This window comes from Ahaetulla prasina, chromosome 4 (genome assembly GCF_028640845.1).
Source record: "Ahaetulla prasina isolate Xishuangbanna chromosome 4, ASM2864084v1, whole genome shotgun sequence".
NCBI classification, from domain to species: domain Eukaryota; kingdom Metazoa; phylum Chordata; class Lepidosauria; order Squamata; family Colubridae; genus Ahaetulla; species Ahaetulla prasina.
In genome coordinates, this window is record NC_080542.1 from 522,442 (window position 1) to 1,069,297 (window position 546,856).

Below are 546,856 nucleotides of genomic sequence, written 5' to 3' on the forward strand. Positions count from 1 at the left end.
CCCCACCCCTGTTTTGTATTTTGGAGTTGGGTTTGTTAACATCTTGTGACAAAATAAACAAAGAACTGCATACAACATCACTTATCTAATGAATTGGGCAAGGCCTAGAACAGGGGTGTCCAATCTTGGCATCTTTAAGACTTCATGCTGGCTGGGGAATTCTGGGAGTTGAAGTCCACAAGTCTTAAAGATGCCCAGGTTCGACACCCTGGCCTAGAACTTGGACAGTGCTATGTTACAGGTACTAGAACCATGTCAAAAGACAGAACTATGAACTCGGGAGAAAGTAAAACAGAGTTGTGGTGACGTTAATAATGCCAATTTACAGAACGTTTCTTGAGTGCCATAGCAGACGGCCTTGCAGAGCAAAGCTATCAATGCACACCGTAGTTGCACAGAAGGCAGCCAAGCCATGGGCAGAAGACCCTGGCTACCCCTGAAAGGCCAAGAATTTCCTGGCCCCGGAAAGGGTTATGAAACATGGATGCGAGTTCTCCCATGGAGTGCAGGACGGTGCCCAGAACGTAACGCCAAGCTATAAAAAAGGGGAACTAGTGCAGGTAGTTCTCAAGAACTCTTACAAGAAGTTCATTTACTGACCATTTGAAATTACAACGGCGCTGAAAACAGTGACTTATGGCTGTTTTTCACACTTATGATGGTTGCAGCATCCGCACGGTCACGTGATCAAAATCCAGACGCTTGTCAACTGACTCATATTTGTGATGGTCGTTGTGTCCTGTGGCCATGTGATCCCCTTTTACGACCAAAGTCAATGGAAAAGCCAGATTCACTTAATAACCATATTAATCACTGCGGTGATTTACTTAATAACTCTGGCAAGGAAGTTCATAAAACGGGGCAAAATTAACTGCCTCGCTTAGCGACAGAAATTTTGGGCTCAATTGTGGTTGCACGTGGAGGGCTACCTGTAGTAGAATTAATACGGACAATGGAGAAATGTTACCTTTCTTTTCTGGCTGCCTCGGGAAGGAGGCAACGACCGACCACTTCTGAAAATCTTGCCAAGAAGCTGCCAAGAGTTTGGAAGGGGTGCTCACCCACAGCTGCACCATTTTCCCACTCTGGGACATTGTCCCATTAGGGCCCAACTTTTCCTTAGCTTGTTGACACCATGAGCTTCAAATTATGGAAGTGCATCAAGGACTGTAATGGGTCCAGGCTGCCCGAGGCATCCCTCAACCAAGCAAAACACCCTCCTGCAATTCTCAGTTGAGGCTTTTCCCAGAAAGATTGTGCAACAGTTCTGTAAATGTCAGCTGGAACTAAAGTCTCCGCACGAGGTGATGGTGCAGATTGCAAACTTGGTGGAGCTTATTATCCCCCCAGCCCCCCACCCCCCACCCCAGTTTTTTTCTGAAAAAGAGAACGCCTGTCCCTTTCAGGAAAAAAAGATTCCTCTGGTTCCAAGTCTGCTACCCAATTCCACAGATAGCCCGCCGGGCTGCTCTTTCCTCTACCAATTAGGCAGCTTTGAATTTTGAGCAAGTCTTATCAAGCGTCCGACTTCTGCAGCTGAAGCACCTGCACAGATTTTGAGCCCTGGGAAGAAGCTCCCTCTACCTGCAAGTCTCATTTGTGGGTCCCCATCTTGGTGTCTCTGGAGATCCTCCGCCATCCAGGCCGTGGTTGTCCCAAAGGTGCTTTTTTCAAGAGGCAATTGGACTTTCTTTCTTTCTTTTCTTTTGATGATGTTTCGCTTCTCAGCTCTGACTTGATGGTGGAGAATGGAAGGATTGATACTCCTTGCAGACAGCTGGACATTTGCATCCTTTTTTTAGGGTCCTTGAAGCCACTTGGAGTTTACCTGTGTCCTCAGGGTCACCTGAGTGGTGCAAACGGGTGGTAGCCTTCTTGGAACTGCTGAAAGGACTATGCTGTGGAGCTGTGCTTTCTGCAGGATGTTTTCTGCCCTGGGTCCCTTCACTGTTGAAGACAGGTTCAGGCTGTTGGGGATGAGCCTGTGCTGTCTGCAAATGGTTCCTGGGATCTGCAATTTTTCTTGGATGAGAAGCAAAATGTCTTCAAAGAAAAATAAGAAACTCCAGTTGAAAAAGTTGAAACGGACTTTTCGCCGTGAGCTGAAAACGCACCTATTTATTCAAGCGGGACTGGATTGAAATTTTATTGGGGTTATTTATATTTTAAGATTTTAAATTGTTTTAATTACTTCGGCCACATTATAATATGTTTTTTTTAATTTCTTTTAATGTTTATATAGTATTTTTACTTGGCTGTACACCGCCCTGAGTCCTTCGGGAGAAGGGCGGTATAAAAATCGAAATAAATAAATAAATACATAAATAAATGGTCATTATAAATATAAATAAATATAATTGGTCATTATATCTTGGATATAATGACCAATGGAGGTATCATTTTATAATGCTTTGGTAAGACCATACCTGGAATATTACATCCAGTTTCAGTCGCCATGATATAAAAAAAATGTTGAGACTCTAGAAAAAAAGTGCAGAGAAGAACAACAAAGATGATTAGGGGGCTGGAGGCTAAAACACATGAAGAATGGTTGTAGAGATTGGGTATATTCAGTTTAATGAAAAGAAGGACCAGGGGTAACACGATAGCATTCTTCCAAAGCACCTGAAGACAGGAGAAGCAGCAATATATGGAGAGAAGCAACCTAGAACTAAGGAGAAATTTCCTGACAGTGAGAACAATTACCCAGTAGAACAGCTTGCCTCCAGAAATTATGGATGCCCCATCATTGGAGGCTTTTAAGACTGGACAGCAATTTGTCAAAAGCGGTACAGGATTTCATGCTTGAGCAGGAGGCTGGATTAGAAGATCTCCAAGGTCTCTTCCAACTCTTTTATTCTGTTAGTACTTTTCCACAAGACCCCCTCAAGCTTGCAAATGGCCAATGTCAGCTGTCGGGTTGATGCCACAGAGGTCTCCTTCCTGATGGGTTTTGAACTTTACCTTGCCAGCCGGGTGTTGGGCTAGGTGCCTTCTGGAGCAAACCTAGTCCAATGGCTACCCCTGCTAATCTGCCTACCCACCCAAAAACAGGAGTATGGCCCCTTTAAGACCTGTGGACTTCAGCTCCCAGAATTCCAGAAGGGAGGAGAGTAAGACAGCTGGCAGGGACAAGGGAGCTTATGCCCTTCGGCATATTCACAGCTGAAGCACCGGCATCCAGTGGGTGGCATGGGATCTGGCAGCCTGGAGGGTGTGTGTGACCCTGCTGAAAAAGATGCCAGCTGGACGGAGCCAGACGGGGTCTGTCTGGCAGAGAACAGGAGGAGGAGAGGCTGGGTTGGGCAAGGCCTCCTTAGGTGCCAGCTAGTGGCACAGAACCATCTGCTGTTGGCTCTTAAAGGCCTGGCACAAAGGGAGGCCATTCTGCCATCATTTCCCCACAGATGGGGTCCTTGGGGGGGGGCTTTTAAGACTGGCACCAGAGGAGCCATTCCCTCCCTCATTCGTGTTCACCCATGCCAAGAGAAGGGGTGGGGGAGTGGCAGATCTGCAAAAAAGCATCTTTCCTGGATCACAAACTATTCCCCCCTCCCCAATTTCTTTTCCCATGTGGGGCCTGCTCAGCAGCATTGGGGGTGGCAGCTCAAAGGGCCCTTCCCTCCTTCTGTGGGGAGGGACGGAGTTTTCCCGGGCGCTTCCCCCTCTCCCATAGAGGACACTAGAGAATGGGGGGGGGAGGCCCAACGTAAGTCACATCCCTCTGAAGGTAGCCTTTGATGGTAGGGGGGATTTTTTGACACCCCCCCTTTTGGAGGGCTGTTGGTGTTGAAATGTCCCCACAGATTAGGCTCAGCAGCACCCCCCACCGCTCAGGGGGGAGACGTCGTTTTCGGATGGGGAAGATGCTGGCTGCTCCCGCCTAGTGATGCTTCATTGATGGGGGAGGGGGGAAGCTGTGGGAGGCAGAATGTGGGGAGGAAGCAGACTTTAGGGGGCGCCAGAAGACCAGGTGCTCCATTGCATTTGCCCCAGGAGACTGGCAGAGGGGCATCAGCACACCTGTCCTGGGGCTCTTAGGGAGGGTGCTGAACGCAGGGCAAAAGGCTTTAACGAGGGGGGGAGAAGCACTACAGAACCTCTCCCCCTTTCCTTTCGCCACCAACCTCTGATGCAACGGGATTCCCTGTCAGACAGGAGAACTGTCTATCCAAATGTTGGATAACCATCTGACTGAGATGGTGTAGGGTTTCCTGCCTGGGCAGGGGGTTGGACTAGAAGGCCTCCAAGGTCCCTTCCAACTCTGATGTTATGTTATGTTACAAATAGCTGCTCTCTGCCACAGCTGTGTGGCAGGGTTGGGGAGAGAAGGAGAGAGAGAGAGAGAGAGAAGGAGGGATAAGACCGAGAGGGATAAGTGAAAGAGACAGAGAAGAGAGAGGACAGAGAGGGATAAAAGAAAGAGAGATTCAAGGGAGAAATAAGAGAGTAAAAGAAAGGGAAAAAGAAGGTGAGAGAAAAGAGAGGGGCACGAGAGAGAGAGAGAGAGAGAGAGAGAGAGAGAGAGAGAGAGAGAGAAATGAGAGAGTAAGAGAAAGGGATAAAAGAAAGCAAGAGAGGAAAGAGAGAGAGAGAGGAGAGAGAGGGTTAAGGGAGAGGCATAAGAGAAAGGGATAAAAGAAAGCGAGAGGAGAGAGAGAGAGAGAGAGAGAGATAAGGGAGAGGGAGAGAAGGGGGTTTGGGCGTGGGGCTCTTGGGCACCATAGGAGAATCCTGACCCTCAGTGGCTGGAAGGAGCAAAGCAGGTTTCCCCCACCCCAAGCTTAAATTTCCTCCGAGGTGGAACAGAGAAAGAGATGATCGGCACTGGAAGGACGCTTGAGAAGGGGAACAAGTCATCCTTGAAGTCCGGTTGCCACCCCCCAGGCCTTGCAGGAGACTCCGATCGACCCTGACTGGGGATAAGGGAGGGGGCCTAGGGTAGTGCTGATTAAGACCCACCAATCTGAGCATCCACTAAGCCATAGAAAGAAGGGGGGGGATCTATGGCCCTTTTATGATTTGTGGACTTCAACTCCCAGAATTCCTGAGTCAGCTGGCTCAGGAATTCTGGGAGTTGAAGTCCACAAGCCATAAAAGGGCCATAGTTTCCCACTTGTGCTGTAGAAATACAGTTCCATCGCGCAGCGTCTGGGCTCTAAAAATACCGACCGCACTTTGGAGTTCTTTCCAAGATGCATGGTTAAAAACACACACACACACACACACACACACACACACAACCCTCCTTCTATCTACAATTTGAGATTTGTAAAATGGCCCCAATTTTCTCCCCCCCCCCCAAGATCCTGGAAGGCGGAATCCACCAGGTGTCCTTTCATGTGCAGCTTTCGCAGCCAGCCTGGTGCCGCTTGGCTCACAAAGCCAGACAGCTTTTGTTTGTGGTGTTTTGCGCTCTGGTGTGTAGCAAAAAAAAATTTTTTTTTGCAAAGCACCACAAACGTGACTGTGAGGAGAAAGGATGCGCCGGGATCGGGAGGAGGGCTCAGCAGGAAAGCCTTGGCAGGATCAGCCGCTGCCCCCTGCTCAGTCCCGGGTCCTTCAATCTTCCGTGGTGCATCGGCCGGCCCACGTCAGGGGTGAAATCCAGCAGGTTCTGATGGGTTCTGGAGAACCGGTAGCAGAAATTTAGAGTAGTTCGGAGAACCGGTAGCGGAAATTAGTTTGGAGAACCGGCAAATACCATCTCTGGCTGGCCCCCGAGTGGGGCGAGAATGGAGATTTTGCAGTATCCTTCCCCTCCCATGCCCACAGAACCGGTAGTAAAAAAAATATAGATTTCACCACTGGCCCACGTGGCTAGCAAGTACCCCTGGCCACAACGATGTAGAAGCAGGAGGACTTTTCTCCGGGATGACCCACATTTCCTTGGGGGTACTCTGCAGGGATATGGGGTCAGGTGATGTCCACTTTTTCCTTTCCTTCGACACTATGCAGTTCGGGATGAACACCCCTGGAGTGGTGTGGGAATACCATTCCAAGGGTGGTGGGTTTCCATGGATTTCCAGAGGAAAAAATTGCAGACTACAGGAACCAGGTGACCCTGAGGACACAGGTAAGCCTCCAAGTGCTTCTAAAAGGATGCAAATGACCAGCTGTGTGCAAGGACTATAAATCCTTCCATTCCCCGCTATCCTGTCAGAGCCGAAGAAGCTTCTTGGATGAGAAGTGAAATGTTTTCAAAAGAAAGTCCAGTTGCCTTCTGAAAAAGCACCTTTGGGACAACCGTGACCTGGACCTCTACGGACTTCCCCTCCTTCTAGTTCTAGTTCTCTCCCTCTCCACCTCCCAGGTTGGCTTCAGGGGGCCACTTGCAAGGAGGCCGAGGGCCACCGGCTGCCCCCCTCCATCTGGGGCACGGAGGCACACCAACCTCATCCCATTGAGTGGCAGAAGGAAATCCACAAGGTCTTTCTTTGCAAGGGACAACACCCACAAACAGGTGGCTCCAAATTTGCTTTGTTTCTCTCGGCTCCCTTAATCCTTTTTTTTGGGGGGGGGGTGGGGGCGGTTTGCATTGCAAGCCTGAATGTATTCCCGTTTTAGCTTCTTGGTGGGAAGAGTTTACCAAAAAGAAGGGAAAAATCTGACGCTCCACTAGCTCAATCCAGAGCACCTCACAGGCCTCCGTTAATATCACTCCATGGAAGACTGTAGACTCTTATCAGGTAAGTGGGGGAGGAACCCTAATTGTATATACACTGCTTGGAATGGGGTGCGGAATTCAGTAAACCTCTCCCCTCCCACGCCCACAGAACCGGTAGTAAAAAAAATATAGATTTCACCACTGGCCCACGTGGCTAGCAAGTACCCCTGGCCACAACGATGTAGAAGCAGGAGGACTTTTCTCCGGGATGACCCACATTTCCTTGGGGGTACTCTGCAGGGATATGGGGTCAGGTGATGTCCACTTTTTCCTTTCCTTCGACACTATGCAGTTCGGGATGAACACCCCTGGAGTGGTGTGGGAATACCATTCCAAGGCTGGTGGGTTTCCATGGATTTCCAGAGGAAAAAATTGCAGACTACAGGAACCAGGTGGCCTCCAAGTGCTTCTAAAAGGATGCAAATGACCAGCTGTGTGCAAGGACTATAAATCCTTCCATTCCCCGCTATCCTGTCAGAGCCGAAGAAGCTTCTTGGATGAGAAGTGAAATGTCTTCAAAAGAAAGTCCAGTTGCCTTCTGAAAAAGCACCTTTGGGACAACCGTGACCTGGACCTCTACAGACTTCCCCTCCTTCTAGTTCTAGTTCTCTCCCTCTCCGTTTCCCAGGTTGGCTTCAGGGGGCCACTTGCAAGGAGGCCGAGGGCCACCAGCTGCCCCCCTCCATCTGGGGCACGGAGGCACACCAACCTCATCCCATTGAGTGGCAGAAGGAAATCCACAAGGTCTTTCTTTGCAAGGGACAACACCCACAAACAGGTGGCTCCAAATTTGCTTTGTTTCTCTCGGCTCCCTTAATCCTTTTTTGGGGGGGGGGTGGGGGCTTTTGCATTGCAAGCCTGAATGTATTCCCGTTTTAGCTTCTTGGTGGGAAGAGTTTACCAAAGAGAAGGGAAAAATCTGACGCTCCACTAGCTCAATCCAGAGCACCTCACAGGCCTCCGTTAATATCACTCCATGGAAGACTGTAGACTCTTATCAGGTAAGTGGGGGAGGAACCCTAATTGTATATACACTGCTTGGAATGGGGTGCAGAATTCAGTAAACCTCTCCCCCCCCCTCCCATGCAAGGAGCCCTCTGCTATGTCAAGAAAGCCCTTCTAACCACTTAACCACCTTCAAGGGGATTCCCCAAAGATTCTTCAGCTCGAATCAATTTATTTTAAATTAATTTTTATCATTTAACCCACCGGCCCTTGCTGCCCCTAAGCTACAACTGGAGAAGTCTCCTCTCTCTTTCCTTACTTGTATTAGCAGACCTTTCTCGATTTAAACTCCCAGAATTCCCCAGCTGGCTTGCTTTAAAGTGGTGGACTTCAGCTCCCAGAATTCCCCAGCTGGCTTGCTTTAAAGTGGGTGGACTTCAGCTCCCAGAATTCCCCAGCCCATGCAAAGCTGTGACTTGACCGAACGAAAGTAACCCAGAAAGGAGTAACCAGCGTGACAATTTTATTTTCTTTCCTTCATTTTTTAATATATAAATACCCTCCCTTGAATTCCCCAGCATAAATATTTTTGCAAAGCAGTTTCATCTTGCTACACTAGACAATCTCGTGAAATATTTAAATCAGGGGGGGTGGGGGGTGGGGTGGGGGGTTTGAGCCTCGGACCCAGAAGTCCCCAACTGGGTTCCCCTTGTGCCCCACCGTGGTGCCGTTTCGGTTTGTGGGTTTGCTTTTTTTCATCTTTTTTTTTTAATGTCGCTGCTGTGTCTGTCATCCTAATTTGTAAAATGGATTCACGCCAGCGTCGAAACTGGTCCAGCCAAGTCTTTGGGACGCTAACAGAAAACTGGGGCTTTTGCCAAGCCACAATTGGAAGCAGAAATGGGACACGCTGGGTGGTGCTGGGGAGGGGATGGGTGGGAGGACAAATCCTAAAGGGTTCCGGAGCCATTTGAGGGGAGGGGGGAGGTAACTTCAAAGAGGTTGGTCAAATCCTTGCAAGGCAGACAGGATTCTTTGTCAGTTTGCTCAGAACAGGGACACCTGGACGCAAAGCAAGGACCATCCAGAGGGGGGGGGGCAGGAAACTTAAAGAGAGACCTTAAAGAGACTGGACAGCCACTTGTGTGAAATAGTTTGGAGTCTCCTGCTCGAGCAGGGGGTTGGACTAGAAGACCTCCAAGGTCCCTTCCGGCTCTGTTCCAATTCTGACGCCCAGCCTGGGTGGCACAGGGAACAAAGCATGGCAGGCACCAGAACTGGTGAAGAGACTGTGCCCGGAGCGTGGCATGAGCCGGGAAGGGCCGCTAAGTGGCTGAAACGATGGAAGACCATTGACTGGTTGCCGTTAGCAATGCCAAAGGCAGAGAGGAAGGAGGCTTCCCCCCCCCCACTTCCTAAGACTGGCTGGCTCCCTCCTTCCTCGACTCTGGGACGGGACAAGACGGGCCTGGAGAAAGCGGGGTTCCCACCCTGGTCCGGGCGAGGGGCTGAGCGCATGTACATTGAGCATAGAATGGGGGTTTGGCACAAGTTTAAACTATGGTCTACCCTGTGTTTGACCTGCTAGGAACCCAGGAGTTCCCGAGTCTTCCAGAACTCAGAAGAGGGATCCAACCTTTTGTCATGCTTTCGAACGGGCTTTCTCAAGGTTTGTGAACTTTTAAGATGGATGGGCTTCAACTCCCAGAATTCCCCAGTTGAAGCCCACCCATTTTAAAAGTTCATAAAACCTGAGAAACATCCATCTGGAATTAGAAACACAAACTTCCCGCTAAGGACAGAGAATTAATTCACCCACCTCGATGTTCTTCGACAACCGCAAAACCCTAATTAACAACTGCAACAAACTCTTTCCCCCCAAAATCAGATCCAATGCCAAGCAGTCCTTATTTCCCTTCAAACTTTCTACTTTTTTTCGGGGGGTGGGGAAGAGAATCATTGGTTTCGGCAAACCGGCTACTAAAAATTGAAAAAGACTCAGCAAATTGCCATCTCCAGCCGACAAGAGCTGGTCCACCTTCTGAAAGGGAAGGAACTTGGGGGTGGGGGGGCATTATGTATCTGCTTCTTTGCACCCCCCCTCTCCACGTGCAATCCCCCCTTTGCTTTTCCACCAATTTTGAGAGCTTGGAAAATGCTGTTTTAGGATTCCGTCGCAGACCTAGTATCTAGGATTGAATTTTGATAAGAAGGGCATCTTCGGAGCTTTCTTAAGAGCACAGGCAGTCCTCGAGTTACAACGGTCTGTTTACTGACCGCTCATCAAGTTGCAACAGCACTGAAAAACAAGGGGCCATTTTTTACGGCCGTTGCAGAATTCCCCACGGTCACACGGTCAAAATTCGGATGCTTGGCAAACTGACTCCTGTTTATAACGGTGTCCTGGGGTCACGTGATCACCTTTTGGACCTTCCGACAAGCAAATTCCATTGGGAAGCCAGATTTGCTTAACAATCAAATGAGTAACTTATCAACTGCTTCGATTCCTTAAACTGAGGCAAAATTAACTTAACCACCATCTTGCTTAGCAACGGAAATTTTGGGTTCAATTGTGGTCATACGTTGAGGACTATGTGACTCAGGAACGATTCCTCCGCTCTCATCCATAGGTTCTCTTTCCCATTCTTTCTTTCTCTCTTTCTGTGTCTCTCTCTCTCTCTCTCTCTCCGAATTCCAGCAGAACAAGAACTCGGCACCACAAGTCTTGAGATCCGCACGGCTTCAAAAATGGAAGGATTTGTAGGCCTTGAACGGAGGGGAGGGGGGCACCTCCAAAATTGGCACAACCCTCTTTTCCCACGGGCATTTTCAGGGGTGGAAGAAAAAAGGGGGGTGGCTGGATGAGTGTACTGGGCCCCCTGCGCTCCAGCAGCTTTTGGCCCAGAAGCGGAAGGACTCCTTAGCCCCCCCACACAGGACCCCACCCCCAGCCCCTGCCCTGCCTCCAGAGACCGGTCAGAGATGGTCCTGAGGGCACCGGTCACTCGGCACCAATGCTGCGGGCAGTGGTGCTTCCGGTGTGCCCGGCCTCTGATGCCCAGGTGCCTCCTGGCATGGAGGCGAGGGGCTTCTTCTCCCCCTGCCGTGAAAGAAACGTGCCCCCGTGGCGTCCTTCCAGCCGCCGTGTGGGAGGGGCAGCCCCCCCCCCAGTCTCCGGAGGGTCCCCAGCGGGAGACACGCTGCCAGCAGTCAGCCCTGCCACCAGTTGGGCTCGGCCGGCACAAGGCACCAGTTCTCGGGGCTCAGCCCCTGCCTGCTCAGATGGCCGTGTCCCAGAGCACCGTCTGCTGTCGGCGGCAGGGCGGCGTGCCAGACTTGCGGCTCTCCGTGCTCCTCCGCCAGCTGGGCAGGATGGGCATGCTCTCCTGCTTGCAGAGGCTGCGCTCGGGCCGGTGTCGCGCTTTGATCTCCTTGCAGACGGACCGCTTGCGCTCGATCACCTCCAGCAGCTTCCCGTCCCTCTCCCGTGAGCTCTGCAGCGCCTCCGGCGGGGGAAGCAGGGCGTAGGGCAAGGCCTGCAAAGAGGGTGGGGTGGGAGGGTTAGGAAACCAGAGCTTGGCACGCTCTGCCAGCCCCGCCCGGCCTTTGCCCCTCCTCGGCTTCAGAGCCGGGGAGGTCGGGCACCGGAGCCTCCCTCGCAGGGGGAATCTTGCAGGGGGGAGGCAGGAAGGTTGTGGGCACCAGCTGGAACTTCCGAGACAGAAAAACTCGGGGTTGGTGATTGAAACCAACTCGGCCGGCAAAAGCTGCTTTCAGAAACGTCCGGGGGGGGGGCGGTTTCTACATGTCCGTGCCCACCCGAGACTGAGGGCTGCAGATGCCTCTTCCTCTGGCCTCTGCCCCCTCGGGCACCTGCTTGACGGCTGAGGGGAGGCCCGAATTGCTGCTGCTCTGTCTGCATCTCCCTGAGCCAGGGGGGCAGACCGGACGGGCCTTGGACCAAGCTGGTTCACCTGAGGTGGAGGGGGAGGATTGGGGAGGGGGTTTCCTTCTCTCTCTGCCTTGCTTGTTCCCAGGAGAAGGGAAACTTTGTGGCTCAGGGTTGAAAGGAGGGGTCCTCGGTGCTCCCTGAATTGGGTGGATTTTCTTGGAGACATTTCATGACCCAACTAGGGAACATCATCAGTGCTAGGTGATGTTCATCACTAATGATGTCTGCAAAAAAACAACCAAGGTCAGAGAGCACTGACCATTCAATTTTCATCCCCCTCCTCCTCCTTGCCCTGATGATGTTCCCTAGTGGGCTCCTGAAAGGTCAGCTCAGAGAGCCCCATGGACGCCACTCTTCCGTTCCCACATCAGATGTCCTGGTTTTCAATATTATTATTTCCATCCCTGAGATAATAACGTACGTTCTGCAAATTTATTTTGCCAACCCCCCCCTCTTCCCCCCCCCCGCGATGGCTTGTGAAACGTAGCTGAGCAGGCAGGCTCTCCCCTCTGGGTGCCATTTCCACTCTGCGTTTCCTCTCCTAAGAGCCCCTCCCCTGCCCTGCCCTGCCCCCCACCTACCGGGCTGCCTGGGTCCCTGGAGTGGCTGCATAGCCTCTGCGTGTGGGTCACAGCCTGTCGGACGCCCGAGGTGGAGGCCGAGCGGCCCAGGAGATAACCGCCAGTGAAATCTGGGCAGGGGGTGGAAGGAAGAGACCTATGAATCCTTTTGCCTCAAGCCCCTCCCTCAGCTGGCCCCACCCCATAAGAGCCCGGCTGTAGGCAGAAAGTACCCCATTCCCCCATGAAGCAGAATTTTCCCACGGTCTGCCCTCTGGCCCATTGAGCAAAGAGAGAAGCTCCTCTTTGCAGCTGCATTAAGGAGCCCTCCTGCATGGCTCACTCACCTCCGTTGCGGTGACAGGCAGGGAAGGTCTGGCAGGGGATGGGCAGGTTGGTCCTGCCGCCGGGCATCTTGGCAGCCAGGCACTCCAGGGGGGGCGCACGGACCGGGATGCCCGACTGCGGGTGGCTGGGCACAACTTTCTCCTCCTTCTCCAGTTTGGGCTGAGCAGTTTCGCTGCCCTCCCATGTCTGGGGGCAGTCTGGGAGCTCTGCAAGGGCAGGAAACAAATGGGCAGAGGGGGGGCACACGCAATATGCCCAGCTCAGCCCCCCACACCTTAGGAACACCCTTTGTGACCCCTCCGCACAAATTCCTCCCTTCAACCCCCCCCCCACACACACTTCCTGAGCACTGAGCAGCCCTCTGTTCCTGCCCCAGTCAAGACCCCAGTCAAGCCCTTTCCCCACCCTTGGCCCAGACGGCCAGATTCTGCGTCCTTCCCCTGCTCCCCCTGCCCCCCCCCGGACCCTGGCCCACTCTTACTGTCGGGCTCCTTCCCCTTCCGGAGGCCAGTCCTCCTGTGCAGCATCCAGCCAAAGGCTTCTTCCTCCCCGCCCAGCCGGCCGGACTCCTCCCCGGCCACCACCTGGTGGATGCTGGTGAAGGCCCGGTCCCGCAGGTGAATTTTCACCGCTGAAGAGGCCTTGGTGCCCATGCTCTTGATGCTCTCGTAGGCCGGGGGGCGCTTCAGCCCCGCGCAAGGCGCCGGATAAGTCCAGACCATGCCCAGAGGGGGCGGCTCAGGCAGCGTGCAAATGCGCTGCACCTGCCTGCAAGCGGGCACAGGGGACGGCCGGGCGCACAGCATGCCCTGCAACACCGAGATCTCCTCGGCCTTTTGCTCGGAGGGCGCCGTGTGAGTCGTGACCTTGACCGCCGAGTAGACCATTGTGTAGGAGACAGCCGGCTTGTCTTTCCCCGACAGCCCAGAGGGGACTGAGGCCACTGGCAGGGCCGGGGTGGGGGGCGGCTTTGCAGAGGGGCAGATCATGCTGTGAGACACGGGCAGATCCTTGTCCGGCTTGCTCTGGCCGGCTGGCTGGGGAGGCAGCGGCGTGGAGTGGCTGCGAGCCCGTCCGGAAGGCGCCAGGGCCGGATTCTCACCCCCCCGCTGCTGGTGGTGGCTGGGCACCTGGGGGGTCATGGGGGCCGAGGGGGTGTCCTTGGCATGGCACAGGATGGGCAGCTTGGAGCCGTCGGGACCTTTGTACCCCTTCTTGCCCTGGGGGAAGGCCAGCAGGGGGGCCCGGTGCTGCAAAAGGTTGGGGAAGGGGGGTGGGATCTCGCACGGAGAGGTCTTGGTGCTTGGCGCTGCCTTGGCAGCCTCCTTCTTGGGTGGCCGATGCCCAGGGGAGGTGAGGGCTCCGTTGGGGCGGGGTTCCCCCCCTTCCTCGGGCAGTGGGTACTTCATTTCTTCGTAAATGGCTTCGCTCTCATCGGAGTCGTCGTCCGCAGCAGTGACTCCTTGGGAAGGGGGGCCGGGTCCCCGGAAAATGTCCCCCACCATCTCGATGTAGACCGGCTCGTCCTCCTCGACGTCGGAGCCCTTGGCCTGGCCGTGGGACACAGCACGGCCGTAGCGCTGCAGAGCGGCCCCCGGAACAGGGCCTGGAAGGCGCCCGGAGTAGGTCTCATCAAAGGACACGGAGAGATGCGTGTTGGGGCTGCGTTTGGGCTTCTGCGGAGGCACCTTGCGGGCAGCCTCTCGGCTCTCCACCCCGGCCTTCGGGCACCCTGGCGGAGAAAGGAAAGAGAGGATGGCAAAAGGCCCCGTGCCACACATAGGCAGGAGGCTGGACGAGAATCAACACCGCCACTGGCCGTATCTCAGAATAACAGAGCTGGAAGGGACCTCGGAGGCCTTCTAGCCTAACCCCCTGCTCAAGCAGGAGACTTTATACCATTCAGACAAATGTCTCATCTTGGAAACCTCCAATGATGGAGCCCCTTCTGAAGACAAGCTGTTCCACTAGTTACTAGTTCCTCACTGTCAGGAAATCCCTCCTTAATTCCAGGTTGCTTCTCTCCCTGATTAGTTTCCATCCGTTGTGTCTTGTCCTGCCTTCGGGTGCTTTGGGGAACAGGTGGACCCCCCTCTCCTCCTTTGGGGCAGCCCCTCAGATATCGGAAGACTGCCATCATGTCACCCCTGGTCCTTCTCTTCATTAAAGGAGACGATCCCAGTTCCTGCCACTGTTCTTCATATGTTTTTGCCTCCGGGCCCCTGATCATCTTGGTTGTCCCTCTCGGCATCTCGGGGAGGGGCAGCCCCGACTTCCGTATGACTCTAAATTCTGACCCACTCAGAAAATCAGACCAGCGGCAACTTTCCCACCCAGCCTTCTGGGATCTCCTCCCTCACCTGCTTTGCCCCCTGAGCTTCTTTCTTGGTGGCCACCACCTTCCTTCCCCCAACTGTCAAGCGGCTCACGTCTTTCCTCCCCGGCATACGGCATGCTTGCTGAAGTTTTCAACAAGTCACCCTTAGAATTATTCTGTTATTCATTTATTTTATTCTACTCTATTTCTTCACCCCCCACCAAAGCCCAACGGCTGCGAACAAGAAAGTGAACACAATTAAAAAATAAAAATGAAACAACTATAGAAGGAAAGTTCACAGGGGCAAACCTGGCCACCCTCTCCTCAGAAGGGGAGACGCCCTTCTGGCCAAAGCTTGGACAAAGAGCCAGGACTTCAAAGGCCATCAAAGGTCATCTGGATCTTGGGGGGGGGGAACCTGGTTCCATAGGGCAGCCACTGTGCTGCCAGGGTGCCCATACCTGGCCCTGTTTTACCCAGTGAATGCTCCCCGGTGTGCCCACCCTGCCAGATCAGGTGTTATGGGAGACAGGTGGCTTGTCCAAATGCCTCAGACCCCCTGCCGTGGAGGGCTGACCACCAACCACTTGAACCACCCCTGGAAGCGACATTTGTGAAGCAGAAGTGTTGCATGGGTGTAAGAACCACGCCCATTCCTGCTCACACTGCTGCATTCTGGACCAGCTGAAGCTTCTGTCTAGTCTTCAAGGGTGGCCCCACGAAGGATAGTAGCCCCCGAGGCTGCAGGCCAGGCTTCTCTCAAATTCCCCCCAGAAACGCATCCGAAGCACCAGCTCACCTCCTTTCTTGCTTCCCATCAGCTCCAGGGCGCTCCTGGCCTCCGTGCTGAGCTTCGTGCTGGGGTGTCGCTTGGGCTTGGCGGGCGGCTTGCGAGATCCCACCGCCCCATCTGCAGGGCCGCTGTCCACGCTGCCCACCGAATGGCAGGAGAGAGAGCGGGGCGCCATGCTGCTGGCACAAGGGTGCGGGGCATGCTCCTGGGAGGCTGGCATGGTCATGAAGCCCATCCTGAAATGCCGGCGGAAGGAGGCGACGTCGCGCACCTTCCCAACGCTTGTCTCCTTGCCCGAACTGCAGGAGGGGGGAAGAAGGGAGAGGCCACGTTGGCATTCTGGACTATTGGTGCTAAACCAGGCCGTCACGCTCAAGGCCTGCGGGCTGCCTCCAGCCAACACGGTACTTACCTACGTTACGTAGATCTGGCCCAGGGGTCACCCTGGAAATAGGGAAGGTCCGGCCCACGGTGCCTCTGCCGGCGAAAACAGAGCCTGGGAGAACCGCGCACGGCCCTCCCGAGCTCTGTCTTCACTGGCAGAGGCTGCAGGAGGATCCCCCCCCCCAGCCCCATCAGGGCCACGATAGGCGCCCCCGACATGACTGACGTTAAGCTGGCCACGCCCACCCTGACCGTGCCCCCCCCCCCGAAAGGTCAAACACAATCCTGATGCGGCCCTCAAATCAAGTCTGACACCCCTGTGCTAAACTAACTCTCTAGTCCCGGGTTCACCAATCCTGGCAACTTTAAGATGTGTTGGCTTCAACTCCCATAAGTCTGGCTAGGGAATTCTGGGAGTTGAGGTCCAGAAGTCTTCAAGTTACCAAGGCTGGACGTTCCTGTTGTAAACAAATCTGGAATCACGGGAGAACAAGACTGGATCTCAAGTGGCTTTGAGCACGTCAGTTGGACAAGCAGGGATCATTGGACGGGGGGGGGGGGGAGCTGAATTTGTGAAATTCCACCCCGATTCTGCCCCATAACCTGAGTCTGGGGCCCAGACCCACAGCACCGGAATCCATCTCTCGCGCCCCCTCGTTCGCATGGCATCCGTGCCAGTGACAGACATCAGAGAAATATACTTTGGCATCTCAACCTGCAGCTGGCAAAGCCTCGGGAGCAAGGATGGCCGTCCCAGGGCCCCTCAGCCCTCCCCAGAGATGCTGCTGCCCCTCACCATGGCACCATGGCAGACGCCACTGGGCAAGGGAAGAAGTCTCCGCTGCTCCCTGCTCCGGAGACAGCGAGCCTCGCCAAGCAGCCAGTCTGGCACCCCCAGACCCATCGGAGCCGGGTGGGAGCCCAGCCCAGGCAAGGAAGAAAGGGAAGGCAGCCTTGGACACCCCCCACGGAGGCTCCTACACCCTCGGGGCCGGCTGGAGAAAGAGGAAGGGGCAGCGCGGGATCAGCTCCTAGACAGACCCCTCCTCTGGCCCACCGAACCTGCCCCCCATCAGCTGATTCCCTGCCCTGGCATCACACAAGACACGAAACTGGGTTAATACGACACAAGGGCTGCATTCCAAACACACAAAATGCTTGAACGGTCACAAAACATTCCGGTTTAGCGTGATACAAAGTCCCGTTCCCCCCCCCCAAACATCTTAAGTCAGCTTTCTCATCTGGTACCAATGAAGACCCTGAGAAGCAGCAGCCCCGATCATCCCCACAAGAGGCCCTAGTCAGTGGCTGGTGTGGGGCCGGCTTTCTCCCCCCACCGGTCCATGCAGTGCCCCTTCCCTTCTCTCAGCATCCATACAGGAGGGTCCTGCCCTTCCCGTTGTTCTCCCTGCCCCTCCCAGCTGGCAGGTTTGGAAATCTGTCCCCCCACAGGCTCTATTCACAGGAGTGAAGGGTCCTGGGTACCAAAAGCACGAGGATGCAGCAGGATGCTGGCTGATGGCCCAGCCGTTTCCATGGAAACTGTGTCTGGGTGACCTGCAGGAGCCGGCAACATCAGCCTGCTGGCGGCTTAACCCCTTGCGTGCTGCCAGCTAGGAAGTGGGGGGGACACGCCAAGCACGAGAGACGGAGGGGCTCCTGTTCCTTCGGGCGCCCCAAGGCCACCTCACCCTTGGAAAGCATCCCCAAAAACTGAAGACACGGCAAATCTACAACAATCGAGTCCTCTCTTTCTCTCCCTCCCTCCCTCCCTCCCTCCCTCTCCTCCCAGAATTCCCCACCAGCAAAGATCTGGAGCAAAAGTGCAAAGGGGAGGGGCCCTTGCTCTATGGTCCAGCGAGAGTGGCACAGGAGATGTTGCCCAGAGGGCCCCAAGCCCTCCACTGGCACACCACACACATTAAACCACTAGCACCCAACCCCTGATGGATATCCTTCCCCATGAGCCCCCATCCCCTTCTCCCACAAGCCCCCCAGCCCCACCGGGCTCTGAGGCATGGTGGAAAACGCCTGGAAGTCAATGGAGGGCCTGATGCTTTGGGTCTCCCCACAGAAGACAGACCCACAAGGAGGCCTGGAGGGATAATTTCACAGCGGAGGGAGGGAGGGATTCTCTTACAGCTTCCGATGCTCTCCCCCCCGCCCCCCCCCCTTTGCCAAGAATTCTATCCTGCTGGCCAGGATCGCCCAACCGGTGGCTGCTTTGGAGCAGAGACCCTTCCTTGACCTCAGAGTAGGCTCTCCAGTGGCAAGCCATCCTGGGGGGTCTTAGCCGCACCTTCTGCAGGAGGGGACCCTGCAAAGGATAGCCTGGTTGCTTCTTTGACCTGACACAAACCATCTACATTTAAAGGTTGGGTAGTCCTCCGTCAGGGATGGTTGGTGCAGTGTTTAACAGCAAGTTTGAGATGGGTAGACTTCAACTCCCAGAATCCCCCAGCCAGCCCTCAGTAACTTGAGTAACACTGGTGTAGCTAGCAATAGCGATAGACTTACATAGCGCTTCACAGCCCTCTCAAAGCGGTTCACAGCCTCTTGCCCCCAACAGTCTGGGTCCCACCTCGGAAGGAGGGAAGGCAAGTCAGGATTGAACTGCTGGCACTCGGCAGAGTCAGCCTGCAATACTGCATTCTAACCACTGCGCCACCGTGGCTCTTTAATTAATCAATCTTTAATTAGTTAATCCTGCTCCGACTTCTACCTTTTTAGATCCCCTCCTAAGCTGCGATTCTATGACTTAACCTAGGATGGATTAAAAGAACCGATCACCAGTCCCGGTGTTCCCAGCACAGGATGCCCGAGTGACAACAGGCTGGTGAAATCATCACTTCAGTGACTCGATCCACTTCCTTGGGCCCAACACCCGATCCATGTTGCTACACCCGCATGATGACATCATGAAGCCCATTTCAACCCCAGCCCCCATTGCCACTTCCTGCTGAGCCCCTCGGCTGTCAGAGGATCGTAAAACACCACAACCGCACTCACTCGCACAAAACCAACCAAGGAGCCATGCTAAGGATTTTGCACAATAGGCCAGCGACAATCTTTTCTGGTCATTTTCTAGGTGGTCTTCTCCCGTTGAATTGAACCCTGAAACCGGAGTGTTGGAGCCAGCTGGGTGCTTCTATCAGCCTGAGGTTACATGCATTTGACCGTGTCTCAAACCATGATGGTTTGTTGGGTTTTGGAAAGCTTGTGTAACGCCCAGTTTAGAGTCGAAGGTAGAATAACAGAGTTAGAAGGGAGTTGGGGTTTTGCCCCGTTGCTCAAAGGCAGAGAAGGTGAAATGCATTACAGAATAATGGAAGGGACCTTGGAGGTCTTCTAGTCCAACCCCTGCTCAGGCAGGAGACCCTCTCCCATTTCAGGCAAATGGCCTCCAGTGATGGAGCACTCACAACTTCTGGAGACAACTTCCGTTCCATTGGTTGATTGTTCTCTCCTTAATTCTAGGTGAAATCTCTCCTTGGTTAGTTACCTTTGAGTCGGTCCCACCTGCCTCACCACTAACGATGTGAGGAGTAGTTGGCGGTCCCTGAGCTTGGCTGTTTTCTGACAGACATTTCATGACCAAGCTAGGGAACATCATCAGTGCTAGAAGGGAGGAGGAGGAGGACGACTAGGACTGTGGGGGTCCCTGGTGCTCTCTGAGCTTGCTTGTTTTCTTGAAGACGTTTCACGACCCAGCTAGGGAACATTATCAGTGCTAAGCAAGGAGTGGGATTTGCTCTCAGTTTATATCCTAGTGGTTTGCCCTGTCCGTCTTGGTGGGCGGAAGGGGGGGGGGGATGGTCTTGGATGTTTTTTGGCTGGGCTGTTCACTGTTGGCTTATCTGACAGTTCCTTGATTGGGCTGTTCTTTGATTGTTAATCTGATGTTAATCATGGGTTTAATATCTGCTCATCTGGGTGCCAATTGCAGGTGGGGGAGGGGAGGGGCTTTGACCTTTTTGTTCCCTCTTTGGCTTGTTGATTGCCTCTTTCGCACCGTATGTAGATGCCTTTTAGGTCTGTGTGTCTATTGATGGCTAAGTTGTCAGAGTGCCCACACAGACAGGGCAAGCACTAGAATATAAACTGAGAGTAAACCCCCCCCCCTTCTAGCACTGATGAAGTTCTGTAGCTGGGTCATGAAACGTCTGCAAGAAAACAACACAGTTCAGGGGCCACCAAGGACCCCACAGTCCTCCTCCTCCTCCTCTGCACAACCCCCTTCCCTTCCAGCACTGATGAAGTTCCCTAGCTGGGTCGTGAAACGCGTGTGAGAAAACCACCAAGCTCAGAGAACACCAAGGGTCCCTCATCTCAATCCTGAGCTGCAAATATTCCCCTTTGTTGGTTCCTAAGACAGTCCGGCCAGAATCGAGCCCCTCTTTTCTCCCCAGGCCTCATGTGTGGGGAGCAAACGGGGCTCCTCGCTCTGCTCAGCCCTGTTGTGCAAGAGGAACATTTTGCAGCTGAAGCCCTTAAGAGCAGCCTCCCCGCGTCTCTGGCAAGCACATCCCAGCAGTTCCTGAGAAGCAGAACGGTAGAAAGGCTGCTGACAAATTGCACAATTCATGGAGGTCCTACCTGGGGTTAAGCCACTCTGCTTCCCTCCCCCCACAGCCCTCAATCTTAGAAGCTCTTTGTCTGGATCAACCCAGATTCTGGGGAAAATAAAATAATTGCTTAAATGCTTAAATGCAGTCTGTACACCCTCAAAACTTTTCCCCCAGAATCGGCCGGCCTCGGGGGGCTCCTACAAGCCGTGTCCCCCATCTCTGGTCCCTGCTGGAAGTCCCAGGAAAGCCGGCATCTCAAGGGCACATTTTAAGGGGGCCCACAAGGATTAGGGGACTCTCTGCGGAAGGAAACCCCCCTGCAGGGAGGTTGCCTTGAAGGCCTCCCTCCCCCTGAGGGCAGAAAGGGATGAAAAAAGGGGTCGCAGAGGAGACCCTAGCAAATGCTGGGCGGGAGGACAGGCTGTGGGTGTGTGAGAGAGATTTGGGGCTCCACAGAGTCAACTCATCACCCCCCCAGGGACTATCGGGATGGGCCAGCCTGTGGCACAAGTAGCCCCTGACTTACAACGGTTCATTTAGTGACCGTTCGAAAAAAGTGACTGAGGACCATTTCTTACACTTATGATGGTTGCAGCACCCCAAGGGCCGCCTGATCAACATTCGGATGCTTGACAACTGACTCGTATTTATGACGGTCATGGTGTCCCGGGGTGGGGGTGGGGGTCTCACGTGATCCTCTTTTGCAACCTTCTGATGAGCCAAGTCAAGGGGGGAAGCCAGATTCGCTTAATAACTGCAGTTAGTCACTTAACAATGGTGGCAAGAAAGGCCATAAAATAGGGGGAAATTCACTTAACAACTGTCTCACTTAGCAACATACATTTTGGGCTTAATCGTGGTCATAAGGCGAGGGATGCCTATATTTTGTTTCAGCCCCTCAGCTCCCTCAAAGACAGGTGAGGCTACCTTATCCCAAAGGCCTCTTTATGCTGAGAGAGAGAGAGGGAGGAGGAGAGGGAGGGAAGGAGAGAGAAGGGGTGGGAGGGGGAGGGAGGGACGAATTAACCAGTCTAACCCTAAGCCCCCCCCCACAACTTCCACAATAGCCCCAGGGGTGGCAAGATGGTACCAAGGGGGCAGAAAGGGAGAGTGCTGGGCCTCATTGACCGGATGAACTGGACTTTAGGAGGTAATCTGTGCAAATTGGTGAATTCACAGCCTTTCCTGCCCCCCACCCCATTTCAGAGGCTCCAAAGAGGGCTACACACTGGCCTCAGCCCTCACAATTTTGTCATCCTTAACGCTCCAGAGCAGACTACTCATTTCAAAGATCCTGGGGTACACACATGTCCCTCACTGGACACAAATGTAAGTAAATAAATATAAAATCAATTAAAAACAGAGAGAGACAGAAAGAGAAAGAGAGAGAGAGAGAGAGAAAGAAAGTAAGTAAGTGAGGAGGGGAGAGGAGGGGAAGGGAAGGGAAAGGAGAAATGGGAACAGAGAAAGGAGAAGGGAAGGGAAGGAAGGAAGGAAGGAAGAAAAGAAAAGAAAGGGGAAGGGAAGGGAAGGAGGGAAAGAAAGAAAGAAAGAAAGCAGGGAAGGGAAGGAAAAGGAGAAATGAGAAGGGAAGGGAAGGAAGGAAGGAAAGAAAGAAAGAAAGAAAGAGAAAGAAAGAGGAAGGCAGGGGGAAAGAAAGGAAAGAAAAGGAAAGAAAGAAAGAAAGAAAGAAAGAAAGAAAGAAAGAAAGAAAGAAAGAAAGAAAGAAAGAAAACAAAAAACAAAAGGCAAATTCAATGGACTATTAGATATTTTTCTACCATTTCGTTTTCTGTCTTTCTATCCCGATCCTATGCGGTTTATCCACAGGGAGAGAAGAAACGCACCAACAAGCCCAAAACATAACCCACAACAAAGAAGAGATTTGGGTTTCTCTGCTCCAAAGACCATAATCCACAGCCCGTGATTACCGCAAAGCCCCACTCCATAGGCAGACACCAGAACTCCAAACCACCGAGGGAGCCATTCAGGACCACTCAGGACGTGAACCGGCTGAGGCCCCAAAGCCTGGCAGGAAATCAGTGGCAAAAACCAGACTTGACCGCCAGGGGCCCCTTTGCCACTCAGCACCAATCATCACACACCCAAACCCTCCACATGGCCACACAACAACCTCCGAGACCTTCTCACCTTAGAGGACCAAAACAGGAGCATCGCAGCTACACCTTCGCCCAAACAAAACGCCCCCCCCCCAAAACCAGCAGGAGGGAAGGATGACCTGCCGGACATTCATTCATTGTCCTTTGCAATCCATCAGCTCAGGCCCCCCATCGATGCCAGGGGTGGACAACAACTTTAGGACCTGTGGACTTCAGCTCCCAGAATTCCTGAGCCAGCTGGTTGTAAAGTTGCTCAGCCCTCTTCTACACAGTGCTAATTGTGCCACAGCCCCCATCGCCTTACTCACACAGAAACAGCCCCTTGGGGGGAGTCTCTGCCCCCCCCCCCTCTGGAAGGGCTGCTCAGCCCCAGAGAGGGAATTTCAGACCCCTCTGCGATATTCAGACCCCTTTGGAAACTGCACCCCCGTCCCCAGTTTGGATTAATAAGCCACTTGAGCCAGAAGATGCAGGGTGAACCCAGAGGGGCAGCCTTTGGAGACAGGTGGGCTTCGTAGGCAGTTCACAGCCACGCTGGAGAGGCAGGGCCCAATCCACCAGGGCCCGGTTTCCGATGGGTCCCCTTTGGCCTGGACGGGAAGGGCCCCCTGCTGTCTCCTGGGAAGGGGCTCGCTTCCTGCCTTCCCCTCCCTCGCCTGCCCCCGCCCAGTCCCCAGAGGAAGGCCGCTCACCCCCGCTTCGGCTCCTCGTCCTTGCCCGGCTTCCAGTCCACCTTTCCGCTCTTCCGGTAGAGCAGGTTCATGTCGCTCTGCAGCCGCAGCTCCTGGGGGTGGCAGGTCTGGCTCAGCGCCCCGTAGCACCAGCAGCCCCGGGCCTCGATGAACTGCAGGAAGACGGAGACCAGAGCTTCCTGGGGCCCGGCATTCATCTTCTGCGGGCTGGCCAAAGGCGGGCCGGGGGCGTCCGGAGGGGGCGCTGCTGCGGGAAAGAAGCGCCGTTAGCTAGGGAGCAGGGGCAGCAGAAACCAGGCCGCCTCTGAGCCCGTGCAGAGCGCCGGCCCTTGCCCACCCGGCCCACCCACCCCCCTCCTTGCGGCTGACCTGGTTTGCTGGAAAACAAGCCAGGCGGGGGGGGAGGGGCGCTCGGGACGGTCTCCCCCCTCCCCGCCCTGCCGGACCGAGCAACCGGAGCGAGCAGAGCCGGATGCCAGCCCGGGAAGAGTCGGGCGGGGTGCAAGCAAACAAGGCCGGCGGGCTCCCCCGACCCCCCCCAGGCCGCCGCGCCCCCACCCCCGCGCCCCCCGCCACCTACCTGCGGGACGGAGCGTTCTGTGGGGGAGCGGGCGGGGCGGGGGCCGGGGGGCATCGCTCCTCCGCCGCCGCCGCCCTGCTTCTCCTCCCGGCCGCGGCACGACTCAGGCGCCCGCCATCCTCGCCGCCGCCGCCGCCGCCCGGGCGAGGGGGATGATGCCGGGCGCGGGCTCAGGGGGGGCGGCCCTCCATGGCGCTGGGCGCGATCGGGCCTGCGGGAAGGGCGCGGTCCTCGCCGGGGCTGCGGGGAGAGAGGAAGGTTGAGTGGGGCAGCTCCGCGCCCACCGCCGTTTCCGCCGCTGTCCCCGCCCGCCCGCCGATGCCCCGGAGCCCCCGCCAAGCGCCGCCTCCGTGGCCCGCACAGCCCCGCCGCCGCTCCGGGAGAGGCACCTGCTCTGTGCCGCCGCCCTCCGCCGCCTCCCTTGCCGTTGCTCCGGCGACGCTGCTGCCGGGCGGGGCCAGCGCGGGTCCTTGGGCGGGGGACGCGGCGGCGGCGGCGGCGGCAGCGTGGATGGCGGGGGCTCCGGGCCGGCCGGCGTCGCCGCTCACCTGGCCTGAGGCTGCTCTCCGCGCCGCTTCCTCCGGCTGACGCAGCGTCTCGGCGCGCCTCCCCCAGCCGGGAGCGCGGGCGCAGCGCGGGCAGAGAGGAGGGGAGGGGAGAGAGACCCCCGCCCGCCAGGGGCGCCTGGAGGAGGCCGGCCCGCGTGTCCCGTTCGCTGCGCCCCCAGTCCGGCCTGCCCGGAGCCCTTCGCGACCGGGGTGGGGCGCCCCCGCCTCCTCTGCAGCGGCGCGGCATGGCCATCCCCGCGCCTCCCCCGGCCTCCGCCCGCCCGGGCTCGGATGGACCCCCGGCCGGAGGGCCGCCGCCAGAGGAGGCGAAGGAAGGCAGCCGTGTCCGGAGGCGAGCAGCGACGCCCTGGACGGGGCCTCAGCAGCCGGGCTCCCCTGCACGAGGTTGGCGCGGTCTGGCCCCGCGGTGGCCTCCCCTCCCCTCCCTCCCCTTCCCTCCGGGGTGGGGGCTGCGGGACCAGGCGGGAGGCCGCTCCTCGCCGGCACTCCTTCCTCAAGCTGGCACTCGCCGCCCTCCCCGCTCATGCCCTCTGGGGAGCGGCGCCCGGGGCAAGCGGGGCCGCCTTGCTTGCCATGCCTTGGAGCGGAGCGGCCGAGGGGAGCCCGAGGGGCCGCCGCCTCAACGGTGCCTGGGGGTCGCCTCGAGGACGCTGGGCTGCTGCGCCGCTGCTGAGATGCCGCCGCCGGCCTCGGATATGCTGGCCGTCCCGCCGAGGCGGAACGGCGGCGTGGCTGCGACTTCCCAGCAAGGCTGCGCGAGGTCCCGGCTCTGCACGCGGGAGTTCTGACGGCCGGGGCACACCTGGCTCGGTTGCCGCGCTTGCGGGTCCCCGGAACCTGCCGAGAACGCCGCCTCCCGCCTTGCCGGTCCGGGTGGCCTGGTCTGGCGGCGGCCGGAGAAAAGCTCGCCCGGCCGAGGAAGAGCTTCGGCCACCGGCCACGCGCGGCGGAGGTCCCGACTCCCACCTGCCGGCCGATGGTGGCCCAGCGGCCCTCGGGCGAGCCGCGCCGCCTGCCCGAGGGAAACGGACCAGAGCTGCGCTCGGCCACCAGGGGGCAGCAGCGCCCCACCGGAGCCTTCACGTGATGCCGGGCAACCTTCCCGGGGTGCCCCCGCCGAACCCCCCCCCCCGCTTTCAGGCGCTGAGACTTAGCTGGGGGAGGGGACCGAGGGAGGCGGGGCTCGGGGGGGTTCATGGCCGAGCCAAAGGAGGCGGAGGGCTTGGGAGGCAGGAAGACCCTCCGGTTCAACCCGGTCCACCAGCCACGGTCACAGGCTGGAAGACCCTCGGGACCGGCTCCCTGACAAAGGGAGAGCGGCTCCCGTTGCCCAAAACGGGGATCAGCCGTAGGGGCGGGAGGGAAAAGCGACAAGGGGGCCCCGCAGCTTTTCTCCTCCGGGCTCGCTGGGCCAGAGGGCGCCCCTTCCTTCCCCAGGCTCCGTCCGGGATGAAGAGCAGGGGGCGGAGGGGGAGTCGCTTCCTAGCGATGCTGAGGCGACTGGGGGTTCCCGGGCCCCGACAGGGTGGCCGGCGAGGCGGGGGTTTGGCAGGCGGGCAGCGGCTGGGGGGCAGGTGAAGGGTTAAGGCGGCTGCCTGGCGGAGGGAAGCGGGGCTTGGCCTGGGCCCAGCTGGGGGGGGGAGGGGGCGTCACCCAGTCAGCTGGTTGGGAGGGGGCTGGACTTCCTGGTGCTGGGACTTGTCAACAGCCGAAGAGGCGAGGAGAGAAGCGGAGCAGGAGAAGGAAGGCGAGCCAGCCGAGCCCCTCCGCCAGCTCGCCCAGCGCAGCCCTGGCCGCGGCTTTGCCCACTGAAGGCCGGCCGTCGCGAGGGGCGCGCGTGGGGCGGGCCGTCCGGCCTCGGGGGGAGCCGAGGGCTAAGATCTATCCTGCCCGGTGGGTGGTCGCAGCCCCCAGAGCAGCGGGGATGCCCTCCGGCCCAGCCCCGCCATGCCTCGAAGCCGAGCCCAGCCCCGCCGCCCCCTGAGCCGCTGGCCGGGCCGGGATCGAGGGAAGGCGAGGAAGGAGCGGGCGGACCGCTCAGCCGCTTCGCTCCGCCGAGGAGCCGTCGCCGGAGCCCCGCCGGAGAAAGTTGCAGCTGGGAGTGAAACAATGCGGGACGCCTGCCAGGCAAATGCCCCTTAAGCTGGCTTTGCTCCTGGCCAGGGCGCGCCGACCTCTCACCGCTGCCGCCAACCCGCAGAAGCCGCCGCTCACCAGGCGAAGAACCCAGCCGGGGTCTTTGGGGGGGCCTGCCCTGTCCTCAGATCAGCCCGGGGGCAGACTCCGGACCTGTGCTTCTTCGCTCTTGTGTCGGGTGCAGCCATGGCCTGGGGGTGGCCGGTTCAGCAGCCCTGCTAGCCCCCCCTACTCTGTTGCCTGGAGAGTCGTGGAGACCCCCGCCCGGTCAGGATCATGAACGTGGGGAAGAAGAAGAGCGGGTTCCAGATTACCAGCGTCACCTCTGACTACGAGAAGGAGGGTCTGTCGGGAGGAGACGGCAAGGGTCCCTCTGCTAGGCCAGCAGGGGGGCTGCCGGAGGGGCCCAACCCTGTGGAAAATGGCAGTCACCATCTCAATGGTGGTGTGGGGCCAAAAAACGGGCCCTCGGCTCCTGGCTCCCCGGGTTCAGCCCCCTTGCACCCGAGCTCCATCGGCAGCGTGGCCGGTTCTCGCTTTCGTGTGGTCAAGCTGGACCATGGTTTGGGAGAGCCATACAAACGCGGGCGCTGGACTTGCCGAGACTTCTACGAACAGGAGAAGGACCACCACCTGATGGGGCGGCTGGCAGACTCTGCCCGGCAGCCTCAGTCCCTGGACTCGCGCCTGGAAGTGGCTGGCCTGCTGGCGAAGCCCTCCTCGCCCTTCAGCCCCCAGATGCCACGCAGGGGAGGGCCTTGCCTGCAATCCCTCCTGGTCCTCCCGGTGCCCGCGGCCTCAACCCACCAGGCCCGGTCTCTGGGGGGTGGCCTGCCTGTTCTCCGCCCTAGTAGGACTCCCCCCAGCCCGGCATCTTTCCACAGCACCCGAGTTGTGGCAGAGACGCGGCCCCTGGCTCCAGAGGAAGGTGCCCAAGAGCCCGGAGACCCTCCCCAGCCTGACACCATCCCCGTGGTGAGAGTGGAGGAGCATCTGCTGCCCAAAAGTGTCACCCAGCTCATCCCAAGGGAGACGGAAGAGCGGCACAAGGTGAGGATGTGGGGTCTCGTGACCTGTACTCCCGGCCACCCCTCCCCTCTCCCCAACTGAGGACGGGGCCCCCGAGAGAGGCCAGGGATCTTGGCTGGGAGCAGCTCCCCTTCACAATTGTCCTCTGCCCTCTGGTTGACCCTGCCTGCAACTTGGGCTCCCTCGTTTTCAGAGAGTTGCCCACCTCTGCCGGTCCTCCTGGGGGCAACTGCTCCTCCTCCTCCTCGCTGGGACCACGGAGACAGAGTCCCCCTGGTACATGGGGAGGGATGGGCTGCGGGGTGGTGAATCCTTCCGATGCCCTCAGGGGAGAAGTCCTGAGCCTGCACCTGTGCCCATCAAAGGAACTTGGCAAGCCGTGGCTGAGACTTCTCCGGTAGTGCTTGGGGGGGAAGAGGAGGAAAGAACCCTGGGGCATTGGGGGTGGGGTGGGGAAAGTCCATTCAAGTGCCCTTGACCAGTAACCGCTGTCCATCTTGGGTCACAGGGACATTTTGGTGTCCTAGTGGGGGTCACGCTGAGTCCAAAGCTCTTCAGATGCCTTGGGAGCCCAGAGGGCAGGGGCACCGAGCCCTGGGCTGGGGGAGAGTGGCTTGCCCTACCCTACCCAGCCACCAGCCAAACATGCTCCCCCCCCCTTGGCTTTCCCCTTCCGTGCAGGGAACGCCACCACTGTCCAAAGAGGGCCAGAGTGGAAGGTCCCCCGCCTGCCCCCCCCATTACTCTCCCTCCCTGCCCAGGAGAGTCCCTTCGCCCGGGGAGGCTCACTTCTTTCTCCCCCACGACAGATTTTGCCCAGAGAGACCCGCTCGCGCCCATCTTCCCCGGCTCCCCTGCTCTTCCGCGATGCAAGTCCCCATCGGAGAACCTCGGACCCCTTTGGCGTGGCCCGCTTCAACCTGGCCCGGTCGGTGTTTGGCATGGGAGCCTCCCACGACAGCGACGATGACAGGTGGGGGCAGGAGGGGCAACGGTCCGGCACATTTCGGGACGGCGGTGCCCAGTCTTGCGGGGGTGGGTGTGGGGGAGAGGAGTTGGGTCTGACCTTCACCACCTGCTCTCTGCCAGGCGGCCGGAGACCTCCAGTGGCCGAGGCTGGAAGGGGGCGGGGGGCCCATGGGTGGACAGGGTGCGCTGGCGACACCTGGGAGGGAAGCCAACTTGCGGCTGGTTGCCTTTCCTTCTTCATGGCTCTCTGCACGCGCCTGTGGCTGCCCTCGGCACGGGCTCCGTGCGCGCAGCAACCGTCTCAGCCGAGCTTAGTTCCCCTGTTCAGGCTTGGGCAAGAAGGGGAAATGAGGAAGAAGAGGGATATCGGAAGGAAGGAGCGGATGTGCGCGCGGCTGGTTGCAAGCGCTGGGCGGGGAGGGGGGGCTCTGGGTGCTGCAACAGCCGGCGGTCAGAGGGCTCGGGAGGCGTCGGGGCAGCGCTTTCTGTGCCCGGACCATTTCCCCGAAATCGGCCCGTCTTTCTGCGGAGGGGTGTTTCTTCACCACCTCCGCCTCCGCTCCGGCGACGCCCTCTGTGGCTTCTTTCTGGCGCAAACAATCGGTGCTCTGGGGGCCCCGAGAGTTATGGGGCAGGCGGAGACGGAGGGAAATGGGAGATGGGGAAGGGAGGGGAGGGGAGGAGCGGGTAGAATTTCAGAATTCGGATTCCGGCCCCCTTCGGCCCCCTCCCAGGTAGGTGAGGCCAGCTCTCCCTCCCAGGCGGCTGCTGCTATTTCCATCCAGGCGCAGCGGGGAGGGCGGGGGGGGGGCTGAGTGGGGGACAGAGGACAGTCTATTTCGAGCCTGACCCAAGGCAGCCTTCAGCCAGCCCAGCCCCAGCAGCCTCTTCGGAGCTCTTGTCCGCCTGGTTCAGGTACCAGCAGCCAAGGGAGCCCCCCACCCCAACCGCACACAAACCACATGCCCCTGTCTGGCTTCCTTGCCTGGCCAGCTTCCTTGCCCTCCGGCCCCTTCTGGCTGCTGCTGCTGCTGCTGCGGGTAGCAGCTCTTTTAATCCATCAGAATAGAGCTGGAAGGGACCTTGGAGGTCTTCTAGTCCAACCCCCTGGTCAAGCAGGAGACCCTGTACCATTTCATCTGTCCATTCTCTTCTTAAAACCTCCAGTGATGGAGCCCCCACAACTTCTGGTGGCAAGCTGTTCCACTGGCTAATTGTACTCGCTGTTAGGAAGTTGTCTCCTTAATTCCAGGTGGTCTTCAGATTCAGCCCTGGCTGCACCTGAGCATTTCAGATCCCACAGCCGGCAGCTTAGCTCCTGGAGTGGGGGGGCAACAGTCCCTTGGTGGAGACTCAAGGTGCTCTAGCAACCCCCCCCCATCCATTCCTGGTACTTTCCCTGCTTCTGTCCCCCTGCCCCAGTGACCCCCCCGACTCTCATTCATGTTTCTGCCTTTCCATTCCCCAGGGACTTCCAGGGGTCTCAATTCCATTCCCCCCATGCAAATTCACCCCTCCCCTTTTAGCCCACCCCCAAGGTCACTCAGAGGGCTTGGCTGGCATCAAAGGCACCCCAAGGCCAAAGCGGACGTTGCCTTCCGATTTCTGCCTACCTCCGAGCCCACCCACCGCGTGTGAGCCCCCTGCCCTGCTTGCTTGCTCCCACCAAATCATCTCTGTACTTCTCCCCTCCCCAAAAGCTTAATGGGGGCTACTATCAAGATACAGCACGCACACACATGCACACCCCCCCCCCGTTAATTCAGTCTAGCACCCACTACTTTCCTCGCAACGTGTGTGTGTGTGTGTGTGTGTGTGTGTGCCTCTACTATTTTTAGCCATGTTAAGTGTCCGGGGAGGGGGGAGAACAGGGAAGAAATGAGCCGGGGGGGGGGTTAAACTTCAGCCTGAAACAGGGCTGGGTGGGGCATTTGGCACGAGCAGACGGGGGCGAAGGAACCCTGTGCCCAGAATAAATCCTTCCAGGGGCTGGCAGAGCCAGTTAGGGCTTAAGAGGCGGGCATCTGAGCAAGGGAGGAGGGTGGTGGTATCAGTTGACCAAAGCACCTTTCTTGCCACCTCTGCTCTGTGCCCCGCAGCGAGGGGGGGGGAACGGCCCCCTTCAGGACCAGCAAATCTTGTCTTGACCCTCAGCCTGTTCTGCCCCACCGGCTCCCACCCCTCCCCAGAAAGCATGCCTTGGGTGATGCCAACACCCCTGCCCTTCCAGGGCATTGTTGGCCTCGAGTGCCCAGCCATCGGGTGGGGGGGGGAGTTGGGGGGGGCTTTGGGTTTACAAGAAAAGATGGGTGACTCTTGACACTTTGCAGGGAAGAGATTGGAGGCTTTACACCGCAAAGCCATCGTTTGGGGAGGGGGGGGGGCTCCAGCCTCACTAACTTAACCTGGCTGGGGAATTCTGGGAGTTGAAGTTGGCAACACTGAAAACCGCTGACCCACTGCTAAGCCGCAAAATAAACCAACTTGTGGCTGAAGCAAATTTAGGCTGTTGTGCAGTTGCAGTTTACAGGCAGTCCTTGACTGACGGCCATAATTGAGCCCAAACTTTATGTTGCTAAGTGAGACATTTGTTAAGGGAATCACCGCAGTTGTTAAACGAATAACACGGTCGTTAAGGGAATCTGGCTTCCCCGGGGACTTTGCTTATCAGGAGGTCGCAAGAGGGGATCACGTGACCCTGGGATTCTGCGACCGTCATAAATGTGAGTCTGTCGCCAAGCACGTGAAATTTGATCAGGTGGCCCCGGGGGTGCTGCAACGGTCGTAAGTGTGAAAAACGGTCACAAGTCATTTTTTTTTCAGTGCCTTTGTAACTTTGAACGGTCACTAAATGAACTGTTGTAAGTCGAGGATTAACTGCAGTGTGGCCGCAAAAACCTCTCTGGCCCCCCCCCCCGACAGCTCAACTGGCAGAGTAAGAGTTTTGGGGGGGAGGTTGCTTTGATTCCCTCCCCCCCCCGTGCCCCACGGATTTATTTGGTCTGCCAAGGGCGTCTTAGTCCTGTTGGCACCATTGCCCAGGCCCTCATTCAAGGGTTATGCAATGCGCTTGGACTCCTTTCCCTGTTCCCATGGCAACGTCCCACCCCCGGCACCCCCCCCCCCTCCCTGGACAGGGGACTGGCATAAACAGAGGTGGGAAGTTTATAAAGGTTCCTTTGTGCAGCCCCCACCCCCACCCCCACCCCCTGCACGCCTTCTGGGCCACATCTGAGCCAAGAGGGAGGGGGGTGGAGGAGACCGGAGGTCCCATGGCCACTTCCGTCCTGGGCGCCTGGGGGGGACGGAAGAGAGTGCGCGGGCAGAGCACGGCTGCTCTGGCACTCCTGGCAGCCTGGGCAGCTGAGGCCCCAGTTGCTGGCTGGCTCTGCTTTCTCCCGAGGTTGGGAACGGGGCGCGCTCCCCCCTGCACCCCAGCCAATGAGAGTGAATGAGAGGGGGCCGAGAGCCCGGCACAGAGATGGCTATTTATGCGGAGCCAAGTGCCCATCGCCTGCCCCGTCCGGCAGGAGCTGCTGGGCACACCACGGGCCTTTTCCCTGGCTGGCTGGCCTTTTGCCTGCTGCTGATGGATTGGGGGGCACCGAGGCTCAGAAGGGCCGGTGGGTGACTGGGGCACAGGAAGACCGGAGGAGAAGGTGAAAGGGGTCTGCTCAGCAGCTACCCTCAGCCCCCCCTCCCCCCCGCAGAGAGCTGGAGGCAGGAGGAGAGGCAGGAGCGATGTCTCTGGACCGCCGCCGCCGGGCGTCTGTCCGATCCCTGGTCACCGCTTACGAGTCTCAGTGGGAGCACCCTGGCTGTGGCTGCTGCCTACTCCCCGATCCGGGGGCTTCCCCTCGCCCCAGGCAGAGGGGCTGCACCTCTCCGGCTTCATCCAGGGAGGCCTCCCCACCGCGGGTGAGGAAGCTGAAGGAGACCCCGCCAAACCCCCGGAAGCTGAACAGCTGCCGCCAGAAGGAGGCGGACCAGAGGCTGGTCTCCCTCCTGTTGGTCCTCCACAGGTAGTGGGGAGAGTCTGGGCGGGGGGGGGGCAGCATCTGGGCTGCGGGGGTGTGGAGGGGAGTGGGGGTCAAGAGAGGGGTCGGGCCCGAGGAGGTTCCTATGGAGGAAAGAAGGCTTGGGCAAAATAGCCTCAGGGGATGCAGTGGCCTGGCTCTGTTCTCTGCTTGTTTCGCTGGTCTCCAGGGTGGAATCTTGTGTGGACCCAGAAGAGGGTCAAGTACGGCGTGCGAATGCTGCGGCTGCACCAGCTTTGGGGAATTGTCTCAGTAAAGGGGAATCTTTGTTGCTCTGGGTAGAAATGAGGGCCCCCGGCACTCTCTGAGCTTGGTGGTTTTCTTGCAGATGTTTCATGACCCACCTAGAGAACATCATCAGTGCTAGGAGGGGGGGGGCTTGGGGAGAGGAGGAGGACTGTGGGATCCTTGTGCTCTCTGAATTTGGTTAGGGTTTTATCCCCCAAACTGATGCTCTTCCCTAGTTGGGTCATGAGACGTCTGCAAGAAAACCACCCAGCTTAGAGAGCCCCCAGGATTCCCCCCATTAATCTGTCTTTTCTGCTTCTCTCCCTGTTTCTTGAACAGTGGGGTGGGGGTGGGGTCTCATTCTTAAAACAACTGAGAAACCCAAAGCACTTTGGTTTTGTTCCTTACTCCGGTTGCTGCGTCTCTGGACCCCACACGGAGAACCAATGCAAGGTTCTTGGAAGGCACACCTGGACTCTTCAGGTGGAGGGGGAGGGGAGGGGAGGGAGGAGCCAGGCCAGGTACCCTCTCTGGGTGGGCTGGCCTTTTATCCCACCCAGTGGGGCAGGCATACGTTGCTGGGGCCATAGGAGTGGGGCAGTGCAAGCCCCCTTTCAGGCAGGATCCCAAGGCCACTCATGGCCTCCCGTGCTGCCCTGGGGCTGCTTAATTTCCCGTTGAGGGTCCCTGTGGCAGTTGGGCACCTGCTTCACTGGGGCTCCCAGCCCTCCTGCTCTGGGATCCTGTTCCTATTTGAACAGAGGGCTGGACTAGAAGACCCCCCAAGGTCCCTTCCAACTCTTCCGTTCTTCTGTTTTTGCCTGGCTGGCAAACCTTGGGGGGGGGGGCAGCAGAGTTGACTCTGGGGAGCAGAAGCCCTGTGGGGCAGGAGCATGACTGCACGGGGGGCGGGGAGTGGGGCTCCTGGTACAAGTCAGGGCAAGTTCCCCTTTTGGGGGTCAGTCCGATTTATGGGCTCCTCTCTCTCCCGCAGCGGAACCAATAGCAGCATGATTGCCATTGACAACAAGATTGAACAAGCCATGGTGAGTCCAGAGACGGGGCAGGAGGGTTGGTGGCCCTGGGCAGACGGGCACGGTCCTTGGTGGGCATAGACGGGCTGCAGGGTCCGAGATCAAGAGGCAGCTTCTCTCCGGGAGCTGCCAGTCCCTAACCCTTAGCAGGAGCCAAATCCATTTCTCAGATAACATTTCTGGATGTGCCTCTGCAGATTCTCAGCCATCCAGGTGACGGTTGTCTCAAAGGTGCTTTTTCCAGAAGGCAACTGGACTTTCTCGGTTTTTCTTTGAAAAGAAAATGTTTTTTTTTTCTTTGAAAACATTTCGCTTCTCATCCAAGAAGAACCAAAGAAGCTTCTTGGATGAGGGGCGAAACATTTTCAAAGAAAAAAACCCCAAGAAAGTCCAGTTGCCGTTTGAAAAGCCCCTTTGGGGTTTCTGGATGGGATGATTGTCCTGGCTTTATATGCCCAGGCAAGCCCCAGACGAAGTCACCGATCCCTCCGGTCAGTTGGTAACCTCTGTGGGAAGGAGACCTCTGGGGCAGGCTGGGCTCTGCCAGGAGGCCACAGTGGCTCCCCGTGGCAAATTCCGCTCTTAGTAGTTCTCCCCAGGAGGCAGGCTGTGGCAGCTGCCTAAAGGAAACTCCGGGGCCGGCTAGGAAGAGTCTGCAGGTGGGTGTCAGGGAGGCTGCGGGGACCCACCCTCACCGGCTAACAGTCCAATCTTATCAAGACGGCCAGGGGCAGCTGGGTGGGCGTCGCATCCTCCTTAGTAAAACCTCTGGGCAAATGACCCCTTTTGCTGTAGAATCAAGATCACAGGAAGTGTGGATACCATTTGATAAAGCCACATGTTGACTATTGCATCCGGTTTTGGTCACCGTGATATTAAAAAAAAGGATATTGGGAAAGAGCACAGAGAAGAGCAAGAAAGAGGAGAAAGGGGCTGGAGGATATAAAGCTTTTTTTAGGATTATGAGAAGAGACCACAGAGTCAGGTAAAGTATTCCAAGCACTGATGATTCTGTTACAGAAGTCATATTTTCTGCAATCTAGATTAAAGCGGTTGACATTAAGTTTAAATCTATTGGTTGCCCTTGTATTATTGCAATTGAAGCTGAAGTAGTCTTTGACAGGAAGGACATTACAATAGATGATTCTGTGAGTTAAACTTAGGTCTTGTATACAAAGAATGGCTGCAGGAATTGGGGGGTGTCTGGTTTAATGAAAAGAAGGATTAGGGCTGACATGGCAGCAGGAGTCCAGTATTCGAGGGGCTGACCCATAGAACGGGGGTGGGGGGTCATCCTATTCTCCAAAGCACTGGAAGGCAGGACAAGTCAAGAAACAATGGATGGAAACTAATCAAGGAGAGAAGCAATCTAGAATTCAGGGGAAATTTCCTTGCAGTGGGAACAGTTAACAAGTGCAAGAGCTTCCACCAGAAATTGTGGGTGCTTCATCACTGGAGGTGCTTAAGAAAATAGAGGCCATCCACTTGTCTCAAATTGTACAGGGGTTTTCTGCTTGAGCAGGGGGCGGGACTAGAAGACCTCCAGTGTCCCTTCCCACTCTGTTATGCTGGCTCTGTCAGAGGCTGAAGGCGGGGAGGCGGGGAGGGGCTGGCATTCTGGGGTCCTGGTGAGCCTTACAGCTCCTTCTCCTGTTTCCCAGGACCTGGTCAAGAGCCACTTGATGTTCGCCGTGCGGGAAGAGGTGGAAGTCTTGAGGGAGCAGATCAAAGAACTGTCCGAGCGCAACGCCGCATTGGAGCAGGAAAACAGCCTCTTGCGCTCCCTGGCCAACGCGGAGCAGACCAGCCACTTTCAAGCTCAGCTCCACGAAAAGAAGCCACCATCCAGCGGCTCTGCATGACCCGGGACAGATGGACAGATGGACGGACGGACGGACAGAGAGCTGCTGCTGCTGCTGACACTAAGGAGCGCCTGAGGAGAGGGAGCTCGCCAATGCAGTCCCGCTGATGTGAACTTGCCTCTTTGGGGTGGGTGGGGGTGGGTGGGGGGCCCATGCACACCTGTGCGTGTGCGTTTGTGAAACCAGCCTTTGGGGTGGGGGTGGGGTGGGGAACTGGGCTACTAACACACCACGTGCCTTCTGGGGGTGCAATTTTGCCCCCCACTCTGAAAGGAGCAGGATGTATTTCCTAGCAGGGAGGGGGGGTCCAGAGGGGGAAACCCAGCCTCGGATTGGGGGATCCCTCCCTCCCTCCCAGAGATTTTCCTCCCTTAATCTGGGGGGAGAATGCTGCACTTGTCTCCCACCCCCCACCCCCCCCCCCGAGACTGAAGTGGGAGGGGCTTTTTTAAGGTACTACGGACATGGTTCGAAATTGGGATGCAGGACTGAGGTTGCGGTGTGTGGAGCTGGCCATACTTTTATAACCAGGGCACTTTTGCAGTATTTCAGGTCATTAAAGTACCCAACTGTTAAAAGTCGCTGCGTGTGGTGTGTGTGGGGGATCTGTGGGGCGTTGAGTAAAGAAGCGGAGGTCCCCGTGAGGAGGGGGCTTTGCCAGCATCTGCCTCGGGTTGTCTACGGAGAGCCTCCATCGTCCAGGGCCTGCTGGTCCCAAAGGTGCTTTTCCCAAAAGGCAACTGGACTTCCGTGGGGTTTTTCCTTTTGCTTCTCTGGGATGAGAAAGAAATAAAAACCCAAGAAAGTCCCATTGCCTTTTGGGAAAAGCACCTTTGGGGGAGCTGCAGAGCGTATGGAAGATGGACCGGCAACCCCTCTGCCCGCCCCAGGGACGACTCAAAGAAGAGCCATTGCAGTTCCTTGGTGCTCCCCCCTCCGCCGGCGTCCTTCCACGCCCTCCCCCCCAGCGAAGCTCTTCCAAGCACAGGCCGTTCCTTTCCCCTTGTTTTGACCCCCAAGGCAGTGGCTGAGTCTCAGGCCTGCTCAAACAGAGCCATTGTCCCTCAGCCGAAGCACGTGGCCGCCTGCCGAGCGAGAGGGTGGGCCAAACAGCTGGAGGAGTCCGGCACGTGGACACCCGCCCGCAACCAGCAGGGCAGGGTGACAAGGGCATTGTTGTCCGTCGTGCCCGCCTCCCTCTTCCTCCCTCCCAGGATCACGGTGTTCCCGAGGGCAGGGAAAAACAAGGCCACCCTCTTTGCCAGTGGAAAGCGCCCGTTGGGGCGTTCGGGGTCAGGCCAGGATGGGGCAAACCTCCATCCCACCAAGTGAAAGCCGGTTCGCAATCCCACACCGAGACCCCCAACCCGCTCCAGCATTGCTTTGCCAAGGTGGCACTGTCGGTCTGCAGAACCCAGCAAGAGCGAAGATGGTGAGCCTTGCCAGACTGCGGGGCAACCCACTGAAGCTTCCAATGGCCAGCGGGAGGGAGGCCAGATCCAAGGATGAAGAGGTCAGTCCCAAGGCCTGGGCCACAGACCCTCTGGTGGACCGGGCCAATTCCAGCTGCCCTGCTACCTGCAAATGGGTGCACCCGGACAGGAAGAAGGCTGCAGCTGTGGCTCCCCCCCACCCCAATCCTCAGCCCCTTCCCCTGCTTGCTTCAGGGTGACAGTGGCCGTGTTGGTCCACAGAAGCTTCAGACTATGGTATCCCTGGCAACCGGTTTCCTAGCAACCAGTCTCTCCAGCACATCCCTTGGGAAGACCATGCCACTGCTCCGGTTCTCCCTGCTCTTCCTGGCATGGCTGTCTGCCAGCCGGGCCCAGCTGAAGCGGCAGAGAGTTGGTGAACTGGAGCCAGCTCTAAGGGGCATGCAGGGGTCTGCCTGCTCCCAGGGGGACGGTGGCCCCACAGAGGAGCCCTTTGTGCTGCTACCCTGGGCTCTGCTCCTGGCCTTGTCGGGCTCCTTGGCGATTTACCTCCTGTTTGCCAAAGAGCCAGAGGTGAGCAGCTCCCTCCTGCCACCAGGAAGCCCTCCGTCCGTTGTTCCGCACACCTGCCTCCCCGCTGCGGATGTGCCTCCGTCAAGGACCCACACGTGGGCCGGGCATGGCGTCTGTTCCCCCGGCTAATGATATATTGTCTAGCGAAGGCCTTTTGTTTGGGTTTCACCCAAAGCTTCCAATTTTAGCAGAAGGATCCTGTTGAAGGCAGGATGGACCAGTCCTCTGGGCTAAGAGAGGGTTTCATCATGGGACCCCTGTCCCCCTCCCCGATTTATGGGGTACCACGAGGAGTGCAGATGGCAGCTCTCCTCTTGTCAGACTGGCTGGGAAGGGTGAACCCCGGCCAGGTTCCAGCGGCCTTTGTTCAGCGCCTCAGGGGCCCTTTGTGGGGGCCACCAGAGTTCCCATCATTTCCCCAGAGGACCCTCCTGGTCAGGAAAACTCCCCCCCCCCACCTCCCACAGCCCCTCTTGGCCCCTTTGCTGGTGTTAACAATGCATCTGAAAGTCTCAAAGATTCTCCGTCATCCACGTCACGATTGTCCCATGGAAAGTGTTTCTCCAAAAGGCAGCTGGTTTTTCTTTGAAAAAGTTTTCCTTCTCGTCCAAGAAGAGATTCAACCTGAAAATAAGGAGGAATTTTCTGACAGTGAGAACAATCAACCCATGGAACAGAAGTTCCCTCCGGAAGTTGTGGGAGCTTCATCCCTGGAGGCTTTCAAGAAGAGACTGGAGTGCCAGCTGTCAGAAACGGTGTAGGGTCTCCTGCTTGGGTGGGGGGTTGGACTAGATGGCCTACAAGGTCCCTTACAACTCTGTTAATCTGTTAAAGAACTGAAGAAACTTCTGGGATGAGAAGCGAAGGGTTTTCAAATAAAAAACCCAAATAAATTCCAGTTGGCTTTTGGAAAAGCACTTGAAAAGAGACAAAGACCTGTGACTTGAGCAGGTGGGGGCTGGCCGAGCGCATTGTGGAGGGTGGGAAACGATAGAAGGGAGTCAGTGGGGTTCATGCTAATCCAGTGGGTGCCCAACTCCTCAGCCGCAGGGGTCTCTGTGCCGTCTTCCGTGGCCAGAAAAAGGAATCCCATCGGCCTCGACCCAAACCTCCATTCTCATCTCACCTGTTTCAGGCAGTGACAGGTCGGGTTTGGCCCCTGGCGCCAATTTCATCTTGGTTGAAAGACAGGAACCGCATTCTGTCCCTCTTTGGAGACACCCCAGAGGTAGGCCCTTCGCTTTATTACGGGTCCCCCACGTTCAGGGCCAAGTCCTTGAATTGCCCCCCCCAAGTGGAGCTCCGACCCTGGGCACCTGGCTGTGGGGGCCACGACTGCGCTTCCCCCTGACAGGCTGAGGATGCGGGTGCGGACCCCGACGCCCAGCTGGAAGAGACGCTGTTGCGTGATGTCTCCGGAGTGCTTCACATCATCCGGCTGCGGCTGTGGAAAATTGTGCGAGACAGGCGAAAACACCAGCAGGTGCTGCACGAAAGCCACTGAGGAGCAGGAGGGAAGCTGCCCTGTCGCTCGAGGAGGCACCTCCGCTCCGGATAAAATTTACGCTGATAGGGAATAAAGAAGAATTGAAGAAAATGGAAGGGATTGTCGTGCATGTGTTTGTGTGCGTGTGCCAAAATCTGGGACCTGCCTCCACTGCTGCTCCCCTCCAAAAGCCACCGACCCCCTCCGCACCCACCGGATCCCCCGCCTGTGCCAAGAACTGAACCCATGGCTCTGCCCCGATTACGGGTTGCAGAAAGAGGCCTCCGTCTCCGTTTGTTTTGCCACAGCCGGTCTTCTTACGGCCGCAACTGAGCCCAACGATTCCGTTGCTAAGGGAGACATTTCTTAAGTGACTTTGGCCCCATTTTGTGACCTTTCTTGCCACAGTTGTCAGTTAAGCGAATCACTGCACTTGTGAAGTTAGTCACATGGTTGTTAAATAAATCCGGCTTCCCCATTATCACGTGAAACCCCTTTCCCCCCCCCCCGGTCTTAAGTGTGAAAAACGGTCATAAGTCGCTTTTTGCAGTATTGCAGTAACTTCAGTCATTAAATGAACTGCCTGCCCGTATGTTCTCTTGAGTGAAGCTTCCCCAAACAGATCCAGGGAAGCTGGGAAGGTGTGACCGTGTTCTCTCCTTCCCTTGGCAGGCTCTCTCATGCAGAGGGAATGCCAAGCCTTCCCTGCCCCTCCAGCGCCAGGCAGCCAGCAAAGTCTCCCTTGCCCTGGCAAAGCGCCATCTTCCTGCTTCAGGGGCCCCGGAGCTCAGGAAGAAAACAGGGCGCTGAGGAGGGTCAGGCCAAGGCCTGCCTCCTCCACCCTCTGCTCGCCCAGCCCCACAACGCCATAGGTGCCCCTCTTGGGTGCCCCGGGCAGCTGCCCAGGACCCCCCCCGGCCCCACCCCCACCCCCATGCACAGCTTTTGCCTCCCAAGGCTGTCCGGAGCTGGGCAAGGCCCAGGGCACCCCGGAGAACCCGGCTGAGCTGGCTGCTGACCGACATCTTTCGGAAGGATGTTAATTAGCCCCGGGTTTAATTAAACATGGCATTGTGGAGGGAGGTAATTATACGGTAGGCTATCCAAACAGGGCAGGGAGAACCTATTGTTTGGATCCCTCTCTATCCACCTCACCGTCGGCTCTGCCACATTACGCAGCGTGCTGGGAAGATGAGTCAGGGGTGCTAGAACAACACGAAGCCGTCGGTTGGCAAGACTCAGAAAACGGAAGGAAAGAAGCATTTGTACAACCTTCTTGGCTAGAGTTCTCCAGAGCCCTCTGCAAACAGCCCATGTCTCACGGGGATTCGCACTCGGCCTCCCCTTCCGTCAATCTGGAGCCACTCCTGATTCCTCCTTTTATCCACGCAAAAGGTTTTGAGGACTTTCTGCTTCATGCGAGGTCTTCTAGTCCAGGAGTTGACGTCCGCCAGGCTTAAAGAACATATCTTTTCTTTTATGTACACTGAGAGCATATGCACCAAGACAAATTCCTTGTGTGTCCAATCACACTTGGCCAATAAAATTCTATTCTATTCTATTAAAGTTGCCAAGGTTGGAGACCCCTGTTCTAGTCCAACCCCCTGCTCAAGCAGACCAATTCAGCCTAGACCAATTCAGACAAGTGGCTGTTCACTCTTCTTAAAAGCCTCCAGTGATGGAGCACCCTTAACTTCTGGTGGCAAGTCGTTCCACTGATTAATTGTTCTCACTATTAGGAAGTTTCTTCTTAGCTCCAGGTTGCTTGATTGGTTTCCATCTGTTGCTTCTTGTCTTGCCATCATGAGCTTTGGAGAATAGGTTGGCCCCTCTCTTCTTTGGGGCAGCCCCTCAAATATTGGAAGGCTGCTATCAAGTCATTCCTAGTCATCTCCTAAGTAGACTAGACCAGGGGTCTCCAACCTTGGTCCCTTTAAGACTTGTGGACTTCGACTCCTGGCTGAGGGACTCTGGGAGTCGAAGTCCACAAGTCTTAAAGGGACCAAGGTTGGAGACTCCTGGACTAGACCTACCCAAAATTCCTGCAACCGTCCTTCGTATGTTTCATCCTCCAGCCCCGGAATGCTTTTGGAGACATTCCCAAAGTCGGGGCTTCTGGAAGCAACTTAAGTGCTGCCCGCAAACCTTTGTGCCTTCATTCACACCATTTGTGAGTGAGGAGTCCTTCCGATCGGTGGCCCCTGCAGCCCAACCTGGCTCCCCTCCTGCAGGTTACCCACCATAGCCGTTGCCCTGAGTTGATCAGAACTCTGACTTTTGGGTGGGACTTCCGTGTCTCTGTCTGACTCCCCTCATCTGCTCCCAGTCCTCCAAGGCAGGCAAATCAGGTTCCCAGAGCGGCCTCTGCGTTTTCCCTACCCAGCCTACGGGGTTCTAGATTCAACCTAGAAATAAGGAGTAATTTTCTGGACAATCAACCGGTGGAACAGAAGTAGCCTTCAGAAGTTGCGGGAGCTTCAATGCTGGAGGCTTTCAAGAAGAGACCGGACTGCCATTGGTCAGAAATGGTGTAGGGAGGCCGTAGGGTCTCCTGCTCGGGCAGGGGGTTGGACTAGATGACCTACAAAGTCCCTTCCAACTCTGTTAATCTGTCCACCGTTGCATTACACAATCTTTCCAACAGCTGCTGCAAATTGTTCGGCTTCTCAGCCAACCGACCTGTCATGCCCCCCCTCCTCCTCCAGGCCTTCCCTTCCTTGACCCCGGGGTGCTGCAGCTGACCCCACAAAAGAGGGGGAAGAGCTGGGAACTGCCCTCTTTCTCCCCTTGATGTCATGTCTCGGTACCCTCATGGATACATGGGTGCCCTGCCCCCTTCCCCCGGCCAGACGGACTACATTTCCCAGGATTCCCGGCACGAGGAAACGGGGGGGGGTGGGTGGGTGTACGGGGGAGCCGGCCGATGGACGCCTGCGCCTGCGCATGGCTCGGCCGGCGTAGAGGGGGAACGGGGGAGCCGGGAAAGGCGGCGCATGCGCGCCGATTCAACTCTCGCACTTCTGTCCCGGACGACGCGGCGGACTCGGCTCCTTCTCGGGCCCCAACGGCGCGAGCGGCCGCGCCTGCGCTTTTCCGCCCGGGCTCGCGCTTCGCCGAGGGGGCGGCCTCCTCCTCTCCGGCCCCGCCCCTCTCGCGCCCCCTCCCCCTCGCCGGGAGATGTGATGAGGAGCCTCCAGCGGGTGAGTCACGTGGGCCGCGGCGGGAACCCGCGTCTCGTGGGAACGCGACCCCGGGAAGGGATCTTGCGCGCGGCCGGGCGGGACGAGCTGGGAGACCGGGGGGGGGGGAGGGATGTCCCGGGCGAATGCGCCTGGCCGGGAAAGGCTCCATCCTCGGCTGCGTCCCGGGCAGGAGGGCACAAAGCGGGGACCCCCCTCCAGCCGAACGGGGCTCCCCCGAGGCCCCAGATGCAGGGCATTGCCCCCATCGCTGCGCCCCGGCCGGCTGCCAGGATCTCGGAGCGCTTGTTACACTTTCTTAGAGTTGATACAATGTTTCTGCCATGTTTCTCAACCTTGGCAACTTCAACTCCCAGAATTCCCCCCAGTCACCGCATAAGAGCGCTGGAAAGGGGCCCTGGAGGACATCTAGTCCAACCCCCTTTCAGACAAGAGACCCAGGCCCATCCCAGACGAACGGTTGTCCAGTCTCTTCTTGAAAACCTCCAGTGATGGAACCCCACAACTTCTGCAGGGAAGCCATTCCCTGATTAATTGTTAATTAATTAATTAAACACATACACACACACACACCGCTCTGTTGCTGGAATCCAGTCTTGGGGTTGCAGAGGGAGAACCCCCCCCCACCCGTACCCGGTGCTAATCTGAACTCGGGGCTGCCAGTTTTGGGATGCCCAGAGTGGCATCTCCCAGGAAGATCACAGATTCACAGGACTGGATGGGGCCTTGGAGGTCTTCTAGTCTGAGATCCTGGCCTTGCCTGTGTCTTGGCCTCCCTCCCCCATCCCTGTAGAATAGAATAGAATAGAATTTTTTATTGGCCAAGTGTGATTGGACACACAAGGAATTTCTCTTGGTGCATATGCTCTCAGTGTACATAAAAGAAAAGATACGTTCATCAAGGTACAACATTTACAACACAATTGATGATCAATATAGCAATATAAATCATAAGGATTGCCAGCAATAAAGTTACAGTCATACAGTCATAAGTGGAAAGAGATTGGTGATGGGAACTATGAGAAGATTAATAGTAGTGCAGATTCAGTAAATAGTCTGACAGTGTTGAGGGAATTATTTGTTTAGCAGAGTGATGGCCTTCGGGAAAAAACTGTCCTTGTGTCTAGTTGTTCTGGTGTGCAGTGCTCTATAGCGTCGTTTTGAGGGTAGGAGTTGAAACAGTTTATGTCCAGGATGCGAGGGATCTGCAAATATTTTCACGGCCCTCTTCTTGATTCGTGCAGTATACAGATCCTCAATGAAAGGCAGGTTGGTAGCAATTATTTTTTCTGCAGTTCTAATTATCCTCTGAAGTCTGTGTTTTTCTTGTTGGGTTGCAGAACCGAACCAGACAGTTATAGAGGTGCAAATGACAGACTCAATAATTCCTCTGTAGAATTGTGTCTTGGCCTGCAAACCCCATCTTGGCCTCCCTCCCCCATCCCTGTACAGGAACTGCTCAACTTACAACCATTGAGTGACCGTTTGAAGTTACAAGGGCACCGGAAAAAGGGACTTCTGACCGTTTTTCACACTTAACGACCGCTGCAGCATCCCCATGGTCACGTGATCAAAATTCGGACACTTACCAACTAACTGGCTCGTATTTACGACGGCCGCAGTGTTGTGATCCCCTTTTGCCACCTTCTGAACCAGCGAAGTCAATGAGGAAGCCGCATCCCCTTAAGAACCGTGTTACTGCCTTAACAGCAGTGGTTCACTTAACAACTGCGGCAAGAAAGGTCGTACAACGGGGCGAAACTCACTTAATAGAATAGAATAGAATTTTTTATTGGCCAATTGTGATTGGACACACAAGGAATTTGTCTTGGTGCAGATGCCCTCAGCGTACATAAAAGAAAAGATACCCTCATCAAAGTACAACATTTACGTCCCCTTTAGCAACAGAAATGTTGGGTTTCAATTGTGGTCGTATGTCGAGGACTCTCTGTAAAGGCGGCATGATTTTGGGGCTAGATAAAGCAGCCAGACAGTCCCTCCCTCCCTCCTTCCTTCCCTCCCCCCCGAGGCTTCAGCTGCAAATAAATCAAGCTAAGCACTGGGTTGGGTCTCCCCATAGAATCTGCTGCCCCAGAGGGTGCTTGGCACCCAGGCTGCCGCTGCTGCTTCCTCCTCCGGGCCAGACCACACAGTGGCACGTGCCACGGGGGCCCCACCTGCGCTCTTCCCTAGCCGGGCTCTTCCTGGGTGGGGGAAGGTGGCGGGCGTGCCCTGGCAGAGAACAGCTTGGGGCTGAAGGGATGGTGGGCGTCTCCAGGTGAAAGAATGGGGGAGCCAGGCTCTCTGCCCCAAATGGGGTTTTTTCCCATTTTTACAAACTTGAGTTTTCTACAGCAGGGGTCTCCGACCTTGGTTCCTTTAAGACTTGTGGGCTTCAGCTCCCAGAGTCCTTCAGCCAGCAAAGCTTTAAGCAAAGCTGGCTGAGGAACTTTGGGAGTTGAAGTCCACACGTCTTAAAGGGACCAAGGTTGGAGACCCCTGTTCTACAGGGTTTGAGCGCCTTCCTTCCGCCCTCTGCCGTCTGCCAGGCCCGTGCTAAACTCTCTGGCACTGGGGGGGTGGGGTGGGGGAGGCCTAGACGGTTGACTCCAGCCCAGGAAGTCAATGGGCTTTTGGCAGCCAAAGGAGCCCCGGAGGGGAAAGCCGTTGTGGTAGGAGAAGCCGTTAACACAATTGGCAGCCTCAGCCCTTCTCTGGGGCAGGGCAGGGCAGGGGCTGCCTCTCCCAGCTGGGGAGGGTCCCCGGGAACGTCCTCAGGTTGCCTGGCCTGGTTGGGGCTGCCGGGGGCTTCATTCTCACCTATGGTGAAGGGAGACCCCTGCTGTGGTTCAGAAGAGTCCCCGTCCCCCCCAGCTCCCCCCCTCCCTGGACCACATCTCTACATGGGAATTTTTCTTCATTTGTCGCTCCCGAGCAGCCAGGAAGGAGTTTCATGTACAGCTAGTCCTCAATTTACGACCGGAATTGAGGCCAACGTTCCTGTAGCTAAGTGAGACATTTGTTAAGTTGAGTTTTACCCCATTTTACGACTTGTCTTGGCACGGTTGTTAAGTGAATCGTAATACTTAAGGTAATCACATGGTCACTAAGTGAATCTGCTTTCCCCATTGACTTCACTTGTCAGGAAGTTGCCAAAGATGACCACGTAATCCCAGGACAACCGTCATAAATGTGAGTCAGTTGCCAATTTTCATGAATTTTAATCATGTGACCTCAGGGATGCTGCTGCGACGACGGTCGTAAGTGTGAAAAAGTGTCATAAGTCACTTTTTTTAGTGGTGATGTAACTTTGAACGGTCACTAAATGAACTGCTGTAAGTCGAGGACTCCCTGGAATTGCATGAAAACCTTTCTCTGGGACGGTTAGAGCACTGCTTTTCGAGCTTGCATCACTTTAAGATGCGTGGACTTCAATTCCCAGAATCCCCCAGCCAGGAAAGCAAAGCTGGCTGGGGGATTCTGGGAGCTGAAGTTCATGCATCTTAAAGTGACAAGCTTGAAAAACAGAAAGAGAGTCTGAGGATTGAATGGCAATTATTGTGGGTTGGGCACCTAGTTTTTTGTTTATTTATTGATGGTACTGTTTGTGTTTCTATACTGTTGTCAGTTTTCAGTGTGTTGTGGCTGCAAGATAAGTGGCTGTGTCAATCTTTCCATTGACTAAATAGTTCCCGGGACGGCTGCAGAAATCCCTCGCCCTTCCTCCTGCGCTGGGCAGCACAAAGAAGCGACCGAGGCCGCTGACTGGATTGGTTTTTGGGAGGGATGGTTGGAGTTTCACCGTTATGGGGTGAAATGAGTTGGTTATATCAGGGGTGGGGGGGTGGGGGTGGGCAGAGGGCCTCCTGGCAGTCCAGCTGGCTGATCTTTGGGAGCCCCTCCTGGTGCCTGGGAGGGGAGGGCCCTGGTTGCTGGGCTGCCCAGGCTGCCAAACAAAATGTTTTGGGTCCGTTCGCAGCGCTTGGCGCTCCAGAGATGCTGGAGTTTTGGTCCCCCCCCCACCCCTAATTCTGAGGCTGAGCCTCTCAGAGCCTGGGTGGGCTTGCAGGGGGGCAGCCCACAACCACCTAAGACCTGGACCTCCCGAGAGGGCTCTCCCTGGGGAAGGGAGTCTCTCTCGGGCTTTCTTTGCCCCCAGGCATCGCTCTGCAAAACGGGGGGTCGTGCTTTCCTGCGTTTGGGGAGGGCACCAAACTCTCCTGGCTGGGATGCCAGGCCAAGGATTGCCCTCGAAGCCCCACCAGCCTTTCCCAAACCTCTAGCTGTGGCTGCTGGCAAGGGCACACCAAAGTTAACTCCACTTAGCGAGGGTTTGTTTAGTGACCGTTTGAAGTTCCGACGGGACTGAGAAAAGTGATTTACGGCCATGTTTCATTCTTACGGCCATTGCAGCATCCGCATGGTCATGGGACCCAAATCCAGAAGCTTGGCGATGGGTTCATATTTATGACGGTTGCCGTGTCCTGAGCTCCCGTGACCTTCGGATGAGCCCAGCCAACGGGGAAGCCACTTAGCAACCGTGTGACTGACTGAACAACGGCTGTGATTCACTTAACAACCATGGCAAGAAAGGGAGCAAAACTCAATGTCTCACTTAGCAATGGAAATGTTGGGCTCTGTTCTGGTCGTAAGTCGAGGACTGCCTGGATTATCTCCAAGAAGCGACGGGGCCTGACGGTGCCAAGGCTGGAGAGGCAGAGGGAGCAGGGGGGGGGGCGTCTTCCACCGGCCAGCCTCGTCCCAGGTGGCTCCGGGCTCCTCTGCCTGCGTCCTGCAGGACCAGGAACTTGAAGCTGCTTTTGGGGGGTGGGGGTGTTATTTGCCCTTCGCTGACAGAGGGCAGCGAAACCTGCCCGTCCAGAAAGGCTGGTCTGGTGCTGGAGAAGAGACCGTGTGTGCATGAGATCCTTTGTGGTTCACTGGCCCGGGGTTGCCAGGTGTTGTGGGAAGCGCTCCGTGCCAAGAGGAAGCTGGGCAGGAGGAACTGAGGGGAATGGCGGTTGGGGGGGGGCCGCTCGGGTTCCTACATGAACTTAAGGCAGCGTCAATGGATTCACACGTGTGAACTCGCCCATGACAGCTTCTCCTGCAGGATCTAGCCTGCCTTTCCTTCCTTCTGGTTACTCTAAAAGGTAGACTGCCCTTGTACAGGGAGTTCTATTGCTCTGACTGTCTGGGTACCCTTGTCCAGAGGAAGGGTCTCCAATCTTGGCAACTTTGAGCCTTGTGGACTTCAGCTCCCAGAATTCCCCAGCTAGCTTTGCTTTGCTTTCTACGTCCCCAAGTCTTAGAATTGCCAAGCATGGCTGGTTGGGGAATTCTGGGAGTTGAAGTCCGCGAGTTTTAAAATTGCCAAAGTTGGATTCTCCTGGAGTAAAACTTGGCCCGTTGGACAAATGCAGCCTCTGAGTTTGCAAGGGGTGAGTGTATTGTGTGGAGACAGCTGCCTTTTGAAGATTCTGGCAGGAGCCGGACTGTCTGGGGCCAAGACAGGCACAGAGATGGGCACAGAGGCAGCTGCCCGCAAAAGAGGCCACCGCCACATTCATGCCCAGGGCAGGAGGGTGTCCGAGGCAGGGCTGGGCCTCTGCTTCCTACCCCCCCCCCCCGGACTCCTTTCCTTGTCCCCCCTCCCCCCAGCAAGTCCCCCTCCGCCTGCCGGTCCCCTTCCTTAGCCCGGCCTCTGTCCTTCCAGTTGCTGACCACGCTGCCTGCCTTCCCCTGCTGGATGTGGCCGGTGGACCCGGGGCCCTACAGCTGACACACTGACAAAAGCTGCCGTAAGTCCGCCCTCCCCCCAACCACCCCGGCCTCTCCGCCTTCCCCTGGCTGCCCTTGGGCCACGGCCACAGCCTGCTGGTCGGCTGCCCGAAACCACAGGCTTGAGGGGACAACAGGGGACTCATTCATGGCCAGGCCAGCCATCCGGCGACCCGGGCAGAGCAGGGCGCCAGAGCCAGGGGACCAGCCAGGCAGCTATGGGGCTCAGCTGGAATTTGGGGTAGTCGGAGGAGCATGTGGTGTGGGCGGGAGGTTCCCCCGTCAGACACCTTTGGTCCGGCTGTGGGGCAGGGGGTGATTGGCTGAATGGACAGCTCTGACCCTCTCCTGCCCCACAGGAGCTTGGCAGTGGGGTAGGCACGTGACCCACAGAAAGGAAGCATGGAGAGAACGGCTGCGGCCTACGTGAATGGCAATGAGGAGGGTGAAATGGTCAGTGCAGCTCGCTGGGGGTGATGCCAGGCGCTGGGCGGGCCCCCTGTATTCCGGCCCTCTAGGCTGGACCCCCTGGCGCAGGGCTTGAGGCTGGCACTCGGTGCCTTGCCTCTCCTGGTGGGTGCCACCGGTCCCCCTCCCCAGGAGCCGCAAAGCGGGGCTGGGGTCCTCCTGTGCAGGGCCACCAGCATCTGCCTGGGATGGGTCCCGGTGGCCCCTGGGGGGGCTGGCCTGTGCCCCACCCTCGCCCACCCACAGGAGTAGGTCTCGGAGACGAGGGGAGGCTCTGCTCCTTCCTGAGGTCATCCATCTCTTGTGGCCCCTATGAGAGGGACCCCCTCAGGGGCCGTGGCTGGCCTGACTGCCCTCCCTCCCTCCCTCCCCAGGAAATCCGGGGCTACCGTCCTTGCTGCTGGAAACTGGCGCTGGTCTCGCTGGGCACCGTCTGCAGCGGCGGCTTCCTCCTCCTCTTCCTCTACTGGCTGCCGGAGCTGAGCGTCAAGTGGACCTGTCGGGCAGTGCCGCTGCGGGACGCCCAGGTGGTGCTGCTGAGAACCACGGTAGGAGCCCCTGCAAGGCCCTTCCTGCCCAATAGGGCTCCCTTGCAAACCGGGCTTCATGCAGGCGGGGGGGGGGGACTCCGGGATGTGCCCAAGGCCAGCAGGGGAGCCTTGTCAGGCTGGGAACAGGCCTCCCTCCTGGGCCCCCAAGCAAGCGGGCATCTGGATGGGCGCAGCGTGGCCTTCCTGGGTTCTGCGCCCCACAGACGGGCAGCTTGCGCCGCAGCTGTGGCGTCTTTCCTTGAGACCCTGGGCTGTGGAGCAGGGCATGGTTGGAGGGGCACCCAGGACAGAGTTCAGGTTCTCTGCTTCTTCCTCCTGCTTTTTGTCCTCCTTCCTCTCTTCCTCCTCCTCCTCTCCCCTTCTCGCCTTCTTCTCTTCCTCCTCCTCCTCCGCCATCTCCTCCTTCTCCCCTTACTTGTCTTGCTCCTCCTATCCTTCTTCTTTCTCTTCCTCCCCCTCCCTCTCATCTCCTGCTCTTCCTCCTGCACCATCTCCTCCTCCTCCTCTTCCTCCTCTTCCTGCTCCTCCCCTCCTTCTCCTCCCCCCTCCTCCAGGATGAGTTCCAGACCTGGTCCAGAGAATGGGTCTCCTCCCTCTCGGCCCCCGGCACCGACCCCTTGGGCTTCCCGCAGGGGCCGGAGAACAAGTGGCCCCTGTGCCCAGCAGGACCGATGGACGACATGGGCTGTGAGGAGCGGCTTCTGTCCCCTCTGACCTGTGGGGAGCAGGCACAGGTGAGCTGGGGTGGGCCCCTTGCAGCAGCCCCCTTCCTGCCCTGGGGCCGGGGAGGCGCTTGACCGTTTGCTGTGCCGCAGGCCCGCTTCTTCACGCACCACAACGTGCGCTACCTCTGGGGAGCAGAGGCCCAGGCCTTCCGGCGACTCACCGCTCTGGACCGGGGGCAGCCATGCTCCTCCCTGCATTTCAGCCACGGGGGGGGCCTCCCTCGCAGCACCCAGGACTACCGGTGAGGAGGGGCTATTGGAGCTGGGGGGGGGCTCAGCAGGAGCAGGAAGAGGAGACAGGCGAACCCGCAATTCTCTTCCCAGGAAAATTTTCTACGGGCCCAACCAGATTGACGTTCAAGTGCCTTCCCTGGCCCACCTGCTCATCAAAGAGGTGAGTCGGGGGTCCCCAGGGGAGAGGGGCCCAGGAGCCACGAGGTCGAGTCCTGACTCCCGGCCACCTGTCGTCCCTCCTCAGGTCCTGAACCCTTTCTACATTTTCCAAGCCTTCAGCATCCTCTTGTGGTCTTTGGACGACTACTACCTGTATGCCTCGGCCATCCTCTTCATGTCCTTCGTCTCCATCTGCTCCTCCCTCTACACCATCCGCAAGGTGGGGGCTGGGCTGGCGGGGGAGGGCCAGGCGGGCAGAGGGGGAGGCCCGCAGAGGCACTGAGGCCGGCCCTTCCTCTTCCAGCAATACGTGCTGCTGCACGGCATGGTTTCGACTCACAACGTTGTCCAGGTGACGGTCTTCCGAGGACCCTACGGTGAGTCAGCCCTAATCAGACGAGAGCTTGGCGGGACCTTGGAGGTCTTCTAGTCTAGCCCCCGCTCAAGCAGGAAACCCTACAATTTGGACAAATGGTTGTGCAATCTCTTAAAAACCTCCAGTGAGGGAGCACCCACAACTTCTGGTGGCAGGCTGTTCCACTGGTTAATTGTCCTCACTGGCAGGAAATTTCTCCTTAATTCCAGGTTGCTTCTCTCCTTGATTAGCTTCCACCCATTCTTCTCCTGCCTTCGGGGGCTTTGAATAATAAGTTGACCCCTTTCTTTGTGGCAGCCCCTCAAATACTGGAATATCATGTCCCCCCCAGTCCTTCTTTTCTCTAGACTGGCCAAACCCAAATCCTGCCACCGTTCTTCCTTTAGTTTCCAGGCCTTTGATCATCTTAGTTGCTCTTCTTTGCACTTTTTCCAAAGCCTCAACATCTTTTTTTGTAACGTGGGGACCAAAACTGGATGCAGGATTCCAAGGGTGGCCTTACTAAGGCTTTACAAAGTGGTAGTAATACTTCACGTGATTTTGATTCTACGCCTCTCTTAACACAGCCAGGGATTGCCTGGGCTCTCTTGGCTGCTGTTGCAATGGCTGGTTCATGTTTAAGTGATTCCCCCACCAGGACTCCAACCTCTGAGCTCCAGTTTGCGAGGGGAAACACAAGGGGGGTGTCAGGAAATGGTGCTGGTGGGCCCACGTTGCACTGGGGTTGGAACGCAGCCCCTTTGCTGCGGTTGGCAGACCAAAGCTTTGGAGCCCGCTGCCCCCTTTGCCGCTCCAGTGGGCTCAGCCACAGCCAATCCCCCAAATCCGGAGCCTCCCCTTCTTCCTTGCAGAAACAGAAGCCATCTTCTCCACGGAGCTGGTGCCGGGGGACGTGCTGCTGGTGCCCCCCGAGGGACTCACCATGCCGTGCGACGCGGTGCTGCTGAGTGGGACGGCCATTGCCAAGGAGAGCATGCTGACAGGTAGGGGCGGGGCTGCAGGGCGGGCGGGAAGCACATCCTTCCTGGCGTCCGACCTTCCTCCCTTTGCCAGGGGAGAGCGTCCCCGTCACCAAGACGGCCTTGCCCATCCCGGCCCAGGAAGCCGACGGGCCCCTCCGGGATCCAGATTATGACCCAGACGAACATAAGCGGCACACGCTCTTCTGCGGCACCTCTGTCGTCCAAACACGGTACTACTCCGGGGAGCCGGTACGGGCGCTGGTGATCCGGACAGGTGAGGAGGCCCTTCGTGGCTCAGGATGCTGGGAGGTGGGGTCGGGGGTGGAAAGGTGCTCTGACCCTCGGCCCTTCCCTGTTCAGGTTTCTCCACCTCCAAGGGGCAGCTGGTCTGCTCTATCTTGTTCCCGAAGCCCACCGATTTCCGCCTCTACCGAGACGCTTTTCGCTTTCTCCTCTGCCTGGTTGGCGTAGCTGGCATCGGCATGCTGTACTCTGTGATTCGCAGCATCCAGCAGGCGGTAGGTGCCCACGCAGAGGGTGGCACGGAGGGCGGGGGCTGGTTCAGCCACTGCTGCTGAGGAATCCCCCTCACGAATGGATGGCAGGGAGAGAGGGCCAGATCTTCAAGAAGATCCCCCCTCATCCCCCCATGTATTAGATATATTTCTGAAGGAGAGGGGAATTGAGAGTGTGATTATGTGTGGAGTGACTAGAGATTATAATTTAGGAATTATTTTGGATTATGATTGCTAGTTTTGATACCCTGCATTTTGTTCTGGGAAGTCGAGGTGGGGGGTGGGGGGTAAGGCGGAGGAGAATTGGGGGGTTGAGGGTAAAGGATGGAGTGATGGTTAATGTGCAGGGATTATTGAAGATGTATAAATATAATTAATGTAGGGTCGGGTCTGACCAGTTACCATTTTAGAACGGTGGGGAGGGAGAAAAGAGGAGAGAGTAGGAGGTAGGAAAGAGGAGAAGAGGAAGGAAGAGGGGTAGAAGAGGGAGAAGGAAGGTGTAGGGTGGAGGGAAGAGAGGATGTAGATAAGAGAAGGAGAGGAAGGTCTGGAAAGTAAAAGAAGGTAGAAGAGGGAAGAGTGTTAAAAAGGGGGGTGGTGACTGGGCAAGCCCGACTAATTGTATATAACTGTACATTGGATGAGCTGTTTGATATGTTTGTAAAAATAAAACTTTTTTATGGAAAGAAAAAAAAAAAGAAGATCCCCCCTCTCAGTTTGTAAAATGGGCAGCACCCGGGTACAGGGGCAAGGAATCTGTCTCACCATAATTTGTAAGCTGCCCAGGGGAGATGGCTGGCGTACAAATTTAATAGAGAGTGGGAGAGAGAGAGAAAAATTAAATATAAATATAGATAGATGATAGGTAGATACATATAAAGATAGATAGATAGATAGATATAGAGATATAAATTAAATGTAAATATAAATGTAGATAGAAATATAAATACGGATAGAAGATAAATAGATAGATATAGATAAATATAAGTATAAATAATATAGATATAGACAGACAGACAGACAATGTCTAACAGGGCATCTCTAGAACTTTTTGGGGGGGAGCTCTGACCGAAGGGTCCCCCTTTTCTCACCAGGAGCCCGTTGGCCGCATCGTCTTGGAATCGCTGGACATCCTGACCATCACGGTGCCCCCTGCCTTGCCGGCAGCCATGACGGCTGGAGTGGTCTACGCCCAGCGGCGCCTGCGCCGGAAGCAGATCTTCTCCCTCAGCCCCCAGCGCATCAACCTGTGCGGGCAGCTCAACCTGATGTGCTTCGACAAGGTGCCTTCTGGTCCCCAGGGGCGAGGGGGAGGGGCAGGGCTTCCTCCGACCGGCTGACCGGGGGGTCTCTCCTCTTTGCAGACCGGCACTTTGACCGAAGACGGCCTTGACCTCGGGGGCTTTGTGCAAGCGCAGGAGGGGAGGTGAGTGTGGTGGAGGGGGGACACGTGGCATGGCTGTGGCTGCAGGAATCAGCCGGTCGTGGTGGGTGCTTTGGCCGAGGGAGGCGGGCAAGGCAGGCCTGGGCTCCCTGCAGGGGTCTTGGGCTGAATTGGCAAAGGGTCCCGAAGCTTGGAACGGGGACGGAATTACAGACGGGCGGTCCTCGAATTACAGCAGTTCACTTAGGGACCGTTCAGAGTTTCAGTGGCACTGAAAAAAGTGACTTACGACCACGTTTCACACTTACGACCCATGAAGCATCCCCATGGTTATGTGATTTGCATTTGGATGCTCGACAGCCGACTCACATTTATGACCGTTGCAACGTCCTGGGATCGTGTGTGATCCCCTTTTGCCACCTTCTGACAAACAAAGTCCCTGGGGAAATGGATTTGGTTAACAACCACGTTATTAGCAACCGCCGTGGTTCCCTTAACAACTGTGGCAGGAGAAGTCGCGAGATGGAGCAAAACTCACTTAGCAACATAAATTTTGGGCTCGGTCGTGGTCGTAAGTGGAGGATTAGCTGTATATATTTAGCATACGATGAGAACAGGAAGAAGGAAAGGAGGAAGGGCATCCACACAATCCAAGTAGTTACGTAGGAAACTTCTACGGGGGGGAGAGCAGCGGCCTCCTCCTCACTGGATGTCCAGTTCAGCCGTCCGGGCGATGGCCTCTGGTGCGGCTTCCTGTGGATCTTCTCGGGAACCAGGGAACACGTGTTGTGGCCCCACAGTGTTGGTAGTTGGCATATCAACACCACAGTCGCCACAAGGGGAGTCTTTCCATCCCCACTGATATAGGGCAGAGGCACCTCTTCCCACGTCCAGTCTCACCACTATCGGTGGTGGCTAAAGCCCACATTGGTGTCCCGTAGTGAAATGGGCAGCGTGTAAATTTAATGTTAGGACGCCGCTGCAGGGTCCTAATCTTGTCCCCCCAGAAAACATCCCTTTGGCCTCCCAGGCCCTACAGGATCCTCTGGGCCGGACGGCAAGGGTCAGCCGCAGTCGGGACAGGGGGTCAGCTGCTGCTCTTTCCCTTCCCAGCTTCCTCCCGGCGGGACTAGATCTCCGTAACCCCCACGTGGCCAGTTCCCCATTTGTTGCCGCCATGGCTGCCTGCCACTCGCTCACCACTCTGGAGGGGTGCCTCTCGGGGGACCCCCTGGACCTCAAGATGTTCGAGGCCACCGGCTGGGTAAGGCCGTTGCGCGTTTCCTTGCGAGTCCCTCTCCCAAGGCCTCCTACTCCCCTCTGTGGCACTTGTGACGCATATGCACCCAAGCGCTACAGGGTGCCGGAGGTGGTGCAAGGCGCCCGAGGAGAGGTGGCTCTCAGGAGGAAGCCTGTGCTTCTGGGAGTCCTGGGGGCTCAGCTGTTCCTTCTCCCCGACCAGATCCTGGAGGAACCCACCCAGGAGGAAACTGCCCTGCATGACCGGATCCAGCCCACTGTTGTCTACCCTCCAGACTGCCGCCTCCCGGCACCCTCGGAGGCACCAACTGGGGATGAGGTGAGCAGAGGGCCTGGAGGAACGCAGGGGCCCTGAGGATGGGCTCTGGGGGCCCAGCTCTGACCCCTCATTCTGCTCTCTTTCCAGGAGCTCCTGGACCTGATGGTAAGTGGGGCAGCCCCTTCTTCTCTGGGGCAGCCAGACGGCCCTCTGCCGCCTTGTGAGCCCAGCGTTCTGACCCGCCGTACCGCCTCCTGTGTCGCGCTTCCCTTGTTCCTCTCCCCTTGCAGAGAGGCAGCCAGATTGGCATCCTGGCGCAGTTTCCCTTCTCCTCCAGCCTGAGGCGCATGAGTGTCGTGACCCGTACGCTAGGCGAGAAGCGCCTGGTGGCCTACATGAAAGGCGCGCCAGAGACGGTGGGCAGCCTCTGCCGCAAGGAGACCGGTAACCTTTTGCCTTCTGCAGACAAGGGGGCACGGGTGGGGGTGGATGGGGGGGCAACAGGGCAGAGGTTGCTAATGACCCCTGGCCAGCTGAGCCGCCCGTCCCTCCAAGGAAGCCCCTGCAAAAACTAGGCATGGTTTGAGAGACATATGGAGGGACGGCTGTGGACACGGACTCCTCAGGATCTCAGTCACAGGCTGAGTGGCCCCTTTCCTGCCCCAAACACCCAATGCATTTCTTCAGTTCCAGACAATTTCTCCTCCGTGCTGGAGTCCTACACGCGAGGAGGACTGCGGGTCATTGCCCTGGCCACCCGCCGGCTGGAAAGCAAATACATGTGGCACAAAATCCACCACGTTTCCCGGTGAGTCGTGGCTCCCCCGTGGCCCCGAGGCTCCCCCTTCCAATGGGGCCCTTGCATGCCCAGCCCGGCCCCAACGGCTGCCCCTTTCTCCCCCAGAGACGCCATCGAGGTCAACATGACCTTCCTGGGCTTCGTTGTGCTGCAGAACAAGCTGAAGCCGGAAACGGTGCCGACCCTGGCCGAGCTACGGAGGGCCGCCATCCGCTCCGTCATGGTGACAGGTGGGCTGGGTGGGCCACAGGTGTGCCTGGCAGGTGGGCTCCAGGGGGAGAAATATCTGCCTTTATGGTGATGGATGAAGCACGGAGTTGTGTTCCTTTGTGAAATAAGGGAGGGGAAGGGAGCGGAGGGGAGGAAAGGGGAAGGAAATGAAGAGAGAGAGAGAGAAAAGGAAGGAAGGAAAGAAAGAAAAAAAAAAGAAAAAGAAAGAAAGAGAAAAAGAAAGAAAGAAAGAAAGAAAGAAAGAAAGAAAGAAAGAAAGAAAGAAAGAAAGTTTTGTGTCTGCGCCCCCCGAGCCGGGCCTCCTGCCAGAAAGTGACTTGGAAAGTGAGGGGGAAGGGCCGTCAGGACTTACCTCGGGAGCACTGGCTTCCCTGGCTCAGCTCCAGGAACCAGAGGCAGGCCAGATGCAAGAGATAACGAGGCCTCCGTCCCCTGACTCTTTCCCCCTCCAGGCCACGCCTTCAGACCCAGCTGATGGCAATCAGGCTTGGTTGGACCCTAGGTTTCGTAGGCAGGAGAGGAGGGACAACAGAAGCAGGGGTGGGGCAGGCCTAGGAAGTGCTGAGTCATGGAGCCACACCCCACAGGATATAAAGGCAGCGAGAGCTGCTGTGCCTCTTCGTAGCAGGCAAATCAACTGATTAACTAAGAGCTGAATTTTGTTCCTGGGTGACTCATCGGCGTCAAGGGAGATAACAGAGACACTTGGCAGACGCTCGCTATTCTGCTGCCAGAGCTGATACTGCTGGCTAATTAAGCCCTCACTCGGACGGAGGCGAAGGAGGACAGAACAGACAGACGGAAAGGAAAGGAAAGGAAAGGAAAGGAAAGGAAAGGAAAGGAAAGGAAGAAAGAAAGAAAGAAAGAAAGAAAGTGTTGTTTCTGCGCTCCCCGAACCGGGCCTCCTGCCAGAAAGTGACTTGGAAAGTGAGGGGGAAGGGCCGTCAGGACTTACCTCGGGAGCACCGGCTTCCCTGGCTCAGCTCCAGGAACCAGAGGCAGGCCAGATGGAAGAGATGACGAGGCCTCCGTCTCCTGACTCTTTCCCCCTCCAGGCCACGCCTTCAGACCCAGCTGATGGCAATCAGGCTTGGTTGGACCCTAGGTTTCGTAGGCAGGAGAGGAGGGACAACAGAAGCAGGGGTGGGGCAGGCCTAGGAAGTGCTGAGTCATGGAGCCACACCCCACAGGATATAAAGGCAGCGAGAGCTGCTGTGCCTCTTCATAGCAGGCAAATCAACTGATTAACTAAGAGCTGAATTTTGTTCCTGGGTGACTCATCGGCGTCAAGGGAGATAACAGAGACACTTGGCAGACGCTCACTATTCTGCTGCCAGAGCTGATACTGCTGGCTAATTAAGCCCTCACTCGGACGGAGGCGAAGGAGGACAGAACAGACAGACAGACAGACAGACAGACAGACAGAAAGGAAAGGAAAGGAAAGGAAAGGAAAGGAAAGGAAGGAAAGAAAGAAAGAAAGAAAGAAAGAAAGAAAGAAAGAAAGAAAGAAAGAAAGAAAGAAAGAAACCTGGACCTCCTCTTCCTCCACAATACTTTCCACCTGTGGGCAGGAGGCATTCCTACCCCTCACTCAGCAGTTTCTAATTTTTTTTATCTTATTCAAAAGATTAAAACACAAAATTCAAAAGTAAAAAAATTAAAACAGACGAAACAGAACGGGATAAGAGTATTTAAAAAGTGAACTGGAAAACATAACAAAAGGCAGAAACTCATATTATTTCCCTCTCCCCAGGTTGAACACTGGCAACAATAATAGTTTTCCCCTTGCAAAGCAGGTCCAGAATTTATAGTTCCTAAACCAAGGGGCTACTCCGCTTGAGTGGCGAGAGATTGGGGGTCTTGCAGTGATGGTGTTCATTTTCCCCTCCTCCTCCTCCTCCTCCTCCTCCTCGGCCCAGGAGACGACCTCTTGACTGCCATTTCCGTGGGCCGGGAGTGTGGCATGATCCCGGCCAAGGGGAAGGTGGTCCTGACGGAGGCTCTGCCCCCCAGGGACGGGCAGCCAGCGACCATCCACTGGCAACACGCGGACCAGCTCCCCACGGTGGAGGCGGGGCTGAGCCAGGTGAGAAGCCTCTTTCTGGCGTTTCCTGACCCTCGTCCAGGAGACTTGGGGGGGGGCAGGAGTAGCTTTGCCCATGGCGCCCTTTCCCTTCTCTCTCAGGGGCCTCCGGAGATGAAGCTGCTGGTGGAGGAGGCCGAGCCCCCCACTGCTCCCCACTCAGCCATCCCGGACGTCAGCTACCATTTTGCCATGGGGGGGAAATCCTTCGCGGTTCTCCTGGATCACTTCCCGGACCTGCTGCCGAAGGTGCGGCCCTGCCAGGGACGGGGGGGGGGGCGGGGGGGGGCGGGAATGCGGGGCCTGGCTTTCTGGAGGAAGATCCTGCCCCCCCCCTCAAGTCAGGGCTGTTGTCTTGTGTTGCAGCTGTTGCTTTGTGGCACCATCTACGCCCGCATGGCCCCCGATCAGAAGACGCAGCTGGTGGAAGCCTTGCAGAAAATGGAGTAGGTCTCGGAGGGAGAAGGGTGGTCCCAGGGCGGGGGGCAGGGCGGGGGGAGCCTCTCCTGACCCAGATGTTTGTTTCAGCTACTGCGTGGGCATGTGTGGAGATGGCGCCAACGACTGCGGGGTGAGTGGTCCCATCCGGGTTTCCCCCCACACGGAACGAAGGAGAGGGGGCTTGGCCAAAGTCTACCGGCTCCAGGGGCAGGGTGGAGAGTATAAACTGGGGAGTGGGTCATTTGAGGAAGGGTCTCGCCTCCCCACCCAATGGGAGTGGTCTGCCCCACTCACTTCAGCAGAAGAGGCCTCCGAGGTCTAGGACAGGGGCCTCCCACCTTGGCAACCTTAAGACTTGTGGACTTCAACTCCCAGAATTCCCCAGCCAGCAGAGCAGTTTCCTGTTTCATTGTCACTCTATGCTGCCCATGTTTAACCTGTTTATTAATTTAGCTTGTCATGGGTGATTTCCCCCCCACTTTGCTAAAGTCAAGATATATTATGTCAACTGCATTCCCACCATCTATTAAGACAGTTACCCTATCAGAAAATGCAATAAAGATAACCTAGCCACATTTCTTCTTGTCCTATCCATGCTGAATTCTGGTAAAGCCTTACTGGCTGGGGAATTCTGGGAGCTGACGTCCACAAGTCTTAAAAGTTGCTAAAGTTGAAAAAACATTTGTCTCATCCAGGGGTCTCCAAATTCAGCCACTTTTAAGGCTTGTGGACTCCAACTCCCAGAATTCCTCGGGCAGCAAGGTTTTACCAGATTTCAAGACATGGCTGGGGAGGGAGTTCTGGGAATTGAAACCCACAAGTCTTAAAAGTTGCCAAGGTTGGACACCAGAGGTCTAGGAGAGGAGCCTTCTCTGCTGGGGCCCCCACCCTCTGGAACATCCTGCCACTGCAGGTGACATCCGCCCCACCCTTCGAGCCTCCCGGAAGGGTATGAAAGCCCGGCTGTGCCGCACGGTGTGGGTCCCCCAATGGGACAGGCTTTGCTGGAGAGGAGGATTGCAGCCAGAGACCAAAGCTCCCCCCAACCATTCGGGCTCCTGATTTTTAGCCTTTCCTGAATTGCACTTAAGGTTCATATTTTCAGCAATTTCATATTGATGCGTTTATGCCCTGATCAGCAGCCCAGTCATTCTGGATAGTGAAATAAGCAGCATATTAGTTAAAGCAATAAATAAGTAAATAAATATTTCTGTTTATCTTTCTTAGTTATAACCTGTATTTTTATTGCAATTTTATTGTGATTTTGCACGTGTGTGTGTGTGTGTGTATGTCTCTAACTGGGGGCTTGGAGCCAAGGCTTCCCAGCTGAGCCTTGCCCTGCCCTGCCCTGCCCTGCCCTGCCCGGGGGCATGGTGTCCTTCCCCTCCGTAGGCTCTGAAGCGGGCACACGCGGGCATCTCCCTGTCGGAGCTGGAAGCCTCAGTGGCCTCCCCCTTCACCTCCAAGAGCCCCAGCATCTCCTGCGTGCTGGACCTCATCCGGTAGGTGGCTGCTGTGGGGGGGGGTGAGGGGGGGCTGGCATGAAATCCTCCCTGGGGAAGATCCGACCCGGGTGGAGGAGGAGGAAGATGCTTTTCGCTGTCCATCCCCCACTGGAAAGCGGCTCTCTCTCTCTTTCTACCCCCAGGGAGGGCCGAGCCGCCCTGGTCACCTCCTTCTGCGTCTTCAAATTCATGTCCCTCTACAGCATCATCCAGTATCTCAGTGTCCTGCTTCTCTACTCGGTGAGTCTCGGGGTTCGGGGAGCCCCGCTTGCTGAGATGGGGGGTGGTGTTTAAGGGAGGGTGAAGTCAGGGGATGATGGGGGCCGTTACCTTCTCTTCCACTGCAATGCTCTCTACATGGGGCTCCCCTTGAAGAGCACCCGGAGACTTCAGCTAGTTCAGAACGCGGCTGCGCGGGTTATTGAGGGAGCGTCTCGGAGCTCCCATATAACACCTATCCTGCGCAGACTGCACTGGCTACCTGTTGTTTTCCGGGTGCGCTTCAAGGTATTGGTTACCACCTTTAAAGCGCTCCATGGCTTAGGACCGGGCTATCTACGGGACCGCCTACTGCCGGCTTCTATCTCCCATCGTCCGGTACGTTCCCACAGAGAGGGACTCCTCAGGGTGCCGTCAGCCAAACAGTGTCGACTGGGCGGCCCCAGGGGAGGGCCTTCTCTGTGGGAGCTCCGACCCTGTGGAACGAACTTCCCCTCGGACTTCAACAATTACCTGACCTTAGGACCTTTCGCCGCAAACTTAAAACTTATTTATTCCGTATGGCTGGACTAGCCTGATTCTTATTTTTATTGGATGGGTTTTTAAAATTCTGTGATTTTACGGGGAAGTACGTTTTTTAATATTTTGGGCATTTAAATTAGTTTTTTAAGGGATGTTTTTAATTATTGTGTGTATGTATATTTTATCTGCCTGTTCACCGCCCTGAGTCCTTCGGGAGAAGGGCGGTATACAAATTAAAATATTATTATTATATTATTATTATTATTATTCCAGGTTCTGGGCAACCTGGGAGACGTCCAGTACCTCTTCATCGACATGGCCATTATCTTGTCTCTGGCCTTCAGCAGTAAGTCCTCCTGGGCCCACCAGGGTCAGTTGTCCAGTTGATTAGTTTAGATTTTGTTGTTTTAAGCCCCCTTTGTTACGTTTATAAACAACTCAGGGTTGCGAACACGCAAAATGCAAGTAGTCCTTGATTTACAACAGTTGATTTAGTGACACAAGGGCACTGAAACAAGTGACTTACGACAGTTTTTCAGTTACGACCATTGCAATGTCCCCCCTGGTCACGTGATCAAAATTCAGACTTTTGGCAGCTGGTTCCTATTTATGACGGTCGCAGAGTCGGGGGGGGGGGGGTTGGGGGGGTCATGTGATCCCCTTTTGCAACTTTCTGACAAGCAAAGTCAATGGGGAAGCCAGGTTCACTTAATGCCCATGTGACTCACTCAACAACTGCAATGATTCACTGAACAACTGTGGTTACGAAGATCATTATTTCGTTTCTGCAGCCATCCATCTCGGCAAACGACTCGGCCTGGCTCACATTCCAAGCATATTTTACAATTAAATTTTTAAAAAAGATTTTAAAGCAATAAAAACAGTTAAAAAAGCATGAAAACAATTAAAAAAAAATAAAACGGGATCTAATTCAAAGGACATATAAAAGCAAGATATCTGGCCCCTTAACCACACGAGTCGTCCTTGACATACGAATAATGGAGCCCAAAATGTATGTTGCTAAGCAAGACACGTTGATTTTGCCCCGTTTTATGACACTTCATGCCACAGTTGTTAAGTGAATCACTGCAGTTGTGAAGTTAGTAACCTGGCTGTTAAGTGACTCTGGCTTCCCCGTTGATTTTGCCTGTCGGAAGGTCACAAAAGGGGATCACATCATGTGGCAACCGTCATAAATACGACTCAGTTGCCAAGGGTCTGAATTCTGGACAGGTGACCACGGGGGCGGCGGCTGTGGTTGTGAGTGAGAAAACTATTTCTCAGCGCCCATGTAACTTCATCCACTAAATGAATTGTTGTAAATGGAGAACTACCTGTACAGCTGGGATTATTTTTATTATTTTGCCTCCTTGAAACTGGCCCTCCTATTGTTTTGGCTGCACACGAAGCCCTCCAAAGCTGGCTTTCGGGGGAGGGGGGGGGGCTAAGCAAACTGGCTGGGTGTGCATGTGGGAGGTTTCAGGGGCTGCTGTGGGGTTTTAGGGTGCACAGAGGGGGGGGGTCTGCCCTGGATTGAACCGGCTTCTGACCCACCTCCGCATCGGCTATTTCCCCCCCCCCCCCCCCAGTGAGCCTGAACAGCGCCTGGAGGGAGCTGGTCCCCCAGCGGCCGCCCAACAGCCTGGTCTCTCCTCAGCTGCTGCTCTCTGTGCTCGGCCAGATCCTTCTGTCGCTGGCCTTCCAGGTGGGGGGCTTCCTCCTCGTCCAGCGGCAGCCGTGGTACCCACAGGAGGATGAGTAAGTGGGGGGCTGTGTGGGTGCAGAGCCTAGGAGATCACTGATCTGAGCCCGAGGGAGGGAGGGAGGGAGGGAGGGGTGAAGCAGGTCATCAGTCTCCAATCCCTTTGTGCCCACGAGAGATCTGAGTCCAGCCCTCCTTGAATTCTCTGCCACCAAGTTGCTTTGACTGTTACTACAGGTAGTCCTCAACTTACAACCACAATTGAACCCAAAATTTCTGTCACCAAGTGAGGCATTCGTTGTGAGTTTTGCCTTGTTGTACGTTGTTAAATGAATCCATTCCTTATTCATTAAGTGAATCACTATAGCTGTTAATGCGGTCGTTAAGCGAATCCCATGGGCATCGCTTGTCAGAAGGTCGTTAAAAAGGGGATCACGTGAGGCCAGGACCCTGTGACCGTCATAAATACGACTCAGTTGCCAAGCGTCTGGATTTTGATCACGTGACCACGGGGAGCCTGCAACGGTCATAAGTGTGAAAAACCTCTTTTTCAGTTCCATTGTAACTTTGAACGGCCACTAAGGGAACCTGTTGTAAGTCGAGGACTGCCTCTAGTTCAGGTTCTTGTAGAGGGTTCCAGCTTGCAGTAAATCTTTATGCTCCTTTGACCTGCCTGGATTCTGGATTTCCCCCGCTTGACCAGAGAAGGGCTCGAGGATGGGAATCCCGCCGTCCCCCATCCTGGGCAAGGGGCCCCTTCGATGACCACTCTCACTTCCCCCTTAGGAGCTGCAGCAGCCTGTACCCCAACGGCTCAGCCTCTCCAAACGCCACGGCCCCCCCAGATCCCGGAGGCCAGGACCCCGACTCGGTGCGCAGCTACGAAAACACCACCCTCTTCTTCCTCTCCTGCTTCCAGTATGTCTTCGTGGCCCTGGCCTTCTCCAAGGGGCGCCCCTTCCGGCAGCCCACCCAGACCAATGGTGAGGGGCTGGCTCGGCCGGACACTCCCGCTCCCCCACCCCCACCCCCAGGCTGGGATTTCAGCCACTCCAGGAGGGTTGACGCAGGGTGACGTTTAGCCAGGGTTTAAGTGGAAATAGGACAACAGGGAGATTCCTTAGTCTGTTGATCCAAAGGAAGCAACTGGACTTTCTGGCTGTGCTTCGAAGACGTCTCGCTTCTCATCCAAGAAGCTTCTTCAGCTTCACACTCACAGAGCTGAAGAAGCTTCTTGGATGAGAAGCAAAACGTCTTCAAAGAAAAACCAGAAAGTTCAGTTACTTGGATGACTGAGAATCTCCATAGACATCCTCATTCCATTCCATTCCATCCCTTATTCTGCTCTTTTTCTATTCTATCCTATCCCTTATTCTATTCTATTCTCAGAATAGAGCTGGAAGGGACAGAATGGAATAGAACTGTATTCTATTGTATTCCTATTTCTATTCATTTTATTTATTTACCGTTAGTCCTTGACTTATGACCACAATCGAGCCCAAGCTTTCCGTTGCTAAGTGAGTCCTGCTCCATTTTACGACCTTCCCAGCCAGTTCAGTGAATCCCTGCAGTTTGTTCAGTTAATAAGATGGTTGTTAACCCAATCCGGCTTCCCCATGGACTTTGCCTGTCAGGAGGTCGCAAAAGGGGAATCACGCGATTGCAACCGTCATAAATATGAGTCCGTTGCCGAGTGTCCGAATTTTCATCACGTGACCCACAGGGAGGCTGCCAGGGTTGTGGGTCACTTTTTCCCCTGCCGTTGTAACTTTGGACGGTCACTCAGTAAGTGACCTGTAAGCCAAGGGCTGCCTGTAATGCACCCTTACGATTTGGGCCATGGTCTTTTCGGCCTCTCCGTAGACTGGGGGGGGGCTGCCCCTCAAGTGACCCTGGGCTCCCTCTCCCGCAGGCCTCTTCCTGGCCTCCCTGCTGTTTGTCTCCGGCTTCCTGCTGCTGCTGTTGCTCTGGCCGCTGCCCGCTCTGGACAGGCTATTCCAGGTAGGCCCTTTGCCTGCACAGGGAAGACGTGAGGGACGTGGCCAGCAGGCGCCAGGCTCTGGGCTCCCCCCCGGCCCGGCCCTCTTATCTGGGCAGCTGCCTCCAAGGAGGGCGGCTGATAGACGTGGCCGACGCCTGCCTGGAGCTGATGGCGGCTGCAGAAGGGAAGAGGCTTCCAGGGGAGGGGGCTTATCTCAGTGCCGGCCATGCCCCTTCCACCCCTTGATGGGGCCTCCCAGAAGGAGCTCTGGGTCTTGGGTCCCAAGGCTGCCCATTCAGAAGCTGCCTGGGGGAGGGACCCCTCGGCCCCACCCAGGATTTGGGGGAGATTACAGGAATGGGGAGCCAAAGTGATGCAGAGGTCATTATGCAGGTAGTCCTCAACTCACAACCACAAATTTAGGTTGAGTAACAGTCATTAAGCAGATCCAGCTTCCCCTTTGACGTTGCTTGTCAGAAGGTCGCAAAAGGGGATCACGTGACCCCCCTGGACGCTGCTACCGTCATAAATATGAATCAGTTGATAAAGCGTCCAAATTTCAATCCTATATGTGACCCGTGATCCTGTACGTGAAGTGTGAAAAACGCTCTATGTCACTTTTTTTCAGTGGCATCATAACTTTGAATGGTCACTAAACGAACTGTTGCAAGTCGAGGACTGCCTCTACATTTTGGGCAGGGTGGAGGGGGGGAGGGGGCAGAAACGAAGCAGGAAGAAGCCTCTCCCTCTTTGAGTTGCTCTCCCAGGCAGGAGCCCATCGGGGCACATCAGGCCCTTCCCGTGAACTTCCTTCCGCCTGCTGTCTCCACAGCTGGCCTGCATCCCCTACGAGTGGCGCCTGGTTCTGCTGGTTCTGGCGTTTAGCAACCTGGTGCTGTCCCTCTGCCTGGAGGTAACTGCCCCCCCTCCCCCGTTCCCCTCGCTTGGGGGGCAGGAGGGAGACTCCGAGTTGGGAAGGGAGCCCAGCCCCAAGTCCTTCCATGGCTGACTAGCCTGTCTCCTGCCCCCCCCCTGCCCCCAGAACTTCGTCTGTGACTGTGACATCCTTTGGCAGCAGCAGCTCTGCTGTGGCAGGCGGAAGGAGGACTATCCCAGGCAGGCTGCCTTCCCACAGGTAGAGCCCTTCCATTTTGGGGTGGGGGCCGGGGGACCTGCAGCTTGGGAATTCCGCTGCTGAACTGCAAGCTGACCAAAAAAAGGCTCCCCCCCCCACAAGGGCCTGGAATATGCGGGGGGGGGGGGGAGAGGAGGGTTCTGTCTTGCACAGAAGCTATTGACAGGCAGAAGAGTCCCCCCTCCCAATCTGGCTGAAGGCCCCCCACCCTCACGCTTTGCAACCAAAGAGACCCTGTGGCTGGGTGGGAGAGCTGGACCAAGAGCTACCAGGCTAGCTGCAGCCCTTCGGATCCTTATTCGGTTGTAACAACCCACAATGTTTATGGAGTTGCACAACCTCCTGTTTTTTTTTTGGGGGGGGGGGCTAGGAGAGGGAGGGGGCCTGAGGCTCGCAAGTGACCATCTGCAGGCCGGGAGGGTCGAGTGGCTCAGAGGCAACTGGCGGGGGCAGCTGTGGTCCCTCAGTCTGGCATCCATCAAGAGTGCCGGGCTTGCTGCGAGCTTGTGCCCTTCCTGAAGCCCAGCCAGGCGCTCAGGCTGCTGCCCCTTCTGTGCCCCACAGCTGGAGCTGGGGGAGACGGAGCACACATGTTCCTGCTGCCGGCAGGCGGCACCCAGGACCAAGTACCAGCGCCTGGCCCAGGAGCTTCTCTTCGACCCGGACTGGCCTCCGCAGCCGAAGACCAGCACGCGGGCAAAGGTGCCTCCTGCCGAGACCCACGCCTGAGACCCACGCCTGACCGGCCCTTCTGGTTGGCACAGAGTGGAGCCCCCCCCCACCAAGCAGGATGCCTCCCCAGCCACGAATCGCCTGCAGAAGGAAGAGATGCCTTGGTCTCCCACTGAAGCCAGGAACCGCCAGGATGGAGCACAATGGCCACCCCTCTGTCCCCCTCCCCAGAACCCCCCTCCCTCCCCTGCTGGGGTTTCCACGGGGGTGGGTCCTGTCTGCAGAAGAGCCTGGCTGGGGGGTGGGGGGCGGGCAGGGAGCAGCTTTTAAGCCGCCTCCGGCTGAATTCATCGGCTTTGAAACCGGATTGTGGAAGTTGGGCAGATTCCCTAGGTCCGCGCTGCCTCTTCCCCTCGCCTGGAAGCCTCCGACGGAACCCCCACCCCCCCACTCAGGACTGGGCGCCTCCGGCACCATCCAGACGGTCCCTTGCAGCCATTTCCAGTTGCGCTGAAATTAAACGGCCGAACCAGCCGCCCTCGCTCTGCTGGTCTCCGAGTCTTTGGGGTCGGAGGAGGGGGAGATGCCGGGGGGGGGGCTAAGCGTGCCGGGGGTGGGGGCTGGGCTGGGGCGGCGTCCGGGGCGGGCGGAGCGCTGCGCCTGCGCGGGGGAGGCGGCGGCGGGGACTCGGCCAGAGGCGCCACGACAGCCGCGCAGCCCCCGCTCCCCCTCGCCATGTCCGGCGTGCAGCGCATGAAGGTGGCCAACGAGCGGCACAGCAAGAGCATCACGCAGCGCGGCGGCCCCCACCGAGCCCCGGTACGGGCAGGGAGGGAGGAGCGGGTGGGGGGCTGGGAGGGGGGCGGGAGCGGGCCGGCTTCTAACCCCCCGCCCCGCACCGTCTCCCCAACTCCCCAGACCCCGCAGGAGGAGAAGGCGCCGGTGGGGCCGTGGCTGCTGGCCCTCTTCGTCTTCGTGGTCTGCGGGTCAGGTAGGCTGCGACCCCCCACCCCGCTCTCCGCGGGACCCCTCGAGGTCCTCCGCCTCCCCCTCCTGGCCGCTCCACGGGGCAGCCCCGCCCCTCCAGGTGCGCTGCGCGGAGCCGGCCTTCCCTGCGGGCGTCTTGGGCGCTCTGCACGCGGCCAGGAGCCCTCCCTCCCTCCCTGCCTCCCTCCTGCAAAGCAGCAGCCCCTTGCAACGAGGGGCCGGCGAGGGTCTTCTCTTCCCGGCCTGCCCCTGACGGCCCGCTCCCCTCCCGCTTTCCCCTGCCAGCCATCTTCCAGATGATCCAGAGCATCCGCCTGGGAGGCTAAGCGGCCGATGGAGCGGCGGTCCCGGCACCGGCAGCCCTCAGGGACTCTTGAAGGGGGGGGGCGCCTTTTCTGGACCCCCTTGGAAATGTTTACAGCCATGAGCCTCGTCTTCCTTTGCTTGCCGCCCCAAAGCGACTCTCTCCTGGATCCGGCGGGTCCCGCTCCCCCGTTTTCTCCGGAGCCCCGCCGGGGTCTGGCGGGCCCTGAACTGAAGGACGGGGTGAGCCCCGGCCCCAACGTGGGGCGGAGAGGCTGCCCGGCCTGGGGTGCTTCCTGAGGAATTGGAGCGGTTTCTTACGAGGAAAGGCAAGGGGGCCGGGGGTCTTTCGGGGTCTGCAGCCCCGTGGGGGGGGGCGTCTGCTCTGGAAGCTGCTTTTGCTCCGTGTGTCAAGCCCACCACCCCTTTTCCCTAGCCATCAAACCGTTGAGCTGCTGAATAAAAAGTATTACCATCTTGGCCAATTTGCCACAAGCTGAATTAATGTGATTTTGTAAGAAAGTGCTGCTTTCCTGCCAGCTGCAAGCCCCCCACCCCACCCCCAAAGCCCAGGAACTAAATTTCCTGCCCTCTGAAAGGGGGTCTTCCAGAAGAGAGTCCAGGATCCCTCGTGCCTGACGGCTCCTGCCATCTGACCAGAGGTCAGGGTCTGTTTATGTCACCAACACTGGAAGCCTATAAAGGCCTTCCCCGCCTGAGCCCATCCCCAACAGCTGGACTGCAGCTTGGTCACTCCATCTCTGGGGTGACGCAGCTGCTGGGGCGCTGGTGGAAATTCCAGCTCCTGATGTGCCAGTGAAGCAGCTCAGAGAGAGGATAAGAGCGCTTAAAGAGAGGGAGGGGCTCTGCCTTTCAATCCCGGGACATCCTGGCAAAAGCCCCTCAGAAGAACAGCTGGAAACTGCCAAGATGCCCTGGCTCTAAGGAATAGGGAATTATTCTGGGGAGAGAGAAGCTGGGCTCCAGCAGCAGCCCGAAAGTTCAGAAGAATAAACCTCTGGTCCCAGTGACCGACCCAGATTGGATCCTGCAACGTTATAACGGGACACGTCTATTTGCCTTCGTTTGCGCAATAGGCTATGTTGGCAGGCCAGGGGTAAGTTTGTCCTTCCTCGGAGTTTGAATCCTTGGAGAGCCAAGAAGGATGAGCGTCCTTGAGTGGAGAAGGCTGGGAGGGTCCCAAGCCTTTTTCCTTACAAAGTGTCCCATGAAAAGTCTCTGGACTCACTTTTGACCACGGAGGGCAAAAGCCTCCATCAGTGGGAGTTTCACCTCTGGGCACTGCGGGAGGGGCTCTTCTTGGGGCTTTTTTCCAAGCTTCCCAGCTCTTAAACCCTGGGATTTCCTGGTGGTCTCCCATCCAAGTGCAATCCCAGATCTGCACCTGCTTAGCCTTTTGCGGGTGAATGGGGTTTATTCAAGTGTTGTAAAGGAGATGGTGGCCTAAAGGCGTAATAAAGGAAGCAGAATTTCCTACTTTCTAAGGTTGCGATGGGGAGGAAAGTGGGACAAAGTTTGCAAAGTCTGTAAAAGGAGAGAAAACCCCAAACTGAAAACAGTCCAGGAAGTCCCGCCTCCTTCCACGTGGGTAGGAAGAGGCATCAGAACCCGCCAATGACACCTTGTGGGGTCGGGGAAATGACTCTTGACTTTCCTAGCTCTCCGGTCGCCGCTTTGGCGGACTAGTCACCCTAGTTGCCCCTCTAGGATTCCCTCGCCTTTATGGTGAAAGGCGCTTGGCCCAAGCGTTTTCCAGAAATAGAGCTACAGCGTCCTTCTAAGCCACACGCTGTCTCTCCTCCTAAGGAGCCAGTAAGGGCCGCATGGCTGTGGATGATGGGAACTGTCCCCCCCAAGCATTGCACGTGACAAGACCTGGCGGGCTAAAGAACCTCCGGAAGCTCGCTTAGCCCCGCCAGAGGGAGGCGGGGCTTCCGGCGCATTTGACCTCGGCTGGAGGCGGGGCCGGAAGTGCGTCCTGCAGACGCGGCGGGCTTCCGGCGCGGGGAGCGAGGTGACCGAGCCGACGAAGCCGCCTTTCGGATCCCGAAGTCAGCGGCGCCTCTGATCGCCGGTGAGGAGCGCGGCCGCCTCCCGCCCGCCGTTTCCTTCGCGGGGTCTCCCTGGGCGGGGAAGGGCCCCTCGGGAGCTCCCGCCCGCCGCTCCCATCATCCGCGGCCGGCGCGGCTGTGCCTTCTGGGGCCCCGGAGGCGGCGGGCCTTGGCCCTCCCCGCGGCTCTGGGCCCCGCTTCTCTCCGTTCAGCCCGCTTGGGCCCTCTGGAGCTGGGCTGGCGGGGGCCGCCGACTCGAGTAACGGGCGCTGCTGCTGGAGGGAGGGTGGAGGCTCGGCCAAGGGTATTGTGTGTGTAGATCAGGGGTGTCCAAAGTTGGTCCCTTTAAGACTTTTGGACTTCAACTCCCAGAGTTCCTCAGCCAGCTTTGCTGGCTGAGGGACTCTGGGAGTTGAAGTCCAAAAGTCTTAAAGGGACCAAGTTTGGACACCCCTGGTGTAGATACACAGGCATGTATACACGTGTGTTTCTTATGCACACGTCCGCATACATATATACGCGTTATATGTACATAGGCATGCATGTACTACACAGGTAGTCCTCGATTTAGAACAGTTCATTTAGTGACTGTTGGAAGTTACTCTGGCATGGAAGGAAGTGACCTATGATGGATTCTCCCACGGTCGCCTGATCAGAATTGGGAGACTTGGCAACTAACTCACAGGTTACGATGGTTGCGGCTTCCCGGGGTCACGTGATCCCCTTTTGGGACCTTCTGATGAGCAAAGTCATTGGGGAAGCCAGAGTCACTTCACAACCAGGTTACTGACTTAACAACTGTTGCGATGCACTTAAAAGCTGGAGCAAGAATAGTTGTAAAATGGAGCAACATTCACTTAACACATGTCTCACTTAACAGACATTTTGGGCTCAATTGTCGTAAGTCAAGGACTATCTGTGTGGAGATTATATAATATATAGATCTTTGGTTGTTCGGGTTTTCTCCCGTGTAAAATTGGAAGTGTCTTGGCGACGTTTCGAAGAAGTCTCATTCGTCATCTTCAGGCTTCAGCTTCGTGCTTCTGGGAGCATTGCTGACGAATGAGACTTCGTCGAAACGTCGCCAAGACACTTCCAATTTTACACGGGAGAAAACCCGAACAACCAAAGATCTATATACAAACACCCGTGAAAACCTCAGAAAACATATATAATATATACGTATATATAATTTATTTATTTATTTAATTTATTTAATCAAATTTTTATACTGCCCTTCTCCCGAAGGACTCAGGGTGGTTTACAGCCAGATAAAAATATAAATACAGAATAAAATACACACTTACAGTGTGCCTTACACACTGTAAGCCGCCCTGAGTCTTCGGAGAAGGGCGGGATATAAATGTAAACAAAAAAAAAATAGTTAAAAAACTTATTCAATTTGGCCCGAATTAAGATATCTTTAAAACGATAAACCCCACTAAAAATTAAAAACAGATAAATCTAAAATCCTATGCCAGTCCCGCGCAGATGAATAAATATGTCTTCAGCTCGCGGCAAAAGGTTCGAAGGTCAGGAAGTTGCCGAAGTCCTGGGGGAAGTTCATTCCAGAGGGTATCCATAATCTCTTTTCTTGTTTATTTTCTTGCTCTATTTTACTTTCAATTTCTTTCAGGTTTTTTTTTATGTTTTCCTTTTTATTGTTGTGGCTGCATAGAGTAGCCTCAAGGTCAAGTAGGAAGCAGATAAGATAATAATTAAAGGGCTTTTTTCTTAACTAAAATACAACTGAGGACATTGGAAAAAATGGGAAAGGAAAGAAAAGAGAGGGAATAAAATGAGGGAAGCTGGAGAAAAAATTAAAAGGGCGGAAAGAGCGGTGACTTCCAATTTTTTTCAGTGCAATAAAATCCTTAATAAAGGTATATCACCTTTTTAGTTTTGGCAAACTATAATCACTATCTGTTTCTATAACAATAACCCATCGACTAACTCCTGGGATGTTTGTAAACTGCCCAGAGTGCCTCAACAGTGAGATGGGCAGCTTATAAATTTAATAATAAATAAACTCCTGCAAACACAGAATCCTTTCCCCCACCCTCCCGAGTTCTTGAAAAGTAGTGGGAGGGGGGGTCCTTGAAGTTTCCTGGTTGCTAAGAGAGGCTGGGCGTGGTTTAGTGCTCATGCCCAGGGTCCTCCTCCTCCTTCCAGGCAACCCATTTCCCCTGCAGACAGACTGATCTCTGCTTCCTTCTGTCTCTGTCCTCCCTCCTGCTCTCCAGATGGTCTTGACCCATCGCAATGGGGGACAGCGATGATGAATACGATCGCAGGCGCAGGGACAAATTCCGACGCGAGAGAAGTGACTACGATCGCTCTCGAGAGCGAGATGATAGACGCCGAGACGACTGGAGTGACAGGTGATCTCTGGGGAACAGAGAAAGGAGGGCCGGGCGGGGTGGGGGGGTGGAGAAAGGCCCAAACAGACTGAAAAAGGCTCTTTTTTGCCTTCAATTTGGAAAGTAGATAGGACTAATAAAGGAGAATATTTGCAGCTCAGGGTTGAAATCAGGAGTCTTCGGTACTTTCTGAGCTGGGCTGTTTTCTTGCAGATACTTCATGACCCAACTAGATTACATCATCAGTGCTAGAAATGTAAGCCCCACTCTCTTCTAGTGCTGATGATATTCCCTAGTTGGGTCTTAAAACATCTGCAAGAAAACCACCAAGCTCAGTGAGCACCAAGGACCCACAGTTCTCCTCCTCCCCCCCACAATAAACCCCACTCCCTTCTAGCACTAATGATATTACCTAGCTGCGGTAATGAAATATCTGCAAGAAAACAAGCCAACTCAGATACGACCAAGAAGCCCTCAAGTAGGTAGGGTTTGCTAGCAGAGATACCTGCATAAAATACACTGAGGCTTTTACCCATATGTATGGAAAGAAACGTTCTTTGACCTGCCAGTTGCCCAAAGAATTATTTATCAGGGGCTAAACCATTGTGTTGCTCCAGATTAGGGACATAGATGATGCTCCCACAATTTAGAAAGGGGAGCTAGAAAACAGTTTCTGTCTGCACTTGCTACAGAAATTCGAATGACTTTTGGGAAGCCAATCAGAACAAACTTTTGGAAAGGCGTTTGGTTTCTGAAGTTTCGAGGGGATGTTTTCTTGTCCTTTTTATAGCTGTAAGTCTTCTGTATGTTTCATGCTGCAAGGAATGCAGGCAAGTCAGCAGGATGCAAATATTAAAATCGTTCCTTCCGCTAGGGAATGGGACCGAGGCCGGGAGCGCCGGAGCAGAGGGGAATACCGTGATTACGACCGGAGCAGACGGGAACGCTTCTCCCCCCCTCGTCACGAGCTGAGCCCGCCACAGAAACGCATGAGACGGGATTGGTGGGTTCTTTTGCTGCGTCTTCTATGGGGATATTTTTGCATTAGACCAAATATTTCACCGGCCACAGCCAAGGCGGCAGCGCCCTCAGCAAGTGGGGCCAAATACCGTCACCTAATTGTGACTGGGGCCGAAAAATGAACTATCCAACATGCCATAGAGCATTAAAACAGAGCCTATAATAAGACACTTCCCTGGTTGCGACAAACGAAGTAAAAAATTATATTTGCAACTTAGGTATACGTTGGTAATCTTCCTGTTAAGATTTCAGATTTTATATTCTTGTGTTTTAGTATTTTACTCCTGTGTTCCTTTTTACTGAAATACGATGTGAATGTGCCCTACGATAAAGAATAATTTGTGTCAGGCGGGCTCTGGGTTTGTCTCCCCACAAGGAACTGAGCCTCCTGCTCTGTGGCTTTGGTTGCAAGCCTCTCTCTCTCGAGAGAGAGAGAGGGGGAGGCCCTTTCTGAGCACATGTGGAACGGTTTCATTTTTCCTTCGGCAGGGATGAGCACACAGCGGATCCCTATCACTCTGGCTATGAGATGCCTTACAGCGGGGTCTCCACGGGCCCATCTTATGGGCCTCCCCAGCCTTGGGCACACCCTGAAATGCATGTGACCCAGCACCACATCCTCCCCATCCAAGCCAGGTAAGAGGGTTCTTGGGGCCATTCTTTGCTTGATCGATTTATCTACCTACCTACTTACCTACCTATTTGTATCCCACCTTTATTATTTACAAATAATTCAAGGTGACAAACATATCTAACAAGCTTGCCTCCTCCTGTTTTCTCCACAACACCCCTGTGAGGTGGGCTGGGCTGAGAGGGATCGGGTACCTGGCTGACTTCTATGCCGAAGGCAGGACTAGAACTCATCATCTCTTGGCGATCGGCCCTAAGTCACCCAGTTGCCTTTCATGCTTAATGTCAGGGTTCCAAGGAACACCCCCAACGAAATAAAGCTCTGAGGCCTGAGGTTCCTCAAAGTTCCAATTTATTAGAGATGAAACTGAAAGCTTCCAGGTTTTCCACACCCAGTTGACAGTTCTCAGCCCTGCCCCCACACCCACAAGTTCATCGCATTGTCCAATCAACTCTTCACACTCAGTTGGATACAATCTCCAGGCAGTCACCATCAGACGCAGGATGTCCTTGAATACGGAATGTTGTTATGACTAACTTTCTACTGCTCCAACAACAACCCCCTCCCAACTTCCCCAGCTAAAATATGTGGCAGTTAAGAAGCAAAAGAGAAAATTGCCTCCCAAAACTGACACTTTATTTGTGACTAGAACTCACTCTCTCCCGGTGATTGGCCTAAAATCACCCAGCCGGCTTTCATGCTTAAGGTGGAACTCACCATCTCCTGGTGATTGGCTCAAAGTCACCCAGTCAGCTTTCATGCTTTAGAACTCACCATTTCCTGGTTTCTGGCCTGGTGCTTTAATTGCTGAAGCAAACTGGGTCTTTGCCTGCTCTGAAATTCCAAAGGAGTCCTAGGTAAGAAAGCTACGTAATTCTTCTCATTCTGAGTCCACAAACTCTGACCATGGTTAATTTGAGGGCTTTCTTGAGAAGGAAGCAAAGGAGGCAATTTTGAGGAGGGGGCAGCAAAAAGGCTGTTTGAGAGAGGGGGGATTTTCAGGGTATTCTGCAGCTTCTGAACTCTTTTTCTTTTGCCCTGTCAGCTGCTAGCTTCAGTTTTCCTAATGAACAATTTAGAGCCACCCTCCTGGGTTTCCTTGCTCTTGTGGCAGTCAAGATGCCACTGGAAAGGTCATGGCGTGGCTGGAGAGGTTCCAACATCAAATGAGGAAGAGGGTCCTCTCCGTATTCAATCCTTCTTGATTTTAAATGCTGTTTGAGTTTGCATTTTTATTCTTTATTTTGTGCGCCTTTTTTGTTTAAGCAAAATATTCTATTCCATTCCAATTCTGAATTCTGAATATTCTATATTCCGTTCCATTCCATTCCATTCTATTCTATTCTATTTTATTCCATTCCATTCCAGAATTCTGAATATTCTATATTCTATTCTATTCTTTTTTCTATTCTATTCCGTTCCTACTCCTACTCCCATTCCATTCCAGAATTCTGAATTCTGAATATTCTATATTCTATTCTATTCTATTCTTTTTTTCTATTCTATTCGATTCGATTCCTGTTCGTACTCCTATTCCATTCCATTTGTATGCAGAAACACAATGGTTTATAGTAGCGGTCTCCAAACCTACCACTTTAAGACTTGTGGACTTCAACTCCTAGAATTCCAAATTCCATTCCTAGAATTGACTTTGAGCCAATCCCCAGGAGGTGGTGAGTTCTAGTGCCGCCATAGGTGTGAAAGCTGACTGGGTGCCTTTGGACCAATCACCAGGAGATGACCCACAAGCCTTAAAGTTGAGGAATTTGGAGAGCCCCGGCTCAGTTTTGATTTTCTCAATGCTTCTCTTGCTTTGATGCTTGCAATCTTCACTCTGCCTGCTTTCAGTTACCTGTGTGTTCTTGACGCGTAAAACAGCTGGGAGGAAGTGGTGGCTGCAAGCTAATCCCTGCTCTTCCTCCTCCATCCAGGTTGGGGAACATTGCAGAAGTGGATTTGGGCATCGCTCCACCCGTCATGAAGAATTTTAAGGAGTTCCTCCTCTCCTTGGATGACTCCGTGGACGAGACGGAAGCCGTGAAGCGCTACAACGACTACAAACTAGATTTCCGCCGCCAGCAGATGCAGAATTTCTTCCTGGCCCACAAGGACGAAGAGTGGTACGTCTCCCGTGGGCTGGGCTGCCCACCTTGGAGGGCAGGGAGGAGGGAGTTTGATGCGGGCAGTTGTCCAGATGTAAAGAGCCCAGGAGAGAAACGGACTTGTCAGGCATTGGATGTTCTGGGTTTAGACACCAAGGAGACTTGGCGGCTCCTGGAGGCCAGGTTAGGCCTTTTAGCCATGTTTGGGTTTTTGGTTGGTTTGTTTATTCCCTGGCCTTTAGTGCCACACCAATCCTGGCTGGTCTGAACAATGCACAGGCGGTTCTCGACTTGTGACCACATTTCTGTTGCTAGGTGAAACTTTCCTTGAGTTTTGCCCCGTTTTGCAACCTTCCTTGCCACAGTTGTTAAGTAACCCGGTTGTTAAATGAATCTGGCTTCCCCATGGACTTTGCTTGTCAGAAGGTCGCAAAGGGAGACAATGCGACCGTCATAAATACGAGTCCGTTGCCAAGTGTTCAAACTTCGATCAGGTGACCACGAGGGTTGCTGTAACAGTTTTAAGTGTGAAACTCGCAAAGCTGTAACTTTGAATGGTCACTAAGTGGAACGGTTGTAAGTTGAGCTCTTACCTGTGCATCCTTAAGTCCTTGGATTAAAAGCAGGCTGTGTCAGGAATGTAGACATGTCAGCAGCAGCCAGTTCCACTCACTCCTGGCAGCCTCTCCTCCTCCAGAGGTTTGCCTGAAAGGTGGGGGGGGGCGATCAGGGAGGGAGGGGCACAAGGCTTGCGAAGTAGCAGCAGCGCATCCAAAGGGGCCAGGTGGAAGGGCCCTGCCCCCCTCCCCGTGAGAGAAGAGAGGGAGGGGGGGCCAGCCGGTCTCTCTCCTTCCTGGTCTTGGGGAACTTTGAAAAGTTATGGGAAGTCACAGTTTACAAATTACCTTCAACAATCCCCTTTTCTTCTCCTTCGAGCTCCTTGTTTACTGGAGAGAATTCAGGGCTGGGCGAGGAGGTTTATTTATTTTCTTAAATTTATTTGCTGCCGGTCTCACCAAAGGGGCCACTCCAGGCAGCTTCCACCAACAGAAAGGAAGAAAATGAAAGCAGTATAAACGGAACAGAAATAAAATAATAGAGCCAACTAAATAAAGAAGGAAATGGGAACAGAACGAGAAATGCAGGGGGGAGAGAGAGACCCTTCCTCTCCTCCCTTTCAGGCCTGGCTTGGAGAGAAGCCAGCCATTTGGCCAGCAGAGGCTCCGCTGGTCTCTGGGCCTCTGCTTCCCAGCTCCTTTAGGCTGTCACAATATATAGATTTTAAAATTCCTTTTTCTTTTTTGGCAACCAGAAGACTCAGCCAGGAGTCGGTGCTGACTCCTGGGTCCCTGGGCTTTCCTGGTGTGCCATTGCCTGCTCTTTCTTAGGGCTGAGAGGGAGTGGCCGGCCCGAGCTGGCTTTGTGGCTGAGGTGGCCCTGGAACTCACCGGATCCTGGTTTGCTGCCTTAACTACAATAACCAAGCTGGCTTGATAGATGAGGCTGCCCACCTTTATACAGGCAGTCCCTGACTTATGACCCCTGATGTAGATGTAGCTAAACGAGACATCGAATTAAGTGAGGGTTGCTCCATTTTATGACCTTCTTTGCCACTTCTTTGTAACACACTTCTTAAGCGACTCTGGCTTCCTCCATTGACTTTGCTTATTGGAAGGTCGCAAAACGGGGTCTACGACCGTCATAAATATGAATCCGTTGCCAAGTGTCTGAATTTTGATCACGTGGGGATGTGTCGTAAGTGTGAAAAAATGCTCGCAAGTCACTTTTTCAGTGCCGTAACTTTGAACGGTCGCAAGTCGAGGACTACCTGTATCTTGTTTTGCCGTTGCTGTGTAAAATGCCTGGACATCCACAGAATATTTGGGGTCCGTCTGCAGGCGGGGATCCTGCCCAAGGGGCATATTCATAGCTGGTGGGGAAAACAGAATTGCTAACTAGGGTCGCCTTGTGTGGCTGTCAATCCTTTGTGTGGGGGGGGGGAGAAGGGAGGTGCTAGAACTACAGGAACCCGGCTCAGATCTCCTCCCTCCCCACCGAGTGCCCCACACTAAAGAGATTCGGTTAAAATTGGATAGGCTGGTCCGGCCAACGTTCCAGGGAAAAAATGAAAATGAGGCCTCTTGTTTTCCAGCCCGAAGCACGGAAGAGGCGTTCCAGGGTCTGACCTTGGCTACGCTTTTCTCCTGGGAAGCTGCTAGGGTCATTTGGGGAGGGGCAGCGGGGTGGGTGGGGGAGCATCTGCAAAGGCTGGAAAACAACAGCCCAGAATCCCAGGTTTTTCCAGCCCTGGGAAAACCTCGCGTATTGGAAGGCATGGAAGCGAACCCCAGGGGCTCAGGCAAGAGGGAGTCAAAGGGTATTTATGGAGATAAGGCAAGGCCTCCCCCCACCCCCGTTCCCCCAAATGAGCCCTGGCACAAGAGAAGGATGGACGTGGGTTTTTTCCATATTCTGTGGGGTGTCTTGATGTACCTGTGTCTTTCTTCACTTTAACCACTTTTGATTTCCTTAATAGCTTTTTTTTTTTTCTTCATTTATTTCCTTTTGTTTTGGATGTTAACTGTAATAACACAGCCTTTTCTCCCCTCCTCCCACGAACCTCTCGCAGGAGACTCCAAAATTCAGCCGTCCTCAACCGGGAGAATCCATAAATAAACCAAAACACACCCAAGAGCCTTGAATCTGGTTTTCTTTTTCTTTTTGTTTTTTCCTTCCTCTCTCTGCTGGTAGTGGTGATTTTTTTTTTCCTCCGTAGCTTAGCCAGACAGGGCCTTCACTGTGCACAATGCAGTGAGTAGCTGAATGTGAATCTGTAGGAGGTAGACAGCTCAGGTCCGTGCAGGCCGGCTCCTCTTTTTCAAGTCCTGCACCCCAGCAAGAGAGAGAGAGAGAGAGAGAGAGATTCCAATGTTCCTAAATCCGGGCGGTTTTTCTTAAAATCCGCCGAAGAAAACTCTCTTCGCTTGGAAGGCTCGCAGTGTGACTCCCTCAGTGTATGTATGACGTGTTCTGTCTTCTTAAATCAGAGCTGAGAGAAAGGAAACTAACATTTCTAAGGGCTCGTTTCCGGTTGGCAAGGTCAAATTATATAGAAAGCGTGCTTTGGCTTTGGTTGTGTCCACTCGGCCCCTCCCATTCAATTCCTGTTCCCCCCTTGCCTGCCGCTTTCACAGCCCTCCCACCGGCGCCTCCCCATCAGGTTTGGCGCCCAGGGCTAGCAGAGGGCCTATCCCCAGCCCAACCTGCAGAGGGTGCAAGCTCACCACGCAAGGCGAGAGATCTCTGACCAAGGCGCGCCAGGAAGGTTCTGCTGATCCTTCTGGGGAAGCCCAGAGAGGCAGGCTTCAGGAGGGTGGGCCATGTCTGGGGGCAAGACCAGGGCTGGGTGGGGAGCGGTGGGGCCTTGCAAGCAAGCATTAGAACCTCTTGGCAACTTTAAGGCCTTTGGACCTCAACTCCCAGAATGGAGTCCAAAGATCTTGATGCTCTAAGTGAATGCTACAAAGCAGCAGGCCCAGCTCCATGGGGGTTTCGGGGGGGGAGGAGCGGGGGCTGAAATCCAGAGTGAGTCCGAGCGATGCTTTGTGGGGCCAGGGATGGGGTGCGATGCATTTCCTCGTCCCTCCCTTTGCTCAGGGAGAGCAGCGCCTGGCCCCCCACCATATGATGGGAAAACGCCACGCTCCTCCTCTCACCCCAGGTGCCAGGTATAGGGTGGGGACGATGGGCATTGGCATTCTCAACCATCTGGTAGGCGCTCAGGTGGAGCCCCCGAGCTGATTAGGAGATGCAGCAAGGGAGCTGCGTTGAAGGTTCAGGAGGAGGAGGAGGAGGTGGTGGCACCCCGGCTGCCCCCGTTGGCAGGAGAGCCCCCAAGATCTGCACAAAACAGCCGGGCTGTTAACCAGGATTTTTGAGCGTCCAGTATACAGTAGTCCGCCTCTGGCTGGTTCTTTTAAGGTCTTCAGGTCCCTTCCGTCCGTCCGTCCCGTCCCCCCCCGAGGCCCCCTTCCTTCCCTAGCTTTGCATGTGTGGACGGTGCCCAAGGGGCAGCAATCTCTCTTCCTCTCCGGCTAAAGCGTGTCTCCCTCTGCCTTCTTCTCTGTCTGTTTCCGCTCCCTTCCCTCCTCGCTTGGACCCCGTTCAGGTTCCGGTCCAAGTACCACCCGGAAGAAGCTGGACGGAGGAAGCAGGAGGCCCAGAACGCTCTCCAGAACCGGCTCAACGTCTTCCTCTACCTGATGGACAACGGCTGGTTTGAGGGCCTGCAGCTGGACATCGACAAGGCCAATGCCATCATCAAGGTCCTGGATGCTGGTAGGTGGCCAGAGGCGCCTGGCACTGGCTGGCTTGAAGCCCTGGAGGTGTTGGCCGCAGCAGCAACAGCAGCCCTTGGTTTTACGGTTCTCTCACCCTTGGGGGTGGAGGGCCTCCTCCACGTTGGGAAGATGCCTGGAGTCTCCCGTGGTGGGTGAGAACCGTGTAGGGACAAGGCCGGGGGTGGTATTCACTTAACTTCGCTACCGGTTGGCAAATATGAGCGCCTGTACCACCTCCGTGCATGCGCAGAGTGTCAAAAACGGGACATGATGATGTCCAGGCAGGTGGGCGGAGCCTCCCACAGCCGCTGCTTCCGGTTTGCCCAAACCAGATAGAACCGGCTGAATACCAGGACTGGACGGGCCAGAGCCGGGCCCCTTGCCTCCCAGGGGCCTCTGAAGGAGAGCGGAGGACTCGGGGTCCGATTCAGGGCTTTTGCCTCCCCAGCTGTTATCAAGATGGAAGGCGGGACGGAGCACGATTTGAAGGTCTTGGACCAGGAGGAGGAAGAGGAGCGTCCGGAGAAGGCTGAGCCTGGGAAGAAGGAGGAGAACCGGCTGCCAGAACAGGAGCGGAAAGTATCCGAGAAGGAGGAGAAGAAGGAGGAGGCCAAGAAGGCCAAGGTGGGGAGGGGAGTGGGGAGGAGATGCAGTGGGGGGGGGGGCAAGGCGTCCTATCACCCCCCCCACCCCCACCCCGACTGAGCATCAGGCCGGTCTCTGACTGACCAGCCTCTTTTGCAGACGGCCGAGGAGGAAGCTGCGGAGGAGAAAGGCAAGAAGGAGGAAGAGGAGAAAAGGGGGGAGAAGAAAGAGGAGCCCGAGAAGGAGGCAAAGAAGGTGGGTGAGTGGGGAGGGGTCCCTCCGCCCCCACCAGATCACTATCAGCTCAACTCTGTGTGTGTGTGTGTGTGTACAAGAAGAGGGAGGCCAGCCACACAGGGTGACGTAGGACCTTGTGTGTGTGGGAGGGGGGGGGGAGAAATAACCTGGTCTGTCCCAGGAGACCAGAGTCGGAAGGGAGAGCTGGGGAATACCTGCAGGCCTCCTCATTTCCAGCTCTTTTGGGGTGGGAGCAGTAATAGGAATGCAGGGACACATACAGCCCTCCCCTCCCCTTCCCTCCCTCCCTCCCCAGGGTTCCAGGCCAGTGGGACTATGGGGAGGGGGAAGGTCTCTGGTCCCAAGGACGCCTGAGGGACCCTGCCCTCTCCTTTCCAGACCACCCACAAGCACAAACGGAAGCGCAGTGGGAACGACAGCTATGACGAGGGGAGCATTTCGGAGTCCGACAGCGATTCCGAGAGCGGGCGTCCCCAAGGAGAGGACAAAGGTGAGGGGAGAGGCCCCGGGGTGAGGCTCTCGGGGTCCCAGGCCCTGGAGGGAGAGGCCCGGCCTGATCTGCGTCCTTTCCGGCCACAGACAAGAAGCCCAAGGAGGAGCCGGCCGGCCCAAAGGATGGGGAGGGGTCCCCCAAAGGCAAGGAGAAGGACGGGGAGCCCAAGCCTCGCGCTCTGCACAAGACCTGCTCCCTCTTCGTGCGCAACATCGCCCCCAACATCCCCCAGGCCGAGATCGTGGCGGTGAGTGCAGCTCTGGGGGAGAAGCGGGGGTGGGTGGTGGGCGGAGGGATTGTGCATCCATCTCAACACACACACACACACACCCTTTTCCACTTCCTCAGTTCTGCAAAAGATACCCTGGCTTCATGAGAGTGGCACTTTCAGACCCTCAGCCGGAACGGAGGTAAGTGTCAGCCATCCGTCTGTCCGTGTCCCCCCCACCCGGCCCCCCTGGTATATTTTAAGTCCAGGGTGAGTTTTCTGTGCAGAAATCAATTCCCTCTCCAGCCTCAGTTGCAGCTCTTTCCCCTTGTTTTAGAAAAGCCCCCACCCCACCCATCCCTGGTGAGGAAGGGGTAAAATAACGACTGTAAGCCACCCAGAGTTGCCCTGAGTGAAATGGGGGCAGCCAATGAATTTTATGGTTGGGAGGGAGGGAGGGAGGGAAAGGAAGGAAGGAAAGAAAAGAAAAAGTAAAAGGAAGGAGGGAGGGAGGGAGGGAGGGAGGGAGAGAAAGAGGAAGGAAAGGAAAGGAAAGGAAAGGAAAGGAAAGGAAAGGAAGAGAGAGAAAAGGAAGGAAGGAATATTTTTTTTTCTTCCTAAAATCCAGAAGAGCCAGACCCATAGAGCTCAGCTGCCCAGGTTTGCTGGATTCCTGCCAGGGCCTGGGTCCTCAGTGCCCCTTCCCTAACTAAACAGCCCCCCTCTCCCCCCAGTTCTGGACTAGCACTGCTGTTCTGGCAGGGGAGGGGAGGGGTGTTGTGCACCTGGCCCCCTTGCAAATAAGGGGCGGGGGGGGGGATTTGCCTCTCTGCCTGCCGGACACCCAGCAGAGCCTCCAAATGATCCTTTTCCCTTCTGCAGGTTTTTCCGGAGGGGCTGGGTGACCTTCGATCGCACCGTCAACATCAAGGAAATTTGTTGGAATCTCCAGAATATTCGGGTAAAATAGGAAAAGGGGAAGGGAGAGAAAGAGGGAGAGGGGGCGGGGGGGGGGGCTTGGCGCTCCCCAACCTGCCCCTTCGGAATCGCCCACTTCTCTGGTGGGCAGAGTGCGAGTGTGGGGAGGACGGCTGGCCCTCACCTGCCTCTCCCCCTTCCAGCTGCGAGACTGCGAGCTGAGCCCCGGCGTCAACCGGGACCTGACCCGCCGCGTGCGCAACATCAATGGCATCACGCAGCACAAGCAGATCCTGCGCAATGACATCAAGCTGGCGGCCAAGCTGATCCACGCCATGGACGACCGGACACAACTGTGGGGGGCCGGAGAGGCCCAGCTGCCCTCCGAAGTGTCGGTGAGTCTCGGGGAAGGTGCCCCTGGCACACCGGCCCCATTTTAAGACCTTCCTTTGCCACCGTTGTTAGGTGAATCGTTACCATTTTTAAGGGAGTCACACGGTTGTTAAGGGGATCCAGCTTCCCCCTCGACCCTGCTTGTCAGAAGGTCACGTGAACCTGGGGACGCTGCGACGGTCATAAATAACCGGTTGCCAAGCGAGCGTCCGGATTTGGATCACGTGACCCCAGGGACGCTGCAGCGGTCGTGCAAAGTGCATCGGTCACTTTTTCTAGCGAGGGCGGCCAGGCAGAGGTGCGGGCGAGTGTGGGGCTGCCCCTCACCCCGCGTCTTCCCCTCCCCCAGAACCTGCCCTCCCAGAACCCCATCCTGAAGAACATCACGGACTACCTGATCGAGGAGGTCAGTGCAGAAGAGGAGGAGCTGCTGGGCCGAAGTGGGGAGCCGTCAGAAGAGACCCCCAAAGAGGGGAACCCGGCTGAGATCACGGTGGAGAGGGACGAGAAGCTGGTGAAGGTGAGCCCTGCGTCTGGAGGGGCCTCCCGCCCCCCCGTGTGGCGCCTGGCAGCCTGAGCCTCTTCCCGTTTATGCCACACAGGTCCTGGACAAGCTGCTGCTCTACCTGCGCATCGTCCACTCGGTCGATTACTACAACACCTCCGAGTACCTCAACGAGGACGAGATGCCCAACCGGTGCGGGATCATCCACGTGCGGGGGCCCATACCCCCCAACCGCGTCACCCACCGCGAAGGTACGGGGCCTCTCTGCCACCCGCCACCTTCCCTGGGCGCCTCTTTCACTGCTGCCGTAGAAGGAACCATTGGGGGGCGGGGGTCCTCACCTTACGACCAACGCGGAGGCCAGAGTTCCCGGGGCTGAGCAGGGAGGTTGTGAAGGGAGCCACAACTTTGGTTTTGCAGCCTTTTTTTCCTTATGATCCCGGAACGGTCCCGGAAATCACTTCAGTTGGTAACTGAATCGGGCAATTGTTAAGCAAACCCGACTCTTCCCCCAATGACACCCCTTGACCCCAGGGATGCTGCGGCCGAGGCCTCCCGGTTGGCAAGTGCCCAGGGTCCCCATCCTGTGCCCGGAGATGCCACAGGGGTCGCAAGTGGGGCGAGGACGGCAGAGGAGGCCCCTTTTCTCAGTCCTGTGGCGACCGCGAATAGTCGCTGAACAGATGGTCATAGGTCGAGGACTATTTGCACAGGTGGTGCTCCATTTACGACCACAACGGAGCCCAAAATTTCCTTTGCTCAGCAAGACAGTTGTCCAGTTGCCCCGTTGTTAAGTGAATCAGGGCAGTTGTTAAATTGTTAAATATACAAATAGAATGAGACTATTGCCTTATACATTGTAAGCCGCCCTGAGTCTTCGGAGAAGGGCGGGGTATAAATGTAAACAACAAAAAATTAGTCTGGCTTCCCCATTGACTTTGCTTGATGTCAAAGGAGGTCACGTGACCCCGGGACACTGCGACCGTCGTAAATATGAACCGGTTGCCAAGTGTCCCAATTTTGGTCAGGTGACGATTGGGAACCTGCGGTGGTCGTAAGTGTGAAAAACGGTTGCAAGTCACTTTTTGCAGTGCCCTTGTAGCGTTGAACGATCACTACGTGAACGGTTGTAAGTCGAGGACTGTCCCAGGTTGGGGCTGAGGAGTGGAAGACAGAAGCCGGCTCTGCCCTGCCAGCCCAAGCAGGGTCCGCGGTCAGGAGTGGGCCTGGGTCTGCCTTCGCAGGAGCCCCTCTGCCCCGTGGGTTGTGCCCGGGCGGGGTCTTTGGGGACGGAGGAAGGTGGGGGCCCTCTGGGACGGACTCCTTGCCCTTCCAGTGGCCGAGTGGCAGAAGACCTTCGAGGACAAGCTGCTGCCGCTCTTCAGCGTCCGGGAGTCCCTGTCGGAAGAGGAAGCCCTCAAGATGGGCAAGAAGGACCCCGAGCAGGAAGTGGAGAACTTCGTCACCTCCAACACCCTGGAGCTGGGCAAGGACAAGTGGCAGTGCCCGCTCAGCGGGAAGAAGTTCAAGGTGTGCCTTCCTTCCCTGGGAGACCAGCCCCTTCTCTGGCAAGCAAGGCCAGGCTGCCCCACCTACCCCCTGCTCTCCTGACGCCCCACTCCCTCCCCCTCTTCTCCCCGCCAGGGCCCCGAGTTTGTGCGCAAGCACATCTTCAACAAGCACGCCGAGAAGATTGAGGAGGTGAAGAAGGAGGTGGCCTTCTTCAACAACTTCCTGATGGACGCCAAGCGGCCGGCCCTGCCCGAGTTCAAGCTGAACCAGCCGCCTGTCCCCGGACAGGGTGAGTCGGGGGGGAGGGAGACCCTCCGGGCCCTGCCGGAGTTCTGGGAGCTGGAGAGACCCCTCCCCAGCAAGCCCCAGAGCCCCTCTCTCACCACATGTGGCAGACGAGAATGGTGGCAAGGAGGAGGCCAAGGAAAGCCACACACACACACACCCCCGCTGGTTCCTCCATCATCCCTTTCTGGTCTGAAATATGCTGGTGCTCCCCTGACAAAAGGCCAGACTTTGCCTTCCTTTGCCCTCCTCAGGCCTGGCACCGGGGTTGCCCTACCCACCGCAGGCCCCCCAGGGACTGATGCCCTATGGACAGCCACGCCCGCCCATCCTGGGATACGGAGGTATGTGGGGTAGCTCCCTTCCTGGGCAGCGGGAGGCAGGGACGGTTTCTTGGCGGTGCTGCAGTCTGCAGGCCCCTCACCTATTGGGCATCCCCCGGAGAGGCTGGGCCCCTTCAATGGGGGGAGGGGGAGGGGCTGCCACCTAGCCAAGGAGAGGGCTGGGAGGGGCGTTGGGGACACCTTAAAAAGGCGACTCTACTTTCCATCTCTTACGTTATACGTCATACGGTTACGTTTTGTCCAGAATGGTATAGAATCTCCCGATCGAGCAGCGGTTGGACTAGATCAGGGGTCACTTTTAAGACTGGAGGACTTCAACTCCCAGAATCCCTCAGCCAGCAAAGCTGGGAGTTGAAGTCCACAAGCCTTACAGTGACCGAGGTTGGAGATCTCTGGACTAGATGATCTCCCAGGTCCCTTCCAGCTCTGTAGTAAGTTCAGCTGAGGTCACCGTTTCTCTTTCTCTCTTCCCAGGCGGTCCTCCGTATCCCCCGGCTCCCTATGCCGCCGGGCGGGGCAACTACGACACCTTCCGAGGACAGGCTGGATATCTGAATAAACCACGGAACAGGTAGCTAGGAGGGAAGCCTTCCCGTCCCCTGTGCCAGAGGCAGGGCTGGGTCCCAAACTACGTAAAAAAGACGTTGAGAGTCTGGAAAGAGTACAGAGAAGAGCAACTGAGAGGATTGAAGATGGAGACTAAAAACATGGGAGGAACGGTGGCAGGATTTGGGTTTGGCCAGTCTAGGCGAAAGGAGGACTTGGGAGGACATGACAGCGTCTTCCAATATTTGAGGGGCTGCCACAAAGAAGAGGGGGGTCAACTTATTCTCCAAACCTGGGAGGGATTTCCTGACAGGACAATTAACAAGTGGAACAACTTGCCACCAGAAGTTATGGGTGCTTTTTAAGAAGAGACTGGACTGCCACTTGTCTGGAATGCTACAGGGTTTCCTATTTGAGCAGGGGGTTGGGCTAGAAGACCTCCAAGGTCCCTTCCAACTCTGTTATTCTCTTACTCTCTTCAGGATGGTCCGAGGAGACCCCCGTGCCATCGTAGAGTACCGAGACTTGGACGCACCTGAGGACGTAGACTTCTTCTGAGCCCCCACCGCCTTGGCTTCCCATCCTCCCATCCCCCCTCCCTCGCTTTTTTTTTAAAACAACGCCGTCATCCCGCTCGCCCCTCCCTGTGTGTATGTGTGAAGCCAAGTCAGGATCTGTGTCTTTGAGATCCGTCCACCGGTTTTACATGTTTAGCTGTATTTGGATTTCAATAAAAGCCTCTCCATTTCCAAGGCTCCGCTGTGTTTGCCCACCGTTATCTTTTGGGGTGTCTGTGTGAACGAAGGCCTCCCTGACAGCACCCTGCTCCCCCTCCCCCCACTCCACTGAGGGTCTTTGGGAATGGGGGTCGCTGACCAGGGATCCCTTTGGCCCTTGAGAAGTTGGACACTGAGCTCCGGGGGGGGGGGGTTTGTGTGCCTCACTTTTGGGGTTTAGATAGGAATTGCATGTTTTCCCTCCCTTTCCTGGTCCACATTGGAGCCTTTGAACATTAGCTTGCAATGTTGAACATGGCCTAGAGCAGGGGTGGGGAACAAGGGCCCCTTTATGACTGGTGGACGTCAAATCCCAGAATTCCCGAGCCACCCGGATTCCGGGCTTTGAAGTCCACCAGTCATACGGGGCCATGGTTCCCTGCCTCTGGTCTAGAGTATGCCAGCTGGAGAATCCTGGGAATTGAAGTCTAGAAGTCTTAAAAGTCGGCCGGGTTGGAGAGCTCCGTTTTAAACGAACAAATAAAATCTAGAAAGGCATCAAAAGTTGCTTTTCCTGCATTTCTCTCTACGGCCGTTTGGTTTTTTCCCCCCTTTATCTATTAATTAATGGTTATGACACCACAGGCATCTTGGCCTACCCTCTGGCATGGCTGGCTGGGGGATTCTGGGAGTTGAAGTCCACAAGTCTTAAAAAGTTGCCAAGGTTGGACACCCCTGCTCTAGAGACGGCACGTACCTGCAAGCACTCGCAGAGACCCACCTGTTCGGGAGACTTTTTAATAACAGAACATGAACAACCAGAGTTTTGGCAGCTGCTCGCCCTCTGGCGCCAGAGAGGTTGAAGAAAGCCAGTGCCAATGGGTGGCATCGCCTTTCCGGATCCAATGACCAGCTCCGTCCTGGGGGAAGGAGGGTGCGTGTTGAGCACAGCGGTCCCTGGTTCACTCAGGCCATCCCCGCACAGAGCGGCTGAGCTCCTGCCACACTTTCTCCATCCTCCGCATAGGGGCCCCGTGGACCATCAGGGACTTCTGGTAAAAGGTGAGGTGGTCGTCCATCTTCTCCCAGGCCCGGAAGTCTCCGCTGTGCTTATGGGGCAGCTGGACGGCCAAGGCTAAGAAGCCCCAGTAGGCACCACTGAGAGGGAAGGTGGGCAACCGAAGGGAGGCCTGATAGAGGGCAGGCAGGGCAGTGCCGGGCACCAAGAAGCCCTTTTCCAATGCAAAGTGTGGGTAGTGGTCCAGGGGGAAGAGCGGGAGCGGGATGGCGTCCCGCCCGATCCTCCGCACAGCAGGGTGGTAGTGGATGTGACCGTGGATGAAGTGGGAGACGTTGGGCGTCTGCTGGAGGAATTTCGTCAGGACCACAGGATTCACAAAAACATCATCCTCTCCTGCAAGGCAAGATCACTCCGGTTGGCTGCCGTGTCTCGGGCTGTTCCGGTGATAAAGCTGAGCCCTTGCAAACCAGAAAGCCTGTTCCGAGGGCCCTGGCTTCTGTCCTCGCCCCATTTTGGGGGGAGAAGGGGACAGTCTGTGCCCTCTGAGGGGGCCGCAAGGACTGCAGCAGGAGCCCCCAGCCTTGGCAACTTTAAGAGCTGTGGACTTTGACTGCCAAAATTCTCCAGCCAGAATTCTTTCCCACCCCACACACACCCCCGACTTTACTGTAGGCAAGATATCTTGCGTCTGCTGCATTCCCACTATCTATTAAGAAGGTTAATCTATCAAAAAATACAATAATATAGTTTAGCTAAATTTGTTCTTCTCCTATCCATATTGTTCTGGGAAACCCTTACTGGCTGGGGAATTCTGGGAATTGGAGTCCACAAAGTTGGCAAGGTTGGACACCCCTGGACTATAGGAAAATTCCTGAAAGATTGACCTTTAACTATGGTTTTTTCTCAGCCTTGGTGGACACGACTTGCTGAGCAGCACTAAACTGGGGTTACCCAGTTTAGGCGGTTCTTAAGGAGCCATTCGCCCTCCCTGCAGGGTCTCCTGGAGGGCAAGCACAGAAACCCACTCTGCCCTGCTTCCATGGGCAGCTTACCTTTGAAGACGAAGGCTGCCCGCTGGCAGTGCCCGTGCACCCACTGGAGGAAGCAGCGTTCCTTGAGGGACAGGTAGTGATGGGACTCCACGAAATCCCACATCAGGATGTCTCCAAACACGCGGCTCTCCTGCGCCACCAACTCCAGCTGCATCTGGTTGGACGCGGCCCCCAGGAGGAAAAGGGGCTGCAGCCAGAAGCCCCCCACCTCCGCCCCCTGGGCCCAGGTGCGTCGCAGGGTGGCCCTCCTGCCACTAGAAGCCGGGTGGGATTGGATGGCCAGGAGCAGCAGGGGCGCCTGGGAGGGTCCCTGGCACAAGTTGTTCCGGGCTATCACCTCCTGGCAGCGGTAGAACTGCAGGTGAGGAAAGAGGGCTTTGTAGGCGTTACGATTGAAGTAGAAGGTGAAGGTGCCATCATTCAGGGTTGAGATGGGCTCAGCCATTGCTTGAAGAAGAAGCCACTTCCTCAGGGCGGACGTGATCAAGAAGAGGACAGCTGCCAGCCCCAAGCTCATCTTCCAGGGGGAGACATGGCTGAGCCTAGGAAACAAGGCAGAATTAAGCCAAGTCAATTAACGTAAATGGCGTTGAACCCTGTCCTGACAGGCCTGGGCAAAGGAGCCAGAAATTGCTCTGCCACCCACACCCAGAGCCCAGGGGCACTGTGGGCACCCCATGTCTCTGGAAACGGTGGGCGCCACAGTGCCCATCAGCGGCAGCGATGGCAGCTGGGAAGGCCAAGCGACACACACACACAAACACACTCCAGGCCCTGCCGAATCCCTCAACTCTCTCCAAATGCTGTAACGGAGCTCAAATCTTAAAACCACATTTACACATTAAGAGTGTTTAAATAGAGACGGTTTCCTTTTGAAAACGATAAATGATAAACGTTCATAATGGTTCATGACTTCAAGACATGGCGGCTCCTGCGCAAACTAGGATCAAGCTGACATTTCCAATTATATGCCGAGCAATGGTTAAAAATGTGAGTCTTTCTTATTTTTTCTCATTTCGTAGCCTGCCTCCCCCCTCCCCAGCAAAGAAAATCTGGGGGGTGGGCTACAGCAATGTCTACAGAGGGGTGATAAAAACAGAGACGGACAATAACACTCAAAAATAGAAAACCCGAAAGGCTACACTCAGGTGCAATTCCATCGTGCGAACGTCAGCCTCCATTGCCAAATTTAATCAAGGGCCCTTGCAAAACCCCAAGCTGGAGGAATTGTTACTTTAGATATGAGTGGGACAATTGTTCCAGACAATTCAGAGTACAAGAACACAAACAATTGTGTCTTTTGTAATAAGGATCACTGATCGATGGCTGGGCTGAAGGGAGGGCTCAGCCCCCCACCCCAATCCAGCCCCAGATATTTCTCTAAAAGAGGGTTTTTTCCAGGTCTTTGTAACTAGAGACAAGAAGCCTTTAGAGAGGCAGATCTGTTTTGCCCTGGATGTGCGAAGAAAATTATTTTTCCATAAAAAGGAAGCCGGAGTCCCCTAACACTCCCCGCCTCCCCCCCCCATTGCACCAGGCTGGGTTGGGGGGGCTGAGAGTGGGGCCCTTTGCAAGCATCCAATGGAGCTGCCCCCCCACCCCACTTGGCTTGGGTGTTGGGGGGGAAAGAGGGGAGGGAGGCGGGTTGCAGGCCTCAGGCCTCCGCTGGCCAGCCCTTCCCCTTCACCCCAGGGAAGCCAGCCCAACCCAAAAGTGCACCCACTTCCTGGGCAGCAGCCTCCTGAAGCACCTCCGGGGAGCCATCTTGGGGGAGGGTTTCCCCAGAGAGCCCTCCCCCCCCCAACCAAGATGGCCGCAGGCAGAGGCTGGCTTGGCAACCAGCCTCACCAAGCAGGGAACTCCGCTGCCCATCATCCAGCACTCTGGGGTGTGGGTGAGGGGACCAGAGATGCAATGTAGCCAGGGGGCAGGGGGAGAGAAGAGCCCCTTCAGAGGTGCTGGGTTTACCCAGGCAGGGGTCCGATCCCACCCAGGATGGGCTGCAAGATGAAACCCCAGCCCTCCCCCCGAGCAAGAAGCACCAGCCCCCCCACCCCCGGCTCTGCCTGGGTCACCTTGCCCCCCCTGGGCTGAGCAGTTCCAGTGCCCACCTGGGGGGCCAGACCCCCCCCCCCTTGGGAGAGATCCCTGATTGAGAAGTTGCCAAGATCTTGGCAGTTCCCACCAGGTGGACTCCCTGCATTCCTATGGGGCTGCTCTAGAAAACGGGGCTAGGCTGGGGGGGGGGGGCAGCCCTGGAGCTGGGGGGGCGGAAAGACACAGGACTGGCTCTCATTCTCATCTGACTAGCCGGAAGTAGGTGGGAAAAGCTGTGGGTGGAGGTGACGGGCACTGTCCAGACCCAGCCTGAGATCACGGATGGAATTGGCTCCTGATGGTGGGACGGGGAGGGGGGAGGGGGGGCTGGGCGTGAAGAGGAAAGACCCCCACACAGACCAGGCTGCCTCAACCTTCCAGGGCTGGGAAGGGTCCAACTCAAGGAACCTGGAATAAGCCCTCAGAGGCCACCAGCAATTTGGAGGGAAGGGGGCTGCCACACCTCCCTTCTGCAGGAGGGTCCCTCTGGAGTGGGGCAGCCCCCATCCACTCACCCAGACTCTATGGACAGAAGCTGCTTCCAGCCCACCCACCCCACCCCCACTCCACCAGGATTCCGGCCTCTCGTGGACCCGGAGGCTCTCTTAGCTGTGGGAGGTGAGCGGAGGCAGATGGGTCTGCCCCATTCCCCACCCCCAGCAGACCCTTCCCCCTCCCTCCCAAATGGCATCTCCTGCGGATGGGGGCGCTTTCCCACCTCCCCCTTCCAAAGCTCTCACAGGAAGGAGGGTGCAAAGCCCAGGCCCTGGAAGTCCTGATGTGCCCATGGCAGCCAGGGCAGGGGCCGCAGGGGTTGGCCAAAATACCCCCCCCCCGCTGCCTCCATTGCAGAGAGCTGAGCTGCCCTACCCACCTTCCTCCTTGCCAAGGAGGGCACCTCCCTCACCTGGAGCCAGGGCAGTTCCCAGCTCTAAAAATGGCAGCCGGATCCACTTCGGGGTCTCTTCCCAAAGGAGAAACCCCGATTGCGAGGTCAGAGAAAGGAAGAAAGCGGGGAGTGTCCAGCACAGCCCCAAAATGTATTTGTCAGGAAGGTCTGGCTTCTTTGCTTCCCCGGCATCCTGCCCTAAAACGCAGGGAAGGGGGGAGGAATTAGGGGAGGAAAAGTGAGAAGGCAAACGGCTGAGAGGGGACCAAGGACCCAAGGACGCCTGGCCTGGGAACAGAATGTAAAAGTCCATCCACAGGCACCAAGCATCCAAGCAGCTCCCAAAACATAAAAAGAGCCTCCTATTGGACACTGATGGACTGATCGGGGGGGGGGGGGAGAGGGGGGCAGGGAACGTTGAAAAAGTGTAAACTTTGCACGTGAATACTCAGATTTAGCTTTATTTATCAGATTAAGAAATATCAGATTGCCTTTGAATAATTAGAAAGTTATTTTATTTAATGGGGAGGGGGTTGGGAGATGAAAAGCTTTGGATGAGGTTAATTCGATTGGAAGGGAAAATTTTATTCTATGTTTGGTTTATGTATAACAATACCTTGTGATTGACCCGGGAAGCCGGGGGTGGGGGGAAGGGAGGGGGGAAGGGGGTTTTCTGGGAGGGAGGGGGGAAAAAGGGGGGGGAAATGTCTTTGTTTTTTTAAAACTTTTTCAATAAAAAAAAAAAAGATTTAGCTTTATTTTTGCTGCAAACGACTTTAGTAAAAAAAACTCTTAACACTTCAATCAAACGGAGTCAAGGGTCTTTCTTTCCTAAAAGTCTAAGTTGGGGCAAGTCTGACAGTATTGCTAATTTTTATGTCCGTTGTGTTTTCTAATCCCTGGGGGTGGGTGGGATGAGGCAGTCTTGGGGCCACTTCTGTCCTGTTCATGTGGCAGTGACCCAGAGCCACGCCGGAATTGGACCAGCCTTCTGGTCAAGGTGCTTCTCAGGCCCAGAGGCTATCGAGAATCGGTTCCATCCCCCAGTCGGGTGGGAGGCCTGGTCTGTCTGCAGGCATTAAGACGAGATCCAGAAGTCCTTTGGGGGGCTCTCCAGCTGCTTCCAGACTTCCTCGATCCTCTCCATGCTGACCCCGTGGATGGAAATGGAGTCCTGGTAGGCCGAGAGCTCATCCTTGGGGATGCCCCAGACGCGGAAGGCCTCATCATGCCGGTGGGGGATCTTGGCCGCCAGCGCCAGGAAGGCCAGGTAGACATCGTCCAGCGGGAAGACGGGCAGCTCCAGGGAGGCTCGGTAGAGGGCAGCCAGCCCCAGATGCGACATGATGAACCCCCCTCCGGAAGCAAAGTTAGGGTAGTGGTCCAGGGGGTAGAGGTCCCGCGAGACAGCATACTTGCCCGTCCTCATGACCACTGAGTGGACCTGGATGTTGCCATGGATGAAGTGGGAGGCGTTGGGCGTCCGGCGGAGGTAATCGGTCAGCACCGTGGGGTTCACAAAGAGGTCATCGTCCCCTGAAAAGCAACGTGGCATTTACTTCAGTGGAGCGTGGCAGATCGTCCCTGCATTGGTCCTTGTGGTTCAGCTAAACTGTTGTGACTCCGGCCCTCGAGCCTGTTCCCATGGAGGAGAGTGACTCGGAAAGTGAGGGAGAGGAGCCAGCAAGGCCTCTCTCGCCAGGACCTTCCTCGCTGGCACTGCCCCAATTTCCAGCTGCAGTCCAGGAGGAGGAACTGACAAGGCGTCCCTCTCCCGCACCCTCCTCCTCCCTGGCAACGACTCAAGTCCCAGCTGCTGCTGATCAATCCTGGATTGATCCGAGGCAGCGACAAAGAGATAAGTGTGCGCAGCAGAGGAAAAGGTGTGGCAGGCTCAGAGATTGCTGAGTCACTGAACCACACCCTACAGCAGTGGTTCCCAACCAGTGTGCCGCGGCACTAAGGGGTGCCGTGAGATCTTTTGAGGGTGCCGGGAACTTTTGAGCTACGGAGATTTTAAATATCTATTTCCTTATAAGGGTGCCGGGAACTTTTGAAAGGCTTTCCAAGGGTGCCTCAAACAAGAAAAGGTTGTGCCTCAAACAAGAAAAGGTTGGGAACCACTGCCCTACAGGGTATAAAAGTGGGTGGAGCTGCCATGTGGCCCTTGTGACGGACAAAAACGCTACCAAGGGTGCACTGCAGCTCGGTCGTTGGAGGTTTAAAGGACTTTGTCAGTGAGTTTTGGCAACGAGATAACGGACTCAGAACGTGGCAGGCCTTTGCATGATCACTGCCAAGTATTTCCTCAACTGAAGAAAATCAGCAAATCTGTAGCAAATAAAAAGACTGGGAGACGCGCGTCTTTGAGTTTGCTCTGTGAAGTGGGGATGGGGACAGAACATCAACCTTTGGTGGTCCCCCTCCCCCCTTCCCAAAGGAATAGCATCAAGATGGAGCTTTTGGACGTTGGAACCGAAACCGGCCGGGTGGGGGGGTCAGAAGGTCAAGATGGGAGCCTGTCCCCCCCAAAGCTCTTGCAGATTAAAAAGGGCGGGGCTTAATCCATCAGGTGCATCTGACAAAAGCCCAAAGTGTGATGGAGACCTTAAAGCTTAGATTGCAGAGGGAACGGAGGAGATTAGGAAAGTGTTAGAAGACTCTGGAAAGAGTGCAAACAAAAGCAACACAGATGATTTAGGAGGCTGAAACATACAAGGAACGGTTGCAGGAATTGGGTGTGTCTAGTTTAATGAAAAGAAGGACCGGGGGTGACATGATAGCAGTCAGAATAACAGAATAACAGTTGGAAGGAACCTTAGGTGTGGCCCTACTAGGATTCACGTGACTTTGATTCTCCGTCTCTGTTTATACAACCAAGGATTGCATTGGCTCGTTTGGCTGCCGCCGCACACGGCTGGCTGGTGTTTAAGTGACCGTCCACGAGGACTCCAAGGTCCCTCTCCCAGCGACTGTTTCAGAGCCAGGTTCCACCTAATCTCTCCTTCTCCCTTTGCTTTCTGTCTGCCCAGGTGTAAAGCTTTGCTTTCATGAAAACCTTCTCTCCATAAGTGATCGTAATGTCACACGTTCCTTCGACCGAACGTATTTCTCTTCTAATGTAGCAAGCTCATTATTTGGTGTTATCTTAGTTCCTTCTCCCTTTTAATACAAATCAGTTTAAATGTAAATAGTGGAAAGATAAGAGGCAGAGCAGCCCTGGCTAAGGAAGAACAAAGGGCAAACCCCCCAGAGTTGGAGTTTCGGGCCCTTCAGTCGCCCGGCGGCCCCCTTCCCTGGCTAAGGGGCTATTTTCCCCTTCCCTCTCGGTTTGGGGGGAGCCCCATTGGCCCCTCCTGTGGCCCGACAGCTTCTTTCCTCCTGGCAAAGGATTGAAAGCCTTGGGAACTCCCGCCTTTCTCCTGCCTTGGGCAGGGGGTCGGAATAGAAGAACAGCCGGAAGGGACCTTGGGGTCATCTAGTCCAACCCCCTGCTCAGGCAGGAGACCTTATACCTGTCCAATCTCATCTTGAAAATCTCCAAGGTTGGAGCACCCCCAACTTCTGGTGGCAAGTGGTTCCACTGGTTAATTGCTTTGTAACTTATCAGGAAATTTCTCCTTTGTTCTAGCTTGGATTCTTGCCGTGCCTTCAAGTGAAGGCAGAAGACCTCCAAGATCCCTTCCAGCCCTAGGACTCTCCCCCCTGCTCCTGGCACGTGATGGCACGGTGGGCCTGGTAAGCCCCTTTTTTTCTCTCCCCAGGCTCCAGAGCCTTTCTAGGAGCTTGGGGAGGGTGAAAATGGCCTCGCCGCCCCAAGAGGCCCTCCAGAGACCAGAAACGGCCCATTTGCCAACTTCCGGTGGGCCCAGAAGTCCTGAAAATTAGTTGGCCGGTGTGTGAATGCATGCCAGGGCTGAGCTCACGTGCCCACAACAACAACAACAGAGTTGGAAGAGACTTTGGAGGTCTTCTAGTCCAACCCCCTGCCCGGGCAGGAAACCCTACACCATCTCAGACAAATGGTTATCCAACATTTTCTTAAAAATTTCCCGTATTGGAGCATTCACAATTTCTGCAGGCAAGTTGTTCCACTGATTAATTGTTCTAACTGTCAGGAAATTTCTCCTTAGTTCTAAGTTGCTTCTCTCCTTGATTAGTTTCCACCCATTGCTTCTTGTTCTACCCTCAGGTGCTTTGGAGAATAGCTTGACTCCCTCTTCTTTGGGGCAGCTCCTGAGATATTGGAACACTGCTACCATGTCTCCCCTAGTCCTTCTTTTCATTAAACTAGACATACCCAGTTCCTGCAACCATTCTTCATATGTTTTAGCCTCCAGTCCCCTAATCATCTTTGTTGCTCTTCTCTGCACTTTTTCTAGAGTCTCAGCATCTTTTTTACATCGTGGCAACCAAAACTGGATGCAATATTGGTGTTGGAATATCAGCTTCCAGATGAACAGAGCCCTAGTTGGGTGGCACTTTGTCGACCTACCTTTGAAGACGAAGGCTGCCCGCTGGCACTGCCCGTGCACCCACTGGAGGAAGCAGCGCTCCTTGAGGGACAGGTTGTAATGGGACTCCGTGAAACCCCACATCAGGATGTCACCAAACACGCGGCTCTCCTGCGCCACCGATTCCAGCTGCTTCTGGTTGGATGCGGCCCCCAGGAGGAAAAGGGGCTGCAGCCAGAAGCCCCCCATCTCCGCTGTCTGGGCCCAGGTGCGTCGCAGGGTGGCCCTCCTGCCATCAGAACCCGGGTGGGATTTGATGGCCAGGAGCAGCAAGGGCGCCCGGAAGGGTCCCTGGCACAAGTCGTCCTGGGCTATCACCTCCTGGCAGCGGTAGAGCTGCAGGTGAGGGAAGAGGGCTTCATAGACGCTCCGGTTGAAGTACAAGGTGATGGGCTCAGCCATTGCTTGAAGAAGAAGCCGCTTCCTCAGGGCGGACGTGATCAAGAAGAGGACAGCTGCCAGCCCCAAGCTCATCTTCCAGGGGGAGACATGGCTGAGCCTAGGAAACAAGGCAGAATTAAGCCAAGTCAATTAACGTAAATGGTGTTGAACCCTGTCCTGACAGGCCTGGGCAAAGGAGCCAGAAATTGTTCTGCCACCCACACCCAGAGGCCAGGGGCACTGTGGGCACCCCATGTTTCTGGAAACGGTGGGCGCCACAGTGCCCATCAGCGGCAGCGATGGCAGCTGGGAAGGCCAAGCGACACACACACACAAACACACTCCAGGCCCTGCCGAATCCCTCAACTCTCTCCAAATGCTGTAACGGAGCTCAAATCTTAAAACCATATTTACACATTAAGAGTGTTTAAATAGAGACGGTTTCCTTTTGAAAACGATAAATGATAAACGTTCATAATGGTTCATGACTTCAAGACATGGCGGCTCCTGCGCAAACTAGGATCAAGCTGACATTTCCAATTATATGCCGAGCAATGGTTAAAAATGTGAGTCTTTCTTATTTTTTCTCATTTCGTAGCCTGCCTCCCCCCTCCCCAGCAAAGAAAATCTGGGGGGTGGGCTACAGCAATGTCTACAGAGAGGTGAAAAAAACAGAGACGGACAATAACACTCAAAAATAGAAAACCCGAAAGGCTACACTCAGGTGCGATTCAATCGTGCGAACGTCAGCCTCCGTTGCCAAATTTAATCAAGGGCCCTTGCAAAACCCCAAGCTGGAGGAATTGTTACTTTAGATAGGAGTGGGACAATTGTTCCAGACAATTGAGAGTACAAGAACACAAACAATTGTGTCTTTTGTAATAAGGATCACTGATCGATGGCTGGGCTGAAAGGAGGGCTCAGCCCCCCACCCCAATCCAGCCCCAGATATTTCTCTAAAAGAGGGTTTTTTTCCAGGCCTTTGTAACTAGAGACAAGAAGCCTTTAGAGAGGCAGATCTGTTTTGCCCTGGATGTGCGAAGAAAATTATTTTTCCATAAAAAGGAAGCTGGAATCCTCCCCACCTCCCCCCCCATTGCACCAGGCTGGGTTGGGGGGGCTGAGAGTGGGGCCCTTTGCAAGCATCCAATGGAGCTGCCCCCCCCCTTGGCTTGGGTGTTGGGGGGGAAAGAGGGGAGGGAGGCAGCTTGCAGGCCTCAGGCCTCCGGCTGGCCAGCCCTTCCCCTTCACCCCAGGGAAGCCAGCCCAACCCAAAAGTGCACCCACTTCCTGGGCAGCAGCCTCCTGAAGCACCTCCGGGGAGCCATCTTTCCCCAGAGAGCCCTCCCCCCCCCAACCAAGATGGCCGCAGGCAGAGGCTGGCTTGGCAACCAGCCTCACCAAGCAGGGAACTCCGCTGCCCATCATCCAGCACTCTGGGGTGTGGGTGAGGGGACCAGAGATGCAATGTAGCCAGGGGGCAGGGGGAGAGAAGAGCCCCTCCAGGCAGGGGTCCAATCCCACCCAGGGTGGGCTGCAAGATGAAACCCCAGCCCTCCCCCTGAGCAAGAAGCACCAGCCCCCCCACCCCCGGCTCTGCCTGGGTCACCTTGCCCCCCCTGGGCTGAGCAGTTCCAGTGCCCACCTGGGGGGCCAGACCCCCCCCCCTTGGGAGAGATCCCTGATTGAGAAGTTGCCAAGATCTTGGCAGTTCCCACCAGGTGGGCTGCCTGCATTCCTATGGGGCTGCTCTAGAAAAGGGGGCTAGGTTGCGGGGGGGGGCAGCCCTGGAGTTGGGGGGGCAGAAAGACACAGGACTGGCTCTCATTCTCATTTGACTAGCCGGAAGTAGGTGGGAAAAGCTGTGGGTGGAGGTGACGGGCACTGTCCAGACCCAGCCTGAGATCACGGATGGAATTGGCTCCTGATGGTGGGATGGGGAGGGGGGAGGGGGGGCTGGGCGTGAAGAGGAAAGACCCCCACACAGACCAGGCTGCCTCAACCTTCCAGGGCTGGGAAGGGTCCAACTCAAGGAACCTGGAATAACAGAGGCCACCAGCAATTTGGAGGGGAGGGGGCTGCTGTGAACACAGCTGCCACACCTCCCTTCTGCAAGAGGGTCCCTCTGGAGTGGGGCAGCCCCCATCCACTCACCCAGACTCTATGGACAGAAGCTGCTTCCAGCCCACCCACCCCACCCCCACTCCATCAGGATTCCGGCCTCTCGTGGACCCGGAGGCTCTCTTAGCTGTGAGAGGTGAGCGGAGGCAGAGGGGTCTGCCCCATTCCCCACCCCCAGCAGACCCTTCCCCCTCCCTCCCAAATGGCATCTCCTGCGGATGGGGGCGCTTTCCCACCTCCCCCTTCCAAAGCTCTCACAGGAAGGAGGGTGCAAAGCCCAGGCCCTGGAAGTCCTGATGTGCCCATGGCAGCCAGGGCAGGGGCCGCAGGGGTTGGCCAAAATACCCCCCCCCCGCTGCCTCCATTGCAGAGAGCTGAGCTGCCCTACCCACCTTCCTCCTTGCCAAGGAGGGCACCTCCCTCACCTGGAGCCGGGGCAGTTCCCAGCTCTAAAAATGGCAGCCGGATCCACTTCGGGGTCTCTTCCCAAAGCAGAAACCCCGATTGCGAGGTCAGAGAAAGGAAGAAAGCGGGGAGTGTCCAGCACAGCCCCAAAATTTATTTGTCAGGAAGGTCTGGCTTCTTTGCTTCCCCGGCATCCTGCCCTAAAACGCAGGGAAGGGGGGAGGAATTAGGGGAGGAAAAATGAGAAGGCAAACGGCTGAGAGGGGACCAAGGACCCAAGGACGCCTGGCCTGGAAACAGAATGCAAAAGTCCATCCACAGGCACCAAGCATCCAAGCAGCTCCCAAAACATAAAAAGAGCCTCCTATTGGACACTGATGGACTGATCGGGGGGGGGGAGAGGGGGGCAGGGAACGTTGAAAAAGTATAACCTTTGCACGTGAATACTCAGATTTAGCTTTATTTTTGCTGCAAACGACTTTAGTAAAAAAACTCTTAACACTTCAATCAAACGGAGTCAAGGGTCTTTCTTTCCTAAAAGTCTAAGTTGGGGCAAGTCTGACAGTATTGCTAGTTTTTATGTCTGTTGTGTTTTCTAATCCCTGGGGGTGGGTGGGAGGAGGCAGTCTTGGGGCCACTTCTGTCCTGTTCATGTGGCAGTGACCCAGAGCCATGCCGGAATTGGACCAGCCTTCTGGTCAAGGTGCTTCTCAGGCCCAGAGCATACCGAGAATCGGTTCCATCCCCCAGTCGGGTGGGAGGCCTGGTCTGTCTGCAGGCATTAAGACCAGATCCAGAAGTCCTTTCGGAGGCTCTCCAGCTGCTTCCAGACTTCCTCGATCCTCTCCATGCTGACCCCGTGGATGGAAATGGAGTCCTGGTAGGCCGAGAGCTCATCCTTGGGGATGCCCCAGACGCGGAAGGCCTCATCATGCCGGTGGGGGATCTTGGCCGCCAGCGCCAGGAAGGCCAGGTAGACATCGTCCAGCGGGAAGACGGGCAGCTCCAGGGAGGCTCGGTAGAGGGCAGCCAGCCCCAGATGCGACATGATGAACCCCCCTCCGGAAGCAAAGTTAGGGTAGTGGTCCAGGGGGTAGAGGTCCCGCGAGACAGCATACTTGCCCGTCCTCATGACCACCGAGTGGACCTGGATGTTGCCATGGATGAAGTGGGAGGCGTTGGGCGTCCGGCGGAGGTAATCGGTCAGCACTTTGGGGTTCACAAAGAGGTCATCGTCTCCTGAAAAGCAACGTGGCATTTACTTCAGTGGAGCGTGGCAGATCGTCCCTGCATTGGTCCTTGTGGTTCAGCTAAACTGTTGTGACTCCGGCCCTCGAGCCTGTTCCCATGGAGGAGAGTGACTCGGAAAGTGAGGGAGAGGAGCCAGCAAGGCCTCTCTCGCCAGGACCTTCCTCGCTGGCACTGCCCCAATTTCCAGCTGCAGTCCAGGAGGAGGAACTGACAAGGCGTCCCTCTCCCGCACCCTCCAAATCTCTCCTTCTCCCTTTGCTTTCTGTCTGCCCAGGTGTAAAGCTTTGCTTTCATGAAAACCTTCTCTCCATAAGTGATCGTAATGTCACACGTTCCTTCGACCGAACGTATTTCTCTTCTAATGTAGCAACCTCATTATTTGGTGTTATCTTAGTTCCTTCTCCCTTTTAATACAAATCGGTTTAAATGTAAATAGTGGAAAGATAAGAGGCAGAGCAGCCCTGGCTAAGGAAGAACAAAGGGCAAACCCCCCAGAGTTGGCGTTTCGGGCCCTTCAGGCGCCCGGCGGCCCCCTTCCCTGGCTAAGGGGCCATTTTCCCCTTCCCTCTCGGTTTGGGGGGAGCCCCATTGGCCCCTCCTGTGGCCCGACAGCTTCTTTCCTCCTGGCAAAGGATTGAAAGCCTTGGGAACTCCCGCCTTTCTCCTGCCTTGGGCAGGGGGTCGGGATAGAAGAACAGCTGGAAGGGACCTTGGGGTCATCTAGTCCAACCCCCTGCTCAGGCAGGAGACCTTATACCTGTCCAATCCCATCTTGAAAATCTCCAAGGTTGGAGCACCCCCAACTTCTGGTGGCAAGTGGTTCCACTGGTTAATTGCTTTGTAACTTATCAGGAAATTTCTCCTTTGTTCTAGCTTGGATTCTTGTCGTACTTTCAAGTGAAGGCAGAAGACCTCCAAGGTCCCTTCCAGCTCTAGGACTCTATGATTCTGATTTCTTAGCACTTCTCGGGGCTGAGAACGGCCCCTTCTTGATGGGGTTCCACGTGTGGCATCTCCTGGTCCACCAGTTCCGCCCAGGGCTCTGCCTTAGCTCCACAGTCCACGCCTAAGATGACCGGCCACCCATATTACAGGTAGTCCTCAACTTATGGCCAAACTGAGCCCAACGTTTTTGTTGCTAAGCAGGACAATTGAATTTTGCCTTATTTATCAGCTTTTTTGACATAGTTGTTAAGTGAATCACCACGTTTGTTAAGTGAATCTGGCCACCCACATTGACTTTGCTCAGCAGGAGGCAAAAGGGGGGGGGTCACGTGACCCCGGGTACAGTGCGACCGTCACAAGCATGAACCAGGTGCCGAGTGTCTGAATTTTGATCAGGTCATAAGTCACTTTTTCAGTGCTGTGGTTAAGTTTGAACGGCCACTAAACGAAAACCTGTAAGGAAACCACACCCCCACAAGGGAACCTCCCGAGAGACGGGCGAGAGGCATGGAGCCACTTTTCTCCTGAGGCTTTTGAGGTGAGAGCTTCCTGGGCGGGGGAGGAGGGGCACGGAGGGGCTGGGCTGCTGCCGGGTGGAGGAAATGAAGGGGCAAAGAGAGGTTGGTCACACCGGAGCAGCTCCATGCAAGACGCTTGCAAGCTCCAGTTACCCACGGCGGCATCACTGGGTGCGCCTGCAAAGGGAGCTGCCATCCCTCCGAAATGGCTTAGGGCAGTGATGGCAGAGTGCCCAAACTGGAAGGCATGCATGAAACCTGACAACCAGCTGGCTGGCGCACATGTGCGTGTCAGAAACCCAACAACCAGCTGTCTGAGCTGGGGCAACGGCATGCGTGCCCACAGAGAGGGCTCTGCGTGCCACCTCCGGAACGTGTGCCATAGGTTCGCCATCATGGGTAGAGGGTCTCCTGCTTGGATGGGGGGTTGGACTAGATGACCTACAAACTCCCTTCCAACTCTGTTAATCTGTTAGAATAATATTCTCCAAAGCACCAGAACGGAAGACAAGAAACAACAGGAGAAGAAGCTAATGAAGGAGAGAAGCAACCTGGAACTGAGAAAGTTCCTAACAGTGAAGACAATTAGCCAGTGGAACAGCTTGCCACCAGAGGTTGTGGGTGCTCCATCCCAGGAGGTTTAAGAAGAGACTGGCTACCTGTCTGAAATGGTGTAAGGTCTCCTGCTTGAGTAGATTGGTGTAGGTGCTTAGCAAGCTGAGAAACCTACCTTCTCTATCACCATCTGTCCCTACGTAGATCTTCTTCACAACGAACTCTCCTGGAATAGGGTCTCCTGCTCAAACAGGGGGCTGGACTAGAAGACCTCTGAGGTCCCTTCCAAGTTTGAGATGACAAAATGCTGAAGGAGAATCTCCCTTCCGAAGGGCAGCCTTAGTAAACTCTTTCTTACCTTCAGATTTGCTCCCTAGCACTGGAGGTGGGGGTTTCATTCCCTCCTTCACCTGTATTGCATTTGAACTAAATTCACCTCCAACCTGTTTGCTCATCGGAAATGAATTGTCTTCCAAGGAAAAGAGATCCAGTTAAACTCTTGCTGGGTTCAGGCAACCAATTAGCCTCTAGGACAGTGGTGGCTAACCTTTTTGCCATTGCGTGCCAGGAGAGGGGGGGAGGGGGGGTCGCGTCACACCCACAATTCTATGCGCCCCATCCCCACACCCTTGACCCCCCCTTGCCCCCTGCTCCTGGCACATGATGGCACGGTGGGCCTGGTAAGCCCCTTTTTTTCTCTCCCCAGGCTCCAGAGCTTGGGGGGGGGTGAAAATGGCCTCGCCCCCTCCGAGGCCCTCCAGAGACCAGAAACGGCCCATTTGCCAACTTCCGGTGGGCCCAGAAGTCCTGAAAATTAGTTGGCCGGCGCCCCAGTTGGGTGGCACTTTGTCGACCTACCTTTGAAGACGAAGGCTGCCCGCTGGCAGTGCCCGTGCACCCACTGGAGGAAGCAGCGCTCCTTGAGGGACAGGTTGTGATGGGACTCCATGAAATCCCACATCAGGATGTCGCCAAACATGCGGCTCTCCTGCGCCACCAACTCCAGCTGCTTCTGGTTGGATGCGGCCCCCAGGAGGAAAAGGGGCTGCAGCCAGAAGCCCCCCATCTCCGCTGTCTGGGCCCAGGTGCGTCGCAGGGTGGCCCTCCTGCCACCAGAAGCCGGGTGGGATTTGATGGCCAGGAGCAGCAGGGGCGCCCGGGAGGGTCTCTGGCACAAGTTGTTCCGGGCTATCACCTCCTGGCAGCGGTAGAGCTGCAGGTGAGGGAAGAGGGCTTCGTAGACGCTCCGGTTGAAGTAGAAGGTGAAGGTGCTGTCGGTCAGGGTGATGGTCTGTCTGTCGGTGGGGGCAGGGCTGGGGGCCAGCTGCTCCCTGTGCCAGCTCAGGAATAGGATGAGGGAGGTCAGTATCCCCAGTGTCAGCCCCCAAAGCTGGCAGGCTCTGCGCCTGGTGACCTGGGGGAGCGTGGAGGGAGCCATGGGCAAAGAGGAACCTGTGCGAAGCAAAGAGGAAAGACCCAGAGCCCCCACTGGGCTTGCAAGGTTAGGGGGCTCCCTCCCTCCCTCCCTGGTTTGTCTTCTCTTTCCGTTCTTCCGAAGCCCCTGTGCTTCCCCTGGCTGGGACCTCCTCCTCCTCCTCCTCCTCCCGGCTTTCTCGCGGCTTCTGTGCCCCGCTGCCGTGGGGCAGACTGAGCGCCTCCTTCGCCTTCCTCCGACCCCTCCCGAGGAGGAAGCTGGGAGCTGCTCTACTTTGATCAACCGGCTCCAGCTTTCCTCTCCCTTCCCAGCGCCTGGCTGCCCTCCAGAAAGGAAGGCCGGCTGGGGTCTGACTCTGGGCGCCCCGAGAAGCCGCCCGCCTCGCAGGCAGAGGCTCCGGCGCTCGTCGGGAAGTCAGACGGCGCCTTTCTCCCACCGAGCAACTCCCGCAGGAAGGGCGGCTGCAAAGCTCAGGCTCGCTGAGGAGCGGGAGCCCCTATCAAAGCCCAGCCTGCCCGCCCGCCCTGCCGGTGGCTCACCCGGGGAAGTGCCGGCCGTTTGGGGGCAGCGCCGGGGGGATGGTCGGAGGAGGAGGAAATGAAAGGAAGATGGAGAGGAGGAGAAGGAGGTGAAGGAGGAAGATGGAGAGAAGAAGGAGAAAGTGGAAGAAGAGACGAAGAAGGAAAACGGAGAGGAGGTGAAGAAAGGAAGATGAAGAGGAGGAGAATCTGGGCACCTAGGCACCCGGTCGCTCTCAGGGCCGCTTCCCGCAATGGGGCAGCCTGCTTGGCTGGCCGAGGCCTCGAGGAGGAGGAGGAGGAGGAGGGAGAGCCGGGTGCTCCACCACTCCAACCTGAAGATGGACGGACCCCCTCCCAGAATAGCCAGCCAGCCACGCCTGCAGTCCACCCCACCCACCCGGTTCAAGTGCCCAGCCTATCGCCTGCCTTCCCTCAAGGCGTGTCCCCAGCAGGAGCTCCGGTGTTTCAACATCTCCAACGCCTTCCAGGTCACACAAAGCTCTTTCGTTCTGTTCTGGCCACTTGTGGATCGCAGCTTCCAAAGGGAGCCTTGTGGATCGCAGCCAATGGCCTTACTTCGGGGGGGGGGGGAGAGCTTCAGAGACCCCATCCAATGCGCTCCAACTCTGGAAGTTTTTAAGAAAAGGTGGGATAACCATTTGTCTGAAGGGTTTCCTGCCTAAGCAGAGGGTTGGACTAGAAGACCTCCGAGGTCCCTTCCAACTCTGCTTTCTATTCTATCTCCATCAAAATCTTCCATCCCACCTGACCACGGAGACCCCCGATTCAGTCCCCCAGCCTTGGGGAACCCTTGTGGGACAGGCCCTTAGCCCCAGAGGCTCAGGAAGGCCAGGGGAGCCCAGTTGCTTCAATGAAGGAGAATCTTCATAGCTCAGGTCAGGGCTGAAATGAGGGCTCCTTGGGCCTCTCTGACGGTTCAAGAGTCAACTAGGGGAGATCATCACTGCTGGAAAATGTTAATGCTACCACTGATAATGTTACCTAGCTGGGTCATGAGACGTCTGCAAGAAACCAGCCAGCTCAGAGAGCCCCAAGGACCCCACAGACCTTCTCCCCAAAACCCCATTCCCTCCCAGCACTGATGATGTTATCTAGTTGGGTCATGAGACGTTTGCAAGAAAACCACCCAGCTCAGAGAGCCCCAAGGACCCCACAATCTTCCCTCCCTCCCAGCACTGATGATGTTATCTAGTTGGGTCATGAGACGTTTGCAAGAAAACCACCCAGCTCAGAGAGCCCCAAGGACCCCACAATCTTCTCCTTTTCCTCCACTCTGCAAGCCCCCCCTCCTTTCTAACACTGATGATGCTACCTATCTGGGTCATGAAACGTCTACCAGGAAATCACCCAGTTTAGAGACCACCAAGGACCCTCCAAGCCTTTTCTTCCTCTTCCCCTCCTTGTACTGAAGAAGTTACATAGTTGGGTTATGAAATGTCTCCAAGACAACCAACCAAGCTCAGAGGACTAAGCTCAGTAAGGACCTCCAGTCTTTTTCTCCCTCCTCCCTTCTAGTACTGATGATGTTACCTAGTTGGGTCATGAGACGTCTGCAGGAAAACCCTACCCTACAGGGAGCCCTGCCAGTTCCTTCCAACTGAGATATCGGGTTCAAAGGGGGCAGCTTTTGTGAGCTGCTGCAGCTGCCTTGTCACTTGCAGGGTGCTGAGGTGGGATTTAAATGGGGAGGGGGAGAGGAAAGGGAAGATGAGTCATTGAGTCAGCTTATCAGTAACATGCCAATTAGCTGTAGCTTAAACTGCCCCCCCTCTTGTTTGTTCGGGCCTTTTGTGATTGCCTGAGACTTTTTTTTTTTTTTTTGAATTTATATCCCGCCCTTCTCCGAAGACTCAGGGCGGCTTACACTGTGTTAAGCGATAAGGAATTGATGGGAGAGTCTATAGCATGGATGCAATGATAAGGATGCAGTTAAGCAATAAGGAATTGATGGGAGAGCCAAGTCTTTTCCCTCCATCTCTGACGTCTGAGCAGAGCATCCTGGAAGGTTTAAACTCCCGTATGACTTCACCTGGGTGCTGAGTCCGCACTGTGCAAACAATCATGCCCGTTACAAAATCAGAGATTGCTGGACGGAAGCTGGAGGGACACCTGACCTTTCGAAATCCCCAGGAGGGCAGCTGGGTCTGCAGAGCCCTCGAGAGGAATTCCCCGCCACTGGAAGGAGCTCATGACGCCTGGCAGAGGGGCCGGGATGCCCCTTCCCCCCCCCCCACATCCTTCCTCACTGCAGAGCCTCAAGATTCACTGGCACCCTGGAGGTCTTAAGGGGAGGTTTAAGGCAGGGGTGAAATCCAGCAGGTTCCGGAGAACCGGTAGCGGAAATTTTGAGTAGTTCGGAGAACTGGCAAATACCACCTCTGGCTGGCCCCAGAGTGGGGTGGGAATGGAGATTTTGCAATATCCTTCCCCTGCCACACCCACCAAGCCACACCCACAGAACTGGCAGGGAAAATTTTTTGAATTTCACCCCTGATTTAAGGGCTCAACTCTAAAGTTGAAACTGCCATAAGAGTAGAAAATGCTGCTTCTCTGAAAATAAGACAGGGGGTTGCCATGCAGACCCCTGTGAAACCTTACTTTAGAAAGTAGAATAATAGGGCTGGAAGGGACACTGGAGGTCCTGTAGTCCAACCCCTTGCTCAAGCAGGAGATCCTATACCATTCTGGCAACTTCCTTCCTTCTTCTTTTTTCCTTGTATGCTTTTTCTTAAGCCCACCAGACCTTCCATAGAGACGAATCTTTTGCTAACCTTACAATTCCCCAGTCGTGTAGGCTTCAACCTAGACCAGGGGTCTCCAACCTTGGTCCCTTTAAGACTTGTGGACTTCAACTCCCAGAGAGCTTTACGTCCACAAGTCCTAAAGGGACCAAGGTTGGAGACCCCTGACCTAGACTATCTTCTAGAACAGAACATTTATTATTATTTATTTATTTATTTATTATTTAGATTTTTATACCGCCCTTCTCTCGAAGGACTCAGGGCGGTGTACAGCCAAATTAAAACAGTACAATATACAAATTAAAACCACAGTTAAAATAACCTATTCTATAAATGGCCGAAAATTAAAACCGTCAAATTTGACCCATAAATAAAATACCCCAGTTAAAATTATTAAAATTCGAAAAATTTAAAAAATTTAAAAAATTTAAAAAATTAAGCCAGTCCCGCTTGGATAAACAAGTACGTTTTCAATTCACGGCGAAAGGTCCGAAGGTCAGGTAATTGACGCAAACCAGGGGGAAGTTCATTCCAGAGGGTAGGTGCTCCAACAGAGAAGGCCCTTCCCCTGGGGGCCGCCAGCCGACATTGCTTGGCGGACGGCACCCTGAGAAGACCCTCTCTGTGTGAGCGTACGGGTCAGTGGGAGGCATAAGGTAACAGCAGGCGGTCCCGTAAGTACCCGGGCCCTAAGCCATGGAGCGCTTTAAAGGTGGTAACCAACACCTTGAAGCGCACCCGAAAGACCACAGGTAGCCAGTGCAGACTGCGCAGGAGCGGTGTTACCCGGGAGCAACGTGTGGCTCCCTCAATCACCCGCGCAGCTGCATTCTGGACTAACTGAAGCCTCCGAGTGCACTTCAGGGGTAGCCCCATGTAGAGAGCATTGCAATAATCCAGACGAGAAGTGACAAGAGCGTGAGTGACCGTGCATAAGGCATCCCGGTCAAGGAAGGGGCGCAACTGGCGAACCAGGCGAACCTGGTAAAAAGCTCTCCTGGAGACGGCCCCCAACTGGTCTTCAAGCGACAGCCGTCCATCCAGGAGAATGCCCAAGTTGCGCACCCTTTCTGTGGGGGCCAATGACTCGCCCCCAACAGTCAGCTACGGATGCAGCTGACTGTACCGGGGTGCCGGCATCCACAGCCACTCCGTCTTGGATGGATTGAGCCTGAGTCTGTTTCTCCCCATCCAGACCCGTACGGCCTCCAGGCACTGGGACAGCACTTCGACAGCTTCGTTGGGGTGGCCCGGGGTGGAAAAGTACAGCTGAGTATCATCAGCGTACAGCTGGTAACTCACCCCAAAGCCACTGATGACCTCACCCAACGGCTTCATATAGATGTTGAACAGGAGAGGTGAGAGAATCGACCCCTGAGGCACCCCACAAGTAAGGCGCCTCGCGGTCGATCTCTGCCCTCCTGTCAACACCGGCTGCGACCGGTCAGAGAGATAGGAGGAGAACCACCAATAAACGGTGCCTCCCACTCCCAAACTCTCCAACCGGTGCAGCAGGATACCATGGTCAATGGTATCAAAAGCTGCTGAGAGATCTAACAGGACTAGGGCAGAGGAACAACCCCTATCCCTGGCCCTCCAGAGGTCATCCACCAACGCGACCAAAGCTGTCTCCGTGCTATATCTGGACCGGGCTGGAACGGGTCCAGATAGACAGCTTCATCCAGGTACCGGGGAAGTTGCCACGCCACCACACTCTCTACAACCTTCGCCACAAAGCGAAGGTTGGAGACTGGACGATAATTACCCAAAATAGCTGGGTCCAGGGAAGGCTTCTTGAGGAGGGGTCTCACCACTGCCTCTTTCAAGGCGGCGGGGAAAACCCCTTCCAACATCTGGGAATTATCACCTATTTATGTTTAAAATCTAATTCGATCTCCCATTAACTTCCTGGGCTTGACCAACCTACCTGACTCTCAGATGAGCCAATGGGGAATTAGAAAACTGGTTTAATCTTCCAATAATGACGGCCTCCCTAAATTCACAAGTGGGCATTCACCAGCACACAACCAGCTAAACCGAAGGGAAACGGTGGCTACTCTTCTCTGCAGCAGGGATGTTGGGAGTTGGCCCAGGCCCTGGCAAAGCGGGCAGAGGGGCATCAAAGTGAGCGTTTCCCTCAGTGGCAAAATAGCGGCATCTGAACACTGGAAACTGCCAGCCAGCTCCTCACAAAACAAAAGGCAGAAGGCCCATTGACCCAAGAAAAAGCGGTTTGTGAGACGGCAGACTTCCGTAAATAAGTCAGCTGATTAATACAAATACAGGCCGTGTGTCAAATTGCGTGTGTCAAATTGCGTTAATACAAATACAGGCCGTGTGTCAAATCTCCCGATAATGCTGGGGAAGTGAAAACCCCACGCCTGTTCCTGAAATCCCTTTTTGAGAGAGGCTCCAGAAGCCAAACAGGATTGGAACTTCAAGAAAGACCGACTTCACTGAGAAGGTGGGGGGTGGGGGGGGGGGGGGGAAACCAATCACAGAAGAAAAAAATACACTTGGGTAGGAGGAGGGAATGTAGTGAGGAGGGGGGCTCCCCAGGAGGGAGGGGTCTACTCCCGAGGAGGAAGAGGCAACTCAGCCTGGATATATTAAGTGTGAGAGAAAGAAGCTGCCAAAGGCCACTGTAGATGCAGGTCAGTCTTCAGTCTGGCAAGATTCAGTCTCTAGGTGTGAAACAGTAAAGGACTCCCTGGGAACAATCAGAAGGTGTGGTTCTTGGTTGGGGCTTGACAGGTATAGCCAGCCAGGAAAACGACCAGTAGTCCTCAACTTACGGCCCCCCAACTACGCCCAACATTTCTGTGGCTAAGTGAGACAGTTGAGCTTTGCCCCATTTTACGACCCTCCTTGCTACGGTTGTTAAGTGAATCACTGCAATCATTAATAACAAGGTTATCCGTGGGCTGTCAGGTTTCTAAATGGAAAATAACTTTACAACAACATAGTCCGATTGACCTGCGGGCCCGGCACAATGTTGCAATAAGTTCACATGGTGCTGCAGTACGATTGTGCGTTTGTTAGGAGATTTTTCTCACCGGGTGAGGGATTTTTCTTTCTTTCTTACTGTCTTTCGGTGTGAGTTGTATTGGGTTGGGGGGGGGGATGCACGAAGGGAGGCTCAGCCAATCTCATTGTACCAATGTTGTACTCGTGACAATAAAGGTTTGGTTTGAACTGAATTGAATTGGTTCAGTACATCTGGCTTCCTCGTTGAACTTCCTGATCGGAAGGTCACAAATGGACACCACGACCGACCGTCAGAAAGAAGAGTCTGTGGCCGATCCTCTGAATATTGATCGTGTGAGTTTGGAGATCCCACGCTGGGTCTTGCTGGCCAAAGAGGGAGGAACCAGACCCCGTTTCTTCTTCTTCTTCAAATTTACCACTCACCTCTCCCCCCACCCATCCGCCTGTCCCTTCACTGCCCCGTGGAATGCTGGAAATATCCTCTCCTCCTTGCTGGACGACATTCCTTCCGGATGACAGAAAATAATTCATCAATTGAACAAGTCATATAAATGGCATTCCTGCAACTCTCACCCCAGGGTGAGATATGATGACATTTGTGTCCCAACCGGTCACACAATTACAACACCAGTTCAAGAATATCATGTTCTTTTTCAGTTGTTAGTAACCATAAAGGGAGTTTCTTCTTCGTCATTGTTTTTTTAATTTATGTAAGAAATTTTTCATTCTTAGAGCAACCTTAGCTGCTTTTTCTTGCAGATCCCCCCCCTTTCCTCCCCCTCCCAAGCCACAGCCCTTTCTCTAGTGCAGGGGCCTCCAAATTTGGCAACTTTTAAGACTTTTGAATTTTAACTCCCAGAACTCCCCAGCCAGCTTTTTTTTTTCCACTTTCTTGAAGATATATTATGTTTACCGCATCCCCACCATCTATTAAGAAAGTTATCCTATCAAAAAGTGTGATAACGGTAGTGTAGCCACATTTGGCCTCGTCTCATCCAAGCTGAATTCTGGTAAACCTTTGTGGGCTGGGGAATTCTGGGAGTCGCAGCCCACAAGTCTTAAAATTGCCAAGTTTGGAGACCCAAATTTGCTCTAGCAAACAAAGAAGTCTAGTCTGGGGAGAAGCCAGCTGGGAGAACAGCTTCTGCACTTAAAAGCTACTAAACCATCAAGCAACCAAACCAGCCAGTTCCACCCAGCACTGACTCTCCTCAAATCCCACCAAATTAAAATAAACACATTTTCGTCGTCCGGCCTTTAATAGAGCTGGTTTGTTGTGCCGGCCAGGGAGGGAAGGATGGGTTCAACCCAGCCCCAGCAACAATCATCTGCCAATCCAGAAACAGGAAGTCAACCAGACCTAGCAGCAGCTCCAGAACTTGGCTGCCTTTCTCGGCCTTGAAGCTGCCGGGAGCAGTCAGGGAAGCAACCCTGAAGGGGACCCCATGCTGGTTGATGCAGGAGCTGCAGCCCAGGGCTTTCCTTCCGTGTTGAGGCCCCCAGCATGTGCCAAGGACATGACGCCCGTCCACAGCCAATCCCTTAGGACTGCCGGGCTAAAAACCGCCGGGAATGAACGGCTCCTACGTGTGCCATGCCTCTTTCACACGAAGTGGAAGGGGGGGGCTTTGGCCTTGAACTGGGGCAAACACAGGTTGTAGAAGGAGGTCTCCTCAAAGGAGCTGAGCGCCCGCCAGGAAACCCACCTCTTCGCCTGGGCTTCCTGCCGGCTGAGCGAGCCTGCTCTGCCGTAGAAGTGCGGATCCAGAACGAGCAGGTGGTGTCCCTCGGAGCCAGAGGAGACCCCCAGCAACCCCTTGGAGGCATGGTCCCGGCCTCCCCCCATCATCACGGGCCCCCTGCCTCCCTGGAAGTGGGCATACAACGTCTCCAGCTCCCCTTCCAGATCTCGGCCAAGGCGGACGTGGAGCAGTTTGCCCGGCACATCGTAGAAATAATCCATACAGAGAGCGGCTTCCACAGTGCCGATCCAGTCCCGCGAGCCTGAGAATGAGGGGGGCTTGTCTCCCATCTTCACCAGGGAATCCTGGATCTCCTTCAGGGAAGGAACCGGGTGGTGGGCAACTGCTTCTCCCCTGGCTGCCACCAGCCAGGAGCACATCATCTGGAGGGTACGGTAGCCGCAGCCCCACCCTCTGTCGTCCACCCCCTCACAGCCGTAGTGGTAGTAGTCGTAGGGCCCGGAGACGAGAGCCAGGCGATGCGGGCAGCCGGGAGGGGGAAGGCCCAGGTGGACGGTGGACAGCAATGCCATGCCTGAAGAGGACAAGAACAGACGTGTGGGAAGCAGAGTGGGTGACGGGTGGCGGCGGCTTCCAGTGCAGGGAATCCTTGATTTATGACCACAATTGTGCCCAAAATTTCTGCTGCTAAGCGAGACAGTTGCCCTTTCTTGCCACGGTTGTTAAGTGAATCACTGGGGTTGTTAAGTTAGTCACAGGGCTGACAGGTGAATCTGGCTTCCCCATTGACTTGGCTTGTCAGAAGGCTGCAAAAGGGGACCGACCCGACACCTAAACCAACATCTACTACTTGCTTGCAACACCCAGCCTGTGGGGCCAATTTTGACTCCAGGAACAAAACCAGAAACTTCCCTGCTACCTGAAGGCACCTGTCCTGGCTGCCCCAGTTTTTCCTTTAGCTCAGAATGACGGGGTGCCATCATGAAAACGATGGTTTGACAGAGAAGTTTCTAAGAAGGAACTGACCCTGTTCTCAGGGTAAGACTGAGTCACCGGAAGAGAGAGAAAAAAAAGAGTTATCTTTGCGACGCTGAAGAGTCTCCATCATCCAGGTTGTCCCAAAGTTGGTTTTTGAAGAGGCAGCTGGACTTTTCTGGTTTTTTTCTTTGAAGACATTTCGCTTCTCATCCAAGGAGCGTCTTCAGCTCTGACTTTCCCCACCATCTAGTCAGAGCTGAAGACGCTTCTTGGATGAGAAGGGAAACGTCTTCAAATAAACAACAATCCAGAAAAGTCCAGTTGCCTCTTGAAAAACCAACTTTGGGATAGTTATCTTTGCTTTGGGGGGGGGGGGAGGACTTGAATTCTCACTCCAGCACAGCCACACCCGAAATAAGGATTCAGGCACCCAGTGACTAGGTGAGAGGTCCAACTAACCAAAGATGGCAGCTGGTTCTGAGCTCCCCTTTAGTGCCATCAGGTGCTCGTCGGAAGGGCTGCAGCCCATTACGTGTGGACAAGCAGACCTGCGAAAGAAACCATCCTGTAGTTTGATGCAGGCGTAGCTGCTGTACTTTGCAGGGCTTCAGGCTGGTGGCTGATTCAAGGAATCTGGGTGAGGCAGCTACCCTTCCACCTCTGCCCAACCGTGGCCCAACATTACATCCCCAAGACAAATGCAGGAAAATCTAACCCAAACCCAACCAAAATCCTCTCGGACAGCAAGAGAAGATGGTGCATAAATTCCAGAAATAAAAACCAAGGAGGATCAGGCTGCTGGCATATGTTGTACCTTGATGAAGGTATCTTTTCTTTTATGTACACTGAGAGCATATGCACCAAGACAAATTCCTTGTGTGTCCAATCACACTTGGCCAATAAAAATTCTATTCTATTCTATTCTATATAAATCTATTAAGATGTCTCTTTGGAACATATTCCCACCCACCCCCACCCCCGAGGGAGGTCGGCCTTAACCCTCCTTACCTTTCCGAAGAGTTTAAAGACTCCAACTCTGGATTGGAGCTGCAAGGCGGGGGAGGGGAAATTTCACATTGGGGGTGGCTGATGGATTAATACCAGATCCTCCCCCTCCCCCCTCTGCTCATCCTATTCCCTCCCTTCCCATCTTTTCCTTAGTCTTGAATACAGGCAGTCCTCGAATGATGACCACAATTGAGCCCAAAATTTCCATTGCTAAGCTTGATGGTTAAGTGAGTTTTGCCCCATTTTACAACTTTTCTTGCCACAGTTGTAAAACGAATCACTGCAGTTGTTAAGTTAGTCACGCGGTTGTTAAGGGAATCCAGCTTCCCCATTGACTTTGCCTGTTAGAAGGTTGCAAAAGGGGATCATGTGACCCCCTGCAACCCTCGTAAGTGTGAGTCACTTGTTAAGCGGCTGAATTTGGATCATGCGACCAAAGGTCGTAGGTCACTTATTCAGTGCCGTGGTAACTCTGAATGGTCACTAAATGAACTGTCCTAAGTCAAGGACCACCTGTATCTGCATTTCTCCTGTATTTTATATGAATTTTTGAATAAATTTATCTCTACGATTAAAAAGCTAAAACTACGCAACCGTACAAATCCACTGTAAGCTACTCAAGAGTCACCCTGGGGGTAAAATGGGCGGCCAATGTATTTAAATACATACATACATAGATGCCAGGATCAGGTTTGGGAGAGGCTGGGAGAGGCTCTTGGGGGTGGGGGTGTAGGGGGCTTTTCCTGCTTCTGGGGGGGAGCCCCTTTATGCACCCCAAAAGTGGATGGGGGGGCCTCTATTTCACCCTCCATTAGAATAGAATATAGCTGGAAGGGACCTTGGAGGTCATCTAGTCCAGCCCTCTGCTTGACTTTCTTCCACGACACTCGAGTGAAAGTCAGATTTTGGAAGTGGGGGGGGGGCTCTTCTCCATCCAGACAGCTGGACTACAACTCCCATCACTCTCGGTGGGCCGGAATGAAGGGAGGGGGAGTCAGGGCTCGGGCCTCTCCCGCATCCGAAGAAGCGGCTCCTTCCTGCGGGTCGCCCGGCTTGCCCAGCGCCGCTTGGACTCACCTGGCGAGGCACACCTGCAGGCCGGAAGTGACGGCTGGGGAGCCTCCGCCTGGCTATGGAGACCGAGCCGCGCTCCTAGAGCGTCCAGCCTTTCGTGCTCTCACTAGGCATTGAGGGAGGAAATCGGACTCAAGCCCCACCGGAAGTGGGGGCCGGCCATCTTGGGAGGGGCCCAGCCCAAAAAAGGACCGTGTGTCTCTCCCTGCCCCGGGCTCCTTCTTTGCCCCGGTGCAGGCGCGGCGTCGTTGCGTGAATTAATACCTGCGCGTCGGATGCCAGAGAATCGTACCTGCGTTCGAATCCGACGCCGTGTCAGACGGCTAACCCTCCACCCCGCCACGGAGCGCCGCTCTACACATTGCGCCTCCATGGCAAAAGCGACCTGGCGGAGGTCCTAGAGTTACGAAAGTGAAGAGTGACGCTCTAGCCTTCGTTACTATGCAACTTCTGGGCTCCTTCTTGGCTGTCGCCCTGGTCCCTCCAACTATTTAGGACCATAATAGGGCCGTGGTGGCTCAGGCTGTAAGAAGCCTGTTATTAAACACAGCAGCCTGCAATTACTGCAGGTTCTAGTCCCACCAGGCCCAAGGTTGACTCATCCTTTATAAGGGAGGTAAAATGAGGACCCAGATTGTTGGGGGGGGGGGCAATAAGTTGACTTTGTATATAAATATACAAATAGGATGAGACTATTGCCTTACACAATGTAAGCCGCCCTGAGTCTTCGGAGAAGGGCGGGATAGAAATGTAAATTAAAAAAAAAAAAATTCCCATAATTCCTTGACAGCGAATTATAAGATTTCACGATCTGAACCCGGCGCCTGGATCCTAAGGCGGAAAAAATAAACCAAGAAAGAATAAATTAAAGCGGACTTCCCAGAATTCCCCAGCCAGCAAGGATTCTGGGAGTTGAACTCCGCCCATTTGGAAAGTTGCCAAACTCGAGCAGCTGCCTTTGAAAACCAGCCTATTGAGCGAGTCCCGTCTCCAGCCCAGCAGTCCCGCGGCCCGTCCACCCGCTTTCCGACCGTTCTGTCCGCTGATGCAAGGCGCCCCCTCCCTCCCCTGGGGGCTGCATCACCGCGGGGACCGGGCAGCCCAGCCGGGCTCCTCCTGCAGCTCTGCGGCTGCTCGGCCACTCAGCTGCCCGGGGGAAGAGAGCAGCTTGCAGGTTGCGGGGCCAGATCGGCTCCAGCCCCACCGCTTTCTCCGGTCTTCCTTCCTGGATGCTGCCGGAGAACGCCGCTTCCCCTTCCCCGAGAGCCTCCGCCCCGTTTCTGGCCCATTTCTCCCCATCCCACCTCCGGGGCAGGGAGACCTATAAACCCGACGGATCCACGCGGACCCAAATCTCCATCCAGGGGAAGACGAGGGCGGGGCGGCCGTTTCCCCGAAGCCCCCGCAGGCTCAGCCCAACGAGGGATGGCATTGCGGGAGCCGGTCCGGGAAAATCGCGGCCAACCCCGCTGCCCTCGCTGATCCTCCGCTGAGGATGGAGCCTCGGGAAAAGCCAGCAAACGCCGCAGCTGAAAAGCAGACACGCTCCGCTCCTGGAGTTTCGCTTTTATTGCCCGGGTTGATTCCGCAGGAGCAGCTGCTCTCCCTCCCCTCCTTCTGTTGGTGCGGGGGCTCCCTTGCCGACCCTCCCTCTTTCCAACCCCGCGCCCAGTTTTCCCAGGCGCCCCCCTTCCCCCCCCTCCCCCAGCCCTGGCTTGAGCGGCAGCTGAACCCGGGAGCGGTTAGTGGTTAGTAGAAGCATCTTTTGCAGGAGAGAAATCAAAACTCTCTTTTGGTTAAGTGCTTGTCATTTCTAATCCGCTAGGCTAATGACCTGGGTGGAGACTCCAGCCAGGGCTGAGGAGGGGGCGAAGGAGCTTCAATTCTGACTTCGCCATGGGGGAGGGGGAGAACTGGGGTGCAAAGAGGAGCCATCCTCCCAAATCACCTGCGCTGCTCCAGCTGAAGGAGGCGTGGCTGCTGAAAAGGAGGAAGACCCACCCGCCGCGGAAGACCCCACTTGCTCATTCTGGACCGCTTTCGATAAAGGCCTCTGAAAGGGGTTGTTCCAACCATTTGGAACACAAAAATGTGCGAGCCAAACAGAACTGTCCTGGGTTCAAAACACCCCCAGAAACGACCCACTTTGAACTCATATCGGAAGCTTCACACAACGTTCCCAATCCAAATGGCTCCCAATGCACTTCTTGGTTACGCCGCACTGCAAATCCCATTGTTGGTGCCAACACAGCCGCCCTTGAGTGGCCCGCGATGATGGATGGGTGTTGTATTTCCACACACAGGGAGGCGGGCAGTCTTGGTCAAGCCAGTGTAGAGAGCCTGGGCTGAGGAGGAATCGCCTTGAAGTCCAAAGAGGCCCAAGTGTTTCCTTTGCCCGAATATCGGTGCCCGCTTGTCCTCTCGGCCTTCTTGCACAAGGAAATGGATGAGGAAATTATTTCTGGCTCTGGGAATCTGGGGGAGAGCTGAGAAGAAGCCCTCATGCCTCCAGGGGTAGAGGAAGATCTCCTGGCTGGGACCCTCAGCCCCATTAAGATGGTCCCACAAAAATTGTCCTGAAATAGTGGAAGACATTTGTGTCCCGCAGAACACAGTCCTTGTTCCTCCTCTCCTGGTTCAATGAGCCTTCTCAGCTGCCCCAAATGTCCCCTTCTCCCCCCACATCTTCAGCCAAGCCGTGCTCGGTCTGGCCTCCTCCTCGTTTCTCCCCCCCCCCTCCAGAGACAAAGGCACGTTTTGTTCGTGGGTGACAAGGCGTTTAGGGCCACTGCTGGCCATGAATGCAGGGCCTGCTGCTGGCCACTTACAGTTCAGTGCAGGTGACAGGGGTCAGCCCGTGGATCAGTAGGGTGGGCCCCAGGTTGGTGGTGAGAATCTCCAGCTGCTCCAGGTAGCGCTCGTACTGAGAGGTGTCCGCCGGAGGCCGCGGCAGGTACAGGAACCGTACGGCCGTCTGACCGCCTTGCTTCTGTAGAAGCTCGTTGACCGAAATCAAGTACTCGTCCGTCACACGGAAGGTGGCCGCGTTCAGGAACGTTTCCCCCAAGGGGTTCTCTTTGGGGAGAGGATCCGGGGGGCCCTGAACCTCAGCAGGGCTTGGTCCCCCAGTGCCCGCAGGCTGGGCGTGGCTCTGGAAGGTGGCCACCTGGTCCCAGGTCACAATCTTGATGGTGGCCTTAATCCTCAACTTGGTCAGCAGCTCCCGCAGTTTCTCCTCCTTGCTCACCCAGCCCACGTCCCCCGACTCCACGCAGATGAAGAGGCGCAGCCGGGCGCCTTTCCAGGAGCTGACCATGGTGAGGATGCAGGCCATCTGGAGGAGGAAGAGGCTGCAGATGTCCACGTAGGTGGGCGTGTTGGGGCGCAGGAGGTTGAGGGGCCAGACGTCGATGTAGCGGCCTTCCAGGCGCTTCTTGGAAGCCGAGGACGAGAGCAGATCCATGTCCAGCAGGTGGAAGTAGCGGGCCAGGCACACGTTCTTGTGCATCTTCACGGCGTCCGAGATGATGGCCACGTACTCGGAGGGCTTCAGAGCCCGCTGGTTCGCCGTCACCCGCACGGGGGGGAAGTGGGCTTGCAGGGCCGTCAGATCCACCCCAAACTCGTCGTTCTCCCGGGCTTGGCTGAAGGCCGGGTCCTGCAGGAAGTAATCCTCAGGCACGCAGTCATCGTAGAAACCCAGGACCAGCGTGTTGGGCTTCATCCCGCCTGCAGACAAGGAAGCGCACAAACCACGTCGACTCAGGCGGCCCGAGTGGGTTCCAAAAGACGCAGCACGCCGACCACGGTTTATAATCCAGGGACCCCCTGGGGACCTTGCCAACATTTTGACCTGTGGAATGGGGGCAGCCTGGTATACAGTGACAGGAGGCTCCAGAGGGGAACCTGCTCACCACGTCAACTGAGGAGTCCCCCCAAGCATTGGTCTTTCCTCTTCTCCTTCTGGAGGTGCCAAGAGTGGCTACCAATAGGGGTCCAGGAAGCCATCCTGTGGCAGTTTGGCCCAGTAGTAAATCATGCTGGCTTAAAAACGTTGGCGAGTTCTAGTCCCACTTTAGGCACAAAAGCTGCCTGGGTGATCAGGCAAATCACCAGGAGACTGGGAATTCTAGTGCTACCTTAAGCAGGAAAGCCAGCTGGATGACTTTGGGCCAATCAGGAGACTGGGAGTTCTAGTCCAGTATTAGGCACAAGAGCTGTCTGGGTACCTTTGAACCAATCACTAGGAGACTGGGAGTTCTAGTCCAGGCTTTGGCAGGAAAGCCGGCTGGGTGACTTTGGGCCGATCCCTCCCTCTCAGCCCAACCCACCTCGTAGGGTGGTTGTTGTGGGAAGATAAGAGGAGGAAGCAGTATCGGGTTTGTTTGCTGCCGTGGTTCATTCATAAAAATAATAAAGGCAGGATATGAATGAACAAATAAGTAGACTGTTTTGGTTTGATTTCCCCAAAACATCTGGCTGATCTGTGGTTGGGAGGGGGCAGGACCACCTTGGGGGGGGCACAGGGTGGGACTTCAAAGGACCCCTTATGCTTCTTTTCTTGGCAAGCCCTCCATTCTCAGGGGCTCCCTGGCCAATTAAGGTCATCTTCAAATCAGAGGAGTTACTAACTCCCAAGGACCTTTGAAAACAACAGAACCAAAGAAACGCCAGGCTCCTCGATACCAAATGCTGACCCAGATGCCCTCATTGGGGTCTCTCCTCTCCCCCCCCACCCGCCCGGGCTCCTCACCCAGGCCCGTGATCCGGAGCAGGTGCTGCGTCCCCTGCCGGACGGAGGGCGACAAGGTCAGGTCCACGAAGGCCTTGATGCTGAGTTTGTCCACCAGGCTGAGCCAGAAGTTGTAGTGAGCCTGGATGGGGTCCGAGGGCATCGTATCTGCGGGAGAGGCAGCAAAGGTGGCACCGCCAAGACCCACCGGCAGGGCGGGTGCATAGGAGGCAAAATATGCCCCCCCCCTGCTCTGGGGTTCGGTCTTTCTGAACCCTACACCCCCCCCACACACACCCCCAGGGTCCGTGGCATCCCACGGAAGGGGAGTCCCGGGAGTCTGCAGGGCCCTACCCAGGTCCCCGATCTCCACGTGGCCCAGGACAAAGAGGCCTCCTTTCTTCAGATGGTTGATGAACCTCATCAGCTGGGATCCACCGCGAGGGTTGGCTACCATCAGCAGGATCTGCGGCCGCCAAAACTTGACGTGGTCCTTCCGGATGTCGAGCAGCAACAGGTACTTCCGGACCTTTCGAGGGGGTGGGGAGGAAGAGGGGAAGAGAACCCCTGTTAGCCCCACAGGAGACATTTCCCTCCCTGGTCTTTAGCTCGGACTGCACCCGTTGCCTTCTTCTCTGCAGGTGGTCCTTGACTTATGACCACAAGTGAGCTCAAAATGCATGTTGCTGAGAGACGGTCGTTAAGGGAGTTTTGTCCCATTTCGCAATAACCCTTAGGCTTATATACCGCTTTACAGCCCTCGCTAAGCAGTTTACGGAGTCAGCATCTTGCCCCCAACAACCTGGATCCACATTTAGTGAGCTTTCTTGCCACAATTGTTAAGTGAATCGCCACAATTGTTGTTAGGACACACGGTCGTTAAGTGAAACTGGCTTGCCCATTGGCTTTGCTCGTCAGAAGTTGCAAGAAAGGGATCGTTTGACCCTGGAGTAGGGCAACCATCATAAATATGAGTCAGTTGCCTGAATTTTGATCATGTGACCGCAGGGATGCTGTAACGGTCATAAGTGTGAAAAATGGACAGAAGTCACTTTTTTCAATGCCGTTGTAACTTCGAATGGTCACTAAACGAGGACTACCTGAACACGGCCACCAAAGTAGGTCCTGTCCTGCCTTTAGGATGCCTGCTTTGCTCCCATCCTCGTGCATTACAGGTAGTCCTTGACTTACAACTCCTCGTTTAGTGACCATTCAAAGGGACAACGGCAATGACCGTTGCAGGATCCCCACGGTTGCAGGATCAGAATTTGGGCCCTTGGCAACTGGCGTGGATTTACAGCGGTTGCAGCGTCCTGGGGTCACGTGAACAACATGTGTGACTTTCCCAGCCGGCTTCAATGGGGGAAGCCGGATTTGCTTAATGACCATCTTTTTCACTTAATGACCAGCGATTCACCTAACAACCATGGGGGAAAAAGGTTCGTAAATTTAGTCCGGCCTCCCCTGGCTGAGCCACAGACTTACAATTGTGGTTGTGAGTTGAGGCCCACCCAGACTTGCCTCAACCACTAACCGAGGCCCCCACCCCAGCCTGCATGGATCGGCACAGCCCCTCCTCGTCCTGCTCAGCCAGCCTCAGCCAGCGCAGAGCCTGACCGGCCTGAAAGAGGCTGCCGGCAGGACGAGACGGACCCCCGCCCCCTCTGTGTCCTCTTCCCCTTCGGCCCCCACTGCCTGGCACCTGGTGGAAGATGAGCGCCTGGCTGATGTAGCCCCAGGACGAGGCGGCCGAGCGCAGGTGGATGAAGCCCAGCAGGAGCAGCATCAGCCCCAGGCTCCCCGAGGCCCCCGCCGGGCTGATCAGGAACATCATCACCAGGCAGGAGACGATGCCAAGCAGGCAGGTGTGCCAGGAGAAGAGCTGGAAGGTGGGGCTGTGGAGGCGGAAGAGAGGAAGGAAGGAGACGGAAAAAGAAAGAAAAGGAAGGGGAAAAAAGAAAGGAAGAAAGAAAAGAAAGGCAAAAAAGAAAGAAAGAAGGAATGAAGAACGAAAGAAAAAGAAAGAAAAGAAAGAAAAAGAAAGAAAAGAAAGGCAAAAAAGAAAGAAAGAAGGAATGAAGAACGAAAGAAAAAGAAAGAAAAAAAGAGGGAGGGAGGGAGAGAAAGAGAGAGAGAGATTGATGTGGCTGGTGAGGTCCCTCCCTCCCTCATCTCTTCTGGGACTTGAGGGCCCAGCTGAACCCACAGACACTCTCCCTCCCCTCGTGTGCCCTTCCCCTCCTCCCTCTTGGGAAGCTGCACCCACCGGAAGTTGGGGGCCGAGGCCCACTCGAGCGCCAGGCAGGCCAGGTCCACGGCGGCATAGGCGACCAGGTAGAAGACGGTGACGATGCCAGCGATGGTGTTGAGCTTCCCCACCAGGAGCACCAGCTGGGGAAGGCAGAGCTCCTTAAAAGGGGTAGGGGGGGGGAGAACCCGGAAAAGCCACCCCAGCCCCTCCCCCAGCCAGCAGGTGGGTGCCCATCTTCCATCCGTGACCCTTCACAGCTCTGTCCCAGCCCTCTGGCCCCATCTCCCTCTTACGGCCAGAAGGTGGGCAAGCCATTGCAGCAAAGAACCGGACAAGGGATCGATGCGTAATTAGGGTCTCTTCTGCCCTGAGGACCCCCGGAGTCACCCGACAGGGACCAGGGGAGGTTGGCCTGCGGTGGAAAGGAGTCTGGATTCCCAGGAGGGAGGGGCTGCTTTCCCGAGGGCAAAGCTTGGAGTGTCTGGGAGGCAGGAAGGAGGTCAAGGCGGCCCCTCCCAGGAGTCTCTATATAGTTATGCAGGGAGTTGCTTTAGCCTGGCAAGATCCTGTGTACAGCTAGTCCTCGGCTTACGATGGTCCATTTAGTGACCATTCAAAGTTACAGTGAAAAAAGTGACTCATGACCGTTGTTCCACACTTAAGACCCTCGCAGCATCTCCAGGGTCACGTGATCAAAATTTGGATGCTTGGCCACTGATTCGTGACGGTCGCCGTGTCCCGGGGTTGTGTGATCCCCTTTTGCGACCGACCCCCTGACAAGCCAACACAAATGTGGGTCCCAATTGCAGTCATAAGTCGAGGATTCCCCATATAAAGCAGGAGTCTCCAAATATGATTTTGAGACATGTGGACTTCAATTCCCAGAATTCCCAGCTCCCTTCTGCTTGCTGGCTGGGGAATTCTGGGAGTTGAAGTCCAGAAGTCTTAAAGTTGCCACATTTGGAGACCCCAGCTATAGAGGACTAATTCCACCTGTTGTGCTTGGTTTTTAGGGCCTGATTGGGGGGAGGGAGACGTTACCTGTGCGAGGCCCCAGGTGTAGAGGACAGCCACCCAGGGGTTGCCTCCTCTGGAGACAATCTTGGCCGGAGCCAGGACAAGCCCTGCGGGGAGAGGAAGCAGCATTAACTGGACCTCCCTGGCCAGGAAGTGGGGAGGGGCTGCCGAGGGGCTTTGTGGGCAGAGGGTTCCCTCACCAAACAGGTCATCTTTGGCCAGGGCGTGAAGGATGCGGGAAGCGCCAATCAGGTTGCTCATGGAAGCCGAAAGCGAGGCGGAGTAGATGCCCATCAACACGAAGGGCGGCCAGACGTTGATGGACCGGAAGAAGCCATAGTCGCCTTTCAGGAGGGCCCTGTGGGGTGGTGGGAGGACCAGCGTGGGGTGTCAGGCTCTCTCTCCCCTGCCAGCAACTGTCTACCTGACAAGCCTCACCTGGACACCCCCCCCCCAAATTCTTCATGCCCCTAAGTCTGCTCCCCCCCACATGCCAGGTGCCCAGAAGTCTCCAGCTGAGAGCTTTGCAGCCTGCTGTGTGGGAGGGGCTGTGGCTCTCTGGGTTACCTGTAGCCACTCACCTCTCGCAGGTGAAGCTGGTCATGAAGAAAAGGAAGAAGTAGATGATGAAGGTGTACAGGACAGCCACAATTGTCCCCTTGGGGATGGAGGCGCTGGCGTTCTTCAGCTCCCCTGCGAGAATTGACGCCGTTACCCTCCCGTCTCTCCGATGGAAGCTCTCCCGGGACCCCCAAGCCCCTCCCCGGGCCTCACCTGACATGTTGGAGCCGGCCATGATGCCGGTGCAGCCGTTGAACATGACGGCAAAGACGGTGGCGAAAGACATCATGTTGTTGGTAGTGTAGTCCCGCGAGTACATGGCTATGGGGGGGAGGGAAGAGCCAGGCTATCACGAGGGGACACAGCTGCCTCCATCCATTCCCCTCCCTCCCTGCCTGCCGCCCTGGGGCTTCTTAACCTGGCCACAGGTCACCCCGTATTGGCACTGGGCAGCCCCTGCCGAAGCATCATCTTCACTTAACAATCCCATCATCCCTTGCAATGGGGTGGAGTCTGGGCAACTGAATGGAGCTAGGAGAGTGTTTTACTGGCCGGATGCCCTTCCTGTTGCCAATGCGGAGTTTCTATCAGCAGGGAGAGAAGTATCCGTCTCTACCTAGGATCGAACTCACAGCCTCCTGATTGTGAGGCGAGAGCTCCAGCTCTAGGCCCAGGAAACGCTTGGCCTCCCTCCTCGCCCACCTGGTCGAAGCCCCCCTACCATACATGTTGTCCCTGAGGGTGGAGATGTTGAAGCCCGTGAAGGAGGCGTTGAAGGTCTGGTTGCCGCCATGGGAGACGGCGATCTCCCGAGGGGAGACGGTGAAGAAGCTGGCGAAGATGGTGACCAGGACCAGGTTGACCAGGAGGAAGATGAAGAAGGCTGCCCGGGAGTAGATCTGGGCCCCCACCAGGCACACCAGCAAGCAGAGCAGCAGCACCAGAGAGCTGTACAGGAAGCTGTAGAGGTAGCCCTGAGGGAGGGTCTTCAGGCCCGGCGGCTCCGATCCATCTGGGCCAGGAGGAGGAGGAGAGAGAGGGGGGCTTCAGGGGGAGATTCACACCTGTGTCCGGAGCAGAACAGGACGGACAACTGCCCTCGCTCCCCCACCCACCCCCAAGCCCTGGGGCTCTGTGGCTGGAAGCCCACCTGCTCCAAAAACATCCAGAATGGCTTCCACCAGCCCAAGGACGTAGACCCCGCAGGCACAGACATTGGCCAGGTAGAACATGAGGCCGATGCTCCCCCCGAACTCGGGGCCCAGAGTGCGGCTGATCATGACTGGGGGGCGGGTGAGCAGTTAAGGGAAAGTTTCAACAAAAATAAAACACACACACACACACAAAAACGCCTAAAACTTGACAGAGGGAGCCAAATGCCCCCACCCCAGAGGCAGCGTTGGAGACTCCTGGTGTTGAGGGTCTCTCTCTCATGATGGACTTTTGGGGGCTTGAGTGGTGACCCTGGAGAGCCCCCAACTCCCTCCCCATCTGGCCAGTCCTCCCACCCTCCTCGCCTGCAGCTAGTAGGGGCTTTGAAGGAGCAGAGGGGCAGCCCTGGGCGAGATGCCAAAGTCCGGCATCACAGGTGGGCGGGGGAGGGTCGTCCTCCTCCTTCCAAAGGAGCACGAATCCCATGTGCCACATCTCCTCTTCTGCTGGGTCGAGGGTTGGGGCAGGGGGCTGACTCAGGCCGAGGTTTGGCAGTGCCAGCATTGAGCTGACCTCGGCTGACCTGGAAGAGCTAAGCAGGGCTGCACCTGGCTGGCAGTGGGATGGGTGATACCTGCAAGGCCGGACTTGGGCATCTCTGCCAAGGCAGCACAGCTTTGCCACACCTGCAGCAGCCCCCTTCAGTGCTGCCCCCCTCAATCTCAGCCCCTTCAAGGAGGCCCCAAAGGATACAGTAAGCCCCCCCAGCCTGGACGGCTCCGTTGGTGGAGATGGCGCAGACGGAGAGGACCGTCAGGGAGATGATGACATAGGCGACCACCAGCATCAGCAGCGACTGCAGGAACCCCGCGTGGCCCACCACGAACCCTGGGAAGAGGCGGGGGGGGGGGCAAAGGGGGGTGAGCTCAGGGGGAACCCCCCCCCTCCAAGGACGGACTTTGTGCCGGATGGATCCGCTGGGCAGAGAAGCGGCCTCCGGGGCGTGGGGGGGGGGGCGGGCGGGGCAAGCGGGCTCTTCTCTTCTCCCAGCCGCGGTTGAAGGGGAGGGGGCGGCCGCGGGAGGGAAGGGGAGGGGAGGGGAGCGGGACGGTCAACCTACCGACTCGCATGAAGACCACGATGCTGAACATGGAGAGGACGGTGGGTACGATCACCCCGAAGAAGGTGGAGAGCTGGCGGGCCGGGTCGGGGCCACCGCCGGCTGAGGCCGAGCCCACCACCAGGGGCGCCTCTTCCTGGGCGACCCCCGCCATCTCCGCGTCCCCCGAGACCCGAAAGAGGCGGTAGCTGAGCAGCGGGGAGCTCTCGGTGGACATGGCCCGGAGGGCCGCCGCTTATCTAGGGGGAGAGCGGCGGGGGGGGGGGGGGGGGCGATCAGAGGCTGCCGCAGAGCCCCCCGCCGACCTTCCTCGTCCCCCCTCCTCCCCCTCGGACGCAGGAGGCAAGAAGCAGACTTCCGGGGGGGGGGAAGGGCTCCCCGCCCTTTGATGGAGCTTCCGCGTTCAGAGCGAGGATCTCTCGGGGCATCCTCCATCGCCGCGATCCCCGGGGTGGCGGGGTTGGGGTCCACCTGCGCCCCCGTCCCCGGCCTCGTCCAGGAAGGAGCCCCTCGTCCCAAGTGGGGAGGGGGCGTCGAGGGGCTCAGGGGGACGCTCGCCGCTTAGGATGGAGCAGCGCAGCTGTTTGTGTCGCCGGGCGGAGGGGGAGGGGGAGGGAGGCGCGCGAGGGGGGCGATGCCCGAGCAGCTGGGCGCCCCAACCGGGGGCAGGGAGGGAAGGGGGGGGGATGGGCAGCCGCGGGTCCGATCTTCTCCCACCGGCTCCCCAAGACCGGCTCCGGTAGCCCCCCGCCCACCTCTCCGCGCTCCTCGCCCACCTGGCTCCGGGCTGCGCTGCGGCTCCCGGCTGCCCGTCACGGGCTCTGCATGTGACCGGCCGGGCGGGCCCTTGGCCGCCGGGCTGCATCCTCGGCCGTGAGCTCAGATCCTGCCGGGAGGGGCGGGGGGAGGGGCGGGGGCGGAGGCGGTGCCAGGGAAGGCGGGCGGGGGGATCCCGGGCCGCCCTCCGCAGCGCCCGCCGGCCACGGGGAGAGCCCGGGACCCCCTCTCCGCGCTCCTCCTCCGGACCGGCTGCTTCGGGATGGGAGAAAATCCCATTGGGCGAGCCCCCCCCTTGAAGGAAAGTCTGCCCCCCCCCGCCCCGCTCTGCTACCCCATCCGCCTGGGCGGGGTCTCGTCCGGGCGCACTCGCAGCTCGGGGAGGATCCCCGCTTTTCTTCTTTGCGCAGCGGCGATTCTTCCCAACAGCTGGAAAGTTCCCCCTCCCACCCCACCCCCCCGCTTTCCACGCGTGCTGCTGGGAAGGCGGTGGGCGAATTACCGCCCCTCCCCAATCGCAGCCACTTCCTAAACTCGGAACTCTTCATTTATCATATATTGTGTCCCAATGGCCGAAGGTCTCTGGATAATTTTCCCTAAAAGACACAAAAGCTACAACTGAAATAAGAGTGGGGACAAGGAAACCAGATAAAACACACTATGGAAACAGGGAAGAAGCCAGGCGTTCCTCCTCCCACCTGCGCAGGTGAAAATACAGTGAAAAGACAATTAAGTCAAGGCTACGACTTAGGTCTGACCTGTAGAGATTTTGTGTGGTTGGGTGGCTGCCAGGGCACCCTGGGAGGCGTCTGAGGCTTCGAGATCCACAGCTGTGGGACAGTGAACCCCTTTTCTCAGCTGGCGCATCATTTGGGCAGCCCCCACGGCTTGGCCTGGCCCCGGGTGGCGCCTCCCCCTCTGGCCACCTCTGGCTCCCTGCTATCTCTGGGCTGCGGAAGCCGCAACACCACACGTGCCCAATTGCTTCACGATAACAAACTACGATAACCCCGGGACCCTGGAGGAGATTGCAGTGGGCAGCCGGGAGTTGCGGCAGAGTCCCCGTTGCTGGATGGCAGAGGGAGACTGCTGGGCGACTGGGGGAGGGGAGGTTACAGGCCCCCTCCCCAAGCAAAGCCAGCCCAGAATGAGACCTCTGCACCCTGTGGGCTGTGGTGTGCGAAAAGGCCTTCCAAGCCGGCTGGCCTTTCGTGCTCGTAGAGCAAAAACCTCAGTGTTGGCTCTGAGGCTGCTCTGAGGCGGGTGGGGGGTCTTCTTTGTACCCACCCATGCTGGGGATTGACACAGGACGATGCTGGGACCAGGCCAGGATACGCAACAGCCGCAGATGGACACTCGGACACTTGGAATGTATGAGGGCCGGCAGCTGCATTTTCCAGGCTGAGCGACAGGGCAGGTTACGTCAAAGGAAGCGGGTGGCTTTTAATATTTTTTATTAAACATTTATTTATGTTCCAGATTCTTTAGTATTTTTAGAATTAGCTCAAAGTGGCAAACACAACACTCCTTCCTCCCCCTACTTTCCCCCCAACAACAACCCTGTGAGGCAGATTAGGTTGAGAGAGAGAGAGGAACTGGCCCAAAGGCACCCAGTCAGCTTTTGTGCCCAAGGCAGGACTAGAACACGCCGCCTCCTGGTGATTGGCCCAGGGTCACCCAGCTGCCTTTCATGGCTAAGGCAGGACTAGAACTCGCTGTCTCCTAGTGATTGGCCCAGGGTCACCCAGTTGGCTTTCATGCTGGAGTCAGGACTAGAACTCCCAGCCTCCTGGCTTCAGACGAAGGGAGCAGAAAGCCCCTTTCCTGCCATCTAGCAAAACCCCAAGTGGTCTGCTGGGAGGGCCAGAGTGGGGGTCCCTGTCCAGGGGGGTTCCCAGCCGTGGGGAAGGGGCTTCCTTTGGGACACTCGGCCTCAGTGCTTGGAGGGAAGGAAGGGCAGCTTGGCTGGGTTCCTTCCCCAGAGCCCCGAGGGGAGACGTTTGGTGAGTTTGGGGCGCCCGTCCTGAATTCAATGCTTCATCCACACTTGGTTCTCTTCAGGAAGTGCCCTCCAGCTGGGCTGGTGACCAGGGGCATCCCTGCTGTTTCCCTAGCAATGGTGGGCTGAGCTGACCACAAGCCACCCTCCACTGGGCTTCCCCTCCCATCACAGGGCTGGTCTGCTTTGGGCTTAGAAGCCGTGACCGGCCCACAGCCCTGGCACGGCCAGAGACCCTGCAGTCCTGCTCCACTAGGCCTCCTAACTGGGCCAGACCTTGTGGGGCAGAGGTGTGGGGGGGCATCAGCTTTCTTAATCTCCGGCCATAATAGCCCCATTGAAGCTGCCGTCCTTTGCAAACAACCAGCTGATAACACACCCAGCTCCACGGCGGAGGTTAATCAGTGCAAACAAGGAGTCTGATAAAACTCTTGGCTGCTTTGGGGGAATTTTCCAGGCCTGGAATTCCCAGGTACTACCTTCCCCATCGGTCTGGGATCTGTGTTCCCTCTCGCCTGGGGGCTGTGCCCTGTGGGACACGGGGCAGAGGCGGCTGGCAGAGGAGGGCTCTGGAAGGACAGCCGAGAAGTGTGGCAGGTTGGCTGCAGTCACGGAGCACCAGATGTTGGGGGGAACCCCTGGAAGAAGCCAAAGGGAAGGGGGGGGAGCAAAGGGTTTCCAACAGATTTCAGTTTGGATGGATTGATTCCCATGTGAGAAGAACAGTTCTGGGCATTCCAATGTAAGGATGGCTGTCGGGGGAATTCTGGGAGTTGAAGTCCACCCATCTCAAAAACAATTGCCAACATTGAGAGACACCCTGAGCTCTGCATGGCACCCTTCCTATCTATGCCCCTTCGGCCAGCCTCTCGCCCAGGGTTCAGAGGGACCCCCCCCCCCAGCCCTAAGATTCCCGCTGGCTCCTGCCTCCCCAGGCCTGTGAAAGGGGGAAGTCACTTGTCTATTCTGCTGAGGCATTTTTTTAGGCATTGTCTTTATTAAGAGTCCTTGGCCAGCCTTTGCGGAGTACAGTAAAAAAAGAGAAATGGTTCAACACAAACAATTGGTTGTTGAGGAAAGGAAAAAATACAATAGAACAATGTGTCTCATTAAAAGTTTTGCACGGTTGTGTATCTTGGTGGTGAAGGTATGAGCCCAGCAGACGGGTTTGCGAGGCTGGCATCCCTTAAAAAATAATCAGCATAAAAGGCCTCTGTCTGCCCCGCACATCTGGACAATTGGAGCACATCTGGGGGGAGGGGCTCTGCAAACTGGCTGCTGTGGGGTGACTCTTTCTCACCCTCCTGGCAGAAGCTGCTGGGCCGATCCGAGTCCCGGCTGGTGGATGGAGGGGAGGCCCCAGGCCTCCTGCTAAGCAGGCAGAGAGCCCAGGCCTTTCTCTGACCCTCCCCCTAAGAGCCCCCAGGACAGTCCCAGGAAGGCAGGTCTCACAGCTGGAGAGAAGGGGGATGCAGTGGAACATCTGGATGGCCAAGGGAGCCCCCTCCCCGAGAGGAAACAGTGCGACCTGCAGCAGTGGAGCAAATTCAGGTGGGCTCCCTGGGGGTCAGGCTGGCAGCAGCCATGGAGGGGCAGCCTGGAGCCAGCTCCTCAGGGAAGGCTGCTCATTCTCTTGGGCACCTGCAGCAAAGATGCTGGCTGCTGGGTTGATCTGGGCCTGATGGAAACCGAGGCCCATCAGCACCAGGGAGGGAGGCCAGGGACCCATAGCTCCTCGCAGCAAACGCCTTCCTGCTGTGGGTCCAAGGCCCAAAGGGCATGCTGGGAATTTCAGGTGGTGAGAAGGGGCGCCCAGCACAAAGGTGCTGCAGCTGCCATCCACCTATTTTACAGGTGTGTTTCTGGCTGCTGGTGGCTTTTGATGTTAGAGCTCCCCCTGGAGGTGGGTTCAGGTTGTGCCAGGAATTAAATCTGGGATTTAAATCTCCCCACCCACCCAGTTGCCCCCAACTCTGCTGGCTCTCTCCCCCACCTGGCTGCCTGCAGCCCAACCAAGACATCAGCCAGACATTGAGCCTGTTGGGGTAGGGGAAAATGTTGGGGGTCTTTCTTTGAGCCTCACTGTGGGGTGGCAGTGGGGCTTCGCAGGAAAGAGGGGATCCAGTTGGCTGTGCTCCCCACGGAATGGGGTCTCACATATATGGAGGAGAGGGGATCTGGAGAGGGGCTCCGAGATCCCTGTGGATCCTTCCTTCCTTCCTTCCTTCCTTCCTTCCTTCCTTCCTTCCTTCCTTCCTTCCTTCCTTCCTTCCTTCCTTCCTTCCTTCCTTTCCTCCCTCCCTTCTCTGTCTTCCTTCCTTCCTTCCCTCCCTCCCTCCCTCCCTTCTCTGTCTTCCTTCCTTCCTTCCTTCCTTCCCTCCCTCCCTCCCTCCCTCCTTCCTTCCCTCCCAGGCACTTATTGCAGATGTCCTTCCCCTCCTGGGGGCGTGTAGAGATGAGGCCACCATCGGGGACCGACCAAGAGATCCTGGAGGAAACTGGATGCCACAGCCAGCAACTTGCTGGGTGCCTGTTGATCCAGGTCGAGTCGGGGTGGAGGCCCCCTCATTGTCCTCCCAATGAAGGCAGCTCTAGAGATCGGGGGTGGGTGGGGGGAGAGTCCTGTCGTGACCTAGGGGGGATGGGCGAGGCTCTTCTGGTGGGTCGGGGCCTCACAAGCCAGGGAAGCCTGAAAGACAAGGGCACATCAGTCAGAGCGGCTCCAGTGTGCTGGGTGCCAGCTTCTCGGTGCCCAGATGGCGCAGGGGCTCACCTACGGTCGAAATGATGGAGATGCGGTCTTCCTCCAGCTTCATGGTGTACCCGCTGAAAAGACAGGAAGGCCCAGTGAGTCTGGGGGAATCGGAGTCTGAAGCCCATCTGGGATGCCTCCCGTGGGCCACGAAGGCTGCGCCTCCTGAGCCTCGGCCCCGCTTAGTAGCGCACAGGAGGCTTCTCCCCTGCCCGGTGGGCGTCTCTCACAATGCCCCGGCCGAGGCCTGTCTGACGCGGAAACAGGACGAAGGCCTTGCGGTTCAGTCCTTGTGCCACATCAGGCTTGGGCAGTTGATTGCGGGTCTCTTCCTGCCCCGCGAGGTGCTTAGATCTGGCTCGTGGGGCCACGCAAGGAACAGTGACGGACCGGCCGGCGGTGCCTCTGCCAGTGAGAACCGGCTCCCGAGCTCCGTTTCTGGCTGCGACGGCCTCCTGCAACCCTCTGCCAGTGAAAACGATGCTCGGGAGGGCCGCCTGCCCATTTTCACTGGCAGAGCATTGGGCTGCCACGGGCACCCGTGACATGAGTGATGTGAGCAGGCCACGCCCCCTCTGGCCACACACCCCCCAGGTCAAAGACAACCGTGATGTGGCCCTGAGTGAAACTGTGAGACCCCTGAGGAGCCTGGCGAGGAGAAGGAGGGATCTGGGAGCTGGCAGGGGGAGTGGGGAGAGCACCGCAGAGGACCGACTCATCATACCCTGTCCTGAGATGAGAGGCAGCCTGTGGGTCACGCCCTGGAGCACGTGGGCAGGGCAGCCACGATGGCTCGCTGGGGGCTCAGCTGGCAGCAAACTACCAAACATAATGGTCTCTGAGCTGGGCTGCTCATGACCCAAACTAGGTAACAGGGCAACTGATGATGTTACACAGTTTGGTCACGAAACGTCTGCAAGAAAACCACCCAGCTCAGAGACCATCAAGGGCCACACAGTCCATTTCTTCCTCCTCCTCCTTCTCTTCCTCTTCCTCCTCCTTTTCCTCTTCCTTCACCTTCTCCTTTCTCCTCCTCCTCCTCTTTCTAGCGCTGATGATGTTACCTAGTTGGGTCGTGAATCATCTGCAAACAGCCCCCAGCTCAGAGACCCTCAAGGACCCCTCATTTCAACCCTGAGCTACAAATATTCTCCTTCCTTGATAAAAGGTTTATCTTGCCCGCAAGCCTCATCCCCATGGTTTCATGCCATCCTCACCCCCCTTGTCGTTCCCGCCCCCTCCTCCCCAAACTCTATCACCAGTTCCACCCAGACCGAGGCCCCTCCTTACTGGTTCCGGTGCCGACAGACGCAGAGGATGATCAAGGTCAGGAGGAGGAGGACGGCCAGGGGGATGAAGATGCCCAGCAGGATGGCCAGCAAGTCGGGTCCATTGGGGTTCCCTGGAGGGGGGGAGAAGAGCAAAGAAGAGAGCAGGGGAGGGAATGAGGGGCCAGAGGGCCCCAGGCCCCGGTGGGGGGGAGCGGAGTGGGGCTCTGCCTACCTGCATTAGTCGTCTGGCTGACCTCCGGCAGGGTCTGGGGGGTACTGGAGGGGCTGGTTTCCTCCAGCGGGGAATCCTCACAGAGGGACCCGACGTAGCCCTCGAGGCAGAGGCACCGGAAGCCCCCCGGAGTCACCTGGCACCTCCCCTCGTTCTGGCAGGGGCTGCTGAGACAGGCGTTGTCTGCAGAGGGAAAGACGGGCGAGATGTGGCACGGAGGGGAGGCGCCAACCGGGAGCCCCCCCCCCGAGAGCCAAGGAACCGTCCGAAGCGACAGAACGTGGGAAACCCCCACAGACCCTCCTGCCTGGCCTGCTCACCTTGGAAGCAGCCGCGGACGTAGTCGAACACGGCGCAGATCTCCCCTGAGCCACATCCGACCGACGAGCAGTCCAGGACGTCCGTGGCCCGGCAGGTGCATCGCTGGGAGCAGTCCTCCGTCACGAAAGTCTCGTTGATCTGGGGAGGAGGGGGTTTCAGTGCCATGGCGGAAAAGCCTCTGCCCACCCCCAGATGCCTCTCCTCGCCCCAGCGCTCAGCCGCCCTCCTGTCCCCACTCTTTCTCTGGGTCACCCCAGACCAGCCAGACTGGTCAGCGGGTCAGGCTTGGCAGAGTCTCCTTAAAGCCCCCTCCCCACTTCCTCAGCCTCCCCTGTCAACTGGTCAATTCAACTGGGCGACTCCTGGAACCATCCCTGCCCTGAAACCTTTCGTGGACCGACTCAAGATTGGCTCCAGGTTGGAAGGAGAAATTGAGAAGGTGCAAAAAGGACTCGGATCTCTTACTTTCCCCGGCCCCAAACGGAAGGCAGGCAGGCAGGCAGGCAGGGAGAAAGAGTGAAAGAGAGAGAGAAAGGAAAGAAGGAAGGGAGGAAGGGAGGATGAGGTAGGTTGGAGGAAGGAAGGAACAGAGGGAGAGAAAGAAAAAGAAAAAGGGAGGAAGGAAAGAAGGAGGAGATAGGTTGAAGGATGGGTGGATGGATGGAAGGAAGGATGGAAGGGAGGGAGGGAGGAGAGGAAGGAAGGGAGGGAGGGAGGGAGGGAGGAAGGAAGGAGGAGGTAGGTTGGAGGAAGGAAGGAAGGAACAGAGGGAGAGAGAGAAAAAGAAAGAAAAGAAGGAAGGAAGGAAAGAAGGAAGGAGGAGATAGGTTGAAGGATGGGTGGATGGAAGGAAGGAAGGAAGGAAGGAAGGAAGGAAGGAAAAGAGGGAAGGAGGGAGGAAGGGTTAGGGTTAGGGAGATGCACAGGGAAGGAAAAGAGAGAGGGGGAAGGAAGGAAGGAGGAACACAGACCAGAGGGGGAGGGAGGGGAGAAAGTGAAAGAGATGAAATAAGGAAGGAATAGATAGTTTGGAGGAAGGAACAGAGAAAGAGAGAAATAAAGACTAAAGAAAAAGGAAGGAAGGAGAGAGAGAGAGAGTGTGAAAGAGGAAAGGAGGAGATAGTTTGGAGGAAGGGAGGAAAAAGAGGGAGGGAGGAAGGCAGAGAGGAAGGAAAAGAGAGAGGGAGGGAGGAAGGGAGGGAAGAAAAGGAAGGGGAGGGGAGGGGAGGGGAAGAGGAAGGCAGCTCCCACCTGGTAATACTGGCCGTGGTTGAAGCAGCCGCACTGGTTGTAAGGGACGCTGACCAGCCCGCTGAGGACGTAGCCGGGGTCGCTGGCACAGCCCTCCACGCAAGAGGCCTCGCAGCTGGACTGGGCAGCCAGGTTGGCACAGCTTGCAGGGCAGGCAGTCATGCAGGGCTGGTAGCTGGTGTGGGCTGGGCACTCCGTTGCTGTGGGGGGAGAGAGGGAGAGAGAGAGAGACAGACGCAAATCAGGCTTTCTTCTCAAGAAGGGGCGTCTTGTGCCCCCAAGCAGGCAGTTCAGCACAGCCCCCCCCACCCCCCGGCTGATTCAAGGGTGGTGTCTAGGCAGTCCTCAGGTTACGACCATAATGGCATTAAACGGGTCTGCCACGTGACCGACCCTTTTTCAGGATCTCTTTTGCAGCGACGGTCATTAAGAGAATCAGTAAAGTCAGTGAGCGAACCCGTGGTTCCTTACAGGCATGGTCTTGACCAAAACCAAGAATTGCAACAGTGCCAGACGTGCGTTTGTGTGACTGCAGAGCGACCGTCAGAACACCGAATCTGGGTCAGACCGACCCCTGGGTACCTGGGGGTCTATCTGAGTGGACGTAAGTCAAGGACCACCTGCCTCGACGTTGCCTTGTGGCCTAGCTCATTTGGAGAGGCAGCGGGCAGAGCAGGGCAGATGCCACGATGCCACGCTGGAGAACCTCCCTCTATTTATGCCAAACCCGTGCCAGGGCCTGGGGTACTCACAGCAGCCGATCTTCTGCCGCCACGGCCCCAGGTCCACCTTCTGCTCCTGGCACAGCTGGGCATAGGCCTCCAGGTCTTGGCACAGGAGCTCCGTGTCGTTAAACAAGGCGCACAGATCATAGACGCAGCTCCTGTCAGCCCAAAGGGGAAGCCGTTAGACGCAGGCGGGGGTCCTTTGGCCTCACCCTGGGACCACCCCCTCCCCCCCGCTTCGCACACTCACTCTTGGAAAGGGGCAGGGGACACCACGGCGTGGCAGGCTGAGAAGGGGCCGCTGGGGTCCGACAATGCCCCGCAGGCCTTTGTCCCGTTGACGAAGGCCAGCTGCTCTGGGCTGCAGTCCTCCTCGAACCCCGATTCGGGCTCTTCTTCCGGCTCCTGACGCCTGTCGGGAAAGAGGGGCTGCTTCAGGATTCGCACCCGGGGCTGACAGCCAAGCCAGAGCAACGGCCCTTTGGGCTGCTCAAATCCATGAGACTGGACTAGATTTTAAATTTATATTGGTTTTAATGGGTTTTATTATTTATATTGTTCTTTTTTAATTATTTGGCTGGGTAGAATAAGTTTTTTAATTGATATTTTATTCTGTATTTATATGTACTTTTTATTTGCCTGTGAACCGCCCTGAGTCCCTAGGGAGATAGGGCGGTATATAAATATGATAAATAAATAAATAAAAAATAAATAAAATGTGGAAGATCATGGAAGCAAGCAGTCAGAATAGAGCTGGAGGGAACCGTGGAACTCTTCTAGTCCAGCCCCCTGCCCAAGCATGAGACTCTACCCCATTCCAGACAAACGGTTGTCCAGTCTCTCCTTAAAAACCTCCAGTGTTAGAGCATGCACAACCTGGTGGCAAGCTGTTCCGCTGGTTAATTGTTCTCTCTCTTAGGAAGTTTCTCCTTAATTCCAGATTGCCTCTGTCCGTGATCGGTTTCCATCCATTGTTTCTAGTCTGCCTTTAATCAATCAATCAATCACCCATAGTTTCCATCCATTGTTTCTTGTCTTGCCTTCCTGAAGGGATTGATGGATTGATGGATGGATGGATTGACTGATTGATCCTTGCTTGATTCTTCCTGGGGACCCAGCGCCCTCCTCCCAGGACCCTTGTTTCGTGCCCCCCAGCTGACCTGACTCTGGCGGGGCCGAGGTTCCCGCTGCCTCTGTCCGGCTCCATCCTCTTGACCGAAACCTGCCAGCTGTTGCCAAAGGCGTTGAGTGTCCGAGCCCGCGTCCCGTCTGGCTTCATGTACTCGTTATTGCGACGGCCATCGTAATTCCCGCAGAGGCCGCCAACCCGCTGCTGGTAGGTGCTGGGCAGGACAATCTCTGAGGACCCAGAGAGAAAGAGGGGCGCTCAGCCCAGCCCCCCACCAGCCTCACCCTGGGGGGGGGTGTCACTCCTTAACCTAAGCCCCTACAGGCAATCCTCCACTTACAACAATTCATTTAGTGACCGTTTCAAGGTACAACGGCACTGAAAAAAGTGACTTATGACCGCTTTCCACACTTATGACCGTTGCAGTGTCTCCGTGGTCGTGTGAGCAAAATGCAGACTGACTTGCATTTATGACGGTTGCAATGAACCAGGGTCACGTGGCCCTCTTTTATGACCATCTGCCGAGCAAAGTCCATGGGGAAAGCAAATTCACTTAACAACTGCGTCAGTAACCGAAAAACCAGTTATTCAGTTAACCATTGATTGTGAGAAAGGTCGTGAAATAAGGACTAAGCTCACTTAACAACCATCTCACTTACCAGCAGAAATTTTGGCTTCAGTTGTGCAGCTGAGGACTATCTGTAGTTGGTGCCAGGGTGGCAGCTCCTGAGGTTCAGAGGACCTTCTGGGGACCCCGAAACACCAGCAGAGGGTCTTGTGGGAACCCAACCTTGGCAACTTTAAGACTTGTGGACTTCAACTCCCAGAGTTCCTCAGCCAGCTTTGCTCTGGGAGTTGAAGTCCATAAGTCTTAAAGTTGCCAAGGTTGGAGACCCCTGCTCTAGAATGGGTGCGTGTACGATGGGTCACTTTGAGCTCTATGTAAGGAGGGCACCTCCCTGCCTGCTTTTCCAGGGATGCCCAAAGATGATACCCCCCCCCCCTTCTGCCTACCTGGCACTCCAGCTGAGACCACCTGGTGAAATCCCCCCTCCCCTTTTTCTACTTGAGAATAGCCTGTCCTTCGCACACAGCCTCCACAGCGGCACCTTGACCTCTCGGCTAGGCCAGAGGGACGAGATCCCTCATGTTCCTGCAGGTTGTTTGTTTCTCATGTCTTCTGAATCCCACCTGCCCGATTGCTGAGATACTTCAGTGCGGGGGTGGGACAGCCCTCCGCCTCCTGATGCACTGGGATTTTGTGGAGTTCACAACAAACACCCATCTCTGCTCTTGAACCTTCCCTGCCCCACAACACTGCCCAAAAGGGGGGTGTTCCTGGCCAGAAACTGTGCTTCAAGAGCCGAGGTCCAGTTAGCGTCCAGCTGATGAGGGAGACGCACATATCCTGCCCCTTCCTTCCTTCCCTCCCCGGATAATACTGACCGGCAGCATTGCGGCCGTCATACGAGATCGAGAAGCCAAAATTGGTCTGCAAAATCAGTCTGCGGCCCCTCTGGGTGATCTGGAGCCCTTCCGTGGGGGAGTAGGGAGGAGTGACCATCACGCCGTTGACCTGGAAGAAAAGGGTAGCCGTCACTGGGGGGCAGCTGGAGGCAGCAGTTGGGGGGCAGAGGGGAAAGGATACCCAAAGCGACACCTCTGGTGGGTTGTTCAAGAAAAGGAGGAGGAGAAAGAAGAGGAGGAGAAGGAGAAGGAGGATGGTCAGAGGCCAGGGGTCTCTAAGAACAGTTGCTGAGTGGACCCGGGATGGGGGCGTCCACATCAGGGACCAGAGACTGTTGTGACCCAGGTTCCTGGACTCGGACTCCTGGACTCGGATGATTCAGAAAGTGAGGGAGAAGACCTGGCAAGGCCTGCTTCTCCTGGGCCCTCTCCCTCCCTGGCACCCACCCAAAGGGAGGAGGAGGGGCCGGCAAGGCCTGATTCTCCCGGGCCTTCTTCTGATTTGGCAACGCCCCAAGAACAGTTTTGGCGTGATGCAAGACTGCGCAGACGTGACCGGCGCGCACAGCAGAGGAAGCGTTAGGACAAAGCCAAAGAATGATGAGTCATGCAGTGACATCTACAGAGGTTATAAAAGGAGACAGAGCTTCCTGGCTTTTTGTCTTGGACAAAGCAGTGAATTTGCGCGGGCAAACTGTATCAATGGAGGGAAGAATATATTCGTGAGTAATACGTGGCCAGAACATTTATCTATGTAAATAAATTAGAAAAGGAGGCCTTTGACTGACTCTTTGTTGGGAGTATTGGGGGAGGGAAACAGAACAGAGACCATCCAAGAGCCCAAGAACCGAGATGAGCTGGAAAGAAGCACCGTCCGGCCGAGAGCCCCTCCCCGTCCACTGGCGCATCACCCGTCAAACAAATCTCCTGCCTGCTCACCGCCATCTTGCGTCCCTGCATCAGGGTGACGCGGAAGCCCAGCACCTCCACGTAGACTTCACGCAGGAAGGAGACGCGGTGGAGGATGGATCGGCGGTGGTTCCGGCCGGCCACGGAGAGGGGTTCCAGCCCCTCGGGGACTCGCCCCAGCGTCCGAGTCAAGGTGTAGGTGCATCGGCCTTGGAAGTGGTGAACGAAGTTGTCGAAGGTGCGGTAGTGGGGGTCCCCCGAGATCACACACTGATGGAATGCTGCCGGAGAAGAAGAGTTTGCAAAACTGCAGAGGGGGAGGGAAAGCAACATGGAGACCTCCCCCCACGGGGCACCCCACGGACTCACTGGTGGGCCGGCAGTAGTGAAGGCCCTCGTTGCTGGTGGTGCACTGGGACCCCGTCTGGCAGCCGAAAGCCTGGCAGTCAATTTGCCCACTCAGGCAGGTGCAGTGTTGCTGGCAGCCGCTCGTCACCCAGGTGTCTCCAGACTAGAAAGGAAGTGCAGCAGGTGAGGCTCCAGGATCTCCCTGGCCACGCTCGGCTGCTCCCACCTCCGGCCAGTTTCAGAAGGGTGAGTAGCCTCAGCTCTTGTGGGTGTCTGGATGGAAGACCACCAGGTGATCTCCACTTGACAGACCTGCAAAGATCCTGGGAGGAAGCAGCCGGGAGGTTTTTGGGGCTACTCGTACCGTGGGCATCAAAAGGCAACTGGTGCAGAGTTTGGCTCCAGGTGACTTAAGAGTGGCGCTGCTGCCCCTAGAAGACAGGAGCCTCTCGGTCTGGCACAGGCCCCTCCCCACTTACATTGTGGTATTCCTGCTGAGGGCCCCGGCACCCACACTCCCGCATCGGGACACAGGTGAGGTCGCTGAGCACGTAGCCTCGGTTGCAGGCGCAGCCCTCCACGCAGGGTGCGGGGTGGTGGCAGCTGGCAGGCGCATAGAGGTTGGAGCAGGTGGCCGGACAGGGCGAGGCGCATTCGGAGAAGTGGCTGTTTGGAGGGCAGGGAAGAGCTGCCCCAAGAAAAGCAGGAATTATTTTTGGAAACAGAGACTTGATCTCTCCCCTGGTCTTAAACCACTGCAGCTGAGGGTCTTTCTAGTAAGTCACCTGTCGGGTGGGGGAGGCTTTCGCTCCAATCTAATGGCACCAATACTGGGAGTCCTCGATCTACGACACAATTGAGCCCAACCTGACACGACAACGGTCAAGCACCCAGATTTTGGTGACGGGACGAATGCTGCAATGGTCAGAACTGGGTATAATGGTCCTAAGTCACTTGTTTTGGTGCCGTTGTAACTTTGAACAGCCACTAAATCGAGGACTACTTGGAATAGCCATTATAACACGAGTACAGGGAGCCTTTGAGTTGCAGCCACAATTGAGCCTGAAATTTATTTTGCTAAATGAAACCTTTGTTAAGAGAGTTTGCGCCATCGTATGACTTTTCTTGCCACGGTTCTTAAGCGAATCGTTGCATTTTTAAAATCAGTCACACGGCTGTTAAGTGAAACTGGATTCCCCATGGACCTGGCTTGTCAGAAGGTCGCAAAAGGGGATCACGTGACCCTGGGACGCTGCTTCCGTCATAAATAGGAACCGGTTGCCAAGCCTCTCAGTTTTGGTCACGTGGCCATGGGGGACGCTTGCGACCGTCGGGTGAAAAATGGTCACTTGAACGGTCACTAAACGAACTGGTTGTAAGCCGAGGACTGCCTGTCTGACAAATGGAGGCAGAAGGCCACACACTGGAAGTGCTGGAAGACCGCAAAGTGACAACGGTGAGGCTACTTGGGAATTGTGGCAGATAGGGAGACGGACGCAGAGAGAGACGTTCACCGTTCACTTCATGTGCCGCATTCGCCGGACTGCCTTCCCTCCCGTTCACCCTGATCCTTTGCCTCACCTGCCGTGTTCTCCCTGTGTGTGTGTCTGGGGGGGCTGTCGCCCTTGGCCCCCCCCGGCCTGCTGCCCCCCCCAGAGCGCTTACGGCAGAAGGTGCTGTTTCTCCAGGAGATGTCGGTCACGCCGTGGCTCTTGCAGGCCTCCACGTAGGACTGGATGTTGTCGCAGAGGACGGACGTCATGCCCTGGTACTGACACATGTCGTAAAGGCAGTTCTGGAAGAAAAGCTTCGGGTCGATGAGGGAGTGGCAAGCTTGGTACTTGGGCGCCATGATCTCCAGGCACAAGGCACTCAGGCGCTCCAGGTCCTGGATGGAGCAGCTGGGGTTCAGGTCTGGGCGGTTATCCGGCTGGCAGCTGTCCACGTGAAGGAGGAAAGGAGGGGAAAAAAAGCTGTGATGTTTTAGGAAGAAATTGATTTCCTAGAATTGAATTACAGGGGACGGACTGAATAGGGCAGGGGTCTCCAACCTGGGTCCCTTTAAGACTTGTGGACTTCAACTCCCAGCTTTGCTGGCTGAGGGACTCTGGGAGTTGAAGTCCACAAGTCTTAAAGGGACCCAGGTTGGAGACCCGTCATATAGGGACTCCTCAAATTACGATCACAATTGAGCCCAAGTGTCCCAAAGGTGCTTTTTCTAGAGGCCTTTCTGGTTTTTCTTTGAAGGCGTTTCGCTTCTCATCCAAGAAGCTTCCTCAGCTCTGACTGGATGGGGGGGGCCGGGAAGGGAAGGATTTATGCTCCTTGCAGACCGCTGGTCATTTGCATCCTTTGTAGAGAGTCGTTGAGGCCACTTGGAGGTTTGCCTGTGTCCTCAGGGTCACCTGAGCGGTGCCCATTGGAACTGCTGAAAGGAGCTGTGTTGCAGACTGAGAACAGAGGGTCTCATATCCCTCCCCCTCCGTTGAGAGAGGGGTGTGACCCCTGAGGACACAGACAAACCTCCAAGTGGCCTCAAGGACCCTCTCAAAGGATGCAGAGGACCAGCCGTCTGCAAGGAGTTTAAATCCTTCCCTCCCCCACCGTCCAGTCAGAGCCGAAGAAGCTTCTTGGATGAGAAGAGAAACATCTTCAGAGAAAAACCAGAAAGTCCGGTTGCCTCTGGAAAAAAAGCACGGAGAATCTCCAGATAATTGAGCCCGAAATTAACAACTGGCACAACCATAATTCTGAGCTCAGTTGCAGTTGTGTTGGGCAACCTGTAGATTTTTTGGAATTGGCAAAGTGCTGCTTCTCACAGTTGTCTAGAAGCCCTCTTGCCACACATTCTTCCAAAATCTATTTTTATCCAGAAATGTCTTCTTATACAGCCCAGATCCACACTTCTTAAAAGTTGCCAAAAACACTATATTTACATACAAGTGTCCTATGCTGCGAAGGTCCTTTGCAAAGTTAGTTATAAGCTTTCTGCTGGTTACGTGTCAAGGTGGGTAGGTGTATACATATGTATGCATATAGCGTATCTACATGTGTGTTATATATGTGAAGGCTTTTATTTTTTTATTTTTTATTTTATTTTTATTTTTATTTACATTTATATCCCGCCCTTCTCCGAAGACTCAGGGCGGCTTACAGTGTGTAAGGCAATAGTCTCATTCTATTTGTATATTTACAAAGTCAACTTATTGCCCCCCCAACAATCTGGGTCCTCATTTTACCTACCTTATAAAGGATGGAAGGCTGAGTCAACCTTGGGCCTGGTGGGACTCGAACCTGCAGTAATTGCAGGCAGCTGTGTTTTTTAATAACAGGCTATCTTACAGCCTGAGCCACACCGCAGCCTCCTTTTGAGAGGAGGCGAGAGAATTTCATTTTTAGTGAGTGCCAGTGTGCCCACAGGGAAAAAAACATGTCAATAGAGGTTATCTTCATCTTAGTTTACTTCCCGATCTTCCCCGACAACTTACCCGACATCACCATCTCCAGCTGTTTTCCAGCTGTTCCCAAACTGGCTGTCGTTGACCGCCAAATGTCCATTTGACATCAGATAATCGTCTGCAGTTTGGTTGTTGAAGTTACCACACATGCCACAAACCTGGGAGGGGTGGGTGGGAAGATGGGTTTTATGAGAATGGGAGAGGTGTGTGTTGGGGGGACTTTCAGTTAATTAGGAGTGTCTTCGTTGAAGGCTTTGAGTTTTTTGAAGTCATGAAGCAGGAATGTGAAATCCTGATAATGGCTGGTCCGAGCTGGCTGAAGGCAAAGTTCCTGCCAAGATTGGGACTCTAGGAACTTGGATAATGTGGGAAACTTACCTCCCTGAATATGAAATGGAGCCTTAGCAAGACCATGCTGGGAATATTATGGGATGCTATGAAATGCTACCTCTAATATCGATAAAGTTCCTGAGCATGTGCGTTATCATAGAAGGGTAAAATTATGCTAACCAACGGAAGAACAGATCCCAAACCCAATATGACTGAACCGTGTATAAAACAATGCTCAATTCTTCTAAGGGGCCTCTCACCTTGTATCTGGGAGGGGGGAGGGTGTCAGAGCTGGAAGGGACCTTGGAGGTCTTCTAGTCCAGCCCTCTGCTCAAGCAGGAGACCCTCTCCCATTTCAGACAGGTGGCTGTCCAGTCTCATCTTAAAACAACCCAGGGATGAAGTCCCTACAACTTCCGGTGGCAAGCAGTTCCACTGGTTATATTGTCCTCACTGTTAAGGAAGTTTCTCCTTAATTTCCAGGTTGCTTCTCTCCTTGATTAGTTTCCATCGATTGTTTCTTGTCCTGCCCTCTGCCGCTTTGTAAAATAATTTGAACCCCTCTTCTTTGCGGCAGCCCCTCAAATACTGAAATGCTGCTATCATGTCACCCCAAATTCTTCTTTTCTCTAGACTAGCCAAACCCAAATCCTGCAGCCCTTGTTCATACTGTTTAGTCTCCAGTCCTTTAATCAACTTAGGTTGCTCTTCTCTGCACTTTTTCCAAAGTCTCAACATCTTTTTTGTAGTGTGGTGACCAAAATTGGTTGCACTATTCCAGGCGTGGCCTTATTAAAGCGGTGCTAAGACTTCACTTGGTTTTGATTCTATGCCTCTGTTTATACAATCCAGGATTGTATTACCGTTTTTGGCTACTGCCGCACACTGCTAGCAAATAGCAAAGGGTCAAACCATAAAGAAGGGTGAGAGGACTAGATTACTCCTAGGACCCATGTGGAGATGACCCAGAGGTCCAGAACCAGCCTCAAAACTTTCCCCTGGCATAGAATGTCCTGCACATACTGCGGACCTGACAACGGAGTCGGAGAGTGAGGAGGCTGGGGAGGACAATGGGCCAGTCCTGGAGGCTGAGGAAGGTCCAGACGAGGGCTCTGCATGCGGATTGTGGAGAGGCAGAGGAATAGGAGGAGCCTGTTCCTAGTGCACGCATGTGAAGAGCTGCCAGAAGGCAAGAGCAGCTGAAGAAAAAAGGACAACTCCGGAGTAAGGCCAGGAGATGATTGGCCACTCCCATAAGGCTTAAAAGAGTAGCAACGAGCCGTTGGGTTCGTTGTAGGAAAGCAACATTGATTTCCGTGCTTCTTGTCAGCGTCTCTTGAACTTTGTGGGGGGTTTGCCAAGAAAGGCCTTTGGCAGGTTGCCAAAGACATCAAAGGTTGGTGATAAGGCTGAGGGACTGGTTGTTAAGAATTTTGTTTTGGACAAAGCTGAGAATGATTTCATTCTCAGCTGTTTTAATAAAATAAGTTTGTTGAGGACTCAATTGTGTTTAGTAATCACTACTTGGGCCTTGGTCACAACACATACTAAGGACAAATAGTGTTTAAATATGGGACGTCTCAGAAATGATCAGATGTTAAATATACATTTCAGAGACCCCGTACGCAGAGGGCGGCTTTAGAAGGCCAGGAAAATGAGAGCAGGAATCAGAAATCAAGGCTTACGGGAAGCAGTCCACGTACGGTGTGTGAGGCCTGGATGGGCAAGTCAGAGGCTTACCTTCCCAAAATACGTCCCAGGCAGCTGAATCTCCAAGTGATGGTTTCCATCAAACTTCACCACCAGCCCAAAGATCGTCTCGATGACTACATAGATGCCCCTGGGAACGATGGAGACCCCTGGGATGCGGTCCTCCACGGGGACTCGAACACGCTGGCCATCAATCTGTGGTCAAACGAGGGAGGGAGGGAGAGCATGAATCATTTTTTCTGATTCTTGGGTTGGAATCCAGATGTTAAAGGGGTAAGAAGTCTAAATTTGTAAGAACCCCCACTTTTAAGGGCTACTGTGGTCCTCCCAAGGAACTAGAAGAATGCTGAGAAAGAAGGAATCGAGAGTTCTGTCCTGGGGCTACGTCACTTGGGCTCCATAATGGGTCCTCTCATGGACCCTCGTGTCCTTTGGTCTGGAAAGATGGCAGGACAGCCGGAAATTCACCAAGAAAAATCCTTTCCCATCACGGCGTCTACATGAGTTAGGTCAATGACAGTGAACCTACGACACACGTGTCAAAAGTGACACACCACAACATTTTGGAGGACACCAGCATTCACTGTCACCACTCAGCAGTCACTATTTTTGAAAGCATGCCCTGTTTTGCGTGATTTTCTGAGGCCGCAGAGACCATCTGGGAACGGGGTGCTCTCTCGGAAGTTGCACAAGAAGGCCGTGCTCTCATGTGACCGTTGTCAACCCTGAAGCTGACCTGACCGAAGCCATCTTGGACGCTTCAGTGTTGCCACACTGGAGCTGAGGGATAGGGAGGGGGATTTTAGATAGCTGGGATTTAGTAGCCAAAACAAAATATGTTCTCTTGGGAACCAAGGACATTCTCATACCTGGCTGGTGGAAGGCGGAGCAATGTCACCAGGCACCTGAATAGCGCCGTGATTGGACCATGTGACTGATTTGTTTTGAGAAAGTAGAAAAACCTTTTCTTTTAATTAGGTGAAAACCGTGGGAAACTTCAGAGTCGGTTTTCACCAGATACGTGCCAATATGATATATCCAATAAAGCTATTCTTTGGGGAATCTACCTGCCTCGTAATTTTGCTTTCCGTGGGTCTATTACTTGGAACTCAGACAGCCCTTGGACGATCCAAAAACCATGCTGTGCTTTTATGCAGTGCTCAGAGGCTGCAGAAAATACGGAAGAGCATCCCCCAAAGCTCTTCCAAGAACGGAGGCCTCCTGTGACCCAGAGCGGCCTTGGGTTAGGCTGCAAAGGGCTATCAACAGAAGGAAAACGCCACCTGAAGGTAAGCAGCGCATGGCAGTTCCTGGAGATCAACACACGATTGCACTGGATTTTTTTAGAGAAACATGTAAGGAACCGATTCTCCGGCAGGATCAAGTTCAGCCCTTTCTTAATGGTTGACGTCCTGAAGTCCAAAAGGCTCAACAGTGCTGTTTAGGCTGCCACCAACCCTAACCCTAATGGGGGCACCAAGTCACCATAGAGCAGGGGTCTCCAACCTTGGTCCCTTTAAGACTTGTGGACTTCAACTCCCCAGCCATCTGGGTCCTCATTTTACCCACCTCGGAAGGATGGAAGGCTGAGTCAACCTTCAGCCTGGTGAGAATCAAACTGCCAAATTGCAGTCAGCAGAAGGAGCCTGCAGTACTGCCTTCTAACCACTGTGCCACCCCGGCTCAGAATGCTAGATAGCCTCTGACTGGACCCACCCATAAATTTCTTCAGGTCCTTTCTAGACTGACCACTTAATGGAACTGTTCTGACCCAGCTCCCCAAACATGACAAACCTTCTGAATGTAACTCAATGATTCCTTTACTGGGAGCCCCAGCAGCCCCAGCAAAAAGTTTCTTTCTCACTACAGGCTAACCAGTCTGTCCGGCTGGGAAATGAATATTTGTCTGCCACATCTATTCATCTCCACTCCCTCCCTTTTATCCCCAGAGCTAGAGTGGGGCTTCACAAGACTCGGTGGCTCGTCCCTCCCAAGGACCAGCCCATAGATTTCCACTGCTCTCCTCTCCTCTGCCTTCTGTGCTTCTGTGCATCAGGCACTGGACCCAGCTGTTCCTCCTCTTCCTCATCAGCCACCTCCAGACCTGTTGGCTGTTGACTCTCCATCTGAGGGCTGATGGATGGCCCAGCTTCATCTCTGTCTCTCTCTTTGCCAGCTCCGTTCCCTCTTCCCCCTCGGAGCTCCCACGTTACCCTCATGCTGACCCTGACTCCCACGCAGCAGCCTCCTCCTCCTCCTCCTCCTCCTCCTCCTCCTCCTCCTCCTCCTCCTCCTCCTCCGATTTGGCTGCTGGAGGGGCTGGCGGCTGAAAGGCCAAAACAGGAACAAGCCCAAGACTCTTGTCCCCAGAGGACGTGGCTCTCGCAGTCAAGACCTTTCCCATCCTAGGGAGGTGCTCTTTTGCAACTCCAGCTGCCCTCTGGGACTCCGAGGCCCATGGCTCCTGCCCTCCCGCCTTCTCTCCCACTCAACCAGGACGCTTACCAGCACCCGCCGGCTCTTCTGCAGAGTGATAGTGACTCCCTCTATGTGGACCATCACGTGGCGCAGGTAGGAGGCCTCTGACTGGCCACGCTCCTCATTCTTGGCGGTGATGTTGAAGAGTGGGAGGAGAGGGTCGTGCTGGCACAGGGCCACCAGGGTGTAGGTGCAGGTGCCCATGAAGGAGACCATCTTGCCATCAAAGGTGTAGTAGTGGGGATCTCCAGCCACATGGCAAGTGGCCACTCCTGCAGAAAAGAGCAGGGTTAAAGGTGAGCTCCTGCGGCCGGTGGGGGTCCCAGAGATGCAGCTGGCCGCAGGGAGGGAGACCCACCTGTGTCTTGGCAGCCCAGCAGGCCCTCCACGGAGCGGCATTCCTGGACAGGGGTACAGCTCCATTCTTCGCAGGTGATCTGGTTGTCAGCAGCACAAGAACAGCGTTGGGTGCAGTTTGGGTCCCCAATCCAGCTGTCCCCAACCTGAGGAAGAAATGGGGAGGGGGGCATTGAGGAGGAACTGGTCAGGTGGCCTTGTGGGTACTATGCTTGTCTCCCAAAATCTTGGTCCTTATTCTTGCTCTCGCTCTCTCTGGCTGTTGTGTCTTGCCCGCTCTCACAGCAGCCGGGGCCTTCTTATCTGCTCCCGAACACGGAGGAATGTATGCCTCCCGTTCCCGGTCCTGGCTCCATGCCCAGACAAGCTGAAGAGGAGGGGGCACCTCCCGGTCCCAGCCCTGGCTCCATGCCCAAGCAGGCTGCAGAGGAGGGAGCACCCCCCGGCCCCAGCCCTGGCTCCAAGCCCAGGCAAACGGAGCAGCTAGACCCCTCCCCCTCCTCCACAGCATGTGAGTTTATTTCCAACAGCTGCTGATTGGAATGACCCACGCATCAGAAGACTGGATAGGCGGAGGCAACAGAAGGAAGGGAGGGGCAGGCCTTAATGAGTGCTGAGTCATGGAGCCACACCCCACGGCCTATATAAAGGATCTGCTTTCTAGCAGTCTCTGAGTCAGGCAAAGTCAAACTTATCTTGCTGAAGTCACTTTCTGGTCTCCTGCCTGCTCTGAGGACTTTGCTAGGACTTTGGGCAGAGCTGCAGAGGCACGCCTGATTCGGATTTCCCTGACCCGGCCGTCAGCGGAGGAGTGGGACACGACACTGGCTCAAAGTTTCACCGCAGCCCTTTGGCGCATCATAGCAATAGCCCTGAGACTTATATACCACTTCACGGTGCTTCACAACCCTCTCTGAGCGATTTACAGAGTCAGCCTCTTGCCCCCTACAACCTGGGTCCTCAGTTTACCCGCCTCGGAAGGATGGAAGGCTGAGTCAACCTCCAGCCAGTCAGGATCGAACTGCCGAAGTGCTGGCAGCAGAAGTAGCCTGCAGTACTGCCTTCTAACCACGGCGCCACCGCAGCTCTTAAGCCCCCTCCTGCTCTTACACTGCCCACCAGTAGGTGCTGCGCAGAGGCTGAACCCCCAAAGACTCAGGGGTGCCCTGCACCCAACTTTATCCTACAGATAGTTCTTGGCTTACGACCAGAATTGAGTCCAAAATTTACGTTGCTGAGCGAGATGTTTGTTACGCGAGTTTTGCCCCGTTTTGCAACCTTTCTTGCCACAGTTATTAAACGAATCACTGCAGCCATTAAGTGAATCTGGCTTCCCAGTTGACTTCACTTGTCCGAAGGTCGCAAAAGGGGATCACGTGACCCCGGGACATTGCGACCGTCATTAGTATGAGCCGGTTGCCAAGCGTCTGATCTTTGATCGTGTGACCGTGGGGATGCTGCAAAGGTTGCATACGAACGGTTGTAAGTTAAGGACTCCCTGTGGACTGATTTCCAACTCAGCCAAGAAACCCCTTTGCAGACTCGGCCCTTCTTACCACGTGGTAGTGCCCATCGCCGTCTGTGCAACCGCACTGGCTGAGTGGCACACACTGGTCTCCGCTGAGGACGGAGCCCCGGTCGCACACGCAACCCTCCACGCAGGGCAGGGCAGGGCAGCCGTCCTGGGGTTCCGGACCCAGGCAGGTTGCAGGGCAGGCCGGACCGCAGGGGCTGTAGGAGCTTCCAGGAGGACAGTTTAAGGCTGGGGAGAGAAGAGAGAGAGAGAGAGAGACAGAAGAGCTAGGCTGCGTGGTTTCTCTCTGCCCTATCAGGATATATGTGGGTAGAGGCATCATTTTGTATCAGTTGTTTACTTATTTATTTACTCTATGTAGTGTATATTGGAGGGGGTGACCCTTGGAGAGCTGGATGCAGCGAAATTCCATTTTAATGTATGCCAATGAGTCCGTATGCGAAGCAGCTGGTGGGTTTCTACCGGTTCGCTCCAGTTCTGGCAAACCGGTAGTGGCTCCTCCCACCCGACCAGGTGTCCTCATGGAAGCTCTGCACATGCACAAAAGTTTCCAAACCGGTAAGTGGAACCCAGTACTGATGGAAAGTGACAATAAAGTGATTCTATTCTGTTCCGTTCCATAGTCTACATTCTACATTCTACATTCTACATTCTATATTCTATATTCTCGAATTGGCCTTTTTAGCCACACTAGATGCTGTTTTAGGATCTCTTTCCAGAGCACGATACCATAATCTTTTGAGACTGAAGGATGTCAATACAATTCCATTCCATTTCTCTATTCTATTCTATTCTATTCTATTCTATTCTATTCTATTCTATTCTATTCTATTCTATTCCATTCCATTCCATTCCATTCCATTCCATTCCATTCCATTCCATTCCATATTCTATTTTATTCTATTGTATTCTAATTTTCCATTTTCCATTCTTTAAAAGCCACCCTCCCTGCAGGATTGTTTGAGGTAAGTAACCCCTAGATCGTCTTTCGTTCCTCCTGCAATCCAAGGCTATTGCCAGCTGTATCTACAAAGTGGAAGCCTTTAATTAAAGGCGCAATAGCCCTTAAAACCTTGGCTTCTGTTTAGCCTTTTTACTCCAAACAGGCTGGTGCTGCTGTTGGTTCTGGTGCACAAGGATAAAGGCAGCCTACAGCAGGAGGGTCAAACTCAAGGCCTGCAGGCCGGATCTGGCCCGCGGGGCACTTAGATCTGGCCTGTGGGGCCGCCCTGGAAACAGCGAAGGATCGACCTGCAATGTCTCTGCTGGTGAAAACGGACCTCCACGTTTGCTGGCAGAGGGTTGCAGGAGACCGTCGCAGCTGAAAACGGAGTTCGGGAGCCCGTTTTCTCTGGCAGAGCCCTCGGGCCACTACAGGCGCCCCCCACCCCCCACCCCGATATGAGTGACATCGTGCTAGCCACGCCCACCCTGGCCACGCCCACTCGGGCTCCCTGAGGTCAGATAGAACCGGGTTGCGGCCCCCAATGAAATGCAGTTTGACATCCCTGGCCTACAGCCAAGCAGGGAAGAAGGAGGAGGAGGAATGCCGACCCAGAACCTCATCCTCTGGATTTCTTACGGAAATGACCAAACGAAGTAAAAATTGTTCCATCAAAAAGAGTCTGTGTAAAATGGACTCTCTTTGAATTTTCTTATTTCTGGTCATTTGTGTGGCAGCCTTTGGAAAAGGCAGCATTCCCTCCGAATCTCCCCTGGACTGAATCTCTGCGTTCATCTTTTATTGCTATTTCCTGCATCCGTTCTTAATTTCTCAGGAGCTGCCCCAGGAATCGCCCCGCAGGCCAGTCTCCCTGTATACGGGGGAATATATTTACGGCAGAAAGTGCTGTTCCTCCAGACGATGATGACCCCGGCTTGGGCACAGCGGTCGGCATAGGACTGCAGGGCAAAACACAACATCCCTGTGTCTCCGCCAGTTTCGCAGAGGTCGTAGAAGCAGTTCTCAAACGCCCCTTCGGGAGGCACCACGTCATGGCAGAGAGCAAATGGACCTATAGGGAAACAGAAGCTCAGTTCACAATCAACCTCCATTGACTGGAGACCCACCAGCTCCTAGAAAACCAGCATTTTGGTCTCCATAGGGACTAGGAACTTGCAAGTAGGAAATGGATATGTCTAAAATCATGAAAAGAAGGGTGACGTGATAGCAGACTTCGTTATTGAAGGGACTGCCGTAAAGAAGATCTATTCTCCAAAACACCAGAAGGCAGGACAAGCATTTCACATTAAGAGAATCGGAAGGGATCTTGTGGGTCCTGTAGTCCAACCCCATGCCTAAGCACCATTTCTGACAAATGGCAGTCCAATCTCTTCTTGAAAGCCTCCAGTGATGAACTAATCAAGGAGAGAACAGCCTGCAATTAAGGAGAAACTTCCTAACAGTGAGGACAATTAACCAGTGGAACAGCTTGCCACCAGAAGTTGTGGGTGCTCCATCACTGGAGGCTTTCAGGAAGCGGCTGGATAGCCATTTGTTCAGAATGCTACTATAGAATCTCCTGCTTGAGCAGAGGGCTGGACTCGAAGACCTCCCATCCCAAAAAGCTCCAGAGGGTTGAATGATCCCTTACCTTGGGGATCTGTAAGAATCCCACAACTGGTGGGTCCCTGAACCTCCGTTGCAATGTCCGGATTGCATTTTTCAGGATCCTTCGAGTCAGTACAGCTGCAAAGGAACACTATACAAGTCACCCAAAGGGGAGCTTCCTTCAACCAGTTGTTCTCCAGATGTGCTGGATGACACCTCCCATGACCAGGCTGGAGGAAGCTGGGATCCAACACACATTGGGCAGATTCTCCAGGCCTTCCTTGACCTCACAATCTGAACTTTCATAACCATTTCTTCAGGAACCTCCTTCCTTGAGATCAGGGGTCTCCAACCTTGGTCCCTTTAAGACTTGTGGACTTCAACTCCCAGAGTCCCTCAGCCAGCAAAGCTCTCTGGGAGTTGAAGTCCACAAGTCTTAAAGGGACCAAGGTTGGAGACCCCTGCTTTAGATGGCAACTTTAAGATGTATGGACTTCAACTCCCAGAATTCCCCAGCCAGCACTTAAAAGTTTCCAAGTTTGAAAAACATTGCTTTAAATCACAGGTCTCCAGACTTGGCAACTTGGCAAGGGCCTCTGGTGGCTCAGCAGACTAAGTCTGTCTGTTATTAACAACAGCTGCTTTCAATTACTGCAGGCTCGAGTCCCACCAGGCCCAAGGTTGACTCAGCCTTCCATCCTTTATAAGGTAGGTAAAATGAGGACCCAGATTGTTGGGGGCAATAAGTTGACTTTGTATATAAATATACAAATAGGATGAAGACTATTGCTTAACACAGTGTAAGCCACCCTGAGTCTTCGGAGAAGGGCGGGATATAAATTCAAACAAAACAAAAAAACAAAAAAACTTCAAGACTGGTGGACTGGCTAGGGAATTCTGGGAGTTGAAGTCCACCAGTCTTAAAGCTGCCAAGTCTGGAGACCCCTGCTTTAGACAAAGGAGGATTTTAAGGGTGGGGGGGAAACTCCACTGTGCTTATAGCTGCCCTCTTTCAAATAACTTGAAATTAAACGAGGAAAAAACATTTTTTAGGAATCTCAGCCAGGCCAGCTTAGGAGTTACTAGGGAAACGCTGGCACTTTCCTATTTGGAATTTCTTATTGGGGACGAGGCCAGCCTTTCAGAGGGACGAGTGGCACCCAAGACTCACCTGGCAAAACCTATGCTGGGCACTTGCCAGCTCTTCCCCAGCTGGTTGGCATCTGCCCCCGCTGAGGTGCCGTTGGGCATGAGATTGTCATCCCCTGCTTGTCCGTTAAAGTTCCCTGCAAAAGGAGGCGGAGGGAAGAGTGGAAGGAGGCAGTTACTCATGTTTTGCTCATATACAGGTAGTCCTCGACTTACGACCACAGTTGAGCCCAAAGTGTTTGTTGTTCACTGAGACACTTGTTCAGTGAGTTTTACCCCCTTTTACGGCCTTCCTTGCTGCCGTTGCTAAGTCAGTAACACGGTTCCCCAGAGGTCAGAAGTTCTCCAAAGGGGATCACATGACCCCGGGACACTGCGACCGTCGTAAGTATGAACCAGCGGCCGAGTGTCTGAATTTTGATCATGTGACCATGGGGATGCTGGGCAGGTTGCCACTGTGGAAAACGGTTATATGTCGTTTTGTTTCAATGCTGCTGTAACTTTGAACGGTCACTAAATCATCTTCACTTAATTTATTATTTATTTATTTATTTGATCGTATTTATATACCGCCCTATCTCCCGAAGGACTCAGGGCAGTTTACAGGCACTTAAAAAACACATAAACACATAAATACAATATAAAAACAATGAAAAAACTTATTCTAAAAGCCCCAAAAATAAAAATATAGAAATAAAACCCAATTTAAAACCCATAAATTTAAAATCTAGCTCAGTCCTGCGCAATTAAATAAGTGTGTTTTAAGCCCGCGGCGGAAGGTCCGAAGGTCCGCAAGCTGACGAAGTCCGGGGGGTAGTTCGTTCCAGAGGGTGGGAGCCCCCACAGAGAAGGCCCTTCTCCTGGGCGTCGCCAGACGACATTGCCTCGCTGACGGCACCCTGAGGAGTCCCTCTCTATGAGAGCGCACAGGTCGGTGAGAGGTATTGACCCATAATCCCTTGCGGGGTGGAGTCTGGGCAACTGAATGGAGCTAGCAGAGTGTTTTAATGGCCGGATGCCCTTCCCTGTCGCCAATGCAGAGTTTTCTTCAGCAAATATATTCTCAAGGTGGCCAGAAAGAGAAATTATCTGCTTCTACCTAGGATTGAACTCACAGCCTCCTCTCTTTAAACAGTCACCAAATGAAGTGTTGCAAGTCAAGGACTACCTGTATTACACAGAGTTCACATTGCAGAAACAGGTCCGTGCAATATTTAACAATCATTCACTTAGTGAGTGTTTGAAGATACGGCAGTGCTGGAAAAGGTGACTTACAATCTGTCCTTGCGCGTACAAATTTCACAGTGTCTCCTGTGAAATCTGGATCTGGTTGCTTGCCCCCCCCCCTCATCTTTTACAACCAACCTAGCATCCCACAGTCCTCATTGTCCATCATGTTGTGGTCCTCTTCTGTGACCTTCCTATCCAGCTTCTGCTAAGCAAAGTTATTGGGGGAGCCGGCGGGAAGTCGCAAGTAATGCTCCCATGACGTCTCATTTATCAAACACAACAGGGAATGCTGGAGCCACCGTTGCTAAGTGGGGCACCATGTGACATGTTGCTGAGCCACTACTTTGCTTAGTGATGGAGTTGTCAGTCTGTGAGGGACTGTGCAGTTGAAGGAGAACGAAGGGGGTGGGAATGTCAATGGTGACACCATGACTCCCCAGGGAAGGAGCAGCACATGCCAGAGAGGGGTGCACAGGACAAAAGGCTGCACAGTCCTGAAGCGAATGGGGTGATGGGAAAAATGTCCAGGGCAGCCTCATCTTCCAATCTCCCAGGGTGCCTCTTTTAGGTTAAAACAGGGGTGTCAACTCAAGGTCGGATCCAGCCCGCAAGGTGCTTAGATCTGGCCAGGGGGGCCGCCCCGGAAACAGCAAAGGACCGGCCCGCAGTGCCTCCGCCAGCAAAAAGGGAGCTTGGGAGGGCAACGTGCAGCTCTCCAGAGCTCCGTTTTCACTGACAGATGGTTGCAGGAAGCCTTTGCAGTTGAAAACGGAACTCGGGAGCCGGTTTTCGCTGGCAGAGTGTGCAGGCTGCCACAGGGGCACCCGGCACAAGTGATGCCGAGTAGGCCACGACCACCCTGGTCGTGCCCACCCCCCCAGCCCTCCCAGGTCAAACACAACCCTGATGTGACCCTCAATGAAATCGAGTTTGACATTCCTGGGTTAGAAGGTCACAAATTTAGTCCGGCAAGATTCTGTCTATTAGGTGTAAGCCAAATAAAGAATTGTGCTGGAGTGAATCTCATTGTGTCGTCTTTGCCCTGACATAATCCCAATTAGAGTTATTAAATGAGGACCACCTGTATTTGAGGCAAACCAGGGCAAATGTCGCCTGTGAAAGCGGCATCTAGGCCTTTCCTAGCAGAAACAGAAAATGTACTTCTTCCTCTGTGGCAGACGGTGGCAACACAATGCCCCCGGGCTTCCTCTCGTCTCTACTAGCCGGGGATTGGCAAACCTATGACACAGGTGTCACAGACAACATGTTTGGTGACGCTCCAGGCCTCTGGACCTTCTGGAAGTCATAAAAGTGGGCTCTGCTTGGGGGAGGGGTGGGGGGGCCTCTGGAGCATCCAAACTTCACGGGAGAATGCTCGAATTCTCCCGTGAGAATTTTCAGAGGCTGTCTGAAAGTGTAGCTCTCTTGTGTGACTTCCAGACAGGGAGGTCCAAAGGGGAGGAGATCAGAGTCCCGAGTCATCTCTTCTCTCCATATGGGTGCTTGACGCGCCAGCAGAATCGGCAGGTAGGCACTTTCTGAATTTTTGACATGCTGAGCCCAAAATGTTGGCTATTACTGCTCCTGTGCTAACGATCAGCACTAGCCACTAAGTGGCTTACAGAACAGCCCTAGGATCAGTAGGGCGTTTGTGGCTGGCTGTGTTCCCCTGGACAGCCATTCTGTGGTTGTGCTCATCACAGATTCTCAAACTGCTCTGAGTCTCTTGAAATCACGATGAAAACTGTGGACGCTGAGGAATTCTGACTCACTTCCTGCCCCATTATCTCTGAAGAAGACCTTTTGTGCCCCCCAAAACAGGTTGGATCTCTGTACTGGTTTCCAGCGGAGTTCCTGCTGTCTTCCCAGCCCAGGTAAAAAGTGACCCCTCTGACTCCTTACCACAAAGGCCGCAGAGCTTCCCAAAATAGGACGATGGGACGGAGACCTCAGCATGGTGGTTCCCATCAAATCTCACCGAGACGCCGAAATCCATTTGGACCCGAACAAAAGTGCCACTCAGGTGCACAGACACTCGTCCCCCAGACAGAGAGACAGGCAAGGTCACTCGCTTTCCATCTACCTGTGTGGCAGAGAGTCAAGACAAGGTCCCAGTGATGGGCGCAGGATGGGGGGGGGGATCTCTGGCTAATGTGTTCAGTAACAAGGATGTTGTGTCTGTGGCCCCTGAGCCGGGCCCCCTGCCAGAAAGTGACTTGGAAAGTGAGGGGGAAGGGCCATCAGGATTTACCTCGGGAGCACCGGCTTCCCAGGAGCCAGAAGCAGGCCAGGTGGAGGAGATAACGAGGCCTCTGTCCCCTGACTCTTCCCCCCCCAGGCCACGCCTCCAGACCCGGCTGATGGCAATCAGACCTGGCTGGACCCTAGGTTTCGTAGGCAGGAGAGGCGGGAACAACAGAAGCAGGGGTGGGGCAGGCTTAGGAAGTGCTGAGTCATGGACCCACACCCCACAGGATATAAAACCAGCGAGGGCTGCTATGCCTCTTCGTAGCAGGCAAATCAACTGCTTGACTAGAGCTGAAGTACTGTTTGTTGACTCATCAGCATCAAGCGAGATAACAGAGACACTTGGCAGACGCTCGCTAGTTTGCTGCCAGAGCTGAGAGTGCCGGCTAATTAACCCATCGCTTGGACAAGGGGGGACAGAACAAAGGAGTAGCCGTGCAGGGATGGGGGATCAGGAATACTCACAGTTACTCTCCGCCCTTTCAGCAGCACAATCTGGGTCCCGAGCACAGTTACATTGACTGACTTGAGGTAGGAAACCTTGGTGTTGCTCCCGCGGTGTTCGTTGGTCGTCTGGATCTGGAAGGTGGGCTGGTCGGGTGTAGCATTGCAGGTGGCAGTGAGCAGGTAGGTGCAATTCCCCATGAAATGGAAGAGGTGGCCATCGTACGTTGCATAATGGGGATCTCCAGAAACTATGCAGGATGCAGAATCTTTGGGAGACAATAGACGGTGACGTTTGGGGGAGAAACTGACTTGAGTAAAGGACACATGAAAAGCTCTTTGCTCGCATGGATTAACCAGAGCAGTATGTTTCTGAGCTTTCTGAGCACGGGCAGAGTGATTTTCTTCTCCTCATCAGGGTGTTTCCTGCTCCCCATTTTGATTCCCATAGCTATAAATGTTTTCCCACCAAAAGGGAGATATTTGGGAATTATCAGTACTTGGAGAAGACAAAGAGGTTCAAAAAAGCCAAAAGGTATTCTCTATTACAAGGTGTAAAACTCGGCATGTCACATTGCTATCATGTGACGTTTCATGACATTTTTCCCTTCACAGGGCTGGGGCGGACATGGCCCGCACACGATGCATTTGGCCCGGGGGCTGCCAGTTTCATACCCCTGCTCTAGGACAACAAAAACAATGTTGTGATGCCAGCAGTCTTTGCTAAATTTCTCTTTTTCCTGGCATAACATGAACAGCACTTCTTTCATCAGAAACAATAACATTTTGCTCTTACTTTTCTTGTTCTGTTATTGCTATTCTGTTCCTAATGTTATAGTTAAATAGATTTGTTCTTTTTTACAACTGCAGTTTTCACCTTACCTAACATCCATTTCTGAAGTAATGACTGAAACAATGAGACTTATTAGATTACAACCTGTCCAAAGCACCAACCTGGAGGTTGCCCAGGAGTCGTCTGGTCCACACCTGGTCTCTTCGATGTAGGTTTGGGGGTATTAACAGAACCCGTCAGCAGAGGCTGCGTGGTGGTGGGACCAGGGGGCTGGGCACTCTTTGAAGTGGTAGAGCTGGCCAGGGTAGAGCTGGGGGAATGTGGCTTGCTTGGTCTGGTGATATAAGTGGAAGGTTGCAATGTAGTTGTTGGTTTAGGGGTAGGAATTGTTCCAGTGGTGACAGTGATATTGGGAGGGACAGCTGTGCTGGTGGTGATGGGAGTGGCGGCGGTTCCAGCAGGGACGGTGATATTGGGAGGGAGAGGTGTGATGGGAGTGGAGGCTGTTCCTGCGGGGACGGTGATGTTGGGAGGGACAGCCGTGCTGGTGGTGATGGGAGTGGCGGCGGTTCCAGCAGGGACGGTGATATTGGGAGGGAGAGGTGTGATGGGAGTGGAGGCTGTTCCTGCGGGGACGGTGATGTTGGGAGGGACAGCCGTGCTGGTGGTGATGGGAGTGGCGGCGGTTCCAGCAGGGACGGTGATATTGGGAGGGAGAGGTGTGATGGGAGTGGAGGCTGTTCCTGCGGGGACGGTGATGTTGGGAGGGACAGCCGTGCTGGTGGTGATGGGAGTGGAGGCTGTTCCTGCGGGGACGGTGATGTTGGGAGGGACAGCCGTGCTGGTGGTGATGGGAGTGGCGGCGGTTCCAGCGGGGACGGTGATGTTGGGAGGGACAGCTGTGCTGGTGGTGATGGGAATAGCGGTTGTTCCAGCGGGGACGGTGATGTTGGGAGGGACAGCTGTGCTGGTGGTGATGGGAGTGGAGGCTGTTCCTGCGGGGACGGTGATGTTGGGAGGGACAGCCGTGCTGGTGGTGATGGGAGTGGAGGCTGTCCCTGTGGGGACGGTGATGTTGGGAGGGACAGCCGTGCTGGTGGTGATGGGACTGGAGGCTGTTCCTGCGGGGACGGTGATGTTGGGAGGGACAGCCGTGCTGGTGGTGATGGGACTGGAGGCTGTTCCTGCGGGGACGGTGATGTTGGGAGGGACAGCCGTGCTGGTGGTGATGGGAGTGGAGGCTGTTCCTGCGGGGACGGTGATGTTGGGAGGGACAGCCGTGCTGGTGGTGATGGGACTGGAGGCTGTTCCAGCGGGACGGTGATGTTGGGAGGACAGCCATGCTGGTGGTGATGGGACTGAGGCTGTTCCTGCGGGACGGTGATGTTGGAAGGACAGCCGTGCTGGTGGTGATGGAGTGGAGGCTGTTCCAGCGGGACGGTGATATTGGGAGGAGAGGTGTGCTGGTGGTGATGGAGGCTGTTCCTCGGGACGGTGATGTTGGGAGGGACAGCTGTGCTGGTGGTGATGGGAGTGGAGGCTGTTCCAGCGGGGACGGTGATGTTGGGAGGGACAGCCGTGCTGGTGGTGATGGGAGTGGAGGCTGTTCCAGCGGGGACGGTGATGTTGGGAGGGACAGCCGTGCTGGTGGTGATGGGAGTGGAGGTTGTTCCTGCGGGGACGGTGATGTTGGGAGGGACAGCTGTGCTGGTGGTGATGGGAGTGGCGGCGGTTCCAGCGGAGACGGTGATGTTGGGAGGGACAGCTGTGCTGGTGGTGATGGGAGTAGCGGCTGTTCCTGCGGGGACGGTGATGTTGGGAGGGACAGCCGTGCTGGTGGTGATGGGAGTAGCGGCTGTTCCTGCGGGGACGGTGATGTTGGGAGGGACAGCCGTGCTGGTGGTGATGGGAGTAGCGGCTGTTCCTGCGGGGACGGTGATGTTGGGAGGGACAGCTGTGCTGGTGGTGATGGGAGTAGCGGCTGTTCCTGCGGGGACGGTGATATTGGGAGGGAGAGGTGTGATGGGAGTGGCGGCTGTTCCAGCAGGAACGGTGATGTTGGGAGGGACAGCTGTGCTGGTGGTGATGGGAGTAGCGGCTGTTCCTGTGGGGACGGTGATGTTGGGAGGGACAGCTGTGCTGGAGGTGATGGGAGTAGCGGCTGTTCCTGCGGGGACGGTGATGTTGGGCGGGAGAGGTGTGCTGGTGGTGATGGGAGTGGCGGCTGTTCCTGTTGGGATTGTGATGTTGGGAGGACAGCTGTGCTGGTGGTGATGGGAGTAGCGGCTGTTCCTGCGGGGACGGTGATATTGGGAGGGAGAGGTGTGATGGGAGTGGCGGGTGTTCCAGCAGGAACGGTGGTGTTGGGAGGACAGCCGTGCTGGTGGTGATGGGAGCGGCTGTTCCTGCGGGGACGGTGATGTTGGGAGGGACAGCTGTGCTGGAGGTGATGGGAGTAGCGGCTGTTCCTGCGGGGACGGTGATGTTGGGCGGGAGAGGTGTGCTGGTGGTGATGGGAGTGGCGGCTGTTCCTGTTGGGATTGTGATGTTGGAAAGGGCAGCTTTGGTGGTGGTGATGGGAGGAACTGGTGTAGTGGCCAGACTTTCATTCCTGGTGATGACAGGAACACTTGAAGTTATAGTGATTGGCCCGTTGGACTGGCCAGTGTCTGTTGTGGACCTCAGAGTTGTTGGATGGGGCTTGGTCCCTGTGCTTTTTGTGCTAGTGAATGTTGTGGGTCCTGAAGAGGTAATCACTGTAGGCTGGGAGATGGTAGATTGTTCATGTGGTACAGTCACAACTGGTCCCCCAGCAGTTGTTGGAGCTGTTGAGATGGTGCTTGGAGGCACAGTAGATGCTGGGTGTTCTGGAAAGAAGGACAATATTGAAGTTAGGACCATCAAAGAGAAGCCCCTTCGGCCTCTGGCTCCATTTGGCGCCTGTACCCCTTTTATTGTAGCTTACATTACACAATGTAGTCAAAACAAGTACTTCCTCTCTAAACAGAAACACAGGTGGACTGTCACACATTTGTGTTTGTGTGCCGCTCTATCCATCCAGAAAGAAAACTGACAACACTGCCCACATCCACTGCAGCCTATACCTTTATACCTGCCTGTCTAGGTGTGTAAGTCCTGCTTAGACTGCCTCACCTGCACAATGGCCCCTGCGCACCAAAATGTTATCCAATGACACGTCCAAGTAGGCGTTGCTTCCTCTGATAACCTCAAAAGAGACCTGAATTCAAGGAAAACAGTCAGTCATGGGATGGGGGAGGGGGGTGTTCCTTCCTGATCTCCGAGCTTGGCTGTTTTGTTGCAGGGGTTTTATTGCCCAAACTAACTAGCACTGATAGTGTGATCTAGTTTGAGTAATGAAGTATCTGTAAGCAAACAACACAGGTGAGTGAGCACCCTCATTTCAACTCTGAGCTACAAATATTCTCCTTTATTGGTAGTCAATCATGGGTCATCATACCCAAAAGCTGAGACCACTGCAGATATACAGACATCTGTTCCAGGCCCCCGCCCCCACAAGGCTTGCATCCTAAAATATGCAAATTCCTGGTTGTCAATAAACTACATTGGTGCTCCTTGTACGCATGGGATCCATTAGCCTCCTCTTCCACTAACCTTGCTTGGCTGTGCTCCAGTGTATGGCAACGTCACAGATCCGTACAGCCAGGTGGGACTCTGAGTCCCCGTACGGTTCCAAAGAAGAACAACGCTTCCTGAAGGGTCCTCCAGCAGGACCCAGAGCCGGGTCTCCACTTCCACAACGCTATGCATGTGGTAGTAGAATTCAACGCAGGCTTCCTGATTCATGCAGAATGGTGAGCTGGAGAAACGCGTAGACTCATTCGGCTTCAGTTGGCCACCTTCTACGAAGATGTAGTAGCCTTCTAGAAAAGGGTGATGGAGACCCATCAGGACATCCATAGTCATTATCTCAACACTCAGGAAAGGCACCAGAGGGAGGAGGTCAGGCCACACAGTATTGTGAGGGATGCTTGGTGCTCTCTGAATTTGGTTGTTTAGTGCTAGATGATGTTCATCAAGGATCATTACACTGATGATGTTACTTAGTTGGTTCATGAAATGTCTGTAAGAAAACAACCATGTTCATCTAGCACTAAGGATCGCAGTCCTCCTCCGAAACCCGTTTCAACTCGCCGCAGCCAACTCACCATCGCCGGCTCACCATAGGACAACCCACCAAGGCCAAATTCCTGCAAGACAACTCACCGCAGGACAATTCAACAATTTTATTTAATTATTTAAAATAATTTAAAAAATATTTTAATTTTTGTGAATATTTAATTCACAAAATGTGAATATTTAATTCACATTTCATGTCCTTCCTTCTGCATCCTTTCTTTAACGATTCGATTCCACCATTTCTTTGATATTATGTAGCTTTTGGGCCAAAGCAAGCTGGCCTTCAACGAGTTGTCCGTAGCAAGTTGTCCCATGGTGATTTGGCTGTGGTGAGTTGTCCTAGACCTGGCCTCCTCCTCCTCCAATCCCACTCCCTTCTAGCACTGATGATGTGACCTAGTTTGGGTCATGAAACGTCTGCATGAAAACAAGACCCTCATTTCAATCTTGAGCTGCAAATATTTTCCTTTATTGCTACACAATATTGCATTTTGTGCATTGCTATAAATCGTACAAGAAACTGACTACTGGAAAGATCCCAAAGTAGACAGGGCAGACAGGGGGTTTTCAGCAATTCCCTGCCCAAACCTCCATCTCAGTTCTAAGGGCGTGGAAGTGATGAAAACCCCTTCTTGGGATCCCAGATGTGTTCCCTTCTTCTTACCACCATGGGGATAATCTCCAGGGGGTCCCGTGTCTTCGGTTGGGGTGTTTCGGTTTGTTCGTTTCCAGGTGTTATTCACAGACTCACTCCAGCCACAGAAGGGGTCCGTGTTGTTGTTGAAATCACAGCTGGCAAAAATATCTGTGGGGCAGGGAATGCATCCAGGCAGAGTCAGCTGGGGTGGGCAGCTTCCCTTCACCCCTTGGTTATTTTTCAGCCCCACTCCCAGATACCACTTGCCCACAGGGTTGGGGTTAGGTTACCTTCACAGGGAGAAACTGCCACATTGTCCACTGCCAAACCGGGTTGCCCTGCATATATGCCTTCGAAGACAAACTAGAAGGGGAAAAACCATGAGTGACCACCAGCTGCAAAGGATACCCAGGGATGCTTAAGGACCACCACTCAACTGCTGTGTGTAGCATTGCAATCAACGGTTATTTTAATTTCCCTCTCTGAAATCGGACCTTCTGTGTAGACCAGGAGTGTCAAACTGGAGTTCTTTGAGAGCTGGATCAGCATTGTAGTTCTCCGCCGCAGGCTGGTTGGGGTGGTGGTGGGAGATAGGACGGATGACTCCTGCAGCACCCTGCTGGCCAAAACAGGGTGCGGGGTGGGGGCTGCACAGCCCCCCCATGTCTCATTTTCACTCTCCATGGCCTCCAATAGCACTCCGCCTGCCAAAAACAGGCCGCACAGGGGTCTCCTGAGGCCCCTGTGCGGCCCATTTTTGGCCTCCCTGGCCTCCAGAAGCCCTGTGCCGGCCAAAAGCAGCAGGCTCCCTGGCTTCTGCACCGCCCATTTTTGGCTAGCAGAGGGCTGCAGGAGGCCGGGGAGGCCAAAAACAGGCTGCGGGGGGATGCACGCAGCCCATTTTGGCCTGGTAGAGGCACCGTGGGTCGGTCCTTTGATATTTCCAGCCCGGATTTAAGCACCCCACAGGCTGGATCCAGCCCAGTTTGACACCCCTGGTGTAGACTTTGCCACACCGATGCTTTGCAAATTCAAGATCATAAAATGGGGCAAACTCACTTAGCAGCGGTCTCATTTAGCAAGGCGAATTTTGAGCTTAATTGTGAGGACTGTTTGTAGTACCCTCTACTCCTTCCACTCCCACATGGCCAAAGCGAGCAGCTTATTCTCGCATCATCTCCCCTTCAACCAACTTACCTGGATGTCCTCCCTCCCAGTATAATTAGCGAATCCTCTCTTCCATTTGGGACCCTGTTCCCCTCTGAGAGTCAGCAATGGGACCCCCCGATCTCCTCCTATTTACAGGAAACACAAAGAGGAAATGACGTTTACTCAGGGGTTCATCTGCTCAGAGGGTCTTTGCGCGGGGAGGGTGTATCCCCTTCAGAAGGCCCAGGAACTTGCCTGGGGGAGCAGCGTAGATCTTCAGGGCCGCATCATCGGAGACGCCATGGAGAGTGTAGAAGAACATCAGGAGAAGGCAACCTCCCGAACTGAACGTGGGGCTTTTTAGAAAGCTGCTTCCAAGACTTGCCTCGCTGAAAGACTCCAGCAACATGAAGGAACCATCTATGACAGTGGAAAGGATCTGAATTGGTGTTGGGACAGGAGTCTGCGGGTGGGTGGAAGCAGGTTTGAAAAGGCTGAGACTGTGCTGTGCAGCCTGGGCCATAAAAACCTCCAGAAGGATGGTGTCCATTACAAGCCAACAGACAGGCTCATAGTCCACGGTCTCCTCAACAGCAACTCAGTCCAGGTGAGTCAAGACTCAAGAATTCCGCAGAAACTCCACCTTGATAGCCTTGCCCACAAGGTACTTTACCCCCAATCCTTGTGTTAAAGCTCCTTGGTGGAGCTATGGGGGGGGGGTGGATTCGTGCTTCCTCAATGGCGCCACAAACTGAGCGGTGGACACCACCAATGTGTAGCACATCCCTGTTGGAGTCCAATTACGACTCCAGATTTTGAGACCTGAACCCTGACCTGCTGGCATTTGCACAACTTCTGCTTAATAACTTTAAGATCGATTCCCAACGGAAAGCCAAACGGGCTGCTGAACCCCCAGGGACAGGAAGACACAAAGATGACCCCGCAAAAAAAAAGGTGCCAGGTTTTGAACGACTTCTCCAACAGCGGACAAAAGGAAACAAGCAAAATGTTTAAAAAGTGATGATATTTATGTAGTTACTTACCAAGCACATCTAAATGATATGAAAGTAACCAAAATATCTTTACAGTCCCCAAGGCAGGTCACAACTTTTGAGTACCCCTAATGTTTGGAAATTGACAGTCGAAAAATTTAACAGGCCCTATAAAATTCTGAATAGGATTCATGCCGTGCACGGCGTCTGCCAGGTTTTCACTGTATAAACATCCTCCCCTCGGTGTGACTGCAGGGTCCTACATCAAACTATAGATCTGTTATGGCCTGTCCAGCAGCCAAATCAGAGGTGGGGGAGAAGGCGTGGGAGTCGGGGTCAGCATCAAGGCAACCTGAGAGCTCCTAGGGGTAGATGGGAATGAGAGCTCCTAGGGGAAAGTGGGAATGGAGAGAGAGAGAGAGCCCGAGCCTGGGCCGTCCGTCAGCCCTCAGATGGACAGTTAACAGCCCCCAGGTCTGGAGGTGGCTGATGAGGAAAAGGAGGAACAGCTGGTTCCAGTGCCTGATGTGTGGATGCGCAAAAGGCAGAGGAGAGGAGAGCAGTGGAAATCTATGGGCCGGTCCTTGGGACAGAAGAGCCACTGCTGCCAGCGAAGCCCTACCCTAGCTCTGGGGATAAAAGGAAGGGGGCAGAGATGAATAGGTGCGGCAGACAACTCTTCATCTATTGGCCAGCCAGACTTGTTAGCCTGCGAGAGAAATTTTTTGCCGAGGCTGCCGGCACTCCTAATAATAAAGGAATCTTTTGAGTTCACATCAGAGGGTTTGTCATGTTTGGGGAGCTGGGTAAGAACAAGATCACATCGTGACCGGCTGTAAGCTGTGGGCATTGACTGGTCCACTATCTGATCTTTTTTTCATATATAAACGATGGTGAACTTCAGTGGTTAGATGGCCTAGACCTGGCAAAGCTGGCTGAGGAACTCTGGGAGTTGAAGTCCACAAGTCTTAAAGTTGCGAAGGTTGGAGACCCCTGGCCTAGACATTGGTATCTCAATACAGATCCTTTCAACATTCAAATTTTGCTGTGGTTTTAATCTAGGTTTGCACCGAGGCCCTTCCAGTTGAAAGGATTAGGCGGTGACATCACCATTGTCCTGGGGGACACCCAGTTGGGGGCTCCATTCATGTCCCCGGTAGGAGCTGGAATGAAGGATGAGAGCTCAGCCCTGCCCCACGGCAGCTCTCAGGTCTCAAACACGGGCTTGCTAACCTCCTATCCAGCGTTCCAGCCACTCGAGCCACTGTGCTCCTTTTAATCTGGGTGAAATGTTAACATATGTTGTAAGTCCATGTATGTAATTCCGTATGCTAAATAACTAAGTGATAATGCAAGGGAGGTAGACCAGGTAGACCCCATGGATAGTGGCTGGTCTTGGTGTTTAAAAAGATGCCTACATTGGATCTGAATACAGCCTGCCTCTCCTGGCGGACAATCCAGACCAAAGTATCTCCGAGCCCATGTTGGGCCACCCAATTGGTGAGGATTAGCACAATCCCGCCCCCCACCCACCCCGCTCTGGGTTTTCTCCCAAACTTTCTCTCTCAGCTACCAAATTCAAAAATGATCTGGCTGGTTGTCAGAAGTTGTTAACTTGAGGAACCGAAGCTTCTCACCTGCTTGATGAAAAATATACCCAGAATTAAATGCAAAAGAAACCTCTCCTTGCGTTGGAGGAAACCACCTTAGCAATACCTGCTCCAACAGGTAGTAGTACATTCTTGCCCAGTTCATACTCACATCCAGGCCTGGAGAAGTCATCCGATGGTCCCACACCAGGCGTTTCTGTGGGGCCAGGCCACGGACTCCACATCACATCTCCCTCTTCTGCGTTGCTCCATCCACAGAGGTCATTTGGAGTATCAAAATCGCATTTGGTCTTGCAGGCTGTAGAATTGGGAGGGGGGGGGAAAGAATGAGACACCCCCTCCGTACAGCAAAACCCTCCTTCTCCAGAGCAGCGTTTCTCAACCTTGGTGGCTTTAAGGTGGATGGAGTTCAACACCAAGAATTCCTTAGCCAGAATTCTACTGCTTAGAGGGAAAAGATTGCAGAGGAAGGGATTACAAGAGAGTAAGTAGGCCACAATGTATATATTTATATATCCAAAGGAATGCATTAGTGTCAGAGAATTCTGGGACTTGAAGTCCACCCATCTTAAAGCCACCAAGGTTGAGAAACACTGTACCAAGGTTTGAATGTGGTGGGGGCCTGGGGAAGATAACTTACGTGAACAAGGTCCTGGTTCGATGAAGATGGAGTCCAGAGCCAGTGTAATGTCTCCTGTGCTGACCTGTTTGCCTTTGAAAACAACCTGAATAGAAAGACAGATCAGGGTTTGTTCCTGTAACAGCCCATTACCCAGGTCGTTACAACACAGAAAACTAATAGGCACAAAACTAGGACCACACCCACACAGGATGCTACGAAACAGCCGACTAATCTGCAAATATCCACTCCACCTACTAATCAAGATACAACCACACAGCCAACCAACCCGCTTACACTAACAAAGCCAACACTCCACACCTCCCCACCAGTATTTATAGAGAGACGGCAGCTCCGACCACGCTTTGCTCACACAAGCACGAAGCCGTAAGCACCAGCCTGAAGATGACGAGTGAGACCTCATCGAAACGTCGCCAAGATACTCTCAAACTTACACGGGAAAAGACCCGAATAAACCAAGACTTATATATATGTAAAATAAAACAATCCCATGTAAAATAAAATAAAATAATAAAATAGGCAAACTAAGAATGTCTTGTCTGAATTGGAAAGAGGCTGCAAAAACTTTTAAAGTCCCTCCTTCACAGATGGCACCCTGGAGGCAGCTGGGAAGGCAGAATGACCTGTGTATTGATAATCCTCCACTTATGACTGGCCGCTTAGCGACCGTTTGAAATTATGACAGACTCCTCCAAACAGGACTTACAACCTGGTTTAGAAGTTCTGACACAGCCCCCAGCCCTCGTGGTCAGGGGAGCGCATTTTTGGCGCTGGAAAACCGGCCTTCATTTATATCTGGGCACAACGCCCTGCAGTCACGTGGCCCCGGTTTCTGTTTTTGCTGGAAAATGGGGTTTACTTCCAGATTCCCGCAAATGAAATCAGACAAGAGTAGAAAAAGGGTTTGCTTAAGGACCAGCATGTTCACTTAACAAATGCCACACAAAAGGTTGCAATGACTCCGGTCAGGTGGTGACTTGCTTTATGACCATTATGATTTGCAACTGCAATTGCCAGGGTTAGGGTTAGGGTTGGTTATGGTCATAAGTTGAGGAGTCTTCCTCCCTTCCCCACCCAACTTGCCTTGAAGGGGCGCGGAGTCTGGGCAGGAACCGTGACGGCCCCGCTAAGCCAGGAGGTGCTCTGCGTTCCTTCCCGAGTCCACAAGGGGACGACACTGCCCGAAGCGTTCCGGATCTCGATGCTCAGTTGGACTTCGTTGCTGAGGCTGTAGAAATAATACAGGAATCGCACGCAGACCTCTGCCCCAGCCGGGTCCACCTCGGGGCTTTCCAGTTGTGCGAACCCTCCAGCTTCTGGATGGATGTAATTGCCTCCTGGAAAGGGAGAAGCCGTGGCCCTTTTAGGTGCTGGAGAGCAGAGGGGCCAGGTTGATGGGGCCCCTGCCGAGTCTCGCCAGCTGCACCCTGAAGGGCAGAGCTTTGCAGGGAGGGTCTTGGCTTGCTGCCCTGGGACCTCTGTGTCGTCGTCCCCCCGTTGCTGGGAGCCCAGGGCCTACTCCAGATTGTGGGGAAGCTCGGCCAGGAAAGGGAAGGGCCCCAGACCAAGGTAGCACGTCCTGGCATGGATCCAGGGGTAGCGGTGCCAACCCGAGGGGCCCTGCCTGTCTCGGGGACTATCGAGGGTGCTGGCCTGAGAGGGGCTCAGCGCAGCCTCCGCGGAAGAGGCTGGGGCCACCGCGAAGCTCTTACCCCGTACGATGTCTCCTTCAGGGGGTCCAGGGCTCTCCCCAGGTTTCTGTCCCTGCGCTGGGAGCCACAGGCTGCCCTGGCTGTCGGGGTTCTGGCTCCAGTCGCAGAAGGGACGGTCGGGATTGTCAAAGTCACAGAAGTCTAAGGGGAAGCGGGAGCAAAGGGTCAGCCCCTCCCGCCACCAATAGACAGCCCCCCAGATGCAAGAGATGCTGGGTTTCCCAGCGCCTGCCTGGCCACTCCCTGCTTCGGGAGGGAGGAAGGAGTTGGGAGCTGTGAGGTGCCTCCTTCGCCCCTCTGCCTCCAAAGCTCCCAGGTGTCCCCCTGGGCAGCTACACAGAAGACGCCCCTTACTCCATCTGGGACCAGGGCAGTGCAGGGGAAGGAAGGAAGGAAGGAAGGAAGGAAGGAAGGAAGGAAGGAAGGAAGGAAGGAAGGAAGGAAGGAGAGAAAAGGATGGAAAGAAAGGGACAGAGAAGGAAGGGAGGGATGGAAAGAGTGGGAGAGAGAAGGAAGGAGAGAAAAGGAAGGAAGGTATGGGAAGAAAAGGAGAGAGAAAGGAGGAAGGAAGGAAGGAGGAAGGAAGGGAGGGAGGAAAGAGGGAGGAAAGGAAATACAACCCTAAGCTACAAATATTCTCCTTTATTGGAAGGGAAATCCTACTCACAGTCCGTGGTCAGGGTCTTCTGTGGGGTCTTCACACCTGGGACTGAGTGTATCCTGAAACGGCGGATGAAAGGGAGGGGCAGGGAGGGTTGACTTCCGCACGGAGACCCTGTCCCACACACCCCTCCCCACCCCGTTACTGCAGCTGGAGGGCCAGTGGGACACACCCAGAGGTCCCCCCCGAGGAGTTCCCTCACTTTGCACCCCACAAGAGCTTCCGGCCACCGATGGCGAAGGGCTCCGAGGTTCCCCTTGGAGAAACCTTTGGGTCTCCACCTGGTGCAGTCTGAGTCTGCCTCGCCCTCTGAGAGGGCCAGTCCGGAGGAAGGCAGGGCGGGGATCTGAAAACCAGGCCTTAGGATGAGCACCGAAGCCCACCGAAGACGATGTGGAGGGAACCCATCACAAGTAAACAAGATGAAATGCTGGCAACTGGACCGACGTTTATTCAACTGTGACGTTTCATTACTTGTCCAATTAATTTCTTCAGCCAAAATGAAGATTTTTGGTTAGGCATGGAGTCAGAAGGGGAAATCCTTGGAAATCGCACCAGGCTGGTGCCCATTCCATCCGGTGCTAATTTGGGGCTGGGTGTATTTTCCCTTGTGACCGAAGGTGGATCCTCAAAACGTCATTTCCTTGGGGTTTTTTTTTGAAAACCTTTCACTTCTCATCCAAGAAGCTTCTTCAGTTCTGTCCACTAAAGCGGAGGTCTCCAACCTGGGCAACTGTAAGACTTGTGGACTTCAACTCCAACAAAGCTGGCTGAGGAACTCTGGGAGTTGAAGTCCACAAGTTGCCCAGGTTGGAGACCCCTGCACTAAAGCCCCTCTGGGACAACCATGGCCTGGAAGATCGAGAATCTCCATAGACAAGGTGGAGAGCATTTCCCTTCAACCGGTTTCTGTCCACCTTTCGGCATTTCGGGCATTCCTTCTGTTGTGGGCTGACTTCAAGCCGCCCCTTATTTCCAACTCAGCTTGGCAGATCTGCTAAAAATGGGATTCCCACCCTTAAGACTCAACACCCCCCCACCGCCCCACAAGGTAGCTTCTGTCTTCAGCTTCAAAGCCCGGGCAGAAGAAATGCTGAAACGCCTCCACCTTTCAATCCAGGTGTTTTTGAATCATCCCTGAAAGTCAAACTTAGTCTGAATAAAGCCGGAAGGGACCTCCTTGCCCCTGCTCAAGCAGGAGACCCTAGATCAGGGGTGTGCAACTGGATTTCTTCGAGAGCTGGATCAGCACTGGAGCTCTCCTCCGTGGGCTGGGCAGGGGAGAGGGGGGAGATGGGACGGATGCCTCCTGCTGGCCAAAATGGGGCACGGGGGGGGGCACACGAGGCCCCCGCACCCTGTTTTCAGTCGGGACAGTCTCCTGCAGCACTTTGCCAGCCAAAATGGGGTCCGTGGGGGGCATGAGAGCCCTCCCCCCGCAGCCATTTTGGCTGTGAGAAGCACCCCGGGCCAGGTTAGGATTTAGGGTTTGCTATTTCCAGGCTGGCTCCACAGGCCAGATTTAAGCACCTGGTGGGCTCCATCTGGCCCGCAGGCCTTGAGTTTGACACCCGTGCCCTCGACCATTTCAGACAAGTGACTGTCGAGGGGTGAAATTCAAATTTTTTTTTACTACCGGCTCTGTGGGCGTGGCTTGGTGGGCATGGCAGGGGAAGGATACTGCAAAATCTCCATTCCCGTCCCACTCCTGGGGGAAGGATACTGCTCTGGGGCCAGTCAGAGGTGGCATTTGCCGGTTCTCCGAACTACTCAAAATTTCTGCTGCCGATTCTCCAGAATCTGTTGGAACCTGCTGGATTTCACCCCTGTGATTGTCCAGTCTTATTAAAAGCCTCCAGCAATGAAGCACCCACAACTTCTGGAGGCAAGTCGTTCCGCTGGTTAATTGGACTCACTCTTAGGGAATTTCCCCTCATTTCTGGTTTGCTTCTCTCCTTGATTGGTTTCCACCTGCTGCTTATACGGCTTAGCCTCCAGAATGCCCATCATCTTGGCTGCTCTGCTTGGAAGCTTTACCTAGAAATGGATCCAGGCTGCCTGTCATCCCTCAATTTAATCTAAGCGGATTTCTTACCTGGTGGGTCTGGTGGCAAGGAGGCCCTCCAGGGTCAGGAGCAGCAACACCATCGGCCCTGCCTTCTCGCAGCCCATCCTGGGAAGCGGCTGGAGCGAAGGACGAGCACGTCCCCCTTTCTGATTAATATAGCCGGGCTCGGTTCCCCACCCATTCTTTACGGGCAGAGGGCAAGAGGCTGCTCATCCAAGTCGAACCTTGGACTTTCCCCTTCACCATTGGGATTTTACGTGCTGACGTCTCATGGGGTGTGGCCCCGAACAAAGATCAAAAGAAAGAGAGGGGGTGGGACAGATTGGCAGGCAGAAATTTGGGGGAGCAATGTCTTCTCCACCGGGGTTGGTGACTCAGGCGGCCAGGTGGAGGTAATGCCTTGGGGCAATGTGGCCCCAGCTTTCAGAAGCTTCGGCTGGCTGGACAAGCACCCACAACCTCCCCTGAGCACACCTGGAGCCCAGCTCGAGGGCCAGCATCCTTCAGGCCAGTTTCCAAGGGGGTTCCCTGTGATGCCACCCGGCGAGGGAGGGGTGGTTAGAGAGCTATGCTGGGTAGGGAAGAGTGCCATGGGTCTTCTGAATTACAATTTGAACCAAGGCTGGACGCCAAGCAAACCTGTAGCGACTTAGTCACCAGATAAGAAATTGGAAGGTGGATCCTTCCGCTCCAAGGATCCACTCCCCAGCCCATAAGCCCAAACTGATAAACAAATTGCACCTGACTCTGTTTCTAATGTGTCTCCCAGGTGCCTGCCTGTCTTCCCGATAAAAGAAGGAGAGATTTATTGAACATGGTTGATCTTTGATCAGGCAACTCATGTAACTTGATTTCAGTCCAGCTGAAAATATTCCCTGCGAGGGGTGTGGTGGGGCATATTATTACCCCATCTGATGATTGGAAGCCATTCTCTTCTACAGGCCTGAAAAGAGTTCAACGGGGGAACCAGGTGTGGTCCTGAAGCGGCCACCTTGAATATTTTAGCCAGGTATAATTGTCCAATAAAGAATTCCATGTGGATTAGTCATTTACAGGAAGAAATTAATGCCCATATGCCTGCAGGTAAGGCAGGATTGGTTGGGACAACTAATGTTGTAGAGGGCAAAAACACTCTGGAACGAGCTTCCCCCGGGTTTACGCCAAATACCTGACCTTCGGACATTTCGTCGCGAACTCAAGACTCATCTTTTTATCCGCGCGGGGCTGGCTTAAATTGGGATTTTAATGTTAAATTTATTGATTTTAAACGGGGTTTTTTAGTATGGTAAATTTTAATCACTGGGCTAATTTAAATAAGTTTTTTAAATTGTATTTTAAACTTGTATATTGTATTGTCGGTTTTATTATGCCTGTACACCGCCCTGAGTCCTTCGGGAGAAGGGCGGTATAAAAATCAAATCAAATAAATAAATAAATAAATAAATAAATAAAAACAGAAATTTTGTCTGAAGGCAGGACAAGAAACAACCAATGGAAACGACTCAAGGAGAGAAACAACCTAGAACCAAGGAGAAATTTCCTGACAGCAAAAACAATTAACCAGTGGAACAACTTCCCCCCAGAAGTTGTGAATGCTCCAACACTGGAAGTTTTTAAGAAGTGATTGGACAACCATTTGTCTGGAATGGTATAGAATTTCCTGTTTGAGGTGAGGGGTGGACTAGAAGACCTCCAAGGTCCCTTCCAACTCTGTTAGTCTGTTAAAAATTCCAAAGCACCAGAGGACAGGAGAAGAAATAATGGTTGGAAACTATCCTGTTTCCCCAAAAATAAGCCAAATAAAATAAAATTTAAACGCAGAGCTAGAAATCAGGTAAGACGGCAAGAGGAGCCCCATCTTGCTCCACGTGCCCCGAAATAATAAGACCCCCCCCCGAAAATAAGGCCAAGCGCTTATTTTGGGGTTCAAAAGAATATAAGACAGGGTCTTATTTTCGGGGAAACACGGTAATCAAGGAGAGAAGCAACCTGGAATTAAGGAGAAAGTGAGGATTGAAAGTGAGGACAATTAACGAATGGAACAGAAGTTGCCTTCAGAAATTGTGGGGGCTCCATCACTGGAGGCTTTTAAGAAGAGATTGGACAGTCACTTGTCTGAGATGGTATCTCCTGTTTGAGGAGAGGGGTGGACTATAAGACCTCCAAAGTCCCTTCCAACTCTTAGTCTGTTCAAAATTAAGGCGACTCTTGACAGTGAAAATGTGGGCAGAAAATATCAAAATGAAATTTAGGAGACAAAAGTAAAGGTTCTTCAACTGAAATAGAAACCCAAACGCAGAACTATAAATAGCAGGCTCAGTAACCACATTTGTAAGAAAGATTGTGGAACAGCCACTGATTGCCCAAGAAATGTGAATCAGCAAATCCAATGCTTTTACAAAACAGAGGAAAGCAGCTTTAGGCTGGGGTCTCCTTTTCCAGAGGTTGCAAAGTTGCCCCAACTTTTCCAGCTGGCTGGAAAAAGCACCTTATTATTTATTTTTCATATGTTTGAATGGCCATCTCTCTCAGAGAGGGACTCTGGGCATTGCACAATAAAGTGTCAAAATTTAAGAACAGAGTGTGTGTGTATATATATATATATAATGAGATATATATATATAACCAAAGATCTACATATATATATATATATATATTTTCTGAGGTTTTCACGGGTGTTTGTATATAGGTCTTCAGTTGTTCAGGTTTTCTCCCGTGTAAAATTGGAAGTGTCTTGGCGACGTTTCGACGAAGTCTCATTCGTCATCTTCAGGCTTCAGCTTCGTGCTTCTGGGAGCAATGTGTGATCGCAGCTGTTTCTTCCTTTTAACTGCTACTGGGGGTTTGAACTGATTGGGTGGGAGCTTGGCTGTGCTCTGATTGGTTGTGCTCTGATTGATTGGAAGCTGAAGCCTGAAGATGACGAATGAGACTTCATCGAAACGTCGCCAAGACACTTCCAATTTTACACGGGAGAAAACCCGAACAACCAAAGACTTACATATATATGTATGTATGTATGTATGTATGTATGTATGTATGTATGTATGTATATAAAAGTTAAAAACTAAGAATGCCAGAAGAATAATTTGGGGTTCCAACTCCAGCCAGGACTGCTCAAGGATAAATAAAAATGAGATCCAGAGAAGCTGTGAGGAAAGAAGAAATATTTATTCTGAAAAGCACAACAGGGTCCCAGAGAAAGTGGGGTACAGTACAGCAGCAGATTTTTAGAGGGAGACCTTATCCAGGGTGAAGTGTCTACGTGGTGATTCTAGGGGTGTGTGTATGTATGTGTATGTGAACATGCAGTTCCTTTCGGAGACCTAATTTAATTAACTCTGTGTTTGCAGACCCTATATGTGGATTAGGTCTTGGTAATTTATTTGGGGGGTTTGAGGAAGTTTGCTAATTTTAGTTGATTTACTTTATCTAGGGGAGATGCCGGTTCTCAGACCGTTGTGGACTGTGTTAAGATTTTAAGGGAAGATGGAGCGTCTACTCTGATTGATTGAAAGGATCGAGGGTCTCCTGCTTGAGCCAGGGGGCTGGACTAGAAGACCTCCAAGGTCCCTTCCAGCTCTATTCTATTTGATTGATCGAAAGAGTATAAAGAATAAAATATATTTGGATATAAAGCTTCTCAGAAGGAGAAGGTGAGGATTTACTCCAGGGGACCCCAAAGTTGGTCACATTAAGACTTGGTGGACTTCAACTCCGCTCTTAACCCAAAGGCAAAGTGGGGGGTTCTAATCAGCCCCACGGCTGGGGGCTCCTCTGCCCCTCCCATCAAAGGCAACCAGGCAGGAACTGGAGTAAGATTTCATTCTTCCGGGGGCAGGTTGGGGGCTACAAACTTTTACAAACTTTTAACTATCAGCCTTTTGTAATTTGCTAGGTTTTAATTGTTGGTTTTAATTGTATATGTATTGTGTTTTATTTTTGGCTGTACACCGCCCTGAGTCCTTCGGGAGAAGGGTGGTATAAAAATTTAATAAATAAATAAATACAATAACCCCGGCTGCTCCATCCTCTAGGCCAGTGTCCCAATTTTGGCCACTTTAAGAGCTTGGACTTCAACTCCCAGAATCCCCCACGCTGGAACAGGGGAATTCTGGGAGTGGAAGCCCGCCTCTTTCTTTAAGGTGGCACCGCCCTCATTCGGCAGAAAAAGAACCAAAGGCACTCTGCGCACACTCAGAGACCCTCTCGCCTCCAGAGCCTCCCTTGGTGCAGCCGGTCTGACGTCATTTTATAACAGGCGCATGACGTCACGCGAGAGGCAGGCCAGGCTAAAAAAAAAAAAATTAAGGGCGGGGCCGGAGCTCGGATGCCGTGACGGCGCGGCGTCGCCCAGTCTGAGGAGGGGGGCGGGGTCACGTCCAACGACGTCGACGTCCCTCACCGCAGCCCTGGGGACGGGGGGGGTGCCTCGGATCACGTGTCGCCCAGTCTGAGGGACGCGGGGTCACGTCCAACGACGTCCCCGGCACGTGACGCCTCCCGCGCGCCTTCGGGGAGCCCGCGTCACGTGACCGGGAGGAGGGCGGCCATCTTGGTCACAAACACAAACAAGCGGCGAGAGGAGGAAGGAGCGCGAGACGCGGAGCCGCAGAGCCGTGGAAGCCGTCGCGGCCTCTTTCTCCTCCTCCTCCTCCTCCTCCTCGGCCCCCGCTCCCGCCCCCCGCCGCCTCGCCCACCCACCCACCCACCCACCCACCCACCGGCGGGTAAGGTGCGCCGCGCGGGGGGGGCCCTGCGTCGCCATGGGAACCGGGGCTCTCTCCCCCCCCCACCCCTCCCTCCCTCCCTCGCCGGGCCCGCAGGAGGAGGAGGACGCCGCGGCCCCGGGCTGCGCTCCCCGCCGGCCCTCGGCCTGCCCTGCCTTGCCTCCGCGCACGTGCGGCCTCGCGTGGCCCGTGGGAGCGCCCCTCGCGCCCCTTTCCTCCTCCCCGCGGGGTGTGGCTGCAGTGGGGGCGGGGGCCTGCAAGGGCCTTCGGGAGGGGCCGGCGCCCTCATCCTGGGCGGGGAGGGGCCCCGGAGGGGGGTATTAATTGGGGCCGAGAGGGAGGGACCCCCGTTTGCCTCCCCCTCCTAATAGACAATCCCCCCCCCGCGTGCATGCAATCTGTGGGGGGCCCTGGAGGAGGAAGGGGGGGGAGGGAGACCCGCCTCTTTCCAGGTCACGTTTTGGGGTCTGGCTGCAAAGGGGGGGGGCCTTTGGAGAGGAATTGCAAAAGGGACCCTGCAAAACAATTTTTTTTTTTTTGCATGGATTATTGTTATAACCTGGGATGCTGCTTTGTTTCCTGGAAAGGGTCCCTTCTTCCCCCGCCCCACCCAAGGGATGCCGTGCTGACCTGGCTTCACCTAAGCAAAGTTTGGCCGGGTCAGGCCTGGCAGAGGAGGACAGCGAGGGGAGGTTCAAAGGCTCATGGTTAATGATTGCCAGCCGGGTCAGGGGCATGACCTGGGTTTGAACGTGGTGGGTAAACATGGACCCTGGAAGGGGTCCTCTGCAGCCAGAACCGTGAACCCTCCGGAGGCTTTGAAGAAGAGACTGGACAGAATGGTCCGAGGGTCTCCTGCTTGAGCAGGGGGCTGGACTAGAAGACCTCCGAGGTCCCTTCCAGCTCTGATATTCTATAATCCCAGATCAATGAATGAAACGACTCGACTCCAGAGGCTGTGGGTGCTTCATCACTGGAGGCTTTTAAGAAGAGACTGTCTGACGTGGGATAAGGTCTCCTGCTTGAGCAGAAGGCTGGACTAGGTTCCTTCCAGCTCTATTCTGATCCATCGATTGAATCGTTGATTGGGGAAAGGGTGGGCTGGTGGGTCGCTGCATGGGTGTGTTTGTGTGTGTGTGTGTGTGTGTAGAGCAGTTCATCTAGACTTCCAACCCTCTTATTCTGTTAACTTTCTCAGGGTGTTAGTGTAGTTTTGTCAGGTTGGCAATGAGGTTTGGTTGTTCTGGAAACAGAATTTCGGTGCGAGGAATGCCTTAGACTTACGACCACAATTTCTGTTGCTAAGTGAGATAGTTAAGTGGGTTTTGCCCCATTTTACAACCTTCCTTGCCACAGTTGTTAAGTGAATCTCTGCAGCTGTTAGGTTAGTAACTCGGTCGTTAAGGGAATCTGGCTTCCCCATCGACTTGGCTTGTCGGAAGGTCGCAAGCAGGAGTCACGTGACCTTGGGATGCTGCGACTGTCATAATCGTGAGCCCGTTGCATTTTGTTCACGCAACTGTGGGGATGCTGCAATGGTCGTAAGTGTGAAAAACGGCCATAAGTCGCTTTTTCCAGTGCCGTTGAGACTTCAGACGTTCATCCAACTACCTGTATGGTGTTTTGTTTGTTTTTAAGTTTCAGTTCTGTTTCCTTTAAACTGCTGACTTTTACCCATCTGGTTTGTAGAGTCGTCCCTGAATAGGGGCACGGAGGCTTGAAGAGCGGCAGGCTTTGCCCTTCGCGTGCCCAGCGCTGAGAACTTCCTCTGAGGAAGGCAGAGGGTGGGGAGTGGTAACCCTTTTGGGTCTCTCGTTTATTTTTTTAAGCACCAGGCAAAACCCAGGTTATTTCAGCCTCTCAATCCTTTGCCTGCCTTCTGCTTCATTACACGCCTATTTCCCATGCATTTTGTTGTGCAAAGTTTATTTATTTTAAGTATGCGTGTCCCCACCCACCCACCCATCTTAAGCAACTCTGGGTGGCTCGCATCAAGAATAAAAGCCATAAATATAAAACAGTTATAAAGCATTAAAACCATAAAACGATAACACTCTTGTGCGTTGATTGTCCTGTTGGAATGGCCCCGTAGCAAACTCCACTTGCCCTCTTGCCCTCCTTTCTGTCTCTGCAGCCCTGTCCCAGTACCTCAGTGAATCGTCAGGCCTTAGAGGGCTCCCAAAAGGCTAAAAAGGGGTGTGTCTGTCAAATTAGTGGCGGGAGGTGGGAGGGCGAGTGTGTTTCACAAGGCAGGGGCAGCCATGGAAAAGACTCGCTTCCCAGGTCCCACCACGGGACAAGATTTTGGGGAACGGATTTCTAGCATCCCTATTCTGAGTTTTGAATGGAAGGTCTATATAAAAATATTCAAAATCTGCTAATGTGGGGGAAGCCTTTTGTGTGGTGGATACACGCTGAGCTCGAGTACTCTTCCTATAGAGTCATTTCTTAAAAACTGTCCTCGGCTTACGCTCAGGAATTGCTTCCAATAGTCCACAATATTCCACTATATACGAAGAAGAAAACCAGGTTACATGCACGGTTGCAGCTGGGGAAAAGGCAGGAGGGTGATTTGCAAAATATCAAAAGTGGTTTTTATTTTAGAAAAGTAACTGGGCTGATCTTTTCAGGAAGAAGAAGAAGAAGAAAATGTTTCGCTTCCTATCCTGGAAGCTCCATCAGTTGCATTGGATGGTGTGAGGGGTGGAAGGGCAGTTATTGACAGTTGGGATTACTTGGCTATTATGAATCACTTCAGTTGCCTTTTCTAAAATAAACTTCACTTTTGATACAGCTGTGACCTGGAGGACTGAGAAACCTCGTAGAGATCTGATTTGCCGAATGTTGTCAGCGGGTAACTTGTTGGGCGGCTGAGGCAGAGGGCAAGAGGCCTTCCCTTTTTAATCAAATCTAGGTGTAGCCCAATTCTTTGGTATTTGGGCCGTGATGCGCACCGCACGCCTTACAAACTGGTAAACCCATTGAGGGGACGTGGTTGTTGATAGGTGGAGATGTGTGGAAGGTGTGGGTCACCAGTTGCAAGGAAGATGTGGACAGGAACCGAAAGGTGCTTTGGGCCCAATTGCCTGGAGCAGGTGATAGCCGACATGAAAGGAAGGGATGTTCAATGTCTTTCTCGATTTCACCCAGGGCTCCTGGCTGGGAGAAGACGGTTTCTTTTTGAGGTACTTCAACGCGCCCACAAATAACGGCTTTGAACCAGGAGGGACTAAAACAGGCGGATGTATGCGTTATATCTTTTTTGTTTTAGCTCACTCAGGTAAATCTGTTTGAAGAATTTAAGACCTAGGCAGCTCAGTTTTTATGCCAGCGAGAGTCAAAGGCTGCCTAATGGGAAGGGCAGCTTGGGTGGGTCGGGGTGGGCTTTCTATAACCCCAGAGGTAGGCGTGCTTGGAGCTGGCAAGAGGGACTTTCAAACATGATGCCTGTGATGATTTGTTAAATTCCTGTGGTAGGTGCCGGAGTTGGCATCTATGGCCCCTTCAACTCCATTCAAAGATGCCAAAGGACCTGAATCCCTTGGTGGCTCTTTTCCCGTGCGGAGAGAATATGGGAGTGGAGTGGAGGAGGCTGCCCCCTCCGTTACAGGTTGACAGGAGCCTCGGTTGTAGATCCAGGAGCAACGGAACCAAAGCCAGTTTGACAGACCCGTCACATCTAGGGGATTCCTCCTCACAATCCTCTGAAATCCATAAGGAGGATCTCCTAACAAAAGACCAATTTATGCAGTCAGGCAGGGGCTTTTTCTCCGACCTTAGCCACTTTAAGACTTGTGGACTTCAACTCCCAGAATCCCCCAGCCAGCCACCCAGAAGGACCTAACCGGGAGACCTGCTTTCCTCGGATACAGATATGTGGAAACCTTTGTCAGGTCTCCTCTTGGCCTTCTTCCGCTTTCGGCTGCATAGGCCATGTCCCTTCAAGCGCTCTGGGTAGGTTAAAAGTGTACGTCACGGGTGTGCTCTCCCCCCAACAACTTACAAGTTGAGCTGTGTAGAGAAATAATTTGTGCTCCAGTCTCAGGGTTAGAAGTTGCTCTGTAAGAATTATCCCCACATTTGGTTCCCAGTGAAGGCTGCTGACTGGAGTCGCTCCCTGGAAATTCCGTGGGGAGTGATAGTTTGCGTTCTTCTGGCAGAATAGTCCTGAATATTTTGTAGGGCTCCAGAAATCCTGGGTTGTCTTGCTTAGCCAGGATGGTGCTGTCTGCAGGGGCTGCAGGTTATTGAGTTGTGGGTGCTGGAGGTTTTCAAAGATAGGACAACCTTTTGATTGGGAGGGGGTTGGCCTAGAAGACCTCTGGGGTCCCTTCCAGTTGTAGGAGTCTGCGTTCTATGTCCGCACCGTTGCTCCTGGCCTTCCTTGGTGGTTGGGCTGTTTTGGCAAGTGTATTGCTGTGCGCAGGACTTTGTTCAGTCTAGGGACGTTAAGAGAATATCCTGGCATTCGGACCCTGAGACTAGGAATTGGTCATGTCAGCTGTGGAGATAGTCCTCAAGTTAGGACCATTCATTTAGTGACATTCGAAGTTACAACGGCACTGAAAAAGTGCCTTGTGACCTTTTTTCACACTTATGACCGCTGCAGCGTCCCCATGGTCAGATGCTTGGCAACTGGTTCATACTTACGACAGTCGCTGTGTCTCCGGGCCCTGTGATCCCCTTTTGCCACTTTCTGACAAGCCAGGTTCACTTAACAAGAAGTTCACACGGCAGCAAATCGCAGCAGTGATTCGCTGAACAACTATGGCAGGAAAGGTCGTAAAACGGGGCAAAACTCAACAACTGTCTCATTTAACATTAACAGTATAAATTTTGGCCTCAGTTGTGGTCAAAAGTTGAGGACTGGAGAATTGCAGAGGCTTTTCCTGCCATCTAGGCGCCTGATGTTCTCCCCCTCGAGTTCAGAACTGCGTCCAACATAAATATGCCAAATGAAACAGGCATAAAGTGGGACCTTTTTGTAGACGTCGCCAGCACCAGAGTTTGACCTCCGTTACAGCATCCGATTAATCGCAGAATAATCTCCTGAACTTGTTTGTCTTTCTGTTGTATTGTTGAGGCCACCCAATATCTTAACTTCGGATTTTAAAAAAAGAGCAAACAGCTTCTTGCCTGCTTATATTGCGCGTTTACTGATCAGATGAGAGCATTTCCTTACTTACTGCTTTCCAATAAAACCATTTGTGATTGAGAATAGAATAGAATAAGCTGGAAGGGACCTTGAAGGTCTTCTAGTCCAGCCCCCTACTCAAGCAGGAGATCCTGTACCATCTCAGACAAGTGACTGTCTAGTCTTAAAAACGGCCAGTGATGGAGCCCCCACGATTTCTGAAGGCAAGTTATTCCACGGGTTAATTGTCCTCACTCTTAGGAAGTTTCTCTTTAATTCCAGGTTGCTTCTCTCCTTGATTAGTTTCCATCCATTGTTTCTTGACTTGTCCTGCCTTCAGGTGCTTTGGAGAATAATTTGACTCCCTCTTCTTTGTGGCAGCCTCTCAAATACTGGAATATGGCTATCCTGTCGCCTCTAATTCTTCTTTTCTTCAGGCTAGCCAAACCCAAATCCTTCAGCCGTTCTTTATACGTTTTAGTCTCCAGGCCTTTGGTCATCATTGTTGCTCTTTAGGCTCATCCGAAGTTGCTCTTAACCCACAGCTGGCAATCAGATGGATCATTTCTAGAGTACTGTTTCTCACTACTGGCAGCTTTAAGGCATGTAGACTTCAGGTACCGTTTATTCTCTAGGCGGCACAGCCAGCTGGGCAATTCTGGGAGTTGAAGTCCACAAGTTGCCATGGTTGGACACCCCTGCTCTTATTGCACAGACTGGATCTGCTAGGACGTCCTGTTCCAGAAATGCATGGATTTTTTGTTGTTGTTACTAGCTATGTCTTTGAAAGAGTTAATTACTTGTTTAGTAATTATAATTTTTCTGCGGACCACCAAAATTTTCTCATAGCCCACCAGTGGTCCACGGACCACCAGACCACCAGTGCCTTAGAGGGTTTTCATTCAGGATAAAATGTGTTATCAGCCTGCTTCTGCTGAAGGCTTCCGTCATTGTAGCCGGTGTTGTGCTCTGTTCTCCTTGCCTAGGAGTCCAGATCTTGGTAGCCCCCAGAACAGCTGCAGGTGGCCTGTTGAGCAACACCACGTCCTTCCTTCTTTCACAAATCCTGGAAGAGCCAAGACTTCTCTGGCAGCGGAAGCGGAGTGGTTAGAGCAGGCGGGAAGACATCCCTGTGGGTTAGGAGGAAGAAGATGGTGGCAGCCAGGGCCTCTGGCTTCTGGTTCTGACCTCACGGAGGAAACCCTGCGAAGGCCTGCCGGGGGAAGTTGCCTAATGTCTTGCTTTTGAAATTACGGGGCAGGACTTGGGGCTGACCTTCCTGACAAGCCGTGCTGGCCTCCAGGCCTCTAATGCCCTGGTGCCCTGCTCCTCCTTTGGCCATGCAGGGGGAGGCGGAGGTGGGCACCAGTTACGGGGAGTCAGTCGGCTGAAGTACTATTTCTTCAGATTTAAAATTTCACCGTTCCGGTTAACAGGATAGCAATAGACTTACATATCGCTTCCCTGGGCTTTTGCAGCCCCTCTCTAAGCGCTTTATCAAGTCAGCACATTGTCCCCCAACAAACTGGCTCCTCCTTTTACCCCCCTCAGAAGGGTGGAAGGCTGAGTCGTCCTTGAGCCGGTCAGGGTGGAACTGCTGGCAGTCGGCAGAGTTAGCCGGCAATACTGCATTCTAACCCCTGCGCCACCACAGCTCCGAATAGCAAGACTTGGACGGGACCTGGGAGGTTTTCTAGTCTAGCAGGAAACTCTGAGACAGACGGCCGTCCAATCGCTTGGTAAAAATCTGCCCTTGGCCAAGTCATTCCCCCGATGAATTGTTCTGTCTGTCAGGAGGAGAAATCGGGGAGATCTGTTCTGTTTCTCTCTATGTACCTGCTGCCTTTCCTCAAGGGTTTGCCAATGGTGATCTGGCATTTAGAAATAAAACGGAAAATATTTCTGCCGGGGCAAGGAGAGTTTTTGCCCTTCGAAAGGTGACAAAGCGCAGGGAGACAATTCCTCTTCTGCTTCGTTGCGGAGCAGGTGCCACCAAGATAACCCAGTTTGATCCAGAGTGCCAGGCTAGACACCGGGAGGTTGTGAGTTCTAGTCCCGTCTTAGTTATGAAAGCCAGCTGGGTGACTTTGGGCCAATCACCAGGAGACGGTGAGATCTAGTCCCGCCTTAGCTGTGAAAGCCAAAGGGAGGTCTTGGGCCAATCACCAGGAGACAGGGAGTTCTAGTCCTGCCTTAAGCCCACTGGGCCAGTCACTTTCCCTCAGCCCAGCCCAGCCCACCTTGCAGGGTTGTTGTTGGGAAAATAGTAGGAAGGAGGATTTGCTTCATTTGGCGCCTGGAGAGAGGGCCCAAGGCCACCCATCTTCCTTTCATGCCCAAGGCGGAACTCGAACTCACGGTCTCTTGCTTTCCAGCTGGCGCCTTATCTACTAGACCAGCCTGGCTCTCTTTGCTTTTGCTCTGATGGAAAAGCTGGCAAAAGAGAGAGGTGAAATATAACATTCTGGGTAGGCGCCATTTAATGTCAGGCGTGCTCGTTGGGTCCTCCCTCGGTCACTTTCCATGGCTGCTCTTGAGAAACAGGGTGTGGGGTTGTCTCCCCTTCGGCTCTCTCCAGCCTTCTTCCTCCTCTCGCAGGGGCCAACCAGCCAGCCAGTGCACAGGGTAGGGTCCCTCTGCCATTTTAACGCCGGTCTCTCCTCTTTTCCAGAGTGTTCCTTTGACGGGAGTCGAGCCGCTGGGCTTCGTCCTCAGGGGGGCCAAGCCAAACCACTTTCTTCTCCGGCCACCCCAGGCTCCGGAAGCCGCTTCGGTGGGATCGTGCCTGCTGAGGGAGGAGGAGGCTGACCCACCCTCCCTGCCTCCTTCCTTCCTTCCTTCCTTCCTTCCTTCCTTCCTTCCTTCCTTCCTTCCTTCCCTTGCTCTTTCTGTCAGCTTCCCTCCTCCTGCCAAGGGCAGCACCTGCGCACGGGCTCCGTCGGGTGAGTGGCCAGGTCTGGGTCAGAGGGGACCTGGGATGATGACGGTCGCTTCCACAGAGGAGCTGCACTCAGCAGTGGCTTCAGTCCCCGCCTCCGTGTGACTTGTGGTGGGCCAGCCAGGAATGCAAAAGGCCCCAGGATGGTGGAATGCAGGTAGTCCTTGACTTACGACCACAATTGGGCCCAAAATGTCAGCGGCTGTTAAGTAAATTTTGCCCTGCTTTCACAACCTCTCTTGCCACCGTTATTAAGTGAAGCATTGCAGTTAAGTTAGTAGCACTGTTTTTTTTTTGTTTTGTTTACATTTTTGTTTACATTTATACCCCGCCCTTCTCCAAAGACTCAGGGCGGCTTACAGTGTATAAGGCAATAGTCTCATTCTATTTGTATATTTTTACAAAGTCAACTGTTGTTAAGCCAATCTGGCTCCCCCATTGACTTGGCTTGTCAGAAGGTCACAAAACGGAGATCACGTGGCCCTGGGACACTGCCACCGTCGTAAACGCAAAGCAGTTGCCAGGGGTCCAAATTTTGATCCGGTGACCGTAGGCACGCTGCCACTGTGTGAAAAACGGTCGTAAGTCACTTTTTTCAGTACCCTTGTAACTTCCAACGGTCGCTAAATGACTGGTTGTAAGCCAAGGACCACCCGTACCGAGAATCTCTGGAGGGTGCAGGCTGGAAGCAGCCTTCACACACACACACACCCCATGAACCCCGGTTACCTTTCCTCTTGGAAAAAACCAGTGGGATTTATTTTGGTCTCTCTTATCTTGATTTCCCCCCCCTTTTTTTTGAGATAAGTGATAGGTGAGGTCGCTTGCCAGTTAAAAATAGCTCTGGGAATAAAACGGATCATAAAAGAATTAACACCAAGGTGGGGCTCAGGTGACGTTCCTGCTGTTCTGGCCCAGCCTCAGCACAAGCAAGAAAGAGACTCTGGTCACGAAACCCCCCCCATCTTTATTTACCTCTTGTGATTTAATGGCATCCACCCACCGGAAAGTCCAGGCAAGAGTCCTTCAAGGAGTTAACGGCAGTAACAGACCTTATCAGTTCCTTGATATGAGCTCCCAGCCGAAAGGCTGCAAATTAAGTTCTGGCAAGCAGTCTTTGGGGCACAAAACACCATGAGCAAAATCTTCAGAAATACGAACTATTGTCTCCTATGACAACCACTCCCCTTTCCTTCTATTTATTCCCCTGCCAGGGAGGGGCAATTCAGCATCCACATATGCTTTGCTTCCCAAGTCGACTCCTTATCCTCCATTGTTCTCCTCTCCTAACTGCTCTGCGCATATGTGCATCTGGAACAGGCCCCAGCTATTCTTCCTCCTCACTCATCTCAGCCTCCAAAGGCAGTTGCCTCTCCGGTGGCTGGGAAACGTTGGACGGCCCTCGCTCTATCTCTGTGTCTGACACAGAGCATCCGCAAGAGCCTTCCCCAGACTCCAGCACTGAATGAATGAATGAATGAATGAATATGAATGAATGAATGAATGAATGAATATGAATATTTTAATTTGTATACCGCCCTTCTCCCGAAGGACTCAGGGCGGTGAACAGGCAGATAAAATACAGATATACACAATAGTTAAAACATCCCTTAAGAAACTGATTTAAATTTGCCCAAATATTAAAATAACATACACCCCCATAAAATTACAAAACTTTAAAAACCCATCAAATTCAATTAAATTAAAATTTAAAAGTAAAAATCAAGCTAGTCCAGCCATATGAAATAAATAGGTTTTAAGTTCGTGGCGAAAGGTCCTAAGGTCAGGTAGTTGTCGGAGCCCGAGGGGAAGTTCGTTCCACAGGGTAGGAGCCCCCACAGAGAAGGCCCTCCCCCTGGGGGCCGCCAGTCGACACTGTTTGGCTGACGGCACCCTGAGGAGTCCCTCTCTGTGGGAACGCACCGGACAATGGGAGATAGAAGCCGGCAGTAGGCGGTCCCGTAGATAGCCCGGTCCTAAGCCATGGAGCGCTTTAAAGGTGGTAACCAATACCTTGAAGCGCACCCGGAAAACAACAGGTAGCCAGTGCAGTCTGTGCAGGATAGGTGTTACGTGGGAGCTCCGAACCTCTCCCTCAATAACCCGCGCAGCCGCATTCTGGACTAGCTGAAGTCTCCGATTGCTCTTCAAGGGGAGCCCCATGTAGAGAGCATTGCAGCAGTCCAGACGAGAGGTAACGAGAGCATGAGTGGCCGTGCATAGGGCATCCCGGTCCAGGAAGGGACGCAACTGGCGGATCAGGCGAACCTGATAAAAAGCTCTCCTGGAGATGGTCGCCAAATGATCTTCAAAGGACAACCGACCATCCAGGAGCATGCCCAAGTTGCGTACTTCTCCATCGGGGCCAACGACTCGCCCCCAATGGACAGCCACATCTGCAGCTGACTGTACCGAGGTGCCGGCATCCACAGCCACTCCGTCTTGGAGGGATTAAGTTTGAGCCTGTTTCTCCCCATCCAGACCCGTACGGCTTCCAAACACCGGGACAGCACTTCGACAGCTTTGCTGGGGTGGCCTGGGGTGGACAAGTACAGCTGAGTGTCATCAGCGTACAGTTGGTATCTCACCCCAAAGCCACTGATGATCTCACCCAGCGGCTTCATATAGATGTTGAACAGGAGGGGTGAGAGAATCGACCCCTGCGGCACCCCACACATGAGGCGCCTCGGAGTTGATCTCTGCCCCCCTGTCAACACCGTCTGCGTCCGGTCAGCGAGGTAGGAGGAGAACCACCGATAAACGGTGCCTCCCACTCCCAACCCCTTCAACCGGCGCAGCAGGATACCATGGTCAATGGTATCGAAAGCCGCTGAGAGATCTAATAGGACCAGGGCAGAGGAATAACCCCTATCCCTGGCCCTCCAGAGATCATCCACCAACGCGACCAAAGCTGTCTCCGTACTGTGACCGGACCGGAAGCCGGACTGGAACGGGTCTAGATAGACAGATTCCTCCAGTTACTGGGGTAGCTGACATGCCACCACACACTCTACAACCTTCGCCGTAAAGCGAAGATTGGAGACTGGCCGGTAATTTCCTAAAATAGCTGGGTCCAGGGAAGGCTTCTTGAGGAGGGGTCTCACCACCGCCTCTTTCAAGGCAGCGGGAAAGACCCCCTCCCGCAAAGAAGCATTTGCAATCCCCTGGAGCCAGCTATTTTGGCCCAAGTTCCTCCCCACCCTCCCCATTGTCCAAGTCCGGGCCACAACACCTGGTGCCACCCTGACTTCAGGGCAGTCACCTAAAGCATGTAACGCTTCTCTGACAAAAAAAAGAAGAACCTTCAGGTGTCCTGCAGGCAGTGACTGATGGGTCTCTGTCTCTACCATTGCTGTTCTCTGCCCAGGCCCAGCTTGTTTTGCTCACTTGTCTCGCAGCTCCAGGTTGGCATCGTTCATTGGTGTCCTTTCCTCTTTTGTAGGTCCTGGGTGGTTTCCTAACCCTCCCCCAGCCAGAGGGAGAGAGTCACGGGCAAGTTTTAAGGTACGTTAGGAGGGCAGGCCCCCCTCCTTAAGAACGGCATTTACTCCAACTGACCGATGGGCTCCGTGCCATTGTCCCCTCCCGCCCAAGTGATGGGCTCTTCCCAGGGACCAGGCTGCCCCCTTTTCCCTCTGGGGTCCCTCGAGAAACGGGGTGCGGCGGTAGCAACCTCTCTGCCTTTCCCTTGAAGATCTCGGCTGTTGCTTGGGCTGCCTCCGGCTCTTGGGGGGTCTCCCAGGGCATTGAGGAAGAGAGCGGAGGACGTCGCAGCCGGCCAGAGAGCCGCCCCAGGACAGGAGGATGGCCGCTGAGATGCTGAACTTCGGGCCAGAATGGTGAGAGGGGCAGTGAAGGGCCAGCCCTACAGAAAGAGGGCGTGGGGGGGGGCAGAGGTCCAGACCCCCAAGGGAGCTCTTGTCCTGGAAATGGCCGCTTAAGACTTTCTGGGTGGTGTCAACAGCCTGGTCTTTGCAGGATCCCCAGGACCAAAGTCTGATTCTTCCAAGCTTTTGGACTCTTGAGAGACAGGTTTCCCTGAGGATGGGCTCCGGCACAAGTCCAGTTAAAATAGAATAGAGCGGGAAGGGACGTTGGAGGTCTTCTAGTCCAGCCCCCTACTCAGGAAGGAGACCCTGCACCATTTCAGACAAGTGGCTTTCCAGCCTCTACTTAAAAGCCTCCACTGATGGAGCTCCCACGATTTCTGGTGCCTGGCTGTTCCACCCGTTAATCGTGCTCACTGTGAGGAAGCTTCCCCTTAAAGTTCAAAAGCTGGGAAGATGAAACCTCTGGTCCTGGGGATCAGCTCCGATTGGATCTGCCACATTATCCTGGGACACGTAAATTCGCCTTAAATTCGTTTGAGGATTTGTTTGAACAGGGCAGGCAAGAGGAACGGAGGCCCCTCCTGTTGCCTTTCCCTCTTCTGCTATCTGGCCAGGAGTCCCGAGTCCCTGAAGGGGCCCTTCTGTACCTCCACCCTCTGGCTGCCCCCTGGCTCGTCTTGCCATGCCACGTTGCCCCCTGCTGGCAGGCTGCCAAGCCCTGGGCTGGGCAAATCTGGCTGCCCACTCCTCTCCTCCTCCTCTTCCTCCTCCTCCTCTCTGGTCTCACGCTGGCCTTCTCCTCCCGCAGGCTTCGCGCACTCTCCAGTGGGGGGAGCGTGGTTTCCCCGCCATCCTCCCCTGCCATGCCAAAGTACAAACTAGCCGAGTACCGATATGGGCGGGAAGAGATGCTAGCACTTTACGTCAAAGACAATAAGGTGAGCCTGGGAGCCCCAACAACTGGCCATAGATGCTCGGGGACTGGGCCCGGCCGTGGCTGGGGAGCCAGTCTCTGGGCTGGGTACGGGAGGGGCACCACAGCCCTGAGGGAGCCCCGGGCAGAGTGCTGGTGCCAAGAGGGCACACTGTCGCTGGCACAGAGCCATGGACCATGGCTGGCCGGCTGAGGAATTCTGGGAGTTGAAGTCCACAAGTCGTAAAGTTTCCAAGTTTGTAGACCCCCTGCTCTCGGTCACACAAGGGGTCACGGTTCTGCTCCCCACTCCTCCTGGCAGGTCCCTGACGAAATCCAAGACCGGGAATTCTCCGCCATCCTGGAGGAGGACCCACTGCAGCCCCTGGCGTTGGTGCCGTTGACCGAAGAAGAGCAGGTGAGTTGGGGGCTGCCGCCCTGGGAGGGGCCCGGCCAGGAGGCGCCTTTCCCTCTCTCACCGCCTTTTCCTTCGGGCTCCTCCAGCGGAACTTCTCCATGTCCGTGAACAGCGTGGCCGTGCTGAGGCTGATGGGAAAAGGGGCCGGGGTGGCCCCCGCGGGGGTCTCGCGTGGGAGAGGCAGCACGCGGAGCCGAGGTAAGGAGACTCTGGGGGAGGGAGTGGCAGACCCTGAGGGCTGGGCCCTGTGATGTGTCTCCCATCTGGCCCCTCTCCAAAACCAGCAGGCCGCGGGCGAGGCGAGAGCGGCTTTTACCAAAGAAGCATCGAGGAAGCAGAAGGCGGAGCCTTTGGCCGAGGAGGGGTCCGTGAAATCCACCGCAGCCAGAGCTGGGATGACCGGTGCGTAGTAGGGGCTGGACTTTGGACGGGGACGGAGTGGGGCCGGCCTGCCCGTTCCCCACCCTGACGCCCTCCTTTTCTCGCAGAGGGGACCGGCGGTTTGAGAAGCCCATCCGGCGGGAAGGAGGTACGTGTGGGGCAGAGGAGACCCCCGCGGGCACTTTCCCCTCCCCAAGGAGGCTGCAGAGAGCCGGGGGGGGGATTCCCGTTGGGGCTGGGTGCCTCGGGGGAGAGGTGACGGCTGCTCTCTTTCTCAGCCCGGGCCCCCTTTGAGGAGGGGGCTCCCCCCAGCCGCAAAGACTTTGCCCGCTCGGACAGCGACAACTGGCGCACGCTGCGCGAGGAGCACGAGGAGGAGGAAGAGGGCGGCGGCGGTGGTGGCAGCGCAGGGGGCGGGTCAGGAGGAAGCTGGCGGCAGAGCGGGGGGTCCCGGCGAGAGAGCGAGCGATGGCGGTCGGCCAGCCCAGGTGAGCTGCCCGTTGCGTCTCCTTGGGCCTTGTGGGCCCAGCTCCCACGGGAGGGACCCTCCAGCCTCCCTCCTCAGGCGGTCCTCAGATTTCCTTTAGTGACCGTTCAAGGTTACGAGGGCTCTGAAAAACATACACTTACGACGGCTGCAGTGTCCCCGTGGACACGTGATCGAAATCAAAGCACTTGGCAACTGACTCAAATTTACGACGGCTGCCGTGTCCCGGGGTCACGTGATCCCCTTAACAACCGGGTTGCTAACTTTTGAATCAATGGCAGGGATTCGCTTAAGCATTGTGGCAAGAAAGGTCACTTAACAACAGAATCATTGGGCTGAATTGTGGTCGTAAGAGGAGGACTACCTGACCCCCCATCTCCTTGCCTTCTCCCTAGATGGAGGGCCTCGTTCGGCCGGGTGGCGGGAGCACGGCGGGGACGGGCGCCGGCGGAAGTTTGACTTCGACTTCCGGGAACGCGAGGAGGAGCCGCGGGGGGGACGTCGCCATCGGCAGAGCAGCGACAGCTTTGAGGAGGAGAAGGACGGGCTGCCCGAGTGGTGCCTGGAGGACGAGGAAGAGGAGATGGGCACCTTTGACTCCTCGGGGGCCTTCCTGTCGCTCAAGGTAGGGGCTGCCTTCCCGGCCCCCAAGGTGGCGTCTGCAGCCCCTTCCAAAGGGGGGCCTCCTAGTTTGGAGGCGCCAGCTGGGCAGCATCTGGAGTTTTGCTGGTGCCAAGGAAAACTCAAATCAATCAGGCTACAGCCGGAAGGGACCTGGGAGGTCTTCTAGCGTGATGCCCTGCTGAAGCAGGAGGCTGGCCCTACAGCATTTCAGAGAGATAGCCGTCCAGTCTCTTTTTAAAGGCCTCCAGTGATGGAGCACCCAACATTTCTGGTGGCAAGGAGTCCCACTGGTTAATTGTCCTCACTGTCGGGAAGTTTCTCCTTAATTCCAGGCTGCTTCTCTCCTGGATTAGTTTCCATCCATTGTTTCTGGTCCTGCCTTCGGCTGCTTTGGAGAAGAGGTTGACACCCTCCTTTTTGGGGCAGCAGCCCCTCAAAAGTTAGAAAACTGCTACCATATCACCCTTAAGTCCCTTTTTTCATTAACTAGCCAAACCCCAAACCCTGCAACTCTTCTTCATGTATTCTGCCCTCCGTGGGCACGGATGCTGGCAGGAGCTCTCCTGTGGCGTGGCTGTTTCTCCCTTTTGGCAAAAAAGAGTTGTCTTTGCGTGTGGGTGGAACTCAGTTGAGGGCAGCTTAGAGATACCGGCAGTGAACCGGCCAAAGTGGGAGGGGGGAACTTACGAAGCAGGCAGGCTGAGCATGTGGGGCGAAATCCTTCCGAGGCTCCCCTTGTCTCCCCTTCCGCAGAAGAGCCCCAAGGAGTTGGTGTCAGAGGAGCAGGAGCTGAGTTTCCAGCCGCTGCCGGAGGAGCAGGAGGAGCAGGAGGAGCAGCCGCCGGAGGCCAAGGAGGGCAACCCCAGGACCAGCAGAGAGGTGCCCGTCAGCCCGACCGCCGTGGAGAGGGCAGAGAGAGGTGAGGGCAAGGAGGGCACCCGGGAAGGGCGGGGGAGGGGGCAGAGACCGCACCCGGGGTTTGGGATCTGAGGCCTTCCCTCCCTCCAGATCAAAAGGAGCCCCGGACCGGCCCAGAGGAGAAGAAGCTTCCTGCTCCCCCGGGAACCCCCTGGCAGCCCAGCCCTCCCTTCATTCCTCTTGCCGCGACCACCGCCGCTGCCGCCAGCAACTGTGAAACCATCAGGCCGGGGAACTCTTCCAAAGCAGAGAAGCTGGCGCTGCTGTCCTCTGGCAACTCGGACGCAGAGGCAGCGGATGGTAGGTGGCCCTGGCAAGGGTAGAGGGGGCTGAGCGGGAGGAGCTGGGGCTCAGTGCAGGGGGAGCCCGGGCTCTGATGCCCTCTCGTTCTGCACCTGCCCAGGTGACCCGGGCCCTCTCGGCTGCCCAGCCCAGCCCAGTCCGGCTGCTGTCTCTCCCCTTCCCGTGGCCCCGGCTGCTGCTCCTGCTGCTGAGTTCACCCTGGGTGACAACGAGGATGAGGACGGGATGAAGCACCTGCAGCAGGTAAGGAGGTCCAGGTGTTGCAGTGGGGTTTTCCAGCAGAGGGCGGTCTCTCTCCTCCTTCCCTGTGCCAGGAGGGAGGGGCCTTCGCCTGGCATCCTGCAGAACAAGTAGGGAAGCTCTGGGCCGGATAGGAAGGGATGCCAAGGAATTGTAAGCCTCGCGCCCCCTGAGCCACCTTTCCAGGGAGACAGGCAGCATAAATATAGAAATGAAATTTAAAAAATAATGAAATAAAACAAATTAATAACAAAAAACAAAATAGGGGTGGTGGTAGCCAGGATCGCCTCCTGCCCTCTGGTGGATCGTCTGTCCTGCTCTTGAGGGGGGGGCGGGGGGGCATCTCTGCCAGACCTCAAGAACCCTCTTAATCCCTTCCATCAGTTCCAGGTAGTCCTCCATTTAACGACCATAATGGAGCCCGACATTTAGGTTGCTGAGAAATTTGTTAAATGAGTTTTGCCCCACTTTCCTTGCCACGTTCGTTAAGTGAATCGCTGCCATTGTTAAGTTAGTCACATGGTTGTTAAGTGAATCTGGTTTCCCCATTGAAGCGTCTGAATTTTGATCACGTGTCCGTGGGGATGTTAGCAACGGTCGTAAGTGTGAAAAACGGTGATAAGTCACTTTTTTCAGCACTGTTGTAACTCTGAACGGTCGTGGTGTTAAGTGCAGGATTACCTGCATTTTGGTTCTACATTTAGGCCAAAAAACCCCAAAATGCACAGGTACCGGATATATGGTACCTTGCTCAATAGTAGTACCTGTGAGAGGGATCTTGGAGTCCTAGTGGACAACCATTTAGATATGAGCCATCCGTGTGCAGCAGCTGCTAAAAAAGCCAACACAGTTCTGGGCTGCATCAACAGAGGGAGAGAATCAAGATCACATGAAGTGTTAATACCACTTTATAAGGCCTTGGAAAGGCCACACTTGGAATATTGCATCCAGTTTTGGTCGCCACGATGTAAAAAAAGATGTGGAGACTCTAGAAAGAGTGCAGAGAAGAGCAACAAAGATGATTAGGGGACTGGAGGCTAAAACATATGAAGAACGGTTGCAGGAACTGGATATGTCTAGTTCAGGGGTCAGCAACCGACGTCTCTGGAGCCGCATGTGGCTCTTTCATCCCTCTGCTGTGGCTCCTTGTCGCTGGTCGGCCCACACTTGATAGGGCTTTCGGTTAGGACAGGTAGAGGAAAAAGGATGCCCTGCTAGGAGGAGACTCTATGGTGGGGGAACCGGACTTCCGGTCGGCTCCAGAATTGAACAGGGGGAGGGCTTCCAGTTAGGCTATTTGGGGCTCTGAGTGTTTAAGGTTGCTGACCCCTGGTCTAGTTTAATATAAAAGAAGGACTAGGGGAGACACGATAGCGGTGGTCCAGTATCTCAGGGGCTGCCACAGTTGTGAATGCTCCAACACTTATTTATTTATTTTATTTATTTATTTATTTTTCATATTTATATACCGCCCTATCTCCCTAGGGACTCAGGGCGGTTCACAGGCAATTAAAAATACATATAAATACAAACTAAAATAACAATTACAAAACTTATTCTATAGCCGAATTATTAAAAAACAGTATAAATAATAAAAACCCATTTAAAACCAGTAAATTTAAAATCTAATCCAGTCCCGCGCAGATGAATAAGTGTGTTTTAAGCTCGCGATGAAAGGTCCGGAGGTCCGGAAGTTGACGAAGTCCTGGAGGGAGTTCGTTCCAGAGGGTGGGAGCCCCCACAGAGAAGGCCCTTCCCCTGGGTGTCGCCAGACGGCACTGTCGCGCCGACGGCACCCTGAGGAGTCCCTCTCTGTGAGAGCGCACGGGTCGGTGAGAGGTATTCGGTAGCAGTAGGCGGTCCCGTAAACACTGGAAGTTTTTAAGAAGAGATTGGATAACCATTGGTCTGAAATGCTGTAGGGTTTCCTGTCTAAGCAGGGGGTTGGGCTAGAAGACCTCCGAGGTCCCTTCCAACTCATTCTGATTCTGATTCTATTCTATTCTATTCTATTCTATTCTGCTCTACTCTATTCCATTCCATTCCATTCCATTCCATTCTCACCTTCAGACAGTCTCCTCCAAAGGCAGCAAGGGGGGGGTCCCAACTCTGCTTGCCCTCCCTTGCTTGCACCTGGTGTCTCTTTGGAGAAGCCCCAGAGGGTCTCCCTGTTTAAAACTCATTTGGGAATTAAAATAAGCCCCCTCCCCATTCCTGTTATAAGTAGTAACGGTCAAAAACTGACCTGACCGTTACAACTTAATGACTGAAATGGGCAGGCTGCTGATACGTTGGGAGGGAGGGAGGTTGTTCCTCCTGATTCGTTTTATGATTCTCCCCCCCCCCATCTCCCACGGTCATTAAGCAAGTGCTGGTTTTCAGCAAAACCATAATAAAACGTGGCCACGTGAAGGCAGGACGCTGAAAACAGCCGTAAATGTGATGGTTGCTGAATGCCCAAGGGATGAACTTAAGATCCAGGTCGTAAGCCCCCTCCTTGGACTCTGTCTTAACTGTGAACGGTCCCTTAGTGACTGATCATAAATGGAGAACTACCTGAGCGGCTGTTCCCGACTCATCCGCAGCCAAGGTGGATCTCACCTTGGACTCCCCAAGCCTCCTCTCCGTGGGCCTCGTGGCCTCTGGGACCCTAATCCTCCCCCTCGCCCTCTTCTACCTTCAGGAAGCAGAGAAGATGGTGGCCTCCCTGCAGGACAGCTCGCTGGAGGAGGAGCACTTCGGCCAGGCCATCTCTGACCACCGCAACACGGCGGCCGCCTTGCCCCTCTCCCACGAAGCAGCCATGAAGTGGTTCTACAAAGACCCCCAAGGAGAGATCCAAGGTGTGCCCCGCCCTCCCAGTGCCCAGGGGGCTGGAAAGGGTCGACTCTCGGGCTCATTCACGGGCCCTTTCTCTCTCTCTCTCTCTCTCCCTGCCAGGACCCTTCACCACCCAAGAGATGGCAGAATGGTTCCAGGCGGGCTACTTTGCCATGTCGCTCTTGGTGAAGCGGGGCTGTGACGAGGGCTTCCAGCCCCTGGGAGAAGTCATCAAGATGTGGGGAAGAGTGCCTTTTGCGCCCGGTCCATCCCCCCCACCGTTGCTGGTGAGTGTGGATTGGGGGAGGCCTGGGTGGGAGCAGAGGGGCGCCTGGCCTGTTGTCCTAGGTTCCTCATTTGGCAGCTTTATGATACGTGGACTTCAACTCCCAGAATTCCCCAGCCGTCCAGGGTTTAACAGAATTCAGCAGGGAGAGGACAAGAACAAATGTGGCCAGACTTAATTTATTGCAATTTTTCGATAAGGGTAGCTTTCTTCATCAACGGTGGAAATGTGGTAAACATATCTTGACTTCAGCAAAGTGAAAGAAGAGCTGGGTACGGAATTCTGGGAGTTGATTGTTAATATACCAAGGTTGAACACCCCTGCTGTAAAAGTTATTTAAAAAAAAAAACTAGGAAAAAACAATGCCAAAGGATGTCAATTTTATTTATTTATTTATTTATTTTATTAAATTTTTATACCACCCTTCTCCCGAAGGACTCAGGGCGGTGTACAGCCAGAATAAAACCAAAATATATACAATTTAAAACAACATTTAAAAAGAGCAAATTTTAAAGGCTGATTATTAAAATTTAGATTTAAAAATTTAAAAATATTAAAAATACCCAATTTAAAATTCAACACAAATTATGCCAGTCCCGCTTTAATGAATAAATATGTTTTGAGCTCACGACGGAAGGTCCGAAGATCAGGCACTTGACGCAGGCCAGGGGGAAGTTCGTTCCAGAGCGTCGATGCTCCCACAGAGAAGGCCCTACTCCTGGGGGCCACCAGCCGACACTGTTTGGCGGACGGCACCCTGAGAAGACCCTCTCTGTGAGAGCGTATGGGTCGGTGGGAGGCAAAGGGTAACAGCAGGCGGTCTCGTAAGTACCCGGGTCCTAAGCCATGGAGCGCTTTAAAGATATTACCAAAATCTTGAAGCGCACCCGAAAGACCACAGGAAGCCAGTGCAAGCTACGGAGCAGCGATGTCACGTGGGAGCCACGAGCGGCTCCCGTTACTACTCGCGCAGCCGCATTCTGGACTAACTGCAGCCTCCGGGTGCACCTCAAGGGCAGCCCCATGTAGAGAGCATTGCAATAATCCAGCCTAGACGTAACCAGAGCGTGAGTGACCGTGCATAAGGCATCCCGGTCAAGGAAGGGACGCAACTGGCGGACCAAGCGAACTTGGTAAAAGGCTCTCCTGGCGACGGCCGCCAGGTGTTCATCAAAAGACAGCCGTCCATCCAGGAGGACGCCCAAGTTGCGAACCACCTCCTTTGGGGCCACTAACTCGCCCCCAACAGTCAGCTGCGGGTGCAGCTGACTGTACCGGGGTGCTGGCATCCACAGCCACTCCGTCTTGGAGGGATTGAAATTCCCAGGGGTCTGCAAGATGACGGGTGTCAAACTTGCAGCTCGCGACAGTTTTCCCCTTTGCGGAGCTGAGGTGGGCATGGCCTGCGTGTGACACACCCGGCCTGTGGGTTGCCTCTTTGAGACCCCTGTGGCAGGTCCTGTGTATTGGGGCTTGTGAACGTCAACTGCCAGCATTCCCCAGCCCTCAAGGGCTCCCTAGAATTCAGCACGGGTGGGACCAGAACAAATGTAGCTAGACTGTTTTATCGATTGGGACGGTGGGAATGCGGTTGACATAATATATCTGGACTTCAGCAAAGTGACCCAAAAAAAATTTAAAAAATAGCCGGCTGGGGAATTCTGGGAGTTGAAATCCACAAGTCTTAAAGTTGCAGCACTCCTGGTTTAAGGCAGTATGCTCTTTATTGAAGCCATTGGGGGCCACTCTGGTGTGGGACTCGATGCCCCCTTTGTTTAGAGCAATCCTTTCGCGTCTGTCTCTCTCCCCCCCCCCCGCCCCCGATGCTCCAGCTTGGCCGTGGGGCCTTGAAGAAGCCTGGCATTTCTTTCGTTCTGCCTTGGCTTGTGTGGGGAGAGGGAGCTCCAGGGTCCCTTGCAGGGAGCTCCAGGGTCCTTTCTTCATGCAGGGGGTAGGTGACCCCCTCCTCTCGCCCCTCCAGGGAAACATGGACCAGGAGCGCCTGAAGAAGCAGCAGGAACTGGCAGCCGCAGCCATCTACCAGCAGCTCCAGCAACAGCAGCTGCTTCAACTCGTCAACAGGTACGGCCGATCGATGCCCCTTTGGTGGGAAAACGAGCTCCTTCCCCCTGCACCAGGGAGCGCGTCCTCTAGGGCTGCCCCAGGTGGGGCAGGGAGAGGAAGCGGAGGAGCCTGCAGCCAGCGGGGTCTTTCTGGAGGAATGTGGCCGGGGGGGGGGTGTCTCCCCCTCAGCCCCACAAAGGAAGCCTCTGGGCCCCCTGCCTGGCTACTCCGCCTTGGTCTTGCAGCCGGCAATACGCCCAGTGTGCCCTCCAGCAGAAGGTGGCGTCGGGGGATCTGGCCCAGCAGCAGCAGCTGAACACCTTCCTCCAGCAGCTGCAGGCTCTCAAGCCCAGGTGAGGCCCCCGCGACCCCCACCCACCCCTCTCCCCAGGTGGACTCCCCGTTGGGCCTCTCATCGGGGCGGGGGGGCCTCTCTCTGAGGAGTGGCAATTGAGGGAGAGGGAAGCGGGTCTGCCGGGGACATTTGGGGGGGCCTGGGTGGGTTTTACAGCCCCCGCCTTCTCACTTCTCTTCCAGAGCTGGAGAGCAGGGCATGATCCCCTCCATGAACCGATCCATATCTGTGCCAGACACTGGATCCCTCTGGGACACACATACCTCAGCCTCACCGCAAGCAGGTCTCTGACGGGCAGGGGGGGAAACCGGGGGGGGGGGGAGAGAGGGGAATTTCTGCGATCAGGGTTGGGCAGAGGGAGGAAGTGGGGCTTAGGAGGAAAACTCTCTCTCTCTCTCTCTCCCCCTCCCTCCCTCCTTCTCTTCCTCTTCCTCTGCCAAACCTGGGGGTCCCTTCCTGGATAACCTCAATTTCTCCTGCAGGCGGTGAAGCCAGTTTGTGGGATATTCCAATTAATTCTTCAACTCAGGGTCCGATCTTAGAACAACTTCAACTACAACATAAAGTGAGTTGATTCACACGCACCCCTCCCCGAGTGGGCCCTCAGAAGGAGGGGTCCTCCGGGAAGGGCCTCCCCCGTGACCCGCTGTGTCCCCCTCTCCCTCAGCTGCAAGAGCGCCGAGGGGCCGAACTCAGGGCGAAGCGGGACGAGGACGAGCGGAAGCGGCGCGAAGAGGAAGAGCTCTACCGGCGCAAACAGGCAAGGGCAAGTGCCGGGCGGCCCCATGGCCAAGAGGGGACGGGGAGGAGGGAGGAGGGGCTGCACGTGGGGCTGCAGCCGGCGGGCTTGGCCGATTCTGGCCCAGGAGGAGTGAAAATGGGGTGAAAAAAACAGGGTGGGAGCAGTCCCAGGGGGAGGCAGAGGCCTCCAGAGGAGAATCTTTGTAGCTCAGGGTTGAAAGGAGGGGTCCTTGGTGGTCTCTGAGCCTCTTGGAGGGTTCCTTGCAGACGTTTGATGACCCAACTCGGGAACCTCATCAGTGCTAGAAGGGTGTGTATGTGTATGTGTGTGCTTTGAGGGTGGGCAAGACACAACAGTCTGTGTGTTGTTCTTTTTGTTCCCTTTGTGGCGGGTTGATTGCTGCTTCTGCATAGCCTATACGTGTCCTTCATTGATGGCTGACTTGTCAGGGGGCCCACACAGACAGGGAGAGGGACTAGAATGTAAACTGAGAGCAGCAACCCCCCCCCTTCCCTCCTAGCACTGATGTCGTTCCCTAGCTGGGTCGTGAAACGTCTGCAAGAGAACCAGGCAGCTCAGAGAGCAGCAGGGAGCCATCAGGAAGATTCCCGCCTGGCTGGTGGCTTCCTCGGGGAGGGGGCTGGGGAAAGGGGGGAGTCTGCCCGGCCATGAGCAGTGTGGCCTTCCTCCCTCCCTCCCTCCAGCTGCCCTCCTCTTCCTCGTGGGGCCAGCAGTCCGTCAACGCCTCTTCCGGGCAGAGCAGCTTCAGCCTGGCCGACCTGCAGAAGCTGGGAGACACTCGGGCCTGCAGGGAACTGCGGGAGGAGGTTAGCCCAGCCCCCTCCGGCCTCCCCCACCCCAGGGGCCTCGAGTGCCGGAGACCCTTGCCCATCTCTCCCTCTCCCTCCTTCCTCCTCCTCCTCCAGTGCCGCCATCAGGAGATGCTGCAGAAACTCCTCCAGCAGCAGCAGCAGCAGCAGCAGAGCACGCAGCCCCTCTGGGGGGGCCTGGCCAAGCAGAGCCCCTCCCTGAAGGCCCTGCTGGAGTTACAGCAGGAGAGCGAGAGGCACCTGCAGAAGCCGCCCCAAACCCGGCCTCAGCAGCGAGCGGTGAGCGACCCCTGGACAAGCAGAGCGGCTTTCGGGGAAACTGGCATAATAGTGTTGAATTTTAAATTTGGGGTTTTGCTAATATTTTAAAATTTTAAAATCTAAATTTTTAATTATCAGCCTTTTATAATCTGCTATGTTTTAAATGTTGTTTTAATTGTATATATTTTGTGTTTTATCTTTGGCTGTACACCGCCCTGAGTCCTTCGGGAGAAGGGCGGTATAAAAATTTAATTAATTAATTAATTAATTAATTAATTAATTAACAAATAAACAAACAAACAAACAGTCTCCCCGTAGCTTCTCCGGGAAGGAGCCCAGTCCCTGGACTCCCCTCTCTGAGTCAGCACTCAGCTTCCCTCCCCCCACTGGTCTCCTGACCTGGTCCCACACCGTCCACCCCCCCACCCCACCCCCATACTCCTGCTTGCAGCCCCCCCCTCCGGGTCACGAGGGCCTTGCACCCGAGGCCAGCCCCCCCCCCCTTTACCAAGCAGGTGTGTGCTTTAAGGACGGGAACCCTTTCAGGGCCTGCAGAGACCGGGGGGGGGGGGCTCAGGGAGCCCTACCTGGGGGTCCGGAGGCCCTTTGGAGGAGAAGAGGGGGGTGAAGGCTGACCCCTGGGCTTCCCGCTTCGGGGGTGCAGCTTTTCTCCCTCCCGGCCCAGATGGATGTCCTCAAAGGCTCCGGGTGACCCGTTTCTCTTTTCTGCCCTGCTAGCACGGCGGACACGGCCTGAGCAGCCTCTCCTCTCAGTGGGCTTCGGACGTGGGTTCGCTGTGGGGGGGCCACGACAAGGCCAGCACCCTCGGCCTCTGGGAGGAGAGCATGAAGGGCCCCGGGCCCCTGGCCCGCAACCTGGGCTTGAGGAACAGCCGGAGCAGCCCCTCCCTAGGGTGAGTCTGCCTGCCGGGGATGGGGGTGGACCGCCCAGGTGCCCCCCCCCCTTACACACACTCATTCTCTCTCCCCCCCCCGGCCTCTCTCTCTCTCAGGGACGCTTACTCGGTCTCCAGCCGGCAGAGCAGGAAGAAAACGGACGAGGAGGAGAAGCTGCTGAAGCTGCTGCAGGGCATCCACAAGGCTCCCCAGGACGGCTTCACCCAGTGGTGCGAGCAGATGCTACACGCCCTCAACGCTTCCAGCAGCCTCGATGGTACCTTTGGGGGGTGGGAGGGGTCTCCGAGGGGAAGGGGTGGGGCTTTCAAAGCCACAGGGGGGTTCCTGGGGGGGGGTTGCCGGTCTTCATCCCCCCCTCCTTCTCTCCTCCCTGCCTTGTGCCCCCCTCCAATCGACTTCTCTCCCCCAGTGCCCACCGTGGTCGCTTTCCTGAAGGAGATGGAGTCGCCCTACGACGTTCACGACTGCATCCGCTCCTGCCTGGGAGACACCCTGGAAGCCAAAGAGTTTGCAAAACAGTTCCTAGAGCGCCGTGCCAAGCAGAGAGCCAATCAGCAGCGGCAGCAGCAGCAGCAGGGGGGGGGCACCTGCCAGGGACAGAGGAAGGGGGGGCAGGCCCACAGGTGGCAGCCTTTGGTTTCCTTTGGGGGGGGCTCCGTCCATACGTGGAGCTGAGCCACCTCGGTTCCTTCGGGTGGGCCCTGGCACGGAAGTCTGCCCTCCCCCCCCTTCCCCCTCCTGGCCCTCGGGCTGCTCCAAGGACCCCCAGGCCCCACGTAGCAACGTCTCCCCCTTTGCCCCCCCCCTCCGCAGGAGGCCTCGTGGCTCAGCTCCAGCGGCCTGCAGTCGCTCTTCCAGGCCAACCACAGCCCCAAACCGCCATCCTTCGAGAACAGCCAAGCCGTGAAGATCAAGAGGCGCCCCGTGATGCTGCATGCAGACCCCAGCATCCTGGGTGAGCAAGGGGGGGGGGGCTGCTTCTGGGGAATTTGGGAGTGGGGGCGCTTGGTTGGGAGGAGCGGGTGGCAGCCGAGAGATGGTGGGGCAGCTGCTCCCTCTGGGCGTTTCTCTCCACGCCACAGACAACTCGATGCGGGACCGTTCGGTTTAATTATTTAAAACAGTTCAAATGCCATGGCCTCGAGGTGGAGCTCTCGCCTCACAATCAGGAGGCTGTGAGTTCGATCCTAGGTGGAGGCCGATATTTCTCTCTCTGGCCGCACTGAAGATATATCTGCCGAACAAAACTCCGCATTGGCAACAAGAAGGGCATCCAGCCAGTAAAACACTCAGCTAGCTCCATCCAGTTGCCCAGACTTCACCTCGCAAGGGATTATGGGGTCGTTAAATGAAGATGATGAGTTAAAAAAATGATTTTAATTTTTGCCATTCACACTTCAATTTTGTCCGTGCTTTGCCATCCTTTAATGATTCTATTCCACGGTTACTTCGCTCTTATTGCAACTCTGGTCCCGTGGCGAGCTGTGCTTGACTCCGTGCTCCTTCCTTGCAGGCTACGCTCTTCATGGCGCCTCCAGCGAGCTGGAAACTGTGGAGGACTACTGAGCCCCTCCCTCCCTCCCTCCCTCCCGCCGTGGGACGTCCGTCCTCCCTGCCGCTGCTGCCTTGATCTCACCCATTTCAGTTCCAGCTGAGTGTGCCCTGCTGGAGGGTCCCCGAGGCAGGGCTGGGGGCCACGGGGGCCCCTGGCAAGTGAGCGTGAGGATCAGCTGGGCCAGGCCAGACCGGAAGGAAGGCTGTTGCGCACTTCATTCCTTAAAAAAAAGCACCTTAAACAACGCCCTCTTCTTCTGCCATGCACTTTATCCGAACTTTCGTTGTTTTGTTTTTTACAGTGACTTGTTACAGATTGAGGAAAAAAAAAGGAAAAAAAAAATTTTTTTTTTGAAATTGTGAAAGATTTTTTTTAAAAAAAAAAAGCTTAAAAAAACTACAAAAAAGTTTATCTTTTAAAAAAACACTTATTTTTCACATGGGGATATGTTTAAAAATGTGAATGGTAATTTCACAGAAGCTTGATATAAAAAGATTTATAAAAGAAAAAAAAACTTGAAGAAATGCACTTAGAAAAAGGATTTTTTTTAAAAAAAATTGTTTGGATAACTATAGATACAGATGTAAATATTCTTCAGACTTCTCGATCCGCACAGTATATTTTCTCTTACAAAGAGGCCATTTTATAAGAAGAATTTTTGTTTTTGGTTTTGTTGAGTTCTTTTTTTAAGAAAATTGCACAAAAATGCCTCACTCCTCGTTTCCTTTTCTCTACCCCGCCCTGGACGGAACAATTTTCTATTGTGTTTGATTTAAAAAAAAGAAAAACAGAAAAAAAAAACGAAAAAAACAACAACTGCAAAAAGAGGAATCTACACTACTGTTGAAGCGGGTTGCTCCTCCAAGAAGCTGCTTTGATCTCCAAGCCGATCCCGGATTCTGGCATCTCCTCCTGGATCTCCAGGAATCTTCACGGAGCCCCCTCCCTCCTTTCCCCTTCCGGCCGGTTCCTTCCTTTCCTCGTCCGTCCGTCCTTCTACGGAGATGCTCACGGCGGGCAGTTTTTCTCCAACGACCGGCGTGTGGACCGCGCACTTTTTTTCTAACACAGGAAAGCAAACGCCGGATGTTGTGAGTCTACACGTGTCTCTGGGCCCTCCCCGTTTCATGCAGGGATGAGAATCATGAATCGTCCTGCGGGTTTCCCTCCTGTGGCATCCACGGTCGGTCGGAGCTCCCGGTGCACCCAAAGCCAAATTTGAATGTATCCTACTTGGGTGATACTTTTGGCTCCAGGCCTCCCTCCTTCCTCCCCCCCCCCCACCCAGAGTTGTCAGCAATGGTGCTGCTCACCTGGGCACAATTGTTGTGTGAGAGAGCAAGCGAGCGTGGGACTGTTTTTTGAAACGAGCTGGCGAGAGACGTGGTTCTCCCACTCTACGCCGGAGCTGTGATGTTCGTAGCACATTCTCCGTTACCTGAGGGGCTGCTTCCCGATGTGCTCCTCTTCTTCTTTTTTTTTGTCTTTGTCTCTACACAAGCACCTGCTCGGTTTTTGGTTTGTCGCAAGGACCCTTTTTTCACTTACAACCCAGCCGGAGCCCTGGGGATGGGGGCTGCTTTCGACACAGGGTACTCGGAATATTCATGGAGGGTTCGTGCGCTCCTCCGCCTGGCGATCTTGCCGACTTCCGAGGGCTCGACGGACCAGATTGTGCCCTGCGCCCAGGCGCTCTCCTTTCCCGTTGGCCCCCTCCCCTGCCCGCCTGCCAAGATTTCCCCCTTGCAAAGGTGAGAGGACCCGGAAGGCTTCTGGAAGTGGCCCCCATGGCATCTTGTGACAGTGGGGCAGGGACAGGATCTGCACCCTCCCCCCCCCAAACGCGTCTCACAAAAACTCGGCGGCGTGAAGGACTCTGGAGCGCCAGATGCCGCTTTCCTGCGGTGCGTTTTGAGAATGGGGGGGGCAGGGGGGGGGAAGGGGGCACCTTTGGACTGCAGCAGCAGGAGGGGAAACCCCGCCTGGTTGTGACCAAATGCCGAAAAGACTGTTTGGGGGTTTTCCGCCTTACGCCAAGCCAGGTAAGGCCCCCAGCCAGGCCTGATGGATCCTGTGTACATCTGTGTGCGTGTGTCTCTGTCTGTCTGCACATCTGCAAGAGAATCCAATACTGTGATGCTTGGAGGGTCCCTGTTCTGCCAGGCGGACGCAAGTCGAACAGGAAGGGCGAGAGCGGAAGGCTGGTCTTGCTGGGGTGTGCCGGCCCCTCGCCCCCCCTGGCTCTTTGAAGTATTGAGACCCTTGCGGGGGGGGGTCACTGTCCGCAGTCTGCCCCCTCCCCCAGGAGGTGAGCCGGAGCTGGGCGCCTTCCTGCAGCACTGGCTGGGGGCCCAGCGTGGAGTCCCCTTGCCGTGGGCGTCTGTGGGACACGTTGCCACCAGAATGCATGTGCAAAATTGCTCCTCTGCCTGCCTTTGGGCCGGGGCTGCCTCCGACTCAGAAGCCCCCCTCTTAGCCTCCAGCTTTGCTTGCAAATTGGTTTTTGGGGGGTCCTCCCCTTCTCGCTGACTCCCCCCTCTTTATTTTTTTTTTTTGCACCAAACATTGAGGAGGGATGTGAATTGTAATAATCCTAAGACATTTTGTGGTTTTTTTTTTCTGTTTATGTTAATCAAGGTACGGGAAAAGTTTACAAAACAGGCTGATTGTTTTCCGTGGGGGGGGGGGTGTCTCTGTCCTGGGATTGGGGGGCATCCCCCCCACTCAGCCCTGGAAGGTGGTTATAGGGAGGGAGGGAGGGGGGTCCTTTCCCCTTTTGTCATAGAAACCCCTTGTGTGTCCTTCTCTTTTTCAGCCTCTTACGAATTGCGTCGGGATTTTTCCCCGCGAACCGAACAAAAATGGGAAACTTGTGTGTGCAATTTCTGCCTTACTAGTTTTCGAGGAAAAATAATAGGGATGGGGAGGGAAGAGTGTGAAGTTTGTTTTCAGTATTATATAGCTTTTTTTAATATGAAAAAATATATATATCTAGCAATAAGGAGGGAAAGTTTCACCGAGAATTGTTGTAGCACATGCAAAAGCTGGCGTTGAGTTGCGAGGGAGTGGGGGGCTTACCTGGCTGCTGGAACAGGGGGTCCCTGCTTCCACCCGCCCACCCGGGTTGACTTCCGTATCCCATGCTCCACAGCCAGCAGCTTCTGAGTCGGGCCAGTCTGAGTATTAGTACTACTGCTGCCAGTTCCTTTCAGACAATAATGCGTGTAAGAAGAGTTTCCTGTAGCAATTTTTTTCTCCCTCCATTCGTTGAAATTTTGGGGCAACCATTTTTTGGAATGTGACTATGAATGTATACTTGTGTCTGTCTTGGTCCCTTTTCGCAACCATTGGGAGGGTTGTGGGAGGGGGTCTCCAGGGGTGAGGGGTGGGAGGAGGGTTTTAATTTTGAGCTTGGTGTATGCCAGAACAAATAATAGCTCTCGTGCATGTCCAGTTAAGAGAGCCACAGCGAGCGAAGAAGGCAATTACAACGCTATGCAGCCGTCAATGTGGTCTCCGGCTCATCCTTTCCGAGGTGGGGGGCTCTTCCTGGGGTTTCCTCTGAAGGAAAACCTCGCTGCGCCCCCTCCCCTCCCCCAGGCTCCTGGAGAAGTGAGGGGCTCCCCCACTTTTTGCTTGTTCCAAAACTTTGTGACAACTTTTTGTGTGTTTCTGATGCCTTAAAACTGTACCCACAAACTTCTACGGAGGGTCAGACCCAGGGGGCTTCCGCCTGAGGAGACCACTTGGTGAGGAAGACGGAGAGGCTGGACCGAGGCCAGCAGGCGAGAAGCCCTCGGAGCCGGGAAGGAGGCCTGGGAGCCTCGACTGGACGCCTGTCCACATCCACAGCGGCAGCAACGGGAGCCTGGCCTTTACCCTCCCTGGTGTCCCACGCGAAAAGGGCCCAGCCGGCTCGGCCGCCAGCTCCGGCCACCATCTACCTCCCCGCTGCAGCCGCTATTCCCCCAGAGGCAGGCGAGGCCCGGACATTGTCGTGGTCCATCCTTCCCGAGTGTTACAAGAAACTGTGATGGAGGCCCGAGGCCCTGGGGGGTCTCTGAGCTCCTACTGAGAGTGGAAAGATGTTTACAGACTCTTCACCTTTTCCCGGCGCGACTGGCAGGGCCTGGGAGAGGGGCCACAACTTCCTCCCCCCCCCCTCCGCCCCCATCTCGGGTGCCGAATGTTTCCCCACGGACCATCTGCCTGAAAGACTTGTGAGGGGCGTCCCCCCAAGCAGGCTGGCTGCCCACAGGACTTGGCTCTTCTGCCGGAAGACGAAGCCGCAGCCAGACCGGCCGAATTGGACTGCGAGGGGCAGAAGGGGGGGCCTGCCACGGCTCTTCCTCCTTCCGGGTGTGGGGGCCATCCACCTGCCTGCCTGCTGAGGAGGGGCTGGCCAGACCCCGTCTGCTTCTGCGCCTTAAACCGGCGGGGGGGGGGGGGGGCGCCTGCTGGTTGCACGCATGACGGCTTTGCTCTCTTAACCTACATAGAGACTGTTTGGCTTTTGCTAGTGGCAGACTATCCAAAGGGGGCTGGACGAAGAGCCCCTTCCCCTCCTGTACATATCTCCCTATATTTTGCCGCGTGTTTTGTAAATGGTTTTGCTTCCCTCCCTTTGCTCTGCGTGTCTGCAAGGAAATAAAAGCTTAGATGTTGTGGAATTTCCTGGATTTTTTTCTCACACACACACAGAGGAGATAAAGGTAATCCCCAATTTACAACCAGTTTACTGAGCGAAGTTACAAGGGCACCAAAAAAGTGACCTGTGACTGTTGATCACACTTATAACTATAATTATTATTATTAATTAAATTTTTATACCGCTCTTCTCCCGAAGGATTCTTGTAGCATCCCCAACAGTCATGTGATTTACATTCGGATCTTTGGCAACTGACTCGCATTTATGACCGTGCGGTGTCCCAAGGTCACATGATCCCCTTTTGTGACCTTCCAACAAGCAAAGTCAATGGGGAAACCAGATTCGTTTATCCATGCTATTGTGCCTCCCCAAAAATAAGCCCTAACCTGATTTTTTTTTGAGGTGGGCCTAATATAAGCCCTACCCCAAAAATAAGCCTGGGGTAGGCGTGGCCAGCACAAATGAGGGATGGCCGCATCTGTCAGCAGTCGCAGCCTATTGGCCCCTTGGCGTAGTGTAGATAAATCTAAGTGCAGAGGTGGAGGGGGGGGGGGAAGAGAGGTGATTCGGGCATGTTGCATGCGCATGGAAGAGGCAGCACCGGGTGAGACAGGCGATGCTGATGCCCCGGTGCAGCCACGGGACGGAGTAGGCGGTGCATTAATTGCTGTGTTTCAAAGCGCCCCCCGTTTGCAAGCCCGACAAACATGTGAGTCTCTGTCATTTCTCTGGGTGTCTCTGCCCTGGGAAGCTCTAAGCCGTTGCGGCCGTGGGCAGGCAGATGGTGGGAGGGAGCGGCCGGATGGCTATAAAATAAGACATCCCCCAAAATAAGACCTAATGGGTCCTTTGGTCCCCCCCAAAATTGCAAGACCCGGTCTTATTTTGGGGGAAACATGGTAATTTAAAAATTGCAGTGATTCACTTGACAAATATGGCAAGAAATGTTGTAAAATAGGGCAAAACTTAAGTTAACAAATGTCTCAACATGAATTTTGGGCTAAATTGTACCTGCTGCAACCGGTCGGAGGGCCTTTTACTGATCATCTCGTTGGTCTGGGCCAGAGCTGCTGGCATGCAGAGCCCCTTATTGCAAAACTGGGGAGCAGCTACAGCATCAGAATCCCTCCCCCCCCCCCCTCCAATGACTGGTGCTAACCCTTAGCCCTACCTCTCTCTTCTGGCCACTTCAGCAGGAAGGAAAATCAATCCAGGCACAAACAGGGACAGCCAATAAAGAATGGAAAAAAAAGTGGCTCTGAACCAACCCCCATCCCAGGAGGGTTGGACCCCATCACTTTCCTGGCTCCAGTTTTTAAGTCGGGGCTCCCCAAAGGTCGCCATGTAATTGTAGGAAATATCTAGCTCAAGGCTGAACTGCCGGATTGGGGCATTCCTATTTCGCAGCTGGAGCATATCCGCTCTGGGGCGGGCACCGATGATCTTCTCGACCCCCAAGGAAATATCTGGAGGAACAGCCCTCCACTACAAAGAACCCAACACAGCCTGGTCCATTCTGTGTTCTGGACCTACATCTGCCTAGGCGGCCAGTGGGAGAAGGTTTTTTCCCTCCTACCTCCTAAAATGGGTAGATTGCAGAGGAAGGGATTACAAGAGAGTAAATAAGCCACAATGGGCGATACCTATCAAAAGGAATGCATTCTGCCTTTTGGACCGACATCTGCCTAGGAGACCAGTGGGAGAGGATCCACCCCACTGCTCTAGGCCAGGGCCTCCAAACGTGGCCATCTTCTGACTTGTGAACTTCCAACTTTCAGAATTTCTCAGCCAGCCGTGCCTGGTTTCTCCGACCTCCCAGAGCGGAGAGACTGCAGAGGAAGGCCCAGCTCCCCTCAACGAAATCACCGAGTGCTACATTGTAACCCCTCAAAACCTTTTATTTGTGAGGCTGGCACCCCCTTCTCCCCCTTGGCAGCATCGCTGGCCTCCTCCCCCCTCAACGTTGCAGGTGGAAATCGGGCTTAGAAGAATGTGGAAGTGGAGCAGAGAAAGAAATGGGAGGGGGGACGGACAATGGGAGGGCAGCCAGCTGAGGGGCAGAGACCGGATGGGGGAGGGGCCACCAAGGGCCTCCAGCTCTTCTCCCACCAGCCCCCTCAACGAAATCACCGAGTGCTACATTGTAACCCCTCAAAACCTTTTATTTGTGAGGCTGGCACCCCCTTCTCCCCCTTGGCAGCATCGCTGGCCTCCTCCCCCCTCAACGTTGCAGGTGGAAATCGGGCTTAGAAGAATGTGGAAGTGGAGCAGAGAAAGAAATGGGAGGGGGGACGGACAATGGGAGGGCAGCCAGCTGAGGGGCAGAGACCGGATGGGGGAGGGGCCACCAAGGGCCTCCAGCTCTTCTCCCACCAGCCCCCCTCATCCACCCCAAGGCAGGGTTCAGTTCCAGACTTTCAAGAAGCTGTCCCAGGAGCCGGTAGCTACGGCCATGCCGTCGTCTGTCACGCCGAGGCAGCTGACCCGGTTGTCGTGGCCAGCGAGGACCCCTGTAGGAAGAGAGACTCCCTAGCAACAAAGCTCGAAGGCCACGGGACACCCCAAAAGGCTTTTCCTGCAGAGAGACCCCTCCAAACCCCCATCCTAGCCACCATCTGTCCCTTCCTGGCTGACACGGACGGCCCAGACCGCTTGCAGCCAAACCCCGAGGGAACTCCCCTCTTCCTGCTTCTCCGATGGGCCCAGCTGGACCCCTCCCCAGCACAAAAAACGGGATTTCTGTTCTGGAATGCTGGAAAATGTGACTCCAGGTATTGACAGATGGGCAGATCACCCAATCTAACTATGGCAAAGATGCAGAGCCAGCAAAGACCGGCCACAGGTATGGAGGTGGGTGGGAAGCAGGACAGAGCGGAATCCTCTTTCGGACTATCAGGTTGACCTGTGGTGGAAGGGAGTCTGGATTCCCGAGAGGGAGGGGCTGCTTTCCCCAGGGTAAAATTTGGAGTGTCTGGGAGGCAGGAAGGAGGTCGAGGCGGCCCCACCCAGACAGCTCACAGGAATCTCTCTATAGTTACGCAGGGAATTGCTTTAGTCTGGCAAGATCCTGTCTGTATGCAACAACTAGCACTGGTGATGTTACCTAGTTGGGGTCCTGAAACGCCTGCAAGGAAACCACCAAGCTCAGAGAGCAGCAAGCACCCCACAGCCCTTTTCTTCCTCCTCCTCCCAACCCCCACTCCCTTCTAGCACTGAAGAAGCTACCAAGGTGGGTCGCGAAACGCCTGCAAGGAAACCACCAAGCTCAGAGAGCAGCAAAGGCCCCTCAAATAACAGTAAAGGAAGTCTACGGATTCTCTGTCATCTGGGTCACGGTTGTCCCAAACGGGCTTTTTTTCCCAAGCGGCAACTGGACTTTCTTGTTTTTCTTCGAAGACATTTCGCTTCTCATCCAAGAAGCTTCTTCGGCTCTAAGACGGGATAGTGGGGAATGGGAGGATTAAATCTGAAGAACCTTCTTGGATGAGAAGTGAAATATCTTCAAAGAAAAGCAAGAAAATCCAGTTGCCTCTTTAAAAAAAAAAACATCTGGAGTTGGGAGGGAACAATAAGCTACTCCAACAATCGAGGCCACAGAACTCAAACTAAGCAGACGATGGTCTGATCTGGTTTCTGAAAACCAAGAACCCCTAGATTTCAGCGGGATCCCGACTGGGACCCAGCAGATCCTTGAGGGACGAGGGGAGGAGAATTTGCTGACTTAAAAAAGGGCCATTCTGAGCTTCTAACGGAGCCGCAAGGTCAGGGGCGCAGGAGCGGGCCGAGGCGTGAGCTGGAGGGAAGATGGCCACTCACCTGCCCGGTCGCCCTTCATGGAGTCCCAAATGTTGCAGTTGAAGTCATCGTAGCCGGCTAGCAGGAGGCGTCCGCTGCGAGAGAAGGCGACGGAGGTGATGCCACAAATGATATTATCGTGCGAGTACAGCATCAGCTCCTGGTCGGCACGTAGGTCGAAGAGGCGACAGGTGGCATCATCAGAACCCGTGGTGAAGGCGTTCCCATTGGGGAAGAACTGGGTGAGACGGGAAGAGGGGAGACCCGTAAGAAGCGAAAGCTAGGGGATTCTGGGAGTTGAAGTTCACCCGCTCGAAAATGGCTGTTGCAGAGCAACTGTCAGAGTTGAGATCAAATGGGGAATTAGCAAGGACCCGTTATGTAAACATGTGAGGACGAAGTCTGACTCCCCTTTGAATGCCACCAAATCCCATCTAGTCTGCAAGATTCCTGTACTACAGGCATAGAACAATAAAGTAGCTACTTTGAACTCTACATTTTTTGGTCTGGTTCTTCATGCCTAAACAGTGGCCGAGGTTGAGAAATTCTGTCCTAGATGCTTTTGCCACGACACCAGGGGCCGGAGAGTATCTCAAACAGGGTCTTCCGAGTCCAATCTCCTACAAGCCCTCCCCCATCTCCCCTCCCCAGGGCAGGCTCTGCACTCACACAGACAGCATTGATGTCAGATTCGTGTCCCGTGAACGTCTGCCGGCACATACTGTCTCGGATGTCCCACAGCTTGACTGAAGCATCGCAAGCGCCCGACACAAAGCAGCGCATGTCGGGGGACAGCGAGAGCGACATGACGTCCCCGCTGTGGCCTGTGAAGGTGGTGGTTTGCTGGCCCGTCTCGATATCCCACAGGGCACTGGCAAGGAGGAAAGGGAGGGAGTCAGGCGTGCGCCCCACCCAGCTTCAGGACTCCAGATTTGACCAGTCCCACTTCAAAACGGACACGGAACAGACAGATGGCCTTAAAACAGCGGCCCCCAACCTTTTGGGCACTAAGGGTCCGGTTCCATGGAGAACCCTTTTTCCTGCCAACTGGAGGCGGGCGTGGTTTCGTGAGCTGCCTGCTTCATTTGTTTGCGTGGCCCGGTGCCGTTCCACGGACCCAGTGTTGGGGACCCCTGCCCTAGAGAGCTTGTACTGGTTGAGTTGGAGTGAAATCACTTTGGGACGTTGTTCTGCATCAGCTGCCTGGTGGTGTCTTGTTGTTGACTTTTCCTAATTCTAACACAACCAGGAAGTTCATGGCTCAGCGCAGGCAGCCCTCCACGTGACCAGAACCAAGCTCAAAATTTCAGTTGCGAAGGGAGAGTTGTTACTTATAGGTTTAGCCCCATTGTTCTGTCCACCCTCGCCTCCGTCCGACGGCACTATCAGCTCTAGCAGCAAACTAGCGAGCGTCTGCCAAGTATCTCTGTTATCTCCCTCGACGCCGATGAGTCACCCAGGAACAAACAGTACTTCAGCTCTAGTTCTCTCCCTCTAAGCAGTTGATTTGTTCGCCACGAAGTGGTATAGCAGCCCTTGCTGCTTTTATACCCTGTGGGGTGTGGCTCCGTGACTCAGCACTTCCTAGGCCTGCCCCACCCCTGCTTCCGTTGTTCCCGCTTTTCCTGTCCATGAAACCTAGGGTCCAGCCAGGCCTGATTGCCATCAGCCGTGTCTGGAGGTGTGGCCGGGGGGGGGGGGGGGAGAAAGAGTCAGGGGACGGGGGCCTCGTTATCTCCTCCACCTGGCCTGCCTCTGGTTCCTGGAGCTGAGCCAGGGAAGCCGGTGCTCCCGAGGTAAGTCCTGATGGCCCTTCCCCCTCACTTTCCAAGTCACTTTCTGGCAGGAGGCCCGGCTCGGGGGGCGCAGACACAACACCCATTTTATGACCTTTCTTGCTGTGGCGTGGATGTTAAGTGAACCTGGGCTTCCCCCACTGACTTTGCAAAAGGGGATCATGCGACTCCAGGACACTGCGACCGTCATAAATGTGAGCCAGTTGGCAAGCATCCAACTTTTGATCACGTGGCCAGGGGGATGCTGCCATGGTTGCAAATGTGGAAAATGGTCACAAGTCGCTTTTTTTCAGTGCGGTTGTAACTTTGAACAGTCATGAAATGAAAGTTGTAAGTCAAGGACCGCCTGTATTATGAGCCGGGGTGGTGCAGTGGTTAGAATGCAGGATTGCAGGCTGACTCTGCCAACTGCTAGGAGTTCGATCCTGACCGGCTCAAGGTTGACTCAGCCTTTTGTCCTTCCAGGGTGGGTAAAATGAGGACCCCAATTGTTGGGGGCAAGAAGCTGAGTCTGTACATTGCTTAGAGGAGAGGGGCTGTGAAAGCCCAGCGAAGCGGTATAGAGGTCTAAGGGCTATTGGTAGTGCCCTCTACTTCTAGGTGGGTCTCGGCTCAGAACATCTGTCTAGCAAGTGAGTGACTGATACATCACAAGCCCCTTCCCCTTTGGGGCGGGGGAGGCCTTGGCTCGAAGTCCAGCCACTCACCAGGTTGTGTCTCCCGAACTGGTGATGATCTGGTTATTGGAGAGGAATCGGCAGCAGGAGAGGTAGCCTTGTGGAGGAGAGGAAGGTGCGGTCAGTAGGGTGGGGGAGGGGGAGGCCTGACCCCTCCCTGGGGGAGAGAAGAGGGTCCTCACCCGTGTGTCCTGGCAGCTCCCGGCTGACCCGGACGTTTCCTTCGCGGGTGATGAGGCTGTAGATGGAGCAGATGTTGTCCAGCCCTCCGCAGGCCACGTAGTTCCCGGACGGAGCGTAGGCGCAAGTCATCACCCAGGACGACCGCAGAGGAATGGCGTGAACCTGGAAGGAGACGGGCACTGAGCGGGGGCCCCAGGCCCACCTGGGCCTTCTCCGGGTGCCCCCCCCCGGCACCTCCCCACTCACCTTGTTGGTGGTATAGCTGTCCCAGATGATCAACTTGCCATCTTGAGAGGCACTAACCAAAAGCCTGGGTCGACAGAGGGAAACGGGGCTCAGAGCCTTGATTGTTGGGGGGGGAAGCAGGGATGGGGACCCCCTCCGCCCTAGTGGATTCTTCCAACTCCCCCACCCCCTCTTTATTGGGGGGGGAGGGAGGGGCTCATCCTTTTGCTGCTCTCACCTGGAGTCCGTCCCCCAGTGCATGGCGTAGATCTTGGCCAGGTGACCCCGTAGCGTCCGCCTCGTTCGCATCTGGATCCGGCCCACCGGATCGAGGCCAGCGGTGATCTTAAGTTGGGGGGAAGAGAGGGGTCAGTGGTGGGGGAGGGGGCAAGGGGGGTCTCCCCCCCTCATTGACTCCACCTGCCTCACCTGGGTCAGCGTGGAATCGCCGCATGCTTTCCTGGCGTCCTGCGGGAGAGAGGAGGAAGGAGGCGGCTCACTTAATGACCGGCTCAGATGCCACTTGGCAGTTTCCCCTGTCCCACCCAGAAGGGCCCCCTCCCCAAGACCCAACCGCCCCCTTCATTCCCCTTCCCGGAGAACCCAAAGCCCTGCATCCTCCAGCACACACACACCCCTCTGCCCGCACTGAACACAAACATGATGCCGTGAAGGCCCACTGCCGGCTTTCTCAAGATGCATTTGCCACCTCACTGAGGACTAGAACCTTGTGGCAACCCCACTCCTCCGAGTAACTCACCCGGATCTGGTTCCGCAGCTGCTCCGCTTCCTGCCTCAACTGCTCCAGTTCACTCATGGTGGCTGGGGGGCGGCGGGGGGGGGGGCAGGGGCTTGGCCAGCAGCCCCCTTTCACTTAGCCACGATCCTGCCTAAGGGAGGGGAGGGAGAGAGAAAATCCTGATCTTGGAGGCGGGAGGAAATTATTACTGTAACTTTAAAAAAGAATATCTTGCTTTTTCACCAGTGTTGTCCTGGCCTAGAGGTGGAGCTCTCGCTTCACAGTCAGGAGGCTGTGAGTTCGATCCTAGGTAGAAGCAGATATTTTTCTCTCTCTGGGCACAGTGAGAAATATTTCTGCTGATTATAACTCTGCATTGGCGACAGGAAGGGCATCCAGCCAGTAAACACTCAGCTCCATTCAGTAGCCCAGACTCCACAACGCAGGGGATTATTGGGGTGTGTGTGTGTGTGTGTTTGTTAAATAAAGATGATGATGCTTCACCAAATGGCATTCCAGTCATAACAAAAGTGGGCCTCGAATGGCAGCTAAGAATTCACACACAATCAATATTCCTTGACTTAGCAACTGTTCGTTTAGTGATCATTCAGCGTTACGACAGAGCTGGAAAAAAGCGACTTGTAATGTTTTTCAGAGTTAGGAATTTTGCAGCGTCCTTATGATGGTCAAACTTCAGATGCTTGCTTTACGACGGGCGCTGTGTCCCAAGGTCACACGATCCCCTTTTGCAACCTTCTGACAAGCAAAGTTACTTGCTTAACCATGGCAGTGATTCATTTTAACGACCGAGGCAGGAAAAATTGTAAAACGGGGGGGGCAAAACTTGATTAACAAATGTCTCGCTTAACAACAGAAACTTAGGGCTCAACCGTGGTTGTAAGTCAGGGACCACCTGTATAATCTATGATTCACTTAACGAACAGGTTATTAACAACTGCAGTGATTTTTAAGAAAGGTCACAAAATGGAGCAAAACTCAGGACAACTGTTTTGCTCAGCGACAGAAATCTGAAGCTCGGTTTGCGGTCGTAAGTCGAGGACTACCCGTGATTTGAAAACACAGCTGTAATACTCACTTTCATCCATCACAAAACGCACGCTGGATTAAAAATATTCTTTCACTTGCAGTCGGAACGAGAGCAAAGAGAGGAAGACCGCAGAGATGGATGGGGCCACAGTTTGCTATTTGTGCCTCCCCTTCGTTTGTCCCTGGTCCAGCCGGGCACCCGGCTGCCCACCAGGGGCCAAAGGGACCAACAGACTCCCCCCCCACACCCCAAAAAAAAAAAAAGACCCAGAAGTGGCAGCCTTTACAGGGAGCGGATTTCTGATTTTGCAGATCAACACCTGAGCCTCTGCCACTGCAGGGTCCCATGCCTGAGCCCATTCCAGGGATCCCTACCGGGGGGGGTGTGGGGGGGTGGGTTTGAGGGATTGTGTACACACACACACGTTGCAACCCAAGCCCCCCAACTTCCCAAGCCATGGGGGATGGAGAAGGAAGGCCCGTCTGGAAGGCGCTGCTAAGCAGAGAAAGGAAGAGGCCACAACTCACTGCAACCCGAATCCCTACAGGTGCAAAGGTGGTGGTGGGGAAAGGGACACACACACACACACTACATACACAAGCGCAAAGGGTCTCACTTAAGAAGATCAGGATCACTGTGCCCGTCTTTGCAGGAATGCATCTCAAACCATGACTGAACGTGAGAGCCCACTGGTGGCTCAGTGGTTAGAATGCAGTACTGCAGGCTGACTCTGCTGACTGCCAGCAGTTTGATTCTGGCCGGCTGAAGGTTGACTCAGCCGTCCGTCCTTCTGCGATCGGAAAAACGAAGATTGTCTCCGACTCTGCTTAGAGTGGGCTATATGTACACTGAGAGCATCTGCACCAAGACAAATTCCTTGTGTGTCCAACCACACTTGGCCAATAAAATTCTATTCTATTCTATTCTATTCTATTCTATTCTATTCTATTCTATTCTATTCTATTCTATTCTATTCTATTCTATTCTAAAGCACTGAGAAGCAGGATATAAGTCTAACTGCTGTGGCTATTGCCGTCGGAGCCCCCACCCAAGATGGGACCCCCGCTCAGCTCCCACGACCACTTCTGAATGGAAACAAAGCGGGGGGGGGGGGGGAGGAGGCTCAGAGCAGCTGGATGCTCATTTCCTGGCAGAGCTGCGGCAGCGTTTGGCAAATAAAGGTGGGGTCGCCCCCTACGGACCCCCCTCCGGCCACCTTAGAGAAGCCAAAAAGACAGGGTTGCTAAGACGACCAGCCACACACTCTCTCTCTCTCACACACACACACATACTGCTCTATGCTCCGGGAGGCGGTTGCCTGAGCAACGGGATGAGAAAGCCGAGCCAGCGATGGATCCGGGCTGTTTGAGGGAGGAAGTGGGAAAGGAAGGCAGCCAAGGGCAGCTTCCTCTGGAGGGGGGGGCTGCTCCTTCCTGAGGGGTGGGGGCAAGTCCAGCCCAGAAAGGCCTAGAGTGGCCAGAGAACATCTGAATGGGGAAGAGGAAGAGGGAGACATGGATGGGGGAGGAGGAAGGGTATCAGAAGGAGGCAGAGCTGAAGCATGGCAGGAGAGTGCCGGCTGCCCACCAGGGGCCAAAGGGACCAACAGACTCCCCCCCCACACCCCAAAAAAAAAAAAAGACCCAGAAGTGGCAGCCTTTACAGGGGGCGGATTTCTGATTTTGCAGATCAACACCTGAGCCTCTGCCACTGCAGGGTCCCATGCCTGAGCCCATTCCAGGGATCCCTACCGGGGGGGGTGTGGGGGGGTGGGTTTGAGGGATTGTGTACACACACACACGTTGCAACCCAAGCCCCCCAACTTCCCAAGCCATGGGGGATGGAGAAGGAAGGCCCGTCTGGAAGGCGCTGCTAAGCAGAGAAAGGAAGAGGCCACAACTCACTGCAACCCGAATCCCTACAGGTGCAAAGGTGGTGGTGGGGAAAGGGACACACACACACACACTACATACACAAGCGCAAAGGGTCTCACTTAAGAAGATCAGGATCACTGTGCCCGTCTTTGCAGGAATGCATCTCAACCCATGACTGAACGTGAGAGCCCACTGGTGGCTCAGTGGTTAGAATGCAGTACTGCAGGCTGACTCTGCTGACTGCCAGCAGTTTGATTCTGATCGGCTGAAGGTTGACTCAGCCGTCCGTCCTTCTGCGATCGGAAAAACGAAGATTGTCTCCGACTCTGCTTAGAGTGGGCTATATGTACACTGAGAGCATCTGCACCAAGACAAATTCCTTGTGTGTCCAATCACACTTGGCCAATAAAATTCTATTCTATTCTATTCTATTCTATTCTATTCTATTCTATTCTATTCTATTCTATTCTATTCTATTCTATTCTATTCTAAAGCACTGAGAAGCAGGATATAAGTCTAACTGCTGTGGCTACTGCTGTCGGAGCCCCCAACCCAAGATGGGACCCCCGCTCAGCTCCCACGACCACTTCTGAATGGAAACAAAGCGGGCGGGGGGGGGAGGAGGCTCAGAGCAGCTGGATGCTCATTTCCTGGCAGAGCTGCGGCAGCGTTTGGCAAATAAAGGTGGGGTCGCCCCCTCCGGACCCCCCTCCGGCCACCTTAGAGAAGCCAAAAAGACAGGGTTGCTAAGACGACCAGCCACACTCTCTCTCTCTTCTCACACACACACACACATACTGCTCTATGCTCCGGGAGGCGGTTGCCTGAGCAACGGGATGAGAAAGCCGAGCCAGCGATGGATCCGGGCTGTTTGAGGGAGGAAGTGGGAAAGGAAGGCAGCCAAGGGCAGCTTCCTCTGGAGGGGGGGGGGCTGCTCCTTCCTGAGGGGTGGGGGCAAGTCCAGCCCAGAAAGGCCTAGAGTGGCCAGAGAACATCTGAATGGGGAAGAGGGGAGACATGGATGGGGGGGGGGGAGGAGGAAGGGTATCAGAAGGAGGCAGAGCTGAAGCATGGCAGGGAGAGTGCCGGCTGCCACCTTCCAAAATCGGAATCAGGGAATGGACTCCTGGCACTTTTGCAAGATGCCAGGCACCAACCCCTCCCCCATTCGAAATGGAGGCCCTTTGAGATGCCCCAGGGGCTGCAGGGAGGGAGGGAGGGAGGAGGATCAGAGTCGTGTCCCCCACCTCCACCCCCCAATTCAGCCCAGATCACAGGCTCCCCCTGCTCCTCCGCAGTCCGCTCTGATCCTCCGCCATGGGGGATCTGGAAGCCTTCCTAGGGTGCAGCAAGCAGGGGAGGGGGGGGCGCACGGCTGGCAAGAGACTCGACAGCCGGGAGCCCAGTGGGAAGGAGGCCTCGTCCTCCCCAGGCTGCAAATCTGCCTGGCTGACAAAGACTCACAACAAGGGGAAAGCCTGCATTTATTTAGACTGGAATAGAACTGGAAGGGACCTTGGAGGTCTTCTAGTCCAACCCCCTGGCTCAAGCAGGAGACCCTGCGTCATTTCAGACAAGGGGCTGTCCAGTCTCTTCTTAAAAACCTCCAGTGATGGAGCGCCCACAACTTCTGGTGGCAAGCAGTTCCACTGGTTAATTGTCCTCACTGTCAGGATATTTCTCCTTAATTCCAGCTTGCTTCTCTCCTTGATTATTTTCCATCCGTTGCTTCTTGTCCTGCCTTCCGGTGCTTTGGAGAATAATTTGAATACCCTCAAATAATGGAAGATGCTATCAGCCCCGCCCCCCCCACCCCCCCAGTCCTTCTTTTCTCTAGACTGGCCAAACCCAAATCCTGCAACTGTTCTTCATATGTTTTAGTCTCCAGGCCTTTGTTCCTCTTATTTGCTCTTCTCTGCACCTTTTTTTAGTCTCAACATTTTTTTCATAATGTGGGGACCAAAACTGGATGCAGGATTCCAGGTGTGGCCTTACTAAGGCTTTATAAAGCGGTACTTTATAAAGTATAAAATACTTTATTTGCACTGCCTCATCCATGTGTTGGACCACAACACCCCAAATTCCCAGCCAAAGCCCATCGGCAGGGAGGGAGACACCCAAGCAGAGACCCCCAGCTGCATCCAGAGTGGCTCTTCTCAATCCACACTAAAAGCTCTGGTATTAACCCAACTTTTATAAATATTTTGCTTTCCCGGTTCCACAGCGGAACACCACCACACTCGTGCCTCTACGGGTAATCCTCAACTTATGACCACAACCGAGCTCCAAATTTCTGTTGCTAAGCAAAACGGTTAAGTCAGTTTTGCCCCATTCTGCCACCTCTTCTTGTTAACCGAATCTCTGCCGTTAAACTGGCTTCCGCAGGGACTCTGCTTGTCAGAAGGTCACAAAAACGGGATCGCCTGACCCTGGGGACATTGCAACCGTCATAAATATGAACCAGTTGCCAAGCATCCGAATTTTGGTCACGTGACCATGGGGATGCTGCAACGGTCGTTAAGTCACTCTTTCCAGGGCTGTTGTAACTTGGAACAATCATTAAATGATGATGTTGTAAGACGAGGATCTAGACCGGAGGCCCCCAAACTTGGCAGCTTGAAGACTTGTGGACTTCAACTCCCAGAATTCTCCAGCCAAGTCTGAAGACCTCTGATTCTAGACCAGCCTTTCTCAACCTTGGCCCCTTTAAGAGGGCTGGGGAATTCTGGTTGAGAAACCCCATCCTAGGAGGAACAAGTAGTTGCAAAAAACTGCACACCGGAAGTAAAAGCCCAGTGGGTTCCCCCCCAGAGGGCTGCGGCAGCGAGTGGCCCCCAAGCGGAACACCACAGCCCCAGGAGTCTCCATGGGGACCCCCACCCAGGAGGAGGGTCTCCCATTTGCCCAGCTGGCATTTCCTCTTTCAGTTCTCTCTCTCCCTGCCCAAATCACGGGTGGCTGGCGGGCCCTTCTCTGGGCCTCCATCCTCTGAGCTCAGGGGGTCATTTCCTGGGAGACCCCTCCCCTTCTGCAGTGTTGCATCAACTCCAACCCGCCCCCCACATTCGGAGTTCAACAGGCAGTGGGCATCCACACAGCGCCAGGTTGAAGCCCACCACCACTTCCTGCAGGGTGCCCTGCTCGGGTCTCCACTGAAGGTTCAGGCTGCCCAGGGCAAAACTCCCAACCCCCCCACCATGCCCTGGAGGAGCTGCTCTGCCCCCTCCCCGCCCTCCCCATGGCCGGAGGGGCTGAGGCATCCCTCTGGGTGTGTTGGCCAGCCTAGCTGGTTTTCAGGAGGAAGCGAAGAGAACTGATGCAAGGCTGGGGATTGGGGGGCGGCCCTCTTGGGCCTCCTTCCGCACAACGCTCTTGGGTGTGTGTGCGGGGGTCCTAAGTCTGCAAAGGTCAGGAGACCACAAAGCCTCTCCACCCCCCACCCCGTTGCAAAGAGGCAACCGCAGAGGGTCTCCCTCTCTTTCTCTCTGCAAGATGCTGCAGTCTCCCAGACGCCCCCTCCCCTCCTTGGACCAGGCCCACCTTGGCCAAGGCCAGAACATCCTGCTTGGCTGCTGGCGAGACACAGACACACAGACACGCAAAGACACACAAGCAAAGACACACACACACACACACACCCCTTCTGAAGGCCGAGCCCTGGGACGCGAAGGCTCCCCGGGGGGGGGGGGGGAGTCATTGAACGCCGTAATGAAAGCCTCCAGACGCGCTGATGAGCCCCGGGGAGGCCTCGGCTGCTCTTTTGGGGAGGGGGCAGCCCAGCCCTCCCCACCTCTGCCCCGTCTCCCCCCCTACCCGGCACAAGAAGACCCCCCCCCAAAAGCGCCAGGGATTTTTGTTTTCGGGGGGGGGGAAGCAGGAGGAAGCCGAGCTTCCTTCGTTTGCGGGGGGACGCAGGGCTTGAAGGGGAGGGGGCCAAGCCAAGGCACCCAGGGACCCCGGGGGCCATCTCGGAGCCCCCTCCCCCAAAAAGGGAGGGGGCTGAGAAGCGTCCTGGCTGCTGTCGGTGGGGAGGGGTCGCGGGAGCCCCCGAGTTGTGGGGGGGCCTGCGGGGAAAGAAGTCGTGATGGGGACGGGGGAGAAATGGGGTCCCGGGAGGCCGAGGGCGGCCTCCCTGCTGCACGGGGCGAAAGGGCGGCGGAGCGGCCGGAGGTTGTGCAATGGGGCGGGCGCTGCTCCGGGCCGACGGAGGCTGGGGCGGCGGAGGGGAGGGGCTGCCCTGGCCTGGGGGCTTCCTGGCTTGCATGGGGGTCGGGAGCGGCTGGGGCGGGGTCTGCAGCCTGGGGGAGGGGAAAGAGGGGCGCAGCAGGAGGAGGAAAAGAAGGGGGGACCACCCGGCTTTCCCCAGCCGCCGCCGCCCCCCCCACCTACCTGCTGCTGCCGCAGCGCCGCCGCCGCCGCACGAGGGGGCCGGGGGGGGGGCGGGGGGCTCGTTTCCGCTGCTCCAGGAGCGGAAGGATCGCGCTCGGCCGCGGCTGCTGGGGCTGCTCAGAGCGCGGCCGGAACTTGACTCGGGAGCGCGCGGAGCGATCTCACCCCGCCGGCCCAGTGATGCGGCTCTTCCGCCGCGCCCAGAGTCGGACGCGGCCGAAAGGACTCCCCGGAGGGAGGGAGGGAAGGAGGGGGAGCGGGAGAAACCAAGTGCCTCCGCTCCGGGGGGGGGAGGTCCCGCGGCAAGGGGAGGAAGGCGGACCCTGTCAGACCGTGAAGCGGGTGGGGGCCACACAAGGAGGACCCGCCCCGGTGTGAGGCGAGGCGGGGCCCGAGCCTTCCTCACCCGCCCCGAAAATAATTCTCAAGTAGGGCCGTACCAACTGGGATGGGCCGAGTCAGACCACGCAGCCCGGGGGGGGGGGAGAGGAGGAGAAGGACTTGGGGCATACCAATTCCCAGGGGTGGCTGAGGGTGAGGGCGGAGAAGAAGCGTCCAAATGCCTTCAGAGTAAACCTCGGCTCCCCGAGGGGAGCTGGGCATTCTGGGGGTTGTAGTCTCTCCCCCTGCGGCCAGGAAGATGCGAGTGCACGTATTTCTTTAAGGGGAGAGTTGTTCCATCCAGAGGGGGCAGCAGGAAAGGTGGTACAGTCCGAAACAGCCTGTTCTAGCCTGCTCTCTCTCTCCGGATGCGTCGGGACTACAACTCCCATCGGTCCCTGCAGGAGATTGAGAAATGGCCTCAAGCAGGCAGAAACCCGCAGGGGCGGCCGTGCAATTTGCTGCCAGGGGACCCGGCTGGTCAAAGGGGCTCCTGGCAGGCAGAAGCCCAGGCCTGGGTACAGCTGCACCTGGGGGATACCTGCCTGCCTCGAGGCATGGAAAGATGCCAAGCAGGCTGCAAGGGGAGGCCGCTGCTCTCTGGCCACCTCCTGGGTTCAGACCGCTCTGGCTGGGGATAATAGGAATTGGAGTCAGAGCCTGTCTGGGAGGCTGCTGCTCACAGCCACTGTAACCACTAGAATAGAATAGAATAGAATAGAATTTTTATTGGCCAAGTGTGATTGGACACACAAGGAATTTGTCTTGGTGCATCTGCTCTCAGTGTACATAAAAGACAATATACGTTCATCAAGGTACAACATTTACAACACAATTGATGGTCAATATATCAATATAAATCATAAGGATTGCCAGCAACAAAGTTACAGTCATACAGTCATAAGTGGAAAGAGATTGGTGATGGGAACTATGAAACGATTAATAGTAGTGCAGATTCAGTAAATAGTCTGACAGTGTTGAGGGAATTATTTGTTTAGCAGAGTGATGGCCTTCGGGAAAAAACTGTTCTTGTGTCTAGTTGTTCTGGTGTGCAGTGCTCTCTAGCGTCGTTTTGAGGGTAGGAGTTGAAACAGTTTATGTCCAGGATGCGAGGGGTCTGTAAATATTTTCACGGCCCTCTTCTTGATTCGTGCAGTATACAGGTCCTCAATGGAAGGCAGGTTGGTAGCAATTATTTTTTCTGCAGTTCTAATTATCCTCTGAAGTCTGTGTTTTTCTTGTTGGGTTGCAGAACCGAACCAGACAGTTATAGAGGTGCAAATGACAGACTCAATAATTCCTCTGTAGAACTGAATCAGCAGCTCCTTGGGCAGTTTGAGCTTACTGAGTTGGCGCAGAAAGAACATTCTTTGTTGTCCTTTTTTAATGATGTTTTTGATGTTAGCTGTCCATTTTAGATCTTGCAATATGATAGAACCTAGAAATTTGAAGGTTTCTACTGTTGATACTGTGTTGTCAAGTATTGTGAGAGGTGGAAGTATGGAAGGGTTTCTCCTAAAGTCTACCACCATTTCTACGGTTTTGAGTGTGTTCAGTTCCAGATTGTTTTGGTTGCACCACAAGGCTAGTCGTTCGACCTCTCGTCTATATGCGGATTCGTCATTGTCTCGAATGAGACCAATCACTGTTGTGTCAACTTCAGTAGCTTAACAGATGGATCATTGGAGATGCAGTCATTGGTATACAGAGAGAAGAGAAGTGGGGAGAGCACACAGCCTTGGGGGGCCCCTGTGCTAATTGTACAGGTATTTGATGTGATCTTGCTTAGCTTCACCTGCTGCTTCCTGTTTGTTAGGAAGCTTGTGATCCACTTACAAGTCTGTTCCGGTACCTGTAGCTGGTTTAGCTTAGTTAGAAGAATGTCTGGAATGATGGTATTGAATGCTGAACTAAAGTCTACAAAAAGGACCCTTGCATAGGTCTTTGGAGACTCAAGATGTTGTAGGATGTAGTGCAGAGCCATATTAACAGCATCATCTGTTGATCTGTTTGCTCGGTATGCAAATTGCAAGGGGTCTAAGAGCGGATTCGTGATGGTTTTCAGGTAGGAAAGCACTAGCCTTTCAAAAGTTTTCATGACTACAGATGTTAGAGCAACTGGTCTGTAGTCATTCAGTGCCTTGATGGTGGGCTTCTTCGGCACTGGGATGATGGTAGAGCGTTTGAAGCAAGAAGCAAGAAGGAACATAACACTAGGCCTGGCGAGGAACATAACACTAGGCCTGGCGCCAAGAGCCTGGCGCTGCTCCAGAGAGGCTGAGATGAGGGGAGCTCCAGTGTAATTATTATTTATTTAACATACCGGATATCATACATGGAAGAGCCGTAGAGGTAGTCCTTGACTTACAACAGTGGTTCACTTAGTGACCAAAGGGACAACAGCACTGAAAAAAAGGACTGGTGACTGTTTTTCACACGTACGACCGTTGCAGCCTCCCCATGGTCACGTGATGCTCGGGTGCTTGGCCATTGGTTCATACTTACGACGATGGCAGTGTCCCGGGGTCACGTGATCCCCTTTTGCGACCTTCTGACAAGCAAAGGCCATGGGGAAACCAGATTCACTTAACGCCCGGGTTATTAACTTCAGAACTGCAGTGATTCAGTTAACAAACCGTGGCGAGAAAAGTCATAAAATGGGGCAAAACTCACTTAACCAATGACTCATCAACAGAAATTTTGGGCTCACTTGTAAGTGAAGGGCTACCTTAACATTTCAATGCCTAAAGTACTAAAACGCAATAAAATACAAATGTTGGATCTGTGCTCAAATACCAACGTCTGCTCTAGGCCTTCTAACCGCTGACCCTGAGCATCCTTTATATGGGGGGGAAATCAGATACTGGACGGATAGATGCTCTCGGCTTACAACCGGTGACCCTTTAGTCCCACCCAGGAGGAGGAGGAGGAGAGTCCCTGGGAGGTAGGATTCCTGTTCAGGATTGCCCACGGCTGAGGCCTTCGCTTAGTTCAAAGCCTGGCTCCCTTTTTTGTGCGTAAGGAGGGTGGCGGAGGGTGGGTGCCATAGAATAGAATAGAATAGAATAGAATAGAATAGAATAGAATAGAATAGAATAGAATAGAACAATTAGAATTAGAATAGAATAAGGAATAGAATAGAACAGAACAGAACAATTAGAAATAGAATAGAATAAGGAATAGAATAGAATAGAATAAGGAATAGAATAGAATAATAGAATAGAATTAGAATAAGGAATAGAATAGAATAGAATAGAATAGAACAGAACAATTAGAATTAGAATAGAATAGAATAAGGAATAGAATAGAATAAGGAATAGAATAGAATAGAATAGAACAGAACAGAACAATTAGAAATAGAATAGAATAAGGAATAGAATAGAATAGAATAGAATAGAATAAGGAATAGAATAGAATAGAATAGAATAGAATAGAATAGAATAGAATAGAATAGAATAGGGAATAGAACACAGAATAGAATAGAATAGAATAGAGAATAGACTAGAATAGAATAAGGAATAGAATAGAATAGAATAGAATAGAATAGAATAGAATAAGGAATAGAATAGAATAATAGAATAGAATTAGAATAAGGAATAGAATAGAATTAGAATAGAATAGAATAGAATAGAATTAGAATAGAACAGAACAGAACAATTAGAAATAGAATAGAATAGAATAGAATAATATTTGTCACTTTGAATGTACACTAATTGGCATACATTAAATGAAATTACATTGCATACAGCTCTCAAAGGGTCTCCCAGGGACCTGGGAATCAAGGGGAAGCCTTCTGCCTCAATCTTGCACTCCAGCCCCAAATTCTCCTATCCTTAGTGCAAAATTATAGAGGGAGGGAGGGAGGGTGGTGGGAGGAAGGAAAGGAGAAGAGAGGAGAAAGGGAGGATGGATGGAATGAAGGAAAGAGGTGGGAGGAGGGAGGAAGGAGGAGGGAGGGAGGGAGAAAGGAAGGAAGGAAAGTGGAGGAAGGAAGAAGAAAGGGAGGGAAAATATAAAAGAAGGAAGAAAGGAGGGAGGGAGGACTGTGGGAGAACATTTCCAAGGGGGGGGGTGAGGAAAGGGCACGTGGGTGGACGGAATGGCAGCTCCGAACTGATGGGTTCCTCCAGAGAGCCAAACCCCGACTGAATTTTTCACCCGGGTCGTGAAGACGCCTCCTCTTCTGGGAATGCGGGGAGGCCGATTGGGCGGGAAGCCCTCGCTCTCCACGAGCTCAGAGGCACAGCCGCCTTCCTCCTCTGTCCCTCCGCCGCTCTCCCTCCCTCCCTCCCTCTTTTTTCCAGTTGCTGGCTTTCCGGCCCTGCACTCCCAGCCGCGTCCTTGCAGCGCGGGCAGAAATAAAGGCAGCCCCTGAATTAAGCAGCCTCTTTCGACCAGGCGCTCACCTGGGGGATGATGGGAATTGGAGTTGGGCACCAGATTGCAGGGAGACTGAATTAAATTCCCAGGCATTTGAATTAGGGATCAATGAATGGGACCCGTGTAAGCCCCGCCGCTCTCTAAACCGGGAGGGGTCCGCTTCCCACCCGCGCGGGTTACCTGCCGGCCCGCCGCCCCCGCCGCCTCGGCCCCTTTAAGGGCCCATCGCTTCTTTCTCTTCATTGTCTCCAACGGCGGCCAATCAGCGACCCTCTTGGGGAGGGGTGGGCAGCCCCGATTGGCCGAGACGCAGGCCTCCCGCCCACCCCCTCCCATCTTTCCCGGCCCCTCTCCCTTCGCAGCCCCCTCCCCAGGCTGCTGTCCGTCGGCTCAGGTGCTGAACCCTCCCGCCTTCGCCAGCCCAGCCCCGGGAGAGCCGGCATCCCGCCCAGGCCCACCGCGACGCCCACTGGCCCTGCACCCGGAGCGGGATGAGCGGAGGGGTCTACGGAGGAGGTAGGGAGGGAGGGCTGCCCCTCGCCCCGCTCTCGCCCCCTTGCTCTGCCCCGCGGCTACCCTCGGCTAGGCTCCCGCCCGGGACAACCGGGCGCTGGGAATTCTAGCAGCCTCGCTGGACCGCCAGAGCTGGTGCTGGGTTGGAATTCAGGTCCTGAGCGAAGCCCCTTTCCCCGAGCGGCCGAGGGAGGAGGATCGGAGGTCCTCCCCGCTTCCTTGCTGTGTGCGGCTTGGCTCACTTGCTTAAGCAGCCTGGCGTGATGCCGCCCCTGCGAAGGGGCTTTCTGCTTCTCCGTGGGGAGGAATCGTGCTCGGCTTCCATCCCGCAAGGCGGCTGGCCTACAAGGAGGCATCCGCGGTTCCTCTTCCAGGGGAGCTTGGGGGGGAGTGCTACTCGGATGCTCTGGATGGGTCCATTCCCGCGTCCCCCTCCCCCCATCAGTCGCCCCCTCCTCCCAATTTCGCAGGGTGTAAAATGAAAATGATAAAATCGGAAAGAGCCGGAAGGGGCCCTTGAGGCCATCCACTCCACCCACCCACCCCCGTGCAGTCCAAGGATCCAAATTGCCGCCTGCCGATCCCGTATCCTTAAATCCGGCGCTCTGGGCCTCTCTATTCGCGGCACTTGGGTGAATTAAGCCCTTGGAGGAGTTGGAAGCGTTGAAACGTGAATTAAAACGCCTCCTTTAGGCTGTAAGGGAACAAACTGGGGGGCGACTGCATCCCTCTCCCCTCTGTTCACCCGGGTGACTGATGCCTTCCTTGCAGACGAGGTCGGGGCCCTGGTCTTTGACATCGGCTCGTTCTCCGTCCGGGCCGGCTATGCTGGGGAAGACTGTCCGAAGGTAGGGGACCGACCTCGCTTCCACTCCAGTCCCCCCGGGGCGGGGGGTTTCCTTGGCAGGCAGGGGCCCTCTTTGCAGAGGCCCAGCTCCCTGATCCCGGAGCCCCACGGCGCCTGCTCTGCTTGCAGGCGGACTTCCCCACCACGGTGGGCCTCCTGTCCCACGATGAGTCGGCCATGGAGCTGGACGGCGACAAGGAGACGAAATCCGGCAAGGTCTATTACATCGACACCAACTCCCTGCACGTCCCGCGGGAGAACACGGAGATCATCTCGCCCCTCAAGAACGGGATGAGTACGAGGGCGGTCGGGGGAGGGGGAGAGACAGAGGCCGAGGCCCAGGGGGGCTCCAAGGGGTATCCATGGCCTGAACCCCCCAATCCTTGAGCCCACCGGCTCGCGGTGCGCCTGGAAGGGGAGAGCGAGAGCGAGAGAGGCGCCTCCGCTGGGTGGTTTGAGAAGACCATCCCAAGCGGTGTCTGGGGAGGGACGGGCCCCGGGGTGAGGACGAGCCCGCAGCCAGAGGATCCCCCGGTTCATCTTTATCACCCCCGTTTCTCCTCCCCCCCCCCCGCTCAGTCGAAGACTGGGGCTGCTTCCAAGCCATCCTGGACCACACATACAACAAGCACATCAAATCGGAGCCCAACCTCCACCCCGTCCTCATGTCAGAGGCCCCGGTACGTATCGGGGTGGTGGTGATGGAGGAAGACACCCCCACCTCTCTCCTCCTTTCGGCGGTGGGCTTCTGCCCCCTTCTGACCCTCCGCCCCCTCCTCTGCCCTCCCTCCAGTGGAACACGCGGGCCAAGCGGGAGAAGCTGACGGAGCTGATGTTCGAGCATTATACCATCCCGGCTTTCTTCCTCTGCAAGACGGCGGTGCTCACGGCGTATCCTCTCGGCGCTAGGACCCCCCCACCCCCCACCCCCCGCCCGGTTGCCCCCCAGGCCTCGCCTTCCTCCGTAGAGGTCGGGATCCCCGTGATCGCTCCTGCCGCCTGGGAGCCTCGAGGGAAAAGATTGGGGAGGGGGACGCGGCTTCCTCTCCCCGCCCCCCATTACGGGACTCCTGCCTCGCCAAAGCCTTGACGTTGCTCCACCAGCTTTGCCAACGGGCGCAGCACCGGCCTGGTGCTCGACAGTGGGGCGACCCACACCACGGCCATCCCGGTGCACGACGGCTACATCCTGCAGCAAGGTGGGGGGGGGGGCGCCGCCTCCCGAGGGGGGGGGGGGGGGGGCTTCTGGCCTCCGTTACTGTGAAGTCCACGAGGCCCAGTGCCAAGCTCTGGGGCCGTGCCAGGATGCCAGGGAGCTCTGGCAGAATGACCGTCCCCACGTGTGCTTGGCCAGGCCTTGGAGCCCTTGGCAGGTGCAGGAGGCTTGGGGATCCAAATCATGGGAGGGGGGAGTTCTGTAGGGCAGGAGAAGATGCTGTCAAGAGGGAAATTGAGACATATAGGGGACAGTGGGGCCAGCTCTTCATTCCTTCCTTCCTTCCACCCTCCCTCCTTCCCCTCCTCTCCTCTCCCTCTCTTCCTTTTCTCCTTCCCTTCTCTCTCTCTCTCTCTCTCTCTCCCCTTCCCCCTCTCTTCCCCACTCCCTTCCCTCCCTCCCTGCCTCCTTCCTCTCCTCTCCTCTCCCTCTCTTCCCCCTTCCCTCCCTCCCTGCCTCCTTCCTCCTCTCCTCTCCTCTCTTCCCCTTCCTCCTCCCTGCCTCCTTCCTCTCCTCTTCCTCCTCCCTTTCCCCCTTCCTCTCCCTTCCCTCTCTCCCTCCTCTTCTCCCACTCCCCAATTGCAGGAATTGTCAAATCCCCTGGCCGGCGACTTCATCTCCATGCAGTGCCGTGAACTTTTCCAAGAGATGAATATCGAAATTGTCCCTCCGTATATGATCGCAGCCAAGGTAGGGCTCCCCCTTTCCCCTTGCGCCCCAGCACAGAGCGATGGATCCTGGGGGGGTGTCAACCGGGGCTGAGCATTCGGTCCACTCTGCTTCTAGGAAGAAGTGTAAGGAATGTGGGGGGGGGGAGAAGCATCACTCAGAACTGGAAGCCCCCAGCCGAGTGCCTGTCCTGGGCTGGAAGTTTTCAAGAAGAGAAGGGAAGTCCAGTCGCTTCTTCAAAGCTTCCAGTGAGGAAGGGATGCTCAGGCAGAGTCTGTGTGTGCGCGTGTGGACTAGAACAGGGGTCCCCAACCTTGGCAACTTTAAGCCTGGCGCACTTCAACTCCCAGAATTCCCAAAGCTGGGAGTTGAAGTCCGCCAAACTTAAAGTTGCCAAGGTTGGAGACCCCTGGACTAGAAGACCTACCAGGTCCTTTCCAATCTGTTAGAGGTTTCTGGAAATGGGGAGGGGGCTGCAGAGAGCCCCTCCTCTTACAGACAGCTGGGTCCAGAGAGGGTTGCAAGTGGAGGTGCTCCCACAACCTGCAAGCCCCCCTCCCGTCTTTCTCCCCCAGGAACCTGTGCGTGAAGGAGCCCCCCCAAACTGGAAGAAGAAGGAGAAGCTGCCCCAAGCCAGCAAGTCCTGGCACAGCTACATGTGCAATGTGAGCCCTTGAGGGAGGGAGGGGCCCCTGGACTGCCAAAGGCCCAAAGGTGCCCAAAACGGCTGGGGAAATAGGGTGCACACAGGTCAAAAACAGAGGCGGTCGGCTGATAGGTTTAAGATCAAGGCTTGTTCCTGGGTGGGGAGGCAGGCAGGGGGTGTGTCGGGGAGGGGGCTTCTGTGGATATGCTGACCTCCCCCTCTCTGTTCCTGCCGACTCCCACAGGAGGTGATACAAGACTTCCAGGCGTCCGTCCTGCAAGTTTCTGACTCACCATATGACGAGCAGTGAGTATCGGGCTGGTTTGGCAGTTTGCAAGATGGGGAGGGTCTCACTTGAAGGAATTGGGGGGCTACGTCTTGGATTTCCTTTGGCCCAATCTTGCCCACCCTGCTGGCTGCCCTCCCAATGCATCTCCCAGAATCCCCCTCTTTCAGGCATGCTGCTAGGAATTCTGGGAGTAGGATGAAAAAGGCCAGAATCTACTTTCTGCTTTGAGAGTTCAAGGCTGTGGACCTGGATGCTCCCTAAGGTTGTTTCTAGAAAAACAGCCCTGTAAGGTAGGCTGGACCTGAGAGTCACAAATAGTTCCTGATCTCTCTGGCCACCACATTCCCCCACTCATCCCGCCTTGGGTAGGCTAGTGGAGGGGGGGGGGAAACCCTTGCCAATGAAGATTTAAATATATGTGTCCCAGGATAATGTTGTAAGTGGTTAGATGAATTCATTGGTAGCCTCAGGAAGGACGTGCCTTCAGTTTCACAGCTACTACGATGGTTGGCTGAGCAGGGACAAAAACAGCCAGAGAAATAATGGAAGTCTGAAAAATGGGCCAGTCAATAGGAGTGTTGATTTATTACCAGCTTTCAAGACTCTTAGTGGCACAAGGCAACAACAATTAATGACTTAGTAGCCAACCATCAACACATTAATCAACAACTCAAAGCTACACAAATCAGGAACCATATAAATCCAACGTGTAGTTCTGAAGAGAAAGAAGTTTGCTGCTGATGGGCTCCAGCAGGAGTCGGAAAGCTTGGAAGAATAAACTGACTCAGATTAGAAAAAAACCTTTTCCAAACGTGGAATTTCAAAAGAAGCTCCTCAGCCGACATTTGAGAAATCCGAACTCCCTTCCCATGCCCGTCATGGCAGAACGGCCCTGCTGGGGAAAGACTCCAATGCGACAAATCAAAATGAGACAGACGTCATGAAAGGGGGTCGGGTTGCATCCTCCTTGGTGGGAGAAATGAATGGTTTACAAGAAGGAAAAGAGAATCTAATCCAGGAGAGAAGCAACCTGGAACTAAGGAGAAACTTCCTAACATTGAGAACAATTAACCAGTGGAACTCCTTGCCACCAGAAGTTGCAAATGCTCCATCCCTGGAGGTTTAAATGTATAAATGTAAACAACAACATCCCTGGAGGTTTTAAAGAAGAGACTGGACAGCCATTTGTCGAAAATGGTCTGGGATCTCCTGCTTCAGTAGTGGGTTGGACTAGAAGACCTCCAAGGTCCCTTTCAGCCCTATTAGTGGAATGGCTTGCCTTCAGACATCGTGGGTGCTTCATCACTGGGGGACAGCCACTTGTCTGGAATGATCTAGGGTCTTAATGGCGAACCTATGGCACGCCTGCCAGAGGTGGCACACAGAACCATATCTGTGGGCATGTGAGCATGTCTGCTCCAGCATCCATGGGCGCACCGGCCAGCTGATTTTTCGGGCCTTCCAAGCCCACCGGAAGTTGGGAAACAGGCTGTTTCCTGCCTCCAGAGGGCCTCGGGGGTGGGGGGGTGGGGAAGCCATTTTTGCACCTCCCCAGGCTCCTAGAAAGTCTCTGGAGCCTAAGGAGAGTGAAAAACGGGCCTACCTGGCCCTCCATGCCATCGTGTGCCAAAAGTGGGGGAGCATGGGGGGGTCATGCGCGCATGCATGGGGCACATTGAATTATGGGTGTGGGCACACGCACGTGTGACTCCCCACACTTCCCCCGCTTTTGGCACACAACGGCAAAAAGGTTAGCCATCACTGGTCGAGGGTCTCCTGCTTGGGCAGAGGGTTAGCCTAGAAGGCCTCCGAGTTGTATTCCAAGGCAATTCTAATTGATTGACTGATCGATTGTATCTTTCCAGGTTTTGAGAGGGGAAAAGGAATTAGGTGGGGCCTGGATCAAGGGAGATGCCAGGGAGGTCTGGCAGGGACAAAGGTGTCATTTGGGGAGGGGTAAGGAAGGAGGAAGGTTGGAGGGAAAACCCCCTGCCCTGTCCTGGCACGGCGAGCCCAGCCAGACCTGGCACTTTCTCTGTCCCCCCCACCCCTTTTTCGGAGCAGGGTGGCTGCGCAGATGCCCACCGTCCACTACGAAATGCCCAATGGGTACAACACAGACTATGGGGCTGAGCGCCTGAGGATCCCCGAGGGTCTTTTTGACCCCTCCAACGTGAAGGTGAGCGGGGCAGTGGCGGGAGGGCAGAGACGGGGCCTGGCATTGCATTTCCGGGGGTATCTGGGTACGCAGGATGTGCAAGTATGTTGAGGCAGGCAGCAGCCAAGATGCTGGTTTGCTAGATTTAGGGTCTCGAACCTCAGCCATTTTAAGACTTGGGGGCCAGTGGGAGAGGATCCAAACACCCATCAACCACCCCACCCCATTGCTCTAGGCCAGGGGTCGCCGAACTTGGTAATTTTATGCCTTGTGGACTTCAACGCCCAGAATTCCTCAGCCAGCCAGGCCTGTTGTTTTTCTCCGATCTCCTAGAACAGAGAGATCGCAGTGGAAGGGATTACAAGAGAGTAAATAGGCCACAATGGATGATACCTATCAAAAGGAATGCATTAGTCCCAGGGCATTCAGTCCACAAGTCTTTTTTTTTTTTTTAGGAAATTAAAAATATTTTTATTATTTATTAAGTACACTTGTAATTAATGTGATTTATTTAATAAAATTTTAAAATCATAGCTTTTTCTGAATGTTTTTCCCAGCAAAATATTCCTTTTGTGTCAGCAGTTCAGAATTTTCATTTCCTTATATTCTAAGCTATAACACTTCTAGATAACAGTTTTAAAGCTGCTTTTTCAGATTGCTGTGTTGGAGTTCTAAATACATGAGTCAGTAGTAAAATGTATACTTTAATTTACATAAAGCTATAACAGTAAAAAATAAGTATAAACGATCCAAATTATGCAAATTTTAAAAAGGAGTCATGCCATTGTATAAATAATCTTTCAACGTACAACTGAGTTCAGAGGTTCTGCTCGAATATTTCCCAAGTCAAGGGCTGAATCTGTTTCTTCATCTATTTCTCCAATTACAGCTACATTACCTCCTCTCACAATGTATAATCCTAATACTCCTTATTTCACTCCTTGGGAAGAACTGAATACACTTTCATGGCTCTCAACCAAAATCAAATTGATTGTCTGATCAGAGGCCTTGGGACTAACGCCCACAATCATTGGGGCCGTGGTAGCTCAGGCTGGTAAGAAGCCTGTTATTAGAACACAGCAGCCTGCAATTACTGCAGGTTCAAGCCCGGCCCAAGGTTGACTCAGCCTTCCATCCTTTATAAGGTAGGTAAAATGAGGACCCAGATTGTTGGGGGGGCAATAAGTTGACTTTGTAAATATACAAATAGAATGAGACTATTGCCTTATACACTGTAAGCCGCCCTGAGTCTTCGGAGAAGGGCGGGATATAAATGTAAATAAATAAAATAAAATAAATAAATAGATGATAGGTAGGTTGGTAGATAGATAGATAGATAGATAGATAGATAGATAGATAGATAGATAGATAGATAGATAGATAGATAAGTAGCTAGGTAGATGGTAGGTAGGTAGGTAGGTAGATAGATAGATAGATAGATAGATAGATAGATAGATAGATAGATAGATAGATAGATAGATAGATAAGTAGCTAGGTAGATGGTAGGTAGGTAGATAGAGTAGCTAGGTAATAGCCGTAATAGCTCAGGCTGTAAGTAGCCTGTTATTAGCAGCAGCCTGCAATTATTGCAGGTTCAAGCCCGGCCCAAGGTTGACTCAGCCTTCCATCCTTTATAAGGTAGGTAAAATGAGGACCCAGATTGTTGGGGGCAATAAAGTTGACTTTGTAAATATACAAATAGAATGAGACTATTGCCTTGCACACTGTAAGCCGCCCTGAGTCTTCGGAGAAGGGCGGGATATAAATGTAAATTTAAAAAAAAATCATTCGACCATCTGAAGTAATAACAGCAACAGTACGGTTGATGTAGTTTTCCAACGAGGAGGTCATAGCGACCATCCCTATTCAGTCCACAAGTCTTAAAGTGGCCGAGGTTGGAGACCTCTGTGCTATGGAGGCCAAGGACTCTCCCTAAAAGAGGGGCCAAGGCGAGCCCCCTGGGGTTGTGCAATAGGCAGACGTGACTGCTGCATGGGGCCAACCCAGTTGAGGATCTGAAGGGTTGTGTGAATCCAGCCCAGCTCGGTGTGATCTTTTAAGTACAAGCAGAGAGGACACAGGGAGGTGGCTGGATGTCCACGGCTGGTCAGGCTTTGCTCCCGGTGAAAACATTGGGGGCTCTTTGTGATGGGTTATTCTGGGGGCCCAGCATCCCCCGAATCAAGGCCTTTGGGGAGCAGGGGGGTTACATCCATATTGGTGCTTGTACCCTCCCCGCAGTGGCTATGCAAATACATGCTTTCCTTGAGATGCACGCCAGGGCAGACCCTGGACCCCACCCCCATCTCCTCCATTTTCTTCTCTTCTCCCCCCCCCCCCAGTTCATATCCCTATTAGAACCGCAAATTTGCAATCTGGGAATGTTTTGTGTGTCAGACTTTTGCATGGGAGGTTTTGCTTTGTACACCCGAACTCTGGCTGTCATGACCTGCCCGCCCCCCGCCCCCAATCTTCTGTTTCTCAGGGACTGTCTGGAAACACCATGCTGGGCGTTGGCCATGTGGTCACCACGAGCATCGGGATGTGTGACATCGACATACGACCGGTGAGTCCCCCTCTCCCAGTTCCCCCTCCCCACCCAAAGCCCCCCAGGACTCCGTTTCGGCTGGAACACTGAATTTCCCCGTCCCCCCAGCCCCTCGGGGGGAGGGGCCCAAGGATGGGGCTGCCGCAGCTCCAAAAGGCCTCTCCCTTTGAAGAGAAACAGGGGGCGGGTGGAAAAAGGGGCTCCTGGCCCCCTCCTCACAGAACCACAAGGGGCAAGCTGGAAAGCTGCCCCCTTTTCACACTTCCATAAGGGCTCCCAGAGAGTTCAAATTCTTCTTATGCTTAGTTTATTTGTATTTGTGTTTTTAATGCATTGTAAGCTGCCCAGAGTGGATAGTGCAATGAGATACAAACGAACGAACGAACAACGACCGGCGAGAGGGAGGGAAAGAGGGAAAGAGGAATGGAGGAAGGAAGGAAGGAAGGAAGGAAGGAAAGAAAGCGCACAGAAGGAAGGACGGAAGGAAAGAGGGAGGGAGGGAGAGAGGGAGGAAGGAAGGAAGGAAGGATCCACAGGGATCTTGGAGCGTTGGGAAGATTCCTTGGAGCCAGCCGTGGAAAAAGTCAGGAAGCTCTGAAAGGCACCCGAGTGGGCTGTGGGCGGAGGAGGTGGGGGCGGGAAGGATGCCAGAAAGACCGAGTGCAGAGAGAGGCTCAGCCATCCGGCCTCCTTCCCCCTTGACCCCCCCACCCACTGCCCCAATTCTGCAGGGTCTCTACGGCAGCGTCATCGTCACGGGCGGGAACACCCTCCTGCAGGGCTTCACCGATCGCCTCAACCGGGAACTCTCGCAGAAGACCCCGCCGGTGAGAGCCGCCACACACCCCTGCGCGTAGATAGGACCGGGCGAAGAGCAAAAGGGGACCACGAGGGCAGCTGGCGATGGGGCTTTTTTGGGGGGGTGGGGTCCTCTTTACCCCTCTTGGCTCATCTGCACGAGGCCGGCGGGACTCCCGGTGGGCGGAACGGAAGAGCGGGTTGCATCGTCAAATGCCCGAAATGCACCTTGCCAGTCGCCCCCCCACACACACACACACCGGGTCTTCCAACCCCGAGGGGCTTGCAGCTGAGAGGGGGGTCGTCCCTGTGTATATAAATATATATAAAAATAACTTCTGGAGATACGAGGGCGATTGCACGGCACCGTGGAAAAAAATGACTTTGAATATGCAGGAGTGCGTCAGCGGCTCTCCGGATGCAGCCAGCTCGCGAAATCTTCTGCCCTTTGAATACCAATCAATCATTCAGAATAGAGATGGAAGGGACCTTGGAGGGCTTCTAGTCCAACCCCTTGCTCAAGCAGGAGACCCTATACCGTTTCAGACAGGTGGCTGTCAAATCTCTTCTTAAAAACCTCCAGTGATGAAGCACCCACGACTTCTGGTGGCAAGCCGTTCCACTGGTTAATTGTCCTCACTGTTAGGAAGTTTCTCCAGGTTGCTTCTCTCCTTGGTTAGTTTCCATCCGTTGTTTCTTCTCCTGTCTTCTGGTCCTTTGGAGAATAGGTGGACCCCCCCCCCTGCTCTTCTTTGGGGCAGCCCCTCAAATATTGGAAGGCTGCTATTGTGTGCTCCCCACCCCTACCCGTCCTTCCTTTCTCTAGACTGGCCAAACCCAAATCCTGCAACCGTTTCTTCATAACTTAAAATAAAATCACTGCATTGGAAAAATTTCTATCCGGCTCCTGATTTTTGGCTGCCTAACATTTTTGGCTGCTCTTCTTCTAAAAGGAATTTCCCTTTTTCTAAAGTCAATTAAAACAGAAAAATAAAACTTTCCTGGGGAGTCAGGACTTGAAATGAGAATGACAGTTGCTCAGGAAAAAACAAACCCATGGATTCTGAGCCCCCCCACCACCACCTGTGACCCACTTCTCCCCCTCCCCCAGAGCATGCGGCTGAAGCTAATTGCCAGTAACAGCACCATGGAACGGCGGTTCAGCCCGTGGATCGGGGGCTCCATCCTGGCTTCTCTAGTGAGTGTTGTGTGTGTGTGTGAAATCGTGGGAGGGAGACCCAGGAGGAGAGGAGTCGGGGTTGCCTGCAAGGGGTGAGGTCTGGAGGTAGCTTATACTCTGTGCCTGCCTTGCGCAGGGGTTGCCCAAGGCAGCGGGCACCGTTCTGTGGAGCTGAGGGGTGGGTGGGATGGAGGGGGCTGGGGAGGGGGCCTCTCACCATCTATTTCCTTTTCCAGGGGACCTTCCAACAGATGTGGATCTCAAAGCAGGAGTACGAAGAGGGGGGCAAACAGTGTGTAGAGAGGAAATGCCCCTGAATCGCTGGTCCTGCCCCCACCTCTGCCCCCCCCTTCCCACCGTCTCGGGGTGGGGGGGCTGCTGCAGCCCTTCTTGGCCTGGGTGGCAAAATCTGCTCCCCACTGCTGTCCTTGCTCTGCCCTCCTCCCCTCCCCTCCTAACACGCCCTCTGTTGAGCCCTCCCCTCCAAGATTATGGGGCGGGTGGGGGGGAACGCAGGGGACCCAGGAAAGACAAGCCGCCTCACCCGCTCGTGCTCCGACCTTCCTTTGTCCATTTCTACCGGGTGCCCCGATGGCACCCCGATTTCCTGAATGGGGGGGAGGGTATCTGAGTTCTTAAAAATTGCTCCTGGTTGTGTTTTGTTTGGGAAGGCCTGGCAAAATAAAGAAATAAATGTGTGGGTTTTTTTTAAGAAAAACAAAAAAGTTTTCTTTCGTCAGGGTGGGGTTTTAAAAGAGGTTCGGTCCATGCCCTGACCCAGGTCAGCCCCCCCCCTTCTTGCGCCCGAGTGCCAAACTCTGCTCAGGGGGGGGGAACACACCCCACTCTCCTGCTTCTCTTTGGGGTGTAGGTGGATTTAATTTGGGGGCTTGCTCAGCAGCTGCAGGCCAATAATGCCATCATGGGGCATCTTGAGTTCAGCCAGCAGAGACTCCCAAGTATAACAGAAGGAAGGACAGCCCAGAATGAGCGTCCTGTGAAATTTAATGCCGTTTAGTCCAGCACAGGGGTTCTCAACTCTCAGCTGCTTGAAGATATGGACTTCAACTCCCAGAATTCCCTAGCCAACTTTTTTCCCCCTCACTTTGCTGAAGTCAAGATATATGACACGGACCTCATTCCCACCATCTATTAAGAAAGTTACCCTATCAAAAAAAAAAGGGTGATAAAATTCATAGTCTAAGCCACATTTGTTCTTCTCCGAGAAATGCTGAATGCTGGTAGACCCTTGCCGGCTGGGGAATTCTGGGAGTTGAAGTCTACACGTCTTAAAAGTGGCCACAGTTGAGAAACGCGGCTCTAGAATGACGATCTCTGTGGAAGGGAGGGAGGAACAGCAATCAGGATCACTGTTCCAAACATGTGTGCCATCAGGAGCCAGGCCAGTGCCTTATGGTTTTGACAGTCCTCCTCCTCCTTCCACTGATGATATTCCCTAGTTGGGTCATAAAACGTTTGCAAGGAAACCACCCAGCTCAGGAAGCACCAAGGACCCCACAGTCCCCCTCCCCCTCCTCCTCCTCCTCCTCTTCCTTTTCCTTCCCTTCCCCCTCCTCCTCTTCTTCCCCATCCTCCTCCTCCTCCTCTTCCTTTTCCTTTTCCTCCCCCTCCCCCTCCTCTTCCTTTTCCTCCCCCTCCCCCTCCTCCTTCTCCTCTTCCTTTTCCTTCTCCTCCTCCTCCTCTTCCTTTTCCTCCTCCCTCCTCCTCCTTCTCCTCTTCCTCCCCTCCCTCCTCCTTCTCCTCTTCCTTCCTCCTCCTTTTCCTCCTCCTCCTCCTCTTCCTTTCCTCCCTTCCTCCCTCCTCCTCCTCTTCCTCCCCTCCCTCCTCCTCCCCATCCTCCTCTTCCTTTCCTCCCCTCCCTCCTCCCTCCTCCTCCTCCCTCCTCCCTTCCTTTTCCTCCCCTTCCTCCTCCTCCTCCCCATCCTCCTCTTCCTTTTCCTCCCCTTCCTCCTCCTCCTCTTCCTTTTCCTCCCCTCCCTCCTCCTTTTCCTCCCCATCCTCCTCTTCCTTTTCCTCCCCTTCCTCCTCTTCCTTTTCCTCCCCTTCCTCCTCCTCCTCCTCTTCCTCTTCCTCCTCCTCGTCCTCCTTTTCCTTCCCATCCTCCTCTTCCTTTTCCTCCTCCTCCTCCTCCTCCTCCTCCTCCTCCTCCTCCTCCTCCATCTCTGCTTTGCATCCCCAGACAGGATGGAGGATGGGCCCCAACCGGTCTGTCTTCTCAGAGAGACAAAAATCCACACAAGCCCACCACATTGTGTTGCGGGTCCTTTTTTTTTGTTGCTGTGTGAGTCCTGGGGAAGTGAAACCTGGTGACTTCCTCCCTCCAGTTTTGCTCAGGAGAATCTAATGGAGAAGCAGAGGCTGCTCCAAGCAGGAGTCCAAAGACCATCCCCACAAGTGACAGCTGGAGAATAAGGGAACCCGGAGGTTGTGGGTGCTCCAACCCTGGAGCTTTTGAAGAAGAGACTGGACCAGCATACAGGGTCTCCTGCTTGAGCAGAGGGTTGGACTAGATGCCCTCCAAGGTCCCTTCCAGTTCTGCTATCCTGTTATTTGGGCCTTGTGGGTTCATTCATTTGCAAATGTGGCAGATGAGAAAAGGGGTTGGGCCGGTCTCTCAGGGGTGGCTGTGACCCGTTTCGGTTTGTGGGTCCCGCCCAACTGGCTAGGCAAGATCCTGAAATCCTTTCTGAAGGGCTGCGCTGGTCTCTGAGGTCGGCCATTGAAGGACGACGGACAAGCCAAAGTTCCTGCTGGCTGGGGGATTCTGGGAATTGAAGTCCACAAGTCTTAAAGGGGCCAGGTTTGAAAACATAGATTGAAAATATTCAGCAGAGGATTGAGATGCATGTGGGGATCCCATTCTAAAGCCCAGAGACCCATGCCAGAAAGGTTGGGATCACCGCACCCATCATTCCAGTAGACTCCCTCCCATCCCACCTCGCAGGGTTGCTGTGAAGACAAAAGAGGAGACGAAAGAGGAGAAATCTGCCTTGAACTCAGAAAGCATTGGCATACACCATAGGAAGAGGAAGGAGAACAGTCGTTCTCATCCTACAACCACAACTGAGGCCCACGTTTCTGTTACTAAGTGAGACAGTTGAGTTCTGCTCCATTTTATGACCTTTCTTGCCACGGACGTTAAGTAAATCGGGCTTTCCTGTTGACTTTGCTTGTCAGAAGGTTGCAAGACGGGATGACATGATCCCCCCCCTAGGGCAGGGGGTCTCCAACCGTGGCAACTTTAAGACTTGTGGACTTCCACTCCCAGAGTTCCTCAGCCACAAGCCTTAAAGTCTTAAAGTGGCTGAGGTTGGAGACCCCTGCCCTGGACACGGCGGCAACTGTCACAAGTACATGCCAGTTGCCAACTGCATGAATTCAGATCACGTGACCAGAGGGAGTGCAATGGGCATAAGAGCGAAAAAGAGTCACTTTGTCCAGTTCAGTCACTCAAGGAAAGGTTGTAAGTCAAGGACTGCGTGTACTATACCTAATACACTCCCGGTGGTCACGTGATCTGCATTAGAATAGAATAGAATAGAATAGAATAGAATTTTATTGGCCAAGTGTGATTGGACACACAAGGAATTTGTCTTGGTGCATATGCTCTCAGTGTACATCAAAGAAAAGATACGTTCATCAAGGTACAACATTTACAACACAATTGATGATCAATATATCAATATAAATCATAAGGATTGCCAGCAACAAGTCATACAGTCATAAGTGGAAAGAGATTGGTGATGGGAACTATGAGACGATTAATAGTAGTGCAGATTCAGTAAATAGTCTGACAGTGTTGAGGGAATTATTTGTTTAGCAGAGTGATGGCCTTCGGGAAAAAACTGTTCTTGTGTCTAGTTGTTCTGGTGTGCAGTGCTCTATAGCGTCGTTTTGAGGGTAGGAGTTGAAACAGTTTATGTCCAGGATGCGAGGGATCTGCAAATATTTTCACGGCCCTCTTCATGATTCGTGCAGTATACAGGTCCTCAATGGAAGGCAAGTTGGTAATAAAGGTGGGATATAAAAAGCAAAAATAAAATAAAATAAATAAAATAAAATAAAAAAGTCAACTCGGTTGCCTCAGGAAGGGTGAAAGGTGCAGCTTCTAAAGCCTTTTACAGAAATTAAACCTTTTAAGCAAAGATGGAGAAAAATCGCGTTTCCCTCGCCAGGGGGCGCCCCGGAGCCCTCCGCGCACGCGCACTCGCCTCCTCGCCCCTGCCCACCCCGATAGAGGGGAAAAGCGCAGAGCGGCCCCTCGCCTTCAACCCGGACTTCCGGGTCAGCCCCCGCCGGCGGACCACGTGCGTTTCTCCCTCTGGCTGCGCTGCGATCGCGGGAGGCTCCGGCCGGGCAGCCGCGGGCGCCGGGATCAGAGGTCGGTGGGACCCTTCCGGGCCCCCCCCCAGTGCGGCCTCTCGGGGACGGGGGTGGGTGGGATCAAGGGGGGTCGCGCCGGCCCTGCCGGGTAGGACGGCTGCCCGTCAGCCTTTCCCAGACGTGGCACTGCAGAGCCCATCATCCCCGGCCAACGGCAGGCAGTTCTCTCTGGGGTGGGAGGGCGGGGACGACCCAGTTTTGTGCGCGCCCCGGACCATCACGTGCACGGGGGCGGGTTTGCTTTTGCACCTCGTGCACGCGCACGGGGGGGAGATCCCGTTTTGGGCGAACAGGTGGCCGCCCCCAGATCATCACGTGCACGCGCACGCGCACGCGCACCGAGGCCGGGAGGGGCCGGGTTTCTTTTTCCAGCAGCGGGGGCACGCCTCCAGGCCTCGTGCACGCGCACGGTGGCCAGAGGGGACCCCGTTTTGCGCGCGGGGGGTGGGGTGGGGACGAGCAGCTGCGCGTCCCAGACCATCACGTGCACGGAGGCACTTTTCCAGCCGGGGGGGGGGCAGCGGGTGCGGTGCACACACCCCGGAGCACCTCGTGCACGCGCACGGAGGACGGAGGGGACCCCGTTTTGCGCGCGAGGTGGGCAGGGGTCTGCAGCGCCCCCCCTTTGCTGGTTTCTCCCCCGCAGGGCTGCATGGCTGAGCCTGGCCCCCCGAGCGAGCCGGAGCGTGCCCTGCGCCGCCGCCTTCCCCGCCGCCTTCCCCGTCGCCGGAGCGACATCTACGTGAACATGAAGACGGACTTCAGGGCGCAGCTGAGCCGCTGCCAGAAGCTGCTGGCGCCCGGCGGGGGCTGCGCCGAGCTCTGCATCCACGGACTGGGCCTGGCCATCAACCGCGCCATCAACATCGCCCTGCAGCTGGAGGCCACGGGGGGCGGCTCCCTCCGCCTGGCCGCCAATACCTCCACTGTGCAGCTGGCCGACGCCGCCGAGCCCGAGGGCGACCGGGACGAGCCGCTTGCCCGCGCCCGGCACAACTCCGCCATCCACATCCGCATCCTGCGCGCCGCCCCCGAGTAGCCAGAGGGGAAGAGGAGGAAGGCCCGAGGAGGAGGACTCCCCTGCACGGCTGCATTCTCACTGGAGGGTCCCGAAGAGCCTTGGGCGGAGGGGGGATCGTGACTTTGTGTCTGGTCCGAGGCCCCTTTGTGTTCCCCCAACCCTGGAATAAAATAAAACCCCTTTGTACCAATAAAGGAGAATATTTGTAGCGCAGGGTTGAAATGATGGGGGGTCCTGGGTGCTGAGTTGGGTGGCTTTCTTGTAGACGCTTTCAGGATTGTCATACTGATGATATTCCCTAGATGGGCCATGAAACATCTGCAAGAAAACCACCCAGCTCAGACAACAGGAAGGACTCTATAGTTGTTCCTCTGCCTCCTCCTTTCTGGAAATCTCATTCCTTTTCAGCACTGGTGATGTTACCTAGATGGGTCATGAAATGACCACAAGAAAACAAACCCAGAGAGGACCGTCCAGTTCAACCCTTTTGTATTTTAGATGGAGCACAGCTTCCAGGTTCCATGGAGTTTAGGGGATTGGGGGTGGGGGTGGGGCAACAATGGGGGTTAAGTCTGCGAGGGAGGGCCCTAAAAACATTTCCGCGATGGAAGAGGTGTCTCTGCCCAGCCTCCTTCCCTGAGGTTGCACCTCCTGGGATGTGGGGGGTGGGCTTGGCAGCTGCCCCTTTCTCTCTGGCTCCCAAGTGGGTGGGGTACCTGGACTGCTGCATTCCTCTCAGCCCAGCAAAGGGGTGACCTCGATCAGCAGCCCCAGAGCCGCTGGAGGGAGGGGAGCCCTTGGCAGCTTCGGCTTTGCTTCCTCCAGCCCTTGGACCCTGGCCAAGGCAGCTTCAGAATTCCTCTCCGGAGGATCGGCTGCTTGGGTGGGGGGTCCTTGCAGTCCGGCAGCCCCTGCTGCCTTCTTGGCCCTCAGGACCCCTGGCCTTCATTGGCGGAGGCAGATAAAGAGAAAGGAGGGGCTGTGGCTCCTGGCTCCCCCTTTTCTCAACACGAAAATGGTCATCAGTCCCTCATCCTGGGTGAGGCTTCTGCATTCTGTGAGAATTGAAGTCCAACCTTGGCCACTTTTAAGACTTGTGGACTTCAACTCCCAGAATTCCCCTGCCAGCAAGGGTTTACCAGAATTCAGCATGGATAGGAGAAGAACCTCCGGGGCAAGACACTTGATTGCATTGTTTGATAGGGTAACTTAATAGATGGTGGGAATGCAGTAAACGTATCTTGATTTCAGCAAAGTGAAGGGAAAAAAAGCTGGATAGGGAATTCTTGGGAGTTGAAGTCCACAAGTCTTAAAAAGTCTTAAAAAATCCTGGGCTTTGAAAATTTAGAACTACGCCAGCTTCGACATGACCTGAGTTTAACTCATAGAATCATCAATTACAGTGTCCTTCCTGTCGAAGACTACTTCAGCTTCAGCACACAATAGATGAATAGAATAGAATTTTTTATTGGCCAAGTGTGATTGGACACACAAGGAATTTGTCTTGGTGCATATGCTCTCAGTGCACATAAAAGAAAAGATACCTTCATCAAGGTACAACACTTACAACACTTAACAATAGTCATAGGGTACAAATTAAGCAATCAGGAAACAATATCAATATAAATCGTAAGGATGCAAGCAACAAAGTTACAGTCATAAATGGAAAGAAGATTGGTGATGGGAACGATGAGAAGAATAATAGTAGTGCAGATTCAGTAAATAGTTTGACAGTGTTGAGGAAATTATTTGTTTTGCAGAGTGATGGCCCTCGGGGGGGGGGGGGGGGGGAGAAACTGTTCTTGTGTCTAGTTGTTCTCTAGAACAGTGCTCTATAGCGTCGTTTTGAGAGTAGGAGTTGAAACAGTTGATGTCCTGGATGTGAGGGATCTGTAAATATTTTCACAGCCCTCTTCTTGATTCGTGCAGTATACAGGTCCTCAATGGAAGGAATAATAATAATAATAATAATAATTTAATTTTTATACTGCCCTTCTCCCGAAGGACTCAGGGCGGTGAACAGGCAGATAAAATAATACAATACATTACAATAAAAACACTATTTAAAAAACTTATTCAATATAGCCTAAATTTAAAATACAATACAAAATATAAAATAAACCCCAATAAAATCCATGTTTAAAAACCCTATTTAAGCCAATCCTGCTCGGAAGAATAGATATGTCTTAAGCTCGCGGCATAAGGTCCGGAGGTCAGGAAGTTGTCGAAGTCCTGGGGGAAGCTCATTCCAGAATGGAAGGATTAATTAACATTAAGCTTAATGTTAACCGCTCCAATCTTGATTATAGAAAATATGACTTCAGTAACAGAGTTGTTAATACTTGGAATACACTACCTGACTCTGTGGTCTCTTCCCAAAATCCCCAAAGCTTCAACCAAAAACTGTCTACTATTGACCTCACCCCATTCCTAAGAGGTCTGTAAGGGGCGTGCATAAGAGCACAAACGTGCCTACCGTTCCTGTCCTATTGTTTCCTTTCGTTATATCCAATTAATATAGTTATTACATATTCATATATGCTTATGTATTGTATAGGTATTACATGCTTATGCTTATATATACTGTGTGACAAATAAAATAAAAATAAAGTGGCCAAGGTTGGAGACCCCTGATGGGAGGGACATCAGGCGGTCTTTCTCCTCAAACTGCTCCAAAGATCCCACCAAGGCTGTGCCAAGGAAGCCACTGGCCACCTGGGCCTTGGGAGACTTGGACATTGACCAACGAAGGATGGGAATTGGGAACTGCCTGCCTTGGGTGTTTGAAGGGGCCAGCTGTGGAGGGAGCTGTTGGAGGGAATTCCCACATTCTTCCGGGGAGGGGGGTAAGAGGGGGTTGACCTCTGCTGTTGTGCAAGAGCGTTGTGTCATCCAGGCTGCGTGTGAGAAGACAGCCTTATCTCAGCTGGCCGGAAATAGCCTTTTTTCCACTGCCCGGCTGAGGTGCCACTGCCGATAAGAGGCTGGTTGGGAGCCAGAAACAGCCCTGGCATCTCCAGCCCTCCCGGAATTGCGCTGCCGGGCAGTGGTGGAACAAGGGGCTTTCCTTCCTGCAAGAGGGGCGGTTGCCTCCACCTCCACCTCTGTCCAGGTGGGCATCCGGAGGGGCCCCCCCACATCTGAAGTCTCCCAGACTTTGGAGCTTCTTCAATCCAGTTTTGGTCGCTACGATGCAAAAAAAAGACATGGAGACTCTAGAAAGAGTGCAGAGAAGAGCAACAAAGAGGATAAGGGGACTGGAGGCTAAAACATATGAAGAACGATTGCTGGAATTGGATGATGTACAGTTTAATGAAAAGAAGGACTAGGGGAGACATGATAGCAGTGTTCCAATATCTCAGGGGCTGCCCCAAAGAAGAGGGAGTCAAACTATTCTCCAAAGCACCTGAGGGTAGAACAAGAAGCAACGGGTGGAAACTAATCAAGGAGAGAAGCAACTTAGAACTAAGGAGAAATTTCCTGACATTGAGAACAATTAATCAGTGGAACAACTTGCCTCCAGAAGGTGTGGATGCTCCAACACTGGCAGTTTTTAAGAAGAGGTTGGACAATTCACTTATCTGAAATGGTATCGGTTGGACTAGATGACCTCCAAGGTCCCTTCCACTCTGCTTTCCTCCCTCCCTCCCTCCCACTGGAGGTTCTTAAGAAGAGACTGGAGAGCCATTTGTCTGAAATGGTAGAGGCCGGTCTCCTGCCTGAACGAGGTTGGAGTAGAAGACCTCGGAGGTCTCTTCCAGCCCTCTGATTCTGTAATTCCAGCCTTTAGCCTTCAGCCCCGCTCTTCTATCCTAGCCAACCCTGCAGGTTTGTTGTGAGATAAACTGGAAGGGAATCTCCGAATGACACCTTGAGCTCCAGAAAGAACGGGAGCTGCTGAATGTGGCAATGAAATGACTCCACCTGGATCCCTCTTCCTTCCAGTTGCTTCCTCCCCGTGTCTCACTCAGAGACCGTCACTTCTCAGGTTTCCATGTCTGAGAAAGAGCCCAGTTCCTCAAAATGTGGGTTTATGTGTAGTCCTCAACTTACGGCCACAATGGAGTCCAACATTTCCATTGCTAAGCAAGGCGTTTAAGTGAGTTGTGCTCCATTTTATGACCACTTTTTGGCTACAGTTGTAAAGTCTAATCACTGAAGTTGCTAAGTGAATCATGCAGTCGCTAAGGGAATCTGGTTTTCCCCTGAACTTTGCTTGTCAGAAGGTGGCAAAAGGGGATCGTGTGATGCCAAGATGCTACAACCGCCATAAATAGTCACTTGCCAAGTGTCCCAATTTTGATTGCGTGACCATGGGGATGCTAAGTGTCATCTAGTCCAGCCCTCTGCTCAAGGTCCTATACCATTCCAGGCAAGTGACTATCCGGTCTCTTCTTAGAAACCTCCAGTGATGGTTGAGGACCACCCATGTCCACCTGGATCTCTTAATCTCCAACGGCAACAGCCCCAAATTTATTTATTTATTTATTTATTTATTGTTTATATTTATATTACCCTCTCTGGGCCTCCTTAGCAATGCTTGGCTGCTGTGCCATGGGGCTGCCCCCACCACCACCCCGAGCTCTGCCCTAGAGCTGCCTGGGGCTGCCTCTATCCAGGCTTCGGGCCTTAATCTCTTTGAATGGATTCTCCCTGGAGTTGTTTTTTTTTTCCAACCTTGGCCACTTGAAGATGGCTGGACTTCAACTCCCAGAATCCCCCAGACAGCAAGGGTCAGACCCCGAAACTTCAGGCTCAAATATTTCAGAACTACCCAAGGCTTGGCTGGTCTCACCTTGGCCCCTTCTTCAATGACCTGCCCCCACTTCATCAGGAACAGTTTTTGGTGCATAAACAGAGCAAACTCCACTCTCTTCTAGCACTGATGATGTTACCTAGTTTGGTGAGAAAACGTCTGGAAGAAAACAACCAAACTCAGAGAGCATCAAGGACCACACACTCCTCCTACTCCTCTCTGCATTTTTTTTTTTAAATTTGTATTTATATCCTGCCCTTCTCCGAAGACTCAGGGCGGCTTACACTATGTTAAGCAATAGTCTTCATCCATTTGTATATTATATACAAAGTCAACTTAAGTCAACTAGAAGGAAATCCCATTCTTTCTAGCTCTGATGATGTTACCTAGTTTGGTGAGAAAACGTCTGCAAGAGAACAACCAAACTCAGAGAGCACCACACTTTTCAGGTGTGTGTGTGCCGGTGTGAGCGAGCAGAAATTGGCAGATGGCTCCCCTGCTTTCTGACTAACATTCCCCATCCTTCACCCCCGCCCCCACCCCCCCATTCTGGGCTGCAGGTGCCCCTGTTTAGAACACCCTTCGGGCGCTATAAGTGGGGGCACCGTTGGTTGCTTCAGCTGCCCAGAGCTCTCGGTCTCCCCCTTCCATGCTGGGGATCGCGTGCAGAGGGCGGAAGAGGACCCAGCGGGCATTTCTTCACGTGGAAATGCGCTCCTGGCTGGAGGCGAGCCGCGCCTTTGCCGACGGGGTCTTCCTTGCCCGAGCGGGAGAACTGGGCGGGGAGGTTCTGGATCCCCCCTGACTGGGCAGAGGGTCTCGCGTGGGCACCTGCGTGGGGCGCATAGATAGCGCCGCGCGGGGCAGGTAAGGCGCACCGGCAGTGGCTCCCGGGGGACCGCACGCTCCGTCCAGCCGGGCCCGGGTCAGAGGTCCGCCCTGCCTGGTTGATCTGTCACTCCTGCTGGCGCCAGGCGAGCCGGCCTGTTTGGAGACGCGGCCAGGATCGATGCGGCCGGCCGCCGGGTCGGCGGATCAAGGCTTCCGCGAGTGAGAGCCGGCACGTATGAGCGCCCGGCGGCCGCCCAGCCTTGGCTCCGGCCCAGCGGCGCAAAATTGGGGGGTGCGGATAGAAGGGACCATAGGATTCCTCCCCAAAACAGAGCCCAAGGGGGGGGGGATCCCTGAATGCTGGGGATGATGGGATGAATTGTAGCCGGACGGCAGTGCTGGGCCAGCCGCCAGCAAGCGGGGGCAGGAGAGGCAGCCTCTATCCTGGGTGGGTGGGTGGCTTTCCGGGGAGGGGGCCTTTCCAGGAGGAGTTTGAGCGCTGGACAAACAGCAGGTTGTACTTAGGGGGAGATACTGGGTGCCCCTCTTCTCCAAGAAAAAAAAGCCCCATGAGAAAATGGCTCATGAGGACTAGGGACTTGGCCCAGATGCCATCCGTGGTGCGTACACCGGATGCTGAATTCAAACCTCCCCCCCCCACTGACTTGGTCAGCCCAACAGGAAGGGTCAAACCGACCAGGGAAATGATCCCTGAAGGCCAATCTGTGAAATGGGCATAACTATGGAATGAGTGACAGGCCATCAGCAAAGGGACTCCGTGTTTCTCGGGGGTGGGGGAGCAGAACTGAGATGGGGTTCGGAGGAGAGTTGGGGGGCTGGGAACCGGGAGCCCCCTGTCCTGTGGCCTTGGGGCACGTACGCACCAGTCAGCCTGCCTTCGGATGCAGCGTCAGCGTCCGAAGAGTCTGGCTTGGGGACACTCCTCTGTGTGCGTTTGTGTGTGTGTGTATGTGTGATGTTTCCACACTGCGGCTGTCTGGTTTTTCGATCACCTCCTTGGGGGCGGAAGTGCCCTAACAATGGAGACGTTGCTGCAGCTGGTGGCACCAGACTGCCCGGCGGTCTGGGCTTGTTGCTCTGCTTGCACGTGGAGGTGTGTGAGTGCACACTCGGACGGATGGCTCCTGCTGCACAACCCCTGAAGCTCTTTTATGGTTCTCTTCGGCCGCTCTTTTCCACTCTCTCTGGCTGGTGCAAACATTGCGGGGTTTCTTTTTTCGGCAACATTAATTTTGATTCGAGTTGTGGATTCTTGCAAGGATGAAGGGAAAAGACAGATCCCTTTTCGGGAGAATCCACTGAGCCGCTCCCTGGAGATTCCGCAAACCCAGAAGGGAGCTGAACGCCCAACTAACAGGTTGTGTGTTTCTGTTGTGTACTTGTTGCCATCAGGGTCTTCCAGCTCAAACTGCCCAAGGAGCTGCTGATCCAGTTCTACAGAGGAATTATTGAGTCTGTCATTTGCACCTCTATAACTGTCTGGTTCGGTTCTGCAACCCAACAAGACAGACACAGACTTCAGAGGATCATTAGAACTGCAGAAGAAACAATGGCTACCAACCTGCCTTCCACTGAGGACCTGTATACTGCACGAGTCAAAAAGAGGGCTGTGAAAATATTTACAGATCCCTCACATCCTGGACATAAACTGTTTCAACTCCTACTCTCAAAACAATGCCATAGAACTTTGCACACCAGAACAACTAGACACAAGAACAGTTTCTTCCCGAACTCCATCACTCTGCTAAACAAATAATTCCCTCAAACTATTCCCTCAAACCGTCAAAGTATTGACTAAATCTGCTCTACTATTAATCTTCTCATCATTCTCATCACCCATCTCCTTCCACTTACAACTGTATGACTGCAACTTTGTTGCTTGTATCTTTACGATTTATATTGATATTGTTTCCTGATTGCTTATTTGTACCCTATGACTATCTTTAAGTGTTGTAAGTGTTGTACCTTGATGAAGGTATCCTTTCTTTTATGTACACTGAGAGTGTATGCGCCAAGACAAATTCCTTGTGTGTCCAATCACACTTGGCCAATAAAAATTCTATTCTATTCTATTCTATTCTAGTTCTGCATCTAATAATCCACTGTCAGGATGGGTGAAAATAGCCTTGTTTTCAAAGTTGGCAACTTTAGGATGTGTGGACTTAACTCCCAGAATCCCCCAGCCAGCTGAAGAAAAATCCACACGCCTTAAAGTTGCCAATTTGAAAGCAAACGGTTAAACGGGCCTTTGTTTCTTGAACAAATTAGAGGATTACAAAAAAACCCTAATTTTTCTTCATGTGGAATTTAGGTTGCTTAAGAACCAGAGAAAAATCTGTGGAATTGATTCTCTCTGAGTTTGGTGGTTTGTTTCCAGATGTTTCATTAGCTGACTAGGTAACCTCATCAACCCTAGTTAGTTGTGGGTTTGCAAGCCCCATCCTCCTGTCCACTGATGATGTTCCCTAGTTGGGTCGTGAAATGTCTACAAGAAAACCACCGAGCTCAGAGAAGTCCAACCCTGAGCTAGAGCGATGTGCTTCCAAAAAGGATCTTGAATTTGCCCAGCCCTCTTGTCCCCCTCCCCAGAGAGGCAAGTCATGCCTCCTCTCAAGCACGGGCCCCCCTTTCGATTCCCACTCCTTTAAGGCGAGACCCTCCCTCCAGGCAGTAACCTTGGTTGGCAGAGCCTGAAGGAAGTGGGCAGAGTCCCACAGGCCGAATGGAAGGAAAACACATCAACCTCTGGCATCGGTTGCCCCAAGATATGGAGATGGGCACACCTGAGCGGCTTACCATCTTTCAGGACGGACTGGAAGACACCTCCAGGTTAGGAGCAGATGCCCAAATCCATGGTTGTGTGGAAAGGCCAGTGAAGAACGGGACACCTCCGTCTTCTGGTGGTGAACTCCTGGGAGGCATCTGGCCTAGGATGGTCCTTTGGTTGAGGGAAGAGGATTCGCCTTCACTGCTCACCAGCTGTGGGGTTCCTTCCCATAAGATACGTGGAATGGGTTTAAAGGGGGACCTCATGGAGGACAAGTCTGTCCTGTGAACCTTGAAGACTCAGAGCTGCCTCCAGGTTGGGAGCAGTTGCCTCCAAGCCCCACTTGTAGGAGAACATCTCCATCTCCTCCTTGGAGGCATCTGGCCTAGAATGATCATGGGAACAGGGCTCGCCTCAGCTACCCAGAGTGTGACACACGAGGTTGGCCACTGCCTGGAATGGCTTCACAGGGAGGACTTGTCTACCCCATCATCCCTGAAAACCCAGCATCACTTCTGGAGTCTCCAGCTTGGGTGCAGATGCCTTCAAAATCATCACAGGTGTTCAGAGCACCCCAGAAACCTCACAGTGTCCAGGACTCCCCCTTCCCAACCATCCTTTTCCTGCAAGAAGGGGGTCTTGTAAGGTCTACCTCGGAAATAGCTGGTTGGCAGAGGGATACTTGGGGCGGGGGGATGGGGGACGGACAGACCCACAGGTGGAGTGAAGCTTTGGCCATGATGCCACAGCTGGACAGAGAGCTAGATTGCTATAATGGTTAAGCACCAGGCTAGAAAGTGGGAGACTGTGAGTTCTAGTCCCACCTTAGTCATGAAAGTCAGCTGGGTGACTTCAGGCCAATCACCAGGAGACTGGGAGTTCTAGTGCTGTCTTAGACATGAAAGTCAGCTGGGTGACTTTGGGCCAATCACCAGGAGACTGGGAGTTTTAGTCCCACCTTAGTCATGAAAGTCAGCTGGGTGACTTCGGGCCAATCACCAGGAGACTGGGAGTTCTAGTGCTGTCTTAGACATGAAAGTCAGCTGGGTGACTTTGGGCCAATCACCAGGAGACTGGGAGTTTTAGTCCCACCTTAGTCATGAAAGTCAGCTGGGTGACTTCGGGCCAATCACCAGGAGACTGGGAGTTCTAGTGCTGTCTTAGACATGAAAGTCAGCTGGGTGACTTTGGGCCAATCACCAGGAGACTGGGAGTTCTAGTGCTGCCTTAGGCATGAAAGCCGGCTGGGTGACTTTGGGCCAATCACCAGGAGACTGGGAGTTCTAGTGCTGCCTTAGGCATGAAAGCCGGCTGGGTGACTTTGGGCCAATCACCAGGAGACTGGGAGTTCTAGTGCCAGCTTTCATGCCTGGGTGACTTTCGGCCAATCACCAGGGGATGGTGAGTTCTAGTCCTGCCTGAGTCATGGAAGCCGCCTGGCTGATTTTTGAGCCGATCCCTCCCTCTCTTAGCCCAACCCACCTCACAAGGTTGTGTAGAAAATAGGAGGAGGAAGGTGTTTGACGAGTCGCCACTTTGAGTTATTTGTAAAAAATAATAAAATTGAGATAAAAGGGGCCGAGCAGAAGGTGACTTTGAGGGAGACCCTGGAGGGCAAGGACATTTCGGGGACTTCCTCAGGGGGCACCAGCTGCATCCAAGCTGAAGGAAGCCTTGCCACCTTTTACCTTTGGGTGACCCCTCTGGGGCCCCTTCGAAAGGGGTGCAGCTCAGCTATACTGCTTCGCTCCCTAGAGGTTCTGTATGGCCCCAGTTCCCTGGTAGCCTTTGGCGCATTTCTGTTCCTTCCTCCCCTCTTGTGGCAGCAGGTTCCAGAGGCCAAAGATGATGCCCGCACTGGGACGGTGGAATGAATCCATATCCTGCGTTCACACAATACGCTTGAACCTTCCCTTCTTGCAATGATCTGGGCTTGCCAGGCAGACTGGGTCAAAACCAACTAATTTTCAGATTATGCTGTTACCTGGAAGCAACTGGTCGGACAGGTCGGGGGGATGGTGGCCCGCCCTCTCTGCAGTGGGGGGAAAGCAGAATAACAGCACAGCTGGAAGGGCCTTTGAGCTCTTTTAGTCCAGGGGTCTCCAACCTTGGCAACTTTAAGCCTGGCGGACTTCAACTCCCAGAATTCCCCAGCCAGCTTTGCTGGGAGTTAAAGTCCGCCAGGCTTAAAGTTGCCAAGGTTGGAGACCCCTGTTCTAGTCTAACCCCCTGCTCAATCAGGAGATCCTAAACCGTTTCAGGCAAATGGCTGTCCAATCTCTTCTTTAAAAAAAAAACTTCCATTGATGGAGCACCCACAACTTCTGGAGGCAAAGCCCTTCCACTGATTATAATAGAATCACAGGGCTGAAAGGGAACCTTGGAGGTCTTCTAGTCCAACCCCCACCTCTAGCAAGAGACCCTGTATCATTCCGGACAAATGACCGTCCAGTCTCTTCTTAAAAACTTCCAGCGATGGAGCATCCACAACTTCTGGAGGCAAAGCCCTTCCACCGGTTCATTGTCCACACTGTCGGGAAGTTTCTCCTGAATTCCAGGCCGCTTCGCTCCTTGATGTGTTTCCATCCGTTGCTGCTTCTCCTGCCTTCTGGGGGTTTGGCAAATAAGTTGACCCCCTCCTCTCCACTCCTGTCACATCGGCCCTCGTCCTTCTCTTTGTTAGTCTATGCACACCCAACTCCCACAGCCGGTATGTTTCACCCTCCGGGGCCCTAATCCTCTTTGTGGCTCTACTCTGCACTCTTTCTAGAGTCTCCATATCTCCATATCCAAATTTGCACTACTATTAATGGTCTCATAGTTCCCATCACCAATCTCTTTCCACTTATGACTGTATGACTGTAACTTTGTTGCTGGCAATCCTTATGATTTATATTGATATATTGACCATCAATTGTGTTGTAAATGTTGTACCTTGATGAACGTATCTTTTCTTTTATGTACACTGAGAGCATCTGCACCAAGACAAATTCCTTGTGTGTCCAATCACACTTGGCCAATAAAAGAATTCTATTCTATTCTATTCTATTCTATTTTGTTTTTTATATCATGGTGACCAAAACTGGACGCAGGATTCCAAGGTTGGCCTCACCAAGGCCTGAGAGACACCAGCGAAGCGATGCCACGTTGCCAAAGAGAGAAGAGGCAGGTGGGCAACGGGTCCGGCAAGGGGTTCCGAAAGAGACCCTCCCTAGTCTCTAAGCCTGCATAGCTGGGAATTTTGTACATTTATACTTGCAAGGTTCTGTATGTAAGTTAGAATTAGCTGACCTGGTCTGATTTCCTGCCTAGACTACCTCGACAACTTTAAGACTTGTTGACTGAGGAACTCTGGGAGTTGAAGTCCACAAGTCTTGAAGTTGCCAAGGTTGGAGACCCCTGCTTTCTAATCTATCAATCTTGGCTGTGCTCGAGAGACAGAAAGAGAGGGAGAGAAAGAGAGAGAGAGAGAGAGAATGAATCTGGGTAATCCTTGACTTACGATCCCAACTGAGCCCCAAATTTCCATCACTAAGTGAGACAGTTGTGACGTGAGGTTCGCCCCGTTTTGCCACCTTTCCTGCCACTGTCATTGAGTGAAGCACTGCAGCGGTTAAACGTTTGACACGGTTGTTAAGGGAACTTTGACTTTGCTTAACAGGAGGCTGCAAACGTGGATCACGTCGCGTGACCCAGGGAGACTGCGACCGTCATAAAAAGGGAGCCAGTGACCAAGCGATCCCGTGACCGCGGGGGATGCGATGACGGTCTTAAGTGTGAGAAACGTCCACCTCACGGTTGTAAGTCAAGTACAGATTAGCCCATGGTGGACTGATCCTGGTTTGAGATTTCATAACTCTGGGACAGCCACACCAGGGTCTGGCAGTCTGACATTTGGCACAAATAGTTTCTGTTTGCCTAGCACTCAAAAGACCCCAAGACACACACACCCCGGCCTAGAATCTCAATCCGCACCCTTTGCAAACTCCAGACGGGCCTTTCATGGTGCTACTACAGGCTACCTGGCCAGAGGAAGCCATACGGACTTCCTCACATCTGAGCTGCCAATATAAGCAGCCCCCAGCCCCTCCTGAGGGCAGCCCCCCCACCCAGCCCGGTCCCCAAGCTCCAGAGCCCCAAAGAACCAGGCCAGTGGTGGGCTTCAATTTTTTTTACTACCGGTTCTGTGGGCGTGGCTTGGTGGGCGTGGCAGGGGAAGGTCACTGCAAAATCCCCATTTCCTCCCAATCGGCTGGGACTCCGGAGGCAGAGAATCGATGGAGGAGGGACCAGTCAGAATTTTTACTACCGGTTCTACTCAAAATTTCTGCTCCCGGTTCTCCAGAAGTGGTCAGAACCTGCTGAAACCCATCTCTGGACCAGCCCCCTTTTGCTGAGGAAGCCCCCCCTGCTCCGCCAGCCCCACAAGGGTCCATAAATGGCTTTGACCAGAAATGGAGTGGACCAGACAGGAAGTGCCGGGCATTCGGACTGGGCCAAAAAACTGGGGCTCCACTTGCCTCTCCCTCCTGCGGGAACTCCAGGCGAAAAGCAGGAGGAACTTGTGATGGGAGTTAACTAAAAGTAGGATGAAGGTAACCAGAGGCTTCCTGGCAGGGCTTCCCCCGTGAACTGAGCAGCCCAAATGGATAAAATTTAAGGGCAGAGATGGATGGAAAAGAGGATTCAGGATTCAGACGTTCCTAGCACGACCCGGGTTTGGGAAACCGGCTTCGAGCCGTTCTGCGCATCCCTTCTCCTTCTCTTCTGCCAGGGGTGGGTGGGTTGGGGGGATGACTCTCCTGGGGGAAGGAACTGCCACAGGGACTCTGAGACAGTCCCTCAAGGTCACGCCCTATGGGCCCACCCCACCTGGGCATATTCCATGGGGCAACCGTGGGGGCGTTTCCAGCAAGAAGGGGCTTGGGCCCCTTTTCAGGCTTTCAGAAGGAGGGCGAAGGGTCAAGGCTGCTCGAGGGCCAGGAGCTGAGCGACCTGAGGTGGGGGGTTGGGGAGGGGAGTCCCAGGCTCCAGAGGGCCCATTCTGGCAGCCGCCCAGCCCGGGGCCCCAAGCCAGAGGGTGCCTTCCTTCTCCTGCTCTTCCTCCTCCAAGGGTCCGTCCTCGGCTGCTTTCTGGCACCGGTCAGTGGCCGGCCGCCAAGCCATTGACCTTCTCCCCTTCCAGGCCTTAACCTGTGGCTGGCGGGGGGCCAGAGGGAGACGTGCTGCGTCTTGCATGGCCCTTCGCAGAGCCCTGGTGCGACCTGCGGAGAAAGCCCCCTTGACTTCCGTTTGGCCGGCTGAGGGAAACTGCCCATCGCTCCCTGGGCCGGTCCAGTGACATTCTTCCCTTCAGAGAAGGCAGTGTGCCTGGTGCGGTGGGGGGGGGGGGAGAGAGAGAAGGCCATCTGGGACGTAGAGCAAAGAGAGCAGTGGATGAAACATTAACCGTGCTGCCTCGTGCGCCTGGTGTCGCAGCTCGGGAAGTGCTGGCTGGGGTCTGCAGGAGGAGAGCCAGGGGGTCTCCTGCAAACTCGGGTGGGGAAGTTTGCACCGGGGCGGCGGTCTCCTCCATCGCTTCTCAGCCCCGGGAGAGGAGAAGGAAGAGGAAGCCGAGACGGTCGGGGGTGGGGGCTGCTGGGACCCCAGAGCACCGCTGGAGCAGGGAGCAAAGTTCTGGAGAGGCTCGTCCGGCCAAGCAGAGGCCCGGCTGGGAGAGGAAGCCCCTGAAGCTCACCTGTCGGTGTGGATCGTGGGCCCTGCTGCACTTTGGCTGCTTCCCCGGCAGACTCGGAGAAGGAAGGCGAGGAAGGGGACTGATCTGTGGCCCCGTTGCCAGAGAGGACCTGGCCCTGCCAGCCGCCCCCGACGGCCGTCGATGGAGAGGTGTGGAGCAAGAGGGGTCCGGTAGTCGCTGGGACCATGAAGTGTTGGCTATGGGGATCCCTGGTAAGTGGTGTTCTTCTAGAGGCTGGCAAGAGGGAGGGCAGCCCCGCCGTGCCAGTCGTGGTGATCGATGGCGCTGGGCACCGGCCAAAAAGGTTGGCCGTCGGGGGAAACGTGGGGCCGCCCTTCCCATCCATCAAAGTCCACAGCCTTTGGAGGGGAGGGTGCCCATCATCCCCTGCCCGGAGGGGGCCTGGCATGGGAACACGGTGTTTCAACGATGGGGCGGTCAGATTTAACCTGTTGGATAAACCTGGCCAAGCACCAGCCAGGAGGACAGAAATGGGGCATTTCGATCAGGAGTTTGTCTGTGTGAAACTGTGCAGTTGGGGGACCATCACAGGGGGGCTGAAGGGGCCTCTATTTCTAGCCCTCTTTGTGGACATCAGCTTAGCAAAGTGAAAACTGACCCTGCAAAGTAGGTTGGGGGATAATCTCCCCATTGCAAAAAGAAGGAAGGGGGCAAGACCACAAGCTGAAGTGGCTCTGAGTTCAAGGGGGTTCGCACATTCCAGAGAGGAGGGTGGGTGAGTTCGCAGCAGCGGCTGGCTCTCCCGGCAGGTAGGAAAACGAGGCGCGTCTGTATGCCCTCTGGGAGCCCAGGAGCTGGAAGGCGGCCCCGGTGGCCCCAGGCTGAGGATGTGGGAAAAATCTTGCGCAGATTCCCAAGTTTGACCGCTGCGGACTTTGGCCACCCTGGAGAGAAACCAAATTAGTTAAGCGTGAAGGAATGGCCGGGCCTGATAAGGAATCTGTCAACACTGCAGGCAGAGAGGTGAGGGCTGAAGTGGCTGCGTGGGGCAGGGGAGGTGAGAAACGCAGCAGCAAAGTGGAAGAAATGGGGGAAGGAAAGGCCCCAGTTGCCAGTTTGGGCCGGGAAGCCATTTCTGAGCCAGTCCTGGGGTTGAGGGGGACCCCCAGGGCGATTCTTAAGTCCAGCATGGCGGTGGAGAGCTGTCCAAGGGAGAAGGCCAGGCAGGGTCCTAAGCCTGGGGAGCAGAGACAGAGGGGCCCCGGGACCCCAAAAGACAGAGGAGAGCAGGCCATCTGGAGCAGCCAAGTCACCCCTCCTGCCCACGGGAAATCGGGTGCCCGCCTGGCAACGTTTGCTAGAAGACCCCCAAGGTCCTTCCATTTCATGGTGGCTATTCTATTGTTCTGTTGTTCGGTCATTCTATTGTTCTATTCCATTAGTCTGTTATTCTGTTACCCTTTTGTTATTCTGTGGTTTTTATTCTGGTATTCTGTTGCTCTATTCTGTTATTTTCTAACTCTTTTGTCATTTTGTTATTCTGTTATCCTGTTCTTTATTCTTTCGTTCTCTTATTCCATTGTTGTTCTGTTCTTCCTTGCCTCCACTTCTTGACCGCAGCCTTGGGGCCTTTCTCCCCGTGCAGGGCTGATTCTATTCCTGTTAGCGTGGGCATCCTTGGACCGGGCCCTCCCGGCCCCCACCCAGCCCGTCTGCGACCAGAGTGTCATGAACAAGTTCATTCAAGACGCCGGCAAGATGGAGAAGGACATTGTAAGTCCAGGCTCAGTTGTGTGACTCGGGGAAGGGCAGATCCAGGCCGGGAGGGTTTCGTGCCGGATCCTGCAGCAGATGCCCCTCAGCCGGAAATAGACCGGGGTGTGTGTGTGTGTGTCTCCAACCTTCCAGAAGTTGCCAGCCATCAAATCATAGAATCCTGGGTCTGGGTGGGACTTTGGAGGTCTTCTAGTCCAACCCTCTGGCCTCTTTTCCTCACAGGTGGACCTTTGCGAAGACGCCTGCAACTTACCCGAACATGTGACGGTCTCAGACACCCGGGTGAATTTTCCAGACTGGCGAGCAATGGACGTAAGTTGGCTTTGGGCGATGCCAGGCGGGAGCCTCCCGGCTAGGAAAGGGCCCGCCGGCTGACTGCCTTCTCCTCCTCCCCCCTCTTTCTGCCCCAGAGGTCCAGGCAGGCCTCGGAGGTGTGGTGGGGCCAGGCGCTTCTGTCCAGGGCCGTCGGCCAAGTCAAAACCCAGCAGCCCCGGATGCAGCCTTTCCTTCGTCAGCTGGAAGTGATGGAGAGCGGTTTGAGAAGCATCCGTGAGATTCTGCGCGGGCACAACGCCCAGGTGAGGAGATGCCAGGGCAGGAGGGCCCTTTGCACAGGCTCGGAGGTGACCGTTGCCTCGGCTAGTTTGTCCAGGCGCTTAGGAAGAGAGGGGCTGGTTCTGCAGGAAACGCATTCCCAGGTCAATGAAGACTTTGCTTCGGTGTTTCTCAGCCTCCGCCCCTTTAATTGTCTCACTTAGCAATGGGCACCATTGTGGCCGTAAGTCGAGGACTGGGGTCCCAAACGCCTCCAGGGCCCGTCCCTTTCTTGTCTGACTTTGCTCCCTTCCTCTCTGACAGGCCGGCCCCCAGGAGGAGCCCCTCCCTCGGACGTTGAGTGTGCAAACGGTGCAAAAGCTCTTCAGCGTTTATTCCAGTTTCCTGCGCGGGAAGGTCAACTTATTCCTCGCCAGCGTGTGCCAGGAGAGTGGCAGGTGACCGGGAGGGTGGGCCGCTGGCCACTCGGCGTGCCTCCCTTACCACAGGGAGGGGGAAGCCCCTCGGAGGCCAGGCGACGATGAGAGACCGCTTGCTTCGTTGGCTGCTTGAAAGACACCAGCACACATACAAACATACATCGCACCCTGGCACCTGGGGCTGTGAGGACGGCAACGCTCCCTTCCACACTCTGCATCTGCACCAAGAAGCCCCCCTCCATGAGAGTCACTTCTGCATGCTTCTAGGTGTCACTGGGAGCGAAGGGGACGAGACGGGGCCTCCGCTTGAGAGTCGCTTCTTCCGCCGCAAGACGGTGCGAGGGGACGATGTGCAGCTCCTCCAGGTCAAAGGAAGCAGGAATGGGGGTCTGGGGTCTCCCCCAAAGCCGACCTTTGCCACCAGCATCTACGCAAAGAGGAAGAAACCAGGGCTGAAAAATGGGGGTGGCCCACGGGGGCCTCAGCGGACGGCCTCTAGATGTGCTGGCGCTGAACCCCAGTATCTGCACCACCATCCCACCCAACTCTCGGTGGCTGGAGAGAGAAGACGCAGAGACGGTTTGGGGAACATTCCCAATGTCATGAAATGGAAAAATGTGCCTGGTTTGTAAAAGGGGTTGTTAGCCAGATCTAACAGATTTTACCAGATTACTTAATAGAGTTGGAAGGGACCTTCTAGGCCATCTAGTCCAACCCCCCCATAGGAGACCCTGCCTACATCATTTCTGACAAACGGCCCTCCAGCCTCCGGTGATGAAGCTCCCACAACTTCCGAAATGTCTGAAGTGGGATAGGGTTTTCTTGCCTAGGCAGGGGGTTGGACTAGAAGACCTCCAGGGTCCCTTCCAGGCCCATGTGTGTGGCGGTGATAAGGGCCGAGCAGATCAGCTGGGGAGACGTCACAGGACAGCCATGCCTGGCAGGTGTCAATCAAACCACGACCAACTTGGGAAATCTGGCACTGAAGCCTTTTAAGCTTAAAAAGCCTCCGCTTTAAAGGTTGAACCTCTACAGGCAGTCCTGGACTTACGACCGTTTGTCAAGTGACCGTTCGGCACCGGGGAAAGGGGCTTTAGGACCATTTTTCACACTTACGACTGTTGCTGCGTTGCCATGGGGTCAAAATTCAGCCTCTTGGCTACGGACTCACATTTATGACCGTCGCAGCGTCCCGGGGTTAGTGGGGAAGCCCGATTCACTTAACAACCGTGTTAGTAATTTTTAACAACTGCAACGATTCCCTTAAACAACGGTGGCAAAAAATGGTCACAAAATGGGGCAAAACTCACTTAACCACGGTCTTGCTTAGCAACAGAACTTTCGGGGTCCGTTGCGGTTGTAAGGCGAGGATTTGCCTGTTTTGTCGGACTGAGATAATGGCCCCACCCACAAAACGTGGGAAAGGGGGGAGGGGGCTCTTTAAGGTGCCCCAGTGAGTGATTGACAGCTGCCAGGCAGCACATCCAACGGCTGGCTCTGGCTTGGTTGCAAGCAGTCCTCGACTTACACAACCATTCGTTTAGTGACGGTTCAAAGTTACGACAGCACTGAAAAAAGAACCGGTCCTCATAGTTATGGCTCACAGTCCTGTGATCAAAATTCGGGTGCTTGGCCACTGGCACCTCTTGGGATTCAATATAATGTATTTACGACGGTTGCCCAGCCCCTGGGGACACTAAACGCGACCTTCCCAGCCGGCTTCCGACAAGACAAGTCAATGGGGGAGGGGATCAGACACATTGAACGACTGCAGTGATTCACTTAACGGCCAAGGCCAAAAGGTCGTGAAATTGGACGTGACTCATTTACCAACCGGCTTGCTTAGCAGAGGATATTCTGGTGTCAGTCACGGTCGTAAACCGAGGACTTACCTGCCACTAATGCTCACCCAGTCAAGTTTAATGTTTTTTGGAAAGGACGCCCGGCGCCTGTATATACATATGTATAGTTTTACTCCTAAGAGACTTCTGGAGAGTTTATATTTGATATTAAGTTAAAGGTGTACAGTTTTCTGAGTATTTATCGTGTTTCCTTCAAGAGCAGCTGCTTTTTTGTGAATCGGTTCTTGGAAAAAGTGAGGCAGATTCCGGAAGGACGGAAAGACGGACGGAAAGAGGGACGGGGGGGGGGGTCGGGAAAGGGCTGCGTCGGCTCTTGTTTATCTTGATTAAAAGCTGCTCTGCTTTCCCGAACAAGCCAGCATTTCTTTTTCTCCCAAAGAAACTGCAGGTTGCGGGGTGGCGGCGGCGTGGGAATGCGCAAGTCAGCTGGGGAGACGGAAGAGGCAGTCTGCACATCCCCAGAGACACAGCTGCTGCCTCGTTGCCTCTCTCGGTTTTCCCCCTCAGCCTTGGTGTCCCAAAGGTGCTTTTTTTCAGGAGGCAACTGGACTTTCTGTTTTGCCTTCGAAGGCGTTTCGCTTCTCATCCAAGAAGCTTCTTCGGCTTTGTACTCTCAGAGCAGAAGAAGGGAAACGTCTTCAAGGAAAAACCAGAAAGTTCAGTTGCCTCTGGAAAAAACACACCTTTGAGATAACCCTGACCTGGGTGACGGAGAATCTCCATACTCAAGCTTGGTGACTTTTAAGATGGGTGAATTCCTGCCTTAGGCAGCGGGTTGGACTAGAAGACCTCCAGGGTCCCTTCCAGCCCTCTGAGTCTATGACTCCAATATCTCAGGGGCTGCCGCAAAGAAGAGGGAGTCAAGCTATTCTCCAAAGCACCTGAGGGCAGCAGGACAAGAAGCAACGGGTGGAAACGAAGGAGAAACTTCCTGACAGTCAGAACAATTAACCAGCGGAACAGTTTGCCACCAGAAGTTCTGAATGCTCCATCACTGGAGGTTTTTAAGAAGAAGATTGCATAACCATTTGTCTGAAATGGTAAGAGGATTTCCTGCCTGGGCAGAGGGTTGGACTAGAAGATCTCCAAGGAGCCTTCCAACTCTGTTATTCCACATGCTGGCTGGGGAATTCTGGGAGTGGAAGCCAACCCATCTTAAAGTTGCCAAGGCTTTGGAGAGCAGCAGCCGCCTCTCTAAAGGAGGCACTTCACACTTGAGCAGTGTGTTTCCTGTCTGCACACAACTTATTGTTGCTCCACACGTGGGCACACACGTGTGCCTCTCCCGCCCCCTTGGCCTGGAAGGTCACTCCAGCCATAAAGCAGCCGGAAAGCCGCTGCCTCCGCCACGCCCATCACGCGCCCACCCCGCTGCCAAGCCAAACACCAGCAGCCCCTGCAAGCCTGGGCGGGCAGGATTCGCAGCTGCCCCCCCACCAAAAAACACATCCCAGGCAGAGGGAGGGAGGGAGGGAGAGACTGGCAAGGCCTGGAGCTGCACCGGGCAGGGCAAATGACCCACGGCTGCCTGCCCCAAGGAGCCTTCCCCAGCCAGCTTCTTCTGCTGAATTCGCTTTTCGGGTTCTACCTGTGGGGATTCCCGCTTCTCTGCAGCAGCCATAATGGCCCCAGACAACCTCCTTGCTAGAGATAGACTCTGCTGGTCTCTGGAGGATCAGCTACTGGGCCAAGAAACTGGGTGCCTTTTATTGTGGGAGGGGGAGGAGGAGGGGAGGGGGCAACTGGGGGCAAAATGCCATCTGTGGGGCAGCCAAGCTGAATCCACCAGAAGCTGGGCTGGCTGAAGAGCAAGAACCAACCAGGCCCCTGGGAACTCAGCCAGATGTGTGGACTTCAACTCCCAGAATTCCTCTCTGCTCAGCTGGCAACAAACTAGCCCTACTAAAGCAGCAAAGCCTCTAGGGCAGCCGGGGGTCTCCCATCCGCACCCCACAAAGAGGGGGTGCCAAAGGGCGCCCCCTTTGCCCTGGGCAAGCCAGCAAATGCATCGGGACCCTGATGCCCAGAATTGTCAGGGACCCTAACACGTCTAGAAGGTGCAGGGAAAAGAAGCTGGCAAAATGGGGGGGGGATGCATATTGGGGGGTGGGAGATCTGGGTGCTGCTCTGTGCCCTTCAAGTGCTTAGGGTTGAAAGTGTGCCTGCCACACAATCCCCCCTCCCACATTCTGCAGTGCTCCCTGGCTTTGGCAGTTTAATAGGGACTTGATTAAGGGTCCCCCTCCCCAGCAGCAAAAGGCAGGGTGTAGAACCCCCCCCCATGCACAGCTGGAGAGTCAGCTCCTCTCTGGGAGGGGGCAATGCTGAGGGCCGCCCCGGAGGGAGGAGCAGCTGCCAGTCCGCCCAACTCCACGGGGCAGTGAGGGCTGGCTGGACAGGGGCCTCCAAGAGCCAGTGGTGAGTTGGGGTCTCTTTGGAGGGAGAGGGAGCTGGGTCCCCAGGCTCCCCAAGACTGGGGGTCTCAGGAGGAAAATTGGGGCTGTGATTGGCACCACCAAAAAACCATTGATCTGGTATGGGGGAGGGGTCCGTGCGAATATCTCCCTTCCAATTCTTTGTCCCTCTTTGGGTTGAATTTTGCACAACAGGTAGAGACCCACAGCTGGGGAGGGGGGGGGTGTACCTGCAAGAACCTCCTTACCCCCACCCCCACAATTACCCCTTCCTTCTCTTCCTTGGTGGTTGTGGGGGGGAATGTTTCCCTCCCCAGGACCCTCTAAGGGGACCCAGGCCCTGTTCCCACAAGCGTTTTAATATCAGGGGAGCCCAGGGGTTGGGTTGGGGTCAATGTGGGGAGGGGTTTCTGTGCCTGGTGGGGGCGCCAACCCCAATGGGGGGGATTCATTTGAGGATTTTTTGGGGGGGGGAGGGGTTGCGAACGCAGCCAGGGAGGAAACCCTCAACTCATTGATTAGCTTTGAGCAGAATTTAAATTAAGGGAACCAAACGGCTGCCCCACAATTTCTCCTGCCCCATTTTTGGCGGCGTCCCCCACCCCCTCCAGGCCAAAGGGATCCCGGGGTCTGAGCAGGGGTGAGTGAGGGGCCCCGTTCCCTCCAGAAGGAGCCTTGGGGGGGGGCGGAGGCTGGAGTCTCCGGAAGAGCAGAAAACATGGGGCCGTCTGAGTGACCCCTGGGTTCCCCCTCCCCACAAAGGTAGACCAGCTTTAGCAATCGGGTGTTGCAAGAGCAAGTAAACAGTTTTTGTGCACGTGGCACCCAGCTTGAAGCCGGATGGGGGGTTGGGGGTTGGAAAAAGCACTCTTGCCATCCCCCCTCCCCGTCCCCTCATCGGCTGGCCAGCCAGCCTTTCACTGGAATAAAGAGGGGGAGACCAGCCATCGCTTCTCAGCCGGTCTACCTCGCAGGGGTGTCGTTGCAGGAGTAATAGGGAGCGGGTTGGTGGCTTTAAGGGGGTCAGTGTGGGTCAGGACGGGGGTGGGGGGAGAGGCGGATGTTCACCTGGTGCAGCTCTCTCCTTCCCCACCGAAGGCATACAAAAAACAGGTTGTGGTCCTTTGGCTGTATTGGTGTTTTGTGTAATTTTTATTCCTGGAGAGGAAGACACCCAAGCCCCATAGCAGACCCCCGAGATGTAGGGCAGGTGGCTGAAAGCTGGGCATGGTGTAACCCCAATTAACCCTTTGTTGAGCAAGTTGGTGTGAACTTTTAGGACCTGGCAGCCCAGCTTGGTGGCCTCCCCGCTGGGATGCCAAGGGAGCTAATTTTGGCCCTGGTGTTCGGGGCACCACCAGGAGATCACAAAGCTCTGGGCTGGACCGATAGGTGGGGGAAACCCCAGCAAGAAGGAGCGGGTGGCAAGAGGCAAGCTCTGTGGAGGTTTGAAGGAAGTTTTAGACCAGGGGTGCCCAACTTTGGCCCCTTTAAGACCGGTGGACTTCAACTCCCAGCATTCCTCAGTCAGCTTTGCTGCTTTGCTGGCCGGGGAATTCTGGGAGTTGAAGTCCACAAGCCTTAAAGGGGCCAGGGTTGGATGCCCCTGCTTTGCAACCAGCTAAGGGCGATTTGGGAGGGGGTTTGTACCCTCCCCACGTGCCCGCCTCCTGCACAAGGCCCAACCTAGAGACCGGGTGGACCCCCACCTGCGCCACCCGATAACCCCTTCCGAGCGCCTGGTGCTGATAAGGCAGCTGCACGAGGCACGTCTCCCGCAGGGCCCGGGGGAGGCTGGGTGTTTCCTGATAACTGCCTGGCACTGGTGGAGCTCCAAGAATTTTCTGCCTGCCTCTCTCGGCAGGGCTGCTCGGGGACCCGCCGGGGACGATGGAGGTTTGGACATCCCGCCTGCAGCGAGTGGTAAGCCCTGGGCCCCCGTCCTGACCCACACCGACCCCCTTAAAGCCACCAACCCGCTCCCTTGTATTCCTGGAACGACACCCCTGCGAGGTCGACCGGCTGAGAAGCGATGGCTGGTCTCCCCCTCTTTATTCCAGATCAGGCAGAAACCCGGGCAGAGATCCTACACCATTTACCGCAACGCAGCCGAAGACGATGGGGACCCTGAGCCAGGGGGGCTTCAGATCAAGATGGAGGAAGCCGAGGGGCCCAACGGTCCCCCAGCCTGCAGCCGGAAGGCTGGGTCCCCCCCTCCGCAGCCGAACCGGTGGAAGACAGGGGTCTACCTGGCGTTGGTGGGCCTTCTCCTGCTCATCGTAGGTGAGGAAGGGGCTCCGGACCCCCTGCCAGCCTCTTGTCCCCGTCCCACCTCCATCCGGATTTGCCCCCCGCACGCAGGGTTATGGCCCAAACAATCCCAGAGGGATTAGAGTCGATGAGATGGTCTTCCTTTTGAATCCCCAATATTGGGTGGGGGTCCCAAAGCCCTCCTCCCCGTGTTTTTCCTAGGGTCCGCCATCTTTGGGAAGGTGGAGGGGTCTTTTCCACATTCCCGTGGAGATGATGTGTGGCACGGTTGGCCTCAGACCCTCCAGAATTCAGCCTGCCTGCCCTTTGCCCCCCACTCCTTAACCTCTCCCCCCCCCCGTCTCTGCTGCCCCCCCTCCAGGGTTCCTCCTGGGGTACGTCTCTTCCCGGAGGGGCTCCTGCACGGCCTGCGGGGACTTCTTGCCCATGGTCAACGAGGACGGGCCCTACCGCCCAGCCGAGGACCCCCAGGGGCCGCCCCCCCTGTACTGGAGCGATTTGAGGGAGATGTTCCAGAAGTATCTCAACGAAGAGAAGATCGAGGGGACCATCCGGTGAGGCCCCCAAGGAAAGAGGGGGAGGGCAGAGGACCTCTAGACATCCGGGGAGGGGAGGACTTCCTCTGCCCCTCAGTCATGGGGGGCAGCTCCCCCAGCCATGCAAGTGGGGGGGGGGCTCAGTGGCCAAAGAGAGGGGGAGCCCCTTAGAGCAGGGCTCTCCAACCGTGGCGACTTTAAGCCTGGTGGACTTCAACTCCCAGAATCCCCCAGCCAGCAAAGCTAAATTCCTTTTAATTTCTTTGGGGTTTTTGCTATGGTTAAGTTGCTTAAAGTAGCCCTATGGAGAGATAGGAATAATAATAATAATAATAATAATAATAACAACAACAACAACAACATCATTGTACTTGGTTGATACCTAGGACGCTGGCAGCAACCCGAATCAACCATTAGCACCAGTCAATGGTATTTGTGATGCCTTTTTGAACGTTCAGTTGACTGAATTTCATGTTTAATAAATAAAGATAATAAAAACAACAGCAACAACTACTACTACAATAACAATAAATTACAACAACAACACAATATTAAAAACAATAATAAATTGTAATGAATTCTTATTATTAATTATAAAATATTTATAATTCATATGATTATAATTAATAATTGATATCATCCCCATTATCACCATCGCTCCCCTCCCCGGCAGAAATATGAGTGAGGGTCCCCACCCTCCGGGCTCCCCTCGCCTGGACGCCCTCTCCAGCCACGTCCTGGCAGCCTTCACCTCCTTTGGCCTGGACCACAGCTGGACCGATAGCCACTACGTGGGGCTGCAGCGCCCCGACCGGTCAGTATGGCTGATTCTGGGGCTTGCTGGAGGGAGGAGCAGGGGCTGGTGGGCCTTTTAACCCTTCCTGCACCCCTTTTTATTTCAGGGGGCGACCCAACTTCCTTCGCCGGGTAGATGCCAACGGGGCCATGATAGAAGAGCTGCAGCTGGAGGATCCAGAGGTTTACTGCCCCTACAGCGCCTCTGGCACCGTCGTGGTAATGCCAACGGGGCTCTGCCCACTGGGCAACACGCCCTTCAAGGCCGCAGACACAAACAGGGCACATTTGGGGTAGAGATACAGAGACTCAGGGGGACAAATCCCCTCCAGCCCACCCAGTCTGGTCTGGTGGCTTTAAGACTTCTGGACTTCAACTCCCAGAATTCCCAGGAGTCAGTCGAGGGATTCTGGGAATTGAGGTCCACAGGTTATAAATTTAGCATACAGGTAGTCCTCAAATTATGACAATTGAGCCCAAAATTTCTGATGCTAAGATAGATCGTTGTTAAGTGAATTTCACCTCATTTTATGACCTCTCGTCACGGTTGTTAAGTGAAGCACTGCAATTTTTAAGTTAATAAAACGGTTGTTGAGTGACTCCGGCTTCCCCAATGATTTCGCTTCTCAGAAGGTCACAAAAGGGGATCACATGACCCCCCCCCTCCCCGGGACACTGCAATCGTCATAAATACGAGTCGGTTGCCAAGTGTCTGAATGTTGATCCCGTGACCGCAGGAGATGCTGCGACGGTCATAAGTGTGAAAAAAAATAGTCACAAGTCCCTGTTTTCAGGGCCGTTGTAACTTCGCACGGTCACTAAATGGATTGTCGCAAGTCAACCTGTCGTTGGAGCATCCCTGAGTCAATGGAGGAATGAAAAATACAAACAGGGGATTAAGATAGACTTCACCCGGGGCTGGAAGCTCTTCTAAGAAAATCCTTGGGCCAGAAAAGCCCAGGAGGGGACTGGCGGTTTTGCATTGTCTCTTCCTTTAGGGTGGGAATTCTCCCCCCCACCTTGAAGGGTCCCCCCCCCGTTTCCTCTGAGCGTCTTTCCCCCCCCCTCCATCCTCAGGGCGGCCTCGTCTTTGCCAACTACGGGCGCAGGGAGGACTTTGGGTTGCTGGAGCAGCAGGGGCTGAGTCCCCGTGGACACCTGGTCATCGTTCGTGTTGGGAAAATCAGCTACGCCGAGAAGGTGAGTCGGGCTTCACCCCAACACTGTAGACACCCCCCCTATCATAACATAACATAACATCATCATCATCATCATTTAATGACCCCATCATCCCTTGCGTTGTGGAGTCTGGGCAACTGAATGGAACTAGCAGAGTGTTTTACTGGCCGAATGCCCTTCCTGTTGTCAGAGCGGAGTTTTGTTCGGCAGATATATCCTCAGTGTGCCCAGAGAGAGAGAAATACCTGCCCCTACCTAGGATCGAACTCACAGCCTCCTGATTGTGAGGCGAGAGCTCCACCTCTAGGCCACCGCACCCCTCTACCAGACACCCCCCTCCCCAATCCCGGGGCAGAAAGATTCCGGCCATGGCTGCTGGTTTGTGGGCATCTATGGAAGGTTCACCTGTTGGGGGACAGGTGAGGTTCCTGGACCCTGAAGGTGCAGCTGTGCTGAGAGGGGAGGACAGGTGACCTCTTGCAATTGGGGAGGGGGACACACGTCCAAAATACCCTCCCTGTGGGAAGAGGAGACAAAGGGGGGGGCTCGGTTGGGAATCCTGCAGAATAGACTCGGGGATTTATGGAACGGAGGGATCGTGGAAGGGGAAGGGTCATTCTGAGTACTTTCTCCCCCCCCCCAGGTGGCCAACGCAGAGGCTAGCCAGGCGAAGGGCATCCTCATCTACCCGGACCCCAGCGACATCCCCCAAGACCCCCGTAAACTGGGCCTTTTCCCTAACATCAGCATTTACGGGCACGTGAGTAGATTTGAGGGGGGGGGAGGTCAGAAGCAGCTGTCGAACCTGCCCCCTCCCCATTTTGCATTCTGCTACCTGCCGGGGCCCTCCCAATGCATCGGGGGCCATTGAGCAGTCGGTGGAAGCAGAGAGCCCCTGCTGCGGCCTGCTCCGAGGTAGACTGCCTTGATCCAGGGAGGTTCTGAGTGGCCTTCTCAGCTCAGGGTGCCCCCTTTTCCTTCCCCCCTTGCAGGTTCACATGGGGGCTGGGGATCCGTACAGCCCTGGCTTCCCGTCCTTCAACCACACCCAGTTTCCCCCCGTGAGATCCTCGGGGCTGCCCACCATCCCGGCTCATCCCATTAGCGCCGCCGTGGCTGCCCGCCTGCTCCGGTGTGTAGCTGGGGGGTTTGGGGGGGGGCAGCGTTGAGTGGGGCGAAGGATGGAAACGGGGGAGCTGTGCCCACCTTCAGAGGGAGCATGTTCATTCCTGGTTCCCTTTGCAGACAGTTGACGGGACCCCCGGCCCCCTCGGCCTGGAAGGGTCACCTTCCGGAGGTCCCCTACCTGCTCGGCCCCGGGAACCCCAGTTTCCGCCTGCAGCTCGGGGTGCACAACGTCCGGCAGTCGGTTATGATTAACAACGTTTTCGGCTGCATTGAGGGCAAATTTGAACCCGGTACAGTGGGCACGGAGTTCGGGGTGGGGCAGCAAGGAAGAGAGAAGGGAGTTTTGGGGTTCCTGCAAGTGAGACCGATCTTTTGTGATCCTTTTGTTCCTTTGCTTTGGACCCGCTAGATCACTATCTGATCGTGGGGGCCCAGAGGGACTCCCTGGGGCCCGGAGCCGCCCGGTCCGGAGTGGGCACGGCCATTTTGCTCGAACTGGCCCGGACTTTTGTCGCCATGGTGCAGAATGGTAAGACCATGACGGAGGCACACGGGTGGGTCATAAGACCCCCAGCGTCCCCTTGTAATACAGTAGTCCTCGACTTACAGCCGGAATGGAACCTAAAATTTCTGTCGCTAAGTGAGACAGTTTTGCCTATTTTGCTCCCTTTCTTCCTGCCGTTGTTCAATTAGTCACCCACGGACGTTAAGTGAATCTGGCTCCCCCGTTGATTTTGCTCGTCACAAGGTCACGTGACCCAGGACATTGCAACCGTCATAAATATGAGTCACTTGGATCACATGACCCTGGGGATGCTGCAACGGCCTTTAAGTGTGAAAAACGGCCTTAAGTCACTTTTGTCAGTGCCGTTGACGCTTCCGACGGTCACTAAGTGAGTGGCTGTATGTCTAGGACTGCCTGTGCAATGTGAGGTCAAAGGCCTGGGCCTCAGGGCTCCCTTTTGGGTCCCAGCAGCTGTTGGGGGCCACTTTGGAGCTGCGGGGGAGGAGGTCATGAGTTCGAGAGAAGCTGCCTAGATGTTCTGTCCCCCCCTCCCCACCTCAGTCCGGGAGGCACGAGCGATGACTTAATTAGCCGGCAATTCAGTCCACGGCAGCTATCAGCTCTGGCAGCAAACTAGCGAGCATCTGCCAAGTTTGTCTGTTATCTTTTCTTGATGCCGGCGAGTCAACCAGGAAACCAGGAACAAACAGTCCTTCAGCTCAAGTTCTCTCTAAGCAGTTGATTTGTTCGCCACGGAGTGGTATAGCAGCCCCTGCTGCTTTTATACCCTGTGGGGTGTGGCTCCGTGACTCAGCACTTCCTAGGCCTGCCCCACCCCTGCTTCTGTTGTTCCCGCCTCTCCTGTCTATGAAACCTAGGGTCCAGCCAGGACTGATTGTCCTCAGCTGGCTCTGGGAGCATTGCCTGGGCCGGGGGAGATACAGAAGACAGAGGCCTCATTATTTCTTCCACCTGGCCTGCCTCTGGCTCCTGGAGCTGAGCCAGAGAGGCCGGCCCTGCAGAAGGGAGCCCTGACGGCCCTTCCCCCTCACTCTCTGAGTCACTCTCTGGCAGGGGACCAGGCCGGGGTGGGGTGGGGGGGCTGGAGCCACAACACTAGAAGTGATGGAGATCTCGTGTCCTACACTGCAGGGTTCCAGCTACGGAGAAGCCTGCTCTTTGTGAGCTGGGATGCGGGCGATTTTGGCAGCGTGGGCTCCACCGAGTGGCTGGAGGTAAGTGCAGCCGGGCACGTCATGGGCAGCCCAGGAGGGACGCGTGGTTGGGAGGGGGAGAGAGACGCTGGCCTGTGCCCCTTCTTCAGGATTTGCGAGAGAGGGGTGCGCTGGGAACCCCCCAACCAGACGTGCCCCCCGCAAAACCTTCCCCCCCCCCACTGTGTCTGTTTCTCCGGCAGCCCACGGACCAGACCCCTTGATCGGGGCTCAGCCATGAGAGCAGGGGGGCTGCTCCTCCTAGCTGCCCCACAGAGGGTCTCTGGACGGGGGAATCCCCCCATTTCTACCCCCCCCCTTTTAAAGCAGACTCTGATCTCTGCAGGGGTACCTGACCATGTTGCACCTGAAGGCCGCTGCCTACATCAGCCTGGACAATGCAGTCCTGGGTGAGTGGGGAGGGGGAGGCAGGCAGCCCATTTCCCTTGGAGAGACTGCTGGCCTGGCCTGGCCGGGGAGGGCGGGGGGAAGTCAGGCTTAGCTGCCCAAGGGAGGATATGGAAAAGAAGGGGGGGGGAGACCCTCCCGATTGCCATCCGAGGCTCCTAAGGAGATAGAGACCCTCCCTCCAACTAGTTATCCCCAGCCAGGTGGAAAACAGGAAAAACACAGGTGGAAGAGTTCAAAAAATAGTTCTCAATGAGGACTGGATCCTTGGCTTTGGTCTCTTCGCAGGGGATGACAGATTGCTGGCTAAGACCAGCCCCGCCCTGATCAGCCTCATTGAGAGCGTCATTAAGCAGGTGAGGGACCCCTCCTTTTGGGGCAGGTGGGGGGTGGGCAGGACAAAAGGGGTCTCCGTGGGGCTCTCTATCCCCAACTTCCTTCCTTCAGGTGGACAGTCCGAATCGCAGTGGTCAAAGCATCTTCGAGCAGATGACCGAGCAGGGCCGGCGCTGGGAAAATGACGGGTAAGAAGGATTTGCACCCAGGTCCCTCCCCCCCCTCTTGGTTCCCCTCCCATCACGGCTGAGCTCCAGAAGTGGCCGGCTAAAAATTGGACATTAATCAGAGGGAAAAAAACCAGTGGCTTAATCGGTTTTGGCAACTTAAAAGCAGGCTGGACTTCAACTCCCAGAATTCCCCAGCCGGCTGACTCCAAACGTGGCCCTGTTAAGACTGGTGGACTTCAACTCCCAGAATTCTTTGCTGGCTGGGGAGTTCTGGGAGTTGAAGTCCGCCCATCTTTAGACTGCCATGGTTGAGAGAAACACGGGGCTAAAGGAATCTGGCTGGTTTCTACAGGCTCAGAATCTCCCAGAATGCCATTTCTGGAATCCCCCCCCCTTCCCTTTGAACCCCCCCCCCCTGACCCTGGTGGCTTCTCTCCCTTCTCAGCCTCCAGCCCCTCCCCATGGACAGCAGCGCCTTCGCCTTCACCTCTTTCGGGGGGGTCCCGGCAGTGGAGTTCTCTTTTGCAGAGGTGAGATGCCCACCCACCCCTTGCCCAAAATAATGGACCCCAAAATTTCTGTCGCTAACTGAGACAATCCTTAAGTGAGTTTTGCCCTGTTTTACGACCTTCCTCTCACACGGATGTTAAGGGAATCACTGAAGTTGTTCAGGGAATCCATTGACTTGCCTTGGCGGAAGGTCGCAAAAGGGGATCACGTGACCTTGGGACGCTGCGACCGTCGTAAGTATGAGTCAGTGGCCGAGCGTCCGAATTCCGATCACTTGACCGCAAGGATGCTGTGACGGTCATAAGTGTGAAAAACCGATCCCAAGTCACTTTTTTCAGTGCTGTTGCAACTTCAAACGGTCACTAAGCAAGCTGTTTTAAGTCGAGGACCACTTATAAATGGATGCTGCCCATAGCAACGGTCATTATCCTTCCCCGAACCCCCTCCCACCCATTCTGGAGGGGGCACCCTTAGGGCAACGGGACCCCCGGCCCCTTTCCCATTGGGGGCAGCAGAGGCAGGGTCCCCAGCCTCCCCCTCCCCCGCCAGGCTGGCAGGTTTCGCCCCGTTGTCCCCGCAGGACTCGCGCCCGTACCCCTTCCTCAACACCATGCTGGATACCTACGACCACCTGAACCGGGCTCTCCAGGGGCGCCTGCCCGCCGTGGCCAAGACCGTGGCCGAGGTGGTGGGACACCTGCTCATCAAGCTGACCCACGACCATCTTCTGCCCCTCGACTACTGGTGCTACGGGGACGTCCTCCTGCAGAAGATCACCCGCTTCAACCAGTTCAATGCCCAGCTGAAGGTGGGCGCCTGCCCTCCCCGCTTTCCCTGCCCTTCCCTTCCCTTCCCTCGCTTCGCTTCTATCCAGACTTTCTCGTGGTTAGAAATAACTAAGTAATAAGGAACACAGGTCGTCCTCGACTTATGATCATGATGGCGTCTCCCCAGCGCGGTCATAAGTCGTGACGGTCATAAAAAATGCCACCCACGTGACCAACTTGATTTTGTGTGTGTGTGTGTAGGTCATTAATCACCACGGTTATTAAATAGACTCCTTGCCCCTCCTATTTTCCCGCCACGACAAACCTGTGAGGTAGGTTGGGCTGAAAGAGAATGGCCAATCAAAATCACCCAGTTACTTTCATGCGGAAGGCAGGACTAGAACTCCCCGTCTTCTGGGGATTGGCCCAAAGTCACCCATTCGGCTTTCTTGCCTAAGGCGGGACTAGAACTCCCTGTCTCCTGGGGATTGGCCCAAAGTCACCCATTCGGCTTTCTTTAAGGCAGGACTAGAACTCCCTGTCTCCTGGGGATTGGCCCAAAGTCACCCATTCGGCTTTCTTGCCTAAGGCGGGACTAGAACTCCCTGTCTCCTGGGGATTGGCCCAAAGTCACCCATTCGGCTTTCTTGCCTAAGGCGGGACTAGAACTCCCTGTCTCCTGGGGATTGGCCCAAAGTCACCCATTCGGCTTTCTTGCCTAAGGCGGGACTAGAACTCCCTGTCTCCTGGGGATTGGCCCAAAGTCACCCATTCGGCTTTCTTGCCTAAGGCGGGACTAGAACTCCCTGTCTCCTGGGGATTGGCCCAAAGTCACCCATTCGGCTTTCTTGCCTAAGGCGGGACTAGAACTCCCTGTCTCCTGGGGATTGGCCCAAAGTCACCCATTCAGCTTTCTTGCCTAAGGCGGGACTAGAACTCAATGTCTCCTGCGGATTGGCCCAAAGTCACCAAGCTACTTTATGCCTAAGGTGGAACTAGAACTCCCCGTCTCCTGGTTCCTAGCCTGATGCTTTCAGCCCAAACCAAATTGGCCCATCAGTGTTTGGGGAGCATTTTCTGCAAAGCTTTCTCTTACAGTGCTCCCCAAAATGGAGATTTGAGGGTCCCTGGTGCGTTGAGCATGATAAGTCTATGCATCTGAGAATTTGAGGGGGGGGGCGATGTCTCCAATTTCTTGCCCCCTCCAGGCTGCAGGAGGAGAGCCAGCTTGCAGCCCACAGTAGCCCCAAAGCAGAGAGAGCCTAGTGGTACCACCTTTTCAAATAATTTGATTTTTAGCATCCGTCCTCCCAAGGAAAACTCAGCTTCCTCTGCCCAAGTGCGTTTCTTGTAGCGTCCAGCAGGGGGCGGGCAGGTGAGAAACAGGCCCGCTCACCTGTAGAGCCACCTGCCAGGTGATGCTGCTGGGCCTGTCTCCTGGCAGGGGGCTCCTGCCACCCCTCTGCACCCTATACCCAGGACTCACACCCGTCCCCCTCTGCTTCTCCCTCGCCCAGAGTCGGGGTCTCACCCTGCAGTGGATGTATTCAGCAAGGGGGGATTATGCCCGGGCGGCCGAGAAGCTGCGCAGGGACATCTACACCTCGGAGGAGCACAACGAACGGCTGCTGCGGATGTTCAATGTCCGCATAATGCGGGTGAGGCGGGGGGGGGGGAGCAGCGTCTTGGAGGGCTGGGGGCCTGCTGGCCTGAAAATTGCAAAGAATTGTGGGAGTGGGGCAATGTTTCCCCTCTCTTCCCCCCTCCCCTCAAGAGAATTGCATGTGGGTGGAGAAAGTGGGTTGTAGCTGGGACCGAATTTGGGGAGGGGGGATTCTCGTTGAGTCACTAATTTCAGATATTTCCAACTGTTTCACAAGCTTTACAGCTTTAAGAGGGGTGGACTGCAACTCCCAGAATTCCCCAGCCAGCAAAGCTGGCTGGGGAATTCTAGGAGTTGCAGTCCACCCCTCTTAAAGCTGCAAACTCAGAAAAGACTGAGTTTCAGACGTAGCTGCTTTCATAAGCAGAAGTAGCTGCTGTCATTGCTGCCTGAATAACAGGGGGGGGGGAAGCCTCCAGACCCAAATCCTGCAAGATCATAGATTGGTGGTTATGGGGGGTTCCAATCCCTCAGCCCAGCAGTGGCCCTTTGGGGGTCCGTGGCTCCCTCCACCAGGCCAAAGGACACCTCCCTGTGCTTCCCTCCTCCAGGTGGAATTCTACTTCCTCTCTCAATACGTGGCGGTGACCGAGACCCCCTTCCGTCACATCATCCACGGCCGGGGCCCCCACACCTTGAGGGCCCTTCTGGAGCACGTCAGCCTCCTGCGGGACGCCCCGGAAAAGTTTGACGAAGTTCTCTTCCGCCGGCAACTGGCCCTCGTCACCTGGACGCTGCAGGGGGCCGCCAATGCCCTCAGCGGGGACGTGTGGAACATCGACAACAACTTCTGAGCCAAGACCCCCAATCCAGGCCTGCCCCCCCCCCCCGCCAGACCCCCTAATGTTAGCTCTGGCGTTGTGTCTCTCGGATGCTCCCTCAGCTCCATCGGTCTCTGGTTCCTTTCCCCCCAAAAAGTCCTCGCAAAGCAGATCCTTTTGGCAAATGGCATTGGCTCTTTTTTTTTTTTTGCAAGCACACGCGTGTGAGTTGCACACACGCACACGGGTTTCATTGCAGCCCCACCCCCACCCCTTTTTCTCTTCCCTTCCTCCCCTCTTTTCCTCCCCGATTTTTAATTTATCAGTGACAGAGTTCACTATGAATTATTGCTATGCAATAGAATATAGCAAAACCCTCCCGGGTTAATTACCCCCACCCCCAATATGAATCGCAGCCCCTTCTTGGGCCCCCCCTCCCGGATTTATCAGCAGCAAGGTCTGCTATAAATGGAATTGATTTATTGCTATGTAATAAGACAGGTACCCTGCACCCCTCCTTTCCTTCCTTCCTTCTTTCACTCGTCCTCCATCCAGCCTCTCCCTCGCTCGTTGCTCCTTCTTGGTTAATCCGTCAGCGGCTGCAAATGTTTATTGCACCATGGAATAAAAGGCGAATTGACTGATGTGGTGGATGGATAGCTGCGTTCGTTATCAATCATTCCTCTCACGCGCCTGGCAGGTGTCAGTCAAATCATGGCTGCCTGGGGAAATGCACCACTGAAGTTGAATCTCTAGAGGCAGTCCTCATTTAGTGACTGTTTCAAGTTCCAACGGAACTGAGAAAGGGACTTAGGACCTGTGCAGCTTCCCCACCCAGAGTCACGTGATCAAAATTTGGGCACTTGGCCACTGACTCGTATTTAGGACGGTTGTTGTGTCCCAGGGTCACGTGATCTCCTTTTGCAACCTTCTGACAAGCAAAGTCAACGGGGTTACTTAACAACTGATCGGTTCAGTTGTTGTCATAAGTCGAGGACTACTTGTAAACGGATTGGGGTAATGGATTCTTGGGGGGGTGACAGGGAGGAGGACATTGTCGCATCATCAGGGCACCCCCCATTTTTTTTCTTGGCAAGTTTTTTTCCAAAAGTGGTTTGCCATTGCCTCCTTCCTGGGGCTGTGAGAAAGTGGCTGGCCCAAAGTCTCACAGCTGGTTTTCGTGCCTAAGCCAGGTCTAGAATTCACAGGCTCCCAGTTTTGAACCCGATACCAAACTGGCTCTCTGTCTCTTTAATTCCCTAAACACTATGCACCAAGACAAATTCCTTGTGTGTCCTTGGCCAATAAAAAATTCTATTCTATTCTATTCTAAACGTATTTCCAAGCAGACCAGCATCTCTGGCCTTGAATTAAATTCTCTTGGCCATGATATAAATCAACTTTTGTTGACTTGATCCGAGAGAATATAATAATAATAATAATAATAATATTTTAATTTGTATACCGCCCTTCTCCGAAGGACTCAGGGCGGTTAACAGCCAGATAAAATAACAGTCACGACACATACAATATTACTAAAAACAATAATTTAAAAACTTATTAAATTTGGCCCAAATTTTAAAATACTTTCAAACCCTATAAAACTAATTAAAATTTAAAACCCATAAAATCATCTAAAAAATTAAAATTCAAGCCAGTCCTGCGTGAGAGAATAGATATGTCTTAAGTTTGCGGCGAAAGGTCCGAAGGTCAGGAAGCTGTCGAAGTCCAGGGGGAAGTTCGTTCCACAGGGTGGGAGCCCCCACAGAGAAGGCCCTTCCCCTGGGGGCCACCAGCCAACATTGCTTGGTGGACGGCACCCTGAGAAGACCCTCTCTGTGAGAGCGCACGGGTCGATGGGAGGCAATCGGTGGCAGAAGGCGGTCCCGTAAATAACCCAGTCCTGTGCCATGGAGCGCTTTAAAGGTAGTAACCAAAACCTTGAAGCGCACCCGGAAGACCACCGGCAGCCAGTGCAGTCTGCGCAGGAGTGGTGTTATATGGGAACTCCGAATCGCTCCCTCTATCACCCGTGTAGTTGCATTCTGGACAAACTGGAGCCTCTGGGTGCTCCTCAAGGGGAGCCCCATGTAGAGAGCATTGCAGTAGTCCAGGCGAGAAGTAACCAGAACCATGATTGTCCACATAAATCAAAATTCAGGGAGGGTCTGGTGGCCCTTTGCTTTACACATTTTATTTAAAAACAGGATTTATTTTATTAAATGGAATAAAATGAGATTTTATTAAGCGTAATAAAGTCGAATGTCTTTAAAATTAATAAAATCACATTCTGCTCAATGTCATAACATCGCATTTTATTACGTTTAATACAATCTCTAATTTTACTACCAAAAAGCTTTTGATCCTAAAATGTGTTCGCATGAACAGACCTGCCCAGACTCCTGCCCACCGAACAATTCAGAATTTGCATTTTGCAGCCCAGCAAGCAAAAAGCGATTAAAAAAAAGAGAAGAAAGACCTCTAGAGCAGGGCTCTCCAACCATGGCAATGTTAAGCCTGGAGGACTTCAACTCCCAGCATTCCCCAGCCAGCAAAGCAAAGCTGGCTGGGGAATTCTGGGAGTTGAAGTCCTCCAGGCTTAACGTTGCCAAGGTTGGAGAGCCCTGCTCTAGAGGCTGGTATAAATGCAAACATGGTGTTTTTTTTTTAAATTTTTATTTGAAAAAAGAGAGAGAGAGAAAATAATTATGATTTTTTTTTTCCTTTTCTGACTCCAGACGTTTTCAAGTATTACCCTTGTCTTTTGATTGCTCCCCGACCTTCCTTCCTCCCCGCAGCCCCCTCCCTCCCAGGAAGCTTCAGCGGAGGGGAGAGGAAGGGTCTCTGGCTGAGCAGAGGGTGATCTCTTGGGTTGAACCGAAGGGGGCCGCGATGCCAACGGGGAGAGGGTCTTTCCCGCTCTCCCGTGGGGCTCGGAGAGGAAGTGGAGGGCCGAGTCCTGAGATCCCCTCCAGTGACCTTCTCCAGATCTTCTCGGCTGGTCCCAAGAGAAGACACGGACCACGAGGGTCTCGGCTAAATCAAGCGGGTGGCCCTGCTTGAGCGAGGGCTCACGCAACCCTCCTCCCGGCGGGTCCCTCAGTCGTGGCTGGCCTCGCTGAGCGGCATATGCCGGATGGTGTGGAAGATCCAGTCCATCTTGGTGGTCCATCCGCCGTGGTGGGCCTCGTTCATCTGCTTGGTGAAGTACTCCAGGGCCTCCTGCTCCGTCTTGTCCAGCGCCAGGGTCTTCCGCAGGTAGGCCACGTCGTCGAAGGACTGTAGCTCCGGGAGCCCACTGCCCAGCATCATGGAGAAGAGATTGATGAGCAGGTTGGCGTGCTGGCGGATGGTCAGGTAGGCCTTGTAGCACACCTCTTGGAACCTGAGAGGAGGAGGAGGAGGAGGAGGAGGAGGAAGTAAAAAGGGTGAAGGGACGCTCCCCGAGATACACCGGGAGGGGGGCAGGAAGAGAAGATACCACGGGGGTCCCTGACCCACCTCCGGCCCTCCGGTAGGATGGGATGCCCAGCCGCAGAACCAAGGGCTGTCCATGCCACCTCTGGGAAGTCCTCCAAATGTTCAGGAACACACACACACAGCTGTCCATTCCGGTACCCAAGAATACAGGCAGTCCTCGACTTACGGCCCCAGCGTTTCCATGGCTAAGCGAGACAGACGTTGGGGTTTGCCCCATTTTATGCCTTTCTTGCCACAGTTGTTAAGTGAATCGCGGCTGAGTCACACGGTTGGTAAGTGAATCCGGGCCTCCCCCTTGAGTTTGCTCATCAGACGGTCATTCAAAGTTACGACGGCACAGAAAAAACTGACTTATGACCATTTCTCGCTCTTACGACCGTTGATCGGCATGATCAAGATTCAGAGGCTTGGCAACCGACTCGTATTTATGACGGTCGCCATGTCCCCAAGGAGGGGCGTCACGTCATCCCCTTTTTGTGACCTTCGGACGAGCGACGTCAATGGGAAAACCCAGATTTGCTTAATGACCGCGTGACTCCCTTAACAACTTATTTATTTATTTATTTATTTGATTTCTATACCGCCCTTCTCCCGAAGGACTCAGGGCGGTGTACAGGCAAGAATAAAGCAGACGGTACAATATACAAATTTAAAATGCAGTTAAAAAACTTATTTTAAAATTGGCCTGAGAAATAAAATATGTAATAAGCTAAAAAAAACCCATTTAAAATTAGTTAATAAGAATTTAAAAATTTGTTAAAATCAATTTAAGCCAGCCAACTTGCACTGCTTCGCTTAATCACGGTGGCAAGGAAGGTTGTAAAACGGGCCGAAACTCCCCGAACGCTATGTCTCGCTTCCCAGCAGATATTTTGTGCTCCGTTGAGGTCGTAAGTCGAGGAGGTAGCTATAAACCAGGATTAAGCTAAGGTTCCTCAAGAACACAGCTTATTCCTGGGGAGAGAGGGGGAGAAATGGGAAGGCCTTTGGGGGGCAGAGGGACGGGGCCAGGTTCTGGGGGGAGCTGCAGAGAGAAGATCTGGGTGGGGGGGACGGCAAAGGAGGCCCTGGGAGGGAGAGGGAGTCAGTGGAGGGATGGGCGACCTGCTTGGCCAAGGCCCACCTCTCGAATTCTTTGGTCTTGGTACACTCCTGCACGCCTTTGCTGATGACGATGAGGAAGTCCTGGGTGAGGACGAAGGGCACCCGCTCACGTTTGTACCCAAACTTCTTCTTCTTGTGGTCCAGGAAGTGTCCAAAGTCGATGTGGAAGAGCTGCGGAGAGAGACGAGGGGGGGGGGCAAAGGGGTGAGGGGGGGCTCGGCTGCGGACAGGCCTTCAAAGCCCACCCCCCCCAGGCCGGGGCCACGGAGGGGAAGCACGCACCTGCCCATCATCCTTGACCATGATGTTGCTGTTGTGACGGTCCCCGATGCCCAGGATGAAGGTGGCCACGCAGTAGCCGGCACAAGAGCGCGTGAAGAGGTCGATGGCCGCATCGTACCTGGACAGGCAGGGAGAAGGTCAGCCTGGCAAACGGTCCAGGGAGGCTCTACCGTCCTCCAGGTCGCGGTTGCCCCAAAAGTGCTTTTCCCCCCAAAACAACGGGACTTTTCTTGGGTTTTTTTGCTTAAAAACATTTCGCTTCTCATCCAAGATGCTTGGAGGAAGAACGGCTGCAGGATTTGGGTTTGGCCAGTCCAGAAAAAAGAAGGACTGGGGGGCGGAGGGGCAGGATAGCAGTCCTCCAATATTTGAGGGGGTCAAGAAGAAGAGGGGGGTCAACTTATTTTCCAAAGCACCAGAAGGCAAGAGAAGTAGCAACGGAGGGAAACTAATCAAGGAGAGAAGCAACCTAGAATTAAGGAGAAATTTCCTGACGGTGAAGGCAATTAACCCGGGGAACAGCTTGCCACCAGAAGTTGTGGGTTCTCCAACAATGGAGCTTTTTAAATAAGAGAACTGTCCAGGGTCTCCTGCTTGAGCAGGGCGTTGGATAGATGACCTCCAAGGACCCCTTTCAACTCACAAATCACACAGAGTATTGGTACCGCTTTCTAAATCCTTAGTAAGGCCACACCTGGAATGCTGCATCCAGTTTTGGTCACCACATTACAAGAAAGATGGCAAGACTTTGGGAAAAGTTCAGAGAAGAGCAACTAAGATGATTAGAGGACTGGAGACTAAAACAGGAAAAACGGTTGCAGGATTTGGGTCTGGCTAGTCTAGAGAAAAGGAGGACTTGGGGTGATACGATCGGAGTGTTACAGTATTTGGGGGGCTGCCCCAAAGAAGAGGGGGGCAATTTATTTTCTAAAGCCCCTGAAGGCAGGAGAAGAAACAATGGAAGGAAACGAACCAAAGGAGAGAAGCAACCTGGAATTAAAGAGAAACTTCCTAACAGTGAGGACAATTCACCAGTGGAACAGCTTGCCACTAGAAATTATGGGTGCGTCATCAGTGGAGGCTTTTAAGAAAAGATTGGGCAGTCAAATTCTACAGGGTCGCCTGCTTGGGCATGGGGGTTGGACTAGATGACCTCCAAGGTCGCTCTGCCGAAAGCGTCTTGCAAGTTTTCTCCTCCCCACCCAACCCAACCCCCTGCTGGGCTCTGCGGAAGAGCCTGTGTGCAGCGCCCCCCTCCCCATTGTCCCCCCCCCCACTGACCCTTCACCCTTGTTCTTGTCCTTCAGCCAATGGTGCAGGGCGTTGCTGTTGAACTGGAGCGCCCCCTTCAGGCCGCCCTTGCACTGGATCTGCATGATAGTGTAGGAACTCTTGACCACTTCGATGAGCCCCACGCAGTCCCCGATGGACAGGCAGCCGTAGGGCAGCATCCTGCAAGGAGAGGAGGGCAGGTCAGGCCTGGGTCCCACCCAGCCAGAAGCTCTGATTTCTGGAGCTGAAGGCCAGGGAGGGGGAAGGAAGCGGGGGGGGGGGGGGGCTGCTGCTCCCAAATGGGGCAGGGGGCTTCGCAAGGACCAGCTATCTCCTGCAACACGCCTCATATTCAGTCTTTTTTCCTCCTACTTTTTAATTATTATTTTTTATTTATTTTATTATTTATTATTTAATTATATATTTTTTATGTACACTGAGAGCATATGCACCAAGACAAATTCCTTGTGTGTCCAATCACACTTGGCCAATAAAATTCTATTCTATTCTATTCTATTCTATTATTTTTTTTGACTTTTTGGTTTTTCTTTTCGTTTGTTCCAAAGGTTAAAATATCAAATCCAAAAGAGAAAAAGAAATTAACAGAGACGAAACAAAACTAAATGAGAACATTGGAAAAAAATTGTGAATTATAAACGAAGGATAAAAGCACATATTACCCTCCCACAATTCCTCCTCCCCCCCCCCCCCGGCAAAACAGGCCCAGAATTTATAAGCACCCATCGCGTGGCAACCCAACTGACCTGCCCTAAATTATACACGTGAAAGAAAAAATAGTTAACAGGTTAAACCGCTGACAAATTAAAATTCAAAGCATTCTGTTAACAGACTGCTATTGTAATTTGCTTGTAGAAAGTCTACACAATTTCTTATTTACCACAAATCGCACCCCTCTCCCCGAATGTTATCTCTGAGTCCAGGGTCTCAGACACACACAGGGAGTCCTCGAACGTACGACAGTTTGTTTAGTGACCAAAGTTACACAACAGCACTGAAAAATGTGACTTGTGACCCTTTTTCACCCTTACGACCGTTGCAACGTTCCCACGGTGACAGGATCAAAATTGGCAACTGATTCGCGTTTATGACGGTCGCAGTGTCCCAGGGGGCTCACGTGATCCCCTTTTGCGACCTCCATGGGGAAGCAGGATTCACTTAACGGTCGTGGCAGGAAAGGTTTGTAAAATGGGGCAAAAACTCACTTAACACGTTTCACTCAGCAACGTAAATTTTGGGCTCAATTGCAGTCGTAAGACGAGGACTCCCTCTACCCTTGTTTGGCTCTTAATAGTGAAATCTTTCCTTTGTTTTTTAATTGGGGAAAACCCCGTTTTGAGTCTTGAAGGAGGTGGAAAGTGGGCATGTCCAGCCAGCTTCATGGCCCAGTGTTGTCCACTCGGGCGTTGGACTATCCTGGACAGGACTCAGCCCTCTGGAGGCAGCGCCACCATCTCGCCAGGGCCTCCCCCCGGATCAGGCCAGGCCTGGGGTATCTGTAGAAGGGGGCCTGTATCCCCAGCAAAAGACCCCCAAGTAGGTAACAGCTGGCTGACCCTTCGCCCCAGTGGTGGCATTCATTACCTTCGCTACCGGTTTGCAAATGTGAGCGTGTTTATGCGCTCACGGCACACGCACAGAGCATCAAAAACGGGATGTGATGACATCCGCTACCCGTTTGCCCGAACCGGATAGAAGGGGCTGAATAGCACCACTGCTTCGCCCGCTATCCACAGCCGTCCCTCCCCACCAGCCCCGAAGGGATCCTTCCTACCGGAGATCCAGTCCTTGGTTCTGCCACATGCTCTCCATGATCCGGATGATCTGCAGAGTCAGCATGTCCTGTCGGAGATCTAGAAGGGATCAAGCGAAGAAGTGTCACGGCACGGATGAAAGCAAGCTGCCCTCAGCGCGGTCGGTGGGCCGGGGGTGAGGTCGGGCTGATGGGGAGCGGAGGGGAGACCCCGAGGGAGGCCAATGTGGGTCTCCAGATCCGTATGTGGGTCAGATCCACCTGCAACCCCAACATTTCTACACATCTTTTGAAGGACGCCGCAGCAGAAAGCCAGATGGGTCCCCATATGGGCATTGAGCTGTGTCTCACTCCCAGGGACCCCAGTGCTGCCCCTCGGCCTGCTTGAGGCCCCAATCCAGCCCCTTGACGCCATCAGAACCACAGAGTTGACAGGGACCTCAGAGGTCATCTAGTCCAACCCTCTGCTCAAGCAGGAGACCCTCCTACACCAATTCAGATAGGTGGCCGTCCAGTCTTTTTCTTTTCTTTTCTTTTTTAATTGAAAAAGTTTTACAAATTTTTTTCCTCCTTTCCCCCCTCCCTTCCCAACCCCCCCCGACTTTCCGGAACAAACACAAGGTATAGTAAAAATAAAGCAAACATATACTAAAATTTTTTCCTTCCTAACTAAATTATAATCCTTCAATTCTCATCAATTCCTAACTTCCCCCAAAACAATAAAAAATAATACATCCTAATCATTCAAAGGCAGTCTGATAACTCTTAGTCTGATATCTGTTTTGAATATAGTCAATCCATTTTTTCCATTCACTTAAATATCTTTCTTGCGTACTGTCTTTCAAAAAGGCTGAGATTTTTGCCTTTCAATATCCATTCTTCTATTGTAGGTACTTCTTTTTTCTTCCAATACTGTCCTATTAGTAATCTTGCCGCTGTTATTGAATTTAAAATCAACTTAATCTCAATTACTGTACAGTCCGTGATAATTCCCACCAAAAAAACTTGCGGAAGGAACTTTATCTTCTTTTTCAGAACATTTTGTAGAATCCACCAAATTCTTATCCAAAAAGCCTTAATATTTTTACAAGTCCACCAAGTATGAAAATATGTAGCGTCATCACAATTACATCTCCAACATTTTGCTTGCATATCTGGATATATACACGATAATTTCTTACAGTCTTTTTCTTAAAAACCTCCAAGCCCTCACAACTTGTGAACTCTCAAATTTTCCTCTTCCTGCTACGTATTCAAAACAGTGATTTGTGTGTGTGTGTGTGTTATGAATGTGCTTGGGTAAATACATACTTTTGAGAACAGAATTTCATTTTTAATGTGTGCCAGTGTACTCACAGTAAACAATGACAATAAAAGTTATCTTATCTTCTGGAGGCAAGCTGTTCCACCGGTTAATTGTCCTCACTGTTAGGCAGTTTCTCCTTAATTCCAGTTTGCTTCTCTCCTTGATGAGTTTCCATCCGTTGTTTCTTGATTTGTCCTGCCTTCAGGTGCTTTGGAGAATAATTTGACCCCCTCCCCTTTCTGTGGGGCAGCCCCTCAAATACTGGAAGACAGCTATCATGTCCCGTCCCTCCAGTCATTCTTTTCACTAAACCAGACAGCCCCAATTCCTGCAACTGTTCTTTGTATGTTTTCGTCTCCAGGCCTTTAATCATCTTTGTTGCTCTTCTTGGCACTTTTTCCAAAGTCTCAACATCTTTTTTGCAATGTGGTGACCAAAACTGGATACAGCATTCCAGGTGCGGCCTTATTAAGCCTTTATAAAGTGGTACTAGCTTTATAGTATGTTTTAGCCTCCAGGCCCCTAATTATCTTTCTTGTGACCAAAACTGGACACAATACTCCAAAAGTGGCCTTACCAAGGCTTTATAAAGTGGTATTAACACTTCCCATGATGTGTATCCCCATTGTGGTTCGCTTACTCTCTTCTAATCCCTCCCTCTACAATCTCTCCATTCCAAGGGATAGGAGGGGAAAAAACAGGCATGGGGAATTCTGGAGTTCTTCCTTCGATGTAAATGATGGCCACCATCTTTTTTGTTTTTTCCGCACTCGAATGCCCCACAACGATTGTTTGGTGTGTTTCCCCTCTGTCTGATTTGTAGTTGTCTCTGCGACGGGTTTTTCCGGACGGATTCTTTCGGCCACATGTCTGGTAACTCCCGGGATGCTGTGAAGGGCTGAATTGCCTGGATTTGTGGGTTGGGATGCCCTGCAGACTCTTGCGATGTGCCCTTTTCTCTCACATCGCTGGCAGATGGCCTCTCGGAACCTGCACTCCATCATGGAGTGGTTTCCCTCGCACCTGGCACACCAGCGCCCTTTTCTTTCCCTCTCAGGATTTCTCCCCTTCCAGTCCGAACGAAGTTGCTGAACTTCTTCCTCGTCTCCATCCTCGGATTCTGTGTCAGCCTCCTCGTAGTGGACAATGGCGGCTTCTCTCGCTTGCGACGGTGGCTTGTTCATTTTCCTCATAGCTGTTGCAGATTCTTGGGAAGCCTCCGTCGCCATCGCTTCTTCCATGGCTTCCTGGAAAGTGATTCTGGGCTTCGCTAGCCAACGGCTTGGTAATGTTAGGTCGAGGAGCCCCAGTACCAGATGGTCCCTCATGGCTTCGTCCAAATTGGAGAACTCACGTGAGGTTATGATTTCTCATAGGGTAGCGACAAATTCGCTGATGGACTCGCCTTCTCACTGATCTTACCAGTAAAACTCTTGTTGCCTTACGAGTGAGGATGCCTGAGGAGTGTAGTGGATCCTCTCCAGCGCTGGCCAGGTCCGAAAGGGCTTTGGCCATTTTAAAAACAGCGGCTCCAGAGTGTGTGAGGAAGAGACTCCTCTTCCTCTGCTCGGACAGGCTCAGGAGGCCGTCTGCTTCCAGGAACATGTGGCAGCGCTCCGTGTAGGGATCCCAGTCTTCTCCCGCGGGGTGGAACGGAGCGGGTGGAATAATTGGAGACATCTTGCGTGGCCGGTTGGTTCTGAAGTCGATGGCCGATGATTACCACGTGGAGTCCAAGTTCAGCCGTTGTAGTCCTATTCTCCAGATCCCACCTTCGTCGCCAGTGTTGAATAGTGGGTGGAGAGAGAGGCAACAGGACACACCCTCCGTTTCTTTCAGCTCCAGTATGAGCCAAATGGAGCCGCGCCTTTTAAAGGGAGCTGCCTGTGGCTTCAGCCCCTGATGCGCGCGCTTGATTTTTCCCGCTCTGACTTCAGACCCAACGATCGGCTCCTACGTCAGGCTATTCAACACTTACCAAAGTGGTATGAACACTTTGGATGATCTTGAGTCTATCCCTGAGGGTCCTTTCCGCCCCCTTCCCTCCCCCCCGCATCCCGGTTCTGCCACTGACCGTCCCCGTTCTTAAAGATGATCTCGTGGTTCGTGAAGAGCAGTTCGGACATGATGTCCGGATTCTCCCAGTTGAGCCACAAGGGACGCTTGGCCGAGGACATGATCCGGCACTCATCCAGCCTGCAAGAGAGGGAAGGCAGAGGTCGGGGGGGGGAGCAGCTAGAAGACCCCTCCCCATTCCGGGCTGCCTCCCACCGCCACTCTCCCCTCCAAAGGAGCCCTGCCTGAGGTCTCACCGGAGGTTGCCCAACTGGTGGACGGGGTTGAGAGGACAGATGAACCCTTGCAGGGCCTCCATGTAGTCCGGCCGCCTCATCTGCTCCACCAGGAACTTCATCTGCATCTTAACAGAGGAACAGAGCTGGAAGGGGACCTTGGAGGTCTTCTAGTCCAACCCCCTGCTCAGGCAGGACAGCCTATACCATGTCAGACAAATGGTTGTCCAATTTCTTCTTAAAAGCCTCCAGTGATGGAGAACCCACAAGTTCTGGTGGCAAGCTGTTCCACTGGCTAATTGTCCTCGCTGTCAGGAAATTTCTCTTTGGTTCTAAATTGCTTCTCTCCTTGATTAGTTTCCCTCCATTGCTTCTTGTCCTGCCTTCTGGGACTTTGGAGAATAGGTTGACCCCCCTCCCTTCTTTGGGGCAGCCCCTCAAATACTGGAAGATGCTATCATCTCATCCCTAGTCATCCTTTCACTCAGCTAGGCATAATTCCTGCAACCGTTCTTCATATGTTTTAGCCTCCAGTCCCCTAATCCTCTTGGTTGCTCTTCTCTGCGCTCTTTCTAGAGTCTCGGCATCCTTTCCTCATATCCTGGTGACCACAACTGGATGCAGGATTCCAAGTGTGGCCTTACCAGGGCATCATAAAGTGGTCTTAACACTTCCCCTGATCTTGATTCTGTCCCTCTGTTAATACAGCCTTGGATTGCATTGGCCTTTTTGGCAGCTGCAGCCCACGGCTGGCTCAGATTTAAGCGATGGCCAACTAGGACTCCAAGATCCATCTCACAGTCACTGCTATTGAGCCTGGTACCACCTATATTATACCCGTGCACAGTGGCGGGATTCAAATAATTTAACAACTGGTTGTCTGCCCTAATGACCGTCTGGGTGGGCGTGGCCATGGTGGGCGTGGCCAGGGGTTGTGATAGGCAGCACTCAGCCTCCTGCACCCCCCTGGGAGCAAAAACGGGCCATTGGGGTGGGGGGTGGGTATTGTGCCGCACCTCCCCACACTGTGTTTTGGGCCCAGTAGGCCCACCTGCAGCCTCCTGGGAGCCAAAATGGGGTGCATGGGGACTCCCGGAAGGGGAGGAGTGGGAAGGGGTGGGCCAGGCAGAAATGTAAGAACCGGTTCTCCCAAACCGGCTGAATCCCAAAACTGCCCGTGCATTTGGTTCTTCTTGCCTAGGGGGGCCCTGGAAGTAAAGAGCACCTCCGAGGCACCAACCAGGGGGCCACAGGGTCTCTTTCCAATTGACCCCCAACTCCTTCTCCTCCTTCAAAGCAATTCCCCCCCTCCTCCCCCGCAGGAGATACCTTCTGGGTCTCATCCTTCTTCTCCTGCTTGAGGATGTCGGTCAGATTGATGAGCTTCTCCATGGCTTCCACCTGTCGGTTCAGGTGTTTCAGGTACATCCCGCAGCCCCGGCAGAAGGCCTCCAGCATCAGCCCAAAACGCTGGGAGATCGGCTTGCTGTGCATTTCCGACCTGGGCAGGACACAACCGTGGTGAGCCGGGCCCCCTGGAGGGTCTCCTGACGAGGGCTTCCTGTGGTCTTTCGGGTGCGCTTCAAGATTTTGGTTACCACCTTTAAAGCGCTCCATGGCTTAGGACCCGGGTACTTACGGGACCGCCTGCTGTTACCTTGTGCCTCCCACCGACCCGTACGCTCACACAGAGAGGGTCTTCTCAGGGTGCCGTCCGCCAAGCAATGTCGGCTGGCGGCCCCCAGGGGAAGGGCCTTCTCTGTTGGAGCTCCTACGCTCTGGAATGAACTTCCCCCCCCCGGTTTACATCAATTGCCTGATCTTCGGACCTTTCGGCGTGAGCTGAAAACGCACCTATTTATCCAAGCGGGACTGGATTGAAATTTTATTGGGGTATTTATGTTTTAAGATTTTATATGGTTTTAAAATTTCGGCCACATTATAATATTTCTTTTTAACTTCTTTTTAATGTTTATATATTGAATTTTTACTTGGCTGTGCACCGCCCTGAGTCCTCCAGGAGAAGGGCGGTATAAAAATCGAAATAAATAAATAAATAAATAAATAAATAAATAAATAAATGAGCCAGATGTGGGGACAGCTGTGACTCCTTGCTTCACGCCTCCTTCTCACCCGCCAACCACAGGGCGGCAATTACAGCTAGTCCTCGACTTGCGACGACAATTCAACCCCACAACGCCCACTGCTAAGCGGGACAGTTGCTTTTGCTCCGTTTCATGACCTTTCTGGCCACCGTTGTTAAGTGAATCGCTGCCATTGTTAAGTTGTTGAGCTAATCCGGCTTCCGCTATTGACAGAAGGTCGCAAAAGGGGATCACGTGACACACACCCCCGGGACATGAGTCATTTGCCAAGCGTGTAAATTTTGAGCACATGACCCAAAACCTCCGTTGCTAAGCGAGACCGTTGTTTTTGCTCCCCGCTGCAACGGTTGTAAGTGTGGAAAACGGTCGTAAGTCACTTTTTTCAGTGCTGTTATGGCTTCGAACGGTCACTAAATGAATTGTAAGCCAAGGACAGACTGTATTCTGAACTATCAATTATAGGGCTGCAATTATTCAAATGAATGAATTGAACTGGGCCACAATTTATTTCGGATGCTGTTTTAACAGAGGTTTAAAAAAAAAAAAAAAAAGCTCTTATTGCAGGAAAACCCTAAAAACTAAATAAGCAAAACCTGGCCTGTCTACAGCCCACCCTGTCAATCTTCTGCAAGCCCCGCCCCCGTGCTCCTAGCCCCTCCCCTGACCCACCTGCCTCCTCGGGACTCACTTGAGATGCCAGAAGTAAAAATGTCCGATCCTCTGATTGGTCAGGGCTTTCATGGTCAGGAAGCGAGCCAGAGGGTTGTCCAGGTACTGCTCGTATTTCAGAACCTGGGGGGGACAAAAGAGAGAATCGTATTTTGGGTAAAGGGTTTCCCTGCTTGAGCAGGGGGCTGGACTAGATGACCTCCGAGGCACCTTCCCACTCTGTTACTCTGTTTTTAAGAAGAGATTAGAAGCTATTTTTTCTGAAAGAATATAGGGTCTCCTGCCTGACCAGGGGGTTGTTTTAGATCAAGGGTCTCCAACCTTGGCAACTTTAAGCCTGGCGGACTTCAACTCCCAGAATGCCCCAGCCAGCTTTGCTGGCTGGGGCTTTCTGGGAGTTGAAGTCCGCCAGGCTTAAAGTTGCCAAGGTTGGAGACCCCTGGTCTAGATGACCTCCAAGCTGGGCTGACAGGTTCTGACAGGTTCTGGAGAACCGGTAGGGGAAATTTTTTTTTTTATTCAAAAAGTTTTACAAAATTTTCCCCTTCCCCCTCTCCCCCTCCTTCACAACCCCCGACTTCCGGAACGAACACAAGGTATAGTTAAAAATAAAACAAACATATGCTAAAAATTTTCATCCCAACTTAATTATACCCTACAATCATCAATTCCTAACTTCCCGAAAACAATCAAAAATAATACATCATAATCATTCAAAAACAGTCTGATAACTCTTAGTCTGATATCTACGTTGAATATAGTCAATCCATTTTTTCCATTCCTTTAAGTATCTTTCTTGCGTATTGTCTTTCAAAAAGGCTGATATCTTCGCCATCTCAGCCAAATTGGCAACTTTCAATATCCATTCTTCTATTGTAGGTACTTCTTTTTTCTTCCAGTATTGTCCTGTTAGTAATCTTGCTGCTGTTATTAGATTTGATTATAATCTGTGCTTTTGCTCTCCATAAATTGCCCTAATTATTCTTGTAAAACCATCTCCAAATTGCATCTTTTCTATTAATTTAAATAAAAAATCCCAATGCAATCGATCAAAAGCTTTCTCTGCATCGAGAAAGATAAATGCTGCTGGAATAAAATTTTTCTTTTCTAAATACTCCAGTAAATTAACAATCTGCCTAACATTATTCCTCATCTGTCTCCCTTTTATAAATCCAGATTGATCATTATGAATTCTTCGCTGCAAAATCAACATTAATCTATTAGCTATTATTTTAACAAAAATCTTATAATCATTATTTAAGAGTGAGATTGGCCTATAATTCCCAGGTTTAGAACAATCCTGTTCCTCTTTTGGTATCAATGAAATAAAAGAGGTTCTCCATGAGGGGGGAATTCCCCCGGTAGGGGAAATTTTGAGTAGTTTGGAGAACCGGCAAATGCCACCTCTGGCTGGTCCCAGGAGTGGGGTGGGAATGGGGATTTTGCAGTATCCTTCCCCTGCCACGCCCACCAACCCACGCCCACAGAACCGGTAGTAAAAAAAAAATTGGATTTCACCACTGCCGCCAAAGTCCCTTTCAACTCTGTTATTCTGTTTTATAAGAAGAAATTGGAAGCTATTTGTCTGAAATAATATAGGGTCGCCTGCTCGAGAAGGGGGTTGGGCTGGATGACCTCCAAGGTCCCTTCCCACTCCGCAATTCCGTTATTCCGTAAGAACTGCCTCTTTCCCAGGTCCTGGTGTCACCAGTAGTGACCTGCCAACTCCTCCCTCCCATTTCTGACCGGCCCCCCAAAACCCACTCACACTCCCCCAACTCTGCTGCAGGCCGTTCCTGTAACCGATCTGCCCCCCCACTTCTTTCTGAAGGCCCCTCACCGCCATTCCGGGTCTTCCGAGCCCCGGAACCCCGAAATGAGCCCCCCTGGCATCGCTCAGGTGAGGCAGACCCGGCCACCCGCCCGCCTCCTACCTGCACCAGTTGGATGAGATACTGGGAGAGCTTGTCATCCGTCAGTCCTTTGACCAGGCACTTCAGCGCAAACTCCCGGATGACCGGATCAGGGAAGTTACAGTCCAGCAACTCCATGGACAGCTCGGGTTTGATCAGGGGCCATTCCCGGAGGAGGCAGTACATCTGGGGGGTGGGGGGGTGTGCAAGGGTGCGGGGGGGAGAAACAGGGAAGAAGAATGGCAGCCATCACTGCGGGGCTCTCCCGAACTGGCGGGAAACCTCAAGGTGCTGCGAACTATCGCTTTCGACAGAGCCCAAAATCTCGGCTGCTAAGCCAAACATGTGTTAACTTTGTGGCTGCAGTCATTAAGTGAATCACCAATGCTGGAGGTGTTTAAGAAGAGACCGGACGACTCTTTGTTTTCCCCACTGACTTTGCTTGTCAGAAGGTTGCAACTGGGACTCTGTCAGTTGCCAACCGTCTGAATCCTAAGTCACTTTTTCTTTGCCGTTGTAACTTTGAATGGTCACTAAACGAACTGTAAAGATAACGTTAAAGGTTCCCCTCGCACGTACGTGCTAGTCGTTCCCGACTCTAGGGGGTCGGTGCTCCTCTCCGTTTCAAAGCCGAAGAGCCAGCGCTGTCCGAAGACGTCTCCATGGTTACAATATGTGGCCGGCGTGACTCAACGCCAAAGGCGCACGGAACGCTGTTCCCTTCCCACCGAAGGTGGTCCCTATTTTTCTACTTGCATTTTTTACCTGCTTTCGAACTGCTAGGTTGGCAGAAGCTGGGACAAGAAACGGGAGCTCACCCCGTTACACGGCAGCACCAGGGATTCGAACCGCTGAACTGCCGACCTTTCGATCGGCAAGCTCAGCATCTTGGCCACTGAGCCACCACATCCCAAAAACGAACTGTAGTAAGTGCCTTTAAAACGTGAGGCGGCTGCTTTAAAAGGCGCAGATCTCACAGCCCCCCAGACAAGGATTTTTAGAGGAGCCGTCGGGGAGGGGAGGGGGGGAGGTCTCTGACAATTCCGCCAGTTGCCTCTTGAGAAAAAAAAAGCATTTTTGGGACAATGTTTTAATTATTTTAAAAAAATTAAACTGAATTGTAGAATTGTCCCGCAGTGAATGGGCCACGGTGGTGAGTGGTCGCCAAACCGTCCCTGCCTCCCGCGCCCCAATGAATTTCTTGTGGGTCCCAGCTGGAAAGCCAAGGATTGGGGTCCCTGCTCACCTGGGCCACCTCATCCCGCGAATTCCATTTGACGGACAGCAGCAACTTGGGCAGGGTCTCGGGGAGGTTGACGCAGTAGTGCCTGGGAGGAGAGGAGGGGGCAGCTGAAGGCAAGGCTGGGCCGGGGAGGGGGAGGGGGAGGGGAGCAGCCACGGCTCCTGTCCAACCCCACTCGGGCGGTCAGAACCCACCGGTGACGCCAAAGGAAGTCCTTCTCCTGCTCTGTGATCTCCGAGAGGGGGTCTCGGTTGCAGATGTTACGCAGCTGCTCCAATTCGCTTTCGTCCAGGGAGCTGTCGCGGGCCAGGCGGTTGCTCTGGAGGAGGGGGGAAGCCGGGGGGGGGGGGGGAAAGAGAAATCAGCCCCCTCCTCTTTATGGATCACAGCAAGACGGAACCGGCTAGGACACCGTTTCCCAATTTTCAGGGAGGGGACTTCAATTCCCAGAATTCCCCAGCCAGCAACCCTATTGCCACCTCTGCCCTGAGCATTCAATCAAGAATAGAGCTGGAAGGGGCCTTGGAGGTCTTCTAGTCCAGCCCCCTGCTCAAGTGGAAGACACTACCCCATTTCAGAGAAATGGTTGTCCAAGCTCTTCTGGAAAGCCTCCCGTGAGAACCTACAACTTCTGGTGGCCAGCTGTTCCACTGGTTAATTGCCCTCCCTGTTAGGAAATTTCTCCTGAATTCCAGGTTGCTTCTCTCCTTGGTTAGTTTCCATCCGTTGCTGCTTTTCCTGCCGTCTGGTGCTTTGGAAAACAGGTGGAGCCCCCCCCCCGCTCTTTGGGGCAGCCCCTCAAATACTGGAAGACGCTACCATGTCCCCCCCCCCCCCCCCCCGTCCTTCTTTTCTCTAGACTGGCCAAACCCAAATCCTGCCACCGTTCTTCCTAGGTTTTAGTCTCCTTTAGCCCTCTCATCCCCTTCGTTGTTCTTCTCTGCAATTTTCCCCAAAGTCTCAAACCTCTTGCGGCCCCCTTACCAAGCCCACCATGCAGTAGTTCAGACCCAGCTCCCGCGACATGGCCCAATTGGCGTGCTCCTCGATTTCAGCGGCGTCGGCAAATTTAACCGGGTGGCTGTACCAGGTGAATTCCAGCTCAAGGCACGGGGTCTCCTGTAGCAGCAGCAAAGCAAGAGGTTGAAGCAAGCCCGCTCCTCCTGAAAGCTGGGGAACACGCTACCCATGGAGGGTCCCACTTATCACGCAAACACCGCCTCCCCCGGCCAGCCTCCTGAGGACGTCAGGGCCCTGGTGGGTGGTCTCACCTTGTTGGGGTTGGAGCCCCCGACCCCGATGGGATTCAGCAAGTCCTCCAGGCCGTGGGGGACCGGCCACAGGTTAAGGGCCATCTTCCCGGCCACCAGGGTGTCCTTGTAATCAAAGAGGTTGACGTTGCCCCAGGCCAGGGGGCAGTGCTCCTGTGGGAGTGGGAAAGGGGAAGGAGGGGGGCACAGGGTCAGGGAGCATCTTCAACCTGACTCTGCCCACCGCAGAACCTTCAGCACCGAGGCCTTTCTCTGGGGAAGGGGTGGCAGTATGGGGGATATGAAATAGGGCAGGGGTCTCCAACCACGGCAACTTTAAGAATTGTCAACTCCCAGAATTCCCCAGCCAGCCCTGCTACTTTAAGAAATATGGACTTCAACTCCCAGAATTCCCCATCTGGAGAATGGGCTGAAGAATTCCGGGAGTTGAAGTTCACAAGCCTTCCAGTCTCCAAGGAGGGAGACCCTTGGAATAGGGAATCCGCAGAATTCTGGAACCTGAAGTCCATCCATCTGAAAATTGCCACGGTTGGGATACACTGACCTACATCCACCTATCCCCCTCCTCATCGGGCTAGAAGAAATTCTCAACTTACGACCACAATTGAGCCCAGCCCAGCCCACCCACCCACCCTCAGCCAGGGGTTTTCAGCACAATATTCTCAAGGTGGCAGCTGTGAGTGACAATAAAATCAACTCTCTTGGTTTTCATGCTCACGTAACAACTGTCTCGCTTACGAATGGAAATTTTGGGCTCCGTTGTAGTCGTAAGTCGAGAACTGCCCGTCCCTGGGGCTTAATTGACATTCCGGTCCACGTGTGGGGCTCCCCACGGACACTCACCTCCTTGGCCCCCTTCCGGCCCTTGACGGAGCAAATGGAGACGCAAAGGCGAGCTGCACGCGGCAGGTCGGTCAGGTAGATATCGTAGGAGAGCCACTCGTTCCACCTGGCAGCAAAGAGGCGGCTCTGAAGTCAACCGGGTAGCTGGAGGTGCCTCCCTGCTTGGGGTCCCCTCCTTAAGGAGACCAGCCCCCCACCCCCTGCCCTGCCTGGCCATGCCAAGGAGCTTCCGGCCGGGGCATGGCTCGCTCGGTTTGGGACAGGGGCCTCTCACCTATTCATCTGCGCAGGACTGGACTAGTTTTTAAATTTTATAGGGGTTTTAATTGGTTTTAATATTTATACTATTTTTAATAATTTGGCTTTTTGAATAAGTTTTTTAATGGTTTTCTTAATTTGTATATATATGTTTTTACTTGCCTGTGAACCGCCCTGAGTCCTTCGGGAGATAGGGCGGTATACAAATACAAATAATAATAATAATAATAATAATAATAATAATAATAATAATAATAATAATAATAATAATAATAATAATAATAATAATAATAATAATCTCTCTTCTACCGCCCCCCCATCCTTACCGGGGGTTGGAGCACGGCACCCGCTGAGTGTTGACGTTATCACAAAGGGGTTCCCCACCGTGGAAAATTCCCGTCCGGACATAAATCTAGAAGGAGAAAGGAAGAGCGGAATTCAAGGCTTCTCTTGCATGAAATCCACTCCCGGTTATCCTCGACTTACAGCCGTTCATTTAGTGACCATTCAAAGTTACAACGGCACCAAAAAAGGTGACATTTACGACCGCTGTGGTATCCCCTTGGTCACGTGATCAAAATTCGGCCGCTCGGCAACTGACTCCTATTTACGACCGTTGCAATGTCCTGCGATCCACTTTTGTCACCTCCTGACAAGCCAAACCAACGGGGAAGCCAGATTCGCTAACGACCGTGTTACTACTTTAACAACTGCAGTGAACAGGGGCAGGAAAGTTCGTTAAACGGGGCAGAACTTGCTTAACATATGTCTTGCTTAGCAGCGGAAACTTTGGGCTGAACTGTGGTCATAAGTTGAAAACTACCTCCAGTTGCTTCCTCTCTCACTGGTTGAGGATTATGGGTGGTGACACCTAGCAGATGGAAGTCTGATGAGGGTCTGAAAGCCAGCACGTCAGCAGCTAATGGCTACGAGAGGGACCTTCACTCTGTTCGGGTGGGTCCCCCATTCCGGCTTTCCCATTCAGCAATAGTTGGGTGCTCAGTTATTGGCTCAATCTCTTTTCCTGCTGTTTTTTCAGGGACTCACATACGGTTGGTTGGGATCATGTGGGGTTGAATGGAGATGGGGGGGGGGCACCTCAGCCAATAAGAAGCTGCTGCGGTCGGATCAACAGGACTGACCTCATTTCAAGTTGCCATGATTTGAGAAGATGGAAACTGACCGGGACGCTGAGTCAGATCAACGACCGCCCCCGCTCCCGCCCCCGTATAATTTGAGGAGGCAGCGTTCACCTGGACCCACCCACCTTATCGATGTCCCTGATGTTGACGTTCACGTAGGTGGCGCACAGGATCTTGATGCGCAGAAGGCTGTTGATCGACCAGAGGGACTTGGTGGGCACATCTCCGTTCACGTGCGAGGAGGTGGCCGACCGGCGCGCGTACGAGGGCAGCACGAAGACGTTGGCCGGCAGTTGGCTGTAGAGGCTCTCCTTGCTCATCAGCATCAGGTGGGGCAGGCGGCCGATGGCGATGCAGTTCCTCATGTACTGGAGGAGGAAGAGGGGAACACCGGGCGGTGTCAAGATCGCACGGAGACTTCAGCAGGGATTTGGGCCTCGTCCGTTTGCTTGTCCTTCTGGCTACTTCGGACCACGGCAACCCCACCATTTCTAATCTTAGAAGGGGCCTCTTCCTGGCAACTCCTGCTCTGCACGGCGGAAGAGGGCAGAGTCACGGAGGACGAGGAAACAGAGGCAGGTCTTCGGCCATCTTTGCCACCACCCCGTCCCCCAAGGCCCCTCTGGTTTTCGCAGTCAACCCCACCCCACAGAAGAGGGTTCAAAGACCTTGGGGAGGACAATCGCTGAGTCTTTTTCTCCTGCAGCATCCAAAGCCCTCAGGTCCTTCATGAAGGGAACCCTGCATTTTTGGGGGTATGGGGACAGGGGATGGATTGGAAGGAACCCACCGGGATGAGAAGGCCGGACATGTTATGGGCCCCATCGATTAGGGAAGGCACCTCTGGTGGGACTGCGGAAGAAGCCCTTCTCGGTGGTGGGCTCCTTCTCTACGGAACATCACTCACCCCGTGGTATGGTTCACCCCACCCCACCCCCCGTTTCTTTTCCAAAGGGCCCTAAAAACATCGCTTGGTCAGCAGACCCCAAAGGGAGAGGGAACCGATCAGTGGCCGATTTGATTTGTGTTGTTTTTGTCATGGTTGATCTCTGGAGGGTTTTTTTTAAATGAGTTTTTAGTTATACGGTGAATTTTTAAGACTTTATAAGTCACCTGGAGTCGCCTACAGGCGAGTTGGGTGGCCCTATAAATTTGTTTTAAAAAATAAATAAATAAAAATTGGAGTTTTTGTTCTGAGCGGGGAGCGGACTCAATGCTTCCCTTGGACCCTTCTCTCTTCAGCACTCTTGGACTGGCCCTCCTCTTCCTCCTTCTCCTCCTCCTCTTCTTCTTCCGCCTCCCCCTCCAGTCCCTATTAGCATTATTATTTGGAGCAGGGCTTTCCAAACATGGCCCCCTTTTACGGCTTGTGGATTTCGCTGTAGCCTGTTTACTCTCTTGTAATCCCTTCCACTGCAATCTCTCTGCTTCAGGGGCTAGTAGAGAAAAAAAACCAGGCATGGCTGGGTGAGGAATTCTGGGAGTTGAAGTCCACCAGCCTTAAAAGGGCCACGTTCAGAGACCCCTGACTTTGAGGCTTAGAAAATACGAAAACAAAAAAAGTCACACTCCCTCAACACAACAACCGCAGGGACTCCACCAACACTCTTGCCCCTTAGCTTGGGGAAAAAACACAGCCAAGTTTTCTAAGTCTTTCAGACCTCCAGCAGGATGGAAGCTGAAGGACCTCGGGTGTGCTTGTGTGTGTGTGTGGGTGTGATTCCAGAGCGAAAAGACCCGCTTCCTGGTTTCTGAGAGATGGCCCTGTTGGACCAAGGAGACCCTGACAACAAGAGCCCCCCACAAGTGCCGAGAAAGGCTGCCTGCAGCATCAGGAAGGAGGGGCTCACCTTGTACTGACTGAGGGGGTACTTCTCCAGCAAATACTCGTCGCAGCCGCAAACCTTGAGCAGGTACTTGCCCTGGTACTCCTGCACGCAGAGGCGCAGCTGTTCGGGTGAGAGGTGCATGCTGCGGGTCTTTTTCCGGATGGCCTCGGCGATCACCTGCTCAGGGAGCGCGTCGTGCGGCGTCTTGAGGGTGTATTTCTGTTTGTCGTTGTTTGGGGACACAATAACCCAAATGGTCACTATGATCCGACCTTCAGGAAGGGGGGGAAAAGCAGGACAAGCAACGGTCACTCGGGTGCGTCCGCAGGAGGCCAGGCGCGGGAGGGAACAAAATCGAGGGGAGAGGAATCGGGACTTGTTTTTGATGGTTGTGCGACAGCCACAGCTCTGGGATTGTTAAGATCGTAAGGTGCCCAGTGTCACCCTGCGGTAAGATGAGCAGGCAATAAATTTTACAAATAAATAAACGAATTAATTAATCAACCTGGGAAGACCACAACTGACAAAATTCTTGTCTCTTTGCAGGAATCGTCCTGTTCCAAGAGGCATTTTAGAAACAATGGGGAATATTCTTAGACCTGATCCTTTTGTTTTAATTCTTGATTTACAAGGAATTTTTTAGAGAGATCTGTGATCTAGTTCTCTCTAAGCACTGTTCAGTCAGCTCAATAGATCAGGGGTCTCCAAACTCGGCTCCTTTAAGACTTGTGGACTTCAACTCACAGAATTCCTCACCCAGCCGTGCCTGTTTTTTTTTTCTTCCTAGCCCCTAGAGCGGAGAGATTGCAGAGGAAGGTATTACAAGAGAGTAAACAGGCTCCAACAGAGAAATTGCAGAGGAAGGGATTATAAGAGAGTAATCAGGCTACAGTGGATAGACATATCAAAAAGGAATGCATTAGTTCCAGGGAATTCTGGGAGTTGAAGTCCACAAGTTTTAAAGGGGTCAAGTTTGGGGACCCCTGCAATAAATCATAATTCTAAATCTGACCGCCCACAATAAATACAAGGCAGCATTTGTGGAGAGTTATCTCATTCAGGCAGCCAAATCACTCCATCTACAGGTATACCCCGAGTTATGACCGTAATGCAGCCTGCCCATCATGGTTGTAACTCGTGACGGTCATCAAACAGGTCACATGACCAACTGTACTTTTCCGCCTTTTTAGCTGCATACCTCAAGCAAGTCTACAGCTGTTACATGAATGCCATGGATGTTAAGTGAACCAACAGTCAGTGACGGTAACACAGTCACCACACTGGGGGAATGCTGCAAACAACCCATTGTGGTTCAGTTGTTGACTGGCCAAAATTCAGTCACATGACTGCAGGGAGGTACCCGTCGGAACTTTGAATCCAGGTTGCAAATACCCCTTTGGGTAGGTGTGTCGGAACTTTGAAAGTTTGCTAAGCCATTGGCTATAAGTTGAAGACTATCTGTGACTGCAAAACACTGGAGTCATCTTCATACAGGCACCCCCACCGCCATCTCCCCCCACTCACCTTTGTCCAACTTGCTATAGAGGTGTTTGGGCAGGTCAGGGCTGGATTCCACGTTGGGGGGGTAGACGTACAAGGCCTGGCTTTGGGGTCCCGCCGACCCCCTGGTCTCCACGGCTTCTCGGCAAACGGAGAGAATGTTCCGCCGGAATTCCTGCACCTCGGGGTCCTTCACCAGCTCAAATTCGCAGATGGGCATCCCAATGGCAAAGCCTTCGGAGCAAAGGTCTGGATTAACGGATTCGTTCAATTTATATACTCTCATATATTTTTTTTTTCCGAAGGGTACAATGCAAAATCCAAAAGAAAAAAAATGAAAAGAGACGACACTAAAACTGGACAAGAATATTAAAAATGCAAAATGTGAATTCAAATTGTTTTGAAATATATTCTACCGGTTAGTCTATTTTTCTTTTCTCTCGGTTTCATTTTTTTAATTTGGATTTTGTATTTTAATCCTTTGAATCAGGGGTCTCCAACCTTGGTCCCTTTAAGACTTGTGGACTTCAACTCCCAGAGTTCCTCAGCCAGCTTTGCTGAAGTTCGTAAGTCTTAAAGGGACCAAGGTTGGAGACCCCTGCTTTGAATAACACAAAATACTGTAAAAATATAAATTATTCAACTTTAATCTTATCTTGGTAGAAATGGAATTGTTTGTTATTCTGCTATCCCTTTGTGGTTTTGGCCAAGCAGGGGTCAAGCGTGGATGTCCAGCATGAGGGATGGCAATGCCCAGGGCATCGTAACATCCCTGGGCAAACGATTGGAATCTGTGTGGCTGGCATGATTGTGCCACGGCACACTGGATTGTCGGTCTCCTCTGTCTCTTGGACGGCCGTGGAAAAGCAATAGGAAGCAGACACCAGCTGCAGGTTTCCAGGGCAATACAAGCAGTCCTCCACTTACAACCGTTTGCTTAGGGACTGTTCAGAGTTACGACGGCACTGAAAAACAGTGACTTATGTCCGTTTTTCACACTTATTTTCACACTCAAAACAGTGACTTTTGCTCATTTTCACTGAAAAAAATGACACGTCCATTTTTCACACATTTTCACACTGAGAAAAGCTACTTCCGCCCGTTCATCACACTTTTCACAGGTGATCAGAATTCAGACGCTGAGCAACTGGCTTGTGTTTGTGACGGTCGAAGCGTCCCGGGATGGGTCCCGCCATCCCCTTTCGCGACCTTCTGACGAGCAAACTCAATGGGGAAGGCCGACTCACTTAATGACCTTAAGAACTGCACTGATTCACCAGTGGCAAGAAAAAGTTCTCCAACGGGGCAAAACCCTCACTTAACGAGACTGTCCTGCTTAGCAACATAAATTTTGGGTTCGTGGTTGTAAGTCGAGGACTACCTGGTGTGCCCCGTGAGGAAATGCCACCTGGGAACGGTGCGGGTCGGTGCAGGCGCAACGCAGTCAGTTCGAGACCGACCCTTATTCACCATCCTACTTGATCAGTCGGTGTCATCCTGGACTCACCGATCTCCCGGTTGAGGATCTTCTCCTCCCGGTTCCCCACGGGCTCCACCACCTTCAGGATCGGCTGGAAGAGCCGCAGGTCACAAAGACGCCGGGACTCGTCAAAGAACTCCTCCCGTTCGGCTTCCTGGGTCACCCCCACGAAGATGTAGGACGATTCCTCCTGGGAAGGGGAGGGGCAGGACAAAAACCAAGGGGAGAAGGAATTGAGGGGGGGGGTCTAAAGGACCACTCCCCCCAGAAGGATCTTCCAATGCAGGTAGTCCCTGGCTTACAACGGTTCATTTACAAAGATGTAGGACGATTCCTCCTGGGAAGGGGAGGGGCAGGACAAAAACCAAGGGGAGAAGGAATTGGGGGGGGGTCTAAAGGACCACTCCCCCCAGAAGGATCTTCCAATGCAGGCAGTCCCTGGCTTACAACGGTTCATTTAGTGGCTGAACTGAAAAGTTTTTCCCACTTATAACCTGTATAAGTCTCCCTGTAGTCACATGATCAAAATTCAGACTTTTGGAGATTGACTTGTATTTATGACGGTTGCAGTGTCCCAAGGTCATGTGATCACTTTTTGCGACCTCCTGACAAGCAAAGTCAATGGGGAAGCCTGATTCACTTAACAACGGGGCTACTAACTTAACTGCCGTGACTCCCTTAACAACGGTGGCAAGGATGGTCGTAAAATGGGGCAAAAAAACGAATGTCTCACTTAGCAACAGAATTTTGGGCCTTAAATACGAGCCGGTTGCCGAGCGTCTGAATTTTGGTCATGTGACCGCAGGGATGTTACAATCGTCATTAAGTGTGAAAAATAGTCCTAAGTTTGTTTTTTCAGTGCTGTTGGAACTCTGAACGGTCACTAAACAAACGGTTGTAAGTCGAGGACTACCTGGGCACATTTTGAAGCCTGCACCTTCTTCCCTAAACAGAGGAAGACCTGATTCTCGGGCCGTTTTAACTCCTCAGCTCCTCTCTTCTCCAATAAATTAAGCGCCCCTCCCTCCTTTTGGTTGATCGGCCAGGTGCGTCCCCTGGCCAGGTGTGTCGTCTCACCTGCAGCAGGTGGAAGAGTGGATACTTCCTGGCCTCCTTGAAGAGGTCCTGCTTGATGCCGCGGAGGGTGGCCTCCCGCAGACACTCCAGGGTGACCACCATCCCGTTGGGCAGGCAGCAGTCCACCATGATCCGGGGGGGCATGAGGTGCAGCCCCCATAGCTCCCCCGAGGAAGGCCGGGGTGGCATGGCCGCGGGCGGGCGGGAGGGTCTCGGCACGTTGACGGAGTTGTGGCTGGCGGCTAAAGCATCCCGGCTCACCTGGAAGCGGGGGGGGGGGAAGGAGGAGGAAGAGGAGGGTCTGATGAAGCCAGTCGGGGTTTGGCTTGTGGGCTGCCCTAAACCATGGCTTGTTTCAGTTGTTGGTTGGATCAATGCAATGGTTGGTGTGGCCTAACCGCCGAACCACTCCATTGTGACTTTTAGAGGGGGTGAAGGCCAAGAACCCACCAGCTCTGTCTCTCCCTTGACCCCCAAAGTAAAGGAGGAAGAGGAAGAGGAGGAGGAAGAGGAGGAAAAGAAAAGGAAGAGGAAAAGGAAGAAAGGAAGAAGACAAGGAAGAAGAGGGAGGAAAAGGACTGTGGGGTCTCTAAGCTTGGTGATTCTCTTGCAGACGACCCAATTAGAAAGGAGGGGGTTGGAGGAGGAGGAGGAGGAGGAGTGGGGGTGAACCCCACAGAGCGTCCAGGTAGCTTCCAGCTGCAGCCCCTCCTCCACCCATCCCCACTTCAGTTACCTACCCCGGAGGAGGGCAGGACAGGACGATGGGTGGTGCAGATGCCCTAGAGAGCAGCCCTTCTCCCCAAGGGGCCGGCCGGATCCCCCTTGCCAGCCAGCCTGCCCTCAGGAGGCCACAACAGTTGTCATCTTTGTGATTGTGTTCCTACAAGCCAGCATCAGTTGCTGGGGAGACAACAGGAGATGACAAAGAAGATTAATTCAAATAAATACATAAAAATAAGGATGAAAGAACTTAGAAATACGTGGTTTTCCTTCAGCTAGGCAACCCGCGAGCTCTCGGCTGCTATCGTTTCAGAGATACAGGTAGTCCTCGACTTACGACCACCACGCAACCCCAAACCTCTGTCGCTAAGCAAGACAGTTGTGAAGTGAGCTTTGTGAAGTGAGCTTTTACAACCTTTCTCGCCACTGTTGCAAAAAGGGAATCACCACAGTTGTCCAGTTAGTTACATGGTTGTTAAGTGAACCTGGATGACGTTGCTTGTCAGAAAGTCACAAAAGAGGATCACATGATCCCGGGACACAGCGACCGTCATAAATATGAGTCGGTTGCCAAGCGTCTGAATTTGGATCACGCGACCACGTGATGTGATGCTGCAAGGGTCGTTAAGTGTGAAAAATGGTCATAAGTCAGAAAAAGCATCTTTGGAATGATCCTAAGTTACTTTTTTCAGCGCTATGGTAATTTAGAATGGTCACTAAACAAACTGTCGCAAGTCAAGGACTGCCTGTATTCTCTTCCCAGAGCCTTCATCCTTTCCGCAATCTGTCCTCCAAAAGTTCTTAAAAATTGGGTGAGATGTTTAGAGATGATTCTGCCCCTCCATGGACTGCTCAACACAGTGACCACAGGAAACATTTAATGACGATTTCTTATGATGCCATCAAAAGATTTGAGGGTCCTTCCTATCATGTCATCAAAGCCTTTCTGAAATTGGCCAAATTTCGCTTCCATTGGGAAAATCCAGGATCCCGGATTTTGGATGCATTCTGTAAATTAGCCCCTTTGAGATACCTGGGCCGAGAAAGGGGTCCGAGCGACCGGCCCCTGTGGGCTGAAATTTTTTTTTTTTGCATTTATATCCCGCCCTTCTCCGAAGACTCAGGGCGGCTTACACTCTGTCAAGCAATAGTCTTCATCCTATTTGTATATTTTTTATATACAAAGTCAACTTATTGCCCCCCAACAATCTGGGTCCTCATTTTACCTACCTTATAAAGGATGGAAGGCTGAGTCAACCTTGGGCCTGGTGGGACTTGAACCTGCAATATTGCAAGCAGTTGCTGTTAATAATAGGCTGCATTAGCCTGTTGCGCCACCAGAGGCCCTGGCATTTGAGCAAGAGGTGCCAAAAATGTCCATTCTGCTGGCCCCTGGGAATTAAGGGGTGGTGGGCAGCAGGGGTTGGACTACAGGACCTCCAAGGTCCCTTCCAATGCCACACTTATTCTGTGAAGAGGTCGGCTCAGTTTTTGACAGAATGCTCTTGTTTTTCATCCGGATATTTGGAATTTCAAGGCACCGACTGTTGTTCCTATTACGCATCCTTCCTGCTGCAGACCCCCCCCCCCTCTCCTCTCCTCCTCTCCCCGGAGACGATGCTCAAGGCAAGAGGAGGATGTGCAGATGTTCAAGGGCCCTTAGGAAGAAGCCCCTTAACACATCTGGGGCAGGGAATGGGGCGGAGGGGGGGATCTCGCTCCCCCCCCCTCGGCTCCTGGGCTTGGCAACCCACAGGAAACGGGAAGGGGGATGAGAGGAGAAGGGAGGGGGGAATTGCGGGCGAAAGAAAGACCCCCCCCACCCCGGGGTTCAATCCCGCGATCAAAGCGGCGGGGGGGGGCTCATCTATTGACTTTTCTGACCCCTGGGGACCCCGCTCGGGAAACACGGGGAGCGGGGGGGGGCCAAGCCAAGCCAGGGGCGAGTGGAGCTCAGCCGCCAACCTCCGCAGTTGAAACACGGAGCCGGAGATGCGGGCCTGGCCGGGCCGGAAGGCTTCGCACGGCCGCGGCTCCCAAGGGTCGGGAGGGGGCTTTTCCGGAGGGGGGGTGTACGGTAGCCCTCCCCTCCCCCGGGAACTGGGGAGGGGATCGCCATCCCCGAACCGGAGAGGGGGGAGTCGGACAGACCGGCGCGTCTCCCCCTCGAGTCCCCGTCCCTTCCCACGGCGGACTCTCCGTGGGAAAGCGCAGACCCGCCAGGGGAGGAGAGAGACCCCCGGGAAGCGGCCCCTAGGCAGACCCGGGAGGCGTCCTTACCTGACCAGACACGCGTGTCCCCCTCCCCGCGATGCTGCCCTCCCCACGAGCCATCGGCAACCCCGCTACTTACTCCGGAGCAGGCGGGCGGCGAGGGGAGGGGGCTGCCGGGGGGGTGGCGGCGGCGGCGGCGGCGGCGGCTGCGTCACAGAGCTCGGCTCCCCCGCCGGACCCCGCGCCCGCCGCCCGGCATCGCTGCTCGCCGGCCCGGGGAGGGGAAGCCAGGCCGCGGGGCCGGAGGGGCAGAGCGGCGGGGGCACCGGAGGGTCTGGCGCCCAGGGAGGCGGCCCGCGCCGGAGGGAGCGATGCCCGCTGACAGCCCGACCCTCCGCCCGGCTCTCGGCGGCGCTGCTGCTGCGGACAAAGGCGGCGGCGGCGGCCCTCCCACGCTCCCGCCCCTCCCCCCCTCCCCCGGCCCGGCCGGCTCGCCCCCTCCCCCCGGGGCGGCGCTGCTGCGGCACCGGGGCCCCCCCCGCCCCTTTCTGGGCAGAGCCGCTTCTTCAGGCGCCCGAGCCGGCCCCGGGGGCGCCGATCGCACGGCTGGCAGGCAGGCAAGAGGAGGAGGAGGAGGAGGAGGAGGGAGGAAGCCCCGCCAGGAGGAGTCTCCCGCAGGAAGGACCCCTCCTTCCTGCCTCCCGCAGACGGGAGCAGGCCGGGGTCCCGGTTGGTGGGGCTGTTGGAAAGCCCAGCCCGTGCGCGGCCGGAGCCCGCTCCGCTCCCCGCGCCCCTCCAGCCAGAGGGAGGGGCTGCCGGGGCGGCGGCGGCGGCGGTGGCGGCTGCGTCACAGAGCTCGGCTCCCCGCCGGACCCCGCGCCCGCCGCCCGGCATCGCTGCTCGCCGGCCCGGGAGGAAGCCAGGCCGCGGGGCCGGAGGGGCAGAGCGGCGGGGGCACCGGAGGGTCTGGCGCCCAGGGAGGCGGCCCGCGCCGGAGGGAGCGATGCCCGCTGACAGCCCGACCCTCCGCCCGGCTCTCGGCGGCGCTGCTGCTGCGGACAAAGGCGGCGGCGGCGGCGCCCCGAAGCTCCCGGCTCCCACCGCCTCCGCCGGCTCGGCCGGGTCGTCTCCTCCCGCCGGGGCGGCGCTGCTGCGGCACCGGGTCCCCCCCCGCCCCTTTCTGGGCAGAGCCGCTTCTTCAGGCGCCCGAGCCGGCTCCGGGGGCGCCGATCTCACGGCTGGCAGGCAGGCAGGCAGGCAAGAGGAGGAGGAGGAGGAGGGAGGAAGCCCCGCCAGGGAGGGGAGTCTCCCCGCAGGGAAGGACCCCCTCCCCTTCCTGCCCTCCCCGCAGACGGGAGCAGGCCGGGGTCCCGGTTGGTGGGGCTGTTGGAAAGCCCAGCCCGTGCGCGGCCGGAGCCCCGCTCCGCTCCCCGCGCCCCTCCAGCCAGAGGGAGGGAGGGGGGGCTTGGAGACCTTGCTGGGATCCAGCCACCAGTCACCCCAAGCCGTCTTATCCTGCTCCGTCCATTAGGTAGCCCAGGAGGACCCTCGGTTGGGATGGGGCTGGGGGTTCCTTGGCCGAATCTCCTGCTGACCCACAGATGTTGGGGATTAAATGGGACCCCTTCTTCCAATAGAACCCCCCCACCCCTACAACCTCTAGGGAGCCTTGCCTCTAGGCCCAGGTCCTGGGGGGCTCCAAGGGGAGGAGGGACAAGACCCTTCCCCACTCTTCTCCATTTACCAATAGCTGATATTGAAGGAGGCAGCAGCTGCCAGAAAAGCCAGAGGGGGTCAATTGTGCCCCCCCCCCCCTGTACCAAATCCCACCATTCCATTTGAGTTTCACTGTCTCTTTATCTGCTTCTAATTCAAAATGGATTAAAAATTCCTTTGCAGGGACTGTTCTGGCCCCCACTACGTTCTTTCGCCCCTGAGATGCTTTTCAAAGGCTTCTCTACTTCTGCAGCACGAGGGACTACAGGTCCCATCATTCCTGTCCAGGGCAGGCAAAGTCAGCATCTGGAGTTCCATCACTTCCTATTTCGGTGTGAAGGGAAATGGTAATAAGGATATACTAAATAATACTAGAGTATAATATACTAGTATACTAGAATTAGTAGACACTTGTTATTCTGTAAACATTTGGATTTGTAACACAAATATAGTATTTTATTACTAATATTACAGTATTACGATTATGCTTCTCTTCCTTACTAGTATCTATCTCTTCCCACTTATTACTATAACCATGTGCTTGTATCTTTCAATTCATATTGTTTTTACTTGTTTCCTAGTACCATTGGATAGCTTATCTGGATACCTTGACTATCACTAACTCTTGTATCTTTGTATTCTTGATGAATGTATTTTATTCTCCTTTTGTACAGAGACCATATACACCAAAGACAAATTCCTTGGGTCTCCAATCACACTTGGCCAATAAAGACTTCTATTCTCTTGTAAATATTATGGCTTTGTATTTGTAACCCAGATATGCCACATTATACCTTTAGATTTGTATTTCCTGCAACTAGCTTCCTGTAACAAACATATGCTGTTGTTAGGCCTGTGTAAAGTCTACGTTCCTGCCATTTGATCAGAACCCAGAATGCCAATCTTCTTATCAGTGCCCCTCTCCTGCCCTCCAGGGCACAGCAGGTCTCTCTGGTTGGAACTGCAGTTTCCCCCTACAGCCCGAAAACTTACACCTTTGATCTGTGCAGCAACACAGATTGTGAGAACAAAGGAAGAGATAAGGCTGATAAGGCTAATGAGGAAGCTCCTGTCCTTTTGCAATAAGGGGCAATAAGGAGGACACAACCCTAATTAGGGGACCACATTTGGGGATTTAAGGGATGTAAGTGTAGAGTGTTATAAAACAGTATAAAAAGAAGGCCATTCCCTCTCTTAGGCGCAGCCTTTCCTTGCATGTCCTTTTTGTATGTGTTTTGGAAATGCTAACTCGGTCTTTAACTGAGTTGATCAAAGATGAAATGCTGGTTCTTTCTCAAGTCCTTCGTGGGCTCACTGTGGCTTAAGTGTATCGTCAGACCTTACAAGTGTGTTGTTTGCCTGGCCTTCTGTACTTTCAATACACCCTTGTCGTCCTGAATGATGTGTTTTTGATAAATGGAAGTGCATTTTAAAAAACCATTCTGGCACTCCCTTTGCTCCACTTCTCTCAGCCCCCCCTCCCCCGAACTCCTCCGTCCCCAAGAAATTCTTCTTCCATGTAATTTTCCTGTAAAACCACGGAAGCCCCTGGTCATTGCCAACTTTTAATAACGATTAAAGAAGAGCTTTAGTGGGTATTTGTGTTTTTCCCCAGTGCTTTCCATTCAAAATATTGTTTGAATTCTGTTTATTAACTGCTTCCAGGGTTTTGTTTGTAGTCTAAAGCAGGGCTGTCCCCGATTGGCCCCTTTAAGACTTGTGGACTTCAACTCCTGGCTGGGGAATTCTGGGAGTTGAAGTCCACAAGTCTTAAAGGAGCCAAGCATGGACACCTCTGGTTTCGTGGTGAGAAAATCATGTGTTTGCCTTGATATTTTAAGGCATTTGTTAAAAAAAAAAAAATTCTTTCCCAAACCATGTGAAAATAGATGGACTGACCCTGTTTGAGCCAGTTGGCCACAAAAACGAGCATTTCCCAACCTCTAGACTAAAACATCCCTTTGGAATTTGCAGGCTGTTGAAAGCAAATTGTGAGTCAGCCCTCAGAAATGCGAGGGGGAACCTCATGCAATCGGAGTTCTTCTATCTCTTTTAAGGCTGGCTTTCTTAAGAAGCCGCCATGGGGAAGAGACCGAGGCGGGTGTGAGATTGATTAACTGATCCCCAGGAATTCACCCAAAAGGTGGTGTGTAGCTTTTCAAGAAAAGACTGGGCAGCCATTTATCTGGGTTGGTATAAGGCAGGGCTGTCCCTTTAAGACTTGTGGACTTCAACTCCCAGAATTCCCCAGCCAGGAGTTGAAGCCTTAAAAATGGCCAAACTGGGACAGCCCTGCTTTTGAACACAAACGAAGCGGTTAATAAATGGAATTAAAGCAATTATTTCGAATGGAAAAACAGCGCAGCTGGCTGGGGAATTCTGGAAGTTGAAGTTGGACACCCCTGGTACAAGGCCTTGGAAAGGGGATCAGACTAGAAGACACCCCCCCCCAAGGTCTCTTCCATTCCCTAGGATTCTGTTTTTCTCTTTGCTGCAGTGAAAGTGGGGTGGGGGGGAGGCCCAAGAGGGAGAAGGCAATGCCCCCCCACCCACCCGCAATATTCTGACCAGCCTTCTAGGCACAGACGCCTCAGGGTCCCTTGTGGGTGTGGGAAACGCCTTTGGCCATCCCGTCTTCTGCGACCTTGAGCACAAGGCGGCTTCCTCCAAGGCTCTGCAGTTGTGGGTGTCCTCCCTCCCCTTCCCCCCCCCCCAGCAGCTGGAACAAAAGAGGCCGACATTCCGGTCAGACCTTGAATCCAAGTCTGAAGAGGAAGCTGCCTCACCGGATATGATGATGGTCAGGGGGATGTTATCCCTACCCAAATGAACTGGCTGCCCCCGGTTTGGTTTTTGGGGGGAGGGGTGCAAAACTGAGAAATGGTCTAATAAAAATATTTACATATGTTCTCTCGGTGGGAGGCAACCGGCTTTAAAATGTCTTATGAGCCCCAAATCCTGTATATCGGAAGAAATTACGCAAGCTTGCTAAATTTGCACCCTTATGCCGTTAAGGTGTTTGCAAGGCATGTCATCCATCTTCAAAGAAAAGGCGAAGTTTGGAGGAGAGAGAGAGAGAGGCAGATTTGTCGGCCCTTTTAAAACCCAATATGGTCACAGGATCAAAATTCGGACCCTTGGCAAATTGACTTGTATTTATGACGGCCGCGGCGTCCCAGGGGTCGCGTGATCCCCTTTTGCGACCTTCTGAGTCAAGGGCGGGGGGGGGGGGGGAAGCTGGATTCACTTCACCCTGTGACTAACTGAACAAGTGCAGAGATTCACTTAACAGCCGTGGCAAGAAAGGTCGCAGAAGGGGGCAAAGCAAGAGGAACGTTGGCCTCCCTTGTGATTGTTAAGTCGAGGCCTCCCTGTCCGTACCAGCATTTGGGCTTTTTGGTTCCTTGTATTTAGGCCACGGAGCCTGTCCCGTCCCTGCCTGGCCTTTGGCCTTTGAGGAGGCTGGAAAGGAGGGCAGGCAGGAGGCTTTGAGTGGAAAAGGACCTTTTAATGGAGTTTGGGGGGGGGGGAGAGCAGAGGGATTTCAGAGGTTTGCCAGCCAGGAGGTGCAACTGCAGCCCCCCAGGTGAGACCCCCTCCAAGAGCTGTTTTTCCAAAAGGCTTTTCTCCCTCTGCCTGCTCAGGGCTCCACTTCCAGGTCTTCGTTTCACAATCTGCAGCTCTCTTAACTTCCCAAGTCAACCAAACTCCCGAAGGAAACCTTTGCCAGCCTCCCACCATTGTCTCATCCTTGCTGTCTTTTCCTTCAAGTCAAACAAAGCCCAAGAGGAATCTGTGGGAGGAGAAGAAGAGCCCTCCTCCTCCTCCTCCTCCTCGGTGGAGGCAGCTGTTGGGGTTCCCCGCCTTCCCCTCTGCTCAGGTTCCTTTGGGCCCCGGGGAGCCCCCTGACCCGTTGGAGTGGTCTCTCTGGCTCGGGGGAGGAGAGGAGGCGAAATCGGCAGGGCTGCTGTCTGGCCAGGAACGGAGGGGGTGCCTGGCCTGAGACGCCTGGAAGGATTTCTTCAAGCCTTGGCAGGAAGGAGACAGAAGCCAATTAGAAGGAAGGGAGGGAGCCCCGTTTTCTCTGAACTTCAGGCTTGGAATTAGAATAGCCTTCCTTCCTTCCTTCCTTCCGTGCTAAAACACTGTTCTCACTGGTGCACACAGTAAATACATATTCACTCGTTCATTCATTCATTCATTCACTCACTCACTCACTCACTCATCCATCCATCCATCCCTCCATCCATCCATCCCTCCTCTCTCTCTGACCTTTCCGTCTACTATCCTGTTTTCCGGTTGCTCGATCAGATCCTGAGAGTGTAGCTGCAGTTTTGGGGGCCGTTCTCTCTCGCTGGCTCTTCTTCAACGCAGGGGAGGCGTTTTCAAGTCCTCCTAACTGAGGTTTTTTGTCCCCTGTACAAAATACAAACACGCACAGAGAGACACTGTGGTTATGGCTGAGGACGGAGGAATCTGAAGACAGCTGTTTCCTCCTGGAAATGCAGTGAAATAAACATGAAATGGTACAGGGCCTACCGATTGAGTGAGGGGATTGGACTGCAGGACCTCTGGGGTTCCATCCAACTCTGTTATTCTGTCCTGTCATTCTTTCTGTGATCACGTGTCTCCATCTCATCGAGCCCCAAGAAAATCGGGAACGGTACATGGGATCTCCTGCCCTGGGCAGGGGGTTGGACTAGAAGACCTCCAAAGTCCCTTCCAACCCCACGAGTTCTATGTTCCTTCCACAGGGGAGCCTCCTCTATGCTCTGGACTCCCAGTTTCTGCCAAGGGATTTCCCAGCAGGGAGGCTGAAGAAGGGCAGTGCCTCACCAGAGCCAATCACGAGGGCAGGGAGGGCTTTGGCCAGGTCCTTCAGGGAAAGGCTGCCCGTCCTGCAACCTTCCTGCAACCACCGTCCTGCTGGTGATGGGCAGGGGCGGCTCCTCCCCCTTGCACCCACCACCCAGGGAAGGGAGCTTCTCCTTAGCTTGCGGTGACTGGCCTGCTTCAAGAACTCCTTCGAGCCTGGCAGGACGGCAGGCCTCTCCTGAAGGCCCAGGGCCATGACAGAGCCAAGAAATGTGGAAGAATATCTTAGGAACACTTTTATGTGTATTCCTGGCTGCTGATTTTATTTTATTTATATATTGATATTTTGCCTTTCTAGGCTGCCCATCTCTCTCAAGGAGGGACTTTTTAATAGTGTTTTTAATTTGGGCTCCGTTGTTTTTACTTCGTTAGGAAAGTCAGGTATAGGAGAGGAGCGGCCATGAAAATGTACTAGATAAACAAACGTCCAATGACACGGGGGGACAAAGGGCTAGGCTGCCCCCAAAGCCTCTTCAATCCTATACCTCTGATTCCACCCAGATCCTCTCTTTCCTTGCACGCAGCTTATACTAGGCCAACCCAACCAGTCCAACACACGAAGAACGGCTGCAGGAACTGGGTTTGCCTGGTCTGGAGAAAAGAAGGACCGGGGTGGGGGGGGACAGGATAGCAGCCTTCCAGTATTTGAGGGGCTGCCCCAAAGAAATGGGGGTGGGGGTGGTTTCCACCTATTCTCCAAAGCATCAGGGAGGGCAGGAGAGGAAGCAACGGATGGAAAACTTGATGGATGTGTTTTTTATGTACGCTGAGAGCTCAGGCACTGAAGACAAATTCCTTGTGTGTCCAATTCCCCCTTGGCCAATAAAGAATTCTATTATCAAGGAGAGACGCAACCTTGAATTAGAGGCAGATACAGATTAACCGAGTTGGACGGGACCTTGTAGGTCATCTAGTCCAGGGGTCAGCAAACTGCGGCTCTGGAGCCGCATGTGGTTCTTTCACCTCTCTGCTGCGGCTCCCTGTCACTCAAAATAGGCGTCACAACCACCATGTGCAACACCCACCGGCATGCAATTTATTGAGCTTTTCAACCCCTGGTAGGCCAACCATGGATAAATCCAAGAAAAGAAAAGCTTCAGAAGAAAACAGAACGTTTCATTCAACTACTACAGATGCTAGTTTTGTGGCCGCTTAAGAAATAGTCAGGCACGGGAAGGGTTTTGTGGCTCCCGGTGTTTTGTCTTCTGTGGGAAACGGATCCAAGTGGCTTTTTGAGTGTTTAAGTTTGCAGACCCCTGATCTAGTCCAACCCCCCACCCCCACCCAAGGAGGAGACCTGACACCATTTCTGACAGATGTCAGTCCAGTTTCTTCTTGAAAGTCTCAAGTGCTGAAGCTCCCACAACTTCCAAAGAAAACCTCTGTTCCATTGGTTGATTGTTCTCACCATCAGGAAATTAAAAAAATTAAGGAGCCGTTTCCTAACAGTGATAACCATTAACCAGTGGAACAGCTTGCCACCAGAAATTGGGGGTGCCCCATCACTGGAGGTTTTTAAGAAGAAACTGAGCATTCTGTTAACCCAGTTTGGTTGACCTCTAGGTGTTTGACACCCAGGCAGAACTGAAAGCTGCAGAGCCTCTCTGGTGTCAGTGATAGAAAAGGGGAGGGGGGAGGTGTGACATGGAAGCTATTGGAGAAAATAGGGAAGAGTAAAATGTATACCTTTCTTCTCCATGGGCCTCTTGATATTTGAATTGGGTTTCACTCCTGATATTTCATGAAGAATCTGGGAAAAAAAGATGGATTGCTTGCTCGCTGAACAGCAGAGAGCAGTTTGGCCTCCCAAAGACACCAACTGAAAAAAAGGGAAGGATGCTAAAGTTTCTACTGCTGCAAAATAAAATTCAGTGAGCGGGCAGAAAAGGGCAAATGGGTGCAACATCAGGAGTGTTTTTGCAGCCTTAGCCTCCCGCAGGGCTGAGCTTCCATCCTGTTGCCCTCCTTAAATTTGCCTCTCTCCTGGCTCACCTTTTCTTGATTCTTGCTGGAGGTTGCAGTGTTCCTAGTCCCACCCTTGGTTCCTGGAGGCCTTTTGACCGGAGGCCCGGAGGCCGTGTTATTCTGCTCTATGGTACGATACGGGAAGGAACCAAGAACAGGTGAGTTCCCTCAAGGGAGGGAGAGAAGAACCTGCTGCGAGTATTTCTGGTGCCTGATCCCATGTGGCACGCCACGTTACCTTTCAGGATTTTGTAGTCTTTGGGAGATTCTTTGTGTTTGAATCGGCTGTGGAACCCAAATCTCCTTATTCTTGCCTAGAGGGAAAGCGCAAAGGGAATGGTATCGATAAGCTAACAGAGTGAAGACAGTTGAACTGCGAGGGGTGATGCCGGGCAGTTTCAGCCAGTTAGTCAAAGACTCGTAACCGAAGGGTCTAATACAGATACAGATTGACAAAGTTGGAAGGGACCTTGTAGGTCATTTAGTGCAGGGGTCTCCAACAGTGGTGGGATTCAAGTAATTTAACAACAGAGCAGGCTGGGGATTTCTGGGAGTTGAAGTCCTCCAGGCTTAACATTGCCAAGGTTGGAGACCCCTGATCTAGTCCAACTCCCTGCCCTAGCAGACCCTACACCATTTTTGACAGATGGCAGTCCAGTCTCTACAAAGTCACAGAGGCTAAAAAAACCTGGGCCAGCTAGCTGAAACAGAGCCCTTCTCCTCAAGAGCCTTATCTGCTTTTGAATCCACCCATCCTTCCTCCCTAGCTGGACCCGCCTGAGCTAAAGTAAGAGAAACAAATAAGTTTCATTTTAAAATACTCAACGTTTGCATTCTTTTTTTGAAGATGTTTGCCGCCCGGAGTTACTTAATAAAGTTAATAAAGTGGGACATAAATAATTAATATAAGCCCATGTTTGTGGGAGAGAAAGGTAAGGTAACTCAGATGGCGCATACATTTAATATATTATTTTGAGTGAGTGCAGGATTTGCTGGATGTTGAGTTGGCCTTTTTGTCCACCTGGCGAGTCCTTGCCAAGGAACCTGAGATAGGCAGGTGTAATCTTCCGATGGTGAAAGGTATAGGTCCTCACAAGGACGTATCATCATGAAATCCTGAGGAAAATGATAGCCCTTGCCCCTCCCCCCGTGTCATGCGATACAGAAGACTTAATCACCGTCCTATTTAAAATATTAGCAGCTTGGCTTGCAAGGAGAAAATTTGGATAAGGAAATGAACGATGCGTCTGGGTTCCTTTAAAACAAGGCAGTTCAAGGGCATCACATTTTACTTGCTGCACCTCCTCAATTCAATGCCGGGTTTAGAAATAGGAAATATAAATCAATGAATAAAATTTTGCAAATGGAGGTTGGGCCTACACTCTAGCAAGAAAGCCATCCTGGCAATAATGGATGAAGCAGAAATGGATGATTTTAACAAGCAGCCCCGAATAGGAAGCCTGAATGAGCAAAAGTTAGAAGACGTTTTAACCGAGGGCCTTTTTCTCAGTGCTGAATTAAAAATCTCTCCATCTCTAAGAGAAATCTAGACCGGAGTGAAATCTGCTGTGCACGCGCACACACACAAATACACACACACCAGGCAAATCTCTCCGTGGCTTCTATTGTGCCTGCTCTGACTCACTGTGGATGATGCTCTTCTGATAAGGTATATACTGTATAGCATATAGAGAAATCAGCTGGAAGGGTTTTTTTTTTCTCCTTTGTGACTCTGTCTGTCACCAGAAAAACCTCTGCCAATCACAGGGCTGCAGCACGGGGGGGGGGGGCTCATTGGGGACACAGGATGCTGTCTGTCCCCTTGAAGCTGCCCCCTTCTTTTCCTATTCTGTCATAACGCAACCTGAATAGTTTTATTCTCCCCTGAAAAGGTGACAAAGAGATTACACATTTCACAATGTGTTTTCCTTGGACAATGTTGGGAAAAGGTAGAGGGAGGATGAGACAAAGACAATGACAAAAAAAAAAAAAGAGGTTGCCAAAGCTTGTGGGTGTGTTGATGCAACTGAGGCCAGCTCTAACATTCTGGGTCCCTAAAAACCAAACTGCCACAAATCATGCCTAGGACAACTAGAATAAGGTAGACAGTAAGGGTGTAGCAGTTCACCCTTACAGATCAGGGCTGGCCAAGCTTGGCCATTTTAAGACTTGTGGACTTCAACTCCTAGAATTCCCCAGTTAAAGGGAATCGAAGTCCACAAGTCTTAAAGTGGCCAAATTTGGAGACTCCTGGCCTAGATCCTGAAGAAAAGCGTGAGAATATATAATGACGGTTATTCCAGAAAAAAAAAAAGAATTGCTCCGGTGAATGCAACCTTTGCGCCGGAGTCCCATCCCACCTGGATGCTCATCTGTTCTGCTTCTCTTGCCATTTCCAGAGCCGCTTTGAGGTTCTCCTTCTCACTTCTGTTCCTGAGCTTAGCCTGGAACAGAAGGTTCGAATCAGAGCTGCGATGCAGGGAACTCGCGACGAAGTTCTTTCCAGAAGGTCGCATCGGCAAACAAAACAACCGTTTTGTCATGAATGAGTTCTTACGGTTGGCCCCAGGGAGGGTACCATCCTTTCTCAGGGGCTTCCCTTGTTGCTTTTCAGGCCCGGAAATGAGGTGGTCTGGAAGGAAAGAGCTGGCAGTGGGGAGAGAAGGACGGGGACAGAAGCCGGCCTGGCTTCCCTTTTTCACACCGCTGGGGGAAACTTGGATTAACCTCAGGGGTTGGCGGTCCAGGGACAAATTTGGGAATTTTGTGACTGTTGTGAAAAAAAGGACATTCTTGAGAGAAGAATGGGTGGGTGAAGGAGTGGGCCCCAGTTCACACAGGTAGTCTTCGGTTTTTATAACCAAGTCCTCCGTTTTTATAACTTCACAATTTGAAGTTACGACAGCACTGAAAAAAAGTTTTTCACACTTCCGACCATGGCGGCATCCCCCGTGGTCACCTGATCAAAATTCAGATACTTGGCAATTGACTCATATTTATGATGGTCGCAGTGTTCTGGGGTCACGTGATCCCCTCTTGCCATCTCCTGACAAGCAAAGTCAATGGGGAAGCCAGATTCACTTAATAACCGTGCTACTGACTTATCAACCGCAGTGATTCACTTAACAACTGTGGCAAGAAAGGTCATAAAATGGGGCAAAACTCACTTAACAGAAATTTGGGGCTCCATTGTGGTCATAAGTCGAGGACTACCTGTAGAGTGCCTGCCTGCCTGCCATGATTAATTCAGCAAAGCCCCCATTTTGTTGACTCCCCACCCTCTTGCAAACTCTGGGGGAAGCCTACCCCTTCTTCTCTTATAAAAGCTCCCGAGAGTTTCTTGTAAATCACGCTGGGTAAATCACGGCTGTTTTGCACCAGAACAGATTCCCAACTCATTGAGTTAAGGGAAGTCATGTGACTTACGGAGTCGGAAAGGCATCAAGGGAGTGGTCTCCATGTATACCGTACCCTGGCAGCCCACCCAGAGTTATCGTTCACAGGAAAATGTGGGGAAAATCTTTGCGTGCTGGGTCAGAATAAGTGAGTGGTATTGGCTACCCACAAAGTACGGGGATAGGGAATTAAAAAGGAGGCCTGGGAGGTGGAAGTAGGGTGGCCCCGCAGGCAAAGGAATCAAATTTTTCATCAAAATAGTGTAGGAGATCTGCAAACTTGGCAACTTGTGGGCTTCAGCTCCCAGAATTCCTCAGCCAACCATGCAGGCTGCAAGTTTTAAAGTTTGGAGACCTCCAGTTTAAAGTCACACACACAATTCTTGGCAACCTACCACAGATCTGTGTGGAGAATCCCCTGGAGGGGAGGCTCGGGGAGAGGCCCACGATGAAAGCAGACCCAAGCTCTGGCACTTCTGCGCGTGGGTGGTGATGCCACGCATGCGGACGTGACAAAAGCCTTGGATTCTGTGGCTTCCTTTGCAAAGAAACCCTCCAGCAAAGGCCCCCTTACCAAGGCGTTTCCTTCCCCAGGTGCTTCCCCGTAGTTCTTCAGCAGGGAGGCAGAGATCCAAGCGCGGGTGACGGAGTGGCCGAAGAAGGTCACATGGTACTTGGACTAAACCAGAAGGAGGAGAGAAGGGTCAGTAGCCGTTTTGAGGAGAGGATGCCTGTCCCAGAAAGGAACCATGGGCGTGGGGTGGGGTGGATGTCCTTGACTGGAGCAAAGATACAATGCTCTTTGCAACGAAGGTCATGGAATAAGAACGGGAAAGCCCATCTAATTCCCCAGATCCACTGTCCGGCCACTGCTTGCCTGTCCCCAGCGGGGGGTGGGGGTGGCGGAAACCTGTTCTTTGAAACTCCTTCCCACCACCTGTCTGGCGCCCCCTCCTCCATTTGCTTTTGGGGCAATTTCATTGGCCTCTGGCTGCCTTCCATTTTTTATTCATCCTAGCTGTTTGCAGCTGGGCTTCCGGAATCCCCCTTTTCCAAGGAATTCCCACTATGTTTGAACTCTTCTCCTGTGAGGTCCGATTATCATGTGTGACCGCATGTGTGGGGTTCATGTGTACACAGAAACATGGAACGGAGCAAATATACACCATACTTAACAGGAAGTGAGTCTGCCTGGGAAGAAAACAGGAAGTACTCTCCAATGTCAGGGTCGGCCTCTATGATTCCTGGCCACCTAAAGACAGAGGCAGGAAGAAGAGCAGAAAACATTGAGCTGTGAGGATCCCCGGTCAGGTTTTAGTTAATTAATTAAATTCATTCTTCTAATGAAGAAAGATGGTTCGTCTCTTATTCTCTTCTTTAGCTGACAAATCTTGAAAGCGGTGAAAATTTCACATTAACTAATAATTTGCCTGCAAAAATTGGCTCCCTTCTTAGAAGGGAGGGGGACAGAGAACATCATGCTGGTTTCTGCGTCAGACAGAAAACTGCGTTACGAGTAGCAAAGCTTACTGCAGGTGGTCCTCGACTTATAACAGTTCATTTAGTGACCGCTCAAAGTTACAGCGGCCCTGAAAAATTTTTACACTTATGACCGTTGTAGCAGCCCCGTGGTCACGTGATCAAAAGTCAACTATTCTGACTCATATTTATGACGGTTGCGATGTCCTGGGGTCACGTGATCCCCTTTTCTGGCTAGCAAAATTAACGGGGGAAGCCAGATTCACTTAGCAACCGTGTGACCAACTTAACAGCTGTAGTGATTGTGGCAAGAAAGGTTGGGAAATGGGGCAAAAGTCACTTAAGTGTCTCACTTTGCAACAGAAATTTGGGGGCAGAACTGTGGTTGTAAGTCGAGGTCTCCCCGTAAGGATAAAGAAGAACCAAAGCTTCGAATCAGAGCTCTGCCTTGTCATCCCATCAACTGAGAGAACATCAAATGCAGGCTGTGTTTATACAAAACACTCGGCCGGCTCCGATAAACAGCCAGTGAGCAGATGCAATTCTCCAACATGCAAAGCTTAAGTGTTCTCCTTGGTTACGTTTGTTTCTGTTGTGGTTGCTCAGGCTGTTGTGCAAATCCAGCCTGTTTGTCAAGTTCGATCGAATCCAGAAAATGAATTAAGTGCGTCGCACGAGTCACGAAGACTCTGAAAGGCATTTCTGCAAACCAGAGTTTCATCCTCTGGTGCACCACAATCACAGCTTTGCTGCAGCACCTGACATCCCCACCTCTTCCCCGCTGGAGCCAGCGAGAGCCAGGCTGAAACCACCTCTGCTTCGGAAGGAAGCTCCGGGGGAATCCGGCTCCCCTACTGGCCTCACAGGACGGGGAAGGAGGAAGGAGCAGGAAGAGGAGAGCTTAACGCCACATTATCTTCAGCTTCTTTAAGAAAAATAACTAGTACAGGCAGGCCTCAAGTTACGACAGTTCGTTTAGTGACTGTCCAGTTACAGTGGCATTGAAAAAACTGACTTTCATTCTTATGATCGTTTCAGCATCTCCATGGTCACATGATCAAAACCAAGATGCTTGGGAACCGATTCATATTTATGACAGAAAACAGAATTGGGAGGGACCTTGGAGGTCTTCTAGTCCAACCGTCCGCTCAAGCTGGACTAACCCTATACCATTCTGGACAAACTGCTGTCCAATCTCTTCTTGAAAACCTCCAGTGTTGGAGCACCCACAACTTCTGGTGGCGAGCTGTACCACCGGTTAATTGTCCTCACTGTCAGGAAATTTCTCCTTGGTTCCAGGTTGCTTCTCTCCTTGATTAGTTTCCACCTGCTGATTCTTCTCCTGCTGCCTTCTGGTTGCTTTGGAGAATAGGTGGACCCCCCTCTTCTTTGGGGCAGCCCCTCAAATATTAGAAAACTGCTATCATATCACCCTTAGTACTTCTTATCATTAAACTAGACATACCCAGTTGCGGTTTACCAGGGTCATGTGATCCCCTTTTGTGACCTTCCAACAAGCAAAATCAACGGGGAAGCCAGATTCACTTAACAACCATGTTACTGAATAACTACAGTGATTCACTTAACAACTGTGGCAAGAAAAGTCGTAACATTGGACAAACTCACTGAAAAACTGTCCTGTTTAACAACAGAAATTTTGGATTCGGTGGTGGTCCTAAGTCAAGGACTACCTGTGCTTGGACCAAGAGCTATTGCCATAGGAAAGAACTTTCTGGGGAAAAATACAACTTTACTAAATAGAGAGGGGATCATCTCTGAGAAAATTGCAGGAAAGCAAAGTCAACGGCACTAAAATCTTAAGGTGGAAGTGACAATTGTACATTTAAATTTCCAGAAGCTCCCCTGATGCCACTATAGGAGCCAGTCCTGCTATAAAAAGCGTGCTGGCTTTGCCCCCGGTATTAGGGACTTAAAAATCAAAGCACAAGACGACAAATCATCCTTTCCTGAAATCCAGATACATGGCAGACCTTTGCAAGGGAAAGCAGAGAAGCGTCCCTAGGCCGTTCCCCCCTTTCTAGGGGTCAGAAGCCCCATTTCTGGCTAGTCCTCCAGCAGAAGAACTGCAGCTGCTGCCCGTTGGAAACGGCACTGCAAAAACGTGGCTACTGGGCCTCTCCGTCTCAAGAAGGGCCGGCTGTTGAACAGACCGCAGGAGGCAGAGACAGTTGGGAGTCTTGGAAAGATCAGGCTGTTTTTTTTAAAAAAGGTTGCGAGACCTGGGCCAAGTCTGTTCCCTTACAGCAATGTCCCAAAGCACAATGATGGCGCAGCAGCAGCAGCAGCATGCACATAATACACTCACAGGCCATCCAAATGAGAGAGGAAAAAAGAGGGATGAAAGGGTTGTAGGTTCCAGTTGCTGCTGGTTTCAAAATTTTAAGTGCAAAAAATTCCTCAGATTAGGGCCATAATTTCTCCATGCCTGTAGATTTGATGCGTTCTTTTTATTTTTTTAAAAAAAATGAATTCTTTCTCCTCGCTAATTCAGGTGCATTCCTCCACCCTATCCTTACAGTACCTTGGTGGCTCTGCCTGTTCTCTAGTCAATTCCACAACCCAATTTTGTCAGAGAGCCTGGTCAATTTCATAATCCCTGGTCCATTTGACAATGCCAAAACAAGCCTTCCGTTGCTTACATAAGGCTTTTCCTGAGCAGGATCCCCACCAGTAGAAAAGACAATGCAAGAGGCTGGCATTCAGCACTGCGGAGAAACTACAATTCCCTTGAAATATTTGTCACAGAAACACCCACACACCAAGATGTTTGAGGAACAAGAGCATTAAGAGGGTGGCTTGGAGCGTGAGTTCTGCGACTGAGGCAGCGTTGGCACAATGGAAGTAGAATGCCTTGAAAAAACTCAGCCTGGATGTGCCTTGGGATAACCACTGGGAGGCTTATTTTGTGTTCTGTCTAAAATGAGGTCCCCCCATAATTTAGAAACTGGGAAGCCCCCCCCACCCCCCAGTGGATGCAGCATCTGTGCCCTCGCAATACCAAGAAATACACATAACACCCTTGTTGCAGGGGTGAAATGCTCCCGGTTCAGACCAGATCGCTCGATCTGGTAGCGATGGCAGCGGGTGGTTTGGAGAACCGGTAGCATAAATCCCTGCGCACCCCCCCCACCCCCCCCCACCCATGCCCAGCTGAGCCACACGATCATCAGAGGTTGGGGTTTTTTTTTTTACTTTTAAAAGCATTTTTTCTTCGGCCGAAAAAATGCTTTTAAAAGTAAAAAAAAAAAAAAAGCCTCTGATGATCAGGCGGCTCAACTGGGATTGGCAGAATCCTTTCGAAGCATTTTTTCTACAGCCTCTTCGGCTGAAGAGGTTGGAGAAAAAATGCTTTAAAAAGTAAAAAAAAAAAAAAAAGTTGGCCACGTCCACCCAGTCACATTACCCACACACACACACACCAAACCAGACCCCCAGAACCGGTAGTAACAAATTTTACATTTCACCCCTGCCCTGTGTACTTAATTTATAAAAGTCCATCTTGCTCTATGCATCCTTCCTTTCTAGATTTGGCCTTTGGAATTACTTAGGTATGTCTAGTCTAGAGAAAAAAAGGACCAGGGTGACAGGATAGCAATCTTCCAATATTTGAGGGGCTGCCACAAAGAGGAGGGGGTCAATCTGTTCTCCAAAGCTCCTGAAGGCCAGACAAGGAGAGAAGCAACTTGGAGTTAAAGAGAAACTTCCTGACAGTGAGAAAAGTTAACCAGCACAACAGCCTGCCTCCAGAAGTTGTGGATGTTCCAGCACTGGAGGTTTTCAAGAAGAGACTGGACAGCCATTTGACTAGAATGGAATAAGGTCTCCTGCCTTGAGCCCCGGGGGTGGGGGTGGGGACGGTTGGACTAGAAGACCTCCAAGGTCCCTTCCAACTCTGTTATTCTGTTATTCAATCTAAATAATGATATTTAGCATGCCAGACTAAGTTGGTGTCAGGGATGGACCATTTCAATAGGACGAGTGGTTGTTTTTGCCTACCAGGGGTATCCATATTGCTTGGCCCATACGATGGACCCTGGAAAATAAATGGCATAGACCACTTCGTCTTCAGAGCCCGACCAGGTCTCCTCGGGAACACTGCAGCTGTTGTACTGAAGATCTGCAGGAGAAAATAAATACGCCGCTGAAATTAAGTCTGATCAAAGGACTCCCTTATACTGAGCTCCACTCCTAGGAGGGATTCCAGGGTCACATCGGTGCAGTTTCACTAGCAGCAATGCAGGCGGAGTTTGCCTCTTCCTGTCCTGTTTTTCTTCCCGATGTCCCAGTCTGGACCTATAGCCCTGGGATTTCCCCGTGGTCTCTCATCCCAGTTCTAATCAAGTCCAGCCATGCTTAGCTTTAGAAGGTCAGCCACCAAAAAGAAGCTCAAGCTGTGCAAATGCATGGACGTTTCCCTTTCAGTCTGGAGTTAACAGATTAACAGAGTTGGAAGGGACCTTGGAGGTCTTCTAGTCCAACCCCCTGCTGAAGCAGGAGACCCTATACCCTTTCAGACTAATGGCTATCTCATCTCTTCTTAAAAAAACCTCCAGTGTTAGAACACCCACAACTTCTGAAGTCATTCCACTGATTCATTGTTCTCACTGTCCTTAGCTCATTTCTCTCCCCTTCCTGTGTTGAATCCTACTCAGTCAGACCTCTGGATTGTGGTCAGCCCTCAATGGCCTGGATGGTAATGAAGAGGCTCTTTTCTCCCCTGGCTCCCAGATTAAGCCAAAGCCCTGGAATGACGCCTCCACGCCTTACTCTTATTTAAGAAGAGTTAAGTCAACATACGAGACGGACGCAGAAACATGCGCTTCGGCCTCCCTGCAATGTTTGCAAACTGACTTACTTCAAATCTTCTATACCAATATTACTCGGTACTGAATCAGGACACCTAACCATCTGCCTCGTACCCGAGCCCAAGAGGGCTCAGAATAACAGAGTAACAGGCTTGGAAAGGACCTTAGAGGTCTTCTAGTCCAACCCCCTGCTCAAGCTGGACTAACCCTAGACCATTCTGGACAAACTGCTGTCCAATGTCTTCTTGAAAACCTCCACAAACTCTGGAGGAGAGGTTCCTGCTTGTCCACCATCAGAGACACTCAGCAGAAAATGTTTTCCCTTAGTTGAAGGAAAGGAAGCCTCTCTCCCATCCCGCCCGCCCCCCCCCATCCTTAGTCCACCAGCCCCACCCAGAGGCTTGTCTTTTCTCTTTCTCTACCTGGATTCTGGCTGCAGGACCAGTCCTCGGGCAGGGCTGATGGATCCACATCACTGCTGAGCCTCCGCCACTTCTCACAGCTGGGGTAAGAACACTGGACCCAAGCTGTGCAGCAGCCTAGAATCAGAGAAGGATTGGGAAACTGGGGTTGGCCATCAGAAAAGAAATGGATGTGCCAGGCAGCTGTTCGACCACGGGAAGAAAACTCCCCTTGGCTGGAACTGGGGCTGGATGTTGCAATAATAAGATTCCTGCCCTGGGCGGGAGGTCAGATGACCCTCATTCCTTGCTCTCTTTCACGACGTTTTTTGGTAACCCTAGTTTTTTCTCTCTGTAAACATTACAGGCCCCCTCTTCCTCATTTCTGCAGGTTACTTTATTTACATGCATCTAGTTTTTGTTCTCAGTCGTAGGTTCTGTCACGTAAATTCTTTCTATGCTTCCTATTACTCAAACTCCCCACCCTCCTATCTTTCTGACAAGATAATAATTTTCACTTCCTTCTGTGGAGAGATTAATTACTCTAATTGTCTTCTCTTTTCAAAGAGGTTATGGTTCCTCTTCTTATGCTTGTTTTACTTTCACTCGTTTCCTCCACTTCTTTCAAGTCCACTTCCTCCTTCCCTCCCTCTTTCTCTTCCTCCCTCCCTCCCTCCCTCCCTTTCCTTTCCTTCCCTTCCCTTCTTTCCTTCCATCCTGGCATTAGTTTCTTTAAGCCTGGGGTGATATGGTCCCTTCTATGCTGCCACTGTTTTTATCCCCCAGACCCTGCAGAGCAGCTTCAAGCCAGCCTGTGGTCATCCCCAATACTGGCAACCTTAAACACAGAGGACACCTTAGAGGGCCGAGAGCTGACCCTCCAAGTAACTCACAGAGGGTGCAGAAATCCCACCGGGATCCCTCTGCCCCATCTATGGACTTATTTATTGGGTGTGTGGTATTTGTCAAACCATGCCAGTGTTTGCAAGAGAGGATGGGAAGGCTACTAAACCACCAGGGTTTAGCAGCCCAAGCAGTCAGGCGAAGCAAGAATTTCTGTTAATAAGCGATGACGGTCTGAACCCAGTCCCTCCTGGAAACCATAGCTCAGTGAGCTTGTTTGTGGAGCCATCCAGGAATCGACTCTCTCCCTGGGATTGCAGGTGTCTGGATCTACTCCAGCAACAGGCACCCCTGTGACCCCTTCCCATTCTCATAGATGTTTGCAGAACTACAAAAGTGCAGAGCCAAAACCCAGCCTGGGTGCCAGGCGTCGCTGGTGGCATCTGTCCTGTCCCTGCTTTGCCCATCCTCCCCGAAGCCCTCCTGGAACAGAGGCAGAGTTCAGCTCACGGCCGCTGCCACTTCCTCCATCCTCCTCCTCCTCCTCCTCCTCCTCCGGCGCTTCCTCTGGGTCAGTGACGTCTTGGGCGTCGCCTTGAGCTGCTTTCTTGGGCTCTCCTTTCCGGTTTTCCTTACACCCTACATTGTTCGGTGCAGCTTTCTCATCTGCAAGGAGACAAAGAAAAACAAGTATTTTGTCCAGTGTGTGTGTGTGTGTGTGTGTGTGTTCTCTGTTTAAAAACACCAGAAGAGTGACGTGAGAACAACAGCAGCACTATTGGATTGGAAGAGGAAACAGTGAGCCGTAGCAGCTTATTTTGAAGCCCTGGAAATAACGTAGATGTTGATTTGCCCCTGGCCAGACTTCCATCCACGCCCACAAACTCTGGCCAAGAAAGCCGAACTCACACAGCCCCTTTCCCAGCCAGCAGAAGTTTGTCACACGGTGTGTTTTGCTTTGTGTTTTCATGGAAAAAAGGAAACGTACTTAGCTTTTTTTCACCCTGATTGACGCCAGATTTGCTCTGCTTCTTCACTTTCAACTGGTGTTCTTTCTGTCCCACTTCAGTTTTCTTCCGCCAGTCACTCCTCTCTCCATGTAGAAATGCCTCCGACATCTCCCTGAGAAAACCACACGTGGTGAATTCCCCCCCCCCTCAGTGCGGTGGGTGAAATTGCACCTTCTTGCAAAAAGCTAAAACAAGCTACACCTGGAGGTTACTTGCTGCTGTGGAGATAGAAAGTGAGCATCTTAGGATCTGCTGTACTTATGTGGTGACTAACAAGCACGTTCTGGGGCAAGTAACACCAGGCATGTCACTGGAAGGCAAAATCATGAAACTGCATTTCACTTACTTTGCCCATGTCATGTGGGAGAATTTACTGGAGTAAGCAGTTATGTTGGGAAGAGTGAGTGGTAAAAGGAAAGCAGGCCACCAAAGAACACGGTGGCTGGACACCATCAAAGCTGGCACCAGCCAGAGCATGGAAAGACTCAAAGAAGCAGCACAAGATTGGAAGAGGTGGAGAGACTTCCTGGCCCAGAGAATCGCCAAGAGTCAGACACGGCTCGTCTGCACTTAAGAGAGGCAGAATGATATAGAGGCTGAACTGTGGATTATGACCAGGGACAGTGTAACCAGCCTTTGGAGGCTCCCTGGATGACTTTTGTCAATCCCTTAGCCTCCCTCGTGACATTATTACTGAGGGTGACTGGAGGAAGGAGGGCTATGCAGGTCAACCTCAGCATTGGGAGGAAATATGGATATGAATATAATAACTAAGCAAACCCACAAAGGTGCTAGTCCTCAGTTTTTCCTGTGAAAGAACAGCCAATCCACTTCTAAAATTTAAATTTATAGGGGTTTTAAATTGGTTTTAATATTTATATTTCTATTTTTAATAATTGGGCATTAGAATAAGTTTTTTAATGTTTATTTTAATTTGTATATAAGTGTTTTATATGCCTGTGAACCGCCCTGAGTCCTTCGGGAGATAGGGCGGTATACAAATATAAATATAAAAAATAAAAAAATAAAATAAAATTCTCAATAAAAGCTACTCTGAACATACAAGTTTCCCTCAAATTCCCCTCATTTGTAGCGAAGGAGTGAGCCTTTGATTCTGTCTTATCCAAAGAATGGCTACAAGCTTGAGGAACAAAGGAAATGCATTTTTTCTGAAATCAGGTTTACTTCTTTTTTTGAAAAAAAAAAAGTCTATGGAAGAGAGACGGGGGTCACTTAATATGCCACATGAAATAAATAATTATATTATGGTTTAAGTTGATGGCCAGGTTCACACAATAAGTTAGGACAATAACTGAGCATGCTAAACCACAAACTCTTTGATGTATCCTTTATTAGTTTTTCAGTCTGGAAGTTTTAATGATACCTGCTGCGGATGTCTGATCAGCACAACAGCTCCCTGGATCCTTGCATGAAATACATCATCTTGAGGGCAGTACTGCCCAACGGCTAAACAATCTAGGTAGCCAATCCTAGGTTTAGCCACCCCAGTAACTGCTCATACTTAATTTTATTTTATTATTTTATTCATCACTCGGGCTGTGGGCTTTTAAAATGGTTCACTGCTCTGATGTTTTATATGCTGCAATTGTGAGTTTTTATGCATTAATGTGGTGTTCTGTTACATCAAGTGAAATAAAGAAAAAAAACAGCACAACAGTATTAACCATCGGAGGAGGGGGGAATTCAGCAAATACAAGTTTTAGTTTTTTTTAATTATCCAACCCCATTTTAACTTAGTCCAACATGAGGGGGGGGGATCCCCAGGCCTAGGCTGCCACAAAGAAGAGGGGATCAACCTATTCTCCAAAGTACCAAAGGATAAGGTAAGAAACAAGGAGAGAAGCAACCTGGAATTAAGGAGAAATTTCCTGACAGTGAGAACTATTAACCAGTGGAACAGCTTCCCTCCAGAAGCGGTGGGTGCTTCACCACTGGAGGTTTTTAAAGAGACCATTTGTCTGAAATGATATAGGGTCTCCTGCTTGAGCAGGGGTTGGATCTGAATTGAACTGAAATATTCCCCAGACTTGGTTACCAGCATTTTGAATCTTGTCTTATGAAAGGATAGTTATCTGCAATCCCAACTGAGATTAATCATATGAATAGCAAAGGTTAAGAACACTCTTCTGGCTATCCTTTTCCCATTCAAAGCTAAGAAACAGCGGAAGTTCTTTCCCATTGTCCAGGAGAGGCTGTTAGGCTGCAAACCATCAGCCGCTCAAGTCTGCCACTTGTATTGTGTGTACTTGGGCGCCACCATCGGGCCACAAGATGATGCACACCCATCCGCAAGCCACTGTGTTGCTTTCCTAAGTGTTACTAGTGATGGGCTAGAGGTCAGGGGTCCCCAACCACCACCACCACCACCACCACCACCCGGTCCACGGATCAGGACCAGTCCGTGGCATCCAAGCAACCGAGCCATGCAAGAAAGTGAAGCCCCATCCGTGGGATGCAGGCAGCACGCGAAACCACATGTCCGGTCCACGGAAAAATCTCTCTCCACAGAACTGGTCCCTGGTGCCCAAAAGGTTGGGGGCCACGGAGCTAGAGGTCAGGGAGGCTTTTGGGGCTTCCTCAGAGCTGAAGCTTTTCTTCTTCTCATTTGTAAGCATGAGTGAAATAAAATGTGTTAAAAGTTTCCTTCTAAATTTTGCCCCTCTCTGAAAAACAGTCATAAATAGCTCAAATAAGGTGGATAAATTACAAAAACATTGTTTCATTCCTTGCATGAAAATACTTGGTGGGGATGTCCCTGTGGCTTGAGCAAGTCCTGCCTGCATAATAATAATAATAATAAGAGTTGGAAGGGACCTTGGAGGTCTTCTAGTCCAACCCTCTGCATGTTCAGAAAGGCTTGTGTGAGAGCAAAATGCCTGAGGAGGCCTGTGATTTATTAAGCCAGAATAACAAACTCAGGATGGAACAGCATTCTACCCCTATTTCATTTTTGCTTCCTTCATTTTTCTTCTCTCTCTGCCAAAGAAGATTGTTTTCTGCCCCTTTAAACCACTTTTACTCAAATTATCAGCTTCTGATACAGAAGAACAGAGTTGGAAGGGACCTTGGAGGTCTTCTAGTCCAACCACCTGCCCAAGCAAGAGACCGTCCAATCTCTTCTTATATCATGTGGAATTCAGGACCTTTTGTATGTGATGGCACCATGTTTTCTATTTCCTTATTCTCATAGCAACATTTGAGGGATGCGGTGGCCTAGAGGAGTTCAATCCTAGGTAGTAGTGGATATTTCTCCCTCTGGGCACACTGAAGATATATCTGCTGAACAAAACTCTACATTGGTGACAGGAAGGGCATCCGGCCAGTAAACACTCAGCTCTATTCAGTTGCCCAGACGAAGGAATATGGGGTCGTTAAAAGGAGATTATGATGACAGCAACATTTCTGGGGCTTTCAGATCACCAGGGCAAGAGATAGGAGGACAAGAAAGATCCATCACTTTGGTTCTGCTGCTGTTCTACTTGATTCTGCTACTTTAATGTTTTGTTATATTCTGCAGCAGTTAAATGCAGATTGACAACATCCGGAGCTCAGAAGTAGCTCCCCGCCACCCCGTGCAGAATGTTTGAGGAAAAGGAATGGTTTTTTGTTTTGTTTTGTTTTGAGTCAAAATAATACATTTCAAAATCAGTTCTACAGCAGATGGCAGTGCTGTAGTCGACCTTGGCTGATCTTGAAAAGCTGCCAAGGGCTTGTTACTGTACTTGGATGCGAAACCACAAGGAAGTTCCCGGGGCCGTAGGATGAAATAAAATCCCCAGAAAGAAGCCAATGGAACAATTTCGGCTTTGTTGCCAAGAAAACCACACGGGCATGAAGACACAGGAAGCTGCGCTTCTGTCCAGGGGAATTTCACTTTGCTTATAGAAGTGATGTGTGTTACTCACCTTCTCATACGCTGACCTTCAGCAGACTCTGCTGGAACCAGCCTCTCCTGAAGATTTTCTAGGAACGAGAAGGAAGCAGCTTTATAAAGCTCTGACTGGGAGCCAAGTTTCAAAGATTAAAAATAAGTGCAGCTTATTAAACAGGGCGAAAGTATTAGGTGGAATTTGTTTGATTTGAATGCTTAATATTAAGTTGAGTGACTGCTTTGTTTTAGTTACTGTTATTTATTGGGCTCTGCACAATGCGTTTCTCTAGTAAAAAGCATGCAAGTGCAGTACAGGTAGTCCTCAACTTACAACTACAATTGAGCCCAAATTTCCATGGCTGAGTTTCACCTTTCTTGCCACAGTTGTACAGTTGTACAGTTGTATAGTTAATTGCTACAGTTGTTAAGTTACACGGCTGTAAAATGAATCCAGTTTCCCCCTTAACGTTGCTTGTCAGAAGGTCGCAAAAGGGGATCACATGACCCCAGGGACACTGCAATCATCCTAAATATGAGTCCGTGTCCAAATTTTGATCACATGACCACAGGGATGCTATAGTGGTCATATGTGTGAAAAATGGTCATTAGTCAATTTTTTCGGTGCCGTTGTAATTTTGGTGACTAAACATACCGTTGTTAAGTTGAGGACTGCCTGTATTAGAAAACAAATATGAATGAAAACAAATTAGAAAACAAATGACTGCTTAAAAGAAGCCTGAACAGCACTTGGCAAGTTGCAATAGGCAAAATCTGTATCTTCTCGTCTTGACAAATTCAGTGGAACAGGAGAGATATGGAATTTTCATCTTTATGTTAAGAGCAGTTGCTTTTTAATTTGTAGAATAGAATAACTGATCTGGAAGGGGCCTTGGAGGTCTTCTAGTCCAACCCCTGCTCAGGCAGGAAACCCTATACCATTTCAGACAAATGGTTATCCAATCTCTTCATAGTAACATCCAGTGTTGGAGACTTCACAACTTCTGGAGGCAAGTTCTCTCTCTCTCTCTCTCCCTCTTTTTCTCTCTCTCTCCCTTTTTTTCTCTCTTTCTCTCTCTCCCCACTTTCAACAGACCTGTGCATTCCTGGGGAGACTTTTGCAGTATACTTTGGACAATCTCCTCAAATTGTGCATCAGTGAGACACCGCTTTTCCTATGAAAAGATGAAAAGAGATGGGTGGAAGTAGCTGCATAGCATAAGATAAATATAAAAACTGGCTAGCACCAGAGTGGGGGTTATTTTTAAAAAAATTTTTAGCTCAGAAACTTCTCCGGATCTAAAATACAGCTCCGACACTTATCTGGTGTGTCCCAGCTCTGGAATTGTCTTGTAAGTTTTTCAACACAATTAAAAGTGCTGAGCTTTGGCCTTGACATTTTTAAAGAAGCCTCCCCAGCTCATGCCTTCCAGATGCATTGGAGTTCAGCTTGCATGATCCTATCTTAAAATCTTTTTTTATTAAAAGAGTTTTAAAAAAAACAAAAACATTTTCCCCCTTTTTTCCCCCTCCCTCCCAAAAAAAAAAACAAAACAAAACACCCCCTCCTCCCCACCCCGGCTTCCGGGTCAATCACAAGGTAAAGTCCAATCCAAATAACCACATCCAAAGCTTTTCGTCTCCCAACCCCCTCCCCATTACATAAAATAACTTTCTAATTATTCAAAGGCAATCTGATATTTCTTAATCTGATATCTGTTTTGTAGATAATCAATCCATTTTTTCCATTCAATTAAATATCTTTCCTGCGTATTGTCTTTTAAAACGCTGAGATTTTAGCCATCTCAGCCAATTAATAACTTTCAATATCCATTCTTCTATTGTAGGTATCTCTTCTTTCTTCCAGTATTGTCCAATCAACAGTCTTGCTGCTGTTATTAAGTTCAAAATCAGTTTAGTCTCAATCCCTGTACAATCCATTATAATTCCCAAAAGGAAAAATTGTGGCAGGAACTTTATCTTCTTCTTCAGTACATTTTGAATAATCCACCAAATTCTTATCCAAAAGACCTTAATTTTCTTGCAAGTCCACCAAATATGAAAATATGTAGCATCATCACAATCACACCTCCAACATTTCGCTTGGATATTAGGATACATACATGATAATTTTTTGGGATCTAAATGCCATCTATAAAACATCTTATAAAAATTTTCCCTTAAATTCTGTGCTTGTGTAAACTTAACATTTCTAACCCAAATTTTCTCCCATGTTTCCAACATTATTGGTTCCTGAATATTCTGTGCCCATTTTATCATACAATCCTTTACCAAATCCTTTTCCGAATCTATTTCAAGCAACACATTATACAATCTCTTTATATGCTCCTGGGTCTGATTTCTAATTTGCTTTATTAAATTTTCCTCCTTTGCATTATACCAATTTTTTGATCTTCTTTCCATCTAGCACTTATTTGCCCATATTGAAACCAAGTATAATTCCTCCCTTCTTCATTTAATACCTGTAATGATTTTAATTGCAATCTACCTCCTTCAGCATACAAAAGTTCTTTATATGTAATCATTTCCTGTTTCTGTTCTATATTTATATTCTCTATTGCATGTCTAGGGCTCGCCCATATAGGAATCTTATAATCTAATTTATAGGAATATTTATTCCAGACCATAAAGAGCACTTCTCAACACATGATTCTTAAAAGCCCTATCCACTTTTTCCATAAAATAAATCGCATGCCATCCATATAACAAGTCATAACCTTCTATATTCAAAATTCTTTCCTCTGTTAAGTTAAACCAGTCACTTATTACTGAAAGGGTTACTGCTTCATAATATAGTTTAAAATTAGGCATTCTTAAACCACCTCTTTCCCGTGAATCCTGTATTATTTTCATTTTAACCCTCGCCTTTTTACCCTGCCATATAAATTTATTAATCCCACTCTGCCAATCTTCCAAATTTTTATCCTTTTTAATTATAGGTATCATCTGGAACAGAAACAAAAATCTAGGTAACACATTCATTTTAATAGCAATCCTTCCCAATAGGGATAACTGCAATTTCTTCCAGCCACTCATATCATTCTGAACTTTTTGCCATAGCAAGTCATAATTATTCTTATAAAGTTTCTTGTTCGATGAGCTAATATAGACCCTAAATATTTAACCTTTTTTACTACCTCAAATCCTGTCATTTCCTCTAGTTTTTGTTTCTGTTGTATAGACATATTTTTAATTATCACTTTTGTTTTTTTCTGATTTATTTTAAATCCTGATACCTTTCCATATTTATCAATTACTTCCAACAAAAATCTACTTGAATTTATAGGATTCATTAACGTAACCACTACATCATCTGCAAAAGCTCTAACTTTGTACTCATATTGTCTAATCTTAATTCCCTCTATTTTCATTAATTCTCGTATTTTATCTAATAATGGTTCCAGAGTCAAAACAAACAATAATGGTGATAAGGGACATCCCTGTCTTGTTCCCTTCGCAATCTTAATAACTTCTGTCAAACTACCATTTACTATAATCTGTGCTGTTTGCTCTCCATAAATCGCTTTAATTATTCTAATAAAACAGTCTCCAAATTGCATTTTCTCTATTAATTTAAATAAAAAATCCCAATGCAATCGATCAAAGGCTTTCTCTGCATCCAAAAAAATAAGTGCCGCTGAAGTATTCTTCTTTTCCAAATATTCCAATATATTAATAATCTGTCTAACATTATTCCTCATCTGCCTCCCTTTTATAAAACCAGATTGATCAGTATGAATTCTTTGTTGTAAAACTAACATTAATCTATTTGCTATTATTTTTACAAAAATCTTATAATCATTATTTAAAAGTGAAATCGGCCTATAGTTGCCAGGTTTAGAGCAGTCTTGCTCCTCTTTCGGTATCAGTGAAATAAAAGATGTTTTCCATGACGGGGTATTCCACTCCTAATTGTATCTGATTAAATAATTCTTTAAGTGGGCCTAATATTTCATCCTGTGTTTTTATAATAAGTTGCTGTAAGACCATCTGTACCAGGGTTTTCCCATTTTAATTGTTTAATTGCCTCCACTATTTCTCCAGTAGCTATCGGCGGTTCAGCTCCTCCTCTGTTCTAATGTTAGAATATTCACCTTATAATCTTTCAAATAATCATAAATATCCCTATCCAATATTTTGTCTTTTGCATATAGTGCAGTATAAAATTCTGAGAATGCCTTTTAATTTTATCCTGTTGATATGTCTCTTTACCTTTATATTCTATTTTTGTATGACACGTGCTTTCTGTTTCTTCCTTAAATTATATGCCAACCATCTCCCAGGTTTATTTGCATTACAAAAGTATTATGTTTAGCATATTGTATATTCGTTGCCACCTGGTCTGCCATTAACATATTAAATTGACTCTGTAATATTTTTATAGCCTCTTTAAGTTTATGATCTTGTGGGTTTTGAATTAATAACTGTTGCTTCCTTTGAATTTCTTCTTCCAAATATCTACGCTGCCTTTGTTTATTATTCCTTTGCCTGTTGTCCAAATAAAATCAATATCCTCTAATAAACGCTTTGCTCGCTTCCCACACAGTTCCTATAGGTGTCCCTTTGTACATATTAAAATCAAAAAATTCTTTTAACTGTTTCTTACAATAAGTTACATTATCCTCATATCTAAACAGATTTTCATTCAACCTCCATGTTCTACCACCTTTTTCCCTTGTAATAATTCCATCCATACTGGGCTATGGTCAGTTAAACACCTCGAAATATCTTCGTTTTCTTCACCCTAGAAAGCAAGTCATTAGAAATTAAAATAAAATCAATGCGTGAAAAGATTGATGCCTATCAGAAAAAAGTAAAATCTCTCTCATCTGGATTCCGTAACCTCCATATATCTCTAAACTCAAAGTCTTCCATCATTTCAAAAAGATTTTGGTAATTTTGCATGTATAGGTATCTTCTTGGAGGAAGTTCTCTTATCCTTCTTGTATCAATTACTCCATTCCAGTCTCCTAATAAAATAAACGAACTATAATCCCAGAGGGTCAACCTCTCATGTAACATTTTGTAAAACTTTTCTTGTTGCTGATTAGGTGCATAAATACCTATCAACAAAGTCTTTTGCATCTATCACCAGTTCAATAGCAATAAATCTTCCTTGAATATCTGCCTCAATTAGCTTAGCTGGTATATCCTTCCTGATATATACAACAATTCCATGCTTCTTTTCCAAAGCTGATGCAACAAAATGGTTACCCAATTTTGAATTAACTAAATATTTTTGGTCTGATAATTTTATATGTGTCTCTTGCAAACAAATCACATCATTTTTAAATTGTTTCAAGTAGTGAAATATTTTCCTTCTTTTCTGAGCTGAATTCAAGCCATTAACATTCCATGACAAGATTCTATTTGCCATTACTGGCCTCCTGAAGCTTTGAAGCAGACAACGGAAGCTCCTCCTCCGGTATCTTCCGTCTAGCTCCTCCCACAGCTTCCATAATGGGATCCTGACTTTTACTTTGAGACTGTTGCTCTTCTTACGCTTAAGGGCTCCTCTTGTCACCCTTTGCTCTTGTGGTTCCTCTAATACTGGCAGCAATAAAGGCTCTTGGGTCACCACGCCTTCTTGAGTCTCTTGAAGTTTTCTATCACTTCTATTTCGACTTTCAAAACTGTAGAAAGAAAATCCTTTGCCTTTAAAACAGTGTCAATTCTATATCTCCTTCCTTGATAGAATAGTGTCAGTCCAACTGGCACCTCCCATCTGAATTGAATCTGATGTTTTTAAGTTCTTGTGTAAAAAGCAAATTCCTTCCTGTCTCTTAACATCTTTGAAGGAATCTCTTTCAACACCTTCAACTCCTGTTCTCCAATTTTAAAGTTGTCTGATATGAAACTTGCAGAATTTGATTTCTCATAGTCCTTTTCACAAAATAAACCACAATGTCCGAGGAAGCTTTCTCTGTCTTGCAATCCAAGAATTAACTCTATATATTTTATCAATTTGGTAAGCTACCTCTTGGGGTCCGCTTCAATAAATTCAGCCAATGCTTCTGATATAATTTTTCTTAAGTCTTCTCCACGCTCTTCTCGCATACCACGAATTCTAAGAGCTCCTTCCATAAGTTTATATTGTAATATCACAACCTGATCTTCATTTTGATCCACTTTTTTCTGAACACCTTTCATTTCATCTTCTAAATACTTATTTGACTGAGAGATCTGTTGCATTTCCACTTCCAATCCTTCAATTTTTTTACTCAGTCCTTGAACTGCCATAAGAATATCTTCTCTTATTTTTGCATTAAAATTCTCCATCATCTCTTTTTGCCTATCTTCAGAAAGTTTTAATTGTTCTTTCAATTTTTCCTCAAGACTTGGTTCAGATCCCCTTCTTCCAGAAGGCTTTAAAGGTTTAGCTGCCATTCTGTCTTCAAAAGAATCAGGAATTCAAACTTAATAACTCTCCTTCCCTCCTTTCAGTATAAAAAAAACTCCGTTTGTAACAATCCACAAATAACGCTGCTTCATCGTACTAAAAAATTTTACTTTCACTTTTAGACGCCATTTTAAAAGTCAATTAATCAAAGACAAAGAAAGGTTTCAAATTTCAAAAAGGGAGTCGGTACTTGCCGTGCTGATTCTACATCAAAGTTCGAACGCTTGTGAAATTCCCGTCTGCTTGGAATATCAATCAATTTAATAAGTTCTCTAGAGCAGAAGCAACATTCCTCTCCTTTTCCCTGATAAAAACAGGGGCGTGCTGAAGTTGGAAGGAGTGGAATTCGGTGGGGTCATAAATCCAGGAAAATTCGCTCTTAAGAGCAAACCCCCTGTCAGACCTGCCACTCTTCCACAATTCTGATAATCTCTTTCACCCAGAGATTATGCTAAGCTCAGTGAACAGTGATTTATTTTCTGTTTCACTGACTTTTACAATCTTCTAACACGGAGTGCTCTGTTTGAGCACCCAGCAGGAGGGTGACGTCACTGGAGCCTCCCAGCTTGCATGATCCTAGACTTATATTAAATATATTTGCTGATCCTTTAAAGTGTCATAATAGTATTTAATTTTGATCTAGAAAGTATTGAATATTTTATAGATGAATTTCTATCCCGTTCCTTCCACAAAAAAGAGGGGAAAAAATCTAAATATATTAAAGTGATTTAGCTTCAGTAAAGGGGAAGTTTCTATTGACTGCAGACTCTGCATTTCCCAATCTTCGTCTATAAGGAAATAAAACATTTAGGAAACATTTCTGAGGTGCTCCAGAGAGCATTCCAGACAAAAGTAACTAATTTATTTTTTTTTTTTTTTTTTTTTTTTGTTCAAAAAGTTTTTATTAGTCAAAAAAGGTTTATACAAATACATATCAGGTATGGTAAATTTTCATTTTTCTTATCTAAAATAAGAATTTTACTCAAATTTTTTAACACATACAACAGCCATAAGGCAAGCAGGTGACACGAAGTAGCAAAGTTTGCAAATTTTAAATACGTAATAAAGAAGAGTCAAGAATAAACAGAATATCGTACAAAAGAGAATAAGGAAAACCAACACAATCCCAAATATCTTTATCACTTCCTAGTTTTGGATCTCAGAACTCTGGGTTCAGCCTGACCCAACTCCAGGGCCGCAACAGCGGCAGCCGCTTCAGCCCCATGATCTATAACCTCCCCTTCTTCAATTCCTGGGTCATCTGATTCCAGGAAGGCTTTGTGTTCCTCCACATAGGCCGTAGCCTCCGCAATTGTACTGATTTTTTTCGTAATGCCCTCCCGGAAAATCATCAATCCCTCTGGCATCAGCCATCTGAAGCCCACTCCTTCTGGTACAATTTGCTTGACAAAAATAATATTTCTTTCTTTTTCACGTACCTGTCTGGGAATCTGCCTCAGAATGGCTATCTCCCTGCCCCTGTAAATCAGTGCCCCACTCCTATGTTTTCTAAGAATTTCATCTCGCCTCTTCTCACAAATTTGACATGAACCTCTCTGGGAACTGCATGCGTGCGTGCATATTGCGAATTAACTCTATAAACTCGATCCACATCCCAATTCATGAAATCAACACCTCTCCCAAGAAATTCTCCCAACAATTTAGTCACAACATCTCTCAAGTCTTCTTGGTCCACTTCTTCCAAATTTTGAAACCTAAGGAAATAAGACATTTTATCCATCTGTAGTCCAAGCACAGCATTGCCTGTCGTCTCCTCTCTTTTCTGCACTGCCCGCATCTCACCCTCCAGACCTTCCACTTTCTGCTTGTTTTCTGCTGAGACTTGTTGAGTATCCTTTAAATCCTTTTGGATAGTCACAATTTCTTCTCTTATTTCCGTTTGGCCTCTTTGCAAATCATCCAGTTTCTTGTCCATATTGGATAACTTTTCCAGAATTCTCTCCATCTCTCCAGCAGTTGGTCTCTGACCTTTTGCCATTTGAAAAAAAAAGAATCAAAATCCTCAGGCAAGCACAGTATCCTTGTAATTTCCTCCGGATCCACCAGGGGGCACTCACAGGAGCAACGAGTCCAGAGTACAGTTAGTCAACCAGGAAGCCGAAGGGAAGTGATGTCATCAAAATTCTCATAGTGAAGGCGGAAGCTGGACGCCACCACTGTTCCCCAGAAGGAGGGGGGGCCTCAAACCTTCCCTCCTAAATTTCTCCATCACCTCTTCTCTCCAGAGCTCCACAAAACCGGTAATCTTCTTATTTTAAGTTCTCCTCTCTCCAGAATAACTCGTGCTCCTTCCAACCGCAGGGGAGAGAAAACCCCCCCGCACTCCGGAGCACTCCACTCACGTTTACCGATATTCCCTTCCCTTCTCCTCCTCAATTCTTCTCCGTGCCCTGTTCACCACCAGGCTGCTGCAGTTATAAATCCAATGCCCCGGTGTCACCGGGCACAGCGGCCCAGGCGACGACCAAAATAATGGCCGCGGCCTGTGGCCTCCGAACCCCGCCGAGCCTAGGACGCGCCAGCATCGGTCCCCACAGTCCTGTATGTCGGCTGGGAGACCCCTGGCGAGCCGTCCGTACGGCAGGTGTCCTTTTCGGAACACCTGGCCCCTGAGGGCCTCGGCGGCGGCCGGATTCGGGCGCTGGAGGCAGGAGAAACCTTCCAGACGTCCGTTGCCACTGGATACCGGAAGTCGTCTCTCTAAAAGTAACTAATTTATAATCACAATATAGGTTGTACCAAAAAAGAGGAAAAAAATTAACGGATGTCAGGAATTTTAGTATCAATCCTTTGTGTTGCCTTCTGTCCTGTGATTTTACATGGTGGAATTCTACATTGTTTTGCCTTTGTAAACTGTCCCTGATTTTCCAACTAAGAGCTTATATATATAAATCAAATACAGAGAAAAAAGAAAAATGAAATATTAATTGTCCACCCTCATTTTTCGAGGAGAGACTGATGATATGAAAGTCCAGGACTCCAATTTTTCCTGAGCTGAAATTCTGGCATGGGAATCTCACTCAAGGAAACGGAATCTACTATCCCACCTACATTCTCAGTCATTTCCAAATTCTTCTTGCACTCCGATTTTTTTTCTACGCTAGACGTGCTCCCTTTCTGTCTTTTACTTTGCACTGGTGAGATAGTCACAGATTTGAAGGTAACTGCATCTTCTGGTTTGCCGTGAAGCTCCAATTCACCTTTTCCAAAGGGTGTACGGTAGGACTTCAGTACAGGAGGAGCAAAGACTTTTTTGGACATTTTGTTGAATTCTGAAATGAGAGAAACCACATTTTCATTAGTAGTGTATAAATAATACAATGCAAAAAGAAAGGAGGGAGGGAGGGAGGGAGGGAGGGAGGGAGGAAGGAAGGAAGGAAGGAAGGAAGGAAGGAAGGAAGGAAGGAAGGAAGGAAGGAAAGATTCAATCCTAACACAGAGAGTACAATCCACCCGGGATTATTTTAAAGAAACTAAAATATTGTTATTGTTATTTTGGTCTATAACCTGACACCTCTTTTTATTTCATTGACTGTAGTAACAGATAAATTTCCATTTTCAGTAGAAACTCTGGCAACAACTCTTGTTTTCTGTTTTCAAAAGAAGAGAAATTCGCAACCTTTTATTCTTTGCTTAGGGCTCTGACTTTTATCTAGAAATTGAAAAGATACTAGCTGTTTTCCCTTTCCCCAACTTCCAGAATACACACACAGGAACAGGGATGAGGGGGCATACATGCAGGTAGTCCTTGACTTACAAAAGTTCATTTAGTGTTCAAAGTTATGGCACTGAAAAAAGTGACTTATGACTGTTTTTCACTGTTAGGACTGTTGCAGCATCCCCAGGGTCAGACATTTGGCAACTGACTCATACTTATGACAGTCGCAGTGTCCCGGGTGTGTGTGTGTCATGTGATCCCCTTTTGTGACTTTCTGACAAGCAAAGTGAACAGGGAAGCCAGATTCACTTAACAACTGGGTTACTCACTTAAAAACTGCAGTGATTCACTTAGCAACTATGGCAAGAAAGGTCGAACGATGGGGGGAAAAACTCACTTAACAACTGTCTGGCTTAGCAGTGCAAATGTTGGGCTGAATTGTGATTGTCAGTTGAGGAATGCCTGTACCAACATGCCTCTTCAGGCTTCATTATTTCTCACAGTTAATTGAGGCAGGAATTGGGCTCTTGAGCTGAACCTTCGGAAAAGCCCCTATTCTGCCACACAGCGGCATAGAATGTTGAGCTTTCTTCCTTACGGTGGGACGTGTTGAAGAAAGAGCTTGGTGGGTCTTCCAGCACACGGTAGGTGTGTGTGAGTGCAGGGGGAAGGAGCTTGCCCAGTGCTCTTCCTCGCCTGTTAGCTATAGGTAGACCTTGAATTACTACCACAATTGAGCCCAACATTTCCACTGTTAAGTCATTTAAGAAGTGGATCTTGCCCCATTTTGCCACCTTTCTTGCCATTGTTGTTAAGTGAATCACTGCAGTTGATAACTTAGTAACCAGTTGTGAACTGAATCTGGCTTCCTTCTTAACTTTGCTTATCAGAACGTCGCAAAAGGGACCTTGGGACACTGCAGCAGTCATAAATGTGAATCAGTTGTCAAGCATCTGAATTTTGATCATGTGACCATGGGGATGGTGCAAGGGTCGTAAATGTGTGTGTGGGGGGGGGAAATTAAATATGAAAAAAAAAATTCAGTGCCATGGTAACATTGAACGGCCACTAAATGAACTATTGTAAGCGGAGGAGTCCTTGAATTAGGAAGAGGGATTGTGCTAACCTGGAAAGGGCTAAACCTGTGTTTAAAAACAACCCAGGCAGCTGTCAAGGCCATGGGCTGTTGCAGAGGGTGGCAATCAGCAGTGAATAAGATCCACCCTGATTACTTCTGCAAGGTCAGGGGGATACAGGAGCAGGTGATCAAGAAGTCTAGTTCTGATCTCACAGAAAGGCGAAAGAGAGTCCTCGGAAGAAGCTGTGGACCAGCCTTAGAGAACAAGCACAGAATGCATTTGCATTGCGGTATGAATACAAGCATCACCCTAGCAGTTAATGCTGCCAAAGCAGGGATAGAATAAGTAAGCACACACACATACACACACACTTGAATAACATGAAAAAGTATACAGGTAATCTTCAACTTACGACCACAACTGAGTTCAACGTATCTGTTGCTAAGAAAGATTTATTTATTTATTTATTTGTTTTGTCACAACAATATATATAGGTATCATACAAAAAGATTATATGAACAAAAAGTATATGAACACATATATGAGTATAATATATATATATATATATATATATATATATATATATATATATATATATATATATATATATATATATATATATATATATATATAGGTCTTTGGTTGTTCGGTTTTCTCCCGTGTAAATTGGAAGTGTCTTGGCGACGTTTGAAGTCTCATTAAATCATCTTCAGGCTTCAGCCGTGCTTCTGGGAGCAATGTGTGATCGCAGCTGTTTCTTCCTTTAACTGCTAGTGGGGTTTGAACTGATTGGGTGGGAGCTTGGCTGTGCTCTGATTGGATGGGGTTTTTCTGTGCTCTGATTGGCTGGGGTGTGTCCTGTGTTGGTGGGGGCTTGGTTGTGCTCAGTCTAGTCTGTGCTGCAGGGGATTTGAGCTGGTGAGCTGCATAGCTGTTGTTTGGCTTTGTGGTCGTACATCTTCATAGTGGGTGTCAGTCTGCTGCATGAATGGATTGGAGGGTTTGAAATGGCTAATGTTGCAGCTGCGGTCTGGCTTCTGGTCCTTGGTCGTGCTTCATGATCAGTGTGGGTTTGGGTCTGCTTTCTGGGTGGATGTGCGGTGGTGACATCCTGTGTGGACCTTGTGAGTGTGGGTCTGGTGTCATTCCTCGTGTTAGGGACTCGTTTGTCAATAAGGCGGGTTTCCAAATGGCTGGTAGGCGGAGGTGTCATCTCGTTTGTTCATGCTGTGTGGGCGTTTTTCTATCTCAATGGCTTCTCTGATTATTCTGTTGTTAAAGTGTTCAGTTTTGGCGATAGTTCTGGTCTTTTTAAAGTCAATATCATGTCCTGTGACTTTAAAGTGTTGGACCAGGGAAGAAGTTAGTTCCTCTTTTTGAATGAGTTCTTGTGTTCTTCAATCGTGCCCTTATTCTTCTGTTGGTTTGTCCAATGTATGTGGTGGGGCAGGCGGTGCATGGGATTTCATATACTCCTTGATTTTCTAACTCAATTTTGTCTTTGGGGTTTCTTAGGATGGTGGATATTTTTCTGTTTGTGCAGAATGCTGTCTTGATGTTGTGTTTGTGGAGGATCTTGCTGATTCTGTCTGTGGTGCCTTTTATATATGGGAGGAGGGCTGTGCCGTTTTCTTGTTCTCTGTCTTGGATTTTAGTGGGGGTTCTTTTGGATTAGCTTGGTTCTTAACTTTGCTTATCAGAACGCTTTAAAAGGGACCTTGGGACACTGCAGCAGTCATAAATGTGAATCAGTTGTCAAGCATCTGAATTTTGATCATGTGACCATGGGGATGGTGCAAGGGTCGTAAATGTGTGTGTGGGGGGGGGAAATTAAATATGAAAAAAAAAATTCAGTGCCATGGTAACATTGAACGGCCACTAAATGAACTATTGTAAGCGGAGGAGTCCTTGAATTAGGAAGAGGGATTGTGCTAACCTGGAAAGGGCTAAACCTGTGTTTAAAAACAACCCAGGCAGCTGTCAAGGCCATGGGCTGTTGCAGAGGGTGGCAATCAGCAGTGAATAAGATCCACCCTGATTACTTCTGCAAGGTCAGGGGGATACAGGAGCAGGTGATCAAGAAGTCTAGTTCTGATCTCACAGAAAGGCGAAAGAGAGTCCTCGGAAGAAGCTGTGGACCAGCCTTAGAGAACAAGCACAGAATGCATTTGCACTGCGGTATGAAAACAAGCATCACCCTAGCAGTTAATGCTGCCAAAGCAGGGATAGAATAAGTAAGCACACACACATACACACACACTTGAATAACATGAAAAAGTATACAGGTAATCTTCAACTTACGACCACAACTGAGTTCAACGTATCTGTTGCTAAGAAAGATTTATTTATTTATTTATTTGTTTTGTCACAACTATATATGTAGGTATCATACAAAAAGATTATATAGTATATGAACACATATATGAGTAAATATTAGGAGGTATAAGCGCATATATATATATATATATATATATATATATATATATATATATATATATATATATATATATATATATATATATATATAGGTCTTTGGTTGTTCGGGTTTTCTCCGTGTAAAATTGAAGTGTCTTGGCGACGTTTGAAGTCTCATTCGTCATCTTCAGGCTTCAACCGTGCTTCTGGGAGCAATGTGTGATCGCAGCTGTTTCTTCCTTTTAACTGCTAGTGGGGTTTGAACTGATTGGGTGGGAGCTTGGCTGTGCTCTGATTGGATGGGGTTTTCTGTGCTCTGATTGGCTGGGGTGTGTCCTGTGTTGGTGGGGGCTTGGTTGTGCTCAGTCTAGTCTGTGCTGCAGGGGATTTGAGCTGGTGAGCTGCATAGCTGTTGTTTGGCTTTGTGGTGGTGCTACATCTTCATAGTGGGTGTCAGTCTGCTGCATGAATGGATTGGAGGGTTTGAAATGGCTAATGTTGCAGCTGCGGTCTGGCTTCTGGTCCTTGGTGGGTGCTTCATGATCAGTGTGGGTTTGGGTCTGCTTTCTGGGTGGATGTGCGGTGGTGACATCCTGTGTGGACCTTGAGTGTGGGTCTGGTGTCATTCCTCGTGTTAGGGACTCGTTTGTCAATAAGGCGGGTTTCCAAATGGCTGGTAGGCGGAGGTGTCATCTCGTTTGTTCATGCTGTGTGGGCGTTTTCTATCTCAATGGCTTCTCTGATTATTCTGTTGTTAAAGTGTTCAGTTTTGGCGATAGTTCTGGTCTTTTAAAGTCAATATCATGTCCTGTGACTTTAAAGTGTTGGACCAGGGAAGAAGTTAGTTCCTCTTTTTGAATGAGTTCTTGTGTTCTTCAATCGTGCACTTATTCTTCTGTTGGTTTGTCCAATGTATGTGGTGGGGCAGGCGGTGCATGGGATTTCATATACTCCTTGATTTTCTAACTCAATTTTGTCTTTGGGGTTTCTTAGGATGGTGGATATTTTTCTGTTTGTGCAGAATGCTGTCTTGATGTTGTGTTTGTGGAGGATCTTGCTGATTCTGTCTGTGGTGCCTTTTATATATGGGAGGAGGGCTGTGCCGTTTTCTTGTTCTCTGTCTTGGATTTTAGTGGGGGGTTCTTTTTGGATTAGCTTGGTAATCTTATTTCTTTGGAATCCATTGGATGTTAGTACGTTAGTGAGAGTGTCTAGTTCGGGTTTTAGGTGTTGTTCATCAGCTAAGCATTTTGTTCTGGAGATGAGTGTCTTGGCTACGGAGTTGATCTGTGCTGGGTGGTGGTGTGAGAGTGCGTGCAGATAGCGGTTTGTGTGTGTTTTCTTCTGGTAGATGGTGTGTCCTAGGGAGCCATTGGGTTTCTGTAGACTAAGACATCCAGGAAGGAAGTTGGTTATTAACTTCTGTTTCCATGGTGAACTGTATTTTGGGGTGTAGGCTATTGAGGTGTGTGAGGAAGTTGTCAAGTTTTTCTTTCCGTGTGGCCAGATTATGAAGGTGTCGTCTACATATCTGAGCCAGAGTTTGGGTTGTGATCAGATTTTCTAGTGCTTGGGTTTCAAAGTGTTCCATGTAGAGATTGGCAATGACAGGTGAGAGGGTGATCCCATGGGTGCTCCTTCTACTTGTTTGTATTTTTGTCCATTATAGATGAAGTATGTGTTGGATAGGCAGTGGTTGGTCAGATCTAGGATGTGCTTGGGGGGGTTATATTTGTTTTGGATAGCTGTCAAGGCTTCTTTGATTGGCACTTGGGTGAAGAGGGATATGACATCAAAGCTCACGAATAGGTCGCTGGGCTGTAAGTTTTGTTTCTTTATGATCTCTATGAACTGGAATGAGTTTTTTACGTGTGAGGTGATGGATTCTGCATAGGGCTGTAGTTGTTTGGCGAGAAATTTGGCTAGGTTTTGTAGAGGTGAGCCTATGGAGCTGACTATGGGTCTGAGTGGGGTTCCTTCTTTGTGTATCTTGGGGAGGCCATAGAGCTTAGGGCATCTGGATGATTTCTCTCTGGGAATGATTCTTTGTTGGATTTCTTCGCTGATGGGGGAGGCTTTTATTTTGGATCTAGTGGTTTTTTCTAGGTAGGTGGTGGGGTCTGTGTTTAGGGGCTTGTATGCAGGGTCTTGGAGTAGGTTGGTTAATTTGGTTTGGTAGTCAGATGTGTTCATAACCACCGTGGCGTTGCCCTTGTCTGCTGGTAGGATTATTATGCTGGTATCTTTTTTCAGGTTAAGTAGTGCTGTCTGTTCCTCTTTGGGTAAGTTGCTTTTGGGTGGCTTGCTGGTGCAGAGGATGTTGGAGATCTCGAGTCTGATTTTGTTAGCATCATCGGGGTTGATTTTGGTCAGGCTGGTTTCAACTCCGCATATAATGTTTTCGGTGGGGATGTATTTGGGAGTGACTGCAAAGTTGAATCCTTTGGAAAGGACATCGGTTTCAGTCACTCCCAAATACACTCCCAAATACATCCCCACCGAAAAAACCACTAGATCCAAAATAAAAGCCTCCCCCATCAGCGAAGAAATCCAACAAAGAATCATTCCCAGAGAGAAATCATCCAGATGCCCTAAGCTCTATGGCCTCCCCAAGATACACAAAGAAGGAACCCCACTCAGACCCATAGTCAGCTCCATAGGCTCACCTCTACAAAACCTAGCCAAATTTCTCGCCAAACAACTACAGCCCTATGCAGAATCCATCACCTCACACGTAAAAAACTCATTCCAGTTCATAGAGATCATAAAGAAACAAAACTTACAGCCCAGCGACCTATTCGTGAGCTTTGATGTCATATCCCTCTTCACCCAAGTGCCAATCAAAGAAGCCTTGACAGCTATCCAAAACAAATATAACACCCCCAAGCACATCCTAGATCTGACCAACCACTGCCTATCCAACACATACTTCATCTATAATGGACAAAAATACAAACAAGTAGAAGGAGCACCCATGGGATCACCCTCTCACCTGTCATTGCCAATCTCTACATGGAACACTTTGAAACCCAAGCACTAGAAAATCTGATCACAACCCAAACTCTGGCTCAGATATGTAGACGACACCTTCATAATCTGGCCACACGGGAAAGAAAAACTTGACAACTTCCTCACACACCTCAATAGCCTACACCCCAAAATACAGTTCACCATGGAAACAGAAGTTAATAACCAACTTCCTTCCTGGATGTCTTAGTCTACAGAAACCCAATGGCTCCCTAGGACACACCATCTACCAGAAGAAAACACACACAAACCGCTATCTGCACGCACTCTCACACCACCACCCAGCACAGATCAACTCCGTAGCCAAGACACTCATCTCCAGAACAAAATGCTTAGCTGATGAACAACACCTAAAACCGAACTAGACACTCTCACTAACGTACTAACATCCAATGGATTCCAGAGAAATAAGATTACCAAACTAATCCAAAAGAACCCCCACTAAAATCCAAGACAGAGAACAAGAAAACGGCACAGCCCTCCTCCCATATATAAAAGGCACCACAGACAGAATCAGCAAGATCCTCCACAAACACAACATCAAGACAGCATTCTGCACAAACAGAAAAATATCCACCATCCTAAGAAACCCCAAAGACAAAATTGAGTTAGAAAATCAAGGAGTATATGAAATCATGCACCGCCTGCCCCACCACATACATTGACAAACCAACAGAAGAATAAGTGCACGATTGAAGAACACAAGAACTCATTCAAAAGAGGAACCAACTTCTTCCCTGGTCCAACACTTTAAAGTCACAGGACATGATATTGACTTTAAAAGACCAGAACTATCGCCAAAACTGAACACTTTAACAACAGAATAATCAGAGAAGCCATTGAGATAGAAAACGCCCACACAGCATGAACAAACGAGATGACACCTCCGCCTACCAGCCATTTGGAAACCCGCCCTTATTGACAAACGAGTCCCTAACACGAGGAATGACACCAGACCCACACTCACAAGGTCCACACAGGATGTCACCACCACATCCACCCAGAAAGCAGACCCAAACCCACACTGATCATGAAGCACGACCAAGGACCAGAAGCCAGACCGCAGCTGCAACATTAGCCATTTCAAACCCTCCAATCCATTCATGCAGCAGACTGACACCCACTATGAAGATGTAGCACGACCACAAAGCCAAACAACAGCTATGCAGCTCACCAGCTCAAATCCCCTGCAGCACAGACTAGACTGAGCACAACCAAGCCCCCACCAACACAGGACACACCCCAGCCAATCAGAGCACAGAAAAACCCCATCCAATCAGAGCACAGCCAAGCTCCCACCCAATCAGTTCAAACCCCACTAGCAGTTAAAAGGAAGAAACAGCTGCGATCACACATTGCTCCCAGAAGCACGAAGCTGAAGCCTGAAGATGACGAATGAGACTTAAACGCCGCCAAGACACTTCCAATTTTACACGGAGAAAACCCGAACAACCAAAGACCTATATACAAACACCCGTGAAAACCTCAGAAAATATATATATATATATATATATATATATATATATATATATATATATATATATATATATATATATATATTTGTTTTCTGAGGTTTTCACGTGTTTGTATATAGGTCTTTCAGTTGTTCATTGAGTTTTCTCCGTGTATGATCTATGAATTGGCGTTGACTCATTCGTCATCTTCAGGCTTCAGCTTGCGTGCTTTGCTCCCAGAAGCACGAAGCTGAAGCCTGAAGATGACGAATGAGACTTCGTCGAAACGTCGCCAAGACACTTCCAATTTTACACGGGAGAAAACCCGAACAACCAAAGATATATATATATATGTATATATACATACATACATATATGTATATATACATACATACATAAAACCCCCACTAGCAGTTAAAAGGAAGAAACAGCTGCGATCACACATTGCTCCCAGAAGCACGAAGCTGAAGCCTGAAGATGACGAATGAGACTTCGTCGAAACGTCGCCAAGACACTTCCAATTTTACACGGGAGAAAACCCGAACAACCAAAGACCTATATACATACATATATATATATAGAAGAAGAAGAAAAAAGGAAAACAATAGGACAGGAACGGTAGGCACGTTTGTGCGCTTATGCACGCCCCTTATGGTCCTCTTAGGAATGGGGTGAGGTCAATAGTAGAAAGTTTTTGGTTAAAGCTTTTAGGATTATGGGAAGAGACCACAGAGTCAGGTAAAGTGTTCCAAGCACTGATGATTCTGTTACAGAAGTCATATTTTTTTGCAATCTAGATTGAAGCGGTTGACATTACATTTAAATCTATTGGTTGCTCTAGTATTATTGCAATTGAAGCTGAAGTAGTCTTTAACAGGAAGGACATTACAATAGATGATTCTGTGAGTTAAACTTAGGTCTTGTCGAAGGCGACCGAGTTCCAAGTTTTCTAAGCCTAGGATTTCAAGTCTGGTGGGATAGGGTATTTTACTGTTTTCAGAGGAGTGGAGAACTCTTCTTGTAAAATATTTCTGGACACGTTCAATTGTATTGATGTCAGAGATGTGGTGAGGGTTCCAAACAGGCAAGCTGTATTCTAGAATTGGTTGTTAAAAGAATTTGTTGTTAAAAGATGGTTGTTAAGTGAATTTTGCCCCGTTTTATGAGCTTTCTTGCCGCCATTCTTAAGTGAATTTCTTCAGATGTTAAGTTGGTAACGTTGTGAAGTAAATTTGGTTTCCACATGGACGTTGCTGGTCAGAAGGTTGCAAAAGGGAATCATGTGATCCCAGGACGCTGCAACTATCATAAGTACATGCCAGTTGCCAAGTGTCCAGATTTCAATCAGATGACCATGGGGATGCTGCAATGGTCGTAAGTGTGAAAAATGGTTTCAAGTCACTCTTTTCACTGCTGTTGTAACTTCAAATGGTCACTAGATGATAAGGCAATACAGGACAACCTGTATTGCACGACTATGGAGAGGGAAGCTGTGCAAGGCTTGTCCCAGGAGCATCGAGGCAACAAGTGTAATGCATGTGCACAAGTCCCTAAAACTAATAAAAGTTTTAGAAATAGTAAAAAAAAAATAATGCAAACATGCAAAAACATGTATTGGCAGAAGTAATGGGAAGCCCATCACAGAACCCCTGGCGAGATAATCAGTCCATTCATCTCAAAATAGTTACTTTAATACATAAAGTACAGAGCACAGACTGATCATCACTTACCGTTCTTTTTGCTTCGGCTTGTTGTTGTTCATCCACCTGCCTTGGAGATTTTACTTTATGTCTGTTTTATGAAAAATAAGAGGAGGAACAGGGAGAAAAGGCCAAGCACCTGTTATTTATGCCACTTTTTTAAAAAAACACCACAAACTTGCCATCCCACTAGCAGCTGAACACACGGGGAAATTCCCCCAGATTTCCTTTTCTTTCGCTCTATGCATACTACACTATATCTAGATTTAATTATGTAATATCACCACAATAAAGTCTGTTAATAAGCATCTCTTCACCATATGGCGGTACATTTCCAAGTATGTCGCAACTGCAGCGACAGAGAACTGTGACAGACTGATGAGCATATTGGAAAAGTAAAGAGAAGGTTGTTTCAGGAGCTGAATCTGGCGATTCCTGTCAGCAGAATGGCCTTAAATTTCATGTCCCCATTTCCAATCCTCAGAATAACAGAGTTGGAAGGGATCTTGTGGGTCAGCTAATCCAACTCCCCACTCCGCCTAGTCCTTCTCCTGCCCATTTCCCATCTCTGCCCTCCCAACGTCCCTTGTAGGTAAGGGATGATCAATTTGAACAGATTTTAATATACTGAACTGCCCTTTTGCGATGTCAGAATAAGGGGGGAAATAATACTTTTAACACTAGTATACATAAAATCAGCTTAAGCCCGTCTCACTCACAAACTAGACAAGAGAGGAAGGGAATACATTAGAAAAAAGATATGGTAAGTTCCCTATCGGTTGATGCCATGGCTTAGTGGCCCATAAAGCATTCAGATCATCTAAGCAGAAAACAACAAGCAAAAGCCATCAGATTCAGACAGTGGCAGAGTTTAATAAAAGGAATGTACTGTTTTCTATACTGTTCTTTTGAAGTACGATTTTTAAATTTCCTTGGAAAGAAAATGTCCCCAAAACTGGGCTTTTGCTTGGTGTCGAAGCCGATGAGTTATCCAACCCAAGGTGTGACACAAAATTATACTTTTATTTTGATACCAAGAAATAAGGACCCTGGTTGGAACGCAATTTTTATAGTCAGAGGATGGTCGCATCTAACCCTTTGCTCTTCCCCTAATAATGCATGCATAACAGATAATATTGATGGGTTATTTGGATTTCAGCCCCCTAAACATTTATGCTTATTATGCTAAATAGCTAAATGTCGCATCACCTGTTTTTCACCCCAGGTCATGGGTATCTTGCAAAGTGTGCCAACTATGTGGTTTTGGGCTTTTTTCTTATGAGCGAGCTATTCTTGTTCCTAATATCCTGGCTAGTGGTTTTCTAACAGGTACAGTGCTAGCTTTTGCCTCGCTAGGGCTGTGCAGCACACCCCTCTTCCTATTGCAGAGCAGAATAAAAGAACAAACAGTTTTATCTCAAGGCAGCACCCCCACTCCCCCGCATTCTTCTGCAGAGAAGAATAAAAGCAGTTTTAAATCTTTGTCTGGGCAGCACCTCCCTTCCAAATAAAGAGAGAAGATAGGAAGGAGCATAGCTCTTGTTGTAAGGCAAAGAAATGAAGACAAGAGAAAACGTTTCATCAGAATCCATATTCCTCACTCTCATGTCCATGACATCCACACCTGGGTCCTATCTCCACATATGACCCTTCCTCTGACCCCCAGGGCCTCATCCGCACATACATTCCATCATCTGATCCTTCATACCCCCATAGGTTAGGATTTGTTTAGAAGACATGGATAACACTTATATAGTCAGATTGGCTGAGATATTCTAACTCCTTGGAGTTAAGAGTCGAGAAGGACCCCTAAATTTCAGATCAGCTCTTTCTAGGGATCATAGCATAATCCTAGATTTGGGTGGCACTCTTCCCACCTCTTTTAACATCTTCATTTTAGTCTCATTCTTCATTCTGGTTTTTTCTTTGTTATCTATGGTTTTTATAGGGTTAGGGTAGTACTATATATTTTTACAAATAGCCCTCGACTTACGACTACAATTGAGGCCAAATTTTCTGTTGTTCTGCCGTCTCTTATTAAGTGAATCACCAGTTAGTAACCCAGTTAAGTGACTCTGGCTTCCCCACTGACTTTATCAGAAGGGCACAAAATGGGATCACGTGACATTGGGACACTGCAATCGTCATAAATACGAACCAGTTGCCGAACAGCTGAATTTGGGGGGGGAGCGGGATGTGTGGCACCGGTCACAAGTGTGAAAAACTATCATAAGTCACTTTTTTCAGTGCTCTTGTAACTTTGAACTGTCATTAAATTATCTGTTGTAGGTCGAGGAACACCTGTATTGTAAACTGCAGAGTCACTGAGGTGAGCTGGGTGGAGTATAAATAAATCTGATAAATAAATAAATAAAATCTCCATACTGATGATGTCTGAAATCATACCATGCCCTCACTCAATGGCTTCATGCAGATTTTAAATGAAATAGGGCAGGAGGATTGAGACCCACACTAGATCCCCCCGAGACCTAATGAGGGGAAAACTATTGGTAGAGATTGGGACGAGCAGGACAAAATGGTAGCAAAAAACCCCAAAAAAGTTTGCCTTAAAACCAGATGAAAACCTGTCCTCCATGAATCTCCTTTTAAAGCCACTCCAGATAGCGACTATCATGTCTTGTGGGAAGCAAATGGTGGAATTACACAAACAAGGTTAGGGAATTCTCATCTGGAATGGCTTCCTTAGTACTTTAAGGTACTTGATGTCCTGGGTTTAAATGAAAAATATTCTACTTGAAGGTGGTTTTTTAGAAGGCAAACTTTTTTGGGTTTTTTTGCTACCGTTTTGTCCTGCTCATTCCAATCTCTACCAATAGTTTTCTTCTCATAAGATCTGAGGGATCTACTCACAAATAGGGGATCGAGAGAGATTATCTTGTGGCTACTAAAGGATTAAATGGATCTTTCTTGAGGATGAGGCTATTTTCTTGGCTTGGAACAAAAGGTTGCGTCTTCCTAGTTTTCTGTTGGCTCAATTTCTGACTAAATTTTGGTGAGAAGAGCTCATGTAGAGGTGAAATTAAAAAATAATATAAATATAACCAGGGAGGGACTTCCTTGTAAAGCACCAGCGAGAAAAAGCCTCATTTTGAGATTTAAAAAGTGCCCGTGTGGCCTCAGGATTTCCCATCCTTTTTCTCTGCTGCTTTTGCTGGCATTTTGTCAACAGAGGAAATCTAAGAATTAAAGCCCTCTCCCGTTCGACAGAGGGGATTTTAGGGTGGATTTTCGAGGCTGCGGTATCCATGACAAAGCAAACCTGGCACCTCAATGCTTTTTCTCGCCTCAGCATTTTTTTCGTGAGGTAAAAAAATAAAAAAGCGCGGCGTGGACAGAAGCGGGGCTTATGTGTCATATTTCTGCCACAAGGACAAACTTCGCTTGTTTGGTTTAAAGCTCAACATTACCTCAGTTTTTAAAAACTTTAAAAAAAAAAAATTTGCTTTCCGCCTAAACTGAGGTTAAAAAAAAAACAAAAAAACCAGCGGGCGAGAACAGCGCGCGCCCGCTTCCCCCCTAACGCGCAGGCGCGCTCCCCAGCACGCAGGCTCCGCACATCCGGGTCTCCGCTGCCCTCGAAGGGGGCGTGTCTCTCCCGCGCTTCTCTTGCACTGAGTCATGGAATGTCCGGGCCCCGCTCGTTGCGCCGCAGGCTCGCGCATGCGCACAAGAGCCCGGCTGAGCCTCGGCGATTAAAAAGGCTGTCGCCGCCGTCCGCGGTGCAAGTTGCGAGCTTGGCGCCGTGGCTCGGGGAAATTCCGCCCTTTTGCAACCTCTTTCCATTACGGAAAGGCGGTTGGGCCGCCTCATGTTTGCAATCACTCGCCCAGTGAGAGAGATGCACAAGCTTTGGTGGACGGCGGACCGGTTCAGCCTCTGCGCCTAACCGGGACTACAAAAGATCCCGAACAACAAAGGGCAGTTAGGAGTGGGGGGGACGTTTAGCTTGTATTGATGCAATACATTGCAAAGGGAGGGTGAGTTTACACCAAGCAAGCCAGTCATTCTCCGAAATCTGGCTTGCAGGGACACTCCAGCGCCCGGAAGCGTCTTACGTTATGGTCGCATATCTGGAGGCGAGCAAGAGGGTGCAAGTCACGCTAAACATACCGGGAAGTAGCGAGAGAGCGGATGGCTGTGGGCGTTTCCGGCTACAGCTCCCCATCTTCCACCGATCAGCCAGTTGCAAAAGCGGTGTTGGCTGCGGATAATGGGGCTTGCACCCGGCCAGTGTAAAGAAAACAACCCGAAAATCCTAAATCAATTGGGGAGGGGGGGCGGATTTATTGCACGCACGCGCTTCCAATTTGCTTTCCTAAGGCAGGAGAGGGGCGTGTGTCGCCTTTCGCACATGTGCAGAGTGTATATCCGGGACTTTGGGAAACTACAAGTACCAGGAGGCTTTGCAAGCGCGCTCGAGGTCACGTGATCCTCCCACAACTGCCCATATCGGGAGCCCTTTGCTGCCGCTGTTGTTTACATGCGAGGCGGGAATTTGCTCCTTGTATAGTCGCGGTTTACGATGCAAACCTCCGTCCCTGCAGCCACAAGCAACTTTCTCCTTAAGAGACGCGGAGAATCCGCTTCGGAGACTTAAATTAACGCCCGCAAAAAGGACTAGAAGCCTTAACAGACTTAGTTGGTCCTGCTGCCACCCTTACGTTCTACAATTGAGAATTATTCTTTCATTTTTTTCCATCCCTAATAAAAATAGTAAATAGTTTCCTAGACGGAACGCAAGCTTTGGACCGAAGTAACACTGTGACGGGCACGTGATAAGCCCCGCCCTCAGCAAACAAGGACCCTCGCCCACACTTTCGAGAAAAACGATCTCGGCAGTTGATTGGTTAAAGACTCGGTACACCGCTTCCCCTACTGGTCGAAAAGGGGTAAAAGAGGCGGGAGCAAGAGGGGGGAGACGGCTTCTTAAACGCCCCGTAGAGAACATTCCTATTGGCTGTCCATCCACGCGTGTGGCGACGATCGCGACGTCCGATTGGTCGACGCTGCGAAAAGGGGGCGCGTTTCCCTTCGGCCTCGCCCTTCGCGTATATAAATCACAGTCGCAGGGGGAGCGTGCCATCGCGGGGAAGCGGTAGGCGCGAAGCGTTCTTCCTCCGGGCGGCGTTGGGGCGCGTGCGCGCATGCGTCGCGAGCGGCGGGCGGGGGCCACTCGGCGCGTGCGCGCCGGGCTCTGACGGGAGCGGGAGAGGAGCGCTGCGGCTGCGCCGCGCGGGGGCTGCCGGGGCGGCGCTCGAGAGCGCGTCCGCACGGCGCACGCGTAGGAGGAGCAGCCCGTCGAGGGGCGGGGCAGAGCGGAGCTCGGCGCCGACTGAGGCGGCCACCGCCGCGAGGAACCGAGCGCGGCGGCGGCGGTTTGCCGGGCCCGCACCCGGCTTTCCCGGCCAGGCATGATCGAGATGGCCACGGACAAAGAGACCTTCCTCGTCCCGGCGCCGCCGCCCCCGTTGCTGGAGGCCCGGGCCGGGGACGAGGCGCCTGAGGAGCCGCCGGCAGCCGAAGACCCCCCGCGCCGGGAGGAGCCGGCCTCCGAGCAGTTCCAGCGGCCCCGCAACGGCTTCCAGGCGCCCCCGCGGGCCCCGGGCGGCGGCGGAGGAGGAGGAGAAAGAGGAGGAGGAGGAGGGAAGCGGCGGAACAGCTGCCATGTCGGGGGCGGCGGCGGGGGCTTCAAGCCGCCGGCCTTCAAACGGCGCCGCCGGGTGAACTCGGAGTGCGACCCGGTGCTTCCCTCGGAGTTCCTGCTGGGCGGCAACATCTTCGACCCGCTGAACCTCAACAGCCTGCTGGACGAGGAGGTGAACCAGGCGCTCAACGCCGAGACCCCCAAGTCGTCGCCTCTGCCGGCCAAGGGACGCGACCCCGTGGAGATCCTCATCCCCAAGGACATCACCGACCCGCTCAGCCTCAACGCCGCCCAGGAGGACCCGCCGGTCCTGGCCTCGCCCCTCAAGGCCGGGCGCAAGCGGCACCGACACCGCGGGAACCAGCGGGCCGTGGGGGGCTCGGAGGGGACCGGGAAGGCCGCTCCCGTGGCCGCCCCTCCCGTGGCCGCCCCCGCCGCCCCTTCCTCCTCCTCTTCCTCTTCCTCCTGCAGGTCTTGCCAGAAGGCCTGCAACGGGGCCACCCCGCAGCCCTACGAACTCAACACGGCCATCAACTGCAGGGACGAGGTGGTCTCTCCCCTGCTGCCGGAGGGCAGGGAGCAGCCCCCAGCCCAGCCGGCCTCCAGGAGCACCGCCCCGCCTTGCCCCTCCACCTCTTCCTCTTCGGTAAGTGCCGGGAGTCGCCACCACCACCATCACCATCACCATCACCACCGCAAAAGGCGCAGGACTTGTAGCAAATCCGAAGGGGGCAGCCGTCAGCACGGGGCTGGTGAGCAGCCTGGCCGGAGCAGCCCCGAGCAGGGGCCGAGTGCGCCCCCCCGCAGCCGTCACCTCCAGGCTTCCTCCATGCATCAGCCGCAGCCTCGCCGGGCCTCACGCAACAAGTTCCAGTACGGCAACTACTGCAAGTACTACGGCTACCGCAACCCCAACTGCGAGGACGTTCGGCTGCGGGCCATGAAGCCCGAGTGGTTCCGAGGCCGAGAGGTGCTGGACATCGGATGCAACGTGGGCCACCTGACTTTGAGCGTGGCAAAGAAGTGGGGCCCAGCTCGAATGGTGGGGCTGGACATTGACGGGGCCCTGATTCATTCGGCCCGCCAGAATATCCGGCACTACCTCTCTGAGGAGATACAGGAAGAGCAGCAACAGCAGCAGCAGCAGCAGCCCCAGGACAGTCACAGCGATAGGGAAGGGGGTCCCCCAGCCAAGAAAACCTTTCCTGCCTCTCTCACGGCCAGCCGGGGTCCGATTGCTGCACCCAGGGTGCCCCAGGACGGGGTTGATGCAACGGTCTTCCCTAACAATGTGATCTTTGTCAAGGTGAGTGAGAGAGCCCCCCTCCCCCCATTGGGCCAGGTGGGATTCCTTTGGGCTGCCACTGCTCCAGCCCCCTGCCCTGCAGCCCTGGTGCTCAGGTTTTGTGTGGCACAGGTGGGAGATCCAGGGGGGGACTCTTGACTGCTACTAAATGAATTAGTTGGACTCCTCCCCTTTGATCCCATTGCCCCCACTGAAAATTCCTTCAGCTGCCCAGTGTGTAGAGGGGCCCTCATCCATTCTATGGCAGGCGCTTGCCTGTGAAGTGCTGATGATGGGCACATAAGAAGTAAGGGTGGTCCAGGGTGGGGGGCCTTGGTCATCTCTGATCAGGTTATCCCCGGCCATGAAAAGAGGGGGGCCTTGGAGGTGGAGGAGTTGGGTGGGAGAAATGGAGGGAATTAGTCACACCCTCCCATAACCAACAGGGTCAGGTGGCTTTTCCTATGGGGGTGGGGGAAAAGAAAAATCCTGCCTCAACGATCCCCCCCCTCACAGCATCTGCAGGGCAGCGAGGCCTGTGGGAGATGCTGAGCAGCTGGGGAAGGGGCCTTGTGAGAGTGGGGGGGATGAAGCTTGGAAAATAGGGGGAGAGGGGTGGTCTTCTTTCCAGTCCGAAGGCAGAGTGTTGTATTCTACTCCTTCCTGTCGACCAAGGGTTTGGAGAAATTTGGAAGGGGAGCCCACCTCCAGAATTGGGGCCCCCAGAGCTCCCCGCATGAATTGGGGAGGGGCCCCAGGGACACTCAGTACCAGCTCTGGGGAAGAGACAGATTCTGTTGGGAGGGAGAGATTAAAGCTTCCCCTCCCCTCAAGCTGGGTCACCCTTAAGAGCGGCCCTGAGCCCAGAAGAGCCTCTCTTTCCCCCCCCCTCCTCCCCCACAGCTGCTGTGGGGTTTCCTTGTCTTTGGACATCTGCTGGCCTTGATCAGAACCTGAAGATGAGCCTGAGGGGTGGGGGGGGGGATAACCTTGGCTAAGATAGGCAGGAACCATTTACTTGGGCAGGGGGGAGGCAGCTGACATGTTTTAACACCCAGATCATAATTCACTGAACATTAAGAAGGGGGTCAGATTTACAGGAATCTGTTACAGGTATTCTTCGCAGCACAATTGATTGAGCCCAAAATTCATGTTGGTAAGTGAAACATTTGTTGAGTTTTGCCCCATTTTATGACTTTCCTTGCCAGATGGTTAAGTGCATCAGTGCACTTGTTGAGTTAGTAACATGGGAAGTGAATCCGGCTTGACTTGGCCTGTCAAGGTGGTCGCAAAAGCGGATTGCGTGACCCCAGGACACCGTGACCGTCATAAATACGAGTCAGTTGCCAAGCATCTGAATTTTGATCGGGTGACTTTTCGGTGCTGCTGTAACTGGTCGCTAAATGAACTGCCTGCATTGTAGGCCTTCTCAGTGCAAGTAATGCTGAGGGTCTGGCCTCCTTGCAGGGGCTGAGCCTAAAGGCAAAGGGCAGCCCTTGGGTGGGCCTCATAATGAGCCTAGCATCGGCCCTTCAGTGCTGGCCCATGGCCTGAGTATGGGCTGATCCTGGTGAGCTGAACCCTTTTACCAAGCCTGTGGTGCTTAGTGAAGATGTAGCCCCTTTGCCCTTTTGGTGCGGCTGATCTCCCGCCTCCCGCCTGCCCACCTCGCTCTCCGTGTTGGGCTTCCTGGCTCTGCAGCCCAAGGCTGAGAGTTGCTGACTGGCCAGCGAGGGGGAGCACAACTGGAGCCCTTGCAGCTGGGCTGGTTGCAAGGTTGCAAAGACGTCTCCCTCCTCCGGCGGGGCCTTGAGGCGCCTTCCCAATCAGTCTCTCAAGGCCGTGCGAGGAGAGCCAAGGCCTTGCAATCTTGGTGGGCTCCCTCAGCAGGGGCCATCTTAGTTCACGGCTGCGGAAGCTTCCCAGCTGGGCAGCCCCAGGATGAGTGGGTGGCTGAGCTGTCCCTGATCCCCCCCTCCCTTTCCCTCCCAGGGAGAGAGCCTCCCTCAAGGACACATCTGCAGCAGAGAATAATATCTCATAGCTCAGGGTGTAGATTTTGGCACTGGCTTCTTGCCTTTGTGCTTCCAGATGTTTCGTTACCAAGCTAGAAAACATCTTCGGCAGGACTTTGGGTGACTTTTACTCAAAGTGCTACTGAAGATGTTACCTAGTTTGGTGAGGAGATGTCCCAGAACAAAAAGGGAACAAACCTTTGCTCCTGAAGCACCCCTGGAGGCTCTCCACTCTGGAGGCTGCCTGCATGTGCAAGGCACCTGAAAGGCAGCGGAACCACCCCCCCTATAAAAGGGGAAAGGCCACGAAGAGAGTGACGGTAACGCCAAGCCACAGCCGGCCACGCCACGCCTCTGGGGAGGCATCACGACTCGTGACTTCATACGGGCAGCCCTTGGCTTACTTACGTTACGGTGGCACTGAAAAAAAGTGGCTTATGACAGGGTTTCACTCTTAGGGCCGTTGCAGCCGCTCCGGGGTCACGTGATCAAAATTTGGACGCTCGGCAACTGGCAGGGACTTATGACTGTTGCAGTGTCCTGGGGTCACGTGATCCACTTTTGCCACCACCGGACAAGCAAAGTCAACAGCTGGATTCATTTAACAACGGTCTTACTAACTTTAACAAGCGCAGTGATTTGTGGCAAGAATAGTTGTCAAATGGGGCAAAACTAACAAATTTCTCACTTGGCAACCTAAATTTTGGGCTCAATTGTGGTCATAAGTCAAGGACCGTCTGTACGGGGGGCCCAAGGCATGATGCTGGCTCTGCCAGACCTTGCAGGGTGGGCAGAATCCACCGGAGAGAGAGAGAGAGAGAGATTCAAGAGCAGGGTCAGTCCCATCCCATCCCCAGATAATCACCGGAGCTTCCGTGGGACCCCAAGGCCTCCTGGTGGCCTTTGGTGCAGCTCCCAAAACAGAGGGGTTGGGCAGGGGGGTGGGGGGGGTGGGAGATGCCCACGTGTGCCCCTGAGGCTGTCTCTTGCAGCAACTGAAGCCTTCGGAGCAGCCTTCAAGGGCAGTCTCAGAGAGAATGCTTGGCAGTAATCCAGATGAGAGGCGGCTACGAGTGGCCCCCTGCAGGGATGAGTGCAACATTTAGGCAAAGGCCTTGGCAGCTTTATTTATTTATTTATTTATTTGATTCGATTTTTATCCCGCCCTTCTCCCGAAGGACTCAGGGCGGTGTTACAGCCAAGTAAAAATCACTATATACACATTAAAAGAGATCAAAAAAGAACATATTATAAGGTGGCTGAAAATTTAAAACAATTTAAAAACCTTAAAATATAAATAACCCCAATAAAATTTTAATCCAGTCCCGCTTGAATAAATAGGTGCGTCTTCAGGCTTTTAAGGCTTGCAGACTTCAACTCCCAGAACTCCCTGGCTGGCTAGGGGATTCTGGGAATGGAAGTCCACAAGTCTTAAAAGTTGCCAAGATTAGAGCCCTCTGTCGTAGAGGGATGCAGCCCCAGACTCAGAATTAAGACCCGAGAACCCACTTGGGGTGGGTGTGTGTGTGTGATCCCTGCCTAGCTCTATTAGGGTTGAGCCCGAGTCTGTCCCTCCCCATTCAGACCCCCCTCCAGGCTCCGGGGGGGTGGGTCCTGCCTGGGTGAGCAGGATTCCCTCAGCATGCCCCATCTGAAGAGTCATTGGGGTGGGGGGGAGAGGGGCTGCAGCCTGTGGGGTCAGCAGCAGACCAACTGTCGGGCTTCCTTGGCAGGGCAACTACGTCCTGGACCGGGATGAGCTGCTGGAAGCTCAGAAGCCGGAATATGACGTGATCCTTTGCCTGAGCGTCACTAAGTGGGTGCAGCTCAACTGGGGCGACGAGGGGCTGAAGCGCCTCTTCAAGCGCACCTACCGCCACCTGCGGCCTGGCGGGATCTTCATCCTGGAGCCCCAGGCCTGGTCCTCCTACAAGAAGAGGAAGAACCTGACGGTGAGCGAGGGAGCAGCCACCCCTCTCTGCGCGTTCACATGTGCCGGGCTCAGAGTCCGGGTGCAGCTCCCGCACTGGCAATCTGGGGGGAGGGGCTCCCTCTTGCCCCATGTCTGCCACTGTGGGGCACTTGTAGAAGTGGGCGGGGGCATCTCCCTTGCTGGTGCAAATCCTTCCCCCTTCTCCCCCCCCCCTGCCAGGAAACGATATCCAGGCACTACCACCGGATTAAGCTGAAGCCTGACCAGTTCCCTTCCTACCTGACCTCCTCCGAAGTCGGCTTCTCCAGCTACGAATTGGTGGCCATGCCCAGAAACACGCCGAAAGGTGAGTGGGTGGAGGCGGGTGGGCAGGGGATGCACCATAGCCACCCCCCCCAAATAAAATACCTCAGTGGGGCATCTGGAGGTCCTCTGTGGGCTGGGCTCCTCCAGAAGTGCCACCCAGAGGCTCTGGAAGGCCAGAACGGCGCCAGCAGCCATGCCCTTCCTGGGTGGCAGAGGTCGAGGGGAGAAGAAACTGAAGCCGGGATCTCTCTTGGCCCAAGTGCATCAGGGCAGTTGCAAGAGAGACGCGGGGGGCTGCTCCCAGCCTCCAGAAGCCCCCTGGGGTCTCCCTGGCACCAGCTGCCATCTTGGGAGAGGCTTCCTGGAGCCCTTGAGACCCAGCGAGCGTCCCACCTTCCTCTCTGCCATCTCAGAGCTGGCCATGACGGGGAAGGAGGCCCATTCTGAGGCCTGGGTGGTTTTTTGCAAGAGGGAATTCATGCTGGTCTCTGCAGGGAGGGGTGGCGTGTGGGGAGAGGGCTGAGATCTGCCCAGGATGCCCTGCCTGCCAGCCCAGGCCCCTAACAGCCCCCCCCCCTCTTGCTTCCCCCGCCCACCATACAGGATTCCAGCGCCCCATCTGTCTCTTCCGCAAAGGCCATCCTGGAACGCATTGAGGAGCCGCGCCGGACCTCGGGGGGGGGGCCTCCCAGGCTGCCCCCCCTTTTCTTGATGTGCCACGGCTGCTTCCCGAGGGGTGGCGGTGGCTGGGCTAGCCCCCTCCTCCCCACCCATGAATGTTGGCGTCTTCTAAAGGCAGGAGGGCTGGCGAGGTACAAGTGGGCAATGGATTCCGGAGCTGCCTGGCCTCCGCAAGAGCCCCACCCCGGAGAAATGGGGGTGGGGGGGCGCAGCGCAGCTCTTCTGGGACGCAGGACACGTGGGGAGGGGAGGTTGAGGCAGAAGCAAGCAGCCCCCTGCCCAGGATTGGGCCTTGTCTGCTGGGAGCACACAGCAAATGGAAGAGAGGTGCTTTGGGGGAGGGGGGAGGTTGGGCACCCCCCCTCCAAGGCAAAAAGGATCTGCCCAGGCTTGGTATGTGGGGGGTTCGGGGTGGGTGGGTGGCAACGGGACTGGGAGGAGGAAGGGGTGTCTTCCCCTCCCCCCCACCCCTCAACATGGAAGCTGACGGAAAGTTTCGTGTCTGCTGTGCCTCGCCTGGTTCCCAAGGACCACGTAACCCATCCCTTGCCTGGAAAGGGGGTGGGGGCTTCATTGGGCCTGCAGCACTGGGCTGAGGGGAGGGGAGGGGGCAAGAGGCCCCCCCCTCTGGAGAAGGAGCCCGTCTCCAGGGGGCTCAGCTGATCTCTGTGAGGTCCCACAAAGTCCTCTGTCCACCCCCACTTTTTTTTTTTTTTTTGGCAGTGGGAGGGAGGACATAACTGGCTGCAACCCCCTCTCCCCCCCCCCAGTGAGAAAGCCCCCTCCCTCCTCCCAGCCCTGAGCTGCCTGCCTTTCAGAGGGCCAGAAAGAGCCACTCTCCTCCCCCCCCCAAAAAAACCCCCACCCCTCCTGTAGTACTAAAGTGATCTTGTTTGAACGGAGTTTTATCTTTTAAAAAAAGTTGATTATATATATAAAAATAAAACCTACAGATTATTACCCGCTGCTGTGCCCATCTCTGGAGGGGGGGAGGGGGAGGAGTTGCTGCTCCTGGAGGGCAGCCTTGGCCGGGGGCTCTGCCCGAACAGCAAGCCTGCCCCCCTGCCTGCAGTTACAACGGTTCATTTAGTGACCGTTCAAAGGACCCACGACAGCTTTTTACACAAGGACTGTTGCGGCATCCCTCTGGTCACCGACTCACAGTTACAACAGTCGCGCAACATCTTGGGGGGGGGGTGTGTGTCGTGTGACCCCCCTTTGGCAACCTTCCGACAAGCAAAGTCCCTGGGGAAATCCGGACTCGCTGAACGACCGACCGCCTGTGGCTAAAAAGGTTGTTAAATGGGGCAAAACTGGCTCAATTGTCTGCTTTGGCAACGGGAACGCGGGGCTCGATTGCGGTCGTAAGTTAAGGACTGCCTTGTACTCCTTGGGTGTTCATCCTTCCTTCCGGCAGCGAAAGCAAAAAAAACCCCACACAATCCGCTGGCAGTTAAGAGTTTATGTACAGAAGGCCGCTGGGTGTGAGTGTGTGTGTGTGTGTGTTTGTGCGTAAAGAGCCGCAGGGTCTCCGGCCTCAGCCGGCCCACTGCTGCAGCTTCCGGTACATGAGGAAGGTGGTGGCCGGGTGGCGCCTCTGGGCCTGCAGCTTCAGCGGGGGCAGCCCCCCCACCTCCAGGAAGGGGGTCTCCGTGAACAGCTCCCGGGGCCTATAAAAGGCCATCAGGTCGGGCCCTTCCCCAGCCGCCTCCTGCAACAACAACAACAGGCAGGGAGAGAGGTTTGGCTTGCGGGTGGTGGGGGGACCCGCTGCTCCCTCCACGGGCCAACCTGGGGCCCCTCGCCCACCTTTCTCTCCCTTTCGGGCTGGTTCTGGACGAGGGCGAGCCGGCCCTGCAGGGCGGAACTGAGCACTTCCTCGGCTGGCACCTGCAGGCTGATGAGGCCCCGGTAGAGCTGCTGCTCCCGGGGGATGTTCAGCCCTGGAAGAGAGGAAGGAGAGAGAGAGACCCTGGGTGGGTGGGCGGCCCCCACGAACGGGACCCAGACAGGTCCATTGAGTGACCGAAGTTACAAGGGCGCTTGCGGCCATCGCAGCCTCCCTCCTGCTGGTCACGGGATCAAAATCGGGATCACAGAACACAGCAGCCTGCAATTACTGCAGGTTCGAGCCCGGCCCAAGGTTGACTCAGCCTTCCATCCTTTATAAGGTAGGTAAACTGAGGACCCAGATTGTTGGGGGGGGCAATAAGTTGACTTTGTAAAAAATATACAAATAGAATGGGACTATTGCCTTATACACTGTAAGCCGCCCTGAGTCTTCGGAGAAGGGCGGGATATAAATGTAAATTTTTTTTTAAAAAAAATCTGGACCGCTTAGCGACTGACTCAAACTTGCAACCCGTCATGTGATCCTCTTTTGCAAACTCCTCACTAAGTGAATAAGGGAAGCCAGATTCAATTAACAGCCCTGGGACTGACTCAACCTGCAGAGATTCACCTAACAACCGTGGGAAAATTCGGTTAACAAGTCTTGCATAGCCCCCCCCCCCCTCTGGTGGTCATAAGTGGAGGATTTCCTGTAATGGTTCAATGCGGCTGGCTCCCCGTGCACCCAGACTGCAACTCCCAGGGCACCCATCGGCTACGCATTATGGGAATGAGAGTCTCGCCACCTGCTATCATCACAGCCCTACTGACCCCCCCCCTGCAGGCCCCCTCCCTCTCCCTCTGCCTGCGCTCACCTTCGCCCACGCGAGCTTCCGCGGCGCACCGGGCCACGAAGGAGCGCTGCACCAGTTGCTCGGCCGCCTGCCGGGCGTCGAACGCCTGCTCGCGCGTGGCCCGCACCTCCGCTCCCAGGGCCAGGCTGCTGTGGGGCAGCGGAGCCCCCAGCTGGTTGGGGGCGGGAGGGGAGCGGCTTCTGGCGGGGGCTCCGCGGGGCTCCTTCCTCGCCGCCCGGGAAACCCCCTGGGGGTCCCCGGGGAAGCCGACCCGCGGCGGCGGCTCCTCCTTCTGCTCTGCAATCCGAAAGCGGACCTGCGGAGTGGGGGGGAGAAAAGACCCCTGCGTTCTCCAAGGGAACCCCCGGCCCGCCTTCCCTTGCCCGCATCCCCGGGACCCTCTGCAGGAAGGGTCCCTTGAGGGCATCCAGTCCACCCCCTGCGTGGGGCAGAGGCTCCGTGAAACCCTGGTCTCCCTGCCCCCCCCCTTACGTGTCTGGGGGCCGGCTTCTCCTGCTGTTCCCGCCGCAGGATGCCGCCGCCGCCGCCGCCTCCTGCCGCCCCGCTCCGCTCCGGGGTGAGCGCCACGGCGGGGTCCGGGCTGCAGCAGGGCGAGGGGGGCGGCAGCGGGCTGGGCGCCGCGCAAGGGAGGCTCTCTCGGGGCCCCGCGGGAAGCGCGCCGGCCATGGCGGGACCCAGGCGGGCCCTCGGCTGCAGGGATCCCGGCGCCGGCCGCGGATGAGGGGTGCTGTAGTCCCGCAAAGCCTTGCAAACCGCCCGCAGCGTGGCTTTCCCCGGGCGGGCGGTTTCCAGGCGCCCCCTTCGCCGCTGCCGCCGGCAGTTTCCAGGCTCCCCCTTCGCTGGGGTTTTCCGGGCCCGCGGCTGCTTTTTGCCTCTCCCCCGGCGGCCCCGGGACTCGCCGATCCCGCCCCGCTCCCCCTTCCCTTCCCTTCCCTCGCCGCCGCCGCCGCCGCGCTCCGCTTCTCTTTGCCGCCGCTCCGAAGCAAGAGGGCGCCGCTCCGCTTCTCGTCGCCGCCTCCCAAGACTCGCTTGCCATCCAAGATGGCGGGCGGTCTGAAAGGGCCCTATTCAAAAGCTGGGGAGGCTATGGAGTCGCGCAGCCCAGAAGGGCTCTTTCCGCGAAGGAGACAGAGAGGCAAAGACCGCGCTTCCGCGACCGAGGCGTCAAATCCTAGAGCGGCACCGAAAGCGGGGACGGCTTTTACGGACGCGACGCTGAACGCCGTAATGACGTCACGGCAGAGGTGCGCCCAGAGGGAGTTTTCCGGATACGTCACGGCGGCTGGGCAACAGCCGCACTTGCGCAGTAGCGCCTTTTTGCTGGTGTCTAGGCGTGGTTTAAGTTTGTAAATGAGCTGATAAAATATAGATATGGATAAATTATATCATGTATATTCTACTATATTTATATTATCGCATCAGCGCATTTAGAAAGCAAGATTGCCCCAAATTGAACGACGTGTCTCTCAAATCCTTATGATTTATATTGATATATTGATCATCAATTGTGTTGTAAATGTTGTACCTTGATGAAGGTATCTTTTCTTTTATGTACACTGAGAGCATCTGCACCAAGACAAATTCCTTGTGTGTCCAATCACACTTGGCCAATAAAAAATTCTATTCTATTCTATATTCTATTCTATTCTAAAATTAGGCGACTTTAAGGCATTCCGACTTCAATTCCCAGAAACCCCCATCCAGCCACGCTTGCGTTGAATTCTGGGAACTGAAGTCTTTTAAAGCCGTCAAGTTTGATAAAACTTTGATTTTAAAAGGCTCAGTTGAAGAGGAAGCGATGCAAATGCAACAGGGGTTCGGGTCGGGTCGTTTTCTGATATAGCTCCCTGGGAGTCTCCCCACCGGGCTGGTTGTGGAGCATGGGACTCGAGGTTGGACAAGGCTGGGGTACCCACCCCCTGCTGCAGACCACGGTGCCTGGTGCCCGGGGCCCAGGGAAGAAAAAAATCGCTGTGGCAAGATCCGAGTAGGGAATCCCCACGTCCCATCATCCCCAGCCGGAATGTGAAGGCGAGGAAGCTCCCGGGGGGCTTGCATTAAACCAGGAGGTCCGCTTTGCACAGGTCGCCTCTCGTGCACGGCCTCCACCCGCGGAGTCCTGTATGCCCGGCTGCCATGCAATCTATTCTTTCGGGGCTGCTGAATGAGGTCTTCTCTCTCTCCCCCCCCCCATTTCCCTCCCCAGGGGAGGAAATGCCTCCGCCGCTGCCAAGGCTTCGTCTGCGCGCTTAATTGTTCTTCGCCAACTGCAGCGGAAAGCGGGATCAAAGGGGGGAGCAGAGGCGGCGGGGGCGCTTGGGTGGGACCGGGGGCTCTCTGCGTGGGGCGGGGGGGGGGCTCAGTTCTTCGCGAGTTGCAGAGTACATCCCCCCCCATCACCCACCCGCGAGACTTCGACGCGAGAAGGCGTACTGGCGGGGGTCTCCCGTGCAAAACGTGCATCAAAGCCGGGAGGGGGGGAGAGAATCCTACTTATGGGGCAGAGGATACCCTCCATCCTCCGTCCACTCTCCAACCCAGCGCTCAATGCAAGAGTTGCTGGCAGGGGGGATTCTGGGAAATGAAATCCACCCACCCTTCTCAAAGCCAAGGAAAGTTGAGCGGCGGTGAGGAGGGGGAGCTTGGGTGGGACCCTGCCGGGAGGGGGGGCTCAGCGCTCCAGGGGCTCAGTTCTTGCGCGCAGTTTGCAGAGAGACCCCCCACCCACCCGCGAGACATTGACACGACAGGGCGTACCGGCGGGGGCCGGGGTCTCCTCTGCACAACGTGCATCAAAGCGGGATGGGTGGAGAATCCTACCTGCCTGCAAGGGTGGGGCGGAGATTACTTTCACACACACCGCGACCCTCCCCGGGGCTGAATGCAAAAGTTTTGCTGTCGGGGGGGGGTTTCTGGGAATTCAAGTCTCAAAGTTGTGCAGCGCCATCCAGAGTCGAGACGCAACCGGGATCCTGAATGACGTCACGCCGACTGGCTTTCCTTGCCCCCCCCTCCCCGCAGCTCATCTTCCCGACGAGTTGAGAGGAGCAGACGCCCCTCCCCCTCCCGCGCCCCCTCCTGGCACAGACGAGCCCAGGCGCTTTCAGCCGCTGCCAAAGCCAACAGCGCCCGTCCGGCGCGGGTTCTGCTGGCGCGCAACGAGCGGCCGCCCGGGCGCAAGTCAGCGCTTCCCCCGACGGTGCCTGGCGGGCAAAGGGGCGCCTCTGCTGGGGGGGATTTCCCGGGTTGAGGAATCCCTCCCCCGCTTCTCCCCCCCCCCCCACGCCACGAAAACCTAGGAACAAAAGATTTTCCAAGATTGGGGAAAGATCCGCGCAGAGGGAAGGGGGCGGGCAGCGGGAGAGGTGAGGGTGCAGGGGTCCAACGAGGTCGTCCATTCGGAGAAAGGATGACCACGCGGGCCTTGTAGGCAGGGGATAATAGGGCTTGTAGTACAATGGGGAAGTGGGGAGAGATAGAAGGAGGAAGGGGCACAATCTACAAGTTGCATCCCGTTGTCTAGCTCAGCCCTTTCCCTGCGGGGGTCCTCGTTGACGCCTTCACGGCCCCCTCCCTCCCTCTTTCCCCAAATCCATTTGCCAGTTTTTGGGGGGGGGGGGTTGGTGTCTTTTGGGTGGGGGAGGGGGCTCTAAATATGGCTGCACAGCAAAGATAAATGGAGATATTCCAAACATGCAAAGATGGCTGATAGATGAGGAACATCTGGGAAGACGTTTCGGGCAAGCCCCCCCCCACCCCTCCCTGTGTCCTGGATCCAGTTCCTCCCCTCCCCCTTCTCTGTATCGTATCCCATCTTCCCGCCCCCCCCAAAAAAAATCCGGCTGCAGGCGAGTCATTTATTGGGGTGTTGGAAGGGAGGGGGAGGGAGGGGCTCAGCCTAATTCAAAACAGGTTGGTTTGTATGGAGCCCGCCAATTAGACAGCTGGGGACCCCCATTTCTCCGTCCACCCCCACCCCTGCCTCCCTCCCCCAGCACTTTGGGTCTGGAATCAATTTGAAGGGGGCTGCACCCCCTTCCCGGCTGCTCCTCCTCCAGTGAAGAAGCTGAGCAGAGAGTCCAGGCCTGCCAGGTGCCCAGCGGGTGGTGCCCTCCATGGGGCAGGTCCTTCATCATGTGCCCCCCCCCCACGCCCCCTGCCCCCTGGGCCTTGCAACCTGCACAGAAACCAAGTGCAGGAAAAAAATGGGCCAACAGGAGGGGAAATTTTTCCCATAGGACAAGTAGTCCTCGACTTACGACCACAATTGAGCCCCAAATTTACGTTGCTGAGACGTTTGTGTGAAGTGAATTCAGCCCTATTTTACGACTTTCTTCTCGTCACGGTTAGCCGAATCACTGCAGTTGTTAAATGAGTCACACGTCACTAAGTGAATCTGGCTCCCCCCCCCCTTGACTTTGCTTGTCAGAAGGTCGCAAAACGGGATCACGTGATTCTGGGACGTTTGCAACGGCCATAAATACGAGTCATTTGCCAAGTGTCCGAATTTTGATCACGTGACCTGCAACAGTTGTAAGTTGAAAAATGCTCATAAGTCACTTTTTTCAGCACCGTTGTAACTTTGAACGGTCACTAAATGAACCGTCATAAGTCGAGGATTACTCAGACAGTCCTCGATTTATGACCAGAATTGAGAGCAGCATTTGGATAAGGGAGCCGCGCCCAATTCTAGGACCTCTTTCAGCCATGGGTGTTCAACGAATCTCTGCTGTCATTAAACGAATCACACGGTCGTTAAGCGAATTTCCCCATTGACTTTGCTCGTCAGAAGCAGGCTGGGAAAGTCTCAAATGGCGATCACGTGACCCCAGGATGGGGCAACCGTCATAAATGCATGCTGGTTGCCAAGCAACCGAATTTTGATCTGTCTGGATACTGCAGCAGTGGTCATAAGTGCGAGGCACTGTTGTAAGTCACTTTTTTCCATGCTATTTTAATGTGGAACGGTTACTAAATGAATGGTTTAGTAACTCGAGGACTGCTACAAGTAGGTCACATGACATTCCTAGTTGTTTAACTGATCCTTAGAACCCCACCAGGGTGACCCCTCCTTTCACAGAATTAGAATAGAATAGGATAGGATAGGATAGGATAGAATAGGATAGGATAGGATAGGATAGGATAGGATAAGATAGGAGAAGGGACCTTGGAGATCTTCTAGTCCAGTCCCCTGCTCAAGCAGGAAAACATTCTGGACACTTGTCCAGAAACCTCTTGCCTGCTTTGAAGTCCTCTAGGTCTTCTTTGGATGCTGCTGCAGTTGGGAAGGAGAGGACACTCTGTACATGCTCAGAGACACTCTTAGATTTCACAGCAATCTTCCAAGACTGACTTTACTTTGAAAATTTGGCTCCAGTGTGTTGGAGTGTCTAATCTTGACAACTTTAAGAACCTGTGGACTTCAATTCCCAGAATTCCCCAGCTGGCACACACACACACACACCCCAGCTACGATCCCACAGCAAATCAACTGCCCTTTACAATCCCAGCCTATTGGAGGGCTCCCCCCAGCCCCACAGCTTGTGACCGAGGCTTCCAGACCAAGCAAGTCCCTTCTGTTTCCTGCCCCAAGCCTGACCTCCAAGGGGGGGGGGAGGCGAGCATCTGCAGCTGGCCAGAGAGATAACCCCAATCTGCCTATGGGGCACACTTTCCATCATGTGTGTCCGGATATATTTTTCCAGTGGGGGGGGGCAGCGGGGGGAGTAGATTCTGGAAGAGGTGGAGACAAAGATGCCAGGAGTTTCATAAGCATAAATTAACCGAGAAAGGAAGAAAGCAAATGACTGTAGGGAGAAAAGAGGGTTTCTGAGCGCATACAGAGTTTAGTCAGGGCAGAAGCATGCCCTGACATAAATTCTGGTGCCTTTCCAGAATGTATTTAATTCAGTCAACATCCCAGGTGACTTTAAGACCTGTGGATTTCAATTCCCAGTAACTTTCTTAACAGACGGTGGGAATGCGGTGGACATAATATATCTTGACTTCATTTAAAAAAAAAAAGAGCTGGCTGGGGAATTCTGGGAGTGGAAGTCCACAAGTCTTAAAAGTGGCCAAGTTTGGAGACCCCTGCCCTAGCAGTATGATTAGCCCCTCCCACTCTGTTGGTTTTCCCAAAGAATAGAATAGAATAGAATAGAATAGAATAGAATAGAATAGAATAGAATAGAATAGAATAGAATTTTTATTGGCCAAGTGTGATTGGACACACAAGGAATTTGTCTTGATGCATATGCTCTCAGTGTACATAAAAGAAAAGATACCTTCATCAAGGTACAACATTTACAACACAATTGATGGTCAATATATCAATATAAATCATAAGGATTGCCAGCAACAAGTTATAGAGCCTAGAGATGTGGGTTTGTCAGCTCCCCCCCCCACAATGGAGACAAAGACAGCCGATCTGGAGGGTGTTTGGGTGTGATGTGTTTTTATGTTGTGGGTTTTTAATGTTGTGAGTTGCCTGGAGTCACCCAATGGGAATTGTGTGACCTTATAAATTTGCTTAATAAATAAATATATACACGTGAGTATGTGCGTGTACATGTATATATAAAATATGGGGACAGTACAAGCTACCCACACGGAGTATGACCAAACGGAGATGGAGATAGATAGATAGATAGATAGATAGATAGATAGATAGATAGATAGATAGATAGATAGATAGATAGATAGATAGATATCAGGAGGCTGTGTGTTCGATCCTAGGTAGAGGCAGATATTTCTCTCTCTGGGCACAGTGGGAATATATCTCCTGGAGAAAACTCCACATTGGTGACAGGAAGGGCATCTGGCCAGTAAAAAACACAAGTGTTGCAATTGTTGTACCTTGATGAAAGTATCTTTTCTTTTATGTACACTGAGAGAGCATCTGCACCAAGACAAATTCCTTGTGTGTCCAATCACACTTGGCCAATAAAAAAAATTCTATTCCACTCCACTCCATATTTTCTTTTCTTTTCTATTCTATTCTATTCTCTGCTAGTCCCATTCAGTTGGCAAGACTCCACCCCACAAGGGATTACGGGGTCGTTAAATAATAATGATGATGATATACACATGTATACACTTCTTGCACACACACACACACCAGGGGTGGGTTCTATTTACCTTTACTACCGGTTTGCATTGTGCCCACACGTGTGCATGCGCAGATTGCTTTTGATGACGTTCAGGTCAGTGGGCGGAACCTCCCGCCAGTTTTACTACTGGTTCTATAGAACCGGTGCAAACTGGGGGCAATCCACCACCGACACATACACACAAACTTATTTGTCTTTGTATGTTTAATATTTTACAAGTGTTGTGTAACAGTGATTGCATGACCTCTGTAGACAACATAAGCTAAATTAACAATAAATGACCATTCAGTTTTAAATGGCCCCAAATTGTTTTTATTTGATTGGCTGAGTCCATTAGGGACTAAAATCCGGTCTTGGGTTCAAGTCCTGTGCCTAAGCCAAGGGAGGGCTGTGCTCCCAGCCATATTACTTCTAATCAGGCTTGGTAAGCCCCCTCCCAATTGTTTTCCACTCCTCTAATCTTGCACAGCTGAGCAAGGTTACAGCTGGGCCAAACTTCAGCAGGTGAAGGCAACTTTCTTACCTGCCAGGTGTGAACTTCTGATTTCTGGGCCCCCACCTCCCACGGGCACCTTCTGGAGACTTTTCCAGGAGGGTCCACAGCAGAGGGCGTCAAGGCAACCCCAGTCAGCAAGCACACTGGGAGGGCAAATGATGGGCACTCTCACGCATGGCTGCTGCAATAGGCAGAGGGTAAACTGGGTTGAATTTGAATCTGAGACATGCACAGATATGCCCAGACGCATCACTTTTTCACAGGAACAAGTGGTTGGCCGCAGGATGGCCCCCTCCGCTCCCCCCTCCCAGCGTTTGGGGTCTCAAAAATTGCAGAGGGAAACTTTTGCCCTGCTCCCACCCCACCTCCAGTGGCAGGAAGTTCCGCGGGTCTCCTGTCCTCTTGCTCTACCGCTGAGCCCGGCTTCTGCCAGCAGAGACAACTCCGGGCCCCCTCCTCTCCCGGGCGGCTTTCCGGCCCCCTCTCCTAGCGCGGAAAGGGCCGGGCAGCTTCATCAGGACGGCCGGAGCCAGGCAGGAAGCCGCGGGAGCTCAGCCTCGCCCAGGTCAACGCTGCCCGCCCCCATGCCGGATTCTCACGGTCAACCCTCTCGCCGCTCGTCAGGGCCAGCTTGCTCCGACCCCGGCTGGACATCAGCCCTCGAACCCCGCCGTGGGCATTCGGGACACGTGCACGCTTCTTTAGTCCGGCTCGCGGGTTCAGCGTGTCGTGGGAACGCAGCGCTCAAAGCCCCTCGATGTTGGGAGGGGTCGCGTTTCTCCTCTCAGCTGATTTTTCCCAAGCTCTCCACGGTCTCCTGTCCCCTCCCCCCCAGCCATGGGTCCACCGCTCTGCCAGACGGCTTGGAAGCCCCTTCCCACGCCCGGAAGGCTGGTTGCGAGTCCTCCGTGGGCACTCTCTCGTAACGTCAGAATGAAATAAACCACGTTCCCGCCCCCAAGAGATGCGGTCAGCGGGATTCGCTTCTGTCCCGCTTTTACCACCAGTATGCAGTTTCCTGCCACCGCCCCCGCCCCCCCCCCCCGATCGAGATACAAAATGCGTGTTGAACGTGATAGAGGGTCTCGGGAATTCTGTCGGATTCCGGCAAAGACTGGGAGAATCCCCCCCCCATTCCACTCTCGATGCCTGGAATCTGCATCCAGACGATACAAAGAAGTTCTTCCAGCTCTCCATCCTCTTTGCGTGTCGGCGTCTGGCGCGTTCCCACGTTCACTCAGCCCTGGATTGTTTCCCGCGAGGATTCTCCCTTTTGGCTTCAGCCCCCCACCGCCGCCTTCGCCAAGTCTTGGGGTGGCCAAGACGGGACCCTCCCCAGCCCAGCCCAGCCCACCCCACCCCCGCAATCGGGACCCCGAGCTCCTGCCCCACTGCGTAGTAGATACAATGGCTTTCTTTGGAGCATGTGAGTAGCAGCTGAGCCCTTCGGCCAGCCAGGGGGCGCCCTTGATGCTTTCGGGGTTTGGGGCCCTTCGTCTCGGGGGGTAGGGCTTCATAAATGCTGGTGAATGAACCCTTCCAAGTTTGTGGGTCACAAATAAGACCCCTTCTTGGCTCGCAAGCTGGGGGGGGAGGGACTGCATCGCCTGCAATGCTAAGAAAGGGGGCAGCACTTTGGGGGGAGGGGGTTTCCTCAGCAAGTAGAAACCCCCTCCTCCTTTTGGAGGGAAAAGCTGAGATTTTCCCAGTTCCGCAACTTCTCTCTGGGCGGGTGGGGGGCTTTCAGACTTCAGAAACGACCCCCAGGTTCGGGCCCGGGAAAAGAGCGCGCGAGGAAGGTTTTGGGGGCCGCCCCTCCTGCGCTCGGTGGGAGGAGGGTCCGTCCGCTCGGTGGAGCTGGAGGTGGGGCGCCGCTTTCCCCTCCCCTCCCCCTCTTTGCCAGGGGAGGGAAAAGTTTCGGGGAGGCGAGGCCGAGCCGGGGCGGCCGAGCTGGGCAGAGGCTCCTGGCAGCGACCCTCGGGCGCCCTAAAAAAAAGATCCCCTCACCCGGATCCACTTGGGGGGCGCCCCACTTCCCCCATCCTTTCCCCCGGAGGCGGGGGGGGCTGGCACTGGCCCAACTCCGCCAGACTCCGCCGCCGAGAGCCGCCTTTGTCCGACGCCGCTCGCAGCGCTGCCATTCCGGACTTTCAGGTTTGCAAGAAACGGCCCGGATCGCAGACACGGGACTCTTTGTCTCGGGCCGGGACGGGCGGATCGCGCTCCTCGGACCCTCCGCCTCCGCCCCGCAGGAGACCCCCGCCCGCTCCCCCCAGCAGGAAAACTCGGCCGGGACGGGGGTCCCAACTCCCCACCGCCTCCCCCCCTTTTCCTGCTTGGGGGGGTGGACTCTCTCTTCTCCCCGGAGCAGAACCGCAACCCCCGACCCCCCAGTCCGGAGCGGGCCGATCCCGGGGTCGCAGGCGGAAGGGAGGGAGGGGTCTCCCGAAGTCGTCCCCCGCCGAAACTCATCCGGGACGGGGAAAAGGCGCGTCTGAGCGGCGGGGCTGGGGGCGCCGTTCCCACCTGAAAGCCTCCTCTGGGGCGGGGGTCTCCGCATCCCCCTCCGCCGTTTGTCCAGCGTAAGACAGGAAAAAGAGGAAACAAAATCGCTTCTGGCCGTGGAAGATCCTGGATGGATTTTTCCCGATCTCCATCGGGCTCGGAGGATTTCCCTACCTGGTTCCTTTTTTGGTTTGTTTTTTGTCTCCGCCAAAACTTGGATTATCTGGGATTGTCGTTGCTTTTTTTTTCTTTTTCTTTTGACTTCCGCTGATCCTGGTTTGTTCCCTGCATGAAGTTTTGGGGGCCGCCGGGGCGATGAAGTGCTGCTGGCCCCTCTGGGCCCGGATTTGTCTGGTGCTGGCGGTGGAAGGTAAGGGGTTTTTTTTTCTTCCCCACAAAGGGGTCCGCGATGGGCCGGGGAGAGGGAGGGAGGGAGGGAGGGAGAGGACAAGGGAGTTTCTTTGCAGAAAGTTTTGTGCGAACTTTTTCCACGCGCTCCCCCCCCCTCCACAGACACAGACACGCGTGGAATGCGCCCCCAGACTCTTGTCTGGGGGGGGGGAAACTGGGAGTTTCCTGATGGATTTCTGTGTTTGTGGTGGGAGGTGGGGGAGATAGAAGTTTATAACTCCCAGCCTCCCAGGAGAGAAATAGCAAGTTCCCCCGTTTTCTGAATCCTCCCAAAAAAGTGGTGGTGGTGGGGTTCTGAAATTTGCCAGACCCCAGCCCTGTGGAGGACACCTTGCATTCTCTCTCCCCCCCCCCATCCATCCCCTTACTCACCTTTACCCCCTCCCTCCCTTCTATTTTTAAAGTAGTCCCTTCAAAGCGTTTTATAGACCCTGGCATTGATCCCGCTAATGAAGCACAATCGATGCCCCCTTTTTCTGATATCTGTGTGTGTCCCCCACCCCAAGCGAAAGGGCAACGATTTGCAATAGGGCTTTCATCTCCCGATCCCTCCCTGTCAGGGTCCCCCTCCCCCTTCTCTCCAATAGCTCTCTGATCATTTTCTACACACACACACAATCGCACCCCTGAATCCCCCCTCCCGTTTCCCCGCTTTCAAATGAAGATTGCTTCTGAAATTCTGCTGTGCAAGGGACAGGCCAAGTGCTACTGAGCAAGGGGAGTGTTGTAGAGGTTGGGGATGATGGGCCCTGGTCCTCTGGGACAGAAGGCATGGGCCCTTGTGAGTGCAGAAGAGTTGGGGGCCCAGGAGCCCACCTGTGGCTCTCCCTTGCAAGAGGGAGGGGGGAGTGAGCACCTTAACTCAAGGAGTGCAAAGGTGGTTGGAGGCTGGGCTCCCTTGGAAACAGCTGGTGGGCTGGGGGTGTGTGTGTGTGTGAGTGAGAGAGAGAGAGACAAAGAGAGGAAGGGGGGGGGCAGGCAAGGATCCCTTCGTGCCAAGGGATCTGCTGGGCCCTGTTTGGTCTGTGGGATTTTTGCCTTTTCTGCCACAAAGGAGCTCTGGATTCTGCAGGCCTCCTAAAAACTACCAAGGGTCAGATCGAAGAACAACAACAACAACAAGGCCCATTGTCCCCCAAGAAAGCACTTCCCGCAAACACAAACACCCAGGCAGGACTGTGGCCTGGAGGGGGGGGAGCCCCTAAATTGTTTGACTCCCAAAATTTTTTCCATCCCGACTGCCTCTGTTTTGATGGGAGGAGTCCTCTGCCTTCTCCCCCTTCTCACTTGGCACCCCACTTTTCCTCCCTCCCTCCCTCCCTTTTCTATTCTTTTCTTCTCTCCCTTTTTTATATCATCCTTCCTTCCCCTTTTGATACCTCCCTCCCTTTTCTGTCTTTCTTCCTTCCTTCCCTTTTTTATATCTTCCTTCCCCCCTTCCTCCCTTTTCTATATTTTCCTTCCTTCTTTCCTTCCCTCCCTTTTTATATATCTTCCTTCCTTCTTCCCTGTTTATATCTTCCTTCCTTCCTTCCTTCCTTCCCTTTTTTCTATATCTTCCTTCCTTCCTTTCCCTTTTTATATCTTCCTTACTCACTCACTCCCTTTTCTATATCTTCCTTCCTTCCCTTTTTTATAGCTTCCTTCCTTCTCTCCCTCCCTTCCTTTTCTATTCCTTCCCTCCTTCCGTTTTCTATATATTTCTTCCTTTCTTTCTCCCTTTTCTATATCTTCCCTTTTTCCTGCCTTCCTGCCTTCCTCTTCCTCCCTTTTCCTCATCTTCCTCCCGCCCTCCCTTTTCTATATCTTCCTTCTCTCCCTTTTCCCTCTTCCTCCCTTTCCCCCAACCATCCCAGGTGGCGACTGCAGGAGAATCTCATTGAAAGGGGATTAAGAGAAAGATTTGAGAAAAAACGTTTCCCCCCCCTCTTCCTTTTCATCTCCACCCTAGACAGAAACCCAAGGAAAGGTGGGGGGGGGAGAGAGAGACTCTTCCCCACGCCCCCCCCAGCTGGGACTAGAGGTCCCCACATTAGCCCAAGGTGGCCCTGAGAATAGAATAGAATAGAATAGAATAGAATAGAATAGAATAGAATAGAATTTTTATTTGCCAAGTGTGATTGGACGCAGAAGGAATTTGTCTTGGTGCAGATGCTCTCAGTGTACTCTCAGAGTTGCCAATTGCAAACTTCAATTGTAAAATGGAAGTTTACAATTATAAAATTGTAAACAATTGTAAAGTTGCCAATTGTAAACTTCCCTCCTCCGTGAGTACTTTCTCTCCCCCCCCCTCCATTCAGTCTACGTCCATTCTTCCACCTGAACTCCCCCTTGGGGAGGGTCACATCTCCCCCAAAGCTGCGAAGGGCTGCTGGAGATCAAATCCAGCCACACATGGGGGGGGTATTGAGAAGCCCCTTCCCCATTCCAGTGTCCAGATTATTTCCTTGTCTGAAAGGCTGCGTGGGGAGAACTGGGGCTTTGCCCTAATGTCCGAGAGCGGGGGTGCTTTGGGTCCCCCTCCTTGCCAGATTGCCAAGCCCCCCCCCCACCCTGCACAGACCCCCCCCCCAGCTGCCAGATCCTGGAGAGTCCATTTGATCTGCCCTTTCCTTTGGCTATGAGATCTCCAGTATGTGGATTGCAGCCCCTGGTGTGTGTATGTGTGCCTAGCTACTGACATCTAGTGAGATTGTGGTGTTGAATAGAGTAGAGTAGAATAGAATAGAATAGAATAGAATAGAATTCTTTATTGGCCAACTGTGATTGGACACCCAAGGAATTTGTCTTTGGTGCATATGCTCTCAGTGTACATAAAAGAAAAGTTACCTTCATCAAGAATTCTAAGGTACAACACTTAATGATAGTCATAGAGTACAAATAAGTAATCAGGAAACAATATCAATATGAACTGTAAGGATACAAGCAACAAGTTGCAGTCATACAGTCATAAGTGGAAAGAGATTGGTGATGGGAACGATGAGAAGATTAATAGTAGTGCAGATTTAATAAATAGTCTGACAGTGTTGAGGGAATTATTTGTTTAGCGGAGTGATGGCCTTCGGGAAAAAACTGTTCTTGTGTCTAGTTGTTCTGGTGTGCAGTGCTCTATAGCGTCGTTTTGAGGGTAGGAGTTGAAACAGTTTATGTCCAGGATGCGAGGGGTGTGTAAATATGTTTGAGGTCAGGGCTTTGGATGGCATTGTGGTCTGTGGCTTCTGCTGAGGGTTGGGGGTGGGTGGGTGAGGGGGCTTAATCCTGCTTCATGGGGTGGGGGAGGCGATTCCCTGCTTGTCTTTGGCCAGAGGACCTCCTGTCCCATCATCCTGGGCCCTCAAATGTTGTGTGGACCATTGTTCAGGATTCACCTTGGGGATGCCTCCTGACAGAGGGAGGCCGTCCGACCAAACCCTGATTCCCATATTGGTGGTGGAGGACCAGGGTCTGTAGAGATGGTCCTCGACTTACAAGAATTTGTTTACTGAGGGGTTCAAAGTGAAAAAAGTGACCTTCGACTGTGTTTCGTACTTACGACCGTTGCAGCAGCCCCACGGTCACCTGATCAAAATTCAGATGCTTGGCAACTGATTCACATTTATGACGGCCGCAGTGTCCGGGGTTCACACGATCCCCTTTAGAGTTACGAGACCTTCGGACAGGCAAAGCCAGATTCGCTTAGCAATCCTATGACCCACTCAACAACCGCAGTGATTCATTTAACAACCATGTGACTCCCCTAACGTCTGCGGTTTCACTGAACAACCATGTTGCTCACTCAACAACTGCAGTGATTCACTTAACAACGGTGCCAAGTAAGGTGATAAAATGAGACAACGCTCACTTAATGACTGTCTTGCTTTGCAATGGAAATGTGGGGCTCCATTACCGTCGTAAGTTGAGGACTACCCATGCTTTAAGCAACCACAGAGACTCCCTCCCTCCCCAGGATCATAGGGCCTCTTTCTTGCTGGTGCCCATCCTCCCAACACACACACACACCACACCAGTTCAGCTACTGGGATTCCTGAGGCCGTTGATTCATTCTTTAGTAGACTGGCCTACAGGTCGTCCTCAACTTACAGCCGTTCACTTAATGACGGTTGGAAGTTACGACGGTGCCGAACGGAGTGACTCACCCCTGGTCCTCGCGCTTACAACCATTACAGCATCCCTGCCTTTGTTAAACGACCATTCAGAGTCACGGCGGTGCTTGAAGGAAGTGAGTCAGGGCCAGTCCTCACAGTTATGTCCATCGCAGCCTCCCCGCAGTGGCGGGATCCAAATCCCCCATCCAGCTGGCGGGTGTGACATCAGTTGCACCCGCCGGGGGTCACCGCTATCTATGCCTTTCCAGGGGGGTCTCCCAACAAGCAAAGTCAGTGGGGGAAGCTGGATTCACTTAATGACCGTGCCCTAAGAGTCAGAAACTTGGGTTGTGACTCAACAGCCACGTGGCTTAACGGCAGATCGTTGTGATCGTTGGCAAAGCTCCCCTTGGTTGGGCTAATCCAAATGTGCCCGGAATGGCATTCCTGTGGGGTCGGGGATGATGGGTTCCCGTGGGCCCAGAGCATGGGTTACCTCGGAGGCTCCTGGGCCCGCTGAAGGCCCCGTGACAACAGCAGAGGAGGGGGCTTTGAAGGCAGCGGCTTCAAAAGCCAGCCGGTGGATTTCGCATCTGAGCAGGCGAGTTAATCCCTCTGCTCCTTGGGTGGGGAGGACGAGGGCGGCCATGCTCTATTAAGGACAGGATCCCCCTCCCCATTGCAACCCCCACCCCCACCCCCTTTGCGGCTCCTCGCTTCGCATGGCTGCCTTTGCAGGCCTTGCAAAGATTGGGAGAGGCAGCCAGATTCTTCAACTGGGCGCCCCCCCCGGGCTTTGGGTGGGGGTGGGCGGTGAGCCTATCTGCCCGGGGGGGGGTGGGTCATCTCCAAGCTGGGGAGCAAAGTTGGTGGGGGGGGATAGAACATCGATTGAGTCAGCTTTGTAGCTGGGAAAAGGAAAGGGAGGGTTCGGTCATTGTAAATCAAACCCGGGCCTCCTCGGGAGGGTCTTCTTGAGTTTCAGAGGTTGATTGTTCGAGACAGGCAGTCCTTGGTTTGCGACTTGGCCCAATTGAAACCAGAATTACTGTGTCTAAGCGAGTCAGTTGTTAAGTCAGTTGCATCCAAATTTATGACCTTTTCTGCAAAGGTGGCTGCAAATCACTACGGTTGTAAAAGTGAAGCACACGGTCATTAAGTGAATCACACTCTCTCTGTGGTCTCTGCTTGCCGGCAAGGTCACAAGTGGCAATCACGTGACCCCCGGGACCCTCGTCAATTCACGCGTCCAGATTTTGATCCCGTGAAGGTGGTTTTTAAGTGCGAGGACCGGTCATAGGTCGCTGTTTTCAGGGCCGTCCTGACTTCAAACGGTCATTAAACGAATCCATGCGAGTCGAGGACGACCTGCCATCAATCCGGCATCAACTTGGCAACCCTGCAGATGGACATTCTCCAGAAGATCTGAGCCCCCTCAGCCTGGCCCGTCAGGATTGGCAACAGTACCCACGTTGTTAAGTGAATCACGGCCATTAAGCGAATCTGGCACGGTCTGTCGGAAGCCAGCAGGGAAGATCTGCAGCTGAGTTAGGTTTTAGGTTTGCATTGTGTGTCCAAAGTAGAATAATGGGAGGCTGTTCATTGGAGCCTCCAGGGGGAACCCTTGAGCTGGTCGGTTCGATGACCCTTGACCTTGGGGGTCCTCGGGAGGGGGGGTGTCTTTGATTAAAGGAATCAACGTTCCTCCTGCTTCTTCAAAATCCAGTATTGGCTTCTGTAGAGGGTCTCAGGGATTTCTTTATTAGGGGCTTGAAGGCTTTCTTCATTAGGGGAGGGGTCCAACCCAGGGGTGAAATGCTCCTGGTTCAGACCGGATCGCCCGATCCAGTAGCAATGGCAGCGGGTTGTTCGGAGAACCAGTAGCAAAAATCCCTGCCTCCCCCCATGCCCAGCTGAGCCGCGTGATCATCAGAGGTTGTTTTTTTTTTTTTTTTACTTTTAAAAGCATTTTTTCTTCGGCCACAAAAATGCTTTTAAAAGTAAAAACAAAAGCCTCTGATGATCTGGCGGCTCAGCTGGGATCGTCAGAGGAGACTTTTAAAAGCATTTTCTCTACAACCTCTTCTACTGAAATGCTTTTAAAAGGTTCTGACGATCCCGGCTGTGTTGCCTGATCGTCAGAGGCGGTTTTTTCTTTTAAAGGCCAAAAAAAAATGCTTTTAAAAGAAAAGAAAAGAAAAGCCTCTGACGATCAGGCAACTCAGCCGGGATCGTCAGAACCTTTTAAAAGCATTTTTTTACATTGCAGAAAAAATGCTTTTAAAAGCAAAAAAAAAAAAGTTGGCCACACCCACCCAGTCACATTACCACCCACCCACCCACCCACCAAGCCACGCCCACAGACCTGGTGGTAACAAATTTGACATTTCACCCCTGGTCCAACCTTGGCAATTTTGAGACCTTTGGACTTCAACTCCCAGAATTCCCCAGGCAGCCTGAAGGGGGCAGAATCGGCAGGCAGTCAGGCGCACAAGGAGGTGGGGAGGGGGTCTCTCCTACAGGGGGGCTCCCAGCCCAAAGATGAGCTCTGGGAGGGAACTCTGCAGTGGGTGCCCCAAATATGTGGGTGCGAGAGGCCGGGGTGCCTGTAGCACACACACACACCCCCGAACAAAGTCCACCTGGACTCTGCGATTCACGCCATCCTTTTCGCACGTAGCTGTTGGACAAATACAAGTAAAATCTGCAGATCATCCATAGAGAATGTAAAGATTTTCAGCCAGGGTTCTCCAACCTTGCAACTTTAAGACTTGTGGACTTCAACTCCCAGAATTCCCTGAACGGCTTTTTTTTTTCATTTTGCTGAAGTCAAGATATATTACGTCGACCGCATTTCCACCGTCTATTAAAAAAGTTGCCTTTCAAAAAAATGGGATGTCAATCTAGCCACATTTGTTCTTGTCCTATCCCTGCGAATCTTTGCTGGCTGGGGAATTTTGGGAGCTGAAGTCCATAGAATTAGAATCACAGAATTGGAAGGGACCTTGTAGGTCATCTAGTCCAACCCACTGCCCAAGCAGGAGACCCTACACCGATTCTGACCGATGGGAATCCAGTCTCTTCTTGAAAGCCTCCGGTGATGAAACTCCCGCAACTTCTGAAGGCAATTTCAGTTCCATGGGTTGATTGTTCAGAAAATTACTCCTTCCTTCTAGGTTGAATCTCTCCTTGATTAGTATATACTTAGTATAAACTTTCTACTATTGACCTCACCCCATTCCTAAGAGGACCATAAGGGGCGTGCATAAGCGCACAAACGTGCCTACCGTTCCTGTCCTATTGTTTTTCTTTTCTTCTATACCTTTATATAACCTTTCTGTATGATAGTTACATATATTGTTGTGACAAAATAAATAAATAAAAAATAAATAAATATAGAAATGCATAGAATCACTGTTGGAAAGGACCTTGTAGGTCATCTAGTCCAGCCCCCTGCCCAAACAGGAGACCCTACACCGATTCTGACCAATGGCAGTCCAGTCTCTTCTTGGAAGCTTCCGGTGATGAAGCTCCCGCAACTTCTGAAGGCAACTTCTGTTCCACGGGTTTAAAGTTGAAACGCTTGGACACCTCTGGTTTAAGAGCTGTGCCTAATGGTTAGAGATGCATCTTGCTCCTCCTGTTTCTTTGAATTAATCCATCTTTAAACCCGGGATGGTTTAGCCGGAGTTGACTTGACCTCACGGAAGCCCTAAATCTGGGAGTTGAAGTCCACAAGTCTTCAAGCTGCCAAGTTTGAAGACCTCTGCCCTAAATAAACCATGGCTTATGGAGACACAGCAGCACGATCTGTTAAAGCCAGTATCCACAGTAGGCTTTTAACCGGATGGGTGAACCCAGCTCTCCAGATTGTTTTATGTGTGTGTGTGTTGTGTGTGAGTCCAAAAAGCAAAAGCCAACCAGTTTCGGGAAATGATCCCTGTCTCCGGCCTTCCCTTCTCTGCGCTGGCCGGACTCCAAGGGCTTTCGCTGGATGACCCTGAGACCATCGCTCTTTGAGAGACAGGAAATCTCTCTGGGCGCTGGTGGTGACTTCATCCCCGCCCAGTGCTGTCCGCCGGCTCTTGTCTTCTCCCCTGACCCCCCCACCCCCACCCCAAAAGCTCCAACTTTGTGGGCACGCCCCGGATTCTCACATCGTCCAGCTTCGGCCTGGGGGTCTGGATGCCAGAGCTCTGCAGTCAGGGGTCCCGAAGGCTGGGCTGCCTCCGGCTCCCCTTGCTGGGAGAGGGTGGGATTCAGAGAAGGGGCCTTGGCTCCCCTTGGCAGAGCCAAGATTTCAATTTTGATCAGAATAGAGCTGGAAGGGACCCTGGAGGTCTGCTAGTCCAACCCTCTCCTTAAGCAGGAGACCCTAAACCATTTCAGACAAGTGGCTTGTCCACTTCTTAAAAAGTCCAGTCTCTTCTTAAAAACCTCCAGTGATGGAGCACCCACAACTTCTGGTGGCAAGCTGTTCCACTGGTTAATGGTTCTCACTGTCAGGAAATTTCACCTTAATTCCAGGTTGCTTTCCATCCCTTGTCCTGCCCTCTGGTCCTTTGGAGAATAGGTGGACCCCTTCCTCTTCTTTGGGGCAGCCCCTCAAATACTGGAAGGCTGCTATCATGTCCCCCCAGTCCTTCTTTTCTCTAAACTGGCCAAACCCAAATCCTGCATCCGTTCTTCATATCTTTTAGTCTCCAGGCCTTTGATCATCTTAGTTGCTCTTCTTTGCAATTCTTCCAAAGTGTCAACATTTTTTTTTTATAATATAGTGACCAAAACTGGATGTAATATTCCAGGTGTGGCCTTACTAAGGCTTTACAAAGCAGTACAGATCTGGATCTAGATTTGGGGTACAGATTCCTGAGATGGGGGCACAGGCAACACCCAATGAAGGCATCTCTGCCCGTCTCGGATGCTCCATCAGTGAAAAAGTTGTCAAGGAAAGTTTGGACAACCGTTTGTCCAGGATAGGAATAAGGACTCCTTCCTTGGGCAGGGGGCTGGACTGGAACAGGGGTCTTCAGACTTGACCACTTGTGGACTTCAATTGCTGGGGAATTCTGGAAGTCCACACATCTTCAAGTGGCCATAGTTGAGGAACATTGGATTAATAATAATAACAGAGTTGGAAGGGACCTTGGAGGTCTTCTAGCCCAACCCCCTGCCAAGGCAGGAAACCCTACACCATTTCAGACAAATGGCTATCCAACATTTTCTTAAAGATTTCCAGTGTTGGAGCATTCACAACTTCTGCAGGCAAGTTGTTCCACTTATCGATTGTTCTAAACTGTCAGGAAATTTCTCCTTAGTTCTAAGTTGCTTCTCTCCTTGATCAGTTTCCACCCATTGCTTCTTGTTCTACCCTCAGGTGCTTTGGAGAATAGTTTGACTCCCTCTTCTTTGTGGCAACCCCTGAAATATTGGAAGACTGCTATCATGTCTCTCCTAGTCCTTTTTCCCTTTAAACTAGACATATCCAGTTCCTGCAACCGTTCTTCATATGTTTTAGCCTCCAGTCCCCTAATCATCTTTGTTGCTCTTCTCTGCACTCTTTCTAGAGTCTCAGCATCTTTTTTACATCGTGGCGACCAAAACTGGATGCAATATTCCAAGTGTGGCCTTACCTAGGCATTATAAAGTGGTATTAACACTTCACGTGATCTTGATTCTCTCCCTCTGTTGATGCAGCCCAGAACTGTGTTGGCTTTTTTGGCAGCTGCTGCACACGGATGGCTCATATCTAAATGGTTGTCCACTAGGACTCCAAGATCCCTCTCACAGGTACTACCATTGAGCAAGGTAGGACATATGCAGTACCTGTGCATTTTGGGTTTTTTGGCCTAAATGTAGAACCTTTTTGTAGATTAAACAAGGGTGCTTCAGCACTGCACCAGAGTGGATGGTTCTCCCTTTTCATAAGCGTGGAGTTGACCACCTTCACACTTGGTGCTCCTTGGAATTGTTAACTCAACAGCCGGCCTTGGAGATCCCACTCTCTGGGTCAGTGAATACTTCCCAGGAGATGACACCTAGCTGGGTCCTTGCAGTGGTGAATGCTATTTTGATGGAGAAGATTCTCCAGACCCCAGAGTCCTAGATGGTTTTCATCTGGTCTCCAACTTTCCCTTTCTGGGTGAAGTTCTTGAGAAGGTTGGTGATCTTGCAGCTTCAGAAGCTTCTCTAGGAAACCAGGGAAATGTGTGCCCTTCCCAGCTGAATTTCAGACTTGGATGTATCGCAAAGGCACCATTATTGTCCTTGTGGATGACTTCTGGTGGGTTGGGTTCGAGATGAACCTATTATGGAGACACCGTTGACTGCTGAGACGCTGATGATAAAGGCTCTAGAGGCTAAATCTTATGATGAATAGTTGAAGGATCTAGGTGTGTCTACCTTCTCAAAGAGAAGGATTGGGGAAGGAAGGGGGACATGATAACCATCTTCCAACACTTGGGGAGCAGTCAAAGAGAAGACGGCGTCAATTATTCCCCAGAACAGGACAAGAAGTAATTGATGGAAACTTATCAAAGAGAGATTCAATCTAGAACTAACAATGAGAACAATTACTCGGTGGGAAGCCTTCCCTCCAGAAGTTGTGGGTGCTTCATCATTGGAGGCTTTCAAGAAGAGATTGGAGAATAGGGTCTGAAGTAGAATAGGGTCTCCAGCTTGAGCAGTGGGTTGGACTAGAAGACCTCTGAGGAGATCTCTTCCAGCCCTATGATCCTATGAATATGTATTCTGTTCTATGACCCCTGGTAGAGTCAGGATGGAGGTGGACCTATTATGGAGACACCACTGATTCCATTGGTTGATGACCTCCGATGGAGTCAGGATGGAGACAACGCACTCGTCCTTGTTCCATGTGATCTTTCAGCAGCTTTTGATGTCCGTGATCATGGCGTCCTTCTGGTATTTAGGAGTGGAGAATCCTCCTGATACTTAACATCTGTAAGAAGCCTCTGGGTGACCTTGGGTTTAGGAATCCCAGATTGCTGGCAGCTGTAGAGTTGATCCCAGATGGATCAAGAGATGTTCTTGAGATCTTGTCCCACCCTCCAAAGTCTCTTGGAGTCTCTAGATAAGGAAGAAGAGCCTGGAAACCAACCTTGACGTGGTCATGTGGCTGCATCTCAGCTGTCTTCGGTCACATGGATTTTCCATGAAGGGAGTAGGACCCGAGGGCTCCTTGGTGCTCTCTGAGCTGGGTGGTTTCCTTGTAGATGTTTCATGGCCCAACTGGGGAACATCATCAGTGCTAGAAGATGCAAATCTTCCTTCCTTTCTAGCACTGATGATGTTACCTAGTTGGGTCATGAAAACGTCTGCAAGAAAACCACCAAGCTCAGAGACCCCCCAAGGACCCCTCAGGCCAACCCTGAGTGACAGATATCCTACATTATTAGGAGTAGGACCTTCCTGGACTGACCTGGCTCACAGGTTGAGGTTCACCTGGAGTTGCAGCTCCTGTTCAACAAGAGCAAGAGCTGCAGCTCCAGGTGAACCTCAACCTGTGGGCCAGCTCAGTCCAGGAAGGTCCTACTCCTAATAATGTAGGATATCTGTCACTCAGGGTTGGCCTGAGGGGTCCTTGGGGGGCTCCTGTTCAACAAGAGCAGGTAGCAGCTGCAGCCAAGAGGGCCTCACCTGGACTATCCTGGATCACCAAGTGAGACCCTTCCTGGGCCAGGAGCCCACAATTACTCCTGCTTTACTCCCCTGGCCTCTGGACTACTGCAACGCCTTCTGCTTGGGACTGACCTTGAAGACCCTTTGAGAGTTGGCCTAGAAAGAGGTGGCAGGGGCACTTAATGGGCACCCCCGTGCAGTGCTCCCACGCTGGTTATGAGGTGGTGTCAGGTGCCATTCAGGGTGTTGATTGTCCTTCATAGTCCTCGACTTACAGCCATTTGGTTCAAAGCTAGGAAAACCAGCCGCTTATGGCCGTTTTTCACACTTAACGGCTATCGCAGCTTCCGCATGGTCACGTGATCAGAATTCGGACGTTTGCCGACTGGTTCGTATTTATGACGGCCGCAATGCCCTGGGGTCATGCGATCCGCTTTTGAGACCTTCTGACGGACAAAGCCAGTAGGAAAGCCAGATTCTCTTAATAACCAAGTTTTCCACTTACAACGGTTCACTGAGTGACTGTTCGAAGTTATAACGGCCGTGACTTAGGACCATTTTTCACACTTACGACCGTTACAGCATTCCCCCAGGGTCACGTAATTTACATTCGGATCCTTGACAATCGACTCACAGTTTTGACGGTCGCCGTGTCCCGGGGTCGCGTGATCCCCTTTTTTGCGACCTTCTGACAAGCCAAGTCCACAGGGAAAGCCGTTTTCACTTAACGACCATGTGACTCGTTTAAGAACTGCGGCAAGAAAAAAGTCATAAAATGGCGCAAAACTCACTGGACCAATTTCTCATTAAACAGCCGACATTTGGGGCTCAATTGGGGTCGTAAGTCGAGGACTACTTGTTATCTCTCAAGCCGGCTTTCTGAGGGGCCAGCTCCCCCACCCACCCCCAGATGGCTCCAGTAAGGTCTGCCGTGGGGCATCGTCTATCAAACGAAATTGCCTGATGAGATTTAAGAGCTTCTTGGACCGCCAATCCTTTAAGGTGGGGGTCTCCAAGCTTGGCCCCCTGGAGACGTGTGGACTTCAACTCCCAGAATTCCCCAGATAGCATGGGACATCTCGGGGGGCCTAGATACCTCCCCCCCCACCATTGGTCACTGACATCATGGCCAGTTGGGGAATTCTGGGAGTTGAAGTCCATAAGTCTTATTCCTCCCAGCAGCACCTTGGGGGTCCAGGTAAAAAGCCCACCAATGTTTACCCATCCCACTAAAAGAGGGTCTGGCTGGGGAATTCTGGGAGTTGAAGTCAGCAAGTCTTAAAGCGGCCAAGGTGGGAGACCCCTGCTTTAAGCCAGCCTTGAAGGTAGCCCCTTCTCTGGGCGCCCAGCCAGTGGGGGCTGTGCCCTCCAAGGCAGTGTTATTCCTCCCGTGGCTGGATGGGTCCTGGGGGCCCCTCCCTTCATTATCCAGGGTGTGTTTCCGACAGCCAGACAGAGTCGGAGAGCCCCGTAAACTGGATTCGGCCTTGCCCACCTACGTCTCCTGGGTAGGACCAGGCCAGGTGGGAGTCGGGGGAGGGTGGGGGGAGCAGGCTTCGACCTGTCTGAGCCGAGGAAGGGTCTGCGGCTTCTTTTCCGGGGGTGGGGAAAAGGTTGTTCCCGGTTGGGCCAAAGACAGCCCCCCGCCCGGCTTCTGGTGTAAGACGGTACGGCTGTTATTACGTGCCAGGGAAACATGCCGGGCACCTTGCCCAAGATTTAATTAAGCAGGATTGCCGAGCGCAGGGCGTGGCTGCTCCCCTCCCTTCGCAGGCTGGGAAGGCAGCCGGGGGAATCTTCAGGGGGGGGGGAGTCCAAGGGTTAACCTCCCCCAGGATAGAGGCAGAGGGTTTGGGGCCCTGGAGCCCCTCGCCCATTTCTTCTAAGCAGCCCGAGTTGGCAACAGCTGCCCGTGGCTGTTTCTGCTGAGCTGGAGGGTCGCACATCTGGGATGGATTTGGGCAGGAATGAGCCATCGGGAGATGGGTGTGGGGAGCGGGAATGGTGGAGGACTGGGGAGGGGCAAGTGCTGAAATGGGGGAATAGAGAGAAAATTAGGATTCAGCCTCTCAAGGAGGGAGGCTGCATTGCTATCCTGGTGCCCTCCTGCTACACTCTCCCACCCAGGCATGGGAGGGGTCTCTATTAGCCCCACCCCCCACTATTAGCCCCACCCCCACTCCTTCCAGCCTGTCCTCCCCAGCCTTACACCGTCCTGTAATTACCCAGAATCCCCTGTGGCAGGCCCACCCCTCCCCTCCCCTTCAGGATATCCCAGCATTCATTTCGCCAGAGTGGGTGGGAGGGGGCCTGCAGGGGAGTCTGGTGTGGTTAGAGGAGGGGATGGTGAGTGGGGGTGGGGGGTCTTTAAGGGAGGGAGGGAGGGAGGGAGACCACGCGGGGTGGGGGACTGATGATGGGGAGAAAAATCATGCCAGCCAGTCTGGAAGGCAAGTGTGGCACTTTTACGACCGTGGACTACAACGCCCAGAATTCCCCAGCCAGCAGAATTCTGGGAGTTGTGGTCCACCGGTCGTAAAGGGGCCATATTGCCCACCTCTGCAAATAGAGTCATGCCAGCCGCCGAGGGGGAGCAACCACGTTCAATCTTGCCAACCCTTCGGATTCCGCCTAGCCTTCCCTTCTCAACAACCCCCCTGCGAGGTAGGCCTTTAATTTCTGAGGCTCTCCCAGGTCAGGGAGGCCAGGTGGGCAGTCAGAAGAGGAGCAATGCAGGGGGCCTCTGCCAAGAAATATGCCCCCAATCAGAAAACGTATGAGAGGGGGGGTCCCCTTTTTTGGGAAGCTGTCTGGCTCCTGGGTGGGGCCCCAGAAGTCCCAGGTGCAGGGAAAGGGAGGGGAGGGGGCTGTTCCTCGGTGGTCTTGGCCAAGATGAGGGTCTCCCTCCCTCCAGCCCGCATGCAGCTGTGGTGATGGGGGGCTGAAGGGAGAGTGGGGGGCTCAGCTGGCAGGGTGGGAGCTGGTTTCCTGCCATTGGGCGGTGGCAGCAGCTGTTTGGGGAAGTGACGCCCGTCCGGCTTTTTATAAACATTCCCCCACCTCTGACCCTTGGCCAGCCGGCTGCGTTCCCAGGATCCTGGACAAGGGGCAGCAGCCAAAACTGTGGGGTGGGTGGGGGGTCTGCAGGGGGGGGAGGGGCTGTCTCACGCATGTCCAGGTGCCCAGGATCGACAGACAGAGTGGGGAGGGGAGGGGGCATCGTAGGCAAGGAAGCGATTTTGCTTCTTCATCCCTTCTTCATCCCGGCTGCTCAGATGAAGTGGGGAGGGGGAGACCCCTCCCCACTTCCTTTTGGACCCCAACCCCCAGATGCCTCTTGTCTTGGGATTGACAGCTGGGTGCCAAGCCTTGATGGCCCCAGGTGGCAAAGGGAAGTGTCTGGAACAGGGGTCTCCAATCTTGGCCACTTTTAAGACTTGTGGACTTTAACCACAACCGCCTGCTGCTACCAAATACCTCTCACCGACCCGTGCGCTCTCACAGAGAGGGACTCCTCAGGGTGCCGTCGGCGCGACAATGTCGTCTGGCGACACCCAGGGGACGGGCCTTCTCTGTGGGGGCCCCCGCCCTCTGGAACGAGCTCCCCCCAGGACTTCGTCAACTTCCGGACCTCCGAACCTTTCGCCGCGAGCTCAAAACTTACTTATTTATCTGCGCTGGACTGGGTTAGTTTTTTAAGTTATGGGTTTTTAAATGGGTTTTACTTCCAAATTTTAATTATGGCCAATTTAAATAAGTTTTTTATTAGTATTTTAATTGTATGTATTGTGCATTTTACTTGGCTGTGAACCGCCCTGAGTCCTTTGGGAGAAGGGCGGTATACAAATTTAAATAATAAATAAATAAATAAATAAATAAATAAACTCCCAGAATTCCTCAGCCAGCAAAAGTGGCCAAGATTGGAGACCCCTACTCTGAAGGAAAGCCAACAGAAATCGAATCGGGTTCACCCCAGAAAAACACACACAAACACACACACTTGATGCAAATCAGACTCTGAACCGCCTCATTTGCATCCACCCCCAACAGGGAGGCGTTTTTTAATTAACCCCGTGGGGTGTGTGTGTGTGTGTGGGGAGGGGGGAAATGCCCCATAAGCAATTTTTTTCCTCTTGCCTTTGTGGTTCCGTCCTGCAATCTCACCGACTCAGGGAATTCTCCGCGAAGGCGGGGAGGATACGGAGATCTAGAAAGTGAGCCAAGCCTGAGAAGAGAAGAAGGGTTGTGTGAAGGCAGCCGCCTCCGTCGCTTGCAGCTGCAGGAAAGTTAACGATTAGAGCGTTTGCCCGTGCAAGGAATCCTCGCCTTAGCGACCACAATCGAGCCCCCAATTCCTTGCCACAGTTGCTGAGGGTCTCTGATGTTGCTGAGATTTTGTGCGTGGATCTGGCTTCCCTGGTCGCAAAAGGGGATCACGTGACTTTGGGACACGGCAGCCGTCATAAGTACATGCCAGTTTCCAAGCCTCTGAATTTTGATCGTGGGACCGCGGGGATGCCCTAACGGTCGTAAGTCTGAAAAAACAGACAGACGTCCCTTTTTTCCTGGTGCCGTTGTAAGTTTGGAACGGTCACTAAATGAATGGTTGTAAGTCAAGGGCTGCCTGATTAAACGGGGAGGTGCTTTTAAGAGACACATCGCATTAGGATTAAACTTTGCTTTTGCTGATCGGTTTTAAACCTTTTGCTACTTTCTTAAATCTGCCTTTTGGGAGGCAGGAAAGGCTCTGGAGGTTTTCTCCTCCCTTGATGTGCATCCCAGGCAGGGATGGGCACCGATGGGCAGTCAGGATGGGCAGCGTTGGGCATTTGGGATGGGTACCAATGGGCATTCATGGGCACCGATGGGCATTCAGGACCAGCACCGATGGGCATTTGGGATGGGCACTGATGGGCATTCATGGGCAGCGATGGGCATTCAGGACAGGCAGCAATGGGCATTTGGGATGGGCAGCGATGGGCATTTGGGATGGGCAGCGATGGGCATTTGGGATGGCACCGATGGGCATTCATGGGCAGCGATGGGCATTCGGGACCGGCACCGATGGGCATTTGGGATGGGCACTGATGGGCATTCAGGATGGGCAACGATGGGCATTTGGGATGGCACCGATGGGCATTCATGGGCAGCGATGGGCAATCAGGATGGGCAGCGATGGACATTCAGGATGGGCACTGATGGGCATTCATGGGCACCGATGGGCATTCAGGATGGGCAGCGATGGGCATTTGGGATGGGCACTGATGGGCATTCATGGGCACTGATGGGCATTCATGGGCACTGATGGGCATTCAGGACGGGCACTGACATCTCTCCTCTCCTCCTTTCAGAAAACCTCATGAACACCAAATTCGAAACCGCCGACCTCAGGTGGACCACTTACCCCTCTGACGATGGCCAGGTGAGGGAGTGACGGGTCTTCAGGCTCTCCCTTAAGGGGCTGTGGGCTGGGAACGATGGGACTTGCAATCGGTGCCACCCAGGGGTGGGGGACGGTTGGGGGGGAAAAAAAACAACCCGGGCAAGACTCGGCAGCCGAAGGATTTGCACAATAACACAGGTGCAGCAGGAACCACTCACCTCTCTGGTTTTGGCCAGGTTGCCAAAGTTGGCAACGCCATTTTTGGAAAACCACATTTTCAGAACAATGGTGAGCCGTTGGCCCCCAGGGATCCATCCTAGCGTTGTGCAAGAGATCTCCACCCGATTAAAGGAGATTTCATTATTTTTCTTTCTTTTTTTTTGTAATGAAAGATCGGCGGGAGGGGGAGGAACCGCGGGCATCATTGGAAAGCCCGGCGGATATTCGTAGACCTTTAAAGAGTCGAACCCAGCACCTCCCGGCTGCATTGATTAAGGATAAATGTCAGCTCGGATCCGGCCGGCTGGTTTTGAAAGCGGAGACAAAGCCGGCCTGGTTCTTCAGGAAGAAGAGAGGGAAGGGCGGATTCTCACCCTGGCAGAGAAGGAAGCAGAGTTTTCCCATTTTCCAACACAATTAAAGACTTAGAAAGAAAAATAAAAAAAATAAATGCATTGTTTTCAAAGATTTACCTTGTCGCCTGTACTCGGTTCAAAGCCGCCCGCAGCCGCTTCTAGGGCATAAAATCAATTAAATAACAAGTCATAATATAAATCAAATAAATAACAAGTCATAATATAAATCGAATAAATAAGTGATAATATAAATCAAATAAATAAGTCATAATAAACAAAACAATAGCATAATAATAATAGATAATAAATGAGGTCATAAAATTGATAATAATAATAATAATAATAGTAATAATAGTAATAATAATAGTAATAATAATAAAAAAGAGGATAATAATAAAAGACATGGAGTGTTGCCGTGACTTTACAATCAGGAGGCTGTGAATTCGATCCTAGGTAGAGGCAGATATTTCTATCTCTCTGGGCACAATGAGAATATATCTGTTGAACAAAACTCCGCATTGGCGACAGGGAAGGGCATCCGGCCAGTAAACACTCAGCTTCATTCAGTTGTCCAGACTCCACTACGATACAACGGATGATGGGGTCGTTAAAAGGAGATGAATAATAATAAAAAGGCTTGGAGTCACCTGAACGGCGAGATGGGTGGCAAATGATTAATACGGGCGGTCCCCGATTTTCAACTGTTCATTTAGTGACCGTTCAAAGTGACGACGGCGCTGAACAATGTGATTGGTTACTGTTTTTCAAAGAGATGGCCTCGGCAGCCAGTCAAAATTCAGGCGTGACTGACATGCATTTATGACAGGTGCAGTGTCCCCAGGGTCATGCGACCTTCTGAATGGGGAAGCCAGATTCCCTTAACGACCATTTGACTCATTTAAGAACGGCGGTCGTTCACTGGACCAATGGGGCCAGAAAAGTCATCAAACTCGCTGAAGAAAGGTCTCACTTAGCAACATAAATTTGCGGCTCAATTGTGGTTGTAAGTCGAGGATTAACTGTAAATTGAATAAATAATAAGTGTATAATGCTAAAGAGAGCGAATGGTGCAATGGCCTAGAGGTGGAGCTCTCGCCTCACAATCCGGAGGCCGTGAGTTCAATCCTAGGTAGAGGCAGACATTTCTCCCTCTGGGCATATCTGTCGAACAAACCTCCGCACTGGGGACAGGAAGGGCATCCGGCCACTAAACACTCAGCTCCATTCAGTTGCCCAGACTCCACCCCGCAAGGGGTGAGGGGGTTGTTAAAAGAGGATGATGACATAATAATGAAGAGGCTTAGAGGCAGGCGACAAATAAATTGATTAATAATAAATAAATAACAGTAAAGCAACTGTCTGCAAAATTGTGAGTTGGGGCGGCAAGTAAATTTGATCAATAAATAACTTCTAAGGGGGCTTCTGAGGTGACACAGGGAGGGCTGCCCCTCTCGCCCACATTTCGGCATTTAAACCTAATAAATAGAATAAGTTCCGCTCTTGCCCAGCAGCCTCAGGGGCACAAAAAGGCCGCCTGCGACGAAGCAGGAAGACGGAATTATTCACCCTGAAATTCATCAGTTGATGGTGGGGGGGGGGAGAGTTTTTGCCAAACCCCTGGAAGCAGAGTTGCACCCTGGGAGGCACCACAAAGCCCATCGTCCTTAGCCTTGCATGGGGTGGGGGAGGTGAGGGAGCACCCCTTCTGGAGGGCCTCTTCCAGTCGCTGATCTTCAAATCTGTGGTGGGAATTTATAAATTGGTTCCGTAAGAAGAGAAGATTTGTAGCTCAGGGTTCAAATGAGGGCTCCTTGGTGCTCTCTGAGCTTGGGGGTTTCCTGGCAGATGTTTCATGACCCAGCTAGGGAACATCATCAGGGCTAGAAGGGAGGAGGAGAGGAAGAGGAGGAGGAGGAGGAGTGGGACTTTGGGGTCCCTGGTGCTCTCTGAGCTTAGGGCTTTCCTTGTGGACATTTCGTGACCCAGCTAGGGAACATCATCAGTGTTAGAAGGGAGGAGGGTTTGCTGAGTGGAGGAAGGAGAAATGGAGGAAGGGGAGGGGGGAGAGACCTTGCCCCTGCCTTCCCTCATTGGTCAGGGATGAAGGAAAGACCAAGGAGGCCAATTTCTGGACCACAGGAACTCTGGCCATCCCGGAGCGTCCCGTTTAGCTCCCCCTCCTGTCCAGTCCTACTTGGATGGGGGGCAAGCAGTACCACATTGATCGCGCCGCTCGTTCACCCAATATTACAAGGGGCCACTTCCGAACCCGGCGGGCAGCCATTAACTCTGCCGGTGCTTTGTCCTCGCAGTGGGAAGAGATCAGCGGGATGGACGAGGAGCAGAACAGCGTGCGGACCTTCGAGGTGTGCGAAGTGCACCAACCCAACCAGAACAACTGGCTGCGCACCACCTTCGTGCCCCGCTCGGGCGCCACGTACGTCTACGCCGAGCTGCGCTTCACCGTGGTGGAGTGCTTCTCCATCCCGCGGGTCACCCGGTCGTGCAAGGAGACGTTCAACGTCTTTTTCTACGAAGCCGACGTCGACCTGGCCTCCGCCACTTTCCCGCCCTGGATGGAGAACCCTTACGTCAAGGTGGACACGGTGGCGGCCGAGCACCTCACCCGTAAGCGGCCGGGCACGGAGGCGTCCGGGAAGGTGAACGTGAAGACGCTGCGCGTGGGACCTCTCTCCAAGACGGGCTTCTACCTGGCCTTCCAAGACCAGGGCGCCTGCATGGCCTTGCTCTCCGTCCGGCTCTTTTACAAGAAGTGTCCGGCCGTCACCGTCAACTTCACCCTCTTCCAGGAGACGGTGCCCAGGGAGCTGGTCATGCCAGTCACCGGGCAGTGTGTACCCAACGCCATCAAGACCAGCTCCCGCCCGCTCAGCATGTACTGCCGGGAGGACGGGCAGTGGGCAGACCAAGCCATCACCGACTGCACCTGCGCAGCCGGCTACGAGCCCTCAGAGGAGAACACCAAGTGCCGAGGTGAGCAATCGGGCACGGGGTGGGCAGGAGGGCTGCGGTCTTGGTGCTGGCGCGGGAGATCGGAAGCCCCCCGGACCGTTACAGGGAGTCCTCGGCTTACGAACACAACGGAACCCGGTATTTCTGTTGCTTTGAAGTGAAGTGAGCTTTGCCCAATTTTATGACCTTTCTGGTCACGGTTGGTAAGTGAATCCCTGCAGTTGTTAAGGTTGTTAAGTGAATCAGGCTTTCCTGTTGACTTTGTGTGTCAGGAGGACGCAAGAGGGGCTCAGGCAACCCGTCATAAATATGGGTCAGTCGCCAAGTGTCTGAAATTTGACCCCTGACCACGAGATACTGCAACGGTCTTGGAGGGGGGGGCGGGTTGGACTAGATGAGCTCCAAGGTCCCTTCCAAGGCTGTTATTCCGTAAGTCTGAAATACGGTCCTAACTCCCTTTTTTTCAGTGCTGTTGTAACTTCAAACGGTCACTAAATGAACGGCCGTAAATCGACGACCACCTGTGGCCTTGTTTGTTTCTTTCTGGAAGCCCAGAAGCAGGGGGATGAAGTGGAGGTCCCTTTTCTGCTTCTCTTTCCATTGGCTGCAGTGGCCAGATAGACTGCCTCTGAAACTGCAGGTTCTACACAAGGACGATGATGATCCAAAACATCAGGAAGAAGAGTGGGGGAAATGTTTCTGCCCTCCTGGGGATTCTGGGCCCAAGCTTTGACTCTTCCCTGGGGGAGGGGGGCTGGCATGGGGACGGGAGGGGGGGTGTCCTCTGCAGACTTTCCTTGACCCCTGGGGCCCCTTTTCGGACTCAGAAGTTCAGCTCCTGCAAGCAGTTTTCCTTTTCGGCTCATCTGCTGTTGGCCCATGGGGGGGGGGGAGCATTCTTTTCCCCCCCCCTCGAGAAGGGGAAGTGGGGCTGGTATTGGTGGGGGGGGGCAGGACTGGCCCCACTTGTGGATCCAGCAATCCAGATGATAAAGCCAGACCCTCCGGGGAACAGTAAACCTGTAAACCGCCCTGAGTCCTTCGGGAGATAGGGCGGTATATAAATATGATTAATAAATAAATAAATAAAATAAATAAATAAATAAATAAAAACAGTGCAAGGGGGGAGACCCCTCCCCAAATAACCTGCTTCCCAAGTTCCCCTTTGTAGACCCATTTGTGGGCTGAGGGCAGCCATCTCCCCCTCCCCTCCCCAGCTCTGCAGCTGTTCTCTGCCTCTCTCCAGCCTCCCCTTTGGAGCAGGGTGGGTGGGGGTCTCGGATTCCCACCCACCCACAGGCAGGCCGGCGGGCTGGAAGCCCCAGGAATGCCAACTATCCGGAGGTCAAGGGTAATCAGGCAGCCAGCGGGGTGGGGGGCAAGGGGGGAGGAGAGCCCCCCCCGAGCAGGTTGCTGCTGGCAGAAGCCCTTGGAGACCCCAGCCGGAGGAGAGGGGAGGGGGCTCTTTGTTTGCTCTCCTCTGGTTGCTCTCCAGGGGCTGGGATGGGCCTCCCCCTCCCCTGCCAGAAGAACCAGGTCTTGGTGAGGGGGGGGGTCCCATTCTTAGGCCATTCATAAAGAGAGGAGGGATCCAAGTCTTAACAGAAGGCGCCATTCTCAAGCATCTTGGCTCTGGGAGGCTTGGGGGGGGGGCTGAGAGGGTCTTAATGGGCCAGCAGCCCCCTTTGGGAGGGGCTTAGCCAGAGCCAGGGGCATGTTTTGGGCAGGGTTCAAAGGGCAACCTTAGGGGTTGCAACCAGGAACTTTCTCAGGGTATACGGGCAGGGTATATGTTTGAGCAGGGGGCTGGACTAGAAGACCTCCGAGGTCCCTTCCAGCTCTGTTATTCTGTTACGACTCTTCGTTTAGTGACTTTTTCAAGTTGCAAAGGCACTGAAAAAAAGCGACTTACGACCGTTTTTCACGCTTACGACCCTCCTGGTCGTGTCCTCAAAACTCGGGGGGCTTGCCGACTGACTCGTACTTACGACGGTCGCAGCGACCTGGGGAGATGACGCGATCCACTCTTGCGACCATCTGACAAGGAAAGTCAGCGGGGGAGCCAGAACCGTGTGACTCACTTAATAACCCTAGCAAGACAGGTCATCAGACGGGGCAAAACTCACTTAACGGTGGTCTCACTTAGCGACGGAAACGTTGGGCTCTTTTTTTAGTCGTAAACCGAGGACTACCTATTTTCTGTTTTTTCTGTATTGGGAGCTTTGAGACAGATGCATTTTGGGGCGGTTTTATTTTTATTTATTTATTTATTTATTTTATTTTATTAGATTTTTATACCGCCCTTCTCCCGAAGAACTCAGGGCGGTGTACAGCCGAAATAAAATACAGAGTATATACAATTAAAAGAAATTAAAAGAAACTATTAATAAATGGCCGATAATTTAAAAAATTTACAAATATTTAAAATCCCTAAAACCCCAATTTAAAATCAACTATTTATGCCAGTCCTGCTTGAGTGAATAAGTATGTTTTTAGCTCACGACGAAAGTTCCGAAGATCAGGCACTTGACGTAAGCCAGGGGGAAGTTCGTTCCAGAGCGTCGGTGCTCCCACAGAGAAGGCCCTACCTCTGGGGGCCGCCAGCCGACATTGTTTGGCGGACGGCACCCTGAGAAGGCCTTCTCTGTGAGAGCGTACGGGTCAGTGGGAGGCAAAGGGTAACAGCAGGGGGTCTCGTAAGTACCCGGGCCCTAAGCCATGGAGCGCTTTAAAGGTGGTGACCAGAATCTTGAAGCGCACCCGAAAGACCACAGGAAGCCAGTGCAAACTACGGAGCAGTGGTGTTATGTGGGAGCCACGAGCGGCTCCCATTACCACTCGTGCAGCTGCATTCTGGACTAACTGCAGCCTCCGGGTGCACCTCAAGGGCAGCCCCATGTAGAGAGCATTGCAATAATCCAGCCGAGACGTAACCAGAGCGTGAGTGACTGTGCATAAGGCATCCCGGTCAAGGAAGGGACGCAACTGGCGAACCAAGCGGACTTGGTAAAAAGCCCTCCTGGTGACGGCCGCCAGATGTTCATCAAAGGACAGCCGACCATCCAGGAGGACGCCCAAGTTGCGAACCACCTCCTTTGGGGCCATTAACTCGCCCCAACAGTCAGCTGCGGGTGCAGCTGACTGTACCGGGGTGCCGGAATCCACAGCCACTCCGTCTTGGAGGGATTGAGCTTGAGTCTGTTTCTCCCCATCCAGACCCGTACGGCTTCCAGGCACTGGGACAGCACTTCAACCGCTTCGTTGGGGTGGTCCGAGGTGGAAAAGTACAGCTGAGTGTCATCAGCGTACAGGTGATAACTCACCCCGAAACCACTGATGACCTCGCCCAGCGGCTTCATGTAGATGTTGAACAGGAGAGGTGAGAGAATCGACCCCTGCGGCACCCCACAAGTGAGGCGCCTCGCGGTCGATCTCTGCCCCCTTGTCAACACCGACTGCGACCGGTCAGAGAGCTAGGAGGAGAACCACCGATAAACGGTGCCCCCCACTCCCAATCCCTCCAACCGGCGCAGCAGGATACCATGGTCGATGGTATCAAAAGCCGCTGAAAGATCTAATAGGACCAAGGCAGAGGAGCAACCCCTGTCCCTGGCCCTCCAGAGGTCATCCACCAACGCGACCAAAGCCGTCTCCGTGCTATAACCGGGTCGGAAGCCGGACTGGAACGGGTCTAGATAGACAGCTTCCTCCAGGTGCAAAGTTTTGGTCTCTTTTTAACCTAAATTCCTGCACATCTACCCAAAAAATAAAAAAACAACCTACGAGAAAAAGGAAGCTGACATTTTGCCACCGCTGGTTGTGTGGGAAGATTGCCGGGGTGCAGGGAGCCTCCCCAGATTCACTTAATGGGGGTGGGGGCGATAGGTGACATGATGATTTAAGAAATACAGGTAGTCCTCGACTTACGACCACAATGCAGCCCAAAATTTATACTGCTAAGCGAGACATTTGTGAAGTGAGCTTTCCCCCCTTTTACGACTTTTCTTGCCACGGTCGTTAAGTGAATCGCCGTGTGTGTTAAATGAGTCACACGGTTGTTAAGTGAATTTGGCTTCCCCGTTGACTTCGCTGGTCAGAAGATCGCCAGATATTCCCCCCCTCCCCCCGGGATGCTGCGACCGTTGTAAATACGAGTCCGTTGCCAAGCATTTGAATTTTGATCACGCGACCGTGGGGAATCCTCCGGCGGTTGTAAGTGTGAAAAGCGGTCATAAGTGTTCTGTCTCCGTCCTCACTTTGGAGTAACGAGCTGGCCTACAGCCAGTGGATACATGGCTCCTATCGGTCCTGGCCGAGAAAACGCAGCTGCCTGCCAAAAAATTCAAACAGATTAAGACTTCAGCTCACTTTGACACGGTTCAGCTAATTTGCTTCCCGTGGAACTGAGAGCAGTCCCAAAACTCTTTATATATCCTGTGGGGTGGGGCTCCTGCCCCATCCTTCCCTTTGATGACGCCGCCTCTCTAATCTTCTGAAGCGCGGGTCGATCCAGTCTTGAACGGTATGATTATCAGCTGCGTCTGTAGGCGTAGCCTGAGGAAGGGAGGAATCAGGGGATGTCGGCCTCATTACGTCCTCCGACTGGCCTGGTTCTGGCTCCTGGAGCTGGGCCAAAGGCATCGGTGCTCCTGAGGTAAGCCTTACCGGCCCTTCCCCCTCACTCTCAGTGTCACTTTCGGGCATGGGGCCAGGTTCGGAGGGTGGAGCCAGAACAGTAAGTCACTTTTTTTCAGTTCCATTGTAGTTTGAGCAGTCCGTAAGTCGAGGATCAACCGTAAATCCTAACTCTCCTGGCCTTCTTCTGCAGCCTGCCCGGCTGGGATGTTCAAGGCCGTCCAAGGGGAGGGGGGCTGCCAGCTCTGCCCAGCCTTCAGCATGTCCCCCTCCCCGGGCTCCAGCGAGTGTTCCTGCCGCATCGGCTTCTACCGGACGACCAAGGAGCCGGTCACCAAGCAGTGCTCCAGTGAGTGGCCGCAGGGCAGCAGAGCCAGAGAGAAAGGGCTTTTTAAAGGGGGGATGGGTGGGAGAGCGAGGGTTGGGTGGGGGTCTTTTGGGGATAGGGTAGTAATGGTCAGTGGAGGGGTTTTATGGGGTGTCGAGGCGAAGGCTGCGCAGAGGGTTTTTGGGGAGCGAAGTGGAAGTTTTTGGGGTGGGAGAAAAGGCTGGGAAGAGGATTTGGGGAGTAGGAGAGTGAGGGTGGGTGGAGGGTTGTTTGGGGGGGAAGAGGGCTGGGGAAGGGTCTTTTGGGGCCTTAGGAGAGCGAGGAATGGGTGGAGAAGTTATGTGGGGGTGGGGCGAGAGAGTTGGAGGTATTTTTGCTGGGAGAGCAAGGGCTGGGTGGGTTCTTTTGGGGTGGGGGGCTGGGATCTGGAGGGCTGGGGGGAGGAGTTGTTTCAGGGGGGCAAGAGAGTGAAGAGTTTTTGCGGTGGGTGGGAGGCAAAGGTTTCCCAGGCCTGACCCTGCTCTCTCCTCCCAGCCACGCCGTCTGCCCCACGCAGCATCGTGGCGAAAATCAACGGTTCGGTGGCCATGCTGGAGTGGAGTGAACCCTTGGAAAACGGGGGCCGGGATGACGTCTCGTACCACCTCAGCTGCCACGCGTGCCCCGAACGGCAGAGCTGTCAGGAGTGTGCCCGCCTGGCCTACGCCCCCCGATCTCGGGGGCTGGTGGAGCGCACCGTCACCGTGGAGGGTCTGCAGCCCTACATCACCTACTGCTTCCAGATCCAGGCAGTCAACGGCGTCTCCGATCTCAGCCAGAACCCGCCCCAGTCGGAGTCCATCAATATTACCACCAACAAGGATGGTAGGTCGGCTCCTGGAAGGGCATCGCTCGGTCCGGCTCCACCCCTCTCCATGCTTCCTCCCTCCCCCCCCACCCCAGGATCCCCAAGCTCAGAAGTGTGGGTCCTGAAACAACTGACATCAAAGTACCATCTGCTAGAGAGAGATAATTGTCAGGGAGGAAAGACTGGGTCCACACATAAAGGTCCAGTTAAACTGCTTTATTGCTGAAAGCCTCTGCGCGGGAATCTTCTAACTAAACTGCTTTATTGCTGAAAGCCCATGCTCGGGAATCTTCTAACTAAACTGCTTTATTGCTGAAAGCCCATGCGCAGGAATCTTCTAACTAAACTGCTTTATTGCTGAAAGCCTCTGCGCAGGAATCTTCTAACTAAACTGCTTTATTGCTGAAAGCCCATGCGCAGGAATCTTCTAACTAAACTGCTTTATTGCTGAAAGCCCATGCGCGGGAATCTTCTAACTAAACTGCTTTATTGCTGAAAGCCTCTGCGCAGGAATCTTCTAACTAAACTACTTTATTCCTGAAAGCCCATGCGCAGGAATCTTCTAACTAAACTGCTTTATTGCTGAAAGCCTCTGCGCAGGAATCTTCTAACTAAACTACTTTATTCCTGAAAGCCCATGCGCAGGAATCTTCTAACTAAACTGCTTTATTGCTGAAAGCCCATGCGCAGGAATCTTCCAACTAAACTACTTTATTGCTGAAAGCCCATACGCAGGAATCTTCCAACTAAACTACTTTATTGCTGAAAGCCCATGCGCAGGAATCTTCTATCTAAACTGCTTTATTGCTGAAAGCCCATGCGCAGGAATCTTCCAACTAAACTACTTTATTGCTGAAAGCCCATGCGCAGGAATCTTCTATCTAAACTGCTTTATTGCTGAAAGCCCATGCGCAGGAATCTTCTATCTAAACTGCTTTATTGCTGAAAGCCCATGTGCGGGAATCTTCTAACTAAACTGCTTTATTGCTGAAAGCCTCTGTGCAGGAATCTTCTAACTAAACTGCTTTATTGCTGAAAGCCCATGCACAGGAATCTTCTAACTAAACTGCTTTATTGCTGAAAGCCTCTGCGCAGGAATCTTCTAACTAAACTGCTTTATTGCTGAAAGCCCATGTGCAGGAATCTTCCAACTAAACTGCTTTATTGCTGAAAGCCCATGTGCGGGAATCTTCCAACTAAACTGCTTTATTGCTGAAAGCCCATGTGCAGGAATCTTCTAACTAAACTGCTTTATTGCTGAAAGCCCATGTGCGGGAATCTTCTATCTAAACTGCTTTATTGCTGAAAGCCCATGCGCAGGAATCTTCCAACTAAACTACTTTATTGCTGAAAGCCCATGCGCAGGAATCTTCTATCTAAACTGCTTTATTGCTGAAAGCCCATGCGCAGGAATCTTCTAACTAAACTGCTTTATTGCTGAAAGCCCATGCTCGGGAATCTTCTAACTAAACTGCTTTATTGCTGAAAGCCCATGCGCAGGAATCTTCTAACTAAACTGCTTTATTGCTGAAAGCCCGTGCAGTTAGATGAGGGTCAATGGAATTCAAGGGTGGGGGGAGTTGTACTTAGTTCACTTGTGGCTATGTAGGGATTCTAGACTAATTTCTCTTTTGACTCCCCCCTCTCACCCGCTGCCACTCTTTCCTCTACAAAAACAATGAAAAAGCCATGCCTGGGCTAGATCCAGTTCGCTTCAATAAATCACACACACACACACAAAAGGGATTTTCAGAGCTCATACAAAGTGACCATATTCACCATGCAATTCTGATTAACAACCACAATATGCTGCAGGCTGCATCATGTGGAAATCCCACATCACTTCCGACCAAGGTCACTCCAAACCAGAGAGCAGTTTTATTGATAGGCCAAACCAGGCGCCCTCCCCGAGAACCGGCCTTTCACAGGTGACCAGATGTGATTTTCCTGTTCCAGAGTGGCCCCGTAGCCGCCCTCTTCACTCTCTGTTAATTGTAGAGAGTCCTCGAGTTATGACAGTAAGGAAGACAGCCCATTAGAGTCCTAAAAAATGGCAACTTTATGATGCTTTTTGCAATGGTCGTTAAGCCGATAAGGCGGTCGTAAGTGTGAAGCCGTTCTTTTGGTCGAAAAGCACAAGTAAATGCTGCTTTCCGGGGAAACCCACTGTAAAATATGGTCACACGATTGCAGGACACTGTAAATACGGTTGTGGCACCCAAGACTCAAAGTGTGTCCATGTGACTGCTGGGGGGGCCATTGGAACCAGGTCTGGGTCATAGGTCCCCTTTGCAGATGTGTTGTAACTTTGAACAGTCACAAAGCAAGCAGTTGTAACTTGAGGCCTATCTACAGGGTTAGTATGAAAAGGAGGTTCTGTTAGGTGAAGCTTATGATATTGGGGCTGCAGTTCCCGGGGCCAACATCAGATGGCAGCCAGGAGCCTGACGTTTCTGCCACTCTTCTCTACCCCCATCTAGTGGTTGCTTTGATTTTTGCAGCCCAGATAAGGCTGTTCCTAAGCTCCGGCTCACCGCTCTTTTTCTCTCGCCAGTCCCCCAGCCCGTCTCCGAGATCCAGCAAACTTCCGTCAGTCCCAGTGGGGTCACCTTGGCCTGGCCGTTCATCCAGCCTCCAACTGGGAACATCTTGGATTACGAGGTCAAGTATTACGAGAAGGTAAATGTATTTTTCTTCTTTGCAAGTTTTGATTTGACTTCCAAAGTCAAAATGGAGACTAAAGGGGGGGGGGGGAAGAGAAACAAATGAACAATAATCAGACCAGGGGGTGCAATCCAGCCGGTACTGACAGGTTCTGGAGAACCGGCAGGGGAAATTTTGAGTAGTTCAGAGAACTGACAAATATCACAAATATCTGGCTGGCCCCAGACTAGGGTGGGAATGGGGATTTTGCAGTATCCTTCCCCTGCCACGCCCACCAAGCCACGTCCACAGAATCGGAAGTAAAAAAAAATTGAATTTTACCCCTGAACTAGACACTTACAACAACAGCAGCAGCAGCAGCATGTGTACAAAATGAAAAACAAGTGATGTATATGTCATTTATACTACATTGAACATAAAAAGTCCACCTTGGTTGAATGCTGAAAAATATGTTAAAAATATCAAAAAATATAATCACACTTTGAATCCTGCATCCAGTTTTGGTCACCATGATATAAAAAAAGATGTTGAGACTCTGGAAAGGGTGCAGAGAAGAGCAACAAAGATGATGAGGGGACTGGAGGCCAAAACATATGAAGAACGGTTGCAGGAACTGGGTAGGTCTAGTTTAATGAAAAGAAGGACTAGGGGAGACATGACAGCATCTTCCAATATCTCAGGGGCTGCCCCAAAGAAGGCAGGAGAAGAAGCAACGGATGAAAACTAATCAAGGAGAGAAGCAACCTGGAATTCAGAAGAAATTTCCTGACACGGAGAACAATTAGCCAGTGGAACTACTTGCCACCAGAAGTTGTGGGTGCTCCATGACTGGAGGCTTTTGAGAAGCGACCGGACAGCCCCTTGTCTGAAATGGAACAGGGCCTCCTGCTTTAGCATTTATTAGAATAACAGAGTTGGAAGGGACCTTGGAGGTCTTCTAGTCCAACCCCCTGCTTAGGCAGGAAACCTCAGACAGATGGTTGTCCAATCTCTTCTTCTTCTTGAGCTGGGGAGTTGGACTTAGAACAGTGATGGTTAACCTTTTCTGGACTGAGTGCCGGGGTGAAATGCTCCCGGTTTGAACCGGATCACCCGATCCGGTAGCGATGGTGGCAAGTGGTTCGGAGAACCGGTAGCAAAAATCCCTGCCCCCCCCTCCTTTCCCCAGCTGAGCCCCGCGATCATCAGAGGTGTTTTTTTTTTTGTAACTTTTAAAAGCAATTTTTCTTCGGCCGCAAAAATACTTTTAAAAGTTACCCAAAAAAAAGCCTCTGATGATTGTGCGGCTCAGCTGGGATCGTCAGAACCCTTTAAAAGCATTTTTTTCTACGACTTCTTCCGGCGGATTCTGGGAGTTGAAGTCCACAAGTCGTAAAGCTGCCAAGTTTGGAGACCTCTGCTTGGCCTTTGTGTCGATTTCGGAGCCCTTGAGCGAAACTGCCAATATTTGCCCATAAAAACACAGAGTTGAATTATTTCTCTTACACACACACACACACACCCCTTCCCTCGACAATGCCAGGCTTTGTGGAGCATCATGTCCCTTTTAAGTGGCGTGGGTTTTTTCTTGGAAGCCGAATTTAACCGTTCGCAGGGAAGGAGGACGGGGAGTCCCACCTGCGACTTTTCATTTCTTTTGGTTTCAAAGCGTTGAAAAGTGCTGACAGTTGAATTGGTCGGTTGGACGGCTTTAAAGTGGATCTGCCTGATGATTGATCCGGTGTAATCCACTCCAGAAACTCGTTTGGGCTGAAAAAAGGAGGGATTAAAAACCTCTTTTAAACAATCCCTCCGGGCAATATCTTAGAAAACCATTGGTTAACTCTGGTGTCGCTCAATGGGTCTCGTCTCCGAGGGGACCTGGGGAAGGGAGGATGGGGGCTGCGTCCCATAATCCTCAACCGGGTGACTGGGGGATCTCTGGTCCTTGTAATCCACTCCAGTGGCAAGTCGCCCACGTGGAACCAACAGCCTTACCTCAGCAGGGAGCTATAAGTACAGACAGTCCTCAACATGTGACCAGAATCGAGCCCAAAATTTCCATTGCTAAGCGAGATCGTTGTTATTTAACGAGTTTTGCCCCATTTTATGACTTGACACCGTCGTTAAGCAAATCAATTGCATTTGTTAATTAGTCACACGGTTGTTACGGGAATCTTAACATCGCTTGTCAGAAGGTCGCAAAAGGGGGATCATGTGACCCCCGGGGACGCCGCAACGGTTGTAAGTGTGAAACACTTTGAACAGTCACTAAATGAACCTCTATTCTTTTGTATCAGTAACGGAGGCAATTAAAAAATTAGAAATATTACAATAAGCGCTTAGCCAACAGCAGCCTGAGTCAGTTTGCTTCCATAGAAATACGTTTTATGTTTGTAATTTCTACTTCTATTATCCAACCATTGATAAAACAAGTCCCATATTCGAAAATATTCCGCGTCTTCTTTTTCTTTTATCTTCAGTGTTAGTCTATCCATTTCTGTGCAGTCTAATACGTTTTTTAATATTTTCTTCTGTAGATGTCTCCTCTTTTTTCCAGTATTGTGCAAGTATAATTCTTGCCGCTCTCAAAACATATATTAAATTATACATTCCCTTTGTCATATTTCTTTGGTATTATGCCTAACAAAAAATAATTATGGTTTATAATCTCTAATATGCTGTCTTAACATTTTTTCTAACCACGTATGCACTTTCGTCCAATATTTTTTTTTTTTGCTTTTGGGCGCATCCACCACATGTGACAATATGCGCCTGGTATTTGATTATATTTCCAACATTTAGCGGACAGTACATGGTTCACTAAGCACTTATGGTATGTAAAGAGAAAATATATAAATATTGTTTTTTTTTAAAAAAAGGTTAGAAATATTAAAATATTAATAGGAAGGACCAAAAATAAAAGGTCTCGTGGAAACAGAAGCGTGGTTTAGTTTTGCAACTTAACTTTTGCAATCTTTCGCTGGGGCTTTTTGGAGACAGTGGTTGCAGAGGGAAGGACGTGGAAACCACTGGCCAGATGTGCACAGCTGTTCAGACAAGGGAATGTAGGAATGGGGGCTCCAATGAGGGGGGTGGATTTTCCTCCAGGGAAGATGGAAAACACGGCTAGGGCTGGGATCTGACTCTCCGTCTGTCCTCTTGCAGGGGGTGGGTGGCCCCATGTTTGTGAAGACGTCCGAGAACCGGGTGACCCTGTCTGGGCTGCGTCGAGGAGCCGTGTACCTTGTGCAGGTCCGGGCCCGTTCGGAGGTCGGTTACGGAGGGTTTGGGCCAGAGAAGGCCTTCCAGACTTACGGAGCTGGTAAGACCCCGTTGGCTGCAAGGGAAGTGTGCTCTGAGCTTGGTTATTTCGTGATGTTTCATGATCCGACTAGGCAATATCAGCAGTGCTGGAAGAGGTCGGAGTGAGAGCAAACCCCTTCCCCTTCTAGCGCTGATGATGTTCCCTAGCTGGGTCATGAAACGTCTGGAAGAAAATCAACTAGCTTTGAGAGCACCAAGGACCCCACAATCCTTCTCCCCACTCCTCCTCTTCTCCCCTGCTAAAGATGTTTTAACATTGTAAATGGAAAAAGTCAGTTTGGTCTAGTGGCGAAGGCACCAAGCCTAGAAACCAGGAGACGATGAATTCTAGTGCCATCTTAGGCAGGAAAGCCAGCTGGGTGACTTTGAGCCAATGACCAGTAGATGAGGAATTATAGTTTCATCTCAGCCATGAAGATCACTTGAGCCATGAAGGTCACTTGAACCAATGACCAGGAGATTGGGAGTTCTAGTCCCACTTTAGGCATGAAAACTGGCTGAGTGATTTTGGGCCAGTCAACAGGAGACAGGGAGCTATAGTTTCCCCATGAGGGTTTTTAATAGGTTTGCAATGAAGCCCTTTTAAAATGAGAAAAAAAGAGAATGAAACAGAGAGGAGAGGAAGATAAAATAGGGAAGGAAAAGAAGAAAAGGAAAGAGTGTTTTTCGCCCAGCAAGTTTTGGGGGTCCTTGTCCACACTCTACTTTGTCTGTTCCCGACTCAAACTCTCAATCCGGATCCCGTCTGATCCCTTCCCATCATTCTCTGCTGTTTCTGACCGCTTTGCCCCTCCACTCCTGACAGATTCGGGAAACGGCACGGAGAAGTTGGCCCTGATCGTGGGCACGGCCGCCTTGGGGACCCTCCTCATCTTGGCCGTGGTGATCGTAGCCGTGGTCTGCCTCCGGTAAGGCGCTGCTTCCCAAATGGAGGAGTGGGAGGAGCCAGGAGAATGTGGGAGGGGCCCCGCCGTTTAGCCAAGACGAGGGAAACCGTGGGAAAAAAAATGTGGCCAGGCGCCTGGGAGTTCCGGCATCGAACGTAGCCTTGTAGAAATGAGGAAGACGCGGAGGAGCCTGTGGGATGAAAGAGTTCAGGATTGGCCAGCAGAATGATTGTTGAATTCAGGCACGGGCTGTGGGAGGGGCTAATGGGGGTGGGAGGGGCTAAGGGGAGTGGGAGGGGCTTCGGGCAAGCAAGCGGCCTTCACATCGTCTTTGTACCTTCTCCGACAGGCGCCACGGATCTTCTGCATCCCGAGAGCAAGAATATTCCGACAAACCCGGACAGTACCTGATTGGGCACGGTGAGAATGGGAAGAGATTCATTAGGGGTAGGGGTCTCCAAGGGGGGAGGGGCCTGTGGAATTGTCGGAGGGGGCTGGATAGGAATTAGGCTGTCAGGAATTTATTTATTTATTTGCAAAATGTACTCACTGCCCATCACAACCGCACCGTTACTCTGAGCGGCTTTGCGCTATAAAAAGACAGAACTACATAAAACCAAATAATGTAAATAGAATTAGGGCTGTCCTCGACTTACAACCGCCCAGAATTTATGTCACTAAGCGAGACGGCGTGTAAGTGAGTTTTGCCCCCTTTCACGACCTCCCTTTGTCACCGGTTGTTAAGTGACAATCGCGGCGGTCGTTCAGTGAGGAACCCGGTTGATAAGTGAATCCAGCTTCCCCTGTAAACTCTGCTGGTCAGAAGGTCACCAAAGGGGATCATGTAACCCCCCCACCCTCCCTCCTGGGACACTCTGTCCGTGGTAAATAGGAATCAAGCCTCCAAATGCAAATCACATGACCTTTGGGGATGCTGTGATGGTCGTAAGGGTGAAAAACGGTCGTAAGGGTGAAAAATGGTTGTAAGTCCCTTTTTCTGGTGCCGTCGTAACTTCAAATGGTCACTAAGCAAACGGTTGGAAGCCGAGGAGCGCCTGTACCACTAAGAAAATCAAACCGGTTAGGATCCGTTGAGGGGAGGCCCCTTTAACGGCTGCCCTCCTGCTCCGTCTCCGGTCAGGTACCAAAGTCTACATTGACCCCTTCACCTACGAAGACCCCAACGAGGCCGTGCGAGAGTTTGCCAAGGAGATCGACGTCTCTTACGTGAAGATCGAGGAGGTCATCGGGGCAGGTAAGGATTGGGCCCATCGCTCTGCCTCCCCACCCCACCCCCTTCCTTCCTGTCCGGGAAAACGAATTGCACGCGAGCTGTGCGGTCCATCGGGGGTCCTTTTGGGGTGGGGGGATTTCCCACAGGAGCAGAGGAAGGGGTTCAACGAAGTCAAGAAGGCAGCCCCAACTGTGTAGTGATGAGCGTGAATTTTCTATCGTGGGGCTGTGGGATACTGCAGCAGTCGTAAGAACGAGGACTGGTTGAAGTCACTTTTGTTCAGTGCTGTTGTAACTTTGGTCACTAAATGAATGATCATAAGTTGAGGACTACCTGGATAGCATTTCAGCAGAGGCGAGGGTCATTTCTCCGAGTGACAACGGGGAGTTGTAGCCTCTTTGTTGTTGGGGGCCCTCCTGGTCTCTTCCTCACCCGAGAATGGAGTTGTTACAAGTACAAGTAAAATGTCTGGACTGCTACAAGGACTTTAAGGCCCGTGGACTTCAACTCCCAGAATTCCCCAGCCATCGAGGCTCGACCAGAATTCCAGCACGGATAGGACAAGAACAAAGGTGACGGGACTACGTGATCCCGGGTTTTGATAGGATCAGTTCCTTTATACGTAGATGGTGGGAATGCAGGAAACTATATCTTCACTTCAGCAAAAGTGGGGGGGGAAAAAGAGCCGGCTGGGGAATTCTGGGAGTTGAAGTCCACAGGTTGTAAACTTCCCATAGTTGACCCAAAAGATGCAGTTGAAGGAATCTGGCCAAAGAGAGAGACCCCTTTGGAGGAGAGACCCTCCCCCCGCCCACCCCGACCTTTCTATTTAATGATTAAGCAGTCTCCTCCCTCTCTGCCGGACCCTCCCCCCTCCCGACTCTCGCAGGTGAATTTGGGGAGGTCTGCCGTGGTCTTCTGAAGGTGCCGGGCAAGAAGGAGATCTACGTGGCCATCAAGACCCTGAAGGGGGGCTACACGGAGAAGCAGCGGCGAGAATTCCTGAGCGAGGCCAGCATCATGGGCCAGTTCGAGCACCCCAACATCATCCGCCTGGACGGGGTCATCACCAGCAGCGTCCCCGTCATGATCGTCACCGAGTTCATGGAGAACGGAGCCCTCGACTCCTTCCTCCGGGTGGGCCGCCCGAGGGCTCCGTGCGGGTGCGGGTGGGGGGTTACGCTAGGTTATTTTATTTTACATTTTTTATTTATTTTTATTTTGCTTTTATTATTTTTTATTTTAATTCATTTCCTTTTATGTTTAACGTTTTGTTTAATGTTTTGTTCTATTGCTATGTTTTGTTATTTTTATTTTATTTTACATTTTTTATTTTATTATTTTATTTTATTTTTATTTTATTTTATTTATTTTTATTTTTATTATTTTATTTATTTTTATTCGATGTTTGGTTTTTGTTATATTATATTTTATTATTTTGTTTTTATTTTATTTTACATTTTTTATTTATTTTATTTTTATTTTGTCTTTATTATTTTTTATTTATTATTTAATTATTTTTATTATATTTTATTATTTTGTTTTTATTTTATTTTACATTTTTTATTTATTTTATTTTTATTTTGTCTTTATTATTTTTTTATTTTAATTCATTTCATTTTATGTTTAACGTTTTGTTTAATGTTTTGTTCTATTGCTATGTTTTGTTATTTTTATTTTATTTTACATTTTTTATTTTATTATTTTATTTTATTTTTATTTTATTTTATTTATTTTATTTTATTACTTATTTATTTTATTCGATGTTTGGTTTTTTGTTATATTTTATTTATTATTTAATTATTTTTATTATATTTTATTATATTTTATTTACATTTTTATTTATTTTATTTTTATTTTGTCTTTATTATTTTTTATTTATTATTTAATTATTTTTATTATATTTTATTATTTTGTTTTTATTTTATTTTACATTTTTTATTTATTTTATTTTTATTTTGTCTTTATTATTTTTTTATTTTAATTCATTTCATTTTATGTTTAACGTTTTGTTTAATGTTTTGTTCTATTGCTATGTTTTGTTATTATTTTATTTTACATTTTTTATTTATTTTATTTTAATTTTTTGTTTTATATTTTTGTTTTGTTATTTTTATTATTTTTTTATTTTAATTCGTTTCATTTTTTATTTAAGGTTTTGTTTTGTTTAAATTTTTGTTTTTTATTGCTTTGTTTTGTTGTTTTTATTACATTATATTTTATTTTATTTATTTTACACCCCCCCTACTTTTTCCTTTGGAAGGGGAAGGGGCCGTGCATTGACTCAGCTGTTCCTCTGAAGAGTTTTTCCTGTGGTTTATTCCCCAGGAAGTCCCACCTGGGACCTTCTGGGTGATGGAAAGGTCTCTCCAACCTCAGCCTCTTTAAGCCTTGCGGACTTCAACTCCCAGAATTCCCCAGCCAGCATGGGAGCTCTTGGGTGGGCCCAGATAACCCCCATCTGCCCCTGGTGGGGTCACTCACATCATGGCTGGGAGTTGAAGCCCACAAGGCTTAAATAGGTCAACTTTGGAGAAAGTTTTCAAAGCTAGATCTAGAGAAGCAACCTAGAACGAAGGGGAAATGTCCTGACAGTGAGAACAATTAACCAGTGGAACAGCTTGCCACCAGAATTGGTGGGTGCCTCCATCGCTGGAGGTTTTTAAGAAGTGACTAAAGGTCTCCACAACCCTTTATTCCCTCCCAACAACAACCTAGAATCCAGGTAAAAAGCCCACCGATATTTTCCCATCCCACTGAGAGGGTCTTCAAACCACCCCCGTCCCACTGCAGGGGTCCTGACCGCTCTCGTTGTCTCCCCGCAGTTGAACGACGGTCAGTTCACGCCCATCCAACTGGTGGGGATGCTTCGGGGCATCGCGTCCGGCATGCGCTACCTCTCCGACATGAGCTACGTTCACCGCGACTTGGCAGCCCGGAACATCCTGGTCAACAGTAACCTGGTTTGCAAAGTTTCCGACTTCGGGCTCTCTCGCTTCCTGGAGGAGAATTCCTCAGATCCAACCTATACCAGCTCCTTGGTACGTCCAGGTCTTCTTCTTCTTCTTCTTCTTCTCCCTCTCCCCTGGCCTTTGCAAGGGGGGTTGGACTAGATCATCCTCGTGCTCTCTACCCCCTCCCCAATTCTACCATCCCTCTTTCCTCAGGGGGGCAAGATCCCGATCCGCTGGACGGCCCCCGAAGCCATCGCCTTCCGCAAGTTCACGTCGGCCAGCGACGTCTGGAGTTACGGCATCGTGATGTGGGAGGTTATGTCGTTTGGAGAGAGGCCCTATTGGGACATGTCCAACCAGGATGTGAGTGGTCCCCCCTCCCGTGAGGACGACTTTGGGGTAGGGGTCTGGGCCCCCCAAACGCCCCCATCCAGTTTCTCCCATTCCCAGTTAGTTGGAGAGAAGCAACCTAAAACAAAGGAGAAATTTCCTGACAGTTAGAACAATTAACTGGTGGAACCACTTGCCACCAGAAGTTGTGGGTGCTCCGTCACTGGAGGCTTTTAAGAAGCGCTTAGACAACCATTGATGCAGAATGGTGTGGGGTCTCCTGCTTGAGCAGGGGGGTTGGACTAGAAGACCTCCAAGGTCCCGTCCAACTCTTCTCATTCTATGCCCTCTCCTAGCTTTGCTCCAGCTGATCTGGGCATCTCTGACCTTCATGGCCCAATCCAGACCCTTCGCTGAGCTTTTGACCCAACTTTTTCGGGGCCGAGTTCTGACTCTTGTCCCTTTTGCGCAACCCAACCGCCTGGTTCACACAACCTACTCTTAACGTGGACTAGGGTGTTTTCCTGACCCGTAGAATTCCTTGTGTTTGATGTCAGTGTGTAACTTGGAGAGCACCAGCCCCAATCCCTGAAAAGCTGCCCATCCTCTGGGCAATTTCTTCCCCTTCCCAATCGCTGGGTGGTCTCCCATCCCATAACTAATTGCCTCTGACTCTCCTTGGGGTTTTCCTGAGATCGGCCAGGGTCGTCTGCATGGTTCTTGCAGGCCGAGGAAGGAAATGCCTCAAGAAACAACCCAAGGCCCTCTTACGTTTGCATTTCGTTTTCACACTCAGTGTGACATGCAGCGTGTGCCCAGTTTGTGGGTCTCGTGCTTTTGTTGTGGTTTGTTTTATTCCGGCGTCTGAAAAAGGAGAATCCAATTTTTCCCTCCATTCGTTTCCCACCTGCTCTGTACAGATAGTCCTTGACTTACGACAAAATTTTTAGCGGCCGTTTGAAGTTAAAACGACACTGAAAAAGTGACTTACGCCCATTTTTCACACTTGTGACCGTTGCAGCATCCCCATGACCAAAATTCAGACCCTGGGCAACTGACTCGTATTTATGATGGTCGCAGTATCCCGGGGTGGGTCATGTGATCCCCTTTTGTGACCTTCTGACAAGCAGAGTCCATGGGGAAGCTGGGTTTCCCTTAAGAACCTGAACAACTGTCTTCAGCCGGTTCGGGTGAACCAGTAGCACCGACGATCAGTTGGCCCCGCCCCCAATCTATCCTGACCTTGATTTCCTGCTTTGTAGCTCATCTCAGTCGCGGGGCACAAACGATTCTTCCCCCACCCACCCCCCGTTCTACTTACCGTTGCTGTCTTGGAAGGTAGCAGCTGAGCTTCTAAAAAATGCTCTATTTAGGCACGAAGCGCTCTCACCAACCCGGTTGTTGAATCCCACCATTGAGTGATTCACTTAACAACTGTGGTCGTAAAACTTCACAACTGTCTTGCTTAGCAATGGAAATTTTGAGCTCAATTGTGCGGTCGTAAGTCAAGGACCAGCTGCCTCTTCCATCCTAATTTGTGATTTTCCCGCGGGGCCCCAATCCCGCCATTGACGAAGGACAGCCCTTTCCCGGCCCTCCTTCCTCCTCACCGCCGGCGCTTCGCTCTCCTTCCCCAGGTGATCAATGCCATCGAGCAGGATTACCGCCTGCCGCCCCCCACCGACTGCCCCACCTCCCTTCACCAGCTGATGCTGGATTGCTGGCAGAGGGATCGCAACGCCCGGCCACGTTTCGCCCAGATCGTCAACTCTCTGGATAAGCTGATCCGGAACCCCGCCAGCCTCAAAATTGTCTCGCGGGGAAATGGGGGGTAAGTGGAACACACACACATATACACAAACACACACATAAACACACACACCAAAGCTTGGCAGCTGGGCTGTGCATGCAGGAACCTCTCCGGGCACTTTTAGTGGTGGGCAGAGGTGTGCCCTCGCTGTGCTAGTCACCTTTGTGGCTTTGGAAAACGGGGTGTTGTTTCATATAAACACAGGAGAAAGCGGAGATGGCCAATGGGCAGCTTAAACATAAGGGGGGGGGGCACGTTAAGATTTGTGGACTTCAAGTTCCAGAATCCCTCAGTAGGAGTTGAAGCCCACAAGTCTTAACGTGGCCAAGTTTGGAGACCCCCGATGCATATCACGTTTTCTGATAAGGTAACGTTCTTAATAGATAGTGGGAACGCAGTCGACATAATATATCTTGAAATCAGCAAAGTGAAAGAATTCCAGCCTGTGGAATTCTGGGAGTTGAAGTCCACAAGTCTTAAAAGTTGCCCCATTTGGAGACAAACCCCCCCCCCCGATGTATAGAAGCTAGCAGACCCCTGGGAATTGGGATCCTTTGCAATTGTTTCTCCTAGATTTTTTTTATTAGTAAGTTTACTTATGGACTTCAACTCCCAGAGTTCCCCAGCTGGCGAGGGTTCGCCAGAATTCAGCATGGATAGGACAAGAACAAACGTGGGTAAATTACTTTATCCCATTTTCTGATGGGGTAACTTTCTCAATAGACGGTGGGAAGGCGGTCGACGTAAAATATCTTGACTTCAACAAAATGGAAAAAAAAAAAAAGGTGGCTGGGGAATTCTGGGAGTTGAAGTCCACAAGTCATAAAGTAGCCAAGTTGGATATCCTTGCTTAAAATCTTTATATTTTATTTATTTATTTATTAGATTTTTATACCGCCCTTCTCCCGAAGGACTCAGGGCGGTGTACAGCCAAAAAGATAAAAACTCAATATATATACAATTAAAACAAAAATTTAAAACAGAGCATATTAGAAAAAGGCCGACATTAAAAATTTAAAAATTTAAAAAACCCTAACACAATAAAACCCCAATTAAAATTAATAAAACTATTAAGCCAGTCCCGCTTGAATAAATAAGTATGTTTTTAGCTCACGGTGAAAGGTCCGAAGATCAGGCACTTGGCGTAGGCCAGGGGGAAGTTCGTTCCAGAGCGTCGGAGCTCCAACAGAGAAGGCCCTACCCCTGGGGGCCGCCAGCCGACATTGTTTGGCGGACGGCACCCTGAGAAGGCCCTCTCTGTGGGAGCGTACGGGTCGGTGGGAGGCACAAGGTAACAGCAGGCGGTCCCGTAAGTACCCGGGTCCTAAGCCATGGAGCGCTTTAAAGGTGGTAACCAAAATCTTGAAGCGCACCCGAAAGACTACAGGAAGCCAGTGCAGACTGCGTAGCAGTGGTGTTACGTGGGAGCAACGAGTGGCTCCCATTACTACTCGCGCAGCCGCATTCTGGACTAACTGCAGCCTCCGGGTGCACCTCAAGGGCAGCCCCATGTAGAGAGCATGGCAATAATCCAAACGAGAAGTGACCAGAGCGTGAGTGACCGTGCATAAGGCATCCCGGTCAAGGAAGGGACGCAACTGGCGAACCAAGCGTACTTGGTAAAAGGCCCTCCTGGAGACGGCCGCCAGATGATCATCGAACGACAGCCACCCATCCAGGAGGACGCCCAAGTTGCGCACCCTTTCCATTGGGGCCAATAACTCGCCCCCAACAGTCAGCCGCGGTTGCAGCTGACTGTACCGGGGTGCCGGCATCCACAGCCACTCCGTCTTGGAGGGATTGAGCCTGATTCTGTTTCTCCCCATCCAGACCCGTACGGCTTCCAAACACCAGGACAACACTTCGACCGCTTCTTTGGGGTGGCCCGGGGTGGAAAAGTACAGCTGAGTATCATCAGCGTACAGATGGTAACTCACCCCGAAACCACTGATGACCTCGCCCAACAGCTTCATATAGATGTTGAACAGGAGAGGCGAGAGAATCGACCCCTGAGGCACCCCACAAGTAAGGCGCCTCGCGGACGACCTCTGCCCCCCTGTCAACACCGACTGCGACTGGTCAGAGAGATAGGAGGAGAACCACCGATAAACGGTGCCTCCCACTCCCAATCCCTCCAACCGGCGCAGCAGGATACCATGGTGGATGGTATCAAAAGCTGCTGAGAGATCTAACAGGACTAGGGCAGAGGAACAACCCCTATCCCTGGCCCTCCAGAGGTCATCCACCAATGCGACCAAAGCCGTCTCCGTACTATAACCGGGTTGGAAGCCAGACTGGAACGGGTCTAGATAGACAGCTTCATCCAGGTACCGGGGAAGCTGCCATGCCACCACACTCTCTACAACCTTCGCCACAAAGCGAAGGTTGGAGACTGGACGATAATTCAAAAAATCTAATAAATAAATAAATATATTCTCCATGGAGGGATTTAGAATTTGCACGTTTTCCTTCTAATTGTTGAGCAGCTCCCTAGAAGTAGAATTGTGTGAGTCACAAAGGCTGGGTGAACTCTGCTGGGAGGGGGGCACCCAAGCACCCAGATGTTTTGGGTACCCATTACAGAATTCCCACATAGGACTTGCCTCTGGGCTGTGGGTTCCCCCTATGGGAGAGCCCCCCCCCCGTCTCCTCGTGAGCCTGACTCGTTGCTGGTTCTGCCCCTCCCCCGCCCCTCCCAGGCCGTCCCACCCTTTGCTGGACCAGCGGCTGCCCCACTACTCGTCCTTCGGGTCGGTCAGCGACTGGCTACGTGCCATCAAGATGGGCCGCTACGAAGACAGTTTTGCCAACGCCGGGTTCACCTCCTTCGAGTTGGTCAGCCAGCTCTCCTCCGAGTGAGTGGACAGGGGGGGTCCGGAGGGGCGGAGGAGGGAGGGGCGGAAGGGCAGACAGAGGATCCTTCTCAACTCCTCCCTCCCCTTCCTCGATTTCCCTCCGCAGAGACCTGCTCAGAATCGGAGTGACCTTGGCCGGACATCAGAAGAAGATCCTGTCCAGTGTCCAAAATATGCATGTCCAGGGCAAGGCCGGCACCTCCACAGCGGTCAAAACAGGACAGTTCTGACCGGTAGTTGGCCGGAGAAGCACAGATTTGGCCATCTCTGGCTTTTGACCTCATTTTGGGGAGGGGGCAGCCAGGAACTGGCCTGGAGGGGATGCCTCCTCTTGACTTGCCCCATCAGCCCCCCCCCACATCTCTCCTGCTCTTCTCGCTTCCCCCCCCCATATATTCGCTCCTTCCCCACTTTTGGGGAGGATGTCTGAGGAGACTGAAGTCCCAGACTGACCCACGGACCCTCTCGGACAGTCGTGTTCTGCGCCAGCTTCGTGGCAGGGAAATTGGGGAGACACCCCCCACCCCCGGGACGGAGGCTGCGAAGGCTGGCTGGGGGGGGGTTACGAACTGGGGCCCTCCCTCCACTGAGCCCCGAGGGATATCATGCCAAAGAAGACCAGCTCTTCCCAGCCGGTGCCCCCCCCAGTTGTGGGGAGCAGTTTCAGGGGGGGGCTTCAGAAGTGGGGAGGGAACGAAGTCCCCTCTGTGGGCATTTGGGGCCTGCTGGAAGACACAGGTGGGGAAACTCACCCACCCACCCTAGCCTCAAAGGGAAATCAGGCGCCCCTTCACTTTCTGCTGACTTCGAGCAACGGGGAGCCAAGACTTGAACCCAGCACCTCTTCTGCAGAAGGAGAAGATGCAGCTGGGCGGTCTGGGGGGGCCGGCCGGTGCTCCCCACTCCAGGGCCAGGAAGCCAAAGAATTGGGAACTCTGCTTAGGAGCGTGAGCTATGCAGACCCTGCCCCCACAGAAAAGGGGCTTCCAGAGGTTTCCACCGAGACAAAAGGGTGCCCCAAGTCAGCATAGAAGGGTGGGCAGAGCAGCTGAAGTGGTGGGACTGGCAAAGCAGGTTCAAGCCTCCATGACAATCAGGGCAACGGTGCCACCACGGATGAGGCCATGCGGGTGATGCCATCAGAGGGGTGGGGGAGGGGGCTCCCTGTGGCTCCTGGAGATCCCCTGGGGGGGGGTTATTGCAGGTGAAGGCCAAATCCAGACGGCTCCCTGGGATCTTGCGGCGTCACAGCCAAGCTGGCCTCGTTGGCACAGGCCCCTACCAGCCGTGCCAGGGGAGCGAAGCGCCGGCATCCGAGCCGAGGTGCTGCTGCTTCTATAAGGATTCTTTAGCCTTCATATTGAAGGTGCTCATATTGCTTTTTATTAAAACAAACGGTGTATCTTCTAAGCCAAAATTAAGGGGAGGGGCGGCTGAGGGGTGGGGGTGGGGGCTGGCAGGGGATTTGAGGGGGGGGGCTGAGTCCCAGGGTGCCCCCCCCTCCCTCTTGCCAAACACATAGACACACACCACCGCTAATGCACAAGGCAGACATTCTTACCTGGAATTGCAAAAGTTTGAAATGCTCAATTATCTAGGTGGAATTTTTTGGAGGAATGAGGGAGGCTCTGGTTGCCATGTGAGGAACCCCTGGACGCCTGTGGGGGGTGCTGGGGTCCCCAAAACTCAAGAAGGGAACTGCAATGGCACAACGGAGTCCCCACCCCCTTTCGCCTCTGTCATTGACTGTCACTATTAAAGGAGGATGAGGGGGGCAGAGCAGAGATAAACAGTCCCTACCTGTAGGGGGTTGGAAGCTGCTCCCCCAGGGAAAAGTGCTAATTTAATTCTTTTTTTTAATTATCCTCTTTTTTTTTGTTTAATAAACAGAATCTTTTTTTTAAAAAAAACAAATTAGAGAGGGTGTTAAAGTTGGTTTGCACAGCAAGACTGAGCTGAACGTTAAAAGTCGTGGGCACATTCCCGAAATGGCTGCCGCCTCCTCCCCCCCCCCCCAGTGTGGATCTTGACGTCCGTTTAGCCACCTGGGGGTGCGAGACAATATTCCAGGGGGTGGGAAAACTTGGGAAACTTGAGAAGTTTCAAAACGATATTGTAGACGTCTTAATTACATGCGTATCATTATTTATTTATTTTTTAAAAGGGGTGCGAGAATATATCGGAAGCGTTCTAGGGGTGCGGGGTATAGAAGAGGTTGGGGACCCCTGGTTTAGACGGTGGGTGCCATCCTCTCCCCCCCCCACATCCCACCAGCCTCTAGGATCTACCTACGAAACAAGAGAAGCAGAAACTGCACCCACACCGGGGGGGGGGGGCAGCATTAAACAGAGATTTGAAGCTAGAAAAACACACTCTGGATGACAAACGTGTCTCTTGGGTCTAGGCAAGCTGGGAGGGATGGGTGTTGTAGTCGTCCGACCTCCAGGCGGAGCAAGGCTGACCCAGCTAAGAGAGACCCCACATTTCCACCAAGAGCCGTGGCGGAGCAGTGATTAGAGTGCAGCACGGCAGGCTGCTTCTGCTGACTGCTGATTGCCGGCAGTTCAAGTCCCGCCACCTCCAGGTTGACTCAGCCTTCCGTCTTTCCGAGGTGGGTAAAATGAGGACCCAGATTGTTGGGGGGGAACGTTAACCGCTTAGAGAGGGCTGCATAAGCACTTCTTTCCTCCTTCCCTCCCTCCCTCCCTCCTTCCCTTCCTCCCTGTGGTTAAAAGTCAGTATTGCAGACTAACTCTGCCAACTGTCAAGAGTTCGATCCTGACCGGCTCATGGATGACTCAGCCTTCCATCCATCCTTCCGAGGTGGGTAAAATGAGGACCCAGATTGTTGGGGGCAACAGGCTGACTCTGTAAACCGCTTAGAGAGGGGCTGTAAAGCGGTATATAAGTCTAAGGGCTATTGCTATTTCAAAGAGGGGGGGGAGAGATGCTGGAATATGGGAAGTCCTCGACTTACAACCATTAGCTTAGTGATCCATTCGAAGTTATGATTGACTTGAAAGAGGGGATATTCCCCCCCCCCGGCCACGGAGTCTTCTTACCCAGCCGACCCTCGGCCTAGCCAGCTGGGGGATTATGGGAATTGAAGTCCACCCATCTTAAAAGTGACCAAGGTTGAAAAATACTTTTCAGAAATGGGAAAAAAAAGGCATGAAAATTTGCAGGGAACAGCGACACCTTGTGGCCCAACTGTGGTATTTGCAAATGCATTTACTCAAAAACAGAGTATTGCTGGAAGGGATCTTAGAGGTCTTCTAGTCCCTCCCCCTGCTCAAGCAGGAGAGCCTATACCAGGGCTCTCCAACCTTGGCAACTTTAAGCCAGAAATTTAAATTTAAACCAGAAACAATTCCGCAGCCAGCAAAGCTGGGGTCCTCCAGGCTTAAAAGTTGCCAAGGTTGGAGACCCCTGGCCTATAGCATCTCTCTTCTTGAACACCTCCAGTAATGGAGCACCCACCACTTATGGTGGCACACTGTTCCACTGGTTAATTATTAGGTTAATTATTAGGAAATTTCTCTTAAACTCCAGGTTGCTTCTCTCCTTGATTAGTTTCCATCCATCGTTTCTTCTCCTGCCTTCTGGTGTTTTGATAATAAATTAATTTTTTTATTATTTTATTTTTCACATTTTTATACCGCCCTTCTCCGAGGACTCAGGGCGGTGACACACATGCCCCCTTTTTTGTGTCAGCCCCTCAAATACTGGAATATTGTGTCCCCTCCCCCTAGTCCTTCTTTTCTCTAGACTGGCCAAACTCAAATCCTGCAGCCATTCTTCGTATTTTTTAGTCTCCAGGCCTTTAATCATCTCAGCTGCTCTTCTTTGCACTTTTTCCAAAGTCTCCAACATCTTTTTTTGTAATGTGGGGACCAAAACTGGATGCAGCATTTCAGTTGTGGCCTTACTAAGGCTTTTTACTGGTCCCTGGGAGTTTTCCCTTAGAAGGGGCAATCTTGAAATTAACAGAACAATGTCATATTCTTCTTATTATGCTGCTCAGATCAAGCTTGCCCTTCTAGACAGAAAAAAAATCTGTACGCTCTCAGAGGCAATGCATCCATGCTAGTTTCTCTTAACAAGAAGCCCATCCCACCACCACCCCCAAACCCCCAAATCTGTAGGGGGGGGCAGGTTGGTGAACAGAAGGCCAAAATACTCACTGTCGACAAGCTTCCTCGATTTTGAGTTGCTAACCTTTGATTAGGCATTAAGTCAACAGCTGGGCTGATGCCGCGTCGCCTTCCAAACCTGGTTTGTTGAACCGTGGCTTGTTGAAGCAGCCACAGCTGGCTGGGCTCGCCCGTCCCACTAAGCCTTACATTATAGGTTGCAATGGCTGAGACCCCACCACCACCAAAACGCGCCAGGCTTTATGCAACGGTGCGAGCCGCTGAACGTAACCTTTACGGCTGGAAAGGAGAGAATCGGGGCAGAATAAAGCTGTTTTTATTGAGTTAAAAATGAACAATTGTTCCAGGCTCGGAGCTGGATTTTAGCTCTGAGAAGGAGAATGAAAAGGGTGGGTGGGGGGTCCTGGCAGGGGAAGCAGCCAGGCGAGGCATCTTTGCAAACCCAGGATGGGTTTTTGTCTTGATGAAATCACTCGGCCCCGGAAAGGCGTCGTCACTAGCTTGGGACCGACAAACAGGAACAGGGCAATCGGTGGCAATCTAGGTCCCGGCCCCATGGCTCCTCGTGTCGGCCCCCTCGGAACGATGCAAGGTTGTGCGTGGGTCTCTTGACGGCACTCGGGAGCCCCACAGAGCCCAGCGGAACCGGCCTCTTAACTAAATACAGGACGGATAAATAAATACGGATTGTTTTGTGGAAGGAAAAAAGAAAGAGAACAATTTGGAAAGGGAAAAAGCCGGTCGGTGACATTTCCCGAAGGGTTTTGGATCAGCGCGGCCAAATTTCCACCCGGTGTGCCTGCACTCCCTTGGGTCGCCCGCTGAGACCCCAGCCCCACCCACCAGGGATCCAGAACCAGGAAGTGAAGAAAATGTGGAGGAAAGCTGGCAGCAAATTGTTTCCGTCTTTCATCTGTTTGGGGTGCCTGCGGGGAAGGGTCAAGGAACCCAAGAAGTCAGGTCACACAATATTGGGAGGGGTGCCTGGGGGTCTCTGGGCTGGGTCGGGTTCTTGCAAACGTTTCACGACCCAACTAGGGAACATCATCAATGCTAGAAGGGAGTATGGCTTGTATGGAGGAGGAGGAAGATTGTGCGGTCCTTGGCGCTCTTTGAGCTTGTTGGTTTGCTTGTAGACGTTTCATGACCCATCTAAGGAACATCATCAGTGCTAATCTTGATGAAGTTCCCTAAATGGGTCGTGCGACGTCTGCAAGGAAGCCGCCCAGCTCAGAGAACGCCAAGGAGCCCTCGTTTCAACCCTGAGCTGCAGCTGCTCTCCTTTATTGGTGCAAAAATCATCCCACAGTCCTGTTTGCCGCCTTCAGTTTTAACACACCCGTGTGCACACGCACACAAGCGGTGGAACCGACTCCTTGGGCGTGTTCCCTGAGCCGCCAGGAGCCCAGCTGCGTTCAAAGGCGGCTCTGCTTTAAAAAGAACAAAAGCGGGGCCCACTTTCTGGAGCTGGTCCTGGTCGGGAGGGGGTCTTGGCTTGAGCCCTCTCCTTGGAGAAGGGCAGGATTAGGGGATTCCCCCCCCCCACATGAGGAGCCAGAAGTGGGGCTGCACAAAAGACACACAGCTGGGACGGCGTTTGTTTTGGGGTCCCCCAGCCGTGAGCATCCGCGTTCTGTGCAGCTGGAGCATGAAGGACCCGCAGGAGGGGGATTCTGGGGTATGAAGAAGGCTCGGCCGCTGTCAGGCCCCTCCCATGTTGGCAGGGGGCATCGGATAGACCGGCCCAGCTCCTGCTGGTTCAGGGGTGCCCAGCAAAGCCTCAGCCCCTCCCCCCTTCGCAAAGACTGGCCCTGGGGGCCCCCCATGCAAAGCCGAGGGCCGCTGCCCACCCTGCCCGGCTTACTCTCAGCACCCGAGGCCGCTGAAGGTACCGATCCGGTCCAGCTTGATGCCGAAGCAGCCCAGCTGAGCCCCTTTCCGAAAGCGGCCCCGGAGCTTCCTTGCCTGGGACTTTGCAAGCTCCCGGAGGAGGTGGAGCCAGGGGTGCCCGGGGGGCAGAGTTGGGGGCCTGGGGGGAAAGGGCCCACCTGAGGGTGGGGGCGAGGAGCCGAGCGCTTCATGGCCGGACAGCAGAATTGCAAGGTCCGGGCCAAGAATTTCCAGCAACAGCTGTTGAGAAAAGAAAAAAGGAAAACGTTGGGGCAGTGATGAAGTGACCATCATCCACAGCCCCCTTGCCTACCCCCCCCTCCATGAACCACGCAGGATGCCCTTACCTGGGGAGAGTGGACAGGGCTCTGGGAAGCTGGCAGGAGGAGGCAGAGGAAGAGGAGGAGAGGCCGGGCTTCCATTGAGTCTTGGGGTATCCAGCAGATAGACAGACTGCCTTGGTCCAGGAAGGAAGGGTGAAGGGGCCGGGGTGGGTGTGTTTTGCCTCTGGCTGGAGCTTTATAGGGGTGCTCGAGCCCCCCCATCTCCCCTGGCAACACTGTGCTGGAAGGGCAGGGTCTGGGGAGGGGGTCCGAGCCCCCTGTGAATCAGCCAGGGAATGAGTTATGGAGAAAGGGGGACAAAGAAAGAGGAAGGGGGGAGGAACTGGCAGGAAAGAAGAAAGAAAAGAGGGAAGGAAGGGGAAGGAAAAAAAGAGAGGGAAGGAAGGAAGGAAATGAATGGAAGGAAGGACAAGAAAGGAGACGAAGGAAGGAAGGAAGGTCAAGAAAAGAGAGGAAGGAAGGACAGACAAGAAAGAGGAGAGGAGAGGAAGGAAGGAAGGAAGGACAGACAAGAAAGAGGAGAGGAGAGGAAGAAAGGAAGGAAGGAAAGACAAGAAAGAGGAGAAGAAGGAAGGAAGGAAGAAGTAGAAAAGGGAGGAAGGGACCCAGGAATGCTGCAACCATTACAAATATGAATCGGCTGCCAAGTGGCCGAATTTTGATCACATGACCATGGGGATGCAGCAACGGTCATAAGTGTGAAAAACGGTCATAAGTTCCTTTTTTCAGTACCATTCTAAGGCTCGGAGGCAGGAAGGGGGGCTGGAGGAGAATGTTTCGGGGGGGGAAATGCCCTCCTTGTCAACAAGAGACAGGGGGCCTCCCAACCCTTCCCTCCCTCCCTCCTTCCCTCTCCTCTCAACTAAAGCCCACCCCCCCATGGACCTTTGCAGGGTCCCCAAGGGGGGAAGGGGCAAAGGGGAGGGGGTTCTCTAGAGAAAAAGGGGGGGTCACAGGGCACATTCCTGGCACGGGATGAGGGATTCCTTGGCCAACGGAGCCATTCATCCCGCCCGGCTTTGACGTCATCCCCATCCTGGACTTCAATGGGAACTCGGGGGGGGGGTGTTTCTCCCCCCACCCCTCGACTCCAAAGCCGGGAGTCTGTGGGACGACAAGCTCCTTCTGTCGGTGGGGGGGGCAGCCGCGCCAGGAAACAAAAGAGCCAGGCCCCGAGAAGGTCCCTTCGAGCGGAGAAATTCAGAAAGCAAACTCAGCAGAGAGAGATGGGCTCCTGGGCTTTGAGTAGGGGGAGAATCTGGAAGCCCTTCAAGAACTTAAGAAGGAGTTCTTAAGAACAGATGCTGGCTTATTGCTCTTTCAGAAACACAGAGCCGGCATTGGCTCAGACCACCAGTCCTGGCTTGCATAAAGAGAGGCAGAGAATCAAACTCGGGTGAAGGATTAGCACCGCTTTGTAAAGCCTTAGTGAAGGCCACACCTGGAATATTCTGCATCTGGTTTCGGTCACCAGATTACCAAAATAAATAAATAAATGTTGAGACTTTTGGAAAAAGTGCAGAGAGGAGCAACGAAGAGGATTAGGGGGCTGGAGACTAAAACATGAAGAACGGTTGCAGGAATTGGGGGGGGTCTCGTTTAATGAGGAGGAGGACTAGAGGGGACAAGATAGCAGCGTTGGAAAATTTGAGGGGCCGCCCCAAAGAATGGGGTGTGGGGGGGTGTCAACTTATTCTCCAAAGCCCCTGAAGGCAGGATGAGGAACAACGGATGGAAAGTCATCAAGCAACCTGGAATTAAGGAGGAATTTCCTGGCAGTGAGAACAATTAACCAGTGGAATTGCCTGCCACCAGAAGTTGTGGGTGTTTCATCACTGGAGGTTTCTAAGAGATTGGACGGTCACGTGTCTGGAATGGTGTAAGGTCTTTTGTTTGAGGAGGGGGTTGGACTAGAAGACCTCCAAGGTCCCTTCCAGCTCTATTTTGATTGATTTATGGATTTAAGAGCCAGTCATTCGAGACTCCCTGCCCAGTTTTTGTGGCAACTTTGTTCAGGGCTACTTTGCCATTTCCTCCTTCTTAGGGCTGAGAGAAAGTGGCTGGCCCAAGGTCGCCCATCGAGCTTTGTGTCTTCGGCGGGACTAGAACTCACAGCTGCCGTGACGACACCAAACTGGCATTTTAAGAGCAAGGAGGAATTAGATTTTTGTCACAAAAATAGAACAGCTCCAGTAAATTTAAGAGAGTTTTGTGCTTGGATTAAATCGAATCCAATGACTGTGTTTTCAGTGTAACGTCTAATCCTTGACTTACAATAATTTGTTTAGTGACCATTCATAGTTTCAACGGCCCTGAAAAAAGTGACTTGTGACCGTTTTTCACACTTACAACCGCTGCCCCACCACCGTGGTCACAGGATCAACATTCAGAAGCTCGGCAACTGACTTATACTTATGACGGTCGCAGCATCCCGGGGTCACGTGACCCGCCCCCATTTGGTGACCTTCTGACAAGCAAACTCGACAAGAAAGGTTGTAAAATTCACGTAATGATGATCTTTATTTATTTATTTTTATTTATTTATTGAATTTTTATACCGCCCTTCTCCCGAAGGACTCAGGGCGGTTTACAGCCATAATAAAACAAGAGCAATATACACATAAAACCATAATTAAAAAACTTATTATACAAATGGCCGAATGAAAACATTAAAAATAAAACCCCAAATTATAAAATATTAAAACATTAAAACTAATTAAAATCCTATTAAAATCCTATGCCAGTCCGGCGCGAACAAACAAAGAGGTCTTAAGTTCGCGGCGAAAGGTCCGAAGGTCCGGCAGTTGCCGGAGTCCAGGGGGAAGTTCGTTCCAAAGGGTGGGAGCCCCCACAGAGAAGGCCCTCCCCCTGGGGGCCGCCAGCCGATATTGCTTGGCGGACGGCACCCTAAGGAGTCCCTCTCTGTGCGAGCGTACAGGTCGGTGGGAGGCATTCAGTAACAGCAGGTGGTCCCGTAAGTACCCGGGCCCTAAGCCATGGAGCGCCTTAAAGGTAGTCACCAACACCTTGAAGTGCACCTGAAAGACCACAGGTAGCCAGTGCAGACTGCGCAGGAGGGGTGTTACATGGGAGCAACGTGTGGCTCCCACTATCACCCGCGCAGCTGCATTCTGAACCAAATGGAGCCTCCGGGTGCACTTCAAGGGGAGCCCCATGTAGAGAGCATTACAGTAGTCCAAGCGCGAGGTAACCAGAGCATGAGTGACCGTGCATAAGGCATCCTGGTCGAGGAAAGGGCGCAACTGGCGGACCAGGTGAACCTGGTAAAAAGCCCTCCTGGCGACGGTTGTCAAATGATCTTCAAAAGACAACCGTCCATCCAGGAGGACGCCCAAGTTGCGCACCCTTTCCACTGGGGCCAATGATTTGCCCCCAACAGTCAGCCGCGGCTGCAGCTGACTGTACCGGGGTGCCGGCATCCACAGCCACTCCGTCTTGGAGGGATTGAGTTTGAGCCTGTTTCTCCCCATCCAGACCTGTACAGGGACAGCGCTTCGATGGCTTCGTTGGGATGGCCTGGGGTGGAAAAGTACAGCTGCGTATCATCAGCGTACAGGTCGGTGGGAGGCATTCGGTAACAGCAGGCGGTCCCGTAAGTACCCGGCCCTAAGCCATGGGCGCTTTAAAGGTAGTCACCAACACCTTGAAGTGCACCGAAGACCACAGGTAGCCAGTGCAGACTGCGAGGAGGGTGTTACATGGGAGCAACGTGTGGCTCCCACTATCACCCAGCAGCTGCATTCTGAACCAAATGGAGCCTCCGGGTGCACTTCAAGGGGAGCCCCATGTAGAGAGCATTACAGTAGTCCAAGCGCGAGGTAACCAGAGCATGAGTGACCGTGCATAAGGCATCCCGGTCGAGGAAAGGGCGCAACTGGCGGACCAGGCGAACCTGGTAAAAAGCCCTCCTGGCGACGGTTGTCAAATGATCTTCAAAAGACAACCGTCCATCCAGGAGGACGCCCAAGTTGCGCACCCTTTCCACTGGGGCCAATGATTTGCCCCCAACAGTCAGCCGCGGCTGCAGCTGACTGTACCGGGGTGCCGGCATCCACAGCCACTCCGTCTTGGAGGGATTGAGCTTGAGCCTGTTTCTCCCCATCCAGACCTGTACAGGGACAGCGCTTCGATGGCTTCGTTGGGATGGCCTGGGGTGGAAAAGTACAGCTGCGTATCATCAGCGTACAGTTGGTACCTCACCCCGAAGCCATTGATGATCTCACCCAGCGGCTTCATATAGATGTTGAACAGGAGAGGCGAGAGAATCGACCCCTGCGGCACCCCACATGTGAGGGGCCTCGCGGTCGATCTCTGCCCTCCTGCCAACACCGTCTGCGACCGGTCAGAGAGATAGGAGGAGAACCACCGATAAACGGTGCCTCCCACTCCCAAACCCCCCAGCCGACGCAGCAGGATACCATGGTCGATGGTATCAAAAGCCGCTGAGAGATCTAATAGGACCAGGGCAGAGGAACAACCCCTGTCCCTGGCCCCTCCAGAGATCATCCACCAACGCGACCAAAGCCGTCTCCGTACTGTACCCGGGTCGGAAGCCAGACTGGAACGGGTCTAGATAGACAGATTCATCCAGGTATTGGGGTAATTGACGTGCCACCGCACTCTCTACAACCTTCGCCACAAAGCGAAGGTTGGAGACAGGACGATAATTTCCTAAAACAGGTCCAGGGAAGGCTTCTTGAGGAGGGGCCTCACCACCACCTCTTTCAAGGCGGCGGGGAAAACCCCCTCCATCAAAGAAGCATTGATAATCCCCTGGAGCCACCTCGTGTCACCTCCTGTGTGGCCAGCACCAACCAGGAGGGGCACTGGTTGCTTAGCAACAGAAATTTTGGGCTCCACTGTGGTTTTAAATTGAGGACCACCTGTACTTACAACGAGTACCTGTACTTGGAGGTCTTCTAATCCAGTCACCTGCCCAAGCAAGGGAACCTGTAACATTTCAGACAAGTGGCAGTTCAGTCTCTTCTTAAAAGCCTCCAGCGTTGAAGCACCCACAACTTCTGGTGGCCAGCTGTTCCACTGGTTCATTGTCCTCTCTGTTAGGAAGTTTCTCCTTAATTCCAGGTTGCTTCTCTCCTTGATGAGTTTCCATCCATTGCTGCTTCTCCTGCCTTCAGGGGCTTTGGAAAATAATTTGACCCCCCTCTTCTTTGGGGCAGCTGTTAGGAAATTGTTATTTGTCTAACTAGTTGGCCAGGCAATATATAAACCAACTATCTATGTTTGCAGTAAGAAAGAGATTATATTGCTTTAAGGCTGTGCTGCATAACCATGCATCCTGATTGACTGAGCTCTGTAGCCAACGTACATAAGGAAAGCTAAATGATGGCGTGTGGGGACTCTGCACCATTGTTACCTGCTGATATGCTGCAACCATATATTAGAGCTCTATGCATGATCATTGCTTTGATCAGGGCTATTTACTGATTCCTCAATATTTACTTGTTGTGTATTGAACTGTGTTCCTAAAGAAGATCTGGTTTGTTGTGCAAGTCTACGTTTGGTAAGAAGACTTGGGATTTGTAATATCCCTGGACTGGCTTTATATGTATATGACCTGGATTGTTTTGGACTATGATTTTTTCCCCTAAAAGTAAAGTAATATCAAACCCCAGTTTGTCTGTGTAGTAACTGTTACAATCCACAATCAGTCTCAGTAGCTTCCATGCATAATCTCAAAGGGTGCTCTGCTCAAAAGTCCACAACCTTGGTTGTGAGCCCAGATCACCCTTAACAGCAGCCCCTCAAATATGGGAATGCTGCTATCATGTCCCCCCTAATTCTTTTCTCTAGATTGGCCAAACCCAAATCTTGCAGCCGTCCTTCGTCTGTTTTAGTCTCCAGGCCTTTGATCATCTTAGTTGCTCTTCTTTGCACTTTTCCCAAAGCTTCAACGTCTTTTTTGTAACGTGGGGACCAAAACTAGATGCAGGATTTCAAGTGTGGCCTTACTAAGGCTTTATAAAGTGGTACTAGTACTTCATGCGATTTTGATTCTATGCCTCTTGTACCTTGATGAACGTATCTTTTCTTTTATGTACACTGAGAGCATCTGCACCAAGACAAATTCCTTGTGTGTCCAATCACACTTGGCCAATAAAAAATTCTATTCTATTCTATTCTATTCTCTGTTTATGCAAGCAAGGATCATCCATCCACTAGGACTCCAAGGTCCCTTTCCCTGTTACTGTTTCTGAGCCAGGTCTCACCTTCATTCTCTGCTACCTAAAAGTTCCCCTTACACATACGTGCTAGTTGTTCCTGACTCTAGGGGGCGGTGCTCATCTCCGTTTCAAAGCCAAAGAGCCAGCGCTGTCCGAAGACGTCTCTGTGGTCATGTGGCCGGCATGACTCAAGGCCAAAGGCGCACGGAACGCTCTTCCCTTCCCACCAAAGGTGGTCCTTATTTTTCTACTTGCCTTTTTTACCTGCTTTCGAACTGCTAGGTTGGCAGAAGCTGGGACAAGTCACGGGAGCTCACCCCGTTACGTGACACTAGGGATTCGAACCGCTCAACTGCCGACCTTTCTATCGACAAGCCCAGCGTTTTAGCCACTGAGCCACCGCATCCCTCTGCTACCGACCTCCTTGTTACAGCAAAAATTGTCCAGGTGGATTATTTTTTTTCTAAAGAATGCAAACCCTTTCAAAAATGGCAAGACATTTTAAAATCCACCCTGTGTGAGAGGTTTCTCTGCAGCCTGCCAGGACCAAGAAAGACAAAACCGAGGCTGACAAACACAGCCCAGCAACGCCTCCCTTCAACACAGCTCATGAATAAGTAACAACAACAAACACAAAACTTCTCCCCGAAGGCTTTCCCCCCCCCCCCCCCCCCCGCAAAGTGAACTTTTTGACGTCGGGCAACCAAGCTTAGAAACCTCAACAAAGGAGAGCTTAAATAGCGGCGCCATTCAACAACTCACATGGCAACGTGATGCGCAACCCGACGCACTTTTGCATTTTGCAAGAAAGAAGCAACTTATTTTGCAAGAAAGAAGCAACTTAGAACTAAGGAGAAATTTCCTGACAGTTAGAACAATTAATAAGTGGAACGACTTGCCTGCAGAAGTTGTGAATCCTCCAACACTGGAAATTTTTAAAAAAATGTTGGATAACCATCTGACTGAGATGGTGTAGGGTTTCCTGCCTGGGCAGGGGGTTGGACTAGAAGGCCTCCAAGGTCCCTTCCAACTCTGTTGTTATGTTATGTTTATATTTGTCAGACTGCCTAAAAAAAAAACATACACACATACACACAATAAAGGACGTTGCATGACAGTCTCTCAACGGGAATTCCCAGCGCAAAAGACTTTGGCACAGCAAAAGGTTCGCAGGTATGCCTCGACTTGCAACCGCAAAGGAGGGACGAGATTTCTGTTGCTAAGCAAAACTATGTGACTTTTGCTCCATTTTACGACCTTTCTTGCCACCGTTGCTAAGTGAATCACTCTGCACTTGTTAAGTCAGTGACACGGTTGCTAAGTGAATCTGGTTTCCTCATTGAAAGAAAGTGACAAAAGGGGGAGTCATAAATATGAGTGAGTGGCCAAGGGTCTGAATTTTGATCACGTGACCGTGTGGATGCGGCAAGGTTTGTGTGAAAAAACGGTCACTAATTTTTATTTTATTTTATTTGCATTTATATCCCACCCTTCTCCGAAGACTCAGGGCGGCTTACACAGTGTTAAGCAATAGTCTTCATCCTATTTGTATATTATGTATATTATAAATGAACTCTCGTAAGTGGAGGACTGCCTGTATGTAAAGAGCTGCCTTTAGTGCAGGGGGAGGGGCCCCTTACGGCAACTTTGCAGCCTGTGGACTTCAACTCCCAGAATTCCTGAGCCAGCCACGCAGGGTTCTGGGAGTTGAAGTTCCCAGGCAGTGAAGTTGCCAGTAAGGTGCCCACCTGTCTGTGGATGCTGCACACCCCCTGTGGCTCTCCAAAGAGCGGGTGGGGGGCAGCCTTCTGAAGCAGGGGTCTCCAACCTTGGTCCCTGTAAGACTTGTGGACTTCAACTCCCAGAGTTCCTCAGCCAGCTTTGCTGGGAGTTGAAGTCCACAAGTCTTAAATAGAATAGAATTTTTTATTGGCCAAGTGTGATTGGACACACAAGGAATTTGTCTTGGTGCAGATGCTCTCAGTGTACATAAAAGAAAAGATACGTTCATCAAGGTACCAAGGGACCAAGGTTGGAGACCCTTGTTCTGAAGAGTCCAGCTTTATCCATGAAAGCCTGCTGGGTGACTTTGGGCCAATCACCAGGGGACTGGGAGTTCTAGTCTCGCCTTAGGCAGGAAACTGGCCAGGTGACTTTCTGCCAGATATTCTCTGACTTAAGCCCAACCCACCTCACAGGGTTGTTGTTGAGGCAAAAACAGGAGGAAAGGAGTCCTGTGTGCATTTGTGTTACAAAGATAGATAATGCCTTGAATTATTTAGAAAGATAATACAAGTGGAATTTTTAAAAAAGGTGCCCTTCCTTTTTGCCGATTGCCCCCCTGCCCATCTGATCAGGGCTGGTATGGAGCAAAGTCAAGGAGGAGGGTGTAGAAAGCGGGAGGCGGATCTCAAAGGAAGGGTTTTTTTATAGCCCCATCAATCTGATTGGATTGACACATTCACACAGGTAAACCTGCCTTAATTTCTGGGCAAGGGATGGCGGGGGGGACGTTTCCCTGAGTGGAGCTCCACTTGCGGAGCAAGGAGCGCATTTCCCCGAGATGCGCAACGACTTCCCAGGAGTTTGCTGCCCTGGGATCGCTGGGTGGTCTCCCATCCAAGCGCTAAACAGGCTAAAACCAGCCAAGAATTTTCACAAGAGGTGGAAGGGGGGCTCTCGTCCTCCTCCTCCTCTGTTCCGGGCCGCGCAGCGTCAGCCCCGTCGGGGACAGGCACGGCGGGAGCGCCGACGCCGCCCCGGAGCTGCGACCGGGCGCCAAGATGGACCGCGGTGGACAGCCACGTGCTCCCGACCGGGCTCTGCCGCATCCCGCCCCTCTCCCACTTCCACCCAATGGGCGCTCAGGGTGAATCCGCTCCTGTCTTCCGATTGGTTAATATCACCTCACTTCGCCGAGGCAGGAGGAATTTTTAAAAAGCGACCAGCCAATGGTGGGGCGAGGGCGTCGCAAGAGGCGCCTGAAGGAGGAGGGGCGGCCTCTCTATTCTCTGATTGGATACCCAGGATGAGAGACGACTCGTCATTGGCCACTAGGGGGAAGGGTGGGTGGAACTTAAAAGGGAACCCCGTCGGAGGGCGTTGAGCAACGCTCGGAACGGCTACTGCGCCTGCGCCGAAGGAAAGGTTCTCGGGAGAAACCCCGCCTTTCCTTTCCCATTGGCCGCGGAGGGAGGAGGAGTGTGAAGAGAAACGAGAGCTTAAGCTGAAAAAGAAGGGAGGGGGCGTGGCCAGCGCGGTTCCCCCCTCCCAACCTCCTCGCCATTGGTCGACGGGCGTAGCCGCGAGCGCCGGACAGCGGCGCGCATTGGCGCGTCCGTCGGGGTGGGCGTGGTCGAGCTCGCGCTGGGGAGGCGGCGCGTCTTTCGGCGCAGTCGCAGAGCGCACGCACGGCACGCACGGCCGTCCGTGGGGCCGGGGGGGGGGTAAGGGCGCGCGTTCCGTGAGGGGAGGTCTCTCGCTCGCTCAGCTCGGCCGCGGAGGCTGCGGGGAGCCCGCCACGAGAGGCCGAGGCCCAGGAGGAGGAGAAGGAAGAGCGCCTGAGCGAGCGGGCCGGGCCTTCCCAGGCCTCGCCCGGGGCCGGTCACGGTGGCCGAGCCGGAGGAGGCCGGGCCCCGCCCCGCCCCCATCCCCCCACCGGTGGCGGCGGCGGGGGCCCAACCCTCGCGGGGCTCCTCGCCCTTGTCGGCCGCCTCCGCCGCGGGGCCCATGGAGGGCCTGCCCGTGGAAGTGCGGGGCTCCAACGGGGCCTTCTACAAGGTGAGGGGAGGGGGGGGGAGGAGGAGGGGTTGCCATGGCGACCGGAGGGCGGGGCCCCGTCGCCTGGGAGAGCCGGGCAAAGGGGAGGGGCGTGGCGGCGGTGGGGGGTTGCAGGAGAAGAAGAAGAAGAAGAGGAGCCCGCAGGCCGGACGGCCCGAGCGAGACCCTCTCCCCACCCCAGGCCGAGGGGCAGCAGGGCGGCCTAGTGGTCCCTCTAAGAGTGGGGGGGGGTCTCCCCTCCTTTCAACCCCCCCCTAGGAAAAGAAGGGGGAGCTTCCCCCCCCCCCACGTGGCTGGCCGGGCGAGAGGGTCTCCCAGGCCTGGAAACTGTATCCCTCGGGGCTTTGATTGGCAGGGCCAGGTGGGGAGGGGGGGGTCCGGAGGGAGGACTGCCCTGGGGCTCCTTCGGGCACAGCTCCCCCCTCCCCGCCCCTCAAAACGCTCCTCCCGCCTTGTTAAAGGGATGAGGGTGGTTTCCCCAATTGTGGGGGTGGGTGGGTGAGAGAGGGAGGGCAGGGTCTTTCAAGGGCAAGGAAGTAAAAACTGCTCCTCTTCCTCTCTGTGTTAGGAAAGCTGCCTCAGCTTGTATTTTTTTTTTTTAAAAAAGGGGGGGGGACAAGGGGAGGGACCCCCAGTTTTGAAACGGGTTAGCTCTACCCCCGTAGAGACCCTTATTTATTGCCAGGAAGGGATCCCATCCTGGTAGAGGAAGGAGGGACGTTTCCTTCCCTGCCAAACAAAAAAACATCCCATCTCTTTCCAGTAACGTCTCTTTGCTGCTTTCCTTGCGGGATTTTCACTTTCCCTGAACATTTCAGATATTTTTGTTTTCAAGGGAAGCCTTGGCCAAACTCAGAAAACTACAGTGGTTACCCAGGGGAGAAACACCCAACTTTTGCGTTTCTCCGCTTTGGCTTGAGAACCACTTAAGTCTCTTTGGCTGTGTGTTGGACAGCTCCGGGATTGTTGGTTTTTTAAGACCAGGGAGTTTGCCCTCTTCGGAGGGAGGAAAGCTGGCTGTCCTTTTTCTAGAAACATGATGATGGTACAGTTGCTGGATTTGACGCCGTCTGTTCTTTAATAGCTGTGCAGGGCCGCAATCAGACATGCAGGAACGATATTGATGTGTGTGTGTGTGTAATATTCAGATAAGGAAGCAGGTACCTCGGAATGTGCAGTGTGAGTCTTTTGTTGGTCTGCATAGCAGAGAAATAAGTTTAGTATAACTGCTGGTTCCACATTGGAGTAACCTAACCTAGCGTCTTCATATTTTAGTTTAAGGGGTGGCGGTGGGATTGTGTGTTTGGCTAATTTTAGACCTCCCACCTCAAGATGGAGTCCTGCCAGACCCTGTTTGACATAGAGATGTCCACAAATCAAAGGCAGAAATCTTTTGAGGCCTAATCCTTGGCTCTCTGAGCCGGGCAGGTTATTTTCAGCCTGTTTGTATGTGCTGTGCTATGGCATCTTTATCAAGTAAGTTATTTTTAAAGTCATAAGTTTGCCATAACACAGTATTTTTTACCAGCAATCGGGCAGACCTCACATGTCCTCAAAAGACTCCGTTTGAGCAACCGGCACTGGGGGAAAGGAAGAGCCACTTTTCTCTTCATGGATTCAGAAGAAGCTTCAATCCCTGCGTCCCGTATTTGTAGCACGGCGGCTTATCCTGGATAGAAGAAGCCATTCTGCCATATTGCCAACTTCAAATCTACATCCTTGGCTGTGGTTTTCCATCCTGGCATGTTTGTTTTTTTTTAAATAAGCTTTTTTGGCATTGTGTTGTCTGCGTGGGATCTTCTCTACCTGTCTGGTTCACGCAAGACATAAGGTGGGGTGGTTTCCCACGGCCCTAGAACCCTGGCAAAGGCTAAAATTAGCCATTGTGATTTGAAAGCGAGGTCTTGGCCCACAGGAGGGTAGGATTCTGTGCTTCCAGATCCACATTTCTGTGATCCCTTTAGAACCTGTGGCTCTTCCTCACATGCCTTCCAGAGGGGCTCACACAGGGCTGAAATTCATTATCCACCATTGGAATAACGCTGGCCTTATGAACTAGCTCTGACAGTGGCACCCCACCGCTCTCTCTACCCACCAATACCTTTGCCTAGGCGAATTTGCTAACTTTAGCTTTCTTTGAGCCCCGGTCTCTGGGTGTCTTACCACCCGCCAATCTGCTTTCCCTTGGTCTTTTTCTGAAATTGTCTGGATTGTTCTGCATTTCTTAGAGATGGACTCCTGCCTTAAGTCAGGCGTAGCCCCTTCCAGGGCTAACAACTTAAGCGATGCTCTCATGTCAGATCATGGGTGCAGCCAGCCATGGGGGTTTGTGGCTTAGGGACACAAACCCTCAGGGTGTTTGGACTCAGCGACAAGGTGTTTCGTTTCCAGAAAAAGAAAAAAGAATTTGTACAGGCAGGAAATTTGCCTTGTCAGCCGCAGCTGGGTGCGATCCAAGTAGCCCTTGGTCAGAATGCCAGGGACCAGCTCCGGTAGCCGGTTCTTTCTGCTTCTCAGAAGAGGCCTGGCAGCTGCTGACCCCCAGGGCAAAGATAGCTTTCCCCCCTGGCGGAGTCTGGGTGGGAAAGGCCTCTTGCCTTTGGTGGCAAATTGCGGCCTTCTGAGAGTCGAACTAAGACCTCCTGCATCTCAGCTAGAAAAAGCGGCTGACCCCCCTGGCAAAGGGCCGATGGGAGGTGCAGACCGACCCTTAGGAAGGCATCCATCCCCCTTAGAGAGGCTTGGAAAGATTTGCCAGAACTTAAAGTCTCTTTCTAAGTTCCTGCTGCTTCAATCGGGCAAATGGGTCGCAAAGCTACTCGGCCTGTCCAGATGGTTCTGGGGGAGTCAATCCTCGCGGCAGGTCCTTGCCCTCCCAGGGCAAAGTTTTGCCCCCCTGAGGCTGATCCAGGGGTGGCTTGGCAGGAAGATGGGAGCAAAAAGAAAGAAATCAACCTTGTTAATACCCAAAAGAGAAGCAGCCCCGGAGGGCCGGCCAGGTGTGTGGTTTTCCTATCGCGAGTGAAGTTGAAACCTAAGGAAGAGATTCCCTGAACCTCGTAAGGAGGTGTCACAAGCGCAGCACAGAACACACACACAGCGAGTTTTATTTTAGACCGTCAGCATGACCCCCCCCCCGGGAGGCGGGTTGGGGGGGGGTGTCAGGTAAAGGGAGGCAGGAGATATAAATAGACTCCCGGGATGCTGGGCCTTGCCCAACGCCAGGGGAGCTGCTTAGGGCGTCTGCGCTAAATGAATGAAATGATCTTTGCTGTTGGAGAAGGGGGCAGGAAGTCCTCGACTTACGACCACCATTGCGCCCCAAATTACTCTTGCTAAACGAGGCCGTTGTTTGAATTCTGTCCCCATTTTACGATTTTTCTGGCCACCGTCGTTAAGTGAATCGCTGCGATTGTTAATGCCACGGTTGTTAAATGAATCTGGCTTCCCCCATTTTGCTTGTCAGAAGGTCGCAAAGAGGTATCACGGTACCCCGGGACATTGCGACCGTCATAAAAAGGAGTCTCTTGCCAAGCATCTGCATTTTGATCGCATAACCATGGGGATGGCTGCAACGGTCGGGAGTGTGAAAAATGGTCCTAAGTCGCTGTTGTAACTTTGAATGGTCACTAAACGAATGGTTGTAAATCGAGAACTACCTGCGACGCTCTGAAGGAGATGCAGAGACTGGTTGTGCAGACCACAGGAGAGGAAAGCATGCAGTGATCCAGTCTTGGGATCTGTTGCATAACCACAGGCTCAAGAGAGAAATCCACGGGATTCCCTTACAAAAACTGTTGATGTACAGCTGACCTCTGAGGCCCGTTTGGGCCCCTCAGAGAGCCGAGCCCTGACACATGGTGCCTGCAGGGAGGGCAACCCAACCCACACGCTGCTTCATGAAGGCTGCACAAGAGGCAGCTCAGGCCTGCTGTGGAGTTCGGGCAGTTCTTTTGTGACAAATGTACAGAATAACAGCGTTGGAAAGGGACCTTGGAGGTCTTCTAGTCCAATCCCCTGCTTGTTGTGGTCCGTCAGCAGCCTATGGAGCTGGCAACAGAGTCGGACAGCGATGAGGCTGAGGTGAGGCCAGGGCCATCGGGAAGTGAGGTGAAGACTCCAGAGCCTCCAGAGACTGATAGTAGTGAGGCAGAGGAAATGGAGGAGCCTGTTCCTAATGCCCGCATGAGAAGAGCTGCCAGAAGGCAAGAGCAGCTCAAGCAAAGAGGACAACTCGGGAGTAAGGCCAGGAGATGATTGGCCCCTCCCCTAAGGCTTAAAAGACCAGCAATGGCATTTGGGCTCTTTGCCGGAAAACAACATTGATAGCTTTGTCTTGTTGCATTCGTTTCATATTGGTGTCTTCTGAATTTTTGCCAGGAAGGGCCTTTGGCAGTTTGCCTAATTGGACTAAGGTTTGTGAGATAACTGAGGAATTTGTGTTGGGAGGCATTTGTTTTACTTTTGAGTTGAATGACGCTGGGAATGAAGTAATTCCCAGCTGTTCGAATACGTTTTGTTTTTCCAGGGACTAAGTTTATTACTATGGGCCTGGGTCACAACACTGCTGGGGCAGGAGACGCCATAGCATTTCAGACAAATGGTTGTCCAATCTTTTTTTGAAAACCTCCAGTGTTGGACCAACAACAACGTCTGGTGGCAAGCAGTTCCACTGGTTAATTGTCCTCACAGCCAGGAAGTTTCTCCTAGATTGTTTCTCTCCTTGTTTAGTTTCTTTCTCCTGCCTTCTGGTGCTTTGGAGACTAGGTTGACCCCTTCTTTGGGGCAGCCCCTTTAATATTGGAAGACCGCTGTCATGTTACCCCTAATCCTTCTTTTCACTAGAGTGGCCAGACCCAGTTCCTGCCACCGTTTTTCATATATTTTAGCCTCCAGAATCTCTAGGGCAGCTAGGGAAACTGTACACTGGAGAACAAACCCTCTTCTAGCCAACATTGCCAAGCAGGAACTGGCTTCTGAGGTTACCAGATCTGTCTTATTCCTCCTGCTCAGGGTTTCCTGCCCGTAGCCACTTTTAGAGGTGGGGACATCAACTCCCAGAATTCCCCAGCCAGCCTTGCTTGAATTCTGGGAATTGAAGTCCACTCGTCTTAAGTGGGAAATATGTCTTTCGCTTTTGTTAGCTGGTGTGGCGACATTTCCTATCAACAAAGCTCGGGCAGTTTTAAGCCAACTTTGGAGGAAGGAAGGTGGTATATCTGCCCCCTTGGAATTGGGCAGCTGGCAGAGCAGTCCTCCCCCCCCCCTCCCACCTGTTCCTTCTGTCACCCTTTGGACACGCAGGGTGTTCTGCACAATCCCAAGTTCATGTTTTCCCCTCCCTCGAGGATAAATCTACGGGTTGCCTTTCTTCTCACCCAGCTTTGTTAACAACAAGTGCCCGTCTGGCAGGGGCGGTGGGCGAAGAAGGGGAAGCTGGTGTTAACTGCACTTCCGGGAAGAAGTTTGCAAAAGTTTTCTTTGGCATCTGGCAAACAGAAGAATCCAGTCGAAGAGTCAGGGTTGAACTGAGAAGGGGGGTCCTTGGTGCTCTCTGAACTTGGGGGGTTTCCTCGCAGGCATTTCATGGCCCAACTAGGGAACCCCATCAGTGCTAGAAGGCCGTGGGGTTTGCAAAGAGGAGAAGGAGAACCCTGGGGGTCCTTGGTGTTGCCTGATCTTAGTGGCTTTCTCGCAGAGGCTTCATTACCCAAACTGGTAACATTCTCAGTGGTGGAAGGAAGGGGGCTTTATGGAGAGAAGAAGGAAGACGGGAGGAGGAGGAGAAAGGAGGAGAGGAAGAAGGAGCAGAGGGGGAGGAGGAAGAAGACTGTGAGATCCTTGGTGCTCTCTGAGTTTAACGGTTTTCTTGCGGACAATTTCATGACCCAACTAGGTAACATCATCAGTGTTAGCTGGTTGTAAATGCTCCTTATAGGGCTGCAAAGAAATCAGAGGAATCTGGATTGTTTCCCCTTTGGTGGATTACAGCATCAGATTAGCTTCCTGCCCGGTACATATCCCCGTCCCAGACTATACTGTTCCTTCAAAGATGGAAAAGGAACTAATTTAATCACACTTTGCGTTCAAGATTTGTTCTCTGCGCCTGTGTTTTATTTTTCCCTAGGAGTTCTCGAGTTTCGAGGGGCGAATCTCACATTGTTTGCTTGGATGGTATATAAACTGGGCACTTGAGAAGTTTGTCTCCTTGTCCTGGAATTGCCTCAGACCTTTGGGAAAGTGGAAGAGAAGCCATTCCCAATAAACAGATGGGAAGAAGAAGTCAGGACCTAGCTCTGGTTTCGGGGTGGGGAGGGGGTCCCCTAAGTCACATTCCCTCTCGGACTAGGTGGCCGGAATGCCCATCTCAGAATTAATTTACCTGTGACAAGGAATAGGTGGGTGAGAAGATCGGCTAAACTCAGGCTGGTGTTGAAACCTCTGAGAATCGCTTGTGCCCACTTTGCCCTCCTGAGGGGGTGGTTGACAACATGCATGAAGCTGACCTGGGGGGGGGAGGGCAGGAGGGGTGCACAAACAGCCCCCAGGACCTTCTTCGCATGCCTGGCTGACCTGCTGCAAGGACCTGATTGGCAAGTCCAGCTAATCCCCACAGCTGGAGGCTTCCGAAAGGCAAGGTTTCTAGACGCAAGAGAGTTTTGTATAGTTGGGAGACCCTCTCCGGACCCTAAAGTAGCCAGAGTCTGGGGGTGGGCATGGAACCTCTGGGCCCCCAACCCAAGTGCGTTTTGCTTGGGTGGGTTAAGAATCAAGCAGATAATGCAACATGGTTTTCCCTCCTAACTTCATCCCATGTGTAAAAGTTGTCTAGTCTTGGTCTCTCTCACTGCCTCAGAATAATTTTGTTTTTTGCAAAATCACAGTTGCCAGTAATGTCGCTTCTGAGTCGTCGTCCCCCCCCTTCTCTGATTCCAGCGCTTGATTTTACCCCAAGCCTCAATTTCTGCAGTCTTGATTCCAAGATGTTCCCTTGGTCCAGCTTGGTCATCATCTTGCTGATTGGGGAGGTCTCTGCGCTTCGCTTAAAACTTGACCAAGGGCTTTAAATGATGGTAACACGGAGCCTTCTTGTCTTTTTTTCTTCTTCCCCTGCAGGGTTTTGTGAAAGATGTACACGAAGATTCGGTCACAATCTCCTTTGAGAACAAGTGAGTGTTTGACACCCCCCCCCCCCCCCCCACATGGTCTCTTTGTCACAGGAGGTGGGAGAAGAGCTGGCAGGGGCAGGCCCCGCCCTGTTTAGTGGATAGCTTTGGGGCAGGGGTTACTCAGAGGATACCTGACTAAGCATTCAGGTCTCCCTGTGCTCTTACAAAGAATGGTCTCCCTGGCAGGGTTCCCTCTGGCTGCCTTCAGAAATCCTGGATTCCGGGGTTTGGTTCACAGCCACCATCTCAGCCATTGTTAAGCCACGATAATGGAATACTTGCTTTGGCACTGCGTCTTACGTGGACGCCATGTTTGATCAACCCTCCGCTTTCGTCTGGCCTGGTCCTCTTACATCAGAATGAACGGCTTGGCCTTCTCCAAATGTCGAGCGCGGAAGACTTTCTCTTTCTTCCTTTCCACGCTCAACTCCCGGAAAAGGCCAACCAGTTTATCCTGGAAAACTCTCCGGAGACAGTGGGCTCGTTGACAGGGTGCCTGGCTTTCGGAAGCCTCTTCGGCCACGCTCCTTTATCTTGTTTTCCTTTTCCAATTTTAAGTTATGACTTTTACGCTGCTTCCATCGGTTTGCCTTATTTTATTCATCAACTCGCTGCCCGTCTCACCGAAGGAGACTCAGGGTGGCGCACAGCCAACGGGTGAAAACCCAGAGATATAAAAAAAGCATAAAATGTCACACTGAAATATTATAAAAATATTATAAAGAGAGCTACCCATCATTGAAGGCAGATATAAATCATTTTATTTTATAGTGGGTATTGAATAGATGAAAGTGCCAGATTAATAATATAATTATTATTATATATTAATAAGTAACTATATATATAATATTAGTATTATTATTATTATCATCATCATCATCATCGGGGCACTTGGTACAATGTCCAAGAATTTTATAAGCTACATCAACAAATTGCAGCTTCCTGCATTAACACCAATGGAACTGCAAAAAACTGCACTGCTTGGAACATTGTACATCTTAAGAAGGTCCTTGGTTGATACCTAGAAGGCTGGTAGCAGCCCCTATCAACCCATCAGTGCCAGTCAATCAGTGCCAGTCAATTTATATTGATATATTGACCATCAATTGTGTTGTAAATGTTGTACCTTGATGAAGGTATCTTTTCTTTTATGTACACTGAGAGTGTATGCGCCAAGACAAATTCCTTGTGTGTCCAATCACACTTGGCCAATAAAAATTCTATTCTATTCTATTCTATTTGTGATGCCTTTTTGAATGTTCAGTGACTTTCATGTTTAATGAATAAAAGTTTATAATAATAATAATAAAAGAAGAAGATATTTTTAAAGAAGATTTTAATTTTAAGAAGATACTTGGTGGATACCTATCAGCCCAGTCAATGATATTTCTGATCCATTTTTAAATGTCCAGTTGACTTGTTTCCTGTTTAATGAGTAAAAGAGATGATGATGGTGATAATAATAATAAAGCTATTTTATTAATAGTAATAATAATAAACAATATAAATAAAAGTTATAATAATAATAAAACTCAGTTTAATGAACAAAGTATAAAGCTGTCAGCACTGAGCAGAGTAATGTCTTAAGCCAGACAAATTCCTGGCACGGTTGTTACCTCCCTGAGGCCCAGATCCTTACCTGGGAAAACCTTGTCTTGACCTTCAGCCATTCCCCTCCCCTCCCCTCCCCTCCTCACTGTTTAGGGCCTCCGTCCACTTCTGGGCATGCTCAGCCAAAGTTTGGACCCTTGGTAGCTGCAGCCTACTTGAAATGGCTTTGCCTGTTCTGAGAGAGCAGAGGTTACAGGGCAGTCCTCGACTTATGACCACAACCAAGCCCCCACGTTTGTCACTAAGAGAGACATCCGTTAAGTCAATTTTGCCCCACTTTACGGCCTTCTTTACCCTAGTCGTTAAGCGAATCACTTAACAGTTGTTCAGTTAGTAACCTGTTGGTTAAGTGGATCCGGCTTCCCTGTTGTCAGAAGGTCGTGAAAGGGGATCCTGTGATCCAGGAACCCTGCGACCGTCGTAAATACGAGTCAGCTTCTGAGCATCTGAATTTGGTCACGTGACCGGGGGGGGGGAGGATGAGGCCGCAAAGCTTGCAACTGTGAAAAAGGGCCCTAACCCAAGTCCCTTTTTTCAGGTCTGTCGTAACTTCGAACGGTCACTAAATGAACTGTTTTAAGTCGAGGACTTCCTGTAATCAAACTTGGATGCCTGAGTTGTTTCTGGCCAAATGCCAGTCCGGTTTCTCTTTCTTTTAAACGGGGCGGGGGGTGTCTTCTTTGTTTTAATTGGAGGGGAGAGACCCCCCCCCCTGCTGAAAGAGTTCAGGGCAAGCCCTCCGTTCTTTGGCGGGAGGGGACACAGGACAGGTTGCCAAGAGCCCTCGCAAAGCAGGGCACAGCAGCCTTGAGTTGGTGGGGTGGCAGTGGGTCTCCCACCGAAGCCCCCGGAGGAACAGGCCCAGCCTCAGAGGTTACTAGAAGCTGGAACTAAGGAGACGTTTCCTGACAGTGACGACAGTGAACCGGTGGAACGGCTTGCCACCAGAAGTTGTGGCTGCTCCCTCACTGGAGGCTTTCCAGAAGAGATTGGACAACCATTTCTCTGAAATAGTGTCGGGTCACCTGCCTGAGCAGGGGGTTGGACTAGATGACCTCTGAAGGCCCTTCCCATTCTGTTATTCTCTCAGAGTCCGTTCTTCTGGATTTGTGAAAAGGAGGGTGGGTGGATTGACTGTGTGTGCGTGTGCTGAGATAAGAATGACAACGCTCCAACTTCTTGGCCCAGCCACAGCCAGATGACTCAGGGCATCCCGCAGCAGCTGAGCCACTTTATCCTTCCCTCCCATTGTTGCAGGAGGGGGGTCGGCCTGCCTGCCCTCCGGCTTCTGTTCCCCACGCTTGGGAGGGGGGGGGGTCTAGGCCCAAGGTTGCTTTCTCCAGGCCACTTCCCTGGCAGCCAAGGCCATGCCTCGGTCAGCTGGTTGGATGTAGCTCCTGCCAGCTGCTGCCTGCCCACCTGCCCGGCTTCTTCCCTGGGTGTGGGTGTGTGTAGAAAGGCTGGCTAGCCCTGCAGCACCATGGCCAGTTCCCAGGGCTGCAGGCTCTCCGCAGGGGCCTTGGGGAAGGGCGGTGTGTGTGTGTGAAGAAGCAAAGCCCTTCCCAGCCTCACCCTGCAGCCTGATTCTGCTCAGGGTGGGCACTTCCACTTCCCTCCCCTCCCCCAGGCTCCTGAAGGTGGAGGGTTGTTTTTTTATTTTAAATCCCGGCTGAAATAAACCACCATTGCAAATTGTGGCTTGTTCCCTTCTGATGATTCGGGGAGCCAGGGAGGAGAACAAGCGCCCCCTTTTTTCCAGGTCTAGCTGGCCAGGCTGGCCGACGCTTGACCCCTGGAAAGGGAGAGGGGGGCTACAGCCGGCCTTGCAGCAGCCCAACTCACAGCTGGACGGACTCTTAAAGCCATTTTCTTTCTCCCGTCTTACACGACTTCAGATGGCGTCTCCCTCTCTCGGCGGAAAGGCTAATAGGAGCCGGGGTCAGATACGGAAGCGCCCAACTCCGTAGCCAGCGGTGGGCAGCCCAGAGAGCGCAGTTATTTATCAGTCTATTGCATTATACATTCACATCGTATTTCAGTGCAAATGTAAGATACAAAACGAGAATAGAAAATCTGAAATCTTGAGAGGAAGATTGGGAACCTACACCGAAGTTGCAAAATATCATTTCTTACTCGGGAAGTCGGCAAAATCTCCATGATAGATTCTGCCACTGGGTGCCAGAGAGGTTGTTTTTTGGCCCCACGGTCACAATTAGGTGACGGACTTGTAGAGGGCATAGAACACAAAGTAATAGGGCTGGTAGGGACCTCGGAGGTCTTCTAGTCCAGCCCCTAATGGCTTTCCGGAATGCCCTCTCCTCTGATTCTTGACGGTTGATTCCCCATTAAGCCTGGAGCTTCTTCGGTCCTTGTTCTTGCTGATCTGGTCTTGTCTTTTTCTAGCTGGCAGCCAGAACGTCAAATCCCCTTTGGTGACGTGCGGCTGCCCCCACCCACAGATTACAGTAAAGAGATCTCGGAAGGGGACGAGGTGGAGGTGAGTCCCGGCTATTTCGGTGGGGGGGGGGCAGGGCAGTCCTGGAGGGAAGGGGCCGGCTCGGCTCAAACCTTTTGTGTTTTTAGGTTTATTCCCGCGCGAACGAGCACGAGCCCTGCGGCTGGTGGCTGGCCAGAGTCCGGATGATGAAAGGGGATGTAAGTCTGTCTCTCTGTCTCTCTCTCTCTCTTTCATCCAGCTGCGCCTGGGGTGGCAGGGGGCCAGCCCCTTTAATCATGAGGAGGAGGAGGAGGAGAATTTAGAATTAGGGTAAAGCAAATAAACTTCACTTTGAGGAAAAATGGCAGGAATAACTTAGCATTGGGAGATTTGGCATCTAGCTGATCTTCGTGTTTCTCAACCTCGGCCGGACTTCCAACTGCCAGAATTCCCCAGCTAGCCTTGGGAGTTGTAGGCTGTGCATTTCGAAGCGGTCAAGGTTGAGATGCTCTGTCTTAGAAGGCAAGTAGGGTTCGGACTTGGAGACCAAGAGGGCTCACAGAGCAGGCTCTAGAATGGGCAGGGCAGGGCCAAGGAAGGCTCCCTGTTTCCACAAAGCCTTTGGGATCAAACTGTCAGAGGGAGGGGCTGTTTCAGGAAATATCCCACCTCTCTCTGGAAAAAAATTGCCCTCCCTCCCTCCCTTTCTCCTCTGTCTTTCTTTCTTTTTCTTTCTTTCTTTCTTTCTTTCTTTCTTTCTTTCTTTCTTTCTTTCTTTCTTTCTTTCTTTCTTTCTTTCTTTCTTTCTCCTCCCACCTTTTTCCTTCCTTTTCTCCCTTCCTTTCTCCTCCACCTACCTTTCCTTCCTTCCTTTTCTCTTCCTTCCATTTCTCCCTCCCTCCTCCTTCCTTCCTCCTCCCACCTTCCCTCCTTCCTTTGTTCCTTTCTCTTCTTCCTTTCCCTCCCTCCCTCTCTCTCTCTTTCTTACTTTTTCCCCTTCCAGTTGCAATATTTAGACAGATTTTGCGTGCGAGTTCTTTTCATCTTTGTCTCCTTTGGGGAGTTCCCTCACTTTTCTCACCAGCGGTGCCTCTTGGAGAGCTGCCCGTTCCCCTCCCTCCTCTGCTTCCCGTCCGACCTCACCCTCTCTTGCAGTTTTACGTCATAGAATACGCGGCTTGCGATGCCATCTACAACGAAATCGTCACCCTGGAGCGATTGCGGCCCGTCAACCCCAGCAAAGTGGCCACCAAGTGCAGCTTCTTCAAGTGCACAATTGCAGTCCCAGAAGACCTCAAGGAGGCGTGAGTGTCCTAGGCGGGAATTTGCGGGTCCGCCTGGCGGAAAATTGCCAGTTGTTGGCCAAATCTGGCCTTTTTATGCTTTGTAGGCTCAACTCAAAACTTGGGATCCCCCCCCCCAGCTCTTGATTCTTTCTCGGAAAGGAGAGTGGAGCCCAGGGGCTTTGGCTGGTGGCTTTGGAATTGGGATGGGCAACCTCGGCCACTTTTAAGACTTCTGGACTTCCAACTCCCAGAATCCCCCGGTCAGCAAAGGTTCGAACAGCACTCCGCATGGACTACATTGGTCCTATCCTTTGTAACTTTCTGAATAGATGGTGGGAATGCAGTAGCTGTAATATGAGTAGTCCTCGACTTACGAGCACAATTCAGTCCAAAGTATCTGTTGTTAAGTGAGTTTTACCTCATTTTGTGACCCTTCTTGCCAGCGTTGTTAAGTGAATTTCTGCCGTTTATAAGTTTAATAACCTGGTGGGTTAAGCGAATTTGGCCTTCCCCGTTGAGTTTGCTTGTCAGAAGGTCGCCAAAGAGGATCGTGGGACACACACACACACACACACACACGGGACACTGCGACCGTCATAAGTATGAACCGGTTGCCAAACCCCTGGATTCTGATCACGTGACCACAGGGGTGATGCCACAGTCGTGTGACAAACGGTCACAAGTCACTTTTTTTCCATGCCGTTGCAACTTTGAACAACCTGTTGTAAGTCGAGGACTTCAGCAAAGTGAAAAAAGAGCCAGCTGGGGAATTCTGGGAGTTGAAGTCCACAGGTCTTAAAAGCCGCCAAGGTTTGGAAACTCTACTTTGGGACCAAGAGCTGCTGCAGCCTCTGGAGGTTCTCGGCCATCCAGGTGACGGTTGTCCCAAAGGCAACTGGACTTCCTGGTTTTTTCCTTTGGAAGACGTTTCCCTTCTCATCCACGGAGCTTCTTCGGCTCTGACTGGAGGGTGGTGGGGAAGGGAAGAAGGAGCACATCTGAAGAGCCAAAGAAACTCCTTGGTAGGAAAGACCCAGACTGCCTACGGGACCGCCTACTGCTACCGAATACCTCTCACCGACCCGTGCGCTCTCATAGAGAGGGTCTCCTCAGGGTGCCGTCAGCGAGGCAATGTCGTCTGGCGACACCCAGGGGAAGGGCCTTCTCTGTGGGTGCTCCCACCCTCTGGAACGAACTACCCCCCGGACTTCGTCAGCTTTCGGACCTCCGGACCTTCCGCCGCGGGCTTAAAACATACCTATTTAATTGTGCAGGACTGAGCTAGATTTTAAATTTATGGGTTTTAATTGGGTTTTATTTTTATATTTTAATAACGGGCTTATAGAATAAGTTTTTTAATTGTTTTTATATTGTATTTATGTGTTTATGTGTTTTTTAAGTGCCTGTAAACCGCCCTGAGTCCTTCGGGAGATAGGGCGGTATATAAATATGATTAATAAATAAATAAATAAATAAGACAGGCCCTGTTGCCTCCTGGAAAAAAAGCAAGTGGCTGCTTCTCTCCAGGGTGCTGCTAAATGGCCTTCTCCCCCCCCCCCACTTTGTCCCCCCCCCCCCCCACAGCTGCACCAATGAAAATGTGCACAAGGAATTCAAGAAGGCGGTGGGGGCAGATTCCATCTTCCTCAGTCCCACCAGCAGCGAACTCATCATCCTGGTAAGAAGCCACCCTTTGGGGGGGTGGGGGGTGCGCGTGCTGGGGTAAGTGTCAGTCCACGGAACGGTTTGGCCGAAGGACCTGGTGCCACAGGAATGCCCGGGACAGGCGGTCCTCGACTTATGACGATAGTTGAGCCCAGAATTTCCATGCCTAAGCAGAACACTTGTTCAGTGACTCGCGTCCAATTTTGCGACCCTTCCCCCCCCCTCCCCCCCCGGTGGCTATTCAGTGAGTTAAGGCAGTCGTTAAGCGAATTGTGTGGTCTTTAAGCGAATCCAGCTTGCCCGGTCAGAAAGGGTCACGATTGGCGAGTCGCAGAACCCCCCCAGGACACTGCGACCGTCGTAAATACAGGCCGAGCACCCAAATTGTGACCACAGAAATGCTGGAATGGTCATGAATGTGAAACCCCGTCATAAGTTGTAAGTGAAGAACTACCCCTAGTAATTGGCTAAGCCCTGTTCTTGACTGCCCTCTGGTGGCCATGTGTAGAAAGGCTGTTACATTCAGAGGTGACTCAGTTCAACCTTCCTAAAATTGGTGAATGACGCTCAGGATCTCTTTTATTCTAATTCATGAACAGTTTGTTGTTCCGCACCCAGAACACCCTGGGCAGCGGTCTTTTGGCATCAGAGTAATAGAATAACAGAGTTGGAAGGGACCTGGGAGGTCTTCTAGTCCAACCTTCCGCTCAAGCAGGGGACCTTATACCATTCCAGACAAGTGGCTGTCCAGTCTCTTCTTAAATGCCTCTGGTATTGGAGCATCCACAACGTCTGGTGGCAAGCTGTTCCCCTGGTTAATTGTCCTCGCTGCTAGGAAGTTTCTCCTCAATTCCAGGTTGCTTCTCTCCTTGAAGCATCTAGTTAGCATCTCTGCTAAATATATTCCACGTAAACTTAATTGGATTCAGAACTGCGCTCTCTTGAACTCAGCAGATGCTTTTACGCAGATAATCCAGTTGGCTGTACACATCGCTTTTTCAGTCTGTCCCGAAGAGCTAAAATCACAGAGAAATTCTTGAATGGAGCTTCTGTTTTTTAAGCAATTCAGGGATTTTTTGTCTCTCTGGGTTGCAGAGAGTTGTTTTCCTCCTTGCGAACGCAAACTTAAGGCCTGATTCCTCCTGGCTGCTGGTCCAGGAACGGGGGGGCTACAGCTGCTTCCCCCCCTCTTCTCTCTTTAGTCCACGAACGAGTCCACCGTCAAGAGGGCGGCTCTGCTGGGCGACATGCACCTGCGCAGCATCCGAACAAAACTCATGCTGATGTCGCGCAACGAGGAGGCCAACAAACACTTGGAGGTCAGAGAGGGATGGGGAGCGAGGGGGAAAGCAGGCGGGCCCGTGGGGGGGGGGGCTCTGGGCCTGAAAGCAGTGGCTCAACCCACTCAAAAGCACTGGTATTTTACATGGAGACCTCGTATATCTGCTTCTGGGAGCCCCAAATGTTTTGGATCCGGTCCCACAGCTGGGGAGGAGGGTGGGAGGGGAGAAGTGGGGCGCAGGCCATTTGGAAGGGCTGCCCCCCCCTCGCCCCCCCGATTCCCATCGGTCTCCCTCCTTCCTTGCAGACGAGCAAGCAGCTGGCCTCGGCCTTCCAGGAGGAGTTCACGGTGCGCGAGGACCTGATGGGCCTGGCCATCGGCACCCACGGCGCCAACATCCAGCAGGCCCGTAAAGTGGTGGGCGTCACCGCCATCGAGTTGGACGAGGAGACCTGCACCTTCCGCATCTACGGGGAGGTGAGGAGATGATGTGTGAGTGTGTGTGTGTTTGTGTGAGAGGGGTCTGGCACCCTCTCCCACCAAGCAGGCCTGGGCTCTCTCTCTCTCGCCCCCACTTCAGAGCCAGGAAGTCTGTGTTGGGGGGCACAAATGGCAGCCGGTTCCCCATAGGGTGAATTGGGTGACCAGAGTTTAACACAAGGAGCTACATCTGGAGCTGAAGTCCCACAGCAAGTTCGGCGTTGAAAGAGTTTTTTCTTTTTAAAGAAACTAGGATAATACAGGGAGTCCTCAACTTATGACCCAACTGGGCCCCGAATTTCTATCATTAATTGAGTTGTGCCCATCGCTTGCCAGGTTTGTTAAGTGAATCGCTTGCAGTTGATAAATTAGTAGCCTGGTTGTTAAGTTCCAGGGGGAAGTGTAAAAAAGGGTCATAAGTCAGATTTTTCAGTGCCGTTGTAACTTCAAATGGCCACTAAGCGAACTGTTGTAAGTCAAGGACTGCGTGTAAGCATTTGTCCATCCAACAGCTCCAGAGAGAGATGAGGAAGAGGAAGGGAGGATGGGCTGCTCCTTGGTGGAAGGGGTGGGGTGGGGTGGGGCTGACCATCTCCTGGGCCGGTAACCTGAGGATGCCCAGCCTGTGCAGGACGCTGCTGTGGCTCATGGCGTCATAAGGGTGAGTCAGTGGTCTCCCTGTTTTGCCCTTAGACCCCCGAAGCCTGCAAGCAGGCCAGGAGCTTCCTGGAATTCTCAGAGGATTCGGTCCAGGTGCCCCGGAATCTGGTCGGTGAGTAAAACAATCTGGTCCCTTCTCCACGCCATCTGGGTTCCCCTGCGGCCTCCCCAAATATATTTCCTCGGCTCTTGGCTTGATGGGCAGCACCAGCCGGTCACTTGGGCTCTCCGGACCCTCTCAGGCCAGCTGGGGAACTCTGGGAGTCCACCAGTCTTAAAAGTGGCCAAAGTGGGAGACCCCTGGTCTAAGGGTTTGACCCCTGGGCTGTGCAGAATAGCTCGCCAGCCTCTGACCGAGCATCCCTTCTGGCCACGCTACGGAGGCGCCTCCTCGGTGGTGGTGGTGGTGGGGGCCATCTGGTCCCCCTTCAAGGCAAGACGGCACCAGCGGGCTCCCCGTTTGGCTGAGCTCCAAGCCGGGTGAGGTGGCCCCAGGCACCTCTGCCTTCTGCCCTTCTCTTAATGGCCCTGCTTGCTCTCTCTCTCTCCCTCTCTCTCTGCAGGAAAGGTGATAGGCAAGAATGGGAAGGTCATCCAGGAGATTGTGGACAAATCCGGCGTGGTCCGAGTGCGGGTGGAAGGGGACAACGACAAGAAGAACCCTCGGGAGGAGGTAACGTCGAGCCAATTGCACCAGGCCGGGCCCCACTCTCAAAACAGGGTCATTTCCGACCGTATTTGTAGCTCGGGGCGCAACTGTGGGGTCCTCAGTGCTTACGGGCGTTTCATGACCCAGCTAGGTGATACCATCATGATAAGTGCACTGATGACGTTCCCTAGTTGGGTCATGAAACATCTTCAAGGAAATGACCCAGCTCAGAGGGTCCCCAGGGCCATTTGCGCCCCTTCTTCCCAGGAGCCTTTCCTGCCCCTCCTTGACTGCCCGTCTCCTTCTAGGCCAGCCTGAGACAAGGGCAGGCACGCCAGGCCCTCCCACCCCTTGCTCCTTTCAGGGGTCCTGCGGGGCAGCCCCTTGGGTTGCTGTGGCTGCGAGGATGCCCAGCTGACCCCTGAGCCCCCTCCCCTCCCTCTCTGGGCTTCCTCTATCCCCTTCGCCTCCTCTCTGCTTTGTCCACGTCCTCCTCAAAACGAACGATGCAGCCTCACCTGGGCCTTTGCCCCTCCTCCCCCTCCCCACCAAGACCCCCCACTCCTGGGGCGGAGAGGCCTTGCCACCATCTTCCCTCTTCCTCTTCCTCCCTTCTCTCTGCAGGGCATGGTGCCCTTCATCTTTGTGGGGACGCGAGAGAACATCAGCAACGCCCAGGCCCTGCTGGAATACCACCTCTCCTACCTCCAGGCAAGACCCAAAGGGCGGATCCTGGGCAAGCAGGACCCCCCCTCCCTTCCCCCATTTCTCCAGGGTCCCCCTGCCTGGCCTGAGCCCTCCAGCCCCTCCTCAACCCTCCTCTTCCTCCTCCCTGGACAGGAAGTGGAGCAGCTGCGCCTGGAGAGACTGCAGATCGACGAGCAGCTGCGCCAGATCGGGCTGGGCTTCCGGCCCCTCTCCAGCCGCGGGGACAAAGAGCGGGGGGGCTACACCACGGACGAGAGCTCCTCCTCCCTGCACAGCACCAGGACTTACGGCGGCAGCTACGGCGGGCGCGGCCGGGGGCGCCGGGGACCCAATTCTGGCTACGGTGAGCAGGGCAGCCTCGTGCCTCTCCCCTGGGACCCCCAACGAAGCCCCGGGGGCCCCAGGACAAAACCTCCTCCTCTCGCCCTCCCCCCACCAGCTACCAACTCGGATGCCTCCAACACCTCTGAGACGGAGTCGGAGAAGAGGGAGGACTACGAGGGCCCGCCCCCCGGCGATCGGGACCCTCGCCTGGAAGACGGCCGGCGGCGGACAGGGGCAGGGCGAGGCCGGGGTCCCGCTCCAGCCCCTCGTGGGAGCAGCAGCAAGTACCCCACCTCCTCCATCAGCTCAGGTACAGGCCTGCCTCCTCGGGGGTGGCGCTCGGCAGGAGAGGCAGCCCCGGGGTTGGAGGGAGATGGCCAGGAAGGGGGCCTCTGCCTGCCCCACAGCCGGACGGAGGACGAGCCCGTCTGCCAACCCGCCCTTCCTCTCCGCAGTCTTGAGAGACCCCGACAGCAACCCGTACAGCCTGCTGGAGAACACCGAGAACGACCAGAACGCAGACACCGACGGCAGCGAGTCCCAGGCCCTCGGCAACCGCCGGCGACGCTCCCGCCGACGTCGCACCGACGAAGACACCACCGTCATGGACGGGGCCCTGGAGTCGGACAACACCTCCGTCAACGAGAACGGCACCGGTGAGAGCCGGCTCTTGGGGGGGGGGGAACCACCCTCTGACCCCAGAGGAAAGCAGGCTGGCTGGCCCTTCGAGGTGGGGGCCTCTCCTTTGCAGGACCCCCCCCCCTCTTTCCGTGGCCCCACGGCTTCCAGGCAATGCCCCTCTTCCCTCCGTCGGGGGAGGGGGGGAAGACCCCTCCCTCTCAACGCCCCCCCCCGCCCGCCCCTCCTTTCTTTTTAACCCAGAGGAGGAGTCGAAGCCGCAGAGACGCAACCGAAGCCGACGGCGCCGTAACCGTGGCAACCGCGTGGACAGCTCCATCAGCCGGGATCGCCAGCCGGGTAAGAATCGGACGGCATCCTAGGCAGTCCTCGACCTAATGACAGCTCACTTAGTGACCGAAGTCACAACGGCGCTGAAAAAAGGGGACTTATGTCCGTTTTCACCCTCTCCTCTCCGCAGTGACCGTCGCAGACTACATATCCCGAGCCGAGTCTCAGAGCCGCCAGGGACCCCCCCGCAGGGAGAGCCAGGAGAAGACCCCCGAGGGCGGCAACCCCCCCAAGCAGAAGGTAAGGGGGGGAGCCCTGAGGAGGGCAGGGGGGGGGTCCCAGGGGGTTGAAGGCAGAGAAGCCAAAGTCCCTCTCGTCCCCCGTCTTCCAGGGAGAGGCAGGCAGCAAGATGGTCAACGGCCCTTCGGAGAACGGGGAGCACAGCGCTGCGGCTGGGGGCGAGGTGGAGGTGGCCGCCCTGGTCAACGGGGTGTCCTAAGGGCCCTGCCGGTGCCTCCTCTTCCTCCTCTCCACCAAACGATCCCTCCTTCCCACCTGCTTGCAACACCATCTTCAAGAGAAACGAAATAAACAACCACGACCAGTCTCGTTCAACGAAACAAAACAAACCATCATTTAAACCAGAACAAACCGACATCCACACACACCCCCTCCCCCGACCCCAGGTATTTCCTCTCGTGCGCGTTCCAAGCTTGCCAAAGACGCGGGAAAAAAACCTTTCTGTGCCGCGGCTCTTAAAAACGCATCCTGGTTAAAAGTGTTGGCGATGGTAGCCGGGTAGGGGAGTCCGAAACCCCCCCCTCCCCAATCCTGGTTTGTTTCTGCCCTCTTGTGTGTGAAAGGGGACGGAGGGGGGGGAGTGTCTCCGAGGCTACCTGAGCTGGTCCTTGTCCCCCCCCCCTCCCGAGAGGTGCTGAGAAGGGAGTGTGTGCGGTGGGGGGGGCGGGTGTGAAAATACAATGGCTTTTCACACATCTTTTTTTTTGGGGGGGGTGACTTTAAAACTTTTTTTGTTTTGTTTTTGTTTTGAAACAAATGTGAGAAAGAAAAAAAAATAAATATAAATAAAACCGGCTATTCAAAACTTGGGGAAGGAAGAGGGGGGAGCAACCTGTGCCTTCTGATAACGCAAACACACACACACACACAGACAGGGACACACAAAAGCCGAGTGCTTTGTTTTCTTCTTTTTGTTTCTTTCTTTTGCTTCTTGGAGGAGGGGTCCCGTCCTGGGAGAGCCAGCCCCCCCCCCCCCGCCCCCAGGAAGAGGAGGGGCAGAGGGTCTGAGGGCCCCCAGGGGTCCAAGCTGAGTCGGGGGAGGCAGCCCTTGCCCGGCTAGGGAGGGGGAAAAAAAAGGGGGGGGAGAACGGCCTGCAGCCTGGCCCCTCTTCGGGGGTCCTCCCTGGCGGCCCCCCCCTCCCCCATTTTCTTTCCCCTTTCTGAAAACACTGTGCAAGAGAAGAGCCGGCGGGGCCGCCTGGCCTGGCGGTCTGAAGTTTGTGTGTTTGTGGGTGGGGGAAATGGGGGGGGTGGGATTTGATCTGTGACGGTTGAGACTATTTATTTTTCACTGTACAGTATTTAAAAAGAGAAATAAAAAAAAACAACCTGTGAGATTCCCTGGTGGTTTTTTACATTTCCGTCCGGTTCCACGGAGGGCCAGGACTGCCACGGTGGGGAAGGGGCTTACTGGGACCTTACGCAGGGGAAGGGGGAGGGCTCTGAGCCTCCCAGCATCTCCAGTTAAAACCAGTTGCTGGTTGAGTCGAGAACTGGCAACAGAATTAAAGTTGAGACCCCCTTAGGTCAATCAGAACAGAGCTGGAAGGGGCCCTTGAGGTCATCGACTCCAACCCCCCAAGTTACAGCAAAAAGCATCACTTGAATTAAGGACAAGGAGGGACTAGGAGCCCAATGGGCGAGGGGGAGATGGGCTCCCTCCAAGGGACCCTGAGAAAACAGGCTGGACAACCCCTTGGAGGAGCTGCTGGGTGGACTTGATGGCCTCGAGGGTCCCCGCCCCTCACCTGGGAGGAAACTTTACATTCTCACAATGGGGGGGGTGTGAGTGGGTCAAACTAGGAATCCATCTTCACCCACTAGGCTGCCCTCCTTCACTGCTTAGCCCAAGGAGGGCATCCCTCAGCAGCCAGAAGAGGCAGAGAGGAAGGGAGACCAACAGGTGTAGCTCCAGCCCATTCCGGGACCTCTTGGCGGAGTGGGGGGGGGAGAAGCACATTCAGATGTGCCAGATCAGATCAGGGTTCGAATCCCTGGGGAAGACTGCAGAGAAAAAATCTGGAACCACCCAGGCTGGATCGGATCCGGTCAGGTGGGAGGAGTCAACGGTGCCTCCTCTTCAGAGGTCAAGGTTTGGCCTTTAGGGGGGCCACACATTTTGAGGATGGGGGGCCCCCCACCTTTGCACTCTGGTCTCGGTGGAAAATTGCCCGGGTTCCGAATAGTTCTTGATTGGAGATTTCTGTCTGAAAAATCATTTTATTGGTTATGATGTGTTTGAAGGAAGAAGTGTTGCCCACTGCTCTGATTGTGTGTATGTGTGTGTGTTTGGGGGGTGTTTCCAACTTTGGGAGCTTTAAGATGGGTGGACTTCAACTCCCAGCATTCCCCAGCCAGCATGGCTGGGGAATGCTGGGAGTTGAACTCCACGCATCTTAAAGCTCCAGAATTGAAAACACAGAAGGATGTCTTAGCTTTTCAGGCCCTGGCAGGTGATTGTTGTTAGTTGCGAAGTCGTGTCCGACCCATTGTGACCCCATGGACAACGTTCCTCCAGGCCTTCCTGTCCTCTACCATCCTCTGGAGTCCATTCAGTGACTCCATCCAGCCCCCTCGTTCTCTGTCGTCCCCTTCTTCTTTTGCCCTCCATCTTTTCCAGCATTCGGCTCTTCTCCAGGAAGTCCTTCCTTCTCATTAGGTGGCCAAAGTATTTCAGTTTCATCTTCAGGATCTGGCCTTCTAAAGAGCAGTCAGGGTTGATCTCCTCTAGGACTGACCGGTTGGATGGCCTTGCAGTCCAAGGAACTCGCAGGAATCTTCTCCAGCACCAGAGTTCAAAGGCCTCCATTCTTTGGCGCTCAGCCTTTCTTATGGTCCAACCTTCACGGCCATCCATTGCAACTGAGAAAACCAGAGCCTTGACTATACACACTTTTGTTGGCAGGGTGATATCTCTGCTTTTTAGTATGCTGTCTAGATTTGCCACGGCTTTCCTCCCCAGGAGCAAGCGTCTTTTAATTTTGTGGCTGCAGCCCCCATCTGCGGTGATCTTGGAGCCCAGGAAAATAAAATCTGTCACTACCTCCATTTCTTCCCCATCTATCTTGCCAGGAATTGAGAGGACCGGATGCCATGATCTTAGTTTTCTTAATGTTGAGAATTAGCAATTAATTAATGTTGAGAATAGAGAGGGACAAAGCGGGGTCTTTTGGGTGCTGGGGCACAGAAACTGAGTCTGGGACCTTCCCTTGGAAGCTTCTTCCTAGACCCTTCGCATGAGATTAGAACCCGACACCTGGCTAGAAATTCAACAGATGTTGAGCTGCTTTAAACACCACTGTCTCCCCCACCCGCCCTCCCCTCTGCCTTCTTCCCAGCTGCATCCTCTGCCCCTCCGGCCGATTTTGAATTCACTGTAAAGGCACTCTGCACGTGCTCACTGGCTGCCTAGATTTGAAAACAGCCCTTCCAAAGTCCTGCTCCCAGTCTTGATCTCGGATGACCTGCCTTCTAAATTTATTTTATTTATTTTATTTTATTTTATTTTATTTTATTTTATTTTATTAGATTTTTATACCGCCCTTCTCCCGAAGGACTCAGGGCAGTGTACAGCCAGATTAAAACAGCACAATATACAAATTAAAACAACAATTAAAATACATATTCTAAAGATGGGCTAATTAAAACCGTCGAATAAAACCGTCGGAATCAAATTCTTGATTCCGGTCAGACTTTGACCCAGCCTGGCAAAAAGGGCACCTGGAACCCTCATCTCAGTTTGTTCTGAATTTTTTAAGTTAACCAAAACTGGGTTACGGCGCTTCTGGCCAGAAAAACAAAAAAGGCTGATTTATAAATCCTACCCAAAAAACAATTTTGCTTTGCCGGCCCTGTTTTGAATTCATCAGGAACCGTCCGCTTGCTTGTGTGTGTTTCTCTCTCTCTCTCTCTCTTTGTGTGTGTGTGGAGGTGTGTGCTGCACAAGGCTCCTTTTGGGGGGAGGAGTGTGAATGTGTTAAACAGGACAGCAGAGGATTATCAGGCAGAAATCCAACAGGTTCTTGCAGGGAAACCTAACAGAGACCAAGGCTAAATCTTATGGTAATGCTATTCTTTTGCATTTCAAGGGGGGAGAACCAGAGCAGCTTTCCCCTGGGTAGAGGGGCTCCCAGTCCTGTCCCCCCCCCACTTTTCCTCTCTTCATGCCTGCCAGGGATTTTAGAGGGGGGGGGGAAGACTCTGCCCCTTTTGCCTGAATTGCAATTCAACAGGTGAAAATCCCTGGGGGGGTGGGGGTGGGGCAAACCCCTTCTCTTTTGTCTTCTGCAATGGCCCGGAAAAGCCATTGATCTCCACTGATCCCTTGGGGGGGCTCCCTGAAGCTGATCCAGGAGCCCGGGTTTTCCCTGCCCCTCCTTTGCTAAACTCCTCACAGCTCCCCCACCCTCCGCCCTGAGGCCAAAGCGGGGAGGGGGGGGGCTGTGCTGGGAGTGCCAAAGCAGGGTGAACCCCCCCCCAACCATCAGCCAAAGGAACTTTGAGGGGGGGGCCCTCTCTGGTCCCTTCAGAGCCCTTCACAACACAAGGCCCTTCCTGCCTCCCTGGGCCAAGGAAAGGCTGAGCCAAGGTATACCTTCTCCCCCACCACCCCCCCGCATGGGAAAATGAGGGGGTGCCCATGCCGTGCCCCAGATTCCTTGGCAAAATTGGTAACATTCCGCCAGAAAGGGGCGGCCTGGGGAAGCCCCAAAACTGCCCACAAAGAACAGCAGCCCCCCTGAATCTAATTTGGGATGGGGGCTTGGGGAGGGTCCCACTCCTTCGGCTTCTTGGGGGGCTGATGATCCAGTGAGCTGGGTGGGAGACCCGGGGTTGATTCTGGGGCCCATCAAAGGGGCTAACGCCCTATGCGACACCCCCCCCCCCGTGCTGCAGTTCTCAAGCCTCATTTCCTCCTGATGGGCTTCACTACAACTCCCATCATCCTGCACGCAGCAGCCCTTGGGGTCCAAACGATACCAAGGCAGAGAGGTTGAGGTGGGGGCTGCTTTAAACGCCCCGATCTTGACCGGCGTCGGTTATCGGTGAGTCGGGGAAGCCGCCGGCGGGGAAGCGTACGGGGGTCTCAGTCTTGGAAAGTTCCGCGTGGGACCCCCACCCCCACCGTTTCTGCTGCTTTTAGGGGCGCCTCTCGGGGTCCCCGGCGCGGCCCAGGGCAAAGCAGGAGGGTCTGACGGCCGCGGGAGATCCTCTCGGAGTTGCGCCTGACCAGGAGATGATGGGCTTAGATTAGAATGAACGAGCTGGAAGGGACCTTAAAAGATCTTCTAGTCCAGCCTCCTGCTCAAGCAGGAGAACCTACCTATCCCGTTTCAGATAAGGGACTGTCCAGTGTCTCAAGCGGAGCCCGCCCGGCCCTTCTCGCGCGCTCCGGAGCCGTGCCAGCACTCTGCTTATGCTCAGAAACCCAGCGCTTTCCCCGAAAAAGACGGAGCAGCCTGGAGGGCTGGGCTCGGGATAAAGCAGGGTTGGGGTTGAGGTTCGCGGTGCCTTCGAGGGCAAAGCCTGGGCGCGCGGGTGGGGGACGTGGAGGCGAAGGGGGTCGCTCCCCGGGGCGCCTTTCCCCGGCCGGGATGGGGGCAGAGCGGGGCGGCAGAAGGGACGGGGGGAGGCAAGGGGGAGGGCGTGGCCTGGAGGGGCGTGGCCTGGCGCCCTATATCCCAGAACCGACCGGCCCCACGTGCTCCGTTGCTGCCGGCTGCTCCAGGCACGGGACCTCTCGAGGCTCTCCAGTCGCGCCGCCTCCCCTCCCTTTCCTCCGACGGGCGAAAGGAGGATGTTCGCGGGCTTTTACATCCCGGAGGCGGCCCCGAGGGGCTGGGCGGCGGCGGGCCCGTCCCAGCCGGTCCCAGCCCAGCCCGCTCCCTCGCCGCAACCCGAAGCGTCGCCGTCGGAAGCCCCGTCGGAGAAGGTGAAGCGCCCCATGAACGCCTTCATGGTCTGGTCTTGCGGGCAACGGCGGCGGATGGCCCAGGAGCACCCCAAGATGCACAACTCGGAGATCTCCAAGCGGCTGGGCGCCGCCTGGAAGCGCCTCGACGACGCCGAGAAGCGGCCCTTCATCGACGAGGCCAAGCGGCTGCGGGCCCGCCACATGCAGGACTACCCGGACTACAAGTACCGGCCGCGGCGGAAGAGCCGGGCCGGCCGGGAAGCCGGCGGCGGCTCCCAGGCTCTCCTGCCGGGACCCTCCACGCCCCTCAGGTGGACGGCTGCCTACGCCGGCTCGCCCGACGACTTCCGAGGAAGCCCCGCAGGTCCGGGACTGGCTCCGGGCGGAGGCTACGTGATTGGGGCCGCCGCGGCGCCCTGCAAGTGAGTGGGGGGGTGTCCCCTCGACGGGGCGGGAGGGACGCCGGGCGCTCTTGGCTCCCCGGACACCGTTTTTGGGGCGGGGAGGGGGGAGTTTTCCGAGACCCACTCGCGACTTGCACCCAGCCACCTGCCTTCCCCCGCCGCCCGCCCCCCCAAAACAAGTCCCTGGCGTGGGAACCCCAATTCCTCTTGCAGGGCGGGCGTGATGCCTCTGGCCGGCTTCCCGAGGCCTTTTCTGCCTCACCTGCCCCAGTTCCGAAGACCAAGGAGCCCACCGTGGCTTCCCCAGAGGTCCCGGGACGGTTCTCCGCAGCGAAGACCCCCCCCCCGCGCGCGCCTTTTGTCGGCTGCCCCGCTTCTGTTGTGCCACGAGTCGGGCGTGCCCGCAGCCCGCGATGCCAGTTCTTCCCTCCCTCCCCCGGGCGCTCTCCAGCGCCTGGGTGCAGCCCCAGACCCGCCCTGCCAGGCAGGCACCTAAAATGCAGGGTCCTCCCACCGCCCACTCCCTCTTTTCCGGGTCAAGCCCGGGCCAGAGCGCGCCCAGGAGCAAATTTGGCTCTGCCAGGAGAAGCAGCGGGTGCCAGGACTCATTGCGGCTTAGGCAAAGGGCAGCCCGCCCCTTCTGGCCTCCCGGGGAGGTGGGGGTGGGGGGGGGGTGAAGCCTCTCAGGCCCCTTCGCAGCAGCTCCGGGCTGAGACCAGACAGGCCTGAACAGGTTTGGGGGCTCCTGGCCAGAACTGGAAGAGCCGGCTGCAGGAGGAATGCGGCTCCGTCCCGCCCTTGCCCCCCCCCAGCTTTCTTCCCACAGGTGCAGGGCTGGGCAGGTGACAATCAGAACCCCCAGCCCCCTCCCTTCCCCAGGACAGCCAGGCCCCCCCCTCGCTTTGGAAATCCTTGCCAAATTCAGGCTGCAGCAGGGCGGCACCTTATTCCTGGAGGGGCAGAGCTGGCACCCCCCCCCCAAAAGTCTCCCTCCCCAAGGAGAAGGGGCTGGGCAATTCCTGCCTGCCCTCTACCATTGTTAGACCTGGCTGGACCTAGAAAGCCCCTCCCTGAGGTGTGGGGGTGGGTGTCTAGCCTTACAGCAGGTGTGTCCAATCTTGGCAACATGGACTTAGAGAAAGGCTCTCCAAACTTGGTCCCTTTAAGACTTGTGGACTTCAACTCCCAGAGTTGAAGACCTCAAGTCTTAAAGGGACCAAGGTTGGAGACCCCTGACTTAGAGACTTCAATTCCCAGGATCCCCTGGTGATAACACACTGCTTTTGAGATGTACGCCCATTGTATGCCTGGCCTGCTTACTCTTTTGCGCTCCCTTCCTCTGCAATCTCTCCGCTTTAGAGAGTGGGAGGGAAAAAAAACCTGCATGGCTCGCTGGGCAGTTCTGAGAGTTGAAGTCCACAAGTCTTCAAATAGGCAGAGTTGGGCACGCCTGCCTGCCTACTTGGCACCAGGTAGGGATTCCCTCAAGCTGCAACCTGCCCCCAAACTGTCATTTACGCAGATCCGATGGGGTGCAGGCTGGGTTTGACTCTGCATATTGCAACCGCCCCCCCATGTTTTCTTGGTTCCCTCCCCTTCCCTGGATGGAACTGAGGCCCTTGCCCTTCTTTCTCTTGCCAGCAGCCTGGTTTACGGCACGCCAACCCATCCTGCCTTCACCACGATGCCAAGAAAGCCGGACGGCGGTCTTCAGCATCCACTCGGGAACTTCCCGGACATGGTGGGCATTTACGGGCTGCAGGGCTGCGAGGCCTCCGATGCAGCCATCCCGGGCTGCCTCCCGGAGTACCCTCACCAGCCCCCGGGGTTCAGCAGCCTTGACCCCTTGCCCCCCCTCTAGCAAGGAGACGGCACCACCAGGACACGACTCCAGCTGCCAGCCCGCATTTCAGGATTATTTTACCAGGCAAAAGGAAGGCCCAGCCAGAACAAGACAAACCAGGAAAGGTGGACAGTCTGGAGAGAGGTGCAAAGACGCCCCCTCCCCTAACTGGGACCTAAAGAAGTGGGGGTGGGGAGAGAGTTCCAGACAGTGGCCTGACCCGAACTGTATCTGTGGGGCGACTGCCAGCATGAAGAGGTTAAGGACGTTTTATAAGGAGTACAAAGTTTTTTTATATATATATATAAACGAAGGTTTTTTTTTTATATAAACCACCAATAAAAGATTGTTTAAAGAGCAGAGTTTGCAGAGTTCAACTCATTTACATCCCCCCCCCTCCCAAGAGCCAGGGAGAAGCCCCTCCCCCGGCAGGGGAGAAGGGAGGAGGCCCTTTGCCCTGAGTTGCCTTGCCTGGCACATCTGGCAAAATGTGCCAGGGTTATTTCGGCTGGCTGCCCAACCCTTGGGAAGATGGCACAGCCAGGAAAGAGCTGGGAGGGGGGGGGTTGCAAGTCTTAGCTCTACCCCCCTCCCACTCCCCCACCCTCTGGACCCCTGGCCTGCTTTTTCCAACAGCTTTTTCCAGGCTTCCCAGCTGTGAATCCAACCTCCCCCCCCTCTCCTCCCCCAGGCAGCTGTGCTGACTCACCTGGGCTCCCACCCTGGAGGGGGGAGGGCAGCTTCTCTCCCTAATCGCCCCAATTAGCCTGCCTTGCCCAGGCAACAAGAGGCCCAACATCCCACCCCACCCCAGGGCGTGGGGGTGGGGGGGGGGCTCCTGGGGGGGGGAGGTATTGCGTTTTTGCAAGGGCTCCCCCTGGTGGGGAGAGGAAGAACTGCAAGACAAGGAACCATTCTGTTGCAGCTTCTGTCTTTGTTTTCAAAAGGGGAGGGGGGGAGGTTAAGCAAGAAAGACCCCCTTCCCATTCACCCCCAGCCCCCCAAGTAAAAGAAGGCAGCAGTCTGATGGCAGCCCCACCGCCCTGCGTGGGCCATAAAAAGTCCCGTGGAATTCGTGGGGAAGGGGGACTCAGAATGAAGGCAGGAGGGCAGAGCAGAGCGGAGAGGGCCTCCTTGAGGGCGTGGCGCCCCGCAGGTGAGGCCGGTCACTCTTTCTTGAGCCTGTCCGTAGCGTTCCAGTAATAAAGCACCTGTCCCAAAATGAGGCTGTGGCAGGCCAGGGAGACCACGTAGGTCAGCACCATCAGGAGGTCTCCGGTCTCCTGAGAAGCAAAGGAAGAGGTTTTCCTTGGGCCCACATTGCAGGAGGGGCGGCCTTCTGCCCTCCACGCCCGGCCAGTCAGAAGGCAGCTGGCCACCCTTACAGGTACACGGAGTTGGAAGGGACCTTGTAGGTCATCTAGTCCAGCCCCCCCCCCCCCCGCCCCGCCCAAGCATGAGACCCTACACTTCTGACAGCTGGCAGTCCAGTCTCTTCTTGAAAGCTTCCAGGGATGAAGCTCCCACAACTTCTGAAGGCAACTTCTGTCCCATGGGTGGATTGTTCTCACTGTCAGAAAATTTCTCCTTATTTCTAGGTTGAATCTCCCTGATCAGTTTCCATTCATTATTCCTGGTCTGGCCTTCGGGTGCTTTGGAAAATATCTTGACCCCCTTCCCCCTCTCTAGGGCAGCCCCATAAATATTGGAAGACCGCTATTCTGTCTCCCCTGGTCCTTCTCTTCACTAGTCTAGCCATGTGCAGTTCCTGCAGCCGTTCATCGTATGTTTTAGCCTCCGGTCCCCTCATCATCCTGGTTTCTCTTCTCTGCACTCTTTCTAGAGTCTCAACATTTTTTTTATACTTTGGTGACCAAAACTGGATGCAGGATTCTAGGTGTGTGGCCTTACTAAGGCTTAATGGGGCCGGGATAGCTCAGGCAGTAGAGAAGCCTGTTATTAGAACACAGAGCCTGCAATCACTGCAGGTTCGAGCCCGGCCCAAGGTTGACTCAGCCTTCCACCCTTTATAAGGTAGGTAAAATGAGGACCCAGATTGTTGGGGGGGCAATAAATTGAATTTGAAAAAAAAATATACAAATAGAATGAGACTATTGCCTTATACATTGTAAGCTGCCCTGAGTCTTTGGAGAAGGGCGGGGTATAAATGTAAACAAAATAAAATAAAATAATGGAATGGTATTAGTACCTCCCTTGATTAGTGCCTCACCCTTACCTGGATGGACGTGAAGATTCGTGCCAAGGATCCCGCGAAGAGCAGGAAGATTGTGATGGCCGAGAGCTGGCCGGTGTGGCCGTTCTGGTAGTTGGTGGCTGCTTGCAGGAGCTGTTGGAGAGAAGTGGCCGTCTGAGATTCCAGGGCCAGCCGGCCGACGTGAGAGGCTGCCTCCCAGCCACACCGCTATCGCCATTAGGCAAGCTGGCTTCCCAGCAACCCCTCCCCCCTGATCTGGTGGGTGGGTGAGGTCCCACTTACCCTGCTGGTGGTGGCAGTGGGCATGTTGGAGACCTGAAGGGTGGTCACGACCACGGATGGGGTGAGCGGAGAGAGCAGGAGGGACAGGAGGGCGAAGTAGGTGAAGAGGAAGGCCAGGCCTGCACAGAGGGGGTTGCGACATGATGCTCCGGTCCCACAACCGGGGCCCTGGGGAGCCCACACCTCATTTCCTGCCCCCCCTCCCCCCTTTTTTGGACACCAGTGGTGGGAGAGGCACAAGGACGGGGTCTGCGCCCCCCGAGCTGGGCCTCCTGCCAGAAAGTGACTTGGAAAGTGAGGGGGAAGGGCCGTCAGGACTTACCTCGGGAGCACCGGCTTCCCTGGCTCAGCTCCAGGAGCCAGAGGCAGTCCAGGTGGAGGAGATAACGAGGCCTCCGTCCCCTGACTCTTTCCTCCCCCCAGGCCACGCCTTCAGACCCAGCTGATGGCAATCAGGCCTGGCTGGACCCTAGGTTTCGTAGGCAGGAGAGGCGGGAACAACAGAAGCAAGGGTGGGGCAGGCCTAGGAAGTGCCGAGTCATGGAGCTACACCCCACAGGATATAAAGGCAGTAAGGGCTGCTGTGCCTCTTCGTAGCAGGCAAATTAACTGCTGAACTAAGAGCTGAAGTACTGTTTGACTTATCAGCGTTGATGGAAATAATGGAGCCACTTGGCAGACGCCGGCTCTTTTGCTGCCAGGGCTGATTGTGCCGGCTAATTAAGCCATCGCTCGGATGGAGGCGAGGGAGGACAGAACAAACGGTGGGAGACCGGTGGAGCATTTTCCTACCTCAGCATCCCAAAGGTGCCTTTATTTTTTCCTTGAAGAGCTTTCGCTTCTGATCCAAGGAGCTTCTACAGAACTGAAGGACCGAGAACTGAAGAAGCTTCTTTGGATGAGAAGCGAAACGTCTTCAAGGAAAAACAACCACCAAGAAATCCTTTTGAAAAAAAGCACCGTGGGGACAACCAGGACCTGGACGACGGAGAATCTCCATCAACATAAAATGAAGTCAATATTCTGGATGCCTTTGCGAACGTTACAAAATGCAACAGGATGAGTGTTTCTCAACCGAGGCAGCTTTCAACTCCCAGAATTCCCCAGCCAGCTGCTATTCTAAATATTTGGAGCACAAAAGCATAAAAATTGTTTTGAAACTTGCAGCTTTCGTCCCAAAACAGATCCTCACCAGAGCCCTTCCGGCTTCGGCCTCCCTGCAGGGCTGTCCGTGCAAAAGCCCCAGCTACACAGGGACCCTCCACACCCCGCTTCCTCGCCTACTTACCACGCCTGGTGTGGCCCCCGAAATGCTGCACCATGAAGCCGATGGACACCGTCTGCATCATGACGAAGAGGGCCTCTCCCCAGGCGCTGTGAGGGAGGGGGAGAAAAGAGGGCAGGGGGTAGGTGCTCTGGCCGAGGGAAAGGGCAGGCAGAAGTCTGGGACCCACCCACCCACTCAGGGTGCCTAGCCTAATGTTCCTTCCTTCCCTTTGTAGATTTTTATTCCGCTTTTATTACTCTATACAAGGCAGCAAGCACAGGTCTCTAGCCAGCTTTCATGCCCAAGGCAGAGCTAGAACTCACCGTCTCCTGGTGATTGGCACGAAGTCACCCAACTGGCTTTCATGCCTAAAACGGCACTAGAACTCACTGTTGCCTGCTAATTGGCCCAAAGCCACCCAGCTGGCTTTCATGCCTAAAGCGGGATTAGAACTCACCGTCGCCTGGTGATTGCTCCAAAATCACCCAGTTGCCTTTTATGCCTAAGGCGGGACTAGAACTCACTGTCTCCTGGTGATTGCTCCAAAATCACCCAGTTGCCTTTTATGCCCAAGACAGAACTAGAACTCACCGTCGCCTGGTGATTGGCCCAAAGTCACCCAGTTGCCTTTTATGCCCAAGACAGAACTAGAACTCACCGTCGCCTGGTGATTGGCCCAAAGTCACCCAGCCGGCTTTCATGCCTAAAGCGGGACTAGAACTCCCAGTCTCCTGGTTTCTAGGCCACCATCTTAACCACTCGACCAAACTGTCTAGACTGATGCTCAGAAACAGCCTTCCCTCCATTGCTGTTGGAACTACAGATCCCAGTCGCCCCATCCAGCAAGGAAGGCCAGGGGTGAGGCATAGGGGTGCGCTAGCCGAGCAGCCTCAGAAGATCCCCCTCGGTTGCTTGCTCAGCCCTCCTCCGGGGTGACCTTCGTCTCCCCAGGTGCCAAAGAAAACTTGGAAACGGCCGTTCAACCGGTTTTCCCACAGAATGAAGCAGCAGCTTTGGGGAAGACACATAAGAAGAGACCGGAAAGCCATTGGTCTGGAATGGGTCTCCTGCTTGAGCAGGGGGCTGGACTAGAAGACCTTCAGGGTCCCTTCCAACTGTGATTGTATTGCTGCTGCTGCTGCTTTCTCTGCGGCCCAAAGAGCTGAGGAACAGCAGCCACCCGGCAGTCCAGCTCTACGGGAAGCTCCCCTTCCCCCCTCTCCCAAAGCGGCTCTACCTGAAGGGGAAGTTGTGGGCGATGCTGTAGGCCATGGTGCCACTGATGGCCACGAGCTCCAGCAGGATGGAATTGAAGCTCAGGCCCTCAGCGCTCTTGGCCCCCAGGATCTTCAGGATCTGCGGCATCTTCACTGCGGAAAGCGGGAGACACCAGTCAGGGTTACGGGGAGGGGAGGGGGGAGAGCACGCAGCACCTGCAGCCAAAGGGGTCGCAGAACCCCCAAAGCATCCACGTCTCTGTGCCTGGCTCTGCCCTTTATCCCACAGGACCACTAAGGCAGGCAAGGGCCACGGAGCCCACCCCCCCAACTTCTGGGGGGCACAGGGGCTTCTTTCTGGGAAAGATTGTGCCCATTGCCTTGATGGACCCACTTGATGGCTTCTCTGCCACCTGACCTGCATGCCAGCCTCTGCCCTTTGGGGCTGGGGGATTGGGGGCCGGGGCGGGGGATTGAGGGCTGGGGGATTTTGGGGCTGGAGGGTTGGGGATTGTGGGGCGGGGGATTGAGGGCTGGGGATTGGGAGGTTGGGGATTGGGGGCTGTGGGGATTGGGGGCTGGGGATTGGGAGGCTGGGGGATTGGGGATTGGGAGGCTGGGGATTGGGAGGCTGGGGTTGGGGGTTTGGGGATTGTGGGGCTGGGGATTGTGGGGCTGGGGATTGTGGGGCTGGGGGATTGTGGGGCTGGGGATTGTGGAGCTGGGGGATTGTGGGGCTGGGGGATTGGGGATTGTGGGGCTGGGGGATTGGGGATTGTGGGGCTGGGGATTGTGGGGCTGGGGATTGGGGATTGTGGGACTGGGGGATTGTGGGGCTGGGGGATTGTGGGGATTGGGGGCTGGGGATTGTGGGGCTGGGGGATTGGGGATTGGGAGGCTGGGGATTGTGGGGCTGGGGGATTGTGGGGCGGGGGACTGGGGGCTGGGGATTGTGGGGCTGGGGATTGGGGGCTGGGGATGGGGGCTGGGGGATTGGGGGCTGGGGATTGGGGGCGGGGGCGGGGGATTGGGAGGCTGGGGTTGGGGGCTGGGGATTGGGGATTGGGGGCTGGGGGATTGGGGGCGGGGGGTGGGGGATTGGGGGCTGAGTTGGAGGCTGGAGAGTTGGGGGCTGGGGATTGGGGATTGTGGGGATGGGGGCTGGGGGATTGGGGGCTGGGGGATTGGGGGCGGGGGATGGGGGCTGGGGGATTGGGGGCTGGGGGATTGGGGATTGGGGGCTGGGGGATTGGGGGCGGGGGCGGGGGATTGGGGGCTGGGGATTGGAGGCTGGAGGATTGTGGGGCTGGGGATTGGGGATTGTGGGGATGGGGGCTGGGGATTGGGGGCTGGGGGGGCGGGGGCTGGGGGCGGGGGATTGGGGGCTGGGGGCGGGGGATTGGGAGGCTGGGGATTGGGGGCTGGGGGATTGGGGATTGGGGGCTGGGGGATTGGGGGCGGGGGCAGGGGGCAGGGGATTGGGGGCTGGGGATTGGAGGCTGGAGGATTGGGGGCAGGGGATTGGGGGCAGGGGATTGGGGGCGATGGGGGGCTTCTGGGGGCGGGGCACCCAAGAGAAAGGGGTGGGGGGGGTCTCTTACCCACAAGGGAACCGGCCACCACTCCGAATCCGAGGGCTTTGCTGAGGAAGACCTTCAGGCAGGGCACTGCGAGGGAGGGAAGGAGGGAGGGAGAGAGCGGGGAGGGTCCCACCGGCGCCCCCACCCCCGCCCGGCGAGCCCCAGGGGGAGTCCCAGGGAGGCTCCCATCGCGGCCGCTGCACCTGACGGGCGGCTGCCTGTCAAGGCCCTGCGGTGGGAGGGGAAGGAGGGCCTGCCTGCCCCTCCCCCCCCATGGAGGAAGGACCCCCGTCCCGGCCCCCCCCTTCAATTCCAACGACAGCGGCCTCCTTCCGCCCACTTCCAACATGGCGCCTCCGCTTTCACCCCGCAGTAAAACCTCGCTTCCGCCCTTCTCCAAGATGGCCGCCGAAGGCCGCCAGGCACTTCCGCCCAGGGCGCGTTGCCAGGACGACGGGGCGCCGCGCAACCCTCCCCTCCGTAGGGACGGCGCGGCGGGTGGGCTCGACTCACCGTGCAGGAGGTTGAGGTTGACGACGAGCTCGTCATAGCAGCGTTCGGGGAGAATGTAGGGGACCAGGGCGACCTTCAGCGCCGACGCCGCCATTTCGGGGAGGAGGGGCTTCAGGCGGCCCAGACTTCCGCTTCCATAATGCCGCTTCGTCCGAAGAGGGCGCGGGCCCGTCTGCGCGTGCGTGGAAGAGGAGAAGGCACGCCAAGCCGCCGTTCTCTAACGCGCATGCGCTTTTCAGTGTGAGCGTCTGCCTGGCTGAGACGCCTGCGCGAGGCTGTTTGGTTCTCCCGCCGGTCCGCCGCGCATGCGCCCCGCCTCTCCACGTGCTTCCAGGGTGGGTCGAGGCCCAAAATGGCCGCCATTCCTCAGGCGCCATCTTGTCCCACGGCCGCCTCCGGCCACGGGGAGGAGGATGAGCGGCTGCTGCCCGCCCTCAGCCGTGGCACCGTGGCCTTGTGCCTGCTCCACGCCCTGCGGCTGCAACGGGGCCGTCGTCTCTGCGAGGCAGACCGCCGTCGACGGGCAGCGCGCCACCGCCGGGCCCAGGCCCGCTCCCGCCAACGCTTCGCCCTGCTGTGGCTCTGCCGCCTGCTGGCCCGGGAGCACGGCCCGCCCAGCCTGGGCTCCAGGGGCGTTAGGGGCCGGCGTGGCGGGGGCTCCCTGCCTCGGCTGCTGCGGGAACGGCGCCTGTGGAGCAAATTCCGCAGCTCTGCCTTCTGGGAGATCGTGCGGGTCAAGGCCTTCAGCGCCTGGGAGTGGGGCGAGAACTTCCGTGTGTCGCCCGGCACCTTTGACTACCTCTGCGCCCACCTGCGCAACGCTATCCAACGCCGGGACACCAACATGCGCAGGGCCATCCCGGCCGACGTCCGGCTGGCCATGACCCTCTGGCGCCTTGGTGCTTGCACCGAGTACCGGGCGGTGGAGCAGCTGTTTGGCGTGTCCCGCTCCACCGTCTGCAAGATCCTGCGTGATGTCTGTGAAGCCGTGGTGGGCATTCTCACCCCGCTCTACGTGCGCCCGCCCGACCCGGCCCAGGTGGCAGCTGGCAACGGATTCCCCCTGCCGCAATTGGCTGGGGTGCTGGGCTCTCTGCACGTGCCCATCCGTGCCCCCAACGAGAACGCCGCAGGCTACTACAACCGCCGCGGATGGCACTCGGTGGTGGTGCAGGCCGCCGTTGACTCCCGCGGCTGCTTCTGGGATATCAATGTTGGGTGTCCAGGACGGGTGACGGACACCCAAGTGCTGTGCGCGTCCGAGCTCTACCAGCGAGCCCAAGAGGGCGAACTCTTCTCCGGAGGGTCCCGAGACGTCAGTGGGGTGCAGGTGCCTGTCTATCTGCTGGGCGGTTGCTCGTATCCGTTCCTGCCTTGGTTGATGCGACCCTACAGGGGAGCAGCTCTGAGACCCACCCAGCAACGCTTCAACGAGTACGCTGATGCTGCCCGGACGGTATTGGCGGTGGCTTTCGGGCGTCTGCGTGGACGTTGGCGTTGCTTGACCAAGCGCAATGACACCGACGTCTCCTTCTTGCCCACCCTCATCGCGGCCTGCTGCACCCTGCACAACATCTGCGAGGCCCGTGGAGACGCCTTTCAGGCCTGCTGGATGGAGGATGAAGCCGAGCCGCGGGAGGAGCAAGCAATGGAGGAAGGGGAGGAAGAGGATGCTGAAGCGGTAGAGATCCGAGATGCCCTGGCCTTGGCCCTGAGGGGCTGAAGGGGCTCTGGGGGGCGGGGGGCCGCTGAAGGGGAGGGTGGGGTCGCAGGGCGAGTCAAAAGAGGAAGAGCGGGGTCTTCCTATTACAAGTAATCCTTGACTTACGGCCACAATTGAGGCCAATTGTGTTTCTGTTGCTGCGAGACATTTGTTAAGTGAATTTGGCAACATATCTTGCCACATTTGTTACTTGGTTGTTAATTTAGTGACAGGATTGTTAAGTGAACTACTGGTGGCATAGTGGTCAGAGTGCAGTATTGCAGGCTACTTCTGCTGGCTGCTTGCAATTTGGCAGTTCGAATCTCACCAGGCCCAAGGTTGACTCAGCCTTCCCTCCTTCCGAGGTGGGTAAAATGAGGACCCAGATGGTTGGGGGCAACAGGCTGACTCTGTAAACCACTTAGGGTTGTAAAGCGTCGGGAAGCGGTATATAAATCTAAGCGCTGTTGCTATTCTCCATTGACTTTGCTTGACAGACGGTCACACAAGGGGATCACATGACCCTCGGACCCTGCAATTGTCATAAGTATGAATCAGTTGCCAAGCATCAGAATTTTGATCACATGGCCACAGGGATGCCGCAACGGTTATAAGTGTGAAAAATGGTCATAAGTTACCTTTTTTCTGTGCCGTTGTAACTTCCAATGGTCACTAAGCGAAGTCAACGATGTATTCTTCAAAGCACCCGAAGGCAGCAGGACAAGAAGCAACGGATAGAAACTAATCAAGGAGAGAAGCAACCTGGAACTAAGGAGGGATTTCCTGACTCTGAGAACCATTAACCAGTGGAACAGCTTGCCACCAGAAATTGTGGGTGCTCCAACACGGGAGGTCTTCAAAAAGAGGCTGGGCAGCCATTTGTCTGGAATGATACGCAGAGTTAAGACCTTTGGACTTCAACTGTCGTAATAGGTGGCTGGGGAGTTAAAGCCCAGAAGTCTTAAAGATGCCAAGTTTGATGAACCTGTTCTAGGGTCTCCTGCTTGAGCAGGGGTTGGACTAGAAGACCTCCAAGGTCCCTTCCGACTCTTGATATTCTTCTTAGGGCTGGTCCGGCCTCCTAAAAATGAATTCTGAATAGGGCCACGTTGGCTGGGGCTGGTTGAAAGACCTTTTCAAGGGGCCCTTGAAGGTTAATCATCTGGGAAGAAGGGCACCCTTCACAATAAACCTCAGGAGTTTGGCTCAGGATGTGTCTCATCTTTGCTGCTATCTCTCTCTTCACACACACACACACACACACACACACACACACACACACACACACACACACACACACGAGTGTGGTGGCCAAAGCAGAAGCGGTCCCAGACACATCTGGTGGGGAGGGACTCTCTCCACCCGAGAGCAGAAAACAGGAACTCGACCACAGTCTCGTGTCTCGGAAACAGCTTTATGACTACAAGAAAACGAAACACAGCAGGCCCTGAGCCCATCCAGGTAGTCCTCGACTTATAGCCACTCGTTTAGTGACCGCTCGAAGTTACAACGGCGCTGGAAACAGTGACAAAACCCACTTAACCACTGTCTGGCTTAGCAGCGGAAATGCTGGATTGCAGCCGTACGTTGAGGACTGCCTGTAGTACAAAGAGATACAGGTTAATCCTCGACTTACGACCACGACTGAACCCGACCTTTCTGTTGTTAAGAGAGTTAAATCAGTTTTACCCCATTTTGCCACATTCCTGCCGCAGTTGTTAAATGAATCTCTGCCGTTGTTAAGCCAGTAACACGGTCGCTAAGCGAATTTGGCTCCCCCCTTTGGCTCTGCCTGTCAAAGGGAATCACGTGACCCCGGGACGGTCATAAATACGAGTCAGTTTCCAAGCATCCGAATGATCGCAGTCGTAAGTGCGAAAAAGTCCCTTTTTCCAGCGCTGTTGTAACTTCAGTCGGTCACTAAACGAACGGTTGGAAGTCAAGGACTAACCGTACGTAACCGCTTTCTGCTGGCGACTCTTACCTGTCCTGCTTAATGAGGTGAAACCTCTTTCTGGATCTCAAAAGCCCGTTTGGGAGGCCGAGGCAGGCTGGCCGTTGACGTCCAGGGCTGAGGCCGAACCGGGCGGGATTTCCGGTTCTTTCCACTGCAGCCTGAAATCCACCAGGTTGAGCTTGGCTGTCACGCCAGGCAAAGAGGGAGCCGGGAGCCAGGAAGGGAATTGCAGGGGGCTTGGACTCCTCCCTCCCTCCTCGACCAAGACACAGGCAGCGTTCACCTGTGGGTCTCACAGGTAGTCCTCGACTTACGACCCAACATTTCTGCTGCTAAGCGAGGCATTGGTTCAGCGGGTTGAATCCCTCTTCCTCCTTGACTTTGCTTGCCAGAAGGTCACCAAAGGGGATCACGTGACTCCAGGACCGTCATAAATACGAGTCAGCGGCCAAGCGAAATCTCGAATTTTGATCATGGAGATGCTACAACGGTCATAAGTGTGAAAAACGGTCCTAAGTCACTATTTTTCAATCCCGTTGTCACTTTGAACGGTCGCTAGACGAAACCGTTGTAAGGAGTACCTGTGTGTCATTTCTCTTTTAACCCCCGCCAGGTGGGTGAAAGCCAAGTCAAACCCTTCGGGGGGTCCCTTTCCTGGGCAGGGTCCCCAATTTGTCACCCAGGAAATGATCTGTGGCCTGGGGTTTCTTTTTCAGCACCTGTTTTTTTTTTTTTAATTTTCCTTTCCTTCTGAAGAGTGCAGGCCTCCCTTCCAGTGGGAGGATCCTGGGGGGTCTCTCGCAAAGGCAGGGAGGGAGGGAGGGATTCACAGGAGCTAAAAGAGGAGGGGGCTGTTGTAGCAGGAAACAAAAGGCATGAAATTATAACTCCAAATTAAAAGAAAGACAGGAAGTGAAAAGACAGGCCAAGATCTTTTAATGAACTGATTTGCTGGGCACAGAGTGGGAAAACCGCAGGTTGTATTCCCACGGTCAAAGCAAACCCTCCCTCCCTCCCAACTACCAGGTTCCTTCCTCTTTACTCTCTGGAGTAAACTGCACCCGCTTTACATGGAGTTTGAAAGCGTCCCCCGGTCAGCTGCATAAAAGCCGGGGAGGCAGCCCCACTCACAAACCCGTTGGTCCGCATTCTGTTCCCGTTGCTCATTCCTCTTTATGATTATTTTATCACTATTATTATTATTATTATCCAATTTATTTGCCTCCCTTCTCACAGTTTCCTCTCTGGAGGAAGAAAATTCCATTGCTAAGTGAGATGGTCGTTCAGTGAATTTCGCCCCATTTTAAGACCTTTCTTGGCCACAGTTGCGAATGGAATGGCTGCTGTTGTTAAGTGGATCTGGCTTCCCCGTTGGTTTTTCAGATCAGAAGGTCGCAAAAGGGGATCACGGGACCCTCCCTGGATACTGCAACAGTCATAACTATGAGTCAAGTTGCCAAGGGTCCGAATTCTGATCACGTGACTCTGGGAATGCTGCCACGGTCTTAAGCGCGACAAACAATTATAAGTCACTTTTTTAAAGGGCTGTTGTCACTTCCAACGGTCACTAAGTGAACTATTGTAAGTCGAGGACTACCTATATGGCTCCCTGTGCTTATTTAACATCCTGCCTTTCTCCCCCACCCGCCATAAGCAACACCGTTGTTTTTTTTTAAAAAAAAAGCTAAAATCCCCTGAAAGTGTAGTCCTCAAATGGCAGTCCGAGGAAGGGCAGTGGATTAGCGGCTGGCATTTTTTTCTCGCTTGGCATTTCTGTCCATCAGTGGCTCTTGTTAAAAGACTCAAATCCAGGTTTCCGTCAGCTGGTCCAGCTGCAACTCGAGGAAGGGGGCCGCCGGGGGCTCTTAGAGGGACTCGTAGCCCGTGCGGGCTCGCAACCGCCCCACGGCGAAGGCCACGAGGACAATGAGGATGAGGAGGCCGAGAACCACGCCCACCACGATGGGCAGGACGACGGAGCGCTTCTGCTCGGGACAGACCTCCGCTGGAAGGGCAGAAGAAGAAACTGAGGCAGGGGCAGAAAAATGTGTCCTTTCTCCCCCCCCCTGGAATTTCAGGTGATGGGGAGAAAGGGGGAGAGGGACGGTTGATCCCCTAGTTGAGGAAGCCTCGGGAGAAACAGATCAAGGTGGAGGAAAAACTGGGAGGGGGGGTTTCCTCCTAGTCTTCAAACAGGCACTTGATGAAAGGAAAGGGGGGAAGGCCCAATCTGTTAGCTGAGGGCAGGGGGTTGGAATAGAAGATCTCCAAGGTTCCCGTCCCGTCCTATGGTGCTATGTTCTATGTTGGGGGTCTCCACACTCCCAGAACTCCCCAGCCAGCACATCAGTTTCCCACAGGTTATTTCTTCCCTTTGCTGAATTCAAGCTATATTGCATCTAACTGCATTCCCACCATCTACTTAGAAATTTAAAAATAATAATAATGGATAGTTCTTGTCCTGTAAGTGCTAAATTCTGATCAACCTTTGCCCAGCTGGGGAATTCTGGGAGTTGAAGTCCACAAGTCTTCAAAGTGGCCAAGTTTGGAGAACTCCCCCCCTCCCCCCCCGTTTCATGAGATGGGAGCTTGGGGGGGGGCTCCTTTCCCACCCCACACGGCCCTTCTCTTACCTTCCCCGAACTTCCCATCTTGCAGCTGGAAGGCCTGGATGCGCTCGCTCAGGGCCGTCAGGTGGAAGTTCTCACTCAGGGCCAGGCTGCGGTTGCGACACTGGTAGGACTTGCCCAGAGGGGCCGCAAACTCCCGGAGGGAGGCGTTGTTGGCCCTGAAGGTCTTCTCTGCGGAGAGAAAGCCGTGGAGAAGTAGCCCCACGCCGGACACCTGGACGGTGGGCACACTAAGCGTCCCCCTTTTGGGGAATCCCATTTGCAGGCCCCCCCCTCCAAAAAAAGAGTCAGGGGGCTGGACAAAAATAAAGAAATCCAGCTCTTCCCTGCCTCTCTGGAAGCTTAGACAGGCAGTCCTCGACTTGTGACCACAACTGAGCCCAAAAAGACATTTGTGAAGTGAGTTTTGCCCCATTTTTAACGACCTTTCTCATCACGGTTGTTAAGTGAACCACTGCAGTTGCTAAGTGAGCCAGACGGTTTTTAAGCGCATCCGGTTCAACTTCGTTGGTTGGAAGGTCGCAAAAGGGGGGGGTCACACACACACACACCCCGGGCGATGCCTCAACCGTTATAAACACAAGTTGGTTGCTGAGCATCCGAATTTGGATCGTGTGACGGTGGGAACGCTCATAAGTGTGAAAAACACTCGTAAGTCAATTTCTTCAGTGATGTTGTAACTTCAAACAGTCACTAAATGAAGTGTCGCAAGTCCAGGACGCAACTCTGGGGTCTCGGTGCCAACGGGGTGTGTATGAGTCAGATGGAGGCTGAGGCGTGGGCTTCGTGTGGCCGTAATTTGGGGGTGCACGAGAACCCCCCACCACACAGAATGGCCCCCTGTCACCCTCTAAGAGCTGTGGGGCATTACAGACTCCGCCAATGCTGCCATGGGGCACTGGGGATGCCCCCCCCCCAAGCCCAGCCCAGCACCTGCGGCTCACCTGTCGCCTGGGGGAACTGGAAGGTGAGATTGGCCTGCACCTGCCTCAGGTACGCTGCCTTTTCCGTGGCGTTCTGTAGAAAGAGGGGAGAAAACGTTTGTTCTTTCCCCCTAGGGCAGGGGTCTCCAACCTTGGCAACTTTAAGCCTTGGCAAGCTGCTGGGGATTTTGGGAGTTGTAGTCCCACATCTGAAAGCTGCCAAGCTTGAAAGAAAAAAAAAACTGGAGTTCTTCCATGACATGTGATATCTCTGAACAACTGACTGGACTTAGAGCCACTCTCAGTCAGGACCAGTGAGTCACCCCAGTCTGACCAGAGGGGGTGGGTGGGTCCAGCTGGGAACTGCCCAATGAGTCATGGGTGGGGGGTGGGGAGGGGGGGGAAGAGACAGGGAGGGAGGGCAGCCAGTCTGAGAATATTGCAGACAAATTATATTTTCAAATAAACCTATCAGCCAGAAAATTAGCAAAAGGTTAGAAAATAATCAATACACAAATAAACCCTGTTAACATAACCCTCTTCTCACAAAGTTATTATTTATTAAATTAAACTTAACGTTAATAAACTTCGCCCCCCCCCTTTGGTGGCGGGTCCTTGACTTATGACCAAACTGGTCATTAAGTGATGCAGCCATTAACCGAGACATCCCTTGATCACAATTTGCGACTTTCCCGACAGGGCTCTCCCATCTGACCGTGATGTAACTATCATCAAAGCCCCCTTGTTACCAAGCGGCCCAAACCACGATCGCGTGGCCGCAGGGACATAAAGAATGGTCGTGAAATGCGAGGACCGTTTGTAAGTTAAAAAAAAAAAATGGCAGCACTGTCGTAACGTTGCGCGGTTGTTAACCAAACAGCCGTAAGTCGAGGACTTCCTCTAATCATGAAGCTTGCTGCCTTAAGATGTGACCTTATCCTGCCATTTGTTTGGAATGGTGGTATAGGGTAGGGGGGTCTCCAGACTGGCTGGCTGGGGAATTCTGGGAGTTGGTCCACAACTCTTAAAAGTTGCCAAGTTTTGGTATTTCCTGCTTGAGCAGGGGGTTGGGCTAGAAGACCTCTAAGGTCCCTTCCAATTACTGTGATTCAGTAATTCTCCTGCTTGAGGCAGGGGGGTTGGGCTAGAAGGCCTTTCGGATCTCGGGGACCGCTAAATTCATAATTTTAAATCTCGCGGACAACTAATACGATTTTTTTTTAAAAAAAAAGATAAATAGTATTTTTTAGTGCAATAGAAAGATGCAAATAATCTTTCTGCGGACCATCAAGATTTTCTCATGGACCACCAGTTGGTGACCGCTGGACTAGAAGACCTCTAGGGTCCCTTCCAACCCTGTAATTCTGCATTTGGTAAGCCCCCCTTCACCTCGGTGGGTGGGCAGAACCTTTGCCGGTGTGTGTGTGTGTGCTGAAAAATTAAATGAATGCCGCCCCCCCACCATCCTTCCCCCCCCCCCGCCCCGCCAAGCCCCTCGTGCACCTTTTCGAAAGTGAAGAGAATGAAGCCCTCTGGGAAATGTAGTTTCAAGGAGGCCGTCTTGTCGGAACACGTCCCGGAGAAGTTAGTGCGGTTGGGCTGCACCACAAAGGCTCCCCAGACCTGGAAAAGGAAGAAAGGAAGGAGAGATGGAATACCAGACCCCCCGGTTTCCCTCAAATTAAATGGGGCTGCTCCACTGCCCCAATCCGCCCTGCTGTGCCACCTTCTGTGCCCGCCTGCCCTCGCCCTTCTTCAATGAAACCTCTGAAGAACAGTTGCAGGAATCGGGTTTGGCCAGTCTGGAGAAAAGGAGGAGGGGGGGGGCAGCACAGGATAGCAACTTTCCAGTATTTGAGGGGCTGCCCCAAAGAAGAGCAGCGGGGGGGCTCCATCTATTCTCCAAAGGCCCTGAAGGCAGGACAAGAAACAAGGGATGGAAACTCATCAAGGAGAGAAGCAACCTAGAACCGAGGAGAAATTTCCCAATACTGAGGACAATTAGCCAGCGGAACATCTGGCCACCAGAAGTTGTGGGTTCTCCATCGCTAGAGGTTTTTAAGAAGAGATTGGGCGGCCATTGGTCTGAAATGGGATAGATAGGGTCTCCTACTTGAGCAGAGGTTGGACTACAAGACCTCCAAGGTCCCCTTCCAATAAAATGAATGAAATAAATAAATGAAAAATTAAATGAATGCCGTTCCCCCCCATCATCCTTCCCCCCCCCCCGCCCCGCCAAGCCCCTCGTTCACCTTTTCGAAAGTGAAGAGAATGAAGCCCTCTGGGAAATGTAGTTTCAAGGAGGCCGTCTTGTCGGAACACGTCCCGGAGAAGTTGGTGCGGTTGGGCTGCACCACAAAGGCTCCCCAGACCTGGAAAAAGAAGAAGGGAAGAAAAGGAAGAAGGGAAGGAGAGATGGAATACCAGACCCCCCCGGTTTCCCTCAAATTAAATGGGGCTGCTCCACTGCCCCAATCCGCTCTGCTGTGCCACCTTCTGTGCCTGCCTGCCCTCGCCCTTCTTCAATGAAACCTCTGAAGAACGGTTGCAGGAATCGGGTTTGGCCAGTCTGGGGGTGGGAGGCAGCACAGGATAGCAGCCTTCCAGTATTTGAGGGGCTGCCCCAAAGAAGAGCAGCGGGGGGGGGGCTCCATCTATTCTCCAAATCCCCCGAAGACAGGACAAGAAACAAGGGATGGAAACTCATCAAGGAGAGAAGCAACCTAGAACCGAGGAGAAATTTCCCAATACTGAGGACAATTAGCCAGCGGAACATCTTGCCACCAGAAGTTGTGGGTTCTCCATCGCTAGAGGTTTTTAAGAAGAGATTGGGCGGCCATTGGTCTGAAATGGGATAGATAGGGTCTCCTACTTGAGCAGAGGTTGGACTACCAGACCTCCAAGGTCCCCTTCCAGCTCTATTCTGATTGCTTAACTCTGCCAGAACAGAACTAAGCACTGAAGCACTCACACACAATCCGTTGCATGCAGCTGCGTGGCCGGGCTAACCGAGCCGAGGAAGGCCGGGTCTCGGGATCTGGGCTCCCAGCCCCACAACTCTCCCCCGACCCTCCCTGACCCACAGGAGCACCCTCCCCCTGCACAGCGCTCACCTGCCGCTTGGCTTTGTCTGCGTACCGGATCTGCATCTGCAGCCCCATTTCTGCCCGCAGACAGATGCTGGTGCCCTTCTTGACGGTGTAGTTCCCCACGAGCACGGCCGGCGGCCGGGTGGGCCGTGGGGCGGCGGTGGTGGGGTGGTGGGGCGAGGTGTGGTTGGCAGGGGCTGTGGTGGCAGCATGGCTGGTGTGGGGGGTAGTGGTGTGGTTGGTCGTGTGCCGGTGATGGTGGTGGGTCGTGGTGTGCTTTGGGGGCCGGGTAGGGGTCTTGGTGAAGGAGGACACCAGGGGGACTGACGTGGGCTTGGGGCAATTCTCAGAGCCCAATTGTGGGGAGCAGGGCTGCCGGGGGTCCTCCTGCCCCGAGGGGTCACCTGTGAGAGAGCAGACCAAGGATCCGGTCGGTCAGTGGGAGGGGGAGCATCTATGTGCAGAGCTGCTTAAACCGCCCCCCCCCGTCTCCACCCAGCCAGGCTCACCCTCAAGCCCCCCTCCTCAATTCCTTCTGCTTTGGCCTCCTTCAGCTATTTTGGGGTGGGGGGGAATAGGCTGGGACCCCATCCATCCCTCCAGCATGTCCCCTGCAGGGTCCCTGCGAGGAAAGCCCCCTCCCCTGGACCCAAAGGAAGGGGGCTCAGGAGGGGGCTTAATTTGCTCAACCTCCCTCTGCCTCAGCCAAGCCCCCCCCCACTTCCCACCCCCACTTTCAGAGAGAGAGACCACCACCAACCTGCTGCGAGCAGGCACCAGCCGGCGAGCCACAGGACGGGCCCCACAGAGAGCTTGGCCAGCCGCATCGCTCCTTCCGAAGGTCTTCCTCGCAGGGCTGACGCTCACGGGACTCTGAGGGCCCCCCACTTATCTGCCTGGCCTGGAAGGTTCGAAGAAGGGGAAGGAAATGAGACTTGCTGCTTTGACAAAACGTGAGTCAGTTGTGGGGGAGTAGGGCAGAACACTGGGGGAGGGTGTTGGTTCCCCTGTTCCCTCTTGCAACGCAGCGGAAGCCACGTCTTGGTTTGTGGCCGTGGCGTCTCATGCGCGGCAGAAACACCTGACTGACAAGGGAGCATCCACCCCTGGCCATGTTTCCTGCCTTCTCTCCCCCCCCGCCGTCCCCTCCAGTGGGCCGCGGGCTCAAAGCGAGTGGTGGGCTCCGATCCCCTCTCTGGAGGTCAATCAGGAAGGGGCTGTGTCCTTAACAGAATAAGAGTTGGAAGGGACCTTGGAGGTCTTCTAGTCCAACCCCCATGGTCAACACCATTTCAGACAAGCGGTCACTCTTCTCTGCCCACCTGGTCTTCTCAAAAGCCCCCTCCCCACTGCCTCCCTGCCCACTGGGGGGAGGGGGGTGTTGGTGGAGGGTGCCAGCGTGGCGGGTGTGAACGTCCTGGGCTCCAGGAGGAGGAGGAGGAGGAGGGGGAGGAGGGCCGGGGCCCTGGGTGCCCTTGAGGGTCAAGCAAAGAGGTCATGGGAGTCGGTCTCACATGGCGGCTTCGGACTCCAAAATCAGCATTTCCCCCTTCCTCTTTTGCAGACGGAGGCCTGCCTGACTCTCATATGACCAAGGGAGTTGTGGCTTCTCTTTGCAAAGAAAGCAGGTGCAGGGCCAGGCCTTACACACACACACAACACAACACACATACCGCACATAGCACAACACACCCCACATGAAGTTTCTTCCTTAAGACAAGCTCCGGTCCTTGTGGGGAGCCCCGTGGGGGGAAAGGAGGGGGGCTTGAGATGCCCAAATGCCCCTGGGACTCGAGGCTGGTTCTCCCCCCCACCCCATCGGCAGAATTGGGGTTCCTCCCCCACCCCTAGCGCCCAGCAGGTACCCCCCACCCACCCCCGGTGCCTGCCATCGTCCGTAACCTTAGGCCCTCTTCTGGGTCGTCAGGGGTCCTGGGTGCTCCCCGAGTTTGCTTGGTTCCTTGAAGACTTTTCGTTCCCCAAACTAGGGGAACCTCATCAGTGCATTACGGGTAGTCCTCGAGAGTTTGCTTAGTGACCGTTCGAAGTCGCAACGGCACTGAACAAGACTGTTTTTCACACTGATGAACTTTGTGGCATCCCCCCCGGGGTGTGTGTGTGTGTCATGTGATCTACATTCGGACCCTTGACGATGGATTCACATTTATGACGGTCAGCATGATCTCCTCTTGTGACCATCTGACAAGCACGGTCTACGGAATTCACTTAGCAGCCGCGCGACCAACTTAACGAAGAAAAGTCGTAAGATATGTCTCACTTAGCCACAAAAACGTTGGGCTCAGTTGCGGTTGTAAGTCGAGGACTGACCTGCCTGAGCAAGCCAAAGTGGGCCTGCTGCCCCCCTCTCCCCTCCCCCAATTACTCACCTCAGGTGGCTTGAGTTTCGCAGGTGGCGCAGATGAACGGAGGGTCCAATCCCATGGAAGGCTGCCTCAGTTTTCTCTTTCAGAAAGTGAAGGGGAAGGGAAAGCAACCAGGGGAGGGGAAGGGCGGGCACGCTACCCTCCCCTACCGGCCTGGGGAATGACCCTTGGAACCGATCCTCCCCTGCCACCAAGGCTGCGGCCTTGGAACACCTGCGGCAGGTCGGCTCACCTGGACTTTGGCCCCTCCCGAGACCAAAACAAGATTTAATCGGGTACAGATAAAAGGCCCCGCGGAGGTGCCACCCGGTGTGGGTCCATCAGCACGGCCGGTTGGGCAATTCTGGGAGTCGAAGTCCCCTCCTTTGGCTGAGATCCGGCTCTAGATCCGTGTTTCACAACCTCGGCCACTCGGACTTCAACTCCCAGAATCCCCCCCCCCCCCAGCCAGCACGGGAATTCTGGGAGTCGAAATCCACAAGTCTGTTCAAGTCGCCCTCGTCCAACCTCTTGGCAACTTTTAAGAGGTCTGGACTTCAACTCCCAGAATTCCCCCAGCCGGCCGTGCTGACGGGACACATCTCAAAAAGGGGCTTTTTTTCCTGGAGGCAACTGGACTTTCTGGGTTTTCCTTCTGAAGATGTTTTGCTTCACACCCGAGAAGCTTCTTCGGCTCTGACTGGATGGGGGTGGTGGTGGAAGGGAACGATTGATATTCCTTGTCATCGAAATCCTTCCATCCTCCACCATCCAGTCAGAGCTGAAGAAGCTTCTCGGGTGAGAAGCGAAACCTCTTCAGAAGAAAAACCCGGAAAGTCCAGTTGCCTCTTGGAAAAAAAGCCCCTTTTTGAGATGTGTCTCGTCAGCACGGCCGGCTGGGGGAATTCTGGGAGTTGAAGTCCAGACCTCTTAAAGTGACCCGGGGTGATGTCAAATCTCTGAGACACATCCTGAGCAAAATTACCGAGTTTATTGAAGGGGGAGGGTCTTCTTCCTTGAAGCCCCTTCCCTCCCAAATGATAAACCACTAAGGACCCCTTTCAGGGGGGGGAGTGGCAAAAGACCCTCCCCCCTTGAAAGGGGTCCTTAGTGGTTTATCATTTGGGAAAGGACCCCTTTCAAGGGGGGAGGGTCTTTTGCCACTCCCCCCCCACTTCACGTTGCCCTATTCGGAATCCTTTTTTAGGAGCTGGGGAAGCCGGCCAGCCCCAAGAAGAAGAATTGGACGGGACCTTGGAGGTCTTCTAGTCCAACCCTTGCTCGAACAGGAGACCCTAATCTGTGTGTGTGTGTGTGTTCAAACTTTAAACTTTCCAAAGACTTGTGTTGCTGGCTGGGGAATTCTGGGACTTGCGTATCTTGACAGTTGCCAGCTGATCCAACTGGAAAAGGTCTTGTCGATTTTGGGAGTTGAAGCCCAATGGATGACTCAGCTGTTTTTCCTGCAGGCAGGCAAAGCCCCCCCAGTCGTCCCCCCCCCGTCTCACTTCCTCCTGGTCTTGCTCAAGGTCAGGGTGGGGCCCGTAGGAAGTTCCCACAACACGCAACCACACTCTGTGAAATGGCTGCGATCTCTCCCATCCAGCCTGCCTTTCCTAACTTTGGAAAGTACCTTTAGTGCAGGGGTCTCCAACCTTGGCCACTTTAAGCCTGGAGGACTTCAACTCCCAGAATGCCCCAGCCAGCTTTGCTGGCTGGGGAATTCTGGGAGTTGAAAGTCCTCCAGGCTTAAAGTGGCCAAGGTTGGAGACCCCTACTTTAGCAGACTCCCTTGTGCTAGCAAGGTGCATTATTGTGTGTGCATGTGTGCGTTCCACTCATCATATTGATGTCCGAAGATGTTGCAGACGCCTTATCATTTCCATCTACTTTTAAAAGTGTCCTTTCAAGGAATATAAAACCTCCCGTATTCCCCAACTATCCTGTCAGAGCTGACGAAGCTCCTTGGATGGGAAGAGAAATGCCTTCAAAAGAAGAAAAAACCCGGAAAGTCCAGTTGCCTCCTGAAAAAGCACCTTTGGGGCAACCAGGACCCAGATGGCCGAGAATCTCTCTACGAGTTAATCATACGGATGTATTTTCTTTTTCCTTGGTTATTTTACGGTTCTGTTTTACTTTTCATTTGGTTTAAGCTTCCTTTTGATCTTTCTTAGGATTCTGAGCCACCTAAAGCAGTCCCAATGGGCCAGGTGGGCACCTAATACATTTTCTAAGAATATATAATAAAATATAGGAAGAACTGCTGCAGGTTTTGGTTTTGGGTTAGTCTAAAAAATGGGTGTGTGTGTATGACATGATGGGATTCCAGTATTTGAGGGGCTGCCCCAAGGAAGAGGGGGGTCAACCTGTCCTCCAAAGGATGGAAACTAACCAAGGAGAGAAGCAACCGGGCTAAAAATTTTGGTTATACAATTAGATAAAATGGCCGAAACTGTGGGATAAAAATTATAAATTAACGATGTCAGCTGCATCTAAAGAAAATCTTTCTAAAATGTTTTATAGATGGCATTTTCCACCCTCAAGGTTGGTAACGATTTATTTATTTATTTTGTCACAACTATATATGTAGGTATCATACAAAAAAATTATATAGTATATAAACACATATATGAGTAAATATAAGGAGGTATAAGCATATATATATATCTATAGGAAGAAGAAAAACAATAGGACAGGAACGGTAGGCATGTTTGTGCGCTTATGCACGCCCCTTATGGTCCTCTTAGGAATGGGGTGAGGTCAATAGTAGAAAGTTTTTGGATAAAACTTTTAGGATTATGGGAAGAGACCACAGAGTCAGGTAAAGTATTCCAAGCACTGATGATTCTGTTACAGAAGTCATATTTTCTGCAATCTAGATTAAAGCGGTTGACATTAAGTTTAAATCTATTGGTTGCTCTAGTATTATTGCAATTAAAGCTGAAGTAGTCTTTGACAGGAAGGACATTACAATAGATGATTCTGTGAGTTAAACTTAGGTCTTGTCGAAGGCGACGGAGTTCCAAGTTTTCTAAGCCTAGGATTTCAAGTCTGGTGGGATAAGGTATTTTGTTGTTTTCAGAGGAATGGAGAACTCTTCTTGTAAAATATTTCTGGACACGTTCAATTGTATTGATGTCAGAGATGTGGTGAGGGTTCCAAACAGGCGAGCTGTATTCTAGAATTGGTCTAGCAAATGTTTTATATGCTCTGGTTAGTAGTGTGGTGTTTTTGGAAAAGAAACTACGCAAGATTAGGTTTACAAGAGCTTTTTTTGCTATGCAGTTGCAGTGGGCTTTGGCACTTAGATCATTTGACATGACAAGATGTTAGAAATGCCATCAGATGCCCGGTTCATATTCTCGTACGTGGTGGATGTGGCCAAAAGCAAAAATACTGGACAAAAATACATATACAGTAGGAAAAAATGATAAAGCAACATATGGATTTAAGGGCCAGAAATATTTTTGTTAGGCATCTTACCGGATAGGTGTAACAAGGGGAATACATATTTGATCTTGCATGTATTAACTGCAGCCAGATTTGTATTTGCACAACAATGGAAAAGTGAAGAGATTCCTGCAGATACAAGTATCAGCATTATTATAAAACGAGTATCAATATAATGAACATGGTTGTAAACACTTTGATGATCATTTCCTAAAACTATTTGTACCCAGACAAATTTAACAGAATTTTTGTTATAAAGAATTTTATGCAAAAAGAGAAGCAACCTGGAATTGAGAACTTCCTAGCAGTGAGGACAATTAACCAGTGGAACAGCTTGCCACCAGAAGTTGTGGCTGTTCCATTACTGGAGGTTTTCAAGAAGAGACTGGACAGTCCCTTATGTGAAATAAGGGTATAGGTTCTCCTGCTTCAGCAGGGGGGCTGGACTAGAAGACCTCCAAGGTCCCTTCCAGCTCATTCATTCTATTCTAATTTTTGCCTTTTTTCCAAATGTGGGACTTAAAACGCATTGCACGTAGGGCTCGATTTACGACAACGAAGCCTCAAATTTCTATTGCTATGCAACGAACTTGAGTCGCAGCTCATTTTTGGGCAGTTATTAGGCAAATCAGGGCTGTCATTACTTAAATCACACAGTCATTAAACAAATCCAGCCTCCCACATTGACTTTGTGAGAAGCTGGTTTGGGAAGGTTACCGATGGGGGTCACACGCCGGTTGCCAAGTGCCCGAATTTTGGTTACAGGGATACTGCGATGGTCATTAAGTGTGAAAACTGGGCATAGGCCACTTTTACGGTACCATTAACTTCTACTAGTCACTAGGCAAATAAACTACCAGTCCAGAAACGCCAGGGCCATCCAGGCAGTTTCCCAAATGCCCAATCCCATTTTGAGCCCAGGAACCAGTGAAAACCAGTTAGGGCCCTCCTCCCATTTTTACAAAACTCATTCCACGCCAAGCCTTTTCTCAAGATCACGTTTATTTTGGTCACTGTAAGTCTCCTTTTGAATAAATAATAGCTATACAAAAGAAAGGTAAAGGTGGCAACACAGATTTCTTATTTATTTTTTTTTTGCTGTATGAAAAGTTTTTTTTCGATTTTATTTTAAAAAATGTGATGGGGGAAGGTCTCATTCTGAAAGAGAGAGAGAGAGAGAGAGAGAGATGGGGGAAAAACCACATATCTTGGCAATTTTGTTTTTTGTTTTGAATTTTAGACTGGGAGAAAAAAAACCCTGACCTGGTGAGGTAGGTTTTTGATTCTCAAGCTTTTTTTTTTTGTGTTGTTTCTCCGTTTTAGCACCATGATTTTGTCGAAAGGTTCGTAAATTTAAAAAAAACCCCTACAAAATTAAGTTTTGCTTTTTTTTTAATTTCCTAGGAAAGGCAGGGTAGGAAAAAGCAGTAGCGAGCCAGAAATGTCTAGCTCCTGTGAAACTCTTCGTCGGTCCCCCTCCCCACAAAAAAAGAAGAAAGGATACCCCTGTTTTGCAATTATGGGGAAAAGACGGGGGGCGGAGGGGGCTACAAAACGAGGACACAAAGGCTGGGGGGGGGAGGGGGGGGGGAGAGGAGAGGTTGAACAAGACACAGCCGAGCGCCCGGAGTAAACACTAAAAGATTTTCCTTCTGCCTCCAAAAAAACCCCCCCAAAAGTGACATTTATTCAAAAGGCCAAAATAATTAAAAAAAAAAAAAACAAACCCTCAAAAATAGAAAAGAAAAACAAAAGACAAACGAAAGGCAGGAATGGGAGAATACTGTGCCTCTAACTTTTTGGGACGGGAGGAGGGGAGGGGAGGGAGCGGGTGGGGTGGGGGGTGTCGTGGCACAGTGCCCCCCTCCCCAGGCCACTCAGATGAGGTCGGCCACGTTGAGAGGCATTTCCTCGATGGAGGTGTTGTAGAAAGTCTCGATGTCGCGCAGGGTGCGCTTGTCCTCTTCCGTCACCATGTTGATGGCCACGCCTTTCCTGCCAAAGCGTCCGCCTCGACCGATCCTGGAGTGGGTTTTTTTTGGGGGGGGGGGGGGGAGATTGGAGAGAAAAGGATGAGTTGAGAGCAAGCAGGGATTTTATGGAGGGTTGGGGAGAAAAGGATGAGTTGAGAGCAGGTAGGTTTTTTTGGGGATTGGAGAGAAAAGGATGAGTTGAGAGCAGGCAGAAAGGACCAGAGAGACGCCCCCCCCCCCTTGAGAGCCTCTACTTACCGGTGAATGTAGTTCTCGCGGTTGGTGGGGAGATCGTAGTTGATGACCAGGGAGACTTGCTGGACGTCGATGCCTCGGGCCTGTAGGGAAAAAGAGGCAGCTGCTTTCAACAGGAGCCCTGGCCCTTGCCAGCCACCCCCCACCCCCATTAGCAGTTGACTTGAAGTTGCCATGATGAGGAAACCCCCAGGTCTAGGGGTAATCCAGTCAGGTAGTCCCTCAACTTAAGAGTTCATTTAGTGACTGTTCCAAGGGCACAAATTTGATTCAGGGCCATTTATTACACTTATGGGCTTTTGCAGTGTCCCTACAAGGTAGGTGATCAAAATTCAGATGGGCAACTGGCTCACATTAATGACAGTCCATGTCTGGGAGTCAGGTGATCCCCATTTTGCAAACCTCCGACCAGTGAGGAAGCCAGTCACTTAACTACTGTCTTACTAACTTAACTGCAGGGATTCACTTAATAACTATGGCAAGAAAAGTCATAAAGTGGGGAAAATGTCTCCCTTAATGACAGTAATTTTGTGCTCCAGAACTACTTGTACTAATCTTTGCCCCTCTTCCAACTGTGGGTCTCGGCCCCAAGAGCTGCGTGACACCTAGCACATTCTGGGACTTGCATTGCAGGCAGTCCTTGAGTTAGGACAACTGAGCCCAAATTGTCCTGCTCCTCCTTCACCCGGAGAGCCCCCGGCCCCCTCCTTTCTGAACTGCCTGAAATCCTCCCACCCTTGGCAACTCCCAACTCTTGCTATTCTGAAGCCCAAATGTCTCCCCCATCCCACCCACCCCAAAAGAGCCACTGACGGGGGAGGAGATCCAACTGTGAGCTGCTACAAAGTGACCGGGAACCTCGGGGGTGCCAGCCGTGGAGTCAAGCAGCCCCTTGCGACCGTTCCTCTGCCCAGGAGCTACAATCCGCCATTGGCACCACAGCGGCCAGGCAGAGAGGGAATCTCCCGGGGGGGGGGAGGAGGGGAGGGAAACCCCTTCCTGGCACTTACCAGCAAGTCTGTGGTGATGAGGACCCGGCTGGATCCGGAGCGGAACTCTCTCATGATGACGTCACGCTCCTTCTGGTCCATGTCCCCGTGCTGGGCAGACAGAAACCCAAGGAGGTCACTCCCTCCCCCACCAAAGACCAGGATTTGCAAGCTAACCGGTATGTTACCTCCACCTCCCGCCCCCTCCCTCCCTCCCTCCCTCCCCTCTGCCAATTCACGCAGGAGAAAACCGGCAGGGGAAGGACCCCCTGCCACCCCTTTCTGAGGTGGGCAGAATCCACCCACCATGGCTGAAACGGTGAAGTCCCGGGCGTGCATCTTCTCCGTCAGCCAGTCCACCTTCCTCCGGGTGTTGATGAAGATGACCGCCTGGGTGATGGTCAAGGTCTCGTAGAGGTCACAAAGGGTGTCCAGCTTCCATTCCTTACAGAGGAATTAAGGGAAGGAGAGAGAATATTGATTTGGGCAGCTAAGGGTTGAACTTGTGGGGTCCTGGATGGCTGGGCTTGGGTCTCACTCGTGACCCAACTAGGGAACATCATCAGTGCAGTGGATAATGAAACATCAAGAGAGGATGAAGGCCTGAGCCAAGGCCGGGTGTATTTTTAAGGGAGGGGGCTGAACCTTTAGCTGCGTTCTAGAACCCTGCAGCCGTCTGGATTCAAAAGGGGGGAAGGCTGGCTGGCTCCAGGGGCTTTTGCGCAGCCCAGCCAGAAGCCCCCGAAATAACCACGCTGTGAAGCCCCCCCCCCACCCCCCCCTTCGAGCCCTCCTGCGCACTCACCTCCCTCTCCACATTAATGTAGAATTGCCGAATCCCCTCCAAAGTCAGCTCTTCCTTCTTCACTAGGATCCGGATGGGGTCCCTCATGAACTTCTTCGTCACCTCCAGCACATCCATCGGCATGGTGGCAGACAAGAGGACCACCTAAGCGGTTGGGGGGGGGGGGGAGAGATTGAGAGCCCAGCTTCTTCCCTGCTTTACCCAAAGCCCCCTTTTCCCTCCCACCCCCCACCTACCCCTTCTGCTTTCATCCTACAGCAAGGGGGCTCCCAACAACTCTTTCAAGATTTGTGGATTTCAACTCCCAAAAGTCCAGAAATCTTAAAACGTTGCAGACGGGGGGGGGGGGGGGTGGGGGGTGGGGTGGGGGTGGGTGGGTGGGTGTTAACTTAATGGCAACAGAGTTGGATGGAACCTTGGAGGTCATCTAGTCCAACCCCCTGCTCCCGCAGGAGACCCGTGCTAGGGATTCGAATCGCTGACCTTTCTGATCCACCAGCTCAGTGTCTTAGCCACTGAGCCACCCAGTCAGGGTATTCTGGGAGTCGAGGCCATAAAGGATGGAGGGAGCTCCTGGCCTAGAAAGACCTCCAAGGCCCCTTTCAACTCTGCCCTTCCTGGCTCCTAATTGGGCAACGGGGTCCTCAGAGGTTGATCCCCTGGGAAGAAGGGAAGACCCCCGTCACCCTTTAACAAACCTCAGGATGTGTCTCATCATCAGCATGGCCAGTTTAATAGAGCCTTCAACTTGCTGAGGTTGGAGACGGCTGCTCCGGAGTAGCCCTCCCCCCCTAATGAGACCGGTGGCAAGTAAATTCGACCAATAGCACTAACCCTGCAGGACTTATGGAGTGTTTTATAGCCCCTCTCTAAGCGCTTTACAGAGTCAGCCTCTTGCCCCCAACAACCAGCCTCCTTGAGCCTGCTGAGATTCGATCTGCCAAATTGCCGGCAGCAGGAGGAGCCTGCAGGACGGCACTCTGACCCCCTCCAAGGAACGGAGTGGCTGGATTTGCTCAGGTGCCCCTTGGGAGGCGCCTCACCTGCGTGTTGCCGCTCAGCTTCTGGAATATATCGTAAATCTGGTCCTTGAAGCCTCGGCTCAACATCTCATCGGCTTCATCCAGCACAAACATCTTGATGAACTTGGGTGCTGAGGAAGGAAGGAAGGAAACTCAGGCAGGCCGATGGAGGGAGGGAGGGCCGGCCGAGGAGGCTGCCACTGAAAGCTGCTGGTCTCAGGGACATTATCCAGGTATGATCACTTTCCCACTGGCCCCGGGGATTCCTCCCCCTGCCCAGCAGAACGCGGGCCGGAGGAGAAAATGGGGGCACGGGGTCAGATGACACGCATGGGGAAATCATCATGGAACAGCAGCAGGGAAGGAGGGCAGCCCAGAAGAGACTCTGCAGTGTCAACCTTGAAGAAAGAACCACCCTTAACAACACCCCCCCCCAATTTTTTTGTAGAGGAAGATAAGAGTTCACTGGAAGTCAAGCAAATTACAGGTAGTCCTTGATTTAACTTACAACGGTTTGCTTAGTGACATGGTTTTTTTAAACACATCCCCAGGGTCACGTGATCAAAATTCAGAGGCTTGGCAACTGACCCGTATTTATGACGGTCGCAGAGTCCTGGGGTCACGTGATCCTCTTTTGCGGGGAAGTCCATGGGGAAGCCGGATTCCCTTAACTTGGTTACTAACTTATCAACCGCAGTGATTCACTTAACAACCAAGGCAAGAAAGGTCATAAAATGGGGGAAAAGTCACTTAACAAATGCCTCAGTTATAGCCAAAAAAAAAAAATGTGCTCAGCTGCATTGTGGTGGTAACTCGAGGACTACCTGCACAGTAGTGCACAGCCAGAACTGAAAATCCCCCACCAAAACCCCCAAGTCTAACTTTTCCCTCTCCCACGATGTCAAATCAAATTCAAGCAAGATTTTTCCAGAAGGGTTGCTTCAAATTTTGTTTCCCTCGAAGCTTCTCCCTCCCCCTGCCCACCCAACCCCCTCCCACCCAGAGTTCATGGCAGCTGAGGCTGAATGTTTGCAGAGGGCAAGATGGCCGGTGAGACCCTCCCATTAACGAAGAGCTGGATGGAAGAGTCTTGGGAAATGTGCAGCCCCCAAGGCAACTGGCCCCAAGGCCTCTCTGGCTAGGACTGTGTATGTGTGGGTGTGTTGGGGGGCAAGAGTTCCAGGCTCCGTGTGTGTCCAGCAGTGTGTACTCACACAAGTATCTTCTGTTCAGCATGTCGAACACACGCCCTGGGGTCCCCACAATGATATGGGGAGCTTCCATCTGCAGCTTCTGAACTTCAGCTCGGACGTTTGTCCCTCCTATGCAGGCGTGGCAGGAGGCCCCCATGTAGTCCCCGAGAGCCATGACCACCTTCTGGATCTGTCAGGAGGAGGAGAACGACGCCGTCAGGGACACGTGGGGACGAGGCTGGGCTGGGCAAAGGAGTCCTGTCCTGGAGGGTTTTCCTGCCATTCGCACAGCCTCCCCTGTTTCCCCAGCATGAACCAGCCATCAGCCACTGGGAGAGACGCTGTGCTGGGATGAATGAGGAAAGCAGTTGCTCTGTCCCTGCTAGATGTAAGAAGCCGCCACGGTCAGAGGCTCTTCTTTGCCCAGTTAGCAGGGGACCGGAGGGATGCAGCTCAGACTGAGGAGCGTTGCCAAGCCCCCCTCAGGCTCACAAGTGCGCTTTTGGCACCACGGGAGACACATTCGTGCATTCAGAGAAGATTGGAGAGAGAGGGAAAGAGATGGGCAGACAAAAAGAGAGGGAGGGAGAGGAAGAAAGAGACAAACAGGGGGAGGAAGAAAAAGAAACAGATACGGAGGGAGGGAGAGAAAGACAAACAAAGAGAAAGAGAGGGAAAGAAAAAAGAGATAGAGGAAGAAAAGAAAGAAAAGGGAAAGACAGGAAGAAAGAGAGGAAGGAAGAGAGAGGCAAAGAAAGGGAAGAGCCCTACCTGCTGAGCCAGCTCCCTAGTTGGGGCCAGCACCAGGGCCTGGGTAGCTTTCAGATCCAGCTCAATCTGCTGCAAGATGGAGATGGCAAAGGTGGCTGTCTTCCCAGTGCCAGACTGGGCTTGGGCGATCACATCATATCCTGAGAAGGAAAAAGGAGGGGAGTTAATCAGAGTTAACCACAGCTTGCACCACCACCCCAACCCCGGCCTTCCAGACAGAAGCCACATTGCCCATATGATCCGCTTTGGTGTCTCCCCAGCATGAACCAGCGAGCAGCCACTGGGAAGGACACTGCCTGGGATGACTGGAGCTTGCTCCTGTTCCCCTGGTAGATGCAAGGTGGCACCTTCTGCCCATTAGCAAGGGTGGGGGGAGGAAATGGAGAAGCCACCAGATGTGAGTCTATTTGGGGACTTCCACAGCTGGTTTGCCAGCTGACAAACTCAGAAGCAGAGCTTGTCCCAAGAACTGAGACATCATCTCCCTGCATAACCCTTTTCTTCCATCCTTAGAACAGATTCAAGTCCCAGAGCAGGATGGAGGGATGGATGGGACTCCCTACAAAACTCTCCAGGATTCATCTAACTGCCCCCCCCTCCTTGCAAAATCCCCAGAAACTTGTGAATTTTTTACGTTTTCTTTCCCGATCAAATATTGACAGGAGTCCCTGGAGCTCTCCCAGCTGGATTATTTCCATGCAGACTTTTTATTACACGAACTAGGTAACGTCATCAGTGCTAGAAGGGAGTGCAGTTTGCTTGCGGAAATCTGCAAATTTCACATTCAGTAGCACTGATCACGTTCCCTAACTGGGTCATGAAACGTCTTCCAGAAACTCAACCCAGCTCGGAAAGCACCAAGGACCCCTCCTGTCAACCCTAAACTACAAAATTCTCCTTTACTTAAAATCAAATTTACATTATCTTTTTTGACCAAAATGTATATTGTTAGGCAACATCTATTGTTCCCAAACGCTAAACGGTGCTCAAGTTGCCTAGAAACCGCCACTGGCAATGACGACTTCTTATTTTGGGTGATCTTATCTAGGCTCACCCTTGATACAAGGGAGAATGGCTCGCTGTTGGATAGCAGAGGGTTTCTCAAAACCGTAAGCGTAGATTCCTCGCAGGAGGGACTCCGAAAGGTTCATATCGTCAAAGCTGTCGACAATCTCATTCCAGTTGCTCTGTGGGAAGAAAGGGACACATGATCAGCCTAGGAACTCCTCTCCCCAAAGGGAAACTCTGAACCCCCAGCCGCAAAAATCCCTAAGCAGAAAACCAGGAATGGTTTCTATAGTCTTCATGGCGACTATAGCATCAGGCTCAGGCTTCCTGCCACCGCCAAGTGGGGTGAAACCACGGATCCCCTTCCCAATTTACATCAATTCCCAAGTGGGGGGGGGCAGGCTCCATTTTTTGGATGGGGGGGGACACACGACAATCCTTCACAGGAACTAGAAGCCTAGGCATGGGCCAAGCTTCCTGCCACCTCCAAATGGGGTGAAACCATGCCCCCCACTCCCTACTACATTCCTAAGGGGGAGCACCTTCCTTGGGGTGGGAATGCTTCAGTGGAATTGGAATCTCGGGCCTCAGCCAGGCTTCTTGCTACCCTCAAATTGGTTGAAACTATGGACCCTTCCCATATTAGTCCAATTCTAAGTAGGGAACAATGTGTGTGTAAGACACAATCCTTCATAGGAACCCCATGTGCCAGGCTTCCTGCCACTCTCAGGGGTCCTCAGGGAGACGGGGCACAATCCTTCAGTGGAAGTGGAATCTCTGGGCCAGGCTTCCTGCCACCCTCAAGTTGGATGAAACTATGGGAAACACCCCCCACATATTAGCCCAATTCTAAGCAGGGAACAAGGCAGGCAGGCAGGCAGGCGTCACTCACAGGAACTAGAACCTCGTGAGTTGGCCAGGCTTCCTGACGATCCCCCCCCCCCAGTGGGGTAAAACCATGGAGCCCCCCCCCTCCAATCCTAATTAGGGGAGGATTTTGGGGAGGAATCCTTCAGAAGGACTAGATTCCCAGGCCTGGGCAAAGGGATCCCCCCCATCCCACCTCGCTTTAGGGCCTGTGGGTAAAGGGAAGGGGAGACCCCATCCTCACCTCGATGACGCCGTCGGGTCCATGCCGTCGGGTCCATTGTCTCGGGAGCTGCAAGAGCAGAGAGATGGGGGAGGCGGTCAAAGTGGGGGGCAGGCTCCCTTGTTTGGATGGGGACGGACACATGACATCCTTCACAGGAACTAGAAGCCTAGGCATGGGCCAAGCTTCCTGCCACCTCCAAATGGGGTGAAACCATGCCCCCCACTCCCTACTACATTCCTAAGGGGGAGCACCTTCCTTGGGGTGGGAATGCTTCAGTGGAATTGGAATCTCGGGCCTCAGCGAGGCTTCTTGCTACCCTCAAATTGGTTGAAACTATGGACCTTTCCCATATTAGTCCAATTCTAAGTAGGGAACAATGTGTGTGTAAGACACAATCCTTCATAGGAACCCCATGTGCCAGGCTTCCTGCCACTCTCAGGGGTCCTCAGGGAGACGGGGCACAATCCTTCAGTGGAAGTGGAATCTCTGGGCCAGGCTTCCTGCCACCCTCAAGTTGGATGAAACTATGGGAAACACCCCCCACATATTAGCCCAATTCTAAGCAGGGAACAAGGCAGGCAGGCAGGCAGGCGTCACTCACAGGAACTAGAACCCCGTAAGTTGGCCAGGCTTCCTGACGATCCCCCCCCCAAGTGGGGTAAAACCATGGAGCCCCCCCCCTCCAATCCTAATTAGGGGAGGATTTTGGGGAGGAATCCTTCAGAAGGACTAGATTCCCAGGCCTGGGCAAAGGGATCCCCCCCATCCCACCTCGCTTTAGGGCCTATAGGTAAAGGGTAAAGGGGGGGAGCCCCCATCCTCACCTCGATGACGCCGTCGGGGTCCATGCCGTCGGGTCCATTGTCTCGGGGGCTGCAAGAGCAGAGGAGATGGGGGGGGAGGCGGTCAAAGTGGGGGGGGGGAAGCTACGTGCGACGCCCCGCCGGCCAGGCGCCTCCCCCGCCCACGTGCGCTTCCGCCTTCCCTTTTAAGGCCGCCGGCCCCGCCCCCGCCGCGCTGACGTCACGCGCCCAAGAGTTTCCCGGATGCGCCGCGCCAGGACAATGGGCGGCCGGGAACGCGGACGCGCCCGCCGCGGGGAGCGCGCCTCCCGCCTCGCCCGGGGGCCCCGCCGACCCTTTCCGGGGGGGGGAGGAGGAGGAGGGCGAAGGTCCGGAAAAGGGAGGGGGGTTACATAAAGAGAGCCAGAATGGCCCCTCCCGGAGGAAAGGAGGGGGGGGAGAGAGCGGGGCGGCCGCCGAGCGGTTGAAAGGGAAGGGGAGGCCGAGAAGGCAACGCGGTCGAGGTGGAAAAACGCCCGCAAGGAAAGGATGGCGCCGCGCCCGCGAGTGGCGCAGTCAAGGCCGCGGAAGGGCCTTTTTTTAAAAAAATACACCCCCCCCGAGAGAAAAATGGTTTCGCCCACAGGCCGCGCGCAGCATGGGCCGCGAGGGAGAGACCAACGCTCCGCGGGGGGAGACGGCCTGCGGGAGCGGCCACGTGCCGAGGCGCTGAGGCGGCGGCCGGGGTGGGGGGATAGCGAAGGCCGGCCGCGGGGGTCGGGCGAGAGAAGGCCGGGGGAGGCGGGCAGGCAGGCGGGCGGCGCGGCCTAGCGGAGGCCTCGGGGCTCGCTCACTCACCGGCTCTCTTGACTCGCAGACATTCTGTGGAAAAGGTCCTGGCCCCGCCCGCCTCGCGCCTCCTTATAACCGCCGCCCGGGCTCCGCCCACTGGCCCGGCGACCATTGGCCCTCGCGTCGCGGCCCGCCCTACCTCTCCGCTTCTCTCATTGGCCCGAACGCCCAGCTATCTCCCTGACCGGCTTCTCTCCCATTGGCTCGGCCGCCTTTTTTCTCCTCGGCCGAGCGGCCCGGCCGTCACGCGTGACGCCAGCGACCACTGATTGGGGGAGACGGGCGCGGCGACGTCACGGGAGGCCGAACGCCGGGCCCGCATTGGCCGGATCGCGCGTCCGTTCGCCCGCTTGCGCAAGGCTCGGGCGGCCAATGACGGTCGTCGGAGGGGCAGAAGGCGGGCCTTCGGGGCCCGGGCAGGGGCGCACGTGGCGGGGCCGGTGGCGGCGGAGGCTTCCGGGCCGGGCTTTGTGCACCGGGAGGGGAGGCGGCACGGGAGGACCCGGGGCGGGGGAGACGCCGTCCGCAATCTACGGCAGGCAGGCAGGGAGGGGCGCGCCCTATTTTCCGTGCACGCAAGTTGCATTCCCACGACCCGAAGGCTTGCAAGGGCCTTTACCGGGCCCGCCCGCGTGTCTTGCACCCTCCGCTCCCCAAATCCGTGGATTCCCATCCCCGGATGGCGACGTTGCACGGGAGGAAAGCACCAGGCGGGCAAGACTCCGCGCCCAGAGCTAGGCCCGAGAAAAAGGGGGCAGCCCCGCTAGGCCCCGAGGTCTGCTCCCCGAAGGGCCACGGAATCCTCCCCCCTCCCCTCCCCACAAATCCCCAACCCACTTAAGATTCCTGACTTCCAACTTCTGGGCTGACCCAGAGACTGCCAGGCCCAAGCCATCTGCCCCCCCATCCCACCCGCACCGAGGAAGCCCTGGAGCCTCCCCCTCCAGGTGCAGTCTACCAGGCTCCCCTGAAAATGAAGCCCTAATGCATCTTTTGGAGCCTATATATACATACATACAGACATATACGTATACATACATACATAGACAAACTTTGGCCACCTAATGAGAAGGAAGGACTCCCTGGAGAAGAGCCTAACGCTGGGAAAGATGGAGGGCAAAAGAAGAAGGGGACGGCAGAGAAGGAGGTGGCTGGATGGAGTCACTGAAGCAGTCGATGGGAGCTTAAATGGACTCCAGTGGATGGTAGAGGCCAGGAAGGCCTGGAGGAACCTTGTCCATGGGGTCGCGATGGGTCGGACACGACTTCACAACTAACACACACACACATATGCTGAAGATACCAGCCTGAAGATGACGAGTGAGATCTCGTCAAAAGGTCGCCAAGATACTCTCAACCTTACATGGGAAAAGACCCGAAAATGCCAAGACCTAAATATGTATATATGTGTATGTATATATGTGTATATATGTACATGTGTGTACACATACATATTAACAGTTGAAAGAGACCTTTTAGGTCATGTAGTCCAACTTATATGTATGCGTGTCATATTTTCAGGGAAACCTGGCAGCCCTCTGGCCTCCAGCTCAGCTCCTCCTTCCAGGAATCCCCCCTCCCCGTCACTGCTGATGTGGGACCACCACTAAAAGGGGGGGGGGAGAATGGGATGCAGCTCAGGTGCCAACCTGGTTCTTGGGAGGAGGGGACCCTTTTGGCCTCGCCCGGAGAGCTCCTTCCTCAGATTTTGGGACATACCTGAGGAATTGAGCAGCCACGACACCCCTGAGGGGTAGGCTCATTGGTTGGCCTGTCCCGGGGGGCTCCAAGAGGTCCTCAGGACTGACCCCTGGAAGCTGCCGACCGGCCCCCTTTTCCTTGCTGCCCAGGAATTCTGGAAATGAATTTTCCCAAATTGAAACAGTTGGGAACTCCAGGAAGAAGCCAGCTATCCTAGGCTCGGTGCTTGCGTGAAACCATGGCTTCTTAAATCAGTCTCTGGATGGGCTTGCCCGAGAAGCTGCCTAACTCGGTGGGACCTCTTTGGACCCTTCGGCTGACGACCACAACTGAGCCCAATATTTCTGTCGCTAAGAGAAGGTGGTCTCGAGTTTTATCCCGTTTCACCCCGTTGTCTTGCCACGGTGGTTAAGTGAACCTCTGCAGCGGTTCATAACCCAGTCGTTAAGCCAGTTCTGGCTTCCCCAGTGACTCTGCGCGTCAGAAGGTCGCAAAAGGGGATCCCAAGACCGCTGGATCACGGTGACCGTCATGAAGACGAGCCAATTGCCAAGCGACTGAATTATGACCCTGTGACCATTGGGGATGCTGCACCGGCCTTAAAAGAGTGAAAAAACGGCCACAAGTCCTCCTTTTGCAGTGCTGTTTTAACTCCGAATGGCCACTAAGTGGACCGTTGTAAGTCAAGGACTGACTGGAGCTCAAAGCAGCTTTTCTCAAAATGGTGCGTTGGGACTACAAGTCCCATCCGTGCTTATTTATAGGAGGTTGCCAAGGAAAGAGCCTCTGTCCCTCCCCGGGACTAACGGAAGACCTGCAGGTTTTCGGGGTGCAGGCACTAACCTGATGGGGCAGCCTCTCTGTGGCACCCCTTATTTGGCACAAGAGGGGAAACTGACCATTGCCCTCTACCTCGACTTACAACAGTTTCATTTAGTGACATCAAAGTTAACAACGGCACCGAAAAAAAGGAGCTAGCGGCATTTTTCACCGTTGCAACCTTCGAAGCATCTCTCGGGGCCCCGTGATCAAAAGGCTCGGACTCTTGGCAAGCGGATCGTATTTATGATGGTCGCAGTGTCCCGGGGTCATGCGATCCCCTCTTGCGACCAGAGCGACGTTAACGGGGAAGCCAGATTCGCTTAACAACCAGGTGACTAAATTTGTCAACCGTGGCAAGAAAAGTTGTAAAACGGGGCAAGAGAAGAGCTTAAGAAATGTCTTGCTTACCAACGGAAAATTTTGGGCTTGATTGTGGTTGTATCTGAGGGGATGTTCCAAAGAAGGTGTGTGTGTGTGTGTGGGGTTTGTCAGGAGAAGGCAGGAGAAGAAACAATGGAAACTCATCAAGGAGAGAAGCAACCTGGAACTAAGGAGAGAGTCCCTGACGGGGCAATGAACCAGTGGAACTGCTTGCCACCAGAGGTCATGGGTGCTCCATCGCTGGAGGTTTTTAAACACAACCGGACAGCCAGTTGTGCGAAATGATAATAGCGTCTCCTGCTCAAGCAGGGGGTTGGACTAGAAGACCTCCAAGTACCCCCCCCCTCCCAGCTTGCCATCCCAGAGCCTTGAACCTCGGAAGAAACGGCCTTCTGGGACCCTGCGGGGCCATCACAAGTGCAGTTCGCTTGAATGCTTCTCCAAAGAACAATTTTTATTACCCACAATGGCAGCCATTGTATAAAAAAACGCTTGTTTTCAGTTAATCTCGGCCCCAGTGTAGAAACCTCGCCCCCCCGGCCCCCCCCCAGTGCAGCCCCCTTCCCTCTTTTATAACACCTTCCCCTTTTTGGGAGTGGGGGGGGGAGAAATACATTATGAACTAACACAATGAAGCCACGGGGGTGACACAGCACGGGAGGGGGTGGTGTGTGTGTGTGCAGGGGTCTCCCGTGCCCCCCCTCCCTTTCCGGTCCTGAGTTCAGGATTCCACACACTTTCCTCGGATCTGCAGGGAGCCCCCGCAAAGAGCGGGGCCTGTCTCGGTCACCCCCGATGCCAACAGACCCCCAAACCCTCTTCCCCCTCAATTCCTAAACCAAACAACCGAGAGAAAGGCCACCCTGTCCCAGGTTTAAATAGGAACAAAAAACCAAACAGAATGACCAGAAAGAAAAAAAAGAATGGAAGGAAGGAAGGAAGGAAGGAGGGGTCAGGGCGTAACTTGGGTTAAAAAAAAAATGCCCCCCCACCAACGTAAGTCCAGTTGATCAAACCTCAGACAGTCCCCTTGTCTCTGGCTGAAACCCAGGGAGGTTGGGACCTGCCCCCAGGCCCGGCGAAGAGGTGTCCCTGGCCTGCAGCTGCTCCGGTCCAAGGACGGGTCGGTCATTCTGCGGCTTCTTTGGTGGGAAGGGGAGGGGTGGGGGGGGTGGAGAAAGAGAGGAGGGGTGGGTGGGGGTGCAGCCGGGCTGTCACGCAAGGAGTTTGCAGTGGCACAGCTCCTTGTACATCTGTCGGCGGAGTTTCGGCATGTCCTGCTGTGTGAAGGTGAAGGGCAGGCCCAGGGCCAGGAATTTGGAATACTAGGGAAGAAGAAAAGAAAAAGAGAAAAGATTGATTGAGGATCGTCGGACTTTCCGCTCGAGACCGATACATGAGAGCAGTTGTGGCTCAGGGTTGAAATAAAGGCTCCTTGGAGCTGGGTGGGTGGGGTTTTCTTGGTGCAGATGTTTCATGACCCAACTAGGGAACGTCGTCAGCACTAGAAGAGGAGTGGGATTTGAGGAGGACGACGACTGGAGGGTCCTTGGTGCTCTCTGAGCTTGGCTGCTTTCTTCCAGACATTTCCTGACCCAACTAGGTAACATCAGTGCTAAAAATGCAACCCCATCCATCCCTTGTAGCACTGATGATGTTCCCTAGTTCGGTCATGAAACGTCTGCAAGGAAACCACCAAGTTCAGAGAGCACCAAGGACCCCCCCCCCAGTCCTTTTCTCCCTCCCCACTCCTCCTCCTCCTCCTCCCCCCACAGAAGGCCGGAAGCACCTTTTCCAGGAATTAATTTTATTCAAAGCAGAAGGGGGTTTAGGAGCTTCTGCCTTTCAACAGGTGGAAAAGGCCCCCACCAGACTCTGGATTCCCCCCCACCAAGTGCCAGGCCCCCTTCTGAGCCGGCCCTCTCACCTGCAGGACGAAGGCTCCACAATCACTGTCGTTGTTTTGTCGGGCGATGTTCTAGGTGGGAGAAAATGAAAGCGGTCAGGCTGGGTGGGGCAGAGAGCAGGGGGTCCACAGCCCCCAAGGTTCCCACCCACCTGCCCCCACTCTCCTGACCTGGCCATCCCACGCTCTGAGAAGGCTGGCTGGGGATTGGCCCCCTTCCTCACCTGGGCTCCCACCTGTGTGCGATGCACCTGCCAAACCGTCATCGCTGCCTTCCTAAGCCATTCTGGGGGCACAATTCTCACCTCCAACCTCCCCCCCCCCAGCGGTGACTTCCGCCCAGCGACAGAGGGGCATTTGGCATCTATCATTTGATAGCTCAAAGGATCAAGGTAGATTTTGGGGCCAGACCCCGAAAAGGACTGAATTTACGCATCCACCTAAACTAAAATGAGAGCCAGTTTGATCTAGCGATTAAGGCGCTAGCCTCAAAGCCAGGAGGCTGGGAGTTGTAGTCCCGCCTTAGGCATGTAAGCCAGCTAGGTGAGTTTGGGCCAATTACCAGGAGACAGGTGAGTTCTAGTCCTGCCTTGGGCACAAAATCCAGCTGGGGGACTTTGGGCCAATCACCAGGAGACTGAATTTTAGTCCCACTTTAGGCATGAAAGCCGGCTAAGTGACTTTGGGCCAGTCCCCAGGAGACCGGGAGTTCTAGTCCTTGGGTGCCTGAAACGCCATCCGCACTGCACGAGGCCAGAGATCTACTGCGTGGAGGCTGTGGGGCAGTGCCCCCTGCTGTCTTCTGCCCCCCAAAAGAGGCGGAAGGAGGGGAGTGCAGGAGAGACCCAGCAGAAGAGCCTCCGGGCTGCCAGAGGGGTAATTCCCCCTGGGTTAAATTTGGGAGGCCCCAAGGAGCTCAGGGAGCAGAACGTGAAGGAGCTGGGTCACTGGAGACCACCCCCTGCCCACCCACCCCCCAATGCCTGGGAAGAGACACCCACCATCTGGAAAACCCCTCTCCAGCCCTCTCGGAAGTCGGGGCGGTTCTTCTTGTCCGCTTCAGCTTGCAGGTACCTGCAGATGTGCTATGGGGTGGGGGAGGGACAGGAGGTCAAACAGCAGCAGCCCCATTGCCAGCCCCACCTCCAGCCTCTCCCAGAGCAGCTTCTTATTTTATTTTATTCAAAATCCCCCCCCATCCAAAAACCCCACAAAACAATCGAGATATTTAAAAAAAATGCCTTAAGAAAAAGAAAAAAGCCCACAACCCAGAACATAAAGGTAGTCCTCCACTTACGATCCCAACGGAGCCCAGGATCTTAAGGGAGACATTTGTGAAGTGAGTTTTGCCCCGTTTTACGACCTTTCGTGCCATAGCCATTAAGTGAATCGCTGCAGCTGTGACTTTTAACAGGGCGTTAATCGAATCCAGCTTTCCCCATTGACTTCGCTTGTCAGAAGGTCGCGAAAGGTGACCCCCGGGACATGGTGACCGTCATGAATATGAATTGGTTGCCAAGCGTCCAAATTTTGCAAGGATGTCGCACCGTTCTTAAGTGTGAAAGATCATTGTCAGTCCCTTTTATCCGTGCCGTTGTAACTTTGAACGGTCACTAAATGACCTGTTGTAAGTGGAGGACTGCCTGTACATACATATCATCCCCTCCTAAATTGAAAACTGATTAATCCAGAGGCTTTCAAACTTGGCAGCTTTAAGACTTGTGGACTTCAACTCCCTGAATTCTCCAGCCAGCTATGCTCTGGGAGTTGAAGTCCACAATTCTGGGAGTTGAAGTCCACAAGTCTTAAAGCTGCCAAGTTTCAAGGCCTCTGGATTAATACATTACTACAGTGTTGGTTCCTTGCGAAACAGAGAAACATTTACTAAAACTAGTAAATATATTTACAAATTAATGGCCTGTCTTCTACATACTCTTATCAATGGGCAAAATAGTTAACAGTAACAATGATAATAATGGTAAATAAAAAAGACATAATATTATAAAGACATTTATTTTGTCTTTATACTTTTTATCATGTTCAGTTGACGGAGTTTCATGCTGAATGAATAAAAGCATAAGACAAAATGAAGATTTTCAAATTCTCTCTTAGCAACCTGGGATTGTAATCCACTCGTGGGAAGTTTTCCACAGCTTCCTCTCTATCCCAAATCACCCACAAAAGTTCAAAGTCATTTGCATGTCCTGGATCAAAATATCCACGTTTGTTTCTTGATGCCCTCTCTTATCAATTGTTGTCTTAATTCAATATAATAATAAATTCAGTCTCCACCGCAGGGAAAGTGCGTGAAAAGAGCTGGGGCCCCCATGGCCGCCCCACCTCCAACCTCCTCCCCAAACAGCCTCCCCCAACAGCCCAAAGTGTCTTTTTCTGAAAACAAGACCGCCTTGCCGCACCCTCTTTCCAGCTCCCCCCCTCTCCTGCCAAGCAGCGGTGGGCTGCCTCCATGGAGAGCCCAAAAGGGGTGCTCTGGGGTGGGGGGAGGGGTTCTTCTTGGGTCCACGGCCTCCCTGGGACTTTGCAAACTCCAAATCCTTTTTCCAAAAAAGAAAAACGGGACTTTCTTGATTTTTTTTTTTCCCCTTGAAAACATTTCACTTCTCATCCAAGAAGCTTCTTCGGTTCTAACCGATTGGTGGCGAATGGAAGGAGTTGATTCAGCTCTTCAGCCAGTTCGAACTGAAGAAGCTTCTTGGGTGATTCTTGGGTTTGGCCAGTCTAGAGAAAAGAAGGACGGGGGGGGACACGATAGCAGCCTTCGAGTATTTGAGGGGCTGTCCCAGAGAAGGCGGGGGGGGGGGGCAAGCTATTCTCCAAAGCACCAGAAAGCAAGACGAGAAGCAATGGATGGAAATTCATTGAGGAGAAAAGCAACCTGGAATTAAGGAGAAATTTCCTAACAGGGAGGACAATTAACCGGTGGAACAGCTTGCCACCAGAAGTTGTGGGTGCTCCATCACTGGAGGCTTTTAGGAAGAGACTGGACAGCCACTTGTCTGGAATGCTGGAGGGTCTCCTGCTTGAGCAGGGGGTTGGACTAGAATAGGGCTCTCCAATCTTGGCAACTTGAAGACTTGTGGACTTCAACTCCCAGAATTCCTCAGCCAGCTTTGCTGGCTGAGGGATTCTGGGAGTTGAAGTCCACAAGTCTTCAAGTTGCCAAGGTTGGAGAGCCCTGTACTAGAAGACCTCCAAGGTCCCTTCCTCCTCTCCTCTCCTCTCCATTCTTCTCTTCTTATTTTCTCCCCTCCTTTCCCTTCCCCTCTTCTCTCCATGAGAACAATTAACCGGTGGAACAGCTTGCCACTGGAAGCTGTGGGTGTTCCATCCCTGGAGCTTCTTAAGAAGGGACTGCACAGTCACTTGTCTTGAGATGTTTTAGGGCCTCCTGCTTGAGCGGGAGGGTGGGGGGGCTGGACTAGAAGACCTCCAAGGTCCCTTCCAGGTCCATTCCGATTCTAAGAAGCGAAACGTTTCCGAAGGAGAAAAAAAAAAACACCCCAAGGAAGTCCAGTTGCCTCTTTGGAGGATGGAACATGGCTCCAAATCATCTTTTCCCGGCCACACCTGGGCCCGCCTTACCTTGGGACACCGCCGGTTGAGGGTGCGCTGGGAATCCAGGTAGGTGATCTTCTTCTGCTTCACCTCCACGCAGATCAGCGACCAGTGAACCTCCAAATGGATCGGGATCAACAGGATCTCTTTGTTAAAAATGTCCACCTGGGGGGAGAGTGGGACACCAGAGGAGCTCAGCGGGGTCTCCCAGCAGGGCGTGGCCTCACCTTCTCCCTACCTGGCTGTACAGGTGGGCAACAGGTGCTCGGGGCTTTTGGGATGGGCGAGAGGTTTCCAGATGGCCACCTCCAACAGAACCATTTGGGTAGGCTGGACTACAAGTCCCATACCTTCCCCAACAGCAGAGCCTGGTACAGGTAGTCCTCGACTCATAACAGTGCCCTTAGTGACCGTTCGAAGTTACAAGGGCACTGAGAAAATGGACTTTCCACACTTTGACTGCTGAAGCGTCACGTGATCGAAATTTGGACGCTTGGCAACTGATTCGTATTTATGACGGTCAAGGTGTCACGTGATCCCCTTTTGCGACCTTCCAACAAACCAAGTCGATTGGGGGGGGGGAGTCCTGATTTGCTTAATGACCGCACCGCTTATTTAACCACTGCAGTAATTCGCTTAACAACGGTGGCGAGAAAAACTTGGGGCAAAATTCCCTTAACCAATGTCTCACTTTGTGACAGCTGTGGTCGTTACATCGAGGACTACCTGTCATCCCTTTCCTGTCCACCCGGCCAAGGGGCTGCAAAGGAAGGCTGGTGGGAAAACTCCCCCAAAACTTACATTTTTGGTCCAGCGCTTCACTCCTTCGTACCCCTTGGTTCGTAGCTTATCGTAGAAAAAACTGTTGAAAAAGTGAACCTGAGGGAGGGGGGGAAAAAGAGAAATGGAGAAGATGGAAAAGGCAGAGACCGTCACCAATTTGCTCAATTCACCAAGTCTTGCTATGATCTAAGACAGGGGTCTCCAACCTTGGCAACTTTAAGCCTGGAGGTCTTCGACTCCCAGAATTCCCCAGCCAGCAACGCTGGCTGGGGAATTCTGGGAGTCGAAGTCCTCCAGGCTTAAAGTTGCCAAGGTTGGAGACCCCTGATCTAAGACACGGTTGGGAAATGATGGCCCCTTTATCACTTTTAACACTAACGGAGTTGGAAGGGACCTTGGCGGTCATCTAGCCCAACCCCCTGCTCTTGCAGGAGACCTGTGCTACGGATTCCAACCGCCGACCTCTCTGATCGACCAGCTCAGTGTCTTAGCCACCGAGCCACCTATCAGTTATATATCCTGGCTGAAGAATTCTGGGAGCTGAAGTCCACAAGTCATAAAGGGGGCCGGGTTCCCCACCTCTAGGAGGGCACCCTCCCTTTTACCTGGGCTGCATTTATTTATTCAGCGTATGGCATATCATACAGGCCCTAGCAATATAGGAGCCAATATTGTGGAAACCTTTTGGGAAAAGTGTATTTTTGAGGTTTGATGGCTAATACCACCACTTTTTTTTTTTTTTTTGGAGTTTCAAGATCATCCTATTCCACTGCTGGAATGGCCTGGGAATAGCCCAGACCTTCACCCAACGGAAAATCTATGGATTTTCCGACTAAAGAAACCTGTTAGTTAGAATTGACCCAGCAATAAAACCTAGTCAATCGAAGCCAACATTCAATCTTGGTTTCACATTATTATAAGGGCTGCAGAACTCAAAGACTTGGTTCACTCCATGGGAAGACCCTGGAAGAATAGAATAGAATAGAATAGAATTTTTATTGGCCAAGTGTGATTGGACACACAAGGAATTTGTCTTGGTGCAGATGCTCTCAGTGTACATAAAAGAAAAGATACGTTCATCAAGGTACAACATTTACAATACAATTGATGGTCAGTATATCAATATAAATCATAAGGATTGCCAGCAACAAAGTTACAGTCATAAGTGGAAGGAGATGGGTGATGGGAACGATGAGAAGATTAATAGTAGTGCAGATTCAGTAAATAGTTTGACAGTGTTGAGGGAATTATTTGTTTAGCAGAGTGATGGCCTTCGGGAAAAAACTGTTCTTGTGTCTAGTTGTTCTGGTGTGCAGGGCTCTATAGCGTCGTTTTGAGGGTAGGAGTTAAAACAGTTTATGTCCTGGATGCGAGGGATCTGTAAATATTTTCACGGCCCTCTTCTTGATTCGTGCAGTATACAGGTCCTCCATGGAAGGCCGTCATTCATGCAAAAGGTTGCCCAACATTAAGGATTAACTGACATGGTGATAATTTTTGTATATCTCGTTTTTTTCTACGCCTTTCACTTTTCTTTTTTCTACTGTGACTGCTATTCTAATAGCAAATCCTTCATTAAAGTTATTGCATTACATTCTTGATTAAATTATCTTTCCATTGATATATAATTTTAGGGTACTACTCCAAAAAACAAAAAAAGTGATGTTGTGAGCTAGTTTTAGAAAATACACTTTCCCCAAAAAAAGGTTTCCGCAATTTTGGCCACTGCTGTAATAACATTTAACCTAGGTTAGTAAAGCGTAATAAAATATAAATTTTGTAGAATTTATAATTTTTACATTTTGTATTCCACTCTCATTATTCAAAAGCTCCGAAGGCATCAAAGCCTCCTCCCTCTCCCAGGCTCCGTGTGGGGCGTTCTTGCAGACTCCTTTTGCCTTTTCCAATAGCCACATTCTGAACTTATCTGGCAAGCAAAAAGGCTGGAAAAACCTGCCTCACCTTTTCTGGAACCGTGTCCATAACGAGGTCCCCATACATGTTCATCACCTGCTCCAAAGAGGGAAACGATGAGATGGGTTACGACGAGAACACAACACGGACCTTTCGCCGTGAATTGAAAACGTACTTGTTCATCCAAGCAGGACTGGCTTAATTCTTAATTCCTAATTTTTAAATTTTGAATTTTTTGAATTTTAACAATTTTAAATTGGGTATTCTGTTTTATTGGGTCAAATTTGACGGTTTTTAAATTTTTCGGCCATTATAGAATATGTTATTTTAATTTGTTGTTTTAAAATTGTATATTGTATTGTTTTAATTTGGCTGAGTCCTTCGGGAGAAGGGCAGTATAAAAATCTAAATAATAAAATAAAATAAAATAAATAAATAAACCTACCCACCTCTGGAGGGGAGGGAGCCCAAATCATTCCTACAGGACTGTATTTGCTCCCTAACAGTAACCCCAGCCCGGTATGAAATGGTGCTCGGGAGAGAAAGGCAATGAACAGAAGAGAATATTGGTAGCTCAGGGCTGAACTGTGGGGTCCTTGGCGCCCTCTGGGTCTGGTTTCCTGGCAGACGTTTCGTGACCCAGCTAGGGAGTGTCATCAGTGTTAGAAGGGCAGGGGTTGTGGGGAGGAAGAGGACCTTGGGGGTCTTTGGTGCTCTTTGAGCTTGGTGTCCCAAAGGTGCTTGGAGGCAACTGGACATTCTTGGGTTTTTTTCTTTTGAAGACGTTTCGCTTCTCATCCAAGAAGCTTCTTCAGCTCTGACGGGATAGTGGGGAACGGATGAGAAGGGAAAAGAAGAAAGTCCAGTTGCCTTCTGGGAAAAACACCTTTGGGACCACCGTGACCTGGATGGCCGAGAATCTCTACGGATTCTGACCTTGGTGGCTTTCTTGCAGGTGTTCTGTGACCCAACTAGGGGAGGTCACCAGTGCTAAAAGGAAGAGGGGGTTGTGAGGAGGAAGGAAGACTGGGAAGAGGAAGAGGAGGAGAGAAAGGGAGGAGGAGGAGGGAAGGAAGAGAGGAAGAAGAGAAAAGGGGAAGGGGAGGAGGAGGAGGGAGAAGGGAAGGGAGAGAAGGAAGAAGTGGAGGAGAGAAGGAAGGAGGAGGAGGAGGAGGGAGGAAGAGGAGGAGGAGGAAGAGAAAAAGAAGAGAGAAGGGGAGGAGGAGGGAGAAGGGTAGGGCAGGAGGAAGAAGTGGAGGAGAGAAGGAAGGAGGAAGAGGAAGAGAAGGAGAGAAAAGGAGGTGTCAACCCTGAAGCTGACCTGACAGAAGCAATTTTGGCTGCTTTAGTGTTGCCACACTGGAGCTGAGAGATTGGGGGGGGGGAGGGAATCTGTAGCCCAAACAACCTATTTTCTCTTGGGAACCAAGGAGATTCTCACAGCCGGTTGCCAGTCCGCACCGTGAAGGGGCCACGTCACTGATTGTTTTGAGAAAGTAGAAAAACTTTTTCTTTTAATTCGGTGAAAACCGCAGGAGACTTAAAGAGTCGATTTTCACCAGACATGTGCCAATATGACAATTCCAATAAAGGAATCTACCTGCCTCAGAGTCTTGCTTGCTATGGATTTATTACTTGGAGGAGGGAGGAAGAGGAGGAGACGGACAACAACTGTAGGGTCCTTGGTGTCTCTGAGCCGGGTTGTTTTCTTGCAGACCTTCCACCTGGGATGACCCCAAACCAGAAAGGCATAATTGTTTCTGCCAATGTTTAAAAGGAGGCCCAGGGAGGGGGTCAGAAGAGGTTAGCAAAGGGATCAGGGCCTCTGGTGCTCAGGGAGCCTGGCACATCTGGGCCAACCTCCAGCCCTGTCCTGCCAAGGGCCTCTTCAGAGTCCCACCTCCTCCGCCTGGGGGGCAGTGACCCTACCTGGTCATTGAGCCAGTTGGACCCAAAAAGGGTCTGCAGGTCATCCATGGTCACCACATGGCGCTTGTAAGTCACCCGGAAGGTCCGAACCACGGCGTTGCCTGGCATGCGCTGGTAGGACTGGATCAGCTGGTTCACCAAGCTCTTCCTGGAGGGGCCAAAAGAAGGACAGGCCTTGGGGAACCCTCAAGGGGAAGGAATGCCCAGGGGGGGACGCTGAAAGGCAGGGGGGGAGTCCGGGGCCCTTCAACCCCCATCAGTTGACTCCTAAGAGGAGGAGAACTGTGGCTCCCTGGTGCTCCCTGAACTTGCTTGTTTTCTTGCAGATGTTTCATGACCATACTACGTAACATCATCAGTGCTAGCAAGGAGTGTGGTTTGCTGTCAGTTTGTATTCCAGTGGCTTGCAGTGTCCATGTTGGGGAGGGTGGTCTTAGACAGCAGCCCCCAACCTTTGGGGGACCGGTTCCACGGATAGAGGTTTTTCCATGGAGTGAAGGGGACACGCTATTTGCATCCCACGAACGGAGTTTCCCTTGTTTGGGTGGTCCAGTTTCCAGCACGCAGCGGCCTGGTGCCAGTCCACAGGTCAGGGGTTGGGAACCCCTGGTCTTAACAGATTTAAGATCACCTTGCCATTCCCCCTCACCTCCACCCCCGTGGGCACACTGGCACACATTAAAAATGAAATTCCCTTGCCGGCTCTCAAAAGAGTACACATACATAGAGGTATGCTATATATATATAGTACATACATATGTATACACCTACACCCTAACATATAAATGCATATAACATTTATCATGCTTTGCTTGGGCTGTTGGTTTCTTTGGCAGTGTCCTTGGCTGGGGCTCTTGTTTACTTGATTGTGGGGTGTGATGTTAATCTTGGGAGTTGAAGCCTGCTGATCTGGATGCCGATTGCCGCGGAGAGGGGATGTGCTGGGGTCTGTTTGGTCTCTTTTGTGTCGCCTGTAGATGTGGCTGTTAATGCCTATGTGCCTGCTGATCTGTCCAGAGTGCCAGGGGAGGGAAGAGGGGCAGCTCAGACAGGGCGAAGGGCCCTCAGCGGCCCTCAGCGGCCCAAGGGGCGTGGGAAGCATCTCAGGAGGGAGCTCCCGCGTAGCCTGGGGATTGAAAGGGAAAGGAGGAGGGACAGATTCTCTAAGCGTCACCTTACAATAAAAGTAGAGTTAATACTTGGGATTTTCTTTTCCCTTCTGTATGGGTGATCTCCAGGATATTAGGGAGGTCTCTTCTTGCCTAGAATCCCCTGCCCTCCTCTCTCTCGTCTGTCTGCGTATCTATTTCAATCTCTCTCTCTCTAAGAAAAGATATTTATGGCATCTTTTGATGAATATCCATCTACTATCTGTCTCTCACAGCCTGTCTGTCTATTTAAAGAAAAGATCAGACAACCATTCTTCCTAGACAATATAAGGCCTTGGGCCCCCGGAGGGGGTTGGACTAGAAGACCTCCAAGGTTCCTCCCAGCTGTATGATTCTACAATCTCTCTCTCTCTCTCCCCCTCTCTCATTCTGTCAACCCTGAAGCCATATTGGAGCGTCTTCTGGGCTGCCCCAGCCAGGCCAGCGAGAGCTGTGGGAACGGGAGGGGGGACATAGAGACAGCTGGGGGACTTGTAGCCAAAATAAAATTCTTTCCCCTGGGAACCAAGGTCATTCTGACCAAGTGCCAAGAAGGAGTGGACTGAAGCCAACTGGAGTTGGGACTGTGACCTGATTGGACCGTGTGATGGAGGTGTTGCCGTCATGAGCTGTGTCAGGGACCTCAATTCCCAGAATCCCATTTCTAGCTGGGAATTCTGGGAGTTGCATCTTTTCATTTGCCTGGTTCTTTCCAGAGACCAGCAAGGCTTTTCTTCCCAGGAGTAGATTAGACTAGGGGGAGCGAGGCAGAACCAATCGCATCCCATGCAGGGGAGCTCAGATGGGGGGTGGCAAGGTTGCTGTGGGGCAGCCTTCCTGGAGCCTTGATCTTCCAGCTGGGGGAAGCAGCTGAGCTATTTGCCCATTAGTGGCTGGAGGGGGGGGCGGGCAGGGAGGAGTAAGAGCAGGGAGGGGGGGTTAGCAGTGTGTGTATGGGGAGGGGGGGGGGAAATCGTACCTCTGGAGGGTGGAGAATTCCTGCTGAAAGATGTCCTCCAGCTTCCCCACCACCTCGTCCACGCTGATGGGGATGAGGCTGCCGTACGTCTGCAGGAACTCGTCCAAGATATCTGGCAGGAAGGACGGAAAGAAGGAAGCAGAAACAACCACAATTCAGTCCGTCTTTGGGCAGGGGTCTCAATGACGGGGCGAGAGGAAGGGGTGGGTGGGGGCTGCCTCTAAGGCTGCTGGGAAAAAAACTTTTTAATCCACATTTAATGTTCATTTTTTAACCTGTCCTTTTTTTTTTAATTGTAAATTTTGCACAGGAAGTCGACTTAAAACAGTTCATTTCGTGACCGTTTAAAGTCACATTATCATTGAAAGAAAGCAACTTAGGACCGTTTTTCACACTTAATGACCGTTGCAGCATCCCCGTGGTCACAATCCCGATGCTTGGCAATGGACTTGTATTTATGACGGTCACAGCATCCCAGCAGGGTCACGTCCTCCGGACAAGCAAAGCCAACGGGGAAAAACCAAATTCACTTAACAACTGGGTCGCTAAATTATCAACAACAGTGATTCGCTTAACAACCATGGCAAGCAAAGTCGCCAAATGGGGCAAAGCTGACTTTAACGAATGTCTCATTTAGCGACAGGATTTTTGGGCTCGATTGTGGTCGTAAAGTCGAGGACTACTTGTTGAGAGCCGGTCGCTGTGAGAGGCACCCAGTCTCCACAAACAAAACACACACACGCTGCTCTTACTGTGCACACACGTGATGTGTTCCTCCCGCAGCAGACTGGGCTGAGCCGTGTTCTCGCCCGGTCTCTCTTCGGCCTCTTCGGCAGCCGCTTCGGCCGGCCGGCTCCCGTCTTCCACCCGACCGGCTGAAGGATCCAGCGGCCGGCCGTTGTCTCGGGTCCCTTGGAAAAGTTCCTCGGCCACGTGGCTCCCGATGCTACAGACGTTGCTGATGAGGATTGTGGCGTCCGGCAAGCCGGGCAGGGAGCAGAGGTCGCCGTCCGGAGGGAGAGAGGCGAAGCCGTTGGGAAGGGCATCCAGGGCGTCTGCAGGACAGGGGGGAGAAGGTTGGGGGGGGGTTTCAATGAATCCAATAATTGCCGTCATAGGAAGCGAGGAAAGTGTTAGATGGCCAAACAGATCACCGCCCCACCGAGTGGAAAATTCTGTAAATCTTGCCGGATTTCGGGAACATATGGCTGAATCTGACACGTAGGTGGACCCCTCTTTCAGCAGATTTTTGAGAGAAGACATTGAAAGGGAACCCTTCCTTTACAGCACTGTTTCTCAACCTTGGCGTCTTTAAGAGGGGTGGATTTCAACTCCCGGAGTTCCCTGACACTGATGCATTCCTTTTGAGGTATATGCCCATTGTGGTCTGCTTACTCTCTTATAATCCCTTCCTCTGCAATCTCTCCACCGTAGGAGATAGGAGGGGGGGGGAAAAACCAGGCATGGCCAGGCTGGGGAATTCTGGGAGTTGAAGTCCACCCATCTTCAAGTTGCCAAGATTGAGAAACATGGCTTTAGATCAAGATTCCTCAACTCTGGCAACTTCCTTAAGTTCCCACAATACCCCAGCCAGAACAGCCATCATTGAGAATTCTGGGAGTTGAAGACCATAGATCTGAAAATTGTCAAGGCTGGTAAACGTACATCTGACAGTTAACAAGACTCATTTCCTTATTCTGGGAGAAGAATACAGGCAAGGTAGGACTCCTTCCTTGGCCTAGAACCTAACCCCCTACCCCAAGCAAAAACCACTTCCCTACTATGGGATTGGTGTGCCCCTGTTCAATATGCCGTGAAGGCCTCAGGCATAGCTCTATCTGGTCTCCACATTTGTCTTCTCCTAGACTGAGAGATCCTTCAGTCTTTCCTGCGCTGGTCAGCTTGTGGCTTGAGCACCGCAATACACTCCACATAGGACTACTCCGAATCTGCATTCTGGGTTCCTCTTGGATTAAACAGTATTTTAAGTGTGAGCTGCCCGGAGTCTCTGGCTGTCCAGCAGTACAAAAAGATAACAGGATCCAATCTCTTCTGGAGCCCATCCTCGGGGAACTTCTCACAACCAAAGTGTGGGCTTTGGGCTACTCTGTGTGTGGTGTGTATATGGTCTTTGTTGCGTGTGGCTTTTTAGATTTTGATTGTATTGTTGATTAAGTCGTTGGCTGCTCTTTCCTTGACCTGCCAAGCACTCTCCTCTCCTCGTATGATGTTAAATCAGCATTCCAGTTGACTGACGTTTCCAAGGCTTTGGTCACTTCCCTGGCTGTTTTTGAACCTGCTCGTCCAACAATCTTAGTAGCTGCAAAATTGAATGCATGTCCTATGTGTAGCCCAAAGCACACACACTGCTAGAGAGAACTTCCTGAGCTCCAGCACAAGTCTGAAAGCTGGGAAAACTAAAGCTTTGGTCCAGGTGACTGAGCCATATGGGACCCTGCAAAATATCCTGGGACACGTAGATTTGCCTTCATGCGCAAACAATAGAACCATTAAATAAAAGAGGAGACTTTCCCCAACCGACCACCAAGCGGTGCCAGAGATGAAGGCCTCCTTTCTGAGCAGGTGGCCATCAGCCGTTTTCCAAACCACGAATTGAGGCCCCGAAAGACCCCTATAACCACCACACACCAAGCCCCAACAGCCCCTGGCACCTGGACTAGATGACCTACAAGGTCCCTTCCAACTCTGTTCATCTGTAATCTCACTCCACAGCACCCCAGAGTAAATACACCCACATTGCCTTGCCTGTATAACCTCCCCTGCTACCCTCTACATCCCTGTGTCTCAATCCCAGTGATTTTACCAGGTGTGGACTTCAACTCCCAGAATTCCCCAGCCACCAAGAACTCAGAATGGATTCACCGGAATCGAGCAGGGAAAGAACAAGGACAGGTGTGGCTGGAGCGCCTTTGTTGCATTTTTTGATTGGATAAACTTTCTTAATAGACAGTGGGAATGCGGTTGAAGTAATATACCTTGAGTTCAGCAAAGTGAACAAGATAACCCATGACAAGCTAAATTAATTAACAGGAAAAATATGGGCTAGGTGGCATGACAATGAAATGGGACTCTGATATGCTGGTTGGGGAATTCTGGGAGTTGAAGTCCATCCCTCTTAAAGTCGCCGAGTTACATTTTTGTAGCTTGTTATGGATTAATCTTCTACCTTATCTTGCTCCAATCAATAAATGTCTGGGCCAGAGAACCATTAATAAATGTTGCAATTTGGAACATGGAAAATATACCACAGCCCTACAAGCCTGGGAAAGTTTGTGATAGGAGAAATAAACAAGACCCATTTGAAGGACTGGGGTGAGACTTGCTGCTCTACTTTATGATTACTGGAGACTCAACTGTGGGAATAAGGAAGCCTCTTAAGTGAAATGAAATGAAGTGACTTTTGATGTCTGGAAAGCTTCTTGGACTATTTAAATGCACCTGATTGAGGAAGCTTGGAATATACAGAACTAGGAGTACCGCACTTAGACCTGGATATATTGTATTTGGACTACTGAGTAAAAGCGGGACTTACTAAAATAAGAGAAGATGCTCCATCAGGAGGAAATAAGTGGGATCGCAAAAGAAATGGGGTTGATGTTTCAAAGCATTAAGGACATTATGACAAAGAATTACAGGGAGATAAAGAACCTATTGCAGGGCATAAATGGGAAAACAGAAAATACCCTGCAACTAATCATGAATGAAGACTAAAAATTCCAGGAAAGAGGAGTCAACAGAAAAAATGGAGGAAAAGACAAAACAGAAAGCCCAGCCGATAAAGCAAGACGACGAGAAGAAGATAATAAAGATAATAATGGTTGGTAAAATAAAACAAATGGAAAGTACTTTGAGATATTTAAAAAGAGAATTGGATAAGCAGGAAGATACTTTTGAGAGGGAGATAGGGGCCTGGGTAGATACTCTGGAGGCCGGGCAGCGTAGGATAGAGATGAGAGAAATATTTAGACTGAATAGTGAAGATACTACTGTACATAGAGATAAGGTTCCGAGAGAGGAGTATGGGGCCTCTGGTGGCTCAACAGACTAAGTCTGTCTGTTATTAACACAGCTGCTTGCAATTACTGCAGGTTCTAGTCCCATCAGGCCCAAGGTTGACTCAGCCTTCCATCCTTTATAAGGTAGGTAAAATGAGGACCCAGATTGTTGGGGGCAATAAAAGTTGACTTTGTATATAAATATACAAATAGGATGAAGACTATTGCTAACATAGTGTAAGCCGCCCTGAGTCTTCGGAGAAGGGCGGGATATAAATGCAAATTAAAAAAAAAAAGTCAAAAACCAAATAAGAATTAAAACAGGCAAGAGATGATGGATATAAAGGAAATATTTTTTTTCATTCATTCTTTTTTTTTTTTGTATAATAATGGCCTGCTTAAAAACTAGAATAGAGGTAGAAATAAGAATACACTTTCTTATATAAAGTAATAGCTAGATGGAAAGATTATAGAGGTCGAAACATGATATTATTAAGTATGTTTAAATAATATGGTGATTGGCACTAGAATGGTGCATTAAGTGATTAAATAATAAAGGACTATAAATATAAGTAGGTGTATCAAGACTAGGATCAGCAATGATGCCCTGACTAAAAGCCAGAATAGAAGGAGAAATAAGAAATAGAGGGAATATTAGCACACATATTTTTTTTATATACAATAGAATAAAAGCAATAACTAGTGGGAAAAATTAGAGGTTGAAAGATGGCATTACTACCTTATTTCCCCCAAAATAAAACATCCCAATCGATGTTTGAGCGCATGGCAATAAGGGTTCAAAAAAAATATAAGACAGGGTCTTATTTTGGGGGAAACACAGTATGTAAGCTGAAATAATATTGTGATTGGCATTAAAATGGAACCTTGGAATATTGAATAACTACTTTAAAACTAAGATGTGTATTCATACTAGGGTTTCATAAGTTTGATTAATGTAACAAATATTAATATCATTATCGCCACTTGTCCCAAAAAGAATCACACCCAGATGCTGCACTGTTCACGTATTGATGTTGATGTACATTTTTAAAAAACCCCAAAATCTTAAAAAAAAATAAACCTTGCAATTTGAAGAGAGACCTTGCCTAAGGGCAGCACTGCTGAAGCTGAACAGGGGTCTCTCTGCTTAGGATACCAGCCCAAGCTTGCTTATATACAGACTGGGGGGTGGGGTTAGGGGGGAGAGAGGAATGCCCAGCAGTTCAACCCAGCTCTTAGTCTGTTATTTCTGGGACAGCCCCACAAATAATTCAGCGCCATAAAGAAACTGAAGGGTTCCAGAACAATAGAGTTGGAAGGGACCTTAGAGGTCTTCTAGTCCAACCCCTTGCTCAAGCAGGACACCCTCTACCATTCTGGACAAATGGCAGTCCAGCCGCTTCTTAAAAACCTCCAGCGTTGGAGCGTCCACAAGTTCTGGAAGGCAAGCCGTTCCACTGATTAAGGGTTCTCCGGTCAGGAAGTTTTTTTCCTTAGTTCTAGGTTGGATCCGGGCTCTAGAACAGAAATGCCCCCCTCCCCCCGGTTTGTCTTTTACCTCCATCTCCGTCCAGGCCGTGCTGTGGCTCTCCCGTCTTCCTAGTCCTGGGGGACCCCTGGGCACCCCGGGCAGGGTATTTGAGCAGGGTGGCCGGTTCTTCCGCCCCGAGTTCCATGGCTCCGGGGTCCTTGTCGAAGCTCACCCGCTGGAGCTCCATGTACTGAGGGTAGGGGGACGCCTCTTCCATTAGGGCCCCCAGCAAGCTGAGGCGGGAGTGCTGAGGCGTGGATGGAGACGGGGGGAAGGCTCCCCCCAATTGGTAGTCCAGGCGGGGCTCAGAAGAGTGAGGCTTGCAGCCAGCAGGGTGGGGCCGGCCCTTGGCCGCGCTTTGGCAGTCCTCTGCCTCTGCTCCCACAGGGCAGCTTTTCTTAAAGATGGGGAGGTGGTCGTCGTCGGGCTGGGAGCCGGGGGAGAGGGACATGGACGACCGGGCCCGCTTTGCCCCTCCTCGCCGGCGTCCCTTGGTGGCCATCTTGCCCAACAGCTTCCAGTGGAAAGCCAGAGAGCTCTTGGAATACAGAAACATCCGGAAAGCGCGCAGAGCCCGTTGTCGCTTACGGCGGAAACAATGTCTGGAGGTCCCCAGCAGCTGCGGACGCCTTCTGGCCTGAGCGCTGGTGCTGACTTCGAAAGGCCAGGCGCGGCCCCCGCTCCTGGCCAACTTCCCCCGGGGGGCTTTGTGCCGGGAGAGCTCCGAAGGGCCCCCCGCCACCCCCCAGCTGGATACGCGGGAGAGATCCCACTGGCCTTCGCGTTGTTCCTCGTCGCTGCTGGAGGACAAGGGGTTGAAACTGGGAAGCGGCTTCTTGGCGCAGGCCAGGCGCCGGCTCCCTTCGAAGCAGCCGCCTCGTTGGTGTTCCGGATCGCGCCATTCTCGGGAAGCTCTACAAAACTGGTCGGGGTGCCCCATGGGGTCGTGGAGGCTGGGGGGGCCTCCCCAGTACTTCTTGTCTTGGATGCTTTCCTTCATCGCTCCGATGTGCTGAAGGGGGAAGAGAGAGAGAGAGACGCAGCTCTAATCAGGGGAACGTGGCTGGTGGGCTTCCAAGCAGAAGGACCTGAAACTGACCTCTCACTCATTTAACTTCCTGGGGGACCCAAAAACGGTGCTTTGAAGATCAGAGGAACCCAGAACGGCCACAGTCACGGGACGTCAGCTCATTCCCTGCTTAGTGCAACCACATTTATTAATTGATATTTACCCCGTCTTTACTACCTTATCAATAACTTGAGTTGGCAAGCCTGCATAAAACTCCCTTCTCTTTTATTTTCCTCCACAGCCAACACCCTGTGAGGTGCACGCAGCTGAGAGAGAGAGAGAGACTGGCTCAAAGTCACCCAGTGGGGTTTTCGTGCTTAAGGTGGGACTAGAACTCACAGTCTCCTGGTGATTGAACTGAAGTCACCCAACCCACTTTCATGTTAAAGAGGGACTACAACTCTCTCTCTCTCCTGGTGATTGGCCCAAAGTCACCCGCCCAACTTTCGTGCCTAAGGCAGGACTAGAACTCACCGTCTCCTGGTGATTGATCCAGTCACCCACCCAGCTTTCGTGCCTCAGGTGAAATCAGAACTCACCGTCTCCTAGTTTCCAAGGCAGCACCGTAACCAGTAGGGCAAAGTGGCTCCCTAACCCAGACTTTAGCGCCATTCCCGCCATTCTCTCTACCCTCTCCCAGTGGATGGCGGCAACCACTTTAAAAACAGAGCAACCCCAAAGGCCAGAGCATTTTCAGAAGGACCCAAGTTCCTCTTTCACGAGAGCTTCCAAAGAGTCAACACTTTCCCCGCCTGTGACAACTCTCTGGATGGCCCCAGTTCTGCATTTACCTCTTCGCTCTTCAAGGGCTGTTTTGCTGCTATGTTTTTAAACGACACACAATTGGTCAGAAAAGATGCTTCACCTGCATTTATTTGGGGGATGGGGGCTACGACATTTGCCTGCCCACTGGCCCGCTTGGCCTGAGCTGCCCATACAGGTAGTCCTTGACTTACAACAGTTTATTTAGTGACTGTTTGAAGTTTTAAAGGCACTGAACACAGTGACTGATGATCGTTTTCCCCACTTATGACCCCTTGCAGCATCCCCAGGGTCACGTGATCAAAATTCAGCCGCTTGTCTACTGACAGATTTATGACGGTTGCAATGTCTCGTAGTCACGTGATTCCCTTTTGCGACCTTCCGACAAACAAGGCAACGGAGAAAGCCAGATTCAGTTAACAACCGTGTTACTAACTTAATAGAAATCCTTATGGGCCACACGAGGAATTTGTCTCCGGTGCATAAGCTCTCAGTGTACATACAACGATAGGGATAGAACAACAACTGCAATGATGAACAAATGCAGCAAGGAAGGTCGTAAAACGGAGCAAAACTCACTTAACAACTCTCTCCCTCAGCAGCAGAAACGCTGGATTCAATTGTGGTCAAGTCAAGGACTACCTGTGTAAGTGCAGCATTAAGGTGCACAACAACAACAACAAAAAGGATTATAACACTCTTGAGTGGGTCAGAACTACCTTGGACAGCCGCTCTGGAGAAGGACCTGTGGCTTTCAAAAAAGGCTGTCCAACCTTGGCCACGTTTAGGGATTTCAACTCCCAGGGTTCCCCAGCCGGCCTGGCTTTCCCTCCACGTCCTAAACAACCAAAAAGCCTTGACTCTCCTTAAAGCCTCTTCTTAGGCCCAAGCACTCAGAACATGCTCAGGAACCCAGCAACCCTTCGCAGAGGATCAGGCGGAGGGAAGAACTCCCAGAATTCCAGTGGGCGAAGGGGGGGGGGAGAGAGGGGAAATGGGTCTTCCCATACAGGTTGGGAAAAATTAGGGCAAATATCAGGAATATTGGCCGTGCTGAACTTTGGCAAAAAAAAAAAAAAAAGCGAAGTGTGCTTGGACTTCAACGTGCTGTGCTGGGAACCCTGGAACTTGTAGTCCACCCCTCTTAAAACACACTGGGTGGGGAATTCTGGGAGTTGTAGTTCAGGTATCCTAAAGCAGGGGTCTCCAACCACGGTCCCTTTAAGACTTGTGGACTTCAACTCCCAGAGTCCCTCAGAGTTGGAGTCCACAAGTCTTAAAGGGACCAAGGTTGGAGACCCCCTGCCCTAAAGCATGGCCAGGTGGGGAGTTCTGGGAGTTGTAGTCCCCCCACCTCCTAAAGTGGCCAAGACTGGACCCTCCTTGCTTTAAAACCTTCTCAATCCCCCAAGGAAATGGGGGCAGGGCGAGGCTGAGCCATACACGACCCCCCCCCACCCAGATTGGGGGGCGAGGGGTCAGTGGGTCGCAGGAGAAAGGGGGGGGGAAGCCCTCCCCCCCTCCCATCCAGGCCCAGTGACCCTGTGGGGCCCCTCCGACCCACAGGGCCACTAAGTGGGGGGGGTCCTGGTGGGGGCCTCCCCCCCTCCCCACACAGCCATGGGGGCGGCCGAGGAGACCCCCGGCAAGCGGGAGGGGCGGGGCGGGGCGCGAGAGGGGGCGTGGCCGAGAGGGACGGGGGGGGCCTCCCGAGGGGGCCGCATGGCGCGCGGGGCACGACGGGAGGGGCGCCAGTGGAGTGGGGGGAGGCAAGGGGGGAGGCCCGAGGAGGGGTCCGGGCCCTCGCGGGCGCGCCTCACCCTACTGCGCAGCGGGCCCAGGCCCGGCCCCCGCGGGAAGGGGGGCCGGGCAGCGAGGAGGCTCCGCGCTCGCTCTCCCTCCTCCCGCCGCCGCCGCCGCCGCCTCCTCCTTCTTTCCTCACAAACTGCCGCGGCTGCCGGCGCCGCCCAATGGCGTCATCACGCGGCGTCGGGAGGAAAGGGCCGGGCCGCCCGCCGACGGAGGGAGGGAGGGAGGGAGGGAGAGAGCGAGCGCGCGCGCTCAAAGACGCCGTGTGGCGCGTGACGTCACGCGGCGCCGCCTTTCCCCGACACGCCCTCTCCGGCCGCGCGTCATCCACCTCGCGCGAGGCACGACGGGATTGGGCGCCGCCTTTGGGGGAATGCCGGGAATTGTAGTCCCGAGCGGGATTATGTGATGGGGGGGGTATTCGCTGCCCAGCCAGCCTGGCAGGAGGGTCTCTCTCGGGCCTCCGCTGTCCAGCCACCACCCCGTTTCCCCGAGGGACGTCCCACACCGGTGCCCTGGAGGGATGGTGCCCAGCTGGCCCCCTGCCTGCCATGGGCATGACCACCCTCGCCTGCCAAGCGGAGCCCCCCCACCCCAGGCCAGGCCTGGTTGAGGGGGGGGGTCCTCAGCAGCACAAGGAAGGGACCCCCTGGCCTGGCACTGGGCATTTTGGCCGGGCGCCCCCTTAGTACCCAGACAAACAGCCCCCCCACCCCAAGAGACACGAGGCAAGACACGGAAGACCGGATCTCAGCTTTATTTGCATTGCAATTCCAGGCTGACGGGCGAGGCCTGGGAGCAGCGTCGGCGTCTTCGGACCAGGAGCCAGACCACGAGGGAGAGAAGGGCCACGACTGCGGCACCCATCAGTGGCAGCAGCAGCAGAGGCCAGCTGGGCGCTTTTCTGGAGGGATGCTTCCCGTCTGAAGGAGAAGCAGAGACAGGCAGCTTTTGCGGGTGTCTGACAACTGTTAAGACCGGTGGACTGCAACTCCCAGAATGCCCCAGCCGGCAGCTTTAAGACACGTGGACTGCAACTCCCAGAATGCCCCAGCCAGCAGCTTTTAAGACATGTGGACTGCAACTCCCAGAATGCCCCAGCCAGCAGCTTTAAGACACGTGGACTGCCACTCCCAGAATGCCCCAGCCGGCAGCTTTAAGACACGTGGACTGCCACTCCCAGAATGCCCCAGCCGGCAGCTTTAAGACACGTGGACTTCCACTCCCAGAATGCCCCAACCGGCAGCTTTAAGACACGTGGACTTCCACTCCCAGAATGCCCCAGCCGGCAGCTTTAAGACACGTGGACTGCAACTCCCAGAATGCCCCAGCCGGCAGCTTTAAGACACGTGGACTGCAACTCCCAGAATGCCCCAGCCGGCAGCTTTAAGACACGTGGACTGCAACTCCCAGAATGCCCCAGCCGGCAGCTTTTAAGACATGTGGACTGCAACTCCCAGAATGCCCCAGCCAGCAGCTTTAAGACACGTGGACTGCCACTCCCAGAATGCCCCAGCCGGCAGCTTTAAGACACGTGGACTGCCACTCCCAGAATGCCCCAGCCGGCAGCTTTAAGACACGTGGACTTCCACTCCCAGAATGCCCCAACCGGCAGCTTTAAGACACGTGGACTTCCACTCCCAGAATGCCCCAACCGGCAGCTTTAAGACACGTGGACTTCCACTCCCAGAATGCCCCAGCCGGCAGCTTTAAGACACGTGGACTTCCACTCCCAGAATGCCCCAGCCGGCAGCTTTAAGACACGTGGACTGCAACTCCCAGAATGCCCCAGCCGGCAGCTTTAAGACACGTGGACTGCAACTCCCAGAATGCCCCAGCACTCCCAGAATGCCCCAGCCGGCAGCTTTAAGACAAGACACGTGGACTGCAACTCCCAGAATGCCCCAGCCGGTAGCTTTAAGACACGTGGACTGCAATTCCCAGAATGCCCCAGCCAGCAGCTTTAAGACACATGGACTGCAACTCCCAGAATGCCCCAGCCGGCAGCTTTAAGACACGTGGACTGCAACTCCCAGAATGCCCCAGCCGGCAGCTTTAAGACACGTGGACTGCAACTCCCAGAATGCCCCAGCCGGCAGCTTTAAGACACGTGGACTGCAACTCCCAGAATGCCCCAGCCGGCAGCTTTAAGACACGTGGACTGCCACTCCCAGAATGCCCCAGCCAGCAGCTTTTAAGACATGTGGACTGCAACTCCCAGAATGCCCCAGCCAGCAGCTTTAAGACACGTGGACTGCCACTCCCAGAATGCCCCAGCCGGCAGCTTTAAGACACGTGGACTGCCACTCCCAGAATGCCCCAGCCGGCAGCTTTAAGACACGTGGACTGCCACTCCCAGAATGCCCCAGCCGGCAGCTTTAAGACACGTGGACTTCCACTCCCAGAATGCCCCAACCGGCAGCTTTAAGACACGTGGACTTCCACTCCCAGAATGCCCCAGCCGGCAGCTTTAAGACACGTGGACTTCCACTCCCAGAATGCCCCAGCCGGCAGCTTTAAGACACGTGGACTGCAACTCCCAGAATGCCCCAGCCGGCAGCTTTAAGACACGTGGACTGCAACTCCCAGAATGCCCCAGCCGGTAGCTTTAAGACACGTGGACTGCAATTCCCAGAATGCCCCAGCCAGCAGCTTTAAGACACATGGACTGCAACTCCCAGAATGCCCCAGCCGGCAGCTTTAAGACACGTGGACTGCAACTCCCAGAATGCCCCAGCCGGCAGCTTTAAGACACGTGGACTGCAACTCCCAGAATGCCCCAGCCGGCAGCTTTAAGACACGTGGACTGCCACTCCCAGAATGCCCCAGCCGGCAGCTTTAAGACACGTGGACTGCCACTCCCAGAATGCCCCAGCCGGCAGCTTTAAGACACGTGGACTGCCACTCCCAGAATGCCCCAGCCAGCAGCTTTAAGACAGGTGGACTGCCACTCCCAGAATGCCCCAGCCAGCAGCTTTAAGACAGGTGGACTGCAACTCCCAGAATGTGTTGTTAGCGGCGGATTGTGGGAGTTGTAGTTCACATGTCTTAAAGTTGTCATGTTTGAAAAACACTGCAAATTTAGCACAAGGACTTTCCCTAGACTAGTGACAGGCTTCTCACATTACACAGAGGCCTCTTTCGTTCTAACCACAGTCTGTTAACCTGACCATGACTTCCAAAGAATGGGGTGTAAGTTTACTCTTAGAGTAAGCTGTGGGTTGCCACAAAGAGGAGGGATCATCCAATTCTCCAAAGCACCTGAAGGCAGGACCGGAACTAATCAAGGAGAGAAGCAACCTAGAACTAAGGAGAAATTTCCTGACATTTAGAACAATTAATCAGTGGAACAGCTTGCCACCAGAAATTGTGGGTGCTCCATCACTGGAAGCTTTTAAAAAGAGACTGGACAGCCCCTTGTCTGAAATGAGTCTCCTCTCAGAGCAGGGGGTTGGACTAGAACAGGGGTCCCCAACCTTTCAGACCTCAGGGACCACTAAATTCATGATTTAAAATCCCGCGGACCGCTAATATGATCTGCCTAATGACCAGGTGGGTGGGCGTGGCTAGGTGGTCATGTGACTAGGTGGGTGTGGCCAACTTGATGCCACTCATGTAGAGGGGCACCTCGCGGGCCTCTACTCACCCCTCCCCTCCCAGCCACTCCTCGCCTGCCCGCCCGGGCTCCTTAGGGCCCCAACAGAAAGCAGTTGTTGGAACTAAGCAGCCACCACGAGAAAGAGTTGGCAAAACAGCTCGGTTCAAATTGGATCTGACCGAAAAGAAGGCTCAGCAGAAGCACCTCACTGAGGACTAGGAGCATAGGTTTTCCAAGCAGAGGGAAGACCTGCGGGAGTGCAAGGCCAGGTACTGGCACATGGATAGATGCAATCTACATAGACTTCTGCAAAGCTTTTGACTCATGTCAAATGATCTAAGTGCCAAAGCCCACTGCAACTACATAGCAAAAAAAGCTCTAAGAGTTGTAAACCTAATTTTGCGTAGCTTCTTTTCCAAAAACACCACACTACTAACCAGAGCATATAAAACATTTGCTAGACCAATTCTAGAATACACCTCACCTGTTTGGAACCCTCACCACATCTCTGACATCAACACAATTGAACGTGTCCAGAAATATTTTACAAGAAGAGTTCTCCATTCCTCTGAAAACAACAAAATACCTTATCCCACCAGACTTGAAATCCTAGGCTTAGAAAACTTGGAACTCCGTCGCCTTCGACAAGACCTAAGTTTAACTCACAGAATCATCTATTGTAATGTCCTTCCTGTCAAAGACTACTTCAGCTTTAATTGCAATAATACAAGGGCAACCAATAGATTTAAACTTAATGTAAACCGCTTTAATCTAGATTGCAGAAAATATGACTTCTGCAACAGAATCATCAGTGCTTGGAATACTTTACCTGACTCTGTGGTCTCTTCCCATAATCCTAAAAGCTTTAACCAAAAACTTTCTACTATTGACCTCACCCCATTCCTAAGAGGACCATAAGAGGCGTGCATAAGCGCACAAACGTGCCTACCGTTCCTGTCCTATTGTTTTTCTTTTCTTCTTCCTATATATGTTTATATGTGTATATACTATATAATCTTTTTATATGATGTTGTGACAAAATAAATAAATAAAAATAAATGGACTCCAGCTGGAACATGGCCAGCCAGTTCCAGGCCATGATGCTGTCCCACTGGAACAAGGCCCTCCGACTCCTCGCCACCAGTGGCGCGTCCCTCCAGCCTTCACCCAAAGCCCAGCACCAGGAGGCTAAAGCAGACCCCGAGTCGGAATTTCTGCCCCCCTGCAACCCGCACAAAGAGACTCTGAAGGGGGAGACTCTCTGAAGCAACACAAACCTTCATTGCACAAATCCGGCCCAGGGCGCATAGTTTGAGGACCCCTGATTTAGCGCAATATAAAAAATGCAAATGATTTTTCTGCAGACTACCAAACTTTTCTCGTGGACCACCAGTTGGTGACCGTTGGACTAGATCCCTTCCAACTCTTGTTATTCTTTTAAAAACTCCCTCCCCCAGCAGCCCAAAGGTTTCTGCCACGCTGCTCTGGCTGTGCCCATCTCACCTTTCGCTGCCATGTTTACCGCTCCTTTGGGGAGCTTTGCAGTGGTGAAGGCAGCCGCATCTTCCAGGGGGCTGGGCAGACCCTCTGCCTTGATGGCCAGCGCTGATCTCTCTGTGGCAGAAAATCGGGGCTTTGATGGGCGAGCTGGTGCCAACGTCGACGCCAGAGGAATCGCTCGCTGGGGCAGAGAGGCCAGCTGCTGCTTACGAGGCATGTTGCCTGTGACTGCTTCCGTCGGGTCTCCGAACCCTGAGCCTTCTTCTGCCCCAGTGAAGACGAGGGGGCCTTGCTGGACAAAAGCTGACAAGGGGGAAGAACATTAGACTTGCCCAAGGAAGGGCATCTTCTTTCTTTTTTTTTAATTCAAAAAGTTTTACAAAAAATTTTTTCCCCTTTCCCCCCACCTCCCCTCCCACCTCCCTTCACAACCCCCCTCCCGACTTCCCGGAACGAACACAAGGTATCGTTAAAAATAAAACAAACATATGCTAAAAAATTTTCGTCCCAACTCAATTATACTCCTACAATTCTCATCAGTTCCTAACTTCCCCCCAAAACAATCAAAAATAATACATCCTAATCATTCAAAAGCAGTCTGATAACTCTTAGTCCGATATCTACTTTGAATATAGTCAATCCATTTTTTCCATTCCTTTAAGTATCTTTCTTGCGTATTGTCTTTCAAAAAGGCTCAGATTTTCACCATCTCAGCCAAATTGGCAACTTTTAATATCCATTCTCCTATTGTAGGTACCTCTTTTTTCTTCCAGTATTGTCCTATTAGTAATCTTGCCGCTGTTATTAGATTTAAAATCAATTTAGTCTCAATTACTGTACATTCCGTAATAATTCCCAACAGAAAAAATTGCGGCAGGAACTTTATCTTCTTCTTCAGAACATTTTGTAAAATCCACCAAATTTTTATCCAAAAGGCCTTTATATCCTTACAAGTCCACCAAATATGAAAATATATAGCGTCGTCACAATTACATCTCCAACATTTTGCTTGCATATCTGGATACATACACGATAATTTCTTAGGATCTAAATGCCATCTATAAAACATTTTATAAAAATGTTCCCTTAAATTCTGTGCCTGCGTGAATTTAACATTTCTAACCCAATTTTTTCCCCAAGTTTCCAATAATATTGGCTCCTGAAAATTTTGTGCCCGCTTTATCATACAGTCCTTTACCAAGTCCCTTTCAGAATCTATTTTAAGGAACACATTATACAATCTCGAAGGGCATCTTCTTTTAATGACTCCCATAATCCCTTGCGGGGAGGAGTCTGGGCAGTGGAATGGAGCTGAGTGTTTTACTGGCCCGATGCCCTTCCTGTTGCCAATGCGGAGTTTTGTTCAGCAGATATATTCTCAGTGTGCCCAGAGAGAGAAATATCTGCCCTTACCTAGGATCGAACTCACTGCCTCCTGATTGTGAGGCGAGAGCTCCGTCTCTAGGCCACCACACCACTCTAGACCAACCCAAGGAAGTGGTCCCGACGGATCGAATGCCCCGTTGGCAGAGCAGGCTGGGAGAACGGAAGCCTTGAAAATGATGTTTCCTGCCTGGGCAGAGGGTTGGACTAGAAGACCTCCAAGGTCCCTTCCAACTCTGTTATTATGTTATGTTATATTACTGATGGCATTTCGGACACCCTTCCAGAAGTCAAGCAAGGGCGCTGCATCAGCTCTCTCTGGGAACGATGGGCTTTGTGATCCAACAATTAGAAGGCGCCCCTTAGAACAAAGCAGATGGCCGATATGGCTAGGAGTCTTTATCCAACCGTGGCCACTTTGCGACTTGTGGACTTCAACTCCCAGAATTCCTCAGCCAGCATAGCAGCGTAGTCCAATCATCTTAAAGCATGGCTGACTGAGGAATCCTGGGAGTTGTAGTCCAGATATTTGTACAGCATAACCGGCCAGGGAATTCCGGGAGTTGAAGTCCACAAGTCGTAAAGTGACCCCTGCCTTATCCAGCACTTACCTTCCTGGGAGAGTCCCAAATGATCTTTCGGATCCACCGAGGTTCTGGAAGACCCCTCCTGTTCTCTGAAGGGGGGGTGGGTTACCTTTGCCACGGCTGGTATCAGTTCTGCCAGGAGTAGAAACGGCGCCCGTTAGACCTACACAACTCTCTTATATAATGCAGGTAGCCCTCAATTTAAAAAAGTTCGTTTAGTGACGATTCAAACTTACAAGGGCACTTACGACCATGCAGGTCACGTGCTCTAAATTCAGACGCTGTGAAATTGTCCTTCAGCCCAAAAAGCAACTTCTATGAGTTTTACCACCTTTCATGCTACGGTCGTTTAGTGAGCCACTGCGGTTGTTAAGCAAGACACACGGTTGTTAAGTGAATCTGGTTTCTCCACTGACTTGGCTGGTCCGAAGGTCACAAAAGGGGATCCCGGGACCACCCCGGGACACCACGACCGTCATAAATATGAACCAGAAGAAGAAGAAGAAGAGAGGAGTGGGGGAAGGGAAGGGGAAGGAGGAAAGGGAAGGAGAGGAGAGGAATGTAGAAAGTAGAAAGGGTTAGAAGAAGGAAGAGAAGGGAAGAAGGAGAGGGAAGAAAGCTGTGGTAAAATAAAAGAAGAGGAAATGGTAAAAGAGCAGCCCCGAACAATTAACAATTAAAAAGAGTTAAAAGGTAAGATGAGCGATTAATGATGGATAAGAGACTGTACATTTAAATACGTTTATGAGAAATAAAAATAAAAACTTTTCAACAGAAATATGAACCCGTGGCCAAGCGTCTGAATTTCATCCTGGGACCTGGGCACGTTTCAATGGTCGTAAGTGTGAAAAACCATCATAAGTCACTTTCCTTCAGTGCCGCGGTTAACTTCGGATGTTCACTAAACCAGGGATCTCCAACTTTGGTCCCTTGAAGACTTGTGGACTTCAACTCCCAGAGTCCACAAGTCTTCAAGGGACCAAAGTTGGAGACCCCTGAACTAAACAACGTGTTGTGAATCCAGGACTCCACACCATTCCACACTTCCCTTTCTCTCATAAAAGCTACTCATGCAAAACTTCTCTTTTAAGAGGAAGCCCCAAGCCTCTTGGAAACCTCAAAAGCGCAGCAAAATTTTATGTTTGCTCAGCGTTGCCGGCTTCTTGGGGGACAACAGTTGTTGTTCTTTCGTTTCAGCTTTTCGTGAATCGGAACAAAGGCTTTGGCAACCGTCGACCGAGGCGATGTGACATTTACCCGATGTCAAGAAGAGACCCTCTGCACTCGGCAACCCCTGGGAGTTAAAATGCTGCCTCCGCATTTTACTGAATCTATGCTTCCTCCAGATGTTTCGGGCTGCGGAGTTCCTCTCCAGCTGTTGGAGCTGACTTTAAATCTTTTGCAGGAATTTTAAATTTAAAAGTCTTGAAATCTTTTTCAGGATCTTTAAATCTAAAAGTCTTTAAATCTTTTGCAGGATCTTTAAATCTAAAAGACTTTAAATCTTTTTTCAGGATCGTTAAATCTAAAAGACTTTAAATCTTTTTCAGGATCTTTAAATCTAAAAGACTTGAAATCTTTTTCAGGATCTTTAAATCTAAAAGACTCTAAATCTTTTTTCAGGATCGTTAAATCTAAAAGACTTGAAATCTTTTGCAGGATCTTTAAATCTAAAAGACTTGAAATCTTTTGCAGGAACTTTAAATCTAAAAGACTTGAAATCTTTTTCAGGATCTTTAAATCTAAAAGACTTGAAATCTTTTTCAGGATCTTTAAATCTAAAAGACTTTGAAATCTTTTGCAGGAACTTTAAATCTAAAAGACTTTGAAATCTTTTGCAGGATTAAAACTCGAGTGAACGAAGAACAAGGAGCAGAAGAGCAGCTCAAGAGCTGAATTTGGCAAAGGATGCCAGTGAAAACATTAAAGGCTTCTTCTATATGTTGGAAATAAAAGAAAAAAAATATCAAACAACTGCTTGGTGAAAACAGAAAAAATATTCTGAAGTAGCAAAGAAAAAGCAGATTGATTCAAATCCACTTTGATCTCCATCAAAGCCCTCCTGTTTGAGAGGACAACTATAAAGAAGAGGAAATGGTAAAAGAGCAGCTCCGAATAATTAACAATTAAAAAGAGTTAAAAGGTAAGATGAACGATTAATGATGGATAAGAGACTGTACATTTAAATACGTTTATGAGAAATAAAAATAAAAACTTTTCAACAGAAATATGAACCCGTGGCCAAGCGTCTGAATTTCATCCGGGGACCTGGGCACGTTTCAATGGTCGTAAGTGTGAAAAACCGTCATAAGTCACTTTCCTTCAGTGCCGCGGTTAACTTCGGATGTTCACTAAACCAGGGGTCTCCAACTTTGGTCCCTTGAAGACTTGTGGACTTCAACTCCCAGAGTCCACAAGTCTTCAAGGGACCAAAGTTGGAGACCCCTGAACTAAACAACGTGTTGTGAATCCAGGACTCCACACCATTCCGTATCCCTTCCACACTTCCCTTTCTCTCATAAAAGCTACTCGTGCAAAACTTCTCTTTTAAGAGGAAGCCCCAAGCCTCTTGGAAACCTCAAAAGCGCAGCAAAATTTTATGTTTGCTCAGCGTTGCCGGCTTCTTGGGGGACAACAGTTGTTGTTCTTTCGTTTCAGCTTTTCGTGAATCGGAACAAAGGCTTTGGCAACCGTCGACCGAGGCGATGTGACATTTACCCGATGTCAAGAAGAGACCCTCTGCACTCGGCAACCCCTGGGAGTTAAAATGCTGCCTCCGCATTTTACCGAGTCTATGCTTCCTCCAGATGTTTCGGGCTGCGGAGTTCCTCTCCAGCTGTTGGAGCTGACTTTAAATCTTTTGCAGGAATTTTAAATTTAAAAGTCTTGAAATCTTTTTCAGGATCTTTAAATCTAAAAGTCTTTAAATCTTTTGCAGGATCTTTAAATCTAAAAGACTTTAAATCTTTTTTCAGGATCGTTAAATCTAAAAGACTTGAAATCTTTTGCAGGATCTTTAAATCTAAAAGACTTGAAATCTTTTTCAGGATCTTTAAATCTAAAAAACTTGAAATCCTTTGCAGGATCTTTAAATCTAAAAGACTTGAAATCTTTTTCAGGAACTTTAAATCTAAAAGACTTGAAATCTTTTTCAGGATCTTTAAATCTAAAAGACTTGAAATCTTTTTCAGGATCTTTAAATCTAAAAGACTTGAAATCTTTTTCAGGATCTTTAAATCTAAAAGACTTTGAAATCTTTTTCAGGAACTTTAAATCTAAAAGACTTTGAAATCTTTTGCAGGATTAAAACTCGAGTGAACGAAGAACAAGGAGCGGAAGAGCAGCCAGTGAAAACATTAAAGGCTTCTTCTATATGTTGGAAATAAAAGAAAAAAAATATCGAACAACTGCTTGGTGAAAACAGAAGAATATTCTGAAGTAGCAAAGAAAAAGCAGATTGATTCAAATCCACTTTGATCTCCATCAAAGCCCTCCTGTTTGAGAGGACAACTATAAAGAGAAGAGACAAAATCCAGGACTGATGGAGAGGGGGAAACACTAAATTACTTGCAGGCTATTTACAATGTAGAGCCACTGCATCTGAGGATATCAGGACCCCTTTATGAAGAATAACACAGCTGGAAGGGACCTTGGAGGGCTTCTAGTCCAACCCCCTGCAGTATCATTCCAGACAAATGTCTCTCCGATCTCTTCTTAAAAACCTTCCAGTCTTGGCGCACCCACAACTTCTGGTGGCAAGCTGTTCCGCTGATTCATTGTTCACGCTGTTAAGTTTCTCCTTAATTCCAGGTTGCTTCTCTCCTTGATGAGTTTCCATCCATTGCTTGTTTGCTTGTTTGTTTATTTATTTCATCAAGCATGCCTTAGATGACAGATACAAGTATAAACATGATTATGAATACATGAAACGGATACGAATAAAAGGGAGTATTAGGACTTCTCGTCCTTCCTTCAGGGGCTTTGGAGAATAGGCTGACACCCACCTACCCCTCTTCTTTGTGGCAGGCCCTTAAATATTGGAAGATGTTGTCCTGTCATTTCTAGTCCTTGTCATTAAACATACCCGGTTCCTGCAACTGTTCTTCCTATGTTTTAACCTCTGGCTCACTAATCCTCTTTCTTCAGAAGAAAGGAAATGAAAATGGCAAATTCTGCGCAAAAAAAAAAATAAGCGACTGAATTTTTTGGGGGGAAAAAAACCACACCAATCCATTTATTATTGGAATCTAACACGGCCGTGTTTTTTTTTTAAAAAGCGGCAGCAATTTTAGTAGAGGGTGGGAATGCAGCAGACAAACGACACCTGGATGCTAGAAAAGCAATCAAGAGAATATGTGATGATATTATTTATTTATTTATTTATTTATTTGCATTTATATCCCGCCCTTCTCCGAAGACTCAGGGCGGCTTACACTATGTTAAGCAATAGTCTTCATCCTATTTGTATATTATATACAAAGTCAACTTTTATTGCCCCCAACAATCTGGGTCCTCATTTTACCTCCCTTATAAAGGATGGAAGGCTGAGTCAACCTTGGGCCTGGTGGGACTTGAACCTGCAATAATTGCAGGCAGCTGTTGTTAATAACAGACTGTTTAGCAGTCTGCGCCACTCAAGGACCCAGTAATTATGACCCAGTAATTAATTATGATTAGCAAAGGAGGAGTTATTACGGGCATGCCTGTTAGGGGACGTAAGAGCACAAAACTCAGCCACACGACCGAGGAACGCCGCAAACGTCCACAAGTAACAAATTGGTCCGGTTGCCAAGGGCCCAAAATGAAATTACACAAATTACAGGGCCAGGGCGGGAAAGGCTGGCCATCGGAACATTAAACCCAGGTTGTAAGTCGGTACAGGGAGTCCATGACTTAACAACAGTTACAACAGCACCGAAAAAAGGGACCTATGACGATTTTGCATACTTACGACCCTTGTAGCGTCAATTCGGACGCTTGGCGACTGACGGTCGCAGTGTCCCCTGGGTCACGTGATCCCCTCTTGCGACCTTCTGACCAGCAAACTCAGTGGCGAAGCCAGATTCACTTTAACAACCGTGCTACCGACTGAACACCTGTGGCGACTCACTCAACAACGGTGGCATAGAGGAGCCGTCCAACGGGGGCAAAGCTCGCTTAACAAATGTCTCCCTTAGCAACCTAAAATTTGGGGCTCCCTTGAGGCCGAGGGAGCTGACTGAACTCCAGGCTCTTTTGCAACTTTGGTCGCTAAGCGAGCGTTCGCAAGTGGAGGACTCCCCCGAGCGGGCAGGACAAAGGGTTTTCCAAGAACCTGTGCTGAATGGAAAATAATTAGAGTTGCAAAGAAAGCGATTGACGGGGATTTCTGAGAATTGAAGGGGAAGTGAAAGTGCTCAGGAATTTCTCCCCGGTCAAGAGGAGAACATCACACGAGAGCCTCCTTGGAGCCCCGAACATTCGTAACGAGAAAAGAGTCCGGTACCTTCCGCCACCATCTCCTCTTCCATAGCTTCTCCCGGAAACTGACCGGTGCTCCCCTGCTGAGGGTCCAAGACGAAGAGGGGTCCCAGGGCCAGAGCGACCTCAGGAGCGGCTGCCTCCACTGTGGACGTAAGAAGGTGAGTTTTAGCTGGACCCTCCTTGTTTTCCTTCCGGATTGACCCCTGGAAAGAGGGGCGCCCTGGGGAGAGCTACCCCCAAGCTTCCCATTGGAATTTCAGCCTAGCAGGCTGGAAGAAGCCCATCTGCAGCTGAAGGAGTCTCGTGGAGAGAGGGCCACGAATCAAAAGGGGTGGCTTGACGGAATGACAAGAGTTGGAAGGGACCTCGGAGGTCCTCTAGTCCAACCCCCTGCTCACACAGGAAACCCTAGTGCAGGAGTCTCTCCAACCTTGGCAACTTTAAGCCTTGTGGATTTCCAACGCCCAGAATTCCTCAGCCAGCAAAGCTTTGCTGGCTGAGGAATTCTGGGAGTTGAAGTCCACAAGGCTTAAAGTTGCCAAGGTTGGAGACCCCCTGCCCAAGAGTTTAGATCATTTCAGACAAATGTTTGTCTCTGTTTGAAAACCTCCAGTGATGGGTCACCTGTAACTTCTGGAGGCAAGCCGCTCCATTACTTAATTAACAGGATAATTGGGAGGGACCTTGGAGGTCTTTTAGTCCAGCCCCCTGCTCAAGCAGGAGACCCTCTCCCATTTCAGACAAGTGGCTGTCCAGTCTCTTCTTAAAAACCTCCAGCGATGGAGCAAGCATCCACAACTTCTGGTGGCAAGCTGTTCCCCGGGTTAATTGTTCTCACTGGCAGGAAATTTCTGCTAGGCTGTTTCTGTCCTTGATTAGGTTTTCATCTGTTGCTTCTTGTCCTGCCTTCGGATGCTTTGGAGAATAGGTTGACCTCTCTTTTTTTGGGGGGGGGGCAGCCCCTCAAATACTGGAAGACTGCTATCCTGTCACCCCTGGTCCTTCTTTTCATTCAACTAGATACACCCCGATTCTTGCAACCGTTCTCCCTTTAACCATCCTGGATGTGGCTTAAGCCTGCTTCAGTTCGGACACTGGGGAACCCAGCCCCTTCTGGCTTCTTTAGAGGAGGGGGCTTCGTTCAAGAACGGATGGGGGAGACCCAGCAAATATTGGCTGTTTCCGACTTTAGAAAAGGGCTGCAGAACCACGAATGGTCACCAGAGGGCAGCAGCAGAGAAGATGGCTGTCCAATTTGCTGCCCTCTGACAGCCGGCTGGGGAATGCTGGGAGTTGAAGTCCATGCATCTTCAGGTGGCCAAGAAGGGGCCTTGGAGGTCATCTAGTCCAACCCTCCCCCCGGCCCGAGCAGGTTGGAAAACAGTTTGCCTGGATTTGTGCAACCCAAATGCAGACCCCATAAATCACGTTTCCCCCCCCACACGACACTGACCCCCATTCAGTTTACCTATCAAGCTCCGTTGCCAATTCGTCTCTCCATCGTCAAAGCCTTGAGGGTCCTGCCCCTCCGTCGCCCCACCGCAGCTCCGGGTCTCGCAACAGCCACAAATGGCGCCCGGTCCTTCCACAGGGACCCACCTGCCAGGGAAAAACAGCTTGGCTGTAGAAGGAGACCAAACCACTGGGCATTTTGGAGACCTCGCAAGACCGGTGGCTAAATTTCCTAGGGCAGAGGGGTCTGCAAACTTGGTTCTTTTAAGACTTGTGGACTTCAACTCCCAGAGCTTTGCTGGCTGAGGAACTCTGGGAGTTGAAGTCCACAGGTCTTAAAAGAGCCAGGTTTGCAGACCCCTGCCCTAGGGGGTCTCCCAGCCCAGCCCAGCCCGCCCTCCTTTTTACAGGTGCCATGCTACAGCTCCCAAAATGCACTGATAAACGGGCTAGAAACAGGCCACCCTTGAACTAGGCTCATAAAGGCAGTCCTGCCGTTCGTTTAGTGACCGTTCAAAGTTACAGCACAAAAGAGACTTATGACCATTTTTCGCACCGCATGCCCGTGGTCACCCAATCAAAATTCGACACTTTGTCAATTGGCACTTGGCAAAATTCGGCACTTGGCCATTCGACACTGACTCGTATTTATGACCGTCGCCACGTCCCTGGGGTCACGAGATCCCCTTTTGCGACCTTCCGATCAGCGATGGGGGAAGGCAGATTGGCTTAACAACCGTGTTCCTAACCAAACCGCTGCAGCGATTCGCTTAACAACCACGGCAAAAAGGTCGTAAAATAAAGGCGAAATTCACTCCAGAAGCGCCTTGCTTAGCGACAGAAACATCGGGCTCCATTGTGGCTGTAAGTCGAGGATTATGGGTATTGGGCTGGGGCGAACTCACGAATGGCTGGCAGCATCAAAGGAACAAGCTTTGTTCAAAACATCTGGCGGTTGATCTCCTGGGGTGACTTTCAGGCGGCAGGTTATATAAATCTGGGGGGGAGAAAAAGGAAATTTTAATCCCAAATTCCCAGTGGAGTCGTTCTTCCTCTTTTGCAATAAATTGTCAGGGTTCTAAGGAACACCCACAACGAAATAAAGCTCCGAGGCTTGAGGTTCCTCAAAGTTCCAATTTATTAGAGATGTCATGTTGGCACAGCTGGGAAAACCCGAAACTGAAAGCTTCCAGGTTTTCCACACCCAGTTGACAGTTCAGAGCTCTGCCCCCACACCCACAAGTTCATCACATTGTCCAATCAACTCTTCACACTCAATTGGATAAGAGTTTTCAGGCAGTCTCCATCAGACGCAGGCAAAAGCCCTTGAATACGGAATGTTGTTATGACTAACTTTCTCCCGCTCCAACAACAACCCCCTCCAAACTTCCCCAGGTAAAATATGTGGCAGTTAAGAAGCAAAAAGAAAATTGTCTTCCAAAACTGACAGGTATATTCCTCAACCTATGTGATTTGGAGACGGGTGGACTTCAACTCCCAGAATTCCCCAGCCAGCTAAACTTCCTTGTTCAGGGCCAATCAGAAACGATGAGTTCATCAAAGGGCTGAATTTTGATAAAGAGGTTCCTGTGTGCCAGGCAAACGAGAAGCCCACTGGGGACAGCGATGGCATCGCGATAGGCCTGGCATCCATTTTGGATTCTTGGCTCTGCAAAGACACTGTGCGCGAAACCTGGCTTGTTAAGGGAGTTGGCTAGTTCAGCTCCTGCGCCAAAAATGGCTTAACCAGGATAAGGAAAGTGTGTGTGTGTGAATGCGGCCACTGAAATTTATTCAGGATTTGTTCTTCATATGCCATTATAATTTAGTTCACACTGTGTTTCTCAGACCTGGCTGGCTGGGGACTTCTGGGAGTTGTAGTCCACACATCTTAACGTTGCCGAGCTTGTGAAACACTGGCTTAGCATGTGAATCGTGGCTTAATATGTCCTACAAGGGAGTGAGCTCTTATTGTGGGCTTTGGGTCAGAAATAGGGTGAGTGGGAGGGGCTGGAAGCTTTCTAAAAAGCCATTGTGCCCCCTCCAAATGTTGCAATTCCGGGAAGGGGGGGGGCTTGAAGGAGCAGAATCCATCCATGCCCGCCACACCCCAACCCATCCTCCACAGCGGGACCAACCAGTTTCTGGGCCTCTCCGGCGAATCTGAAGGCGTCCACGGTGAATCTCAGGGTCTCCTGGCGCAGCCGTGGGGTGAGGAAGGCGGACGAGACCCCTTCTTCCCGCCCGTCAAGCAGGCATCTGCGGGAGACGGGCTATCAGCTGCTGGTCTCACCCAGCAAGACCCCCCCCCCCGGTTCCCCCAACTCATTGCTCTCCTAGGCAGTCCTCGACTTACAACCGTTCAAAGTTGGAATAAAGCGACACGCCTGTTTTTCACACTTGTGACCATTGCGGCATCCCGGCGGTCGCGTGATTAAAATTAAACCGACTCATATTTACAACGGTTGCGGAGTCCCAGGATCGTTCGGCCAGCAAAGTCCATGGGCGAAAGCCAGATTCACTTAGCCACCGGGTGACTCACTCAACAAATGCAGGGATTCACTGAACAACTGTGGCAAGAACGGTCGTAAAACGAGGCAAAACTCACTTAGCAACCGTCTTATTTAACAATTTTGAAATGCTGGGCTCCACTGCGGTCGTAAGTCGAGGACTATGTATTTCATGGTGCCCATGCTCCCCTCCCACCTAAACCCACTGTGTTGGGAGCTTCTAGCCCAGCCACCCAGAGGCCCAAGCAGGAGGCCTTATATGCATCCAGGACAATGGCGCTCCGGTCTTCCATGAAAAACCGATGGATGGATGGATGGGGAGTGGGGGAGAAAGGAAATGAGAGAGAAGGAGAGAGAGAGATCATAGAATCGTGGAGGTCTTTTAGCCCATGGGAAAAGTCCTTCTAGCATCTTAGAGAAATGGTATATATATAGTTTATGCTATAGAGGGTTTCCTGCCTTCAGCTAGAAACCTCCAAGCAGGGATGAATTCCAATTTTTTTTACTACCGGTTCTGTGGGGAAGGATACTACAACATCCCCATTCCCACCCCACTCCACTCTGGGGCCAGCCAGAGGTGGCGTTTGCCGGTTCTCCGAACTACTCAAAATTTCCACTGCCGCTTCTCCAGAACCTGCTGGATTTCACCTTAGATTTATATACCACTTTTTTATTTATTTATTTATTTATTTATTTATTTATTTATTTATTTATTTATTTATTTATTTATTTATTTATCACATTTATATACCGCCCTATCTCCCGAAGGACTCAGGGCGGTTCTGAGCAAATAAAAATATAAATACAGATTAAAATAACAATTAAAAAACTTATTCTACAAGGCCGAATTATTAAAAACAGTATAAATAATAAAACCCATTTAAAACCAATAAATTTAAAATCTAATCCAGTCCTGCGCGGATGAATAAGTGTGTTTTAAGCTCGCGGCGGAAGGTTCGGAGGTCCGGAAGTTGACGAAGTCCTGGGGGGAGTTCGTTCCAGAGGGTGGGAGCCCCCACAGAGAAGGCCCTTCCCCTGGGCGTCGCCAGACGACACTGCCTAGCTGACGGCACCCTGAGGAGTCCCTCTCTGTGAGAGTGCACGGGTCGGTGAGAGGTATTCGGTAGCAGTAGGCGGTCCCGTAAATTTAACTGGGCTTTTCCAGCCCTCTCTAAGAGGTTTACAGAGTCAGCCTCTTGCCCCCCCACCCCAACCATCTGGGTCCTCATTTTACCGACCTCGGAAGGAGGGAAAGGCTGAGTAAAACCTTCAGCCTGGTGAGATTCAAACTGCCAAACTGCAGGGCAGCCGGGCAGTCAGCGGAAGTAGCCTGCAATACCATACTCTGACCACTGCGCCGCTGTGGCGATAGATACATAGATGGATGGAAGGAGGGAGGGAGGAAGGGATTAGAGAGACGGACAGACAGACAGACAGATGTGATAGACAGACTAGACCAGGGGTGTCAAACTTGTGGGCGTGGCCAGGGTGGGCGTGACCAGCTGGGCATCCCTCGTGTCAGGGGTGCTGTGGCCCGAGGGCTCTGCCAGAGAAGACGGGCTCCTAAACTCGGTTTTCTGCTGGGACGGTCTCCTGCAACCTCTACCATGGGGCAGTTCTTCGCTATTCCCAGGGTTTTCCCCTGGCCCGGATTTAAGTACCCCACGGGCCAAATCTGGCCCCTGGGCCCTTAGTTTAACACCCCTGGACAAGACAAGACGAGATGGATGGATGGATAGATAAGACAGATAGAATTGCTAGACAGATTGATTGATTGATTAATTGATTGATTGATTGATTGACAGAAAAGAGAAAGAGAGACCATAGATTCCTAGGGCTGGAAAGGACCCTTGGAGATCTTCTAGTCCAACCCCCCTAGCCAAAGCAGGAGACCTCCCGGACAAACGGCTGTTCAATCTTTTCCGGAGAACTTCCCTTCATGTTTTTCTCACGGTGCGGTTCTTACCCGCCGGCGCCCATAATCTCATACTGGGGTCCGGAAGTGGGCATGGGGCTCATGCCGGCTCTGCAGCTCCCCACCCAGAGCCTCAGGGCAGGGTGGTTCTCCGCTTGGACGTCGGCCTGAAGGCGCAAGGGCTCCCCCAGCAGGAAGCGGTCAGAGCCTCTTTCGGCCGTCCAGTCATCTGAGCCACAAGAAAGACACAAAGTTAGGGGTGTGTGGGCTACCCCCTCCTGCTGTCACAAAGTGGCTCAGGATGCCAAAAATGGGGTGTGTGTGTCAGTTGGCACAAAAGTCCATCCCTACTGAGAGCTGCCCCAGGAGGTCTGAGGTCCACCCTAGGGCAGGGGGTCTCCAACCTTGGTAACTTTAAGACTTGTGGACTTCAGCTTCCAGAATTCATTCATTCATTCATTCATTCATTCATTCTTTCTTTCTTTCTTTCTTTCTTTCTTTCTTTCTTTCTTTCTTTCTTTCTTTCCTTCCTTTCTCTCCTTCCTATCTTCCTTCCTTCCTACCTTCCTTTATCTCCTTCCTTCCTATCTTTCTCCCTCCCTCCCTCTCTGACTTCCTTCTTTCCTTTCTCTCTTCTCTCCTCCTTCCTATCTTTCTTTCTTCCTTCCTCTTTCCTTCCTTCCTTCCTTCCTTCCTTCCTTCCTTCCTTCCTTCCTTCCTTCCTTCCTTCCTTCCTTCCTTTCCTTCCTATCTTCCTCCCTCCCTCCCTTCGTTATTTTTCTCTCTCCTTCCTGTCTTCCTTCCTATCTCCCTCCTTCCTCCATCAATCAATCAATCAATCTGCCAATTGTTGGAGATTCCTCCCTCCCTTTTTTCCTTTCTCTCTCCTTCTTTCCTGTCTTCCTTTCTATCTTTCTCCCTCTTTCTTCCTTTTCATTATACCCTACTTTGAAGTTGAAGTCCACAAGTCTTAAAGTTACCAAGGTTGGAGACCCCCTGCCCTAGATGGCCAACCAACCTTGTCTGGGCTGGTTGGCCAACTAAGAAGTTTCCTAGTTAAGTGGGGTTCTTCTCGCTCTTGGCGACTTTCAGGGCTCTGGACTTCAACTCCCAGAATTCCCCAACCAACACGCCCCCCCCCCCAAACTCCCCTTCAGCCTTCGGTCCTCTCTGGGCCGCCTTACCGTTCATCAGCTTCAAGGAGAATCCCAACTTGGCTTCCCTCAAGGCCGTGGACGCGAAGGGGAGCCAGGTGGGGTGCAGGGCTTTCCTGGTCACATTGTCCTTCCTGCAAGAAGGGACGGAAAACGGGGAAATGGGGGGTTCCGGTTTCTCTTCCCTCCCCCCCCCGCCACACCCAGCTTCCTTGATTGACGCTGCTCCCCCGTGTCCCGGCCAACCCTGGGCTTCCTAGGACCCCTGTTGAAGAATGGACGCTCCGTCATAAACCACGGTTTGCAAATTCAAAGGGATGGATTCATGTGAGCATCAAGCCACAATCATGGTTAGTGTGATGTGCGGGGGCCAGCCCTTATGCAGATAGAACCCTCCCCACACACACACACACTTATGGGCCTATTCCTGCCCCCTTTTCTCCCCCTTGTGAGAGCACAAAGCTGCAGAAACATTTACCAGTTAAGGCAGGATTTTCCTTCCTTCCTTCCCTCCCTCCCTTCTTTCTTCCTCCCTCCCTTTTTGCTTTTCTTACCTTCTCTTCTCGTTCCTTCTTCCCTCCTTTTCTCTATTCTCCTTCCTTCCTTCTTCTCTTGCTCCCTCCCTTTGTCCCTTTTCCTCCCTTCATTCCTTTTTGCTTTTCTTTCCTTCTTTTCCTTAGTTCCTCTTTCTCTCCCTCCCTTTTTCTATTTTCTTTTTCTTTCCTTCCTCCCTTCTTCTATTTTCTTTCTTTCCTCCCTCCCTTATTTTGTCTATTTTTTCCTCCTTCCCTTCTTCTATTTTCTTTCTTTCCTTCTTCTGTCTATTCTCTTTCTTTCTTTCTTTCCTTCCTCCCTTCTTCTATTTTCTTTCTTTCTTTCCTCCCTCCCTTCTTTTGTCTATTTTCTTTCCTCCTTCCCTTCTTCTGTCTGTTTTCTTTCTTTCTTTCTTTCTTTCTTTCTTTCTTTCTTCCTTTCTTTTGTCTATTTTCTTTCTTTCTTTCTTTCTTTCTTTCTTTCTTTCTTTCTTTCTTTCTTTCTTTCTTTCTTTCTTTCTTTCCTCCCTCCCTTCTTTTGTCTATTTTCTTTCCTCCTTCCCTTCTTCTGTCTGTTTTCTTTCTTTCTTTCTTTCTTTCTTTCTTTCTTTCTTTCTTTCTTTCTTTCTTTCTTTCTTTCTTTCTTTCTTTCTTTCTTTCTTTCTTTCTTTCTTTCCTCCCTCCCTTCTTTTGTCTATTTTCTTTCCTCCTTCCCTTTTTTTGTCTGTTTTCTTTGTTCCCTTCTTCAGTCTCCTTCCCTCCCTGGGTTGCCCAATCTAGAGCAGCTACAGCCTTTCTCAACAGCCAGGAGGAAGACCCCAATGGGAAAACCCCCCTGCCCCCACTGCCCTTCCCGCCCCCCCTCCCCCCCTGGCCTAGCTCAGTCTGAGGCTCACCTGGGATAGCGGCATTCCAGCCCGATGGTGGCCCCACGACTTCGGGCAATGACCGGGTGGTTGGCCAAAGAAGGCCTGTAGAAGAGCTGGGTCTGGTAGATCAGGAAGTCGGGGTTCATCTGAAAAGAGGGGGGCCAGGTGGGTTTTACTGCAGAGCAAATTCATGCTCAACCCTTTGGAGCAGGTGCCAACTCTCTGGAAAGGGGGCAACCAGGAGGTTTGGGAGAGGGTTTCTCGGGGTTTCCAATACCTTATTAGTTCATCAAAATAGAAAACTAAATCAATTATATTTTATCAAAATATTAAAAGGAAAATAAGGGGACAATAAGGGAGAAGACTAAACCAGTGTAGGATAAAAGGGAAAATAAAATAAAATAAGCATTTTGAGGGGAGTAGAATGAGGTAATAACATCAAATCTCGACTTTTTTTGGTGACGTTTATATCATAATCCATACTAGCCGCTTCGATAACAACAAACCCACCTTATCAGCAAAACCCCAAACCAATTTAGTTTCCTTCTTTCCCCCCCACCCGCTCACCCCAAGCACAAAGTCCAGAAGTGGTTTCCAGGTAGAAACAAAATTGTGGGGTATTTTTTTTTAATTGAACTTTGACAACTTTGAAGAAGCTTGGACTTCAATTCCCAGAATTCCCCAGCCAGCCTTGCAAGGCTGGCTGGGGAATTCTGGGAGTTGAAGTCCAGACATTTTCAAAGTTGCCAGGCTGTGAAACATTGATGTAAGGGATGCTCTCCAGAGTTGGTAGCAGAAGGGTAAACCCCCAGCAGCCCCCCAGTCTCCCCTTTCCTCCCTCCCAGAGCCCCCCCCCTCAATGGGCATACCTGCACCACGCTGCCACACTCATGGAGACCCGCCTCAAAGACCACCACGCCAGCCTCCAGACTCACAGGGGGGCAGGCAGCAGGCCCCAAGGTCAGCTCCGTGGGATCCACCAGCTTCCCCACCCCAAAAAGATCCCTCTGGACGGTCACCACCATGCGTTGCGGCCCACACCGCACTTCCACCGGGGGGGGTGGGCATAAGTGGGCATCCTGGCAGGGCATCCCTGCAGGAGCAGAGCCAGCCAGGGGAGAAGGAACCAGGCGTCCATCGCTGGCTGGCAGACTCAGCCCAGCTTCAGCAGGTGAGGCTGTTTGGAGCCAGCCACTCACCTGTGGCTCCCCAGCTGGAGCAATTAACCCTGACCCCACCCACTCACTCACAAAGGGGCAGCAGGCAGAAAGTCAACAGGGGAAGAGAGAGAGACCTAAGCTGGATTAAACTCTTCCTTGAAGGCAGAACTCTGGTTTAATCAAACCAGATACAGATACACAGAGTTGGAAGGGACCTTGTAGGTCATCCAGTCCAACCCCCGGCCCAAGCAGGAGACCCTACACCATTTCTGACAGATGGCAATCCAGTCTCTTCTTGAAAGCCTCCAGGGATGAAGCTCCCACAACTTCAGAAGCCAACTTCTGTTCCATGGTTTGATTGTTCTCACTGTCAGAAAATTGCTCCTTATTTCTAGGTTGAATCTCTCCTTGTTCGGTTTCCATCCATTATTCCTGGTCTGGCCTTTGGGTGCTTTGGAAAATAGCTCGACCCTCTTCCTCCTCTCTGGGGCAGCCCCTCAAATATTGGAAGATGCTCTCCTGTCTCCCCTGGTCCTTCTTTTCAGTAGACTAGCCAGGCCCAGTTCCTGCAACCATTCATCGTATGTTTTCGTCTCCAGTCCCCTCATCATCCTGGTTGCTCTTCTCTGCACTTTTTCCGAAGTCTCAACATCTTTTTTATGGTGTGGTGACCAAACCATGGTTTGCTAAACCAACTTCATTGCCCTTGTTTGCACGATGTCCTTCCTATCTTCCTCCCTCCCTCCCTTCTTTCCTTTTTTCTCTCCTTCCAATCTATAATAATAATAAATATTATAAATTATAATAATATAATATAATTATAATATAATATAAATAATATAATATAACATAATATAAAATAATATAATTTATAATAATATTATAAATTATAAATTAAATATTATAAATAATAATGTGATCATATGTTAAGATAAGAAAACCATTGTCCATGATCAATATTGCTAAATGCAATTCACCCCAATAATTCAGTGTTGTTGTTGTTTTTTGTATAAAACTCAATGGTTAATGCACAATGGCAAAACTCAATAAATGAAATGATGAAGGGAAAAAAAATCTTCCTTCCTACTTTCTTTTTCTTTCTTTCTTTCTTTCTTTCCTTCCTTTCTCTCCTTCCTATCTTCCTTCCTTTCCTTCCTACCTTCCTTTATCTCCTTCCTTCCTATCTTCCTCCCTCCCTCCCTCCCTGCCTTCCTTCTTTCCTTTCTCTCTCCTCTCCTTCCTTTCTTCCTTTCTCTTTCTTTCTTTCTTTCTTTCTTTCTTTCTTTCTTTCTTTCTCTCTCTCTCTCTGTCTCTCTCCTTCCTTCCTTCCTTCCTTCCTTCCTTCCTTCCTTCCTTCCTTTCCTTCCTATCTTCCTCCCTCCCTCCCACCCTTCTTTATTTCTCTCTCTCTCCTTCCTTCCTCTCCCTATCTCCCTCCTTCCTTCATCAATCAATCAATCTGCCAATTGTTGGAGATTCCTCCCTCCCTCCCTCCCTTTTTTCCTTTCTCTCTCCTTCCTTCCTGTCTTCCTTCCTATCTTTCTTCTTTCTTTCTTTCTTTCTTTCTTTCTTTCTTTCTTTCTTTCTTTCTTTCTTTCTTTCTTTCTTTCTTCCTTCCTTCCTTCCTTCCTTCCTTCCTTCCTTCCTTCCCTTCCTATCTTCCTCCCTCCCTCCCTTCTTTATTTTTCTCTCTCCTTCCTATCTTCCTTCCTATCTCCCTCCTTCCTTCATCAATCAATCAATCTGCCAATTGTTGGAGATTCCTCCCTCCCTCCCTCCCTTTTTTCCTTTCTCTCTCCTTCCTTCCTGTCTTCCTTCCTATCTTTCTCCCTCTTTCTTCCCTTTCATAATACCCTACTTTGAAGTTAACAGAATAACAGAGTGGGAAGGGACCTTGGAGGTCTTCTAGTCGAACCCCCTGTTCAAACAAGAGACCCTATACCATCTCAGGCAAATGGCTGTCCACTATCTTCTTAAAATCTGGAGCACCCACAATTTCAGGTGGCAAGCTGTTCCACTGGTTGATTGTTCTCACTGTCAGGAATAATGGAAGAGTGCAATTTGCATACCGAGCAAATAGATCAACAGATGATGCTGTTAATATGGCTCTGCACTACATCCTACAACATCTTGAGTCTCCAAAGACCTATGCAAGGGTCCTTTTTGTAGACTTTAGTTCAGCATTCAATACCATCATTCCAGACATTTTTCTAACTAAGCTAAACCAGCTACAGGTACCGGAACAGACTTGTAAGTGGATCACAAGCTTCCTAACAAACAGGAAGCAGCAGGTGAAGCTAAGCAAGATCACATCAAATACCTGTACAATTAGCACAGGGGCCCCCCAAGGCTGTGTGCTTTCCCCACTTCTCTTCTCTTCTCTTCTCTTCTCTGCACTCTTTCCAGAGTCTCAATATCTTTTTTATAGGTAGTGAAGTGGGGGGTGGGCATGCACAGGGAAGGGACATGGGGGAGGGGTTGGCACCAGGTTGGGGAAGGCTGAGCTGGACCCGCCCAAGTTCTCCTTGCAGGCCCCAATTGGACCGCCTTTGCCTGGGCTCCACCCCACATCTTAAATCTGTCCTGTGAATTGCTAAGTTTGAAAGAAAGAAAAAAAGAAAACAGACAAAAAAAGGGAAGGAGGAAAGAAAATAGACAAAAGAAAGAAAATAGACAAAAGAAAGAAAGAAAGAAAGAAAGAAAGAAAGAAAGAAAGAAAGAAAGAAAATAGACAAAAGAAAGGAAGAAAGAAAGAAAGAAAGAAAGAAAAAAGAAAGAAAAAAAGAAAACAGACAAAAAAAGGGAAGGAGGAAAGAAAGAAAGAAACGTGGGTTGGTCCATGTGAAACCCAAAGCTGCTGGGATGGCTATAAATGCAAACAGCCACTGTGTTGTTGTTGTTTTGTATAAACTCAATGGTTAATGCACAATGGCAAAACTCAATAAATGAAATGATGAAGGAAAAAATCTTCCTTCCTTTCTCTCTCTCTCTCTCTCTCCTTCCTTTCTCTCCTTCCAATCTATAATAATAATGTGATCATATGTTAAGATAAGAAAACCATTGTCCATGATCAATATTGCTAAATGCAATTCACCCCAATAATTCAGTGTTGTTGTTGTTTTTGTATAAAACTCAATGGTTAATGCACAATGGCAAAACTCAATAAATGAAATGATGAAGGAAAAAATCTTCCTTCCTATCTTCCTCCCTCCCACCCTTCTTTATTTTCTCTCTCCTCTCCTTCCTTCATCAATCAATCAATCAATCAATCAATCAATCAATCAATCAATCAATCAATCTGCCAATTGTTGGAGATTCCTCCCTCCCACCCTTCTTTATTTTCTCTCTCCTTCCTTCATCAATCAATCAATCAATCAATCAATCAATCAATCAATCAATCAATCAATCAATCAATCTGCCAATTGTTGGAGATTCCTCCCTCCCTTCTTTATTTTCTCTCTCTCTCTCTCTCCTTCCAATCTATAATAATAATAAATATTATAAATTATAAATTATAATAATATAATATAATTATAATAATATTATAAATTATAAATTATAAATTATAATAATATTATAAATTATAATAATATAATATAATTATAATAATAATGTGATCATATGTTAAGATAAGAAAACCATTGTCCATGATCAATATTGCTAAATGCAATTCACCCCAATAATTCAGTGTTGTTGTTGTTTTGTATAAACTCAATGGTTAATGCACAATGGCAAAACTCAATAAATGAAATGATGAAGGAAAAAATCTTCCTTCCTATCTTCCTTCCTGTCTTCCTTCCTATCTTCCTTCCTTCTTTTCATTCAATTGAGTATACCCCGTTCCTGCACTCGTTCTTCGTATGCTTTAGCCTCCAGGTCCTTAACCATCTGTGTTTCTCTTCTCTGCACTCTTTCCAGATTCTCAATATCTTTTTTATAGGTAGTGAAGTGGGGGGTGGGCATGCACGGGGGAGGGACATGGGGGAGGGGTGGGCACCAGGTTGGGGAAGGCTGAGCTGGACCCGCCCAAGTTCTCCTTGCAGGCTCCAATTGGACCGCCTTTGCCTGGGCTCCACCCCACATCTTAAATCTGTCCTGTGAATTGCTAAGTTTGAAAAAGAGAGAAATCGTATCATTCAATTTCTTGATTGAGAGTATTTCTGTGGAGGTAGTCTTCCACTTACGACCCCAAAAGTTCCGTCACTGAGCGAGACTGTTGTGAAGTGACTTCTGCCCCCATCTGAGGACCGTTCTTGCCATGGCGGTTAAGGAAATCCCTGCCATCGTGAAGTATCTCAGTTCTTAAGCAAATCGTCATAAATAGGAGTCAGTGGTCATAAATGTGAAAAGTGTCAGGAGTCATTTAAAGATGGGACGTTGTGTTGAGGGGGAGGGAATGTTGGGTTGTTTCTCTTCCGACCAGCATTCTCAATCATGGCCACGTGAAGACAGGTGGACTTCAACTCCCAGAATTCCCCAGCCAGCGCATGTGCTGCCTGGGGAATTCTGGGAGTTGAAGTCCACCCATCTTTGTAGCCAAGCTTGAGAAATTCCATTCCAGGGACTTGCCTCCTGAAACGTATCTCCAGATCCCCCATTCGCCCCTTCCCCATTGCCTCCCCCCCCACCTACAATTTCTCCCCCACCCACCTCTGCTCCTTTTCCCCAGCATGGAAGTCTCCGAGCCCCCCACGACGCCCAAGACCTACGAGAACTTCCAGTCTGCAGATGTGGAGAAGGAATACGAAGCACACTTTGAAAAAGGTACCTGGAAGCGGATTCGAATCATGCACCGGCTGATTTGGGGGTGAACATGGGTTGGTGGTGGGGGGAACCTGGAGACCGCCTCCCTTGGGGGAGCCATGTCATGGTCCTGAGGATGGGTCGGAGGCTGTGGCTTCAAGTCCAGAAGCTGCCCACCTGGGGGAGGAGGCTTCTCAGAGATTCCTGCACCTTGTTTCCCCGGGGGAAGGCGAAGACCCCCCCATCCTGCAAATGTCCCTTTCTGGTCCTCGAAGGGTGGGTAGGGGGTCTTCAGGGCATCCTTCTCTTTGCACAGACTTCCCGTTGTCGAAGTCGTTCCCCCAGCGCCTCTGTCCCACCAGCCGGCTCATTCTGGGGTTGATGGTCTTCTGTGCCGTTCTGATCCTCTCGGTCAGCATCCTGGGCATTCAAGGTGAGTGTGCCACACAAACAAGCTGAGACGCGGGTGTGCAAGGGC

At 52.8% G+C, this 546,856-nt stretch overlaps 30 protein-coding genes, 1 long non-coding RNA gene and 1 other non-coding gene across 65 annotated transcripts in view; 15 read left to right on the forward strand and 17 right to left on the reverse strand.

Annotated features, from left to right (window-relative positions):
- Positions 1-8,168: 8,168 nt before the first annotated feature.
- NYAP1 (neuronal tyrosine phosphorylated phosphoinositide-3-kinase adaptor 1) lies at positions 8,169-25,433 on the reverse strand. 2 transcript variants are annotated; one of them, XM_058181323.1, is made up of 8 exons: positions 25,298-25,433; positions 23,927-24,166; positions 23,347-23,590; positions 15,589-15,881; positions 12,954-14,204; positions 12,472-12,678; positions 12,146-12,255; positions 8,169-11,148 (listed from the first exon to the last, which is right to left on the reverse strand). In XM_058181323.1, the coding sequence occupies exons 3-8, from the start codon at positions 23,541-23,543 to the stop codon at positions 10,891-10,893; spliced, it is 2,316 nt and encodes a 771-aa protein (XP_058037306.1). In that variant the 5' UTR covers positions 23,544-23,590; positions 23,927-24,166; positions 25,298-25,433; the 3' UTR covers positions 8,169-10,890. The 2 variants fall into 2 exon arrangements, with proteins under 2 accessions (XP_058037306.1, XP_058037307.1); XM_058181324.1 differs by lacking the exon at positions 25,298-25,433 and having other exon boundaries at positions 23,347-23,593; positions 23,927-24,010.
- Positions 25,434-26,161: 728 nt separating this feature from the next.
- TSC22D4 (TSC22 domain family member 4) lies at positions 26,162-36,368 on the forward strand. Of its 2 annotated transcripts, XM_058181343.1 has the most exons (5): positions 26,162-27,681; positions 28,470-28,633; positions 32,340-32,651; positions 33,889-33,940; positions 35,590-36,368. In XM_058181343.1, the coding sequence occupies exons 1-5, from the start codon at positions 26,908-26,910 to the stop codon at positions 35,788-35,790; spliced, it is 1,503 nt and encodes a 500-aa protein (XP_058037326.1). In that variant the 5' UTR covers positions 26,162-26,907; the 3' UTR covers positions 35,791-36,368. The 2 variants fall into 2 exon arrangements, with proteins under 2 accessions (XP_058037326.1, XP_058037327.1); XM_058181344.1 differs by lacking the exon at positions 32,340-32,651 and having other exon boundaries at positions 26,167-27,681.
- A 5,896-nt stretch (positions 36,369-42,264) lies between these two features.
- On the forward strand, positions 42,265-66,989 carry LOC131197359 (polyamine-transporting ATPase 13A3-like). 5 transcript variants are annotated; one of them, XM_058181305.1, is made up of 33 exons: positions 42,265-42,482; positions 48,199-48,283; positions 48,623-48,716; positions 49,106-49,279; positions 49,837-50,016; positions 50,098-50,249; positions 50,332-50,401; positions 50,486-50,620; positions 50,705-50,777; positions 51,628-51,759; positions 51,830-52,012; positions 52,099-52,256; positions 53,348-53,536; positions 53,618-53,679; positions 54,751-54,901; positions 55,100-55,216; positions 55,304-55,321; positions 55,447-55,600; positions 55,844-55,964; positions 56,061-56,185; positions 58,106-58,272; positions 58,372-58,518; positions 58,636-58,715; positions 58,798-58,840; positions 60,103-60,212; positions 60,359-60,455; positions 61,230-61,302; positions 62,546-62,714; positions 63,445-63,641; positions 64,571-64,659; positions 65,472-65,552; positions 65,682-65,774; positions 66,339-66,989. In XM_058181305.1, the coding sequence occupies exons 3-33, from the start codon at positions 48,666-48,668 to the stop codon at positions 66,501-66,503; spliced, it is 3,756 nt and encodes a 1,251-aa protein (XP_058037288.1). In that variant the 5' UTR covers positions 42,265-42,482; positions 48,199-48,283; positions 48,623-48,665; the 3' UTR covers positions 66,504-66,989. The 5 variants fall into 5 exon arrangements, with proteins under 5 accessions (XP_058037288.1, XP_058037289.1, XP_058037290.1 ...); XM_058181306.1 differs by having other exon boundaries at positions 60,419-60,455; XM_058181307.1 differs by lacking the exon at positions 62,546-62,714.
- A 109-nt stretch (positions 66,990-67,098) lies between these two features.
- On the forward strand, positions 67,099-68,216 carry LOC131197393 (stress-associated endoplasmic reticulum protein 2-like). The gene is made up of 3 exons (XM_058181403.1): positions 67,099-67,265; positions 67,365-67,437; positions 67,719-68,216. The coding sequence occupies exons 1-3, from the start codon at positions 67,182-67,184 to the stop codon at positions 67,757-67,759; spliced, it is 198 nt and encodes a 65-aa protein (XP_058037386.1). The 5' UTR covers positions 67,099-67,181; the 3' UTR covers positions 67,760-68,216.
- Positions 68,217-69,673: 1,457 nt separating this feature from the next.
- SRRT (serrate, RNA effector molecule) lies at positions 69,674-87,064 on the forward strand. Its single transcript, XM_058181321.1, has 20 exons — positions 69,674-69,831; positions 72,052-72,189; positions 73,043-73,171; positions 73,678-73,824; positions 75,751-75,939; positions 80,090-80,259; positions 80,710-80,885; positions 81,006-81,101; positions 81,483-81,594; positions 81,684-81,844; positions 81,946-82,007; positions 82,688-82,766; positions 82,927-83,118; positions 83,466-83,636; positions 83,719-83,872; positions 84,958-85,151; positions 85,266-85,422; positions 85,673-85,762; positions 86,237-86,333; positions 86,791-87,064. Exons 2-20 carry the CDS (start codon positions 72,071-72,073, stop codon positions 86,864-86,866), a joined length of 2,571 nt encoding a protein of 856 aa, XP_058037304.1. The 5' UTR covers positions 69,674-69,831; positions 72,052-72,070; the 3' UTR covers positions 86,867-87,064.
- Positions 87,065-92,853: 5,789 nt separating this feature from the next.
- Positions 92,854-97,087, reverse strand: LOC131197377 (acetylgalactosaminyl-O-glycosyl-glycoprotein beta-1,3-N-acetylglucosaminyltransferase-like). The gene is made up of 2 exons (XM_058181353.1): positions 96,579-97,087; positions 92,854-93,619 (listed from the first exon to the last, which is right to left on the reverse strand). Exons 1-2 carry the CDS (start codon positions 97,069-97,071, stop codon positions 93,162-93,164), a joined length of 951 nt encoding a protein of 316 aa, XP_058037336.1. The 5' UTR covers positions 97,072-97,087; the 3' UTR covers positions 92,854-93,161.
- A 2,869-nt stretch (positions 97,088-99,956) lies between these two features.
- On the reverse strand, positions 99,957-105,138 carry LOC131197376 (N-acetyllactosaminide beta-1,3-N-acetylglucosaminyltransferase 3-like). The gene is made up of 2 exons (XM_058181352.1): positions 103,632-105,138; positions 99,957-100,743 (listed from the first exon to the last, which is right to left on the reverse strand). Exons 1-2 carry the CDS (start codon positions 104,209-104,211, stop codon positions 100,286-100,288), a joined length of 1,038 nt encoding a protein of 345 aa, XP_058037335.1. The 5' UTR covers positions 104,212-105,138; the 3' UTR covers positions 99,957-100,285.
- A 6,581-nt stretch (positions 105,139-111,719) lies between these two features.
- UFSP1 (UFM1 specific peptidase 1 (inactive)) lies at positions 111,720-115,702 on the reverse strand. 3 transcript variants are annotated; one of them, XM_058181378.1, is made up of 2 exons: positions 115,507-115,702; positions 111,720-112,756 (listed from the first exon to the last, which is right to left on the reverse strand). In XM_058181378.1, the coding sequence occupies exons 1-2, from the start codon at positions 115,613-115,615 to the stop codon at positions 112,083-112,085; spliced, it is 783 nt and encodes a 260-aa protein (XP_058037361.1). In that variant the 5' UTR covers positions 115,616-115,702; the 3' UTR covers positions 111,720-112,082. The 3 variants fall into 3 exon arrangements, with proteins under 3 accessions (XP_058037361.1, XP_058037363.1, XP_058037362.1); XM_058181380.1 differs by having other exon boundaries at positions 115,535-115,652; XM_058181379.1 differs by having other exon boundaries at positions 115,246-115,528.
- A 1,075-nt stretch (positions 115,703-116,777) lies between these two features.
- On the reverse strand, positions 116,778-127,091 carry SLC12A9 (solute carrier family 12 member 9). 2 transcript variants are annotated; one of them, XM_058181316.1, is made up of 14 exons: positions 126,852-127,086; positions 126,076-126,314; positions 125,709-125,843; positions 124,954-125,085; positions 124,525-124,815; positions 124,017-124,124; positions 123,824-123,935; positions 123,443-123,600; positions 123,267-123,349; positions 122,241-122,365; positions 121,677-121,869; positions 120,329-120,503; positions 119,996-120,142; positions 116,782-118,971 (listed from the first exon to the last, which is right to left on the reverse strand). In XM_058181316.1, exons 2-14 carry the CDS (start codon positions 126,290-126,292, stop codon positions 118,067-118,069), a joined length of 2,781 nt encoding a protein of 926 aa, XP_058037299.1. In that variant the 5' UTR covers positions 126,293-126,314; positions 126,852-127,086; the 3' UTR covers positions 116,782-118,066. The 2 variants fall into 2 exon arrangements, with proteins under 2 accessions (XP_058037300.1, XP_058037299.1); XM_058181317.1 differs by lacking the exons at positions 124,954-125,085; positions 125,709-125,843 and having other exon boundaries at positions 116,778-118,971; positions 126,852-127,091.
- A 4,694-nt stretch (positions 127,092-131,785) lies between these two features.
- ZAN (zonadhesin) lies at positions 131,786-142,863 on the reverse strand. The gene is made up of 14 exons (XM_058180283.1): positions 142,745-142,863; positions 140,922-141,193; positions 139,736-139,944; positions 139,278-139,419; positions 138,939-139,189; positions 137,979-138,108; positions 136,564-136,762; positions 135,654-135,815; positions 135,406-135,561; positions 134,679-134,994; positions 133,427-133,565; positions 133,107-133,289; positions 132,894-133,005; positions 131,786-132,008 (listed from the first exon to the last, which is right to left on the reverse strand). Exons 1-14 carry the CDS (start codon positions 142,861-142,863, stop codon positions 131,786-131,788), a joined length of 2,613 nt encoding a protein of 870 aa, XP_058036266.1.
- A 32,836-nt stretch (positions 142,864-175,699) lies between these two features.
- On the forward strand, positions 175,700-206,575 carry GIGYF1 (GRB10 interacting GYF protein 1). 7 transcript variants are annotated; one of them, XM_058181132.1, is made up of 28 exons: positions 175,700-175,894; positions 183,700-183,970; positions 187,409-187,470; positions 187,661-187,805; positions 188,605-188,734; positions 189,032-189,127; positions 189,214-189,325; positions 189,412-189,529; positions 189,616-189,656; positions 189,787-189,996; positions 190,391-190,620; positions 191,376-191,538; positions 191,628-191,837; positions 191,941-192,083; positions 194,764-194,923; positions 195,021-195,187; positions 197,135-197,268; positions 197,496-197,603; positions 197,788-197,888; positions 198,088-198,170; positions 198,273-198,371; positions 199,052-199,174; positions 199,274-199,456; positions 200,177-200,352; positions 200,452-200,612; positions 200,766-200,928; positions 201,166-201,311; positions 201,870-206,575. In XM_058181132.1, the coding sequence occupies exons 4-28, from the start codon at positions 187,771-187,773 to the stop codon at positions 201,920-201,922; spliced, it is 3,345 nt and encodes a 1,114-aa protein (XP_058037115.1). In that variant the 5' UTR covers positions 175,700-175,894; positions 183,700-183,970; positions 187,409-187,470; positions 187,661-187,770; the 3' UTR covers positions 201,923-206,575. The 7 variants fall into 7 exon arrangements, with proteins under 7 accessions (XP_058037115.1, XP_058037113.1, XP_058037116.1 ...); XM_058181130.1 differs by having other exon boundaries at positions 175,701-175,894; positions 191,373-191,538; XM_058181133.1 differs by having other exon boundaries at positions 175,701-175,894; positions 191,373-191,538; positions 198,273-198,365.
- A 2,248-nt stretch (positions 206,576-208,823) lies between these two features.
- Positions 208,824-221,571, reverse strand: GNB2 (G protein subunit beta 2). Its single transcript, XM_058182320.1, has 10 exons — positions 221,286-221,571; positions 213,996-214,125; positions 213,665-213,703; positions 213,474-213,580; positions 213,257-213,320; positions 213,010-213,172; positions 212,858-212,924; positions 211,024-211,225; positions 210,376-210,592; positions 208,824-209,069 (listed from the first exon to the last, which is right to left on the reverse strand). Exons 2-10 carry the CDS (start codon positions 214,050-214,052, stop codon positions 208,963-208,965), a joined length of 1,023 nt encoding a protein of 340 aa, XP_058038303.1. The 5' UTR covers positions 214,053-214,125; positions 221,286-221,571; the 3' UTR covers positions 208,824-208,962.
- Positions 221,572-226,451: 4,880 nt separating this feature from the next.
- On the forward strand, positions 226,452-237,386 carry ACTL6B (actin like 6B). The gene is given in 15 exon segments (XM_058182061.1): positions 226,452-226,562; positions 227,331-227,407; positions 227,536-227,701; positions 227,986-228,086; positions 228,200-228,297; positions 228,511-228,605; positions 229,208-229,217; positions 229,219-229,312; positions 229,867-229,956; positions 230,182-230,243; positions 232,291-232,405; positions 234,870-234,950; positions 235,664-235,759; positions 236,842-236,928; positions 237,147-237,386. Coding segments are annotated over 15 exon segments (1,278 nt in total). The 5' UTR covers positions 226,452-226,537; the 3' UTR covers positions 237,228-237,386.
- On the forward strand, positions 233,459-234,021 carry LOC131197693 (uncharacterized). Its single transcript, XR_009155007.1, has 3 exons — positions 233,459-233,704; positions 233,749-233,799; positions 233,891-234,021. It is a non-coding gene; the product is annotated as an uncharacterized LOC131197693 (long non-coding RNA).
- Positions 237,387-241,154: 3,768 nt separating the features above from the next.
- On the forward strand, positions 241,155-242,529 carry POP7 (POP7 homolog, ribonuclease P/MRP subunit). Its single transcript, XM_058181651.1, has 2 exons — positions 241,155-241,312; positions 241,961-242,529. Exon 2 carries the CDS (start codon positions 241,967-241,969, stop codon positions 242,351-242,353), a length of 387 nt encoding a protein of 128 aa, XP_058037634.1. The 5' UTR covers positions 241,155-241,312; positions 241,961-241,966; the 3' UTR covers positions 242,354-242,529.
- A 15,067-nt stretch (positions 242,530-257,596) lies between these two features.
- Positions 257,597-259,571, forward strand: EPO (erythropoietin). The gene is made up of 5 exons (XM_058180292.1): positions 257,597-257,744; positions 258,054-258,181; positions 258,407-258,496; positions 258,595-258,762; positions 259,043-259,571. Exons 1-5 carry the CDS (start codon positions 257,597-257,599, stop codon positions 259,178-259,180), a joined length of 672 nt encoding a protein of 223 aa, XP_058036275.1. The 3' UTR covers positions 259,181-259,571.
- A 3,572-nt stretch (positions 259,572-263,143) lies between these two features.
- On the forward strand, positions 263,144-278,182 carry TFR2 (transferrin receptor 2). Of its 3 annotated transcripts, XM_058181952.1 has the most exons (19): positions 263,144-263,438; positions 265,299-265,357; positions 265,495-265,717; positions 266,067-266,259; positions 266,915-267,055; positions 267,144-267,255; positions 268,114-268,236; positions 268,859-268,975; positions 269,208-269,347; positions 269,461-269,633; positions 269,753-269,872; positions 271,001-271,083; positions 271,409-271,472; positions 271,759-271,826; positions 271,918-271,994; positions 272,422-272,506; positions 273,067-273,294; positions 274,771-274,911; positions 275,468-278,181. In XM_058181952.1, the coding sequence occupies exons 2-19, from the start codon at positions 265,325-265,327 to the stop codon at positions 275,708-275,710; spliced, it is 2,364 nt and encodes a 787-aa protein (XP_058037935.1). In that variant the 5' UTR covers positions 263,144-263,438; positions 265,299-265,324; the 3' UTR covers positions 275,711-278,181. The 3 variants fall into 3 exon arrangements, with proteins under 3 accessions (XP_058037935.1, XP_058037936.1, XP_058037934.1); XM_058181953.1 differs by lacking the exon at positions 263,144-263,438 and having other exon boundaries at positions 265,051-265,357; positions 273,036-273,294; positions 275,468-278,182; XM_058181951.1 differs by lacking the exon at positions 263,144-263,438 and having other exon boundaries at positions 265,053-265,357.
- Positions 278,183-278,295: 113 nt separating this feature from the next.
- Positions 278,296-305,920, reverse strand: LOC131197634 (phosphatidylinositol 4,5-bisphosphate 3-kinase catalytic subunit alpha isoform-like). Of its 3 annotated transcripts, none has more exons than XM_058181944.1 (23): positions 305,590-305,920; positions 303,254-303,416; positions 302,514-302,774; positions 301,464-301,626; positions 299,981-300,190; positions 298,478-298,728; positions 296,753-296,995; positions 295,812-295,897; positions 295,228-295,333; positions 294,385-294,537; positions 294,098-294,232; positions 293,308-293,432; positions 293,117-293,198; positions 291,892-292,056; positions 289,977-290,080; positions 288,513-288,684; positions 287,205-287,311; positions 286,967-287,088; positions 283,608-283,686; positions 281,825-281,995; positions 280,544-280,661; positions 280,281-280,432; positions 278,297-279,062 (listed from the first exon to the last, which is right to left on the reverse strand). In XM_058181944.1, exons 3-23 carry the CDS (start codon positions 302,700-302,702, stop codon positions 278,777-278,779), a joined length of 3,219 nt encoding a protein of 1,072 aa, XP_058037927.1. In that variant the 5' UTR covers positions 302,703-302,774; positions 303,254-303,416; positions 305,590-305,920; the 3' UTR covers positions 278,297-278,776. The 3 variants fall into 3 exon arrangements, with proteins under 3 accessions (XP_058037928.1, XP_058037927.1, XP_058037926.1); XM_058181943.1 differs by having other exon boundaries at positions 287,205-287,329; XM_058181945.1 differs by lacking the exons at positions 301,464-301,626; positions 302,514-302,774; positions 303,254-303,416; positions 305,590-305,920 and having other exon boundaries at positions 278,296-279,062; positions 287,205-287,329; positions 298,478-298,675; positions 299,981-300,113.
- A 4,733-nt stretch (positions 305,921-310,653) lies between these two features.
- On the reverse strand, positions 310,654-353,941 carry ZCWPW1 (zinc finger CW-type and PWWP domain containing 1). 6 transcript variants are annotated; one of them, XM_058181956.1, is made up of 17 exons: positions 353,756-353,932; positions 349,655-349,715; positions 339,343-339,563; positions 330,946-331,024; positions 329,887-329,944; positions 325,939-326,072; positions 325,461-325,616; positions 324,129-324,245; positions 322,898-323,018; positions 318,578-318,653; positions 317,976-318,080; positions 316,367-316,450; positions 314,245-314,320; positions 314,034-314,131; positions 313,728-313,791; positions 311,439-311,582; positions 310,654-311,194 (listed from the first exon to the last, which is right to left on the reverse strand). In XM_058181956.1, the coding sequence occupies exons 3-17, from the start codon at positions 339,550-339,552 to the stop codon at positions 311,043-311,045; spliced, it is 1,674 nt and encodes a 557-aa protein (XP_058037939.1). In that variant the 5' UTR covers positions 339,553-339,563; positions 349,655-349,715; positions 353,756-353,932; the 3' UTR covers positions 310,654-311,042. The 6 variants fall into 6 exon arrangements, with proteins under 6 accessions (XP_058037939.1, XP_058037944.1, XP_058037940.1 ...); XM_058181961.1 differs by having other exon boundaries at positions 339,492-339,563; positions 353,756-353,924; XM_058181957.1 differs by lacking the exon at positions 316,367-316,450 and having other exon boundaries at positions 353,756-353,937.
- A 767-nt stretch (positions 353,942-354,708) lies between these two features.
- MEPCE (methylphosphate capping enzyme) lies at positions 354,709-361,852 on the forward strand. The gene is made up of 4 exons (XM_058181955.1): positions 354,709-356,595; positions 360,323-360,541; positions 360,742-360,868; positions 361,432-361,852. Exons 1-4 carry the CDS (start codon positions 355,057-355,059, stop codon positions 361,482-361,484), a joined length of 1,938 nt encoding a protein of 645 aa, XP_058037938.1. The 5' UTR covers positions 354,709-355,056; the 3' UTR covers positions 361,485-361,852.
- A 611-nt stretch (positions 361,853-362,463) lies between these two features.
- On the reverse strand, positions 362,464-365,095 carry PPP1R35 (protein phosphatase 1 regulatory subunit 35). Its single transcript, XM_058181963.1, has 4 exons — positions 364,686-365,095; positions 364,215-364,509; positions 363,319-363,452; positions 362,464-363,220 (listed from the first exon to the last, which is right to left on the reverse strand). Exons 1-4 carry the CDS (start codon positions 364,878-364,880, stop codon positions 363,047-363,049), a joined length of 798 nt encoding a protein of 265 aa, XP_058037946.1. The 5' UTR covers positions 364,881-365,095; the 3' UTR covers positions 362,464-363,046.
- Positions 365,096-374,554: 9,459 nt separating this feature from the next.
- On the forward strand, positions 374,555-419,224 carry EPHB4 (EPH receptor B4). 4 transcript variants are annotated; one of them, XM_058181947.1, is made up of 16 exons: positions 374,555-374,694; positions 391,810-391,880; positions 394,729-395,410; positions 400,218-400,373; positions 400,887-401,216; positions 403,754-403,878; positions 407,011-407,167; positions 407,975-408,077; positions 408,406-408,476; positions 409,198-409,311; positions 410,180-410,427; positions 412,116-412,331; positions 412,458-412,607; positions 414,212-414,405; positions 417,084-417,239; positions 417,346-419,220. In XM_058181947.1, the coding sequence occupies exons 1-16, from the start codon at positions 374,640-374,642 to the stop codon at positions 417,467-417,469; spliced, it is 2,952 nt and encodes a 983-aa protein (XP_058037930.1). In that variant the 5' UTR covers positions 374,555-374,639; the 3' UTR covers positions 417,470-419,220. The 4 variants fall into 4 exon arrangements, with proteins under 4 accessions (XP_058037930.1, XP_058037932.1, XP_058037933.1 ...); XM_058181949.1 differs by lacking the exon at positions 400,218-400,373 and having other exon boundaries at positions 417,346-419,224; XM_058181950.1 differs by lacking the exons at positions 417,084-417,239; positions 417,346-419,220 and adding an exon at positions 416,215-416,664.
- A 2,571-nt stretch (positions 419,225-421,795) lies between these two features.
- Positions 421,796-423,705, reverse strand: LOC131196875 (C-type natriuretic peptide 1-like). Its single transcript, XM_058180297.1, has 2 exons — positions 423,631-423,705; positions 421,796-423,523 (listed from the first exon to the last, which is right to left on the reverse strand). Exons 1-2 carry the CDS (start codon positions 423,703-423,705, stop codon positions 423,260-423,262), a joined length of 339 nt encoding a protein of 112 aa, XP_058036280.1. The 3' UTR covers positions 421,796-423,259.
- A 9,564-nt stretch (positions 423,706-433,269) lies between these two features.
- On the forward strand, positions 433,270-454,383 carry FXR2 (FMR1 autosomal homolog 2). Its single transcript, XM_058181954.1, has 17 exons — positions 433,270-433,613; positions 440,730-440,782; positions 444,797-444,890; positions 444,977-445,048; positions 445,986-446,134; positions 447,701-447,794; positions 448,984-449,100; positions 449,370-449,540; positions 450,237-450,315; positions 450,767-450,876; positions 451,477-451,563; positions 451,693-451,903; positions 452,000-452,194; positions 452,340-452,540; positions 452,767-452,862; positions 452,984-453,093; positions 453,185-454,383. Exons 1-17 carry the CDS (start codon positions 433,563-433,565, stop codon positions 453,290-453,292), a joined length of 1,998 nt encoding a protein of 665 aa, XP_058037937.1. The 5' UTR covers positions 433,270-433,562; the 3' UTR covers positions 453,293-454,383.
- Positions 454,384-456,443: 2,060 nt separating this feature from the next.
- On the forward strand, positions 456,444-461,680 carry SOX15 (SRY-box transcription factor 15). Of its 2 annotated transcripts, none has more exons than XM_058181964.1 (2): positions 456,444-459,429; positions 461,053-461,680. In XM_058181964.1, the coding sequence occupies exons 1-2, from the start codon at positions 458,891-458,893 to the stop codon at positions 461,270-461,272; spliced, it is 759 nt and encodes a 252-aa protein (XP_058037947.1). In that variant the 5' UTR covers positions 456,444-458,890; the 3' UTR covers positions 461,273-461,680. The 2 variants fall into 2 exon arrangements, with proteins under 2 accessions (XP_058037947.1, XP_058037948.1); XM_058181965.1 differs by having other exon boundaries at positions 461,056-461,680.
- A 593-nt stretch (positions 461,681-462,273) lies between these two features.
- Positions 462,274-468,538, reverse strand: MPDU1 (mannose-P-dolichol utilization defect 1). 3 transcript variants are annotated; one of them, XM_058181966.1, is made up of 7 exons: positions 468,329-468,532; positions 467,837-467,902; positions 466,256-466,388; positions 465,040-465,125; positions 463,752-463,870; positions 463,491-463,601; positions 462,274-462,537 (listed from the first exon to the last, which is right to left on the reverse strand). In XM_058181966.1, exons 1-7 carry the CDS (start codon positions 468,420-468,422, stop codon positions 462,421-462,423), a joined length of 726 nt encoding a protein of 241 aa, XP_058037949.1. In that variant the 5' UTR covers positions 468,423-468,532; the 3' UTR covers positions 462,274-462,420. The 3 variants fall into 3 exon arrangements, with proteins under 3 accessions (XP_058037949.1, XP_058037950.1, XP_058037951.1); XM_058181967.1 differs by lacking the exon at positions 467,837-467,902 and having other exon boundaries at positions 468,329-468,538; XM_058181968.1 differs by lacking the exon at positions 467,837-467,902 and having other exon boundaries at positions 466,256-466,383; positions 468,329-468,497.
- A 4,441-nt stretch (positions 468,539-472,979) lies between these two features.
- CD68 (CD68 molecule) lies at positions 472,980-479,530 on the reverse strand. Its single transcript, XM_058183544.1, has 6 exons — positions 479,390-479,530; positions 478,654-479,033; positions 477,044-477,163; positions 475,562-475,634; positions 474,621-474,788; positions 472,980-473,992 (listed from the first exon to the last, which is right to left on the reverse strand). Exons 1-6 carry the CDS (start codon positions 479,454-479,456, stop codon positions 473,853-473,855), a joined length of 948 nt encoding a protein of 315 aa, XP_058039527.1. The 5' UTR covers positions 479,457-479,530; the 3' UTR covers positions 472,980-473,852.
- Positions 479,531-485,425: 5,895 nt separating this feature from the next.
- Positions 485,426-495,285, reverse strand: EIF4A1 (eukaryotic translation initiation factor 4A1). Of its 2 annotated transcripts, XM_058181604.1 has the most exons (11): positions 495,192-495,285; positions 494,376-494,424; positions 492,505-492,637; positions 491,451-491,590; positions 490,701-490,869; positions 489,508-489,617; positions 488,465-488,608; positions 487,966-488,103; positions 487,681-487,770; positions 486,674-486,753; positions 485,426-486,464 (listed from the first exon to the last, which is right to left on the reverse strand). In XM_058181604.1, the coding sequence occupies exons 1-11, from the start codon at positions 495,212-495,214 to the stop codon at positions 486,320-486,322; spliced, it is 1,221 nt and encodes a 406-aa protein (XP_058037587.1). In that variant the 5' UTR covers positions 495,215-495,285; the 3' UTR covers positions 485,426-486,319. The 2 variants fall into 2 exon arrangements, with proteins under 2 accessions (XP_058037587.1, XP_058037589.1); XM_058181606.1 differs by lacking the exons at positions 494,376-494,424; positions 495,192-495,285 and adding an exon at positions 493,570-493,634.
- Positions 489,699-489,837, reverse strand: LOC131199012 (small nucleolar RNA SNORD10). Its single transcript, XR_009155249.1, has one exon. It is a non-coding gene; the product is annotated as a small nucleolar RNA SNORD10 (small nucleolar RNA).
- A 1,776-nt stretch (positions 495,286-497,061) lies between the features above and the next one.
- SENP3 (SUMO specific peptidase 3) lies at positions 497,062-518,563 on the reverse strand. 3 transcript variants are annotated; one of them, XM_058181603.1, is made up of 11 exons: positions 518,422-518,563; positions 515,899-516,883; positions 511,077-511,379; positions 510,325-510,436; positions 508,198-508,345; positions 506,317-506,364; positions 504,373-504,450; positions 503,599-503,736; positions 500,997-501,080; positions 500,017-500,067; positions 497,062-499,414 (listed from the first exon to the last, which is right to left on the reverse strand). In XM_058181603.1, exons 2-11 carry the CDS (start codon positions 516,869-516,871, stop codon positions 499,304-499,306), a joined length of 2,046 nt encoding a protein of 681 aa, XP_058037586.1. In that variant the 5' UTR covers positions 516,872-516,883; positions 518,422-518,563; the 3' UTR covers positions 497,062-499,303. The 3 variants fall into 3 exon arrangements, with proteins under 3 accessions (XP_058037586.1, XP_058037585.1, XP_058037584.1); XM_058181602.1 differs by lacking the exon at positions 518,422-518,563 and adding an exon at positions 517,480-518,212 and having other exon boundaries at positions 498,606-499,414; XM_058181601.1 differs by lacking the exon at positions 518,422-518,563 and adding an exon at positions 517,415-518,212 and having other exon boundaries at positions 498,606-499,414.
- Positions 518,564-531,993: 13,430 nt separating this feature from the next.
- On the reverse strand, positions 531,994-541,566 carry LOC131196877 (zona pellucida sperm-binding protein 3-like). Its single transcript, XM_058180304.1, has 8 exons — positions 541,345-541,566; positions 540,503-540,621; positions 539,104-539,207; positions 537,971-538,148; positions 535,633-535,753; positions 534,400-534,491; positions 533,511-533,641; positions 531,994-532,184 (listed from the first exon to the last, which is right to left on the reverse strand). The coding sequence occupies exons 1-8, from the start codon at positions 541,564-541,566 to the stop codon at positions 531,994-531,996; spliced, it is 1,158 nt and encodes a 385-aa protein (XP_058036287.1).
- LOC131197566 (asialoglycoprotein receptor 1-like) overlaps positions 531,995-546,856 on the forward strand; it is a 20,977-nt gene continuing 6,115 nt past the window's right edge. Inside the window, exons 1-3 of the mRNA XM_058181792.1 lie at positions 531,995-532,200; positions 546,305-546,399; positions 546,695-546,811. Of these exons, the coding sequence (XP_058037775.1) occupies positions 546,306-546,399; positions 546,695-546,811 (211 nt within the window). The 5' untranslated portion in view covers positions 531,995-532,200; position 546,305. The remainder of the gene's footprint in view (positions 532,201-546,304; positions 546,400-546,694; positions 546,812-546,856) is intronic.

Bases quoted from the DNA above. Each gene is read 5' to 3' on its own strand.
- NYAP1 (XM_058181323.1), bottom strand. From the start codon at position 23,543: ATGAATGCCGGGCCCCAGGAAGCTCTGGTCTCCGTCTTCCTGCAGTTC. The intron at 15,882-23,346 runs GTGAGCGGCCTT...CCCCTCCTGCAG, and splicing joins GACGAGGAGCCGAAGCGGGG to TTCGGGCAAGGAGACAAGCG. The intron at 14,205-15,588 runs GTGAGCTGGTGC...TTTCTCCGCCAG, and splicing joins GATGGGAAGCAAGAAAGGAG to GGTGCCCGAAGGCCGGGGTG.
- TSC22D4 (XM_058181343.1), top strand. From the start codon at position 26,908: ATGAACGTGGGGAAGAAGAAGAGCGGGTTCCAGATTACCAGCGTCACC. The intron at 28,634-32,339 runs GTGGGGGCAGGA...TCCCCCCCGCAG, and splicing joins CACGACAGCGACGATGACAG to AGAGCTGGAGGCAGGAGGAG. The intron at 33,941-35,589 runs GTGAGTCCAGAG...CCTGTTTCCCAG, and splicing joins ACAAGATTGAACAAGCCATG to GACCTGGTCAAGAGCCACTT.
- LOC131197359 (XM_058181305.1), top strand. From the start codon at position 48,666: ATGGAGAGAACGGCTGCGGCCTACGTGAATGGCAATGAGGAGGGTGAA. The intron at 51,760-51,829 runs GTAGGGGCGGGG...TCCCTTTGCCAG, and splicing joins CAAGGAGAGCATGCTGACAG to GGGAGAGCGTCCCCGTCACC. The intron at 55,965-56,060 runs GTGAGTCGTGGC...TTTCTCCCCCAG, and splicing joins AAAATCCACCACGTTTCCCG to AGACGCCATCGAGGTCAACA.
- LOC131197393 (XM_058181403.1), top strand. From the start codon at position 67,182: ATGTCCGGCGTGCAGCGCATGAAGGTGGCCAACGAGCGGCACAGCAAG. The intron at 67,266-67,364 runs GTACGGGCAGGG...CCAACTCCCCAG, and splicing joins GCGGCCCCCACCGAGCCCCG to ACCCCGCAGGAGGAGAAGGC. The intron at 67,438-67,718 runs GTAGGCTGCGAC...TTCCCCTGCCAG, and splicing joins CTTCGTGGTCTGCGGGTCAG to CCATCTTCCAGATGATCCAG.
- SRRT (XM_058181321.1), top strand. From the start codon at position 72,071: ATGGGGGACAGCGATGATGAATACGATCGCAGGCGCAGGGACAAATTC. The intron at 80,886-81,005 runs GTGGGGAGGGGA...CCTCTTTTGCAG, and splicing joins AGGAGGCCAAGAAGGCCAAG to ACGGCCGAGGAGGAAGCTGC. The intron at 82,767-82,926 runs GTAAAATAGGAA...TCCCCCTTCCAG, and splicing joins GGAATCTCCAGAATATTCGG to CTGCGAGACTGCGAGCTGAG.
- LOC131197377 (XM_058181353.1), bottom strand. From the start codon at position 97,071: ATGAGCTTGGGGCTGGCAGCTGTCCTCTTCTTGATCACGTCCGCCCTG. The intron at 93,620-96,578 runs GTAGGTCGACAA...GTTGCTTTTCAG, and splicing joins GGCAGCCTTCGTCTTCAAAG to GGGACGATGACCTCTTTGTG.
- LOC131197376 (XM_058181352.1), bottom strand. From the start codon at position 104,211: ATGGCTCCCTCCACGCTCCCCCAGGTCACCAGGCGCAGAGCCTGCCAG. The intron at 100,744-103,631 runs GTAGGTCGACAA...GTTGCTTTTCAG, and splicing joins GGCAGCCTTCGTCTTCAAAG to GAGACGATGACCTCTTTGTG.
- UFSP1 (XM_058181378.1), bottom strand. From the start codon at position 115,615: ATGGAGGCGCAATGTGTAGAGCGGCGCTCCGTGGCGGGGTGGAGGGTT. The intron at 112,757-115,506 runs GTATTAATTCAC...TGTCCTCTTCAG, and splicing joins CTCTGGCATCCGACGCGCAG to GCATGGCATTGCTGTCCACC.
- SLC12A9 (XM_058181316.1), bottom strand. From the start codon at position 126,292: ATGTCCACCGAGAGCTCCCCGCTGCTCAGCTACCGCCTCTTTCGGGTC. The intron at 123,936-124,016 runs GTGAGGCCCGGG...CAATTCTCGCAG, and splicing joins GGCCGGCTCCAACATGTCAG to GGGAGCTGAAGAACGCCAGC. The intron at 121,870-122,240 runs GTGGGTGCAGCT...CCGCCTCCACAG, and splicing joins GCCTCGGCCCCCAACTTCCG to CCCCACCTTCCAGCTCTTCT.
- ZAN (XM_058180283.1), bottom strand. From the start codon at position 142,863: ATGTGTGGTAACTTCAACAACCAAACTGCAGACGATTATCTGATGTCA. The intron at 134,995-135,405 runs GTTTGGCATAAA...CCCTTGAATCAG, and splicing joins TACCCCAGGCCCTGGCACGG to CCGGGGGGTGGGGGGGGCTG. The intron at 133,290-133,426 runs GTGAGCAGGCCA...TTCCCTCTGCAG, and splicing joins CGTCCGCGGCTGCTTCCAAG to ACAACGCCTGTCTCAGCAGC.
- GIGYF1 (XM_058181130.1), top strand. From the start codon at position 187,771: ATGGCCGCTGAGATGCTGAACTTCGGGCCAGAATG. The intron at 191,539-191,627 runs GTGAGGGCAAGG...CCCTCCCTCCAG, and splicing joins CGTGGAGAGGGCAGAGAGAG to ATCAAAAGGAGCCCCGGACC. The intron at 201,312-201,869 runs GTGAGCAAGGGG...CCTTCCTTGCAG, and splicing joins TGCAGACCCCAGCATCCTGG to GCTACGCTCTTCATGGCGCC.
- GNB2 (XM_058182320.1), bottom strand. From the start codon at position 214,052: ATGAGTGAACTGGAGCAGTTGAGGCAGGAAGCGGAGCAGCTGCGGAAC. The intron at 213,581-213,664 runs GTGAGGCAGGTG...CCCCAACTTAAG, and splicing joins GCGATTCCACGCTGACCCAG to ATCACCGCTGGCCTCGATCC. The intron at 213,321-213,473 runs GTGAGAGCAGCA...CTGTCGACCCAG, and splicing joins CACTGGGGGACGGACTCCAG to GCTTTTGGTTAGTGCCTCTC.
- POP7 (XM_058181651.1), top strand. From the start codon at position 241,967: ATGGCTGAGCCTGGCCCCCCGAGCGAGCCGGAGCGTGCCCTGCGCCGC.
- EPO (XM_058180292.1), top strand. From the start codon at position 257,597: ATGGCGGTGGAGAGCTGTCCAAGGGAGAAGGCCAGGCAGGGTCCTAAG. The intron at 258,182-258,406 runs GTAAGTCCAGGC...TTTTCCTCACAG, and splicing joins GCAAGATGGAGAAGGACATT to GTGGACCTTTGCGAAGACGC. The intron at 258,763-259,042 runs GTGAGGAGATGC...CCTCTCTGACAG, and splicing joins TGCGCGGGCACAACGCCCAG to GCCGGCCCCCAGGAGGAGCC.
- TFR2 (XM_058181952.1), top strand. From the start codon at position 265,325: ATGGAGGTTTGGACATCCCGCCTGCAGCGAGTG. The intron at 266,260-266,914 runs GTGAGGCCCCCA...CCTCCCCGGCAG, and splicing joins AAGATCGAGGGGACCATCCG to AAATATGAGTGAGGGTCCCC. The intron at 268,976-269,207 runs GTGAGTAGATTT...CCCCCCTTGCAG, and splicing joins ACATCAGCATTTACGGGCAC to GTTCACATGGGGGCTGGGGA.
- LOC131197634 (XM_058181943.1), bottom strand. From the start codon at position 302,702: ATGCCACCCCGGCCTTCCTCGGGGGAGCTATGGGGGCTGCACCTCATG. The intron at 287,089-287,204 runs GTGAGACCTCAG...CCTCTCTTGCAG, and splicing joins CACCAGTTGGGCAACCTCCG to GCTGGATGAGTGCCGGATCA. The intron at 283,687-286,966 runs GTCAGTGGCAGA...GATCCCTTCTAG, and splicing joins CATCTTTAAGAACGGGGACG to ATCTCCGACAGGACATGCTG.
- ZCWPW1 (XM_058181956.1), bottom strand. From the start codon at position 339,552: ATGTCCAAAAAAGTCTTTGCTCCTCCTGTACTGAAGTCCTACCGTACA. The intron at 331,025-339,342 runs GTAGGTGGGATA...ATCTTTTCATAG, and splicing joins ATTTGGAAATGACTGAGAAT to GAAAAGCGGTGTCTCACTGA. The intron at 311,583-313,727 runs GTATACATTTTA...TATTTTGTACAG, and splicing joins GAGGCCCATGGAGAAGAAAG to GGGACAAAAAACCTCAGTTA.
- MEPCE (XM_058181955.1), top strand. From the start codon at position 355,057: ATGATCGAGATGGCCACGGACAAAGAGACCTTCCTCGTCCCGGCGCCG. The intron at 356,596-360,322 runs GTGAGTGAGAGA...CTTCCTTGGCAG, and splicing joins ACAATGTGATCTTTGTCAAG to GGCAACTACGTCCTGGACCG. The intron at 360,542-360,741 runs GTGAGCGAGGGA...CCCCCCTGCCAG, and splicing joins AGAAGAGGAAGAACCTGACG to GAAACGATATCCAGGCACTA.
- PPP1R35 (XM_058181963.1), bottom strand. From the start codon at position 364,880: ATGGCCGGCGCGCTTCCCGCGGGGCCCCGAGAGAGCCTCCCTTGCGCG. The intron at 364,510-364,685 runs GTAAGGGGGGGG...CCCACTCCGCAG, and splicing joins AGAAGCCGGCCCCCAGACAC to GTCCGCTTTCGGATTGCAGA. The intron at 363,453-364,214 runs GTGAGCGCAGGC...CCTCTCTTCCAG, and splicing joins GGAAGCTCGCGTGGGCGAAG to GGCTGAACATCCCCCGGGAG.
- EPHB4 (XM_058181947.1), top strand. From the start codon at position 374,640: ATGAAGTGCTGCTGGCCCCTCTGGGCCCGGATTTGTCTGGTGCTGGCG. The intron at 374,695-391,809 runs GTAAGGGGTTTT...TCCTCCTTTCAG, and splicing joins TCTGGTGCTGGCGGTGGAAG to AAAACCTCATGAACACCAAA. The intron at 403,879-407,010 runs GTAAATGTATTT...GTCCTCTTGCAG, and splicing joins AGGTCAAGTATTACGAGAAG to GGGGTGGGTGGCCCCATGTT.
- LOC131196875 (XM_058180297.1), bottom strand. From the start codon at position 423,705: ATGGAAGCCCGGCCTCTCCTCCTCTTCCTCTGCCTCCTCCTGCCAGCT. The intron at 423,524-423,630 runs GTAAGGGCATCC...TTTTCTCAACAG, and splicing joins GCCCTGTCCACTCTCCCCAG to CTGTTGCTGGAAATTCTTGG.
- FXR2 (XM_058181954.1), top strand. From the start codon at position 433,563: ATGGAGGGCCTGCCCGTGGAAGTGCGGGGCTCCAACGGGGCCTTCTAC. The intron at 433,614-440,729 runs GTGAGGGGAGGG...CTTCCCCTGCAG, and splicing joins CCAACGGGGCCTTCTACAAG to GGTTTTGTGAAAGATGTACA. The intron at 452,541-452,766 runs GTGAGAGCCGGC...TTTTTAACCCAG, and splicing joins CGTCAACGAGAACGGCACCG to AGGAGGAGTCGAAGCCGCAG.
- SOX15 (XM_058181964.1), top strand. From the start codon at position 458,891: ATGTTCGCGGGCTTTTACATCCCGGAGGCGGCCCCGAGGGGCTGGGCG. The intron at 459,430-461,052 runs GTGAGTGGGGGG...TTCTCTTGCCAG, and splicing joins GCCGCCGCGGCGCCCTGCAA to CAGCCTGGTTTACGGCACGC.
- MPDU1 (XM_058181966.1), bottom strand. From the start codon at position 468,422: ATGGCGGCGTCGGCGCTGAAGGTCGCCCTGGTCCCCTACATTCTCCCC. The intron at 466,389-467,836 runs GTAAGAGACCCC...CGCTTTCCGCAG, and splicing joins GGTGGCCGGTTCCCTTGTGG to TGAAGATGCCGCAGATCCTG. The intron at 463,871-465,039 runs GTAAGTAGGCGA...CCCTCTGTGCAG, and splicing joins CGGGGGCCACACCAGGCGTG to GCCTGGCCTTCCTCTTCACC.
- CD68 (XM_058183544.1), bottom strand. From the start codon at position 479,456: ATGCGGCTGGCCAAGCTCTCTGTGGGGCCCGTCCTGTGGCTCGCCGGC. The intron at 477,164-478,653 runs GTGAGCGCTGTG...TTCCTTTTCCAG, and splicing joins CAGACAAAGCCAAGCGGCAG to GTCTGGGGAGCCTTTGTGGT. The intron at 474,789-475,561 runs GTGAGCCGCAGG...TTCTCTCCGCAG, and splicing joins CCAGTTCCCCCAGGCGACAG to AGAAGACCTTCAGGGCCAAC.
- EIF4A1 (XM_058181604.1), bottom strand. From the start codon at position 495,214: ATGTCTGCGAGTCAAGAGAGCCG. The intron at 488,104-488,464 runs GTGAGTGCGCAG...TTCCTCTGTAAG, and splicing joins ACATTAATGTGGAGAGGGAG to GAATGGAAGCTGGACACCCT. The intron at 486,465-486,673 runs GTAAGTAGAGGC...AACCCACTCCAG, and splicing joins CGCGAGAACTACATTCACCG to GATCGGTCGAGGCGGACGCT.
- SENP3 (XM_058181603.1), bottom strand. From the start codon at position 516,871: ATGAAGGAAAGCATCCAAGACAAGAAGTACTGGGGAGGCCCCCCCAGC. The intron at 508,346-510,324 runs GTACGATTTCCC...TGGCCCCTCCAG, and splicing joins GAATTCTCCACCCTCCAGAG to GAAGAGCTTGGTGAACCAGC. The intron at 506,365-508,197 runs GTAGGGTCACTG...TCTTTGGAGCAG, and splicing joins CCAACTGGCTCAATGACCAG to GTGATGAACATGTATGGGGA.
- LOC131196877 (XM_058180304.1), bottom strand. From the start codon at position 541,566: ATGCCCTGCCAGGATGCCCACTTATGCCCACCCCCCCCGGTGGAAGTG. The intron at 538,149-539,103 runs GTAAGGCGGCCC...CTTGTGGCTCAG, and splicing joins CTCCTTGAAGCTGATGAACG to ATGACTGGACGGCCGAAAGA. The intron at 533,642-534,399 runs GTGAGTTCGCCC...TTTCCCTGGCAG, and splicing joins TTTGATGCTGCCAGCCATTC to GTGGGTCCCTGTGGAAGGAC.